This window comes from Stegodyphus dumicola, chromosome 11 (genome assembly GCF_044657685.1).
Source record: "Stegodyphus dumicola isolate Sdum_Otavi_A_Nest chromosome 11, ASM4465768v1".
Lineage (NCBI taxonomy): Eukaryota > Metazoa > Arthropoda > Arachnida > Araneae > Eresidae > Stegodyphus > Stegodyphus dumicola.
The window spans coordinates 146902883-147479598 of record NC_140778.1 but is presented as its reverse complement, the minus strand read 5'-3'; the positions used below and the strand labels follow the sequence as shown (position 1 = coordinate 147479598).

Genomic DNA, 576716 nt, shown 5'->3' with positions numbered 1-576716 from the left:
GCTTAATTTAGAAGTAAAATATTCTTTAAGGTTTTGTTTTATTCATTTTCGAGAAATTTCAGCGCCTTTTTCAATTTGGCCAATGTACACCAAACAGCACGATACATATCAAACAATGCTAAATTAACACAATAATTAATAGCACATATGAGATCTTTAAGAATCGAGAAATGAATTTTACTGATAAGTGAAAAAAATGACTTAAATATTGAACTTATGGAGTAGTCGAGAAATTTTGTAATTCATAGTTTAAATAATTTTTGGGTACGTGTTTGTTAAACGTCACTGTCGGCTTAGTAACCTGTTGATTAAATGTCTTGACAGGTAAGTGTCCCGTAGCTAAATGTCTGAACGGCTAACTTTCTGTGTCGGCCAAATATCTTGTTGTCTAACTGTGCCTAAATGCCCTGTCGGCTAAGTGTCCTTGTCGGTTAAATGTCCTGTCGGCTAACTGTCCGATCCTGTCGGCTAAGTGTTCTTGTCGGCTAAGTGTCCTGTCGGCTAAGTGTCCTGTCGGCTAAGTGTCCTTGTCGGCTAAATGTCTTGTCGGCTAACTGTCAGTGTCGGCTAAATGACCTGTCGGCTAAGTGTCCGTGTCGGCTAAAAGTCCTGTCGGCTAACTGGTGTCGGTTAAGTGTCCCGTCGGATAAGTGTCACGAACCCATACATTCATGCAGATTCTTCGTTATTCATTTTCTTTAAATATAATGCAGGGTTCTAATATTTGGTGGCAACAATTTTAAAAGTGCAACTCCGTGCTTGCATACGCGTAGAATATCACTGCTATCACTAAAAATGTTGTAGACGTTACCTTCTTCCTCTATTAAATTCTTTGTATGATTTCTTGAGCAAAATCAGAACGCGTCTTCTCTGATGTTGATGTTTCACCACTTTCACGGAATAATGCAGGTATTAATTATTATGTTCGTGTTTTGGTTAGATAAGTATATATAATTCTCTGTAACAGGCTGCCAACGAATTTATTTCAGGTTGAAATTTCCAAACGTGCTTTTAATTAGGGTCTGTTTGACAAAATGATTGCGCAATTCTCTGGCCAATTCTAGAACTTCTTTAGTTAAATCTGAATTTAGAACTGGATCATTTTCTTCATTGGCACTAGATATGCCCAAATGACTGGTAATGTCCCTTCTGTGAGGTTAGATGTCTCAAGAACAACCCGTAATATCTCATTTTCACTTACGGCTTTTCGACTAAGAGCTCATCAGTATCTTTAAACGACAAATCATTCCAACAAGTGTATGCGCCATTTTTTTTATGCTAGGAAATTCGGCCGTACTAGGGATGATGGGATGTTTGCTTTTTACTCATTGTGACCAAACTACTTCAATAAGCATTCAAAGTTGCCGGTTTTAATTAATTTAAATCTTATCCAAGGTGTTTGATACAATCCATAATGAAAAATTCCTTCCACATTAAGGCCAAAAAAAATTCTTATAAATTCATTTGCCTAAATCAAAATCACATACGTAAAAAGAGAATGGTGTGGTGTGGTTTATTTAATTATGGCAAAGCACACTAGGGCTATCTGCCTAAGGGTAGGGATGCCTTTCGTGGAGGACTTTCTAAGGTAAACTGGCTCGTATACACTTTACACATGGGGAAAACCACGAAAACGCCCATGCAGCCAGCCCGTTCGCGGGATTCGAACCTCGGACCGAACTACCAGTGTTCAGCGTCTTTACCGCTCGGCCGCTGGTGGGCTAAAAAGAGAATTAATTATTTATATTGAATTCGTGTAAAAAAAGTTGTTTGTTCAAACAGACTTAAGTGTCTTGTATATTTAGGGCTTTGGCTGGCGTTAGTTAAAATTTCTTAATTTTTTAGTTAAATTGTAATTCTTGCAGAAACCGCAAATTAGACGAGGTGCGGTATTTTATTTGATTATCTAACTACTCATCATTAATTTAATTTAAAAAAAAACTATTTATCTCTTTATACAGTCTCTAAGATTTCATAAGATTTCATGTTCGCTTAGGGCTTTTCGTCTAACAGTTCATCAGTATCTTCAAAAGACAGATCATCTAATCGTTCTCCAACCAATCGTATCTGCCCTTTTTTTTTTTTTTTTTTTTTTTTTTTTTTTTTTTTTTTACGCTGGGAAACTCTGCAGTGTTAGGGACGATAGAATATTTGCCAAACTGTGGCCAAACTGTTTTTTTATTGAATCTTAATTTTTTGGCTATTTTAATTATTTATTTTTTGTTCATCTTTCCTGAAGCACTTCCCTAGGGTACCGGCACTTTACATTTCAGAAGTGAAGCTCGGAAGTTAACAATACTCTTAAGACGCCGGGAAGGAAACTTCTGACAAAAAACGTCTCATTTGTCAAGTGCACCGTTGGTGACGTTCGTTCATTTAAATGACAGCAGCAATGTAACTAAAGCATCTTGATGTAGGGTTTTTATTTAAATTAACTAGTTATTATGATTTGAATGTTCACTACAACTACTCCTTTCCGTTTTCCTCACCAGAATGTAAATGAGTTAGCTAATATTTAAACTGAGGTTATAGAGACATTAGGTATTTTTGGAAAGTAGGAAAGATGAAAAATGTGCAATGCCCGCGTCGGAACTTGAACCACGGACCTCTCGATACTATCATTACACCACGAAGGCATGGTAAGACGGCGAGAGAAGTACCTTACATACTCCCCCTTTTAAAGGGAGACTAGGGATTAGGGGACCCAATCGTCGGATCCTGGTGAGGGAGAATCATCATCTACCACCTCTTGTAGTTCGGGCACCACTATAGCGATATTAGGTATTTTTTTAAAGCAGGAGAGATGAAAAATGTGCAATTTCTTCGCCGGGACTCGAACCACGTATCTCTCGAATACGGGCCGAGTGTGCTGACTACTACATCACGAAGGCATGCTAAGAAGGTGGGAGAAATACCTTATAAGGTTCTTAGATTTTCAGACAGAGTGTGTTTCTAGCCTGCACGTGCACTCTACGTTTAGTTCCTGCCAGCTCTGATAGTTGCAATTATTTGGCATTGCTTTATTTTGCGGCCGAAACCTTGATTTAATCCTCACGGTAAGCTTTGAGTATATTTAAATTATGTAGTCTTTGACTAGCATTCCACGTGTTAATTTGAATTTGACTGTTCTGTTTAGTTACATCACCAGGAACTGTGGTTGATATATCAATGACTTTGGAATTGCTTTCAGGCTGGGGCTAAAGGGGTCAAGGGGAGACATCTGTCGCTGGACGCAGCATCCAGGGGCAGCCAAACTGATGTTACCATATTTTAGAATTATATATTTCCCATTCTAAGCAAATACGAAAGGGTGGGAAATCTTCAGCTGTCCCTGGGCGTTGAAAACCCTAGCTACGACTTTGCTTTCAGCGATTATTTGCTTCAAGTGCGTTAGAAGTTTTTGGACTCATTGCCAGTTTCAGATCAAGATCAAGTGAAACCCAAGAATGTGAAAGAATGACTTGAAAAAATGTTGAAAATTTTTGAAGTGAGAAATCCGAGCGTCCTGTACGCAGATGGTGATAATTAATTGTTTACAAGTTGTTAACAAAGTGGCTATTATTGTAATTGAAAGAACTTACGATGTGGTGGTTTAATTTTCTAATATTTATTTTTATTTTGGAACAAGCCTTTTCTTTCCTTCTTTGTTTTCTACCTACGATTTCCTACCAGAATAAGTTTTCAGGATAGTGTTTTATATAAATGATGTAGAAACCAGTATTTAAGTTGAAGTCTCGGTCATTTCACTGGAAGATTTTAGAACAATGTAGTAGAGCGTTAAAAAAGCGTGTTCTGCCTTTTGGCCACGTTGTTGCTAGGAGTCTAATCTTTCTACGACTCGGCCATACTGTTACGTGCATTCTAGTATTCGCCGGTGATCTTTAATAAGAACCAACCCTATTAGTTATTTCTATTCAGTTTCGGCTGGTTTTAGTTTAGTCAGTATTAGATTAGTTTCTTATTTTCTAGCTCAAGCCCAAGTGGAGGCTTACTGTAAGCCGGAGAAAGGGCCGTCTGTTAATCATCTTTGAGTTGGAATAAAGGGTAAATTTAACCCTAACAAATTCCACCCTAATTTGGACTTTTATTTTAAGTACTAGAACTCAGCGACTATTCGCTGCACAGGTCTTAAGTATTCTTGCTTTCAAGTTTTCAGTTTAGCTAGAATATTACAACATAACTAAAATTATTCCATGGATGCTTTCTCTGCTCAGAAAACATTTAGATTAGTGGGTTTGCGCAGCGACCTGGGGAGCTAAGACTTCCTCTCTAGCGCGCCTGGAAGTTTCATACAATTTTCATAATTTTATTTCCATTTTCAATTTAATGTAACATGAATGTAAAAGCGTTTCCTTTTTCTATTACCGTTACCTCTCGTTCGCAGGATCGTATAATATTAAAGAAATTTTCCCAGTTGGAAATTAAACGACACAGTGTGACGCGTTGTGTTTGAGGTGGGCAATACCGTTGTTTGATGGGATCATTTGATTGGGTTCTTTGATGACTTCATTTACTCAGAAGCGTTCTCTCATTGAACTGAATCGGCTTTATTTTGTGACACATTTTTCGTTAATAATACATTTGATGAATATGTTCGAGAAGGAGGCTTCAACCAAGAAAGGCGAGAAAGAATGCAGCAAAAAGCGAAAATACCGTAATTTCCGGAAGAAACGCCGCGGCGTTTACGTGTTTAAAACTTAAATTTTCAGCGGGTGCGGCGTTTCTACCCATGCGACGTTTAGGTGCACTAAAAATAAAACATTTCCTATGATGGTCATTGTACATAGTTTGGATGGCCTTGTCATTGTGCATAGACTGGTGCTGTTCCCACACAAAAGACCACTCAGTTGCTTTTTGCGAACGTTATTTTGTTTACATTCTTTCCCTTGAACGGACCTACATGCCTTATTCACCCTAAACGAGATCTCAGAACAATAACATTCTTCCCCCTTTCAAATCAACATTCTCATTAGTTTGAATAGTCTCTCTCCTCTGCCATTCCATGAATCTTCCAAGACCCATCCTCTCCCCACCCCTGCCTTTTCTGCAATTTTTTTCAAAGGCGGACACGACTCCACCTGCCTCGCAATAACGAACTCTGACGTATTTCCCCTTCAGCATGAATGGATTTTTCTTGGCATTCTGCCAAATATAGATCCCATCAGTTTGGGTACAAGTACTTGTTGGATAGTTTTTAATTTAGGGAGCGGAAAATTTTTGAAAATGTCTCTAAACGGCACAGAAGCCATACATTTCTTACCTTTAATTTATTTTTGAGTTATGATTTCATTTCATGCATTTTTCTTAACTGGTATGTCATATATCAGGACTTAGGTTGAGTTTTTGCATCTATACGGCCCACGACGATGTCACGCGGAATTTAATCTATTGCGGCGTTTACGCTGATGCGGCGTTTCTATGTAATTTTTAATTTGTTCCCGCCATTTTTCTCGAGTGCGGCGTTTACGCTGATGCGGCCTTTCTTCCGGAAATTACGGTAATTAAACGAATAAGGGAATCAGAAGAGCGAACTCAACAGCTAATTCCCTGGCATTTCTGTCAACTGTAGGTTTAACATTTTTTAAAACCCCTTCCTATATTTGACTATCAATAAAATTCTTAATAAAAAATGTTCAGAAAGTTGGGATATGATACAAATTAAACTTCTTTTAGCATAGAAGGATAAACATTCCTTTTCCCCTAAAACGGGAAATGAACTTTTCTAGTTCTCTTCCAGGAAAAGCTCTCGGTGGGTGAACTCTAAAAGCTTCCAGTCTTTTTTGGTGAATCATCGTTCGCTCACTCTTTAAAGTGAATCGGTTCTTTGAATCAGTTCGCGGGCTAAAGGCACATCCATAATTCAAGTTTCTCAGCATCAAAGCGATTCAACCAATCCATCGAACTCGAGCGCAAACAAACACTTTACCGGTTATGATTATTAAGGGAAATATTTACGCTTTAGTCTTATACAGTCGAAAGTCGTTAATTCGGACACCCATAATTCGGAATGATCTATAATCCGGACATCAAAACTAAAAATTTTCTGCGCATGCGCCGCGTTGACACATGCGCATAGGCGTTTACACGTGCGCGTAAGACCTTTTACGACTGCGCATATCAGTGTGCGCAAGTGCAGAATACGTTTTCGCGTGCGCGTTTTATGTATAATGGACGTATAAGCTAAAATTATCTAATTATCTATTTCAGTTAATGTTGATGATTGCGTTGTTCCTTAATTTTCGAATTGGATCCGGCTTATTATTTTTTGAAGACTGTAAGAGCAATTTTATAAAAGTAAGCTTAGACTTTCGATTATATCAAATAAAATTTCCGATATATATTTGTTAATATGTAAAGGATCTAAAGCGAAAGTATGTTTTGAAATCCGAAATCTGTTTATCAAATTTCACGCTGCTCGGCGCGGGGAACGCCGCGCCGCGGTGGGCGCATAATGAATTGGAAGTTGATTTGTCAGCACTATCCTTATCTTCAGCGCAGATGTTTTTATTTGGCTTATAATTCCTTACCAAATGTAGTATTTCATCTCGATATGCTCCGTCTTTGATATGATTTAAAACAAGTTCCTGGTCATTATAATTCACTTCAGATAGTGAAGAAAGTAACAGAGGTTATTGAAAACGAAAAAATTTCGATTGACAAATTAGTCGGTATTCTCGGCACAGCAATTATAGGACTTGAACAGCGGAACTTTGTAACTGAACAAGAAATTATGTCTGTTTAATAGAATTAAAGAGAAAGTATTATCACATGAAACGAAGCAAAACTTAAACAACTTACATTAAAAGAAATGTTTAATAAAGTAAACAAATAAATATTAAGCTTTTTCTTTTTGCAAATTTTGATACCCTTTAGATCATAATTGTTCTTTATTTCCTAAATTACGGTTTCATATTTTTAATTTTATAATTTCTGCATGCCATCTTACCAGATTTAAACTGATGATCTATAATCCGGAATCGCCGAAGTCCCGACGAGTCCGGATTAACGACTTTTGACTGTAGTACGCAACATCTAGAAGAATTGATGCGAGCCTAGTAACAAAATATCATAGTACAATTTTCACTAGATATCACGTCTTATGTCCTATTAGTTTATCGAGTTTTCTAGTACTTCATATCTGCATATAAATAAATATCGTAGTCATTTTGTTTTAAAATTGCATTAAATTTGATGATTGTATCAGCTGAATATTTTTGCGATCAAGAGTAGAGGAAAGGAGAGTTCTGGTTCGGGAGCTTTAGGGAGCGGGAGTTAAGGGAGCTCCCGAGAAGGAATGGTCAGCCGTGGAAGGGACGCTTATCTGAAAATGGGGACAGGGAGCCTTATCAGGAGGTGGATGGGAGTAGAGTAGTTGCTACATCACAGAAAAACGACGTGTACTTAGGTTTTATTAATTAGGTGATTTAGGCATTTAATAGTTATATAATAATGTGTACTTATTTATATTGAATTCTTGAAAGCATATATCAAGTAGGTGTTTTAAGTGACTGATACAGTTCATTTCCTTAAACAGATATAAAATGAAATGTTTCACAGATCTTGAACAGTTTTTGAAACTGTTTTTGAAAAATATTTATTTTCTTACTTGCATTTACCCAAAGGTTGAATGTCTATAATATTGCTACATATAATGGGTTTCATACAGATATTTTAAACCAAATCATAATTTTATTAAAATACAAATCATATTGAGTACTATGTTTTAATTTGGTGATTTAGACATTTAGTAGTTATATGATGTGTAAACTTTCTCATTTATATTGAGTTCTTAAAAACATATATGAAGTAGGTGTTTTATTTTCCTTAAACAGATATTAGTATATGATAACATGTTTTCTTCACAATCTTTGGAAGATAATTATTTTCTTACACAGTCTTTGGAATTTATCCTATGAATTTATCCTATGAATGAATATCTACAAAACTGCCACATGTCATCACAATTATATTTGACTGATTTACTGGAGGTGATTTCCTTCGTTAATAAATTTTTAGCCTTTTTGTTTTTCTTCGTATTCCAACTGTTTTACTACGTATATGATGATTATTTCCTAGGTACCCTTAACGACGATTATTTTCGAATTTAGTGATTGAGTGATTCTATACACTCAGAATTTTACCTTATTTCTTAAATCTTCTCTTCATGATATCAGATATACTTTCCATAATCTTCATTACATTACTCATTTTCATTATTAAATTCATTTTACCGAGAGTTTTTTTCATACTTGTTAGCCATACATTTAACTTATTTGTTATATTTTACGAGTGTAATTACTAAAACGCGCGTTTTGTGTGTTATATTATTCAACTTTAGATGTAATTTTTAACTTTTTTCGTTCTTTTTAACGTTAGCGATCTTCAACATAGTCCTTATTTTAACATAATTCCTATATTTTCTGATCATATAAATGATTTGTATTTAATTTTAGATGTAACATTTCTAGCTTGTTTTGTACATTTTAAACTTCACACTATTTAATATACTCCAGTTTTCAACCAATTTATATTTTCTCACTATATACAAGACTTTTACTTGATTTCTCTCATTCATTTTAACCTCCATAATTTCCAATATAGTCCTAATTTTAACATAATACCTATATTTTCACGTCATATACCTGACTTTTATTTAACTTTAAGTGTAAATTTTAACTTCTTTTCTATTTTTTAACAGTTTTAGTTTCTAACATACTCTAAATTTTAACTAATTTGCTATATTTTCACACTATGTACATGACATTTACTTGATTTCTCTCATACATTTTAACCTTCATAATTTCCAATATAGTCCTAAGTTTAACCTAATTGCTCTATTTTCACATCATGTACCTGATTTTTATTTAATTTTAGGTATACATTTTAACTTCTTTTCTATATTTTAACGTTTTTAGTTTCCAACATACTCTGAATTTTAACTAATTTGGTATATTTTCACATGACTTTCATTTAATTTGTAACGACTTTCATATGTTTAAAACCTTCGTAATTTCAAATATACTTTTAATTTTAGCTTAATTCCGATATTTTCTGACCATATATATGAATTTTATTTAATTTCAGATGTAATTTTTAACTTGTTTCGTACATTTTAAACTCTAATTTTGAACTTGCTTATTACATTTTCCTACCATATACCTGACTGATTTAATTCTAGATATAAATTTTAACTCCTTTTCTATTTTTTATCGTTTTTAGTTTCCAACATACTAAGAATTTTAACTAATTTTTTATATTTTCACAAGACTTTCATTTAATTTGCAACGACTTTCATACGTTTTAACATTCCTAATTTCAAACAGGCTCTTTTTAGCTTAATTCCTCTATTTTCTTACCATGTATATGAGCTTTATTTAATTTTAGATCTTATTTTTAAGTTGTTTCGTGCATTTTATACCTTCGTAATTTTTAAAATACTCTAACTTTGAACTTATTTATTATATTTTCCTACCATACGCATGAACTTTAGTTAATTTTAGATGTAATTTTTATACTTTTCTGACACTGGTTTTCTTTCTAGTTTCCAACATACTCTAAAGTTTAACTCTATTTTATAACTTTTGATTATAATTGCGCTTTTGATTTTACTATTTCAGCTAAATTAACATACTTACGTTTCTTAAAAATAGAGACAGATTTTAATTAAGCATTTTATTTTACAACATTTAACCGTTGTTTATATCCAATTCGTTGAATAGCCCTTACTTAGTCCATATTTTATAGTACTATTTTAATTTGCCAATTCTACAATTTACCATTCTGTAATACTCTTACCATGACTTATCCTACTATTTTACTTCATTATTAACTTCATTTGCATTTTCAAACTTTAACATTTCCTGCATATTCTGGTATTTCCTTTTAATTCTTAACACCCTTTATATCTGAATATATGTTTTTAAGCTCTTCAATGTTACCAATGTTCAGTTTTGAATCTTGATTCTCATTAAGCTAGTTTGATAGATTCCGAATTTTTAGAATGAAATCTCAACTTTCACCCATAATTTTAGAACCATACTCATACAAAATTCTTTCTTATTATTTTGAACGCTCAGTACCTTTTAATTGAGTAATTTGTACTAATTGAATGCATTCTACATCACTTTAAATGTCTCAACTATGCAAATTTTCACTTTATTACTTTTTCCTACACTAAGTACGGATATTTCTGCCTTCATGAACGACTTTCATGTGAAATTGACGATTATTTACGTTACATGTATAAAAGAAATTTCTAAGATAAACATTTCCAATTTTAAATAAGAGATGAACGACCATCGGTTTTACCCATTGGTTACAATTTCATCTTTTGAAAGTTTGTTTTATTGATATGCATTTATTTCTAACGCATAATGTTAACACATTTTTTTAACTTAGTTCAGTTCCAACTTAATTCACTAGACAATTTCATATATAAACTATTTTTTAATTTCTTAGACTAGGATGTTCTTTCGCAAATGTCAGTCTGCATTAATTTATTTACCAATTTATTTTCTTATGAACGAAATCTTGGGAAGCACTTTACACAACATATATCATTACCAATATACTTATATTTACAGAAGGAACCAAAGAGAGAAAGAGTAAGAGACATTTTATCCAAATCACCACTATAATTTCGAATATTTGAACCTTCTTCATCACAAATACAGAACTTTCTTCGTACAATACTCATCATAGCAGTTAAATATTCCTTACTAATACACACTTAATGAGGAATAACTCATTTTCAATACAAAATTACACACAAATAATTGTTACGTTTTCTTATAATAGTACATATATGTTTGCATTATAAAAACTTTCTATCCATTTTCGAGAACTGTAAATTGCTAAATATTGCCTCTTTCTGAGAGAAAAACTCCAAAGACCATATAAATAATTTAACTTTTCCTGCAGTATTCCCACAATACAGAATAAATATCTTAGAACTATTTTCTTAATATTAAGAACTAAATATGAAATAAGCATTTTTCACTATAGAATATTTAAGGTTTTACCCAAATGAGGATATAACCTTTACCGAATTTAAGTTAGTTACCCAGAATTCTCAACAAACGTTTAGAAAATGTGTGATAGAAAGCAATATATTTACCTAAAAATGAGTCTTAACAGATTTTTATCAGCTCCAGATTTACTATAAGTGGGAAAAACCTGAAGTTCAATTTATCTCCCCTTTTCAGTGTAGACAGAAAATTTACATACATTTAATACTAATACTAATTTTAATTAACTTTCAATTAGGAATTTTAAAGGAAAAGAATATTTATGCGATACATTATTAAATTACCCCCAAGCGTTGTTGAGGAAAACGCAATTAATGTCCACGCTAAGAAAATCCCACTCATTAGGAACAGTAAAACCTTACCACTACTTAAATGAAATATAAAATTTTGTAATGCATTAATAAAAAACCTGATTAACAAATCATTTCCTATAAGCAGTATACGGTTAAAAAGAGTTTTCTTATAACTTATGAACTTTTAAGAAGTAAGAGTAAGGTAATGAACCAACGTTTTTGGAAATTTTCCTTTATTTTCTAAACTCACCCTTTTGTGGTAACGAGAAAATTCAGTGATACTCCTATTTTATTTTTATGTAGCATGCGCATTTCTCCTAACAGGCGAAAATCCAGATATCTCGCTTTTCCAAAGATTTAGCTTTAGACTTACTTTCATAGGAAAAGGAAAATAATTTTACTTAAAAAACAGGATATCTTCTTCTAAAAGACCTTGAAAAAATCACGATCACATCTGTATGTAGCACTCAGTGATTTAGTTTCAAACCAAATTTTGATATTGTTTAATCCTGCAAGCAACAATTTTCACCTTCGAGTTAAATTTTATACGACTGCAACAGATTTTTCAATGACTTTCATACTCACATTGTGTAAAAAGACTTCTAGTTTTGACTATTTTAATTTACAATATTGAGAAATACACTGATTATTTTCAGAAAACGCTATTTCAGAATCATATTTGACCACTCTGAAACTTTTGAATAACACTTCCCACCATAATGAAAAACTGATGCTTCATTATTTTTTACAAAAACATTAAATTGTTTTTCTAATTCCTCTTCTAGAGATACTAATAAATTCTGCTATAGAAGGAAGATTCAATTCCTATTGAATTCTATACACTATTTCCAAAGAGAAAATAAACTCTAGATGATAACATAGCATTATATCACCCATATATTTTTGAAAATTTAGAACAATTTCAGTAAGGCAAATTATCTACAGAGTTTTCAAATACGGATATATTTCTGAAAGAAACTGCCTAACATACCGCTCATTTACTTCTAAACCATTTAAATAAAACCAAACAATTAATAAAATATTTGAATTTTCGATATAGTTTAGTACATCTATACGTTAAGTTATTTAATTCATGAAGTACCAAATTTTGAAAATAATAAGAGTAAAAACATCACTATTTCAGAATTTAGGAAGAGATCTTCCATAATGAGAGTGAACATATACCGAACTTCATGCACGATTTTTATCGTTTCATACCAAAAATTTCACTATTTCATAGATTCTGAGAACATAGCCCAATCTTTTCCAAAGAATATATATCATTTCGCATTAATTAGAGAGTGCCATACGAGTTTAATTGCAGATGCTAAATGAATGACACTAAAAATTTCAAGGAAGAAATCAAATATTTTTCATCTTTCATGAACATTTGTGAATAACAATGATATTGCTTAAGAGCTAGAAGACTTAGTGCAACGAAACAGTATCAAAAATAGAAACCTATTTCCAAAATCTAAATTCCCATTTAAAATTTCAAATATTCTTATGTAAAGTTATATCCGAAGTTGTATCACTTCATTTGAAATTGAAGACCAACCAGATTCATTACATGATTTGATACATTTCTGATATTTTTTCCCGAAAATAGAAGTTTATATTTTTCATACGCAAACTATTACAACGAATTAATGACATTTTATATCCATATTACTTACCATTTTTTACTGCACAAACTATTTTAAGTTTCATTTTCGAAGTTCAGCATACATAAATTTCACGTAATACTACAGTTACACAGTACAAACTATAAGAAAAGCTGCATAATCTATATTATATACAGAACATAGACTACAATACTCAAGGACCTACTTAATACATTAAACTGTTCAAAAAATTAATCACATTTTATATAATTCTATGCATATCTCATACATTAAGCACATTTCACGTTTTTAGAAATGTAGCATCAGCTTTCCAAGAAATGGCCAGTATATCCGATTTTATGAAAAGGAATCATCTAAAATAAGAAGGGGTAGTTTTATTATCTTAAATACGTAAACAAGTGATTAGGAAAGTGACAACCTATTAAACTATCAATACTAGGATATGTACATATCCTTGTTTAACAAGGTTTGCTGAAGAATAAGATATGTGACGATATGTAAAACACAAAATTTAATACCATGGAACTAACTGAATTCTGGTTACCAGTAAACGATGAATATCCATTCTCAAGTACCAGAACTGGAAAAATTAAAATTTAATTTGATACTTCTTATTTTCGCAAAGATGAGTTTTCAACAGGTGCCGGGATAAAAACCGAAATAACGATTGCAAATCAAAGTAGAAAAGGAAATGACAGTGGTTGTGTCGACTTGAACTTCATGATTTAAAAAAAATTGTGGGGATCAACGAGGGAATCCATTCCACTGATCATTTTAATTAGTGAAATTTGATCAATACATTTTTGGAAAGATGTCTTTTATTTATTTTTGGCTAAACTATTCAAACAGTATTGGCTGTTTTGCGAAACGTACATGTTAAAATTTGACAAAAACGCCTGAGGAAAATAGAATCAGTAAAAGCGTCAAGAAGTGTAAAACTGAATTCCGTTTGATTCCGTTATGGTCTGGAAGAAGTAAATTTTACTAATGTTGTTGCGAGCTCCTTGATTTTATATTTGTCAACGATATTCAACGGCTGTTGTTTTCCTTTTATTTCAGAGAGCGTTTCGTTTTGGTTTTTTGTCAACAGTAAGAAGGATTAGAATAATGATGTTTTGATTTCTTTAAGTGTGTAAAACGTATGAAATACAGTTTTGAGTTTCGTAAGCAAGAAAATGTAATTGTTTATTTTAAATAATTCTTTTGAAGAGTTATGGAAGGGAGTCAGATTTAATTTAAGGGCGAGAATGACTGAATGAAATAATATTCAGGTAGATTCAACGCAACAAATGTACAAAGAAAAGCACTTTAAGTTGAAATTTTAAATTAGTGGGATCATAAACATAAACTGTTCGAATTTCCATTTTCGGCTGTCTACTACGTTAAAAGAACATATTGATTGAAAAAAAGGAAAATCTAATCCTTAATGGATCCACCTGCCGTAAATGATCATCTCTGAAAGTGACCAGCATTTCTTGGAGCATAAATAACAGTGACACTGAAGATCACTTTTCTAAGATAATCATCTATGCACAGGCCAAAATTACTGATGGTCATCTTAAGAAAGTTTCATTTAATTCACCTGTTAATTTGTTTTCATCCTTTAGCGAATTGCATTTCAACATGCTGATCGTTTTTACAAATTAATCTGTTTTCATCTTCTATTCTTTTCATTTATTTTATACTCTATTACCTTAAAAATCCTACATTGCTAAATATTTTAATATCTATTTTTTTTGCAAAACGAATTCAAGCAAGAACACAGCAAATTTCTGTTTTTGAAATGGCGTCTTTTTACTCTACACTTTATTTGATGACTTCTTCCTGATGACACTGAATTTTCTTCAAAATCAACAAACCACGAAATTCCTGACTTGAGTACAAAAGCCGTTCGAGCCCAGAAAAATCGTTGAACCAGCGTTATAAATGAGATTTTATACCAAAGCTGAATGATACTAGATATTTCAGTTTATAAACAGTAGAATTAATTATCAGTGTTGACACATCTTAATCCTTTTCAACCGAGAAGTTCAAATAAAACACTTCTAAAATATTTGGCTGTTATTAATAACCATATTATTATGAACAATTGTGAGATCATTAAGAAAAGAAACGCAGTTTAATTGCCTAAGTTTGGAAATTCTTAATATTTTCTTTCGTTATTTTTTAAGATGAACTTCCAGCACCACGTAACAGTTTCTTTTTTTATTTTCTGTTTAATGCATGTTACTGAAGTTATGTTACATAATTTCTTTTTTTAAACTTAGTAATTCGATTCAGAAAACATCTTTAATCATAAAACATCTACTTTAAAGTTTCTTTTATTTTGAAAATTAGCTTATCAGTTAATATACTTTCCAAGTATTTTTAATTAACTTTAATTAGGAACAAATATGCATTTCTTTTTACTAACTGCAAATGGTTTTCAAGTTCCGATGGGTGTGTTGATGGTGTGGCACTCCTTTCGACCAATCAGATCAAAGCATTCACCTTTGGGGAAAAATACGGAAACAAAAATGAAGAAATCGCCTTAATAAGCCAGCATTTGGATATATCGTAAAATTATATTACAGTGCCTTATTCATGTGTGTATAAAAATTGTTTAACAACCATTTATAAACACGAAAGTTTGCAAATTTGCAGCTAATCTTTTTGAGATAATCTTATAGATAGCATCATTTAAATTTTAAATGAATGTAAATTAAAAATTTTTGCATTTATTTAATAGGGAAATAAATGTATATTTTAAATATTCATTCTATGCTAATTAAATTCATAGTTACATGCATTTGTCAACGAGGTGCTTTTTCGTAATTCTGTTTTTATTTATTGATGATATTCTTCTCTTAAAATAAAAATAAAGTGAAAATAAAGTTCCTAAAATTCTCTTTCCTGAATATGGGGAATATTACCGCTTGACGTATTTGGACGGATTGTTGCGCATGCGCGTAAGTCGCGAGGTATATGCCCTGAACGAAAACAAACAGTTAGCGAAGACTAAGGGATATTCCGAATGGTGTTTTAATTTATTGTGAATGTCACCGGTGGTTTAAAACAACGATTGGAATATAGGAGTCATCTGGGAATATGAAGCGGCGAAATGCCGAATGTGGAAAAATCAGAAGGCCAGTGAAAAGAACTAAAATAGCAGAGGGCATATATGGAAGGTAAGGCTCCTACTCTAGGCTTAGTCGCTCGCATGAGTGATCAAACAGCTTTGGCGCGTTTCTACGTCAATATGGCTGACATTGTATTTAAAATTACTTAACGTATTATATACTTTTGCACCCATTGCGTAATATGCTGTCTTGTATAGACTTCTTGCATTGCACCATCGACGCTTTAAGCGCCAATGTGAAATGCACTTACCGCTTGTCGGCCGAAGACGCGCGTAAATCGCGCTGCAATGATACCACATGTTATATGCCGCTTTCGATAAATCTCGAAAGAGTTTTATGTGCGGCATTTAAATTGTACTGAAATGTATGAAGAAAAAACACTTTGAATTGTGTGCCACTGTCGCATTATTGACGCGCGCTTGCTCCGACTGTTATATTTTCCCCCAGATTAAGTGTAACAGAACATTTAAAAAAAATTATTATGTAGCATTAAGTTTGAACGGGAATACGTAATACAGTTATTTCTTTTTAAAAGTTTTGTATTTTACTTGGGAAAGATTATATTTTTGAGTAAGTGTATTATATTATTAATGATATGAGTGAGTTATTAAACCCTAATCAAAGAGTATTTGCATGTTTCAGATACCGTGCCAGTTATGCTTTATTCTCTCGTAAATGTGAGTTAGATATATCTGGGAATTGCATATGTTTGAATCGTAGCTAAAAGTAATATAAAAGCGAAAACTTTAAATTTTTTTTTTAACCCAAGTATGTGAAGGAAAGGGGGAATTTTGTTTTACTTTGTGATAAATAAAATTCTTTTGTGTAATGTGTCAAACATTTTGTTTGGATTATGAATTCATCATGTTGAACATTTATTACATTAAATAATTTCAGCAATTATCTGTTAGCATGGGAAAGTGTTGTGGAAACAAAAACTTCATTTCACTGAAATAGTGAATTTACATACTCCTTAATTAAAATTCCCCCCACCCCCACCCCGAGTTCAGCTGTTATGAGACATATTTTCAAGTTTATGGCACTATTTCGCACTGATATGTAGCTGATTATATGCATGCAGAAGTGTGATCGATTAACATTTTTGTTATGAAATTGCAATTGACATTCTCTTTTATAATGCAGAATTTAAAATAATTTACTATTGATATTAAGCTTAAGATTATTACATCTCTTTAAATTCTGATTTTTATAACATATGAAGGCATTTTTTTTCTCATTTCAAATAATGATTTTTATTTGTAAAAGGCTGCTATCTCTAATACATCACAAAGCTCTGTAAAGAATTTAAATAAATAATTTTTTTCATTTTCAAAATAGGATATTTAGGCTTATGTTAGTCTCTAACTATGTATGTTTAATTTTAATTTGCATCTGTACTGGCAATATTAAGTGCAAATCTACATTAAATATACATCCGTATTAAATGCATTTCAGATACATTTTAATTATCCTTTATTCATTTTTAATAGCTGGATGGTATGAATTCTGAGTTGGAAATTATTTTTGTCAAATTTTAATTTGCTTGTGTATTAATGTACACGTTATGTTAAATATTATATAATAATAATAATTACTATTTATGAGCTATTATGTGAATATGTTGTTTCTTTTCAACTAAAATATGCAAGATCGCATATGAGTTTTGAGTATTTACTAGAAGTCTGCAAGTAATGAAGGTAATTTTAAGAAGAATAAAAATTCAGACATGTATAAACGTTTAAATTATTTATAAGTTTTTGATATCCAGTCTTATGCTGCTTTCTGAAGAGACTTCCATCACTTTATATTACAGAATATTTTAAAGATCATTACCAGTCTAAAATTGAATTTTAAGCTTTAAAATTTAAATTAACATATTTCTGTAGCATATGTTTATCATAAAATTTTACCATGCTCATCATAAAATTGTGATCGTAGATTTAAGACTTCATCATGATGGAAGTTTTGTTTGAGGCCATTTATAGTTTCATAACTTCAAGAATTTAATTTCTTGTTTTGGGGACAAGATGGAAGAACTAATTAAATAGCAGGAAATTAAGTATAATGTACTATCTCGTGTGAGTTTTGACTTAATGTTGTTAAAATATATTGAATCAGTGTTTCTTCAAATTACAGCGAATTTTTAGTTTGAAATTTAAGTTTTGTAATTTGTTTATGTGATATAAAATTAATTCTGAAATCGCATAGTTGTCAAAAAGTCCTCTTCGGAGACAAATTTTGGTGATTTTCATAGTTGTGCTTTAGAAGCATATTTAAGTCATTAATGTATCAAATTTATCTAATAAATTTATTCTTTGCAGTTTTTCTTCTTAAGTGAAATATAATAATGGCTGTGAGATGCTGATATTCAAAGTGGTTTGTTATGGGATATTTTGAACCATTTTGTTTAAGTATTTTTTCTTTTTTGGGGGTTTGCTTAACATTAAATAAAAGGGAACAGAATTGCATTCTCACTGTGCTTTTATTAATTCATGAGGAATATGTAAATGTAGATTCCTGAGAACTTTTACTATTGTTCTTTAGGATACTACTCTTTTCTGTATGTACTCCTTTTTTGTTTCAAGTTGGTTGCAAGCGAATCAACATGGTATAAACTGAAAAAGTATTAGTATCCTAATCTAGAGCATAATTCAGTAGAGGCATGAGGTTATTTTGAAGCAGGAGACATGAAAAATTTGCAGTGCTCTTGTCGGGACTCGAACCTAGACCTCTCGAATATGTGCAGAGTGTGCTACTGTTACCCCATGAAGGCATGTCGAAAAGAGGGAGAAAATTCTTTATTATCCTTAGTATTTAATCTAAAGTGTAATGTAGTTCATTAAAAGGCACCATGTGCCTCTTTTTTCCAAAGTTATGTGCAATGTCAATTTTGTCCAGTTCTCTTGATATTCTTTTTTCGTAAAAAGATATCATTGCGTGCATGGGGAATACAACAGTGTAAGAAACAGAGAAGTCTGTCTGCCTTGTACAAAAAAGAATAAATAAAAATTAAAAAAAATATTAAAAAAATGGTGGTATTGGATACATCATCGAAATAAACAAATTTTCACTGTATTTGAAATAATCATTTAATCTGACTATCAAATAATTTTTCTGTTTCTATTATCAACAGTAGTGTGACCTGATTTGTGTCCTTGTATTTGCCTAAATATGAGGAGACATTTACATTGCCTAAATACAGAGACAATACATTTGCCTAAATACAAAGTTGCTTGTTTACATTTCATGGTTTCATTTGTATTTGCAATGAACCAGTTTTCCTGAAGGAGTTTTTAGTAAAGACCTTAACTGCTTAGATGGATAGTTCTTATGTCCTTTGTTACAAACACTTACACAAAATAAATATATTTATAATAAATTTTTGTAGCTGCATGGAAGAAACACAATATATTTAAACATTAAGTATTAAGTAATAACAATACGAAGCATATTTTTGATGGATCTAAATTTTATTGTCTTAAATGGAATTTGGGGGAAAGTATAGAGTCATCCATTGCTTCGTGCATTTCTCAAAATCGCCAACTTGAAAGTAACAAGTCAAAGAATTGCACAAACTCGGTATCCATGTACACATCGACCTATTTTCACTTAACATCAGAGAATTGCAAAAACTTGTCATTGCACACTCTCTTGACTTTGTCCTTGTACACATCGATACGCAATTCTGCATCAACTTGAAAGTAACAAGTCAAAGAATTGCATAAACTCGGTATCCATGTACACATCAACCTGTTTTCACCTAAAAATACATCAGAGAGTTACACAAACTTAGCATTACACACTCCCTTGACTTTGTCCACGTACACATCAATACGCACCATGTAAGTGGGCGATTCTGCACTTGAGCCGAAATTTGTTGTAGTATAACTTGTTGACATACATTTTAGGAGAATTTTTCTAACATTATTATAAAATATGTTTTATATGAAATACGTAATTTGTTATGTACAACATATAATTTATTTTTTAAAGTATTTCCCATAGTTATTTGCCAGAGGAAAGTATAGAAACAGCTGTTATTTCTACGAGGGAAACGTTACATTTTTGTTATTTTTCCAATCTTTGCTAGATTTTGACAATTTAAGAATTTTGTTGTAACTCTGCTGTGTGGTGTCTGCTTTTGACTGCCATAAGCTTATTTTTTTCAGTACCATATTATGTTAATTAAATTGTACTTTTTTCAATACAATTTCATCAATATTTTGAGAGTTTCCAATGCTTAAAACACGAAATAATATCAAAAAATTTATTTTTAATGCAACATAATAAAATTATATAATATTATAATGGTAATTTTGAAAATAAGACCATTCTCTTTGAAAATTCATCTATTTTCTTTTAGCTTCAGATAATTTTCTGTCTAATAAAAAATAAACATTCTGATATGTTTACTTAGTTAATTATCATTTTATGCTTAAAGCTGTTCTTTAGAGTTAACCGTCTTTTTTTTTTTTTTTTTTTTTGTTTTGTTTTGTTTCGTGCATGATATGAGTAATTTTGCATTTAATATTTGCCACCAGTTTGGTTGTTTTAACTGATAATGAGAGAGGGATTCAATTTTGCATTTCCCAGTTTGTCTCTTATCAAGTGATAAAGCTTTTCATTATCACCAGCTGTTGAAGACCGTTGTCTGAAAATGATTAGAATTGCTTAAGTATTTTTTTTTTAAACTTTGTTTATCTTGTACGAAAGCTCAAAGTATATCGTAACGCATTGTTCTAATTCATAAAACATTTATTTGCTTAGCAAATTTATATTGATATTTTCATATCAATTTTTAATAAGAAAGTATTTGTTATCTGTAGATTGACTAGGCTCTTAAGTCGCTGGAAAAAGCATATTAAAAGTAGTCAGTTGATCTAAGAGATTGACTGTATATATATATATATATAAACTGTAATGTAAGAAAAGAAAAAAAAAAGGGGGGAAATAAAAGATGTTGAGAAAAAGAAGAAAGTCAGTTGATGAGAAATCTTGTCTAATCCTTATAGAACCTGTGATACTAATTATACTTTTATTTGGGAGGGAAAAAAAAAAAAATTCTTATGATTTTAAATTTATAGTGCTGTCTTTTGTTACTTTTGATTAAGAGTGCAGAAAATGATTTTTAAGAGAAAACAGTAGTAGTTCAGATGCTTCTCTGTAGGAGCAATGATCTTTTGAAAGTGCTTCCAGTTTGAAGTATGTAAGGTGCATGTTAATTTTATAACAGTTACTTTTAATTTTGAAACCGTTTCCTTTCAATTGTTTCCCACTTACAACTCCCTACCGGAATGAGTTTTTAGAATCGTGTTGAATGCTACGTTATAAGGTATTTTTCCCACTTTCCTAGCGTGCCTTCATGGTGTAACGGTAGTACGCTGGGCCGGTATTCCAGAGGTCCGTGGTTCGATTCCCGGCGCAGGCGGTTGCATATTTTTCATTTTTTCTGCTTCCAATTAACCTAATGACTCTATAACGTGTCAGAAGTAGTATTTAAAGGAAGTTCCATCCAGTTCAAAAGAGAGTGCTTAGAGTCCCGTAGTCGTGCGTGTTTGCCTTCTGGCTACTGAGTTCTTGAATCTATTACGCTCAGCCATATTGGATGTGCCTGTTGGTAATCGACGGCTAGTTTAAATTAAGGGCCAACTAGGTTAGGCTAGTTTAAATTAAGGGCCAACTAGGTTAGATATTTATCTCTAGCTCCAGCGAAGTCTATTTTAGTTAGACTATATTAGTTTTTTTATTTTCTTATCTTGATTTAAAAGCCCGAAAAGGGGGCAATCTTTATCTTTGATGGAATAAAAGGGTATTTTAACTCTTTTTCAGTCTGTGCTTTAGTTGTTAGAACTCAGCGATAAGTCGCTACTTAGTTCAGTAGGTTCCTCGACATTTTATCAAAGTAGCGAAGTACATTACAAGAAGGGTATTTTAACTCTTTTTCAGTTTATCCTTTAATTGTTTGAACTTGACGATAAGTCGCTACTTAGTTCAGTAGGTTCCTCGGCATTTTATCAGAGTAACGAGGGACATTACAAGACGTAACGAAACTGTTTGAAATTATTTTCAGCTGTGGATGTAAATCTACTTTTTCATATCCAATTTTTTAACTCCTTCATATTTATAAATGTATTCATTATATGTTAAATATATATTTCATATTCACTATATTAAAGGATATGGAATATATATTAAATATATATTTCATATTATTATCTATATTAAAGGTTACATATGTTTTCTGCAGTAAATATACTCACTGTAATGAAAGTGCTTATTGGAATTTATATCACAAATGGATAAGATCTCAAGCAGTGTTTAAAAGATGATTATTATATAATTATGAAGACATGTTTGTTGTGTTTCCTTTTAGAAAACTAAAATTATTAAATAAAGCATTTTAAGTGATGCTTTTCAGATATTGTTAGGGTGTATCAATACACCCTGTTCTTTCCCCCTCATTTAAATACTTTACTTAAATCTTTTCCATTATAGGACAGTGGTACAGGAGAAAAAAAAAAAAAAAATTAGAAAATTCTTATTTGAAAACTAGCTTTAAAACAAGTCATGTTAGTAAATTTCAGTAATTACTGCTATCTCCATTAAAATCTTAAAACTGAAATATTTTGCTTCGTATTTCATACCTTTATATTTGATGTTGATAAATGTTGGGATTTAGTGAAGTTCTAATATTTACTATTATTTGAACTTTTTCAGTAACATATATATGCATTTGCATGAAATTCATGTACTGAAGAAGCGTTACTTTTTTTATAATTGCCGATAGTTCATGAAATTCATTTACTGAAGAACCGTCACTTTCTTCATAATTGCCTTTAGTTCAACCATGTTAAATGCAACCTTGGCTGGCATTTTGCCCAAATACTTAAGATCCTACAGAAGGGTTGTTCATTACATTCCACAGGTGAGAAATCACATGGCAGTCTGGGACTGTGAAACATAGTCTCAGAATTTAACAAAGATTCGCAATGACCTGCAATGCTGAAAACCAAAAATGTTGAAAGTTTTTTAATGACAAATGACTTACACATGAACATTACATATTTTATTGTTTTCTTTAAAAAATAAAGAAAAAATAATGGAACTATACTTTTTAGCTTAAATATTCTTTTTGTAGTTAAAAGAAGGGGTTAGTAGGTATCTATCTCATTTGAGTGGGTCTGCTTTGATAATAGTTGATTTAATATGACATTTGCTAATATTGTGATCTTTTATGCAAGAATAATTTTTGTTCTTTTTTTTTCTAAAATAAATTTGATTCTCCTCCCAGTTCAACTATGTTATTTTTTTGTAATGTATGTATTAGAATAACTATATTAGAATTCATTATAATGAAAATTATGCAATAAAATATAATAATTAAATAATTCTAATAACACTTATTATACAGTAGTTATTTACAAAATTTTAGCATAAAATTATGTACATATAGTAAAATTAAGCTTTGGAAACGCTCTTATTTTTATCAGTGAGTGTATAAATAAGTGAATAAAATTCAACACAGTGTAATCAAATAGTTAATTACAAACGGTAGTCAGCATATTATCTTAGATTACTTATAATTTTCTACCTCCTTAAATCTGTTCTTCCTTAAATCCTTAAATCTTCTTTTTAAACGCAGTGAAAATAAACACGGAAAAAATAAGAACTTAAAAAAAAATTTCTTACTGCATGTTTCATGTCCATCCACCCAATTTCATCAATAAGTCGACCTTGGCACACACACCTTTGTGCTTGTGGGTGTGGCTGGTGTAGTTAAACCATGCTTAATATGCAAGGTTGAACTTAATTATTGCAAAAAACAGGCTACAAGATATACAGTTCTGTAAGATATCTCATGATATTGAATGTCATAGTTTCAGCAGCAGGTCCCTCCAGTGCTTGTATATTTCAAAATGATGTTGATGTAGAGTGAGTCCCTAATTTGAACTGTAAATGTGTGTTTGCATTATGTTTTATGAATTTGGAACCCTAGGTATTTAACGAAATTCACCTTTGTGTTTCTCAACACTTCTTGACAATCCTGGCACTGTGATGTACCACATTGTTTTGCTTTAAATGTCCATTATCAGTAGACAATAACTATTGATATGAATGAGGGAACTCATCGGTAGTGATATTTGAATATTGTAGTAGAGTAGTTCTATAAAGGGACCCTGAAGGATATGCTATGTATATTCAGTTTGAATTAAATTTTATTTGTTAGTCTTTTGGTGGTATCTTCAAAAATAATTTCTGTCTATGTGATACACCAGGAACTGGATTTCTTGGATTAAGCACCTGCCTTCCAATTCACTTGCAGTTCAGCTTTAATGATCGTTTTCCCATTTGTAAATTGCCATCAATGAACTGCAATAGCAATGCTGTCTATTATTGATGCAGTTTCCCAGCATCATATGAAGAATTTGATGAATTATGTAATGTAAAACATTACAGTGTTTACTCTTGTTTTAGCTATAGGCAGCTCTGTTATTGCTTTGAGAATGCATAGCAGTGGTCTCTGATGTCAGTGAGCTATGATTGGTTACAGAGGGTAAATGAGGGTTCATTATTATCCCTGTTTCATTAAATTCTCCAAAATTTTCTCTCTTAAGAAAGAATATCTAATGGGAGAGGGGGAACTTTTGTTGGTTAAGTGTTTGTTGGAAATTATTGCCTATTTGAAATTATTGCCTATGGAAATTATTGCCTATTGCTATCTTACCATTGAAAGCAAAGTACTACAGAAGATGGCAAAATAAACAGACATATAGCCGATGCATGAAAGTCAAATCAACATAACTTTAGTTTTAACCTTCCGGGTGTGACTGGATTGGCTCTGAAACAACCATAGCATTCTGCAAAATGCCATGAATAATTGATATTTTCTTTATTATAATTTTAAAATGACTCTGTATTTTGACTCCTTTTCTTCCAATAATAAACTTCCAACCTGAAATCAAATCCACCAAGAAATTTTCACGTAACCAGTTCTTTGTAGAATTTTACATCCTTAAATTCATTGGAGGATTAAGCTATCAAATAGCCTCTGCTGATTACCGTACTATCCAAGCGAACAACTGTGGTAGAGTGAACACTCCAATAAAATGTCACATAATTTCTTATGCTACATACAGATTTTATGGCTGCACTATATATATTGCAGTCAGTAAAATAATAGAGTATTACGTCAGTAAATCATTGTTCAAAGTGGTGGTCCCGGACATCCAGTGCTTAGCCCGCAATAGCAGACCTGCCTGAAGATAGTGATTCTACTGTTACTCTCTGCTTCAGTGACAGGGATCCATGTTGTGTAATACTGTATCATCTCATATATGAGCGGTTTAAGGTGTCTCCAAACAAAGAAATCCAAGGTATGTAGGTCAGGCGAGCATAGAAGCCAAGAAATGCTGCATTTAATCCACTTCTTGGAATATATAGTGTGGAGGTGGTCTATGCGTGAATGTGGCAAAAATGTGTTGGGGATACTGTGCTGCTCTGCACCATAGATATAGCAAATTAGGAAAGGCATGCTTTATAAGATAAGGTATGTTGTACCATTCAGGCATTTGGGCAGAAGATGTGGTTTTTAACCACTTGCGCTACGCACGTCGAGACGCTTTTGTCTCAAACCGCGAGCGAAGTGAACACCACGTCGAGAGGCATTTATCGCAAAAATGAAAATAACGTGGTGCACACGTCGCCTAACAACGAGATTGTTTTATGTTTAGGAACGTGCATGAACTCAGTTAATACACAATAATTTAATAATGTAGATTTTTTGTGGCAACAGTTATGTTTTTTATATATTGCTTTGAGCTTGTTAACTCACGGAATGTTATACTTTTTGTAATGTTTAGAAAGCTAAATAAATAAGTTTGTTGTTAATTAAAAAGGTTTTCTCTGCGTCCATTCGTCTGAAGTTATTAAATAAGTCAAGAAATGATTAATTTCAAACAGTTTATTTCTCGAGTTGCAGCTCTGGATTGCACTCGCAGACGCGGATCGATGTAAATGAGACACTTTACCGCTTGTTATATTGTAGTGCACGGCACCGTAAACGTGAAGTTTAATTGTAGTGCAAGTGGTTAAGAACATAATTATGGAGCATTCCTATCCAGATACTCACTCTGAACCTGGCTTGAGCTTTTGGAGGGACACAATGAAATTCAACCATATGTGTGCATTGTCCATGTTGAACAGCACCTTCTTACATAAAGCTGGCAATGTTTGCCTGCAGCCTGTATTCTTGCCTCAGAGCATAAGTTTCATACTGCTGTTATGTGAGGCATGATAAGTGAGCTTATGAATGAAATTAGTCATAGTTGACTGCTGATTTCTCATTATTCTTGAAGACCCTGCTTATTTTTGGGATTTCCACCTACTAAACATGGGCTTGCAGTAACATATTGTATGAAATTATATTTTCTATTGATCACTACTCGGAGTTTCCATTGCATTAACAAAAAACTATATTAATATATATATATTTGCATTCACTTATGTTTTAAGTACAATTCATTGTACCTTATTGGCTGTGTTTAGGCTTACAAGCAGGGATGAGTAGTGAAAATTTCAACACAAGTCTTGCAGTTTATGTTATAAAAAATATCACAGTATAACTAAATGTTTTATGCTTTACAAAAATAAAAAATACAAATAATTGTGCATGAAAAACTTTAAAAATAACAAGGAAAAAATCATAGACATTACATAAAACGTAAAAATTTAATTATGCAACTCAGTTTATTCCAGAAACTGTTACACATTTTCTTCTTCCTTCACATCAGGTGGTCTTTCGAAGTTCTTATGAAGAAGCAATTATTTTTCAAAGATGTTTTTATATAAGGTTTAAATTAAAATTATATGAAAGGTTTATTCTTTAAAGATATTGTTATTTATCATCTGACAGCATGACTGGCTTTATCCAGTTAGGAAAATTTTTTTTTGTCACTTGGTTTATATTAGCTTATAATTTAAGATATTTTACTTTCTTACTTTCTTTAGTAGTGTAAATGTGATCTTAATGTAAGTTTATGAAAATAGACTAAATTAAGTAAATGTACTCATTTAGCTAATAAATGCTGTTTAAATAACAGATCTTCATGACAGATCCAAAAACCTGCACTGCTCAGAGCGTTAAATCTAAAGATTGATGTTGTCTGGTAAGATGTTGATCCTGAATAACATCCTTCCTTCATGGAACATTTTCACTGATCATGCCTTTATAATATGCTAATGCAGCATCACCTTGATCCTGAATAACATCCTTCCTTCATGGATTAGAAAGTCCTCCACGAAGGCATCCCTCCCCTTAGGCAGATAGCCCTAGTGTGCTTTGCCGTATTCTCAATACACCAAATCAAACACCACCTTCCTTCATGGAACATTTTCACTGATCATGCCATTGTATAATATGCTAATGCAGCATCACCACATGCTTCTTGCAGACCCTACTAAAAATTTTGTTTACTGTCATCTTGTACAACTTTGAATTTTTTCAAGACAATGGCATAGCTTGAGGGGGACATCTGTCCTCGAGAGTAGCATTCAAAGGGCACCAAATTGATGTTATGAAATTTTAGAAATAAATCTTTTTCATTCCTGGCAAACAGTAGAAGGCACGACTGGGCACTGAAGACCCTAACCCCTGTTTCAAAAGAATAAAACTACCTGCTTTGCAAACGTTTTGCTAGAGCACTTGCTGTTTTATTCTGCATTCTAGACCACAATACAGCTGAATAAAATACAGTTATTACCATTCATTGCATGCTTGATTTCATGCTGGCATTCCAAGAAGAAATTACTGGTATTTGAAGGATATCTGTCATGACGAAGTATTATCCAGCCCTTGTAAAAATTTTAACACATTCAAATTTAACCCTTTGGTGGTTGCGAGATTAAGCAGTTCTTTCCTCAAGTATGCGCAATATTTGTCGGTCCTAAATTTGTGTAATACGAGCTATGTTTGTTTGCGCCCACTGTGGTGCATAACTGGAATGTTAGCTGAGCTTGTTGATGACCATTAAAAGGTTAAAGACTGTTCATCCTTTAAATTTGTAATCCATACAACATTTAAAAAGCATTTAAAAGTTTCATTATATGCAATTACAAATCATTCTGCTTTTATACAGGTAATGAAACTGATAAATATGTAAAAAATGCAGTAAGTTGTTTGTACAGCTGCACAAATCATTGATAAATATCTTGTCTTGAATTTGAGAGAATAGGAGTTTGTAAAAGTGTCTCTTCTTTAATAATAGAGGTCGATAAAAGTAGTAATTTTAGTACCGTTAGAAAATAAAATTAATATAACAAAAGCATCGTTCCTGATGAAATGCATTTTTGAGTAATTAAATATTTTACTACTTTGATGAAAACAAAAGCATCATATGTTTAATTTAAACAAGTTTGTTAAATTGGTTTAAACTTTGTTTATTGTGTCTTATTAAAAAGATTCTAAAAAATTATTCAAAATAATTGATGTATTTCTTCTAGTATTTTAGTCTGCATGCTTTAGTTGTTGTAGTCTTGATATTTTGAATGCTATTTATGGAAGGGGTCGACTTTTGAGGTTTCTAGGCTTTCTATTAAAAAAAAATATGAATGAGATGGAAAATGTCATATTAAAAGTTTAGTTTATAAAAAATTTCTAGTGAAGGTGTTTTAATTTGATGTATTTAATATTGAAAGTATTAAATATTAATGCATGTTGATAGTGAAGGTAAGTGTAGCAAAACATGCTTTGGGTGCGGAAGGCAAATGCAGAAGGAATTTCCTTTATTTTGTTAGGAATTAACACCTTTTAGATGTACAAATGTAAAGATAGCATACAATTGAGGGAGTGAAGAATATGGGAGATGTAAGCTGTTGTATTTTCATGACGAACTATACACATTAAGCAAACTTTTATTTATCTGTCAAATGCGCCTACCGAAATACGTTTTTCTTTTTGTATTCAGTTTTAATCTTCAGTACAAGTAATCCAATAGCGGAAGTTAAGTCCGACGCAACTTCCGCCATTTTATTTTACAATGGTTTCAAATCTCACCGCTTGAGAAGTGTCAAATTCTCGTGATTTTAACTCCACGCGTACTTTTTCATTCTATCGAGTACTTTTGCACCGTCAACCTTGAAAACTCTTTTTCCGTAAACGAAGACTGTTTTTTTTTCCTCTTTTCGATCATTCATCTACTTCGTTTTGTTTATTTACACTGCTGGTATTCGTTGTTTAACCATATACTGCTCCACTTCCCTTGAAGATATTCTCTGGAATTCTGCGATCCTTTAGATCTCACGTTATAAGGTGAATAAATATTTACTTAGTTAGTGATGCTTGTTGCCTTCCAGACATCCAGATGCCATCATTTCTAAGTTTTTTTGCAGTTTTTAGATGTCAAATTAGAAATATTGAGAAATACGTATATGTGCCAAATGGAAATGATTTATCCACAAAATTTCGGAATGCTGAGATCGCGCGTATTTTCTGTCATGGTAAAAATGGCTGGCTGCGTTGTTCCATGCTTTTTCTTCGGGTGTAGTCATAAAATGCTTTTAAACACAGAGTTTTCCAAAGTAAATACTATTTACGCGATTTATTTTTATAGGTGTAATAACTGAAATACGTAATTACTGCTGGAAATTGCATCAGTTGAAAATAGAATCATGTTATTGTGAGCGATACTATAATTAGCCTTTTGAGACATTGCGTACCTTGCTTAGTTTTTTTAATAATATACTGATAATTATAAGATAATGTATTTTAATAGTGAATATAATACACTGAAAACGTGGTCCTCGAATTAAATCCGTTATTATTATCCGCTTGTGAACCGAAATGTTCATAAACCAAACCAGTTTTCTGTACAGGAATTAATATAAAATGTATTAATTCGTTCCTGGATCACATGATGATGCCACATGATATTTCTGGATCACCGGATAATTGCTTATTTAAACTTTATAAAAGTACTTTATGCACAAGTTCGTAGCCCAATACTTTAATCACTAAATATAAAACAAAAAGGATAAACATATCAAATAGACGAAACATAATATTATTGTATTTGTTGCAAATGAGAGCGGACCGCGAGTGGAAAATTGTTTGGATACGAAAGTTGGATGATCGTTTGGATACGAAAACCAATCAAAGCATTAGATTACTGTTTTTAGTGAGCACTCGAGTCAGCTCTAGGCTGACTGGTCCTCTGTTATGCTCAAAATTTTCCCAGTGTAATTTGCTGTTGCCTGTGTTTTAAAATATTGCTAAAAGCGAGACATAGGATTGTCATTGAAAATGCTTATACTGCTTTATTAAGATGAAACCTTAGCATCACAATCTTTGTACCTTAATCTATAATGAGATATTAATCTGGAAACTGCATTTTGCGGCGAATCACTGTAAACTACATATAACTTTTCAGCTTGTTGCCACCAAATATTATCGCCCTGTATTATATTTAAAGAAATTAAATAATGAATGAATGCTCATTTCTCGCAGTGTGAAACAACGACGGTACTTAAGAGCCATTCAATTTTAAATAACCCGAAAGCCCGAATTTTGAATTCGTTTTATTAAAACTTTAATGAATTTTTGATTAAAAACCTTAACGATTTCAAAGAGAGAAGTGGCAACATTGTACGGAATAAAACATTTTTATCTCCAGCACGCGAGACTGTCGGAAATTCTAAAGTTATGCTGTTTTTAAGTAATTTGTGATTGTGTTTGTTAAATCGAATTTTACGTGGGTGAGCGCAAAGAACGAGATATTTAATGAATAAAGTGAACACACAAAATGTTAATAATAAAGAGGGAAAAAAAGGTTTTGTAAAGCCATCTTAATAAGAACACTGAACATTGATATGATAAACTGAGAAAAGAGTGGGGAGGGGTTATCGCGGCATCCAAATTCTAAACGTTTACTGCTGTACTGCTTCTAAAATGTTTGTAATTTTGCTGTTGAATTGTATCTGACGTAGGTGTCAAGGAAAGAATGCTTAATAATAATGCTAAAAAGAGCCCTTCCTCCAAAAAAAAGAAAGAGTTAGCAAGAGTAAACTGTTCATAGTGAACCTCTGAGATTTTTTCAGTATTTTCTATATGCGGTGGCAATTTTATACTGCAGTTAATGCATTTTAAGTCATTTTTTGCGTTATCCGTATGTTGTCCCATTCTTCGTGCGTAAAATAGCTTGAACAGTAGGAATTCAGTGTATATCGATAGTGTTTTTGTTATACATATTCTAAGTAACATTTTAAGTAAAATTTTATTAAATACTTCCGTGTTAGCTATTGTGTAATTTTTTTATTATAGACCTCCTTCGTGATATTAAGAAAAAGAGAGGGGAAAATGGGGAGGAATATTAATTGTGAGAGCACCACAAAACAAATACTCCTCTCATACGAAAAGTAGAAGTAAATTACCATATAATAATTGATATATTTTTACTGTGCAATACTTAACTTCGCTTCTTCGTATTTGATATGTGGAGTATTACGTGCTAGTGGAATAATTGGCTTGCTTGTTTTTTTAGGTAAAAGTAAGACATTCATAAATATCAGACTTAATGAAGAAATTTCGTTTCAAATTTTGTACCTCACATTTCTGGATTTCCGTTATGTTATACATCATAGAAAATAAGATTAGATGTAAGTAAAAAACTGTTTACAGATTTTGTTGCATAATCAGATTATGTCGGATATCTGAGAAATTAGCATATGGCGTAGAAAATAGGGTAAAAAAAAGTACGCCATTAGGAAAGTGGACATTTTGGTGTTTATTTTTGGTAGACAGTTTAATGCTGTATATTATGAAACTACATTTATGTAGAAAATATACTAAACTCTCTCTTGACGGTAGTTTCCCAAGAGGATTACGTATTTCTAAGAATAGAAATAAATACTGATACAGAATGTCAAATCTCTAAGCCTAACTCTTTTACAGAAGATGGCCAAATAATTTCGTCGTATTTTATTGAAGAGCGTTTGACCTTGAAATGGACGCATGAGTAAAGATTCCATTAATAATATATTGTATGTAATAATATCGCAAATGTAATTATTTACTTTTTAATTAACTTCTTAAAAGAATGTAACAATCTTGAACAATAATTGCGCCGCAGTTTTCGAATTCTACTATAAATCTAATGAAATTAACCGTGTTTATAATTCTATATGTAGTATTTGAATGATAAATATATTAAAATCAACACTTATCTAGTTCTCAACGAATTTGCTATATCTCAAAGCAATCATTTAATCAAGCTACATCAACACTAATCAAAAGAATATTCTTTTTGACTCTGTTGCCACTTCCCGTGTGCATAAATATCTCAAAATATCGCAAAACAATAATCTAATCAAGCTGCATCAACGCAAATTAAAAGAATGTTCTTTTTCACACTGTTGCCACTTATCGTGTATCAAATCAAGCGCACTTTTTATTACTTTTGTGTTCCGTTAAAGAAAGTGTCTGTTCAGATCGGAACAAATCTCATCAGAGTAAAAATAATATACATACATATAAAAAGATTCTGTAATGGAATTGCGGGGCAGTGATTCTGAAGTTTGTGTAATACGTTGATGTAGAATTTCTAAAGGAATACATTACGAATATAGATGTCATCGCAATAAAACCTTGTACATTATTTTCAGCAAGCACTTCAAAATTATTATCAAAATTTACGGTCTGTTAAAATTAGGAGCACTTTATCGTTAATTTGTATACTGTTGCATTATTAACACTGTTATTTTTTATTAACTCAAATTTATTCACCAGCCTTGCAAAAAGAAACTGTATATATTCCTTGGTGTGGAGTTGAAACAAAACAAGATAGGAAAGAAATTTATTTACAAACTTCAGGAAGCATTGGCGCGTAAGTACAGTTTAGAAAGACCAGCAGAATTTATTATCAACTTCAAAAATAAATAAACAGTTATATCTTGTCATGCTCCAGTTTGCTGCTATAAATCTTTAATTTTTTTTTTCTCTTGAATGAATCTCTATGTGTCACTTATTGCACATAAATAACTCTGAAAGGGGAAATTCTTTTTTGAGTTACTGTGGTAAATGAAATATGTTTTAAAATATTTCGTTACTTCTAAGTTATGTTAAAAATAGATACTGTCAAATCACTCATAATCGATATCTAATTAGCCAGTAATATCAATATAGCGTCCGTTTTGAAGGTCTAAATTTAAATCGAAATTTAGGTCCATAAGATTAAAAAAAAAAAAAAAAAAAAAAAAAAAAAATAAATATATATATATATATATATATATATATATATATATATATATATAATCGGCCAACGATGTGAGGACTTTAAAAATAGAAAACATTTGAGTAATGCTTCAGCTGCCCGACTTACGAAGCCTTATCCAGCCAAGGATTTATCGGATATATAAAAATTAACTACCGATCTTTTTTCACGCATCGATGTGACCTTTGAAGGTAGTGGCCGTGATTTTCAGAGATATTCACATTAAAAGACGACACATTTATTTACCTTGTCTTTTGCTTGGCAAAATGTAAAGAACATTACTTTACGTCGCTGTTGGCTTGAATTGTGGCATATTATCATGGAGATGACCAATCGAATGAAAGATTGTTTCTGTTAATTCTGAACACGTCCGGCGCCCGTGGCCGATATCTTGGATTTAGTTACGTGTTTGGAAAAGGTTAATATTAGAGAAGAGAAGGTTGAGTGTTGGGTATAAGTAGACAATTCCGTTTCCGTCACATCTCAAGATGACGATGAATCAGTTTGACATGTAGTAGGAAAGGAGAAAGGTGGATGATGAGGGAGGGGAAGAAGGCGACACACAGAGCAAGAAAATTACATGGAATGAAGCTGACGAAAAATTGCAGATTTTCATAAGATTTGCAGAGACATTTTCATTTATGTTAGGACATGATGTTATGAAGCTTCGTTGTATAACACATCGAATTTTTAAAACTGCGGTGACAATCTGCCGGCTGCCATAACCTGATTCGAATTCAAAAAAAGACATGAATGTTTGTACGAGTATAATGTTTTCCCGCCATGGAGACACTTGAAAGGACTTTCTGTGCCGAAAGTTCCATGAACGCTGAAATAAATATGCAAGATTAAACAACAGCCATAAAATACAAAATAGTATTAAAATACAAAATAGTATACAAAATAGTATTAATAGTATTAAATTTTATTTATAAAAATTAGAAACGCCAACAATTTTTCTTTCGATTCCTCTCGAGGTCACAGGAATCTAAGAATCGAAATATTCGCAGACATGCTTCTTTAGCATTGGACTTTGTACTAGCCCACAAGCGCTCAGCAGATTGCATGTGATATCTATTATCCGGATCAACGAAATGATAAAAGTAGTTTAATGTGAAACATTCCATATCCCAAATAATCCAGGTTACTGTACAACAGGGTTTTGCTCTTACCGGCCAGAAGTCTTTGAGCGTGTGACATCAGTGACTCATAATCTGTTCAAAAACAGCTATCCCCTGTGAGCTTTCTTTTCTTCTGTATATAAGTCTACTGACGTCATTGAACTCCAGCATTGGAAAGAGCATAATATTGCTTGTCTACTGACCTTGCCAAATGATGACATCCATTGCAGTTTTAAGGCGAAGAGAAGAATGTTAGATGAAAAATGGAGTTGTACGAGCGATGCTTATAAAGACATTTATCGCCAGGGAAAAAGTTATATCAAACTGGTGACGCTTGGTGCTGTGAAAATACGTCCCTCCCCCATAAAATGTCAGTTGGTATGGCTTTAAATGAAAAGATCCCACATCTGTTCATACATTCTGTATTTCAGACAGAAATAAAACCATTGATAGAAGATTAACCATTTGACTAAAAAAAAAAAAAAAAAATTCAGATTTTAAATTACGTCCAAAGGGGCGTTTTCTCAGCGTTTTGTGTGTTACCTTTATTTATTAAATATCATGTTCTTTGCACTTAAACCATAAAATTCAGTTCAATAGCAATGTCGCAAAATAATTTTAAAATGAGCCTATCTTTAGAATTTCCGACACACAGTTCCGCGCGCTGGAGATTAAAAGGTTTTTCCCCTCGTCGAGTGTTGCCATTGCTCGCTTTGAAATCCTTGAATTTGTTAATCAAAAATTTGTTAAATTTTTACAAAATAAGAAATCGATCATAAAACAAATTTCAAATTTGGTCTTCCACATGCCCATATTCGTAGGAGGATTGCGTCATTAAAAAGTCGATGGCTCTAGGTACCGTTGTTGTATCACAGTGCGAGAAATATACATACATTTATGCAGATTTTTCATTATTTAATTTCTTCAAATATAATGCAGGACTCTAACATTTGGTGGCAACAGTTTGAAAAGTGAAATGGACATTTATACTGATTCAACGCAAAATCGCAAAACGAAAACAATACAAACTGGGCAAACCCTCTTTGGACTAAAAATTACCGTACTTCCTATCGAAATGAACAAAATATGTCATAAATAAGATAAATTTAACATTTGTAATTTTTTTGACAAATGGTTTTCAAGCTAAAAGCTGGAACACATGTGCCCCAACCGTAGTTAATGGTGGGATATATATATGTTGTACTACACGTAATGATCGACTTACTATAAGCACACCCTATTGTTCTGGAAAACTTTATTATGTGAAATACATTTACATCGTATGGTACAGGGTAATGCATTCTTTGAATAACCCAACATTACCCATTGGGCAACTCATGTTTATTTTCTCTATGTTCATTTCGTACGACGAGCGCAGCGGCGTTTTGATTTTCCAACTGTTGGAAGATAATCCCCAACATTCAGGAGATTCTAAGTACTTTTTAACCCAGGAGTAATTTTTAAACTTTTAGCGGGACATTTATGTCCCGTTAGTAGTCAAAGCGTTAAAAGAAGAATTAATCAATTGTTTCAAAGTGCGCAGTGGCTAACTGATGCAAAATGGGATTACTGTTGTGTTGTTGGATTAGAGCTTTATTGGTGCAGAAGTCGTGTCATTCCGCGTGTTCATGTTTGTCGGTAGCGATTTGCTATTAATAAAACGTTGTTGTTTGATGTAACTTCTTTTTGGATAACATGCTTCATGTTTTCATTTTCATAGCAATCATAAACATTATGAAGAATGAATGTTCATATATGTTAAACATGTATCGTGGGTAAAAGCTTAAACAGAAAATGCTTTTCTTCTAAATAAAAATTTAATATTGTTACGAAATGTCCAGGTGCAATAAGATGGCTTCCAGCAAAGCAGTTTTAGGGTTGCCATAAATGGCAAGGGAAAGCATGGTTGCCACATTTGGCGAGAAATCGCCCATTTGACGATAAAATTGGCGATATGCCTTGGACGGATGGAGAACCTTCTGGAACGAATTCTTACCAGTTTTGCCCAGAATGTGCTCGTACACAAGCCGAAAGCTATATAAACCCTGCTGGTCGGCAGTCAGTTAGTGTGCCTCGTCTAGAGTGCGAGATAGTCTTGAGTTAGTCAGTCCGTGCAGTAGGATCGAGTTGAGAGCCGGGCAGCGAGTGCCGAGTGGGTCGTCGAGTGCATCGAGTCTTCAGTGTATCGCGGTTAGTGCATCGTCGAGAAAGTGTGTTGAGCTCCGGGAACGACTGAACCGAAGAGTTGGGAGCTGTGCTCTGTGTCGTCGAGTGCATCGCGAGTTGTAGCGTGGAGAGTCTCGAGAGTACGTGCAGTTCTGGGAACGACCGAGCAGAGCCTGGTGCTTTGCAGTGAAGCTGTTTCAACCGTTATAGCCTGATAACCTGAAGGCTGAGTCGCTGATTGTTCCAACGAATGTATTGTAGATCTTCGACGACTGTAAAACGCGACTCTGGAGCTGTCCTGATTAATATTGGCTAAATAAAGTGTGTTTCGATACTTCATCATCAAGTGTAGTGATTATTCACTCCAAATCCATACAAACCCCGTTCGAACGTGAAGGAAAAAAATAACGTAACAACTGGTGTCGGGGGAAAAAAAAAAAAAAAGCAACAATATGAATAAGACCATGCAAAGGAAATCTGTTAAACGAATTCTATCTTTTTATCTGTGTTTGTAGTCTTCCTTGAACCGTTATGGCTAAAGCCCTATAAACATTGCATACCGCGCTGTTAAATGCTGCTTCTTCTCAAGTACGGTTATCTGTTCGAAACAACTTTAAATATTTCAAAAGCATATTATCAATAGATTTTAGTATTGCAAGTGTTTATATAAATTGGCGCACTATCATTTTAACCGAAAGTTACGTATCGTTTTCACTTATGTTTTGTGGCATCATTTAAACTCTTAGAACTATTACGTTATTTCAGCTCCTGATTAGCCTATGGCGTATTAATCGAGCTTATTTAAAAACGTTCAAGTTTTTATTACGTATATTAACAGGTAATGTCAGTATTTGGGAGTTGCTTTTATTCACAATAATTTAAATTCTATCTAATACTGTGCAATAAAAAAGTTCTAGTCCATTAGCAAGTTGAAACTCGGTGACATCATTCAGGTTTTCTTGTAAATATTGTTTTTTAAATGCCATTGAAATCTAAAGTTTCATTTTTAATGATGTCTATTAGTTACTAAATACGTATAATAACGCAACCACGTTAGTTGAAGTCACCAAATTTTCAGAATACATTAAAAGCTGTCAACCATGCGCATAACAATTCTTCGGTTTCATCGCCGTTATGTTACCATTTTCGTAAGCATTCTTTTTGTTGTATTCTAAATTCAAACATTGTTTTACTTAATTGCACTAAGTAAAGGAAGTATTGAAATCGCGAAAAATGTATGGTAATCATATTTCAACGAAAATATCAATATTGACTACTGTCTGTTCCATTTGAACGATTTTATTTTGCGTGACATTTGTACGTACGGGCAGAGTAAAGGACTCTTTTTACTTCCTTGTACGGGAAGTATTAACCGCGAAAAATTTCGGGTATCATATTTGAGTGAAAATATTAATTTTGAATGATCTCAAATCCATTTCAGCGATTTTTTTTTCGTGACTTCTGTACAAAACAAACCATTTTTTTCCAAAACGGATTGTAAAATGGATTTTAAATAGATGCAGAGGGATTTTTATCTGTACGTACGTATGCCTGTATCTCGCATAAATCAGAAACGATTAGCCGTGGAACGTTGAAATTTTGTATATGGGGCTGCTACAACATGTAGTTGTGCACCTCCCTTTTTCTGCGATCGGCCGCACTAAACGTCTATCTGTTTCTCTCTATATATGTATATATCCACCCTCTTACCCGGCTTGGTAAGCTCTGTGTTTTTTTTTTTTTTCCTTATATGATGGTAAATTATGTATTAAATTATTTTGTTTTTGCATTCCGGTAAAGGTTTTTATGCCTGTAGTTAACGTGCATGCAAGAGTTGTAAAATTATCAACAACTAGATGTACCCGCCCGGCGTTGCCCGTGCATTTAGAAAATGCAGATAAGTGAATAGCGCAGGAATAGTAATGTAGGACATGTAGACTGTCTCTCTCTCTTCCCCCCCCCACAAGCTACAAAAAAGAAATGAATTGTAATTAATCGATTTAATGTATCGTCAAAACAGCAAACTAACGCTAGAATAAAGAAATCAATTGTTACAATTGAACGTTATTTGAAAACAAATAATAATATCAGTGAGTCAAAAAAACCGTGATTAATTAATTATAAATAATTTTTTTAAAATTTTTCTAATTCAAAAATCGAAAATCGGGCTTCGAGGTCTGGTGGCCAGCCAGCTTTGTGCTTCCGTATAAAAAATTCCAGGTCCCTGCGTGCGATAGATTTGGCTGGAGAGCTCGGTCAGACAGACAGACAGACACATTACACTTGCTTTTATTATTATAGATAGATTTAAAAGTGTAAGTTTCGCTAGGCCTAACGGCTGTTTGTTTACATTTGAAACTCTTAGTAGTATAGTGAATTAAGTCAATTGGCGCAACAACTTTAGTTTCTTTTTGCCCAGTGAGACCGAAAGTTAAGTTTAAAATTTTGCATATGGAAAATTTTGTCTTTCTGCCTGTTGCCCGAATTGCTTGTTTTTTCGTAGAAACTCTTTAATTTTTAATTGCAATTTTTTTAAAAACCTTTTTAACTCTATTTGGTGTTTTAACTTTCTCTCTGTTTCAGTATTTTTATTGAAGATGTTTATAGAGTTTTTACGTATTTTTGCCGTGCCGCAAAGTCATTTGATTGATTGAGAAATATGTCTCTAATGAAATTTGAGGAAATAAGTGTAAAAGAAAGAAGTGGGAAAAAAAAAAAAAAAAAAAAGTGTATAATTTAATAGGGGGGGGGAAGAGAGAGAGAGAGAGAAAAGAAAAGAAGGTTTTTAACGAATGTAGAATTTATTTACAAACGGAGAACCTGAATTAAAATTTCTGCACGGATACAATATTTCGGCGCAGAATCTATAAACTTTTGCTTTGAATCTGTTCTTAAGCGATTTACACGGAATTGCCGCCGAAACAAAAGCAGCAACACTCTTCTGGTATTCATTCATTTTCGGAATAAATAATGGTGTTATTATTATTATAAGGGCACAGCCCCGATCCTCCTAGCTGGCCGTGTGATCAGGAAATGGGACTGGCCGGGGGGGGGGAAATAAATAAGGCACAGCCCCGAACCTCCTAGCTGGCCGTGTGATCAAGAAATGGGACTGGCCGAGGAGGAATATATATGTATATAAAATATCAGATGTTGTATGATCTTAAATTCACTTAGTGCGAAATCAAGTTATTCCACTTGCGCAATAGCTGCAAAGTAAGTTAATAATAATTTATTTACTAAAGAAATATTGATTATATTATCTTCTAAGATTAATTGTAGTAGAATTATCTAAAAAGAATGAATCCATATTGTTTTAAAGTAACCTAATTGTAAATTTTTAAAAATGTTTAACGGGGACTTGAATTAAATCATGAATAACAAAATTTCAATTGTAAAAAGAAATTAAATTAACAACAAGTATTGATAATTAAATTAAAAGCAAGTAATCATTGCCATTGATCGTGACTTTTCAAGGGGAACAAACCAACTCCCGTTCAATGAGCAATAATTAAGAAATAAATACGAAGGTGTTTCGTCCTTTACTCAAGTAATAAGGCGATGCCAAACCGGCAATTTAAGTTAGACCAAATATTTCCGTGAATTAAAGGGATCAAGAACCAATGCAGAGCACCAAAGAACTCATTCTGATTAAGCATTTTCGCTAATTCAGTCTTGAGTGAAAAGCAATTTATGCTGTAAAATTGATAAATCACTTGAGTAATTGTCCCCCGACACCCTCGTGTTTATGCATTTTAATTCAAAACTATTTGTAAAAAAGTAAATATTGGAAATTGGCATTATGAAATAGAATTGAAATAAACATTAGAAAATTACGAAATATAAGAAATATAATGCAATCTTTGCAAAAACAAATCAAAAAATAAAAATTTAAATTTAAAATATATATAATAAGAAAAGGTAATGTACATAATATATATAATAAGAAAGGTAATGTACATATATATATATATATATAATAAGAAAAGGTAAAGATATAAAAGGCCAGAAAAAGCATTAATTTACTTACGTTCTTTCTAGTGGGAAGTGGGCAAAGTGTTTTCTTCGCGTCTTACTCAGAAGGGTTGTGTGTCCGAAATTCTTTATCGGCAGCGGGGGCTTTGAATTATTTCAGGCGGCGATACTTGTGTGAAATAATTTATGGGAGAGGGAGTGACTAGGAATGCTTGAGGGACGTATGTTGTGGAGTTCTTATGCGAGTGAAACTGTCTGTTAAATTTTTTGAATATTTTTAAAATACTAGTGAATGGAAATTAATCAATTTCTGGCTAATTGTGTCGTTCTCTCTTCATATTTATAATTTTGATTATTGTCTCTGCAAAATCTTTCAAGTTTGAATTAAGAAAAGGAAAAAAGGAATTTTCATTGTCAAAGAGCTATTTGACAGACTAAAGATTATGAAATAGGCCCCCTTTTTTTAGTAACAGCATAAGTCTGAAGACAATTAACTTTTTACATTATATACAGCTTTGTAATTACACTATGTACAAATCCTTCAACTATTAATCATCCAACTTATACCGCCTTCTCAGGTTTAGGAACAAATTATCATATCCCTATCAGTTAAATGATTTAGAGTGAGTATTTAACGCCTGCTCTTTTAAGGCAATGGTTAATAAATTGATTCAGTATTAGATTACTTTTGAGAATTTTAATAAGCAGCAATATTTCGCGTAGTAGATCTATCGTATCTGTGCAGATATTTTTAATACGTTGTATTTGATTTATAATTGTATTGTTACTTACTTTTTTGGATATGTTGGAATTCCAATTTATTAATTTGTTAGTATTGAAACTGAAGTTTCTTGTTTTGTCAAAAAGTAAAATTTTTTTGTAGTTAGTGATTTGAAGATCGAGATAGTCTATGCTATTTTGTGAATTATTAGTTTTATTAAATGTAAGGCAATTTGGATAAATCTCGGAGTATTCAATTGTAATAAGATCATCTATATATCTGTAAGTGTGCTTGTAGTAATTTAATTCTCATTGTTGTAGATTTTTTTGGATAAGAAAAAACATATATAAAGTCCAAAATCTAAGTCTCAGTGACGATTTCCAATTTTATCTCTGTTCATATTTATAATTTTCATTATTGTCTCTGCAAAATCTTTCAAGTTTGAATAGTTTCTTTTAAAATATTCCTTAAAATTCTTTCTGTATTTTTCCGGTAGTTCGACTTAAGGCCCAATCCAGGTGAATGGAGTGGCTCCATCTACGGTTTTACGTGATTTTTGCCATGTGTAATGTAAATACAACCTAGTTTCTCTGAGAACGTCTTTCACGAAGGCATCCCTCCCATTAGGCAAACAGCTCTTATGCGTTTTGGTGCCATATTCGAACAATTTAACCTAACCTAGCCTTTTTCTTCTGTAAAAATCGTCAATTTAGACCAAGATGGTTGTGCTAATGTGGAAGAAGCCGTTTATTTTCCCCTTATTTTCATTTTGCTCATCTTACTTTGAATATTGATTTAATGTACGTTATTAGCTCGAATGTACTTTTTCCGTGTAAACCATTGATTTAAATTGTAAAGGAAACGTTTTTGTCTTTCTCTTCCATTAATATACAATGTAAGAAGATATTTAAAAACACAGAAACGTGCAATCGATTTATAGCTTGTAACGCATCTCGTTTTTCTAAGTGGCCATTAAATTATGAGAATTACTGTATAGGATTTGATTATTTACAATAGAGTGGATTTTTTACAATGCTTACAGTTATATGGATTGGATTAGATCTTGGAAGTCATAACCTGCTAAAGTAGAGAAGATTGTTGACGCCAATCATCAGAAATCCGTGGGGAATAGCAGTTCCATATATACAAAATTTCAACGTGCTACGGCCACATCTTTTTTAGTTATGCGATATACATGCACACGTACGTAGTAGAATGCGGGGGAGGAGAGAAAAAAAAAAAAAAAAAAAAGAAAGAAAGAAAGAAAGAAAACTGATGTGTGCACCACATGACTTCCTCGTACGGAATATTAAATTATACACATTTTTTTCTTGCATTTCATTTAAACTTATTGGATTGAATTAAATCTACTTCGTGGATAGCGCATAAACCACAGTAGAATAAATGCACTGTTTAAAATTCACTATATTTGTTTACCATAGCAACACTCTGGCGCTAGGTTCACTTAACAGCCTTACATTTCGTTCATATTATAACTCAGAATGCACAAAATAAATATCATTTAAAGAATTATCTAATCGTTGCCACTTGTTCTCTATTAAAATACTATAATAAATCTAAAACGATGTATAAAAGAAATTAAGCAAAGAACAACAACAAAAAAAGAAACAGCTTTTCACAGACGATTCAGTATTTCTCATTCAATTAATTCAGTTCTCACTTCCCAACAAGGGAAAAATACATTAAAACTCAAGCTATCTGTATTGAAAATTATGAAGTAAATCTTAAACACTTATTTCTTCGAATAAATTCCAGAATGGATTAAGCATGATTTTATTCGCAACAGTAAAAGAAGGCGTTATTGGGAAGCAAGCTTTCTCTAGATTGGCAACAAATCTGCTATTCTGCTGTTTCAAATATAAACAAGCAATGGCCGCCAAGGAAAAAATTATTAGGCTTAGCAGCACTTAAACAACTTTTAAATTGGTGATAATTCTAAAAATATTGCCTACAGATTTACTAACGGCTTAAAAACCTTAACCGGAAGATAAGAACAACATAATTCAATCACTTTTAAAGCAAAAAATGCACAATTTAAAAACATATAAGAATAAAGAAACTGAGCTGACTGAGCCGAGTAACAGAGTGGATATATATATATATATATATATGTATTTATATACTTTTTTTGTGCGGCCGATTGCAACCAAAATACGAGGTTGCACATCTACATTTTATAGCAGTCCTATATACAAAATCTCAACGTTCTGAGGCTACTCGTTTTTGAGTTGTGCAAGATACATATGTAGGTACGTACGCACAGACGCCACGAAGAATTCTCTTCAGAATTCATTTTAAATTAGTTTTACAATTTTGTTTGGGAGAATGAGGCTTTTATTCTGTCCTTACGTACAGATGTCACGCAAAAACATCGTTAAATTGCATTCGAAAGCGGTGAAAATGGATATTTGCGTTGAAATATGATGGCTGAAACTTTTCGCGATTACAATACTTCTTTTTTACTTCGCACAAGGAAGTAAAAAGGGAGGGGTGAGTTCTAATATGTCTTCCGTTCCTACTGGGCCGATTGACGAATTTCAACTTGTGTTTTCCATATCTCGAAAGCGCGACTTCGTATATGTATTAGATTTATGTGTAGCATTGTTCTGACATACGTATTTTGACACAAAATCGGACTTTTTCTAAATTGACATGCGGATTTTTTTCCCATATTTCGATTCTAAGACTCAAATTATGCCAGACTGCCGAGGTTTGTAAACATCGCACGAGCGGTTTTTCAAAAATTAGTTGTAAAAATTTTGAATTAAATTTTATATATATTTATTAATTTCTTCTTTTTTTTTAATTAGACTTTTTGGATTCTTCCTTTGACATTCTCGCATAACTCAAAAACGAGTAAAAATGTAGTTATGCTCCTCCCTTTTCCGTTACAATCGGCCGCACCGTACGTATTGAATTTAGTTACTGTTATGTTTCGGTTAAACTTTTTATGCCTTTAGTTAACCTGCAAGCAATAGTTTTAGAAACAATTTAAAAGTTTAAGTCTGGCTAGGCCTAATATGGTGACTATTTGTTTAATTTGAAGCTCTTAAAAGCACAATGAATGTAGTCATTTGGTGCACCTATATCAATGTCTTTTTGCACAGCGGGTCCAGACGTTAATTTTAAATATTTGTGTCCCGAAAATGTTGTCTTCTTGCCCGTTGGCCGAATTGCTTGTTTTCTCGTAGAATTTCTAGTTTTAATAGCAAAAGTTATTATTTTTCACTGTATTTGGTGTTTTAGGGTTCTCTATGTTTTCTGTGTGTGTGTTTATGGAGATATTTTGGGTTTTTATATTTTTTGCCTTGTCGCGAAGTGAGAATTGAATTGATAGAATGAGTAATATATCTTTAAATTTGAATGAAGTGCAGTAAAAAATGTGTAAAATTTAATAGGCCGTACAAGGAAGTCGTGGTATCCACATCAGATATTCATATGTATATTTTAATGTTTTATGAATTTATTTATTATTATTTTGCATAAACCGTATTTTGGTTTCATTTTTTACTCCATTTCAATACAAAACCTTTAAGGAAAAGGGCATTTTTTTAAGTTCTTTTGGCGTAAGTTTATACTGTCCAGTCAGTAATAAACTTTAATATTCCATGGCCGGGCACATCCAGAGAGACAGAGAGTTGCAAAGCAGTAATCTTGGATGTGGTTAGAAAATTCCACTTAAAATACGCTGTATTATTGAAAGCAATGCGAATTGGAGTGTTTGTTTGTATATTTTTTATGGGGAAGGAATGAGTATGCTCAAATGGGCTATGGAATTGGTTTTGGTTTTATTTGTGATATTTATGGTCATTGTACGTGATTGCTGTTGCACTGTATTAAAAACTCGGTAGTATTTATCGTTTCGGTGTATTTTTTAAACTTTCTGGTCGTCTTTTACGTTTATTTGTTTTTGTATTGGGGCAGTGTAGGAAGTCTACGGCCAACCACAGTTTTTTTTTAATAATTTGTGTACTGTGTTTTACTCGTATGTCCTAATCATTTAAAAACATTATGGCTAAAGATATAAATTACTGACATTGCCAACTTTTTCCCTGGGTATGAAAATAAAGCTATTAAATATTCTTGTTTGTATCTGCGTTTTGTTTGTTGTATTGTTTGTGATTCAGTATTGTTCTTTTATGTGTCTGAAAACGTATTTCCTTATTCGTGTAATTGTGACAATCTTGTTATAACTGCTGCTTCATTTTACGTATTTGCTGTGTTTTTATTACCTTCTGTATTTTTATTACTGCTTTTAGCGTGGGTTAAAGAGATTATGTATTTTCGTAAGTCATTCTGTTTATCTTTCTATTTCACTGTGCATGCGAAAGAGAAACAGAGTTTTAATTTATCTATTTGCGTACAATATAAGGAGCAAATAGTTTTAGTATAGCGATATTTATTTATTGGGTTTTAACGAAAGTTTCTCGTCATCGCAAATATCGTCTGCACAAACAGTTCGCCTTGGTGTGTTTAATCAAATTTTGTCAGACGATTTTTGGCATTTGAAAGAAAGAGATTTCCTTTAGGGAAATTTGTAAGAAAATGTCGTACAAAACAGCAACCACATTTTGGCGTAAATTATAAATAAAACTGACTAGATTTCCAGACGATCACACAATTAATGATTTCTTCTTCAATTTTTATAGTCATTTCTCAATAATACTGTATCTACGACGCAGCCTCAAATATAATTAGATACCAAAACTATCCGGGACAATTCAGATTTCTGGTAACCCGAGCAAACCTGAAGTTCTTTTTCATTTAATCAGCTTAAAATAATGTAATTTCAAAACTGTATCTGACTGCGAATATTCGGAAATAATTTTTTATACAATTTTTAACTATACATATAGAACATAAAAGAACAAAATATCGGATTTTAACAAAAAATTTTCCGCCACCGCAACTATCATCTCTGCGCAAACAACTCGCGTTGGCGTGTTTAATCATATTTAGTCAAACGACTTTTGGCATTTGAAAGAAAAAGACATGCTTTAGAACACTGTATTGTGAAATTCGTAAAACATTATCGTTATCATTAAGTACAAGTGTCTGAAATGGAATTATCACGCTACCAGATTAGAACCATCATTTAAGTCCAGTTCTGTTGCAAAAAGTTAGCTACAGAATGTTAGCAAATCTTGTGTATAGCTTTAGGTGCTGATGTTTGTATCATAGGACACTGTAAAAGTTTTTAAAGATAATTTTTATGACCTTTTGGTGTAATTTCTGGTGGTTTAATTTAGGAAACCGAAAAATGCTTCCTCAGTTTGTAATTAATACACATGAGAAATGCATTTTGCATTGATTAAATTATAAAGGATATCCTGAATTCTGAATTTGCTTATAAAGTTAGTAGTCTCTCTCTCGCTCTTTTTTTTTTTTTTTTTTTTTGAAGTATGTTTAAGGTAGTACATAAAACTCCATGATTCAAAAAGAGCAACTTCCTTTCGAAATGAAAGAAAGCTGCTGTTATTAACATTTAAGCATGCATAATATCTTTTTTCGAAGAGGTATCAGCAGAGCCATTGTATTATCTCTTCTGTCTGCATTGACAAAATATGACTGGAAGCAAACATGTCATTAAAAAAACATACATTTTACGGGAGAAATAAACCATTTTAAGAAATTAATTTTTCAAATCGATAATTTTCATGTCCAGGCATAAATTGTTTAAGAAAATTGTCACAAAGGAAGAGGTGGCGAGTAAAAATCGATATTTAATCAAGTAAAATAGCCCGAAGGCCTTTTTCTCTAAAGTTCTCAGAACTCAAATGTCTGATATTGAGATCTTAAAAGGTTGGCGACCGGAAATATTAAGGCGCATGTTTCCTAACTGGTGACATGGAAACGGGAATAAAAAATCAGAAATTGAACAAGATTCGAGACAACAATTGGAGGATGGCTAAAAAACTTTAAAAAATAGAACATAAGATGTGAATTTTTGTTTTTTAATTTTCTGAAATGAAGAAACTGGAGGATGCTTGCCTTTCAAAAAAACTTCCAAGATAAGAATATTAAATTATTTTTATATTGATTTGTCTTTGTTTTTAATTCTTTTTCAAAAGCTAACTTTAGTTCGGAGTTTTAACAAAATATGTCGAGCGAGAGAGGTCAGTGCACTGAAGTAGCTTCAATTTGTAGAAACGACAAGACCAATTTTTTTATGTTTATGTTGTTTTTTAATGAACTAGCCGCGTAAAAGGATTTTAATCCGCTTAGCTAATGTCATTTCAGCGTTCTAGTAAGTAATTAATTAATAATAATAGGGGCGACAAATTGCTTTTAAATCGATTAATTTGTTTATCAATACCGGATTCTGTAAATCTGAAAGAAAAATGTATTTCGCTTCTTGAATGGCAGCATATTGCTGCGTGGAAGAGGAAAATATTTTATTTTGTTTATTGGCAACTCGTTTCTCTCAAATCGCCGCGTTTTCTGATTCAATTTGAAACATAAATATCTTAAGTTTTTCCAGTGGCAACAGATTGCTTTCAAATCGTCGAGTTTGTTAACGAAAAATTCATTATATTCGCACGAAATGTGAAATAAATAAAAAGCAAAGTCCAAATTCAAAATTCATCCAGAGTGTGACACTCTGCGCAAGGTTGTGGGGAGAGAAGGAAGAAGGGCAGTTCTACATTTCTCGTTCTACTGGGCTTAAGGGGTCTAAATTTTTTACGCTGAATATATAGCTGAGATTTTAAAGTACCGATAAACAACTTCAAAGCACTTTAAACAGCAGCATATTTTTAAAGTGTTAAATTAAAAAAAAAAAAAAAAAAAAAAAAAAAAAACTGAAATTACATGAAAAAAATATATATATATTTAAAACTTACTATTTACTTGCTTTAAGTATTTTTTTAAAATTTTTTATGTAGTATCTAAGTATTTTCTAAATATGAAATTATATTTTTAAATATATATTTATTTTAAAAATTGTGAATTAGTTTTTTGTTTCTTATTTCTTATTGGTTTATATGGATTATGTATAGTTAGTTCTTTTATAGATATGCATATTCGTGTAGGGGAAGTTTCTGTACACAAGGATTTCTAAAATACATTGGTTTCTAGATTTTTTTATTATTTTATAAAAAATTAATTTTTAAAAAATTTAATTTTTTAAGAAAAAGTTTAATTTTTGACTTTACTTGCTTGTTTCTCAAAAGACTTAATTAGTATTTTCCTTTTTGAACTTTAATTCTTAAATGTTAATTCTTAAATGTAAATTTCTAAGGATACCACTTTATTGGAATTACTTTTGGTTTTGACTTTTACCATTGCCTGCATGAATGACGAAACACGAATTGAATGATTGGAGAGGTAGGTTTGGAGGCAACTTCCCCTTGATAAGTCTGTCTCCTGCCTACTCTACGATCATTCACATATGCATTTAAAAAAAAAAAAAAAATGTTTAATTTAATTTTAATTTATTAAATTAGTAGATTTATTTTCATGGATAGATTTTGCACTTGATTTGCTTATGCTTCTGAATTTAAATGATGTTATAGATTAGTTCGAGAATTAAATCTTTTACATGTTTGCATATTTTTAAATTATTTTAAATTATATTGGCTTTTTCCCTTTTTTTAGAATTTAAATTTGCTTTTTTACTTTTTTACTTTTATACGTATTTGTTAAGAATTTAAATTTGTTTAAATAAATATATATATATATATATATCTGAAACGTTTCAGATTTTAACATTCGTCCAAAAGGGTTTGTTAAGGCTTTTTACACTTTCCTTGAGCTCGGAGTCTATCAATTTGCTGTTATACTCATTCCTTCTAACCCCCCCTTTTTTTTCAGCTTTATTATTAAGCATATTCTTCGCACTTACGCCATTTTGCAGTTCAACAGCAAAACTACAGAAATTTTAAAAGCAGCATAACAGTATATACTCAGAATTCTCGCTGCAACACTAAGTATTGGCACGCTTTTTTCTATTTTCGTTGCCCCCCCCCCAGTTCATCGTATCAATGTTCAATTTTCTTGCTAAGATGGCTTTACGAAACTTTTTGTCTTTTTTACTATTGACGTTTTATGTGTTTTCTTTATTTATTAAATATCACATTCTTGGCGCCTTCGGTATATAAAAATCGATACAGCAGCAAAATCACAAAATATTTACAAACAGCATATCTTTATAATTTTCGATAAACAGCCTCGCGCGCTGGAGATAAAGATGTTTCACTGCATAGAGTGTTGCCACTGCTCGCTTTGAGATCGTTGAGTTTGTTAATCAAAAATTCATTAAAGTTTTAAAAAATATGAAGTAGATGTAAAGTAAATTCCAAATTCAAGCTTTCAGGTGCCCATGTTTGGATGGATATTCCGTTATTCAAAATTGGACCGCTCTGTAACAGCTTTAAATAATATTAAAATCTTGTAGTTTAAATAATTTAAATAGATGAACATTAAGGTATTTGTGAATGGCAATATTTGAAACCAGACTCGAGTGCCTCGTGCGACTCTCGCACGAAGAATGTAATTTATTTTTAAATGATAGAACGTGTTTTCTCTTCTTGTTTGTATGTCGCCATTTTTTTTTAGGGTGCTACTTTGGTAGACGGTTGCACGGATTTTTGGCGATTTACGTTGGCGCAATTGTTGGCGCCATTTCTACAAACGTCAGCCATCTTGAGAAACGCTGTTTTTACTCATAGTAAAGTATTCAAAACTTTAAAAAAAAAAAAAAAAAAAAAAAACGTTAGCAATAATAGATTAATTTTTTTGTTGAAAATGTCGTTTTTTAAGATGGCAGGCAAGTGTAAATAAATACATTTACTATGAGTATAAAATACTAAAGTAAGGTTATTATTACTTTCATATAGCAAAGAAGAGAATAAAAACACCCCTATAAAAACATTGTGCCAACGTTTAATTAGATTAAAATATTACTGAAATTGAATATCGAAATAAAAAACATCATCCAACATTTAAAAGAATTAGAATATTATTAAATTTAAATACTTTAAAATACGTTATATAGAATATAATATATATATTATATAGAATAAATACATTTACTACGAGTATAAAATACTAAAGAAAGGTTAAATTATTACTTTCATATAGCACAGAAATAGAATAAAAATACCACTATAAAAACATTGCGCCAACGTTTAATTGGATTAAAATATTACGTAAATTGAATATCGAATTAAAAACCATCATATCAACGTTTAAAAGAATTAAAATATTACTTAAATTAAATACTTTAAAATAAGTAAATAAGAACGCTTCGTACACTAGAGCTAAAATGACAGCAATTAGTTTATTGTCGGTAAAAAAGGAGGAATGTCTAATAATTTTCTTACCGTTACAGCGGTTATTTCTTCCAACATGACCACAATATCATATACGGCCGTCTCAGAATCGGCTCTTCTAACGATCTTCATCTGTGATCTACATTTTCGCACTTCATTGAAGAAGCAATTAGCGACATTTCCTCCAAAAATTTAAAATAAATGTCCTCTGACCCTTGTAAGAATTTATAAATAAATCTTTGATTAGGAAAGCCAGGCTGGCGAAAATAAGGTCTCAAAGGACAATTTTTTGATTCCGAAACCAAAAATTCTTGGTGCTTATCAAAAACATTCATCTTTGAAGGAGACATTTTTGAAGGAATTCGAAGATATTAATTAAATTTTAAAATGGCGCGGTAATGCACAAATTTTCAGCAACCTATCAGGGAGCTGATTACAGCTCATTAATGCACAAATATTCCATAACCAATCAGAGAGCTTATTATATCACGCCTAGAATTAAAATTATTTAAATAATCATACATAATAAAATCATTTTAAAAAAGAAATGCAAAATTAAATTGTATTTTAATATTTAACAGCCATAAATAATGTTTAAAACATTAGATTAAATTTATAAATATTAAAAGCAATTACTTTTAAAGTAAGGTGACGTCACTGATTACATCATCCACAGCATAAAATTTCATAAAATATGATAAAGAATAAAATTTTTATTTCAAATAAAAATGCAAAATTAAATTGATTTTTAATATTTAGAAGCCATAAATAATATTTAAAACACGGAATTTATGCATAATAACACGCATTATTTTTTAAATAAAATGTCAATAAAGTATCGGTTACCATAAATAACTTATCCAGCAATGGGTTTACCATAAGTCGTATTACTTGCCAAAAGAAAAATTGCCCAAAACTCGCCAAAATCCGTGCAACCGTCTACCAAAGTAGCACCTTTTTTAGTGTTAAATAAAAGTTATTGCTGTGTTCCATCATTGGAGTTGCTTCATTTCGCCAAAGAAGTATCACAGTCATAATTATTTTGGAGGCACCGACCGAGATCGAATAATCGTGCGTATTTTTATTTCACTAGTTCATCACTAAACCTAATATTAGTGATACCAGATTATTACTTCCTGTTAATATTGAATTGCTTTATTTTATTAGTTCATCACTGAACGCAATATTAGCGATACCAGATTATTACTTTCTGTTAATATTGAATTGCCTTATTTTATTAGTTCATCATTGAACGTAACTTCCTGTTGATATTGAATTGTCTTATTTTGTTAGTTCATCACTGAACATAATATTAGTGATACCAGGTTATTACTTCCTGTTAATATTGAATTGCCTTATTTTATTAGTTCATCACTGAACGTAATATTAGTGATATCAGGTTATTACTTCCTGTTAACACTGAACTGCCTTATTTTATTAGTTTATCACTTGAACGTAAACTTAGTGATACCATTTTAATGCCGTTTCTACTAGAGCTCAAAGAAAAATAGCTGAAGTGCAGATCTTGGAACCGATGAAGGAAGAAAATAAAGCATCCAGAGATGTATTTGAAGAAGAAGTTAAATCACCAGAATTAAACGTGGAAGATGTTCACAAAAATTTGAAAAACGATAAAGAAATTAATATTGAGAATCATTTTGCAATGCAGCGTTATCATCATCTTTCGGCTTTTGATTTAATGTCAAAGCCGCTACTAATAGACGAAGAAAACAATTGTCGAAAGCAAATGACAAATGAATATTATCCGAAAGGCACAGATGAACTGAGGAAAAAAGGCTTTGCTGTGAAATTATAGCCGAGGAACTGGTCCACCATGGAAGAGATCTAGGCGGCGTCAAGAAAAAAAAAAAAAAAAAAAAAAAAAAAAAAAGAAGACTAATTTGAACACTGTCCATTTTCTTCCTATTTAAATGTGGTGTAAAAATATTTGTTTAAAATTTAAAATCTTCGGCCTGAAAATTTGGAAACTTATGAAAGAAGTTATCTTTTCTCTTTAAGCAATTGAGCAAGCCGAGCTTATAAACTTTCGAAATTTACAGAACTTTTCCCTTCAGTAAAAATCTCTCCGTTGGGGAAGAGGTTGTAACAGCTTTAAATAATATTAAAATCTTGTAGTTTAAATAATTTAAATAGATGAACATTAAGGTATTTGTGAATGGCAATATTTGAAACCAGACTCGAGTGCCTCCTGCGACTCTCGCACGAAGAATGTAATTTATTTTTAAATGATAGAATGTGTTTTCTCTTCTTGTTTGTATGTCGCCATTTTTTTTTTAGTGTTAAATAAAAGTTATTGCTGTGTTCCATCATTGGAGTTGCTTCATTTCGCCAAAGAAGTATCACAGCTCTAAGTACCGTTGTGTTTTCACAATGCAAGAAATTATACATTCATTCATGCAGATTCTTCATTATTCAGTTTCTTTAAATATAATACAGGCCGGTAATATTCGGTGGCAACAGTTTAAAAAGTGATACAATGCATTTAAGTGTTTCGACGCAAAATGTTGTTTTGAAACTAATATCCCATTCGGGACTAACGTCTCTTTTAGGCTAATAAACAAACAAAATAAAATACCACATTTCTATTCGAAACCTGTTAACACATTTCAGTGATAAAAATATAGTTTACTTTTTTAACGGTGAATTCTTTCAAACTCTTATTTACGGAATTCAGAATTCCTGTAATAGATACAACGTGTTATCAAATTCTACGTTTTTTTTTTATCAAAATAAGTTTTATAAGGGAAAGCCTTTTTTTTCCGCAAATATTTGATACTTAACGACAATAAATTGTTCTAGATAATATTGGTGTCCTTATTATAACATCTCAAAATTAGTTAAAGGATGTTAACGAATTTTCCATCTGATTTTGCTGTAGCTGATTGTATAATAAATCGATTAGGTGTCCATAATGTGCATTTGATATTTCAATAGCTTTTGTGTATAATAAAGGAATTTAAATTTTTTTATGATATGTGCTGTGTACTATATATAATTGTAATTAAAGTGGAATACTCCTGTTAAAATTCCTGTATTTCAAATTAAATTAAGAACTCCAATAAAGTAAAAGAATTACAGTTTGAAGTCTAAATAAATTCCAATTTACGAATTTAATTTTTAAGTAATATTTAAAAAAATTTTTTTTTACAAGTGTTAAATAGTCACAGGTAAATCGCCATGAAAAATTGCTTTACTAGCAATTGTTAATAGTAGTTGATATGCATAAAATTGCTAATAATAATTATAGCCATAGAAAGAAAATTACCTAAAAATGAACAGTTGGAAAGAATAATAAAACAAAACCGACTCTTCAGGGGGAATTTGTATGGCTATAATTATTACTAATAATTTTTTTTAACCTTAGTTTTATTCATATCCACTACAATTAGCCATTCCTAAGCAATTTTTTCGCGCCGATTTACCTTTAACTATTAATTACCTGTAAAAACAATTAATATTACTTAAAAATTACGAATTTGTAAATTGGAATTTATGTAGACATCAAATTGTAATTCTTTTACTTTATTAGCTTTCTTAATTTAATTTGAAATATAGGAATTTTAACAGGAGTAATTACCCTTTAATTATAATTATATTTAATTAAATCATTGCAGCCTAGGCGCAGGATTGTTAATAGTGCTTCCTTACATTTGTGTATGTGTTTATGGTTATATATATATATAAGTATAATTGGTACTATTCGTTTCGAGGGCTGTAAAAAATCGCCAAACTATTGTTGATGCCAATGCTGCCAAAAATAATTGCGGCAACCCTAATAATTGCGGCAAGAAAGGAAGTCTAATAGTAACTATCAAGATTGATGTTTTAATTTAGATGAAAGATTAATTTCGTATAATACTTTTTTATTATTATAATTTATATGAAAAAGGCCAAACATGACTGAATGGAAGCATAAGAATAAATAACTATTTCAGATCATTATTATAATTTATATAAAAACTGAATGGATCGCTATTTCGCTACCGACTTATCGCTAAAGCATAATTTCATCTCGTTGGTTGTTCAAACATAATTTTCTATGATGAATGATGCCTTTTCTTTGAAAATATTCTCGGTAAAGTGCAGAATCGCTCACTTACTTGTTTGCCGCTTTTTACAAGGGTAAAAACAATTGGATTTTTGTCAATTTTCTTTTACTTTTGAAGTGAAAATAGATCGATGTGTACATAGATAAAGTCAAGGGTGTGCGCAGTGCCATTTTTGTGCAATTCTAGGATTTTTTTTAAGTGAAAATAGGTCGATGGATACAGAGTATGCGCAATTCTTAAAAACGCGTCAAGCAGTGGGTGATTCTGCACTTTACCCAAAATTCTATTGCCGACGTTTCGTCTTGGGTAATTCCCAAATTGTTAAATCAAATCCATAGGATATCAAAAAAGGATTTAAAATAAAAAAAAAAAAAGGATTTAAAATAAAAAAAAAAGGATTTAAAAATTAAACTAGTATGTCAATGGCGTCTTAGAAATATAGAACTATATAAACTTACGCAATCTGAAATCAACGCGTACGCTAGATTTGGCGCGCTGTTAAATGGGCGCGTTTGCTAGATTTGGCGCTTTTGCGCATACATTTTCGCTGCAATATTTTTACGGCCCTCAAAACCGAATAGTGCCGTATAATTATTATTTGCTATGTTTAAATTTCGAAGGTATTGAAATTTTATTGCGAGCTTGAAAAGAAAAGTCACTTTTGATTTCTTGCGAAATAAAATACATAGCTGTTATAGAAGCCATACTTTCTACTGTTAACTAGCTGTTTTTCTGCTGCGTAGAGCAATAATGGCCAATTATAAAAGTTAATGGAAAGCCACTAAATCATAATGGCTACAATTCCAAGGCTAGAGTTTCAGTATTTTAATGATTATTTTCTAGAGTTCTCCATTAAAAATGGAGATCATATCAAATGGTTGGAACTGTACTTATTATTTATAATGACACAGCGGACTGATTTGTCATTTAATTGGAACATACGTGTTTGTCAGAGTAATGTTATTGTCGAATTGAAGTCCATTTCCATGCCTGATATTTTGATCTTGAGAATATTAACGAGCCATTCCAAATCGAAAAGAAAAAATCTGATGTGTACACCACATGACTTCCTTGTACGGAATATTAAATTATACGCATTTTTTCTTGCATTTTATTTAAACTTATTAGATTGAATTAAACCTACTTCGCCGACAGCGCATAAACCACAATAGAATAAATGCATTCTTTAAAATTCACTTTGTTTACCAAAGCGACACTCTGGCACTAGGTTTACTTAACAGTATTATATTTCTTTCATATTATAACTCAGAATGCACAATATGTATATCATTTAAAGAATTATCTAATCGTTGCCACACGTTCTATTCAAATACTATAATAAAGCTAGAACTATGTATAAAAGAAATTAAGAAAACAAAACAAAAAAGAAACAGTTTTTCACAGACGATTGAGTATTTCTCATTCAATTAATTCAGTTCTCACTTCGCGAGAAGGCAAAAGTACATAAAAACTCAAAATATCTATATTAAAAATTACGAAGTAAATCTCAGACACTTATTTCCTCGAAAAAATTCCAGAAAGAATTAAGCATGATTTAATTGGCAATAATAAATTAATGCGTTATCTTTGTTGTTGCAAAGCTAAGTTTCTCTAGATTAGCAACGAATCCACTAGTCTCCTGTTTCAAATGTAAACATCGATGGCCGCCATTAAAAACAGGCTTAGCGGCAATTAAACAACTTTAAAATTCCTGATAATTCTAAAAATATTGCACACAGATTTACCAAAGGCATAAAATCCTTAACCGGAAGATAACAACAACATAATTCAATCATTTTTAAAGCAAAAAATGTACAATTTACAAACATATAAGAGTAAAGAAACTGAGATCACTGAGCCGGGTAACAGAGTGGATATATATATAAATATATTTATATACGTTTGGTGTGGCCGATTGCAACCGAAATACGAGGTGCACATCTACATGTTATAGGAGTCCTATGTACAAAATTTCAACGTTCTGAGGCTACTCTTTTTTAAGTTATGCGAGATACGTACGTACATACGTTCGTACAGACGCCACGAAAAATTCTCTTCAGAATCCATTTTAAAGCAGTTTTATAATTTTTCTGGAGGAAAAAGGTCTTTTATTCCGTCCTTACGTACAGATATCACGCAAAAACATCGTTAAATTGCATTCGAAAGCGGTCAAAATGGATATTTTCGTTGAAATATGCTGCCTGAAACTTTTTGCGATTACAATACTTCCTTTTTACTTCGTACAAGGAAGTAAAAAGTAAATAAATAATAATGAAAAAGGATTCAGGTTTAGATGCCTCTCTGTTGCGTTTGTTAAGGTTTTTTTAATGCTAACGCTAAGTTAGCAGTTAACCAATCTGCTATTGCACTCACTTCCATTAAGAACTTTTTTTGTGTGTTTTTAGTTTTATTATTAAACATCGCTTTCTTAGCACTTAACCACATAAAATTCAACAGTAAAACCACAGTATTTTTTTACAGCAGCACATGTTTATAATTTCCGATACAGTGTTAAGTGTTGTCATTTATTATTATTTTTTCCCGGTCGTTTCGCAGTTCATTATATAAATGCTCAATTTTTTTAGTAAAATGACGTAACATAATTTTTAGCCCAAAGCACCGTTACCGGAAGGGCTATCAGTCTCGAAACGGCATTTTGCGTTGATTCCCTATTAACGGCGTATCACTTTTAAAATTGTTGCCACCAAATATAATCGCCTTGTATTATAGTTAAAGAAATTAAATAATGAAGAATCCCATTGTGAAAAAATGATGGTAAATGATGGTTCCTAGAGCCATCGAATTTTGAATAACGTAATCCTCCACTCGAATGCAGGTGCCTGGAAACCCGAATTTGGAATTTTTTTTTATTATCTATTTCATATTTTGAAAACTTTAACCAATTTTTAATTAACACATTCAACGATTTCAAAGAAAACAATGGCAGAACTCCACGGGGGGGGGAAATCTCTCTCTCTCTCTCTGCTCTGTTTTGCTAAGTTAAACGCCGCACTTGAACAACTTTTATACTGTCCATAATTCTACAACTATTACATGCAGATGAACTAAAACCTTAACCTGTACATAAGAACAACATAATTCAATCACTTTTAAAACAAAAAATGCGCAATTTACCAATATATAAGAATAAAAAAAGAAAACTGAGCTCACTGAGCCGAGCAATACTTTTGGTGCGGCTGATTTGAACCAAAAAGGGGTGGTGCACAATTACGCCTCATAGCAGTCCTATATGCAAAATTTCAACGTTCTGAGACTACTCATTTTTGAGTTATAGGAGATATATACACACTTGTGTACGCAAAATCTGTTTTGAATGCATTTTAAATCCACTTCACAATCCGTTTTGGGAAAAACAATCCTTTATTCTGTCCGTACGTACAGATGTACCGCAATCGTTCAGACGGAATCGAGAACGGTCAAAATGAATATTTTCGTTGAGGTACGATGACGGAAATTTTTCGCGATTACGATACTTTCTTTACTTCGTACAAAGGAAATAAAAATAGTCCTTTATTCTGTGCGGACGTACTGATGTAACGGAAAAACATCGTTCAGATGGTTTCCATAGCTGTCAGAATGAATATTTTCGTTGAAATTTATTTTCATTATGAATTAAAGGGGAGATATGCGTAGTTTAAATTCTTAATCACAACAGTTTTGACTTTTCCGCCATTTAACTACATCGTTGTGTTTCGAATCAAGTTGATATCTTTCTAATTTGCTTATCGTGAAGAACTGTCACAGGTTTAATAAGGAATTATTAAAAATGTTAGATTTGTTTTACTTTACTAGCGTTGTACCCGATGAAAGAACGATACATCTGTAATCCTTCTTTGATAACGATGCATAAAATACCATTAATAGTCATACACTTTTCAGTCTGATGCGATATGGAACCCAAATAAAAAATTTCGATACAAAAATAGCTAATTCTCTCTCATTATATCAGCAACAATGGCAAGCAGTTTTTAATGATTTTCTTCTTTCTAATTAAATTGTCGAAAAGCTTAAGTTCCATCCAATATTTCACCTATATTCAATAGGCGATTAAATGCGGCAAAAAATGGATTATAATTGATCAGAAATCAGTAACACGAACAAATAAACAAATACACAAACAGACATTCTTCTTTATATGTGTCGATTTTGTAAAATTTACAAATTTTTTATTTACAAACTACGATTTGAAAGCGAGCAGTTACAACAGTTTTCGAAATAAAGGATTTTCATCTCCAACGCGCAAGACTGTTGCCACTCGAAAAAATGAGTGCTGAAATTAGCGTTTTCAGAGTTTTAAATTAATGTTTCGGCTGATTAGAGTCATACGAAGATGGGAATAGTCGAAATGGCTTCCCACGAATTTTTGGAATCGGGATTAATGTATTTAATGTGTTTCGGAATGCTATTTTTTTTTTTTTTTTTTATTTCACCGTAAAACATGGAACATTTTTATTAACAAACTCTGCAATTTGAAAGCGAGCAGTGGCAAAAACTTTCGAAGTAGAGTAGATTTTCATCTCCTTCATCCTTTTCATCTTACTATTGTACGATACTGTGTCAAGTATACGATAATGTGTAAAAGATATGCCAAAATTTAGTTGCTATTATAGCTTATCCAACGAAGACTTCATCTGTAACCGATATAAGTCGCCACCCCTGATCAACTTCTTCACTACTGAAGACTTTGCACTTTTATTACAAGTGCACAGGACTTTTCCAGTTTATGGAATTTAATGAACTTTTGCAGGTCATTAGGGGATTGATAAACATGTAGTGGTAAAGGCCCTCGGGTCGAACACCACTTAACGAATGATGATCTCCGATCTCCGATCTCCAGCTTGCGAGACTGTTGCCACTCGGAAAAATGAGAGCGAAAATTATTGTTTTTCCGAGTTATTAATTAATATCTCTGGTTTTTAGCTACTTTTTTTTGGGAAAAAGTGGACGTCGACCTTTTCTGGGACCCAGAAAAGAGTTGTAGAACGTTTGTTGATCATAGCTATAGTAGTGACCGAGTTATTAGCGAACAAACACAGACTTTCTTCTTTATATGTATAGATTATTTTATACAACTTGCGCGTTAGATTGAGCGCTGATATAATAAGGAAGTAATGTTTTTTATCTCTGCTTTTGAATTTTTTTTAAAAATCGGTGGAATTCTTAGTGTCGCTGAATCATTTAGCTGAGTCATTTTTGTCGTTTCCGAATCGTTAGGTTTAGGAAGCTGATTACTCTGACATCTTCGTGAGTGATTGCGACTTGCTGTTGCCAACTGGTCTTACGAGACTTAAATCAGAAAAAAACTGAGTGAGGGAGATGTGCTAAAAGGAATTCCATCCGTAACGCCAACGTAAATAGCGCGAGACATGACACTTCGTTTTTATAGTTTAGGTAGCTTTGTGCAGTGTTTTAAAAATAGTCCCGATTCGTCAAAATTTACTACCAGTGCTAAACAGAGCGCTGTTAGGTAAAAAACAGTTTTCAAAAGTTTTAAAGAAAAAATGGGGGGGGGGTGTTACTCAGCGTTTTGACAGAGTCGTTTTTCAATGCTCTATTTGCTTGTTGTTTTTGAGTATCAACATTATTTTTCGTTATGGTAAAAAGTGATTTATATGAGTTTTTTTTTTTTTTTTTTTTTTTTTTTTTTAAGGAATAAACATTTGATTACGGCAAAAATCCCGTTGTTTGCTTTCGCATGACTACTTCCCTTTTTGACTTGTTTTTGAATTTGTTTTTTTTTCCCTTCCCAGTTCGAAACACTGTAAAACACTGTATCCGAACTAACTGTCACGAAAGAATTTCGGATAACTATCGGATAATCCATGTTTAGGCATTGTTTTCATATGCACGATGCCCCTTTATTGTTACAGTCGTTTCATATGTACTTCCTGTTACAAAATTGTTTAAATGTTGCAAATATTCGCTTTGAGGCATTTTTAAAGAAATCAATTTTGTAAAAATTACTATATCAGATTTTATACCCCCCCTCCTATTCGTATGCGCATCGGTGGTTTTAAGGTTCAGTGGTAATCCAAGTTTATCGAAAGTGTGGTGGTTCAGCAAAACATATCGTATCATATCAATAAATCAAATTCAATAATCATCAATCAATAAAATAAAAATGGATTTAATTAAATATAAAAGTATCTCAATTTCTCTCAACTTCATCACACCTTCCATCGAGCTAACTGCATAGACTCTCAGCACACACTCAATGGCGCTCTCAGCGCCCTCTAGCGTTAGGCGGGTCTTACCACCGTATACTTAGAAAAATGCTATACTCATTATTGTAGAACGAAACACAAAAAGGTAAATCCCCGGCAGATAAAAATTGACCGAGATATTGAATTTCAAAATTTGCGTTTTTTGACGTCGTGTTGCCTCAGTTTGTATTGCGAAGTCGGTTCATAAATAAATTAGAATCATTTGAGGTTTATTTTTCGCCTTTTAAATGTCATCCAGTGAAATTGATTTGTGATTCAGTAAGTAGCGTGTTTAAGTTATAATTTTATTACTGATGCGCCGAAAGAATTTGCACATAAGTAATTTAGAAGGTTTTGAAGTCTAAAACTACGGTATTGTTATTCTCGTGAAGTTTTTACTTCCATCTACGAAGTAAAGAAAGTATTCTACTCGCGACAAATTTCGGGTGCCACATTGCAACGGTACGTAAAGACAGGATAAAGGACTCTTTCCTCCCCCCCCCCAAAAAAAATTGTAAAACTAATTTAAAATAAATTCTAAAGAGAATTTTTCGTGGCGTCAGTGCTTACGTACGTACGTATGTATCTCGCATAACTCAAAAACGAGTAGCCTCAGAAGGTTGAAATTTTATATATAGGACTGCCATAACATGTAGATGTGCACCTCGTTGTAATCGGCCGCACCAAACGTATATAAATATATTTATATATATATCCACTTTGTTACCCGGCTCCGTGATCTCAGTTTCTTTACTCTTATATGTTTGTAAATTGTACATTTTTTGCTTTAAAATTGATTGAATTATGTTGTTCTTATCTCTTTCGGTTAAGGTTTTTATGCCTTTAGTAAATCTGTATGCAATATTTTTAGAATTGTCAACGATTTTAAAGTTGTTTAAGTGCCGCTAAGCCTAATAATTTTTTTTGATGGCGGTCATTGTTTGTTTACATTTGAAACAGCAGAATAGTGGATTTGTTGCCAATCTAGAGAAACTTAGCTTCGCAACAACAAAGATAACGCCTTCATTGATTATTGCGAATTGAATCATGCTTAATCCTTTCTGGAATTTTTTCGAGGAAATAAGTGTTAAGATATACTTCGTAATTTTTAATAATACAGATATTTTGAGTTTTTATGTATTTTTTCCTTGTCGCGAAGTGAGAACTGAATTAATTTAATGAGAAGTACTCAATCGTCTGTGAGAAACTGTTTCTTTTTTGTTTTGCTTGCTTAATTTCTTTTATACATCGTTCTAGCTTTATTATAGCATTTGAATAGGACATGTGGCAACGATTAGATAATTCTTTAAATGATATAAATTTTATGCATTCTGAGTTATAATATGAACGAAATATAATACTGTTAAGTGAACCTAGCGCCACAGTGTCGCTTAGCTAAACAAATAGAGTGAATTTCAAAGAATGCATTTATTCTATTGTAGATTTAATTCAATCTAATAAGTTTAAATGAAATGCAAGAAAAAATGCGTATAATTTAATATTCCGTACAAGAAAGTCATGTGGTGTACACATCAGATTTTTTAAATTTAATAATTTTGAAACATGTATAATAATACCTGGCTTTCAACAAAGCAGCTTGTTGTTATGAGGCACTGCCTTATACTTGCCTCTCTATTGATTCGATGAAATTGTTCAGAGTTTCGTGACATGGATAATTACACTTTCCGCTGAGTTTTCAGGGAGCCAGTAATTGAATTCTGTAAAACTGCCACGGATTTCGTAGTTAAAGTTGTGAATTTGCGTGTCACACAAACCGCGAATATATGCTACAGTGATTAGTTTGGTTAGCGACGAATGTTAGCGTGAGAGCTTAGCCATTTTGTTACACACGTCTGGACATTTCTGGAGATGTTGTAATAAAATAGCGGCTTCATCTGCGCTCTTTAAATATGCTTTTTGTCATTTGTTAGTCGTTATTTTTTATAATAGTACTGTAAGTCTGAACGAAGCAGTTTTGTCTGTATAGTTAAGTAATAATTATATTTCTCAGCTTTGTAATAATGAACATTCAAGCACGGATTATTCGTCCGGGATTTCTTTCTGGTGAATGAAGTTTTTTCCATCTGTGTGTAGTGGTCCAGATAGTCTCTCGACGGTGCATGTCAAATCCAGGCTCGAATCCCGACTGATGTGTTGATTGCATGGTTTGCTTTCGTGTTTTTCCCCTACATGATGCGAATATCAGGCAATTTCTCTTAGAAAATCCTCCACCATCCCGTTGTTTACGCAGGTACCCCGCCCCCACGTCGTCTGCTTTGCTCTAATTAATACGTACGTATTTTCCCTTCGATCGCGAGCGTTGGCGGCAGTTTCGTCAAACGTGCGCTAATCGTTCCTGTGAAAGTTTAACCCTTAGCGCACGGAGCCATCCGTCATTTGTTCCGTAACTCCGTAGGCTCCGCTGCGGAGCCGAGTGTTTTTAGCATGATTAGGCTTAAGATGTTACGGAATCGTCGGCGTTGGCAATTGTTATCTGTAGTTAAAAAGTGCTCAGTCTCGCTTCTGTTACGATTGAAACATTATTTGACCGATTTTATGGTTAGCAACATGGTGAAAAATAATTATTGTGATGAGAATATAAAGTTGTGTGATAGTGAAGATGTTTTTGATTTTTCATTGTTAGAATATATTGTGGAAGACAATGTTGATTATAATTCTGACACTTCAAGTAGTGGTTCCGAAATTATACTGCCAAAGAGACGACGAATGGTAGTTATTGAAAGTGAAAGCGAAGAGTCGCCGGAAGACTTAGATGAATGGCGCGATGTCACGGAAGAATTAGATATTCCGGATAGAATACATTTCAGTATATCGCCAAAGGTCATTGGACCACAAATTCCTACAAATATTGTACAGCCGACACAATATTTCAAATTATTTTTAAAAAACGAACTGGTAAATGAAATTATAAAAGAAACTAACAATTAAAAACTAATGAAATTATAAAAGAAACTAACAGAAAATGTTCTAAAGTATAAAGAAATACCTAGTAATTCTATTTGGAAAACGTGGCGTGCGGTGGAAGGGGATGAGTTTTGGGCTTTTATTGGAATTATCAATCAATATGGGTACGATACCCCTGGCGAAGATGCAGGATTATTGGTCAGTTAAGGAGAATAGTCACATCCCTTTGGTAAAATATTTACAAGAAAGACATTTATACAGATATTCTGGATGCTGCATTTAAAAACACCGGATCCTGCGAAAATGTGCCGGAGTTGCTGGTAGGCAGTAAGTAGTACAAAAACGTGCCGACCGCTGTTAACCCTTAGCCAGAGGGTTAATTAAGAGCACATATCGCTCTTAATTAACCCTCTCGCTGCTCATCCCGCTTTTTCCGCGGACATGTTCCTTTATTCCGAGGCCATTCTTCCTTTATTGAGGAGTGAATCCCGTTTTTCCCCCGTTTAACCATTGAGATAAATTATATACAATATTAGACGTTTAGTTTACGTTTTGGCCAACAGATATCTTTAGTTGTCCACTAAATTGCGGCATTTGAAGGCATGCTGTATTATCGCACAAACTTCACTTTTTGCCGCATTTTTCTTACAGAAATGGCTATTAGAACGTTCTGCGATTATCTTAATTATTTAATTAACGTATTGAATTATTAATTAGATTTATTAATTAGATTAATAATTAGATTGATTATTAATTAGATTTATTGAATCTGGTGCAAAGACTGTGAAGTTGGACTTTGCCTTGAACACTGTTTTGAACTCTATCATACTAAACTGCATTTCTAAGGTTATTTTTTCCTCATTGCTTTATATTTCTTAAATTTTATATATTTTACTTTTTTATATTATGCAATAAATAGAAATTAACTGTAATTCGAGTGAAATTTATTTAAAAAAAAGTGTACAATTTCTTCCCTGTGTCATGATGCTTTGTTGAACGCCGTCCGGCCCGTATAGTGGTTAGTGACACTAATCGCTGTACTGATGGGTCATCGTTTGAATCCCGAAGAAGGCATTAATGTTTTTACGCGTATAGTGTCCGTGCGGCATGGGGGCATTCAAAATACACGGCGAGCCAAAATTCCTAGGTGCTGGCCTGGCTTCTACCTGTACCTGTAGAAGAGAGAGATTTCCTGGAATTGCTAAAAGTTCAGAGTCTGATATCGATATTGAGAAAGTTGATATCTATATCAATTAAATAAAAATATTTTTTAATAACTATATTAATATCTTTTATATATAACTTTTTTAATATCGTTTTTAGATTTATTATTAGGGAATTATTTATTAATCATTTCGTACTCGATGTGCAAGTGGTTCTCAAACTTGAGTTTGCAATATTTGCTAAATTTTCTCGAATTATGCCTGGAATGTTGGCAAAACTCGGAATGCCAGCTACAAGGCTGTCTGGTATACTGTAGGCACTCATAATGAGTATACATATTGACTTTTGTACAAGCAGTACTATTTGAAACATTCTTGAATTTTTAAGTGACTGTAAATTTCAAATTTTGTAAAAGCATGGCTCTGGTATTTAGTACATTTTGCTTATTCCTTTAAAATAATATGAAATTAACGAAAATTTTATTATTCCATCTTCCATCGTTTGTAGAAATCAGACATTCTGGAGGATTTAACACCCGATGATGTACGCTGTTTAGTGGAGAGTGAAGACGAATTCCATCGGAAAGGAGCTTTTACTCGATTTCGCGTTATAGAAAAACTAGATGTAAATTTCGAGTGTATTGACCCAAAGAGCATTTGTCACATTTTCAAAAAGCATTTATTAGAGTATTTGTTGTTTTTGTTTCAAAGAGCATTTGTTACATTTTGAAATTGAATTTGTGAGTTTTTCTTTTTTTGAAGTTTTGCTTTTTGAAGAATTAATGATTCATCCGGAGAAAAATATAATTGAATTTTTGATTTTCCTGTAGCTTTAACTAAAAGCAATTTAAAACAAATTTCGTTTCTTGTTATCTGCTAACGTTTGTGAACTTTTTGAGCTTCCGGATTTTTGACATCAGTTCTAGATGATATCATTTATTTCGGATTTCCTGTTGTAAACAGGTGTATTAATTTAGTTATTGAAAAGTTTCATTTTGAAGTTCGTCATCCGGCGTCATGATCTGCGGAGAGTAACAGTACAGAAGAGGGAAGTGATACATCAGAAGTAATTTCTTATCGTGGTTGTATTAGGTTACTTTATTGCGTCGAAGCTGTCCCTTATAGATATTGTTACGAATTTTATATATATATATCCACTCAAGTTCAAATAATTTTTTTAAGACTTGTAGTGGATTACACTTATTTATTTTTTTTTTAAATTTAAAGAAAAAGAAATCCTCGTGCACCACGACCACACGAGATTTACAAATCGTAAGTAAAAAAAGGCAAAATTGTAAGTAATAAACATCAATTTTCAATAATACATTGAAATCATACAATATATATGTATATATAGTTAGGAAAAGTCCAGGTGCGGTAAGATAGCTTCTCCGCGAAGCAGTTTTAGGGTTGCCATAAAATTGCAAGGTGCGGCAGGGTTGTCACATTTGGCGAGAAATCGCCCGTTTGGCGACATTTGGAAATATGCCATGGAGGGATGGAGAACCTTCTGGAATGAATTCTTACCGGTTTAGCCCAGAATGTTCTCGAACACAAGCCGAAAGCTCTATAAACCCTGCTGGTCCGCAGTCAGTTAGAGTGCCTCGCCAAGTGCGAGATAGTGAGTGTGTCTCATCTAGTTAGTCTGTGCGTGGCCGATCGAGTTGATAGCCGGCCAGTGAGTGCCGAGTGGGTCATCGAGTGCATCGAAAGAGTCTCTTAGTGTATCGCGGTCAGTGCATCGTCGAGAGAGTGTGTTGAGCTCCGGGAACGACTGAACCGAAGAGTCGGGAGCTGTGCTCTGTGTGTCGTCGAGTGCATCGCGAGTTGTAGCGAGAGGCTCGAGAGTGCGTGGAGTTCGGAGAATTACCGAGCAGAGTCGGGTGCTGTACTCTGGTGCTTTGCAGTGAAGCTGTCTCCACAGTGGTAGCCTGATAACCTGGAGGCTGTGTCGCTGATCGTGTCAGCGTGTTTATAGTAGTTCATCGACGACTGTAAAAACCTTTTTTTTAGCTGTCCTGACAATACTGGCCAATAAAGTGTGTTTCGATACTGAAGTATTGTCATTATTCACTCCAAATCCTCACGAACTCCGTACGAACGTGAAGGAAGATAATAACCTAACAATTGGTGTAAAAAAAAAAAAAAGAGAGCAACAATATATATATATATATAAATGTATAAAGAAATCATTTACAATATTTAAAATAAAAGTCAATAAAATCGTTGAAAGCTCGGTAGGCCGAAGCCGAAGATGCAAAATCATAACATTTCGGCGGTCAGTGAATTCCAATTAATTTTAATCTGCGTTTCAATAGATTTCTTGCTCTATCAAGCAATGGGCAACCAAAAAGCAGGTGGAAAACACTTTGCTGAGCGCTAAGATTGCAATAACACAAATTGGAAGACGTCAGCTTAAAGCGTTCAAGATAAATTTTAAACTTACCATGTTCAGACAAAAAACGCTTAATGTTAATAGAGTTTTTTTCACATATTGAAAATTTGTTTAATTTGTAGTTTTAAATTTTTTTTTGTGTGTTTTTAAAATTTTTCTTTGACCTAAGTAGAAATTGACTTAAAAAATTTTTTTTTTATTACTTATTTCCTAAATGGTTTGTAAATTGGATTCAAGAGGGATTTTTTTTTGTGACATCTGTTCTTACGTACGTAACTCGTATAACTAAAAAAATATTAGCTGTAGAACATTGAACTTTTGTATATGGGACTGCTATAATATCTACTTGTGAACTTCTCTTTTTGTTGCTGCAGTCGGGCGCACCAAACATACATATATGTATCTATATCTACCCTCTTCCCCGTTTCGCTTAGCTTTGCTTTTTACTCTTATATGTTGGCAAATTGTGCACTTTTTTTTTGCTTTAAAAGTAATTAATTATGTTGTTCTTATGATCCGATTAAGGTTTTTATGCCTTTAGTTAATCTCTATATAGTAGTTGTGGAATTATCAACAATTTAAAAGTTGTTTAAGTGCGGCTAAGCCAAATCTTTTTTTTACCATAGCAGCCCAATTTGTTTACCTTTGAAACTTAGAAGGATAGTGAATTAAGTCAGTTTCTGCACCTTCAGTGTCTTTTTACCGAGTGGGAGCAAAAGTAAACTTTCAGTTTTGTGCACTGAAAAATATGTCTGCTTGGCCGCTGGCAGAATTGTTTGTTTTTGCATAGAAACTCTAATTTTATTTGTAAAAATTGTTTTTTTTTTTTTAACTGTTTTTCTGTATTTAACAATTTGTGATGATGATGTTTTTAGTTTTATGTATTTGCCTTGCCGCGATGTGAGAACTTAACTAATTGAATGAGAAACTATACCTGTAATGATTTCATAATGATTTCGAAAAAATAAGTTTGAATGAGATGCAGCAAAAAATGTGTGTAATTTAATAAGCTTCCATTTGGAAGTCGTGGTGTCCCCATCAGATATTTTTAGAATTTTCTTTTGTAACGATTTCTTATCATCGTTTGACGAGCAAACTGTAAAACTCAGAATTCTAATGACACCATCCGATACGGTGGCAAAAATCTTCGTAATAAATTTGTATAAAAATTTAGATGTAATTTTTGATTTTTTGGCGAATTTTCGAAAATAACCTGATTTTTTTTTCCGACTAATTTGCGTTCATTATTTTAAAATTTCAACATCTAAAATTGTATCGTTTACAATGTTTTCAGAGTTTCTCAGACTATTAAGCTATTAACTCACCCTCTTTCAACAGAAAAATGTTTGTAATTCATGAAAATTGCAGTTTGGGTGTCTTTTATTTTTGGCATTACTAATTTTGTTTTTCTTTCTTTTCTAGGTAAGTCTTTCTTCTTCACTTACTGACGTAAGGTAAGACTGTATGTCTCCTTAATTGTTCTAAAATGTACTATTAAGCTTGAAGTACTTCGTAATATTAATAATAATGCTCCCGTTAATGGTTGATAACTGGGAAATTCACACTCCTGTTCTATTGCATTATGTAATTTAATATTTTTTCCATTTCATCAAGTCCGTTTCTCTCATTATTTCGTTTTAAATGTAAATTTGTCGGTTTTATGCGACATAGTATTACACTTATGCTAAAAAAATAAGCAACAAAGGGCAAAACAAGAAACAAAACAACACGTATTTAATCGATGCGCGCGAAATTGATCCAAGAGGGATTACTAGGTTACATAGCAAATAACAAAGCAAAGGCATACAAAAACATATGTATTATGACCATCACATAGCGAAAGACCAAATGGGTCGGAAGAATATGCAATGGGAATATCACTCTAATAACGGATTTGATACCCACTAGCTGAAATGGATGTTTAACTACGGCGAGACAAGCTGACAGTAGTGTAGTTGATCGCTTGTTGGGGCTGTAGCCGCCCATTCCTGTAGGTCGATCCTCCACGACCTCCCATGTCGGAGATAGTGGAGGGTGGCGGGGGCACACTGCGACCTGCTGTCCGTCGTTCCACACATACCCCACACATTGCTGTATGGGATTTAGATCCGGTGATATAGCTGGCCTCGGCAGATGTGGAGTGGCTTCACTCTCTAGATAACTGCGCACCACTCGAGCTCTATGCGGGCGGACGTTATCGTCCATAAATATCGCTTTGGTACCAACTGCAGCGAAGAAGGTGTAGAATTAAACAGACGCACAAGAGGGTGTAGAAATTCGTCGCGATATCAAGCGGCTGTAACGGAACCAGGAGGAACCTCACAAAGGTCGATGTGGCCGTTTGCTGCTATTCCAGCCCATACAAGTAAACCTCCTCTGTAATGGTCTCTTTTGGCGATTTTAGCTGTCCGATAGCGTGTCCCTGGTTCTCGCCATGTCATTGCCCTTCGAAAATCGTTCTGGATGTTAAATCGAGACTCATCAGTAAGTATGCAGTTTCACTGTTCTGGTGTCCAATTGCGATGTCCACGGTCCCAATTCAACTGAGCTCTGACATGCGATGGGGACAAAGGAACACAAACGGGAAATTGGTGTCCAATTGCGACGTCCACGAGCCTAATTCAACTGCGCTCTGACATGCAATGGGGACAAAGGAACGTAAACTGTTGTCCAATTGGTCACAGGCCTAATTCATAATTGGTCACAGGGGCTAATTCATAATAATTGGTCACAGGCCTAATTCAACTGCGCTGTGACATGCGATGGGGACAAAGGAACACAAACCGGAAACTGGTCCAATTGCGATGTTCACGGTCCTAATTCAACTGCTCTCTGACATGCAATGGGGACAAAGGAACGCAAACCGTAAACTGTTGTCCAATTGCGATGGTCACGGGCCTAATTCAACTGCGCTCTGGCATGCGATGGGGAGAAAGGAACGCAAACCGGAAACTGGTGTCTAGTTGCGATGGTCACGGGCCTAATTCAACTGCGCTCTGACATGCGATGGGGAGAAAGGAACGCAAACCGTAAACTGTTGTCCAATTGCGATGGTCACGGGCCTAATTCAACTGCGCTCTGGCATGCGATGGGGAGAAAGGAACGCAAACCGAAAACTGGTGTCTAGTTGCGATGTTCACGGGCCTAATTCAACTGCGCTCTGACATGCAATGGGGACAAAGGAACGCAAACCGTAAACTGTTGTCCAATTGCGATGGTCACGGGCCTAATTCAACTGCGCTCTGGCATGCGATGGGGAGAAAGGAACACAAACTGGAAACTGGTGTCTAGTTGCGATGTTCACGGGCCTAATTCAACTGCGCTCTGACATGCAATGGGGACAAAGGAACGCAAACCGTAAACTGTTGTCCAATTGCGATGGTCACGGGCCTAATTCAACTGCGCTCTGGCATGCGATGGGGAGAAAGGAACACAAACGGGAAACTGGTGTCTAGTTGCGATGTTCACGGGCCTAATTCAACTGCGCTCTGACATGCAATGGGGACAAAGGAACGCAAACCGTAAACTGTTGTCCAATTGCGATGGTCACGGGCCTAATTCAACTGCGCTCTGGCATGCGATGGGGAGAAAGGAACACAAACCGGAAACTGGTGTCTAGTTGCGATGTTCACGGGCCTAATTCAACTGCGCTCTGACATGCAATGGGGACAAAGGAACGCAAACCGTAAACTGTTGTCCAATTGCGATGGTCACGGGCCTAATTCAACTGCGCTCTGACATGCAATGGGGACAAAGGAACGCAAACCGTAAACTGTTGTCCAATTGCGATGGTCACGGGCCTAATTCAACTGCGCTCTGGCATGCGATGGGGAGAAAGGAACACAAATGGGAAACTGGTGTCTAGTTGCGATGTTCACGGGCCTAATTCAACTGCGCTCTGACATGCAATGGGGACAAAGGAACGCAAACCGTAAACTGTTGTCCAATTGCGATGGTCACGGGCCTAATTCAACTGCGCTCTGGCATGCGATGGGGAGAAAGGAACACAAACCGGAAACTGGTGTCTAGTTGCGATGTTCACGGGCCTAATTCAACTGCGCTCTGGCATGCGATGGGGAGAAAGGAACGCAAATCGGAAACTGGTGTCTAGTTGCTATGTTCACGGGCCTAATTCAACTGCGCTCTGACATGCAATGGGGACAAAGGAACGCAAACCGTAAACTGTTGTCCAATTGCGGTGGTCACGGGCCTAATTCAACTGCGCTCTGATATGCGATAGGGACAAAGAAACACAAACAGGAAACTGGTGTCCATTGAGATCTTCATTTTATGATAATAAATAATGAAAGAAGTACTATTTATATAGATTTTAAATATTCAAAAAATAAATTGGAAGTTATTTTTAATCTTGTAAGTTACATAATTTTTCCTTTCAGATTTTTATATGAATATATTTTATATATTTTAGGCATCTAGTAATAACAAAAATTGAAAAATAATGGGAAGAAATCTGTATATGTATTCGAGATTTGCGGAAAAATTTGATATCCTAAAAAATCTGAGGAATAATGAACAGAAATTGGCGCTGTGGTAAAATTACCATTCTATCCATCAGGATCTTGAGTGGCGTTTATTCACGAGGTGTGAGTTGTATAGATGCAGATTTCCATGACTTTCCTCGCACGAAATATCACGTTATAGGTATGCTTCATATTTAAAGAAAATTTAAACAAAAAAGTATAAAAGGTTTCAGATTCTAAATTACGTGCAATGGGGCGTTTTTTTTTTTTTTAACGTCTTGTGTGTTGCCTTTATTTACTAAATATCTTGTTCTTCGCACTTAAACCATAAAATTCAGTTCAAGAGCAGTATCGCAAAATAATTTTAAATTGAGCATATCTTTAAACTTTCCGAAACACAGTCTCCCACGCTAGAGATAAAAATGTTTTTTTCTGTTCAACGTTACCATCGCTCGCTTTGAAATCCTTGAGTTTGTTAATCAAAAATCCGCTAAAGTTTTAAAAAATATGAAATCTCTACATATAATAAAAGAAAGAGTCTGTGTGTCTTTCGTTCGTGCTGCGCGTAAGCTAATAGACCCAGAGCTGTGAAATTTGGTACATAGGTGCTTCTAGACAAGAGCCAGTGTACCTCGATGCGATTTTTTCAAAATTCAAATCAGATTTTTTTAAATTCTATATTTTCCATCTTATTGCATCATTTTGAATAGTTTCATTCTTTTAGAAATGTGGTTTCGGCAACACTTTTTCATTCAATTGTATGCTGAACTGCTGACTGTTGAAAATCAGCACTGTTGCCACTTGGAAAAATGAGGGCGATAATTCTGTGCCGTTTTTAAATTTAATGTTTCTCTTGGATACTGGATGTTTGTTGAGAGAAGGCAACGCGAAGTTGGTTAACCCTTTGTTGCATTATGTCCACTCTTGTAGACAAAAGTTTAAATTTGTTTATTCTTCTGTAAATGCCTTAACAGATTCCATTTCTGTGTTTATTCATTCTATATTATTAGAACTTTCAACTGTCGATAATAGATGGCTGTATAGCATCACTAAGTAAAGCATTGCCATTTGTAAACATTACATAATATTGCTTACATTTTCTTATACTGCCATTTTTTATTCATAATTAGTAATTTTTGACATTTTATTTGAAATGTTAGTTTGAGAAAATTGTGGAGTGGGTAGATAAAGATCTACCGAAAAGAGTGAATTGAAACCCATATGTACTGCTTATCAAGCCAAAACACCACTGGAAATGTTTATGTTTGGTAAGGAATTTCTAGAACATTTGACATTTGAATCCAATAGGTACAGGTTACAAAATCGTAGCAGAATGAATTCAATCGCATATGTACATGTCAGTTGTAGATTTACCATTTAGAAGACGGTAATAATCACTGCAAACAAGGCAGGAAATGATTCCGAATGCAATGACCGTAAATCGTTGGGAAGAGATTTGTATGCATGTACGTATATGCGTGCTGTCCACTGTAGTGAACAAACTGTAGCAATTATTCAAAACGAAATTTGAATAATTTTTTTTTTTTATAATTATTACTAAGGTTATTTTAAGTAGAAAAAATACAAACATTTGCGTTTAACTTCTCTAGATTATTTGTATGCAACAAAGGGTTAATTTATTTATTAGGATAATTAATATTTGTATTAAGGGGTATTGCTTATTTCATTGTAATTTTGTTATATGTAATACACTTTTTTTTAAATTTGTAGTGTTTTTTTTTTTTTTTTTTTTTTTTAATGAAGTTGTTCTACAGTGTAAAAGTCTGCGCAGTTTTTAAATTTATCGTTTGGTATTCAGGCATTTTCCCGGTACATTTAAAAGCCATACGAAGGCTGGCTGCGTAGCTACTTGTCGATAATAAAACAAATTTCAAATTTAGGTTTCAGATGCCCATATTCGCAGTAGCATTACGTCATTCAAAATTCGATGGCTCTAGGTACCGTTGTTTTATCGCAATGCGAGATGCAGATTCTTCATTATTTAATTTCTTCAAATATAATACAGGGCGATAATATTCGGTGGCAATAGTTTGAAAAGTGATACAGCCTTCGGAGATAAAGTCCCTTTGGACTTCAGAAAATATTCCTAATAGGGAGAACGCCCAAATGGACTTTGCTATGATCAAATTAATCCATTCCATAGTCTTAGTACTGTGTTGCAAAAATTTAAGAGTACCTTTTTTAGAGACCTTTTACCATGATAATTTAACATTACTTCTGACGAAACTGAAATCTGGGAAATGGGAGAAAGCGAGGCGTCGAAAGTAGGTGGAACTTAGAAAGTAAAAAAGTGGCACGCAGCTGCATATACTTTTTGCACGTTTTGCGCAGGCAAATGGGCATGAGTCATCCTAGAAAGCGTTCGGTATCCAAGGTCTAGGTGGGTTCTCAGCTGAAGCGACTTCGCACAAACATTTGACATGCTCAGTTGCGCATAGTGTAAGCGATTAGGGTGGTAGAGTCCGCGGCTGTAACTTTTTCTATTCGTGTCCGCGTGACTTTTGTGACCTTTACGTCATCGTAAAGATGCAGTTTGTCGAGAATTGCGGACGGGCGTACGAAAAATTAAGAATACTTTTTAAAAAATAAATAACATAAATGTTACAAAAACGAAATGTAAAAAATTTCTAAATAGCGTTCAGACATTTTGTAATGTATAAGGCCCATAAGTAATAAATATTTCTTTTATAAAAACTCTTAATTTTCTCTTCATTTGTGAAAACAGGAAGATAATTTTCTTCATTATTATCTCCTGAAAGGTAATAAATTCGTTCTGATTGAAGATTAATTATTTCTGAAAGGTATTAAATTGAAAGATAACAATTTTTCTCGTTCGGTAAAAAAATTAATGATAATTTTTAATTAATTGAAAGATAATTCCTCTTTTATGGTATATAATTGTATTATAAATATTCATATATATAAGGTGTTCACACATTTTTAGAGCGATTTCAATCAAGAATTAAAGGTAAAAAGAAAGCACATGTTTTGGAATAAAAATTGCTGGCAACAGCGATTATTAAATGAGAAATGTCGTCTGTTACTTTGAAGTTCATTCTTCTTTCAAAATGTCGCATGCAAACAAGCTATGGATTTATGGACATGTTCCTAATTAAAGCTCCGCTTTCCGGAGAGAAATGCTTCATAATTAAAAAATATTGTAAAATGTACAATATTAAAACTTCTAAGTGACAAATAAGCAACATTAGTAAGGAATCGGAAAGGAAAAAATCGTCAGTCATTCTTTCTGCATCGAAAGAACAGTCCAAACGAATACCCCAAAAAAGGTACGTACCGTAAAGGTACCGTAAAAAGGTACGTATAACATTAGAAAATGTTATTAAAGTTAAATCGCTGATAACAAAAGAAAATACGCCGACATAGAAATCATTTGCAAAGTCTAAATATATCTGCAACAACAATCAATAAAATAATGTTACGAATTTTGTACTTAGGTAATTTTAATAGAATTATATGTAAAATTATTTTAAGAGAAAGCTAATGCCGGAAAAGTGAGAATACAGGGGCACATGGCATTTTACATTAAGTAAATGGGCGTCTCAGTAATTTGTTTTGAAATTGAATAAATGTAATTGACCTCTATGTTAACTGTAATTCCACCCTCGTACTGCTTTCCAGTAATTTCGAAAAGCAGAAAGTACTAGAAATATCTTGCGGCCGATTGAAAACTATTTAAACCCGGAGAGAGAGCATCTGCTCTCAGTTCTATAGTTAGCTGTTGTGTGAATACTTGTACGAATATTTCTGTGGAAATTTCCACCGTTTTGAGATATTTCTTTTGATAAAAATAAAAATCTGAAAGGTTTCAGATTTTAAATTACGTCCAAAGGGTCGTTTTTTTAACATTTTTTCTGTTACCTTTATTTATTAAACATCACGTTCTTCGCACTTAAACCTTAAAATTCATTTTAAGAGCAATATCGCGAAATAGTTTTAAATTGAACATATCTTTAGAATTTCAGATACGGAGTCTCGCATGCTAGAGATATATATGTCCCCTCCCGTACAGTGTTGCTATTGCTCGCTTTGAAGTGGTTGAGTTTGTTAATCAAAAATTCGTTAAAGTGTTACAAAATATGAAACGATAATAAAACAAATTTCAAATTTGGGCTTCCAGATGCTCATATTCGTAGGAGGATTACGCCATTCAAAATTCGATGGCTCTAGGTACCGTTGTTTTATCACAATGCGAGAAACATACATACATTGATGCCGATTTTTCATTATTTATATTCTTCTAATATAATACAGGACTCTTAACATTTGGTGGCAACAGCTTGAAAAGTGAAACGGACATTTATAGTGAACCAACGCAAAATCGGAAAACAAAAACAATAGTCCTTCAGGGACAAAGCCCCTTTGGACTAAAATAACATTTTTATCTCCAGCGCACGAGACTGTGTATGGGAAATTCTAAAGATATGCCCATTTCAAATTTTGTTTGCAATATTGCTGTTGAACTGAATTGATTTAAGTGCGAAGAACATGATATTTAGTATATAACGTTGCGCGCCTACAACTAGCACGCAACCAAGAGGTGACTGTGAAAGCTTGTATAAACCACAGAGTCTTATAAAGGGTTTAAGTCCCTTTTTATTCAACGTACTAAATTACAATTGCGTCCTCTTGACGCTTACAAACTGTGCCAACTAGGCAGTCAAAATAAAAATAATAACCTGAAAAGAAAGTAAAGACAATATTCTAACTACGAGGCTCTCTAAAATAACTAACTCACCGCGTTTTACAAAAGCCGCAGCTAATTCAGCAGACTTGAAGCTCACTGGAACAATTGCAACTACTTCCCGCCAAGCACATAGGCCGCAACGCGGGGTTCTTCAATTCTCGATTTCTACCTCCGCGCTCGCTAAGTAAGAATAACTCTCTCACCGAACTTGTTTCCTTCTATTTAAATCATACTACTTCCGCTGATAATTTGAATGCTTGCGCGTTCTACTCAAATTTACATATTCTGGCATTGTCAGTTCCAGGGGAAAGTAAGGCTTGACAGGAAAGATAGTTTAAACTTAAAATAAATGTTAGTTAAAATAAATATAAACCCTACAAGTAAATAAATGTAACACACAAAACATTAAAAAAACACCCTTTGGGCCTAATTTAAAATCTGAAAGCTTTCAGATTTTTTTCCTTTTTCTATTATTTATTTATTTTATTTTATGTGTTTTATTTACGAAATGCGGACATTTCGCTGTTCGATTCGTGTAGGGCATCTGAATATTTCTGACTGTTACTTTAATAAAAGCATTGTTTTAAATTTAGAAAAAAAAAAAAAAAAAAAAAAAAAAAAATGCCATAAAATAAATGCTTGAGTCGTACAAAATATTTCTGTAACTGGAATTCTGTGTGTACTATTAAAATGGTGTTGGAAATTAATGGTGTTTTTCCGCAGGATCTGTTTTAATAACTATTCTTCGGTTATTTTGTGTTAGCCGATTATTATTCAGCTTCGTGTATGTCGGATAATTGAAATTCCGCTGTATTAAGAATAGAAAATGTGTATTATAGTATTATGTTTTCCAGTACAATGTGAGTAATATAATCATAATGCTTCGATCATTTAATAGCGTCATTTAAAATCATTCTTCATTTAAATTATGGGAAAAAGTGCTTATTCTTTTCCTACCTTACGTTAATTTAATGATGCTAAACGTAAAAAAACCTTCTGTCAAATAACAATGTACCGGAAAAAAATTGTATGCAAATTAAACAATAAATGTCAATTTCCTGTACGATTATCTACTGCTTTATAAGCAAAGATGCTGAAGATTGTGTGACGAATATAGTAGGTTTGTATTTAATGCTAAAAGGAAAGGTTGAAATCTTCAACTTTTTCATGCTTCACGCCCAAAATAGCTGAATATTTAAAAGAACTGTTTACAGAAATCCGCTGATTAGACTTTCTTATCTTTTATCAGTTGTTATAGCAGTCATTTAATGTCATAAATGAGTTAGTTATATTATCAATAATCTCATCTTAGGACCTTGACCGAAATGCGTACTCAAACACGTTTGGTTGCAGTATTTCTACTTTCTTATTATTACTTTTCATTGTTTGGCAACAATTGATTAAGCAGTTACTTATTCTAAATAAGGATTTTTTTTTTTAACGGAGTCTTTCTTTCTTTTTTTCCCCCCTTTTATTATATTGACGATTTTTCTAGAACTACGTTTGGGTCTGATTTTCTGATTTTGCGAGTACTTCCGTTATCGTAAAGCAAGTTCATAATCGAAGTTTTTCCGGTTTAAAGTTTCATTTGTTACTTTTGATTTTTTTTGTGATAAAAAATCTTTATTTAAATAAAATATTGTTGCATGCGTACCGGTAATAGATTGAATGCACACAGGTCCGATGTATCATACCTATAAGTAACTTATAAGTAACATTTCAGAGTTTTCGATCTTTCTACAGAAATACTCGTACAGGTGTTCATAGCATCACAAGGTACAACTAGTAGTTATTGGTACTGCAACTGAATAACTGTAATTGATCCCCATGTGTAACGATAATCGGTCGTCATATGCCTTCCAGTAATTTCCAGGAATAGAAGATACTAGAGATTTATCGGCGGCCGGAGAAAGAATATATGCCTATGTGACTATGAAGAGCATCAGTTTTTCAGTTGTTACTCATCTGACTTCGGAGTATTGAGATATCCGTGCGAACTTTGCTTTTTAGATGCACTTTGCATTGCATTGTGTTTAACGTTCTTAGTAGTTTGAAGAACTTTAGATGCATTTTGCATTGCGTGGTGTTTAACGTTCTTAGTAGTTTACCGATTGTTTTGTGTGATACTGAGAAGAGCTCTATGAATGCTTTTCTGGAAAGTTCCAGAACTGTAAAATGTGTCTTTTGGTAAAATTAAATAGCACTATTCCGTTCTGAGGACCGTAAAAAATTGCACCGAAATTGTAATCGCAAAAGCGCCAAATCTAGCAAACGTGCACATTTAACAGCGCGCCAAATCTAGCGTAAGCGCTGACTTCAGATTGTGTAAGTTTATATGGTTCTGTATTTCTTAAGATGCCATTGAAATACTAGTTTAATTTTAAAATCCTTTTTTGAATTTAAATCCTTTTTTGATATCCTATGAATTTAACAATTTGGGAATTGCCCATGACGAAAAGTCTGCAATAGAATTTTTTCAAAGAAAAGGCATCATTCATTATAAAAAATTATGTTTGAACAACCAACGAGATAAAATTATGCTTTAGCGATAACCCGGTAGCGAAATAGCGATGCAGGAATCCATTAAGTTATGTTTAGCCTTTTTTTATATAAATTATAATAATGATCTGAAACAGTTTATTTACTCTTATGCTTCCATTCAGTCATGTTTAACCTTTTTTTTAATATAAATTATAATAATAAAAAGCATTACATGAAATTAACCTTTCATCTAAATTAAAACAATAATCCTTATAGATAGTTATTTATTATTACTTAGATAGTTATTTACTATTATACTTCCTTTCTTGAGTTAGGGTTGCCGCAATTATTTTTGGCAGCACTGGCATCAATAGTTTGGCGATTTTTTACGGCCGTCAAAACGGAATAGTACCAATTAAATTTATCATCTATGTGTGTATTCAATCCATTACGAACCATTAAAATTGTTACGTATTACGCAACAATATTTAGAAATGGTATATATGAAAGTGTTTATATTTTGGACGATCGAAATTCGTATGTTACTGTAAGAAATGTAAAAATTATTAAATCTTTGGATTTTTTTTTTATCAAAGTATCACACCACCTGATAAATCTGATGTACATTGCGGGGGGGGGAGAAGAAGAATACATTTCTATATCTCCCGTTCTACTGTGCCGGTTGACGAAATTAAATTGCGTTGTTCATGTCTCGCAAGCACGACTTAGGATATGAATTAGATTTATATATAGCATTGCTCTAATATAGGTATTTTGACACAAAATCGGGACTTTTTCTGAAATGACATCCCAATGTTTTTCTGTATTTCGATTCTACGACTCAGATTATCCCAAACCGCCCAGTTTTGTAAAAATCGCACGAGTAATTTAAAAAAAAAATAGCTCTCAAAATTTTAGCTTCTGAATATTAAATGAATTTGGTTATATATTTATTAATCTTTTTTTTTTTTTTTTTTTTTTGTTATTTGATTCTTCCTTTCACATTATGAAATTTAGGTTCATTTCAAATAAAATTCTTCGATGTTTCATGATTTATTTTTTAAATTTGTATTTTTAAATAAATTTTATAAATTTTTCGAAAAATATTTTGGTATATAATGTATAAAAGGTTTATCATCATCTTAAACTAGATTCATTTCTAAGCATACCTGCAAAAAAATATTTTTTATTCAAAATTTCCAAAGATATACGTAAATTGACGCGTTCTATATATTGGCGCGTTCTGGAATTTGGTATATTTGTTGATAGCAGTAATAACAGAAAACGTAGGCGCATTGTTAAAATTATTTGAAAGTTGGAACGATGTGATTTTTTTCCCTTCATGCACAATTTAAAAAGGGAAAGGAAAATAGGTTGCTATATATTAAGGAGTTCGCCAAGTGAATTATTCTTGGCGCAAACTGAAAATATATAGTTAAACAAAATAGCAAGCAAATAATCTTAAAATTAAAGTTTCTCATTAAGAACACAATTAATCTGAACGAGATGCTTACTTTAGAAGACATATCCCCTACACTCTTATTTTCAAACTCGAAAAAAGTAAACATATTGGGGGGGGGGAAAGAACTGAAATGTTTCAGATTTTAAATTACGTCCAAAGGGGCGTTTTTTTAACGTTTTGAGTGTTACCTTTATTTATTAAATATCATGTTCTTTGCACTTAAACCATAAAAGTCAGTTCAAGAGCAATATCGCAGAATAATGTTAAATTAAGCATATCTTTAGAATTTCCGATATACACAGTCTCGCGAGCTGGAGATAAAAGTATTTTTTTTCTATATAACGTTGCCATTTCTCGCTTTTAAAGCATTGAGTTTGTAAATCAAAAGTTCGTTAAAGTTTTACAAAATATAAAATCTTTAATAAAACAAATTCCAAATTTGGGATTTCAGATGCCCATATTCGCAGTAGGATTTCGTCATTCAAAATTCGATGGCTCTATGTACCATTGTTTTATCACAATGCGAGAAATAGACAATCATTTATGCAGATTTTTCATTATTTAATTTCTTCAAATATAATGCAGGACTCTAACATTTTATGGCAACAGTTTGAAAAGTGAACCGACGTTTATGAGTCCGACGCAAAATCGCAAAACGAAAACAATAGTCCTTCAGGGACAAAGCCCCTTTGGACTAATTAAAAGTTAATTCAAAATCATAAGAAGATAAAAAATGATACAATCTTAAAACTAAAGATTGAAATCTGTAGTTAATTAGAAATTTAAAGATCAAACTAGTAAGTTTGCTATTAAAGATTTCGCATCTTTAATCGCAAACTTACTAGTTAAGAGTTTTTGCAATTAAAGATTTTTGTAGCAGATTTTTTTTTAATCAAGGAGATTGAAATACTATTTAAAATACTAATTAAAATTCTGAATAAAAAATAATTTTTCATTCATGGTTTTAAATTAAATTTATTGAAATTACTGTTTAAAATACTAATTAAAATACTGAATAAAAAATAATTTTTCATTCATGGTTTTAAATTAAATTTGTGTTCCTTGGAAATCGTATACGGAAAGTGTTCTTATTATAAATTATTATGAATTATTAGTTAATTACTTTGCAGCTTTAGAGAAAGTCATAGGCTTTTTAATTTATTTTAATTACTTTTTTTTTGAATATATATATATATAAGAAAGGAGAACAAACTAAAAAAGACCTTTGTGGTCAAGAATTTTGCGCATTGAGCTGCAAAAATGAGAAAACAAGGTAAAAAGAAAATTCTTAATGCTTCCGCTTAAAAGTCGTTGTCATACTATGGTTCCGGTGAAACATTTTTTAACATAAGTTAAAATAAAGTGCAATGAAAAGTGTAAATACAAAATAAACGAAATTATCACTAGAATACTTACATATAAAAAGCGTATTTAAAACTCAAATCAAATCGGAAGTAATATGTTGATTAAAGTTAAATCAAGCTTTAAACATTTGAATAAAAATACAATTGTTATATAAGACAAAATAGCAAATATACAAGCAAAAATACAAAAATTACAAAAAGCGGTAAATGGTAAATAAGCCCAATTCAAATCTCATTATTGACTCTTCAGGGGAAATACATAATGGTTTTCGAATCCAGCTAATTCCATATCGCGTTTCGTCAAAACTGAAAATTGAAACTGTACACGAAACGTTTTGAATATTTAACTGATAAAATAACCTAGATAAAAACTTTAATCTCAATTTCTCTGTTTCATTTCCCGACGCGTCCGCTTGTAAAAGTAAAAACACATGAATGGTGTAAGAAAAAACTATACAAACTGCTTAAGAAAAAACTATACAAAATGGTTTGATTAGGCAAATGTACAAAATAAAATAAATAGCGAATTGCTATTAGTCAAAAATACAAGATTTTTAGGGAGGACCTACTAGCTTAAAGAGTTTAAACTTTGTAAAAGAAGGAAAAAAAACTAAAAATTAAAATTAAAATTATATATATAATATTTATTAATTATTGTTCATTGAACGGGAGTTAGTTTGTTCCCCTTGAAAAGTCAACTAATTTTCGATCAATAGCGATAATTACTTACTTTTAATTTAATTTCTTTTTCAAAGTTTGAAATTTTGTTATTCATAATTTAATTCAAGTCCCCGTAAAACATTTTTAATAATTTACATTCAAGTTATTTTAAAACACAATTTTCGGAATTAAACTTCCTACATATGGGTTCACTCATTTTTGATACTTCTACTAAATTTATATAAAAAGAGATAATATAATCAATATTTTTTTAGTAAATAAATTATTATTATTTCACTTTGCAGCTATTGCGCAAGTATTAGAAAAACTTGTTTTCGAACTAAGTGAATTTAAGATCATACAACATTATATATATGTTTATGTGATAGAAGCTGACAATCAAAAATTAAAAGGGCTGTTTGCAATTAAGTTAATACTTGTCTTTCATATTTTATAATTTGCATATTTAGATATACCTTTGGTACTGCGAATTGTAATAAGAGGGGGAGGTGCACAACTAGATGTTGAAGCAGTCTCATTTAGAAAATTTGAGTGTTCTACGGCTAATCGTTTATGTGTTAACTTGGATATACACATACGTGCGTTAAGTACCAGACATCACGAACATATTTCTTTCGAATCCTTTTTAAATCCACGTTACAATCCGTTTTGGAAAAAATAATCTTTATTCTGGACGTTACGCAAGAAAAATCGTTCGGATGATTGGGGAGAGGTAAAAATGGGTATTTCCGTTGAAATATGACATCCAAAATTTTTCGCGATTACTGTACTTCCTGTATTTCGTACAAGGAAGTTGTAACAGCTTTAAATAATATTAAAATCTTCTAGTTTAAATAATTTAAATAGATGAACATTAAGGTATTTGTGTGAATGGCAATATTTGAAACCAGACTCGAGTGCCACGTGCGATTCTCGCACGAAGAATGTAATTTATATTAAATATTAGTATTCTTTCTTTTTCTTGTTTTGTATGACGCCATTTTGAGTGCTTAATAAAGTTCTTTCTGTGTTCCATCATTGGAGTTGCTTCACATTGCCAAAGAAGTATCACAGTCATAATTATTTTGGAGGCACCGACCGAGATCGAATTAATCGTGCGTATTTTTATTTTTATAGTTCATTACTGAACATAATATTAGTGATACCAGATTATTACCTCCTGTTAATATTGAATTACTTTACTTTATTAGTTCTACTGAACGCAGTATTAGCGATACTGGATTATTACTTCCTGTTAATATTGAATTGTCTTATTTTATTACCGTTTTGGATATTATTTTTAATATTAATTTTAGTTGTCCAGACAGTAGATATATATATTGCTCTATGTTGTTATTCTTATTTTAGTCACAATTAATGTGGTAGAGAGAATGAACTTCATATAATTTAAATATTTCATTTTTGAGGTTTGCGTATTTAACAGAGTGCATTTAATTCCGTGATTCCTGATTGCATTAATTAATTAAAGTAATTGATTTGAGCTATTTTTAGGAAGGTATTTATTAGGCAATCGAACTTTTGCACTGTTGAATAAACAAAGAAAGGAACCTGACAGTCGTCCTCACCAGTTTAATGCCGTCTCTACTAGAGCTCAAAGGAAAAGAAAAATAGCTGAAAAGAAGATCTTGGAACCGATGAAGGAAGAAAATAAAATATCCAGAGATGTCTTTGAAGAAGAAATTAAATCACCGGAATTAAACGTAGAAGATGTTCACGAAAATTTGAAAACGATAAAGAAATTAATATTGAGAATCATTTTGCAATGCAGCGTTATCATCATCTTTCGGCTTTTGATTTAATATCAAAGCTGCTACTAATAGACGAAGAAAACAATTGTCGAAAGCAAATGACAACTGAATATTATCCGAAAGGCACAGATGAACTGAGGAAAGACTTTGCTGTGAATTATAGCCGAGGAACTGGTACAACATGGTTGATCTAGGCACCGTCAAGGAAGAAAAAGAAAGACTGATTTGTACGTTCTCTATTTTTTTTTTTTTTTTTCTATTTAAATGTGGTGTAAAAGTATTTGTTTAAAACTTAAAATTTTCGGCCTGAAATTTGGAAATTTATAATTGAGCAAGCGGAGCTTATAAACTTTCGAATTTTACAGAACTTTTCCCTTCGGTAAAAGTCTCTCCGTTGGGGGAGAGATTGTAACAGCTTTAAATAATATTAAAATCTTGTAGTTTAAATAATTTAAATAGATGAACATTAAGGTATTTGTGAATGGCAATATTTGAAACCAGACTCGAGTGCCACGTGCGACTCTCGCACGAAGAATGTAATTTATATTTAAAAATGTTAGTATTCTTTCTTTTTCTTGTTTTGTATGTCGCCATTTTGAGTGCTAAATAAAGTTTTTTCTGTGTTCCATCATTGGAGTTGCTTCATATTGCCAAAGAAGTATCACAAAGTAAAAATTATTTAAACTCGCACAAAATATGAAATAAGTAGAAAATAAATTTAGAATTCGGGCTTCCAGGTGCGCGTGTTCGGGTGGAGGAATATGCATCTTTAAAATTTGGCGGATTTAGGTGCAGCTTTTTAACTCTATGCAATAAAGATGCATACAAATTCCTCATTATTTAATGATAGACAAAAGATTATTCTTCCAAAGTCCATCTGAGTACGAGAGTAACTGATAATTGCTGCCGGGAAAACAGAAGCCTACGTTTTCGAACCCTGATAATTCACAATTAGCTAACAACCCGCTGCTGCTACTTGAGACATGTGTCAACACAAATAGGAGAGCTAGAATTCTAACAGGTGTTTATCGAATTTCGCTTTGCCGCTTGTTGCTTACAACTTTACGCTCGCGCGGGTCTTGGGAGGGATGAATTGTTTAACGCGCCGGTTCCATTTGCGGGTATCATTAAAACTTCCATTTGCAGCATATGCTGATAAATGCGTTGTTTTATTTATGTTCAGCTAATAGGCTTGTTCGAGATCATTGATAAGAGTTTTGTAATGTAAAATGTTTTCTGGAAAGCAAGGTATAGGTTATTGCTTTCAATGCTCTGATGCTTATTGCTCTGATGTGCAGTTTTTTTTAGTCTCCCCCCTGAAATGCAGTAAATTTTTTTCACACAGAAAATTAGTATTTGTTAAGAAAAGCAATAAATGTTTAAAATTAGGCAAAAAATAATTTGGCATATATTTGGAATGAAACTCGTGTGAGTTTTGAGGGCGATCAGACATAGATCCCTCATCTTCAGGAGCCAAAAAATAAAGGGGGGGGAATTAGCCGCTGAAGAAGAGTGGGTTTTTTTTTTTTGATTTTGCTTTATTGTCATCGTCTGGGCATATAAATTATTTCCGTTCCGTTTGTGTTATTCTTCTAAGAAATTTTCGTTTTAGATTTCTCAACTGTTTTTGTAATTAGAAGGGTATAGCGGGATCTAAAAGTATATGCATAGCTGGCTAGCTATCTTGGAGACATTAAGGGGTAATGTTTCACTAGAAATCTTGCTCATTTTTAAGCTCTGGTAAAACCCGCATCATGAGGTTCGTGTACACGAAATCATCGTATTGGTCAACAGTCCTTGAACTTTTCCATGAGTTTGCTCTGTCTCGGCGGATTTAACTCATTTCCTTTCCTTTTCCGTAATTTTTTTGAGAACTTTTGGTTTTGCTTTCCCGATTGCTTTTATAATTAAAGTGGCTTAACAGAATCTAAAAATCTTCGTTCAGTTTTTTTTGGAGCTATTAAAGGGTGATTTTTTTTTAATCCTAAATTTTGCCTATTTTAATCTTGATGTAATTAGCAAATTCTTCAACATGAGATTCGTATACACGAAGTCATCGTATTAGTCAACAGTCCTTGATCTTCCCCGTAAGTTCTTTCAGAGATATTTATTATAGTAATTTCCATAATTCTTCTGAGAACTTTTCTTTTTTGGTTTCCCAACTGTTTTTATAATTAAAAAGGTTTAACAGAATCTAAAAATATTTGTGGAGCTAGGTGTAGTGGAGACGTTAATAGATAATTTTTCACCAAAAATGTTGCTCATTTTAACTTTTGGTAAATTCCGCATCATGAGGTTCCTATACATGAATCATCGTATTGGTCAGCAGTCCTTGATCTTCCCCATACAGTTCTTTTTGTGATATTTATCTTCATCACGGCGGATACAAGTCATTTCCGTTTCTTTTCCGTAATTCTTTGTGAGAACTTTTGGTTTTGCTTATAATTTAAATGGTTTTACAAAATATAAAAATATTGTTGAGTTTCTTGGAGACATTAGGAGGGGGATTTTTTTTACCCTAAATTTTGCCCGTTTTAATCTTGCTAGCAAATTCCTCAACATGAGATTCGTGTTATCGTATTGATCAACAGTCCCTGATCTTTCCCATAAGTTCTCTCGGAGATATTTATTATCGTAATATCCGTTCCTTTTCCGTGATTCTTCCGAGATCGTTTCGTTTTTGGTTTGCCAGCTATTTTTATAATTGAAAAGGTTTAACAGAATCTAAAAGTATTTGTATTGGAGACTTTAAGGAGTAATTTTTTACCAACAATGTTGCCCAATTTAATGTAAATTCCGCATTATGGAGTTTCATATACGCAAGCTCATCGTATTGGTGTACAGTCCTTGATCTTAAATTCTTTCTGAGGTGTTTGTGATCGTCTGCGCGGGATTCACGTTATTTCTATTCTTTTCGCTTAATTTTAAAAACTTTTCCTTTGTGGGTTCCCAGCCATTTTAATATTTAAAACGGATTAACAGAATTTAAAAATCGTTTGCTGAGTTTGCTCGCTGATATAGAATTATGCACTAAAGATCCCTTTGTAATATCCTTAGGGCGAATTTCACATGGGATTCAAGTTCGGTAATTTCATAGGCATCCGCATCAAAAATTTCAAGTGGTTTCTCCAATTCCTTTCAGCTTTCCCGATTTTCCCCTCCCCCCCATTTTTTTTTAGCCGAAAAAGGGCTTGTGCATTCGAAATAGCGTACCAGTTTTCAAATGGTTGCCACCAAATACCACCGCTCTCTATTATATTAGTTTTGAAGAAGTTAAATAAAGAAGAATGTGTATGAATTATGTGTGTTCTTCGCATTGTGAAAAAACGACGCTACCTAGAGCCGTCGAATTCCTAATAACGTAGTCCTCCACCCTAGTATGTGCTCACCTAAAAGCCTGAATTTTGAATTTCGAATTAGTTTTATTATTCATTTCATATTTCGTCAAACTTTAATGAATTTTTGAGTAACAAATTCAAGGATTTGAAAGCAAGCAGTGGCAAAACTGTTCAAAATAGAACTATTTTTATCTCCAGCGCGCAAAATGTTGCCATTCGGAAAAATGTAAAATATTTATCTTTCGATTTTAATATATTTATTCAGTTAAGCCTAAGATACTTTCAAATTTAATCTGGAAGGTTACTGAGTAATAAACTAAGCGAATGATAAGCAGTGTACACAGTTCTTTTAACGGTTTTATTTTTCCAGTGAAATTGATTTATGTAAATATGCATTAAAATCATAGTAGCTAAACTCATTAAAATCGTTATATACTTTCTTAGATGCCAGGTTTTAAAGAAATAATATAGTAAGGAGTATAAAAATATCTAAAGCAATCTCTAAAACTATATCGGGAGTTCTAAAGATATGCTGGTGTTAAATATTTTGCTATTTTGCTGTCGAATTAAATTTTGTGTGACATAAGTGCTAAGAACGTGATAGTTAATTAACAAAAAATAGCACGCAAAAAGAGAAAAACGTCCAAGCCAACACTTAACACTGCATCGGGAATATGAAACGTATGCTGCTAAGAGCTTTTAAACATTTTGTGATATTGTTGTTGAAATAAAGTGCGAAGAAAACGATGTTTAATAATAAAACTGAAAAAAGTAAAAAAAATAAAATAATAAAAGCTAACTGAAGTAAGTCAAAAGTGCCTGGTAGACCGTGAGCTCTTGAGAACATGAAAAAACCCTAACAAACTCCACGAAAATATGAAGCCTTTGAGATTTTATTTTATTTCATTTATTTTTTTAATATATTGTTACGATCTTCGTATTTATTTAGTTATTTTTCGTCGTATTTGTAATTAAAATTGTTTTATATTCTCGTGCCAGGAGCACGCGCATTTAACATTTTAATAAATAGATATCGCGTAATTGTACTCTTTTGCTGTCCAGAAAAATCGAGAAAATACCAGAATAGTCTCGTGCACGATAAAAAAGCTTATAAAAGCGGGATCAAAACATCTCAGTTCAGTTGTTTACCTATTGCAGTTATTGATTGTAGCGAATTCGCGGTGAGATCCGATTAGCTTTCTCAGTGTTTTTGAATTGAGTTCTATTCGATGTTTTAGTAGTTTAAAATATAACTACTGATGAGATATTGCGAAATTGTACGAACATCTCTGAGGGAGTTTCAATTTTATTCACTTTTCATCAGACTTGTGCATTCAATTTGTTACGAACCCGTACAAATGATTCTGTTTGTTAGTTAGTTTTCTTTCGTCGTTTCTTTTCTTTAGTCCAAACGGGCAAGTTGCCCAGAAGGGCTATTAATTTCGTTTTGGCATTTTGTGTTTATTCACTATAAATGGCGAATCACTTTTTAAATTGTTGCCACCAAACATCAGAGCCGTGCATTATATTTAGAGAAATTAAATAATGAAGAATCTGCATAAGTGTATGTATGTTTCTTGCATTGTGATAAAACAACGGTACCTAGAGCTATCGAATTTTGTATAACGTAATTCTCCTGCGAGTATGGGCATCTGGAAGCCCAAATGTATAATTTGGAATTTATTTTATTATCTATTTCATATTTTGTACAGCATTTATGAGTTTTTGATTAAGAAACTCAACGATTTCAAAGCGAGCTATGGAAACACTGTACGTAGTGTGTGTGTGGGGGGGGGGGAATTAAACCATTTTTATCTCCAGCACGCGAGACTGTGTATCGCAAATTCTAAAGATATACTCTTTTAAATATTTTGGAATATTGCTGTTGAATTGAATCTTATGGTTTAAGTGTGAAGAACATGATATTTAATAAATAAAAGTAACACACAAAACATTTAATAATAATAATAATAATAATAAAAAAAAATAAAAAAAAAAAAAAAACCCTTTTGGCGTAATATCTGAAAATCTGAAAGCTTTCGAGTTTTTTTTTTTTAGTCCAAAGGGGCGTTATCCCTGAAGGACTATTGTTTTTGTTTTGCGATTTTGCGTTGTTTCACTATAAATGTCCGTTTCACTTTTCAAACTGTTGCCACCAAGTGTTAGAGTCTTGCATTATATTTGAAGAAATTAAATAATGAAGAATCTGCATAAATGTATGTTTGTTTCTCGCATTGTAATAAAACAATGGTGCCTAGAGCCATCCAATTTTCAATGACGTAATCCTACTGCGAATATGGGCATCTGGAAGCACAAATTTGAAATTTGGAACTTATTTTATTATTGATTTCATATTTTGCAAAACTGTAACGAATTTTTGATTAACAAACTCCACGATTTCAAAGCAAACAATGGCAACATTCTACGGGAAGCGTAATGGCAGACCGCACATTGAGTTGAACAGTGTTAAACGAATGTCGCATACTGCGCATGCCCAGAAAACGATTTGGCGTAATTACTATGTTGGCGTATTTGAAAAGAAGATAAATACGGTATATGGTAGATGTATCGCCATCTAAATTGTAAACAAATCTGGCGTTTAAATCTTCGTAGAGTATAATGTAAATGTAAATTAATTACTGTGTTAAAATACTATTTTTTGCTATACTGCTTAAACAACTAGAAAGCTGAAATTATTGCGAAGTAATGTGAAGCAGTGTTTACATTCAAAATGTAAAATATAATACTTATGAAATTCTGCACATTCCTTTGGAACTGTACAAATTTTCGTTCAGAAAAAGACTGAAATTTAGGACATATTAGTTGAAAATTTATTCATTATACTTTTAAGCAATAAAAACAATTCAGGATTTACCATACGTTCCATCCGTACATACATAAAGAAACACTGAGGAATATAACAAGTGCTTGCAAATAACACTGAAGAAATTTTACAATTCTTTAATGCTAGTTATTAAATTCTTTGAAATGAGAAAATAAAAGCGCGAATATACGCTAACAAATTAAGCGAGATACTCCAGTTTACAATTACTGAATTGCAACATGTAAACAAATTACATTTAAATAACGAATTATTACGAACATATGTTAACAAATATTAAATGCACCGTTATTAACAAATTAAAATGAAACATATATTAGAAAAATAAGCAAGTGCAATCGGCATGGACGTTAAAATAACTAATAAGCAAAGTTCCACAACATTGCAGTTTTAAACATCACTCGAACACACTCGACAGCCATGGAGATCACGAATAAGCTAACGTAGGGTTGCTTAGTCGCCAATATTTCTCCCCGCGCCAAAGGTACAGCATCAAGCATGCGCAGTAAGCGAAATTCGCTTACACTGTTCAACTCAATGTGCGGTCTGCCATTACGCCTACGGCGTGGAGGAACCTTTTTATCTCCAGCGCGCGGAACTGTGTGTCGGAAATTCTAGAGATAGGCTCATTTTAAAATTATTTTGCGACATTGCTGTTGAAATGAATTTTATGGTTTGAATGCCAAGAACATGATATTTAGTAAATAAAGGTAACACACAAAACGTTAAAAAAGACGCCCCTTTGAATTTTTGTTTAATTTTCCGTTGCTGTGAATTTCAAAGAGTTGTGCTTTTTCACTTTCTCGGTCCGCTTTGCTTAGTGATTTGGAACTAAATCCGGGCAGAAGATTACATCAGCCTTTGCATGTTTTTCTTCAATAAATTTGGCTGATTTCGGCAAATATTTACTCACTCAAACAAAAGTATTTACCTCTTCTTGCTTTCACTTTGCCGATAAGAGGATTAGAATGCAAGCTTTGGGCAGACTACATCAAGCGAACAGTTTCGGTTCAAATATTCCTTTTTGGAAAGGGGGGAGTAAAAAAATATATATATTGTTTGGCGTTTTTCAGATACTGCTGGCGTTTGAATCCTAGTTTTTGCTGTTTCATGGTATTTGAAACAGCGTAATGACGATTTTTTCCGCCCTGTTAGAAAAATTTCCTTATCAGAATTCGCAAATTTCAAGAACATTACCCTCCTTGGTATGAATATAATTTAAATTTTCGAAATTCTTAAAAATTTATTTCAGTTTTTTGTGAACTGCTGTGTTCGTATACGTTACCGTGAAAGACCGGAATTTGGAGAATGTCGATCTTGTCGCTTGGTACATTTGAAGTATTTGCTAAATATCCTTATTTCTGAATTACACCGGCAAATGTGGACATTTGCCATTCACTGATAGTGAATGTTAGATAAAATTATCTGTGTTGCGTTTTTAAATCATACTTTATTATTCAAACATATTATGATATATGTCAGTGAATGTTAGATAAAATTATGTGTGTTGCGTTTTTAAATCATACTTTATTATTCAAACATATTATGATATATGTCAAAATAGGAGAAAATTTGGTACTATTCGGTTTTGAGGGCCGTAAAAAAATCGCCGAACTATTGTTGATGCCAGTGCTGCCAAAAACAATTGCGGCAATCCTAACATAAGAAAGGAAATATAAGAGTAAATAACAATTTAAGATTGATGTTTTAATTTAGATGAAATGTTAATTTCATGTAATACTTCTTATTATTATAATTTATATAAAAAAGGCTAAACATGAATGAATGGAAGCATAGCAGTAAATAACTATTTCAGATCATTATTATAATTTATATAAAAATTGCTAAACATAACTGAATGGATGCCTGCATCGCTATTTGACTACCGAGTGATCGCTAAAGCATCATTTCATTTCGTTGGTTGTTCAAACATAATTTTCTATAATGAATGATGCCTTTTCTATGAAAAAATTCGCGATAAAGTGCAAAATCGCCCACTTATATGGTTGCCGCTTTTTACATGGTTAAAAACAATTGGATTTTTGTCAACTTTCTTTTACTTTTTAAGTGAAAATAGGTCGATGTGTACATGGATACCGAATATGTGCAATTCTTAAAAACGCGTCAAGCAGTGGGTGATTCTGCACTTTACTCAAAATTTTATTGCAGAGTTTTCGTCCCGTGTTTCGTCACGGGAAATTTCCAAATTGTTAAATCCATAGGATATCAAAAAAAGGATTTAAAAATTAAACTAGTATTTCAATGGCGTCTTAAGAAATATAGAACTATATAAGCTTATATAAACTTACGCATTCTGAGATCAGCGCGTACGCTAGATTTGGTGCGCTGTTAAACGGGCGCTTTTGCTAGATAGGCGCTTTTGCGCATACATTTTCGCTGCAATTTTTTGACAGTCCTCAAAACGGAATAGTACCGAAAAGGTAAGTACGTCAATAAACCGTTGAATATGAAACTTATAGCACATTCTGAATGAGAAAAGAAAATAACACCAATAATAAATTTATTCAAAAAAGCGGGCAAGCTCGCCAGGTGAGCGGGATGCAACCAAAGCAAAATTTGTAAGTTCTATGTACACCTGATATAGCAAATGTGTAAAAATATTTCATTATGAATGAAATCAGTTCATTCTTTCCAAGAAACAACGAATTTGTAAATAATTTTTTGTTGCCAAACCAGGAAACAAACACTTTGAACAATTCAGCTTAATGTGTATGACGTTACGATCTGAAATTAATAAATAAAATTAATAACTTTTTCACAGAATCAATAAAAGAATTAACGTTTCAATAACATATCGTGTCGCTTACAAGGTTTCTAAAATATCCTAATTTCTTATTGGAAAAGTCAAATTTTTTTAGCGTAATTTATTGAAATTTAAAACTTGCCAAGTTAGAAATCCAATGTCAAACAAAGTAGTAATATGTATAAAGTAGTATATGTTGTACACTGCCCGGGAAGGGGGAAGAACAGTTCTATTGTTCAACTTGCATTTTTCATGTTCCGAAAGCGCGACTTATAATAAATATGATAGATAGATATATGTAGCTTACGCAATCTTTTCTGACATGACATGCCAATTTTTTTCCCCACATTTCGATTCGACAATTCAAATTATGCCAAACTGCTAAGTTTTGTAAAAATCGCACGAGTTAAGAAATTAGCTCTCAAAATTTAAGCTGCTCAGCGTTAATTCAATTTGATATACATTTATTAATCTCTCTTTTTTACTTCCTGGTAAGAAGTAAAAAGGAAGTATTGTAATCGCGAAAAGTTTCAGGCATCATATTTTAACGCAAATATCCATTTTCGCCGCTATCGAATGCAATTTACCGATGTTTTTGCATGACATCTGTACGTAAGGACAGGATAAAAGACTCCCCCCCCAAAAAAAAAATTAAAACTAATTTTAAATGAATTCTGAAGAGAATTTTTCATTGCGTATCTGCGTACGTACGTATGTATCTCGCATAACTCAAAAACGAGTAGCCTCAGAACGTTGAAATTTTGTATATAGGACTGCTATAACATGTAGATACTCACCTCGAATTTTGGCTGCAATCGGTCGCACCAGAAGTATATAAATATATGTGTGTATATATATATATATGTACACTCTGTTACTCGGCTCAGTGAGCTCAGTTTCTTTATTCATATATGTTTGTGAATTGTGCATTTTTTGCTTTAAAAAAATGATTGAATTATGTTGTTCTTATCTTCCGGTTAAGGTTTTTATGCCTTTAGTAAATATGTATGCAATATTTTTAGAATTATAAACAATTTAAAAGTTGTTTAAGTGCCGCTAAGCCTAATAATTTTTTCCATGGCGGCCATTGCTTGTTTACATTTGAAACATCAGAATAGTAGATTTGTTGCCAGATTTGTATGTTATTTCAGAAAGTAAGCTTGGCAATAACAGAGATTACGCCTTCTTTTATTATTGCGAATTAAATCATGTTTACTCCATTCTGGAATTTATTCGGGGGAATAAGTGTTAAAGATTTACTTCATAATTTCAATACAAACATCTTGAGTTTTAATGTATTTTTTGCCTTGTCGCGAAGTGAGAACTGAATTAATTCAATGAGAAATACTGAATCGTCTGTGAAAAAACTGTTTCTTTTTGCTTAATTTCTCTTATACATCGTTTTAGATTTATTATTGTATTTGAATAGAACATGTGGCAACGATTAGATAATTCTTAAGTTGATATAAATTTTGTGCATTCTGAGTTAAAAAATGAAGGAAATGTAACGCTGTTGATTGAACCTTGGGCCAGACTGTCGCTATGGTAAACAAATAGAGTGAATTTTAAAGAGTGCATTTATTCTATTGTGGTTTATGCGCTATCGACGAAGTAGATTTAATTGAATTCAATAAGTTTAAATGAAATGTAAGAAAAAATGGATATAATGTATTATTCTGTACAAGGAAGTCATGTGGTGTACACATCAGATTTTTTTCTTAAACTTAGTTGATTCCTTCTTCCAGAATTCGAAATTTAGGTTCATTCCAAATAAAATTCGTCCATTTTTTATGCTTTATTTTTAAAATTTGTATTTTTAAATATTTTTATAAATTTTTTTGAAAAAAAAAAAAAAAAAAAAAAAAAAAAAGAATTATAACCTATAAAATTTTTAACATCATTTTAAAATGGGGTATTTTGAGGCACACCTGCAAAAAATTAGAGTTTTTTTGTTCACAATTTCCTAAGATATACGTGAATTTACACATTGGCGTGCTTTGAAATTTGGCATATTCCTTACAAGCGATAATAACGCGAAATGTGGTTCACCCACTATGTTAAAATTATTTGAAAGTAATGAACGTGACCTTTTTTCCACTCGTTTAATATGAAAAAAAGGGAAAGGAAAATAGGTTGCTATAAATTAAGAAGTTAGCTAAGTGAAATTATTGTTGGCGCAAACTGAAAAAAATTCGCCAAGAAAAATCTTTAAATTTCTCCGTAAATTTCCTACCAAATTTTACATAATTTAATATTTAGGTACAATTTGAGTCGTCGAATCGAAATATGGAATAAAATTGGCATGTAATTTCGGAAAAAGTACGATTTTGTGTAAAAATACCTATATTATAACAGTACTATGAATAAGTTTAATGTATGTTCTAAGTCGCGCTTTCGAGACATTAAAAACGCAGTTTAAATTTCGTCAATCGGCCCAGAACCAGAGCTAAAGAACTGTCTTACTTATTTATTTATTTTGCGCAATGTACATTCCTACAACTATGGTTAGAGGAACCTCAATGGAACTTGCCATCCATTAGATCTCAACTCTTTTATCAACGGCACCGACGACACCGAACGTTCTTTCTTCCGAACTTGTCCCCTTTTACACATTTTTGATGTTATGATTTAATTAAAGGAAAAATCCTCTGAGGCTTTTAACTAATTTGGGATTCATTCTTGTATTGCTAACGTTAAACTTACAGATATGAATGGAGTTTTAGGATAATTTTATTGTCTTAATACTGTTTTTCTTTTAGGTGGATACTGAGTGATATTGTTATGTAAATAATTTCAACAAAGTTTGTGTTTCAAGTGCAATGAATTATTGTTAAGAGTCACAATATTTTAACTTAAGAGAGGTAAAAGAGAGGGGGGGGGGAAATCTGAAATTTTTCAGATTTTAAATTACGTCCAAAGGGCCGTTTTTTTAACGTTTTGAGTGTTACCTTTATTTATTAAATATCATGTTCTTTGCACTTAAACCATAAAATTCAGTTCAAGAGCAATATCGCAAAATAATGTTAAATTAAGCATATCTTTAGAATTTCCGATATACACAGTCTCGCGAGCTGGAGATAAAAGTATTTTTTTTATATATAACGTTGCCATTTCTCGCTTTTAAAGCATTGAGTTTGTAAATCAAAAATTCTTTAAAGTTTTACAAAATATAAAATGTATAATAAAACAAATTCCAAATTTGGGATTTCAGATGCCCATATTCGCAGTAGGATTTCGTCATTCAAAATTCGATGGCTCTATGTACCATTGTTTTATCACAATGCGAGAAATAGACAATCATTTATGCAGATTTTTCATTATTTAATTTCTTCAAATATAATGCAGGACTCTAACATTTTGTGGCAACAGTTTGAAAAGTGAACCGACGTTTATGAGTCCGACGCAAAATGCCAAAACGAAAGCAATAGTCCTTCGGGACTGAAATCCCTTTGGACTAAAAAGATTTCAGGAGAAAGATTTTAGGAGTTGGCTAGAATATATCTCTACATATAATAAAAGAAAGAGTCTGTCGGTGTGTGTGTGTCTTTCGTTCGCGTTGCGCGTAAGCTAATAGACCCACAGCTACGAAATTCGGTACATAATTGCATCTAGAGAAGAGCCAGTGCACCTCAAAGCGATTTTTTTTAAGAAATTCGAAATCTTTTTTTTTTTTTTTTTAAATTTTATGTTTTTTGACGAAATTGCGTCATTTTGAGACATAATAGCTATAGAAAAGCGAGATTTTACTCTACACACTCCATTTTCACATCGTCATGAAACTTAGCTATTTTACGAACTTAAAATAAATTTCGTGTTTCAATAAATCGATTAAATACGAATTTATTTAACAAAGAGAGCTTAACACCTTTTCAACGGGATTTTTTTCTAAAAAAGTTTATTTATTTTTAAAAATGTACAGTTTATTTTTCTTTGATTTTTGGACACTTTAAACTTTCATCCTTGCGACTGCTTTTACAAAACGAATTTTGTAAAAATGATAATATTTTGTATTTTTAAAGAATTTTTTAAATGAAGCTTCTGAGTACACTTCTCACACCTCACATCTTTAAAAATGTGATTTTGGCAACAATTTTTCTTTCTTATTGTTGTTGATAGATTTTTGATGAAATCGTATATTTTGAATAGTTTCATTCTTTTAGAAATATGGGTTTGGCAACAATTTTTCATCGTATTTCTTATGTCACTGTTTTTAAGAGATTGCATATTTCATTGTCATATATATATATATATATATATAGTACATTTTTATTGATTTTTTTTTTTTTTTTTTTTTTTTTTTTTTGATAAAGTTGTTGCAGAGTAAAATTCCGCGCAGAATTTCTCAAAATTTTCAACTCAAAAAACGCGGAATTTTATGTTTTTTGAGTTGCTTTCATGTTATTTTTTGCTTATTTCAGTGTTTGTAAGATACTGAAAAGTTTTGCATGATTGTTTTTCTTCAACGGAAAGTTGGTTAATTTTTTTATTAGGATAATTAATATTTGTATTAATGAATATAGCTTAATTCATTGTAATTTTTTTCTCTTGAAAATATAAGATAAAATACCATTAATTATACTTTGCTTTTCAGAATTTTTGGTTTTTTGTATTCTTTTATGTTATTTATTGCTCATTTCACTGTTTTTAAGCTATTGAAAAGTTTTGAGTGATTTTTTTAAGGAAACAATGTTCTTAACCTCCTTTATATCATTTGATTTCTTAAGATTTTGCAAAGCGAAGTTGGTTAATTTATTTATTAGGATAATTAATATTTGTATTAAGGGATATTGCTTATTTCATTGTAATTTTGTTATACGTAATAACTTTTTTTTATGAAGTTGTTCTGCAGAGTAAAAATCTACGCAGTTTTTAAATTTAAAGTTTGATGTTCCCTTCAGCTATTTTTCCGGTACATTTAAAAGCCAGACCCAGGCTGGCAGCGAAGCTGCTAGTAAAGGAATAATATTACGTAGCTTTTTCGAGCTGAAAAAGGGTAATCACAGAAGAGAAGGTGGAATTAATTGCAAAAGAAGATATATATATTTAATCTTAAAAAAGGTTTAATTTCAGAAGCATAATCAAAGCATGCTACCGTTAGAAAATAATGGAACACTAAATTTAAGTTTAAGATAAACTTACTGTTGAATTTATATTTTATGAATATATGCTCATGTCCTTTAACTAATAATATAATATTTAAATGATAGTGTCGTTTTAGACTAAATATAGTTATGAAAAAGACGTATAAAAATAGCAACACGCTTGCTTTAAACTTACTTTAACTTGCTGTTAAAAAAGGAAAAATTCTTATCGATTTTATCAGATCGATTTCCGCAGATGTGTGAATTCTTTTCAGACGAAAATATTTATAAGAAACAGCTGAAGGTAAAATGTATCGTGGACAGCATACGAAAATCACTGGTCTGCGGCATATTTCTAAAAAAGGTACTATTCGGTTTCGAGGGCCGTAAAAAATCGCCAAGCTATTGTTGATGCCAATGCTGCCAAAAATAATTGCGGCAACCCTAATAATTGCAGCAAGAAAGGAAGTATAATAGTAAATAAGTATTTAAGATTGATGTTTTAATTTAGATGAAAGGTCAATTTCATATAATACTTTTTTATTATTATAATTTATATGAAAAAGGCTAAACATGACTGAATGGAAGCGTAAGAGTAAATAACTATTTCAGATCCTTATTATAATTTATATAAAAATTGCTAAACATAACTGAATGGGATGCCTGCATCGTTATTTCGCTACCAATTTATCGCCAAAGCATAATTTCATCTAGTTGGTTGTTCAAACGTAATTTTCTATAATGAATGATGCCTTTTCTTTGAAAATATTCTCGGTAAAGTGCAGAATGGCTCACTTATTTGTTTGCCGCTTTTTACAAGGGTAAAAACAATTATATTTTTGTCAATTTTCTTTTACTTTTTAAGTGAAAATAAGTCGATGTGTACATAGATAAAGTAAAGGGTGTGCGCAGTGCCATCTTTGTGCAATTCTAGGATTTTTTTTAAAGTGAAAATAGGTCGATGTGCACATGGATACCGAGTATGTGCAATTCTTAAAAACGCGTCAAGCAGTGGGTGATTCTGCACTTTACCCAAAATTCTATTGCCGACTTTTCGTCATGGGCAATTCCCAAATTGTTAAATCCATAGGATATCAAAAAAGGATTTAAAAATTAAACTAGTATTTCAATGGCGTCTTAAATTTAGAACTATATAAACTTACGCAATCTGAAATCAGCGCATACGCTAGGTTTGGCGCGCTGTTAAATGGGTGCGTTTGCTAGATTTGGCACTTTTGCGCGTACATTTTCGCTGCAATTTTTTTACGGCCCTCGAAACCGTATAGTAACCTAAAAACCACGTTTTTTATGTGTTTTTTAGAACGGAAAGGTTGACTGCATAGTAGGTTTTTGATTGCATAATAATTCTGTTATATGCATCTTTCATTTCGATATGGCCCCATGATGGCCGATTGGTTGAGATTGCTGAATGCTGTGAGTTCGATCCGGATTCGGACCCAAAAGAACTGGTTGGCTGCTTGGTGAGTTTTCACGGTTTTCTTCGTGTGTAACTTGAATACGTGGCAGTTTCGTTTGGAAAGTCTTTCACAAAGGCTATTCTTCACTTTCATAGCCTTCTGTGCTTTGCCATATTCAAATAACTTAACCTTGTAGAGGCATTAGGATATTTCGAAGCAAGAGACATGAAAAATGTGCAATGCCTTCGCCGGCACCCGAACCCGGACCCCCCCTAACACGTGCCGAGCGTGCTGACCATTACACCACGAAGGCATGCTAAGAAGGCGGGAGAAATACCTTGTAAACCTAACCTTCTTTCAGGTTTGCACAAATACCGTAACATAAACTGCGTAATGATTTTATTTGAAAACACCAAAATGGGTATTTTACGTTAAAGAGTATAAAAATGCGTACAAGTTGGAGGGCAATGGAAACGTTAGAGGGTTTGCAAGCCCTTTTCGAGTTTCCTCGTCACCAAAGAAGACAGCATTGTTCCAGGTCTGATTTTTATAATTTTTTCTCTAAAAGTTTTTCTAGGTCTTGGCAAGACCCATACTGCTTGTCGTTTTGTTTATTATTTCTTCCTCTTTGATTTAAATATAATTTACGGTTCCTTTGCAAAGTTCTTTAAGCTCGCAGGTCCAACCCATAAGTTCTTGTATATTTTGACTAATAGCATACCGCTATTTATTTATTTATTTTTTTTTTTCTGTACATCGGAATTGCCTTTCCATTTTTTACACCTTAATGTGTCAATCAATATATGCGGACGTGTCGGGAAATGGGAACAGAGAATTGAGACTAAAGTTTTTTAGACATAGTTTATTTAATTCATTAAAAACTTGTCACGCAAAGTTTCAATTGTCTGTTTCGGCGAAACGCGTAAAGGAGTTAGCTTGGTTCTAAATTCATTAAAAAAATTTCCCTTGAAAAGCCAAAATGAACTTCGAATTGGACTAATTAACCATTTTCCGCTTCTTAATTTCTATATATTTTTTATATTTTACCTTGATCACTTGATTAGTATTTTACTGTGTTTTATAATCTACTTTTTTGTTTAACATATAGCCTACTGTCTTTATTTTACCTCATTCAAATGATTTGTTTTTTTACTGTGTTAAAAATTTCGTAATTTGTTTAGCATATAGCTTTTTTATTAATTTAACTTGTAAATGTTCAAATATTTGTTCTCCTCTTTCACACTTTTCATAGCAACTAAATATGCTTATGTTGGAGTTTTCTCGGAGCCACAGTTTTTGGTAACTTTTTGGCGTGCTTACTAAAATTTATCTTCTAATTTCCTTAATTTTGCAGCACAATGCGCAAAATTTTGACCTAAATTGGTCTTTTTTCGTTTGCGTTTACAACCTTACTTATAATAATATTTTGTATAAAATACATATTAGATGCACGTATTTTATACAGGGGGGAACAATTTGAAATTTAAATTTAGGCAAAATTTGAGCTGACATTGATTTTGTTTCAGTTTTTTGAAATAGAATACTTTTTCATAGAAATCATCTATTTCAATTCATGTATTTCATAGAAATTTGGAATCTTTCAAAACATCTATTTCGTAGAAATATACACATATAATAGAAGTAGAATAGCGGAGAATAGAAATAGAATATTCATAGAAATAGAGTAGCATATATTTTATATAAATCATTCAAAACATCTTTTTCATAGAAATAGAATAGTTTTCTAGAAATAGAAGTGGAATAGAAAGAACATCTCAGATTAGAACAAGTATATCCATAGAAATAGAATAGCGTCTATTTCACAGAAATCATTCAAAGCATATATTTTGTAGGAATAGAATAGTTTTCCTAAACTATGCCATATATATTTGCTTAATGAAAAAGGACTTTTAACATCATTCTAAATTTGAATTTTGTCTAGATTTAAATTACTCCTGTTTAATGTTTTAAAAAATTTAATTAGAAAAATTCCACTGTATTATATACAAAGAGAAAATGTTTTAGTTATCTTTTATTTAAAACACTAAAAATACATATTTCCATCGAAAACGATATTTTTTTGTCAGAGGTAAAACGGTATTTGATCGTTTGATATATTTGTATCGTTTGGTAAGAGCTATAGTATTAGCTCCTACCAAAATTCTGCTTTGTGGAAAACCGGATGGTTATTTGTATATAAGTATCACAGTATTTTATTTCCGATCCCATTTCAAATCGGGCTGAAAAAAATGTAATTACTTCTTTATAAGCTTCTGATTATATAGAACATGTTATGAAAATAATTTTCATTTAAGATGCATTCTACATTGTCATAAATGGGAAGAGATGAAAAGATCTGTTCGCTTCAATGTTTCTGAACGGATGCAGAAAATAAAGCTCGAAACCTTGTTATTCTTGGAAACTTCCGAATATTTATAATGCGAGGTGTGGCAACGGCGAAAAGAAGTTTCAGTGTTGCGTACGATGCATTGTGGGCTCAACCGTAAGCTAGAAGGATGATTTTTGTTAGAAGGTCGTTATGCCATTTTGTGCTATATTTAATAAGTTCGGCTTTTTTTTTAAAGAATAAATGTGTTTTTATTTCTAGATTCGTAATTTCCCCAATAATCAGTTAGATCATGAATAAGTCAAAATTTTATTTTTGTAAAAAGGTGCTACATTTGAAGTGCCAGAAGGAAATATATCCGTTCAGTTGACAGTTAGAATTTCTGTGAAACTTATTTTACTGCTGATTGCGATTTCCTGAGAAACCAGCGACTCTGCTTTCGATTTCCTTTCGTTTTTACCGCAACAAGACTGTTTTATCGGAAAGTTTCTTCTTCAAATCAAGTTCTCATTTTGTAATGCAGAAATAAACTGCATTTTTCAGACTTGTTTTGTTTCAAAAATTTCTCTTTCATAGTACTCCTATATCCTCTTGAAGTATCTTATGAGTTAAATCTCATTATTAATATACTAATTTCCTAAAAAATAAAATAAAAAAAAATACAGGTAATATAATAATTAACATTCATTAATATATTTTTTTTATCATTTTTACTTCCTTGTACGAAGTAAAGGAAGTATTGTAATCACGAAAAATTCCGAGTACCATATTTCAACGAAAATATCCATTTTGACTGTTACCGAATGCAGTTTAATGATGTTTTTGCGTGACATCTATATGTAGGAACAAAATAAAGGGCTGTTTTCCCCCAAACGGGATTGTAAAATGAATTTAAAATTGATTCAAAAGAGATTTTTTTCCGTGACGTCTGTACGTACGTATGTATCTCGCATAACTCAAAAAACGAGTTGCCTCAGAACGTTGAAATTTTGTCTGCTATAACATGTAGTTGTGCACCTCCCTTTTTGGTTGCAATCGGAAGCACCAAAAGTATATAAATATATACATATATGCATATCCACTCTGTTACTCGTCTCGGTGAATTCAGTTCTTTTTATTCTTAGGTGTTGGGAAGTTTCGCTTTAAAAGTGCTTGAGTTCTTCTTATTTTCCGGTTAAGATTTTTATGCTGTTAATTATTCTGCATGCAATAGTTGTAGAATTATCAACAATTTATGTTGTTTAAATACGACTAAGTTAAAAAAAAAAAAAAAAAAAACCATAGCAGCGATATTTGTTTTATATTTGAAACTTAGCAGAGTAGTGAATTCAGTTTCTGGATCTTCAGTGTCATTTTGCCGAATGGACCAAAAGTAAATTTTTTTTTTGCGCTCCGAAAAATCTGCCTTTTTGCCTGCTGGGCGAATTGCTTGTTTTTGGATAGAAACTGTAATTTTAATTGTAAAAATTGTTTTTTTTTCAGTTGTTTTAATTGTATTTGGTGTTTTATATTTTTCAATTTTTGAAGATAGTTTTAGGTTTTATTTATTTTTGCCTTGCCAAGAAGAGATAATTGAGTTAATTGAATGATAAATCTGTCTCTCATTAAAATTCGAATGTTAAACATTTGTATGCAGATTGCCATAAAAATATTGATCAATGTGAAATATTTCTAAAAGCAGATCTTATTTCCAGAATTGTATGGAATTAATGTACGAAGGCAGGCAGGTTTCAGTATTGGCACACAGCCAACTTGTAACAACATTTGCATGAATTAGAAATGAAAAATATGTCAGGTTTAATCAATTTTTTATGATTATTAGATTGTGACTTAGATTTTGATGCACGGTTATTAAATTATTAGCTTATTCTAAAGTAATAAAACTTCATAAAAATTTAAATACACTGCCCTCCAAAAGTTAAAAGAACATGTTTTTCAAAGCTCACCATTACAAGAATATCAGTAACATTTAAGTGCACAATTTATATGCACGATGGTAACGAAATTCAGGGAAATATATGCAAAAACAATAGGTACCACTTTTATTTTATACAAATGAATTCTTATGTAGGTATTGGAGGAAAAATGCAAACATTGTAAGTTATGTTCACGAGTATTAATCTTCAATTGTTATTTGTGATTTCTTGACAATATCCAGATGAGGTGTATTAGTGGCCAGGAAAAGTCGCTTGCCCGATTTGTTGAGGTGGCGAGTGATTGGATGGATGGAAATGGGGATATCACAAGCTAATGCTGCTAGAAGTCTCAGTGTTTCTCATAGTGTGGGCCATCGACTGTAGAATCAGTTTGAATCCGTGCATTCTGTGTCTAGAAGACATGTTCCAGGCATATCAAGAGTTACAGCACCAGCGGGAGACCGTTGTTTAGCTCTTTCAATCCGAAGGACAAGCAACAGTACAGTGATTCAGCTCATGGCAGATTTTTAGTGGCAACAGGAACCAGAATCGCTACTACAGGGCGCAGACCCCTGCACAATACAGGTCTGTATGCAAGTCGACCAGTTGTTTGTGTCCCCTTCACTCGAGGACACAGAGGTGTCTGTTTATGTTGGACAAGAGAACACATGTCTTAGACCTGTGAACAATAGGCGTCTATTCTCTTCACAGACGAGTCCAGGTTCACATTGGAGAGTGATTCAGGTCATCAGCTGATCTGGAGGGAACAGCGCACCACATACACCAATCCCACATTGTGGCGTGGCGTATTTAATTATGGCAAAGCACACGAGGGCTATCTGCCTAAAGGGAGGGATGCCTTTCGTGAAGGACTTTCTAAGGGAAACTGGCTCGTATACACGTTACACATGGGGAAAACCACGAAAACGCCCATGCAGCCAGCCCGTTCGCGGGATTCGAACCTCAGACCGAACTACCAGTGTTCAGGGTCTTTACCGCTCGGCCGCTGGTAGGCCCCACATTGTGGAAACACACAGTTGCAGAGGTGGTGGAATGATGGTTTGGGCTGGGACATCTCTAGGTGGTCACACTGACCTGCATGTGTTCCATGGAGAAACTTTGATTCGCGTGAAATATCGAGACGAGATTCTTGATCATTATGTCTGCCCATATGCCGCAGCTATTCCTTCTGATGGAAGACAATGCGCGACCGCACCGAGTCAAAACTCCCTGAAGATAAGTGTCTAAGGAAGCTTTGGCCAAGCCTGTCAGGAACGTAATTCCCTATATCACGCGTCTAATTGAGCTGTTTGTATAACTGCAAGGTTGTTTTTGCGCTCAATTAAAAGATCTACTATTCTATATAACAAGTAAAGACATAAATATAAGACATAGCCACAATACATTAAATATAAAACAAACCCTAAAACTATCTAAACAATAAATAAATTAAGTAAATAAAACAACACAAAATTCCACAAGAATAACTTTAAAAATTTACTACAATATATATTTTTATGAAATGTACAGGCGCGGTGAGATGGCTTCCCCGCAAAGCAGTTTTAGGGTTACCATAAAATAGCAAGGAATGCAGGGTTGCCACATTTGGCGAGAAACCGCCCATTTGGCGACGGAATTGGCGATATGCTTTGGACGGATGGAGAACTTTTTGGAACGAATTCTTACCGGTTTAGCCCAATATGTTCTCGAACACAAGCCGAAAGCTATATAAATCCTGCTGGTCCGCAGTCGGTGAGTGTGTGTGCCTCGTATAGCGAACTGATAGTCTTTGAGCGAGTGTCTCGAAGTCTAGCGCCGAGGTGGTCGTCGAGTGCATCGAGAGAGTCTTTTAGTGCATCGTCGAGTTTTGTCTTAGACTGTGCTGAGTCGAGAGCTATACTCTTGTGTATCGTCGAGTGCATCGTGTGGAGAGTCTCGAGAGTACGTGGAGTTCCGAGAACAACCAAGCGGAGTTGGGAGCTGTACTCGGGTGCTTTGCAGTGAAGCTGTTTCCAACGCTATCGCCTGACAGTGTAAAAGTTGTGTCGCTGATTGTGTCAGCGTGTTTATAGTAGTTCTTCCACGACTGTAACGTGATTTTGGAGCTGTCCTGATTAGTACTGGCTAAATAAAGTGTGTTTCGATACTTCATCAAGTAGTGTTGTCTTTATTCACTCCAAATCTACGAACCCCGTAACAACTGGTGTCAGAAAAGAAAAACGTAACAATATGTTAATTATCTTTCCGAAGGAAGAATGCTAGAAATCTAAAGTAATGATAAGGTACACATTAGAGAGTTCTACTACATCGTTAAGATGTGGGAAAATTTTTTTTTTTTTACTTAAAAGAAATTCATGACCAAAATATCTCTTGTGAAGAGAATTCATAATAAAGCCGGCATCAAAGAAGTTTATCGTATCAATCTTTGATGCAAAGTAATATGGCAAGAATATTAAAAGTATTTCAACCAGCTATGCATAAAGAATGTTGGCCTTGAAGCAACTTTCAAGCGTCTCGTCTGCTAACAGATATCGACTTAACTGGAAAGTAAATTGCGAACACCTTATGTGACATTTTGCGTTGGTAAAAGCATATTTGCTCTAGATGTAAAGTGTAAATTTATTTATCATATTTCCACAGAAAAGAAGTATTTTCGTATTAGCTGACAGAGCATTAAAACTTTCGAATGTGTTGCCAACAAGCGGAGGGAAATTTTTCAAGAAATTTAATTAAACAGGATTTGCATTTCTACGTGCAGAAGAATGAATCTATAAATAAATATTATTTATGTATATTATAAAACGATACGTATGTAGAATGCCAAATGGCAAACCGTCAAAGTATGAAATACTCCGATTTGTTTCGAATATTCATACATTTAATGCACTCTTACATAATCCTTACATGTAATACATTTATTCCATTAGTCTATACATTTTCTTACATTGTTTTCTTTAATAAGAAAGGCATTTTTTTTTGTCTAGCTTTCAGTTTTCTCTCTGCATTTAGAAAAATTTAATGGCCATTCATTAATTTTTCAGAATAACATTTGTATTTTTGAGGAATGCAAGGCATTCTTTAAAATTCACTCTAGTATTTGTTTACCATAGCGACACTCTGGCGCTAGATTCACTTAACAGTATTATATTTCGTTCATGTTATAACTCATACTGCACAAAATTTATATCATTTAAAGAATAGAATTATCTAATCGTTGCCACATGTTCTATTCAAATACTATAATAAAGCTAGAATGATGAATAAAAGAAATTAAGCAAACAAAACAAAAAAGAAACAGTTTTCCACAGACGATTGAGTATTCCTCATTCAATTAATTCAGTTATCACTTCGCGAGAAGGAAAAAATACATAAAAACTCAAAATATCTATATTAAAAATTACGAAGTAAATCTTAAACATTTATTTCCTCGAAAAAATTCCAGAAAGGATTAAGCAGGGTTTAATTGGCAATAATAAATGAAGGCGTTGTATTTGTTGTTGCGAAGCTAAGTTTCTCTAAATTGGCAACAAATCCACTAGTCTGCTGTTGGTCGCCATAGCCATAAAAAAAAAAGGCTTAGCGGCACTTAAACAACTTTAAAATTGTTGATAATTCTAAAAATATTGCATACAGATTTACTAAAGGCATAAAAACCTTAACCGGAAGATAAAAATAATATAATTCAATCATTTTTAAAGCAAAAAATGTGCAATTTACAAACATATAAGAGTAAAGAAACTGAGATCACTGAGCCGGGTAACAGAGTGGATATATATATAAATATATTGTTAGGAATTTGGTATTGAAAAAGCTAATGTTAGTTCAATTCTAAATTAAATGGTTTTATTTCCCGCGCAGTGCAGCGCGTGACGAATATTAAAAGAAAGCTAAGCCGGAAAATTGAAAATACAGGGAATTTGCGGATTAGCTTTCTTTTAGCTGTTTTGAATTAACTTTTGAGTAGTTGAAAGATAATTCTTGAGCCTATGGGGTCAAGTTCCGTCTTGTTGAAATCAGGGGCACTTTGGATAATGGGAATGAAATCATTTCATTAATGGGAATGAATCATCATTCATCAAGCACTTTGGATAATGGGAAATTTCATTGGAAAAAGTCTTCACGTATCGTTCAGTAGTCACCGTGCCATCAACGAATATCGCACCGATTATTCCATGACTAGGCATTGCACACCACCCCTTTGAGGATGGAGAGACTTGTCGATCGCGCTATACGCTCAGATACGCTGTACCGTGAGCATATTTCACAAGTGCACATCAGCGCAGCCACTGAGGGAGGAGTTTCGAAAATGGACCAATGAGCTGCTATTGCTCTTGTGACGTAAATCTTCGTGCATGTGAGCGTATGTTGTTTACGTTTTAATTTGCATTTGTTTCGCAGTTATAAATATATGGCGTAATAGTAGAAATCTTGTAGTGCTTTCGTTTTCTGAGTTTAATTCATCGCTGACATTTCACTTTCGAGATTTATATCACGCATTAATATTTAGATTGATGTTCACGGCATATTATGTGGATTAAGAGAATTCAAGTGTATATTTTTTTTTAATTGAGATGAGAATGACTGAAAGTGTTACAATGAATCTAGTCTTTTCTTATTTCAGTGCATTCTTTTGATTTTTAAAGTGAAAGATTCAGAACACATATGATCTATTGTTAAAATTAAAAGTTAATATGTGAATAAATTGAATATACTCGTTGTGAATAAGATAAATTCACTCTGCTTGATTAGTATTTCTTGTGTACACAGTTAGTTCACTTAAGAGTGAGCAGTTATTAAATGCGAAATTTAACACACTAAATGTATACGAACGCACATTACTCGTAGTAAATTTCACTTTGACTAAAATTCTGCATTGGTTATTATTATAGAACATCTTTTTCATATAGACTGAAATAAAAAGTGCTGACTTCTGTTTACATATATGACTGGTGAAAATATTTTTCTCATAGCATAGTTTTATGTAAAGATTGCATTTGGGCTCAGATGTTTATCACATATTTCTTTCTTCATCTTATTTACCACTTATTAAGTAATGTTTCGCATCGATATTTTTGCGAAATCCAACATGTGTTTGTATTTATTTCAAACAGGTAGTGAAATCTTCATAATTGCCCATATTTGATCTAACTTCACAATGAAAAAAAAGTTTCAGAAGCAATCGAAGATCCTTTAATTATTTTTTACAGAAAATTGCGTGGCAGAATATTTTAAACCATCTTGCTTAAATCTCAAAGCACGCGAAAGGTCATGTGACATGACAGAAATATTACTGGATGCTCATTGGTCTATCCTAGAAGCCACTCCCTTGGTGGCTACACAGATGTGCACTTGTGAAATATGCGTACCGTGACATTTTCACTTGAAAATGGCCGCCGATAACAAGTTGCGTGCGCATGCGTAAACTAGATCCTATCATGCCTTGCGGCCAACCACGAAGTTTGAACTTCATCACGCAAACCGTTCAGAAGTTATGACGGTTTTATTTCATATAGTTCAATAATTGTCACCCTGGTACAATCCATGTAACTCAAACCCCGCTTTCCTAGAACTCCTCTTTTAGAATGCTATTTAAGTTTCTGATTATTTTCTGATTCCGTTAAATGCTTCAATCTGTTCGATGCTATTTAAATAATAACCTTTGAGTTCAGAGTTTACTTTAGCGAAAGAAAAATAGTCTTATCTGCTGGTGCCTCACCAGTGGTCAAGCGGTAAATTCGCTGAACACTAGTATTTCGGACCTAGGTTCCATTCCAACCGGGTTGGTTGCAGGGGCGTTTTCATTGTTTTCCCTATGTGTATCATGTATACGAGCCAGTTTCCTTTAGAAATACCTCCGTGGAGGCATCCCTCCGCTTAAGCACATGACTGAACTTTGCCATAATCCCAGTAAACCAACAGGTTCCCTGCAGGTGCCACATCTAATGCATAAAGACTGTAATTAAGAATTGTGACACTTTATTACCTTGTATGAAGTAAACGAAGTAATGTAATCCGAAAAATTCGAATATCATATTTCAACAAAAATATTCGTTTTTACGGCTATCGAATGCAATTTAACGATATTTTAGCGTGACATCTGTACGTAAGGACAAAACAAAGGACTCGTTTTGCAAAACGAATTATAAAATGGATTTAAAATGGTTTCAGAAAAGATTTTTTCCTGACCCCTATACGTACGTATGTAAGTATCTCGCATAACTCAAAAACGAGAAGCCTCAAAACGTTGAAATTTTGTATATAGGACTGCTATAACATGTAGTTGTGCATTGTGCATTTCCTTTTTTTGTTCATATCGGCCGCACTATATGTATACGCAACTCTGTTACTCAACTCCATGAGGTAAGTGTTTTATATATATATATAAATTTTATGTGTTGGTAAATAGAGCATTTTTTTGCTTTAAATGTGATTGAATTATTATGTTCTTAACTTCCGCTTAAGGTTTTCAAGCCTTTAGTCAATCTGCATGCAATAGTTGTAGAATTATCACCAATTTCAAAGATGCTTAAATGCTACTAAGCGTAACTGAACAGCCATTTGTTTACATGTGAAATTTAGCAGAATAGAATAGTGAATTAAGTCAGTTTCTGCACCTTCAGTGTCTTTTTGCTGAGTGGGACGAAAAGTTAACTTTCGGTTTTGTGCACCGAAAAATCTGCTTTCTTGCCCGCTTGCAAATTTTTTGTTCCAAAACATTTACTTTTTTTTAAAAAAAAATTGTTTATGGTAATCGTTCTGAAAGTGTATAAACGCCTTGTTTGTCGACTTTATTTAAGTTTAAAAAATTCATTTTGTAACATTTGTATAACATTAACCGACTTGTTGATTACAATAAGCGATATCTTTTCTATGTTTTTCGTATACAAACGAGCGAGGCATTGGTAATTCGATAACAATCTCCGGCTAATAACATTAACTGCTATTGCACTAAGTGGTACCGACTGCATTTTTATTTAACATTTTAAAACTTTAATGGTCAACTATTCGTAGTGTTGATTTGTAGCGTGAAATTTTTAGCTCGCAGTTTAAAAGTTTTTAAAATATTTGTGGTTTCCTTCCATCCAAATTTTATGCAGAAGTCTAAAATGATTACTAAGTAATTAATGCTTTAAATGTAAACTGAGTCAATAAGACTGCTGTAGCAGAAACAAAACTCCGAAAAGGTCTTCTAAACAGTAAAATTCATTATCAAATTAAAGAATTTAGAATTAAATTAAAAAAAAAAGATGAAAGTATATTCTTGTCTAGGCACCGTTACGTGTTGTTGTCTAGACAACAGGACGTCGAAACCAGCCAAAGGACCATCTGTGTCTGGGAGATCAGACACTTTACGTCGTTTATCTGCATTCTGCGAGAGGTACCAAATCCAGGCAAGTGTTTTTTGAAGTGGCGTAAACTGAATTAGACCTGCATTCTTAATCTGTGTTATTAAATAATGAGGCGTCTGTATGAATGTATATTTCTTACTGTGAAAAATCTACTGTACATAGAGCCATTAAATTTTGAATAATGTAGTCCTCCACCCGAATATGTGTACTACGAAGCCCGACTTTTGAATTTTGAATTTTTCTAATAATAGAAAGTTATATTTCATTCAAAGTTGAGTTTGTTAATGAAAAATTTCCTAGATGTTTATTGTTTATATTATATTCTAAATGAATTATGATATAAACAATAAACATATAAGAAATTTTTCATTAACAAACTCAACGATGAAGAAGCGAGCGGTGGCAGCATTATTCGAAATAAAAAGATTCTTATCTCCGGCGCTCGAGACTGTTGCCATTCGAAAAATGTAAAATATTTGTCTTTCGGTTTTAATTCAGTAACTTGGCTTTACAAAAGCAATGTGTTGCGCAACCGAAATTAAAATACTTTTATCTTCCACACGCCAGCGTGTTGCCATTCAGTAAAGCCTAATCTTTTCAAATTTAATCTGGAAAGTTATGGAGTAATAAACTAAATGATTTCCAAGCAATAAAACACTTCTTAAAATATGTTTTTCTACTCTTTAATGTGATTGATTTAAATAAAGGCGTATTAAAATCATGAGATGTCTTATTTAAAAATATTGAACATTTTTATGAAATTACTTTAACTAGGCCGCGTAAAATAATTATTTACTGTTTTTTACTTCCTTGTACGAAGTAAAAAGGAAGTATTGTAATCGCGAAAAGTTTCAGGCAACATATTTCAACGAAAATATCCATTTTGACCGCTATCGAATGCAATTTAACGATGTTTTTGCGTGATATCTGTACGTAAGGACAATAAAAGACTCTTTTCCTCCAAAAAAATTATAAAACTGCTTTAAAATGAATTCTGAAGAGAATTTTTCGTGGCGTCTGTACGTACGTATGTCACATAACTCAAAAACGAGTAGCCTCAGACCGTTGAAATTTTGTATATAGGACTGCTATAACAAATAGATGTGCACCTCTTATTTTGGTTGCAATCGGCCGCACCAAACGTATATAAATATATTTATATATATATCCACTCTGTTACCCGGCTCAGTGATGGCAGTTTCTTTACTCTTATATGTTTGTAAATTGTACATATTTTGCTTTAAAAATAATTGAATTATGTTGTTTTTATCTTCCGGTTAAGATTTTTATGCCTTTCGTAATTCTGGAAACAATATTTGTACAATTATCAACAATTTAAAAGCTGTTTAAGTGCGGTTAAGTTTTAAATAACATGGACATATTTGTTTACATTTGAAACAGCAGAATTGTAGATTTGTTGCCAATCTAGAGAGACTAAGCTTCGCAACACAAAAATAACGCATTCATTTATTATTGCGAATTAAATCATGCTTAATCCTAAGATTTACTTCGTAATTTTTAATGCAGATATTTTGAGTTTTTATGTATTTTTGCCTTGTCGTGAAGTGAGAACTGAATTAATTGAATGAGAAATACTAAATCGTCTGTGAAAAACTGTTTCTTTTCTGTTTTGTTTGCTTAATTTCTTTCATACATCGTTTTAGCTTTATTATAGTATTCGAATAGAACATGTGGCAACGGTAATTCTTCAAATGATATAAATTTTGTGCATTCAGAGTGTTCTTATAGTAAACAAATATAGTGAATTTTAAAGAGTGCATTTATTATATTGTGGCTTTTGCGCTGTCCACGAAGTAGGTTTAATTCAATCCAATCAATTTAAATGAAATTCAAGAAAAAAATGCGTATAATTTAATATTCCGTACAAGGAAGTCATATGGTGTACACATCAGATTTTTTTTAATAATAACTATAGTAAGCGGCTAGTTTTAAAAAATAATATAGTGAATATAAAAATGTGTAGGGGAATATGTAACACTGTATCGCGAATTTTAAAGATATGCTTTTTACTTCCTTGTACGAAGTAAAAAGGAAGTATTGTAAATTTGCGAAAATTTTCAGGCATATATCTATTTGATTTTTCAAGGAAAATATCTATTTTGACCGCTATCGAATGCAATTTAACGATGTTTTTGTGTGACATCTGTACGTAAAGACAGAATAAAAGACTCTGTTCCACCAAAAAAATTATAAACTGATTTAAAATGAATCCTGAAGAGAATTTTTCGTGGAGTCTCACATGGATGCCGAGTAACTACGCACGTATCTCGCATAACTCGAAAATGAATTGCCTCAGAACGTTAAAATTTTGTATATAGAACTGCCATACTTGTAGGTGTGCACCTCGTAGTTTGGTTGCACTCGGCTGCACCAAACGTATATATATATATATATGTATCAGTATCTTTATATGTTTGTGAGTTGTAAATTTTTTGCTTTAAAAATCATTGAAATATGTTGTTCTTATCTTCCGGTTAAAGTTTTTATGCCTTTAGTAAATCTGCATGCAATATTTGTGGAGTTATCAACAATTTAAATGTTGTTTAAGTGCAACTAAGCCGAATTAATTTTGCGATGGTGGACATATTTGTTTACATTTCAAACTTGGCAAAAAAGCGGATTTGTTGCCAATCTAGAGATAATTGCAATAACAAAATAACGTCTTCTTTTATTATTGCAAATTAAATTATGCTTAATTCATTCTGTAAAGATCATTCAAGTTATTAGCTTGTTTTTGCGTTGAAACCGTAATTTTTATAATTGTAATTTTTTTTTTTTTTTTTTTTTTTTTTTTTTTTCTGTACTTGGTGTTTTATGTTTTTCTATATCTTCCAAATTTTAATGAAAATATTTTGAATTTGTATGTATTTTTGCCTTGCCGCGAAGTGAATAAATTAGTAGCTAATGCGCATTAGGTAAGCGGCGCTCAATCGTCTGCTCTTTGTTTTTTGTTTGTTTAATTTCTTTTATGTATCGTTTTGGATTTATTATAGTATTGGAATAAAACTTGTGGTAATTCTTCAGATTTTAATTCTTTAGATGATATAATTTTTGTGCAGTCTGAGTTATAAAATGAATGAGATGTAATGCTGTTAAGTGAACCTAACGCCGAAGTGTCGCTATGGTAAATCAATATAGTGAACTATAGAGAGTGCATTTATTCTATTGTGGTTTATGCGCTATCGACGAAGTAGATTTAATTCAAAATTCGTTAACTGTTAGTCCAATATGTTTAAATGAAATGCAGGAAAATTGCGTATAATGTAATATTCCGTACAGGGAAGTCATGCGGTGTACACATTAGATTTTTTTAACGTTTTGTGTGTGATTTTTCTTTATTAAATATCATGTTCTTCGTATTAAAACCATAAAATTCAATCGAACGGCAATATCGCAAAAATAATTTTAAGAAATAATTTTAAAAAGAGCATATCTTCAGAATTTCCGATACACAGTCTCGCGCGCTGGAGATAATTTTTTTTTTTTTCTTCCCGTACAGTAGTGCCATTGCTCGCCTTGAAATCGTTGAGTTTCTTAATCAAAAACTGATGAATTCTTTAAAAATATGATATAGATAATAAAACAAATTCCACCTGTTAAACAAATGTGAACGGATGTAACGACTTTTGTGCCTTAAACTGCAAAACCTTATGATGACAAAAACCTTCATCTGAACAAAATATAACTGTATCAAGCAAAGAAGCAGTATTAGGTGGTTGTCATAGTACTCTACTTAAATTAAAACTTCACTGCCTATTTAAAGTCATCGTAACTTGCACACTGGTGAAGGCCAACGGAAGGTATAGAAAGTGCAGAACAGGAAACTAACATAAAAACTTTTGAGTATCAGCTCTGAAATTTTAAAAATTGGTAACTATTCTTGGTTATTTTTTCAAAGAATGGTTTGGATGCGATCCGGTTAACGTTCGCTTATCTGATAATAAGAAAGCTGTTTAATTTTCGCTCGGTTTCACGTGACTGAGAAAACGAGGCATTTTCTTCTTTTAGACAACTTAAGTGATTTATTATGTGAGTTTTGCTGTTGAAATATTTTTTCGGAGGAGAAAATAATTGCGGTTTACAGTTTAAAAATAATTACGGTTAATTTTTTTCCTCTTTAAATGATATTCAGACAATGGACTACGCATTAGGAAAACATTCATACTCAACGCTTAACACGGCATTCTTAAATGCAATGAGTTGTCACTAATAGATCAGATGACAATTCTTTTGTAAATGAGAATCCTTTTTGGTTGGAATGAAAGTTATAGTTATTTATTATATGTGATCAATTACAAGAAGTTTCCTTGTAAGACTGACACGTAACAGATAGATAGGTATCTGATGTAAACAATATTAACAATATAAGGGATTGGGTAATGAAATCCGTGGCGAATGTAGCATTTCAAATTTCTAGTGAGCATATGCACTTCCGGTCAATAACCGTCGATGATCTCGAATTTTATCAGCTGTAGCAGAAGAAAAATTGGAATTTTTAGCGATGCAAGAGTTTGTGCCTTAAAACACTGAGAATTATAACACATTTGGGGGACCTCTGTCCTGTTGTTTATTTAATTATGGCAAAGCACTCGAGGGCTATCTGCAGAAGCCTGGAAGTTTTCGTGGAGGACTTTCTAAGGGAAACTGGGTCGTATATACGCAACACATGGAGAAAACTACGAAAACTCCTATGCAGCCAATCCGTTCGACGGGATATGAACCTGGTATCCAACTACCAGTGTTTAGGAACTTTACCACTCGGCCCGTCCGTTGAGTGAAGAGATATTTCCCGCCTGGAATTGAATGAATATTGTTACGAATTTTGTGTATATATAATTTTAGTGGAATTAGGTGAAGTTGTAGTATTTTTTTTAATCCAAAGGGCCTTTGTCCCCGAGGGATTATTATTTTCATTTCGCGATTTTGCGTCGAATTACTCTGAATGTCCATTTCACTTTTTAAACTGTTGCCACCAAATATTATCGTCCTGTGTGAAGAAATTAAATAACGAAGAATCTCCATTAATGTATGTATATTTCTCGCTTTGTGATAAAATAACGGTACATAGAGCTATCGAATTTTGAATGACGTAATCCTACGAATATGGGCATGCGGAAAAATGCAAAAGCAAATGGAAAAGCAAATTTGGTCTTTGCAAAAGCAAGTGGAAAAGCAAATTTGATCTTTGCAAAAGCAAGTGGAAAAGCAAATTTGGTCTTTGCAAAAGCAAGTGGAAAAGCAAATTTGGTCTTTGCAAAAGCAAGTGGAAAAGCAAATTTGGTCTTCCACATGCCCATATTTGAAATTTGGAATATGTTTTATTATTGATTTCATATTTTGGAAAACTTTAACGAATTTTTAATTAACAAACTCAAGGATTTCAAATCGAGCAATGGCAACACTCTACGGGGGGGGGGAACCTTTTTATCTCCAGCGCGAACTGTGAATCGGAAATTCCAAAGATATGCCCATTTTAAAATTATTTGGCGACATTGGTATTGAACTGAATTTTATGGTTTAAGTGCGAAGACCATGAGGTAACACACAACCTGAGGGGGGAACACGCGCCTCTTTGGGCGTAATTTTAAATCTGAAACCTTTTAGTTTGGGGGGGGAGTTAATGTAATGAAATCTCCCCAATTGACGACCCTTGAACCGGGGGGGGGGAATACTCGAGGAAATGCAATTATTAAAGTAATTGGCCCCGTTATCTCAAAACGCAAAAAGTAATTTCACATCCACTGCTGAGAAATAAATAACACATTGCTGATGGGATTCGATTATAGGTCTTATCAAGAAGTATTGATCAGAAATAAAGGAATTATGTAACAGCTTTTCTGTAACTTCTCTTCGCCAGACGCCTTCCGGAAAATATTTGCTGGCAGTAACGAACTAGTGAGAAAATCACGTGTCCACATAACTCCCGTCTGCTGAGAATTCATAGAAGCCGAAGTCAGGCAAATGAAAAGCGTTTCTTTCTCGCTTTGAAGAGTTGGGGGAGCAGCGAATGAATAGGAGAGGAGAGTGGAGGAAGAAAAAAGCGGAAAGGGGGAGAGGAAAAAACAGCGCAAGAAGGCAGATGATACACGGGAAGGTAAAGAGCACACAGCGAATCGTTGAAAGAGAAAGATCGCTCCGCGTACACAGGCTTCGAAATATTGATTTGGAGACCCAATTCGGTTGCCATGGCGACCGGATCCAGCTCAGGGTGTTATTGGCGAGGTCATTGCGCTCCCGCTGAATTTTGTTAAGTTTTTATCAAGCCGCTTGGATGTTGTAGCAAATGCGTTTTGTGATGGCATATTTCTGTCATGTTCCACTTATCTTTTCACTGGCAATTACTGTAATTATGCATTTAAAAATAGCGTGACGGAAGTTAATTAGTGTATAGGTAGGTGAATGTTCAAACTTAACGTAGAATTGATATCAATTTAAGGAGGGTATATACCAGAATTTATTGACTGTTTCTCATGAAAGTAAATTAAATACGTCTAAGTGGAAATTTAATTTTTTTTCTTTCTTTTTTTCTTTTTTTCTTTTTTTTTTTTTCTCCCCCAGCAAAGTATGTTTTCATTTCGCATATTTTGCAAGCAGTTCCCCCCCCTTATAGTCTCGACCCTCACCTCTTTTGCCTATATCGCTTTTTAAATAAAAGAATCTTACCAAACATGTCATCCGCATACGTTATTTTTAAAGAAATAATATACCAAATATAAATTTTAACAAACATGTATATACGTAAAAAAAGCAAATTTAAAGTTAAAATAATTCAAAAGTGCAAATATATAAAAAGATTTAATTTTCGAACTAATCTACAATATCATTTAAATTCAGATAGCATAAGTAAATCAAGTGCAAAACCAAACCATGAAAATAAATTCACCAATTTAGCAAATTAAAATTAATCTTTTTTTTTTTTTTTTTTTTTTTTTTTTTAAATGCATAAGTGAATGACTTTTGAGCAGGCAGGAGACAGACTTATCAAGGGGAAGTTGCCTCCAAACCTAACTCTTCAATCATTCAATCCGTGTTTCGTCATTCATGCAGGCAAGGGTAAATGTTTTTGTTAAAATTTAAATTTCATTCCTTGCAGCAATGGCGCAAAGAATTAATTAAATTTGTATTTAAATTCAATTTATTCTTTTGAAACAAGATACCAAATATATATATATATATAACGATTATTCTCTCATTTATGTAAAGCTAATTTAAATTTTAAATTATGAATTCTTGTAATTTAAAATTTAAATTAGCTTTATACGAATGAGAGAATATTTGTTAAATTCAAATTTCATTCCTTGCAGCATTGACGCAAGAGAATTATTTAATTTTAATTTAACTTTACTATTAGTTTCTTTAAACAAATTAAATTTAAATTTTAACAAACATGTATAAAAGTAAAAAAGCAAATTTAATGCCAAAATTAAAAAGAGCAAATTAAAAAAAAAAAAAAAAAAAAAAAAACTGTGTAAACATATAAAAGATTTAATTCTCGAACTAATCTACAATATCATTTAAATTCAGAAGCATAAGCAAATCAAGTGCAAAACCAATCCATGAAAATAAATTCACTAATTTAGCAAATTAAAATTAATCTAAACAATTTTTTTTTTAAATGCATAAGTGAATGACTGTTGAGCAGGCAGGAGACAGACTTATCTTATTGTAGATTAGTTCGAGAATTAAATCTTTTATATGTTTACACATTTTTTTTTTTGGCTTTAAATTTGCTTTTTTTAATTTTGGCTTTAAATTTGCTTTTTTCTTTTATACGTGTTTCTTAAAATTTAAATTTAATTTGTTTAAATTAAATTTCATTCCTTGCAGCAATGGTGCAAAGAATTATTTAATTAAATTTGTATTTAAATTTAATTAATTTATTTAAATTAAATTTATTTAATTAAATTCAATTTTTTCTTATGAAACAATATATATATATATATATATATATATATATATATAATTACTAAACTTTATTTTTTATTTTATTTTATTTTATTTATTTATTTATTTATTTATTTATTTTTTTACAAAATATAGATATACCTAGTATTTTTGCGCTTTAAGCTGCAGAAAATAATCATCAAAGACATAAATTAAGAAATTTAGAACTAATGTTTCACAAAAACGAACATTTTGAAATTTCTAATTAATAAATTTCGAATAATCTTAAGAAATGCAACAAAGAATTTAATAAATGTAAAAACCAAAACTTTTAAACAATCAATACCCCAATACAAAAAAATTCCTTTGTATTCCAATTTACTAATTAATTTAGAAGCTTTAAGTTTATTTTACTTCAATCCTCCAGCTATATAGCGCTTTAATTTTTTTTTTAATTCTAATTTTTAATCTATTCGATTATATATCTTTATATATATATATATATATAATGGAAATTCTAAATAAAGTAAGTAAGAGTAAATTAATAAGCCTATAACTTGCGCTAAAGTTTCCCCTTGACAAGTCAATTAATTTGCAGTCAGTGACAATAACTAACATACTTTAAATGTTTACTTTTGATTTTGGTATTTTTGCGGTTCAAGATTTTTATTTTTATTTTTTTTTGGTTTACTGCGATAGAAGTCTAGAAATACTAACTTAAAATACCGATTAAAATACTGTATAAACATATTAATTTATTATAATAATTTATGTTCCTTGGAGATGAAACTAAAAAGTTTTCTAATGATAAATCATATGTTATTTATATAGGAGAAAAAAGAAACTGGGGGATTCGTAAAGGTTTCAAATATTAAGTCACCCAAAAGGGTTTGTTTTTTGGCGTGTCGCTGAGCTTGCAGTCAATACACCTGTTCTTGCACTCACGCCTGCTAACCCATTTCTTTTTGTCTTTTTAGCTTTATTATTAAGCATCACTTTCTTCGCATTTACGCCACATACAGTTCAACAGCAAAATTAAAAAATCTGATGGTATGAATCACTTTTCAGATTTTTGCTACGAAATATTATCGGCCTGTATTACTTACTTTTAAAATAATTACATAATGAAGAATCTGTATGAATGTATGTACAGTGGATGGAAAAAAATATGGAAACACCTTGTGAAATGCATGTTTGAAAAGAAAGATTGATTTTAATGAAATATGTAGGTGGCGCTGGCGTTTTTGACTACTGACGCCACCTATACAACTTCGTAAATGTGCTAAACAGTTCAGTTGTTGTCGGAGTACTGTTATGTGAGGTTGTCATTGCATTATGTCAGAGTTAACAGACTTCGAACGTGGGCAAATTGTTGGAGCACGTATGGTAGGTGCTTCCGTAAGCAAGGTAGCCGAGGTGTTTAGTGTTTCAAGAGGTACTGTATCGAAGATTTATTCCGCATATTTGAAAAGCGGAAAAACATCATCTGCTAAATCACAGCGCGGACGAAAGTGTGTCCTGAGTGATCGTGACAGACGATCATTAAGGGCAATTGTGACGAAAAATAAGAAGACCACTGCTGCAAAAGTTTACTGCTGAAATGAATGTTGTGTTACCGAACCCTGTGAGTACCAAAACAATTAGAAGGGAGCTTCATAAACAGGGAATTGCTGGCCGTGCTGCAATTGAGAAGCCACTCATCAGTGATGCTAATGCCCGTAACAGGAAAAGTGGTGTTTAAGTCATAAAGCCTGGACTATAGAGCAGCGGAAGCGAGTAATATGGTCTGACGAGTCTTCTTTCACATTGTTTCCCACTTCTGGCCGACTTTACGTCTGGAGAACGCCATCTCAAGCCTATAATACAGATTGCTTGTTGCCAAGAGTGAAACATAGCGGGGGTTCTGTTATAGTTTGGGCAGCCATATCGTGGTTCTCTGCTAGCTCCATGATAACACTGTCAGGGCACATGACTGCCAAGACTTATGTGAACATTTTGGCCGATGAAGTTTATCCCATGGTACAAACTTTGTTCCCCGATGGTGATGGTGTCTTCCAAGACGACAAAGCCCCTGTTCACACAGCTCACATTGTCCAGGACTGGTTTTCTGAGCACGATTATGAGTTGTCCCATCTCTCCTGGCCACCACAGTCACCAGACCTGAATATTATCGAACCTTTGTGGTCTACATTGGAACGGAAAGCGCGTTCTCGTTATCCACCGCCAACATCGTTATCTGAACTTGCCACCGTTTCGCAGGAAGAATGGTATAATATTCCCTTGGCAAACATACAGGAACTGTATTTATCCATTCCGAGAAGACTGCAAGCTGTTTTGGAAGCCAACGGGTTTCCTACACCATATTAAGCAAAGAAAAATTTTTTTTAAAGGTGTTTCCATATTTTTGTCCAACCCCTGTATGTTTCTCGCACTGTGAGTCCGAGTTATGAATTTTATATTTCATATTTTGTGAAACATATTGAATTTCCAACAAACTCAACGATTTCAAAGCGAGCAGTGGCAGTGAAATATTTTTACCTCCAGCGCTGGAGACTGTCTATCGGAAATTATAAATTGAATTAAAAAAAATGTAATAAAATATATAAAATAAATGCTTTTAAATATTTGGTGATTCTGCTGTTGAATCGAATTTTATATGGCTTAAACGCCAAGAAATTGATATTTAATAAAATAACACACAAAACGTTAATAAAAAAAGAGAAAAGAGAGGGTTTTGTAAAGCCTCTTAATAAGAAAACTGAACATTGATATGATGAACTGAAAAATGATGGCTAAACTTAATACTGCATCGGGAATTCTATTGCTATGCTGCTTTTAAAAGTTTTGTAATTTTGCCGTTGAATTGTTTATGACGCAAGTGCCAAAAAATTATGCTTAATAATAAAGTTAAAAAGGAAAAAAGTAGGAGCGAGTGCAACAGCAGACCTGGGGGGGGGGCTGAACTGTGAGCTGAGCTACTGCTAACGAATACTTTTGGTCGACCATTAAAATCTGATCCCTTTGAGATTTTCTTTTTTCCCCCTCTTTTATTGTTCTCGTCTAGATAGTGATGGTAAAGGTGATAAAATTCTTTCATTAAATATAGTAAGACCCCGCTTAACGCTGTTGTGTGTCAGCAAATACCATCAACACTATGGGAAATCTATAATTCTTGGAACAACTTTCAATGGTGATGATTTAAAGATGACTCATATCAACAAAATGACTTATTCCTGTTTTCAAGGTAGGATGCCCAATGCATAAAATATCAGAAGCTCACACTATCAAATGAAAATTATGCATTTTCACACTGATCATGTTGCAATGCAATGTGAAAAAAACTAAGAATTACTGGGCAATACTTTAAAATTAATCATACTGAGTAAAATATTAATTTGCATGCAGTAATTTTAAGATGTACAGTAAGACCCCGCTTAACGCTGTTTTGTTTAGCGCTGTTTCGGTTTAGCGCTCTTTTATTTCAACCCGGGGATTCTCCGAAATTGTCCGCAGCGCTAGGTTTCCAAATAACATATCCGAAACAGTGTAGTTGTGTTTCTTGCTTTTTATCATTTGAAACAACATTTGTTGACATTATTGTAAATTTGATATATAATACTATAACGATTAATAATACAGTGACAAATATTATGATCTTTAGTTTTTATCATGGGTGATAATAAAAAACAAGAAAAGAAAGCAACCAGAAAAAGCATTTCACTGGAAACTCAAATGCAAGTGATTAGAAGATTAGATTCTGGTGAACGTCAATCTCAAATTAGTGCTGCATTGATTTTGGCAACTTCAACAATAAGGACAATTCTTAAGAATAAAGAAAAAATACTGTCATCGGCAACTGCAACTAGAATTACCCGTTCTAGAAATAACATTATAGAGGAAATGGGAAAACGACTGTCTATATGGATTGACGACGAAATTGAACGCAATATGCCATTAAGCCAATCTATCATAATGCCTTCTTGACAAAAAGGCAGAAAATTGGAAACCCGGAATAGACTGAATGTAAGAAATAAATGTTTGATTTTATTTTTATTAAAAAAAAACATTATTAAATTTAATGCCTAACCATTTTTTATCCGTCTTCCCCTAACCCCATTATTTACATGTTAAGATAGCCTCGCTTTGCGCTGTTTCGCATTACGCTCTACTTCGATGGAACGTATCCCCCGCGTTAAGTGGGGTCTTATTGTAGTTTGAATCTCTAGTAACAATATTTTTTGGACTGGTATTTTTAGTCCAAAGGGCCAATTTGCCCTGAAGGTCTTTCGTATTGGATTTTGCGTTGAAAACTTTGAAAGGTTGTATCACTTTTCAAATTGTTGCCACCAAATCTTAGAGCCCTGTATTATATTTAAAGAAATTAAATACTGTAAAGGCCCTTATTTTCGCGAGGCTTTAATTTTCGCGATTTTTGCGAGCCCGTCGTAATCGCGAAACTTTAAACCTCGCGAAATACTTTTTTCTTCCGCCTCAAATAATAATAAAAAATCAGAAATTTTTCACTTACCCAAAATTTAATGATTTATTGCACATATACAAGCTTTTTCGTGACAACTTTCTTTCTTATAACTATAACTATATTTCTCGAATATAAAACAATTAATAGAAATTAATAGAAGGCAAAATAAAATTAACATAAGCCAGCTCATTCACTTAAAATACTATTTACACCAGCTTCTTTGAAGCCATTCAAAATTATCTCATGTTTGGCTTCAATACCGTTAAATACGCGCACAAGCGTGAATCGGTTTTAGTCGTAATATTCACAAGTCCACAGATTCTTTTTCCTCTAGAAATTGAAGCTTATTAGAATACCATTCAATAAACTCATTCTTGAGCAAACGCTTGAACTCGGCATTTAGACGGGAAACGGGGGGGAGGACGAACTTTTCGGACAAAAGGAAGTTTCTTAAAATGTTTTATGAGAAAGATGTACTTTTGGAATTTTTCTACTTTCTAAACTTTACTTAGGTACTTTTGAAACTTTTCAACTTTCGGTTCAGTTCATATAAAATTCGCGAAATTTTCAACTCGCGAAATCACCAATATATTCATTTTCGCGAAAATTACGGCCCGCGAAAAAAAGGGCCTTTACAGTAATGAAGAAACTGCATAAATGTATGTATGTTTCTTGCATTGTGTTAAAACAACGGGACTTAAGAACCATCCAATTTTGAATAACGTACATTTCCACCCGAATATGGGCATCTGGAAAACCAAATTTAAAAATTGGTTTCATTATCAGTAGATAGAAAATGGGGGTTCTGCGACAGGTGGGTCAGTGGGTCAGGGGGCGTGGTCAATGACATCACAGAGGGTGGGGCCAAAGGCAACGTCATCACACTAGGAGGCGTGGTTTCGAGTGGAGTTGAGTTGTTCGTAGACTACTGATTGAGTTGTAGACCTCCTGCTTTTCATTAAAAGTTAGTTTTTTTTTAATTGGCAACGGGGGTTTTTTGAGATATATGCTCATGACGTCCTCTAGGGACGAAAAAAGAAAATAATCTATTTAGGAATTGCTCATAACGTCCTCTATGGACGAAAAAAGAAAATAATTTATTTTAGAAGTTTCTTTTTTTTTAAATATTCTATTATTCAAAATATAGAAATGAACTCTCAAACAAAATATCTCACCAGCTCAGTAGTTTGAAGATTTTAACCACTAAGCTGATGTGATACATTCAGATTCAGGTAAAAAAGCCTATTTAAGAAAATGGAATTTGAATCGACTCATCAATTTATTCGGATACTTTTATCCTTTCTAGTTTTTCATGAAACTTTAACTTATTTCTCAGGTTTTCTGTTTCATAATAACATATTCATTTACTGTCATATTTTTTTTAATACTTAACGTTTCTAATTTGTAATATTTTATTTAATTTTCACATACTATTTTTTTTTCATACCTTTCATAAATTTCAGCATACCCTGATTTTTAACTTATATATTATATTTTACAAACGTTACCGCACATGCTGTTTATTTGTTACACTACTTAATTTTAGATGCAATTTCACACTTTTTTTAACGTTATAATGTTCAATATATTCTGAATTTTAACTTCATTTACTTTTTTTAAACCATTCTAGTATTCTATACACACTTTAACTTAGTGGTATGAAATTGTATTTAGAAAGAAACGTTTATTTTTCGTGATCTTAGTTCGTTTACTAAATTTTCTACAGAATTTCTAATTTCTTTCACGTGTTTAACAATATCTTCCTTACATTACCGAATATTTTTAAAAAAAACTTAAGTCTATAACTTTTAATTGCTTTTCTTACGTTCATGATTTCCCTTCTGTGTTTATATTTCTTAATTCTAGTTTAACTTATTTATTATAATGTTTTTATTTCTGTCTCATAACTCGTAATTCCAACATTTTATCCCTTTTTATTCATTTTAACGATATGGATTGTTTTCATTTACTCCATATTCAAATATTTCCTTACAATTTTTAGAATACTTCTTTTATTCCTCGATCATAATAGATCATCTACAGGTTTTACTGAGAAATTTCCATTCACAACTTTACAGTTTAATACCATTTATATCTAAATGTATTTCTTTCTCATATAGTTTTATGGTCTTCAAAGTTTCTAACATCATGTTTAGTTTTAAATCCCGATTACCTTTAAGTGTGTTGATAATTTTCATTTCTAATTTTACAACCACGTTCAGTGTTTCATCCACACATACCAAAATATTTCTTACATTTTCTGATATTTAGTCTATGTCATATTTCAGTACTTCAAATGAATTTACACTGCTCACACTATTATTTTTTCATGTTTTAGAGACACTAACTATACTAATTTTACTATTTTTCCTGCACTAATTGCATCTATGTCAGCACTCATGATAAACTAGCAATTGTTTTGCATCACATGCATAAAGAAATTCTTAAAACCAACTTTTTCAATATCGTACTCAAATTACTGTTTTCCAGATGGGAATTACCAGTATTCTTTGGTTTTACTCTGTTACATCTTTTTAAATTTTAACATCTTACTTTTAATTCTAACATACATCTTTTAAACAGTTTTTTCTTTTAATGATAGCCTTACCTTATTTGTTCAAATTAATTCTTTCATTCACCTTCTTTGCTACCTTTCAGTACCTTCATAATTCACTATGCAAACGCAATGTCTTTCACTGACATTCTGGTTAATAATACCACAAGTTTCCTTAATTGACAAAAAGCGAATTATTTCTCATTTCAAAATAGAACTACTATATTTTTGCACAAACATTACCTTTATCCATTCAAGCCACCCCTTAACCTGTAACTGACGTAGCGATAGGAAAGGAGATTCTTATCATATGCTCTTTCGACATTTGAGGTTTCTAGAACTTCTTTGACAAGTATATCAATACCATCAGAAAATATACTTAACACTTTTACCCAGTTTAAAGGCAACATACTGTTATAAGAATGGTTTTAGTTAAATTTATAACACAAATAAACGCATTTTGTGCTAAATAGGCATAAACATTTAGATTCAGAATATTTCTTTTTAATCCGATGTAAGACTTGAATTTCATTCATGATACGGATTGTCTCTTGATTTTCTTTTTGTTTACCTTACACTAATAGAAAATTTTTATTTTACAAGTTCAGCTTTAGAAATAAAAACTACGATGCACCTGCTGTTTTTAAGAAAAGGAACTTTGATATATTTCTGGAAATGTAAATGCTTTTAGAGTTTTCTTTCAATAACGTTGATTTTCATTACTTTACTAACTTCAATAATTCTCTTATTAGCTAATATGAATGAAAGAAGATTGTCAAAAATGTGACACAGTATAATTCTCACGAACATACGTACCTTTACCAGCATACAGATATTACCGATTGAAATGAAGAAAGATACAGATATTTTACTCCAATCTACATTAAATTAAAAAAAAATATTTAAACTTTCATACATTCCAAAGAATAAACGAAAACTCAATAGATATTGTCATGTTTGTATATATGAGATAAAAGTTTTATGAATGGTATTTAAAGTAATGCTTAGAACTTCATAAAAGCGAACATTCACTATGTTAATACACATATCATCAATTATTTACATTAATCAATGTAATATTAATCATTACATATACTATATGCATATATATTTAAAGTTTAATTGTCTTACAATTGAATAATTAACTATTGAGAGAAAGAGGTTCATATCTTACACTATTTAATTCACATGGAACAAATTTTTCCATCAACCACATTGAACGACGTTTATTAAATTCGCCAAAGCTCTTTTATTTCTGCATTTTTACACTCACGACACATTTTAAATGTAACTATTGATTACCATTTCAAACACCGATATCATAACTCAGTGTAAAACTACATCATAACTTATTTTTTCCCTACTAACTACAATTTTATATATTCAAGAAGTACATCTAAGACATGATCATTTTCTATGTTCTAGCAAATCGATTCAATTGCGAACATACTATTAAGACTTGCATGTATTAGCGATATCAACGTTTCTTCGTTTTTGTAAGATTCGTATCAAACCATGTCGCATTCGAATGTGGTGTAAGAGATCACTTTTTCTTTTAAACACTTGTAAACAATGGATGCAATTTATAAGAAGAGAAGTATCATGCTGTTTCAAAACATCATCATCAGCATATTTCTGTTTCTTTTGACACCAGCAATATTTAAAAAAAAAAAAAAAAGGTTCGTGAGATTTTCTTCAAATTCTGTTTTACTTGAAAAAATGTCCGAACATTCAATACGATGTAAAGAATCATATTGTTTTAAATTCTTATGCTCACTAAATATTTTTTATCACGATTTACTCTTAAAAGTAACTTTATAAGTTTTCATATCCTTTTTACATGAAAAGAACTTGTGATTATTCACTACAAAATTCTAAGACGAGAAGCTGCGCGACTTTTCAAACTACAAACTTAAATTTCTTAGGACATACACTACATCTGATGTTTCTTTCATGAGATTTCAAATATCTCTTCAGATTACTCCTATTCAAGAAACCTTACAAATACATCACATAAGTTCAGCGAATAATCGCTTCATAAACTCTTAAATTTTCAACACGAGTGAATCACTTGAAGCATATACTGCACTGTAAACATACAATGCTTAAAAAAATTGTTATAAAAAATAAAAATACATTCATTTCACCAAGAAGCTCTTCTATTTAAATACATTTATTTATTTCCAAAGAACAAGTTTCTGTATTATACATAAAATATACTTAGAATTTTCTTTCAGTAGTTAATATCAAATTAACAACAATATCCATTTACTGATATTTGATATACATGTTTGCTTTAAAATTAAAACTAAAATTTCAATATATTTCTATTAAAAAAAATACAAGGAAAAAAAAAATACTCATAACATCAACCAAAGACAGAAATTTAAATAGAATAGCTGTACTTATATTAGTGCATTTTTATAATCTTCATAACATTTCGATTCAAAAAACCTATTACAAAATAAATGAAACATTTTTTTTTGCCTTAAAGAAGCTCTTATATTTTTAAAATTAATACATAAAAATATATCTTCCCCAATATATTTAATTCTATCCTCAACACTTATTATAATGCAATCATGTCTTGTTTGTGAAGGATGATTTACAATACAACCTTCGCATTTAAATAGTTTTTTAATCACTGAATTTAATTCAGTTTTGATAGAGTTTATGAGTTCTTTAAAAAGTTCATCATCATCACTTACTATATCCGAACAATTGTTTTTACATTTGATTTGCAACGGTAAAATAATTTCAAAAATACTTTTATATAAAGTATTAGATACATCAGGAATAATTTCTTTCAATTTTTTTAAAATATCACAGTTTACTTTTAGGTATGTAGGTTTTAGTTTAAAAGAATTTTCATCTTGTTTAAAAACTTGTTGAAAGATACACTCACCTTCTTTGTTGAAAACTACCCACTCATTATTGCAAATGATGCTGGCAGTCGTATAGACAAGATTAAATTCATATATTTTTGAGGAAAATTCTTGCCATGTTGCAGGAGTTATAACAACACCGCATGTAGTAGGGTATAATATTTTATTTTGTTCCACACATTCACGTAGATGAATGTTCATTCTGTTTTCAAACTGATTTATGGACACAAAATATCCCCAACCAAGAGTCCACTGTGCAATCAACTTCGAACTTTCTTTTTTGTGTTCTCGATTATTCGGCATGAAGATATTTTCAGGAACAGACTTCATATAGTGGGCAAACCAGTCATCCTCTGGAAGTTCATCCTCATTATCTTCCAAGCGTCGTTTTTTAATTTTCGAAATTTTTATGTTTCGGAATGTGATACTAATTCTAGGATCTTTAACGTCAGGTTGAAAGGGTATTCCGTGCATCCAAAATTGATTCGTTGGGGGTTTCATTACAAGGAGAGTTCCATGAGTTAAGTCCACGCTTCGAGATGTGAAATTTCGCCTGGTAAATACCATTTGACGTTTTGCACCTAAACTGATGATAGGTATATCACTTTCAGGTTCGAGAGAAGTTTCATTGTCTTTATGCGTTGAAATTTTCGCCACTCCGTCAAGATAATAGTTCAATAAAGCAAAATTATATTTTTTTCCAGTTATCGTTTCAACATAATCTTTTACATTTAGAAGAGTTTGAGTCCATGATTCTGCACAAATGCTCGTTCCAGAGAATTCGTAACTAAGTCCTTTATCACCAAAACCGAGTACTTTTCTTCATGGAACATACTGAGTCCCATTAATTTCAAAACTAATATTTTTAAAATCATAATTTGATAGTTCATCTAGCAAAATATCAGCTTCATTTCGTGAATAAAATTCTTCGTATAATTCCACATTTAACTCTGTATCACATATATTCCTCATATTCGCTTCTGAATCTAACGACAATTCTGAATGATATAGAAATACGTAGCATTCTTAAATAGCAAAAATTATCTAAAACATACATTAACGAAATGATTTCATCAACACTTATCGTAATACATTCTTGTCATGTCTTGTTTGTGAAGCCAGTCTTTCCGGCGTCATATGTGTAAAAATAATCATGATAGTATAGTGGGAAAGAGTTATAGTGTCCTAATGTTGTTATTCTGAACCTCGATATTACATATATGCATAAGGAGAATGTTAAAAGCATCATCCACTTATCATGATAGAGTAATGGAAAATTTCTAAAACTCTGATAATCATACGCGAAAGAATGTATTATCTTAAGGTTGTTGTTGCTATTCCAAGTTTGACAATACATACAGAAGTGAAGGAAGACCCTTGATGAGTGCTGCACGTTATCATGATAACGTGAAGTCTACAGCGCTTATCAAGGATCTTCCTTCACTTCTGTATGTACTGTCAAATTTTGAATAGCAACAACAACCTTAAGATAATACATTCTTTCGCGTATGATTATCAGAGTTTTAGAAATTTTCCATTACTCTATCATGATAAGTGGATGATGCTTTTAAGATTCTCCTTATGCATATATGTAATATCGAGGTTCAGAATAACAACATTAGGACACTATAACTCTTTCCCACTATACTATCATGATTATTTTTACACATATGACGCCGGAAAGACTGGCTTCACAAACAAGACATGACAAGAATGTATTACGATAAGTGTTGATGAAATCATTTCGTTAATATATGTTTTAGATAATTTTTGCTATTTAAGAATGCTACGTATTTCTATATCATTCAGAATTGTCGTTAGATTCAGAAGCGAATATGAGGAATATATGTGATACAGAGTTAAATGTGGAATTATACGAAGAATTTTATTCACGAAATGAAGCTGATATTTTGCTAGATGAACTATCAAATTATGATTTTAAAAATATTAGTTTTGAAATTAATGGGACTCAGTATGTTCCACGAAGAAAAGTACTCGGTTTTGGTGATAAAGGACTTAGTTACGAATTCTCTGGAACGAGCATTTGTGCAGAACCATGGACTAATATAGGTATTTTGACACAAAATCGGACTCTTTCTGAAATGGCATGCCATTTTTTTTCCATACTCGATTCAACGACTCAAATTATGCCAAACTGCCATGTTTTGTAAAAATCGCATGAGTAGTTTTTAAAAATATAGCTCTCAAAATTTTAGCTCTTCAGTGTTAATTGAATTTGGTATATATTTATTAATATCTCTTTTTTTATTAAACTTATTTCATTCATCATTTCACATTTCGAAATTTGGGTTCATTTCAAATAAAAATCACCCATTTTTTATGATTTATGTTTAAAATTTGTATTTTTAAATCATTTTTATAAATTTTTCGAAAAAAAGTTTGAATAATAAGCTATACAATTTTTACCATCATCTTAAAGTAGATCTATTTCTAAGCATATTTGCGTAAAATTAGAGTTTTTTATTTAAAATTTCTTAAGATATACGTGAATTTACATTCTGGCGTTTTTTGAAATTTGGCGTATTTATTATAAGGGATAATAACGAAAATGTGGCTTACGCACTTTGTTAAAGTTATTTGAAAGAATGAACGATTGCCCTTTTTTCCGCTCATGCATCAATGAAAAAAAAAAAAGGAAAGTAAGTAGGTTACTATAAATTAAGAATTTCGCTAAATGAATATGTGCACTTTGTTAATGTTATTTGAAAGAATGAACGATTGCCCTTTTTTCCGCTCATGCGTCAATGAAAAAAAAAAAAAAAAAAGGAAAGTACATAGGTTACTATAAATTAAGAATTTCGCCAAATGAATATGTGCACTTTGTTAATGTTATTTGAAAGAATGAACGATGGCCCTTTTTTCCGCTCATGCATAAATGGGGGGGGGGGAAGAAAAAAAGAAAGAAAGTAGGTTACTATAAATTAAGAATTTCGCCAAATGAATTATTCTTGGTGCAAACTGAAAAAATGCGCCAAAGTAAATTTTAAATTTCTCCATAAATTTCTCAGCAAAAATTAGAAAATTTAGCCTTTAGGCATAATATGAGTCGTAGAATCGGAATATGGAGAAAAATGGTATGTTATTTCAAAAAAAGTTCGATTTTATGTCAAAATACCTATGTTAGAATAATGCTGTACATAAATCTAATATACAGGGTGTTTATAAAGTCCCGGACACATTTTGATGTTTAATAACTTATAAATAATGAAGATATAAACAAACTTACGGCATTTATTGATGGAATAACTTATATATTTTCCTTTTCAGGTTTGAATATCTTTACTTTTGTAAATATCGTCTGCGCGTGGGGTTAATTTCAGATCATTTCGTTTTCCAGTCTAAATATCGTCTGCTTTTTAATTGCATTTTTCTCTCTTTTGTTTTTGGCAACTATTGCAATGTTATGGACTTTTTCCTTTAGGGATTCATAAAGGACGATGTTTACAGGAGGAGAGTGTCGAACATGGATGACCTAAAAGCCAGAATTACAACCGCAATAGCCTCTGTGGATGCCGACATGCTTGCCGGTACCTGGCGTGAAATTGAATATTGACTTGATATTCTCCGTGCGATGAAGGGGGCGGGGCTCACGTGGAAGTTCATTGACAAGGGTCATGAAACTTTTTGAGTCTATCTAACCATTTATGTTATTAATTTTAACCTATTTTTATTATTTTATGAATTATTAAACATCAAAATGGGTCCGGGACTTCTTTATAAACACCCTGTATATCCTAAGTCGCCCTTTTGAGAAACGCTTCTTTTAAGTTATTGTAATTTAAAATCTAAAAGCTTCATATTTTTAAACAAATTTTACTAATCCTTTAAATGTTGCTGTTAATTAATAAAAGATATTTGTAATATAATATATTTCCTTCCAGAGTACGAAATCGTTTGATTTTACCTGAGATTTCTTAATTTTTAAACCATGTGTCATTTTATTTTCTTCGCGGCAAATTTATTTTATTTAATTATTGCTAAATTTTACCTTTTTAAAACATTTTTGTTCTACATATAGGAAACTCGCAACAAATTGCAGCGCTTTTCGTAACATTCGAATAGCTAGCTTCAGTTCAAATTGCGAGCGAATCTGCAGTGATGCCACTTCTTTATTTACTATTTTTTACTTCCTTAATGAAAGCGTATAATCGCAGCTAACGGAGCATAAAAACGATTAAGGAAATTCAAGGAATAAAAAGAATAAAGAATGGAAGTTTCGCTTTATTGACTTTCAGCCTTCATTAGGAAGGTGAAGGTTTTGGTTTCTTAAAGCGATTGTTTAGTTTCTTGGCTAATTGGTTGTTTATTATGCATTTCCCACTTGTTTTTTTTTTTTTTTTTCTTTCTTTTTTTTCCTTCTTAAATGATGTTTTTAATAGCTTTGATTGCTTCTTCTGTGAGTATTCGTGTCATTTTTTTTAAGATGGCGTGTTAACGTCTTTCGCGCGGTATAAATATAGTGCGAAATTGTACTTGTATATGTGCTTTAAATTTCCAAAATTTCAGTTTTTGGTATTGTTTGCTATATGACCTGTTGCATTTTCCCTCATTTATCACTTCGCTTCATTTTGTGACGCATCTCTGTCGCAACAATTTTTTATTTGCTTTTATTTACTTCGTACGTGGTGTTTGTCAGTAGTATAAAAATGACAGTTCTGCTGCAGGTGGGTCAGTGGGTCAGGGGCGTGATCAATGACGTCACACAGAGGGCGGGGCCAAAGGCAACGTCATCACACATTCTAGTTTAACTTATTTATTATAGTGTTTTTATTTCTGTCTCATCATTTGTAATTCCAACATTTTATCCCTTTCTATTCAATTTAACGATATGGATTGTTTTCATTTACTCCATATTCAAATATTTCCTTACAATTTTTAAAATACTTGTTTTATTCTCCAATCATAATAGATCATCTACAGATTTTACTGAGAAATTTCCATTCACAACTTTACAGTTTAATACCATTTATATCTAAATTTATTTCTTTCTCATATAGTTTTATGGTCTTCAAAGTTTCTAACATCATGTTTAGTTTTAAATCCCGATTACCTTTAAGTGTGTTGATAATTTTCATTTCTAATTTTACAACCACGTTCAGTGTTTCATCCACACATACCAAAATATTTCTTACATTTTCTGATATTTAGTCTATGTCATATTTCAGTACTTCAAATGAATTTACACTGCTCACACTATTATTTTTTCATGTTTTAGAGACACTAACTATACTAATTTTACTATTTTTCCTGCACTAATTGCATCTATGTCAGCACTCATGATAAACTAGCAATTGTTTTGCATCACATGCATAAAGAAATTCTTAAAACCAACTTTTTCAATATCGTACTCAAATTACTGTTTTCCAGATGGGAATTACCAGTATTCTTTGGTTTTACTCTGTTACATCTTTTTAAATTTTAACATCTTACTTTTAAGTCTAACATACATCATTTAAACAGTTTTTTCTTTTAATGATAGCCTTACCTTATTTGTTCAAATTAATTCTTTCATTCACCTTCTTTGCTACCTTTCAGTACCTTCATAATTCACTATGCAAACGCAATGTCTTTCACTGACATTCTGGTTAATAATACCACAAGTTTCCTTAATTGACAAAAAGCGAATTATTTCTCATTTCAAAATAGAACTACTATATTTTTGCACAAACATTACCTTTATCCATTCAAGCCACCCCTTAACCTGTAACTGACGTAGCGATAGGAAAGGAGATTCTTATCATATGCTCTTTCGACATTTGAGGTTTCTAGAACTTCTTTGGCAAGTATATCAATACCATCAGAAAATATACTTAACATTTTTACCCAGTTTAAAGGCAATATACTGTTATAAGTATGGTTTTAGTTAAATTTATAAGACAAATAAACACATTTTGTGCTAAATAGACATAAACATTTAGATTCAGAATATTTCTTTTTAATCCGATGTAAGACTTCAATTTCATTAATGATACGGATTGTCTCTTGATTTTTTTGTTTACCTTACATTAATAGAAAATTTTTATTTTACAAGTTCAGCTTTTAACGAAATAGAAATAAAAACAGCGATACACCTGCTGTTTTTAAGAAAAGGAACTTTGATATATTTCTGGAAATTTAAATGCTTTTAGAGTTTTCTTCCAATAACGTTGATTATCATTACTTTACTAATTTCAATAATTCTCTTATTAGCTAATATGAATGAAAGATTGTCAAAAATGTGACACAGTATAACTCTTACGAACATACTTTACCAGCATACAGATATTACCGATTGAAATGAAGAAAGATACAGATATTACCGATTGAAATGAAGAAAGATACAGATATTTTACTCTAATCTTAATTAATCTTAACCTACATTAAATTAAAACAAAAATATTTAAACTTTCATACATTCCGAAGAACAAACGAAAACTCAATAGATATTGTCATGTTTGTATATATGAGATAAAAGTTTTATGAATGATATTTAAAGTAATGCTTAGAACTTCATAAAAGTGTACATTCACTATGTTAATACACATATCATCAGTTATTTACATTAATCAGTGTAGTATTAATCATTACATGTACTATATGCATATATATTTAAATTTTAATTGTCTTACAATTGAATAATTAACTATTGAGAGAAAGAGGTTCATATCTTGCACTATTTAATTCACATGGAACAAATTTTCCCATCAACCACATTGTTAATATCTTAATAATAAATCTTAAATAAAAATAATCTTAAGGATAAATTATCCTTTACCTTATATGTACGTGTGTAAGTAATGTCAAACTTAAGAATAAAAACTCTTTCAAATAGGTTTTCAGTGATTATCAGAGTTTTCCATTAACCCATCTTACCATGATAACGCAATGTGCACTTTTCTGATGCAGCGCTTAGTCTTTTCATGGTAACAGAAGATTACTTTTACACATACGACGCCCGATAGACTGGCTTCACAAACAAGACATGAATGCTATTGTATCAGAGTGAAGAAATCATTTCGCTAATGTATTTTTTAGATAATTTTTGCTATTTAAGAATGCTACGTATTTCTATATCATTCAGAATTGTCGTTAGATTCAAAAGCGAATATGAGGAATATATGTGATACAGAGTTAAATTTGGAATTATACGAAGAATTTTATTCATGAAACGAAGCTGATATTTTGCTAGATGAACTATCAAATTATGATTTTAAAAATATTAGTATTGAAATTAATGGGAGTTAGTATATTCCACGAAGAAAAGTACTCGGTTTTGGTGATAAAGGACTTAGTTACGAATTCTCTGGAACGAGCATTTGTGCAGAACCATGGACTCAAACTCTTCTAAATGTAAAAGATTATGTTGAAATGATAACTGGCAAAAAATATAATTTTGCTTTATTAAACTATTATCCTGACGGAGTTGCTAAAATTTCACTGCATAAAGACAATGAAACTTGTCTCGAACCTGAAGTGATATACCTATCATCAGTTTAGGTAGAAAACGTCAAATGGTATTTAGCAGGTGAAATTTCACATCTCGAAGCGTGGACTTAACACATGGATCTCTCCTTGTAATGAAACCACCAACGAATCAATTTTGGATGCACGAATTACCCTCTCAACCTGACGTTAAAGATCCTAGAATTAGTGTCACATTCCGTAATATAAAAATTTCAAAAATTAAAAAACGACGCTTGGAAGATAATGAGGATGAACTTCAAGAGGATGACTGGTTTGCCCACTATATGAAATCTGTTCCTGAAAATATCTTCATGCCGAATAATCGAGAACAGAAAAAAGAAAGTTCGAAGCTGATTGCACAGTGGACTCTAGGTTGGGGATATTTTGTGTCCATAAATCAGTTTGAAAACAGAATGAACATTCATCTACGTGAATGTGTGGAACAAAATAAAATATTATACCCTAGTACACGTGGTGTTGTTATAACTCATGCAACATGGCAAGAATTTTCCTCAAAAATATATGAATTTAATCTTGTCTATACGACTGCCAGCATCATTTGCAATAATGAGTGGGTAGTTTTCAACAAAGAAGGTGAGTGTATTTTTCAACAAGTTTTTAAACAAGATGAAAATTCTTTTAAACTAAAACCTACGTACCTAAAAGTAAACTATGATATTTAAAAAAAAATTGAAAGAAATTATTCCTGATGTATCTAATACTTTATATAAAAGTATTTTTGAAATTATTTTACTGTTGCAAATCAAATGTAAAAACAATTGTTCGGATGCGGCAAGTGATGATGATGAACTTTTTAAAGAACTCATAAACTCTATCAAAACTGAATTAAATTCAGTGATTAAAAAACTATTTAAATGCGAAGGTTGCATTGTAAATCATGCTTCACAAACCATGCATTGTAAACCATGCTTGTTATAATGCACTCATGTCTTGTTTCTTTCTGCGCGACGCATGCGCATAAGACCTTTACGGCTGCGAATATGCGTGTCCGCATGCCCAAAATACGTTTACGCATGCGCGTTTAATGTATAACGGACAGTATAAGCTAAGCTAAAATTATCTAATTCAGTTAATGTTTCAGATTGTGTTGTTCCTTAATCTTCGAATTGGATCCGGCTTATTATTTTTTGCAGACTGTTAGAGCAATTTTATAAAAGTAAGCTTGAACATTCGATTATGTCAAATAGAATTTCCGATATATATTTACTAATATGTAAAGGATGTACAAAGCTAAAGTATGTTTCCAAGACCATTAAACAAAAAGTGGGATTGCTGCAAAAAATGGTTAAAGGCATATCCCTTGTTTATCTAACCATTCCGAAATCTGTTTATCAATTTCGCATTGCTTTGCGGCGGGGGGACGCAGCGACACGCAACGAATTGGAAATTGATCTGTCAGCAGTATCCTTATCTTCAGGGCAGATGTTTTTATTTTATTTGGCTTATAATTCCTTACTAAATGTAGTATTTCATCTCGATGTACTCTGTCTTTGATATGATTTAAATCAAATTCCTCGTCATTGTAATTCGCTTCCGATAGCGAAGAAAGTAAAGTAGACAAACAAATATTAAGCTTTGTAAATTTTGATACCCTTTAGATCATAATTGTTCTTTATTTCATAAATTACGGTTTCATATTTTTAATTTTATAATTTTTGCATGCCATCTTAACAGATTTAAACTGATGATCTATAATCCGGAAAAATTGATAATCCGGAATCGCCGAAGTCCCGATGAGTCCGGATTAACGACTTTGGACTGTACTACTTTTGTCATTATGGTGCAAAAATCGTCATCGGTTTTTAAGCTTCTTTAGATTAGATATCCAGCTCAAATTTTGCACACACACTATTTTTGGATGACAACAACGACAATGTGGTGAAGCATTTTTTTCAAAATTCTTTAGAAATTTTTTTTAAATTTTTAAGGTATTTCTCCCGCCTTCGTGGTGTAGTGGTTCTGCACACTGGGCCGGTATTCCAGAGGTCCGTGGTTCGATTCCCGGCGAAGGCGTTTGCTATTTTTCATCTGTCTGGCTTTTCCAATTAACTTAATATCTCTACAGTGACGCCCGAACTAAAAGGGTTGTGGATGATAATTCTCCTTACCCAAGATTTGGCGATTGGGTCTCCTAAAATCCCCAGTCGCCCTTTAAAAGGGAGAGTATGTAAGGTATTTCTCCCGTCTTCCTAGCATGCCTTCATGGTGTAGTGGTTCTGCACAGTGGGCTGGTATTCCAGAGGTGAGTGGTTCGATTCCCGGTGAACGCGTTTCTCTTTTTTCAGTATGTTTATTCTAAGAGAAACATAATCATAGCAGATAACCAGGTCTAAGCACCTGACGAAATGTAAAGGCAGCAAGCCTCAACTCATGTATATATATAAATATCTGTAAGCTAACTAACCCTTTTTGCTAATTTTATACTAACATTCCCAAAAAATTGTAAGTTGGAGCACTCAACAAAAGTAATAACTGTTGTTAAATCTGTTTATCTTTAATAAGGTTGAAAAGATAAACAACCAAAATAGGTTGCTGTAGCAATGATCAGAATAACATGACTGACTTGTAGTGCCCATTGAGGGGTGAAGCAGGTGCAATAATAATAAATAAATAAATCTCTTTGGCTTTTCCAATTAACTTAATGTCTCTACAAATTTACTGTTGAAATGTTTTTTCACACATATCTTTGTTTAACAAGCAAACTAAAAATCGCAGTATTTTAGTGTTTGCACTTTTCCATTGAGAGGATAATATTCTTTTAAACAAAATTTGTGTAAAAGAGAAGCAACTTACTTTCTGAATTTTTGGTGGATTTTCGAAAATCGCTGCATTTTTGTCGAATATTTGACGCCTCTGAATTTAAAATTCAGATAACTAAAATTGCATTAGTTACAGTTAAAGTTTTGAGATTTTCTAAGATTATATAAGCAGTTATCTCACCTTTAAAAGCAAGAATGTGTGTAATTCATGATTAATTGTATTTAGAGTGTCTTTTATTCTGGCATTACTAATTTTGTTTTTCTTTCTTTTCTAGGTAAGCCTTTTCTTCTTCCTGTATCAATGACTTACTTAAGTAAGGTAAGACTATGTCTCATAATTGTTGTAAAATGTACAATTTTGCTTGAAATCCTTCATAGTGTATTATTAAATAACAAAGAATCTGCATATATGTATATTCCTCACATTTCAGAAACACAGCATGTAGAGCCAACCAAATTTAGAGTACATGTGCATCTCAAAGCTTGAATTTTGAATTAGTTTTTATTTCAAGACAGATAAGAAATGATGAAGTAAAACATAAAATTAGGTAAAGCAACAACGCTGTGTTTGGCATGGATTTTAGTCAAGACTATGGATTTCAACAGTTGCAGCTTCATCAGGAGCAAAGAAATCTGAAACAAAGGGAAAGCCACGATTGTATTTATATCCGAAAGGAGTAAAGCGAACGAGAAGCTAGCGCCATCTATCGGCAGAAATAGTAACGAAAATTTAAAAACCACAGCGACACGTTGTGTTGTAAATTCCCGAGGAATGAAAGTCAGAAATGGAATCTTAAAAAATTGAACCTTTGGTTTTATTGATAGTCAAGAAGGTGACTTGAATATTGAATTTCTAGAAAATCCATGCTATTTTATAACTGACAGAAGGATGAAATGAAAGCTATTAATGTTGTTTCTAACAACGATATGTCTTCTTTGATGGTAACTATAAAATTTTTAAAAGACTTTATTAGTGTCAACAGGAGAAAATCCTTCGTTCAGGGTATCTCGTGTTTTAATTAATCTCTATTGCAGTATGATTCAGAAGTAAACTATTTTAGAATATTTTTTAGTTTCGAATCAAATAGTTCCATTGAATAACAGCATGAGGAACGAAAAGCAGTTACTTGTAAGTGGCGTAGTGAAGTTTTAAGTTTGTAGTTAAATCATAGTAAGAGTATTACTGGGCGAGTCCGATTGAAACAGACCCACCAGCAGCCGAGCAGTAAAGTCGCCAAACACTGGTAGTTCAGTCCAAGTTTCGAATCCCACGAACGGGCTTGCTGCATGGACGTGTTCGTGTTTTTCCCCAAATGTAATGTGTATACGAACCAGTTTCCTTTAGAAAGTCCTCCACAAAGGCATCCCTCCCTTAGGCAGATAGTTCTCGAGGCTTTGCCATAATTACAGAAAGGGGTATAAATGCTACTCTGACTGTTCCAAGTGCGCAAACTTACACATGCCCCATTAGTTGCTTGCAACAGCGTTTTTCTATTGACAGTAAAAGTACTCATTTACAAGGCCATGTTACATCTTATACTTACCTATGCCTCTCCTGTCTGGGGATATATACATGTAAAACCTCCACTGAAAAAGTTCAAATTCTCCAAAATATTGTATTCGGGCAAGTGGTGAATTGTCGCCGGTTTATTTAAGTGGTGAAATGTAGCTGGTTTAACAACTCGGCAATTCACCGTAAGTTTAAAACTCCTTAAATTACAGAGTTATATGGCTGTGTTAGCCTAAAAGTTCTATAGCAAAATTCCTGATGTAAGGAACACCACTATCCTCATCTTATATTATGACTTTCTTATATCATGGTAACAGAAAAAAGCCACTTGTGATACTTCGCCATATAAATACTTAATTTTTAACTGCAGTCTTGTTTCCACGTTCTTTTATTTAGTTAGTAAATAAATTAGTAAATAAGTTACAGAAAAGGGAGAGATATGCTGGAAAATCTGGTAATTACAGTTTCGTAGAACTTCCTTCAAAGATCGGGCGCCTCTTCATATCAAGAACTTAGCTTCCTAATAAGCTATGATCCAACATTGAATGACAAATATAAAATACCTTAACTATCTTTCACAATGTCAATAGGTAGACTTTGCATTTTTAATTTCATCGAATGTCGTCGGGTTCCGTCAATAGTTGGTCCAATGTTCTCTCTGCAAGTTGCTCCAATGAACTGTTAATTTTTCTTTCCACGGGAGTTTTGGTCTGCCATTTTAACTGTGTGTATCACTTAAAATGTTTCTTTACGGTAATATTTAATGGACTGTTTCAAATGTATCGAGTTTTTAGCTATTTCAGTTGCTCGTTACATCTTAAGGAAAGCAGCGTTTTCACGATTTTGCACAATTGATTGAATATGCTGGGAGCTTCTGTTACAGAATCACAGAGGTACTTAAACATTATACTCATTAATCTTCAGGGTACAGCTGTGAAACTGATGAACGCTGGTAGTTCAACCTGTTTTCAAATCTCGCTAGACAGGCTGGCTGCATGGGAGTTTTCGTGGTTTTGTCATGCATAACGTAAATACGATCCAGTTTACTTTAGAAATTCCTGTAAAAATGTATCACGACCCACCATCGGGTGAGCGGTTAAGTTGCCAAACAGTGGAGGTTCGACCTCTGTTCATACCTGCAAGAGAACAGGCTGGTCACGTGGGCCTTTTCATAGTTTTCCTCAGTTTTAATGTGAATACGAGCCAGGGGTGTTAGAACCCCAAAAATCTCTAAAAAATTGTGATTTCTGATTTTTTCATTTTCAAATTGTCTACACTTTTATCTTTCTAAAAATACCATTCTTTAATCTCTATGAAAATTAGAACTGTAAAAAAAAATCTAGTTTTTATTTGTCATCGAATGCTTTGATAAATGAGAATTTTTACATAAAAATACGTTTTTCTCCAAACGTGATTTTTTTTTTATACTCGATGTACCTTTTCTCAGGAACTACTGGTCACAGGTATCTAAAACTTTTATGGCTTATTTTATTAGGTTTCGTAATATTTACTGAAATGAGCTTTTTGTGATAAACTAAGACAAAATTTTTATTTTTTTTTGTGTGTGTGAGAAAAGTGCTAAATTTTACTATGCCTAACAAAATATTCTGTAAATTACTCTAAAAATCAAAATATTTCAAAAGTTCATTTCAGTGTAATCAGGTAGGTATACTTTAATTACGCAAAAAAATTTCAAGCGTTTATCTACAGCAGGTTTTGAGAAAAGGTACATCGAAAATGGCCAAATTAACGTTGTCGGTATAGGGGTTGCTGATACCCCTTAAAAAGACTTCCAGGATGGCATCTGTCTACTTAGGGAAAAAAATCCTTGTGTACTCTGCAGTTAAGTAACTCAAATAAACGAAATCAAACCTAAAAAATGTATCCTTTCCACAAATATTTTGTGGTTTGCCGTTGTTGGGGTAGAAGTTCCTAACATGGTTGTGAAAATTAAAAAAAATCTGATGTGGACACATTTGACTTCCTTGTCCTATCTATTAAATTATACACACTTTTTGCTGCCCTTCCTTAAACTTAATTTTTTGAATTATTCAAACTTAATTAATCGATCCCTCAAGGCAGGTTGAAAATGAAATAAAATATTTGAAGATATTCTGGTCAGTTTTTGTCATAAAAAAGTCAAACTTCTTTTAATTTTTTCTTCTTGTAATGAGTATAAAACTTTCCCAAATATATGTATAGCAAGGGGGAGACCATTTGAAAAGTTAGAGTAGCAATTCTGTGATTGGAAGTGCATGACTACAACTAATGGTAGCGAAAGTAAAGGTCAGGTAATCATTTTGAGACATATGACATAATTCATACCTACATACAGTTGTCATGAAAAATCAATTTTAAATCCATTTTGGGGAAAAAATCCTTTATTCTATCCATATGTACAGACATCTCGCAAAAAAATGTGTAAAATATATTCAGGCGTGGTCAAAACGATATTTCTATTGAAATATGATACCCGAAATTTTTCACAATTGCCATACTTTCGAAGACTTCCAAGAACTTTTTACCCCGTACAAAGAAGTAAAAAGGGTAAATTCGTGGGATAAATAGTGAAAACCACAATATTTTCGGGGGGGGGGGCGTGGAGAGGACCAATCGAGGATTAATATTTCGGTAAAGAGGGATCCACACCAGAAAGGATACAATAACAAAAATATCTTATACATAACTAAATTAAAGTTACTATATTATGCATTTTAAAATGAAGTTTTGAAACTGGTGAAACTTTAGGAACTTATTCTATACTGTTTATTTTACTTGTTTATTGTAATTTAAATAGATGGCATTTTTACTCATTATACATAGAGCAGTTTAATTAAGGTACAACAAATAGCAAAGCATGGGGCTGCACGCTCTCAAAAGCGCATACTTAATTAATTTTTTTAAAGTAAACGTGCCTCTGTTTGAGTATGAAGATTTAAAATGAAATTTATGACCCTTTTTCATAAACCTATAATTAATTATGCTGTACATACAGATTTTTTTCTTCAAGTTGCAGTTTTTTAAAAAGAGATCGTTTGGCATCAAAATCGTTTGCCGTTAGTGATAAGTTGTGCGGGGAAACTTTATGGAACTAAAAAAAAAAAAAAAAAAAAAAAAATTCTCGTATTTTAGAAGACCATTGAAACTTAAGGTTGTACAAAATTCTAATTTCTATTGGATTTTGGATTGGAATTATTATTTTGCAATGTATTTTTCTGAAAATTCGGGGGAAGTGATGGTAAAAAAGTGACATAAAAGTATTATTTAAGTACAAAAATAATATAAAAGTCATAATTTAAATTAAAGCAAATAGGAAAAAATCGGATATTCACGATTTTATTTGCCACTAGTAATTAATAATAATGAAAATGAAAGTTCCGTTCATTTAATTAAATTCCTTAATTTTTTAATTACTAATATTAAGTTTGAAAGAAAAAGTAAATTATTTACGTTTTGCGGAGGATAAGACTAATTTATTTCAGATAATGCCAACTCATTTCTTTTAAATATCTGAATTTCCTGATAAAATTTAAGATATAAATATCTTACTTTTCCTGAGTGGGAAAACATCGCTTATAAATCGCCGAGTTAGTTAAAATTTCATAAAATAAATAAGAAATAAATTCAAAAATACTGGCTTCGAGCTGCATATGTTTGATAACTGTCACAATTATATTTCTTTCGAAGGAACCTACAGTTCTGTAAGAATACATAGGCATGTTGCTATTACAATGTGTGACAGATATTGAACCGATGTGTAACAGTTACCTTGTAAAATCCCTGAGATACATCACATGAATGAGTGTTCCCAAGAGGAACAAGGAACAAAGTAGAAGGAGGCTTTAACAAAAGATTAGGATTTCGAAATATCCAATTCTTTGCAGAAGATAAGGTGAAACGTAATGAGGTGAATCGTAAACAAAAGTCGTGAGGTAAAATCACATGTTTGGAAAATTTTTGAAAGTGTGAGAACACCTGTGGCATCCAAGTAGCTTCACAAAGAATCTTTACAGAACACGTTGCAAATAATAAATGCAGGGGGAATGGATGAAATAGTAATACAAAAATGCAAATACAAATTGAATACAATGAAGAAAAATTAAAGTAGGGTTTCAGTTAAGTTTACGAATAGACTAACCCTCAGAGGGGAAAACTGTGTACACTCTGGCTCTCACACTAAAGAAAATGGGGACAGTTCGATATCTCCCTTTCTAGTGGCCCGATTGACAAAATTTAACTTGCGTTTTTTATGTCTCGAAAGCGCGACTTAAAACATATATTACATCAATGCATAGTATTGTTTTAACATAGGTATTTTGACACAAATTCGGAATTTTCTGAAATGACATGCCGATATTTTTCTGCATTTCGATTCTATGTCTAAAATAATGACCAAATATTAAACTTTGTAAAATTTGGTGAGGAAGTTACCCAGAAAATTAAAAATTTATCTTAGTGCCTTCCCCCCCCCCCAGTGTGCAACAAGAATTATTCACTTCCTGAAAATCTTAATTTATGGTAACCTATTTTCCTTTTTCATTGTGCACGAGCTGAAAAAAGGTACATCGTGCGTTCTTTCAACTAATTTCAACAAAGTGGTTAAAGCCGATTTGGCGTTATTAGCGCTTACAACAAATATGCCAAATTTCAAAACGCGCCCATACATAAATTCGCGTATATCATTGGGAATTTTGAATAAGAAACTTTTGCATATATGCCTAGAACTATATTTACTTGAAGGAGACTGAAAAAATTTTATCTGTTATAATTTTAAAAAAATTTCGAAATTTTTTTTTTTTTTTTTCAAATTACTAAAATTTTTTTTTTTTTTTTTTTAAACAAATAAATCAGAAAATATCAGAGCGAATTTTATTTGGTTTGAGCCTAAATTTCGAATAGCGAAAGAAAAAATCAAGTAAATTATAAAACAAAACATTAGTAAATATAAACCACTTTCAATTAGCATTGAGGAAATAAAATTTTGAGAGCTAATTTTTAAAGACTACTCGTGCGATTTTTACAAAACTTGACTGTTTGGTATAATTTTAGACATAGAATCGAACTACAGGAAGGCATCGGCATGCCATTTCAGAAAATTCCGTATTTGTGTCAAAATACCTATGTTAAAACAATACTATGTATAAATGTAATATATGTTGTAAGTCGCGCTTTCGAGAATGGAAAACGGAAGTTAAGATTTCTTCAATCGACTCAACAGAACGGAAGATATAGAACTTTCCTCCCATTTTCTTATGCTACGTGTAGACTAGAGAAATATGAAAATGATGCAAATATTTTTAAAATTTTCAGAACCTATTGCTAAAATGCTAAGGAAATCTACTATTCTGTTGTTTCAAATGTAAACAAGAAATGGCCGATATGACAAAAATTATTAGGCTTAGCGGCACACAACTTTTAAATTGTTGAAAATTCTAAAAATATTGCATACAGATTTACTAAAGGCATAAAAACTTTAACCGGAAGATAAGAACAGCATAATTCAATCTTTTTTAAAGCAAAAAATGCAAAATTTACAAACATATAAGAATAAAGAAACTGAGATCACTGAGCCGAGTAACAGAGTGGATATATATATATTTATATACTTTTGCGTGCGGCCGATTGCAACCAAAATACGAGGTGAACATCTACATGTTATGGCAGTCCTATATACAAAATTTCAACGTTCTGTGGCTACTCATTTTTGAGTTATGCGAGATACGTATGTACGCACAGACACAACGAAGAATTCTCTTCAGAATTCATTTGAAAAATTTAGTTTTACAATTTTTTGGGGGGAAAAGAGTGATTTATTCTGTCCTTACGTCCAGATGTCAAGCAGAAACATCGTTAAATTGCATTCGATAGCGGGTGAAAATGGGTATTTGCGTTGAAATATGATTGATGCCTGAAACTTTTCGCGATTACAATACTTCCTTTTTACTTCGTATAAGGAAGTAATAATCATTTAAATTCGTTGAAACACTCAGAGTTACTGCTTTAGCCATAATTATTTTTTTTTTCGGTATATCTGAGAATGAATTGTTGTTTATTTTAAAGTTTCTATAATAAGCGAAATTTTTGGTTATAGCTGGGAAACATGTCCAGTGAAATGAAATATTATCTCACTCATATTTCACGCTGTTATTTAGCCAGTTCTACTGAAAAAGGAATTTTCTCTAAATATTATATATAATGGTTTTTGGAGAATATCCTTGATTAAAATAAATATGCAGATTGCTTTTTTTTTTTTTTTTTTTCGTCTTGTTTCCATTACAGCGAAAATAAATGGAAAAGAACTTCATTAGCATGAACCTTTACATTTAACCCTGCGAAAAGGAATGCGTAATAACCAGTGACTCAAATTAATTCATCTTCTTAAGAGTGAGTTGCGCTTATCTCTGTAATTTAATTTTGTGAGAAATGTTGCAGCAGTAGCTACTCAAAAAATGCTGAAATTTTTTGAAAATATGACAGATGTTCTTCATTAATAATAATGCGGTGGGAATGGTGTCGTCGTCCATTTTGTGGTTGGTAATTTATTACAAAATGCAGCTTAAGGATTGTTCTCGTTTATTGGGCTCTCGAGAAAGATCGTTCAAGAAACGATGCCGTCCAAAAGTATCTGTATGCCCATTTCTGAAAACTGCCGAATGAAATTAAATGAATTTTTTATTTCTTGTTGCGAATCCTCCTTATAGTACATAAATACATACTGAGAAATTGTGCTTGAATGCTGTATATGACGTGTGATCATCAACAATAATTTTTTTTTGGGGGGGGCATTAAGGTATCCCGTATATGTCTATTTTTTGCTTAAAATCAGTAACACAAGAGCAATAAAAGTTTTGAAATGGAAAAAAAAAAAAAAAAAATATTCGTCTGTATAGTAACATAGCCAAAATGTGTGTAATTAATTTAGAAAAACTGAATAATTTGAAGGGTAAAATATCGAATTACCTCCATCAGGATATATATATATGTATATATATATAACTAGAAAGCCTGGCGGTCATACGAAATGGCGTCTGTTCTATATATTATATATTGTAATTAAAATGATTTGTGCAAAGGTGTCTGCTAATTCAAACTGAATTACCCAGGGCAGGCGGCAAGGACGCACCTTTGCTTACTGTTCCACGGGGTTTCCCCCTTCTACTTGCTTCATTGCTTAGAGTGCAATGAAGGAACCCACTGGCGGCGCATTTCTTAAGAGCTACCGCTAGCGCAATAAATAAAGGTGATTTAAATAATGAAATGCTAATTCACATGCCAAAGATCTCTTTGTACACAACATTTCTTGTGTGGATCTTTCCATCATTTTTAAGGTCGCCTTGCAGAGGACAATATTATTATTTTTAATTTTACGTCCGTTCTTTCACGAACTCTTGAACAGGCAGCATAAAGTTGACCGTGTCCAAATGCAGCCTCAAGTAAAAAAATGCCAACACGCTTAAGCGTTCGGCCCTGAGACTTATGGATGGTCATAGCAAAGGCAAGTTTTACAGGAAATTGTCTACGTCTCAATTGAAACGGCAACTTCACCCCATTGGCTAGTACAGTTACGCAAGCAACCAATAAATTATCGGCGACAAATAGACACTTAAGTCGCTTATAATAAAGGTATTTATTTATTTCATTTTATTTGTTTTTCCATCGTTGCCGGTTTTTGCCGGTGCATATTTCCGAATTTTATTATATATAGATGTTAAATTTATTTATTAAATGTTAAATGCACGTTCTCTTGTATTTCTAATTTTTTTCGGCTTAGCTTTCTCATAATATTCGTCGCGCGCTGCAGTGCATGGGGCATAAAACAATTTACAGTTACGCAAGCAACCAATTAACTATCGGTGACAAACACTTAAACCGCATATATATAATAAATATAATAATATTAATTAAGAACTAATTTTCCCCTGCGTTTTCCTTACATTTTCAACTTTCTTTCTTGGGTTTTCCCTATTAGAGGGATTTGGCTACGTGCCAAATTCTTTTTTCTCGAATATCTACGGAACGGCGCCGAGTTGAAATTCGAGACGCATTCCCTCAGGTTCCAAAAATTTCTCCGAATCCATCGATACGGTTCTCATCTTCGTACGACTTTAATCGGCCGAGATATTAATTAAAAACTGCGGAAACGTTAATTTCCGCGCTCATTTTTCCGATTGGCAACAATAAACTATCGGCGACACACACTTTAGCTGCTTATATATATATATACTAGAATGCCCGGCGGTCATACGAAATGACCGCTGTTGTAGATATTATAAATTGTCAATAAAATGATTTGTGCAGAAGTGTCTGCTAATTTAAACTGAATTACCCAGGGCAGACGGCGAGGACGCCCCTTTGCTTACTGTCCCACGGGGTCTCCCCCTTCTACTTGCTTAATTGCTGAAAGTAGAGTGCAATGAACGAAACCACTGGTGGTACATTTCTTAAGAGCCACCGCTAGCTCAATCAATAAAGGTGATTTAAATAATGAAATGTTAATTCACATGTGAAAGATCTCTTTGTACACAACATTTCTTGTGTAGACCTTTCCAACATTTTTAAGCTCGCCCTGCAGAGGACCATCCATTATTTTTAATTTTACGTCCGTTCTTTCACGAACTCTTGAACAAGCAACATAAAGTTGACCGTGTACTAATGCAGGCTCAGGTAAAAAAATGCTAACACGCTTAGGCGTTTGGCCCTGAGACTTATGGATGCAAAGGGAAGTTTTACAGGAAATTGTCTACGTCTCAATTGAAACGGCAACCCTGTGCCGTGGCAACTTCACCCCATTGGCTAGTACAGTTACGCAAGCAACCAATAAACTATCGGCGACAAACAAACACTTAAGCCGCATATATATATGGGGTGAAAGAACATTATCTCCTCCTAAACGGCTTGCTCCCGGGCTTAGCGAAGCACACCGTTGGATTCCGCAGGTCCGTGGCACGCCATTTTGACCATTCGCGTCTTCTTGGGACTTTAATTAGCCGAGATATTAATTAAAAACTAATTTTCCCTTACGTTTTCCCTACATTTTCCACTTTCTTGGGTTTTCCCTATTAGAGGGATTTGGGTACATGCCAAATTCTTTTTACTCGAATATCTATGGAACGGCGCCGAGTTGAAATTCGAGACGCGTATCCTCGGATTCCAAAAAATTCTCCGAATCCATGGATACCGTTCTCATCTTCGTACGACTTAAATATTACTTGTTCTGAGAACCAATCGACTGAGATATTAATTAAAAACTGCGGAAACGTTAAATTCCACGCTCATTTTTCCGAGTGGCAACAATAAACTATCGGCGACACACCGCTTTTTTAGCCGCTTATATATATAAAGATAAAAAATTCTTATTTTATTACTTTGCAGCTTTTGTGCAAGCTTTAGGCTATTTATTTAGAGTAATTAAATTGTTTACTTATGTATATCTCTTCTCTTCATAAAATAAAAAGAAAAAGGTTATGTGTCTTTCGTTCGTGCTGCGCGTAAGCTAATAGACCGAGGGCTACGAAATTTGGTACATAGGTGCATCTAGACAAGAGCCAGTGCAAATCGAAGCACATTCGCATTTATTAATTTTCGCATTTATATTAATTTTCGCATGTAGCAGTGTTGATGGCGTAGAATAAAATAGTGTTGATGGCGTAGAATCAAAATTCGAGTCAGATTTTTTTTTATTGTATCTTTTGGATTTTTTTGCATCATTTTGATTAGTTTCATTCTTTTAGAAATATGGTTTCGGCAACAATTTTTCATTCAGTTGAATACTGGATTGCTGACAGTTGAAAATCAGCACTGTTGGCCAGTTGGAAAAATGACGGCGATATTTCTGTGCAGTTTTTAAATTTAATTTTCTCTTGGATACTGGACGTTTGTTGAGAGAAGGCAACGGGAAATTGATTAATTTATATATTAGGATCATTAATATTAGTATTAAGGGATATTGCTTATTTTCATTGTAATCTTGTTATATGTAAAACATTCTTTTAAAATTAAATTTGTGGGGTTTTTTGGGGAGGGTGGGAAGTTGATCTGCAGAGTAAAATTCTGCGCAGTTTTTCCCTTCAGGCATTTTCCCGGTACATTTAAAAGCCAGACGAAGGGTGGCAGCGTAGTTGCAGTTATATTATATACATATAAGTACTATTTATTACTTATATAAGTTTCATTACGTATATGTATTGTTACGAAATGCCCAATTGCAGTAAGATAACTTCTCCGCAAAGTAGGTTTAGGGTTGCCAGAAAGTGTAAAGGAAAGACTGGGTTTCTGGCGCGAAATCGCCCATTTGGCGACAAACTTGGCGATATGCCATGGACGGAACGAGAACATTCTAGAACGAATTCTTACCAGTTTTCTCGAGAATGTTCTTGAAGCCAGGTCAAAAGCTATAACATACTCTGCCTTTATGCAGAGTAGCAGTTTATCGTGAAGAGTATCTTGAGTGTGTTGAGTTCAGAAATTAGCTCGAGAGCAATCGATCGAGACGAGAAGCTATACTTTGTCGTGAAACTGTCTAGATCGTTATAGCCTGATAACCTGACGCAGTGTTGCTGATTTTTTCAGCGTGTTTATCTTAGTTTTTTTAGCAACTGTAACGCGTCTTTGGAACTGTCCTGAATAATACTAACGAATAAATTGTGTTTTGATTCTTTAAGTGTTGTCATCAGTATCTCCAAACCCGTAGAACGCAACAATATATAAAGAAGAAAGCCTGTTTGTTCACTAATCAGTCAGTCACTACAATAGCTATCGTCACCAAACTTTCTATAGTTCTTTTCAGAGTCCTGGAAAAGGTCGGACGTCCACTTTTTTCCAAAAAAGAAATAGCTAAAATCAGAGATATTATTTAAAAACTCGGAAAAACGATCGTTTTCGCCTTCATTATTCCGAGTGGCAACAGTCCCGCGAGCTGGAGATGAAAGTCTGCTTTATTTTCCAAAGTTGTTGGCACTGCTTCCTTTCATATCGTAGAGTTTGTTAATAAAAAAAAATTCCAAGTTTTACAATGAAATAAAAATAGCATTGAAACGTTAAACATATTATTCCCGATTCCAAAAATTCTTGGGAAGCCATTTCTTTTGCGTACGACTTTAATCAGCCGAGATATTAATTAAAAATTCCGGAAACATTAATTTTCGCATTTATTTTTCCGAGTGGCAACAGTCTGGCGCGTTGGAGATAAAAATGCTTCATTTCGAAAAGTATTGCTGCTCGCTTTCAAATCGTATTAATCAGAAATTTGTAAGTTTTACAAAAAATCAATATATGTATAAGGAAGAATGTTTGTTTGTTCGCGTTATTGATTATGATTAATGTTTTGCCACATTTAATCGACTAAAATTGAATATAGGTGAAATATTGGATGGAACTTCAGCTTTTACGACCATATGATTAGAAAGATAAAAATCATTAAAACTTGCGTGCCGTTGTTGATGATATAATGAGAGAGAATTAGTTTCTTTTCTATCGAAATTTTTATGTGGGTTCCATATCGCATCAGACTGAAAAATGTACAACTATAAATCGTATTTTTTGCGTCGTTATTCTAGAAGGATTACAGCGGTATCATTCTCTCTGTTGTTAGATGCATTACTCTCAATCTAATTTAACTGCCATCGGATACTTCCACTAGTATTATGTAAGTAATGAAAAAGATGTAGCAGTGTTGATGGCGTAGAATATAGCATGTTGAGTCTGTAATCAACAGCAAGTTTTGCAGCTGAGGCAGATTAATACTTCTAATAAATTTATTTCAATTGACATTTGCAGACGCAATTGACTTGGCACTCTAACTGTGCCCATTTAAGGAGACTCATACACCTTAAACCTCTTATGATCTTTGAATATGTGACTGTTGCAAGAATTGGGATAACTTATTTATTTTAAAAGCAATTACTTTCAACTTTTTATAGCTGACTACATAATACAGTTGCTTTCTGAAATAGTAATCAGAAAGTTTTGTTGCCACAAATATTTTTATAATTTAATCCGCTTTGTGACAAAAGTTTTCGTCATGTTTCCACTTTGCGCGAACAGTTTAAAATATTCTGTTGCATAATTTAATTCCATATTTAATATATAGCTTTTATAACATTTGGAAACTACTGTGAACCCAAAATTCTAAGAATTTCATGTTAAATTTTTATTTTATTTGGAGTTGATTTTATAAAATGTATTTTAATAATAAGATCTGCAATGTTTTCGTCCATAAAATTTTTTAATATTAAAATATTCATCAGATTTTGGGTTCAGTTAAAACACAGGGCTCATAATAAAAACTCCATCAAATTTTAAGTATGTACCATTAGCCATTTTTAAAATATCGTTCGCGCAAGGTGGAAACGTGACGAATAATTTTGTCACAAAGCGGATTAAATTACAAAAATATTTGTGGCAACACAAACTTTCTGGTTACTAGTTTCCAAAGCAGCTGTATTATGTAGTCAGCTGTAAAAAGTTGGAAGTAATTGATTTTAAAATAAATAAAATATCCCAATTCTTGCAACAGTCACATATTCGAAGGGTGTTAAGGGGTTTAAGATATATGAGCCCCCTTAAGAACATTTACATTTTTGATACTTTTGGGAACGGAAGAGAGCAGAGATGCATCTTAACGTTAACAAGAGTAGAAGCAGAAGTACGCAGTTATCAAATATGGAAGCTTAGGTTTCAGTTCTCCAAATTTTGAGTTCAAGTTTCGAATTAGCTACGTCGAAGACGGCGTTTATTTTCACAACCGTTGCTTATAATTATATACTTCCAATATAGAATGTTGATTATGTACTTCCAATATGGAATGTTGATTATATACTTCCAATATAGAATGTAATTATATACTTCCAATATAGAATGTAATTATATACTTCCAATATAGAATGTGTTTGAAATGACGCAAGTATTCATGTTTAAGGAACGGCGACATTCACGAAATCTAACATTTAATTCTCTCTTCCGTTCCCTACACTTCTATTTGGATTTTATTTTCGCAACCGTTGCTTATAATTATATACTTCCAATATAGAATGTTGATTATATACTTCCAATATGGAATGTTGATTATATACTTCCAATATAGAATGTAATTATATACTTCCAATATAGAATGTGTTTGAAATGACGCAAGTATTCATGTTTAAGGAACGGCGACATTCACGAAATCTAACATTTAATTCTCTCTACCGTTCACTACACTTCTATTTGGATTTTATTTTCGCAACCGTTGCTTATAATTATATACTTCCAATATAGAATGTTGATTATATACTTCCAATATGGAATGTTGATTATATACTTCCAATATAGAATGTAATTATATACTTCCAATATAGAATGTGTTTGAAATGACGCAAGTATTCATGTTTAAGGAACGGCGACATTCACGAAATCTAACATTTAATTCTCTCTACCGTTCCCTACACTTCTATTTGGATTTTATTTTCGCAACCGTTGCTTATAATTATATACTTCCAATATAGAATGTTGATTATATACTTCCAATATGGAATGTTGATTATATACTTCCAATATAGAATGTAATTATATACTTCCAATATAGAATGTGTTTGAAATGACGCAAGTATTCATGTTTAAGGAACGGCGACATTCACGAAATCTAACATTTAATTCTCTCTACCGTTCCCTACACTTCTATTTGGATTTTATTTTCGCAACCGTTCCTTATAATTATATACTTCCAATATAGAATGTTGATTATATACTTCCAATATGGAATGTTGATTATATACTTCCAATATAGAATGTAATTATATACTTCCAATATAGAATGTGTTTGAAATGACGCAAGTATTCATGTTTAAGGAACAGCGACATTCACGAAATCTAACATTTAATTCTCTCTACCATTCCCTACACTTCTATTTGGAAAAGTTTTACACCGTTATGAAATAATAAAAATACAGCGAGTTTGACTACCGTGCTATAAAGTTTGACCAGGATACATAGTTTCCAAATGTTCAGATTTTGATGTCATTTTTGACTTCCCTCGAGGGATCGTTTAAGTTCGAATAATTCAAGCAAATAACTTTAAATAAACAGCGGCAAAATATGTGTATAATTTAATAGGTTATCTAAGAAGTCACGTGGTGTCATCATCAGAATTTTTTGTATTGCTGTCTGTGACAACAAATTCCCTTAAAAGTTTACATGCAGCTACAGAATTAATTTCTTTTTTAAACTCACGGCGTGTTACCTAACTCGCTCTGCGACTTAAAAGACGTCTTTCGTTGTTCACACAGTCTCTGTGGACCGGTTGAAGACTTCCAGCGTTGAATATACATATTTATTACCAATGTTACTGACGTCGGGAGTGGTGTGTTTAGAGCGAACTGACCTATATTCCTTTTTTGTTGTTGATAAAAGGTGTCTGGGAAAGAGACGCCATGTGGACTAGTTTTAGTTTCTTACGTTTTTTTTTTTTTTTTTTTTTTCTCCCCCTCCTTCCAGTCTCTCATACCCAAATGGTTTTCTTTCCCCTTTTTCTATCCTTACGGTTATCCATTTCATTTTTATCTTTTGTGTATGAGACGAGTTACATCTGTCCATCTGTTCAAGTTTTTTGGGGATAATAGTGTTCTGATTGTCAGATTTATTTATCTTTTTATGTACGTTGAAGCAAATAATGTGTGGGTTTGTAAATCTAGAACGATGTATAAAACAAAACAAAATACAAACAGTTTTTCACAGACGATTTAGTATCTCTAAATCAATTATAATTCAGTTCTCACTTCGCGAAAAGGCTCAAAATATCTATATTAAAAATCACGAAGTACATCTGACACACTTATTTCCTCGAAAAAAAATTCCAGAAAGGATTAAGCATGATTTAATTCGCAATAATAAATGAAGGCGTTTTCTTTGTTGTTGCGAAGCTTAGTCTCTCTAGATTGGCAACAAATCTATTATTCTGCTGTTTGAAATGTAAATAAATATGTCCGCCATATTGTTTAAAAATTAGGCTTAACCGCATTTAAACAGCTTTTAAATTGTGGATAATTGTACAAATATTGCTTGGAGATTTACTAAAGACATAAAAACCTTAACCGGAAGATAAGAACAACATAATTCAATCATTTTTAAAGGAAAAAATGCACATTTTACAAACATATAAGAGTAAAGAAACTGACATCACTGAGCCAGGTAACAGAGTGGATATATAGGTGCACATCTACATGTTATAGCAGTCCTATATACAAAATTTCAACGTTCTGAGGCTACTCGTTTTTGAGTTACTTAGTCGTTTTCAAGATACGTACGTAGGGCCAGACGCTACGAAATATTCTCTTGAAAATTCATTTTAAAGCAGTTTTATAGTTTATTTGGAGGAAAAGAGGCTTTTATTCTGTCTTTACGTACAGATGTCACGCAAAAATATCGTTAAATTGCATTCGATGACGGTCAAAATGGATATTTTCGTTCAAATATGCTGCCTGAAACTTTTCGCGACTACAATACTTCCTTTTTACTTCGTACAAGGAAGTAAAAAGAGTTAAATAAAAACATTTTCCCCAAATATTGATGTTAAATTATAAAAATCTTGCTGCGGAATGTTATTTACATGTGTTAATTATAGCAGTGTACAAAGGCTGTTTGCACATTTTTAGACGATTTTCGTTGCTATTACAGAAATATGTTACCTAAACTTTTCAGTTTTAAATGTTCCATCTGATAACAGTTATTCTTCACTAACTTTACTCACCGTAATTTCAAAGCCTTTTATAGTAGCGAAAGAGTATTTTATCCCATTCCTCTGAAACAGCTTTCCTTGAGTCTTAGGTGGGCTGTGGGTTGACGTGTGGACAATTCGCTTTTTAAAAGTCCAGAAGCGCAAACAGCCGTGGATGAAACATCGGGAGATTTAGTAGGGACATGATTGAAATGTATGGCCTTGATGCCCTATTCTTGTTTCATTTTTTCCAGGAAATAAACAGTGGATTTTGGCATCTTGTCTTGATGCAGTTCTACTAATTGATGGCACTGTGTGCAAAGAGGAGGTATGCAAGCCATTGAAAATTGGGTATAAAATATGTTGATGATAACATGTGCAGTTGATCTTAACAGTTATCTGCACTGCCTTGTAATTTTTATTTGTCGTTATATCAAAAACCAACAAGAATCATAAATCCTTTTGAAAAACTTCTTTCAGATTCTTTGAACCAGGTTCTGAGATTTTTTCTTCTCTTTGATGAATCCTTTGAAAAACTTCTTTCAGATTCTTTGAACCAGGTTCTGAGATTTTTTCTTCTCTTTGATGATAATAAATGTATCTCTTTTTATTGCGGTCATTTAAATATACCCAAGATTTATCTATTGTGACAACATTTTTCCATTTTTATCCAAAGAATTGTTTCTCTTAGAGAATTTTACAACTCGTTCTGCTTTCGGGGTATATGTCGTGGAGAAAGGCGATGCGCGTTACGTTTTTTCGCCTTTATAAGATTCAAATCAGCATTGATAACTTGGTTTATAGGTGACACAGTACATTTTAATGTCTGTGTCACCTATAAACCAAGTTATTAATGCTGATTTGAATCGTCGCAACTGTCGTTTGACTTCGAAGATATTCTTTTAAAATTACAGTTAGTACTTTTGTAACATTCGAAACATTCCGTTTTTCCCTCGGATATGTCTTTCGAACAGTTTTTCTCCTTAAAGCCAAGCCATTGACTTTTTTTTCTTCCCCATTTCTTATTGACAATGTTATCGATAGTTGCTTTAGATACCGAAAAATCATGACTTTCACAGTGCGTTTTAATAACTGCATACGAATAATTTTCATCGGCGAGAGCACAAACATAGCCTTCCGTGCATTGCTTCTTTAAAAGCGCCATTTTGCATGAAAACAAAATTGTCAAGCAGCAGAGATAACGTACACTTTCAAAAATATAGCCGCAGTTAAAAAAAATTTCCAAGCAGGCAATTTTTACTTCCTTGTACGAAGTAAAAAAGGAAGTAGTGTAATCGCGGAAAAGTTTCAGGCAGCATATTTCAACAAAAATATCCATTTTGACCACTATCGAATGTAATTTAACGATGTATTTGCTTGACATCTGTACGTGAGGACAGAATAAAAGACTTTTTTCCCCTTCGTGGTGTCTGTGCGTACATACGTATCTCGCGTAACTGAAAAAACGTTGAAATTTTGTATATAGGACTGCTATAACATGTAGATGTGCACCTCGTATTTTGGTTGCAATCGGCCGCACCCCCCCAAATATATATATATATACATATATATATCCACTTTGTTACTCGGCTCAGTGATCTCAGTTTCTTTACTCTTATATGTTTGTAAATTGTGCATTTTTTGCTTTAAAAATGATTGTATTATGTTGTTTTTATCTTCCGGTTAAGGTTTTTATGCCTTTAGTAAATCTGTATGCAATATTTTTGGAATAATCAACGATTTTAAAGTTGTGTAAGTGCCGCTAAGCCTTTTTTATATGGCGGCAATTGATGTTTACATTTGAAACAGGAGACTAGTGGATTTGTTGCCAATCTCGAGAAACTTGGCTTCGCAACAACAAAGATAACGCATTCATTTATTATTGCGAATTAAATCATGCTTAATCCTTTCTGGAATTTTTTTCGAGGAAATAAGTGTGTCAGATTTACTTCGCAATTTTTAATATACATATTTTGTGCCATTTCGTGAAGTGTTAATTGAATGAGAAATAGCGAATCGTCTGTGAAAAACTGTTTCTTTTTAGTTTTGTTTGCTTAATTTCTTTTATACATCGTTCTAGATTTATTATGGTATTTGAATAGAACACGTGGCAACGATTAGATAATTCATTAAATGATATAAATTTTGTGCATTCGGAACTATAGTATGAACGAAATATAACGCTGTTAAGTGAACCTAGCGCCAGAGTGTCGCTATAGTAAACAAATATAGTGAATTTTAAAGAGTGCATTTGTTCTATTGTGGTTTATGCGCTATCGAAGAAGTACACTGGTGTGCAAAAATTAAGGACGAAGTCGAAAAATTAGCATATCAGCTGAACGAAGAGGCAGAGCGGACAGAAAGACCAATCAGGAGATTAAGTAAGGTGATGTACGGTAGCACATGCGCAGATATGCATGTAGACGTAATGGGGGAGTGTCTGAGTAGTATAAAGCATGTTGTCGGTGTAACATCAGTATTTCTGGCAAAGAGATTGCACGCCGTATAGCAGTTAAAATCACACCGAGTTGCTGCCTCAGCGAGAAATGGCGAATAATCAATCTGTTAGACGACATCCGGATGCTTTTACCCGAGGTTGAATCATTCGGAAGTTGGAGGAAGGCCGCAGTGTGACAAGTGTGGCTGCAGAGTTCGGAATTGCTCACAGCATCGTTTCACGACTTTGGAGACAATTTCAAACTACAGGAACAGGTATCCGGGGGTTTAGTAGTGGTCGTCCACGAGGAACCACACCCGCAGATGACTGGTATATTGCCTTACAGGCCAGAAGAAACAGGCGGCAGACAGGTGGAGAAATCGCTAGACACACGACACAGGCGACTGGACGACCAATATCGCGTTTTACCATGGCCAGAAGACCGCACGGTGGTGGTCTATTTGCACGACGCCCTGTACGGTGTATACCTCTAACGCCTGCCCATCGGAGAAGGCGTTCTCTGTGGTGCCGGGAACACCGGAATTGGAGAGACAATGAATGGGGACGAGTACTCTTTACAGATGAGAGCAGATTCAGTCTGAGTAGCGATCATCGCATACTCATCTGGAGAAAGCAGGGAAGCCGCAATCATCCCTCGAACATCATTTAAAGGGACAGGTATGGAGGTGGCGGTGTTCTGGTTTGGGGAGGCATCATGCTTGGTAGTCGTACAGACCTTCACATCTTCGACGCAGGTTCAGTCAACGAGACCCGTTATTGTAACGAGATTCTTCTTCCATATGTGCGTCTTTTTAGAGGCACTATGGGTCCGCAGTTCCTTTTCATGGACGACAATGCACCATGTCATCGCACAGTAGCTGCCGAACAGCTCTTAGAGAGTAAGGATATTGAACGTATGGATTGGCCGGCACGATCTCCGGATCTCAATCCCATCGAGCATGTATGGGGTTTTCTAGGCAGACGCTTGGCAGCTCGTACCTTACCACTAGTAACGATTCCGGAGCTTCGATTGGCGCTGCAAGACGAATGGGCAGCAATGCCTCAACAACTCATTGACACCCTCATTCTCAGCATGGGCAGACGCTGTGAAACCTGCCTAGCAGTCAGGGGAGATCATATCCGCTATTAAAGACCGGATGTTTCTTGCTGGTCACCCATCACAGGGATGTTTCGGCCTTCAGTCGCATTGCTCTCCATGCTACTTTTTCAATAAAGCTTCTTTTTATCCCTCTGATTTCTCTTTTAGTAAGTGTTGCTTACATTAGTCATGTCCTTACGTATTGGGGATCTTACGGTATTAAATGTGTTGATTTGGAAAGCTTTTGTACAAAGTTATATTGAAAAAACCGTCTCGTCCTTAATTTTTGCACACCAGTGTATATTTTAATTCAATCCAATAAGTTTAAATGAAATGCAAGAAAAAATGCGTATAATTTAATATTCCGTACAAGGACGTCATGTGGTGTACACATCAGATTTTTTATAGCAAATCTGAGTCATTTAAAAATGACCGAACAGCTTAGTAATTTTGTATGCTTTATGTTGTTTAGTTATTAGTCCCTTGAAGGACTATTTTCGTTTTGCGTTGGTTAGCCTTAAATGACCGTTTGACTTTTCAAACTGTTGCCACCAAATGTTATAGTCCTGCATTATATTAGAAGAAATTAAATAATGAAAAATCGGCATATGTATATTTCTCGCATTGTGATAAAACAACGGTACCCGGAGCCATCGAATTTTGAATGACATAATCCTCCTACGAATATGAGCATGTGGAAGCCCAAATTTGAAATTTGGAATTTGTTTTATGATCGATTTCATATTTTGTAACACTTTAACGAATTTTTGATTAACAAACTCAACGATTTCAAAGCGAGCAATAGCAACACTGTACGGGGGGGGGGAGAACGTTTTTATTTCTAGCATGGGAGACTGTGTATCGGAAATTCTGAAGATATGCTCGTTTTAAAATTATTTTTCGATATTGTTGTTGAATTGAATTTTATGTTTTAAGGACAAAGAGCATTTAAAAAATAAAGGTAACACACAAAAGGTTAAAAAAATGCTCATTTGGATGTAATTTAAAATCTGAAACCTTTCAGATTTTTTTATTTATTTTTTTTAATAATACAAATTTGTGTCTTGAAATTCTATCTGTGTCTATTAAAAGATGGTATCTCGATCGCGACCTTGTTCTTGACTAATCAGTTATTTATTTTTAATCAAGTATTTTTATTATCTCCCTGTTCTTGAGCATCTGAACTCTTCATAAACACCGGCAGAACAATCTCGATCAAAGATAAACGAAGAAAATCTTTTTTAAATCTTCTGATGTCTGGTTTAGCTGTAGATGATGAACTTGTTTAAGGCGCCACTTGAGTGGTTTTTATTGTTCTTATAATTTACGTCCTGCTTGCTGTGTTTTTTGATAGATTTTTTGTATTACTTTGTGGTAGCTTTCAAATCTTCTCATGTCACAGTCTTCAAGCAATTAACTTTATTTTAAAGAAATTCTGATATAAACAACAAGATTTCCTTGTACGGCGTAATAAGTTCTTCAGAGCCAGATTTAGACTTGATAAGGCCTAAGATATTTGAGATGTGGGGCCCTTTATAAGTCTGTTATAATATATTTTAATGCTATTTATACTATATTTTAATTTTTTGAGGGCTCCCCAAGAAAGAGGCGGCCCTAAGCTATAGCTTGTGTAGCTTAAACGTAAATTCCCTACCTGAAATTACACAGTTTTTACTGCCTTCATTTAAACATATTTCTTCGAATTAATGTAACTCTCAAGGCAAGTTGAAAATAACATAAAAATTTCAAATTTAAGAAATGAAATATCCCGGTGAATTTTTGTCTTGCAGGAGATTCTTTTTAACCCAAAAGGCATTAGCCAAGGAAGGTTATTAATTTCGGCATTTTGCGTTGGCAACTTTAAATGTCGGTTCACTTTTCAAATTGCTGCCACCAAATATTATCGCCTTGTGTTATATTTAAAGCAATTAAATAATGAAGAATTTGCATTAAATGTATGTATTAGGTTGTCCGGAAAATAATGCAGGTTTTTAACCTATATCTTCAAAGTATCATAACTTAAAAACAATTTTATTTATTAAAATAAGTACCAGCCGAATCAATGTATATTTGCCAACGAGATATAAGTTTACTTATGCCGGTAGAATAAAATTCTGGAGTTCTGGACGCGATAAAGTTGTCAAAGGCGTTTTTGTCCTCCTGCAGAATGTTATCCAGATGTTTGAAAAAGTGGTAAATTAAAATATAGAGGTCAGGCGAATATGGGGGAAGAGGAAGAGTCTCGTATCCCAAATCGCTCAATTTCTGTAGGGTCAGTTGCACAACGTGCGGCCGAGCATCGTCATGGAGAAGAACTGATTGCTTTCTGTTGACCAATGCCGAGCACATGCGTTGCAATTTTTGGTGCATTTCGTTGATTTGCTGACAGTACTTAACTGCCTTAATCGTTTCGCCCAGATTTAGGAAGCTGTGGTGGATGAGACCGGCCGCAGACCACCAAACAGTCACCATAATTTTCTTTGGTTGCAAATTTGGCTTTGGAAAGTGTTGTGTTGTCTGACCGCGGTCCAACCACTGAACCGAATGTCACCAGTTGTTAGAGAACATCCACTTTTCATCGCACATGACAATTCGATCAAGAAAGGGATCGTTTTTGTTGCGAAGAAAAAGAGCAGACGACACTTCAAAACGCCGATTTTTTTTTTTTTCCCGCTCCCCACCAATTTCATGAGGCACCCACTTATCGAGCGTCTTTGACTTTTCTATACGATTCAAGCGATCTGAAATCGTTGTGCCAAGTTCCTCCGCAAGCTCTCGAACAGTTGTGCACGGGTTTGTTTTAACTAAAGTCTTCAAATCATCGTCGTCAGTAGCTGAAGAGTGTCCACGAAGCTCTTGATCTTCCAGGTCAAATTCTCCACGACGAAACTTTTGGTACCACCGCTGAACTGTAGATTCATTTACACTTTTCTCGCCCTATACTTCATTGACATTTCGAGCCGTTTGTGCTGCGCTGTAGGCCTAGCTTGTACTCATAAAAGTAAATTTGCAAAAAATACCGATTTGACATCTAAACAGAAACACCTAGTAAATGTTTTTTTTAAATAATTTTGGAACAAAATGATTATTATAGAAACGTAGAGCGAAGATAGAGCTTCAAAATGATATATAAACCAATGGGTACTTTTCCGTTTTGCCGGCGCAAGCGATAAAGTCGCCAATAATGGTACAACCGATGCCAAACGGAATATTCTCGCTGGTAACCTTTTACGCTTCATTTTCAAAACAAGTCGCAGCTTTTTCTTATCAGATTGATTGTTTCTTTCAATAGTGGCATATAATTACATAGAATTTTTATCAGATAGTTCACTTTTATGTCTAAGGCCATTTTCGGTAATTAAGTCAATCAGGATGCAATCACAGCGCTTACCCGAAGCCGAAAATATAGAAAATGTAAGTCAAGGGTTAAATTCATCAATTCTAAAGAGAATGCATTAGCGAAGTAAAGCACTGCAGCTTTACATAATTTCTGAGTAAGCTATTCGTACGCATTGAAATATTTCTTGCATTTAAACTTGTGTTCCAAATTAAGATTTAACTTGAAATTAATGTAGATAATTACTGCGAGCATTAGATTTTTGTAGAGTAGTTTACGTGAGATGAGATCGCTTGGGGTCACGTGATATGAGCCGGCGAATCAAGATGTTGAACCATGAAAGCATAGTAAATTCTTAAATTAATGTCTTTTTACAAATTTACTGTCTTTATTTATTGGCTTTTTATAAAATTTTAAGCGATATTAAAATGTTTATGCCTTCAAAAAAAAAAAAAAAAAAAAAAAAAAAAAAAAAAAAAAAAAAAGAATTCTTAGAACTAACATTTTTTAAAATATTTTTTATGTGTATACTGTATGTTGTCGCCAATAAAGTCTGCTTGGCGAGATTTGCGCCGGCCAAACGGAAAAGTACCAAACCAATGTAATTCAAAATATTTTTGTTGCACAAAATGTACAGGAAAGATAAACAATTGGAAAAACCTGCATTATTTTCCGAACACCCCGATATGTTTCTCACATTGTGATAAAGGAACGCTATCTGGAGCCATCAAATTTTGAATAACGTAATCTTCCACCGAATATGAGCATCTGGAAGCCCTGATTTGGAATTTGAAATTTGTTTTATTATCGATTTCATGTTTTGTTACACTTAAAGTGATGGTAAGAATTTTATAGGTTGTAATTAAAAAAAATTTTTCGGAAAATTTATAAAAATTGCGAAAAAATACAAATTTGAAAAATAAAGCAGAAATTGTCTGCGAATTTAATTTGGGTTGAAATTAAATTTTGAATCTGCGAAAGAAGAAATCAAGTAAGTTTAATAAAGAAAAGAGATATTAATAAGTAGTATATACCAGTTTCGATTAACACTGAAAACCGAAAGTTTTGAGAGCAAATTTTTTAGAAACTACACGTGTGGCATAATTTGAGTCTTAGAATAAAAAACGGGAAAAAAATCAGTATCTCATAAAAAAAAACACTCCAATTATGTGTCAAAATGCCTATGTTAGAACAATGCTATATATAAATCAGATATGCGTAATAAGTCGCGCATTGGAGATATGAAAAACGCAACTTGAATTTCTTCAATCGGTCTGGTAGAGCGGGATATCGATATTTTAATAAAATTTCTCCGAATTTATTTTACAATTATTATAATTTTGACTTTGGATCTGTAAGAGTATCGGAGATGTTTCTTTATTTAGTAACCACATTTCTTTGAACCGTTTCACGTTAAGAAGTTTCGCTTTTCCAACTGTTGAAATTTTCTTTTCCGTTTTTGAAATAAAGTCGTCTGTGTCTGATCGCTCTCAAAATTGATTTCAAAATCTGTTCTAACCCAAGGTTGCTTTCCTGTCTAAATTATAAATCTATACCTTGTATACCGTTAAATAAAGGCACAAATGTGGTTACTTGTTCATAAATCTCCTCGTTATGTGGCTTGGAAATGGCATTTTGTTCGATAGAAAAGGACAAATTTTACTAAAACATTGTCGCATATATTTTCTAAATTTATGCTTTGTCATGTAAACGTGTTCTCGGTTAAACCTGCTGCCGGCTAAATGTCCTAGTTTACACTCTGCACCGTGTATAGTATTAAATAAAAGCACAGATGGGGTACTTGTGCACAAACCTCCTCGTCATGTGCACTTGGAAACGGCATTTTGTCGGATAAATAAGGACAAATTTTAATAAAACATAGTCGTATATTTTTCTAAATTTATCATGTAACGTGTCATATAAGCGGATGTGCTATTATCATTTAAATGTGCCATTTTTGTCATTTAAACGTTCTTTTGGCTTAACGTGTTGTCGCTAAAACGTGCCGCTGGCTAAATATCCTAATTTAAACTCTATGTGGCATGAAGTATAGGCCACGGGTGTGGTACTTATCTATAAACCTCCTCGTTGTGTATTACGAAGCGATTAACGATATATTAAGGCGTAGTTCGAAAGGCGAGTATAACACTTGACGATTCTTGTTCGAACGCTATTTTTGTTCCGACGACTTTGCATCAGTCTAAATTTGATCTTGATTTGGTATACAAAAATACATGACGATATCTTTCGTTTATATTTAATGAAAACACCAAAAAATATCACAGTAATATAGACACATCGCAACGGCGAACCAACAGTTACATAATGTAAACACACAGAAGAATTCTTTCGGCGCAACAGCGCCCTCTATACTATGAAAAGTTCCAACATTGTGTGCTTTGGAAACGGCGTTTTGTCGGATAAATGTGGACACATTTTGTAATGTAAAATGTGGACACATTTGTAATTTTATAAATGTATGTTTTGTCATCTAATCATGCTATTGGCCAAACGTGTTGACTGTTAAACTTTCTGTAGGCTAAATATCCTAGTTTAAACTCTGCATTCTGTATAGCATTAAATGAAGGCACAGATGTGGTACTTGTCCATAAACGTCCTCGTCGTGTGTCTTGGAAACGGCGTTTTGTCGGATAAATATTGACAAATTTTATTAAAACTTTGTCGCGTATTTCTTCTAGTTGTACACTTTGTCATCTAAACATGGTGTCGGCTAAATGACCTAGTTTAAACTTTATACTCTGTATAGCATTAAATAAAAGCACAGGTGTGGTGCTTGTTTATAAATTTCCTCGTTTTGCGCTATGGAAACGGTGTTTTGTCGGATAAATATGGGCAAATTTTATTAAAACATTCCCGCATATTTTTGTAAATGTACGCTTTGTCTTCTAAACCTGCCGTCGGCTAAATATCCTGGTTGACTAAATGTCCTGTCGGCTAATTGTCGTAGTTAATAAAGTCGGATAAGTTGGTTAATGGTTGTCAGGTATGTGATTGTCGGCTAAATGTTCGGGGGGCGACGGAGCTGGACCTCTTATCCAAAGAGAAACCTGATAGTAAATTGAAATATTGATTTTTTAATTTTCTGTTTATATTACCTATTGCAATTAATAAAGTAGTTTGTGTTCACCGTATATATCTTATGTTGCATAAAATGAGAGCGAAATTTTCAGCCCAGAGTTTATCCCTAAGCCGATCAGCACAAAAGTGGTAATGTAAATTTCCCTAATCATGCAACCCTTTTCCCTACCACGTGCAACAAGCTCTCAAGAGGCAACCACAGAAACCAAAGGAAAAAAAAAAAGTAGTTTTGAAACTTTCGAAGCATGATCGCGCTAGAAAAGCATTCTGTGTAAATATAGAAACTTGGCTTTTACTGAAAGCTTTGCCAAGTTCCCCCGCTTTAAACTCCGCTGGGGAGGAGGGGGACCCTTGGAAGAAGTCTCGTAAGATGTTGTGCGATTTCTCTTAGCCGATGCCACCTGGATTTCTCGATCGGGATTTTCTTGGGTCCCGAATTCTTCCCCCTTGTTTTCAGAGTTTAATAGATTGTCTTCTCTTTGAATGTTTCTTGATGTCAAGGAACTGAAGCTATGTCCGTCTACAAGAAATGCAGTGGGAATTGTGGCAAGGGCAGATCTCCTGGTTTTGCGCCTGTCACCAAGTTTGTACGTTCCATACCTGTGCTGCGTGGGTTATTTCTAGGGTGAGTGTGATTTTTTTGTGATATAAGCTATTTGCTTAGAGGGGATTGTTGTAAAGGACTCTTTTGCCTTCCCATAATACTTCTGTATAAGTAATCCGGATTTTCGCTTATATTCTTGTTTAAGCTGTTTGTGCTAAAAGCGAAGTTTTAATGATTAATAGTATGTTGTAAAAATGTTATTCCGTGCGTATTTTTAGGGGGGGGAGGGAAAGAAAGGCTAAATGTCTGTAACTTGCAGCAAAATAAAAACGGATTGTGTTTCTTGTTATACAGGTCTGTGATTTTACAGATTTAATGGATTGTATTTTTTTTGTTTTACCTATTCTGTGCTTTAGAATTTTACAGATTTTTTAACGGATTGTGTTTTATGTTTTGACGATTCCGTGCTTTAGAATTTAATGGATTTTCTTTACGGAATTTTGTAGAATTTCACGGATTGTGGTTTTTGTTTACAAATTCTGTTGTTTAGAATTATACAGATTGTTTGACGCATAGTATTTTTTGTTCTAAAAATTCAACGCTTTAAAATTTTATGGACTTTTTATTAAATTTTATAGAATTTGTAACATTTTGTTTTTGTTATAGCAATTTAGAATTTGACGTATGTTTCAGCGAATTATTTTTTTACACACCAGTTTTCTCTGCTGTGGAATTTTACGTAATTTTATCGTATTGGGTTTTTGATATACCGCTTTTCTGTGTTTTAGAATTTTACGCATTTTTTGGCAGTTTGTTTTTTGCTATACTGTTTTTCTGTGCTTTAAAATTTTACATATTTAGCGGATTATTATTATTATTATTTATTTTTTATATATCTGCCACATTTCTGTACTTTAGAATTTTACAGAATTTCACCCATTTTTTTAGCAGTTTATGTTTTCTGCTATACCGTTTTCCTGTGCTTTAGAATTTTGCATTATTTTAGCAGATTATTATTATTATTATTGATATGCCATTTTTCTGTGCTTTAGAATTTTACGCATATTTTAGCGGTTTATGTTTTCTGTTATACCGATTTTCTGTGCTTTAGAATTTTACAGAGCTTTACGTTTTTTTAACGGATAATATTTCTTATGATACCAGCGTCATGCTTCAAAATTTTGCGTACCGTAGTTTATTACTTGTGCTATATCCTATTTGGCAACTACTTCGAGTATTGTAGACTCTAGAATCTAGAGGATAAATACTCAAGACTTTTATTGGAAATCTAATCTTAAATTGGCATTAATCTGTGTAATGAAAGAGTATGTCTCTGTGTGTGTGCGTCTTTCGTTCGTGCTGCGGGTAGGCTAAAAGACCCAGCGCTACAAAATTTGATACATAGGTGCATCTAGACAAAAGCCAGTGCACCTCGAAGCGATGTTTTCAAAATTCGAATCAGATTTTTTTTTTTTTTAAATTTTTTTTTAATTTTATCTTTTTTGATGAAATCGCATCATTTTGAATAGTTTCATTCTTTTAGAAATGTGGTTTTGGCAAAAGTTTTTCATTCAGTGCTTTATATACTAAACTGCTGACTATTGAAAATGTGATATAAAATATTATTAATTATAACACGCATATCGCAATCTTATTCTGCGCATGTGTCTCGCGAAGCACAACAGAGAGAATTTCCTTCCCCCCTCGCTTTATTAGCTAATGGCAAAGAGGTTTGTATATTTTGAATTATGTCATCCACAGAGCACAATTTTAGTTGGTTATTGCTTTTTGATGGTAGTTTAATTCTTTTAGAAATGTGGTTTTGGCAATAGTTTTTCATTCATTGCTTTGGATATATGCTGACTGTTTTCTTCGAAAATATGAGATTTATTGCTTATTTCATTGTAATATTTTTATATTATGTTTTAATTATATATAATTTTTATATAAAAAGTTTTGCATGATTTTTTTTAGGGAACAAAGTTCTTAACTTCCTTTATACCTTTTGAATTCTTAAGATTTTGCCGCGGGAAGTTGGTTAATTTATTTATTAGGATAATATTTGTGTTAAGGGATATTGCTTATTTCATTGTAATTTTTTTCTTGTATATAATACTTTTTTTTATTATTATTTCTGTTTTTTTTTTTTTTTTTTTTTTTTTTATTTTTATTTTTTGATAAAGTTGTTCTGCAGAGTAAAATTCTGTTCAGTTTTTAAATTTAATGTTTGGTGTTTCCTTTAGGCATTTTTCTGATACATTTAAAAGCCAGACGAAGGCTGGCCGCGTATCGGCTACTTTAAAACTCGCTGTGCCTTTCGATAGACAATCTGAAGTGGATCGTTCATAATTAAAGTGTAGGAGAATACTATAAATAAATTATATGTCAGTTCTTTTTTGTTTTCAAAGCGTTATTTCTTTTTGATGCTTCTCCTTTCATATTTTTTTAAAGCTTACATGCGTGGGAATCAAGTGTAAATCTGCAATGTGTAATAAATTAATCAAGTATAGATTTTGCAATTATATTAGACTGAGTAAAACGAAGGTAAGCAAAAGAATTATGCCTCCCCCTCTGATATTTACCTTCTCATTTTGTCTTATTTACTTCCAGGATAAATGTCGAAGAATTCGGAGAAAGGAAGAATTTTTTGTTAGCTTTGAAATTGATGGTTGGAAAGAATTGTTTTCGTCAAAACACATCGCCGCTTGAGCCAAAAATTAGAAATCCCGATTAGAGAAAAGCACTTAAAAAGTGCTTTTAGTTAAAAACTGTTGTTAATTAGCGTCGGTCGATCATCGCTACGTCATTTCGAAATGATCTATATTTAATTATGTATAATTAGGCCTTCCCCCCCCCCCCAAATAAAATTTTTCTGAAGGTGCTTCTGTAATTTCTGAAGCATAATTTGTATTGAAGAAGTGAAGAAAAATTTGCTGATGTATATTTATAAATAAATTAGCTAAAATAATAATAAAAAAAAAAGTTGGGGGAGATGTTTTTAAAAAACATAGATAATTACTATTGCGTTGTGACATGTATAGTTAAGCGAAGAAGAATTAGCTGCTGAATATTTTGGTGAGGATTATAAATAAATAAATTAAAAAAGAATGTGTGTGGATATGTCTAAGGAAAACATTGATAACCATTATTGGATTGTGACATGTACAGTTTATTAATCACATTAGTGCGGTGTATTAGTAATTTTTTTGTTGAAGAACTCTTTCAAGAATGTCTCCGAAATTATTCATGTGCTGTAGGTGAATTGGATTGCATTAGATTATTTGGATTATAGTATAAGGGGAGGGATGCATTTGTGAAGGATTTTCTAAGAAAAACTATTTCGTAGAGAGGCTGTTTATACATTTTTTAGACGATTTTGTTGTACTATAATATAAAATCGTCGGCTCGGAAAATTTTTTTTAAACTGTAGCTATATTTTTGAAAGTGTAAATTATCGTCTGCTACTTGACAGTTTTATTTTTATGTAAAATGGCGCTTTTAAAGAAGCAGTGTATGAAAGGCTGGCTATGTTTGCACTCTTTTTGAAGTAAATTATTCGTAACTAGTTATTAAAAAATGCTCTGAAAGCCATGATTTTTCGGTATCTAAAGCAACGATCGATAATTTTGTCAATAAAAAAAAAAAAAAAAAAAAAAAAAACCAGAAAGGTTTCAGATTTTAAATAACGTCCAAAGGGGCGGCTTTTTTTTTTTAACGTTTTGTGTTTTACCTTTATTTATTAAATATCATGTTCTTTGCACTTAAACCATAAAATTCAGTTCAATACCAATGTCGCAAAATAATTTTAAAATAAGCATATCTTTAGAATTTCCGATACATAGTTCCGCGCGCTGGAGATAAAAAGGGTCCCCCCCCCGTAGAGTGTTGCCATTGCTCGCTTTGAAATGCTTGAGTTTGTTAATTAAAAATTCGTTAAAGTTCTACAAAATATGAAGTCGATAATAAAACAAATTCCAAATATGGGCATGTGGAAGACCAAATTTGCTTTTCTATTTTTCCGCATATCGATATTCGTAGGAGGATTACGTCATTCAAAATTCGATAGCTCAATGTATCGTATGTACCGTTATTTTATCACAATGTGAGAAACATGCATACATTTATGCATATTTTTCATTATTTAATTTCTTGAAATATAATGCAGGACTGTAACATTTGGTGGCAACAGTTTGAAAAGTGAAACGGACATTTATAGTGATTCAACGCAAAATGAAAACAATAGTTTTTCAGGGACAAAGCCCCTTCGGACTAAAAAGGTAAGAGTTAGGCTTCAAGAAGAAAAAATGTTCAAAATACATATCCAAAAAAAAAAAAAAAAAAAAAAAAAAAAAAGCGGAAGATTTCAAATGTTGCAAAAGTAAGAACTGTAGTGTTCAAAGAATATCTTCGAAGTCAAAGGACGGTTGCATAATCACTAAAATGTTCAGTGTCTACTGTAAAAAGTGAATAATACTAAATTAAATTTTAAAAAGGCGAAGAAACATAATGTGCATCGTTTTTCTCCGCGATATATCGCCGAAAGCAGAGATCTCTATGAGAATAAATTATTCGGACAAAAATGGGAAAATTATGTCACAGTAGATGATGAATCTTGGGTATATTTAAATGACTGCAATAAAAAGAGATCACCAAAGAGAAGAAAAAAGTCTTAGAATATGGTTCAGAGAATCTAAAGAAAGTTTTTCACAGGGATTTTGTGATTGCTGCTGGTTTTTCTTATAATCAGTGCTTAATTTCTAAAATTAGAAGTGCTGGAGCCCTATGGAAGACTGTCAGGAAAGAGGAACAAACGTAAATAAGTAAATAAATGACTATTAAAATCATTAATAATTTTAAAATTAAATAGTTAATTATTACCAAATTAATAAAGAATTATTTAATTAATATTAATCCATTATTATTTAATACCAATTAACTATTATTTATTAATTATTAATCAAATATTATTTAATTAAATAACAAAAAATAATTATTAATTATTAAAATAAATAATTAAAATGAAATAAAATTTAAAGAGTTAAATTAACATTTAGTAAGCGATTTTTAATAAAATTTTATGGCTAAAAATTAGATTTTCGCAATAAGATTTTTACTGAAAGTGCTGTTCAGTTACATAAAAGAAGTGCCAGAGCTTTCTTGTTTAGGGCTCCGGTGCGCTCTGGCTAGAATTATGATTGATCCCCAAAACTAAGAAGTGCCGGGTTCCGGCGCAATTTAAGCTCTGCATATAATAACTGTGAAGGTCAACTCTGCATACTATCTCAGGAACATATTTTAAACTTAATTTTCAAGCATGAAATACCTTCTATTTACCCACAGTGTCATCAATCGATAGAACTGCATCCAGAGAAAACGAGCAGTCGCACGTCAAAATCCTCTGTTAATTTCCTGGAAAAAATGGAACAAGATACGTGTAACTCTTCACTCATATCCCTATAAAATCTCCTGAACCACTCTAAATATATGGAGAACCGGAAGTCCTCTCGTGTTGTTTGGTTGGACGGGAGAGGTGTGGGAGACCCTTGAACCTTCCCCCGGGATGCTCTCCTTGAAAATTGGCGTGGAAAGTAGAAGTTCAGCCTTTTTGAAGCTCTGGTAACGATTCTTCCACGAAATACGGACTCGAAAACTACAAAAACATTTAAAAAACGTATATAAAAATTTAGGAAGTATAGAAGTACGTATAGAAGATCCTCGTTTCCATCTTCAATCTGTAGATAAAGTAGTGAACAGATGGTGTCTTTTAGCATTCATTTGTTGGTATGTCAGTTGTTACTGTTCTTCCTAATCTTTCTCTAGTAACTCATATCGGCCGAACGATCCATACTGGTAGCTCTAATCGGGTTTGAATCACGGCGAACGTGCTAGCTTGTTGGGCGTTTTGCGGCGTCTATGTGTAACGTGTATACGATAAAAAAAGAGTAGTTCTTAGCTAAACAGTAGTAGCTGTATAGTGTAGTTAGGTTTAGTTAGGCTGACTACACTATATGGCGTTAACAATAATTGTGGAAATTCCAAATGTCGTATCTAAAAGTTTTTTCCCCCCTTCTCTTTTTTGAAACGTTTGTAATTGTTAAGAGTGAACCCCCCCCCAGCGTGCTAACCACTGTATGGCGTTAACAAAAAGTGTGGATATTCTAAACGTCGTGCCGTGTCGTGTATAAAACTTTTTTTTTCTCCTTTCCTTTGCTGAAACGTTAATAATTGTTATTAAGAATGACTCTCCCCCTCCCGGCGTGCTAACCAAACGATAATTAACCTTGCACTTCGGTGTTTTTGATTGTCAAAGAATGGTGACACAGGAATGCAATTTAGTATTGGAGGCACATATTGTGTCCCTGAACCCTTTCGTCTATTGCCATGGCAACTCTGTTGTCAACTCAGAGAAAAACTTAACTATTATTCTTTCTGTTGTAAAGAATCTTTTATAGGAAAGAATTTATATTATATGTTTTTCTGTGAAGGAAGCTATTGTGCTGTGGAAATAAGTTACTGAAGCATCTACAGGGGTTGGACAAAAATATGGAAACACCTTTAAAAAAACATGTTTCTTTGCTTAATATGGTGTAGGAAACCCGTTGGCATCTAAAACAGCTTGCAGTCTTCTCGGAATGGATAAATACAGTTCCTGTATGTTTGCCAAGGGAATATTATACCATTCTTCCTGCAAAACGGTGGCAAGTTCAGATAACGATGTTGGCGGTGGATAACGAGAACGCACTTTCCATTCCAATGTAGACCACAAAGGTTCGATAATATTCAGGTCTGGTGACTGTGGTGGCCAGGGGAGATGGGACAACTCATCCTCGTGCTCAGAAAACCAGTCCTGGACAATGTGAGCTGTGTGAACAGGGGCTTTGTCGTCTTCGAAGACACCATCACCATCGGGGAACAAAGTTTGTACCATGGGATGAACTTGATCCGCCAAAATATTCACAAGTCATGTGCCCTGACACAGTTATCATGGGGCTAGCAGAGAACCACGATATGGCTGCCCAAACCATAACAGAACCCCTGCCATGTTTCGCTCTTGGCAACAAGCAGTCTGTATTATAGGCTTGAGATGGCGTTCTCCAGACGTAAACTCGGCCAGAAGTGGGAAACAATGTGAAAGAAGACTCGTCAGACCATATTACTCGCTTCCGCTGCTCTATAGTCCAGGCTTTATGACTTAAACACCACCTTTTCCTGTTACGGGCATTAGCATCACTGATGAGTGGCTTCTCAATTGCAGCACGGCCAGCAATTCCCTGTTTATGAAGCTCCCTTCTAATTGTTTTGGAATTCACAGGGTTCGGTAACACAACATTCATTTCAGCAGTAAATTTTGCAGCTGTGGTCTTCTTATTTTTCGTCACAATTGCCCTTAATGATCGTCTGTCACGATCACTCAGGACACACTTTCGTCCGCGCTGTGATTTAGCAGATGATGTTTTTCCGCTTTTCAAATATGCGGAATAAATCTTCGATACAGTACCTCTTGAAACACTAAACACCTCGGCTACCTTGCTTACAGAAGCACCTACCATTCGTGCTCCAATAATTTGCCCACGTTCGAAGTCTGTTAACTCTGACATAATGAAATGACAACCTCACATAACAGTACTCCGACAACCACTGAACTGTTTAGCACATTTATGAAGTTGTATAGGTGGCGTCAGTAGTCAAAAACGCCAGCGCCACCTACATATTTCATTAAAATCAATCTTTCTTTTCAAACATGCATTTCACAAGGTGTTTCCATATTTTTGTCCATCCACTGTATCTCCCTTAGCGATTCATGCAATTGAAAAAAGTATTGATACTACAGAACGCATTTTCTGATCTACGTTTAAATCCTGGTTGGGTGAATTTCGCTCTGAGAAAAATGACATGGAAATGGCGAGTGTTTTTAATTAGTTTTCTTTTTTTCTCCCATTGCGGGATTACTTAGCGATCAATTCATATTTTGTTTACAGTTCTGTGAAATATAAAATTAAATGTCTTACGATAAAAGAGCGATAAAACATGTCCCTAACGCAGACGATAAAAGAAAAGAAAATTCGCGATCCACAAATAAAGGAAACAGAGTTATGCTTAGTTGAAATAGCAGCTGCTTTAGATAAATAATTTTAGCTTTCCGGACGCGTTTCTTTCATAACCTGTGAAAATTTCAAGTCCTTATGCAGACACATTTTTGAATTTAAAAATTTTAAAACCCCGTAAAAGAATATATTATTGCGTACCCCTATAAAATTAGAAATCAGTTCTTCAAATGAAATGTGTAAAAAAATGTACATGAATCATAAGATTCATAATAATAATCATAAGATTGAAACTATTCTTTTCAACTGTGCGGAAGGAAGAAGAAGTTCTGTGTCATACATGTGATCTACATCTAAATAAATGTAAGTTGCCAAATGCTACATGCATTTAAGGGATAAGTAATTAATAATACAATAATTAAGGATTAATAATACAATAATTTAAGGGATAAGGATTTACAAATTCTTTTTGGTGCATTATCTTAATAAATCCGATAATTCGTCTTTATTGTAGTTCCAAACTTAACGAGATTATCAAACTTTTTTCAGTAATTTTAGAATTTATTACATGTTTTTCATATACAAAAGAAAAATGTCGAAATAGAATAAGCTATATGAAAATAAACCGGAGTGGTTTTTAGTATAAACCTGTAATTAATTGCAGATATTGACGTGATAGGAAAGATGCAGATCCGATTATTATCGCTGCGTTATCTTAAGAAATGCGAAGAAGTAGGATTTAAAAAAAAAAAAAAAAAAAAAAAAAAAAAAATTGGTGATTGATAGTTATCTAGTGTTATCAATACACGTGCTTGTTCTCGTAAATTTATTTATGTTGCTTATAAAAGTTAACAAACATCTGAGCCCGTATTAGCTTTTTATTCAAATAAATACACGTCATGTTCTTTTACGCTATTTGGCTTCCTGTTTATATTATTACGAAATGGCCAGGCATGGTAAGATAGCTTCCGCAAGGCGGGTTTATGGTTGCTAGAAAATGGCAAAGTAAGGCAGGGTTGCCATATTTGGCTCGAAATCACCCATTTGGTGACAAAATTGGCATGTGCCATGGACGAAGAGAACGTTTTATAACGAATTCTTACCGGTTTAATCCACAATATTCTCGAAGGCAGGCCAAAAGCTATATAAACTCTGCCTGTACGCGGAGTAGCAGTGCATCGTCGAGTTTATGTTGAGTGTCTTGAGCTCCAAAAGCGATCGAGGGAGTCGGGAGTGTTTTGCCGTGCCCCCAAGTCCAAAAAGGGCTTTGTCCCTTCAGGACAATTGTTTTCTTTTTGCGATTTTGCGTTGAATCACTATAAATGTCCGTTTCACTTTTCAAACTTTTGCCAGCAAATGTTAGAGTCTTGCATTATATTTGAAGAAATTAAATAATGAAAAATCTGCATAAATATATGTCTGTTTCACGCATTGTGATAAAACAACGGTACATAGAGCCATCGAATTTTGAATGACGTAATCCTCCTACGAATATGGGCATGTGGAAGACCAAATTTGAAATTTGGAAATTTTTTTATTATCAATTTCGTATTTTGTAAAAGTTTAACGAATTTTTGAGTAACAAACTCAACGATTTCAAAGCGAGCAATGGCAACACTCTGCGGCGGGAGGAAAAAACTTTTTTTTATCTCCAGCGGGCGCGGAACTGTGTATCGGAAATTCTAAAGATATTCCCATTTTAAAATTATTTTGCGACGTTCTACTGAACTGAATTTTATGGTTTAAGTGCAAAGAACATCATATTTAATAAATAAAGGTAACACACGAAACGTTTAAAAAAACGCCCCTTTGGACGTAATTTAAAATCTGAAACCTTTCAGATTTTTTTTTGGGGGGGGGAGCTTGTTATATTTATTTATTTATTTTAAATCCTTACTTTACTGAGTTTTTTTATCCATTTATCCAAATGTCCTTATTATGTAAGTATTTATACTTTCACTGCTATAGAGAAATTACATAAATGTTTATTTTTAAATTTTTTTAGGACTTACTTTGTAAAAATTTGCATATAATGCAGTTCTTACAAACTTCTCTCTCTTTTTTAAAAAAAAATTCGGAAATTTCGCCATTTGTTGGAAAATCGCACAGAAAAATGTAAGTTTTTTCCCCCTACTACCTCAGTAAATTTCAAAGTCCTAGAAGCGCGCTGTTTTCACAGTGCGACCACCACCACCCACAGAACAATGGGCAAGAGTAGTTTTTTTTTAAATTCGTATATTATTTGTCTGTAAGATCATAATATTCAATTTGTAGAGTTTTTAGTTTAAAAAAATTATAAAAATAATATTGCGCGCGTCAAAAGTGTTAAAGAACGTTCTTGCCTCCCAATATCTCGACTTCCCCTCCCCCCCATAAATTAAATATAATTGTTTTTTCTGTTTGCCTGTTTTTGTAGGCATCTCAATTTAAGTTATTCAAGTTTTGCAATTGGAAATTGGCTGCAAGCGAAGAATAGTCATTAAAAATAATCCGTAGCAAACTTAGAACTACAGTTTTGTTGTATTATTTTGCCAGTTATTAGTAAATATTTTTTCACCATTTGCAATGTGTGTTTTAAATGTTCTAAATATAACTTTGTGTTTGTTTCCCCTTCCCCATGCTGTGAGAATTTACGGAGTTAAAAATGGCGTCGTTTTCTGACGAGTAATGCTTCGAAAGCACAAAATGCAAATATCGTCTGTTACATCTGCATGAAATGTTTATTTTAAATTCAGTAATTTTAATACTAACGCGCGTTTGACCTTGGTCTTGTTGAAAGTTGAGTTCTGATCTGTTTGTATCCTCTTTTTGCGTAAAAAATTGTTTTTTTAAGAACTTTAAACCAGTTTAATTATTTATTGCTTTGTATTCGGTATTTTCAAGTGTCCTTTTTCATTGAAGGCTAAGCTTCGTGATGTAATGTGCATACACAATGAGGAAATATTCTTGCTAATAATCTCGCAGACCTTTTACTAGCTGTCTTTTAATCATATCAGTCATTTTAATTTTGTCTTTTAATCTTGTCTTTCATATTAATTTTTAGATGTTACGTTAAAGGAAATATATTTCGCATATCGTTCGTTTACCTTTTTTTTTTTTTTTTTTTTTCACCTCTTAATTCCTTTTTTCCCCTTTCTCTTAATGTTAGAAATAGTTATAACCAATTCCTTCCACATTTTCGGGTCGTCTTGCCACATTTTATTAGGTTATAGCGCAAGTATTTATCACTTAGCAACTAGATAAACGTTCTTGTTAGGAAATTTGTATATATGTAAATAATTTTAGTGAAATATATGAGATCGTAAATTATTTATCACTCTGCAACTAGATAAATGTTCTTGTTAGGAAATTTGTACATATGTAAATAATTTTAGTGAAATATATGGCATTGTAAATTATTTCTCCAAAGGTGCAATTTGCCTATAAGGATTATTAATTTCGTTTTGGCATTTTGCGTCATATTCACTATAAACGGCGGATCACCTTTTTATATTGTTCCCACCAAATATTAGAGCCCTGTATTATATTTTAAGAAATTGAATAATGATGAATCTGCATAAATGTTTGTAGGTTTCTCGCATTGTGATAAAACAACGTTACCTAGAGCCATTCAATTTTGAATAACGTACGTCTGCAACCCAATATGGGCATCTGGGAAGCACAAGTTTGAAATTTATTTTATTATGTATTTCATACTTTGTAAAACTTTTAACAAATTTTTGACTAACAAACTTCAGGATTTCAAAGCGAGCAATGGCAACACTCTACAGGGGGGAACGCATTTTTATCTCCAGCGCGCGAAACTGTGTATCGGAAATTTTAAAGATATGCTCTTTTTTAAATGTTGTTAGGAAGTTTCCAGTCGCGGTAAGGTAGCTTCCCGCAAAGCGGGTTTAGGTTTGCCATAAAATGTAAAGGGAAGGCAGGGTTGCCACATTTGGCGGGAAATCGCCCATTTGGCGACGTGCTGTATACGGATGGAGAATTTTCTGGAACGAATTCGTACTGTTTTAGCCCAGAATGTTCTGGAACACAAGCCAAAAGCTATATAAGCCCTGCTGGTACGCGCAGAATCCACCGAGTCAGTCAGTTAGTCCGTGCGGAGAGTTGATAGTCAGTGAGTGTCGAGTGCATCGAGAGAGTGTATCGCTGTTAGTGCATCGTCGAAAGAGTGTGTTGAGCTCCGGGAACGACTGAATCGAGGAGTCGGGACCTGAACTCTAGCGTATCGTCGAGTGTATCGCGAGTTGTAGCGTGGAGAGTTTCGAGAGTACGTGGAGTTCCGAGAACGACCAAGCAGAGTCGGGATCTGTACTCTGGTGCTTTGCAGTGAAGCTGTCTCCACCATTATAGCTTGATATTGTGAAGGCTGTGTCGCTGATTGATTCAGCGTGTTTATTGTAGTTCTTTGACGACTGTAAACGTGTATTGGAGCTGTCCTGAAAATACTGGCCAATAAATTGGGTTTTGATACTTTATCGAGTAGTGTCGTCGTTATTTACACTAAATCCGCAGGAACCCCGTAACGTACAGGAAGAAAATAACGCAACAGTATTTTTTTATATTGCTATTGAATTGAATTTTATGGTTTAAGTGCGCAGAACATGATATTTAATAAATAAAAGTAACGCACAAAACGTTAAAAAAAAAAAAAAAAAAAAAGAGACCTTTTTTGGGCGTAATATAAAATTTGAAAGCGTTAAGATTTTTTTTGTTGTGTATATCGATATACTCAATGCATATTTATGAATTTTTTGTATGATGCCACCTGCACTGTTTTATATTGATAGTATATTTTTAAGCACTTCTCGTTCTCTTTTCTGCTGCATTTAATCAAAATAGATTTCATTAGATTTTACTTTTGCAGTAAGGGGCAACTATTTTAAATTCAACTGTGAGAAAGAATTTACTGTTTTGAAACAGCAATTAACGAAACCGAAGGAATTTTTTTTTTTTTTAGTCCAAAGGGACTTGAGTCCCGAAGGACTATTACTTTCGTTTTGGCATTTTGCGTCGGACGGATAAATGTCAGTTCACTTTTCAAACTGTTGCCATAAAATGTTAGAGTCCTGCATTATATTTGAAGAAATTAAATAATGAAAATCTGCGTAAATGTATGTATATTTCTCACATTGTCATAAAATAACGGTACATAGAGTCATCGAATTTTGAATAACGTAATCCTCCAACGAATATGAGCATGTGGAAGACCAAATTTGAAATTTGTTTTATGATCGATTTCCTATTTTTTAAAACTTTGACGAATTTTTGATTAACAAACTCAAGGATTTCAAAGCGAGCAATGGCAACGTTCTGCAGAAAAAACATTTTTATCTCCAGCGCGTGAGTCTCTGTATCGGAAATTCTAAAGATATGCTCGTTTTAAAACTATTTTGCGATATTGCTGTTGCACTGGATCTTATGGTTTAAGTGCGAGGAACATGATATTTAATAAAGAAAGGTAACACACAAAATGTTAAAAAACGCCCCTTTGGACGTAATTTAAAATCTGAAACATTTCAGATTTTGTTTTTTTAATTTTCTTTTTCTTTTATGTTATCTCTTTGATACTTAACGTTTCTGTATTAGAGTTCTCGTTGAACTTGAAGCTCAAAGGTAAATAGTTTAATAACAGAAAATTCGGTGAATTTTCGGATTGCATTTATCGGCAGTCCTTAAATAATATGGTCATTAAGAATTGTCCTGATCAAATACATAGACTACCCAAAATTTTGTTCTGCGTTGTACATGGCAAAAGCCATAAACACTTGTATATGGTGCAAAATAAGTATTCACAATAAATTTATGCATGCATTGTGAATGAAAAGAGATTTTTCATGAAATTGTTTCACAGTTTATTGTGAGTATTTTGCACCACATACAGCTGTTTTTGGCTTTTGCCATGTACCATGAGCAGAACAAAATTTTGGGTAGTCTATGGCATTATTATGCCCAGGCAGGGCAGGCATAACATAATATGTACGCAAGATAGTTTTATAAAATACGAACAAGGTAAAATTACGACCTGTTTTTATAGCAAGCTGATGCAGACAATTTAATTCCTCTCCAACTTTCAACTTATTTGAAAAAATATTATTTATGGGATAACACAGTGTTATTATTTTCAGTTATTGCGTCGGCTTTATGTCGGTTATTTTACTTACAGTGGGTTGCTTATTTATTTCATATTTTTTGCGAATGTAATAAATTTTGATTAATGAACTGAGAAATTTAAATGATGTGTTGCCCTGTAGACATTTTTATCTCCTGCGCGTTAGTGTGTTGCCATTTCGCAAAATGTAAAATATATTTCAAATTTAATAAACAATCCCCTGAAAGCTTGCTATCTGGTACTTCTTCAAACAGTAGCCAATCTCCTGCTTCCCTGCCGTCATGTGACTTTCCTGACCAAATAGTGTCTTCGGAGTACATTACCTCAAAGAATGAGTTATGATTCTAACACTATAATATGTTCTCATCTGATACGAACTTTATTTATGAATTTCCATAGAGTTAGGGCTCGTTAGCCTACAGCCATCTACAATAAAAAGCAATTTGTTGTCTCTTCCGGAAATATGCTTTCATTTTCGGCACTCGAGTAAGCGATTTGAAAGCAATAAACGGGGTTCGTAATAATTATTTTTTTACTTTTTAATCTGAATGATTTAAATAGAAATGTAACTAATTCATGACATGTAATTAAAAATATTAAATATTTTTGTGAAATTATATTAACTCGAATTTAATTTATTTACTTTTCTTTTTATTCAAATGTTAAGTTTCTACTTTCGGTGGCAACATTTTTTTAAGTGGAAAGTTTTTGTTATAATTGGCAACAGCAGTTTTACATATTTGTTATAAGTTTTACATGTGGTGAATGTTGTTTTATTTCATTGTAAAGGCTGTGAATTTTTAGTGTGTTCTTAAAATGAAAGTCAAGCGTTTGAAGGGCCAGATAATGCCACTTCCTAGATTTAAGAGAAAAAATAAAAATGTACCTTCCGGGCTGTTACAGCTTTATAAATGCATATTTCTTCGGTAAGAATTATAATTTGGGATACTTAATTGTCTTTTTCTCTTTCCAAAACGAGTGATTAAAATGATTTTGATAATATTATCCATTTTATAACTTTGAAAAACTTTCAGTGATATTTGAATTAATTTTTTAAGATTAATTTAAATGATTTTGTAATAGAACATTTTTTTATTTCATTTTGTGTTTGTGTTATTAAGAGGTATGTTATGGTTAAAAGTTTGTTATGTATTTTAGAGGGTTTTGGTGAATTTTGTCGATATTACCTTCTAGAAATTGTATTTTAGAATTCAGCTAATTTTTCTGTTTAATTTCTTTTTCCACTGCTTGTTTATTTTTACCAAAAAAAGAGGTGGCTTTTGGTTTCTGTAAATTGTGATGTTCTTTCAGCGTTGTGGAGCTTTTAAATAGTTCTAATTATTTAACTAACCACCTTTCTTAGATAATAATTTGAATTGATTTTTGCCGTTTTTGTTTACTTAATCACTGATCTGCATCTTCATCTGTTGTTTGAAGTAATTGTTTGATTATGGACATTTTTCTTCTTTCTTCTTCTATTTTTTATTTTTTAAGTAGAACTATAAGCTTAATGCAATCATTTCTGGAATTTCGGTAAGATTATTAGATGATGCTAAAACATCTATATTTTAAAATTATATTAGGAATTATTCAAGAAAAAAGGATTAGTTGTAATTAATATAATACTATGAATTGCGCTTTGCTTTTTTTTTTTTTTTTTAAGTTATTCTCACGGCACTGATTGAGTATGTTGATACAGTTTTGAAAAGAATTAAGTTTGCTTCTCAAATTCTAATACAGAATTTTAAAAACTGTTCCTTTGTTTTTCCTGTACTTTATCTCTTTTATATGTGCGATAGTTATGTAAGGGGATAAAGTGTTCATTAAGATATCTAATTTATTGCATTTTTCCGCCCCAAGAAAATAAACTGAAATTTATAAAATTATTTAGGAGAACATAATTTAAAATATTTACGTTTTATATTTATACAAACGTAAACCATAAAAAAAATATCGATACAAGAGTATTGATTGCTAATCAGTTAAATATTTATTTTTTTAAAGTGAGTATAGCATAAATTAAAAACTTTTTTTCAGCAATTGTTTGTAGACATTTAGATAATGATTTTAAAGTAATAAATCAGCATTTGAAAACGTATTTGTGTGAAAATTCTCAGCAAACCAATTCTACCAAAATTATAAATTAAGAAATATGTTTAAAATCCTAGTATACGGTCAGAGTCGTAGCTAGGGTTTTCAGCGCCCAGGGACAACCGAAGGTTTCGCGCCCTCTACTGCTTGCCAAGGATGGAAAACATTTAATTCTAAAATGTCCTAACATCAGTTTGGCGCCCCTTGGATTCTGCGCCCAGGAACAGATGTCCCCCTTGCCCCCCTCTAGCTACGCCCCTGTATACGGTACACGCGGGATTTGGCGACTTTTGGCTGCATTATATGAGCAGTAAACGAGTCATTTTGGTGTTGGCGACAGTTTTCAAAAATCGCGCCAAGGCCGTACCGTATAGTAGGATTTTACCAAGAAAAAATCATGCACTTATAAATCACAAGAGAATGTCAGTTTTCAGTTTTTTATAATGAAAAAAAAAATTTAGAAGTGTATTTATATTTTTTTATAATGAATATGACATTTTATTGGGACTGGAGAAACATATAAAAAGTTACATTTTTTAATTTATGTAAAATTGTTTAAATTTTCAAATTCCAAAGCATCATTTTTTTTTTTTTCAAATTAAAAGTGTATGTCTGCAATTAACGGTTGCAAAAACAAATGTGGAGTAAGAATTTTTGTGAGCATCGTGCATGCTTATATATGCTAATTTTTTTAAAATTAGAAGTGTTAAAGCCTGATAGGAGGTATCAGGAAGTGTGGGGGGGGAATAAATGAATAAAATGCACATTAAAAATAATAAATTAAATTAGCAACAAATAGTTAAATAATAAAATATAGAGGCTACAGTTGGAATAACAGCTTTGGGTACTCTTCTGTTATCTGGACAGGATTCAGAAATGTGTATATATATATATATATAATAATTTATTTCCTAAAATATATATATATATATAATAATTTATTTCCTAAACAGTATTGATTAATTGATTATATTATCTCCTAAGTTTAATTAAAGTAGAATTATTTTAAAAGTGTGCATCCATACTGGTAAGTTATATTTTGAAAGATGTTTTGAAGTAATTTGTATATATATATATGCATGCGTGTGTGAGTGGATAAATGCTTATGTATACACATGCACATATGTGCAAATATATACAGAACATATTGTTATGTTCCTCCCTTTTATCTATTAATTAACTGTTGAGGAACTTAGTAAACAGCTAAGCGAATAATCATTTAAGTCCAGTAACAGAAACGCAAACTCAAGCATGGTTACCCTTTTATTGCTCAAAATAATGATTCACAGATAGCCCCTTTCTCAGGGCATACAACAAAGCCTCCACTTGGGTTTAACTTAAAATGTAAGAAATAAGAATATTCTAATGACTAACTAAAGAGATTTAGCCGAAGCTAACACAAATTATAACCTAGGTGGCCCGTAATATTAAACTAGCCAGCAAAGCTATTACATGGCCTTTTGATAGAGAGACTTAGCCATAAGCAAAATGTACGCTTTCAGGAATCCTAACTCTGTCTCTCAAAGTCGGTGGAACTTTGACTTAAATACTTTCTACTATTCATTTGCATTTAACATGATTCTAAAAATTCATTCTGATAAGGAATTGTAAGCTGAAGCTAGAAGAGATAGCAAAGTGTGATAAAATTAAAATAACTGTAATAAAATTAGGATATACCTTACAATGTGCATACACACTTACATTTCTGAATCCGGTCCCAATAACAGAATAGTACTCAGTTTTGTTCCCATTATTATATGTTTTATAAAAATATATAGTTTGATACTTGTAAAAATATGTACTAAATTTTAATTTGTTTGTTTTCAGTACATTTCTGTATGTGAAGTTCTTAGTTGTGTGGGCCTTGGTGCTGTTGGCTGACTTCATTCTGGAGTTTCGCTTCGAGTACCTGTGGCCCTTTTGGCTTTTGCTTCGTAGCGTATACGACTCTTTTAAATACCAAGGGCTGGTATGTATTTTATTTATTTATTTTTGTTGCTGTTTGCAAACTATGTGATTGAAATGTTTCAGTCAGTATATTTTTGTTTTTAATTATCAAATAGAAAACTTTGGCAAGGTATGAATTCTTTCCTTTTTTTTACCATTATACTGCATAATTTCATTTGTAATTTGAAAACATATTTTTTCTCTGCTGCCAAAAAGTTGAATGTACAATGGCAAAAAACTGACAGTAAAATGCAACTAATGGAAGGGGAATTGTTTTTCAAACTGAATGTTAAAAAATTTAAATAAATTTCATGTGGTTAAATTTTTTTTTAGATCATTTCTCTAAATGGGATGAAGGTGGGTTTCATTTCTACAAAAAGGATATGTGCTGAGTTGGCAGTGCTGTCATGTAGCAGTATTTCATCATATAGAATTAAATACCAGTTTAAGATTGTCAAAGGACTAATGAAAACCAGTATTGGTTTTATTAAATTTTGGATGCTTATGTAATTTTTGTGGTAGCTGTAACAGAATTATGTTTTCATAAAGGTCATTGGCAATATATGTAGATGACTTATTAGGGAAAAAAGTCTATAGTTGTAAGGTTGTTTCTTCCATAACACTTGTATTAATGGTATGATTGAAAATTGCATCAAAATGGCAATGGAAAAGTGAAGAATTTGAATTCTAGCAATGGCATTGCACAATTTTCAAATTTTCTCCTCTAAAAAACAAAATGATTGTACCTAGTTAATTATTTAGGGCTTCCTTTGAGTAAAACACTTTTGTGTAATAGTTTGTATTATAAAATCCCCCGCCCCCAGCGGCAAGCACCAGCCATTATAGGCGATGGCCAATACTAGGCCGGACGCAGCGATCACTTTATTTAGGAGGCATCTTAAAAGGTGGGCCACCATTGTCTTCTAAGAAGAGACAGACAATTTACACCTATGCCTTCTCTAGATTCAAATCCGGCCTTTCAATACAATAGTCAGAGTTACTAACCATCTGGATGGCTTGTGCAAGATTTATAATCTGAAGAAATTGTCTCCCCCATAATGTTGAAATGCCATATCAAAAATGATTTTAAGAATTTTGAATTTGCTTCTTTAGAATTAGAAAATTTTATTTCTGAATTATTATGTCGCTGGAAATGTTAGCTACATTAATGATAATTAGATTTTTATGTAAGGAGAAATATTTTAATGATGTTTGATAAATGTAATAAATAAGGTAACAATAATGTTTGATTTCTGATATGATGGAATCAGCTCTTAAAAATGTATAAACCTTCTAGTAGTCCTCATCTTTCTATCCATTTTCTGAAGTCAGAAATGTTGTGTTGTCATTTATAGCATATTGTTTTGGATAAGACATTGTGATGTATAATTTTCTCCCCTTTTTTTTTGGTAATATAATTCTAAATTCGCATCTCTTGATAGCAAATTCCAAATTTTTATAAATTTCTCCCAAGTTTAAAAAAAAAATGAATGAATATATGTAAATTATATTCCAGAGATATACAATTTTATAAAGAAAATCTGAGCATAAAAAGTTTCCCTTTTCCAAAAGAAATCCTTTGCCCTGTGCAAATCAATAGCACTAGCATTTCCAGACGTGGAATAATACAGCAGTAGCGAAAATTTCAAAATTGATAGTAAGAAATATATATATGTAATAAATTCAAACTCGGAAGCACAGGAACAGGAATTTTGATTGCGTAGAAGTGATGATCCACAGTGACTAGAAAATCGGAGGCGAAGGCAGATTTAAATCTTCAGTTTTATTTTGAGCGACATGTTGCGACTATACACAAATTCACACATTAAATGTGCCTGTTCCAAAAGGCTTACATCTTAAGTCAAACTGAGTTAGTTTTGGTTCTCAAAGCATTTTGATTGGATAGTTAATATTGCTCTAAAATTACTATTGCCTGGTTGAGTTTTACTTCCATTTTACATCATCATAATTATGTAAGAATCATATGACATAGAATAGTGAAATGACACGGTGCTGAGAGGGGTTACTATTTTTAGAATAGAGAAGGGAAATTTACGTTGCTAATTTAATAAGAATCTTTATTTTTCTTACATATATATATATTCATTCATATATGCAAGTATGTTTTTGAAACTTTAATTAAGAAGATTTATATTAATTCTAATCAAATTTTAAATTTCTTGAATTTTTTATTATATTAATTATGTAATTTATAAACTGTAAATTAAGAGTTTAGTGTTTTGTAATATTTCTTTTTTATTTTCTTACTAAAATAAATATTTTTCTTTCTGTTCTAGGCTTTCTCAGTGTTCTTTGTTTTCATTGCATTCACTTCCGACATGATTTGTTTTCTTTTTATCCCAGTTCATTGGCTGTTTTTTGCAGCGAGCACATATGTTTGGGTGCAGTATGTGTGGCACACAGGTATGCTATTATGTTAACTTATTAGTCTTAAGTATGAGATATAATTTTTTTTCTTTGTTACTTTCTTGTTTAATTTTCAATGCAATTTTCGTACGTCCCCTAAATGTTCGTAGGTTTCTTGCAAGCGATTTTGATCCTTAAAAAGTCCTTAATTTTGTCTGAATTGGTTCTTCAGTTTGCTCATGCAATGTTACCGTCCATAGAAAAAGAATGCAGTGTAGCCTAACATTATGGACAGTTCCATGTGTATACACATGAGTTGAAACACTGTGGCTCGTAAGACCATGTGGTTTGCATTCCACCACGTGGCTTTTGGCAGTGCCACATGTTTGTAAACAAGGAACAAATAATAATCTTAGAATGAAATTTTGGGAATGCCTGATTGGTTGTTCACTCAGTCTTTAAAAACAGATGTTTTGTACTAGAATGATATCTGTTTGCATTGTGAGGGGGAAGAGTTTCCTGGATTTTGACATTAACCTCCAAGAAGGTCAAAACATAATTTTCAATCAAGACCATGCTTTCACAGATTGTTATGAATGAACCCAGAAATTCTTCAAGGGTAGGGGCAAAAGACTTGAGCATTTGACAAAAGAAGAGAATTAGGGCATTTGATAAAGGAAGAGAATAAGGGCATTTGACAAAGGAGGAGAATAAGGGCATTTAACAAAGCCAGAGGTAGGAAGTAAGAGGAGAGGCCCTAATCGGTTTTCGCACGCACTACTTTGAAGCACTTCGTAGAGACCAAAACATTCAGTGACTCCCGTTAAGATCAATGGGTTTTGACACGATCGGATGTAAACCTTTTGTAATTATGTCGTAAATATACATATAATCGTATGTATTTTCTTTTTCTACATTATTTCAGAGTCCTAAATATGTAAAAAGAATACATTTTTAAACACTGTTCACACGCGACATTGTCTTTGTGGATTTTTCTTCTTCCCGGCACCAACAATTTTCTCCAATACATGTTTGCCCATATCCATGGACAATCTTCCAGAAGGGTCACGTTTTGATATCATTTGCTCTGGTTCTTCAGTCCTAATTTTAGGTAGTTCATTAGTAACTCAATGCCGTGAAAAATTTCTTGTATTTTATTTTTTGCGTCTTTGTCGAATTGTATACTACATATGCATTGAAAAATGCACAATTAATTCATCATATACATAGCTAAGCGCTTTGTCCACTTCACCGTTTTATCAATCTACTCCTTTCGTGTACTTGTAGTCAATCAAAGCAATTTGGCTTTATAATTTTTTGTCTCTTAATACGATCAACATTACTACTTTCTTTCATTTCCGTGGAATGGATTGAAGAGATGAAACTGACTTGTTTCTTGGATTGCCAAACTTGCACCAATATATCATTTTTTCTTCGAAAGATCGTTTCTCCTTTTTTCAAATTAGTTTTTTTCAGGCACTCTATTCTTCCTAATTGTTCCGCAAATTCGTCTTTTTTTTTTTTTTTTTTTTTTTTTTTTAAGTGCTTCTGTGTTATCGATGCTGTTGTACTAATTGTCCATGTACAAATGGTGCCAGATATCAGTATATGCCGAAGCTACTGTGAATATCATTTCGATCAAACATAATCCTTGAGCTGCATAAACTTCAAAATTGCAAATATAACCAGTGTCGCTTTCAGATAATATTTGTATGAGTATGTCGTATTTTATAATTTTTCCAGCATTCTAAACTCTAAATAACAATCGTCCTCTCCAAAGTATTATGCCCTCATCTAATGATACTTATTGTTTCAGTTTGTAAATGTTATTGAATTTTTCAACAAAATAATTTAGTATAGTTTCAACAAAATAAGACTTTGAATAATCGATCAGAATCGTCCATGATGTCTTCGTTGTTATTGAAATGCCAAGCCTTTCATATTTGGCGAAATCTATCCCTTGACATAGTTTTTGAAGAAAAAAAAACGGTGTACTTGTGCAGACATCAGTTGACCAATAATCGTATTGGGCGTCTTTACGAACTTGTTCCGTGAAAATAATAGGCCCCAAAAATTTCTTCATCTCCGGAATCGTAATATCTCTCCATTTCATGCTTTTGGGAGATATTTTGAGCTCATTCATATTTTGATAATAATGCCTGTTTGATTCCGTGACTAAATATGCAAAAAAGTCATCGCCTATAAATAACTTTACTGCGTGAGCTATGGATTCAGGAACATTAACCATGTTAGTTATCCCAGAATGACTCAAAAACTCTTCAAGGTTTGGAGGATTGTCAATCGATGACCATTCATCTGCTTCTTCATCAGAAGTTGTTTCGGAACTACTAGAAATTCTTCTTCGGAGGAACACTCGAGAACGTGGAATAATGTCATCATCGTCACTTTTTCGATATCTTGACTTGACATAATCACTATCATACGAAAAGTCCGATAATCTGTCAGCACATATTTCTTCATCACTATCTTTGTCACGGCGGTTCATTTTATCAATTTATTTAATCAATAATAAAAAACCAAGCTTCAAATTGACAAAACACAACTTGTACGTTCTGGAGCTAAGAATTCGATTGAAGATGAAATAACTCAACAAAACACCAAATAACTCGACCAATCGTAACTTGTTGAAAGAAAAAATGCAAAGCGTTGTTTAGCAATGCAAACAACACCCATACAATTATTTGTGGTGGTTAGCAGGTATCCACCACAAATCTAATAAATACGTATGTTTACGTAACCTGTGCTCCAGTGACAGACTGCAAAAACGTAAAACTACGTTGCCCACATGCCATATGTGTTTTTACATGACCCGTGCTCCATTGACAGACTGTAAAAAACATAAAAATACATTGCCCGCATACCGTACATATTTTTATGTGGCCCGTGCTCCAGTGACAGACTGCAAAAAACATAAAAATATGTTGCCCGCATGCCAAGTGTTGAGTATGCATCTCATAGAATTTGCTTTACAATACTTTTTAACAGATTGCTTTCCAGTACGAACAGATCTTGCTTAAATAGTTTTATAAACATATTTCTGACAGAATTTCAGTTTATGTTTACAGTTAAATGTTAATATTTAGATATTATTTATAATCATTATAAATTTAGATATATTTAATAACTAGATTTCTTCACAGTAACTTTCATCAGGGTTTATGAATGAATAAATCCTTCATTCCCTAATATATGTATAAATAATGTAATAAATATTTACATATTTTGGTAAAGGCAGATACATTGCTTTTTGCAAACTTATGCATAAGTACCCATATATATTTAATATTTTTCATTTTTGACATGTGCAAACCTTAAATTTCTGTGCAATTTTTTATTTAATTCCTTTTTCTTCACTATCTTTTAAAAATAATTTACAATAATTTAGCATATACCAGAAATTTTTAACATAAGAAATATATATAAATATAATTTTAATGAAAATTACACATTATTTTTAATACCCACTCAAAATCAGTTTTCTTTCGAAAATCTTGCATGATATCATCTCTCCCTTTAGGCAGACAGCTCTTGCATACAATAATTTAGCATATACAGTCAAACGTCTTTAATACGGGCGTCCATAATCCGGAATGATCTGTAATTCGGACCTCAAAGCTACAAACTTTCTGCGCATGCGTAAAAGCATAATGCGTTTGCGCACGTGCAATAATACCTCGACGCATGCACATAATATGTTTACGCATGCGCGTTTAATGTATAACGGACGGTATAAGCTAAGCTAAAATTATCTAATTCAGTTGATGTTGCAGATTGCGTTGTTCCTTAATCTTCCACTTGGATCCAACTTATTATTTTTTGCAGATTGTTAGAGTAATTTTATAAAAGTAAGCTTGAACTTTCGATTATGTCAAAAAGAATTTACGATTCTGGAGCTGCCAAAAGATCTACAAATCAAAAGCATGTTTCGATGTCCATCAAACAAAAAGTGGAATTGCTGCACAAAATGGGTAAAGGCATATCCTTTGTTTCTCTAACCATTCCGAAATCTGTTTATCAATTTCACGCTGTTCTGTGGGGGGGAGGGGACGTCGCGGCACGCAATGAACTGGAAGTTGATCCGTCAGCACTATCCTCATCTTCAGGGTAGATGTTTTAATTTTATTCGGCTTATGATTCCTTACTAAATGTAAGTATTTCATCCCGATGTACTGCGTCTTTGATATGATTTAAATCAAATTCCTCGTCATTTTAAATATCATGAATACACATCAAATAGTTTTCTGGTTGCAATTTTCTAATTTTGACTATGCGTAATGTATGCTTTACGCTTGCGCGCATTGAAAGAAATGTTTAATACAGTAAACAAATAAATATTAAGCTCTTTTTTTTTTTTTTTTTTTTTTTTTTTTAAATTTGATACCCTTAAGATCATAATTGCTCTTTATTTCATAAATAACGGTTTCATATTTTTAATTTTATAATTTCTGCATGCCATCTTACCAGATTTAAATTGATGATCTATAATCCGGAAAAATCGATAATCCGGAATCGCCGAAGTCCCGACGAGTCCGGATTAAAGACTTTTGACTGTACCAGAAATTTTTTTGTCCATGGAGAAAGAATGCTTATGTGCCAACTTTTTTTGGGGGGGAGGGGTAATTTTTATGAAAACTTTAAAATTTTTTATAATATAATTTTATATAAGTTTTAAATTTTTTAAAGGTGCACGAGACTGTGTATCGGAAATTCCAAAGATACGCTCATTTAAAAATTATTTTGCAATGTTGCTATTGAACTGAATTTTATGGTTTAAGTGCAAAGAACGTGATATTTAATAAATAAAGTTTACCCACAAAATGTTTAAAAAATACCCCTTTGGGCATAATGTAAAATCTAAAAGCTTTCAGATTTTTTTTCTGATTTTGAACCATTATAAGTTATACTTAATACATTTGAAACATTATATCATTTAAAGAAAAATTTTCTTCTGCATGATTTATTTTTTTTTCCCAACCTCTCCTCTGGAATTATCTGAAAAAAGAAGTTTGGCACGTTACCGTATGACAGAAAAGATCTGGTCCTTGTCTGTAAAGAGGGTGCCACATAGCATCAAGCATATATGCATTGCCGTATATGGGGGGGGGGGTGGTATCACCAGTGCGCGAGACAGTGTATCGGGAATTCTAAAGATACGCTCATTTAAAAATTATTTTGCTATGTTGCTGTTGAACTGAATTTTTTGGTTTAAGTGCGAGGAACATGATATTTAATAAATAAAGGTAACCCACAAAATGTAAAAAAAAAACACCCCGTTGGGCATAATGTAGAATCTGAAAGCTTTCAGATTTTTTTCTGATTTTGAACCATTATAAGATATACTTAATACATTTGAAACATTATATCATTTAAAGAAAAATTTTCTTCTGCATACTTTATTTTTTTCCCACCCTCTCTGTCTCTGGAATTATCAAGTTAGTGCATGTATCTTTCTGAAAAAAGAAGTTTGCCATGCTACCCTAGGACAGAAAAGATCTGGTACTTGTCTGTAAACAGGGTGCCGCATAGTGCCAAGCATGTTATATGCGTTAGTAAAAATTTTAGAAGGCAGCAACTTTAATGGCACACAAAACTTTGTTGAAAGAATATTTATTTTATTAAATTTAGAATAAATACAAAAAATAAAGGCAAAGAAAATATGTTTATTGTGGGTAATGAAATATAATGCATGATGCCGACTTTGTGCAATTCTGTGATGTTTTTTAAATGAAAACAGGTTACTGTGTATATGGTGAGAACAAAATTTTTTTCCTCCCCATATGCACAGTGATCTATTTCTGCTTAAAAAAAAATCAGATAATTACAAAACGTTGGTGTTGTGAAAAAAATTATCATTGTGTACATTAAACAGCAGGGTACTAAATTTAGCAACTGGCACTCCATTAACAGAAAAGTATCTAAGATCCTAAGCCAGTATTGCATTAAAAAGAAATCTAGTTTTTGAGGGTGCAGCTTTTAAAACCAATGCTGATAATAAAATTGAGAAGAGCTAAAAAATAATCGTTAAAAATATATTTTTATTAAAGTGTAATGTATATCTACTGTAGAATTGTAATCAACGAAATATAAGTGTATAAAAGTGATCAATCAAATATAAACATCTAAAAGTGAATCAGTCGAATAGGAAGCTAATTTACATTATATGCAGATAGTTTTCGCAAAAGTGAAGACATACGTATAATAAAGCAGTTGCCTGGGAAAAAGAAAATGAAGATAAAAATAAATAATTAGAGATAATTTTATTGTGTAATTGTGTTTAATTTTAATTGTACTTTTTGTTTCGGGTATCAACTATTTGCTTTAAACTTTACTTTTTTAATACTGATCTTCAGCTGAAAAAACTACTGTCATGTCTTTTCCCCTTAATACTGTTGAATTTAACGTATCTTTTAGTCCAAACTATGTTATATGTTGGGTGGAATGAATTATTTTTCCTTAAATATTATGGGATGTGATGTGAAGATCCTCAGATGACAGTCATAATTACTGACGCTTTTTCTTGTGTATTTTGTAACTAATCTGTGAAAAATTGCCAACTGTATCCCCAACTGTGGATTAATTCTGTCTTCATTTACATTTTGTAATATAAATTTTTTTAAAGTATTATATGTAGAATGTATATAAATTAAATAATTCTGTTTTTAGAACAATGTGTTGATCATTGAAACAAAACTGTATGTATATTTAATTACATTTTATTACTTTTCAGAGAGGGGAATCTGTCTTCCTACCATCTCTCTATGGTTACTTTTTGTATATATTGAAGCTTCAGTGCGGCTCAAAGAACTTAAAAATTTGCCATTTCACTTAGATCTTTGTAGACCATTTGCAGCTCACTGGTATGTTATTAATTAATCATAACTTCGTATTTTTATGAATATCAATTATTTTTATATATTTTTGAGTGTTTTTATTCAATTGGTAATTATCTGTCTTTAAAAAGTATCTTTTATCTTTTAAACAGCATAGGTTATCCAGTCGTTACTCTTGGATTTGGTTTCAAAAGTTACGTTGGATATCGAATGAGGCTTGTAAGTAAATTTATTATTATTAATGTTTCTGTCGGTCTTCCACTGTTTATATTTGGCAGTTTATACGTATTAAAAATAGTCTGGTTTTCTAATATTTTTATTATTAACACAAAGCCGTGTGTTTACTTGACATGGTAGGGTCAGAAGCATTGTTGAAAATTGGAAATTGATGTCATTTACTCGCATAACAGTCTTAGCTTATAAGTAAATTTTAGTCATAAAGAGCATTCCATAAATTGCTATCAGATGCTTGCAGAAATTAAATAACAGACAGTGGCTCACATTTGTTTTCAAACACAGTTTATTTTTTTTTGGGGGGGGCAAGTATCTGTTACTAAATATTAACAAATTAATTTTTTTCTTTCACATATACTATTAACCATCTTGTTTGAAACCTGCTTGCTTTAGAAAAAGTTATTCAAAACAGTTTTAGTAAAAATATGATTTATTCAAAAAATTCTGAAAATGAACTGTTATAAGTATTCAGACACCTTGAACAGACAGTTTTGTATTTAATTAAAACATGTAATATTCTGTTGGATATCATTTACCTAAAATTACACATTTTATGCCTTTTGGCATGCATTCAACTATTGTTACTGTTAGAATGTTCTATATTTTGTTACATTGCTCTGTAAGAATTGCTTTTGATAGAGTTTTGGAAGAAATATCATATTTCTTTATTCTTTAGCTTACTCCATATTTGTTTGTTAGAATGTAAGTCTGAAGAATAGGAAGTTTTGATAACTTCAAGACATTTGCATAAGAATCACAAGTGGATATTTTGGGCTGTGTGTTTGATAATATTTTGCATTCCAAGTTTTCTTGAAGATCAGGGTTCGTAGCGGTCCTTATAAGTGCTTATAAGTCCTTATATTTGAAAATAAAATATAAAGGCCCTTATAGGTGCTTACTTTTTCTTTAAAGCCCTTAATTTTTTTTTTTTTTTTTTTTTTTTTTATGAACGCACTATTTTCCCCCGTACCAAAGCTGAAACTAAATAAACAACTTTTCTTCCTAATATGGAATGTCAGATGGTGAATCATACTCCCGGAAATAACTTTTCCCCCTTTCTCTGCATTAATATAACCTTTGGTGTGCACGAAGAGTACAGACAGGTGATTGGTCAAAGAATTGCGAAAGCAGTAGAAAATTCCGGTACATTCGGCGTTTTTTCCCTCCCAATCAAATATTACACACGTTTGAATTTCTATCAATTTCTTAATAATTTGCATTCTCGTTCCGCTTGGTCAGTTCATATTCGTGCTTATTATGATCATTATGCTTATATTATGAGCATACGTATGAATGTTTATAATAACATAGTTGCAGTAACTGCTGAAGTATAGTAAACTTCCAAAAATGGTTGTGTTTTAACACAGATTAGCTTTCTAAGAAATAATATTCGGAATGATTTAACTAAAGGGAATGTAATCAAATAGTCAAAATAATTTCATTTTTTTGGCCAATACATTATACAGTACGAAGATTGGGTTCTCCCCAAAATCTCGAATATTGAAACTGTTACAGTTCGCTGCAAAACAAGCAACGAACCTTTCTTTCTTTCTTTCTTTTTTTTTTTCTTTTTTCTTTTCTTTTCTTTTTTTTTTTTTTTTTTTTGTCACTTTCCAATTTGGATTAAATAGGACTAAAAGTTCTGCAGTCTACCAACCCAAGCGAAGAATGATTCTATTCCGGAAATTTAATGCAGTCTATTGAAAATTAGAATGAAAAACACGAAAGTTATTTAGTTCTTTAGTCTCCCAATACCGGCAGCTGTTGATTCCGATTGCATAATATCACGTAGGGAAGAATTACGGCACACGTATTGCGCAATAACGTTTGCGATATTTGGCAGAGATAATTAATTTTGATGTTCTGTCCGAGATTTGTTTATGAACACTTAAGAGTTTTACTGTGCTTGCTAAGCAGAATATTTTTTAGTTCCATTGGTTTATTTTTATATGATGCGGAAATGTCAAAAGCATTTATTTAGCGGAAAAATCTAAAAAGCGGCTAACGTCTACCCCCCCTCCTCTCCTCTCTTTCAAGTTATGCTCGACTGTGCAAATATTCGCCAATTTCCAAGTATGCGGGTTAGTTAAGCTTTTACCGTTAAAGTATGACTGCATGAAGCAAATTTCTGTCTTCTGATTTCAGAAATGTTCCTCTTTTTTATTTAAATTGCTTTGCTTGCAATATCTGTTAAGGAAAAAACTGATATACAATGAAAACTTAGAAATGTTCAGAATTTAGATTTAAATTATTTAAATATCAATATGAGTGGAAAAATAAATTGTATTTATTATTAGGTTCCAAGCGAATACAATAAATATGCCTTATTATTATTTATTTTCTCTATTTTGAACTGAAATTTCATCTTTAAATCTTGTAATATAGTTTAGTTCTGCATAGTTTTTTTTTCTCTCATTGTAAACTAGTTCTGTAAATTGAACTGTTATTTAAAATTAAAAAAAAGTAATTATTTTCCATGGTTGAGGTAATGCTTATTCTCTCTTAATAAATACTGCATTTCTCATATTTTAAGTTACAAATCTAATTTTTAAAGTTATGCAGTTGTGTATAATGTGATTAGACAGGTGCTTTTTTTTTTCTTAAAATGTGCTTGAAAAGTGATTATCGGTGCTTATTTTTTTTAACTAAAATGTGGCTATGAACCCTGGAAGATGGCTTTCATGTTTTCATTAACAATATTTATATATTTACTGAGTGCCATATTATTTTGTATATAAACTAAATTTCCTATTCTAGAGACTAAATTATCCCTTAACTATTATACCCACATCCCCATTCTAAATGGTAATCAATAGCTATTTTTGGATTCTGTTCTTCAATCATCTTTTGCCACATATTAATTCATCCATCAAAACTAAGTATTTTAAATTTTGACTAATCTGCAAACATAATATTACTCCCATATAATAAATCATCGCTTACCTTGGATTTTGCAAACTCCAGGTATATTTTTCATGCTTTCCTATTGGTAAAGAACTTTGTTCTTGCTGATTGGCCAGTATATCCATATACCCTAATAACGGTTCTAGCAATTCATAGATTGACTTTTATTGCAAACCATTTTTCGAAATCTGCAACCAAATTTCACTGCACCAACTGATTTCTCGGTGTTGATTTTGAATGGGGTTCAGACTTTCGTGCATTTTCAAAAATCTTGTGCAGTTTTCATCATTATATATACCCAAACACTTTACACAAAAGATTTTTTTAGATACTTTGAATACGCCTACCATTTCTGATAAACATTATCCACCAAAAACATCTTGATAAAACTTGTGTTTGTATTATTATGTAAGACACTGATTAACACATTTTGGGGGGGGGGATTATTTCAAGTAATTCTTTGATGATTTTTTTCAACTAGCAAGGCTTAAAATAGGGGGGAATAACATATTGGGGGGGGAGTTAAAAAATACGAGAGTTCCAAAGCAGATGTGAGCATAAAACTAGATTTTGAAAACTGTATGCACCCTTAATTCTACATACAGTATTTGGAAGTTCCCCCCTTCTTTTAGCTCTATTAAAAATAAAATTCTTTAGTTATTGTCTCACAGCAGGGTAATTTTCTTAAAACACATTTTAATTTGTTTTAATTATAATGTTGATTTTTTGAACTGTTGATATGAAAGCAATCTGAAAAAATATTGTTGAGCAGAAATTGTGATTGTGAAAAATGCAGAAATTTGCATTCTGTGTCATTTTATGTTTGGCCTTACATAATTTCTCTTTATTCTTTTCATGTTTAATATACTTTACACATAATTTCATCTTGCATTAAATAATGATTAACCCCTTCGCACCGGGTAGCGCAAACGCGCGCTTATTGCGGAGGCCGGCAGTGTTTTACGCTAGCGTCTGTCCAAGGCCGGGGGCTTTTTTGCTATTAAGCCTAAATCTATGAAATTTCCGGAGTATCAACGCGTTGTTTAATAATGCTCTATAGAGTATTTAAACGGCTTATGCTTTATAGATATTTTATACTATATACTTTAATTACCTTATTTCTTGTTTAAATGCATATTTTACACATTTTATTTTCATTACTCACCATTTTATGACTTTTAACATTATACATCTGAAAACTAAATATATTACTTAAAATTCTCTTTTCGTATGAAAAATTTGAAAACAGGGATCTACACACAGTTCTACGTTACATTCCTTGCACTCGTAATAACTCGTTTGCCGTTTTGGAGGATTTTTCCGGGAATGTGAACAAACGAAGCATTGTTGTCTCATTTTCTTATCAGTCTCTTCTGAACAAAGTTTTAGAAAATGTCTTTCAGAATCAGTATCTGGAATATTTTGCATCATTTCTGCTATTTCATGCTCTGTTAAACATTTTCGATGCTTCGACATTGCAACGTGTCTAACAAGATCTAATTATTTTCTAAAAACTGAACTGCAAACCGAAATACCCAACACTTTAGGGCAAATAAAACTTCTCTACTTACAATAAACAACTACCAGGTGCGAATAAAGTGGGATTTAAAGCCTTTCAAGTGGGATTTAAAGCCATTCGGAAACATTTATTTCCCCTTTTGTTTATATAATCAAAAACACCTGTATGTGAGTCATGCTTCTCTCATTTCGAGTAGAAGGTCTAATGTACATGTATCTGAAACCATATGGACATACAGTGCCATCTTGTGGCAGAAATTATAGTTTTTAAAACGTTCCAGGACACTGGCACAAATATGTGACAGTCGGCGCTGAGTGGGAAACCGCTCTGGCACGCCTGCGTGTGGGCCTGGAAGGGATTGAATGAAAACTTTGCTGTAAAAATAATTGCAATTATAAAAAAAGAGTCTATCATTAGGAGCAGAGTGGTGTGTTTGTATCTCTCTGTCTGTCTGTCTTTCTCTCTCTCTCTAAAGCAGTCCCTTCCCCCAGTCTGTGACCTGCCAGTCACTCAGTGATCTGTTTCATAATCTCAAGTGACCCACTTGAGTTCTGAAAATGTATGAAAACAAATTATAAAACATAAATATGAAACCAGCACTTGAAGAATAAATAATAAAATAAACTGAAATTAAATAGTAACTCTAACATTTTTGTTTAATTACAAAGTTGCATGTATTTTTAAAAATAAAAATAATAACATAATTTCAAGGAGAAATCTGCAATGGTGATCCATAATCTATGACTAAAAAAACTTTTCTTTGCTATTTTGTTTGCATTTGGTTTAACTTATAAAATGCAAATAAATATTTTCAGGCATGATATTTATTTTAAGTAAAAGCAGGAGCAACTTAACTACCCACTATTCACATGCTTGTATTTGTCTTAAGATGACAACTATAGGCCAAACATAACTAAACTGACATCACAAGTTCAGGGCCAGGGAAGCCATTGATATCAAACAGGAAAATAAAATTCATTGGTTATGTTTGTTTTTATAATCACTTTAATTTTTATGTTTAAAACATATTGTAAGTATTTTCTCAACGACATTTATTTTATTACTCACCAAGAAAGCCTGCTTGATTTAGGGGGGGGTGGGAAGCATCCAGATGCCTAAATTATAGTATACAAAGTGAATAAGGTAGATCTTGAAAGTTTTGCTTTTGCCAATTTTTCATTTGTGAACTTTATTGAAAGTTGTTTACTGTGATGTATATATTAATAAATATGTTTTGAAGTTATTTAATCAAGCTTTACAAATAAGGTTTATAACAGACAAAAATTAACTTTTTTCTTTTGTCTATTTTTTACTCTTTAATAACTTATTTTATTGTATCTTTTACAATATTTTAAAAAGGAAGAAACATAGATAGTAATTTTTTTTTTCCCCCGTGTAACAGTTTGCTTGCAGTTTTTGGCATTGCATTTACATAAATTTTTAATATTGCATTTTATAAAATTTGGCTTTAGAAGTACAATTTCATAGAATTCAAATTCTCTATTGTTGGGCAGACCACTATTTCTGAAATTTCTTTTGTTTCATGAGCTGGCCAACTACAGTCTCCTATTATAATATTCATCAGAAAGAAAAATAAATATACTCAATGAAAAAAGAAACACTATTCACAAAAATGATAGTTGAATTCCAAAAGTGCAAATAGACAAATGTGTGCTACATGGATATCTGGTTTGTCTCATAAATACTTTTCGGTAACATCATAGTCTCATGACTGTTTTGGCGACATAATGTATTGCCTCATGAATATTTTCAGTAGGCTGCAGATAATCAGAAAATATCATAATATCTTCGGTGACATTGTGTGTATCTATAAGGTATTTTCTCCCTCCTTTCTGCATGCCTTCATGGTGTAACGGTAGCACACTCAACGCATATTTGGGAGGCCCATGTTCGAGTCCCAGCGAGGGCTTTGCTTCACATCTCCTGCTTAAAAATATCCTAATGACTCTACATCCCATTTAAATTGTTATACTTAAAAATCTAAATTTTGTGTTTAACTTGGAAATGTTGTAACCCATCTCTGTTATGCCTACTGTCAAGCTTCTTTCAGAATTCTCATGATGTGCTGTCATTCTGCCTATGCTTTTTATGATGATATAGTGCTGAGATATATTTTTCTATACATTGCTGAATTCCTTCTTACATCACATTTAGAAAATATATTGTGGGAAAGTGCTGGGATATAATTTTCTGTATATCTCTGAGTTCCTTCATACACCATTTTTAAAAAAATACATTCTGTAAAAGTGCTGAGATGTATTTTTCTATACATCACTGAGTTCCTTCATACATCACTTTTAAGAATACATTCTGAGAGGTGTGGTTGTGTATCAATGTTTATAGCATGAATATCTTTTTTATTTTTTCTTAAAAAAAAAAAAAAAAAAAAAAAAGGCCTATCAAAATTATGCAAATCATTTATTTTGAAATTAAATATACTAATTCATTGTTTCTTTTATGTGCCATTAAATAATTTTTTGAAAGAAAAAAGTGGGATAAATATTAGAAAACTCTTAATTTTATTTCAAATATAAATGATTTAAATAAATAATTTTTATGACATTTCAGAGAAAGCAGAAAGAAGTTGCCAAAGAAAATGAATTTTACATGCAATTATTACAACAAGCATTGCCTGCAGAAGCACCAAGCATAGCAAGCGTATGCTTACAGGAGAAGGAAAAAGGTAATGTGGCTGAACTGGATCATTTTGACTAAGTATCATTTTATAGTTTTTTTTTTTTTTTTTTTTTTTTTTAAGTTGAAGTAATTGACTGAGCAGTAGTCTGTGAATGCATTCTACTGGAAAGTAAAAAAGACTGTATATGTTTGCTTTTTTTTTTTATGGTTTACATGCTTTCTTTAAGCAGTATAAAAATTTCCCTCTTTTTGACTTACTTTAATTCAGCATAAATTTTTGTCTTGCCTTGTAATTTCTTTATCGTATTTAAATTGCTCATTTGAGAGTTTTTAAAATTGTTATGTTCGTAATTAAATCATAAATTTTTATATACATGTAGTCGTAATATTTATACGATAGTATACAGTAATTAGACTTATATAGAAATTTAAAGTATATTTTAAGCTATTCTTTTTTCATGTAGAATCTTTTATGAAAGCAACAGTTTTTGATAAATGGCTAGATTTTTCAAAATCAACTCATTTTTATCTTTAGTTTATTTCAAGTAAATTTCTTTTTTTAGTATCCATTAACCATGCTGTTTAGTATAGAATTTTAGGTTTTTTTTTTAGGTATTTTAGGTAATTATATATGAGATGTTCTGGAAATGGTTTTGATGAGTAATAATTTTAAATCATTTAGAGTTTTCTCTATTTATGTTTATTGTAATTATTGTAATTTATACGTGCATTTTAATTTTGAGTTAAAGTACATCATAATTATTGTATTTGATGTCATGTATATTATTTGTTGAGATAAGCTAAAAATTAAAAATAAATTTCAGCTTCCAAAGTAGCAGAGGAAGTAATCTCTAATGGTCACTGCGTCACAGCAAATCACGGCCATGGGAGAAAAAGCATTTGTAGTGGAAGCAGCATCAGCAACAGTCAGAATAGTTCAAATAGTCAGAACAGTTTGACGCCGCTGTCGCCTGCAAGTAGTGCAGACAGCAAAAGCACATCTTACACAGAACTGGACTCTAGGGAGTCGCGGAAACATAACAATTCTTCAGTTGTTGTGGATAAACATGATTATCAGTATATGGAAACACAGCTCGCAAAGCAGACTAACAGTGTTAATGACTTTGATGACAGTGATGAGAGCTGTGAACGTGATAAAGCAGTTTTCAAGAGCAACGGCGTTGCATGCCTTGCGACGACTGGTTCGTCCCAAGGCAGAGGCAAATGGAATCATAATAGTGTGAAAGACAATCTCTCCACAACTCTTCACACTGGAAATTCCAAGAGGAATCGAAATTCTTCAAAAGAGATTACTACGAATAATTTTAGCTCTCAGAAGGATGATCACACATTCAGGTTTGTTAATTTCGGATTTTTATTTTCTTTGTAGTTTTCGTATAGCTCAGGAATCAGCATAAAAAACGTACCAAATAATATGTTTAATGCATTTATTTATGTGAAAAATTTGTTAGTTTTTTACACTATTTTGTTTAGCTTAGCAACTTAAATTGAGATTTTTTTACTTTAAATGCTTTGATTCAGAAATGCAAAAGGTGGTGTTTTTAACTTGCTCAACTTACATTTATTGAAAGCAGTCATAATATATTATAAAATTGAAGTAGGATACGAAAAATATCTTAAGATCTAAAGTTGTTGGTGCTTTAGTTGGTATAATGTTTTATTATTAGAATTGCATAAATTTACTATACCTAAAACTGAGGCATTGGTCATTTGAATCAATCTCAGATAGTTATTTTATTTTATGATTAAAAAATGTTTAAAAATTTCATATAATTACATAAGGAGAGAAACCCAATATGCTGTATTATTATTGCATTATAAATATTTAAATCATTAAAAATCTTTTAATCGCTTTATAATTGTATACATATTCGTTTTTAAGGACATAAGGAGTTTATGTCCTTAAATATGACAGTAATTCCTATGAATTTATTTAACCACATAAGGAATGAACATAAAGTTATATCCTTAAAAATACGGACATAAATTCCTATGAATTTATTTAAGGACGTAAGGAATGAACATGAAGTATAGTGAATTATGTACTAAACTTGTGAACAGATTTGTCAGCATGAAGCCATGTCAGCATATATATATTAAGCCAGTACAAAAGAAAACATAAGCAGTTTCTTTCATTTCTTTTTAATTTTTTTCTTTCCTTTTTTCTTTTGCTGAATTATGTAAAATTTAGCCCATTCGTTTTCAGCCTGTTTTTCCCCCATTTATCTCTTTCACTATCGCTCATTAATCTCCCCTCCTTTCCCAAATTGGAAAAATCCATATACATTTTTTGATATTTAGATTTTAATGTGTTTTACATTAAACATGAAAGTGCAGAAAATATTGCTAAGTACCCAAACTTGAATAAAAATAATTTTCTATATTTATAAACTAACACTTAGTACTTAACAGCTAAATAAAAGGCTGACTGCATTCTGTCCTGTAATTATGAAATTTGCCCGCAGGGATTCTCCCCTCATTGGCAACCCCCTGATGTAGCAACTGCTACAGATAATCACGTTTAAAAATATTATTAAAAAGGCAATTTTTCAGGGGGCAAAGAAATATAATTTGTTTGTAATCAGATAGGCCGTGTTAGTTAATACGTGCTCGTATTAGCTTCTCAGTTTCTTTCCTTATGTAATATTTAAATTTATTCCGCACTGTATTTTATTGCATGGCACCTTATGATAAAAAGTTGCCATTTTTTTATCTATTATTCATTGCATAACAGTGATAGTTATTTCATACTGATTACTACTGTTTTGCTATTCTGTATGCATTTATTACTTTTTCTCTATAATATTTATTATAATTTACTGTGTTTTTCATACTGAGCTTTTGAAATGAATTACAAAGAGAAGTGAAATGACCTAAATTATTTAAAATGTAAATTTATAAAATTTCCGTCTTCTATGTCTCTGTATCATGTTCTGCCAATATTTATACTGCCAATATTCTATGCTTTAAGAATGTTGTATTAAATACTGTACAGCAGGGGCCTTCAACTTTTTTATCCCATGCAACCCTTTCATCATTGCTAGATCATCTTCTAAAACTTGATAAAAACTTATGTACATTTATTTAGGTTTAGTTTATTTGCTAATGCATTTTATAAATTGAACAACAAAGAGTATAGAAAATGTTAAAGAATACCAAAATTTGAATAAAAGTATTTTTTTAAATTCAGAAACAAACTAATTAGTTAATAGCTAAATAAAAGCCAAATTGAACTTAACTCCCCCCTTTTTTTTTACAGAATCACAATTTTTATAATTAATTTTGTGTCTCTAAATGTGGAAAACTTATTACTGTATTGCATTTGTGAATTTATTATATTTATTTATGATCAAAATAAGTTCATAGTATCTATTGTTTTTTAAAATATCACTTCGTATTTTATGAATAATAATTTTCATTTGTAAATTTTGTCATTTAAAAATATCTACTTTATTGAAACATATCTTGTCATCATTATATCATTTTTTTATGTTCATTGAAATGTTTATGAATATTACTTAAATTTGATTGTAAGGTGAGCAACTGAACTAGCCCTGCTTTCATTTCTAAACCAAGTGGGTCTAGCACTGCTTTCCTTATAGTTTGTTGTGCTATTAAACTCTGTTTTGTCTTAATTATGTTCAACACGTTGTTGGTGTATTTATGATCAATTATGAATAGTTGTATCATGTTCTAAGGTAATTAGTCTGAGAATTATTTAATGTAAGTGTTACGAGGCGTATTCAGAAACTAAGTACCGTTTTGAAAAAAAAAATAGTAAAACAATTTTTTCGAATCCAATTTTATTTTTGCGTGAAAACACATGTCTTAAACTATTTTTCAACATAGTTTCCGCCAATGATCAAACACTTGTCATAGCAGGTGACCAGTTTTTGTATACCATCGCCAAAGAAACTTCTCGCCAGTTTCGATAACCACGACTCCACAGCATTTTTCGTGTCATCGTCAGATCCAAAGCGCTTGCCACCAAGCTCGCGCTTCATGTGCAGGAACAAGTGATAGTCGGACAGCGCCAAGTCCGGGCTGTACGGCGGATGATCGAACTGCTCCCAATGAAACTGTCGAATTAACGGTTGAGTGACACCAGCAGTATGGGGCCGAGCATTGTCATGGAGCAACACAATTCCTTTACTGAGCATTCGTCTTCGTTTGTTTTGAATGGCACGCCTTAGCTTTGTTAAAGTCTCACAATATCGTGCCGCATTAATGGTTTCACCTCTGGGAAGAAATTCATTAAGCAAAATGCCTTTCCTATCCCAGAAGACAGTGCACGTGATTTTTTGTGATGATATTGTCACTTTGAACTTTTGTTTTTTCGGAGAATGAGTGTGTCTCCACTGCATCGATTGTTGTTTCGATTCTGGTGTGAAATGACACACCCAAGTTTCATCACCTGTCACAATTTGGTTTAAAAAGTTTTCTCCCTCATCACTGCACCGCGTGAGAAATGTCAGGGCGAACTACCAAGTCGCTTCGTTTTGTGAACATCAGTGAGCATTTTTGGAACCCATCAGGATCACAGTTTGCGATAATTCAAGCGGTCAGACACGATTTCGAACATAACAGTACGTGAAATTTGTGGAAATGCCTCTGAAAGAGTTGTCATAGTGAAGTGTCTGTTCTCATGAATTGCTTCATCAACTTTCCTTACCAAATCATCGGTGACAACAGAAAGCCGACCACTCCGAGCCACCCACTTTCTCACCATTCCATCACTTATCGCGTATTCACCGTAAGCTTCTGTCACTTGACGATAAATTTCGGCCGGTTTAACATTCCTCGCGTTCAAAAATTTAATCACGGCACGAATCTCACAGTCAGGGGGGAGAACTAATTGTCTTGAAACATTTTGAATGTTCCCAGCAAACTGAAAACACAACATAGAGCAACCAAAATGGCGACAATTAAAAGTCAGTGAACAAGAAAGACTAGTGCGCATGCGCGGGATGCCTACCACAGCGCTGCGACGGCGCTAGAATGAAACCGTACTTAGTTTCCGAATACGCTACGTATTAACAAGTATTATAATTTGTGACTATTAAGATGCCATTAAATTGGAATTTATTATTTTAAATCTACTGTTGTCACTGAGTTGTTCTTTTTTGTATAAAAGGTTTCATTTATGATCAATTATTTGAAAGTGTAGAGTTGTGTAGATAAAAATTCAGTACTTTTTGTTTATCTGCACCTGTTATTCCAACTTACATTAGAAATGTCATGTTTATGGCATTTACAAACACATAGCAATGTACACGTGTTCATACTTGCGGCAGTAGTCAACCTTTGTGTATGTACAACACTCCAATTTAAGTTCACATAGCTTTGTATGCTTTGTACATATTTCACTGAACAATTTGCATTGATTATAAAAATGTAAATGTGTTATTCATTTATATTTTTGTTTTTCCCATAAAATTGCTTGTTTTTTTATAAAGTGATTTTGTTATTGTTATTTTGTTTTTATAAACAGAGTAGTACCTAAAACCTGTAAAGACAGCAAAGTCTTTTTGCAAATTCATCAAGTCATGAATGAGGATAGGGATGTAGATAATAAGAAAGTAACAAAATTTCTCACAGATAGATGATCGATCATAAACTGTTCAATAATAAGAATTAGAGTTATTATTTATTTAGTTACACAGATGTTTTATATTCATTTTAACTGCAAATAATATAACCTACCAAACATCTGTTTTATATTGTTGATTTCTCCATTAAAAAATGTGCAGTTTAGGCTCCTCTGCTCATTTTTTATTACATAATTTCCTTCTTTCTATGAGGGAGGATTTTTGAATTTTCTGTACTTATGAAGTTTCTGATTGCATATGAGCTTCTATATCTCCTACAGCTTTATTATTATTTATCTGATGAATTATTTTATTTTCCCATTTTTTGTCATTTGTATATCTTCATTACCCTCCTTTTTTTTTGTAAAATTGTATATTTTCTGAGGGGATCATTGTGGGAATAACATCATCATACTGTTTTATCATGTTAATATATATATATATTTGTATTGCATGTTAATTGAATAATTCAGATAAAATACTATTTTTTCTTGAAGCTTTGTAAAACTTCTCTAAGAAATTAGAGAATTATTTCTTGACATACAAATAAAATACTTGTCTGAAGAATACCATTTAATTTGGAAACTCGTGCGCAAGTTTAGAGAAAGAAAATTTTTTTCCAAATTTACATTGCTGTGTAACATTAATAATATACTGCACGGGATTCGCCGAAAATAGTTCTTCACATCTTAAAGATGTCAAAGTCTACAGTGCCAACATGCAATCAATGAAGATGTCATTGTGTGTCAAGGGTTTAATATTCCTTTTATCATCAACTGTATATCTGTTATATTTTATTATTTTTAAAATTTTCAGTACACATTGCACATTCTGCCTTTTTATTAAAATATTTTAAACTATTTTATATCTAGTTTTGTAGTTCAAAGGTATGTTTAAAAACCACATTTTTTAGTTCAAACAGATTCAGAAATTTTCCATCTAGTGGCTAAAGTAATGTTAATTTGTAGAAATAGATTTTTTCCCCAATCTATTGTATTTGCAGATAATTATAAGTTGCAGCTTTTAAAACCAACAACCTTGTGATCTGGTCATTACTGCAATACAGAAAATAGAAATAGAAGTGTAAAAGAATTTCCCATGTATAAATGAAACATATGCCAACCCTTGGGCTTGCAAGCTCAGTCTATGCAGGATTTGATGTGATATCGAGATTATAATAAATTTAAAACAAGAAAGAATACACACGTTAATGTTTCTCAACAATATTTTTATAGTTTAGCATGTATAACGATTTAAGTTTTTATTACTTTTTTTATGGCATCATGTTTGATACCTTGAATGGATGTAACACAACTAAATATAAGAAAATAACAGGGCTGTAAAACAAAAAAATTGCTCCATGAAATGATTTTTTATCCTGAATGCAACTAATAACTGCATGGCCATGGTATCAAATGACAAAGCCACAATATTTCATATTTGTGATAGGTTTGAAATCGCATACGTTACCAGAACACACGGTCCTGGATCAAAGAAGTGCACTTTGTATTTAAATGCTAATATCTACAAATATGTTTGATTGAGTAGTAAAGTAAATGTATTTTGATTGGAATATAAAGTTTTGATATAAAAGTTTTCTTTCAGTATTATTTGCTCTAATCTTAGCTTAATCTTTGAAAAAAAAATTACATTAATATTTGCTTAATACAGAACAAAGTGTGTAATCCGGAATGATCTATAATCCGGACCTCAAAGCCACAAACTTTACGCATGCGCACAATGTATGCTTTACACATGCGCGCGTTGAAAGAAATGTTTAATAAAGTAAACAAATAAATATTAAGCTTCTTTTTTGTAAAATTTGATACCCTTTAGAACATAATTGCTCTTTATTTCATAAATTATGGTTTCATATTTTTAATTGTTTTAAATTTTTAAATTTTTACATTGATGATCTATAATTCGGAAAAAACACTAATCCGGAATCGCCAAGTCCCGACGAGTCTGGATTACAGACTTTGTACTGTATAATTTTTAAATGCTATAGTATAACTGTTTGATTAAATCAAAAATCTTTTAACACATATGTATATGCTATCAGCTGCATCTGACTTTTTCTTAAACTCTATATTATAAAATGATTTGAATTTGTTGTATACTTATTTTTATTAAAAGAATTTTCTGAATATAATTTTAGTCTTATTTTGAACTCCAAAATTTTTCCATCTCTTGATAATTTTCCGTTCATATTTTGTGAAAACGTCAGTTCAAGCACCTTTGGGAAAAAACAATATTTTGCCCCAAAATTATGTAAAAAGCATAAATTATTTCTTTTTGTGTATTATCAAACTCTGAACTGTAAGAGTGATTTTTTTTCCATATTGTTAAACTGATTACATAATGTTTGCTCTTTGCTGATGACCATGTATTACAAACAATTATGCTGACTATAGAATAATATTTTTGTTGTTTAATTTCTGTAAAACATTATGCATGTTATCTCATAATATATGAAATTTAGGTTGAATATTGGTCTGCTATATTTCCTTTTTAAAAACTGAGCAAGTTAAATGACATTTTTCATTACTTCCATGTTTGTTATTATTTGAATGGATTTAGTTAAATAATACTTTGAAGTAACACTCTAATTATTTTTAGGTAGGATTTTTTGATTATGTGGTTGAACATCTTGTGTACTATTTTTTAATTCACTCAATTTTTTTTTTTAATCAGAATTTTTTCTTATGCTGTAAAATGAAGAAATGAAGGTGTGAAATTATTCATGTCTATGTTAAAGAAAAATAGATATGTTTCATCTTAAATCCATTTAAAAAAAGATATAAGATATTCAATTTACATGAGTTGAAGATCTCTTTTTTGTAACATAATTTTTTGCAAACTTTGATTTTCATCTTTTTCAACCTGTCCTGCATGCACTGTATACTATGTGTATTCTGTATACATGTGTATATATTGGTTTACTTTAATGGTTGTATAAATTCCTTCTTCACTTTTTAATTCACTTTTATTTGATGTTAGAAGGATAGTATATATTTTTAAAAGTTATTACTTATTTCACACTGACTACTTATTATTGAGGGGAGTGTTTTCCTCTTAATAATAAGTAGTGTTCGGTAGAATTAAAAAATTAAAAATGTCTGAAAATTTGTGGTATTATTTTCCCTACATGGGAAATTAATATTCCTTGGAAGGGAGACACCTTATGAAAATAATAAGCAATTATCAATCTTATACAACATAAAATGTTTCATTTTGCTTTTAGTAGCTGTGGTTCATCTCACCTCTGTAACGGAATGAGGACTAAAACTTGCTATGAGTCCATTTTGTAAGGATCCAAGTGTCTCTTAGTTTTGAGATTTTGAAAGATGTTTATTTTTTCCTCCTTTTAACCCATTTATACCTAGTGCTCCATTAATGGCTAAATGACATTTTTCCTTGGGGAAAAAATATCTTAATAAAATTCTCTAAAAAAATTTTATTTTTAAAAATTGCAAATTTTTAGAAGTTAATTCATATTTTCGTATAATCCAAAATCTTAAATCTTTTAAAGATTTGATGTGGTAATTTTCTCGTTTACTTGAAACTTTATTTTTAGTTTAATTTATAGAGATTTTAAATTATATATTATTTAAAAATAATTTTTTAAATGTGCACCATTTTGCCAATTTTTATTTCAGGCTTTCCTCTTGTTTCACCCTATATTTTTTTTTGTATGATTATTAGTTAATTTAATTTATAGGTATAATGTTTTAAATTATATTAAAATGAAAAAATTATTTTTTTTTAATACCTAAAAACAAAATCTAAAATCTTAATGTGGATCTTTTATGTTAAATTTTATAGTGGTTTGCATGAATTTATTCTTTGTTTAAATTAATTTGTACTTTTTTTGGGTTTGCTGTAAAAGAGGATTTCCAGAGTATACTTTAATGGTTTTATTTTGGAACTTTCTCCATGTAAAGCATACTAAAAAGATTAAAATATTTATTAATAGAGAAAGACACAAGCATCTCTACCCAAATTCGGCCAGCTTTTGTTAAACAATATATTCTGTAAACTAGTGCCATCCATTAAGGTCATTACAGATCATAACTGATGTGGCAAAAAAAAAATATGACGCGCGCGTGCTCATTTAAAATTGCCAAGTGCGTGTGCTGTAAGGTTAATTTGCAATCTTTGAACCAAGTTCTAATGAATTGTTTGCTGCACACAAAAATGTACTTCACTGAGGATGCTTCTGTTCATATTGCGCTTGTAGAAAGAATGCAGTCTCTTCATATTACACTAAGTGGTGTGTTCTTTGAGTAAAAGATGTGATTAATATAGGTTGGGGGAGAGAAAAGCTCTAAGCCTTGCATCGCGTTTGCCTTAAAATTTTTAATATCCGAGAATTCAAATCTAATTTTTACTGCAATCTTCTAAGTAATTCCTGATCAGAGAAAAGTATAGCTGTAGTTTCTTTCTTTTCCTTTTCTTTTTCCCCATCTCCATGCAGGATTGTGCTGTTGTCTGTACCATTTTTAGTTTATATATATAGCCAGAAAGGATAGAGACCTTTTTTGATACATTATTACAGTCTTTTAGGGATAGGGATATAGATTGTCAATTATGTAATTTACTTAAAGACCTTGATTTAGCTAAAGAATGAAAAATGCATGTACTTAATATTGTCATCCTAAACTGTGCTTTTTCTCTGCTACTGTAATTTTCCTTTTATTTATAAGTGGTTTTTCCCCGCCCCCTCAGTTGATAGTTTGTTTTATAGTATCTCTCTATTAATAGTTTATAGTTTAATCTAAGAATTTATAGTCGGTGGCATCATGTTTATTTGATTAAAGTGGGATAAATGTTAATTGGCTTTTGAATGTATATTAATAATTGACACACTTAAAATTTCACTTTTTTCACTATGTATCGATTTTCTTTGGATTACAATAATTTTATCATGAGTTTCAGAAAGTAGGATGTATCTCTCATAAAAAAACTTTGGAAAATCAATTTCACATTGTCCATCAGTAGCAGGATTATCTTAACACATTGACCGCTCTGGGGGTTACTTTAAGAGCCAAAACAAGTGCATTATTTTTTAGTTAGAAGAACCTGTGTGGATGTGTCTGCAAAAATATTATGATGCTGAATTATTTTTATTTAATTATTGAAAATAATTTCACGTAAGATATAGTTGTAGTCTCTTCTTGTTATGTATATTTTCTAAAAATGATTGTCCTTTTGCAATGCTAATTTAAAATATACATAATTGGTCTATAGGCTAGAAGCTGACATAAAAAGGCTGAAAGCTGATCTGCAATCCAGCAGGCAGTGTGAACAGGACCTCAGAAGTCAGATACATAGCATATCTGTAGGAGAACGTTCTATAAAAAATGAGCTTCTTCAGCTACAGCAAGATAATGAAAGTTTACAACACAAGTATGGCATTAATTTATACTTTTTATTATTTAGTTTTTGAAATTAATGTATATTGATTGCACTTTTGACTAGGATTTAGCTTATAAACATACAGTGCGTTTTTTTTTTTTTTTTTTTTTTGTCTCCATGAAATGAAATTTGCATATATGTGATTAATTGTCAATGGGTTGGCAATATTTTATATAGTTTTTTTTTTTTCTTTTTTTTTAATTCTTTATCTTTGGAAGAACTTTTCCTTTGTAGGTATACTAATTTTAAGTGCTCGAAAACTATGCTACAGTTGTGTACTATTGCACCATGCATTAGTAGTTTTTGTGAAGTAGATCAGAGTATTTAATTATATGCTAAGAGAATTAAAGGAAGATTGAAAAAAAAAAGTACTGAAGAAATATTAATATGTTTAAGCAAATTTGATGAGTACTTTATGAATTATGAAAGGCATGACTTTTGATTGTTTTAACATTACATAGAAGTAAACATTTGCTTGTTTGGTCATAGGATGTAAACTTACATGTGAAAAAATTAATAATTCTAGTAATTATTTTGCATTTGTTTCTAAAAAGAGTTATAAAACAGTGCCCGTGTAATAAAATAGTATTAATATTAATGAATTAATGTACCATTTACTGACATGGTATTTTTCCGTTTTGCCGGCGCAAATCTCGCCAAGCAGTTTACACATAAAAATTGTTAGTTCTAAGAAATTTTTATTTTAAAGGTATTTGAACATATTGTTTAAAATTTTGTAAAAAGACATTAATTTAAGAATTTACTATGCTTTCATGATACAACATCCTGATTTGCTGTTTCATATCCCAAGTGATCTCATCTCACATAAACTACGCTACAAAAATCAAATTCTCTCAGTAAATTATGTACATTAATTGCAAGTTAAATTTTAATTTGTTATACAGGTTTAAATGCAAGAATTATTTCAATTCATACGAATAGCTTACTCGGAAATTATGTAAAACCACAGTGCTTTATTTCGTTAGTGCATTCTCATCAGAATTGATGAATTTAAACCCTTGACTATGCCTTTTCTATATTTTTGCCTTCAGGTGAGCGGTGCGATTGTGTTCTAATTGACTTAATTACCGTGAATAAGCCTTAGGGCATACAATTGAACTATCTGGTAAAACTTCTATGTAATTGTATGCCAGTATTGAAAGAAACAATCAATCTGGTAAGAAATGGCTACGACTTGTTTTGAAAATGAGGCATAAAAGGCTACCAACGAGGATATTCCTTTTGGCATTTGTACCATTTTTAGTGACTCTATGACTTGCACTGGCAAAATGGAAAAGTACCGCCGACATTATGCATATTAAAAAAGAAGGATGTAAAAAAATCCCCCTTTTTTTAAAGTTAGTATTTATTTGAAGCTTTTCCATCTCTTTTTAAGACTTAAGGTTGCTTATATAAGCATGAAAGGAAGTATTTAATAATGACACATGCCTCATCCAAGACCAGTTGACAATTAATTAAATATGTAAATAAAAGGTAGCAACAAATCAAAATAACTCTTTATATCTGTTAACCTTTTGAGGACGAGGCATTGGCTGCTGTAAGAGGCTTGAAAGAACAGGAATCTTGAACCTAATGCTTTATCCCCTTTAAGAAATCACTCTCTTGTTGCAACAGAGATCCTTGTGTGTTGCTTAATCGGTTCTCAGTGGGGTGAATTTCTTGCATAGAAAGAAGGGAAATGTAGGAATAAGTGACTAAACTTTTAGATGCTTTTCCTCAATGAGGGAAAATTTATGTAATACAAAGGCCTTTGAAAGAGATTAATGGTTAAAACTCCATTTGACATTTCATCCCAATCTTTTAGCCTGGAAATGAGGGGGAAAACATGACCATTAAAGCGGACAACCCCATCCTTTCAACTGACAATATAGTGGCCACCCATCCTGAAAAGGTTAAATTAAAATACTAAATTGTTTAAAATGCCAAATGACAGAAGCAGTTAAAATTAATAACAGTTGCAAATGCATTATTCTGCTTATTTTATTTACAACTGCAGTTAATTTGTGCTATTTGTTAAGAAAGCAATTAATATACTCGATTCCTGACTTAATTAAATTCTTAAAAAAAAAGTGATAATATCAAGTTATCTTTTTATATATCGAGTAAAGAGATAGTAAAATGTTTTCCTTATGGGTAAAAAGAATTTCTGTTTGTATTTATTTAGAATAGAAAACTTAATCTGTTCTGAATTAGGATCTTTTAATTTAATAATAATACTAACAAGATGATCTGCTCTTATAAATGCAGATTATATCATTTTATTTTTATGCAATCAGCAAGATATTTACAGTTAGTGTATTTTTTTTTTAAACCTTTGTACTCAATATGTCAGTTTAACGCTTGTTAATAACAGTCCCACATTGCTAGTTGTTTGAAAATTTATGTATTCAAATTATAACAAAGGCATATATTCATTAATTTAATGCTTTTTATTTATTTAATAATAAGGATATTTATAATTCTGTTCTTAGCTGCCTGTATAAATTTTAATGAAATCACACAGAATACATTTGTTAGTGGGTTTTAGTTAGCATTTTTGTTCTCATGTTTGTGATGAAAATGGAAAGTGAAGCCCATTCTCATTATAAAATCTTATTGCTTATTAGGTAATGAATAATTGAATTTTGTGTTGCAGGCTTCACAATTTAGTGACAGCGCGGCAGCAAGACAAGCAAACTATCTCTTCTCTGGAGAAACGTGTACAGGAAGAAAGGAAGATGCGTACGTTGTATGAAAATCAGCTTGCAGCAGAAAGGAAAGCTAAGAAAGCAGAAGAAGCGGCAGCTGCCCGAGCTGTAGCAATGGCAACTGCGAGGTATGTGAGGATAAAATTCTGTTTATTATGATCTTATAGAGTAATTTTATGACACTTTAATAGTTTTGGATTCATCTATTTATCAGTTTTTATTCATAAAAGAAATGCAAGAGCTATTAGAGCTTTTAATGTCAAGTTGTTTTATTTAATAGTAAAGATTTAGTTTTATCAGTTGGCAGTAGTTAGATAATATTTTTATTTATGTAATGATAAATCCTCAGAGATTTGGAGTAAATTTTAAATGATGTGCACATGTAAAAAGGGTCAGTGTGTGTGCATGATCACTGGCTTTAAGACCATCGCTATAATATGTAGCGTATTCGGAAACTAAGTACGGTTTCATTCTAGCACCGTCGCAGCGCTGTGGTAGGCATCCCGCGCATGCGCACTAGTCTTTCTTGTTCACCGACTTTCAATTGTCGCCATTTTGGTTGCTCTATGTTGTGTTTTCAGTTTGCTGTGCACATTCAAAATGTTTAAGACAATTAGTTCTCCCTCTGACTGTGAGATTCGTGCCGTGATTAAATTTTTGAACGCGAGGAATGTTAAACCGGCCGAAATTTATCGTCAAGTGACAGAAGCTTACGGTGAATACGCGATAAGTGATGGAATGGTGAGAAAGTGGGTGGCTCGGAGTGGTCGGCTTTCTGTTGTCACCGATGATTTGGTAAGGAAAGTTGATGAAGCAATTCATGAGAACAGACACTTCACTATGACAACTCTTTCAGAGGCATTTCCACAAATTTCACGTACTGTTATGTTCGAAATCGTGTCTGACCGCTTGAATTATCGCAAACTGTGATCCTGATGGGTTCCAAAAATGCTCACTGATGTTCACAAAACAAAGCGACTTGGTAGTGCCCTGACGTTTCTCACGCGGTGCAGTGATGAGGGAGAAAACTTTTTAAACCAAATTGTGAGACAGGTGATGAAGCTTGGGTGTGTCATTTCACACCAGAATCGAAACAACAATTGATGGAGTGGAGACACACTCATTCTCCGAAAAAACAAATGTTCAAAATGACAATGTCATCACAAAAAATCATGTGCACTGTCTTCTGGGATAGGAAAGGTGTTTTGCTTACTGAATTTCTTCCCAGAGGTGAAACCATTAGTGTGGCACGATATTGTGAGACTTTAACAAAACTAAGGCATGCCATTCAAAACAAATGAAGAGGAATGCTCAGTAAAGGAATTGTGTTGCTCCATGACAATGCTCGGCCCATACTGCTGGTGTTACTCAATCATTAATTCGACAGTTTCATAGGGAGCAGTTAGATCACCCGCCGTACAGCCCGGACTTGGCGCCGTCCGACTATCACTTGTTCCGCCACATGAAGCATGAGCTTGGGGGCAAGCGCTTTGGATCTGACGATGACACGAAAAATGCTGTGGAGTCGTGGTTATCGAAACTGGCGGGAAGTTTCTTTGACGATGGTATACAAAAACTGGTCACACGCTATGACGAGTGTTTGATCATTGGCGGAAACTATGTTGAAAAATAGTTTAAGACATGTATTTTCATGTAAAAATAAAATTTGATTCGAAAAAATTATTTTACTATTTTTTTTTTTTTTTCTCAAAATGGTACTTAGTTTCCGAATACGCCTCGTAGTTGCTTTTTATTTTCTTACTTAATGCATTTCGTGTCGTATTTGTTTATTGTATGTTCTATTCTTTTTTTGGAGGAGCATTACTTCATCCATTTGTATTTATTTTTGCATTTTCAGTTGATAATGGTGTTCTAATGATAGCTAAGTAATAAAAAAGAAACACTCTTATATAGGCTTGTTGGTATTTGGTGATTTCCTTTGAATTTGCTGACAGTCGATTTCCTTCGAATTTGATAACATTCTGAAAGTTCCAGAAATTATATTTTTGTTGAAGCCCTGGGAATAGTTTTTCTCCAAAACACCTATAAATGTTTAAGCTCTTTTTTTTGACAAAGATGTAGAGATGAGGCTGCATTATTCACCCCTAGTGATTTTCTGTTATTAAATTTTATGTGATCTTTTTAAATAAAATTTAATAAGAAATTAACCTAATCAACTAACAAATTGTCATAAGTTACTGTAGACATCTGTAGAATTTTTTCTGGAATTCAACTCGTATTTAATTTGCTAATGTTTGTAATTAATTTTGTTTTACATCATCTGTATAACAATACATTGCATTGTTTATCTGCATAATAATATATGCGTTGATTTTTAGTATGATTTTCATCTTATAAAAAGTACTTTGGTAGGTAAAAGCATTTTTTTCAGTATAAAAGTGCAAGAAAATTACAAATTTAAATTAGCCAAAGAACATAAAATTTAGAATATTTAAATAAACATTAATATATTTTACATCAGAATCATATTATAAATGGAACTCAGTTTGTAATTCTTTTGAAATGGTTTTACCACATAGTTCAAGAACCACATGAAAACTCCCAGTTTTTCATTTTTCAAGCTTCACAGCTGTGTATCACATTTTGTGTTACCCATTTAGGTTTTCATCTGTAAAATATTTTGCATGTTAAGGCAAATTTTGCATTATCTCCTTGATCTCCTTTGTAGCAGTTTATCTGTGTATAAAAGCAGTTATTCTTCTCAGTAAAGTTTTAAATTATTACTGTTCATTTTTGTTTAAAAAGATCACTGTGAATCTATAGCATGCAATGATATTATGTATTTATTTATTTTTAATGTAGGACGGAATGCTCAGAAAATTGCAAGTCTCGTAGGAGAGATCTGGAAAATGATATGAAACAGCTGCGTCGTGATTTGAAAATGCGAGACGAAAAAATTCAGCAGATGGAACGACAGGCACAGGTACAAATTTTTTTCTTATTCGGATCAAAAGAAAAATAATCCAGTACAAGACATTTTTAAATCTTTGTTATGAAAACTAATTGATGACATACATTATCTGTTGTGGCCATGAGTGAAATAGAAACAATAAGATAATTCCATATAGATACCCATATGTAATAAAGTAATAAAAAATAAATTCTACTATAATGGTAGTTAAGCTAGCATTGAAAGCTGCTGCAATTTCATGGTAATAATTTAAAATTAAAATTAAAAGCAAATTCAAAACAGTCATTGCATAAAATTAATTTAAATGAAAAATGTTTTTAAAATAATCATTAAAATCAAGATAAATTTTTAAAAATATACTCAGATACAGCGAAGCAGAACAAAAATGAAACTCGATGAAACAACCACTTCATAAATCCAGCAGAAATTTAGTTCAAACTATTTAAAAGTTTACTTTTTTTATTAAAAAATATGTTTATACATGTGTGTGCACAATTCTATCTATCCATAATGAAATACATATATTTTAATGATGTTGCAAAGTAAAGATTCAAGCATGAATTTAAGTGCAGAAAAATTTTGTGTGTTACAAACATCTACTAATTTGATTGATTAAGATAGAAATTAAGCAAATACTGAAATAATGAAAATGCAAACCCAGTCTGTTTTAATTTTATTTTATGTATATATATATGCCTTTAATGTGGATATAGGAAAAATAAAAAAAACATGAAAAACTATTAATAATGCACTATAGGTCCCAAGTAAATGTTTAAGAAAATGCAAAGTCTTAATAAAATAAACAAAGCTTATTATATAAAAGATGCAGTAATGTGTCAAAAAGTGAACTAAGTGGCTTCTTTAATAAATTGTGTTGAAAACTGAATGTTCATAGATGAAACTGCAGGTCTTAATGTAATTTCACTATATTTATAATCCTTTGCAGTCTAATCTATTATTATTACTTTTGAAAGGTAATAGCATAGGATTTTTTAAGTGTGTTTTTGTATTTCAAGCATAATTTATGTGATTTTAATTTTTTCAGCATTGAAGGCAGTATTTCTGAGCTGATTAGATAGTTGTGGTTTAAATATTAATCAAAAGTGAAATTTCATGTATGAATTTCAAGCAATTCCCCCCCCCCCCTCAGGGCTGTGGAGTCGGTATGGAAAATGACCAACTCCCTCATATATAATTTACATATGCTCTTAGAATTTAAATGATATTGTAAATTAGTTCGCAGCAATATATATGTGTAAACTTGTACACGTGGGTTACAGCTTATTTTTTTTAATATGAAAGAAGTAATATATGCTACAGAGAAAACAAAAATGATGGCATAGCAAATTATTTATCATGAAATAGAAAAACTGGCATTAGTTATTTCTAAGAAACAGTATAGCTTCGTCAAAATCTTCTTTATTGGAGGCCCATAGACCCGATTTGATAAATTTCAAAGCTGAGAACTTTCCACACTGACTTGAGTAGGAGGAAGAGCTCTTACTATTAGGGCTTCTTTTTTTAACTTTTCAGGATAGATTTTTATAAGTTCTAAAAGAGGTGTCTCAAAAGTGCAATCATATTTCTCTATTTTTTCAAAAACTGTGTAGAAATCTTGTTTGTATTTTTTCATTTTTGTATCTAAAGTCTCTTGGTTCTTTATTTTCATTCGCTTTGCCTTAACCTTTTCAATATTATCCAAAAATATTTCTCAAAATCTAACCCATCTTTGGAAGAGGATGATAGAGACTCAATTGCAGTGTCTGCAGTTTGACTGTTCTGATTCAAATTCTCCAATTATTCTAAGAATAATTTCATTCTTAAGGAAAGTTCATATATGGCTTTCTTTACCTTTTTAATTTGTTCATCATCCAAGAAAATTCGGTGTTTCGTATCTGCATATATTGAACCCAGCAAAATCTCATTGTCTAGCAAAATAGTTTTGAAGAAATGATTCCTTCTGCAATAAATCCTCCATTTCAGAAAGAACAATTATCACACTCTTTCATTCTCACCTCCTGTTAATTCTTCAGATTGCAGCTTTTTTGTGGCTATATACAGTGTAGAAAGAAGAGTTTCCAATTCTGCAAGATCATTCCACAGTCTTTCTGTTAGTGAAATATTAGGGTTATCTACATCTTCTAAAAACATTCTTAATTCTAACAACCTCTTTATCATCAAATAGTACTTCCTTATTCCATTGCTTGATCAATAATTGCTCCTTTTCCTGCTCACTTTCTAAGAATGGCATCAGTTTTGGGAGTTCTTGCTGCTATTGCTGCTTACTTAAATTTACCAGTGAGATTTGTAACTAAATGAATCAGTTTAATCACTAATGGCAAATATCACATCCATCCTCCTTCCTTATATTTATTTATTAATATGTCAATAAAATAGAAAATAACTGTTTATTAATATATATAGTTCATAAATAAAAATAATAACTCAGCTCGTCATTACTTTTTTCAATTCATTTTAATTTCATATCAAATTCAAACTGTTCAATGAAAACTGGAGTCGGAGTCGACCTGTTTTTAACGACTCCAGCTCTGACTCGTTTTACCCCAAAATCTGCCCGACTCCAAGAATATTTTACAATGTGTGAAAATTAATGTTATTTTGCAGAAATAAACGAACTTCTGTTTTTTTTAATAGAATAATATTTATATATGATGAGAAAAATATTTATGATTTAAAGCTTAATGTTTCTTAGAGTTGCTTAAAACTTGAGAAACTGAATGTTAAATAATCCTCAGTAGTTGTAAAATTAAAGCATTTATTTCTTTGAAGAATAACTACAAAAGCACAATATTAAAAAAATTTTAATGTTTCCTAAAATTTTAATGCTTTGTTTACAATGTACACTAAAGGGACAAATTATTCATCCATCATTGCATGTGAGGTTTAATTTTAAAAATTTTAATGTTTTGTTGAATTTTATTAGGAGACTTATATATTGAATTTTTTTTTAGTCTTTGTCCTCTTACCAAGAGAACATTGGTAGCACACAAGCTTTGGTTTCTGCACTAAATGCAATGGAGGAGAAAAATGCGCGCCTCGAAAACAGCCTCAGTGCGGAGACCAGATTAAAACTCGACCTGTTCTCGGCATTGGGAGAAGCTAAACGTCAGTTAGAAATTGCACAAAGTAAGTTGATTTTTTATTATTTATAAATAATTATGTTAGAAATGTCAAGCTTGTTTTCAAATTCAAATTTGTATGAGAACTGCAGTGAAGAAATGATATTATTACAATGAAATAGCATCAGTAAGAAGAAGCGAGATGTATGATGAAGGCTAGTAAAATACCACAAGTAATTCTGTATGAATTGCTTTTTAAAAGCAATATTTCGCTTATACTAGGTGTTTAAATTTTGTACCACATAAATGATAAATAATATGGAGATCGTCATAAAAGTAATTTTCTTTTCAAATTACAACATTTTACATTACTTTTGAACATTCATTTAAATCTTTCATTTAAAAACTGTGCCACTGAAAATAATGTAATATACCATTAGTGGTACCGTATTTTAACACTTTTTAATTGTATATGGTATTGCAGTATAATAAATTTAAAATGAAAAGAAGGTTTAATCAAAGCTGGAGACAGAGGGATTGAATTCAATCAGCAGATCAAAAGGATTTTTATTCCTATAGATACAAACACATTTGGTGAACCTTTTTAATCAGATGAGCCAAGATAAACTGAACACAAAGCAAATGAATCCTTATACAAGATTCAAACTACTTAATTGTGATTACAAAATCAAAAATAGTACATTTTATCATCATTGCCATAATACCTGTATTTGTAATACACATTTGGAAGATTTTCTGAAAAATTGTTGTAAAGATCATAAAAATTGTTATAAAGATTATATATATATGTATATATATATAAATATTGATTGTATTATCTCCTAATATTAATTTTAGTAGAAGTATCTAAAAAGAGTGAACCCATAGGTAAGAAGTTTAATTCTGAAAATTGTTTTAAAGTAACTTGAATGTAAATTGTTAAAAATGTTTTACAGAGACTTGAATTAAATCATGAATAACAAAATTTCAAACTTTGAAAAAGAAATTAAATTAAAAAGTAATTATTGCTATTGATCGGAAATTAGTTGTCTTTTCAAGGGAACAAACCAACTCCCGTTCAGTGAACAATAATTAATAAATACGAAGGTGTTTCGTCTTTCACTGAAGTAATAATGGTGGTGCCAAACTGGTAAATTAAGTTAGGCCAAAGAGTTCGTGAAGCGAAGAGATTTAGAACTAAAGTAGAGTACCAAAGAACTTGTACTGAATTAAGATTTACGCTAATACAAATTTTGAGTGAAAAGCAATTTATGTGTAAAATTGATATATATATATTTAAACATATGTATAATAATAAATATAAATATGTATAATAAATATGTACAAAGAATTAATTAAAATTGTATTTAAATTCAATTTATTTTTTTGAAACAATTGATATATATATAATGTTACTTTTTTGTTAGTTTATTTTTATTAAAGAGTTATTAATATGCCAGTAATGAAACAAAGTGAGTGGTTTATTATCTGAACCTCCCTATAAAGTTTCTTATTTCCTTTTTCTCACACAATGTAGGAATGAATAATACAGTTCTCAAGCAAATATACCATAAGTCGATTTTTGCTTTATTTAGTTGAGATTTTTAAACTTCAACGTTTGTTGATCTAAACTTTGTTTATCTTTAACACGGGGGCAGGCGCGCAAATAATTGGAAGTTGATCTGTCAGCACTGTCCTTATCTTCAGGGCAGATGTTTTTATTTTATTTGGCTTATAATTCCTTACTAAATGTAGTATTTCATCTCGATGTACTCCGTCTTTGATATGATTTAAATCAAATTCCTCGTCATTATAATTCGCTTCCGATAGCGAAGAAAGTGACAGAGGTTATTGAAAATGAAAAAATTTCGATCGACAAATTAGTCGGTATTCTCGACACAGCAATTATAGGACTTGAACAGTGGAACTTTGAACAAGAAATTATGTCTGTTCATAAAATTAAAGAGAATGTATTATCACATAAAAAACGAAGCAACTTAAACAACTTACATTGAAAGAAATGTTTAATAAAGTAAACAAATAAATATTAAGCTTTTTTTTTTGTAAATTTTGATACCATTTAGATCATAATTGTTTTTTATTTCATAAATTACGGTTTCATATTTTTAATTTTATAATTTCTGCATGCCATCTTACCAGATTTAAACTGATGATCTATAATCCGGAAAAATCGATAATCCGGAATCGCCGAAGTCCCGACGAGTCCGGATTAAAGACTTTTGACTGTATTCTTATATGTTCAACATTCACCATTAGTACATGGTGAATGTCGATATTTGCCGGTGTAAGTCAGAAATAAGAATATTTGGAAAATATTTCGGACATACACCAAGCGACTATGTGAACGTTGACATTCCCCGGTGAAAGTCGACATGCTCCACATTCGATGTTTCACCGTAACATATACATACTATTCATACAATACTGAATCGTTCTGCATGCTATTTTCAACTTCAAATGCGTGGCAGCTAGTGAATCGTGTTTTTATTTTCAACTTTCGTATTATTGTGGGAGGCAGCATTTTTCTATCTTATAAATACATAATAACTGAAACCTTGAAGACCAGTGCTTATTTGGAGCACATTCTCGTTTCCTTTTGTTCACATGTAAGAGAAAGAATCAGATTCTGGTTAAGCTCAGCTAGCATTGTGAATTGTGCATTTCTTTAGTTTTCTGATTTGATCCAGCTCATGATTTTGTTCAGTACATTATTATTATTACTGCAAGGTTATAAAAATTTAAGTTTTAGTAACAGCTAGCTGTTACTAAAACTATTGTCTGTATTATTCTTCCGTCAGTCAGCCAGATGGTAAAATCTGTAATTTGATCTCAAGTCTCAAGAACATAACCAGAGATCGTGAAGAAAGTAATGAAGAGCCTACTGGGACTGAACATATTACAGTTAATTGCTTAATGGGAATTATAAATGATGCAAATATAGGTGTTGAACAAAAGAACTTTGTAATTGAACAAGAAACTATATTTCTCTGTAAAATTAAAGTATTAACACATAAAACAAAATTACTTGAACAACTTGTATAGGAAATAAAACATTTAATGAAACAAGTCTCTATAAAATTAAAGTATTAACGTATAAAACAAAATTACTTTAACAACTTATATTGGGAAAAACATTTAATATATCAAAACAAATCTTAATACTTGGGGTTATTTGGGAGGTAAGATTTAGTTCCCTTAAGCTATTATTTTAGAAACAACCTTTCATATTTTTAATCATAAAATTTCTATATGAAATTGTACTCAATTTTAAATTAATGATCTGAAATATGTAAATTTCCAAAATTCAGAAGGTTCTAGATTGTATTGAAATTGAGTGTATTTTTATTAATTAAATTATTATATGAATGATGCATATTTTCTGTCTTTCAGCATTGCTGGCACAGAAGGACAAAGAGATTGATGAACTGAAATCAAAGATTGCGGAGGTGATGGCAGTGATGCCGGTCACTTCCAGTCCTAACTGTTATCCTTCAAACCCACCTGCCATCAGCCTGTCCTCTGGAATTGTGTCATCCTTACTGTATTCACCTAAATACATGGGTGAGGAGAAAGTCGCCAAATCTAATCTGGATCCCAACGCTTCCGTGTACACCCCGAAGGTCTCTCGCCTGACGTCGGAATCCGAAATATGATCAGATAACGAAATTGTGTTTTTTCAGGAGGAAGGGAGAAACTGGTGCAGAAGAAGAAAAAATTTTTCATTCTCTTCCTGATGTTTTTTTTCCTCCTCTGTGGCTATTGTACTTCATTTCAGCAAAATCGAAAACAGACTCAACATCTTGGAAGAATGCAAAATCTTAATGTTTTACGGACATTTTAAAAATTTGTTTTTTTGAACTTTTTTCAGACATTGTGTGTAGTTCATTATGTGACATGCAGCTTTTTTGCAGTCTTTGATTTCTTTTTAAATCACTGTGATTACAGTATAACTAAAAAAAAGTACGCCGCTCGAGTACTTGGTTGGCGTTCCCACGAGACCACCCAATGTATATTTGATTTTGTGATGTAACATTAACAAATTTGAATGCACTTTTGTTCAGATTTTCTATGCCATAAGTTCATATAAGTTCCTTTTTCAGAGTGGAAAAGAAAGTTAACTGCACCAGTTCAGTGGAAACAACATATTAATAAGAAATGCCCAGTGAAATAATTTGTCTTTGACAAATTATGCAAACTTTGATTTGGCTTTCTAAAAATGCGTTTTTTAAAATACATTTCTTACCTAGATTAGTGGGGAGAAACCCAGTGATATAAGCACACGAACTAGTCTTAATGTTTTTTAACTGCGTTCTCTAATTTGCACAATATTTTTGTAACCTTTTTTGGTTTTGTTATTTTAATTAATTGAACTTAAAGATGAAAGATCTGTTCATCCTGTAATTATTTCACTGGGTGATCTGTTTGCATGTGTGTACGTAGCACATTTTATGTAATTGCTCAGTGAATAAATACTGAAAAAGCATTAAGAGCCTTTTTAATTGGAAAGCAGGGCCAAACGTGCCCCCAGCATTTTCCCTTTATATCATGGACACATGGGTGGTCCTTGCTTTTTTTATTTGTTTGTTTGAAGTTTAAACCCTTTTCACACCCTTTCACATCTGTCATTTGCCATCTGTATTTGTCATTTGATTTTATTTTCGCAGCGGATACTGCGAAAAATGCAGGATGAAGAAGACGAGAGCTTTTCAGTTGATGTACCAATTGCAGTGGAATTCATTAGACATGAATGTATGGATAATTAAAAGAAAGTCTTTCATTGAAACTGAATTTTGTGGTATCTCTTTATTTCACTTATTTTGATAAACAGACACTTCTGCATTAAGTACAGATAAGTAAATATCTTTTAAGGAAAGGTATGCATATGGTGCAAGCCAGGGGTCGGCAGCCTGTTTGTCCTTAAGGGCGCAATACTAAATTTGAAAATCACCGAGGGCACATATTTTACAGATAATCAGCAGGTATAAATGGGCATTAAAAAAAAAACAGATGTTTTATAACTTTATTTTGTTGGTTTCATACATAATTCAGTGTGAAACTTGAGTGTCCATATTTTCAGCTAATTTCTTGTAATTGGGGATATATTTAGAGTTCCCGGCCCTTAAACAATTACCTAAATGTGAGTCATTAAGCTTTGTTCGGTATTTTGATTTCAAATATTTCATATTTGAGAACAAAGACTCGCAATTGTATGTTGTTGCACAATATGAATAAATTTTTATCGCACATTTCCTTAAAATAGGATACCTATTTTCATCGACTAAGTTCCAAAACATTTTATCATGACTATGCACTTTTAAAATAATATCACTTTGCAAGTTTATTATTTCTAATTCTAGGTCTTCGATATTATGAAGCTTGAAATACACTGAAACTATTTCAAGGACATCATCTTCAGTAACATTAAATGGATTTATGAAAAATCTTACAACGGGTTCTAATGCTGCAAAATATTAAATCTAGAAGAAAACTCTTCTATTAGCTTATCTATAATTTCTAAGTATGATGTAGCAGTAAAATTTTCATTATTCAAATTGAAACTCTCAACGGTATATTTTATATTTGGGAAATGTGATAATGATTTTTTCAATAGATGGGATTTCAACAACACTAACTTGCATTTGAATGCATTTACTGCACTAATCATGTCAGTGATATGCTGATTTTTCCCTTGTATTTTTAAATTTAATTCATTCAACTTTGCCATTATATCTGTCAGAAATCCGAGGTCGATTAGCCAATCCTTATTTTCTAATTGTTCGAAAAATTCGCGTCTTGATGCAATAAATTCCTTTATTTCTGGCAAAAGCATGATAAACCGCTCAAGTATTTTACCTCTGCTCGGCCACCTCACTTCATTATGTAAAAGAAGATCTGTGAACTGAACGTCCTCATCTTCTAAAAGTAATTTAAACAATCTGTGTTGCATAGCTCCCGATCTTATGGAATTAATAATTTTTGTTACTATCTTAAATACGTGTTGAAAACCGATTGTTTTTGCGCATAACATTTCTTGATGTATGAGGCAATGATAAGAAATAAATTTCGGGAATAAGGAATCCTGTCTACATAAGGCAATAAATCCTTTTTTCTTACCAGTCATCGCTGGTGCCCCGTCTGTTGTAATTGACGATAACTTTTGTACAGGTAATTTTACATCTGTTATATACTTTTTAAAAGTAGAAAAGATATCTTCTCCTCTGGTGCTTCTCTTTAATGGCAGAACTTTAAGGAATTCTTCTTTTGTTGTAAAATCAAAAAATACCATCTTCATGCAAATTGTGATATATTTGTCATGTCTGCCGATTCATCCATCTGTAGCGAAAAGAAAATACAATTTTCCATATCATTTGCTAATTCTGCCTCCAAATTCTCCACAATTGCTACAATTCTTCTAGTAACAGTTCGTGCTGATAATTGCAACGTGTTTATACCTGAAACTATTTCCTTTTTATTTTAAAATTCTTCAAAAAGTGAATCAGCAGCTTCTAACATGGCTTCTTTCACTAATTCTCCATCTGTAAATGGTTTTTTTATTCTTAGCTAGCAAATGCGATATTTTATATGATGCGATCTTTGCTGCTTTATGTTGTTGCAGTGGTTTAGTAAAAAAATTTGCTGGTTAGTTATTGAAGATTTTAAAGAAATAATTTTTTTCTTCTGATTTCAGAGTTCATTGGATAGTCACTATCAAAATTGGTATGAACAAATTTTTTTCTTCTAATTTCAGAGTTCATTGGATTGTCACTATCAAAATTGGTATGAACGGTCTTAAGATGTCGTTCAATATTACTTTTCTTGGGAATCGCAACACTATTATTACACAACAAACAAATACACTTTCCTTTGTAATCAACGAAACAATATAGATGTTCCCATTCATTGTTAAAATAATATGTTCTTTTTCTTTTACATTTATCCATGAAGGGTTTTAAAAGAAAAGAATTATTTCGGATTACTTGGTAGTTTTAAATGCACGGTCTACGTGTGGTCTATTCAAAATACGATCACACACTAACAAAAAATGCGTGCGTGTTATTAGATACGCTCAAGGTTAGCAAACTGCTAATCTAAACACAATCCTAAACTCAACTGACTACTGTCTAACCATGCTAGCGAGAACAGTTTGGCTGAGAGCCAAGATGGGGCAGTTTAATTGAAGGGGTGTGTGGGCGAAAAGCACGGGTATTTTTCCCTCTCGAAGGTCAAAGGGGTGTGGGTGAAATTGAAGGTCAGGGGACATTTAGTGTCTACTGGGCTACTGCACTCACCCCTACATAACTGATAGATGTGCCCACTTCTGCCCCAAACCGGATGTTTACATAGATCTGGAATACGTGGTCAGACAGTACTTGCTCTATATCGCCGTTTGACAAGAGTTAAGTAAATCGCTCTGGCTATCGTACATTTATATTAGTTCAGCGAGGGTGCATTAAAAATCGTGCCTACCACTGGTGCGAGCAGTGAAAAACACTTCTGTTTAGGAGAGAACTTTATTTATACGTGCCATTTAAAATGTTTGATATTATCATCTAATATCTAAGATATATATCTAATAGAAAAATATTCTTAATAACACTTAATGAATAAGGATTTTAGGATTAAAAGAAAAATAACACAAAACAAATAAAATAATTCTGAACATCAGTTGTTAATCATTCTCTTTTATAGTGCCTAATAAAGTCTAGAATCAAGGATATTGTTGCGTACGTACAGGTTCGTAATAGGTTGAATGCACAAGTCTGGTGTAAAGTTAAAATTTATCCTTATCACAAGAAATAAAACAAAACGCTGAAATTTTTCCTCACAGATATTCCTGCAATATCACATAATAGTTATATTTTAAACTACTAAAATGTTAATAGAACACAATTCAAAGCAAAGAAAGCGAATCCGATCTCATTGCAAATTCACCACAATCAACAACAACAGATATCTAAACAACTGAACTGAGATGTTTTGTGTTGGCTTTTATAAGCTTTTCAATCATGCATGAAAACATTCTGGTATTCTCTCGAGGTTTCTGGAAAGCGAAAGAGTACACTTATGAGATATCTATTTATTAAATGTTAAATGCATGTACTCCTGTATTTTTACTTTTTCACCATAGCTTTCTCTTAAAGCACGTCGTGTGCTGCATTGCATGGGCAAATAAAGCAATTTTAATTATAATTCCACTAAAAATAGCAAATTAAATACAAAATCTGTAACAAAATTCTTGGAGATTTAGGTTAGGTTATATGAACATGGAAAAGCATATGAGTTCTATCTGCCTAAGGGAAGGGATGCCTTCATAAAGGACTTTCGACGATATTGTGTTACAGATGTTTGTGTTATATTTGTATATGTTTTACAGATGGAGAAAACCAATCATGCTTTCCTTGGATTGAATTTTGAGCATTAAGTGGTCGTAACTACTTGGCCCAGATGGGCCTGTTTTAGGAAGAATTGCCAAGATTAGACAAATATGGAGGTGGTGTTGATTCATACCAGCCAGGCCAAATAATGGGTACATTGATGAATTTGCCAAAACAGTATGAGGAAGATGATTTCCCAAATAGTCATGACCAGTTCAGAGGCAAGAACTTACCATGTCCTCAATACTAGTTAAGTTAGGGGAATCTTGAATGCTTGTTGAGGAACCCAAGATTCTTCCCTGGCTGATTGGTTCTTATAGTGCTGTTCTTTTGCAAATGTTTTACAACGGCAATTTTCATCTTACATGTATTGTTCTAATGCCATTTATTGTTTTCTAATGGTGCTGATGAATTTGCACAGGAAAAAAAAAATGTATTGCCATTAAAAAAATATTGAATTTTTTTACTGTAACCGTAACTGCAAGAGTTCCATTGTTTTATATCATTCCTTCAAATAACTATACCTGAAATTTCATTTTGATTGGTTGAGCAGATAGGCTGCTAGGGGTTCATATATTGGGGAATTAAAAAGTAGCTTTTGCATCCGATCCATCTGCTTAGTTGGCAAAAGCTGAAAACAGTGGCTCAGGCATGTTTTATCTCTTTCATTGTTTTCTCACAGAGTTCCTATATGTCTTAGAATTGACATCCAGATAAGCGGTAGATTCAAAGACATATCATATATCCGTCCATAAATCTTGAAAATACAAACCATAGTCAGGAACTCTACAGGAAACAAAGATATAAGTGGGAGGACTTGGATTGGCACTAGTACCTAGCTGAATCAGATGGGTATTTTGTGAAAACCTCTATTTTGTTAATGTTTAATTTTGCCAATATTTTGTTTTGTTTTAATTTTATGAGATGTTTTAATACATATTAATTAATAAAATGTGCTTAAGGTTTTAAAAAAAATCTGAAAGGTTTCAGAATTTAACGGTCGCCCAAAAGGGTTTGTTAAGGTTTTTACAATCTTGCTGAGCTTGCAGTCTACCAGTCTTCACTTTCACACACTTCTGTTAATAATTTTTTTTGGGGGGGGGGGCTTTTATTGGTAAGCATTGATTCCTTTGCACTTATGCCACGGACAAATCAACAGTAAAGTCATGACATTTTTAAAAGCAATATATGTTTTGAATTCCCAGTGCAGTACTAAGTGTTAGCAAACATATTTCTATTTTTTCCAGTCTTTTCTTAGTTCATCATATCAATGTTCTGTTTTCTTAGCAAGTTGGCTTACTAAACTTTTTTTTTTTTTTTTTTTTTTTTGTCTTTTTATTATTAACATTTTGTGTGTTAACTTTATTTATTAAATATAACATTTTTTCCACTTATACCACATAAAATTCAATGCAACAGCAAAATCACAAAATATTAAAAAAGAAAAAAACACTACATCTTTAGGATTTTCAATAGTGTTAAGAATTATAACTTTAATCATATTAAAAAGTAGAAAAAATATCTTTAGGAACTGTAGAATGAAAAAATATTCTTAAGCTCTTAAATTACTTAGTTTATTACTCGATAACCTTCCAGATTAAATCTGAAAGTAACCTTTACTGAATGGGAACAACGTGTGTGTGGAAGATATGTGGCAGTACATTGCTTTCATAGAGCCGAATTGGGTAGTTAAAATTGAAAGTTAAATATCTTACATTTTTCTGAATGGCAGCAGTCTAGCACGTCAGAGATAAAAAAAGTTTTATACTGAGCAGTGTTGCCACTGATTGCTTTCCAATTGTTTAGCTTTTTAATCAAAAATTCATTAATGTTTTATAAAATACGAAATGTATAATAAAACTAATTTAAAATTCGGGCTTCTGAGTGCACATGTTCTGGTGGAGGGCTACGTTATTCAAAATTTTATGGCTGTGGGTATTATTTCACATTGCGAGAAACAGCCATCCATATATACAGATTGTTTGTTTTTTAATATCTTTAGAAATAATACAGGGCGATAATAATTGGGTCAACAATTTGAAAAGTCATTCCCTATTTCGATACTGATAATAGAAAATCCCACTTCGAGACTAATATCCCCTTTTGGGCTAAAAAGTGTTATTCCAGAAAGTTTTTTAAACTGTGGCAAAATATTTATTCAATGCCTGTGGCTGATATTTATATTTTGAGCATTTTTATAGTGAAAGCTGTAAATCAAACTGCAGAAAAATAGTTTTTTAACAATAGCATTTTTTTCCCAAGAAACCCATTGTCAACAAATGGAATTAACCGAATTTTAATTATTTACAGCATAATTCATTACTGTACAGCTGGAGATTACAGGAAATGAAGAAACTTAAATAATACAAATATTTACTTAAATTCTGATGCACATTTCTGAGAAGTAAGTGCATATCAGGCCTTTGAAAAATTTAATTAAATTTAAAAATAAATTACTTAAATTTTAATTTAGGAAGAAAAATAAATATACCTTAAATGATACACAGGACATGGACTGTGGTTGCTTGCGCCCTCACCTTTCTTCTTCAGCCCATCCATCAATTACGTACAGTATCACGCAAAGAAGTTCGAGTTTTAAAAGCCATGGGAATTCATGCTGTGAGCACGTTTAAACTAGTTAATACCGCACTTACACACACAGACATTCTGCACTACTTAGAATAATCCTTCTGTGGACCTAGTACCATCTAATGGTCATTTTCCATATGTCTAGAAAGCCACGTGTTACTTATCATCTACAAATTCCTCCTCTGTATTTATTGAATTTGGGAAGAACATTTTCGATTCACAATAACCTTACTACTGTTGGAAAAGAAAAATCCATTTGATGAAGTACATACTTATTTTATTTTACTTAATATAATTTCTATTTATCCTTATTTAATCGATTTTATTATATTTTTATTTAAAATGTATACAGTGAAATACGGCTTTTTTTTTGACAATTTCTCTGAGGATGGGTAGGGGGGAATGGATTAGCCCTTTCTATGATGCAAATTTGTCACTTTGCCATATGTTAGAATGAACACAGGTGCCAATTTTTCATTTTCTTCACGGGAGTTGGAGGGTGGTGGGCAATATTTGCATGGACGGAAATTCAAAGTCGTGTAGAAGATTTATTTTCTGTTTCGTCGGGGAAGGGGTTGCAGGGATTCAAAGTTTGCATATATAGGTTATTTGCAAGGGTATATTAAGTCCAAATCCTCGATGTTTATACAATTTATTTAATGACTAGACTGCCCAATTAATCTTGGTCTGTTCGTGCACGCGTTTTGTATAGAAAGGCAAAAGAGGTATAAAAAGTTGGCTTGAGGCACGTAGGCAGGGATGCCCCAAGTGAAGAACTGAGTTTTACATTCAGTTAATTTTCATAAAACGTTGAGAATCTTTATTATATTTTTAATATTAAGGTGGCTTCTGGGGCTTTGCCCCGTACCCCGTTGGGGAATGCTGCATTCCACTGAGGACCTTGTCATCCTCGTTAACAGTTGAAATTTCAAAATTTGATTAATTCTCTCGAGTAAAAACAGCATTGTCTACATTGGTCATTTAAGCTTTGATTTACCCCACACAGTAGAATTCATACCAGTTGTAAACATATACTTTTTTATACTAACAAAAAGTTTTGCACTTTCGTCACCTGAAATTTTCCAGTTATGGGCCTGGTACGCATTGCCCTCCCTCCCTCTCGATCTTTGGAGAAATCTGAATCCGCCCAACTAAAAGGCATTTCAGATGTTGAATTTAATTTTTAGGGGTATTTTTAATGGCTATTTCTGCAGAATGTACGAATAGCATTTACACTGAAAATAGAACTTCAAAATATCACACAAGGGGGGGGGGTTCTATCTGTTGCTAAAACTTTAGAGGTTGTATTCCTCCATCGGGGAAATCAAAGCGTCCGCGACAACATCTGTTAATTCTATCTTGGTAAGAATTTAGAAGAAGTGGAGCTTGACTGTGGACAGTCCATTTTTAGATACTGTCTACGGATTGCATATCCAAACATCGGCAGTTTTGGCTGTAATGCCTTTAAAAATATGGCTTTTGCTAAGTGATACATTAAAACAAATAATAACAATGCAATAAAACATTAGAAGCATTTACAACCTTGAGGATAGTAATAAATAAAAATCAACATTACAAGTCCACAATAGTTCAGTTATAAAAGATGCGCACAGTACGTCATCAAAAAGAAAGATATATACAGAGAATGTAAGCTTCACATAAAACTGTTGAATATGATGGTTGATATTTGCAGATGCATTGTTATGTGGTTAACGTTCACCATGAGTTGGTATATGTTTGTTTTGTTTTCGGTGCTGTTATGGTGTTGCACAAATGGGTTGAAGTACGACTTAGCTGGCGTTTGGGAAGGGAGAGGTTTGGAGGTCATTGTACAAGAAGCACTTGGCAAGCATTTAAGTTTGACCCATCACAGGTCAAACTTTTCCTTGTCATTTGTTAGAAAGAGCCTAATTCTTCACCAACTGCTCGAAAACATATTATAAAGGTTATTCTTTTTTAGTTTCTCATTAGCTTCATATTTTGTTTTTTTTATTTTTATCTTTATTTAGCAGATATTATGGTTTATTTTGAAAGAATGATTACATATTTAATAATTTGAATTGAATTTTTAAATTTAAATTTCAGTGTGAAATTTTGATAACATGGAAACATAGAAGAAATCATCCGACGCGCAAAATTGTACATGCAAAGTTGAGAAAGATGCTGCTTTTCAGAAGCAGGCAGATGTAATGTATCATTTCATAAAGGAAACGAAGACTACTGCGGACGTAAATGATGTTCACATTTAATCAGCAGGACAGTTGTTTACAAAAGAACAGGCATCATCCAGCCAAAGAACATCAGCTATATAGGATGAAATTATTGAAAGGACTGATGAAACTCTACAGGAAGAGAATGATGATCCAAGCATGGAATTAAATGAATCGTTAAAGATTAGCCAGATAATGTATTAGGAGGACTGATTGAGATCACACAAAATATCTTGGCAGCCAGAATTTAGCCTTTTGAGGCTTAGCTGATGTGCTGTACCAAAAAGAACAACGGAAACTTCTTAATATTAGTGGATTTGTTTGCAAAGTTCGATTACAATTTATTAAATAAAAAAAATAATTATCTGTCATGTATGTATCATAGTGGCAGTTTTTAAATATTGATGATGGAGAACTGTAAAGTAAATGCTGAATGAGTGCAATCCTAAAATAAAAAGCTAAACTATTTATTCATAATAGATAAATTACACATAAAATATACATATCACAATAGGGATGTAAATGAAATGCCCTGAATGATTATAATGTACAAACTTGATTTCATACAAGTCTTTCTATATACAAATATTTTAAGTTATGTAGGTGCCCAGTTATCTGCTCTCCATAACAATAAATACATGTTGTCTTGCAGTAAGACAGGAGCATTAATGGAGGCATAACGTCCAATGAGATTACGGTAACCTTTGCCCACTGTTGCAATGTAAGGGACTGAATTAACATTTTGTGATGAACAAGACTCTTTGTTTTCTGGTGTTTTCCTGGAGAGAAGAGGCAGTATAGCTTTGACTTCCTCTTCGAAAGGACGAAATACGGTTATGGGCCTCATTGTCGTCCCTTCTGCAACAACAATGCACCCCCACGTAGTACCGATGTATAAGTCACTTCCTACACTTGCCATGGCTGTCACTTGACACCTTCCAGCTGCAATATGAATGATTTCATAAATTCATTTAGTTGTCACAATAATACAAATAATCTAAAAAAAAACTGCAAACATTTTGCTTCAGAGCTTACAGATCAAGTCAGTTTTAGATTTTTAATAAGATTTGCAATGATGGCATACAAAACACTTTTTGTCAGATTAGAAATATCCGCAGTAAATTCCAGTTTTGAGGTCTGCTGCTGTTTCATACAATATAAGATTTTGGATATGTCTATGGCTTATCTTTTCCTCCCCCACCCATGGTTAAATTTTTATTTAACTCCACCATCACCCATTTATTATTTTGACACTTATGCCACCAGCACCCATTTAACCTGGCAACAAATATCATTCCACAAGTTATAAGATCTTCACATTTACGAACTATGCAGTTTGACAGATTTTCAGTTCTCAGAGATGTTGCCATTTGATGCTATATAAAATCTTTATTTTTCAAGTTACAAAAAGTAAAATTACTTGGATTATCAGAATGAGATTGCTAGCATCTCATGAATAAAAATTAGGCAGAATAAGTATTTTGCTTTGCAGGGAATCTTTTTTCACTCCAACAATCTACAGTTGGGTTTCAGAAAAAGTGGAATACAGATTGCTGCATTGTAGTAAACTAATAATGAGATTAAGAATGTAAAAAAATATTTATAATAATCAATGGATTTATTAACTTCTCTGATTAAATAAGCATTTAAATCACCGAAAGCACATTTCAGACCTTTGAATGTGGATTCTAGATATTCACGCATTCTAAGTTACTTAAATGAAGTTTAATTGTTATTGGTACAAGAAGTTTGTATACAAGTGCCTCAGATGCAGTTCTTTTACAGGAATTAATGGCTTGCAGAAATAGATACTTTACTTAATGCTACGATCTTTCAGTAATTTTTTTGCTCGGGAAACTTAGGATACCCATGATAGTTAACGGACTGCAAGAAAAATTCATCTGCAGCAGGAAAGTTTTACTATTAATTTATGGCAGATTTTTTAAATATTACATCTGAAGGTATTTGATAATCAAGGTGTCAGGAAGCAATTTTCAAAGAATAATAAAGTTCTGGAAATTTGAACACCGAGAAACTACACCTACAGCATTTTGTGATAACATTAAGTATACTGCAGGGGAGAAAAGAGACAGTTCTATATCTCCTGTTCTACTGGGCCACTTGACAAAATTCAAATTGTGTTTTTCATGTCTAAAAAGTGTGACTTAGGATACATATTCCATTTATATACAGCATTGCTCTAACATACGTATTTTGACACAAAATCAGACTTTTCTGAAATGCCATGCCAATTTTTTTCCATATTGCGATTTTACGACTCTGCCAAGTTTTGTAAAATCACACAAGTAGTTTTTAAAAAATTAGCTCACAAAATTTTAGCTTCTCAATGTTGAGTTCAATATATATTTATTAATATCTCTTTTTCCTTAAACTTACTTGATTCCTTCTTCCAGAATTCAAAATTTAGGGTTACTCCAAACATAATTCGCACATATGATTTATTTTTAAAAATTTGTATTTTTAAATATTTTTTATAACTTTTTCGAAAAAATGTTTGTATTATAATCTATAAAATTTTTAACATCATCTTAAAGTAAATTTCTATTCACACCTGCAAATAATTAGAGTTTCTTATTCAAAATTTTAAGATATACATGAATTTACATATTGGAGTGTTTTGAAATTTGGGATCTTGTTTTTGAGTGATAATAAGGGCAAACGTGGTTTATGCACTTTGTTGAAGTCATTTAAAAGTATGAATGATGACTTTTCTTCTGCTCATCTGCAATGAAAAAGAGAAAACGAAAATAGGTTGCCATGAATTAAGAAGTTCGCCAAGTAAATTATTCTTTGCAAAAACTGAAAAAAAATACGTCAAGATAAATTTTTAAATTTCTCCATAAATTTCACACCAAATTTTACAAAATTTAATATTTAGGCATAATTTGAATCGTAGAATCGAAATATTGGGAAAAATTGGCAGGTCATTTCAGAAAAAGTTCGATTTTGTGTCAAAATATCTATGTTCAAATGATGCTCTATATAAATCTAATATATATCATAAGTCATGCTTTCGAGGCATGAAATACGGAATTTGAATTTTGTCAATTGGCCCAGTAGAACGAGATATAGAACTGTTCCCCCCTTTTTTGTGTAGTGTACCTTATTAGTGATTAGTGGCTGACAATATAGTTTCTATTTGGAGTGCATCAATCACTGGTGACTGAAAGTATACTTTCATTCAGGCTGCATCAGTCATTGTTGACTGAACATATCTTCTGTCAAATTCTGTACTAACATATCAGTGAAATCAGATATCATGGGCTAAACAGAAAGAAAGGGGCTAGGAGCTTAACATGTTGAAAATACAACAGATCCTTAGTATGATAGTGTTTTCCAATTAATTTGTTTTTGATAAGTTGAATTTTGAGAGACAGGAAGAGGTATTTTTGAGTTGTTCTAAAGCATCTATACAACTTTACATACAGAAGACACTACTCAATATGATCATATTTGGTCACAGCTATTTTGAGAAAATTAAATGGTGAGAAAAAATATCCTTTAAAACAGCAATGCAACAAGAAACATATAAAAATGTATTTTCACAGAATTTTTACTAAGAAAATGCAAAAGTTTTTTTTATATGAAGTGTTCATAATATTTCTGGAAATTATTTGACTGATGTTATGCTCCTACTCTTAAAACTCTGAAGGCATCCCTCATTAACTGAAAGAGAACATGCAAATATAAAATTTAAAAATAGACAAGAAATCATCAATCTTTGTTTGCATGCAGATGTTTTCAGAGGATTTTTTTTAAAGGGATCATAGGAATAAAATTTTACAGAATTTATTTTGCTTCTGAAGAAGACAGACCCATGTCTGATCATCCTCAAAATTGATAAAGGTATTCAACACCTAAGCTGAACTAAGGTTGTTTTTTGCCTTACTTTAAATGTTGATTAAAATAAAAAATAAGTTGCTTGGTAATAAATTCCTTTCTGATATTTGTGAATTTTAATCTATTTTGACCATACTTGGCAATTTTATTTCAGTTAGAAAAATTATTCCATAATATCAATCAGATGGTTAATCACAATAACCAATGCATGCATCATATATAAATGGATGGAACTTCGGCAATTCAACAGCAATACCCAAATGATAACATTAAACAGCATCTACCGTACTTGAAAGCATTATTCTAAAACAGACTGAGAGAGTTCTTCCAGGCAAGTATTTAAAAGTAGTCATCCAATAAAAACCTTAAGAAGTCTCAATTTTCTGACTGGATGAGAAAACAATTCTGACAATATGGTCACAAAATAAATCTTTGGTGCTTCAGTATTCATCCAAGAAACTGCAAAAGATTTTTGTGCATGGACTTTTATGGAAACTGTTGGCAACTGATTCACCCTGCCTTGTTGTGTATGCTAGGTAAGTTTTGCTTATGATCAAGAAACATGATGTGCTGTGTATTTAAATTTTTATTATGTTTCTACTGAGTTGTTTTTACATCTTCATTGTCCAAACAAATGTTTGTTCTGTTGCTGGAAGATGTCATTATTTTTGGACAGTAACTGCCATTAATGTAATTCAAAAAAACTAAAATTTGCAGAAGTTCTTTACTTTGACCAATCACCCAGACATGAATGTAATTAGTGACTCTGAATGCCAAAGGGCCCAGGTTTGAATCCCAGAGAAGGAAATGGATGTTAATTCGCTGTCTCTTCACAGGAGGTTATAGTGGCCCATTTCCTTTCCTTTTCCCACTATTGCCATGTGTAGCTTGCAGATAGCAAGCTGTATACCGGCTGTCATGAATTAATAAGTACACTGCAGGTATAGCAAAATGCATGAGTGTGTCCGCAGGACAGGATGCAAAGTGAAAGAGGGCATGATCACTTTGTCACGTGAGGCTATAGCGGCATCTGGTAGGCTGGAGAGGAGATGGTCCAAGTTTCAGGAAGAGTACATTTTTACAAATATTCAGTGCATAAACTCATCAAAGTGCATTTTTCTCACAATTAGAAAGACTATATACAAAAATAAAATATGTATTTACAAGGTAAAAGTATGCAGGAAATCCAGCAGAAGCAGTCAAAGATACTTATTAGGTGCCTCCATAATAAAGTGACCACCGCTTATGGAATTAGTAGTGGCTAATGCCTATACTAGCTACCAATGATATATAGCCTATATAGCTACCAATGATAAGCACTTTCAGCACTATTGTAATTAATAAAAGTTTAAGATATATATAGTATATATACCTGGTATAGAGTGAACTGCTTTTTTTAATTCCATTTTTTTGTTTGAAAGCAAAACTATATAAAAAACAACAACAATTTAATGAAGAATAAGCTTCAGAGCTTTCAAATCTAATTAGCATTTTTCTTTTCGTTTCTTTTCTTAATTTCTTGTTAAGTGCATAGTAATTTTTTTTTAAAACTGGCAACAGAAATTTGATTTGTGGAGGAAAGAAAAAGCTCGATGAAAATCTGATTAATTAAAATGAGAGCAGATACAAAGAAGACTATTTTATTTCTATTTTTTAATCAAAAATTCTACATTTCTTTACATGGGACATTATAAAGAATACTTACGACTTAGGTGTTCTTCAATGCTGATGGACATGAGGCTTTCAGAACAAGGTGCAAGTTTTGAACAGTCTAATTTGTGTAAAATTGTTCTATTAACTGTATCCCACTGGTATGCAACACAACCTAAAAATACCAGAGAATTCTTTAAATTAACTCATTTGATATATAATTCAAAATATTACAATCTGAAAATATATTTTATCCCAATAAAATCAAAAATGAACATGATAAAAATATTTTATAACATATCCAGTTAGAAAAGGGACCTTTTTAATTTTCCTCATATTAATAAAGCTGACGTACAGCATTAAGTCTCATTACACACAATTATAACGTTATTCTGAAATTATTGCCAGTGCTGCTTCCTTATTGAAACTTAGACTTTCTTCTGCCCCTGAATAATAGAAGTACCCCAAGGGAGAAGAGGCATAACCCAGTGTCAAAAACACTGATGCAAATTGTTAAAAATAGATCTTGCACATGAGGTGATGCCACTTGACAATCCAAAGATAGATAGTAGTAAAGAGAATATAACAAAACGGATAAAGTAAAAATAAATAAAAAATAGTGTAATAAATAAATAATCAATAAAAAATTTAATAAATAAGTAAAAAATCTGAGAAGTTCAGATTTTAACGTTCACCCAAAAGAGCTCTTTTATAACTTAATATGGTTTACCAGTAGAGATTATTGACATAGATGGCCCAACTGGAATAGCAAAACATTTTATAGGATATTAGATGAATATGCATTTAGACTAACATGGGAATTTTATATATCTTCTGAATAAAATGAAAAAATATATAATGTAATTTAATAAAAATATTTAATGTTTTGAATTAGATATATTGTGAATTAAAGGCATTTTTATTTAAATCAATCAGATTAAAAAGTAAAAAATAATATTTTTCAGAACGGCATCTGTTACTTTTAAATACTTCAGTTAATTAATTAATAATGGACTGATTAAATATGAAAGAATAATATTTTACGTTTCTTCAAAACACAACAAATTCAAATGAAAAGTGAAACAGTACAAAATCATGTTTTGTGATAAATAGCCCTTTCAAGTTAAAAGTTAATGTTTACAAATTCAAAATAATTCATTATACCTGGATAAACATAAGACCACACGATCGGTTTTTCGGAAAAACCGCCTACTAGCTGATAAACATCCAAGTTGTCCACAACAGGATCATAATGGTAGACGATTTCTTGGTTTGTAACTGAAGATTCTATTGCTGAATAGATGGAAATTTTTCCTTGTGTTTGACCACACCATAGTTCACAACTAAAGAATTTAAGAAACCAATAATAAAGAACCTAACAATAAGTAACTTTTAATACAAATAAATTATTAATTTTTAATTAACTGAGATCACAATATTGAAAACAGAACATTAAATTTTTTTTAAAAATAATTTTTCTATAATTGCATATTATGTGACAGATAAGCATCACATCACTAACTTTAAAGAAAAGAATATCACGTTGCATTTTGCAACTTATTTGACGTGATATGAGACAAACCTAATAATAAAGTTGAATTAACTGTAGTCTTTCTATCTTTTTTAAATTGATGATTGCTATCTGTATAAAGAAAGGAATGCCTCTAGTGGACTTTCATATGGAAAAAGTTTTTATTTGTAATGTACATGGATAAAGCTGCAAAAATCTTATGCATCCACCATGTACAGCTGTTGGGATTATAATCAAAGGAGAACTACCAGTGTTAGGTAGCTTTTAGACCACTTGGCAATTGGTGAACTGTTAAGAAGCCGAAAGCATTAAAAAATAATTCTACACACTGCAATTCTGGCATCACTAGGAATTAGAACATTGAAATTTTTGCAGAATGATAGACATAGAGTGAATAGTAATATAAATAATTTCATAATAAGACAGAATTCTTATTATGAAATGCATTAGAAAGCCATATCTTAAACAATAAATATAATAAAATATGATCTACTGAAAAGTAAATTTTAATTTTTTGAAACAGAATATTTATGGACTTTTAGATTCATATATAAACTGTGTACCCAGAAGCCCTTACTTGGTCTTTATTTTCATAACTGTTTGTCATAGCTATGTACTTCCAGCCACTGAAATGCTTTAAATAATGCTAGTATTCATGCTTTCATATTTTATAATTAAAAAAATATTTGGCTTAAAATGTGAAATGTGACTTTTTATGTGATGCCCTGGTCTCTACACTTAAATTTAACGAAATTTTACACTCATTATAAAAATCACAGTACAAAAAGTTTCACCCTCATATGAAAAACACTAAAAAAAGTTAATTAATTTCAAAATTTGTTTCTTTTGATGCCACTTTTATCTGACCTTGAGGGGTTAATTAAAAAATACAAAAACTAAATGCAGTGGCACAACAGACCTAGTGGGCCACAGCCTGCAGTGCCCCAAAATCTGCTTTCTTGATCTTGGGCTCCGGGGTGTATCAGCATATGCCTTGGACAAGTAGTCAGCTTATGTTTAGTCCCCAGTTAGTTAGTTTAGAACTTTGTACTCATTTTATCGACCCATTCAAGGGATGAAAATCTGAGTCAACATTGCCCAGCCTGGGAATTGAACCCCGGACCTGTGGCACAGCTGCGCGATGCACTAGCCACTGCACCACCAAGCCTCTAGTTAATAAATAAATTAGAGTAATTCAAGGTTGATTTTTGTTCCCTTAAATGCCAGTTAAAGACATTTTTTTTTTTTTTTTTTTGTGATTTTTACTAGTGTTACTTTTAATATTCATTAATTTATAACTTTGTTACAATTTATATGCTGAAAGAATTTCACGAAAATAATTTGTAAATTTTGTAACACTACAAATACATTATTAATATTTTCAGGCAGTTTTATTACTTCAAAATTCTAATTTAAATTAATACAAAAAATTAATTAAATTAGACATATTTCCAATTTTTAATTTATACAAATAATAAATATAATATTTGTATAATGTTATGAGTTGGTAATAGGACAATACTGAATCCTATCGGAGTTTTCTACAACAAGAATTCGTTAAAATTTTGTAATTTTTTTTGGAAAATAATAATTATTAATACTTTTTCATGTTAATATGCCATAAATAGGTAATAGGACAATACTGAATCCTACCAGAGTTTTCTACAACAAGAATTCGTTAAAATTTTGTAATTTTTTTTGGAAAATAATAATTATTAATACTTTTTCATGTTAATAATATAATATATTAATAATTAAGTGACATGTCTGTCACTTAATCTACTAACATCAGAAATCATTCCCTTAACTGATATTTTATTCTTAGTTAAGCACAAATCCAAACACTTCTTTTCAATTTGCATATGATGTTCCACTTTAAAATTAAATACCTCACTCAGTTTTTAATATCATATGAGGGATTCATACTTTTATTTTTATGAGTCTAATATTTTCCTAAATATAACGATCGGGGCTGAGGAAATGAATAAAAATTTAGATCCAATAATTTTTACAAAATTGATTTTTAAAAAAATTTAAAATTGAATATATGTGTCATTTAAAATATTTTTGTAACTTGACATAGATGTCTACAACCAATTAATTTGGAAAATAAAAGAAGTAAGGAATCCGCTGACATCCTGTTTGTGTGCAACTATATACACTTTCAGGCACTTACCCCTTGACAAGTTCTGTTTGAAGTGGTCAAAAAGGGAGATTAATATTTTGTTTTTCACATTTTTTTTGTACTATGCTTCATGTGTTCATTTTTCATTGCAGCTTTTATGGATTTTTAACTTTAAGTTCACAATTTGTTTAAACTTGTTTACGATTCCCATACAAAAGACATTTTTATTCTTACACCTTTAATTTCTTAACTACACCTTTTACTCAGATAATCAGAATTACTTTTACCAAATTTACTCAAACTGTATACATACGTGTGATGATTTGGGAAAGCCACAGACATGAGTTATTGAAGCATGAAACAGTGCTGTTTCATGCTTCAATAGCTCATGTCTGTCCTTTTATTAATTAAATATTTCGTGGTAAGAAACCGCTTAACGCATTAATCGTGCCTGTTTCAGAACATTTACATTTTTATTATTGTTGAGTAAGAAGACAACAGTGCAGGAGCAATTTAGTTAAGCCTATAGCAGAAGCAAAATGCGATGTGTTCAAGATGAAATCTTAATTCAGAGTAGGTTAGTTTCGGTTTCGATACATTTTTATTAAATAACTAATAAAGATTTAAGAGGCAGCCACATGAGATTTAAATATTATTCCTTTTATTTTATTTAAATATTTTACGGTCACAAATAACTTGGCACATGAATTGTGCCGGTTCCAGAATATTTATATTTTTATGTTGCATTAAGAAAAGGGTAATACAGCAGCAATCTTGTTAGGCAAGATGCAATATGCTTAGGACACAATTTTATTTCAGAGTGGGCTGATTTCAGTTTGAATAGCTTTTGATTGTACAATTAATAAGGATCTTAAATTATTATAGGCTGTTTTAAGTGGGAAACCTTTATGTCACTAGCGTAATGTAAAAGTCATATGACACAGATTAATCTAGAAATGATGCAGTCCCAAAAAATTATTTTAAGCAATTAGTGTTTTTAGAAAGAAGGGGGAAATAACCAAATTGAAATAAAGTGTAAAAGGGGATACAACTAGTTTAAGTTATAATTTTGATCTACGTATTATCTTATATGCAGGGTGAATCTGAAAAAGTAGGCAAAACTTAATGGGGTGATAGAACATAGCTATACAAGCAATATTCCTCATAGAAAGTCTGGGCATGCCAACATAGAAAGTTGGGCATGTTGCAAAAGGTGAGCCGCTAGGTCGTATTGTAAATGGCATAAAAAGGATCGGTGCTCACACCTAATGGCCATGGTTGCTGAGCTATGGTATGCGGTGGTCCCATAGCTCGGCCACCACGATCACCGGATCTCTTGTATTTGGACTTTTTCCTGTGGGGCCATATGAAAAGCCCTATTGAAACCAATAAGGATGTAGTCACCAGGATCGCCATTGCTGCCAGCGGTACTCGAGAAATGCCTGGTGTCTTCGCAAATGTGTGTCAGTTCCTGTTCACAGATGTGAAGCCAGCATTGCAGCTGGCAGAACGTCTTTTGAGCAATTTCTTTAAGCATGTACATTACTTGTTACATGCCTGTTACTTGTTAACCATGTATCCTGAAGTATCTTCTTTCATTCTTGCATTAATTCTTTAAATGTAATAGTGAAAAACTACCTTTAGGCTTCTCACCACTTGCATTCCGATCATACATTCTATGATGAATATTGCTCCTATAGGTAGCTGCTTTTTATCACTGTGTACAGTTTTGCCCACTTTTTCAGGTTCACTCTGTATACCTTTTGTGATATAAACACACACATATAAACAAATATATATACATATATATATATATATATATATATATATAATGTATAAAATTACGCCAATACGACAGCTACATTTAATTATAAAAAAATATGGTTTTACAGTTTATATATATATATATATATATATATAAACTGTAAAACCATATTTTTTGTTACATCCATTGCTAAAACTAGTGTAGATTATAATTATCTCTTGAAAAAAAAATTCCATGAAATATTATTCAAAATTATTTGATTTCAATAAAAATAACTATATACAGGTATAAGACTGTATTCTTCAACCAAACTATGCACAATTTTTCTACCTTTTATTTCCTAAATCAATAGCAGTGATGCAGAATATAGATCCTCCACTATTTGCCAGTTCTTCAATATTGTAATGAACAGGTTCATTCTCAGCATCTTCCTCTCTCTCCACTGTTTTAGATTCATCCATGCAACACAACCATAGCTGACCTCCACTAGTCGCCATCGCAACACCATTTTGGCCAGGCAATGTACACATACTCCTTATGGCAGACACAGTTGGCGCATGAGGATCCACACAAAAAGAGGTCGTCATCGTGTGGTCGGCAATGCTGAAGAAATTAATTTTATATTTTAATAACAAAACTAGAAACCCTGCAATAAAAGTAACTTCTTGCAGAAAATATTGTTTGATTTCAACAAATTATTTCTATTTTAGTAAAAGTAAGTAATATTACAATTAGAATATTTCATAATGACTTTTCTTACAACAAAAATAGTTAACAGGCAAGTAACATATAACACTCACAACCACAATTATATTTGTAGAACTTGCAGAAAGTCATAAAATCTGAAGTAATATTTCTAAATGCATTTTTATGAATGCATTAATATATATAATTTGCTGTATATATTTGCTGTATAAATAATATATATTTGATGTAAAATTATTAATTACTTCTAAATTCAAAATTTTTACAAAGCCCAAATATTATTAAAATGCAAGTTACAAGGACAAAAACTTAAGATACTGCTAATTTGGTTGTCTTAAATAATACAGACAATCAACAGACAATCTTCGTTCTAGAATATTAAGTCCTTATTGAAATCTTGGTTTAGTTTTTAAATTTTTTTATAACGCTATGTTCTAACAATTAAGTGAACTGCCCCCAAAGATAAAGTCTCCAATAGAATTTTTTCAAAGAAGGCGTCATTCATGATAAAAAATTATGCTTGAAGAACCACAATAAAAAAACTGTGTTTTATTGACAACTCAACAATGGAACGGCACTGCAGAAAATATATATTAAAAGAAAGGCTTAACATAAAATTGGTTTGTAGGTTCAGAAGCCCCCTTTTTACAGCCATTAGGTTATTTTTGGTATGAGGAGATGATATTTGTTGAATTTTGTTGTTTTCACCTGAAGATGAACTACAATACAACTGTAGACTGGAACAATTACATGCATGAGGTGTGTGTCAGAGCTCTAATTGCTCAGCCTAAATTGAAAATTGGCAGGCATTTTAATATTACTGAAGTATACAAAAGCTTTTTCACTTGAAGAAAATACAATGCTGAAACAATTAATGAATGGTATAGCAGCACTCGTGGCCTGATGGAGATTACCTTACAAACTAGCATGACAGTCACAGTTGTTAAAATTATACTCTTAAATAGTTATTTACTATTATACTTTGTTCCTTGCATTAGTGTTACCATAATTATTTTTGGCAACATTGGCATCAACAATAGTTTGGTGATTTTGTACGGTCCCAGTAATGGATATGTATTAATTTCTTTCATAATTAATCTGAAAATTTTTAATGATTATCTGCCTAAAATAGTTATTACAAAAAGGAAAAAATATGTAATGATTTCAATGAGTTCTGTTAGTGTAATTCCATTGGATTCAGCTAGTTTAAACTTACAAAAATATTTAATGATTTTTAATAATATGCCAAAACCAATGCTTTTCTATTACATTAATTTAATTAAGTCTTCCAAGTCTAATGATTCCAGATTTAAGATGCTATAGAAATGTGAGTATTGACTACTTCAATGAAGAATACTGACTACTTCAGCTTATTCTATAATTTCCCCAATACGACAGCTACATTTAATTATTCTGTGAACAGAACTTAAATGAAGAAAAACTTTTAAAGACCTTTCATATTTCAATGCATAAAAGCATCTCACTTAAAAATTAAATACAGAGAATGAAATATGTTTCCCCCTCATCAGATCTTTTCAAATGTATTCATATTATTTTCAGTACATATTAGCAGTATTCATATCAGCTCAATTAAATAATTTTATGACAGAGGACACAATAATGATTTCTGTAGTAAAATTATTATTTTTTCCTTCCCGCTTATTTGACAAAGCCTAACAAATCTTTCTCAGCAACCCCCCCCCAAAAAAATAGAAAAAAGGTTAAATTGATAATATCACAAGATCAGGACAAACTAAACATAATAAATAGCAATGAATTTCCATACAAATTATTCACACAAGTCCAACTAAGCAAAAAAATTAAATACATTTTTATTTAAATTAATAAGGTTAAAAATTAAAAACAAAATATTGTTAAGAACTGTATTTATTGCTTTTAAATCATTTGGTTTGTTAATTAGTAAGATATATTTTATTTTGAGCAGTAGCAACACACTACTTTTAAATAACAGCATTTTATGACTAAATCTGATGTAAGATAAATATCTTAATTTTGAAAAATGGCTACATACTGGCACATAGAAGATAAAAAGTTTTCTTTCGAGCAAGGGCAACAGCTTGCTTTTAAATTGCAGAGTTTGTTAAAGAAAAATTTATTAAATTCACATAAAATATAAAATAAATAAAAAAGAATTGCAAATTCAGAATTTGGGCTTCAAGATGCATTCAAGTGGAAGACTGAATATGGTGACAAAATATGGTGGCTTTAGGGTCCGCTATTTTTCAAAATGCAAGGAACAATATGCAATATACATACAGATTCTTCATTATTTAATGAGAGAAAATAATTCCTATAATTGAAGAGCCAGACCATGAATTTCTAACATAACATATTACTGGACTGCATTAGAAACTGATACATGAAGAAGAGTACGGTAAGTGTATCATTCAATAGGAGCATGGGGGAGGTTAGCTACTAACAAACATCTATTGATCATCTCAGAAAGAATTTTAGTGCTCTTGAAAAACATATTTTTAAAAAGTTATTTCATAATCCTTTTCCTAAAAATACTAGTTAAATTTTCTATTCATCAAAACTATCAGTTTCAAATAAAAGTTTTTTACATGCTACTGAAACTATTAGCTAATATATATCTAATGTATTTATTCATACTAATTATAATACACAAAGAATTGTAGAAATCTTCACAGATTTCATAATGATAAACTAATTATATATGCTAATATAAAATATACACAACTGTGTATTAAAAGTCAATAAGAGCAGCATACTTGTATATGTGAATACGAGCTTTGGAGTCTCCTAGCCATAAATTATCGTCTACAACACATAAGCAGGTAACAGTAACAGTTTCTAGAGTTAATGTCTGAAATAATATAATAAAATAATTCATTATATTATATACATAATAAACATTAAATCAAAATTATCTCTATTAACAGCTTAAATAATATTTCACTAGTTGATTTTGCACTAAAATTTATAAAATAATTAATATAGTAAAATCAGATTTAATTTTTATATAATTATTTTATTACACATGCAAAAATTTACCTTATATTCTAGCCATGACTTTTGGCTACAAGTTAAAATATCCATTTGTTTTCCTAATCTGCTAAACCATAACTCCCATTGATTATCTTGTGCATTTTGCTCTAAAAGAAACAACAATACAATTAAAGATAAAAAATTCAACTTGTATATGATGGTTTAGAGGTATGGGGCATGTTTTACACAGGGCATAACAAAGGAAAGTATTTTTAGGGGGAATAAGGGGGACTGAATATTAAAAACTGTATACTGCTAACTATGTCTTGCAGTATGAAAGAATTATTGAAGATTCAATAGTTATTATAGAATTAAAAGGATTCGTCATAAAATATTTGCAAATAAATTCTAGCATGGAAAATAATAATTTTTAGCATGAAATATTACATATCTATTTCACTTAGCCAAAAGCACATTTAGCAGACATGCTCATTTAGCTAACAAACAATTATAAATAATATTTCATTTTTCTATCAGTTACAAGACTGCTGAACCCTCTACTATTTCAACTTTCCAGTCATTTTCTCACCAGTCGGTAAAATTTGCTGTTCAATTCTCTACGATCTGCGATTTTAATTTTTGTAGAATTTATAGTATAAATTGCCAATTTGATTTGATATATATTGGGCAGACTGAAAAAGTGCTGAAATTTCTTGTCAAGAAACATAAACCTTATGTTCAGAAAGTAGGAGTAAAAAAAAATTATAACTAATCCCTGTTAGACACAAAATCATAATTCTGACTCTGGATCTGCAAAAGATTCATAAAGCTGTAGAGACCATTGAGTTATTTTAAGCAGGAGACATGAAAAATGAGCAATGCCTTCGCCGGGACTTCAACCTGGCCCCTCAAATATGTGTTGAGTGTGCTACTGTTACATCATGGCATACTGGAAGATAGATGAAAACACCTTATACAGTACAAAGTCCAAAATCCGGACGTCCATCATCCGGAATTATCTAAAATTTGGACCTCAAAACCACCTCCAACGTTGTTCTCATAGGTTTTACGTATGCACATTTAATTCCCCCTTCCGAGCATAATAAAATATTTGGAGAGTACTGATTCTTAATTTCACTTCGACCCTAAATAAAATATCTTGTTATTGAAGAAACAAACATTTTAGCATAAATTTGTACGATCAGTAATTTGGCTCCGTTGCTGCATATATGCTTTTTGCCACACATCTCAAACCAAAACATTCCACACAGATACATCGTTGATCTGATGCCAACCTGGTGAATCATTATTTATTATACTTTCCTTTCATTACCACATGAAATTTCTTTTCATATGCTAAAAATAGATTTTGTTGATAATACTCATAGACACAAAGATTATATTTAGGGCTATTTAAATTCAGAATAGCTAATTTGTTATTCACATAAACCCAGAACCAGCGCCAGGACTCGTATGGCTGCACGGAGTCACAGAATTTGGGACCCACAGAGACTGCATCAGGCGGTTAAGATATCTAGCCCCGGCCCTCAATAAGGTTTAAGTATATGTGGGAATTTATTTATTCAGAACTCTGATAAGCCTTAAGCACATACAAGAAATAGATGTAAACTAATACAATTGAGGCTTAATTGTTTCAGTGTGCAATAGAAGAAAGATAAAATTTAACGGAACAACTTGATTTGTCATTAGTCGCCAAGCTCATGATGCATAGCCATCCTTCACTAGTGGAGGACAGCTAGACAGTGAAGAATAGCTTCACCAGTGAAGGATAGCTAAATTTGATGATGATAGCCGCTAATTTTAAAGGTTTTCATATATCGCAAAACAAAGGTGAAATTTTTCAATTAATGGATTTTATAAAGAAATTTGGAGAAGCGGTAATAAATGAAGATGATATAAAAGAAATTTTTCATTGTGATGACGATGCTTCTCAATAATCAATCAATTAATGAATGGAGAAATCTGTAGTATGGTTCAAGATCATGAAAATATTGCTACCGATAGTGTAGAAAGTGACAGAGAAGTTACTGAAAACGAGAAAATTTCGATTGACAATTTAGTCGTAATTCTCGAAACAGCAGTTATAGGACTTCAACAATGTAACTAAACAAGAGATTATGTCTATCTACAGAATTAAAGAGGAAGTATTAGCACAAAAAAACGGAGCAATTTAAACAACTTACATTGAAAGAAATGTTTAATAAGGTAAAAAAATAAATATTAAGCTTTTTTTTTCATAAATTTTGATAGCCTTTAGATCATAAATACTTCATTATTTCATAAATCGTGATTTTCATATTTTTAATTTTATAATTTCTGTATGAAATCTTACTAGAATTGCCGAAGTCCCGATGAGTCCAGATTTTGGACTTTGTATTGCATACCCCCTTTTTAAAAGATGACCGTAAATTAGGGGACCCAATCACCAAATCATGGTGGTGATGAATTATTCTCCACCACCTTTTAGTTCAGGTGCCACTGTAGAATCATTAGGATTTTTTTAAAGCAAGAGGCACTGAAAAGGTGCAATGCCCTCGCTGAAACTCGAACCTGGACCTCTCGTATAGGGGCCGAGTGTGCCACCATTACATGACAAAGGCATGCTGGAATGAGAGTGAAAATACTTTATAAATCTTCTTCATTCGAATTTTTTTACATTAACATATAATTTTCTTCTTAAGGCAATGACATTAATTCCAATCTTGCTCTTCCTAATGTTTTCAATATTTTAATACCTTAGTTTTATATGTTTTATACTTATTTCCCTTTCAGATCACACACTACATGTGTTTTTGCTTTGCCCCACCCATTGTTTTCCAAACAAAATCATTTCACTCTTCCAACTGCTACAAACTCCTCCTTTCACTTGAAATAGAGGGATCTATGTGTGATCAGTCTCGAAACTGATTTCAAAATCCAAGTCAACCTAAGGTCGCTTTTCTGTCTAGTTTTATTCATAAAATCCATACTCTGTCTACCATTAAGTAGACAAATATGTGATTAAATGATAAACTTATTCATTAACTTTCTCATTGCATATCTTGGAAATGACCTATTGCTGGATAAATATGGACAAATTTTACAAAAACACTTTTGCATGTTTTCATCTAAGTATATGTGCTGTCAATTATACCATACTATCAGCTAAAGGTTAAATGTGTTGTCAACTAAAATGTAAATGTAACTAAATGTAAATGTTGGCCGAGTACCTCATCAGCTAAGTGGTTGCTTAGGTATCAGCAAATGGAAAAATAGACATGAGACTAAAACATGATATACTGTATTTCCCCTTGTACAGGGCTTAAAAATTGATTTCCCCTTGTATGATGCACCTTACTTTTGGGTCCCCAAAACTAAAAAAATAAAGAATTATTTAGTCCACAAACTGATTTTTATTAACCTGATGGATTACAATTCAATAGGCAAAAATATTACATAAAGTTATTGAAATCGATGTTTATTAATATTAACTTGTCATCTTTGTCAGAACTTTCATCCAATATTTGTGCCTCTTCTGTGTACTCCCTAAAGTACACAATAACCTAAGGTGGAGTTTACCCAAACACATTGTATAAACTGATCTTTATTGCAGACTGTCTTATCCTAAAATGATTGTTTCGTGGTTCTTTATCTTTATATTAGAGGTGACTTAGTATATTCAGAGGGGGAGGGAGAAGAAGCTCCTCTGATAAGAACTAGATAAGATATCCACATCTTTTTGTTCACGAATGTATAGGGGGAAGAAATTGTTGTGAATCTCAAATAGAATTTCAGATGTTTCCATTTTTTAAGAAACAGATAAGCAAAGGCCTTGGCATTCTAAGGGTTAACATGTATGCTGTACATGTGTCATTAACAGTCTCTCACCCTTGGTTTTGATTTCCGCAATGCCACTGTACTGTCGGATGTCTAAAGACGGTGCAATACGCACCGTCTTTAGACACCCGAGAATACAGTAATTGTTAATGGGATCATTTAGAGTATTTTTACAAAGAAATATAAAACCTTATTTAAAGTAAATACAATAAACACATACAAAAACTTCCAAAATTAAAGCAATGCTTATTTAAAAGGCTTATGAAGTTAAATAACTAACTGTTTACAATAATTATTCACGACTGAAAAGTTAATATTTTCTGTGCTTCCTTTTTTTAAAGCTGTATTTCAAAAGCCATAACACTGATTAAATTTGATGATTTATTTGGGAAAAAATACAGATACTAAGAATGGCTTAATAGCTGTGTTTTTCTGTTGTTATGATATAATTTCTATTTTGCATGGACAAAAATATTCATTTTGTCCAAGTTACATTACAGATCTACATTTTTTAAGATATCACTTCAACTCTACATCAAAATCAATTTCAAAAATTAAAGTTTTTTTTAAAGTCTATTATGTATGCATAATTACAACATTTAAGAAGATATAAAAATATAGAATATGCTGAATCTCATAATTTGAAATTATTAAGTTCAGGAAAAAATTTATTACACTTAAAAAATATGAAAGTTACTATGAATTGAAATTGATTTCTCATGCATTTGTGAAGATATTTATTAAGTAATAACCTTAGAATTTAGCTAATGGGATCTTAACTACCCATATAACCTCATTTTGAAAAGAAATAAAGATGAAATGAAATAAAATGCATCAATGCTACAGTATATTTTTTTTTCCCTTTTCTGTTTTGACTAAAAAAATACTAAACATACAATATGAATCGCCTATAAAAACTTCTAAATAAAACAGATATACATATATATTTAAAAAAAAATCGTATCTGCCAAATTGCCTTTCAAGCAATTTCCATGAACTTTTTTGATAGTATCATTTGAACTCTGACAGGCTTTTGTGAGTAATCGATTATATACTATTTAAAATGTGTCTTAATAATCTTTGTAATGTTAGAATTTCATAGAAATTAACTGTAAAAAGTGATGCAAAAACATGTGAGCATTCCGCTCTATTTCTTTCATTTTATCTTAAAAGATGCAATAACTATTGGAATGGAGGGGAAAATCGATTTTATCAAGAAACTATGTATACCTTCACTTTTAGGGGGTAAAGCTGTAACACAAGCACTTAAAACAGCCATTTGATCATGTAAGGAAGCCACATCAATCAGATGAGTTAGTTCTGGAGCTTGAGCTATGGAAACTATCTGACTTGCTGATGGCCTGTCTTTTGGCTGCTGGGACCAGCACAGAGTCATGAGATCAAGAATATAAGTTGGATATGACATTTCCTGTAAAAAAATATGAAACATATATGTATAAAATTACAGTACAATATAATCCAGAATAATTTAATAAGCTATTTAAAAATTTTTAAGAACCATAAATTAATTAGCTTGTATCTGAGATATAAATTCTTGAGAAATAGTCGGTGTCTCCAAGAATAAATGGTATGATTTTATGAGATATTTATAAAGAATGTGTTACATGAAATGGGTTGAAGGTGCTTTGATTTAATTCAGTCACTCAAAAGATAACATGAACATGTTCTTATTGTGCAAATAAGCTATTGCTGCACAAACTCTTACACTCCATATGACGCTTAACATACATTCAAGATTCTTGGCTCTTTTCTTCCATTGAAACAAATATCATCTTTACTGACTACTTGAATTTGACAAGATGCAACAAGGCTATCTGGATACCTTTTTAAGGGACTTTTTAATAGAAGTGTCTCATATCCCCTTTACACATAAGGAAAACCATGAAAACTTTAGTGCTGTCAGCCCCATTCACTGGGATTCATTGATGCTTGGACATGCTAAAGAAAATTTTGTTCTCTCACATTTAGCAAATGGAAATAGAAGATGATGAGCTGCAGATCTTCTTTCAACATGTGGAGCACTGTCCCACTTTGCGAATCATGTGATAGATGAGTTGAATCACTAACTTCGAGGATGGTGAGTTGGAAAAAATTAATCTATCTTGTGGCTAGCAAGATGTTCTGATCTTACTTCACTAGATTTTTTCCACTGGTGCTTTTATAAAAATAAGACATAGAGTCAAGGAATGAATAATCTTGACCATGGAAGAATCAATAATTGTATCAAATTTTCTTGCTAGACTTTGGACCGAAACTGATCATCACAATGATGTATATCATTGCATTAATGGTGCATTACTGAAATTTGTTAATTTTCTTTGTAATCTTTTTGAATGATCGAATTAAATAAAAGAATTTTCAATTCATTTCACATTATAATCAAGATCTTTTAAAATTTCATCATTCATTTTATGATTCCTCTGGCATTTTCTTCTCACCTATGAAAAAATTATACTACTTTCAGATGAAAATTCTCTTAATCAAAAGAAATGAAAATTAGATTGTATTTATAGCATTATAGATAGATTATTTTGAAAACCTTATAAAAATACAACAAATTTAACAAACTTAACTTATGGCATTATAACAAACAAAAAATACATTCTATTCCAAAAGTGACCAAAGAAAAACATTCTCAGAAATAAATAACCAATCTGTCATACATAAAATGACATAAAGAATGGTTTTATGTATAAATGTGTCACATGTAAATATCCCTACTAGTACTTTTTACAATAAATTTAACCTGTTTTAAGATCCAGTCAATGCAGTTCTTTAAGCTGATAATTACATTCTAAATGACAGGTATCTTATTTCTGGGATCATTCAGAATTATGTAAAATAATCAAAAACATAATTTATATTGCCATTTTTTTCTTTTTTAACTGAATCATATTTAGGGTATTTAGATTAGTACAATGACATTAATAATTTAAAATTTTTAAAGCAGCAAACTATTAAAGAATAAATATATTTATGTTTAATAAAATTTGCACATAATGCTTTATTATTTTTACTTAAAAATTATAATTAAAAAAATCTATTCAATTAAAAAAAAACTTGGCAATATGGAGAACCCAGACTTATTTCTACACGTATCAGTGAATATACTGTCATTTGCTGTAAAATAAAATTAAAAGCACACACGCACACAAGGTATACCCAAGAAAAAATAAATAAATGACAAAATAACCGGTTTAAACTGGCTTGAGCTGAGATGCCACTCTTTCTAAACATATATTTATTCTTTCACTATTTTATTTTAGCATTTGGCATTTTATTTGTCCAGTTTCATTATAGCCACATGTTGTACATTCCATATATTAATGTATCTCTAATAATATTATCTAAATATAGCTAGTCAGTCAGAAAATATATGAATAAATTAATCAATCCTGGGGAAAATATATCATATCCAAAATTCAAATTTTTAATAAATGTGTAATAAATAAGGTGGTGCATATTATATCTACCAGCCTCCATCAGAGTGCACATGGACATGTGTGGCATCCTATATGTATGAAAAGCTAGGAATCAGGCAATTAGTAAACCACTGATGCATTTGCGGATTGTGGCAGTGGAAGTCTTTAGTAGAATAAGCTCTCTCATTGCTCAGTGGGAAATGCAGGGAATACGATCAACAGAAATCTTGGCAAGAAAGTTGGTAGATATAATTTGGTTCCTGACACAATAGCAAGCACAAATACTGTTGTATTTTTATATTATTTCACAGAACATAACGAGATGCATTATGAATGCCTTCCCATTCTGTTTCAAACACGGCATTCAAACAGACAGAGGACATTATATTCAAGATGCACTGATGTCTGTATTGTCCACACACACTAATCCAAATGCATAGTTTTTCTGTTGTTGTTTAAAGTTATTGGATATCATATGTGACACATTATACAAAATCCAATTTTTAAGGAAACAAAAAATACATAAAATTTAGTTTTTACAGAAAATATACAAAGTTTGAACCATTAAGAAAAATACACTACATACTCTTTTAGTAAGTGATGGTCTCCCACCATCTAGAATATGATCTTTGACACATTCTTGCCCTTCAAATGGTTGGTGGAGAGTAATTAGTTCATACATGAACATGCCAAAAGAGAAACAGTCAACCTTAGAAATAAAATACAGTTATCAATATTTTATTATATTGGCAATAGTGATACAACAAAAAATATGAGACAAATATAGCTAGTCAGTTTCTTTCATATTTATAAATGCATGCTATCAGTTTCAAATGATTTAAGGCCTCATTCAATTGAAACATTTAGTGATCATTAGTCGTCATACGTCATCAGTTGCGATTGATTTTGCTGTTTTGGTATTCAATTGAAACGTAACGATCACTCTGAGCTCGCGATCGATTGTTCTCATAGCGATCACTTGGAACCCATCATTCCGCTGCGAAAAACGATCGAATCAATATGGCGGCTGTGTTGTTTGTGCTTTCACGAGGACAGAAATCAAGTGTGCTAAAGAAAATGCTTTAGATCTACTGAGTGAGCAGCAACTTATATCAAAGTATAGGGTGTATAAGGATCCTAGCAAGGGAAGCCGACTCATCATCTGTGTTGTATCCAAATTAAGTGCATTTGTTGCTAGTGGACATTGATTTAGCGTTGTGTTGTTTACATTTGTGTTGATGGATTGCTACCTAATTCAGAGAAATATGCATGGATGCACTGCATCAAATTATTCATATCGTTCCAGAAATAACTTTAGTATGTTCTATTTCCCGAGAAATGAAGAAATACGAAGAAAATGGGTAATTAATTCTTGTCCATTGGAATAGATTCCGATCGCAAGACCGTGCACTTTTGAAGTAAGTTCAGCTTCGTATGTTTTCATAATTGTTAAAAAAATAAGTGTTCATGTTTCAGCGAAATGTGTATTATCATTTAAGTATTGCTAATTAATGACAAACTGATTTATATGTACAAAATGAATATCAGAATGTGTATAGTCAATACACAGATACCGACGGCGATAAGTAGATGCTGATGTGATTTTCTTTATTGTTATTATCATGAAAGGACAAAGTTTAAATAATTATATTATACATTTGATTTCAATTTTGTGTGTGATTATAACTATGAAGTGCACTTTTTATTTAAATTTTAATGCGGGATTCATGGTTTAAAATCGTATGTTATTTTTTGACTTTATTATATTGTCGCCAAATCTGTCAGTCAGCCTCCAATGTAAAAAAAAAAAAAATGTAAACATTGGACAATATGATTGAAATTATGCATTATATAATGTTTCCCTTATAGTAACATAAATATATCGTATTTATATTCATTTTGAAGAAAGTAAAGCATCAATTAAGGTATTTAACGAATAATTTTGACTGTATTTATACATCATGTAGACTATATTTCCAGCTCTTTCATTTAAATGCGATTGCTGTCAATTATTTCCAATGTATCAACATAAAATATGTTTTAAAATGCTGTACAAGCTTAGTCAGTTATTCTTAATTTAATTCAGACAATTTTTTATGTGTAATTAAAATAATTTAATAATATATGTTACTGTAATTTACTACTTTTGATTTTAATGTTTTAGAAATTTGCTAAATCAAGTTTATTTTTGTATGACCTTGCATAAGAGGCGCCAATAATAAATCTGTTTTGGCTTTCACTGCTAAAGTTTTTAGTGAAAAATGTATTACTGATGTAAAAGAATGAAAAAATGATATTTACTTCCTAATCAGTGCCTTATGATATTGCAATAACTTAAAAGGCTTCTTACTGTTTCTTAAGTTGCATAACGTGTTTTCATAACTTCTTGTCATCTTTATGTTTTATTCGTCTATGTTATCAAATAAATATAAAAGGTATGTTTCTAATTAAAAATTCTTCCTTTCATAGCAGTGTTATGTACCATGATGTGATATGTGTTGGCATTTATTATATAGTTATGAACATTAGAGTCATTATAGAGTTTTATGTATTTACTAAATATATGTAATCTACATCATTGTGTATTATATAATTTTCCTTTTAGAATATATTACATTGTATTTTTTGAGTTGTTAATAGAACTAGGTACGTTTTTCTTTTCTTTTGCTTTAAAAGGTCTTTTGAATCACTTTTTTTTCAGTATGCACGTAAAACTTACTTGACCTATATTTTTCACATGTATATGATTTATGTGAAGGGAATGTGTCTTTTAGGTTAGCTGTTTTCATAAAGGAATTAAAATGAAATAATACCTTTGAAGAATTTTCATAGATAAAACTTTGAAACAATAGCACTGAAAAGCCAAAGATGGCACACCAAACGCGAACTGCAACCCTAAAGAACGGTTACGAGGAGTCAACCTGCACATCTGGTAGCTCTTTCATTGGTTATTTCGAAACCAACGCAACTTCCGACCCCGTGACAAACAGCATCACGCATTAAGTAACCTCTGGCAACCCCTACGAGTTCAACTGATAGGGAAGTGTTTCAAATTAATACGAAAAATCACTCGTTTTCAAAAGTGATCGCTAATACTGGATACAACGATCGCTGTTTTAGCGATCATCGTTGTTTCCATTGAATGAGGCCTTTATTTTTGAAGAATAATTTGAAAGTAATCTTGAAGTGAGATACATGAAAATTTATAATTTGTCATCTACCTGTTATTCAGACACACAAAAACTTGCTATTTACAATTAACCTGTGGTTATATCATATCATCCTAAAGTATAATTCTAGATATCTTCACCGTAAGTCAAGTAAGAAGTGATTGGTGGTTTAGTCACATGTTGCTCGGGTTGCTTGCAGAGCTGCAGTACTGAACACTAACTTATTTATTAATAGTCTACAATAAAGCTTAAGATTATAACAACCTTATTAACAATAAATTATCAATAGAATATAAGCATACAAGCAGTATTTAGTTAGCTTTCAAAGATAGGTATAATTAATTCTTTTTATTATGTGAAGATCCTTTTTATTATGTGAAGATGCTCTGAACTCTCTACTAGACGTCTTTCTAGTAGAGAGTTCAGGGCATTCTGTTATACTTGCTTTCTCTGGTACATACTGCAGATTGAATTAGTCATGCCCTTTTAGCTTTTTTTTTTTTCTTTTTTTCTTATTGTTGTTCCATTTTACATCCTATGATTCACTAAAATTGAAAATGGTTTCAGAGAAGCTTCGATGACCGCCTTAACATCAAGCTGTAATGTGAAACTGAGGGTAGATTGCTAAAATTTTATACTGGTTGTAAAATTGTGACTTTGCAATGTCAAGGAGATACATTATTGAATGTGTCAGAGCATGTAGTTTTACACCTCTTAACAACTCAATTGCAATTGCAATCTTGCAAATTGCAATTAGATTGCAATTAGATTGTGTTTTCCCCTTGCAAATTGCACTTCATGTGGTCTACCACAATTCTTTGCTAATGCAGGTTACAGGTGAGGCAAAGAAAAAATATTTACCTTCTCTGTGTATTCCTCTTCACCATTATATCTCATTATTTCAGGTGCCATAAAGCCTTCGGTGCCACCAAACCCTTTTGTACCAGTAGGAAGAGTGGACCTGCTGATCCCATAATCAGCTAACTTCGTTTCAACAGTAGGAATGGGAGAGGATGAATGGAATGGAGGTGGAAGTTCCCATACAAGAACATTTTCTGATTTTAGATCTCGATATATGATATGTTGCTGATGCAGGTACTCCAAAGCTTTCGCAATCTAATTGAAATAAAAATTAGCAAGTTTATAATAAACTTAATTAAATTAACAAACTAATAACTAAACTGTTAAAAAATTAACAAGAACTGAAAACATTAAATTATATTTTTACTGATTATATTACAAAACACTCTCAGAATATGATAATTTTGTGTCAATTCATTTATCATTCCTAGATTTATGCATGAATTAAAATATTGCATGTATATGACAGGATCTCTAGCATTTGAAACAAATAACTTATCACAATGCTATTGTATTTACAAATGATTACCTCACATTATTACAGTAATATATTTTTAAATGTATTAATTACAGTACTAAGTCTGAAATCCAGAAATCCTATAGCTCAAATGATCTAACTTCCAGACAACTAAGGGAAAAATAAAATTAAATTAAAAAATCCCTGTTTCTTCCCTTCTAAAGTCTAGGAATGGAGAATATGACACTCAACAAAAGGAAGTGAGTGTTGTGTCACTTTGAAACACCTGCTGGCTAGGAAATGGCACCATGGCCACTGATAACACATTGATTATGTTGGCAAGGATCACACTTTTGGCTCTTGTGTGGCTGCGGGAATTTAGCATTTTTCTATCTGACCTAAACAATAAGCCCTAATGCTGCCATATCTACATGTCATCTTACTAGATTTAAATGGATGACCTAAAATTCTGAAGCACTGATGTCCTAATAATTCCAGATCTCAAAATGTGTATTGACATCTGACAGGATAGACTGCATTATAAATTTGTTCCCTTTAGCATTAAATTATAAAATCCCTCCCAAAAGAGCATAAGTTTTCACAGCAGAAAAAAAGTCCTACTACATTCAGTTTAAAATAAAATCTTTTCAGGATCAATAAATTAAGACAAATCACCAGTTCATCCTATAATGATTAACAAGCAATTTTAAAGTTACATTTTGATGTGAAACAAATGAAGTAAGCAATCTATTTCATGAATGATTGTTTATTATAAATATTTATACATATGAATTGGAAAATAATTTAATATTTCAGTAATTTAAAAAATAATTTGGAATGTTGTTAAGAAAATATTACTACACTTAACACATAATTTGCATAAGAAAGATGCAAACTGAAAAAAATCGAAATATTGTCTAAATATTCTTTTTTCCCCTTCCATTAAAAATGGGACGGGGAGTCTGATTAAAAGTATATGGTTTTTGCAAACTTTCCCATACAGCTGATATTTAGTTTTTCACACTACTGCTCTTCTCTAACTGAATGTTAAAACTTCAGTTATAATAACACTTAAACTAGTTTAATGCTGATATACAAATGTAAGTGCAAATCAAATATTAATATTTATATCTATATATTTAATTTCATGATAGAGCACTTTGCTGTAAAAACGCATTGAAACAGTAATGTTTTCTAATATTTAAAAATTTTAAAATACAAAATTTTAACACAGCTTCTCTTAAAACAACTGACAGAAAGTTATAAATATTTTGTAATATAAAATTGCTTTTAAGGTTTCAGATTCTGAAAAGAAAGAAATTTTACATTCTCTCTTGGATTTTTAATAAAATGCAAAAATAATTCAAGAAAATAAGAGAATAATATAGATTACTTTGAAAAAAAAATACAAATTCAGCATGGTTTTAAATATATACAGAACAGGCTGTAACAACTCTTGAAAAAGTCATTTTCTTCTCATTAACAACCCAACTCATTTGTATTAAAAAAAAAAAAAAAAACAAACTCACAATGATAATCAACAGTTTAAAATGAAGATCATCATGCAAATAATAACCATGTACAGTAATTGATGTACTGTGTACACTCAAAGATATGCAAGTCTTTATTTCTATTTCCAGCTTTAAGGGACCAAGGACTTATCGAAACATTCAAGGCTTATTACACGCAGTGATTGTTTGCTCATCTGAGTGACTCTGAGGCAAATCAATCAGCTGTCGGTTAAAGATTTTTAGAGACAATTTAGAATTTTAGATGCTATAAAAATATCACTAGAAAATCTTGGAATGAAATTTCCCAAAGACACCTTGAACAATGTTCAGAAGAAAATCTTTCCCCAAAACAAGATGAAAATAACACATGAAAATAGCACAGGCACTCATTTAACACACGAAATTGCCAATCTAGCCAGCTAATTAGATTTGGAAGTAGATAAAAACACCAGCAAGTTGATGGTCTGATAGAATAAAAAGCTGACAGTTGGCAAGCTTATAGACACTGCTGACGAAACCATCATCCCAAATCCAAATTCCACTAGAAAATTGCATGACAACTGTAAGCCTGGTAAGAGATCTTGGCTTAGTTGAAAGAGGTTTATAGATTTTGATGAATGTAAGCATAAATAAATAACAGGTTTCAGCTACTAGGAAAAAAATAAAATGATTATGAGTTGGTTATGAAGAAACTTTATGTGATTAAAAAAAGTCAACAAACCACTTGACAAATCTGTTAAACTTTGTGAAGCCACTGGCATCGAAATAACTTTGTTTCATGTTAACATTTATTTTAAAATTATTTTGAATTGATATGCATGAAAACTACATCCTTTATATATATTTTTCTTCTAAACACATTTTTTTATGCCTTGGTCCTATTTAACTAACATTCATATGCAAAATTAGGTTCTGCATATATGAATGCTATATGAATGGTTCTGCATATATGAATACTCAATAAAATATAAAATTTTACTGAGTATAAAATATGGACTTTGCATATCAATATATATTTACTTTTTGTCATATTCATTAGTGTGTTATTTTGGGGTATTACTACATACAAAATTAAAACCACTTTACCTGAAAGATTATCTTTTGCATCACATATACATCCAGCTTGGCACCAGATCTCCTGTAATTTTTTAGAATTGAATCTAAAGCTCCCATTGGTGCCAACTGAAGAACAAGGGCAAGAGGTCTTGTGCATACCCCAACTAAAGGCACTATATTCTGATGGCGTAGAGAGAGTAAAATATTTAATTCTTGTCTTGCTGTACAATACGCTTTACAGGCATACTGTAAAGGATCCCTCTGCCATTTATTCCAAGCTGCCTGAAATATTAAATGAAATATTTATTTTGTTAATGTCTGAAATAAAATTTTGCTTGAAAAAAAGTTTCAGGCATTAGTTTCAGGCAGGAATTATTAGTAACAATACTTGAAAAAAAAATGAGCATATTGAGGACACAATTTATAAATAACAGAAGTGAATGACCAAAAAATAATAATATGTACTAAGAAATAAAGGATACATACTTTAAAAGCAGCAGTATCAGACTGTTTGGCACCAAAACCAGGATCTACTGGTTGAAGCATTTTCATAGCTACTTCCGTGTAAGTGTTACAACCCTAAATAAAAATAAAAATAAAAAATAATCCTAAATTAACATAACAGTTAAGATTAATTCCCTTCAACAATAAAGCAAGCAGGACAACTATTACTGAACTATCTTAAAACTTTGCAACATTGTAGTTGTAACAAATACATAACTGAAATGCATTCTTAGGCCTCATAAAATTGTGGTGAGAGTTGTTAATTTGAGATCACTGCTTTAACCCTTTGCACTCGACAGGTGACTCTCACTCACCATGTGATTTGACGCCGTAACTCGAGAGGCGACTCTTACTCATTATATGATTTGACGCCGCAACTCGAGAGGTTACTCTCACTCACCACCTGATTTGATGCGGAAACTCAATGCGCAGCAATAACTGTTTACGTTTAGTTTCTTCGAAGCGGGTTCCTACGCTCTTTTTGTATAATCTTATGAAGTGTAAAATGACATCCCTTTAAATAGAGATAAGATTTTCTTATCTGAAATCTTATCTTTTTTTATCTATCACAAAGTCTGTTCTCAGAGAAATGACCCATAAAAAGGCATCAAATGATATATTATTGTAATACTTACCCTGACAAGCCGGGCATGCATCTTGGGAATTGTTACACGAAATATCACACACAGAAAAATTACAGAGACTAATATTTAAGAAATTATGTTTATAAAGGTGTAAAGATATATAAAATGATAAAATAGAAAAATTTTATGCATTAATTTACGTGTGTAATGACTAGTTGAGTTACTGGTAAGAAATGCACCAAAAAGACTGTGAAGCGTCTCGAGTTGCTGGCGCGCTGTGAGATAAAGGCCCCAAGTCCAAAAAGTTAATAGCATGTGTTATAAGTGTTATAGCTTCGCTTAAAATAAGTTAAGCACATCTTGATGGTAGTATCTTGCTTAGAACACATCCCAGTATGCTGAATCCACAAAACTTCTCCATAATAGATACATGATGAATTTAGAATAGTTTTACATGATGAATTATTTTCATTTTAATGGAGAATTTCATTATGGCCAGATAAGATTTTCGTTTCAGGATTCTGAGGGGTAATTTGAGATTGTTCATTCAGTTTCACCTGATAATTTTTCTAATAAAATTCTCATTGTAGAAACTGCTACAACAAACTGATATGCAGGGTCATTTGATCAGATGGTATATTAGTATACTATCTTCTGATATCTTTGGAAAGTTTATTAGCTGTCAAATAATTTGGATTATGATATTCTCAGCATGTCTAACAACTCCTCACCTAATAATAACTTAATATGCATAGCTTTTCGATCTCTTCGCAAATGTAAAATTTCAGCAAAATTTGATTTAACCAATCTTTCTCTCTCTTATATGTTTATAAATAAAATCAATCCTGTCATTAAACATTTATATCAAACTTTTTTACTCCAAAATATTATCTGTCTTTCTAGGTAACTAATATGTTTAAACACTAGAATTCCGATACTTTTCAGCATAAAATTTACACACAGACCCTTATTTTCCTCAAGGTAAAAACAAGTAATAAAGTGCAGAATAAAAAATTTAGTAAAATAAATATTAACGTGACAGTGCTAAGATATTTACGAGATGCAATTTTATGATTTGAGTAGGCATACTGATATGTATCAGTATACACATATCACAAATAAATTCTGATATTTTACATTTGTAGATATAATAAAATAAAGCTAAATACACATTACTTAACACATATAAGAATTCCATGCTTAAAATACAAGATTTTATGTTTAAAATAAAGTTTGGGAAAAAGCAGCTCTCTGAAGAGGCCTCTAATTATTTTTCAATACACTATTGAGTATAAAAATATTTTCTCTGAGATAAAAAATTTGAAAAAAATTTGCCATATAAATTCACATTAAAATGTTAACCTATTTTTCTGGTATTTAAGTTCAATTAATGAACAATACACTTCAAAACCTTATTCAAACTAAAATACTGAGCAGTATTAAAAATGATTTCTATTTTTTTAGAATATTAGATTTATTTTTGAATGCTTACCCTTTGTTTAACATTTGCTTTGAAAACAAAACCAAATGCTCCACGGCCGAGCATTTTCCCTCTTCGAACCGAATCAGGAGGGATTAAATAGCGTTCTCCAAGATCAACAAATACCTGTAATTTAACAACATTGTATTAATTACTGTTACAGTTAACTATTTGAACAAAAATAATTAAAATCAAGAACAGAATTTATAAAATATATAGAAACAAGTTCACTAAAAAAAAAACTATTAAAATTAAAATATTTTTTTTCAAAAGAAAATTAACAAAATACTCTTAAATGAAACTGCTAATTTTTATTTTATTATTTTTAGTGTAAAATAAGAAAATTATAATAATGAAAAATTATACAGAACATGTTAACAACACAGAAAAACACAGATATGATAAAAGTCATTTTTCAATAATACTTTTTAAATGCATATCTTAATAATGTATACAGAAGTAATTATAATTAAAATTTATTTCCAATTATATTAAAAGTACTTCATGATACAGCAACCTGAATTATTATGTAATACTTATTAATTCAGTAACGAAACTATTCTTACTGTATCTGGAGCAATTTGTAACAAAGACTGATTTCCATGCAAAGGACACTGAAGAGATCTTTGCTCATAAGCAGTTAAGATACATTCTTCAACCATGAAGCTATAGATCACAGTTTCTGGTAAGGTTTCAATACACAAATTATTCTCTACACTAGAAGTTAACTCGCCCTCAGGCCGACTTTCCGTGGAAGGTTTGCGACTATAACAATATAAAAAAATAAAGCAATGTTTTAGATATCACAATATATTAATTGATAATTCATAAAAATATATATCTACAAAGTAGTATTTTTCAAAATAAATCTGCTAAAGGAAAATGCCAGTTCTATAATATTTTCTTAAGATGTAAAAAGCATAAAAAGAGGAGAACCATAATTCAATTACCTAGGCTTACTATATATATAAAAAAAATTAAGTATTTTTTAATACAACAAAAGTACTTTGTTACTTTACTGATAATGGAATGAGTTGCATAAATTTAAAGGTAATATTTCATTCTTAAAAAATCCAATGTTTTTTTTAATAGCAAGTGCAGTTTTAGATACTTACATATTATTCTGTCAACTATGAAATGATTTCCAAGCAGAACGATTTAGTGCTTTTATGAATAAGTGCGACTCAGCAACACATGCTTAACATCTACAGTTTTGTTTGATTCTTGATATCCCACTTCTTATTTTTATGAACAAGGGTATAAATGAGTTATGCTGTATTTTTTTATGCATTTTGAAAATAATAAAAATCAGTTTGAAATCTGGTTTTTACAAAATAGTGGATGATATCCAAAGTTACGGATTCCTGCAATCAAAACAAGTGTGTATTAATGGACACAATATGGTCAGCTGAATATGGTTGATAAAACAGTACCGTTTTTGAAACAACGATCTGTGGGATGTTTGTACTCATAAAGTTCTGAACATAAATTTTGGTAAAACTGGAAGTATAACAAAATATTAGAAATAACAAAATGGCTCAAATAGCGATTACTTATTAAATAAAGATGCATCAATGCCTTAAGAATTCTGCAGGAATGATTGGTCTGACTTTGGTAGAATCTCCTCCAACTTTCCTGGTTTGATATTAGCCAACTTTCACAGTCAACTGGATAATATGTAAGTAGCCATTTCTTCATATAAATTTACAGAAAATATTACTGCTAAAGTTTTTATTTTAATTTTGCAATGTGAATTATGCTTACTAAGTTTATTATGTGATCTTTTAAAAATCATTTTTTATAATACCTACCTTTTAAATTTATACCTGGACACAAGTTATACAGCTTATTACATATAAACTCTTCAGCAACATTTTAAAGAAATATAATAAATTTCTCATTAAGAAAAATATTGAATTTTGATATAGCAGCATGAAATCTAGCATGTTTTAGGGAAAAAAAAAAAAAAACTTTCCTGAAACAGACTGATGTTATTTTGAAATGAGCATAAATATAATACAATATTGAAAATTTTTCCTTATTATTAACACTAAATGTCTTAAATAATTATTTCACTATATTAGATTTTGTTACTATTGTGTATTTGCCAGAAAGCCTGTTAACTTAAAAATATATTAACCTACATTCTTTAAAGTTAAGCTAAATACCATACAATAATTTATGCACTTTGAATTTTTACTAAAATATTAAAAAGTATGTCAGATGCTTAACATTTTAAAAATTTGTTCCTTGAATTTTAATTTTATTACTACAACAAAACTGCCCAACTCATTACTTAATAGTGGTCCATTCAATTATAATAATATGAACAAAAGTGGAATTTCGTTAAATAAAAAAAATATTTTTAAGAACCAAATCATAATCCTTTCCATCATGCACCCTTTTAGTGTCGGAAAGTTAAAGCTATAAAAGGATGTGCTTCATGTGACTAAATTTTTTTGTTTAGTCAAATATACCACATTCTTTTCTTATACAGTACAAAGTCTTTAATCTGGACGCCCATAATCCGGAATGATCTATAATCCGGATCTCAAAGCTGCAAACTTTCTGCGCATACGTAGCGTTTATGCATGCGCATAATACCTTTACGCATGCGCATTTAATGCATAATGGACAGTATAAGCTAGGCTAAAATTATTTAATTATCTATTTCAATTAATGTTGCAGATTGCGTTCTTCCTTAATCTTCTAATTGGATCCGGCTTATTATTTTTTGCAGACTGTTAGAGCAATTTTATAAAAAGTAAGCTTGAACTTTCGATTATGTCAAAAAGAGTTTCCAAAGGATTTTCAAAGCGAAAGGATGTTTCGATGTCCATCAAACAGAAAATGGAATTGCTGCAGAAAATGGATAAAAGCAAGAATAAAGTGACAGAGAGGTTAGTGAAAACGAAAAAATTTCGATTGACAAGTTAGTCGGTATTCTCAGCACAGCAATTACAGGACTTGAACAGCGGAACTTTGTAACCGAACAAGAAATTATGTCTGTTTATAGAATTAAAAATAAAGTATTAGCACATAAAACGACTTACACTGAAACAACATAAACAATTTACATTGAAATAACTTACATTGAAAACAACTTACATTGAAAGAAATGTTTAATAAAGTAAATAAATAAATATTAAGCCTTTTTTTTTTTGTAAATTTTGATACCCTTTAGATCATAATTGCTCCTTATTTCATAAATTACGGTTTCATATTTTAATTTTATAATTTCTGCATGCCATCTTACCAGATTTAAATTAATGATCTATAATCCAGAAAAACCCCTAATTCAGAATCACCGAAGTCCCGACGAGTCCGGATTAAAGACTTTGTACTGTATATTGCTTTTTTATATATATAGCTTTCTGATATGTAGCTTTTTTTAATTTTTAAATTTTTTCACATTCTTTTTTGATAAATCACATTTTTTTCTTTATACGTGATATTCAGATACTCTTAAAGATCCAGTATAACTCCAATATTTCTTAACATGATAGCTCAGGCATGGGAAAAAAATATAGGATATAAAAAATCTGAAAGATTTCAGATTTTAACAATCACCCAAAAAGGTTTGTTAATTTTTTTTAAGCTCTTGCTGAGCTTGCGATCTTAGTCTGCTAACCCATTTGTTTTGCTTTTTAGCTTCATTATTAAGCATCATTTTCTTCGCACTGATGTCATATACATTTCAACAGCAAATACCCAAAATTTTCATTTAATTTAACCAAATTTAGAATTCCTGATGCAGTGTTAAATGTTGGCATAAATTGTTATATTTTTTTCATTCCTTTCTTAGTTTATCCTATCAGTATTCATAAGATGATGAACACTGATATTCATCATAAGACGTTAGAAATAATATAAGATCAAATCATAAGATGTTTGATGTTCATCATAAGATGGTTAGAAAACATGTTTGTTGTCTTTTTATTATTAACGTTTTATGTGTTAACATTATCTATTAAATGTCCCGATCTTTGCTCTCTTAAGCCACATAAAATTCAATTCAACAGTACAATCATCAGATATTTAAAAACAGCATATTTTTAGAATTTTCGATAGACAGTCTCATGAGCTGGAGATAAAAATGTTTTATTGCTTACAGTGCTGCCACTGCCCGCTTTGAAATCGTCAAGTTTGTTAATCAAAAATTCATGAAAGTTTTTAAAAATATGTAAAACATAATAAAAACCAATCCGAAATTCAAAATTTAGGCTTCTAGGCACACATGTTTGGATAGAGGGCTATGTTACTCAAAATTTGATGGCTCTAAGTACCGCAAATTGTTGCACACTGCGGAAAACTTATACACTCATGCAGATTCTTCATTATTTAATTTCTTTCAAAATAATACAAGGCGATAATATTTGTTGACAACAATTTGAAAATGATATGCCTTTTATAGTGATTCAATGCAAGATCCTGTTTCAAGACTAATAGCCCACTTGGATTAAAAGTAATTTATTATCATTTTTAAACTAAGTTTGCAAAACTATTCAGCCCTTTCCCAGTGCAGAAAACATGAAAACTCAGATATTCCTTTGTTTAAATTTGAGCTACGATTCTTTGAATAGTTAATTGTACATGGTATACTACTTATACAACAGCATGCAAGGGAGTATGCAGTTATTCTCTGTATGTTCAGTAACTCTTTGATTACACATAAATTGACATTCTGAAAGTTAATATTACATCCATCAACTCACTATCAGACATTTCTGAAATAAACAAATTTTAAATAGTTACCTAGAACTGTTGCTATCAGGGCCTACACCACTGTCACTATCATGAGACATTGTGCTACTCCGAGAGCCTCTGTTTTTTTGAGCAAGGTTCGGAGAATATGATAATTTACTACTGCCTGTTGATAAATTTCTTGAAGCATAAGATTCAGCTCCACTTTTCCAAGGTGGATCACCGTGCCAAGGGCCAGGTTCCCATGCATGGTCGGTAACAGAAAAGTGTCCTTTGTCGGAGGAACCTGTCTCTTCTTTCACATGAGCGACGATACACTGGGTGCAAGGAACTATGCGAGTGACTAAAAATTTTCCTGAAAGATTGTGACATTTATTTACAAGCTATTTTCTATTAAACATGCAAAATAATTAAACATTTCTGATAGTACAAGAATGCTGAATTTAAAAATACTGAATATTTTTTAAAACATGTTTAAATGTTAGTTATAAGCAAACAGCAATGAAAATGACTCTTTTCTAAAGTTTACATGTAACAATAAAATGACAAAATGTAATGCGAGATAAAGAATATAAAACACACTTATTTTAAAATTAAGTTTATATTTCAGTTGTTTCATATCAAAAGCATTTTTGACAAATAAACAGGTGTCCCAGTTATATTCAAAACATGTTATATATAAATTTAAAAAATCCAAAGCCAATCTAACAGTTTACAGAGTTATGATTTGTTTATATAACAAAGAAATTCGAATTATATATTTTGCAATAAAAATGTTTACATTAAACTCCAATTATTTGTAAATTTTACATTGACAGTTGACAAATTCATTCCCCTTTAAATATAAATTAAATAAACAAATATTTAAAATATATAAAATAAGCATGCATGTACTTATTATAATTTTTGTTCCAGGACAGTATTTTGATTAAAAGAATCTGTACAGAATACTTATTTTAATATGCATTAATTAACTCAGAACAATTTCAATAGGAGTACCTAATGTGAAAAATCAACCACTTTTTTGTGTGAATTTTAAAGGAAGAGATTCTTTTTATGTCATTCTTCCCAATTAAAATATATAATCATCATTTTGGCAAAGAAAAACATTTCAAAAATGAAAGTTAAAAAGTACTTAAAAACATGTCTTTGATGTCAATTTATGGTGTTATTAGTTGACAATATTTGTACATAGTGTAAATGGTTGGTTATTTGGTTTATAATAAAACACACAAGGGCAACATATATCTAAGGGAAGTGACATCTTCACAGACGACTTTCTAACAGAAACTTAGTCGTATTCACATTGTCTACGTTGCTTGGGGAAAACCAAGAATACTCATTCAGACATCCCCTTTACCAATATTTAAACCTGGGTCGAACTACCAGAATATTTAGAGCAGTACAACTAGTGGACAGACTGTACAAATAAGTGATTAAATAAGTGATTGTCTACTTTTATATCTGATTTTGTTGATTTTGACACTGGAAAAATCTAAATGCACCAAAGTAAGCATATCTTAGTCTAATAAGTGCTTTAATTTAAATGGCAAGTGAAAAAAAAACATCCTTGGCACTATCGGTCTTTAAAATTTATCCCAGAAACAGTTAATTAAAAGTGATAACATTCATAAAAATCAATTATCTATGAAATAAATACTATAATTAGCAGCCAAACATTAAGCCATAACTTTACTCTTTTGAAAAATAAAATGTAATCAAAATATTATTTTTATTATACATACAACATATAATACATTTTGCACACATGTTCGCAGTTCACAAATTATACCATTTCATAAGTCCAAGGAGGTTTAAATCACGTAAATGGGCTGGCTGCATGGGTGTTTTCATGGTTTTCCCCATGTGTAACATGTATACGAGCCAGTTTCCCTTAGAAAGTCTTCCACGAAGGCATCCCTTCCCTTAGGCAGATAGCCCTCGAGGCTTTGCCGTAATTAAATAACCTAACCTCATAAGTCCAAGAGCTTGATATGGCTGCATAATTACTTAAAGGTATTGAAACATTTAATAAGGAATTAGCAGATTGGCGATAGATTATAATTAAAATTAGTTCATTTGCAGTTTTGCATAAATGTACATATTCAGCATGTACACAGATATTTTACTGCATACATACTTAGTAATATTGCCTTTCTTTAATGAATTTTTTGATTAAAAGTCGTAGTAGTAAAGATTGCAGGATAACAAAATTTAACAATGTTTTCTCTAAGATGTAAGGTAATGCTAATTATTATTTTTCATATTAATACACCAGAATGTAGAAAAATATGAAAAATACATAATAGAATGCAGCACACTCTTTTATGAATAACACAGAAAATTTAGAAATATAATTAAAAAAATTCAGTAGGTCTAAGCCTACAATATATTTCATTAAGCAAGCAGATTTTGAATAGCATAATTTTTTTGGGGGGGGGGGATTGTTAGTACTGTTTTTATCAATTTCATTGTCTACCATCAAACTGATTAATTAGCATTTGCCGTTTTTCATTAAGTGCCATGGAATGGCTCACAAAACCTTCAATCATGTGGTGGTTTTAAAATAATAAGCTCAGCTTTGTTGCTAAGTAGCCAGAGTCACAAAAATTGGCTTAAGAATTCTAATTTTTCAATTTTTTTGCCAAATTAGTATAAGAACAACCAATCAGCAAATATTGAATCAGCAAATATTGAGAAACAAATATTGGTAAATGGTTTTGTTGAGTCAGTTACAGATTTAAATATGCACAACTTTCCTTTAGATAATTGGCTACAGCTTCAACTCTAATCTAACTGATTCTTTATGCCTTAAGCCACAAAGCTTTATAATGATAAAACTATCATCTGAACAATGGCTAAAGAACAATGTATTGTAATCATGAAAACTTATTACAAAAATGGAAATTATTCAATTATGGTTCGTACATATAAATATTAACCCATTGAAATGATAGTTATTCATTTGATAAAAGAATTTGAGAATAGATCAGTCGCAATTATAAAATTGCTCAGACAAAATCATAAGAATCAAATGGAACAAACTATTGCAGTGGTGTGGCACAATATGAATACTAGCTCTGACTTCATATATACCCATACAAGATTCATTTGGCACAATAAATCAAAGCAACATATCATCAAAAATGAAAAAAAAAAAAAAAATGTCTGAATGGATTTTAACAAAACAAGAAGAGGGCAATATTTTTATCAAAAAGAATAATTTTCAGTGAAAAGGTATATTTTCATCTGTCTGCATTTGCCAAGAGACAAAACTGCCTTATTTGGAGTAAATAATATTCTAGGATGATCAAAAGAGCACCAAATGCATCCCCCCAAACCACTCTTTGGTGTGGTTTTGGAATAAGGAGTGGAATCAATTTCTTCCTTTTTGAAGACATTCTTGAAAATAAAATTACGATACACAGTGATTGTTATTAGAATAGGATCACAAATTTTTGTGGTCTGCTCAGATAATGCAGACATGTGGTTTTTAGCAGAACACGGCTCCCTGCCATACACCCCAAGATGCAATTACCTAAACTCATGAGGAGTTCTTTGGATGCATGATTTCACTTCATACAAGGTCTGGTAATGGCAGGTCTTGTGACAACACATTTTCTTTTTATGGGGTTATATTAAATATGCTTACATGAATAAACCACAACAGTTCCTGATCTAAAGAATCACTGCTAAAATCAGCAGAGAGAACTGAAGATTTTACCAATCACATCAAAAGGTCATCCTGAATTATCAACTAATCTAAAGTGTCATCGTCAACTTCACATGCCTACTGAGAAAAAGGAATAACCACACATGAAACATCATTTTTTACTATTAAGCCAAAGCATATACAGAAGGAGATAAAAGTTATGATTTTTTTATGTAGCTTTATATGCATTTATTATTTAATAATTAATGCAATTAATTGCATAATGGTAAAAGCTTCTGAAAAACAGTGTTTATTTAAAAATGATGAATATAAAAAATATTAATAATTTATTAACACAAAAACAATTTTCTTCGAATGATCGAAGCAAAAAGGGAGAGTTGAATGAAATGAATTCTAAAATTTAACAAAATTCAGATGTAAAATAAAAAAATGGCAAAAATAAAACTTACCTTCTGATGTATGTACAAATCTAGTCCCCAATGTTGGGTACCAGTCTTCCAGTAGGGTATCAATATGATCAACTGACACAGAAAGAAGCTTTGCAACACATTCAGAATTGGGCTGGAGTTCAACATTATCATATGCAACAATGATGCCTTCAGCATCAACTTTTGGTATCTGAATAACAACAGCCTGATTTGGCAAAATAATTTCTAAGATAGCAGAGTTAATAATCTCGATATCACTCCAAGCACCCTCTTGTTGCACAAAAAACTTCATCTGTCGATATTCAAAAGGTGCATTATTCAAGTGACTCAAGTGTTCTTTCATACGAAACAAAGTTGTGTCCAGATATCTTAATTCCATGCCAGTCTGCCAACATATCCACTCGGCACGGCGATTAAACACAGCTGCGAGTAGTGGATCCATGTCTGTATCTTTTGGAAGAAGAAAATATGATCGAATTATTTCAACCACGATATCATCTGCCAACATTCTGGTCATCAAGCGAGACCAGAATCCACTGGGAAAATATGACATCAGCAAAAGACGACGTATAACATTTTCAATCTGTGTTTTGTGTCGAACATAGCATGTTATGCCAGGAGAATTTTCGGAATCCTTCTCCAATGGATCGGCTACTTTGGGAGCACTTATACTATCTGCTGTTAGAGGAACCTCGCTCACGGGTCTCTGGGGGCGCCTTTCAGTAGTTGTCAGTTTTAATGTAAGTGGTGTACTGCCAACAGAATGCCTATTTCCATAGCTTTTACGCATAGCCCATACTCTGGATCTAACAGGAACCTAAACAGAAACAAAACATATGTAACTCAAAAAGTCATTTGGTTAAAGACATACCTTAAGTAGAATAAAAAAAAAATCTCCTAAACAATATAATGCATATATTCAAAACAATCAATCCACACAGAAAAAGTTTCCAGGAATGCTTAGCATCCATATTGTTCAGCATTAAGATCATCAACCTATAACAGAAATAAACAGTCAAGCAGAATTTTTGTATTGATTCCTGTTATAAATTTTCAAGATACTATAGAAGCCATGGTAATGAAACTTCACATATAGTAGCCAGATATCAATCAGTAAACTTAAAAGTATTGATTATCATCCCCAAAAGACCATTAGGCTTAAACAGACAGCAATGATAACAATGATAACCAAAAGAAATATCACAAAGATATAAATTACATGCAAAACTACATTTTTATATGATTAATATGCATTGTTTTATTAGTCCAAAGGGGCAATTTGCTCAGAAGGACTATCAATTTCGTTGTGGCATTTATGTTGAAAATGTCAGTTCACTTTTCAAATAGTTACCACCAAATATTAGAGCCCAGTGTTACATTTAAAGAAATTAAATAATGAAGAATCTGCATAAATGCATGTATGTGTCTTGCACTGTGATAAAACAATGGTACTTAGAAGCATCAAATTTTGAATAACGGATGTTTCCACCCGAATATGGGCATCTGGAAGCCCTAATTTCTAATTTTGATTTTCTTTTATTATCTATTTCATACTTTGTAAAACTTTAACAATTTTGTTATTTACAAACTCAGCGATTTAAAAGAGAGCAATGGCAACACTCTATGGAGAATAAAACATTTTTATCTCCAGGGTGCGAGACTATGTATCAGAAATTCTAAAGACACGCTCATTTTAAAATTACTTTGCAATATTGCTGTTGAACTGGATTTTATGGTTTAAGCAAGAAAACGTGATATTTGATAAATAAAGGTAATGCACAAAATGTTAAAAAAAAGCCCCTTTGGGCATAAATTAAAATCTGAAAGCTTTCAGATTTAAAAAAAAATTTTTTTTTAATTAATGCATTTTATGCAGAAATTTTATGCTCATATACCATGTATTTTATTTCGGTTTTGGGCTGCTTATTTTGCACAATACATTTAACATATGTGTTATATTGCAAAGCTATTACATTGCAGAACATCATAATTGTGAGAATAATTCAAGCAGAACTAGGTGTATCAGAGAAAACCTTACTCTTCCAGGCCTTGGTGACAATTTTGTCATCAGTTTGGCGAATTTCAGGAATTCCAGAAAATGCATTTTCAAAGCCTTAAGAATTGAATCCTCTCCCCTTTGGTATGAAATAAATTCAAGGCCGCACTGAACTCTGAATCAGTTAAGCTCAGTGTCTCTTTTCATTTGTTACAGACCGTTGTATAACTGAACGTACTGCTGAAGCAAATTTGTGATCCGTATTGTTTCTTGTTTGTTAGAGAGTTTTGGGTTCCAATTAGGGTTTTTATGCTTTTAGTTAATCTGCATGCAATAGTTTCAGAATTATCAACAACTTAAAACTTAAAGTGGCGAGTTATGCCTAATGAAATGCCATTTGTTTACATTTGAAACTCAGTAGAATAGTTAATTAAGTCAGCTTCTGCACCTTAAATGTTATTTTCCGACTGGAGACCAAAAGCAAACTTTCAGTTTTGTGCATGGAAAAATCTGCCATCTTGCCCACTGGCTGAACTGCTTGTTTTTGCACAGAAACTCTAATTTAAATAGTAAAAAAAAAAAAAAAAAAAAAAAAAAAAAAAAAAAATTAAACTGTTTTAACTGTATTTGGTGTTTTATGTTTTTCTGTATTTTACGATTTTTAATGAAGATGTTTTGCTTTGCTTTGTGTGTATTTTTGCTTTGCTGTGAAATGAGAACTTAATTAATTGAATGAGAAATGTATCTCTAATGAAATTTGAGGAAATAAGTTTAAATGAAATGCAGCAAAAAATGTGTATAATTTAATAGCCTATAAGTCATGTTATGTTCAGATTTTTTAATCTTATGAGTGATTATTATGCTGAGAAACTGGTTTCATTGACATCAGAAGTATCGTCAGCAAAGCTTTTCTAAAATGTTTCAGTTGTCACATTTCTTATAATATGTTACCATATATAAATATAATTAATTCTCTTTAACATATATATGATTCATTCTTAACATGGATTGCCACATGCAAAACCTGAGATCTTAATTGGTAATGGGGTAAGTCACATGGAATAATGTGCAACCAGTTCTTGTAATACTGTTACTTGGCGAAACATAAAATCTTTACCTCATCTTTCAAATTAATTAAATTTTACTTTGTTTCTAAATGCTTTATAAACTCGATTTAAAAGCAATAAACACTTCTGAATATTTTTTTAAAATTTGAATCTTTATTTTTGAATTTAAATAATTTATATAATTTCCATAAATTTAGCAGAGAATATGTCCAAATGATAATTTTTATAAACATTTGCAAAATTATTTAATTAATGAAAGATGTTTCTAATACTATATATTACACACCTGATAAAAATTTGCTTGGTTTTATTACTTACTGTCACAAAGGTATTTGTCATTGAAATAAAAAAATTTTCCATAAAAATAGTTTTGCACATCGATTTATATGTAAAATATATTTTACATATTTATGTACATATAATATAAGAAACTACTTTTATTCTTTATAACCAACTTTCATTAATTGTTACCACAATTTTGTTTTGTAATTTTCTTTATCATATTTACATATTTATATGGCTTTTACATTCAAGACAAGTACTAAAACCTATTAACATACATAAAAATATTACAAAGCTTCTCACATTAACTGTTGCCACAATTCACATGAAATAAGCTAAAAATATAATTTAACCTAAAATGTTTCATACTTAGCTTTATTCTAATTGTTTCAAGCTGAAGAGAAAGATAAGAAAGATAAATTACCCTAACATCACAGCCAGGAAACCCAGCTCTCAGTTGTTCTTCAGAAGGTAAAAGAGAAGGAATAATAATAGTACGGTTATCCCATGTTAGGGCAACTTCAAATTTATTCAGCAAGTTCAAAATATAAGTCTGTGCATCAGAAGGTGCAAACTGAGATGATTTAAAAACATGTTTCAGGTCTTCAATTTTCATAATGCCTGAAAATATTTTTAAAAGTTATTGATGTGTTATCAAAAAAATTATAATAATATTTCAATTATTTACCAAGAATTAACTGACATTAAAAATAACCAGAAATTTATAAAAATATGTGTACAAAAATCATAAATAAAATCATACATTTTTAAAAATAATTTAGTTATTATACAATAACAATTTCATCTCTGAAAATATATGATTATTATCTATAATAATTTGGACATTTAACTGGACACTAAAAAGTAATGAACATACTCTTTGCAAAAATATACACTAGTTTACAAACATATCAATTAAGTTGTCTGTTATAGTTTCTTACCATTCCTGGCAAATGGATTAATTTCTCTAATTGTAACCACATGAGCCAGCATGTCACACAACCACTGTGGGTCAAGGAAGTAGAGATCCTTCAAAGTTGCATCTTCATAATGCAACAAAATACCTGAAAATAGAAAAAGCACAATAAAAAGTTAGCTATTTTTCTGTTATTTCAGTGCTTGTAAAAAATAAAATGTGAAATGACAGCACATCATATTTTTTATATAATAGATTGTTTTCCTAGTTAAATACCAGCTAATAAATAATGCTGGAAACACTGAAATAACAAGAATCAGCATAAGTTACATATATTTGCAGAACTAGTTGTGAAGGTTTGAAAAGAATCTTCACTCATGCAACTGAAGAAGAAAGTTCTATTTAAACCTTCAAAACTAGTCCCGTAAAATTTTGCAACTTACATTGGTACTTGTTGCTTCAGTAGCTTCCACATTTGTTCTTTGGTACATTATCTTAGTTAAGACTGTTTGCAATGTTCAGTAAAGTAAACACAAAAATGAATGACAAGCCAACTACACAAAGATGATTGACAAAAAAAGCACCTTGTACGTTATCTAATACACTCACACAATGTATACAAGAAGTCATTTTAATCGCACATATTTACAAGAATTATTGTTCAAATGAATGATCACCAACTATATTACAATGACAACAAAATTATAAGCATCAAGATGCTCTACAATATGTAATTCTGCAGCAATGATGCTAATTGTGACTACGAGGTCTTAAGAATATCAACCTATGTCTCGTTAATAAGATCCATGGCTTGATGCAGCATGATGTTTTTTCAATTCAGTCATACTTTTGCAATTTCATCGCAAATATCCCCTTTTTATCCCATATATTAATTTATATTTGCATTAAAACACAATAACACGCCGAATAAATACTAATTCAGAAGTCAAACAACAAAAATCAGCGTTATATTTACAAAATTTTCACAGGACTAGTTTCGATGGTTTTACCAAACCACCATCCTCAGCTGCAAAACCGAAAATGAACAAGATAGTAAATAATGATTACATAAGATAAGAAAACCTGGACAAGAATAAGCAAGTGGCGCCATCTGTTGGTGAAACCAGAACTAAAGTATAATTTCTTTTAAAGGCCGAAGGCAAATTTGGATTGGAATTAGGATCGTTAACTAGAACAGAAAGATTTTTATGAATGAGAAATGCCTCTAGAAAATCCAGTTCTCCAATGGAAGATGTTTTTTGAATAATTTTGGCAGCAGAAAAATTGAAAGTGTGATTTTCGGACCAACAATGTTGAGCAACAGAAGACTTCTGTGTTTCTTTTTTCCTAACATATGCCTCATGTTCCTTGACGTGAAATTTTAAGGCTCTCTTAGTTTGGCCAATGTAAATTAAACCACACTGGCAAGGAATCCTATAAATACCCCAGGAATTCATATCCGGAATGGGGTCCTTAAGTATGGAACTCGGAATTTTATTGATGGGAGAATAAACAACCCGAAAGTTAAATTTCTGCAAAATATGTGCAACTTTATAGTTAATTGATGGAAAGAAGGGAATGACAACAGAATTTTTATAATCTCCTAAAACAAGAGTGTGCCTTTTAGTGTGTTGGGATGAGAATTTTTCAACTGCTTGATTAATAATGTTGGGTGAAAAGCCCCTGTCAATAGCTATTGCTTTTAAATAATTTAGTTCTTCATCAAGGGCTAATTTGGAGGAGCAAACTTGAAGAGCACGGAAAACATAGGAATAAAATGAAGCTAACTTTTGTTTAGTCGGATGACATGATTTAAAGTGTGGTGGAAGGCAAACCGATGAAGGTTTACGGTAAACCGTTCTACTGAAGTTGGATGTGTTACGTGTGACCAGAATGTCGAGAAACGGAAGAGAATTGCATGTCTCAAGTTCAAAAGTGAACTCAATAGCAGGATCAATAGAATTCATTGTTGAAAGAACTTTATTTAAATCATCTTTATTACCTTCAAACAGAGTAAATTCAATAGAGTTAGTAAAAAAGGTTAAAAACATTCCTCCTAGTAATTTACTCATGGTTTCTTTTGATGTAAAATCATTATTCACCAATGTTCCAGTGGAGGGTGCATTAAGATGTCTAGAAACCAGACTTCGCGAATTTCATTTCTCTTGCATCGAAATTGATGAGCTAATTTCTCTCACTCAACTCTGTTTGAAACAAACACATTTTGTTTTCCAAAATAAATATTACAAGCAAACTAAGGGATTAGCCACGGGAAGCCCCCTCAGTCCCATCCTGGCTGATATCTACATGCATTATTATGAATCAAAATTGTTTGAAACTTTAAACTTCCTGACATGGTTCCGCTACGCAGATGATAATTTTACCCTGTTTCAAGGTAATAAAGATGATTTAAATAAAGTTCTTTCAACAATGAATTCTATTAATCCTGCTATTCAGTTCACTTTTGAACTTGAGACATGCAATTCTCTTCCGTTTCTCGACATTCTGGTCACACGTAACACATCCAACTTCAGTAGAACGGTTTACCGTAAACCTTCATCGGTTTGCTTTCCACGACACTTTAAATCATGTCATCCGACTAAACAAAAGTTAGCTTCATTTTATTCCTATGTTTTCCGTGCTTTTCAAGTTTGCTCCTCCAAACTAGCCCTTGATGAAGAACTAAATTATTTAAAAGCAATAGCTATTGACAGGGGCTTTTCATCCAACATTATTAATCAAGCAGTTAAAAAATGCTCATCTCAACACACTAAAAGGCACACTCTTGTTTTAGGAGATTATAAAAATTCTGTTGTCATTTCCTTCTTTCCATCAATTAACTATAAAGTTGCACATATTTTGCAGAAATTTAACTTTCGGGTTGTTTATTCTCCCATCAATAAAATTCCGAGTTCCATACTCAAGGACCCCCATTCCGGATATGAATTCCTGGTGTATTTATAGGATTCCTTGCCAGTGTGGTTTAATTTACATTGGCCAAACTAAGAGAGCCTTAAAATTTCGCATCAAGGAACATGAGGCATATGTTAGAAAAAAGGAAACACAGAAGTCTTCTGTTGCTCAACATTGTTGGTCCGAAAATCACACTTTCAATTTTTCTGCTGCCAAAATTATTCAAAAAACATCTTCAATTGGAGAACTGGATTTTCTAGAGGCATTTCACATTCATAAAAATCTTTCTATTCTAGTTAACGATCCTAATTCCAATCCAAATTTGCCTTCGGCCTTTAAAAGAAATTATGCTTTAGTTCTGGTTTCACCAACAGATGGCGCCACTTGCTTATTCTTGTCCAGGCTTTCTTATCTTATCTAATCATTATTTACTATCTTGTTCATTTTCGGTTTTGCAGCTGAGGATGGTGGTTCGGTAAAACCATCGAAACTAGTCCTGTGAAAATTTTGTAAATATAACGCTGATTTTTGTTGTTTGACTTCTGAATTATATTTGCATGTTTATATATTTTTATTCTTTTTATTACCGTATTAAACATATTTTTATGACTGTCAGATTAGCTCTGGGTGATGGAAGTTCATATTACTATTTTATTTTCATTACATATACATGTGTATATATATATAAGGGCCGGTGGTGCAGTGGCTAGCCCACAGCGCAACAGCACTACAGGTCCGGGGTTCGATTCCCGGGCTGGGCAAGGTCGACTCAGCCTTTAATTCCTTGATTTCCATCGCTTGGATCGATAAAATGAGTAACAAGTTTGCTTGGGGACTAAACACTGGGGGTGCAGATTTCGGTCACTGCAGGCTTTGGCCCATTAGGGATGTTACACCACTGAGTTTATTTTTTACTTTTAGTTTATACATATATACAGGGTGAATCTGAACAAGTGGATAAAACTTTAGGGGGTGATAGAAAGCAGCTATACGAGCAATATTTCTCATGGAATGTATGGTTGGAATGTAAACAGCGAGTCGCTAGATGGCATTGTAAATAAACTGTATAAAAAGGGTCAGTCCTCGCATCCAACGGCATTTTCTATTGTGAATTGTGGTTGTACGAACCATGAAATTTCCAGGTTGCTGGATTGGTCAATGTAATTGAGATGGCTCTACGAGTGCCCCATTGAAACCAATATGCATTTAGTTTCCGGAAATATTCAGGAAATGCCTGGTGTCTTCGTACATGTGTGTAAATCCCTATCAGGCAGGTGTGAAGCCTGCATTACAGCTGGCGGAAGGTCTTTTGAGCAATTTATCTGGGCATGTTTGTTAATAAAATGTTTTCTGAAGTAATTCCTCTTATTCTTAATTCTTTAAATGTGAGAAAGGAAAACTATCCTTCATTCAGAGAATAGAATTCAACAGAGCAATATAAACACAGGTTTTACAAATTGACAACATTGATGAAAAGATACATCAAAAATTATGTTAACAGCATAGTAAAGATTGTGAAGATTATTATATTGATACTAAATTAACAACAGTGAAGCTATGGTTGTACTTTATTTTTATAAGATGGTTGAAAGTTTTGGTTTATATATTCATTATTACTATTATTGGATGAAAAAACTTTAGCTCCACTTATGCGATCATGTAAAAACATGCATTATTTGCATTTCATAAGAATGACAGGAATTAATTTTAAAAATCCAACTCGGAAGTCATATTATAAGCATATTGCTATTTTTTATGACAGAAAGCGGAAATAACCAAATTAAAAAGCAATCTTAAGGGGCTATAACCAAATTAAAAAGCAATCTTAAGGAGCTATTATAAATTGAAGTTAAGAGTTTAATTTCCATATCCTCTTTTCAAAAAGAAGAATATAAAAATAATGTCCTGCTGCTTTAAAGCAGCTGAAAATGAATAGAAATATTATACATTATAAGGATTAGAATATTTATTAAAAAATTACAGTTTCAGTCTTATTTATCTTCCTTTTATTTTTATTTCTAATCTTGTACTAACTGGATAAAACATTTATTAATAATATAGATACTGAATGTTAAAAAACAAATCTTAAAAAAATATTAAAAGCGAGTGCTATTCTTATCATTAGCTTGAAACGTGCGTGAAGCACTCTAAAAATAGGTGCATATAAAAGTGCTATATGATTTATGATTTTCATCGTCATATAAGAAACTTTTTTTACCCGAGTCAATTTCTACTTAGGTCAACAAAGAAAGAAACTCCTCGCCAAAAAAATAATACAAATATATATATATATATATATTAAATACAAATTTTTTTTATATTAAAAATTTAAAAAAAAATTTAGTATGTGTTTAAACTGGTTACCTACTTATGTCCAGGATGCGGACCCAGATTTAATACACTCGAATGAATATATTCATGTGTAATGTATCACACAGAAATTTCTATTCAGCTCGTGCTTAGCTAGATTTCATATCTGCCACTATGATTTAGCATTTATTAAATTTTTCCCTCCTGGACAATGAAACAAACAGCGTGCCTGGTATTAATTGTTCAAACAGTAAAATCACATCTAAGAACAGATTATTACAAATCTCTTACTAAGTAAATATCTACATACTAGGAAAGTTAAACACACAATAAGAATTGAATTATCTACAATAAAGTTACCATTTTCATGAAGAAAAGTTGTTGCTTGATTTAACTCTGAAAGATCTCTGAAAGCTATGCTATATCTCTGCATCATTTCCTGCATCACTAAATTCCTACAAAAAAGTTATGAAATTAATAACGTTGAACCCTGCATAATACATGAAATCAATAACTGATAATTCCAAATATAACATTTTTCCAAATATAACATGATGTAACACTTTAAAAATAAATTTCCAAATATAACATGATGTAACACTTTTAAAAGTGAGTTTATTTTAATTAACATGTTACTTTTTATGTTGAATATATCCTATACTATCATTTTCACCAGAAATGCAAATACATTGAGTTTAAATAGTAAGTGAGAATTAAGTTTATGAAGAGTATTGCCAATCTGTATCACTAACATTTGAACTTCACCAGTTGACCAGACAAGTGTAGTGGTTACAAAGAATTTTGCTAATATTTATTAGTAGTTGCATTTGATTTGGAATCATGTTACTAATCTACAGTCAACTATGTATTAAATTTGAAAATATTTAAAGTATTGTTGTAATTTGAGGCTGCAAGAGGTGGTTATTAAGTTTTGTTAAAGTTTTAATTTGTATATTACCAGCCACAGTAAAAGTAAACTTTCAGTAGATTTTGCAGTTACTGTACACTTAACCTGTGTTTTTGGATTCTAAATTAAAGATGAGACAAAATTACAAACGACTGTTGATAAAATGAACAAAAGTTGAAAGCTATATTGTATGCAAACATGTAATCTTCATATTTAGCAGTGATCAGGGACACTGAAATTATTAAACATGACATTATTAAACATGTAACATAAGCATTCTATAACTAATGACATAGTTTAATAATACTAGATGACAACTAATGACATACATAGTTTTATGGATCAAATTTAGTTATGAAACTTAAAACTTTCAAAATAAAAACATTTTACACTCTTCAGTTAATTAATTTAGATGAAATTCTGTACACCCCAGTTTTTGAAAACAAAAAAGAAGCTTAAAAATGAGATGGAAATTATTATTGCTTTAAAAGTATAATCTAATTTATACTATCATTCAGTATGGCAATCCCGATAAAAGATAAATAAAATAAAATTTCAGCCTCCCTCCCCCAAAAAAAATAAAAATTATCCCTAAAATAATTAATTAGAGTAAATGTAGTTACCCAAAGTCTCTTAATAAGCTTAACCATTAAATAAACACATTTTTGTTTTTATTTAATAGCTGCAGTATTTATTTATTTTATCATATTTATTCAACAATTGTTTATCTAATAGTTAATTTTTAGTTTACAGTGTGCCTCATGTAATGAATGTAATCCATTCTGCAATAATTCTCTGTTGCACAGGATGCTGTTTCTCATACGTAATCACGGGAATAATTTTAATCCATGCCCAAACTTGCAGATCGTAAACAAATTTAAGAGAATATTAAAGATACCACCAATGTTGGGAATGTTAGGAATTTACTAAACTGTAAAACTATTTGCACACTTTAATGTATACTATCTTATGGTTTTGTAGTTCAGCTTAGGTTGAGTCTTTCCAATCTTCCATTAGAGGCTGAAAATTTAAATATTTTTTGCATATCTACACTTGATATTATGCAATGTCCAGGTTTCTGGAGCGATTACTCTTCTAAAGCAATTTAGAAACTGCCTGCAGTTGCCTTTCTGTTTTTCAGAATGGTTCTGAAGTAATGCATGGCATTGTCTTTGAACACATCAGAACACAGCAGGTACTCTGTTTATTGGGATGTCATGATTTCGTTGTGACCTGGACCTTTTCACACTTTTAATTAAGTAACTTTAGATTTTAAGAAATGTGGAATAAGACTAATTTCCACTTCACCAGAAGGTCTTTGATAGTCACAGTTGTCACATACCTTCTTCCTTTCTTAACAGAAAATACTTCCTTCTGGGCTTTTTTTATGTTCCTGCTCAAGAAGGACCTAAGAAGTTTATTTGCCCACTGCTCTTTTTGTCATCTTTGTTTATATACATACCAATTTGACACATATACAGTGTGTTCATAAACTGTTTTAACAAAATAAAACAACTGATAGCACCTATCAAGATTACTAGTGATCATGAGAACTTGGGATGCATTTCACTCAGATTGTCAAAAAAGCATAATGTCCAAGTTAAGATGCTATCTGGTGATTCTTCATGTGTGTAATCCACTATGGCCTTCATGAAGTCATTTTGGGCAAGGTTATCACAGTAATAATCTAACACATTGATGATGTAACACTTTTAAAACACAGCATTAGCTTCCATTGGCTTTCTACTGAACTTTGAAGAGCCAAACAACTACAGCTTCATAAATGCAGATAATGCTTCTTTTCATTCACAGTGATGTTTGTATGTTCCGAATACTTGATAGTGATGTCCTGGAGGTGTGCCACTTCTCTGACAGGACAAAAATGACATCAAAAGTGATGACTAGTTTGTTGGATGTGTTTCAAAGTTACATTTTTCTGACACTGGGCTAAAAATCATGAGACAAATTCTGATCAGATTTATTACTCTTAGAAATATATAAGACACTTCTCAGTGTATTTTTTAAATCAGAACAACTTGTGGGGTAAAAATTTCACTTCAAAAGCAGGATAATTTTAATCAAACTCTGTAGTGCAGAATCTGATGGAAGGCTAATTAAATACTGTTAGAAGTATAAGATAATAGAATTTCAGACAAAGGCCTGAAAGATTAATTAAGATATTATACGCATAAAGAAGGAAGGATACCTGACAAAATTCCATACCAAAAGGCCAGTATTTAAGGCCATTAAAATTTATTTACATATGCAAACAATTCTTCATCATTTTGAGTGCAATTCGTCATAGGTTCCATTGTAAATATTACTTGTCTTGGCAAGTTCCAATATCTTTCGTGTTTTGTTGGAGCAGTTTAGGAGCACTCTGTATATGGTATTTAAACAGGAAGTAAATTTAGTGTTTAATGGCTGACAGTATTCAAGTGCAGTTCAAAATGCAGGACAAAGCACATTATACAGAACATTCTCTTTGTTCCATGTGCCCATGTATTACACAAAATATTTGCTACAAGAGATGTCCACTATGTAAACACCATATATTTTTTGCATAGCTAAGCTCCTCGATGCATTTTTTTCTGAAACTACCGTAAAAATTTAAGCAAAGTAAAAATACAAAAATTGTTGTTCAAGCTTTGCTTTTTCCCATAACAATTCTGCCAAACAATTTTCTCAATCTCCTTAAAATTAATTAAAAGCATGTCAAACATAGTAAATAAAGCAAAATTCATTATCCTTATATAAACATAGTAGATCAAAGAAAAATTTATTAATTTCAATACCCCCACAAAGCATAATTATATAAGTAATTTTCAACATGGTATATTTAATTTTTGCATATTCATTTCTTTTACCACCAAGTTTAATATAGCCGAAGAAGTAAAATGAATAATAAACAAACCTGTAAGCTTCTGCTCTTAAAACTGGATCTTTGCCTTGAACATGACGCTCAACAGCTAAATAGCCAACAACATCTTCTAAGGCTAGATATGTCGCAGGAATCTTTTGTTCTAACAATCTTTCTTTACTTCCTATGGTCAAAATTTGAAAGAAGTAAATATTTAAATACCAGTATGAATTTTTAAAATAAATTTTAAAAAATGACAAACACTCACAGCCAAAAATGGCATAATAAATTAAATCTAGTTTTTGGCTCGATTCCCCTAAATGTATAGAAAATGGACTTACAATTAAAAGCTTTCTAGAATTAAAAATATAAGAAACAGTTCATTTAGAGCAAGCTTCGTTTAACTATATGTCAGGAAAGATCTTGTTATTTCTTGATGTTAAGCAATATATTATGCTTTATTAACATATTTTGCCATTAACCATGGCAATAGGTGAAGGTCATGCCAAACTTACACCAATCACTTTAACAGAAGTTTGAAGGTACATATCTCTCTTTAGTTAGTTAGATAATCAACAGGTACAGGTTGCAGGTATAATATAAAAAAATTTAAACAGGTAAAGCAGATAAAAAATTGATTGGGGGTCACATAAAATGCAGGTGCAGATCTTATGATCAAGTTGTGACATTATGCTTATCCATTTAGTAATGGATAAGCATAATGTCATAATAAAACCATAAATGGTCAACCATAAATGGTGTGATTTAGTGCTAGTGCACTAAATCACACCATTTTGTAATAGTTTTTGTTCACCAAAAATGACTAACAAGAAAATGAATAAGTACTGTCACATTTTTCTGATCAGTAACAGTAACAGAATTATGGTTCTTTGAAAAAGCCTAAATAACAACATAGTCCAATCAGAGCTAAATCATGAAAACATCATACCTTGGTTTACTTAATTTTGCAACACTCTTAGCATTTTTTTAACGCTACTGTATAACGTACTATAGTTGGCAGTGAAAGCAAAGCCAATGGCTATAATTTTGGACCTTATAAATCAGATGATTCCTTGGAAAATCTCTCCAAGACATGCTCTTCCATTTCCAATATCTGTATATTTTGCTTTATAGATAAAGAATACACCAATTTCATGCAGTCTTCTGTCAACAATAAGAAGGTAGAATGGCATGAAATATGACACACCAAAAATTACTGATAATACATTCCACGTGCTTTACGTCTATTCCCTATTACTTGGCCATAACTTTAGATGTATTCCTCATATATGTAATTTAAATGGCCTTAAAAAAAGCTGTTTTAGATTATGTTGTAATAATAATAATCTGAAATACTGAAGATGTGCTGTTTAGTACAACTTTTGCTTGAGTTTTCATTCTACTAACCCATCATAAACTAATCAGATACAACTATCAATGCTGCTTGTTATCACAGGAAATTTCCATACAACAAATTCTCGACGGTATGGATGTGTTTCAAAGTTACTCTTTTCTGAGAGTGTGAGTGACATGTGGCTCTAGGATCCGTAGTAAATATTGTTCTCCTGGACGGGTACTATTAACCCCTCTTATTTTGTTGAAATAGTGTACAAAAACCCAATATATGTTAAAAGGTTAGCTTTAAATATGTTCTCGACCCATAGATGGCACCACTGGTTTATATACTTTGTTGTATATCCAATAAAACTTACTTGTGTTTCAAACTCCCAATGTATGTTGTGTGTTATTTATTCTCATGGATGGCAAGAACCACTCTCTGCTATATTGAATTTCTAATAATATAAATATTGTTAAATCCATTAAAATAAAATTGTTAAATGATAAAAATAAATCAAAGCATATAGAAATCAATCATAGTTTTTTTAGCACTGCACCCTAATATTAATAATATTATTATTTTGTTTCTTCATTTGCAATTTAGCTTTAATCCAGGTTTTTTTCATTTGCAATGATAATTTTTCTTCCATTATTTACAGTATGTTCTTTCTGTTCTGATTACTGATTTAATTTAAACAGCCAAATTAATTTATTCATTAAGTTAAACTTTTTAAAAATACATATAAATTATTAACATTTATTTCTTGCTAATTATAATAATACGGGTTATTTCCCTTTCTTATATCTTTTATTTGCCTTTGAATTAAAAGCGACTTGGAATTAACTGCAGAAACTGTATCCAGTATCATTCAGATAAATTGGAAGTTGGCAGTATTTTGAACATATTTATATACTGTGGAAACTGACTGAAATCAAGGAATTAGAAAGAGATGAAATTCTAGGCATTTACAGTTTGAAAAAATACATAAATAAATCAATAAAACTTACCTGGACACTTTAAATCAAAAACTGTATCATAAATAAGGTTGCACAGCAATTTAATATTATGTCTAGTTTTGCAACTGATTTCTATTGTATCGATCACTCTTGGCAAGCCACATTTATCGGCATCCACAACATTGATGAAACGATCCCGAATCATCTGCTGTAGATCTTCAGAATAAGATGGTGGAAATCGCTCTTTTACCAGGTCATAGTGAGTGCCAATAATAATCACTGGAGCATTCGGAGCCCGTGCCTGTATGGGAGGAAAATACTAACATCACTGTTTCAAAACATTCCTTTATTATCTTGGAAGATTGACTATGTATTCTCTGAAATTGTGCTAAAAGCAAGTTTCACATCCAATCCCAGTTTTTATAAAAAAAAAATGCAGCAATGTATTATATAAGTAGGATTCAGAAAAACAAGTAGATGATGAGTTAAGTTACAATTTACTCTGGTAATGCATAACATTATTTAGATTTATATCAATCTAATTTTAAACATAATAATATCAGTGCTGCTTCTAATTTTAATTTCTTTCCCCTTCTGAAAACTATTTTTGAGAAAGTGTTGTTTATAAAATTCTTTAAAATAAAAAGTAATAAAACAAACATACAACACATAACTGGGGAAGTGAAGAGGGAAAAGCCTCCAAGGCAGGGGGCAAAGTTTCAGCAAACCATTATGCTGATGAAAAATTTATTGTTGCTCTGTCTAAATTCCTTTTCATACGTGGATGGAAAAACAAGCATATACTGCATATGCTCATGTAAGAGCTATATGTTTTAATCCAAAACTTTCAAGTATGGATATCATACAGTTTTCATTTTTAAGGTTCAATAACTTGCCTTTATTCATAGATGGAAAGACCTCAATAACTCTCAAAAGGAAAACATGTAAGTAAAGAAAAAAATTAACAGCAATTAAACATTTTATATAGCAGATTCAAAATTTCTGTTCAACTTCGAGTTGTTTCCTTCGGAATGATCAGGAAGTACGTGCATTCAGCAGCAGTTTTTCTAACAACTATTTTCAAACACATTACCGAAAACAGATTTTACTAGTTATGTTTTCCCAAATGCATAAAAGTATATGCATATGCATAACAGGAGTTCTTTTTTCCTTATCTCTTGAAAACTGACTTCACTGAAGCATCTGTGAGAATAAGGATGAGTTTGGGGTGGGCCAGAGGGATATGAACACATCCTGCAGGAAGGAAAACACTGTCTTGCACATTTAAAATCTTCTCCATAAGCTGGTGTGAACCTGTCAAAGACAACGTAAAGCCAATAGTTGTAGTCAATAGTGAGCTTGGCAATAATCAAACCAACATGGGCTATTATTATTAATTAATGTCTACCTGCCTACCTGTCTGTGTGCATGTATGTATATTGCCTCTGAAAATCAAAGTTTGCATATTTTATGAATTCTGACATTAAATGAACATATGTGATGTATCTAGAATACATTAACATGACAATGGATCTGAACCCAGTAGCATGGTAGTCAGATTAACCACCATACCAGATGCATTAGATTACATTACCAAAGAGCACTAATATTAATAAATTATGAGAGTTACTAAATATACTTCAGGAACTTCAAAACAGAAAAAACTATATAGGTAAAATTTCAGGAAAAGCATGAAGTACTTTATGCAGTTAACCTGTTAAATTAAGGCATTGACACCTGGTGTAAAATATTAATGTTCAAAAGCTTTTTTTTCATTCAAACTAGAACAAAAGTGGCTTACAGAAAGAAAAAGAGAGAGAGAGAACTTATTTGTAGACAAATGTACATTTAATTTCAATTTTCAAATAATAATAATAATAATAATAATAATAATATTTAATAATTGATTTATTAAAATAGATTTAATCATATATTTTTGAATGAAACCAGTTATTATTAATTATCAAGGATAAAATCAAGTAATTTTTTTAGACACCCCGTTACTTAGAGCCAACGTGTATCACAAATGGTAGTAAAATTCCCAGCAGTCCTAATCACAGTCATTTATAGACTCACAAGAAGACCTCCAAATAGGGCTGAAATTCTGGCACAGTTCCACAACAGAAGAAATATAATTTTAAGTGCTGCATTGCAGAAGTCCTCTGGATGAGAAAGTGCTTTTGATGCTGGATGAGAAAGTGCTTTTGATGCTGGATGAGAAAGTGCTTTTGATGCTACATCAAAAGCAATTGTGGAAACCCAGCAGCTACAAACTGCATGCCAGAAACACATCACTTCACCATGTAACTTTTTCTTAATAAAACTTGGCAATAATTTTGTATCATTTAAACAGCAGGGGCCATAATAATAAGGAAGTAGCACTGTTTACTTAATGAAGGTATATATCCTTTACAAATTTAAATTAAGTTCATAATGCCAAAGCACAGGATGGTATAAGCTTAGAAAAGTAGAACTTTTCCAAGAACATCTCTTGGCTTTTTTTTTTTTTTTTTTTTTAATTATAAAAAGGGAAAATTATATGAAAACTCATTCAACTACAAATTAAATATGAAACAAAAGTACCAATCAAAAAGTCTTTAAAACCACACCAACAGGCACACGGAAAAAAAGGCAGATCAAATCTAAGATGGTTAGACTGCCTAGAAAATGACCTACTGGTCTTAAAAACCAAAAATTGGAAAACACTAGCAGGGAGAGGGTTGGCCTGTAAAAAGCTTCTTGAGAAGGCCAGGATCCTCCCTAAGTTGTCAGGCCATTGAGGAGGGAATGAAAAGTACCAATATTTCATTTATTATCCAAAGCACAAACCAGAGAGAAAAATAATATTTTGAGACTATTTTAATATTATAAATATCATCTCTCAAACATACTGTATTTCGGATTTTAAAAATATAACTCAAGAGAATTAAATATACAAAGACTACATAATGCTTTATCAATAATCTTGTTGCATCATTTGATCTAAATTCTCATATATTAATGAGGTAGTTATTTTATTCTGAAAATAAACTTTTATATTGCTTTAAATTAGAACACTTTCCAGAAAAAATAACCAAATTATGTAAGACAAAGTAGTATTTTGAACATTTATAAAAATTAATGCAAGAAAATATTTCTAATAAATAATAATAATAATAAAAACCACTAAAAGTTTTGTTAAACTTGCCTGAATGTTGACTAACCATTGCAAAATACCATCTACTCCTCTCTCACCATCAATGATTCGCCAAACAACAAGATACAGAGATCTTTTTGAAAGAAAATACTGATGCGTAGCATAGTATTCTTTCTAAAATAAATACAAGAAATATTAATGAATTTATCAAATAGAGGTAAAAATTTATAAATAAAGATTAGTTTTAGATCTTAATCTCACCTGACCACCAAAATCCCAAGTTCGGAAAACAACGGGGCCATAGCTTGACTGACCACGAATTTTCTTCTCGTACATCCAGTCACCAACATCTACTCCAACAGTTGATATGTTTATACCTTTTGCTGTTTTTAAATTGATATTCTTGTTTCCCATTCTTTTTGCCCAGTGCTGTTGAAGGAAAAGAAACTTTTATTGGTATTTTGAAAAGCACAGATGATACCTTTTTAACACATATGAATGACAAAACTGATGAATTACCCTTGAAGAAACCAATGAAAATAGCGATAAGATTTTTAAAAAAATGTCTGCATCAGCACATAAATTAAGCTTTAGAATATGTAATTTATATACTAACATGCCATAATCATTTAAAGATGTTATTTTTTTTAATTATCATTTATTTATGAGGAATATAGGAGAGTGGAATAAAATGAGGAAAAAATTATACATATATTTGGGAACCACTTACATCTAATTCACCTATGTTCTTTCACAAAGGATTAATTTGTCCTGCATATTCATAAATTTAATCTCCAGAATGGCCTTAACATTACTACTGTTATTATTACTATTTTGGTTGTAACTACTCCTTTCTCTATTTTAACTCTAAAACACAATTAAAATGAGTTGTTTTAAGAAGTAATAAAAATAAATGAACTGTTATGCAAAACTTGAAAAATTATTAATATTTTTAATGAATGTTTTTCAAGTGGAACTTAAAAAAATAAGCAGTTTAAACTACAACTCTTTTTCCTGAACTGCAAAATCACATTTAAATAAAGGTGACAAAATACAGTTATTTAAATACACTTATTTAAATAAAGGTGACAAAATACAGTACGGCCCTAAAAGAACGTCCCAATTATAAATTTTAAGAGTATCAATTAAAGAGTACTTCAAACAGTTTTAGGTAAGTGCACGTGTGAATACTGCTTCGTTGTTTTCTCGCTTGCAGCACCATATAAGCAAAATAGCAACTCCCAAGCATAACGCAGTTTGTATTCTGCAATTTGCTAAGAGAAAAATCTGTCATTTCAGTTCAATGTGCATTTTGTTTAAAGTTTAATTGTGATCCCGTGCCAAAAACATCCAGGATGGTGTAGGCAAATTCAAAACGACCAGATGTGTTTGTAAAGGGGAACGACCAAATGTGTCGGTAGAGGATGTGGACTGTGTCAGGGAATCTTACCTTCATAGTCCTATAAGAAATCTGTTTGGAAATCAAGTCTTGAATTTCAGTTGACAAAGAAAACAGTTTTGAAGATTTTAAGAAAGCATTTACACATGCTTCCATACCGGTTACAGTTTGTACATGCTTTAAAGCCAGATGACTATGGTATACGATTTAACTTTCAAGTCAAATGTTTGAGCAGAAAGATGACTAACTTGATCGTGTGGTTTTTAGTGATCATCAACTTTTCATCCAAGTGAGAAGCTAAATACACATAATATTCACATTTGGGGGGTCAGAACATACTCATGAACTTGTAGAACACCAAGGAGATTTCCTAAAATTAAATATTTTCTGTGCTGTGTTCCAGCATCAAGTGTACAGACCATTTTATTTTGCTGAAGTTACCATAACAGGGAAGGCTTATATGGATATGTTACAAGAATGGCTCTTCCCCTCCCCATTGAAATCTCTTTGTATAAGAGTGGTTCAATGTCAAAGTCCCTGGCCACTGGATTGGTCTCTTTTTTGCTGGCCTCCATATTTACCTAACCTAACACCATGTGATTTTTTTCCTTTGGGGGTTTATAAAAGATTGTGTCTGTGTTCCGCCACTAACTAATGATTTTTCAAAGTTGAGACATAGAATTGAAGATGGTATTATCCCCATTACTCCTAGTTGTTAATCAAAGTGTGGCAAAAACTGGACTATAGGTTGGATGTGTGCTGTATAATGAAAGGTGCACATATTGAACATTTCTAAGAAAAAACTAGGTTAATTTATTTTCAAGCTGCTAAATGATTTGTTGTAAATAGTATAACTTAATCTGTTATAATACTGAAACTGGGCTAGTCTTTTATGCACACTCTGTATTTTTACAATATTCATTCTCCTTAAATAATATTTTATTTGAATATCATTTATGATTTTGCACATTGACTTCTTCATTACAGTCATCATGAAAAACATTTTAAATTCAACTCATAATGATATTTAATCTTAAGTGTTTTAGTACTGAAATAATTTTCACAAATAATATTTCAAGTGTTTTTTCCCAAAATATTAAAAAAAAAAAAAAAAAAAAAAAATGAACTACACAGCAATATAATATAATGTTTTTATTCAACTTCAAGAAAGCTATCATGAAAAGCATCTCTGAGTTGCAATACATCTTGTTTTCTTAATAATCGATCAGATTGTAAGATAATAAAATGATATTTTACATATCATTATATGAAGCGTTAAGGCATCTAATATAACAGAAAATAAATTAAAACTACAAAACCAAACTGTCAAAACGATATATTTTAAAATTTGCGGATATGAAGCATGTTTTTTAAGTACCATTTTGATATTATATAAACACAAAAACAATTTTTTTTTTTTTTTTTTTTTTTTTTTTTACAATTTTTATCTTAGCATGAAAGTTTTTAATCTACTTTTGAAAATAATTTAAATTAAGGGACTTAATTTACATTAAGGGACTTAACCTATTGTATAACCAGTTTCTGAATCCCATTTTCAAAGAAATTTGTTGCCTAATTTGATACCCATTTTTGGTATCCAGCATAAGCACAGCTTCCTATAATTTAAGCATGCAGTAACAGTTTCACATAGGACACTTCTTGAAACTTGCACCTGTTTTCGCAAACTTCTTCCTCAACTTTCTGCATCAAATCATCATTAATGTTCACCCCCTTTGTACCTCATCTCCATGTTCCATGATTTTATCATTATATCTAGTGAAGTTTTTTACCATTTCAAGAAGCATTCTGTATGACATTGTGAATGCCACAGTTATTGGAAGTTGTGCTCATGCTGGGTGCTAAAAATGGTTACCAAACCAAACAACAGATTTCTATATAGATACAATTTAAAAGCTGGTCATAAGATAAAATAAGTGCTTTAATGAAAATGAAAATTATGTTGAAAAGTAGATTAAGCCCTTCGAACTGGGTAGCGAAAACGCACGCTTATCGTGGAGGCCGGCAGTGTCTTACGAGAGCGTCTCTCCAGGGCCGGGGGCTTTTTTGCTACTAAGCCTAAATCCATGAAATTTCCGAAGTATAAACACATTATTTAATAATGCTCTATAGAGTATTTAAACGGCTTATGCTTTATAAATATTTATATATATATATACTTTAATTACCTTATTTCTTGTTTAAATGCATATTTTACACATTTTATTTTAATTACTCACCATTTTATGACTTTTAACATTATACATCTGAAAACTAAATATATTACATAAAATTCTCTTTTTGTATGAAAAATCTGAAAACAGGGATCTACACACAGTCCTACGTTACATTCCTTGCACTCGTAATAACTCATTTGCCGTTTTGGAGGATTTTTCCGGGAATGTGAACAAACGAAGCATTGTCGTCTCATTTTCTTATCAGTCTCTTCTGAACAAAGTTTTGGAAAACGTCTTTCAGTTAATCTTTCAGAATCAATATGAGAATATCAGAATTTCAGAATCACTATCTGAAATATTTTGCATCATTTCTGCTATTTCATGCTCTGTTAAAACATTTTCGACGCTTTGACATTGCAACGGTAAAAACAGAAAGAATTCACGTCTAACAAGATCTAATTATTTTCTAAAAACTGAACTGTAAACCAAAATACTCAACACTTTAGCGCATATAAATCTTCTACTTACAATAAACAACTACCACGTGTGAATAAAGTGCGATTTAAAGAGACGTCATAAATCACGCCATTCAGAAACATTTAGTTCCTCGTTTGTTTATATAATCAAAAACACGTGTATGTGAGTCATGCTTCTCTCATTTCGAGTAGAAGGTCTAATGTACATGTATCTGAAACCATATGGACATACGGTGCCATCTTGTGGCAGAAATTATAGTTTCTAAAACGTTCCAGGATACTGGCACAAATACGTGAAAGTCGGTAGTAAACGGGAAAATGCTTTGGCACGCCTGCATGTCGGCCGGAAGGTGAGTATGTTCGTTGCTGGCATGTAGACGTGACAGTCGGCGTGAAGGGGTTAATGCCAGGCTTTCATGCAAAAATAAAATTATTAAAAAATTATTCTTGTGTTTATGAAATATTAAAATGGTACTTATTTAAAAACATGCATCATTAAAAAAGATAAAACAAAAACAAATATATATTTTTAATGGCAAAAAACAAGTTCTCTCTTCTCTAAAAATATACATATGGAACTATATATAAACTTGTAATATTCTTTTTCATTGTAATGTAATAACAATATAGTTATGTACACAAAATTTCAAGATACTCACTTCTGGAGGTTTTTTTCGGTAAGTCCCTGTACCTTCAAGCCTCAGTTGCTCCAGTAAAGATGTTTTTCCTATGCCTTCAATACCAACAATCATCAATTTCATACGAGCATATGGTTTAGCACTGAAACAATAAAGTCAACTTTCAGTACAGTTGGTGAAAGCAAGTATGTAAGCTGCTAGCAATGCTAAGATATTTATTCTTGAATTTTTATTCTTACATGAATATACAAAGTGCACTCTTTTTCAGAGAACATACATTTAGCTTAAATCTTCTGTACATATTAAATATTACTTATCGATATATTAGGGAAACCAACTTAATTCAAGGTGGATTGAAAAGTATGTGGCCAGACATAATCGTGTTGAAAAATGGTGTTTGGGATGCCAAGAGGACAAGGAAGAAGATGGGGCTGCAGCATATAAGCAACACAGTGATGTCTCATTAATGTGCTTGAAATGCACAACATAACTGAGATGAAATTAGCACCAATAGTATTCCAAATCACTACTCCATATTTACGGGTCACGTGTTGCTTAAGGCTAGAAATATCTGCACGGCATATATGTCACCTCCTCACTTTCACATACCAATAAGGATATGTGAGTCGGGAATAAGTGAGATTTGTAATTGAAGACTATATTGTCCCATTCAGCACTCCAAGAAACTTTGCTGGAAAACCACAGCACATGTCCACAATGACGGCTTTTTGATAATGGAAGCCATTGAAGAGGATATAGCTAGATACCAAATACATGTGAGCCTATTGTCAGAAAACTATCTGTGTCAATACTGGTAATATGGAAATATTCAGTATACTTCACAAAATGTCTCCATATATGAATCAAAGGCCAGAACAGAGGGTGTTTACACATTTTTGTAACGATTTTAATTTTCTCCATGAATTTAAATATTAATTTTAAAATATAAACATGACTGGCAACCAATTGAAATAAGGTTTAGTTATCATCTACAGCATTAAAAATATTCGTTTCTTTAAAATGTCACTGAAAAATAAATAATGGCTCGAAGACTAGATTTTTGCGCTGCTGGAAAAAAAGTATTCTTATTCAATAATTAAAAAAGGATGTGAAAAGAATGGTTTTAAAATTAGTATACATAAAATAAGTGATATAATTAATATGAAAGAAAAGAAACGTCTCACTGGGCAAAAGGGCAAAAATGGATATGCAACAAAGGTACGTGCGGCTCTCATTAAATCTAAAATCGCATCGCATGGTTTAAAAAAAAATCCAGTCCCCCCCCCAAAGAGTTACTGCAAATTCTTATAAGACTATGTGCAGATTGGTGCATGAAAATTATTTGGCAGGTGAAAAATGTAAATATATATTTACAGCTGATGAGGCTTGGATATACTTATCCAACTGCAATAGATTTACTACCAAAAAAGAGGAGAAAAAGACTTAATATGTCAGTTCAAGAAGACAAGGAAAGTTTTTCTAAGGGTTTCACGGTTATTACTGGATTCTCTTATAATGTAAAACTTAAAATAAGGAAAGTTGGAAAAAACTTCAAAATTAATTCGGATTACTATCGAAAATGTGTTTTAACACCTATTTTTAAAGAAGAAATTCCACCTCTTTATCCAAGCATTCTTTACTGTGTTAAGGTCCATCAGGATAAGGCTCCACCTCTAAATCTACTGTTATATTTTTCGAAAAAATAAGAAATGGAACCAAAATTGAACACTTTAAATGCATCACACCCAAATTCCCTGATGTATTTCCTACGGATTATTGTGCATGTGGACTTCTAAAACAAGCTCTTTATTAGCAGCATCCCAAAACATTGGATGAACTCTGAAAGATTGTGAAGAAGGAGTGGAATAAAATCAACCTTGATGTTCTAAGAAAAGAACTTTTATCTTGGAAATCAAGATGTAATATGTTAGTTCAACAAAAGGGCTACGAGATTGAATGTTTGATGTCCATCCTCTTGCTCTGTTCTCCTTACAGTCTTGCACATTTCCTTCCTGGATCCATTCTCTACAAATCCACAACCTACTTTTTTTTTCATGATACAATGTAAAAGCTGGCCAACAATAAGAAGGTATAACAAAGTTCCTCACGAACTTATCCATTTGATCATATTAAGTATGATGATGCTTTAAAGGCATTACTTTGCCATTTTTATTTACCAGGTACAAAAACAACAGAAAAACTCATGTATTATACCTATGATATCATTGAAAATGATGGTTTTATGCATTGATTATATGCTTATATCCTGTGTGCTAATCATCTCATCAGTTTGCTTAACTTGCACATATGCACTTGCACAGATATTTGCATGGCAATATATCTGCTCCTGTACCATGTGACATTTTTTCTGTCAAGCAATATAGGTGCTAGATTTTTTTAACTTATTACAAATATAGGAGTTTTAAACATAATGTACACAAAGGATATGTAAGTACTAAATAAATAATATGATTTGTTAGATTCATTACTGGGTGCATACGAGATAAAAGCCATAGCATAGAAGACTTCAGCTTATAGAAGAATTAAGAGAAATGCAATTAATGGATGCTTATTAAATAATTTAGCTACAGAATATAGTTAAGATAAGCAATTCTCTGCAAGAAAATAAAATTTTAAGCTATTTAAGAAAAGCAAAATTTAATTAAAAAATTCTACATTCTGCCTAACAATGCAAAACATGTATTATTAACGTGCAAAAAAATGCCAAAAAATCTTATCCAAGACTTCAAGAGAAGTTTAAATAAGACAAATAATTAAGGAGATAATACACACAAATGAGTTGCTCGAGTTTCAAGGAAAAAAGCACAAAGACAATATAACTGAAAATTAAATTAACATATTAGAAATTCTACTTACTCTTCTAGAATTGACTTTAAATAGCCAATAACATCCATGGTTTTATACTTCTTGCTGTCAATCATACTTCGTAATGGCTCGCTGAGATTGCACATTCGAGTATTTAAATTCCACAGTTTACTAAGCAGTCCCATTTCCGGAGGCAGATGACAGATCTCAGTATTGCCACTCAAATTTAAAACGGAAAGATTACTAAATTCAGAAATAGTAGCTGGAACTTCAGATATCCTGTTATTACTAACATCGAGCATGGAAAGATTTGGAAATAAAATCTTGCTCTTGATATCTGGCTGGATGGTCTAAAAAAAAAGAAATAAAATAATAAGCCTATTATAATCGAATAGCAATTATTAATACTCTAAAGTTCAACACATAGTTACATTCAAAAGCTCAATTTTTCACAAACAGTGGTATCTGTTTAAAAAAAAATAGAAACCTATAAATATAGGTATGAAAAATTATCTTATGCTGATGTTTTTCTTTAAAGCAGGAGATGTGAAAAATGAGCAATGTCATCGCCGGGACTCGAACCTGGACCACTCGAATATGCGTCGAGTGTGCTACCGTTACACCCAAAGGCATGCACAAAGGGGAGAGAAAATACCCTTTAAAAGGGTTGACTGAGGATTAGGGGACCCAACTGCCAACTCCTGGTGGTGAATAATCATCATCCACCAACTTTTAGTTTGGCCACCACTATAGAGTCATTAGGTTACTTTAAGCTGGGGCAGTGATAAATGAGCAAACCCCCTCGTCGGGACTCGAACCTGGACCTCTCGAGTATGCGCCGAGTGTGCTTTCGTTACACTAACTGAGGATATTTATCACCATACGTGTGAAGTAGATGTGATAATGCAACAAGTGATTGTAAAGTGCTAAAATAAATTATAGTATTTAAGAAAAGTTGGAACATTGATGGAGAAGTGAAATTGACAATGAATAACTGGCTATCATCACAGCTGGTGCAGTCCTATGTGAAGAATATCCAAAAACTCATTGTTCATTATGATAAATGTTTAAACTTATGAAGAAATTATGTAGAAAGATAGGGAAATGTCTGGTAGAAGATAGAGAAACATAGCTTCTTTGGAAACGTTTTGCTTGTTTCGTTTTTGTTAGACAAAAAAGACCTTACATAAAAAATACAAATATAACATAAATGAACCTGCAAGTAATCATAATCAGTCATCAGGAAAGAAGAAGAGATTCCATTTGCTTGAAGGATCTTTTTGTTGAAAGCAAGTTTTCAAGAGACATTTCTAACAATTGCAAATAACTGTTTTCTTGCACATAATTGACTCCATTTTACAGATGTTTGGTTTAAGAAGCCTTTTTATATATTTAATTGAGCAGGTGAGTGAAGGGATCCAGACTGTGCCTTTGCAACATTATCTAAGTTTTCAGTTCCAGGCAAACCACAATGATTAGAAATCTAGTGAAGAACTATTTTGCTAGTAAGAGATAAAAGAATGTCAATGATTACTTTATAATCATACTATGTAACTGAAGGATGTAAACAATAATTTTCAGTGGTCTCGAATGCAGCTTTGAGAATCTGTTAAGAGGAAAAATTTTTGTATAGAACTTTCAAAAACTTTGTAAAGTACTAGATTATAATCACAGTTGGTGGTGATTTCTCTGCTGAAATAACATCAACACAAAAGTTTTTTTATAGAAGAAAAATTTAAAGAAAACATTTGTACCGACTCTCTTAATTCTTTTGAATCAAAATTATAAAAGCTATTCATCAAACTGCACATGTTGCCACTTTTCAAATTCCTTTCCTCTGATCTCATTAACAGTTTATCAGCCAAAATGGGTACTAAACAGTACAATGTTTATCAGAAGGGCTAGTCTTAAAATGGTATTTTACCTCAAATCACCTTAAATGTCTGAATCACTTTTCAAATTGTTGCCACCAAATATTATCACCCTGTATTATATTTTAAGAAACTAAATAATGAAGAATATACATGGAAGTATGCACATTTCTTGAATTGTGAAAATACAATGGTATCTAGAGTCATCAAATTTTGAATAACATAGTCCTCCACCCAAACATGGGAACCTGGAAGCTTGAATTTGGACTTTCAAATTTCTTTTATCATCAGTTTCATACTGAGCAAAACTTTAACAATTTTTGGTTAAAAAACTGAACAATTTCAAAGCAAGCAATGGCAACACTGTAAGGAGTAAAACATTTTTATTTCCAGTGCACAAGACTGTCTATCTGGAATTCTAAAGATATGCTCTTTTTAAATATTTTTAGCACAATGCAGCATTAGCCCAAATGTTTTTGAAATATGTATGTGTCTGTAAATAAATAAATAATAATAATAAAAGCGCACTTGGAAATATTGTTTTCCAACTGTATCTTAAATTAAGCATTTTAAGATGATTATTAGTAAAAAAAAAAAAAAAAAAAAAAAAAAAAAAAAAAAAAAAACACTAAAGAGCATCTGAAAGCAATGATTTTTAATTTAGCTGCCAGTAAGTTAAATACATACATAGAGTCATTAAATTCATGTTAGAGAACAGAAAAATTCTAAGTAAAATGAATACAGGAACTCATTTTTGAGATTTCAATTCATATTTTTCTTCCTTAATGTGCTTACATACTTTGGTATTCAAGACAAGATACTTGATTCAAGATGAAATTTAAACTATTCTGATAATACTTTTGCATTTATAATCAACTAATAAAATTTTTCACATCATTTTTTGTTTATAAAAGAAAATGGAACACAGAACATAATCTCCCTGTCATAGAACTTTAATATTTTTCCCTTTAATTTGTCCTTAAGTGATCAGTACTATTCTGTTCCAGATTTCAGCATTTTTTATGACTATTCCATATTAAATTAAGTACATTCTTTCTGAACTTGCCAACAAAATATCAAGAATTTACTTGAATATAAAACATTAGAACAATAAATAATTTATTTGCATATGGAAATTATAAAATAACTGCAAATAATAAAAAAATTACCCTAATAAATTTAACAGATTTTAATTTTGGCAAAAATTAGCCAAAATTTATTGAACAAATTATAAATACAAATGTTAACATAAAGTATTACAGACCTTTCCAGTACTATCAACTGTTTCAAAAGATTCTGATGACCTAGAATCTTCTTCTTCAAAATCATCATCTTCTAGCATCAGTACCAAATGATCTAATACATTATCAGCTAATATGAGTGTCCTTAAGTTGTCCAGTTTTATATGACGTCTATGCTGGCACACAGACCCAGTGAGTGACTTAGCTGAGCCCCACGAATGCAATGAAGGAGACTGAGTTCGTCCTGAAATTAAAATAAAGTGTTTAAAAGTGAATTTTTTTTTTCATTGTTTATACTACCTGTGGGGAAAAGTATTCAGACAGAAATGAAGAGGAAGATACTTGAGCAAAAGTAAGACACTGCCTAAAATATAAGATACCAAAACTATGAACAAATACAAAAACATTTAAAGTTTGTCATGTGGTTTGCCAACTTCCAGTACCAGGAGAAATGTCAGACAAGGTGTTACAAGGAGTAAAGTTGATATCATTCATAGGTGCATCTATTGACAGAGGACATGATGGGCTACAGACAATTCCAAATGGAAAGAGATGGACCGACAATCAGTTGTGTCTAGTAGTCAAACAAAAGGCAGTAACTGCATTATCTCTGGAAAAGTATGCCAGGTTGTTAAGATAAGTAGCCCATTCCTTCCTCAAAATCCTCCACTGTAGAGATGTCTAAGCTGTTTAGAATTCACCAACATGCAGTGGAGAAATACAGATCTGTAAGCGATACTGCTAGATCCATACTCACAGAATAAAATTTAAATAACATGTAGGAATGCAGAGAATTAAAATAGTTATAAACACATAAGAAATCATTATTTTACTTTAAACTACCAAAACACGCAATGATTATTGGAGAAGTCAAACAACAAGAATCAGCATAATATTTGTAAATTTTGCAGGATTAGATTCAATGGTTTAATTACAGAACCAGCTTCCTTAGCTGCCTAAGTGCAAATGAAGGAGATAAAAATGGTTGTACAGAAGTTCAGCTACTGGCGGGATCTATTGTTGAAACAAGAGAATTAAAACATAATTTCCTTAAAGACTGAAGATAGATTGGTATGAGGTTCATTAACTAGAATGGAAAGATATTTTTGAACATGAAATGCCTCCAGAAAATCTACAAATATTTCACATCTTTAGTGATGTAACATTCTAGAAAAAGAACTCCAGATGTTGCATGCCACAAATTAATTTATGAGATACATAATATTTGTAACAATGCCGCACTAATGGATACATGTATTGAACTTGCCAAATGGGATAACTGCTTGGGTGGAAACAAACAAAGATCAAAACCAATTGTAGTGGTCCAGACAGACAGATCTGTCATCATGTGAAAATTACAAATGACAACCACTGACATGTTAAAGATTGACACAATTACAACAATAAACACAGCAACGAACAACAGAGATGTTTTCTGTGTTTCACGATGCCCTAGAACTGCCAAAATGCTTATCCATCTACATTATAATTGCTTACATCAACCTGAAAAACGGCCTAATGCATAGTTATCAATCTGTTATTATAAAAATCACACCTCCTCACAGAATTTACTTCTGCCTATAAATGTTTCTCGTGTTTACCCCACTATATTTGCTCTAATACTTCGTGCCACATGCCAATGAGCCTACTAATATTTAAAACCTTTCCTATCCACTTTTTGCTGTAGTGTTTGTGTTGTGTATAAAATAAACTATAAAAAATACAAATATTTATATATATATATATATATATATATAATATAAAACTTAATCTATGAAAAATGAATATAAAAACTAAAATTTCATTTTATTAATCTTAATTTTATTTAACTCTATCCCTAAACTTACTCGAGCTCATGTGGCTCCCTCTAGCTTGCATCAAGTAAATTATGCAATTTTCTTATTTCTGCTCACTTTATTTAATTCTGATGAGGAGGTAGATGGTTTTGAACCATAGGCACTCAGTAAATTAAAATCATTGGCATTGGCGAACAACAAGATATAATTTAATACAGAAAAGACAAATAATTGAACAAATTAATGCCCACATGATTCTATTATATAGAATATCTCAAATAACAGCACACTTAGGATTTCATAAGGTACTTGCAAAATGAGTTTCTACAAGCTTTTACATAAAGCAAAAAGAATCAGATGTACCCTATCAGTCTAGCAAAAGTAAGAGAAATTTATGGCCAAGACTGGCTTCTCCTTATATTTTAACTGGTGCTGAAACAGAAGTTCATCAGAGTAAACTACAGCAACAATGCCTACTAGTTCTAGAATGGAAGTATTCCATGCTGTTGACCAATAAGAAAGTCCAAGGTCATACAAATTACTAGCATAGTAATTTTTTTTTTTTTTTTTTTTTACATATTAAACAGAATTTTATTTATGAAAATGAATAAAGCAAAGAAATTTTGGATGAGTTTTTTTTTTTTTTTTTGATACTCATTAGACTTGTTTTCATAAGAAAGAAAAAAATGGATCAATTTTGCATGCATCATTTTCAGAAACAATGAAAGTTATTTCTTTATATATTTAAAATAGAAAACAATTCCAGATTTCTGTTTTAAAGTTCTTTACACATATTACTTAAATAATATGCATTTGCAAAGACAAATCAGTAACAATAATAATAATGACAGGACTCACATAAAAATACTTGACAACTTTTTAAAATTTGGAGATTTTTAGCTTACTTTATTTTTTAACTATAGTTTTTATATATAATTCAGAAGAATTCATACAATTTTGTAAAGTCAAACAGCACATAATAGGAATAATTTTTAACTAATAATTCTGAAAGCTTTTACTTTTATTCATTTTTAAACCTATTAAACTCCAAAATTAATACTATAGAAATGAACACTTAAATTAACCAAAATTAAATAGTAGGAAAATATTCTCAAGCTTTTTATATTGCTTAATGTATATAAAATGATGACTATTATTTACCTGAACCAGTAGATGCAGAAGATTTTATTTTTACAGTGCTTGCTTCAAACTGACTGTAGCATCCAGTACCATCAATATTTGGATCAGGATCTATCCTTCTTGAAGAAAACCATGTCTTCACATGATTATGAGAAAGATCTAAGTGTTTTAGACAAGCCGGATAGCTGCTTACTGGCCCCATTTCAGTTAGGCGATTATAACTCATGTTAAGCCTAGCTAAGTTTACAGCAAAACATGCCAAGATAGGAGGCACAATTTCATATGCATTGTGTGCTAGATTCAGAGCAGATAGTTGGCATTTTTGGTTCTTTTCAGTTCCATTTTCGTTAGCTGATTCCACAACCTAATTTACAAAAATTCAAATTAGCACTGAATAGTTAGTTGGATACAACATATACAGATCTTATGGAAAATAATAGTATTTAAATCTTTCACATCGAAGTCACCCAAAACAACCAACTATTCAGACATTGGGAGGTGACCCAAACGCCTGAATCATTTTCTACCTAGTGCTTTCCCCCATTAGGTTAATGCATTGCTCATTGCTTTCAGGAGTTGCTAAATGACATGCCAATCATTCTTTAAGCAGCTAAAAAGTAGTTCTGTTATTTTAACACACCTTCCTTTTCCTTTCTTTACTATCAATATTGATGCCGGAAGTTCCCTTGTTTACTGTCAACATTGATGCTATTGATGCCCGAAGTTGCAAACCTTGTCCCAAAGGGAAGCTGCACACAGTGTCCAAGAAAGAAGTTGTCACTTTACTTAAGTAAGTTATTTTTAGCATTGAATCATTCTACATGTCTCATGGGGGAAGGAAATCCATTCCAACAAAAATACATACATACGGGCGTTTCAATTGTTTGAGTGAAATAGATTTTGGCCTCTACCAATGCAAAAGAGTAAAACAGTTCTCATCATATGGTATAACTGGAAAGATATACAGTTTGTTATATTTATCAAAGGAAAATTTTTTAGAATTATCTGCTTAGAATGGGTACTTTGACGGAGGATTTATTGGCTAGTACGTATTCACATTATTTGTATAGTTAAACTATGAAAATTCCATGCAGTTAAGAATTTAACACACGGCTCAAAAGTTTTCTCTTCGGCTACTAATAGGTCACATTTACATGTGCTATTTATACCAATACTGAATCTATCCTGCTATGTCTTTATTTGTAGTTTTACACTGCAGATAAAACACAAATTGGGAAAAAATATAAATCTGCTCAGTGCCGCAACTTTCTAGATTCGTTTATAAAGAATTATTTACATACTGTACTTAGTGTTAAAACAATATTTACTTTATCACTTTAATTACAGCAATTTTATGTCATTAATATAAGCAAGACAGAAATAAACAAACAAAAACTTTACAAAACAAGGTAATATGCTCCTTAACACTGAAACTACTTCACACAAAATGAGGTATGCAACAAGCACACAAATTCTAGACTAGGTGTACCCTTTCTAGATGAAGATATTAAGTTAATTCAGAATTACTGTGAGATGAAAATATAAGGATCTAATGAATTTTGATGGGTGCAAGTTTTGAAAAATTCCAGATTTGTTAAGAATATTTAAAGACTGTTCAACAAAGACAAAATAGGCTAGGTACATGCTGTCGGCAAGCATACGACTACAGGAATGCTTCATGTTCCTGCAAAATTACAAGCCTGTTTGATGAGCAGGGATATATACATTATATTGCTATGCATATATACAAGAATGCATAAATTGTTGCATGTTATTAACAGCAGTGACATAATATTTTTTACAATTGCATTCACAGAGGCAGAGATGTAATTCAACAGTATATTCTGAAAGGCAGATTGCATGCTCAGCCATATCATATACAACTAAAAATTAAAAAAAAAAAAAAAAAATCATGATAAACATTTACACACTTCTATTTATATATATGATAGCTGGATGCTGCTCCTGATAAAGCATTAATACAAAAGGGATTTTTGTATCTTCCTTTAATTAAATCAACAATGCTCTATGCTGCTTCAGTCCGGGCTGCTATGTTGGAGACAAATATATAATAATTTTGGAAACTTAGATATAAGGCTCCAAGAATTAAAACTAGTTTCAGTTTGTCAGGAATGCTACCATGAATGAGGTCTTAAATGTCAAATATGTTTGCAAGGTTTATTCTAAGTTTTAACAGTTATCTTTAGTTAATGCTACTTTCCTGTCCTTTCTAATTTCAGCTTACAAATTTCCTGCCAGAGTGTGTTTTTAGAATCGCGTTTAATGCAAATGAAGGAAGAGTGGTACTTAAGTTGAAGTTCCACTGATTTTGCCAACTCCTGTAGAACTTTGATAGCTTCGACTATATCTTTTTAGTTTAGTTAAATTTGATTTTCTTAGTACTCTTGATTTCAAGCCCAAGCCTCGGGCTTTTCTGTATGTCCTGAGAAAAGGGCCATATGTTAATCCTTATTTTGAGCAATAAAGGGTAATTAACTTTTCTTGAGTTACATTTCTGTTTCCTGAGCTAAAGCGATTATTCGCTTACCAGTTCTCAAGGTTCCACAGACATAGCTTAAATCCAAGGTTGCAATCCTATATGTTTATAATGATATGTTTATTGTAGACCCAAAAATTGTACACTGCAACAATAATATGGACTTTGTAAGAGATTGCTTTCCGGCTTTTATTTATAGCATGCATTAAACGTTTTCTCGAGAAGTCACGTCCATTACTTTCTCACTAGTAAAATAAATTTAAAAGTCAATACATTTAGTTCAATTTTTACTTCATTAGGTGTTAAAGATGAAAGTTCTTTGCTGCAAAGTTTTTGTGTTCCCTTAAGAGGTAAACTTAGTTTTCCATTAGCTTATTTGTTACTATTTGTGTTGTACTGTTACATTTCGAAACTAAATATTTTTCGAGACCCTCCGAATGCCCTTGGCAGTGGAGAGCATTTGGACAGTGTGTCTATTGTTTATTACTATGAAGGAAGTGGCATTAGTGTAACAATATTTAATTTAGAATATTAAATAACCAGCTTCCTATGGATATCTTGCATGATGCAATTTTTTCTCAATGGACTTACTATGGGAATATGCTGACTATGATGAATTAATTAGTTGAGTAACCTTACCAACAACCAAAGAAAAAATTTTGCAATGAAAAAATATGTTTAGTGGCAACACTTATGCACTTTGATTCTCTCACAGGTAGTGTCATACTTGAAATGCTCTCCTGGGGTATTTATGTATCGATTTTAATTCTATGTCTTCAGTACTGCCTTGTGAGTCAATTTCAGTGTCGGTGAGTGCCCGCAGGAAATGACAGTATATCACAAGACAAGATAAAAATGATCAAGTTGCTTAGAGAAAATATAATAAAATTTTGCAAGAACTTATCCTTGAGAGATTATTAATGATGCTACATAATAATTCATGAATTGTCCAAACAGGATGGTGATTACAAGAGGAAACTACGACTACCATACCAAACAGCTCAGATTCAAATCCTGAAGTGGTTATAATGGTATTGCATCTTTGCTACACGTGGTATCTAAATATATGATAAGCCAAAAGTACAGTCATGTGGTTTGGTGGTAGGGAAAGAGAGGTGGGAGACCCTCAGACCCAATCCCTGAGGTGCTCTACTCAAAACTGGGCTGGAATTGGAAAATATCGTACTGCCACCTATTTGGTGGCAAAGGCTCTTGCCAACGACAGGTGTAATCTTGTACTCTTTTGCCATGATGAATTTCATTGGCTTGTTCTGGTGAGGTCAGACTGGTGAGGTAAGACAAGTGAGATTAGTTACAATAACATTTCATGAAAACCAATTATGAAAATGATACATTTTTATAGTGTGTTTGTAATCAAAGGACTCTTGGGAATCATTTCTACACACAGTTGTAAAGTTTAAAATTTATTCAAAAATGACACTTTTTCTACATAAAAATAATTCTACTTTAAATAATAATTACATATAAAATATACTACAATAACAGAAACAGAAATAACATAATACACAATAACAGAAACAAAATAACAGATAACGTACTGCACAGTAAATTATGCTAAAAAGTATTTTTAAATATAAGGCTCACACTCAAAACGAAACATTCAGGTAATAAGTTGTTATACATAAAACTATACATATTACATAGATAGAATTTTAGACCAGAGGGCATCAATTTCAATAATGTCAGGTTCCAAGCAGTTAATTTTATTATACACCTAAAAACAAACAAATTATAAATCTAATAAATTAAATAAAACATTATAAATCAAATTTTAATCATAGAAAATTGTATGCTTACTTTGACTGTTGCACTCCATAAATTATGATGTAATAATTCTTGATGCCTTAAATCTCCATCAACATTAAACCTTTTCTCTAAGTCTTGTGAAGGTGATAACAGATTTGGAATTTCTGTCGAACTTTCCAGTGATGAAGTTTCGACTGTGGAATGTCGAGGACTAGATTCAGTAGAAGTTGCCGGGTCTTCAGATATGCTGGGAGCTAAGCGAGATGCAGATATTGAACGCACCGGTGGAGGTTTTGAAGGTAGATCGTGTAACATATTTAATGAAAGATTTAGCTCTCTTAGTTTAGGAGCAGACCACATTTTGAAAGGTAAAGTTTGTAGTTTGTTATTTGATAAGTCTAAAACTGTTAATGCAGGCAGAGTAAAGAGACAAGCAGGAACACTATCGAGTCTATTATCATGAAGATGGATCTCTTCTAAAACTGGACAACACCATCCAGATTGGTTTACAGTCCGTGCATCACGTTTACCTTTGGGAGAAGAAGTAGTCTTGCCAGCCTCCGGCAATTTAAATATTTTATTATTAGCTGCATTAAAATGTCTCAAAGATGCCATCTGAAAAATACAAAGTGGCAGTTCAGTCAATTGGTTATTAGATATGTCTAACCTTGTAATTGCCATCAAAGCTGTGCTTTGACTTCTGGCAGTTAATTTTAACTTAACATTATGGGCCATACTGGCATTTATTAACCACTCTTCTTTTATATAATGCAGGCACTTTTGTCCATGCCAATTTATCATGACCGGAGTGGTTGGAAACATAGAACTAAAAGTCACACTTCCTAGCAGGCCACCTAGATGAGCTGACGGATTAATTTCAAGAGCCTTTTTATTAATTTTAAATTCAGGATCTTGATATGCTTTCAGAGTTAATAACTTAGATGCTATATGCTCATCTTTATTTGAACTAGCTACCTTCAAAGCTTTGCAGTTATCATCACGAGCTCCATAACGAACAAGACAGTCGACCATATTTACATCACGGTTCTTGCAAGCCTCAACAAGTGCAGTAGACGTGGAACCAGAACTTTCGTTGGCTCGGTTCAACTCTTCAACGGATTGTTTAATACTAATATTAGGATTAGCTCCATTTTGAAGTAAAAGCTGAACAATACTATGATACTTCTTTTTAACAGCTATATGCAAAGCAGTTTCAGTATTATTATTGCAATACAAATCTAAATCAACAGGAGAAATTTCAGTTTCGGAACGTTCTTCTTCTTTTTCTACATTGTTCCTAAGACTTAACCTCGATATCATATTTTGGATACCATTAGACAAGCGCTTTTTTGTTGGACTAATATTGGACTCAGACTTTTGTCCTTCATTTTTTTTCTCCTGATCAGGACTAGCATCATCTTTTTTTACCTTTTTTGCAGGAATCCGGAATTTCAAAAGAAGGTCCACAATTCTCTGATTACCGACTAGACAGGCAACATATAACACAGTCTGTTCAGTGACATCTTTAGCATTTATATCAAAAGGAAAGAAGTATTCCCATTGTTGTGTTTTATCCATGAATTTTTGAAGCACAAATTGATCATAAGGGTATTTTAAAAGAAGATCTAAAACAGCTACATGGCCATTGATCACAGCTGCATGAATTGGAAGCCATTTTTCTACAGTTGCAACAACCACAAGTTCAGGGAATTTCTGAAAAAGTATGAATAATTTAATTAATTAAGGCTAAGTATCAAGTAATATACAAGACAAATATAAAACAAATACAATAAATTTCTTATGGCTAATATAAACACACATAATGAAATTTATTTTTAATACATATATTTTAAAAAATGGTAAATACACATGCAAAACTTCAGATTTTTTATCACGTTATTTTAAATTTTAGATTACAGTTAAATTTCAAAATACTTATAATAATAATGATGATGATGATGAAGCAAGTGTGATCTGAAACTTTTTACAGCACAAGAAATGTTGCACTGAATGTAAAATTTTATATTTTTGCAATATGAAAATTTATTTATTAATTAATGAAGTAAAATAATTATAAATTTATAACATAAGCTAAGATAATAAAGATAATAAAACACATTATTAAAAGTACTTCTTGATGGACACATATGTGTGATTTGATATACTGTAAGTATATATTACATACATAATTTTTTAATCAATTTTCAATTATAAAACAGCGATCGATTTAAGATAGACCTTTAGAAACACTAATTACTATGATGCTACAGTAAAAGTTATTATCAAAGATATCTCAATAAATTACACAAGAATAAAAAAAATTAAAAAAGGAATTCAGTATCTCTATAATAATTACATTATGAGTAGTCTGAAAATGTTTCAGATAGCTAAACTGTTAACAGATAGTAAACTATTCAAATTGTTAATTATACAAAAATTTTAGGTAATTTAATATTTGATAATTTAGATTAATTTCAGGAGCATAAAAGTAAAAACATTGTTCCTTATAGAATGTAATATGTTCCTTATAGAATATATTTAAAATACAATATTTTAAGATTATATTTTAGCCATAATATTAAAAAATATAATGAAGGTTTCCAGTATAATACTGAAATGAGAATAATAAAAATACAGTCAAAAGTCATTAATTCGGACACCCATAATCCGGAATGATCTATAATCCGGACCTCAAAGCTACAAACTTTCTGCGCATGCGTCGCTTTCATGCATGCGCGTAAGACCTTTACCGCTGTGAATTTGCGTGTGTGTGTGCGCAAAATACGTTTACGAATGCGCGTTTAATGTATAACGGGATAAGCTAAGCTAAAATTATCTAATTATCTATTTCAGTTAATGTTGCAGATTGCGTTGTTCCTTAATCTTCGAATTGGATCCGGATTATTATTTTTTGCAGACTGTTAGAGCAATTCTATAAAAGTAAGCATGAACTTTCGATTATGTCAAATAGAATTTCCGATATATATTTACTAATATGTAAAGGATATACAAAGCGAAACTATCTTTCGGAGTCCATTAAACAAAAAGTGGAATTGCTCCAAAAAATGGATAAAGGCATATCCTTTGTTTACCTAAACTTTAACGTTTGTTTATCTAAGCTTTTTTTATCTTTAACGCTGTGGCGGCGTGCAATGAATTGGAAGTTGATCTGTCAGCACTATCCTTATTTTAAGGGCAGATGTTTTTATTTTATTTGGCTTATAATTGCATACTCAATGTAGTATTTCATCTCGATGTACTCTGTCTTAGATATGATTTAAATCAAATGCCTCGTCGTTATAATTCGCTTCCGATAGCAAAGAAAGTAACAGAAGTAATTGAAAACGAAAAAATTTCGATTGACATATTAGTCGGTATTCTCGACACAGCAATTATAGGACTTGAACAGCGAAACTTTGTAACTGAACAAGAAATTATGTCTGTTTATAGAATCAGAGAATGTATTATCACATAAAAAACGAAGCAACTTAAACAACTTACATTGAAAGAAATGTTTAATAAAGTAAACAAATAAATATTAAGCTTTTTTTTTTTGTGAATTTTGATACCCTTTAGAGCATAATTGTTCTTTATTTCGTAAATTACGGTTTCATATTTTTAATTTTATAATTTCTGCATGCCATTTTACCAGATTTAAACTGATGATCTATAATCCGGAAAAAGCGATAATCCGTAATCGCCGAAGTTCCGACGAGTCCGGATTAACGACTTTTGACTGTACCAAGTTTTATAGGCAGGTTTCAGAATGGAAAAAAAGCCTAAGTTTTAAAATATCATTAATATTATAATTATTATGATTGAAATTATTTTCTTTTCATTTCTTGCAATTTCAGAATAATACACTGGAAGTTATATTGCAAAAGAACAAGCTCTACGGTTACATTATTTAACCACTGTAATACACATTATTATGAATTTTTGAATGCTTAACATCAGCATATCTCAGTCTGTAGTCTTTAAAGTCTAACCTTTTGGTTCTCTTAGATTTCTAAAAAAGATGAAAAATGAATTTCAAGTTATCTGTGCATATATATATGCATATAGAACTTAAAAATCTCCCGATTGGAAATTACGTGTGGCAATCACCTATCACTCTTTCTCTCAAAACTGACATTTTTATAATATTTATACTGGCTACTTTACCTACTGGTTTTGTATTCATATCTTAGAGGGGAGATTTAAAGTTTACTTAATTTTTAGTTCATCGAAACTCTAATAGTCTTGAATGATTAAAAACATATATAAACCTTTTTCTTAATTACTTAATACCCATATAAAATGAAATGAATTTTAATTAATTGCATTTTAAAAACATAAATACACTGGTAGTAATAAACATAAAAAAAAAAAAAAAAAAAAAGCTTTCAAAGGTGACAAGAGTAAGGTTGTCAGAACATTCTAATTTATAAAAGAATTATAGTTTATAAAAGTATAACATGAGTTATAATAACAAGTCACAGAGTAACAAAGTTATAATAACATGTCAAAGAACATTCTAATTTATAAAAGTGGTTTCCACTTGAAAATGTTTAAAATGTTTTACATGACACTCACAAACAAAACACTCGTAAGCTAGAAAATAAAATCTATCTTCAATTTTTGAGTGTTAAAGCATATCTATTTTCAGTGTATATTTTTGAGAACATTCTTTAGATGTCACTATATACCAAGATTGTGATAATAGTTAATTATTTTATGAAGGCTCCAAAAACTCAATAAATTGCCAAAAATAATATACAAACTGTAAATATAAATTAAGCAAAAACTAAAAATCTCAAAGAGGTTCAGAAACATACATAAATTAAAATGAAAAATAAATTGTGTAAAGAAACATTCTAAATGATTATAAGATAAGAAAGATTCCTTCTCCAGCGGAAATAGTGTTATGTATTTTTTAAATGTTCCAAGAGATGTGTATCTATTTCTGGTATTCAAAATGAATAGAACAATAAGGCACATTAATGAAACAAAAAATAAACATTTTAACATATTTAGAATAAAATTAAAAAAATTTTACTGGCATAATTGCTAGTTAAAAAATTATTACAGCCATATATTATTTAAAAACCATATATTTTACCATATGAACTATATATTTTATAAAAACATTGCAAAAGTAAGAATGAACTTCAGGAAACTTACTTTTATAAGAATTTCTGCAATATCTTTTCGTCCATAATAACAAGCAATATATAAAGGAGAATATTTTGTCACAGGGTGTATTCGACCATCTGCACCATTTTCAAGAAGCAATTTTACAATTTCTTTCTGTCCTTCCTCACATGCTCTGCAAAATAAAATTCCAAAGCGTTATATCTAATTCACATGGACATTCATATCTTGAGCTAAAAGACATTATTGTTAAGCATTGGAAAATATCGGTCACCTGGTCAAAGAATCCCTATTGACTATATTTTTAATATAGTCAACAGGGACTATATTTTTAACTGACTTCATAGAGACTATATTTTAACTGACTGATATAATTAAACTGACTATATTAAACTATTGACTTTAGTTTTAACATAGTCAGTTTGTGCAACATTATATAAAAAATTCTTTACCTATTTATCTTTAACCAAAAAGAAAATTATTTTGAAATTGAACTCCTACGGGCATTATACTCTTAAATTTTAACAAATATAAATAATAAGATTGCAAACAATCCTCCAGTAAAAATAACAACAATGCTCTCATTGCTCACTTTATATTAAATACCACTACAGTTTTATATAAAACCTGATTATTTCCAATCTCTGAGGCAGAAGAACACTTATAATATAATGGGAAAACCTCTTAATTTTAAATATCTCCATTTTTCGTATAACTTTATCATTTTTAAATCATTAAGCAGAAGTGCTTATAAAATAAAATAAATAAATAATAAATTTAAGCTATGAAATTCAAAATAAACAGTTCTCTTAAAAATATATGCTTTATTTATTAACTGCGTTAATTAAAACAGACACCTGATAAAAAAGCAAAAGGAATCAGACCATAAAGTCTTTTTTGCTGATTGGGTATGTCATATATGGAGGACGGGTCTAAAGCAATCTTTTGCTAAAATACTAGTTTATGCGCCAAAAGGTCTGCAGCTCAATGCCAGCCAATGGAAATTACAGTAGTTCCAAATGTCAGGGATATATGGCACCATCATCATCCTTTATTACAGAAACCAGGAGAGCAGGTCACTACACATCTTTAATTTGAACTCTAGATTTTTTTTAACATTTCAATTTATTGTCCTTCTTATAAAGATCTACCGCAGTGGTGGCTCCACACGTAAATAACATAGGCAGCCACAGCAATTAAACAGTTTTTACAAGCAACAATTAAAGGTATTGTTGCATTTTTCTTTTCTTTCTGACACCACTTGTTAATTTATTTTCTTCCTTCACGTTCATACGGGGTTCGTAGATTTGGAGTGAATAATGACGACACTTGATGAAGTATCGAAACACGCTTTATTTATCAGTATTGTCAGGACAGCTCCAAAACACGTTTTACAGTCGTCGAAGATCTACTATAAACACGCTGGAACAATCAGTGATGCAGCCTTCACACTGTCAGGCAAAACGGTGGAGACAAGCTTCCTGCAAAGCACCCGACTCTGCTTTCTGGAGTACAGCTCCCGACTCCGTTTGGTATTCTCGGAACTCCACGTACTCTCGAGACTCTCCACGCTACAACTCGCGATGCACTCGACGAGACACAGAGCACTGCTCCTGACTCTTCGGTTCAGTCGTTCCCAGAGCTCAACATGCTCTCTCGACGATACACTAACCGCGAGGCACTAAGAGATTCCTTCGGTGCACTTGACGACCCACTCGGCACTCGCTGGCCGGCTGTCAACTTGATAGTCTCCACACGAACTAACTAGATGAGACACTTGCCCTCTCGACGAGGCACTCTAACGTGCCCTCTTAATGAATCTCCAGACGAGGTGCACACTAACTGATGACTCGCCCTCTCACGAGGCACACACACTAATTGACTGCGGACTAGCAGAGTTTATATAGTTTTCAGCTTGTGTTCAAGAAAATTCTGGGCTAAAGCGGTAAGAATTCGTTCCAGAAGGTTCTCCATCCGTCCATGGTATATCGCCAATTTTGTCGTCAAAGGGGCGATTTCTCACCAAATGTGGCAACACTGCCTTCCCTTGCCATTTTACGGCAACCCTAAAACTGCTTTGCGAGGAAGCCATCTTACCGCACCTGTACATTTCGTAACAGTATATTTCGCAATATTATGGTTAATTTCTATGGGCATCAACTGTATTTATTGTCTGCCATGCAGCCAGTATAATAGTCAGTGACGCTGACTGCTATACCAATAGGATGGGGTTCACATCCTGGACAAGGCATGGATGTTTGTAAGCATACAATGTCTGTGTGGCAAGAAGGAATTAAAATATATGGTGAGCCAAAGTCCTTTGAGAGACTGATGGTAAAAGAAGATGGGTGAGAGACCCATGGACCACCCTCAGGTGTTCTCCTTTGAAATTAAAGCAGAACTGCGCAGTTAGTGCAGTACAACCAACGTAGAAATTCTGATGTCCCCCTCACTTCTATCTATACCTGTACTTATCACCAAGGGTGCAGAAAATGTTGAAGTCAGACTTGAATTCCATCAGTGACTTTTTTTTACCCGTTGAAATTTTTCCACTTAAAAAATTAACTTGTACAATAAAATATAAAATTAGCCACTTAAAATCTATTATATTTAATAATTACTTTTAATTAAATTTAATCCATTACAGATGGCCACTGCATATATGCAATAGGCCATTTCCACAGTTGCATAAGCAAAACTCCATTTCCTTCTACAGAGAGTTAAAGATATGCATACTGCATAAATATACTGGTATATATTGATCATAATTAAGAGAATTTGCATATTTTCACAATATTTCGTAAAAAGTACTGAATGAAAGGTATAAATTATACTTCAATACAAAAAATGCAAATCTTTAGAATGAATCTGTAAGCATGCACATGCATGTGGAGTGGAGTATTAAAGAGAAGATCATTAAAAGCACAAATGGCATTTCGCGCATTTCGTTCGCTGCCATTCCTCGGGAACTTTCATGTAACTTTTTGGAACTTGTTTGCAACATTTAATGAAATTCAAAAATAGACAGTTCAAATGAGTAACTACCAATATTTGGATTATAGAATGAAGTACAGAATCATCAGAAGACTGGAAGCAAGGTCTCGGGTGAGATATTCAGAAAGCTACAAAAACAAGTGAAAATAGATATTAGTCCATTTCAGGAAGGTGTAACCCGGAATGTAACAGGTTTCTAGCTCTCCTGTGACTTGCATATAGCTACAGGAAGCTGCATTTTCAGTGTTTTTCACAGATTATAGTATTTTATTTGCAAAAAAGGAATTATCGATTCATAGTACATAAATAAAGTACTGTAAATATAACATTTACATATAATTTCCCCCCTTTTCTCGTTAAATATCTTACATATGTGCCGAAAATACTTCGGCATTTTAATTGCACGACATGGCCCCCCTCCAGTAAAATATACTGGTTTATGTGCCAAAGGGTCTGTGGTTCGACGCTAGCCAGTGGAAATTACAGTATTTCCAAATGCCAGAGACAGATGGCACCACCATCACCATTTATTACAGCTAACAGAGCAGATCACTACACATCTGTAATTTGAACTCTAGATATTTTTCTAACATTTGAATTTTTTGTCTTCTCTATAGAGATCCACCAGAGGTGGCTCCAAGTATAAACGACATAGGTAGCTACGTAGGGCTCCAAATTCTGAAAGGTGGCAATTAAGTAGTTTTTACAAGCGACAATTCAAGATATGTTTTGCTTTTAATTATTATTATGGTTAACTTTTATGGGGCAGCAACTCTGTTCTAGGGCTGTAGTTGCTACCAGATGCATCGGCAGACGGTGGTTAGCTGGATGTCCTATATTATCTGACAGGATACCTTCGAACAATAAATTAGATGCCGTAAACTCCCTTCCATAACCCAGGTATTATACGACTCGGGTGACCGAGGGTGAATGACACTGCAGCTACAGTGTCTTAACGAAGCATCTAGACTTTCTGGTAACTTCCATAGTATTTTGCTTATCCAGCAATACTAGGAGAAGCTTTTTTATCCTATACTTAAATTTTAGTTATATGACAATATAACTCAAAATTCCACTTTTGCAGGCAAAACCTTTGAGATAGACTTTTCTTCTCAAAAGAAGGAAATCCAGAGGAAGGAGCAGAAATGAATGCTTCATTGAGAAAGGTAGAAATAATCTCTACTCAAGTTACTCAATCAATATCTGAAGAAGGGCAGTAAGCTATGAAAAGCATGACCGCTTCTCTAGATAAAATCAAAAAGAAAACATCCAGAGGGAAAAAAAAAAAAAAAAAAAAAGGCCTGAGAATTAAAATTTGATAAAGGTACTTTGGTTGAAAAACTCAAGGGAAAAGAGGAAAATAGACAATTTCAAAGAATGGAGCAGAATATAGCCCTGAAGACAGTGAAGAGAGACTCTTGTGGTGGTCAAGATGGCTGTGTGGCTCTTGTGTGGTCATTGAGGAACTTCCCGAGAAACATTTATCAGAGGAACAGGCTACTGACCTTGAACTTCTAATAACAAATAAAATTTAAAAAAAAAAAAAAAAAAAAAATTACAGGTTTGGGCCCCATCTTCCCATCTACCTGAGCTCTATTAAAGCTGTCAAAGCTATTAAAGCTGTTAAAGTTTATAAAGGCTGTCAGACTTTATAAACAAAGTGGGCAGCCCAAACGAATGGAGCTAGGAGGCATTGGGTTACGTGCATTTGGCACAATGTGCTATTTAGCAGCCTGATACCTGACAAACCCAACCTAAAGAAGAAGAAGAAAAAGAACAGTATTTATCATCTGGCCAGCCAGACGATATAATGATCAGCGATGTTGACTGCTCTACCAATAGGAAAAATATACCAATATTAAAAGAGAAACTTATGCAAAAATGTACTTAATGTGCTTCATATTTGAATAAAATAAATAAAAATGGCAATATACTTACTTAAAAAGTAATGTACTGCAACCATTTGGAGTGCTGTTGATTATAAGTTCAGTTTCACGTCCAAGCTGTTTTATTAGCTGCTTTGCTTTACTAACATCACCCTTGCTGCAAGCTTCCCATAGTGCTAGAAAAAGGTAAATATATACTTTCAAAATAAGAACATATGGATTATACACAGATAACAACAACAACAATATAATCACACAAAAAATAGCCTGGCACAATAAATAAAATTTCAAATAAGAATATATCCTAAGCATGGATACTCACAAAAAGGAGATGGAATTATATTTGGTTATTACGAAAGTTTTCCGTCAAAAAACGATCTTAATAAAGTTAAGGGGAAAAATATCCGAAAGCAGTACCTTTAGTGCGAATAGCAATCGCCACTCAAATCTATGATTTTCTGCCAACGTTTTGGCAGTTTTTCAAACCCTTCGGCTCAGAAACTTGGTGGCCGCGAGTCCAAAAACAGATCACCCTCATTTCGGACGTCATGTGCAGAATGGAATATAATACCAGCAAGATGTAGCTGCAGGTGTGAAAAAAGGTAGAGGTCCGAAGAAGCGATTTTGGGGCTATATGTTGGGTGTAGCAAAAGATCCCATTCAAATCCGTACAGAGTCCAGCCAGTGAATGCAAACACATATGCTCTTGCATTATCTTGATGGAACATTACCTTTTTTGCCCTCCTTCCTGGAACTCAATTCGACTTTTTTCCATGACAGCAGCATCAACACGGAACAGTATCTCGCTGTACACGTTTCTGACAAGGTTTTACCTATTTCCAGATACTCTTCGTGGATAATACCACGGCAACACCACCAGACACAAAAAGCATGTTCTTTTTCTCAGTCAAACTGCGCTTTGCGACGCTGTCGACAGCAGGCGGGCCTCATTAACAGCAATAGGCCACACAGAGCGCTCTGCTTATTGACTGTCATAGTCCTTGTTTTTGAATTTTTGATACCAAACCTCCACAGTGTCATATGATACAGCATGGTGACATTCTGTAGCTCACTTTTTGCAACAGAATTGGAAATGATGGTTCTAATCTGAGAGCGTGATAGTTCCATTTCAGACACCTTGTACTTAGTGATAACGATGTTTTTTTAGAAATTTCACAACACAGTGTTCTAAAGCAAGTCTCTTTCTTTCAAATACCAAAAATCATTTGACAAAATATGATTAAAAACGCCAACGCGAACTATTTGCGCAGACGATATTTGCGGTGGCGGGAAACATTCGTTAAATCCCATTTTATGGGAGAATTTCTTCATGCTGAAACATACTAGCTATATTTAATATACTGACTTCCAAAAGTTAAGCAACAGCATGTTTTCCAAAGCTCACCATTGAAAAAATGTCAGTAACATTTAAATTAGCCGTTTATATGCGTGATAGTAACGAAGTTTAAGAAAATATATGAAAAAAAAAAAAAAAAAGTTACCACTTCTATGTTACAGAAATAAGCGAACGAATTATTATTACTTACGAATTATAAAGTTACTCAGTTGGAGAGAAATTGCAAAAATTTAAGTTTTGTTTACGAGAGTTGATCTTCAGTTGTTATTAGCAATTTCGTGGACAATATCCAGGAGAGTCTATCAATGCGCAGTGGAAGTCGTCATGGTCGTGGGCGGTTGTATGGATGGAAATAGTTTTGTCACTAGCTGATGCATCTAGACATCTCAATGTATCCCGCAGTGTGGTCCACCGACAATGGAATCAGTTCTAATCTGAAGACTGTGTCTAGAAGACATGTTCCAGGCAGATCAAGAGTTAAAAACACTTGCGGGAGGCCATTATTTAGATATTTCGGCCCAAATGAGAAGCGGCATTACAGTGCCTCAGCTCATGGCAGATCATTCAGTGGCAACAGGAACCAGAATCTCAGCTACTACAGTGCGCAGACGCCTGCACAATACAGGTCTGTATGCAAGACGACCAATTGCTTGTGTCCCCTTGACCGAAGGATACAGAGGTGCCCGTTTATGCTGGGTAAGAGAACACGTCTCGTGTACCAATAAGCAATGGGCGTCTTTTTTCTTCACAGGTGAGCCCAGGTTCACAATGGAGAGTGATTCTGGTCGTCAGCTGATCAGCAGGGAACAACGCACCAAATACAACCAATCCCACATTGTGGAAAGTCACAGTTACAGAGGTGGTGGAATAATGGTTTGGGGTGGTATCTCTCTCGGTGGTCACACTGATCTGCTTAATGTTCCATGGAGGAACTTTGGCCGGTGTGAAATATCAAGACGAGTTCCTTGATCCATATTTCCGCCCATATGCCGCTGCTATTGGTACTGGATTTCTTCTGATGGATAAAAATGCGCGACCGCACCGAGCTCGGGTTGCTTTATGGTAACAAAGTATGGAGCGGATGAAATGACTATCTCAATCCCCAGATCAGAATCCAATACAGCATCTTTCGGACTATCTTCGGAGGCAGGTTACTTCTTCAAGTCCTCTTCCAAGGTCGTTAGTTGAGCTTGGACAAGGATTACTCAGTGTATGGTCGTTGCTTTCCATTTCACTGACCAACAGCTTAATTGACAGCACGAAACGTCTCTGCCGTCAATTTATTGCAAGGTAGGAATGGACACATTCCTTATCAGAACCCATTTTCGTAATGTTATCACCACATTTTCCCTCGAAAAACTGTAATGTATTGCGTTACAAAATATGAAAGAGATAATAAAACAAATTCGAAATTCAAATTTCGGGCTTCGAGGTGCCCATGTTCGGATGGAGGATTATGTAATTCAAAATTTGATGTAGCGTCGCTTTTTCACACTGCGAGTAACATACATACATTCGTGCAGATTCTTCATTATTTAATTTCTTTAAATATAATACGCAGCGATAATATTTGGTGGAAACATTTTGAAAGGAGATTCTGACTTTTAGAGTGATTCAGCGAAAAATGCCGTTTCCAGACTAATAGCCCTCTTGGGCTAACGTTCCTTTGGGTTAAAAATTTTTAATCTTCGCAGCGATAGCCCAGGATTTTATTTTTTTAATCCTTTTAAAATAAATATTGAAATTCCTTAAATTTAAGGTTTTTCTCCTGGTGCATTTTTTACGAATTTTATATGTACGTATACATGAGAAAAGAAATTAATGAAACTACTAATTCAAAGTATTTGTTTTAAAGAAAAGAAAGTGTCGACATGTTTTTGTGCGATGTTTCCTATTAAACCTGGCAGCCAATGGATTAGTTACTTAGTTAATGAATTATGGTAAAGCACGGGTTAGCACTGGAGGATTATCTAGAGGAAATTGGCTAGTACTCGCTTTACATGTAGTCAAAACCTCAAAAACCTTACGAAGCCAACTCGTTGGCAGGATGAACTATCAGTATTCAGCTATCTAATCCATTTACGTGGTGGGCACACAGTTAATGGAAAAGCGAACTTTATCTTTACCAGATTTTCATACAGTTGCCTGGAAACTGTGATTCTCATAGTCTTGCCGATGTTCCCCCTGGACTTCCATTTATCTGATGAATGGCCACCCCTGGAAATCCTGTATCGTAATAGTAATAAAATACAGTTCCGCAAGCTCGACTCCCGATATCTCGACAACTTTTTAGGAACTTTTTTAAGATATCTCTAGGCCAAACAGAGCAAATATTACAAAGAATAAATATAATTATTATTCATACGTATGTCTTTCCTGTTTTGTTCAAAGATTTGAGTGTTCTTTTTCTGTAGTTTTCCAGTTTTCGCATTGTGTCATTAATTCTTACGTTCTTATGTTTTCACTGCTAAAACATAATTACATAAATGTTTATTTTTTCTGACGATTTACTTCAGAAAATATTGTAAAAAAAGTATGTATAATGAAATTCTTGTATGCATTTTTTTTTTTTTTAATTCTCAAATTTCGTCATTTATTAGAAATGAGCAAGGAGAAAGGTAAGCTTTTTTTTACCTATTACTTCTTCAGTAAGTTTCCAAGTCCTAGACGCTTGCTGCTTTCACAGGACATCACCCACAGATGAATGGGCAAGAGCCGATTTTTTTATAATTCGTATATTATTTGTCTCTATCGCAAAAATAAGCATATTTTTAGAATTTCCGATACACAGTTTCGCGCGGTAGAGATAAAAAGGTTTCCCCCCCCTACATGTTGCCATTGCTCGCTTTGAAATCGTTGAGTTTGTTAATCGAAAATTCGTTAAAGTTTTATAAAATATGAAATGGAAATTTCGGGCTTCCAGATGCCTATATTCGGGTGGAAACGTACGTTATTCAAAACTGGATGGCTCTAGGTACCGTTGTTTTATCACATTGCGAGAAACATACAAACATTTATGAAGATTCTTTATTATTTAATTTCTTTAAATATAATACAGGGCGATAGTATTTGGTAGCAAAAATTTGAAAAGTGAATCGGCATTTATAGTGAACCAACGCAAAATGTCAAAACGAAAATAATAGTCCTTCAGGGCAAATAGCCTCTTTCGACTAAAAATAATATCGCTCGCATCAACGAGTTAAATATTAAGAGTTCTGAAAAACCCACCTCTTATTCTGTAAAACTCAACTTTTCGCAAACTCGACAGTCTCTCAGTTCACATTATGTCGAGTTTACGGGATTCTACTGTATAACAAACAGAAACAAAACAATCAGCAGAAACAAATAAACCGGCACAATTATTTCGCCGGACTGGAGTTTTACTAAATATGACCGCGAAATTCTATTTGCTTCACAAATACTCAGAGCTGCAGTAAAAAAGCCAAAAAGAAATTTAAATTTATGAAAGAAATTTAGTGAAATTTCAAGAAAGCTATTTCTTGTTCCATAGTGGTGAATGTTCATGGAGGCTTGGCACTTAACGACACATTTGTGCCATTCTGCCTCTTCTGGGTGGTCCGCGTTCAACTGAACAATGAACTGTGATAAATGGTATGAAATATGAAAAATACGCAAACAAAGGAATGCAGTCGTGTAAAGCTCCTTCGCCCATTTTTTCTGAAAAATAAAATATTTGATTGATAGCTATAAAATAGGACTATTATAATCTTCTAAAGACACGTTTAATAAACTATGCTTTTGAAAACAAATTCGTCTGTATTTCCAAGGCTCACAACAACAAGCATCGCGCAGGCAAAGTCTAACGTTTCCTTCAACTTCCTCTTTTACAGGACCGCTTTATACAAGCGCTCTCTTATAAAGGTGTCAGAGTTTTAATGTAATTAGGCCAGAATTTGGAAATATGTTATGTAGAAGTGAGGGGGGCCACCTAATATTTACCTTAAGTAAGTAGGTATTAGCCCCACACACTAACTAGAAAACTAATGTTATTTTCTGCTCGATACTAACTATTTCGCACTTTAGACGAGGCACTCACTAACTCTGCGTTTTTCTTTTCCTGACACCAGTTGTTACGTTATTTTCTTCCTTCACGTTCAGAAACGGGTTCGTGTGGATTTAGAGTGAATAATGACGACACTTGATGAAGTATCGAAACACACTTTATTAGCATTGTCAGGACAGCTTCAAAACACGTTTTACAGTCGTCGATGAACTACTATAAACACGCTGACACGATCAGCGACACAGCCTTCAGGTTATCAGGCTATCAAGGTGAAGACAGCTTCACTGCAAAGCACCAGAGTACAGCTCTTGACTCTGCTTGGTCGTCGTTCTCGGAACTCCACGTACTCTCGAGACTCTCCCCGTTACAACTCGCGATGCACTCGACGACACACAAAGCATGGCTCCCGACTCTTCGGTTCAGTCGTTCCCGGAGCTCAATACGCTCTCTCGATGATGCACTAACCGCGATACATTAAGAGACTCTTTCGGTGAACTCGACGACCCACTCGGCACTCGCTGCCCGGCTGTCAACTCGATCGTCTCCGCAGGGATTGACTCGCTAGACGAGACACCAACTTGATACTGACTAGACGAGGCACCATCACTCGCCCTCTCGATGAAGCGCACTGACTGACTACAGAGCAGCAGGGTTTACATAGCTTTCGGCTTGTGTTCGAGAACATTCTGGGTTAAACAGGTAAGAATTCGTTCCAGAAGGTTCTCCATCCATCCATGGCATATCGTCAATTTTGTCGCCAAATGGGCGATTTATCAACAAATGTGGCAACCCTGCCTTCCTCGCTATTTTATGGCAACCCTAAAACTGCTCTGCGGGGAAGCTATCTCACCGCGCCTGTACATTTCATAACACTAACAACATTCTGGCATCATTCCTCGAGTCGTGATGGAAATTGTGACTCCAGCGAGCACTACAAGTAGTGCCACCGCCGGCGGCATCAACGGTACCCCTACCTTTCATCGCTAAATTAGCTCAAGTAATTGCATGATATACGCAGTTGTGTTGGTGCATATTCAAGATATTATCTATTGTAGTGGGTACGGACAACATGTTTCAAGACATTATGTATTGCATTAGAAACAGGCGTGATGTTCCTACGTTACAAATCACTTTTGTTTTGTAAACATAATCTGTTTACTATCAGAATTAATTAAGAATTATAAAACTGTTTACAGAGCTTACATATAAGTACTGTTGTAAAGTTGTGCTGAAACATACAGAAAATTTCATATAGGTGCTCACAGGTACTTGCTTCGGCCGTACATATTGCTGCGTTTTTCTTTTCTGACACCAGTTGTTACGTTATTTTCTTCCTTCCCGTTCCTACGGGGTTTGTAGATTTGGAGTGAATAACGACGACACTTGATGAAGTATCGAAACACACTTTATTTACTATTAATCAGATAGCTTCAAAATCACTTTTACAGTCGTCGAACTGTCATAAACACGCTGACACGTTCAGCGACACAGCCTTCACACTGTCAGGCAATAACGGTGGACACAGCTTCACTGCAAAGCACCCGACTACAGCTCCTAACTCTGCTTGGTCGTTCTCGGAACTTCACGTACTCTCGAGACTCTCCACGCGATGCACTCGACGACACACAAGAGTATAGATCTCGACTCAGCACAGTCTAAGACAAAACTCGACAATGCACTAAAAGACTCTCTCGATACACTCGACGACCAACTCGGCGCTAGACTTCGAGACACTCGCTCAATGACTGACTATCAGCTTGCTAGACGAAGAACACACTCACTCTCGATGAGAGACACACTAAGTGACTGCGGACCAGCAGGGTTTATATAGCTTTCGGCTTGTGTTCGAGAACATTCTGGGCTAAACCGGTAAGAATTCGCTCTAGGTTACCGTCGTTTTTTCACAATGCGAGAAACATACATACATTGATGTAGATTCTTCATTATTTGGTTTATTTAAATATCATACAGGGCGATAATATGTAGTGGCTACAATTTAAAAAGTGATTGGACGGAAAACGCCGTTTTGAAACTAAGAGCGTTTCTGGGCTAACACCTACTTGGGCTAAAAAAAAAAAAAAAAAAAAAAAAAAAAAAAAAAAAAAAACTGAAATGTTTCAGATTTTAAATTACGTCCAAAGGGGCGTTTTTTTAACGTTTTGAGTGTTACCTTTATTTATTAAATATCATGTTCTTTGCACTTAAACCATAAAATTCAGTTCAAGAGCAATATAATGTTAATTAATTAATTCAAAATAATGTTAAATTAAGCATATCTTTAGAATTTCCGATATACACAGTCTCGCGAGCTGGAGATAAAAGTATTTTTTTTTTATATATAGCGTTGCCATTTCTCGCTTTTAAAGCATTGAGCTTGTAAATCAAAAATTCGTTAAAGTTTTACAAAATATAAAATCTATAATAAAACAAATTCCAAATTTGGGATTTCAGATGCCCATATTCGCAGTAGGATTTCGTCATTCACAATTCGATGGCTCTATGTACCATTGTTTTATCACAATGCGAGAAATAGACAATCATTTATGCAGATTTTTCATTATTTAATTTCTTCAAATATAATGCAGGACTCTAACATTTTGTGGCAACAGTTTGAAAAGTGAACCGACGTTTATGAGTCCGACGCAAAATGCCAAAACGAAAGCAATAGTCCTTCGGGACTGAAATCCCTTTGGACTATGGACTAAAAAAAAAAAAAAAAAAAAAAAAAAAAAAAAAAAAAAAAAGGCTACATTTATTTCTCTTCGATATATTTATTTTTCTCACATAGCTCATTATGCTTAGGCGATGTTTGATGCTTTGGCGTAGAGAAATAATGAGCATCTCATAAGCTCATTATTTCTCTACTCCTAAGCATCAAACATTTATGAATTTGATAAGTTGTGCATTACAATTTTAGGTCATCAAAATAACAACCCGGTACTTAATTGATTTACTAATAAATGTAAAATTAAAAAAGAATTAAAGGATAACAATGATATCTTTCTTATGGGTTATCTCACTACAAGAAAATGTCTTGAGAATATCTGATAGCGAACATGATTGAAGTTGCACATATTTAACCATCTTGAAATAAACAAAGGCCATATCATCAACAAGGAAAACAAAAGGTAGCCATTTTGATGGATGGCGCAGGAACTCAATAATTAACTCGTCCTTGCAGAAATAGCCTGATCTCTCAACTGATGCGCACGCAAAGAGCATTTGAATTCCACCTGCGCCTACGGTTCCATACCACCTGTTACAACAATTACGATGATGAGGAATGAATGTTCAGACGTTTTCCATCTTACCTACAAAGTGCTTCGGCAAAACATAATAAAGAGTACAAAACGTTACCCAAAACTAATGTTCCAATGTTAGAAATGTCTGTAGCGAAATCTTCCCAATTTCTGGTGCTGGTATATTAACCCTTTACACTCGAGTGGTGACTCTCGATCACCACTTGATTTGAGGTGTCTGCCTTCTTCCGCGTTTGTCACAACGTTCGTAATCATAAATCTTCATTACCCCCTTCGCAAAGGGATAGTTGGGGGGGGGCGAGTGGATCTTGCCCTCTCCCGAAATGCAGACCAGCAAAAAATTTTTAGATTTAAAAAAAAGTATTTTCGAAAGAAATAATCGAAAAATATTTACGATCTCAGATCTTTGCATGAATGAAGCTACTATTACTTAAAAGGAGTGGTGTGGTGGTGGTGGTGTATTTAATTACAGCAAAGCATACTAGGGCTATCTGCCTAAGGGGAGGGATGCCTTCGTGGAGGACTTTCTAAGAGAAACTGGCTCGTATACACGTTACACATGGGGAAAACCACGAAAACACCCATGCAGCCAGCCCGCTCGCGGGATTCGAACTTCGGTTAGGTTAGGCTAGGTTAGGTTAGGTTATTTAATTACGGCAAAGCTTCGAGGGCTATCTGCCTAAGAGGAGGGATGCCTTCGTGGAGAACTTTCTAAGGGAAACTGGCTCGTATACACGTTACACATGGGGAAAACCATGAAAACACTCATGCAGCCAGCCCGTTCGCGGGATTCGAACCTCGGACCGAACTACCAGTGTTCAGCGACTTTAACGCTCGGCCGCTGGTGGGCTACTTAAAAAGGAGAGAGAGATGTTCAAAGTATGCGATGATTTTAGCAATGAACTAAAAGATAGTTTCCTAAAGTAAAAAACAATATTTCTCTAAGATTCTGCATCAAGATAAGTTATAACATAATCTTTCAGAATATTCGTTCTAAAACGATGTTCTTTCTTCTAAAAAGACGACGTCTTTGGTCTTAATTGCGCTTTTGCAGCTTTTAATTCTTTCATTTATCAAATCCAATAAACTACATTTTCCTTATTTTTATTCTGAAATTTTATTTATAGAGGTTTTTTTTTCTTTTTAGTTCCAATAATGCCTAAAACATAGATATTGATTAACCTAAGACAGGGCTTAATTTTAAAAAGTACAAGTACCGGAGCCCTGTGGAAGACCGTCAGGAAAAAGCAACAAGCGTAAATAAATAAATAAAATAACTATTAAAATCTTTTATTAATTAAAAAATTAAATTTTTAATGAGTATCAAATTAATAATTATTTTTTAATTTATATTAATAATTAGTATTTATTAATGAGTATTTAATTGATAATTATTAGTCCAAAGGGGCTTTGTCCCTGGGGGGGTTGTTTTCGTTTTGTGATTTTGCGTCGAATCATTCTGAATGTCCGTTTCACTTTTCAAACTGTTGCCACCGAATATTATCGCCTTGTATTATATTTGAAGAAATTAAATAACGAAGAATCTGCCTAAATGTATGTATGGTTCTCGCATTGTGAAATCAACCGTACATAGAGACATCCAATTTTGAATGACGTAATCCTCCTGGAAGATATATATATATCCGAATATCCGAATCCATATATCCAAATATGGGCATCTGGAAGATCAAATTTGAAATTTGTTTTATCACCGATTTCATATTTTGTAAAAATTTAACGAATTTCTGATTAACAAACTCAAGGATTTCAAAACGAGCATGGCAACATTGTATTCCCCTCCCCAAAATTATCTCCAGCGCGCGAGACTGTGTATCGGAAATTCTAAAGAAATACGCATTTTAAAATTATTTTACAATATTGTTTGTGAACTGAATTTTACGGTTTAACTGCGAAGAACATGATATTTAATAAATAAAGGTGGCACACACAATGTTAAAAAAAACTCCCTTTTGGACGTAATTTAAAATCTGAAACCTTTCAGATTTTCTTTTTTTTATTTAACTAACTCAGAATTAATTTATTATAATTTATTATAATAAGTAAAGATTTAAATAAATAAAATGTAAAGAGATAAAATAAAATAACCGATTTTTTATATAATTTTATTAATAGAATAAAAGTTTCTAGAAATAATTGTTCAGTTACATAAAAAAGTGCCAGAGGCTTCTTATTTAGTGCTCCGGCTAGAATTAGAATATGTCCCAAAGAAGTACCGGAGCCGGACTCCGGTAAGCTCCGGCGCAATTTAAGCTCTGACTGTGTGAGATGTGAAAATAACAGCTAATATTGTAGCAGAATTACAAATGAAAGGAAACTAAAGATTTCGACAGGAGCCTAAACGAAGACTAAGTTATCCACAAAGAAACTGACCGGCTCTTCTTAATGACTCATGGTGACATCTCCTGAGGAACTGTAGGAGGGGAACTGTACTCTCCGATTTCCCGGGAACAGGAAGAATTTTGAAAAATGCGGAAAGCGGAATCGCGGAAACAGAACTAATTCTTGATTTGATGCGGTGACTCCAGACTTTGACTCGATTTTATACCCAACTATTGCGAAGAGCAACGTTGCCGGTTCACGAGTTCAAGAACATGAGATAATTCTGGACATGGAAGCGATCTGAGAAGAGAAAACTGAGTAAAGGAGAAGGAGAGAAATACCAAAAAGGAGCAAGATAGTAGACTCTCTAGATAATTATTCGGTTTGACGCAACAAATACAGCAGTGAATGATATTCATTTAGGTCTGGTTTGGGCAATATCGCTTCATTAGTGTATTCAACAAGATTTCGACATTAGTCCGAATTAGTTAGTTAGTGGCAACAGGAATATTATTTTCACAGTTAAGGAGTAACTTGGAATACGATGAAGGAATTAGTTCAAGTGAAGATGATTTCGATTTTTCGTTGAATGAAGAACGAATTTACGTCTATGTATATGTTACCGATAAAGTATGAAAAGCCGGCATTGTCTATGATGCCGGACGTTTTTAAGCAAAATAGGAAAAGTCGGCATTGTCTATGATGCCTGATGTTTTTAAGCAAAGTATGAAAAGCCGGGATTGTCTATGATGCCGGACTTTTTTAAGCAAAGTATGAAAAGCCGGCATTGTCTATGATGCCGATGTTTTTAAGCAAAGTATGAAAACCCGGGATTGTCTAAGATGCCGGACGTTTTTAAGCAAAGTATGGAAAGCCGGCATAGTCTATGATGCCGGACGTTTTTAAGCAAAGTATGAAAAGCCGGCATTGTTTATGATGCCGGACGTTTTAAAGCAAAGCATGAAAAGCAGGCATTGTCTATGATGCCGGACGTTTTTAAGCAAAGTATGAAAAGCCGGCATTGTCTATGATGCCGGCCGTTTTTAAGCAAAGCTGGGATAGTCTATGATGCCGGACGTTTTTACGCAAAGTATGAAAAGCCGACACTGTCTATGAAGCCGGACGTTTTTAATCAAAGTATGAAATATGAGAATTATTTACATATTTTCACTAGACATTCTATATAATAACTAGGCATTCTATAGAATGACAAATGCTGTTTATTCAAAGTATGAAAAAAAAAAGGTTATGATTATTATTTAAAAGGCGTTCATTCCTCAAATATACAAATGTTATTTTGAAAAAATAATGAAAGAATTCCGTTAAAAAACTATTATTCTAAATATGTGAAAAAACAGTAAGATGATCTTCATACAATAAAATAAATTTGTAATCTGGCTGTGACTGGGAATAGGCAAGATCTACCTGACAACGGAAATTACATTAAAAAAAATCATAAGTTTCACAACAAATGCACCTTTTTAATACCTTTCTGTTTCTTCTGGCAAGACTTACAAAGGTACAGTTCAATAGTTTTTGTATTTGGTTGAAAGTTCTTTCAACATTCTGTCACGTCGTGCGTGTGCAGTACTCACATGAGTTTTCATGAAGTACGGGAAATAACGTCTGTCACGTAATACTGTATAGTACTCACACTTTCTTTAACAGGATAAATGAATGTACTTTTGTTTTCTACGAACATCACATCCTAACGATTCAAAGGCCAGTAGTCCAGTGTTTTCCTTATTAGTCATTTTGGCATTTTTACATCATTTATTAACTGCTGATAAGTACTTTCGTTTCTTCGAAATGAATCGGAAAATATATTTCATATTTTAATCGGTTCCATCTACAGAATAATGATAAATGCTTAATATGTGACAAGTTTGGGGACGCCAGGCACTTCGTCGATGAATGTACGCTTACCCGGAGTGTAAGAGAGAAATATAGAGAGAATTTTAAGGAAGATTTTAAAAGAAACTATTGAAATTTGAAAGATTTTGAAAAGACAATAATCAAAATTATAAATACGAACAAAGATAATTGGAATTCGTCACTGAGATTCAGATTTTGGACTTTTTGTTTTTTTCTTATATTTGTTTTTTTCAGGCCAGTCCCATTTTTTGATCATACGGCCCGCTTGTGCCAGCTAGGAGGATCGAAACTGTGCCCTTCTAATAATAATAATAATAATAAATATAAAACTCTGAAAGGTTTCAGATTTTAAATTAGTCCAAAGGGCGTTTTTTTAACGTTTTGCGTGTTACCTTTATTTATTAAATATCATGTTCTTCGCACTTAAACCATAAAATTCAGTTCAATAGCAATATCGCAAAATAATTTTAAAATGAGCTCACCTTTAAATACGAGAAACATACATACATACATTGATGCAGATTCTTCATTATTTAATTTCTTTATATATAATAATACAGGGTGATGATATTCCGTGGCAACAATTTGAAAAGTGAAACAATGCTTGTAGTGAATCAACGCAAAATGCCCAAAACGAAATTAATAGTCCTTCTGGGCAAACTGCTCCTTTGAACTAATAATTGTTTTTCTGCCAAACCAGGAAACAAAAACTTCTGACACATCAGGTTAATACGTATACGTATGACGTCATGATTTAAATTTAATGTAATATAACAGGTAATATAACAACTTTTTCTCAATATCAATAAAAGAATGAACGTGGCAATAATATACCGTGTCAATTATCTTATTCTTAAACTCACATTTTTTTTACTAACAAACTCTCTCGAAACTCAACTACCCGCGTTTCAGGGGAGATGATGCCACAAACAAGTAACAAACACACAGACGAGCGTAGATTCTAATAGTTTTGTTCGCAAAGGAAATGAAACGTTGTTACGATGGCAACTTGAGAACTTTACATATTTATCTTATTGGCTCATACTTAATCAACGTAGTTATCTTTATCTTATCTGCGATGTTCTTTAATACCAAGACAAGCTACTTTCACGGAAATGATAACAGTGAAAGTTCATTAGCTCTCTTTGAAAACTAAAGAAGTCTTTAAACGTTATAAGGGGTGAGAGACAGACAATTAAAGAGAAGTAAAGCCATTTCAATGAATGTAATAAAATCGAGAAGACTAATTTTGTAAAATAAGAAAAAGTTCAGGAAGAAAATTCCAGCATTTTTAATGTAAGCCAAATTTTAATGATATTTGCAGGGACTCAGTTTAGACCAGGTCTCATTTTGGAAACATTTTAAAACGCGCACGAAAACAAATTAGCAAATTATTTTTGTTACTTAGCTGCCCATGCCATTATTCCTGATATGGCATGGGATTCCTGATCCCATGCCATTATTCCTGTCCATTAATTTTGCAAAGAGAATTTAAAATTTTCGATGAATTTTGTAAAGAGAATTGAAAATTTTCGATGAATTTTGTAAAGAGAATTTAAAATTGTCCATGAATTTTGTAAAGAGAATTTAAAATTGTCGATGAATTTTATTAAGAGAATTTAAAATTGTCGATGAGTTTTGTAAAGAGAATTATTTAATCTCTTGTTCCTATTCTACTATATGATAGAATATACTTCTCTTTTCAGAGGGTGTTTAGGCATATATGGCATTTTCACCCTCCTCTGCGCATGCATGCCTTTGTGGTGTAATTGGAAGCTTAATTACCCGACGCGTATTCTAGAGGTTCAGGTTTTAGTGCTGGCGAGGACACTGCACATTTTTCATGTCTCCTATTACAAAAAAAAACAAATGTCTCTACAGTGGCGCTCGAACTCAAAGGTGGTGGATGATAATTCGTCACCACCAGTATTTGGCGATTGGGTCCCCTCATCCTCAGTCATCCTTTAGGTTGGGGGAGTATATAAGATATTTTTCCCCTCCTTTCTGCTTGCATTCGTATAATTGGAAGTATACTCGACGCGTATTCGACAGCTCCAGGGTTTGAGTCCCGGTGAAGTCATTGCACGTTTTTCACGTCTCTTGCTCCCCCCCTCCCCAAAAAAAGAACCTTATGACTCTACACATATTTTTAGAACGATTTCGAGGTCGTTTAATTAATATATAAAATGTTGGATATAGCCTTTTTTTCTGGACTGCAAGTCTGCACCGTGATTTCCATGATAGGAAGGCCTTTCGGTAAAATTTCCAGGGGCATTGACTTCCATTCCTCTTTTACTACATTGCAAAGGTTATTCAAACAAAGAGACACAGAACTCTTAAGAGAATCAGGATGCAATTAGCATATCTACCATGAGGATGCAATTAGCATACACCATATGGTGTCTTTGACCATTGAATAAAAACTGTAGATAGGTTTTATAATTGAAGTTTAAATTCTTTGTTTGGGATTTCAGACACAGACAGCTCTATTCAACGTGGATGATTTGTTAGAAATTTGGAAATTTTCGCTATTCAAGTAAAGAGGAAGCAACGGATTTTATTTGCTTTGGGCTGTACAACTGATTCGTCTTTTTGCAATGAAAGTTTGATGCTTATCGGTTTGTTTTGGGTAAGTATAAATGCTCTCTAAATTCTATCCTCCGAATAGGGGTTTTGAATGCTTTAGTTGTTTTGTAAGACATAAGATATTTTTTACAAATGTTATTAAATTTTTGGCATCGACCATCCACACCTTGCGAGAAATGGCTATGTTCCCAATGCACATTAGATAAGACACGTCCGTGACCAAATTACCTACCTTTGTAATAGCCTCCAGAAGAAAAACACATTCTTTGAAGAAAAACATATTCTTTGACCAAACTTTCCGCATTGTGTTTCTCTGCCAAAAATTCATCTGCATGGCACAAGCAGTAAACGTAAAGCTTCTGGCACTGTAGATATGGTGAGTCACCCAGACGGCATAGTGGTTAGGGAAGCCTACACCCGTACTGAAGACGGGTGAGTTAAAGCAAAACAATAACACAGCAGATAAGAGGAAGATTACACCAAAAATACAAAATGAATGCAGTCAAACCAACCGATATCTGCCAGAAATACAATTTATCCAAACCTACAGCTGGGTATCATATGAAAAAAAATTAAAACTATAATTTCTACTCGTGGGAAAAAGTAGAAACGAGGGAAAAAAAGAGCACAGACATAAACATTAAAGAAGCATTTCTGAAAAGGATCGTCATTCAACGAAGCCGCAATCCGTCAATTACCTGAACAAATGCTTCAAAGAAACGCAAACGAATGAATCAGACACTTTGGACAGACTGGAAGGGGGGGGGGGGAAATATATCAGAAAGCTTTCAGACTTTACATTACGGCCAAACGGGCGTTTTCTTAACGTTTAATGCGTTACCTTTTATTAATAAATATCATATTCTAAGCACTTAAACCATCAACTTCAATTCAACAGCAATTTCGCAAAATAATTTTAAATTGAGCATATCTTTAGAATTTCCGATCTCGCGCGCTGGAGATTTTTTTTTTTTTTTTTTTTTACAGTGTTGCCATGGCTCACTTTGAAATAGTTGAGTTTGCTAATCAAAAATTCGTTGAATTGTTACAAAATGTGAAATCGATAATAAAACAAATTTCAGATTCGAAATTAGGGCTTCTATATGCCCATATTCCGTGGAAGATTACGTTATTCAGATTTGGACGGCTCTAGGTACCGTTGTTTTATCACAGTGCGAGACACAGACATACATACATTTATGCAGATTCTTCGTTATTTTTTTTTAATGTAACACAGGGCGATAGTATTTGGTGGCAACAATTTGAAAAGTGAAACGGGTATTTAAAGTTTTCAACGCGAAATTCCAAAACAAAATTAATAGCCGTTCGGGCTAAAAAAGAAAAAACCAACGAATTTAAAAACTGTGCAATGAATAACACTGCAATTAAATCTTAATATGATTTTTGATGAGACTTATTATTCACGACTTTTGTTAGATGTGACAATGCAAATCAATTTTGATACTTTTTTGTGAGATCTTATCCGATCAGATAGAGAGAAACAAATTTCCGTTACTCGAAGTTCGTTATGGCGGCGATGTTACACAAGTATTCCAACGGGGATATAACACTTTGGGCTTACGAACGGCCTTCAGAAACGAATTACCTTCGTAAACCAAACTTTCACTGAACATTTTTGAATAAATTTACTACGATATGGTCATCGATATATAGGAATCAAATTAGGCTTCCATGTTTTTCTTGTTGACAAACGTTCTAAAACCTTATCTTTGACTTCGAGCCAAAATCGATATGTCAAGGTACAACATGCCAAGGCACTTCGCTTTCTAAAACTTTTATCGTGTTACAAACTTGAACACGATGCCACTAATCAAAATATAATTAAGAAAATTAAAAACACTCAACTACAAAAGTATTAAAAAGAAACATACCGACATGCAGTTCTTCTCGATGTTGTTCTCGATCATCTATAAAAAGAAGAAAAGGAAATTTAATAATAATCAACTAACTCCAATTTATCGCAAAAATTAAACAAAAATATATCATTATTATTCCAAACATCAGATTTTATTACAAGTAATTAAATATTTAAAACATACGTTAAGTCAATTCGGAAAAGTACGTATTCTAAACAATCAGTTTTATTTATTTATTTATTTATTTTTATTGATTCGATATCGCAAATGCATTTAAAACTTCATAAAATTATCGTATTTACAACACTGTAAAGCATTATTTTTAGAACATCTAATACCCCACAATTCGCTTGTTCATCAGAAACAAATAATCAGCCATTAATTTTAAGATGTACCTACAAATAAATACTGCGCAACATTTATCCTTTATTCATTTATTTATCATCAGTTACATATTTATTATCAATCAGTGATTCAGAAAACCATGACGTTATCATCAAAGGAGTCATTTTCCCATTGGCAACAGTTTCCATTTCCCCGTCAAGTTGGCAAAAATGTATCCAACTAACAGCCTATGCTCAATTTGCATCCACTCATCTTAGCACGTTGACAAGGCAAAAAAATTTCCTTAGTTTCAAGTTTCCTAGTCCAAAGTTCTTTGACAAAGGCGGGAAACGTAAAGAATTTATCTTCCACGCATCGCGCTCATTATCAGTTTACAAAATGTTGCCATTTGACAAAACGTAAAATATATAATTCATCTTTCGAATTCAGCCATTTTGTAACTGCTTAACAATTTCAATGATTTACTAGCGGGGGGCAAAACCGTATTTTAAGAATTAAAATCCTATTTTTTAACAATATATCGAATTGATATATATCAAAATACATTAATGTTAATAATAAAAATAAAAGACAGGAGTTACATACCTACTAATGAATTTTTTTCAATGAATTGACATTTAATTGTATCGAATTCTAAAATAACGTTTTACGAAAAATGCTAGCAGTGATATCAAATGTACTGCTAATGGGGTTTCATTTAAATTTACAGTAAAGAACTTTAATCAGTTTTGAAATACATATCCGCTAATAAATTTTTAAATTTATTAGCCTAGACTCGAAACGCAATTTTGCGAAGTTCACTGTAAATGCATTGCTTCACTTTTCATTAGCCTGTTGCCATTCGGACAAGTGTAAGCTATTAATTCTTATTTAATCTGTCCACTACCGATCAACAATATAGTATATATGTAAGTATATAGTAAGCAATATAGTATGCAGTTCTTAAAAATATTATATTTTTATTTTTTAGTCTGAATTATTTAAATAAACAAAACACAATCAAAACTAATAAAACCGTAAAGTTTTCAGATTTTACATTACGCTGAGAGGGGCGTGATTTAACTTTTGTCTCTTACCTTTATTTGTTAAATATCACATTCTTCGCACTACAACCATAAAATTCAATTCAACAGCAATATTGAAAAATAATTTTAAAATGAACATACTTTAGAATTTCCGATACGCAGTCTCGCGCGTTGGAGATAAAAAAAAATTTTTTTTTTAATTTTTTATTTAAATTTTTATTTATTTATTTATTTTTCGTACAGTACTGCCATTCCTCGCTTTGAAATCGTTGAGTTAGTTAATCAAAAATTCTTTAACGTCTGACAACAAATTCCAAATTAATGAGAAACAGATAATAAAACAAATTCCAAATTAGGTTTTCTAATGCTACTTAATTGCTAAAGATTTTCTAACTTCTTTCCTCTTCTAAATCAATATTTTTATTGAAGCTTAACGAAACGTACGCTGATTCTCTCTTAAAATGTTTCTTTGTACCGCGTGTAAATCATGATCTTTTATTAGAATAATGTAAAACAGTACAATGCCGAAAAAGATATAATTAATTTTTGGATTTCTTCATACTATGATTAAAATTCCTTAATGGTGGAAAATTCATATTTCACTACATCTAATGGAACTGTGTCGTATAAAATGTTTCATTAAAAGTAGTAATCAACAAATAGGATTATTTTGAAAAAATAAAACCTAAGTACTCAAGCACACATTTAATTTTCCTTCCGCTTTCTATATCAACAAACAAAATAGGTAACCATATGCCATGTGGAACCCCTTTTTAATTATATAATATTCCATCCCTTTTGTAACAAATCTTTAAACTTGATAAGTCATTAACAGACGATTATCTACGCACGTAGAAACTTCAGTGTTAAAATTATGAAAAAATTACCTTTGAAATATGATAAAGTGCACGCGTTCCAGCGACAGACGACAGGAAACAGGTGCGCGCGAGAAATGGCAAAAGGAACTATGGGTACAGTTACAATTTCCAGCGTAAGCAGCTGATACATTTAAAAAACTAAAAAGATAAGACCTTGTTCTTCGACGACATAAAGCGCACCCATGCTTCATTTATCAGCATTTAAATCATTCCGGCAGTGATCTCAATTTTTTTTTTTTTTATGTCACGTGCGTAGAGGGCTTGCAATTTTCTTTCATTATCACGTGCGTGGAATATTTCGTTTGTTGTGATATTTAATGATAAAAAATGCTCGTCATCACAATATACAGGCGATAATTTTTTATGTGATTTCTTAAGAGACTGTAGAATTTTCAAATTTAATTGCGAGGAGGGCACTATTCCAAATCAAGTTATTTCGAATAAATTTTTTCAAAAAAGTTTCAGTGAAAAATGGGGAAAAAAAAAAAAAAAAAAAAAACCGTCTTTTCTCGCCCGACAGACAACTGGAAACTAAAGATAAAAGAAATTTCAGTAAAGTGTATTTTAAATAAAGCATTGACTAACATCGAGTATTATATTTATTTACATCATGGGAGAAAACAGATAAGATAGATTTAACAAAAGAAATACCACAGGAATTTTTGTTTTCATTAAAGTTAAATTGGAAACTGATTTTAAATAAATATATTTAAAAAGGAATTTTTTTCAACTATCACAACATTCTTGTTTGTGTGCGAATAAAAGTCAAATCGCGAGGATGTCTTTAAAAGTATATTGAAAACACGAATATAATTTTAACAGAAGATACAAACAGGTTAATTTTTTTAAATTCCTATCATTAGCTCACATTCTTCCTATATCTTGTTCAAATATTCAATTATTAATATATTTTATATATATATATATACTCTTATGCCGGGCTGTCACTGTAAAGCACGCGACGTTGCCGGCTCTATGGTGGTGATGTATTTAATTATGGCAAAGCACACGAGGGCTATCTGCCTAAAGGGAGGGATGCCTTTCGTGGAGGACTTTCTAAGGGAAACTGGCTCGTATACACGTTACACATGGGGAAAACCACGAAAACGCCCATGCAGCCAGCCCGTTCGCGGGATTCGAACCTCAGACCGAACTACCAGTGTTCAGCGTCTTTACCGCTCGGCCGCTGGTGGGCCTGCCGGCTCTATGACTAAGTATCCCAATAGGGCACAAGACGTTGAACAGTCTGGACGGGCTGTGAGGAAGCGTCGGAAATGGGAAAAGGGAAGTAACCAGCTTCACAAAAAGAAAGAAAACCAAGAAAGCCGCGCGCATGGAGAGGCTGAAGACGAGTGGGTGTCTGGTAGTGTTGTATCATGATAATAAAATACTTTTTATTCATCCACTCAAGTTCAAATACATTTTTTTAAACTTGCAGTGTGACACTTGATGTTAATACAGTTTTTTCACATATTAAAATCAATTAAAGATTTACAAATAATGGCCGTTTATTAGGAATTCTGAGGTGCTGTAAAAATTAATTTTATAACAACTTCTAAATGCATGGCTGTGATAAATGGGATAGTAATACGATCTGTGATAAATGGGATAGTAATACTCGTATCTAACAAAAATAAGTGGCAACAGTAAGACAGAGTTCTAAAGATTTTTAAACTTTATGGAATTAAAGAATTGTAGTTTTACAGAGTTGGATGAAGTGGATGTAATGTCCTATTATGTAGCCTAAACAAAAAAATCTGATGTGTACACCACATGACTACCTTGTACGGAATATTAAATTATATGCGCTTTTTTCTTGCATTTCATTTAAACTATAGGCATCGTCCAGATGCCTATGTTCGGGTGGAGGAATACATTATTCAAAATTTGAAGTCTCTAGATACTGTCGTTTTTGTCACAGTGCGAGAAACATACATGTATTCATGCAGACTCTTCATTATTTAATACAAGGCGATAATATTTGGTAACAACAATTTGCAAGGAAATACGGACATTTAAAGTAAAACAGCGCAAAATGCCGCTTCGAAACTAACAGCCTTTCTAGGCTACCTCCCCTTTGGGTTAATAAATTAAATTAACAGTAAATAAAAAATAAATTAAAAAATAATCACTATAAAATACAAGCAAAATTAATTATTACGGTTAAATACAATTTTAATATTAGAATTAAATGTATAAAAATTTTTAAGGAGTCAAAAGTCTTTATCACTATGATGTACTACGAAATATAATTGAAATAAAATTCCTTTATAGAAATTGTGCTATAATACTCATCTATAATTTTAAAAAAGCAGCACAATTTAGAATTTTAAACAAAACATTCAAAAATTCGTTTTTAAATATTTTAGTATTTTTTACTTATTTAGACCAATAAAAAGCATAAAAATTGCAAGAGAAAATTGCTTGTTTGAAATTTTCTATTAGTTCAGATTTAAAATATTATTTTCTAAAAGAAGTAGTTACAAATTTCCTTACAGCATAGGAAAAGCTAAAAAAATATCCAGTCCTGAAAGCATGCAATAGATTTATAATTATTTGGAAAGTTAATTATGCTAAATTTTTAAAAATCAATCTGAATTTCAAAAATAAAAATATGGAGAAATTCTAATTTGTGAAATGAGGCGCTACAACCAGCTTTTTCTTGACAATCATACACGCTGCAATAGGCAACCAATACTAAATTTCTGTCGTTTCTACTCCTCCGGATGTGATCAAGGTGACAGCCGGCAACGCCTCAGACAATGGAGAAAACCCGTTTGGGTTAGTCTATTTCTTATATAAGGTCCATGGCTCTGTTAAACTGACGTCACAAGTTTGCATCAGGAGAACCATTGATATCGGACAAAAATAGGATATATTCACTTGTTTTTATAATAATTATAATTACCATTTTAATTTTTAAACTAAAATTTAAAGCGTATTGTAATTATTTTTTCAATAAAATTTATCTTATTATTCACCAAAAAAGATGAGTTTGAACATGAAAATACCATAGACGCTAAACGTCATTTTAATACTCACAATATTGTTGATTTTGACCCGCTGCAAAAAAAAAAAAAAAAAAAAAAAAAAAAAAAGAAAGAAAGAAAGAAACTGTCGACGTCTGTATTATGTTGCAGAACTATGTGTGTTCGAAATTTGGTGGCTCTAGGTGCCGTCGTATTTTCAGAACACATGCATGCATATAGTTTTCATTATTTAATAAAACAGATAAGGCCCTGTTGATTCGACTCATTGACTAAAAGTCAAAAAGTTCAAAGTCATCTAAGTTAGTGTCAAGGACATATATCTGACTATATCTGATGAGCCAAAAGTAAAATATATGCCGCATCAACCAAAATGCCGGAAAAGGAGAAAAATTACAAGTACTTACAAAAGAGAGACACCGATTCCCAGTTACACTACACTACTTTTTATTTACGCAGCTGCTTCACGACTCGCTCGCATTTCATTCCATTAGTAAGTATTATCACAGCCGCTTTAAGCGCCTTCGTTCTGGATATCTGTGCTAAAGGATTTAATTTTGGGACTACGCGGCGATTATCAACGGTTCATAATTATATGAAAAAGTTTAAAGATTATAAAAAGCCATTTGCATCCAACACATACGATTTTTAAAAAAAAAAAGTCTTGATAATGTTTAATTAGTATGAAAGTTTAGGGTTAACGAATCTTCGTTAGAGAATTTGGTACTCTTCTGTTATCGGGACGGATTCAAAAATGCATATATGTATGCACGTGTGTATGTGTATACACACACACATACGTAAATATATACATGAACACACACATGCATACATACATACAATTTCTGAATCCCATCCCGATAGAAGAAATGGATTCAATTGAATTAACCCTAAATTTTTATACAAATTAAACATTACCAAGACTTTTACATAAAGAGATTTTGTTCAATCCTCTCTTCCGAGACGAAATATTTAAGATTCTTAAAATGTTCATCTCTACTTGGAATTTTTAAAAAATTTTTTATTTCATGCGTACTCTTTAAATTAGGATCCCGAAATCTTACAATAAATATTCGATAACATTCTAATATATAAGACACTCCAAACCTACACTCTTTTTCATTAAAGAAGACACTGAAAATTGGTATTTCAATCTCGGCGTGAGTCGAATGAATTTAAGAGTTAACGGTCGCAGTTCCATCAGTAGTTTTGTAGTTCTCCCTAAGTGTAACAAGAATAAAAGTCAGTTTTCTTACGTCTTTCACTTTTCTGTGTTATTATTTATAACTGTTAAATTCCAAATTTTATGTTTTAAGACAATTACTACGTTACAACTTTATGTACCTATTATTCATGTATACTTTCCAAATTCATTAAGAAATGTCTCTGTTCGCCTGCCCGCTTCAACGGTTGGGATGCAGCGGATGGCAGATAGTTCCATCAGTTAAGCAATAAAGTTGAGAAGTCGTAACGGCGGTACAGCTGGCTTAACTGATAGTCTCCAGGTTTCTCATGTCTTCCATTAAGGCAATATTCCTTTAGGAAGACAGTCTTCACGTACTTTGCTATAATCCGTTAAACAATCATGATAGGTACAACTCCTGGCGAGGAAGGTTTTCGAATGGAAATTCCGGGTACAGTGGCGCATTTCTGTAGTACGCCTTAACACATTATACGCCAGCCCCGCGAAAACGCGGGTTTCGAAGTCTATCGCTTGAGCGCCGGTCCCGCGAAAGCGCGGGTTTTGAAGTCTTCGTTTCAGCGCCAGCCCTGCGATAATGCAACATTCTTTTATTTGGCGATTAGTTTGCTCTCGTCATGACTCGCCGATCGAGGAGGGCTGTGCGATCACCGAGCCAAGCGGCAGCACGATCGCTGCGCTCCGTAAAAAAGTGAAAATATTTCCTTTCCTCTTGGTGATTATCAATTAAATTTCTTTGAAAAATGTTTATTTTTCCCCTACAAAACCTATATCATTCCAATGAATTTCGGCTCCGATGTTGACGAGAATAAAACAGCGGGCAATGTAAGGATGTACTCCAAAAGCCTGGAATTTTAAGATAAGTACTTTTCTTTCATCTAAACTAAATCAAATTTCTATAAATAAGTGCCTTTAAATCAATAAATCTTAATTTTTCATCAGTTTAAAGCATTAAAAAATACTTGAAATTGCCATTCCTTGTGGCTTCCTTTGTGTATCAACTCGAAACAGACGCCAGCGTTATCAGTTCACGTCTGTCAACACTTACAAAGCCCTTAAGGAATCTCGAGAGAGGGAAAATTTGGGGATGAGAGGGATAATTTGGGCATCGCGCTATTTCCCTCTCGGATCTTCTGGATTCTCTTTTCTTTCTAGATCGCTTGAATATAGTTTCGCCTTTAAATAATATTATACCTCACCAATTTTTTCTCATACTGTTCTTTGCTATCTGTTAAATGTCCATATGTAAGGGATGGTTTATTCTTCACCGCCTTAAATGAATTTTTAGAACTATGAGCTTATATAAATAACAGTGTACCTCATTGTGTTATATTAACATTATTTAACTAGTAATAAATTATGATAGTAAAATAATTAATCTTGTAATAAATTATGATAGTTAAATTAATAAATACTGTTTAATTTGTGTTTTTAATACATATACTCAGATATTTACACACACACACACATATATATATATATATATATTTTTATTTTATTTATTTATTTATTTATTTATTTTTTTGGGTGTATGCGGTTGTGGTCTTGTATTGTATATGGTTCTATGTTGTTAGTCTGCTGCTGCTTTTTGAAAAATGTATGAAAATGTTGAGAATGAAAGTAGCATAAGTTACTTTGGTTAAATTAATATATACTTTTGTTTGATGACCTTTGTTGATATCTCATGATGCAAGCGTACATATTACTTTATATTCCATGCTAAATACCTTGATACGAAGCATTTTAACACCGTCAATATTTGTTTTTTGCCCAGTAACACATCTATTCACCATTACCAAACACACTCACTACACAAACACACCTGTGAGACACTATTTATTGTAAATGAAGACAGTTTTTTCTCCTTTTAACCAGACTCATGGACACAATCGTATTTTAGGATATTTTCTACTTCTTTTCCTTTTCTTTCTATAGGCCCTTTTTTTTTTTTTTTTTTCTCTTTTTTCCTCTATTATTTTTGGGCCATTTATTTTAAATTTTATTTTGTCCCATCTTTTCTTCCTGGCCTTTTGAACTCGTACAAGATGTACGAAGTTCCTTTTTACTCTCCTCAAATACGAAATTGCCCCTCTTTCTATATACCTTTCCTTCGCACCTATGCTTGATTTTTCGCCCATCGGTGCAGAAAGACTTAGCGGGTGCAAAACAAGACATCTGTCTACTTTGTCTGTCTGTCTGTCTGACTCGCCGATCTGCACTTTTTATTACGTCGAAACAAAATTGTATACGTGATTTCTACAACACATTCGGGAGAACTAACAAACACAAAAAAGTACATTGGAAAACAAAACAAGAAGTTATAAGACCTCAATCGGTCATAGATTATAACAAATATATGATAGGCGTAGATTTGGCCGATCAGTTTTTATCATATTTTTCCATTATGAGAAAAACCGTGAAATGGACAAAAAAAAAAAATATTTTTTTTTTCCAATTGCGCATTGTTCAATGCATATACAGGGGTTGGACAAAAATATGGAAACACCTTTAAAAAAACATGTTTCTTTGCTTAATATGGTGTAGGAAACCCGTTGGCATCCAAAACAGCTTGCAGTCTTCTCGGAATGGATAAATACAGTTCCTGTATGTTTGCCAAGGGAATATTATACCATTCTTCCTGCAAAACGGTGGCAAGTTCAGATAACGATGTTGGCGGTGGATAACGAGAACGCACTTTCCGTTCCAATGTAGACCACAAAGGTTCGATAATATTCAGGTCTGGTGACTGTGGTGGCCAGGGAAAATGGGACAACTCATTCTCGTGCTCAGAAAACAAGTCCTGGACAATGTGAGCTGTGTGAACAGGGGCTCTGTCGTCTTGGAAGACACCATCACCATCGGGGAACAAAGTTTGTACCATGGGATGAACTTGATCGGCCAAAATGTTCACATAAGTCTTGGCAGTCATGTGCCCTGACACAATTATCATGGGGCTACCAGAGAACCACGATATGGCTGCCCAAACCATAACAGAACCCCCGCCATGTTTCACTCTTGGCAACAAGCAGTCTGTATTATAGGCTTGAGATGGCGTTCTCCAGACGTAAACTCGGCCAGAAGTGGGAAACAATGTGAAAGAAGACTCGTCAGACCATATTACTCGCTTCCACTGCTCTATAGTCCAGGCTTTATGACTTAAACACCACCTTTTCCTGTTACGGGCATTAGCATCACTGATGAGTGGCTTCTCAATTGCAGCACGGCCAGCAATTCCCTGTTTATGAAGCTCCCTTCTAATTGTTTTGGAATTCACAGGGTTCGGTAACACAACATTCATTTCAGCAGTAAATTTTGCAGCTGTGGTCTTCTTATTTTTCGTCACAATTGCCCTTAATGATCGTCTGTCACGATCACTCAGGACACACTTTCGTCCGCGCTGTGATTTAGCAGATGATGTTTTTCCGCTTTTCAAATATGCGGAATAAATCTTCGATACAGTACCTCTTGAAACACTAAACACCTCGGCTACCTTGCTTACGGAAGCACCTACCATACGTGCTCCAACAATTTGCCCACGTTCGAAGTCTGTTAACTCTGACATAATGCAATGACAACCTCACATAACAGTACTCCGACAACAACTGAACTGTTTAGCACATTTACGAAGTTGTATAGGTGGCGTCAGTAGACAAAAACGCCAGCGCCACCTACATATTTCATTAAAATCAATCTTTCTTTTCAAACATGCATTTCACAAGGTGTTTCCATATTTTTGTCCATCCACTGTAGATTATATGTTGAGTTCAATGGCAACACTATAAAATATCAAAAATTTTTACATGCTGTTGCACTTTTATGGATCAAGGAATACTCAAGATGTATCGAATGCTTGTGTGGAACAAACTTCTGTATTAGATCCTACACCTCGCACATCAAACTATGATCACCCTCAGAGACTATCGGGTGATATGAAGAATTAATTGTAAACCAGAACTGTGAACTGAAACTTTTCCGATTCCCACCCTTCTTCCTCTGAAGTTCTATGATACTCTGCCCCTCTTCCGCGTTACCTCTCCTGCTGGTAAGACGCTTTTCAACCATGCTGCTGCCGCTTACTTATTTAAGATGACGTCGTACTTCAAGATGGGAGTTATTCTATTTAAATATTATTAAGAAATATCGTGTCTGAAAAAGGATTATTTGATATGCATGGAAAAAATAAAGATTGTGATTTTTGAAGATATGTTGTGCTAAATTGCGTCATCCTGCTTTCCACTCTGCCACCTTTTCAAGCCACTACGGTCTTCTCGGTCATCTACGCAGTATCGTAAGCTGTTGGGAAGTCCACTGCTTTCATCTATGCATTTGGAATCATTATATATATATATATATATATATATATATATATGTAATAATCAATCATGAAATAAAACAGGTGTATTTCTTTATAATTATAAATTAATTTTTTTTTTTTTTTTTTTTTTTTATTTTGCTTCTATATTTTTCGTTATAGTTAAATTGCATATGACGAATATGCAAACCAAATTTAGTGTTTTACGATAATGTATAAAATTTTAAATATTTTCTTCACCTATTCATTGGTCGTCAACAAGCGAATCATGCCGGCGCGCATATTTCACATGTGCACATCTGTGTAGCCACCAAGGGTGTGCTTCTAGAATGGACCAATGGGCATCCAGTAATATTTCTGTTATGTCACATGAACTTTCATCGCGTGCTTTAAGATTTAAGCAAAATGGTTGAAAATATTTTGCCACGCAATTTTCTGTGCAAAATAATTAAAGCATCGTCGATTTCTTGCGAAAATTTTCATTGTGAAGTTAAATCAAATATAAGCAAATGTGAAGATTTCACTACCTGATTGAAAGAATTTGAAGATACTCCGCAAAAATATCCATGTGAAATATTACTTAATAAGTGGTAAATAAGATGAAGAAAGAAATATGTGATAAACATTTGATCCCAAATATTATTTTTACATAAAACTATGCATATGAGAAAAATATTTACACCAATTATATATGTATATAGAAGTCAGCACTTTTTATTGGAGTCTATATGAAAAAATATTTAAAAAAACTAGACACTTAAATTTTCTTATTCCACAGGTGTTAAGTAAATGCATAATATTCGAGGCTAATTATAGCTTGAGTCATTTTCTCGATGTAAAGAGCGATAATATGCCGTGAACATCAATCAAATGTTAATGCGTGATAAAAATCGCGAAAGTGAAATGTCAGCGATTAAACTCATGAAACGAAAGCACTACCAGATTTTCTTCTACTACGCCATGCATTTTTACCGCGAAACAAATGCAAATTAAAACGTAAACGACTTACGCTCACATGCATGAAGATTTAGCGTCACTAGAGAAACAGCAGCTCATTGGTCCATTTTCGAAACTCCTCCCTCGGTGGCTACGCTGATGTGCACTAGTGAAATATGCTGCCGGCGCCCACGCTTTAGGCGGTCGACAAGGTGCCGGCGCTCCGACTTTAGTTGTCTCAGATGCCACCGGCGTACAATGTGTTAAAATAAATCCAATTTGATACCGTCCCGTTTATATGGGAAAATTATTTGTATTCGATATATGTTTGGAAAACGACTCGAATTTAATAAATCACAACTGCGCCCATTACCCTTGTTCCCCGGTCTGGAGACAAAACTATAACAAATTTTTCACAAAAGCGCGATAGTAAATATATGCCAGCCTTTGCCAAATCTGTCAAATGTCTTCACTCTCTTCAGGCTCAGATGAAGAGGAAGTTGTGGAAGCCTCAACTTTATTTAATCGAGCAAATCTTTGTCAAGTGGATGGATGTCAAGAGATTTGCAGAGAAGGACCATCCCACCAAAGCTCAAACAAGCAGCAATAGCACTATTTAAAATGAACCAGCAATATCACGTTTTTGAAACATCCTGAGGAGAAACAATAGTAAAGCTCTTTGGACAAATATTTAGTAACGATCAGACCTGGTGATCCTCAACCAGGTTCAAGCAGGGAGCTGACAGAAGGAAAAACAGAAATAAACTTGATACATTTTTACTTATGTTTAGGATACACTTCACCAGCTGCACTTGCAATTTAGTATTAAAAACAGCGTTACAGTAATAACAATTACTTTTCATTTGTTTCTTATTGGAAAAGTTCTTCTGGTATATGTCCAGTTTGATAATAAGTCCAAGCATCCGGAACGAATTAATAACGTAATGTAATGTAACACAGTATTCACAACGTAACACAGTCCAATGTACAATGTGACACAGTATTCGACTTACAAAAGGGGAAAGCAAGAAAAATCTTATGCAACCAACTTGTTAAAACTACTCGGATTCAGATCGGAATAACTCTGTGGTTTTAGCCACACGGCTCTGATTGGTCTCCATGTATAATGTAAAACCAAAGTAGGTTTCGTAGCAAAGTTTTAGCGAAGGCAGCTTTCTGTCATCTTTTGTATTGTTAATCAATTACTAATTTATGTTATTCCTATATTGCAATTTTCATGCTACATAATTAAATAATACATGCTTAATATTCTATCTAACGGCGTGTGGGAGGCAAAATAATTAACTTTTTGAAGAAGAAAAAGGAGTTTCTATGATTGATTTTATATTAAACGGAATGCATTTAACAATCGCAACAAAACTTGCAGATGAAAGAACGAGGGCACTTTTTATATTTGCTTATTTAATTAAACGAGAAACGAAAAGAAATTCATGAATGCTGCCACACCTTATTTCAGTCGTTTTCAGATGTTCTTAAGATCCAGTTTAACAACCCACGATTTGTGGAAATGGACACGCTATGTTCTTATGCCAGGAGTAGGAAGATGATTATTTGTGGTTACAATTAAGATGCGTGGGTGAAATTCTTCCAACTGCCAGAACCAAAACGGTACCTTTTTCTCTTTTAATACTTCAGTTATATAAGCTGCAGAGTAATACTATTATTATTATTTTCCAGTCATACTGCGACGGAGTGTATTGTGTGCTTCTCAAATGGAATTATTAGGTTCGTACAAAAATTCTTGCCTTTTTTAAGGACAGAATTCCCATTATATTGCAGAACACATTCTATCGGCAACATATTCTGCAGTAATGTATCTCCGCTGCTGTTCTGCTTAATAAGGTATTTCTCCCGCCTTCTTAGCATGCCTTTGTAGTGTAGCGGTCAGCACGCTGGGCGTGTATTCCAGAGGTTCGTGGTTCGATTCCCGGCGAGGGCATTGCTCATTTTTCACCCTCGCATGCTTCTAATTTACCCAAAGTCCAAAAAAACACCTATTGTCTCTACAAGTAAACTACCTACTCTTATTTAGTGGAATAAGTTTTGAAGATTTCCTATATTGCCTGAAAAAAAAGCTGTTCTATGACGCAAACAGGTAATAAATTAGTAACAGCAAGATGAAGGTATACAGGAAGGACAGTTTGAGTCCCAAATAAATTCCTGTAACCTCACCTCTTCTGAAACTTATACTGTCATAATGGAAAACTGTTCTCTGATAATTTAAAAGTAATGGGAACTTTTCTCTCATACACTGTAAAGACAGCCCAGCTGTGGACAGCATACCTCTTGATTAATATTTGGTTCGGTTTGCATATTTACAATTAAAATTTGGTTAATTTGGTTCGGTTTGGTTTGCATATTTACAATATTGTTTAATGCAGTGGCATTTTTTCAATTTAGTTATTCTTCACATATATTATATACACTTGATATGGTTTCAATCTCTTCTTTACAGTGCATCACTGTTGTGTACAATAGTCTAATATGCAAATATTTTTGCTGTATGATATTATCATTATCATTATAAGGGCACAACCCCAACCCTCCTAGCCGGCACATGTCGGCCGTATGATAAAAAAAAAAAAAAAAGAAAAGAAAAAATGGGACTGGTAAGAAAAATACAAATAGAAGAAAAACATATAAAGTCCAAAATCTGAGTCTCAGTGTCGAATTCCAATTCTATCTTTGTTCGTATTTATAATCTTCATTATTGTCTCTGCAAAATCTTTAAAATTTAATTGGTTCCTTTTAAAAACTTCCTTAAAATTCTTTATACATTTCTCTCTTGCACTCCGGGTAAGCGTACATTCATGGACGAAGCGCCTGGCATCCCCAAACTTATCACATATTAAGCAATTATCATTATCCTATAGATGGAACCGATTCAAATAAGCCGGGAAACGCCCATGATTAGTCAGTATCTGATTTATATCAACATTATTTATAATATGTATCTTCTTGTTTAACTTTATATTTTTCATGAACTCTTTTTACTTTCTTGTACGAAGTAAACAGGAAGTATTGTAATCGCGAAAAGTCCACTGAAATCCCACTAGACATTCAACAGTCCACTAGACATTCAACAGCACAGTCCACTGAAATCCTACTAGACATTCAACAGAACTTTTTGTCAGGATAACCTTTGTTTTGTGGTGGATCCTGCAGATTCGCCAGGCCAATAAACAACCCCTGAAGTCGTTTGCTAAGAAAGAAACCATGTTTCAACATCAGTTCCCATTTGATGTTAAAATCCAGAAGAAGACTACAGAAGTACGATCTAAAACACATCAGTTTATTCTCCTCTCGATAAATAATGTGGTACCAAATGTCTAAATTACCGCAATCGAAGCACGAATTCACTTTTTCAGTGTAATGCTATGAACCTCCAATTTCTTTGCCCATTTTGTACAATAATATTGTAATCACTATCATTGATTCTGGGTTCCCCTTCATCATTACCGAAGCTCCGAGTCTCATATGGGCATATGCATTTTGATACAGCATTTCTGCAATTTATACAGCAAATACCTTTTCAAAAGAATAATCTCGGATTACACTGTGTTCTCGATCATACATACACAAAAGGTAATAAAACCTTGACATGCTCCTCTAATGAATAGTCCCATTTTGTACAGAAATTAACTAATGAATACAGGTCTGTGATTGCGCTAAATCGTAACAGAGTCAGGTTGAGTTGTTCTGAACCGGAACAATTACGTTATTCAAATTTCGATGGCTCTTGGTCCCGTCGTTTTATCACAATGCGAAAAACATACATATATTCATGCAGATTCTTCATTATTTAATTTCTTTTAATATAATACAGGATGATAATATTTGGTGGCAACAATCTGAAAAGTGAAACAACGCTAACCATCTGAGAAGTGAAACAACGTTTATCGTGAATCGACGCAAAATGCCAAAACGAAATTAATAGTCCTTCTGGCCAAATTGCTTCTTTGGACTAAAAAAACATATAACAAATAAATATGTAGTAAAATAATATTAAAATTCTTATAAAAATCTTCTTGTTTTCAAAAAAGAAGAATAAAAATATAAGTTTTGGAGGGAAAAGAAAGAAAAAGTTGAAATTGCGTTGAGAACTGATTTGCTGGTAACAGTGCACAGCCACAGGTATTTTCCACAGCAAAAAACAAGAAAAATCAGCAATGGCCTTGCTAAAATTCCAGGTCCGGACCTCCCGAGTGACACTCGGAGGGGGAGGCGTCCAATTACACCACCGAGGCACGCGGAAAGGGCGGAGAAAAATCCCCTGCAATATCACTACAATTTTGAAAAGAACAGTAGATTAAGACAAGTTTGCAGAACTTTAAGAGTGTCTACAAAGAGCTCCATCATACAAAGAATAATGAGTCAGATTAGGATAAGCCATCAAGCACTCGTACAGAGTCACATTAGTAAAAATAGATGACAAATCTCCAACCTAAAGGGAGAGACAAAGTTGCAGATGTTCATGATTTTCCTGCTTTATGGATTCAAGCCACAGAAAGGTGTCCATATATGGTTCACTTCTTCTTTGTCGAGAAAGCTTCCTAAAAACTTCCTATTTTCCTAATATACTATCATTTCTATTCTTACAGCCATCGTGGCTACGGTGGGCGCCATTGGTGGCTTTCGTATTGTGAGGCTGGGGTCTAAACCCCGAATAAGGCTTGGAAATGTATAGTAGAGCGACAGGAAAAGGTACACAAAATACATGGTGAGGTAAAAAAAGCGAGAGATTGTTGGACCTGCCCCCCCGCAGGGTATTTTCCATCAAAATTGGGGCAGAACTGGACATGGTCATCTGTAAAGGTTCGTTCATCCGATAGTTTGAAAGTCATAAGTGGTCTACGGTGAGCTTTGTTGCTAAGCAACCAGACCTTGCTACATTAGAAAAAACTGATTTAAAAATATTGCCCAAATGTTGAGCTTTATGCCACTTGGCATAAGAGCCAACCAATTACAGGGAAACAAACATCAGTCAACGGTTTCGCCGAGTCAGCTACACATTTACTCATGCTCAACTTTCTCTTCCCTGATTTCCTCTAGCTTAAACCCTGGCATGAATGGACTTAATGACTTTTATGCCTTAAACCACAAAGCATTACGACGACAAAACCATCGTTTAAACGAAGCATAGGTGCCCATGGCCCATGGCGATGATAGATACAATCCTATGTGTCTGGTTACGATAAAATTCGTGGACTTTTCTGATGTTTCTGTCAGCCAACATAATTACCACTTTTTAACTTCCACCTACTTTTCAGAATTGTCATCATTAATTATTATAATTATTATTATTATCTTCAGAATTATTATTATTATTTTCATATTTGTCATCATTAATTATTTTTTACAAAATTATAACGTTTTATTATCCATGTTCCTTTCCCAGGCTTTAAAATGATGACGGTCGATATTGGGAACGACAATATCTGACAGCTTTTTTTATCAAAATTGCAAACAGATCTGGCGCCATTATACTACCTTTTTTAAGTTCCTGGCTGCCTGTCTTAACTAAGAGGAAGAAGTGTTTACGAGTAATGCAAATCCATTGTTCTTGTTGATCAGATTAAAAACTTCGAGTAACTGGAAGCCATTGCTTGGAAAAAAAATATAAGAAGAAAACATAGCACATGATAAAGCACACCATTTATTGAGCTCTATGATTTGTCGATATGACACAAACAAATGACTGCTAAAAGACTTTTTTGGCAACTTGTCGAAGACATTAATTATTGCAGGTTCAGGATAATATAGGTCGGACTTCTGCCAAAGAAAGTGCATTACATTTACTAAGACTTGATACTACAGTTTTGTAAATGAAGCTGTCTGAACTGCTACAATTTCAGTATCATTTGTGTTCGTTGGTTGTGTATTAAATTAACTGACAAGCGAGTGCAGAAACTCGTACAAAGTGTAGTTATCGAGATACTTAAATTAGTTTCTAATTTTTGCACATTTAATTTATGTCTGCAGTGGCTCTTCATGCATTTTTTAAACCATTTTCATTGTAATTACAGAAATATGTTACCTAAAATTTGTATTGGTTCAAAGGGGCTTTGTCCCTGAAGGACTATTGTTTTCGTTTTGCGATTTTGCGTCGGAACCTTATAAACGGCGTATCACTTTTCAAAGCGTTGCCACCAAATACTGTTGTCCTGTATTATATTTGAAGAAATTAAATAATGAAAAATCTGCATAAATGTATGCCTATTTCTCGCATTGTGATAAAACAACTGTACCTAAAGCCATCGAATTTTGAATTACGTAATCCTCATACGAATATGGGCATGTAGAAAACCAAATTTGAAATTTGGAATTTGTTTTATTATCGATTTCCTATTTTGTAAAACTTTAATGAATTTTTGATTAACAAACTCAAGGATTTCAAAGCGAGCAATTGGCAACGTTGTACAGAAAAAAACATTTTTATCTCCAGCGCGTGACTTCTGTATCGGAAATTCTAAAGATAGGCTCAATTTCAAACTATTTTGCGATATTGCTGTTGATCTGAATTTTATAGTTTAAGTACGATGAACGTGGTATTTAATAAATAAATGTAACACACAAAATGTTAAAAAAAAACCCTCTTTGGGCATAATTTAAAATATGAAACATTTGAGATTTTTTAATTTGTGTTGTTCAATAATTTCTACGAGTGACAAAAGTAATCTGCTTCTTACCCAACTATTTCTCCTTTCCTCTGTTTTTTAATTTAAGCTGCTTTGATTTATAAGGTTAATATTCCACTTTGTCAGTGACCGATGGAAAAAGCAGCAAAAAGTCAGTTGAAGAGAGGATTTAACATAAAAGGGGGGACTGCGGATAAATTTAAGGAAGTCAGCAAGCAGTACCTCCCTCCCCGTTGTTTCTTTAAGCTTTTGACTGCACTAACTTCATTCGATAATTCCCAGTATCAGATTAAGCTGTAATACACTAACTGACAGCTTCATTTACAAAACTGTAGTATCAAGTCTTAGTAAATGTAATGCACTTTCTTTGGCAGAAGTCCGACCTATATTATCCTGAACCTGCAATAATTAATGTCTTCGACAAGTTGCCAAAAAAGTCTTTTAGCAGTCATTTGTTTGTGTCATATCGACAAATCATAGAGCTCAATAAATATCTGGTATCACTTGATTTTGTACAAATTTATAGTATTCAGTTTGTATATGTGATAAATTTCTAAAGCCGCCAATCAGGTTCTTAAGATTGGTAAAGATAACAACGACTTGGCATACATTCTAAGTTACCAGCTATAAACGAATGCTTTTGACCTGCTTCTAAACAACAATTATTAACTCTAAGTTCTTTGGATTCAAGCAAATAATGTTGCCAAAGCATCATTCATCAAGGAAAACTCCAACGAAAGCGTGTCTGGAGTTTTCTTCGCGAATGCACGATTCATTCCAGTTCCCATTCTCGCTTGAAAAAGCATGTGATTTCGAAAGTCAAAGAAGAAATTCGCACATATCCACCTTTGGAAGTGTGCAAAAGTTACATTTCGAAATATTTTCATCAAATTTTGGAGTGAAAAACTGAAGTTTTTATTGCATTTTTATACCGAATTTTTTAAATGCTCTAATTTTTTTAAACTGTATTTATGCACTTGTGAATAAAAAATTAGCATAATCCGTTCAAGACTAGATATAGTTCTATATCATAGATCTTTACTGGGAAAAAAAAAAAAAAAAAAAAAAAAAAGATTAAATTTAAATCTAATACATGTGGATAGAAAGTGAATTTAAACACACTGAGTGTCAATCCAATATCTATTTAGTTTTAATTAACTGGATATTGAACATTAAATCTACTCTTTCTGTACGTATTTCACCGAGTTATTCCATTATAAACAAAATAAAAATTCGCAATTCTTTTTCAGACGACAATCGTTTGGTTTCACAGTTCACTCGGCCTAAGATTTCATTCATCGTAAGCAATAAATAGCAGATGTGCGGGTTAAAAAAAAAACTGTTATTTCTCACAAAACAGGTTTTTAAACTTTCAGACGATATTACTTTTAATTTCCTTCCTAATTATTCAAATGAGAACACAGAGCATTAAAAAAAAAGATTAATTAGAGCGTTAGAAGGCCGTTATTATTATCCTCAACGGCCGAGATATTTCAAATGTGCCACTCACGTGTAATTAATTTTGATTTATGAATTACCATTAATTTTCATTAACTTCATATGATTCTTCATAACTTCATATGATTAAAAAAAACTCCAAAAAATTCCATTTAAGATTTAAACTATTTTTATTCAAAACGAATTCCAGAATTTTCAGAGATAACATTTACAACTTATTCTGCACACAAATATACATCGTATCTATAAAATTTCTTTTAGGGCCTTTATTTTCTAATTGGCGGCCATAGACACGTACTTTCAATACAAAAATATTTTAAATGACACAGATATTCCTGTTTCGAACTTTTAAAGATATCAATTTTGTAAATATTACGAAATCTAACTTTTCATACGATTCCTATACTTACATTTATGAAAGTTTTGTACCTATTATTATTATTCCATATTGATTTTTCTCCTTTAAATGGTACTTAATGATGTTATTAGTCCATTTTGTGATTTATTAGTGCCTTTAATTTATAATGTATAATTTATTTAAATTATATGCTTTGTGTCGAATCACTGTGAATGTCCGTTTCACTTTACAAACTGTTGCCACCAAATATTATTGCCCTGTATTATATTTAAAGAAATTAAATAATGAAGAATTTGCATAAATGTATGTATGTTTCTCGCACTGTGATAAAACAACGGTACCTAGAGCCATCGAATATTGAATGACATAAGCCTACTGCGAATCTGGGCATCTAGAAGCCTATTATCGATTTTATATTTTGTAAAACTTTTTAAAAACGAATTTTTGATTAACAAACTCAAGGATTTCAAAGCGAGCAATGGCAACATTGTAAGAAAAAGAAAAAAAAAAAAACCTTTTTTATCTTTAGCGCGTGAGACTGTGAATCGGAAATTCTGAAGATATGCTCAATTTAAAATTATTTTGCGATATTGCTCTTGAACTGAATTTTATGGTTTAAGTACAAAGAGCATGATATTTATTAAATAAAGATAACACACAAAACGTTAAAAAAAAACGCCCCTTTGGTCTAATTTAAAATCTGAAAACTTTCAGATTTTTTTTTTTTTTTTTTCCCCCAATGATTTGTTTTACACATATAGTCTACACCGCACATCATAAAACCACACTAATGGGAAACTGAATAGAGGTTTAGGAGAAATAGTGGGAGTGGTCAAACTACAGGAGAAAGTAATAGCTATGAATTACGTGGTCAACGAACTGTAACACCCAGGAAAGAGATAATATTTGGAGACTACTAAGAATGAAAATCTTACATTACCTTTCTCAATAGTAGAAATAAACAATTACAGACATATTAAAAATACGTCTTTGATATTAAGGATGAAAAACAAACTAAGGTAAACACGTTTGAGATATAGAACTATTAAGATAAAGGAAATATAATAAATAAATTAAAATTTCTCGGTATACTAAGAAAGTAAAACTAAAATAATTCCATTCTACTTAGTATCAGCTAAAATGACATTTACTATGAAATCTTTTATTTTCTTATTGTTTAATACTAAACAAACATTCCTCAAAGTGATTATGTTCACGGCATTGGACGTTTGTGAAAAACAATTTTTTAGAACGCATGAAGGAAAACTCAAGGCGACAGGAAAGTGGCAGCAAATAAACACATTCTTTGACCAAGTTCACGAAGTATTTATTTCAGCGACAGATTTCTCGGAAAATCGATCACCAGATATTAAAAATTAGAAACGTTTTACAAATAAAATTACAAAATGCAAATTCAAATTGAAATTCTTTTACGATATTGAATGACTAGCATTCTGAAACAGGCAAAAACAAATTCGTAATATGTGCATTCTGAAAATTTTCCTCTGTTATTTTTGAAATTTTTCTGCACTTCAGTTACACTTGTTTCCTCGGATTCTTCTAAATTAATCCAGCCCTCAAGGCAAGTTGAAAATGACATCAAAAGTTTCAAATTTTGAAACTGAATATCTCATTAAATTTTTGTCAGAGAGTCTTATAACGCTATTTTTTCATAACGAGTATTTAAGTTTTTCATATATAAATATGGGAGACCGCATTAAAAGTTAGATTGCGTTATTGGTTCTAAATCAATTTTTAGTGTTTAAAAAATAATTTATTGCAAAGAATTTAATCAACCAATGTGATACAGGAGGTGTTAAAAAAACATTCTTTTTACTTCCTTGTATTAAGTAAAGAAAGTATTGTCATTGCGAAAAAAGTTCGGTTAACAGATTTCATCGTCCATTTTGACCATTCCCGAATCTATTTTGTCTCTGCTTTTTAGCGTGACGTCTGTACAGAATATATGACATTTTATTGCAAAACGGATTTTTTCTTGACGTCTGTACGTACATACGCAAGTGCATGGCATAACTTAAAAACAATTAGCCATAGAACGTTAAAATTTTGCAAATGGGAAAACTATAACAAGTTATGCACCTCCCTTTTTGAACTGTAATCGCTAATATCAAAAGTAGATATATATATAATTACCGCCTTACCCGGTATTTATTTTCGGAATCGTCGGATATAATCATATACTTACAAATCCAGAAGTATTTCAAATAATGAAAATATTCAGGTTTTGCAATGTCAAATTTAAAAGAGAAATTAATGTTGAACAAATAACCAAATCTAACTATTAATGCAGTCTCGCGATTCTTATACTTATATTTGGGAAGTCTAATACTCGTTAAGAAAAAACAGAAATACATTAAAAATCTGCAATTTTTGACGTCATTTTCAACTTACCTCGAAGGTTCGGTTAATTAATTTAAAATAAATCGAGAAAAGAAGTTTAAATGGAGTGCAGCAAAAAAGGCATATAATTTAATAGGCTGTACAAGGAAGTTATGTGGTGTACACATCATAATTTTTAAACTAGCAAAACCTACTTGTAATATAACAATATAAAATCCATTACTATTATTTTTTAATTCAACATGCAATGAATAAACTTGAATAATTTACAAAGGCAGTAGAAAGATTATTCCTATATTTCATGCCCCATAACGCAGATTACTTTAATTGTCTCTAATATAATGACCAAAACACTTCACGTATTTGTTTTACCAATACTGTTCAATTTATAACTACTAAATTTTATCTCTTGTTTGAATTCTTCTCCTCATCAATTCTATAATTACAAAATTACCTTTTGCCTCAATTAATGCCGTACAAAACGTAAAGAAATGTGTTGTTGAATATTTTGGGAAGCGTAATGATTTAAAGCAACATATTTGAGAAACTGCTGCAAGTTCGAAGCAACAAATAATAAAACTGAAGATATGCAACTTGCATATTTTATAAAAATGATCAAAAACTGAATTTTAAAAATTTAATTTCACAATTTTAACGTCTTGAAAATGTCGACAATTACCAGGAAGGAAATGCATATTTTTATTCAGATTTATAAATTCTAATCTTAGTTTTGTGTGATTCATTTTTTGCTGGTGTAGAATAATACTTCTAAATTTTGATGTAAATTTAAACAAAGAAAAACTAAAAAAGCAAGAATTTGAATTACTTATTCTTTCAATCTCAGGAAAAGAGCCTCAGTACCTCCGCCCCCCCCCCAAAAAAAATTAACTGTACTCAGTTTGTTTTTATAACAATATCGATAGCAATTCGAGAAAACTTATTGATGCAAATTTCTGTTCTTATAAAAGCCAAATATTCTGTATTTTCCCGAACTTAACACTATTTCGAAGTTAGAATTTTCTTTATTTTAAACACAGTAATCTAAAACAATTTTACATTCATCGAAAAAGGGAACAAGCTTTCAATTTGGTCAAAAAGCATTCTGATAATTTCAACATAATAATTATGTGGAAACTACAACTCAATTTTGTAATGATTAATCTTGTAAAAGACATTGTTACTTACGTTAGAATTTTCCCATGAGTTCAGCTTCCTTTTACTCATTTTTAAACGCAAACGATAAAAAAAAAAAAAAAATCATTGTTGAATTTTTTTTGCAAATATATAGCTGAAATGCAATGACTAATACCCCATAAACACACAGCACAGTTATTTCAGGAACAATAAAATTGCTTTCAATTTTGCTGAGACCAAAACATAATGCAATATATTTATTTACATTAAATTGGAATGAACTTAATTAGTTAATTATTACTTTAATTAATTTTAATTGCAAATTAAATAGGTCTCGAACTTTATTTTCAAACAATAAAATTTATTGATATACCTTTTAAAAAATAGAAAATAATTAGTTACATCAGTAAATTTAAAATTGGTATTCTATACAGCTGATAATTTCTGTTGTATTACATAAAATTTTATAGATCAGAATATTTGATTTCGTAATTTACAAAAGGAATTAAGATATTGTTCACGTGCAAATTTTAGTGTGATAATATTATGTTTTTATTGCCTTATAACATAATCACTAGTGCATACAAAAGAATAACAAGTCTCTGCATAAATAAAAATAACATATATATACAGTAAATGGGATATTTATAAAATTATAATGTTGGAGATAATTCTACACAATGCAAAGAAAATTTACGCTCTATTTAATGAAACGTTTTTTGAAAGAGTATAATTACGAAACCAAACATTCTTATTAGCATTCTTGTACAACGGTCTGAATTTGACTTCGTGTTTCGGTACTGAACCTAACGTAATCCCCTTTCAGTTTTGTAATAAAAGGAAACAATCAAATCTTTATCGAAAATTTTTAGAAAGAATTCAGATGTCCTTCCTTATCCATGCAAAATAAGTAATTTAATTTCTTTCTAGTTCAAATATCAGGTAAAAAGTACATACATAAATATAGGAATTGGACAACTCTAATTAAATTATTAAAATATCTTATTAAAGTCTAATTAAACTTACCAACATATATATCAAACGTATCCACAAAATGTGAATATGCGTCACAGCTCACTTCAATTCCCAGCACATCTGCGGGAGCATATATCCAACTAGCTCTCTTTTCTTCCATATTGTGTGCATGCATATCCGATACAGAATATGATAATTAATTTATTAAAATATTTTTTTGAATTTTAACAACACAGGTAATCTTCTCAAACACGTAGTTAATTATCTTTAACAGCATTTATCTACCGCAAATGTGAAAGATTAATTGCCAGCTAAACATATTCTTCACATATTTCGTAATTCCATTAGTATTTATTAACACTCAGGTGGCAGCAGTTCACGAAATGAAGCGAACGAATAAAATAAAACATTCTTCAGAAGTCATTTTATGCTTATTGTTGCTATTTATTACACATTGCAAGATTCATTTCATTGTTTAAAAATAATTCTTATTAATATCATTTTTTAAACAACTCTTCAGATACAATTTTCCGCTCTTTCTAATTTTTTTTTTTTTAAACTGATATTCTTTGATTTATATTGCGCTTTTTTAAATGCCATTCAGGCAACTCTTTGTAGATTTCGTTTCTGCATTGTAAAAAAAAAAAAAAAAAAAAAAAGGCTTGAAATTTAGCATCTGAAAGTGGCAACATGTTATAATAAAATGCAATCAAAAGCACAATGCCTCATTTCTGTATACATGCATACTTAATCCACGTAATAAAAATTAGCCGGCGCTCCATTGCACAAAACTTGCAAATGAAATGCAGCATAACTTCATTCGATTACTGAGTGCCAACAGCTACTTGAAGATCATGGAATGAACTGAAAAAATTTGCAGACGATTTTAAAACAGCTGCCACACAGCAGACAGTTATTATGTAAAAGCAACAGGTAAATCCATTCGAAATTCATCAAGCTGCTTAAAAACAAAGTTACATAAATGCAGATCGGCCTTTCATTTGCTGGAGATTATAGAAGGGGGGGAGGTCAAAGCGGAGGAAATGACGAAGCTAGCGGGAAGTGACGTAAAAAGCCGGTTCCATGCCTTGGAATTCTAACGACCCTTATTTCAGACCAACATCTCAATATTTATGGTTCTTCTTTCGACAATACTGAAGATAAAGCCCATTTAAAAAAAAAAAGAAGGAAAAAATAAAGGGGAGAGAGGGGTAACTGGTGTGCATGACCTGCATGCGAAAATGTTCACCCTTGAGAGAGAAAAATGATTGGAAAGAATGACCAATAAACAGCGAGACAGCATGAAAAGTGACATATCAAAATAATGAACGTGCACTCGGTATTACAATAACATAATTAAAAGTGCGCTATCTTATTTCAAGGCAGACGATAAAAGGCAGCTTTAATTATTTTTGAGAACCTCCTCTTTAAAAAAAAAAAAAAAAAAAAAAAAAAAAAACTTTTTTATTTTTGGCTTATGTTCCACATGGAAGGGGGGGCGGCAGGACACACATTGTGTATTCCATAGCAGAAATATATTCAGTATACCTGATTATCCGATAAAAATAAGCCTGGATGATGGTTAGATAATAAGGAATGTCATCTAACACGGTATTGCCAAAAAAACAATTACTAAAATAAACCCACAGGATTTAATTAGTAATTAAAAAGAAGCTTTACGCGATGAAAGGGAGACAGTATTACTATCTAACTGAAATCAACAAGCAATCTGGTTTTTTTTTTTAATAGCTATAATAGTAAAATTATTTCATTTGAATACATAAACAGCTATATTACTATATTACGGATACATACCGGACACAGAATAGAATCACTGTTTAAAAACTGTGCAAGAGAAAGAAAGAAAAAAAAGCATAACATGATATGATAGACACGAAACCTGTAAAGTTCAAGAAGTTATTTTTAAAAAATGCCAGTTAATATATGTAAAATAAAAAGAAAATGTAAATTAAAATTAAAATTCTAATTTTAGTTTGCAATAATGCCTTAACTCATCGTTTTGATTTGTGTATTTTCTTTTGCTGCCCTAAAAATAGCAATTGTTTATAATAAATCTCTCTAAACTGCGTTATTTCAAACAGGTGTCACATGACTCTTCGATAAAACTCACGATGCAGATACAACTTACATAAAGCTTTAATAATAATTTTAGAAGTTTAAATTTTTGCTGATCCAGATAAAATAAACCGAAACTAAGTCTTATAAACTGAAACTCAAAACTTTTAGAACCCAAATTAAACCCACTGCTTTTCGTATTTTGTTTCTCTTGCTAACGTTTGCAGCTGAAAGTGTGTTTCAAAATTCTTTTCGGTACTGTTTAAAATTTCGAATGCTATACTTCATGCCATCGATGATGCCCTAACCTTCAAAATTCCAAATTAGTTAGTTCTTATACTATAATAACACTATTCATGACAATATTTTTAATAGGAATTAAGTTTTCGCAAAAATGAAATGTATATCGAATAACTATCATCGAAGTGTTTATAGTTAAAATAAAAACTTAATCGAATGGATCGTATCTAAACGAGTCGATGTGACGACCATTCAGTTTGCATTGCAATTTTCGGTGCAAAAGCTTTAAAGATTATCAATGCCCAATCAAAAAGAAACAATTAAAGACGGCATTTGCAAGGAATGCAGTAATTCAAAAAGTGATTTAGAAATCAAGACCAAAATGGTAAAACAATCTGTAAAATAGAAATCAAGCAAAAACACGAAACAATCCTCAAAAACAACACAGATTATATCGCGGATCATAAAACTAAAACCGATAAAACACCAACGGTAAAACCCTGAAAGACAAAAGAAATTAAGGAAACATGCAGATTTTATTGTATGTACAATACAGTTTAGCCGTGACAAATTTGCTAATAAAAAATATTACAGTTTATGGTAAAAGCTAAAATCTTTTAAAAAATGAAAGAATTTATAACGAGGTTGTCTTCCTATTAAGTTTCTTAAATAAAAATTGAAACAATTAAAATGCTTTAGGTGGAAATATTTAAAAGTTTGGCATTACAGTAAAATATAGCGAACTATCAGTATTCGAATCGCGACGAAATCGAAAAAGTAGTTGTGAAATAATATTAATAAATAAACGTGAAATAACATTAATAATACTCTCAGTGTTTTATTCAAAACAAACTGTAAACACATAATAATGAAATATCCATAAGTAAACATCGAGTAATAATCAAACAACACAATTAAGTTTAAAATAAGTATTAGAATAGTTACAGATCTGCTGACCGAATTCTATCCACGACAAATCCCAAGTGTGTTACCAACGCAGGGCAACGAAAAAGCGTAAATTAATTCGAGAGGCACGGATGGAAACAGTCAGAAAGTCGTTGCAATTTGCAAAAAGTAGATCTCTCTCGCCTTTCAGAAGATGCTCGTGAGTTGCTGGCAGTGACCGTGTCTCAAAAGAGTTAAAAGTATTTCTTCCTTTCTATTTAGCACAGACGGCCAGCACTCTATAGTGAGTTTAACACTTCTCAGCTTATTGTTTGCTTAATAATTCCAATGCATCTGCCAATTTATTCAGAATTTTACCTTTGATCCAGCCCTGACTGATATCTACGAGTAGGACCAGAAGCTTGGATACTGCAGTAGCAGACTTAATCTGTTAGTCTGTAGCTGTATTGTCTGCTAGTTCATCTCCTTTTATACCAGCATGCCCAGGGTTCCAGGAGTAGAGAATCTGACATCCCTGGCATTTTAAAATATTGTTATGAAATGTACAGGCGCGGTAGGATGGCTTCCCCGCAAAGCAGTTTTAGGCTTGCTATAAAATGGCAAGGGGCGGCGGGGTTGCACATTCGGCGAGAAATCGCCCATATGGCGACAAAATTGGCGATATGCCATGGACGGATGAAGAACTTTCTGGAACGAATTCTTACCGGTTTAGCCCATAATGTTCTCGAACACAAGCCGAAAGCTATATAAATCCTGCTGGTCCGCAGTCAGTTAGTGTTCCTCGCCGAGAGGCCGTGTGTGTGTGACTCGTCGAGAGGGCGAGTGAGAGTGCGAGTTAGTCAGTATCGAGTTGGTGTCTCGTCTAGCGAATCAATCCCTGCGGAGTCGATCGAGTTGACAGCCGGGCAGCGAGTGCCGAGTAGGTCGTCGAGTTCACCGAAGAAGTCTTTTAGTGTATCGTCGAGAAAGCGTGTTGAGCTCCGGGAACGACTGAACCGAAGAGTTGAGAGCTGTGCTCGTGTGTCGTCGAGTGCATCGCGAGTTGTAGCGTGGAGAGCCTCGAGAGTACGTGGAGTTCCGAGAACGACCGAGCAGAGTCGGGAGCTGTACTCAAGTGCTTTGCAGTGAAGCTGTCTTCACCGTGATAGCCTGATAACTTGAAGGCTGTGTCGCTGATCGTGTCAGCGTGTTTGTAGGAGTTCATCGACGACTGTAAAACGTGTTTTGGAGGCGTCCTAACAATACTGGTTTAATAAAGTGTGTTTTGATACTTCATCATCAAGCGTCGTCATTTTTCACTCCAAATCTACGAACCCCAGACGAACGTGAAGGAAGAAGAAAAACACAATAACTGGTGTCAGGAGTGGGGTAACGCAACAATATGAATGAACTTTAGAATTCTGATAGTTATGCGATGCGGGCTGTAAGTAGGATTTTTCAACGATATTAATGCACTCAAATTTCTGCAACATTGCTTCAAGAGGATAATGAAAGCCTGGTAGACCGCAGTAAGCTCAAAAGTAAAAACGGACAACCGAAGAGTAAGATAGGTCCTCTTGTAGACCACATGAATGCATTTTTCTGGTCATGTTGTATAGTTTAATAAAATAATTTGTACTCAAACGATTGGCGGTATAGCACCAGGGTGTCGGGGTCATTGACCCTACCCCTAATGGAAAGTAAGCTGTTTTGAATTACAAAAACAATAACTAGCAGTGATATATAAATATGTACATATATACATGACTTTGTTTAAAACTTATAATTAATGAGATTAGTAAGTGAGATTAAGGTAATTACAACAAGTAGAAGCGTAGTACAAAATTCGAGCCAGTGAGAACATATAAGTGTCAAACAATTATAAGGTAAATGCGAGACCTAATATGCAAAATTATAAGAATATGTACACAAAAATTATGATAAATGAGGTAAAGAACACAAAAACAAACTATACCGATTCAAACAACACAGCAACAATGTATACACATAGAAACCCATGGTACTCAATAAAAAAAACTTAGTCAACAGTGTCACTGAGGATGGGCATAGGCCTTTTGGGCTTACATTGATCATAAGCATCAGTCATATATTTTAATAGCAGGATTATTAACAGATTTCAAGTCATCGTAGCACGACGCTCTAACCAACTGAGGTAATGGGCCCTTAATAAAATAATCTGGCAACATAAAAAAAAGTTCGGTAGTATAACAAATTATATTTATTGCTGTTTTTCATGTAGTAGTACGATAATGTTATCAATTTACGAGAAGGTTTAGTACGGTAATTTCTCTGCTTGTGATTTTGGTTCAAGAATGGCAGGTCACTTTGTGGGGATTTATTTAATTTACTTAAACGTTAATTTTATTTTGAAGCAACCTTTCCTATTGCTTTCAACCAATGCTTTCTCGCCAGAATGATATTTCAGCTTCGAGCCTTATGCAAAGTAGGATATTTGAAAGATACTATATAAGCTGGTGTCTTCGATGCTTCAGACGAAGCGTGTTCTGTCTTTCGACCATGCTGTTTCGCTGATATTTACGCTCGCTATTTTACGGGCGTACATATTAATTGCCGGTTCGTCTACGTCGGTGGTAGGAACAACAGGCAACTCGCGTTAATTATCGCTGTGCAGCTTCGATAATTATACTTAGGTTTAGGTTTAATTTTACATTTCTAGTTTTAGTTACAGCCAAAAGGGTTGGCTTAGTCTGTAAACACCAGGAGCGCCGACTATATATTCTTTCCTTGACTTGAATAAAAGGGTCGTTTCACCCTTTTTCACGTGTAGTTATTAAAGCAGTCTGAACTTACTTACTTGAATACTCGCTTAATAGTTCAAGTAAAGATCTACCTAACAAAGTAACTTTAATTTAGAGACAATCTTACAGCTTTTTGCAAGAATACTGTTTTTACTTCCTCGTACGAAGTAAATTTCGGGTATCATATTTCAGCGAAAATATCCATTTTGACAGCTATCAAATGCAATTTAAGGATGGTTTTGCTTGACGTCTGTGCATAAGGACTCTTTTTCCCAAAACGTGTTGCAAAAAGGATTTAAAATGAATTCAGAAGAGATTTTTTCCGTTACGCCTGTATGTACGTAGGTACGTATCGAACATAACTCAAAACCGAGTAGCCTCAGAACATTGAAATTTTGTATATACGATTGCATAACATGTAGTTGTGCACCTCCCTTTTTTGGTTGCGATCGGCCGCCCCAAAAGGATATATATGTAATGTTTTCAGTTATTCCAACACATCGTGAGTGATTGGTGAGGCTATTCCATTTCACGTTTTGGCGGATGGTTGACGAAGCTGGGATGATTGCACCACGGAGAAAAATGACGACTCAGGACTTTTCACTTTAAACAGCATATCTTTATTTTATTTTAGCGCAGATGATTTTTTCAAGATGAAGTTACTCAAATAACTTATTCAGTAATTGAATTATTAGATACGACTGACTTTAATACGTTATAACGTTCTAACAAAGAAAGAGGAGCATAGCGGAGGCGTTAGCAGAACGAAGGCGAGAAGGCATCTCTGTAGGAGAACTTATGACGCAGCATTTATATGAAAGGTTATGTAACAGAATAGCTTCTAGAAAAATGTAGAAAAACTTATGACGCAGCAATTATATGAGGAGGTAATATAATAGGCGCGAATGTTCTAGAAGGTACTGGTCTAGGGGAAGATCCTGAATTGCAGAAAATGAATTAAAGGTTGCTGGTTCGCAAAGAGCAAAGCCATCGTATTTCTTTTATATTTTACATCTTTAATTGTCATAATAATAGCAAAGGAAAAGACGAAACACTGTAGACGCGTGATTAGACCCATATTGAAAAAGATTTTGATTGCGTAGTATGCTAGTAATGCTAACTTGGTAATATCTAAAGAACTTGGCATAATATTTGTGGCCACAATCACTTGGCACTCTGGTCGTGCCTTTCCACAGAAGATTTACATTTTTGATACTGTTGAGATAGAAAGCAAGCCAGCGAAATGACATCTTAGCACAGTAGAGAGCAAAAGCTGAAGTGCGTAGTTATGAAGGATGGAAGCACGGCGAAGAGAAAAGTTTTGGTTTACAAAGGCAGTTTCAGTTCCCAATTATTACGTCGTCAGAGCTGCGCGGGCCATAGAGTGATCTAGAAATGAGGCAATGCAAAGAAGTTATTACGATTTCAGAATAGAGAGGTAGAATTAATGTTTATAGTTATATTATAATTCTGATTCATATATTTTTATATTACATATATATATACCCACTGTTGTTCGGCTCTGTGAGCTCAGTTTTTTTCATTCTTATATGTTGGTAAATTGTGCCTTTTTATAATTTGAAAATGATTGAATTACGTTGTTCTTATCTCCCGGTTAAGGTTATTATGCCTTTAGTTAATCTGCATGCAATAATTGCAGAATTATCAACAATTTAAAAGTGCGACTAAGCCTGATTTTTTTACCACAGCAGCCATATTTGTTGACATTTGAAACTTAGCATAAGAGTGAATTAAATCTGTTTCAGCGCCTGCAGTGTCTTTTCGCCAAGTGGGACCAAAAGTAAACTTACAGTTTTATGCACAAAAGAATCTGCCTTCTAACTCTCTGACCGAATTGCTTGCTTTTGCGCAGAAACTCTAATTTTAATTGTAAAGAAAAATTTTGTTAGTTGTCTTAACTTTATTTGGAGCTTTATTCTGTATTTAAGTGAATTAAATCTGTTTCAGCGCCTTCAGTGTCTTTTCGCCAAATGGGACCAAAAGTAAACTTACAGTTTTATGCACAAAAGAATCTGCCTTCTAGCCTTCTGAGGGAATTGCTTGCTTTTGCGCAGAAATTCTAATTTTAATTCTAAAGAAAAAAAAAAATTTTAGTTGTCTTAACTTTATTTGGAGCTTTATTCTGTATTTTTCAATTTTTAACAAAGATATTTTGAGGTTTTATGTATTTTTGCCTAGCCGCGAAGTGAGACTTAATGAGAAATATAACTCTAATTAAATTCGAGGAAATAAGTTTAAATGAAATGCAGCAAAAAATGCGTATAATTAAATATTCCGTACAAGGGAGTCATATGATATACACATCAGATTTTTTTTACTTTAGATATTAAATTTTAAAATGAATTGTTCACTGAATTTTTTTTCTGTTTAAATAAATAATAAATAAAACATCAGCAATTTTTAATTAATATCGCACTCTGCATCATTTATACATCGTAAAATTGCATCTCATTTTCAAGGATTAAAATTAATGCCACTTGGTATACATAAACTGGTTAATTTGATGACAGTCATCGATCAGAATTATTTTTCTTCAATACAGCTGATCACGAGTGATTGTCATATGCCTCGTCACCTGCCTCATCGAATATGCGTTCTTCCTCTCACTATTTTAATCCTCCCTCCTACGCTTCTTCTCACCCCAAGATCGATTTGTTTGCGGCGAGAATCACGAGTCTAGAGAAAAGAGAGGAGAAAAAAATCATTCGACCAGAGGCGAAAGGATGGGATTCCGGAAAATCACATGACGAAAAAACGTGTTTGACAACGAGATGAAAACGCTTTGTGTAGAAGGATACCCACAGTTTTCTTTGAAGTATATCAAATAACAGCCCGCATTCACCGTTTAATTGTTGTGTATGCTCCCTTGCGCAAATTAAATTACAAATTATGAAATTTAGCTGAATGCTTTATTGAAACTTTCAATGCATATGCGCGAGGGAAACTCAAATAATTCACTCACTAAATTCCTACTATTAGCTCACACTCTCCCTATATCTTGTACAAATTTTCAATCGTTAATAAAATACTTTTTATTCATCCACTCAAGTTCAAATACATTTTTTAAAATTGTAGTGGATGACACTTTTAAAATTGTAGTGACTCACATATCAATAAGAATTTTTTTTATTATTATTTTTTATTTATTTATTTATTTATTTATTTTTCGACCTAAGCAGAAATTGACTTCAGTTCTTTTTATTTAATTAATTACTAATTAATTAATTTTCAATCGTTAATAAAATCTTTTTTATACATCCACTCAAGTTCAAATACATTTTTTAAACTTGTAGTGGATGACACTTGATGTTAATGGCGTTTTTCCACATATTAAAAAAAAATTTTATTTGTATTTTTAAAATTTTTCTTTGTTTATAAGGTATTTTTCCCACTTCCCTAGCGTGCCTTCGTGGTGTAAAGGTAGCACGCTGGACCGGTATTCCAGAGGTCCGTGGTTCGATTCCCGGCGAAGGCGGTTGCATATTTTTCATCTTTCTGGCTTCTAATTAACATAATGGCTCTACAAGTGGCGCCCGATCTAAAAGGGTTGTGAATGATGATTCTCCGCACCCAAGATTTGGCGACTAAGTCCCCTAAAACCCTAGTCGCCCTTTAAGAAGGGGAGTATATAAGGTATTTCTCCCACTTTCCCAGCGTGCATTCGTGGTGTAACGGTAGCACGCTGGGCCGGTATTCCAGAGGTCCGTGTTTCGATTCCCGGCGAAGGCGGTTGCATATTTTTTATCTCTCTGGCTTCCAATTAACCTAATGGCTCTACATGTTGACCTAAGTAGAAATTGATTTAAAAAAAATTTTTTTATGTTACATATTTTTCATTTAATTACTCGTTTAAAATACTTAATCTCACGCACAGGATTTATAAATTAATTTGCTTCAGTGAGCTACTATGTTGGTTTGCTATAACATTTACGTGCAAACTGTTATATTTAAACATTAATGTTTAAGACAGAAGAAAAAAAAAAAAAAAAAACGCCTCAAATAAATCATAAAAGTAAAGCAAAAGCCTGTTTAAGGCGTAAATTTTTAGTGCAGAAACTCTATCGATTCCCAGCACGAACAAAGCCGTTCTTCATCAGGAGCAAAGAATTCAGAAAACTTCTTCCATTGGAGAATTAGATTTTCTTGAAGCTTTTCACATTCACAAAAAATTTACCATATTTAGTTAATGATTTTAATCCAATCCTACCTAACGCTTTTAAATCTCTATTATCTTAAATTTCTCAATTTTCGTTATTATTTCTATTAACAGATGGCACTGTTCTCTCGTATATCTCGAATTCCTTAGGGTATGAATATATTCGCAACTGGGTTTTTTAGTTGCAGATTTCTTTGATCCTGATGAAGAGGGGTATTTTTCGCCCTCGAAATCGACAGCGTTTCTATGCTAAAAATCTACGCCTAACATAGGTTGTTGCTTTCGTTCTATGATTAATGTTTACCTTCCAAAATTTCATATAAAATAAAAAGGGAAATGAAAATGGTATCTTAACTGCGAAGAATGAGGGCAGATTATTTTCCTAGCACAGTTAATTTTTGAAATTAACATCATATATTCTATGATTAATGTTTACCTTCCAAAATTTCATATAAAATAAAAAGGGAAATGAAAATGGTACCTTAACTGCGAAGAATGAGGGCAGATTATTTTCCTAGCACAGTTAATTTTTGAAATTAACATCATATATTCTATGATTAATGTTTACCTTCCAAAATTTCATATAAAATAAAAAGGGAAATGAAAATGGTATCTTAACTGCGAAGAATGAGGGCAGATTATTTTCCTAGCACAGTTAATTTTTGAAATTAACATCATATATTCTATGATTAATGTTTACCTTCCAAAATTTCATATAAAATAAAAAGGGAAATGAAAATGGTACCTTAACTGCGAAGAATGAGGGCAGATTATTTTCCTAGCACAGTTAATTTTTGAAATTAACATCATATATTCTATGATTAATGTTTACCTTCCAAAATTTCATATAAAATAAAAAGGGAAATGAAAATGGTATCTTAACTGCGAAGAATGAGGGCAGATTATTTTCCTAGCACAGTTAATTTTTGAAATTAACATCATATATTCTATGATTAATGTTTACCTTCCAAAATTTCATATAAAATAAAAAGGGAAATGAAAATGGTACCTTAACTGCGAAGAATGAGGGCAGATTATTTTCCTAGCACAGTTAATTTTTGAAATTAACATCATATATTCTATGATTAATGTTTACCTTCCAAAATTTCATATAAAATAAAAAGGGAAATGAAAATGGTATCTTAACTGCGAAGAATGAGGGCAGATTATTTTCCTAGCACAGTTAATTTTTGAAATTAACATCATATATTCTATGATTAATGTTTACCTTCCAAAATTTCATATAAAATAAAAAGGGAAATGAAAATGGTACCTTAACTGCGAAGAATGAGGGCAGATTATTTTCCTAGCACAGTTAATTTTTGAAATTAACATCATATATTCTATGATTAATGTTTACCTTCCAAAATTTCATATAAAATAAAAAGGGAAATGAAAATGGTATCTTAACTGCGAAGAATGAGGGCAGATTATTTTCCTAGCACAGTTAATTTTTGAAATTAACATCATATATTCTATGATTAATGTTTACCTTCCAAAATTTCATATAAAATAAAAAGGGAAATGAAAATGGTACCTTAACTGCGAAGAATGAGGGCAGATTATTTTCCTAGCACAGTTAATTTTTGAAATTAACATCATATATTCTATGATTAATGTTTACCTTCCAAAATTTCATATAAAATAAAAAGGGAAATGAAAATGGTATCTTAACTGCGAAGAATGAGGGCAGATTATTTTCCTAGCACAGTTAATTTTTGAAATTAACATCATATATTCTATGATTAATGTTTACCTTCCAAAATTTCATATAAAATAAAAAGGGAAATGAAAATGGTACCTTAACTGCGAAGAATGAGGGCAGATTATTTTCCTAGCACAGTTAATTTTTGAAATTAACATCATATATTCTATGATTAATGTTTACCTTCCAAAATTTCATATAAAATAAAAAGGGAAATGAAAATGGTATCTTAACTGCGAAGAATGAGGGCAGATTATTTTCCTAGCACAGTTAATTTTTGAAATTAACATCATATATTCTATGATTAATGTTTACCTTCCAAAATTTCATATAAAATAAAAAGGGAAATGAAAATGGTACCTTAACTGCGAAGAATGAGGGCAGATTATTTTCCTAGCACAGTTAATTTTTGAAATTAACATCATATATTCTATGATTAATGTTTACCTTCCAAAATTTCATATAAAATAAAAAGGGAAATGAAAATGGTATCTTAACTGCGAAGAATGAGGGCAGATTATTTTCCTAGCACAGTTAATTTTTGAAATTAACATCATATATTCTATGATTAATGTTTACCTTCCAAAATTTCATATAAAATAAAAAGGGAAATGAAAATGGTACCTTAACTGCGAAGAATGAGGGCAGATTATTTTCCTAGCACAGTTAATTTTTGAAATTAACATCATATATTCTATGATTAATGTTTACCTTCCAAAATTTCATATAAAATAAAAAGGGAAATGAAAATGGTATCTTAACTGCGAAGAATGAGGGCAGATTATTTTCCTAGCACAGTTAATTTTTGAAATTAACATCATATATTCTATGATTAATGTTTACCTTCCAAAATTTCATATAAAATAAAAAGGGAAATGAAAATGGTACCTTAACTGCGAAGAATGAGGGCAGATTATTTTCCTAGCACAGTTAATTTTTGAAATTAACATCATATATTCTATGATTAATGTTTACCTTCCAAAATTTCATATAAAATAAAAAGGGAAATGAAAATGGTATCTTAACTGCGAAGAATGAGGGCAGATTATTTTCCTAGCACAGTTAATTTTTGAAATTAACATCATATATTCTATGATTAATGTTTACCTTCCAAAATTTCATATAAAATAAAAAGGGAAATGAAAATGGTACCTTAACTGCGAAGAATGAGGGCAGATTATTTTCCTAGCACAGTTAATTTTTGAAATTAACATCATATATTCTATGATTAATGTTTACCTTCCAAAATTTCATATAAAATAAAAAGGGAAATGAAAATGGTATCTTAACTGCGAAGAATGAGGGCAGATTATTTTCCTAGCACAGTTAATTTTTGAAATTAACATCATATATTCTATGATTAATGTTTACCTTCCAAAATTTCATATAAAATAAAAAGGGAAATGAAAATGGTACCTTAACTGCGAAGAATGAGGGCAGATTATTTTCCTAGCACAGTTAATTTTTGAAATTAACATCATATATTCTATGATTAATGTTTACCTTCCAAAATTTCATATAAAATAAAAAGGGAAATGAAAATGGTATCTTAACTGCGAAGAATGAGGGCAGATTATTTTCCTAGCACAGTTAATTTTTGAAATTAACATCATATATTCTATGATTAATGTTTACCTTCCAAAATTTCATATAAAATAAAAAGGGAAATGAAAATGGTACCTTAACTGCGAAGAATGAGGGCAGATTATTTTCCTAGCACAGTTAATTTTTGAAATTAACATCATATATTCTATGATTAATGTTTACCTTCCAAAATTTCATATAAAATAAAAAGGGAAATGAAAATGGTATCTTAACTGCGAAGAATGAGGGCAGATTATTTTCCTAGCACAGTTAATTTTTGAAATTAACATCATATATTCTATGATTAATGTTTACCTTCCAAAATTTCATATAAAATAAAAAGGGAAATGAAAATGGTATCTTAACTGCGAAGAATGAGGGCAGATTTTTTTCCTAGCACAGTTAATTTTTGAAATTAACATCATATATTCTATGATTAATGTTTACCTTCCAAAATTTCATATAAAATAAAAAGGGAAATGAAAATGGTACCTTAACTGCGAAGAATGAGGGCAGATTATTTTCCTAGCACAGTTAATTTTTGAAATTAACATCATATATTCTATGATTAATGTTTACCTTCCAAAATTTCATATAAAATAAAAAGGGAAATGAAAATGGTATCTTAACTGCGAAGAATGAGGGCAGATTATTTTCCTAGCACAGTTAATTTTTGAAATTAACATCATATATTCTATGATTAATGTTTACCTTCCAAAATTTCATATAAAATAAAAAGGGAAATGAAAATGGTACCTTAACTGCGAAGAATGAGGGCAGATTATTTTCCTAGCACAGTTAATTTTTGAAATTAACATCATATATTCTATGATTAATGTTTACCTTCCAAAATTTCATATAAAATAAAAAGGGAAATGAAAATGGTATCTTAACTGCGAAGAATGAGGGCAGATTATTTTCCTAGCACAGTTAATTTTTGAAATTAACATCATATATTCTATGATTAATGTTTACCTTCCAAAATTTCATATAAAATAAAAAGGGAAATGAAAATGGTATCTTAACTGCGAAGAATGAGGGCAGATTATTTTCCTAGCACAGTTAATTTTTGAAATTAACATCATATATTCTATGATTAATGTTTACCTTCCAAAATTTCATATAAAATAAAAAGGGAAATGAAAATGGTATCTTAACTGCGAAGAATGAGGGCAGATTATTTTCTTAGCACAGTTAATTTTTGAAATTAACATCATATATTCTATGATTAATGTTTACCTTCCAAAATTTCATATAAAATAAAAAAGGGAAATGAAAATGGTATCTTAACTGCGAAGAATGAGGGCAGATTATTTTCGTAGCACAGTTAATTTTTGAAATTAACATCATATATTACAGTTTGAGTACTTTTGCAAGATAATACGAGGTACATAAGTAAGAGGTTCCAAGATTTCGCTTTCCACTAACGCTGTAAGGCATTCTTTATCTTCTTAAGAATTACAGTGTAGTTACTTGCTGCAAGATGGAGCAATTTGTGAAAAATGGTCTAACCGGCTTTACTGTAGATCACATTATTTTCTAAGGACTGTTTCTGCTAAGGTCTCCTGCCTTCGTGGTGTAATTAGAACCAGTCCGGCCAGCAATCACCCGATCCGTAGTTCGAATCTCGGCAAGACATAGCCCGTTTTTCATATTTCCAGCTTCCACAGACTCTACAACGTAATACATAAAGTAACGGTGGAAATATGTACTTCAAATATATCCAACCTACAACAACACTGTAGCAAATACAACTTGGCAAGCCGTCATCCATGCACACAAATTTTTCAATCAATTGAGTATAGCAGATACTGTCAATTCCAGTGTTCGGTTGCTATATTGTGCTTGGTTTCAAGAGCAGGAGACCTTAGCAGAAACAGTCCTTAGAAAATAATGTGATCTACAGTAAAGCTGGTTACGGCTATCACAGACCATTTTTCACAAATTGCTCCATCTTGCAGAAAGTAACTACACTGTAATTGTGCTTGGTTTGAAGATCAGGAGACCTTGGCAGAAGTAGTCCTTAGAAAACAATATGATCTTCAGTAAAGCTGGTTACGGCTATCACAGACCATTTGTCACAAATTGCTTCATCCTGCAGCAAGTAACTACGCTGTAATTGTGCTTGGTTTCAAGATCAGGAGACCTTGGCAGAACCAGTCCTTAGAAAATAATATGATCTTCAGTAAAGCTGGTTACGGCTATCATAGACCATTTGTCACAAATTGCTCCATCCTGCAGCAAGTAACTAAGCTGTAATTGTGCTTGGTTTCAAGATCAGGAGACCTTGGCAGAACCAGTCCTTAGAAAATAATATGATCTTCAGTAAAGCTGGTTACGGCTATCACAGACCATTTGTCACAAATTGCTCCATCCTGCAGCAAGTAACTAAGCTGTAATTGTGCTTGGTTTCAAGATCAGGAGACCTTGGCAGAAGTAGTCCTTAGAAAATAATAGGCTCTTCAGTAAAGCTGGTTACGGTTATCATAGACTATTTGTCACAAATCGCTCCATCCTGCAGCAAGTAACTACGCTGTAATTGTGCTTGGTTTTAAGATCAAGAGAGCTTGGCAGAAGTAGGCCTTAAAAAATAATAGGATCTTCAGTAAAACTGGTTACAGTTGCCATACAGATTGTTCCATCCTGCAGGAAGTACCTGCACTGTAGTTCAATGCTATCGAATTGCAAATACTATCTGATGCTAGTGCAGTACTTTTTTCGTTGTCCTTTCTAAGAGAATAAAACTTATGAAGCTTTCCTTCCAACTACTCTGATTCCAACGTACCTTTTCGAACATAGCAAAAATCTTCAAATCTTAGTGCCGGATACTTGTTACGGAGCAGAAAGAAAGGCAACGTCTTTCGCCGAAAAGAAAGATTTCCTATAATAATTAAACCACATATAAGACAAAACCTGAAAGAACACATCAACGAATCATTTACCGATATCTGCCACATTGAGCTCGGAGAGATGTTCACAAACCACTGACCTCTATTTCTGCCTGCACCAAAGAGGCTTCCATTTCCAGCATTTCTTTAGAAGCAATAGGTTGGATATTTGCATTACACCACAGTTACAACTGCTTATCCTCCAAACTGTGTGTGAAACGATAACTCACCTAATAATAAATTCTTGTAACAACTATTTCTAATCAACTTGTGAAAACGCAACGTAGTTCCTTGCAAACACATGCGCCCAAGTTGTCGAATGGAAATAGATGACTGTTGACCAACGGCATTTTTTTCCCTACGTTCAAGTAGGCTACTTACAACATTCTTCCCATATTCCCCGTGAACATAAGCTTGTAAAGAACTCCAAAAGAATACACGTTAGGTTTCTCGAAAATCTGATTCTATTGGCGAAAGAAACACCTAGCAAAATCGGGCAGATATTTGGAGGACAATCGTAAAATTTAGTGACTTTTCGAAGTATTTTGGATTCATTGCTTGGAAGATCGAAGACCGAGAAAGCAAAATTACACACATACTTTTATATTGCTAACCCTTTGGGTACATTTGACGAATGAGATTCGTCGTCCGCTTCCTTGGGCGAAGTTACAGTGGACGAGTCTGAATTTAAGAAGCAAGCGTTGATGTTTGCGGCCCCCGCCACCGGCATTGATCGCAAACAATTGCCTGACGTTTTGTTTATGACATTTTACAATTGCAAATAAAGTCAATTCCACTTATCTTTATTATTAACCCAGTTCTTTATGCGCTATCCTAAGATGTATGAAATAAAAAAAATTCCTTATATGACTGCGAAAATGATAATTCCAATGAAGTTGAATTATGATAACAATGATTACAGTGAATTGGATAGCGAAAATGATGAAAACAACAATGAATTGAAAAAAAATTCCTTATATGACTGCGAAAATGATAATTCCAATGAAGTTGAATTATGATAACAATGATTACAGTGAATTGGATAGCGAAAATGATGAAAACAACAATGAATTGAAAAAGTTGGTTCTTGTTGTATATAAATATTTTTATTTTGTTTCATTTATATATTTATTTATATTTTGTAACTAAAATGCTCCTTCAAAAACATATTTATATCACCAATATAAGTATATTCCATATAAAATGTATTACATATATATTAATCCATATAACGACAAATTAAATCCGTACCATAGGCATAAAAAATCTTCAAATAATTCAATACTCAAAAGGTTAATTAAAACTGAAAGATAAACATTTTACCTATTTCCGAATGGCAACAGTCTCGCGCGCTGGAGATAAAAATGTTTTATTTCGGACAGTGTTGCCACTGCTCGCTTTCAAACCGCTGAGTTTGCTAATAAAAAATTCTTTACAATTTTACAAAATATGAAATAAGTAATAAAACAAATTTGAAATTCAAAATTCGGACGATGCTGATGCTCAGTGGAGGACTACGTTATCCAAAGTTTGGTGGCTCTATTAACCGCCGTTTTTTTATAATACGAGGAACATACATACATGCAGATTCTTCATTGCTTAATTTCTTTAAAAACAATTCAGGGCGATAATAATTGGTGGCAACAGTTTGAAAAGTAACATACCATTTATAGTGAACTGACGCAAAATCCAATTTCGAGAATAATAGTCCCTTTTAGGCTAATAACATTTATTTATTCAAGCGCAAAACATTGGCGCGCAAAAGTCTATTGCGAAAACCGGAAAATCAAGGACAGTGGATATGTTTGTCCTTTAAGAGATGAAAATTTACAGTTACTTTAATTTATTGAAATAACTCAAATACAGAAAAATATTTACGCCACGTTTTTGATACTATTCAAAAGTGGCAATCAGTTAAATAGTTAAATCTTGATTATTGTCGAGATAAAATAAAGAAATAACATTAAAAGTAAATTTTAATGGATTTATACACATTCGAAAAACGATTTTAATTTAAATGCCATAAATTAGATTATTTTAAAAATAGATCGATTTCGTGTTACAAATAAGCACTTTTTTTTTTGTGAGGCGGGGAGGAGGGAAATAGTTTCTCCCTCCCCCTTTGGTTTCAAATGAAAACCTGATTTAAAAAAAAAAAAAAAATACAATATTTCACTAAGATTGTATTGTTCACCCGCCCCCTCTCAGCTTGGTAGACATTTTTCTCTTTAAATATTATTCGCGTTTAAAAAAGTCATGCCTAAGACAGGGATGACAAAATAGGCATTAAAATATAAATATATAGATAGATAACGTAAATTAAAAACTACCATTAACAGAAGTTTCTTGTGGTAAAACATGTCGCATACCAAGGATTTCAGTAAGCATTAACACGTTGCCAAAGATAAATCTTTAAATTCTGAGGAAAATGAAAACATCGGCAGAATTCATGAAAAAACATCAAAGAAATGGATGCATCTTTAATTCAATGGTTTAAACTAGTGCTTCTCAACCTTTTTTGGTCCACGGACCGGTGGTTTTTTTCCTCTCCCTCCTCCCTAAAAAAACTTGGGAGGCTTTTGCCAAAGGACAAGGTATTCAAGAATTACTACACAAGTTAATTGTAATATTCTTATTACCATTTGCCTACAATCATATTTAAATATAAAGATAAGTAAATATTGTAATTATTACATATCAGTATAATTATCATATATAAGTAAATAAACCTTTGAGAAAAATCACACAATATTAATAAAAAAAATCACAAAAACCCTTCCATATAAAAATGGATCAATGACGGTCTCTGGACAAACGAATGAGGATCCCTTATCTACCATACCTGAAACGCCACTTGTCAACATTTTCTCGTCCTCAAATGGCAACAACTGAAACAATCGGAATTCATAATAATGCTTTCGCTGGAAAGAACATCTCTACAAACAATATATTCACGTTTTGGACAATTTTCTTCTGACTGTGGCGAAAGGACGAAACCATATTTCAAGTTGTCTGCGATATAGCCTTACAAAGCTTTTTCTTTTTTTTTGGCAGACTGTGGACTATATTCACCTTCATATGTATTCCAAGGGGTTGACGACGTACTTGGTTTTGGAGAATCCTTTTCTTTGCACGAAATTTAGTAATGTGCCTTTCGTTTTCTTCTTACTCATCCTGTTTATTTATTTTTAATCTAAAGTTACAGAAATAGTAGTTATAGCACAGTATTAAATTCAGAGGTTATTAATACCTTCCGTACTGATGTATAGTTTTCAGTTGTCCAAGCGTGCAGAAGAATGTAAGCAAGATAAAAAGCGAAACCTAACCTAAGACGCCTTAACCCTTTCCAGCACGCTACTCTTTAAATGGAATTTTACCAAAAAACATTTGTAGGCAGTCTGTTTAGGCCTAGGAGAGTATGCAGGTATAATTTTACAAAGATTGCACAAACCGTTTCCATTTTGTGGGTGTGTCCGAAGCGAACACACTGAGCCGCGATAGGTGAGCATTGCTGTGAAGCACGTATTACAGTAAAATACTTTGTTATATGATTTAAAAACAGTAGAATCTGATCTCTGTAGCAGATTTACCATAACCTAGGGTAAACCATGGGAAGGCCTGCTACTCTACACCCCCGAAAAAAAACCGGGGAAAAAAAAAGAAAACTCTCATTGCTTCGGCGATGCTGAGGCCTCTTTGAGCCATTTACACAATTTCAAAATTTATAAGAAAAATAATTAAAATACTATAATATTTACAATTAATTATTGACTAGAAAAAATAATTATTAAATATATATGCAAATAAAAATCTACAGAAATCAAAACTAAGCAAACTACGCACGATGAAAGCAAGAGAAAAAAAAGGGTCTGTTCTCGCTGAAATTCAAATAGCTAAGTGAAAACAAAGCACTGGGGTCTTCAAAACCCAAAACAGAAAAGAATAAAAACACTATACTTCACTATACGCAATGTTCCAAAGATAAAAATTAAAAGTAATAGATAGATTAGCATATTAGCATACGAACAACAAAATTATATAAAGACTTTTTCATTGATATTCTTTATATTAAAAAAAACCCTGAAATATTCCTTTGAAAAATCAGTGTCTTTAAAAACAGAATATATTTCAACATTAATGATTTGCTTGTGTGGTGCTGCTATCTATTATTCATAAAAGAGATTAAAAGTAACCATTAGTGTAGCTTTTGTGATATTTATCGATTATTTTCAGTGTCTATAGTGGGAATATTTTTGGTGTGTTCACACTGAACACACTGCGTCGGAAAGGGTTAAACACTACGATAGATATTCAGCGTTCAAGTAATCAGCGATATTCAAGGCAGACAGGGGAACACTAACTGGTGCACTAAGAGTCCGGCACGGCAATTTATAAAAGGCGATTAGGTACATAGTTGCCAGTTTGTTATATTTTTCATCATCTTATTTTCTAAACTAGTAAACTATGGTTATTGTAATATAGGTGATATTGTAATATCGATTGTCGGCAGATGACACTATGGGTTTTGGACAGATAGCTGGATATTCCGCGGACCGGCGGTTAAGAAACACTGGTTTAAACAACAATCCGATTTTTGGAAACCATGTAAATTAATTCATGTTACTTAAGTCTAATCGAGGCCGCCCAGAGGGTAAAGTGGTTAGGGGAACCGACTATGATACCAAATGACCCAGGTACGAAGACCGGAGAAGGCATGGTTGTAACTGTCCGTCCCTTTATAGGAGGAAAAGGTGGCCCTATTAGGTGCCTCCATAATAAAGTGACCACCACTTCTGACCTTAGTTGTGGCCAAGCCGAAGTCGGTTGAGTCTGTTTGAAAAAATATATTTCAAAACAATGTTACTAAATCAAGTGGATGATTTATCGTTCCTGAAGTGTTGCGCGGATGTGTGACTTGTTATTCATAACTGGTTACATCTGCTAAGAAATTTCATGTTCCCGCAGCGATGATATACCACAGGTGCGGAATTGGCATGTACGCAAGCGTCCCCCCCTGCTGGATACTAACATGACATCAGATCATGATATCTTTCATACACAGAGCTAAGAACTGAAAAATCATATCGCAAATAATTTTTGCCTTTCTCTTTGCAGAAAATTAATCCTTCAAATACTGACACGCCAATAAAAGATAAATGTACAGAGAACAAAAAAAAACTCAGAAGCTATTGTTGTAAGTTAATCCATTTCTCATCCGTGCGAACTACACAGCAGCTGATCATGACGTAGACCACATGGCATTAAAAAAAAATCAGCATCACAACTGGCGAGTTGCCAAATAATTTCTTTTGTCCAGATTTCTCCCACATGGCAAGGGCAGCATCTAATAAGAAATCGATAGGCAGAAACATTTCGGATTGGGTGAAGGATTTGTATACTTCTCAAAAGAAAATCGCCAGTACGCCTACTTGCACAAAATGTTTATACACGTATTTTATGACCTCGACGTAAAAGATAAAACCATCTTAATTTTCCCGTAGGAGGGAGGGACCATGAAATAAAAACCTACATCACCTGATGAAATGTGTAGGATATAAACAGTTGCTACCAATCCGTGTTGAATTTAATAACCGATGACAATTATGCAGTCAAATTATGAATAGCAGCGAAATGTTAAAAAGATAGTCATAAATATGATGACTAGAAACTTCGTTCCTGATTAAATCTGTGTTTACTTACATAAATTCATAAATAAAGATGTAATAAATTCATAAAGATACATAAATTTTTAAAGATCATGGCTAATAAATTTGGCAATGCAATTCAACTAACAAATATCGTTAGTCCGGCACCCATGCCTTTTACTTCCTTATACGAAGCAAGCAAACGATGTACTATACGTATCATAATTCACCTAGAATAGCCATTTTGACCGCTCCCGAATCTCTTTTGACTCTCGACGTCCGTACGTACGGATAGAATAAGGGACTCTTTACTTCCTTGTACAAATAGCCCACCAGCTGCCGAGCGGTAAAGTCGCTGAACACTGGTAGTTCGGTCCGAGGTTCGAATCCCGCGAATGGGCTGGCTGCATGGGTGTTTTCGTGGTTTTCCCTATGTGTAACGTGTATACGAGCCAGTTCCCCTTAAAAAGTCCTCCATGAAGGCATCCCTCCCTTAAGGCAGATAGCAATCGAGGCTTTGCCGTAATTAAATAACCTAACCTAACTTCCTTGTACAAAGTAAAGGAAGCACTGAAATCGCGAAAAATTTTCGGTTCTCATATTTCAACGAAAATATCCATTTTGACCGCTCTCGAATAAATTTGAACGAAATTTTTTGCCTGACATCTGTACGTACAGACACAGTAAAGGACTCTTTTCTCCAAAACGGATTGTAAAATGGATTAATATAAATAAAATTTAAAGTGGATTCAAAAGAGACTTTTTTCGCGACACCGGCCTGAATTAGGATCTCCTTCCCCACCCCAAAGTAAAAGCATGTATTCCCATCCAATAATTCTTCATCAACATTTTAAGATGGCACTCTGGCGTCTTTCACACCAAGAAGAATGTTAGTATTTTTCACTCACCGCTAATTATTACACCTGACTCACTAATTGTAACGGAAAGGCTAATGGTATTGCAAAATATCATACGAGCTCATAATACCGCCATCGCAAGAACATTTCCAGTACTGCGAAAATGGTATTTGAACCAACAATTTACAATAATTACATACTAATAACGAAACGCAGAACTCGGCAGCTTTCCTGCACAAACCAAACATGTTTCCACCTACCTGAATCACTCCCAAGCATGCCAGACGTTAGGAAGACCTAAGAACACTTTAACGGAGAGAGCAGAAAAGAAATTCTCGAATGGGAGACATGGCTGGTTAACCGCGAGACGCGCCGAAATTGAAGCGAAAAAAAAAAGAAAAAGTTCAGTGCGGAGCATCGCCAAGGGCAGACATGCATTAATTTCTATGCCGTGCACCTTCGTCAAACGGGTGAATAACTTCTGAAGTTTACACACACATGCTAGTTTTCACATCAGACAACATGAACGCATAGATTTCCTTTGATTAGATACGCCACACAAAGCGATAAATACAAGCGATCACAAGGAAATCATATAGATTATTCGCACAATTTTAGACGATTTCATTCTAATCATAGAAATATTTCGCCTGAAATTTATATGTTCTATTTGATAACATTTATTCTTCACTATCTTTATACACCGTAATCTCCGAAACAATAAATCCTTTTTCAGTATCGGAAGAGGTATTTTACACCATTGCTCAGAAACAGCAATAAGAAGATCTCCTTAGAAGTCTACGGAGATTGTACGTCGACGTCTGGACAACTCTCTTTTTAAAACAGCAAAAGCGCAAAAATAGATTGATGATGAATCAAGACATTTAGTAGGGATATGATTGACGGGTATGGCCTGTACGTAAAATATGAAACAATAAAACCTTTTCTGGTATCGGAAGAGGTATTTTACCCCACTGCACCCGAACAACTTTCCAAAGTCCAAGGAGATTGTACGTCGACGTCTGGACAACTCGCTTTTTAAAACAGCAAAAGCGCAAAAATAGATTGGTGATAGATCACGACATTTAGTAGGGATATGGGTGATTGCTATGGCCTGTACGTAAATTATGAAACAATAAAACCTTTTGTAGTATCGGAAGAGGTATTTTACCCTACTGCTCCCGAACAGCTTTCCAAAGTCCAAGGAGATTGTACGTCGACGTCTGGACAACTCGCTTTTTAAAACAGCAAAAGCGCAAAAATAGATTGGTGATAGATCACGACATTTAGTAGGGATATGGGTGATTGCTATGGCCTGTACGTAAATTATGAAACAATAAAACCTTTTGTAGTATCGGAAGAGGTATTTTACCCTACTGCTCCCGAACAACTTTCCAAAGTCCAAGGAGATTGTACGTCGACGTCTGGACAACTCGCTTTTTAAAACAGCAAAAGCGCAAAAATAGATTGGTGATAGATCACGACATTTAGTAGGGATATGGGTGATTGCTATGGCCTGTACGTAAATTATGAAACAATAAAACCTTTTGTAGTATCGGAAGAGGTATTTTACCCTACTGCTCCCGAACAACTTTCCAAAGTCCAAGGAGATTGTACGTCGACGTCTGGACAACTCGCTTTTTAAAACAGCAAAAGCGCAAAAATAGATTGGTGATAGATCACGACATTTAGTAGGGATATGGGTGATTGCTATGGCCTGTACGTAAATTATGAAACAATAAAACCTTTTGTAGTATCGGAAGAGGTATTTTACCCTACTGCTCCCGAACAACTTTCCAAAGTCCAAGGAGATTGTACGTCGACGTCTGGAAATCTCGTTTTTAAAAAGTCCAAAAGTGCAACCAAAATAGGAGGTGCACATTTACATGTTATAGCAGTCCTATACACAAAATTTCAACGTTCTGAGGCTACTCGTTTTTGGGTTATATTTCGAGTTTGAGCATGTTACCTACATACGTACGCACAGACACCACCAAAAAATCTCTTCAGAATCCATTTTAAATCAATTTTATAATTTTTTTGAAGGAAAAGAGTCTTGTTGTCTGTCGTTATGTACATATGTCACGCAAAAACATCGTTAAATTGCATTCGATGGCGGTCAAAATGGATATTTTCGTTGAAATATGATTCTCGAAATTTTTCGCGATTACAATACTTCCTTTTTACTTCGTACAAGGAAGTAAAAAGCTCTTTTTGACATTATGATTTAAAATAATAAATCATTACTTGCACCGATTTTCTGAATACATCAATGTATGATTAAAAATATAAGACGTTTTGTAGTATTTAGCGTAACTACCTTTAGTGAGGCCGAAAGTAAACAGAAACAGTTAATTTGAGTGTATATAAAGGCTCGCATTCATGACTTGGCCTCAAGTGAAAAAATACCTAGGCACGTCTCTGTGTGGAATATATTCATCCTTAACTGCAAAATATAAACAATCTCCCCTTCCAAGAGACGTGCCTCGAATTTTTATCAGACGACTACGGCAGTTAGAAGTCAAAACAGCACAGACAGACATTTAGGTCTCGTACCTGCTCATTAAATAATAAAAGAATATGCATAAACTTGCCTGCATACTTCGGCATGGTAAACAGGAGGATTGATATGACAGATTGTATTGTCATTTGGTTTATCATCTTGCTGGAGACACAGTGTGTAACAGCAATTAAAAAAATCTCATTCAGTTTAAGAACAGCGATAAAAAGATATTATTAATTATCCTCGTTGGGAACGGAAAATGCAAAGAAATGAATCGATAAACTGATTCAGATATGCGCATTTTTCTGAGTTTAAATCTGGCACAGAGCGTCCAGCTAGACAGGAACAAACATAAGGGTTTGAAGGGGGGAATTTATTTTTCTGAGTTTAAATGCGGCACAGAGCGTCCAGGCTAGACAGGAACAAACATAAGGGTTTGAAGGGGGGACTTATATTTCTGAGTTTAAATGCGGCACAGAGAGTCCAGGCTAGACAGGAACAAACATAATGGTTTGAAGGGGGGAACTTATTTTTCTGAGTTTAAATGCGGCACAGAGCGTCCAGGCTAGACAGGAAAAAACATAAGGGTTTGAAGGGGGGGAACTTATATTTCTGAGTTTAAATGCGGCACAGAGCGTCCAGGCTAGACAGGAACAAACATAAGGGTTTGAAGGGGGGAACTTATTTTTCTGAGTTTAAATGCGGCACAGAGCGTCCAGGCTAGAAAGGAACAAACATAAGGGTTTGAAGGGGGAACTTATATTTCTGAGTTTAAATGCGGCACAGAGAGTCCAGGCTAGATAGGAACAAACATAATGGTTTGAAGGGGGGAACTTATTTTTCTGAGTTTAAATGCGGCACAGAGCGTCCAGGCTAGACAGGAAAAAACATAAGGGTTTGAAGGGGGGGAACTTATATTTCTGAGTTTAAATGCGGCACAGAGCGTCCAGGCTAGACAGGAACAAACATAATGGTTTGAAGGGGGGAACTTATTTTTCTGAGTTTAAATGCGGCACAGAGCGTCCAGGCTAGACAGGAAAAAACATAAGGGTTTGAAGGGGGGGAACTTATATTTCTGAGTTTAAATGCGGCACAGAGCGTCCAAGCTAGACAGGAACAAACATAAGGGTTTGAAGGGGAGAACTTATTTTTCTGAGTTTAAATGCGGCACAGAGCGTCCAGGCTAGACAGGAAAAAACATAAGGGTTTGAAGGGGGGGAACTTATATTTCTGAGTTTAAATGCGGCACAGAGCGTCCAAGCTAGACAGGAACAAACATAAGGGTTTGAAGGGGAGAACTTATTTTTCTGAGTTTAAATGCGGCACAGAGCGTCCAGGCTAGAAAGGAACAAACATAAGGGTTTGAAGGGGGAACTTATATTTCTGAGTTTAAATGCGGCACAGAGAGTCCAGGCTAGACAGGAACAAACATAATGGTTTGAAGGGGGGAACTTATTTTTCTGAGTTTAAATGCGGCACAGAGCGTCCAGGCTAGACAGGAAAAAACATAAGGGTTTGAAGGGGGGAACATTTTTTTCTGAGTTTAAATGCGGCACAGAGCGTCCAGGCTAGAAAGGAACAAACATAAGGGTTTGAAGGGGGAACTTATATTTCTGAGTTTAAATGCGGCACAGAGAGTCCAGGCTAGACAGGAACAAACATAATGGTTTGAAGGGGGGAACTTATTTTTCTGAGTTTAAATCCGGCACAGAGCGTCCAGGCTAGACAGGAAAAAACATAAGGGTTTGAAGGGGGGGAACTTATATTTCTGAGTTTAAATGCGGCACAGAGAGTCCAGGCTAGACAGGAACAAACATAATGGTTTGAAGGGGGGAACTTATTTTTCTGAGTTTAAATCCGGCACAGAGCGTCCAGGCTAGACAGGAAAAAACATAAGGGTTTGAAGGGGGGGAACTTATATTTCTGAGTTTAAATGCGGCACAGAGCGTCCAGGCTAGACAGGAACAAACATAAGGGTTTGAAGGGGGGAACTTATTTTTCTGAGTTTAAATGCGGCACAGAGCGTCCAGGCTAGACAGGAACAAACATAAGGGTTTGAAGGGGGACTTATATTTCTGAGTTTAAATGCGGCACAGAGCGTCCAGGCTAAACAGGAACAAATAAAAGGGTTTGAAGGGGGAACTTATATTTCTGAGTTTAAATGCGGCACAGAGCGTCCAGGCTAAACAGGAACAAACATAAGGGTTTGAAGGGGGAACTTATATTTCTGAGTTTAAATGCGGCACAGAGCGTCCAGGCTAGACAGGAACAAACATAAGGGTTTGAAGGGGGAACTTATATTTCTGAGTTTAAATGCGGCACAGAGCGTCCAGGCTAGACAGGAACAAACATAAGGGTTTCAAAGGGGGGACTTATATTTCATAGATGTCGTGTTTGCAAACAATGCACCACTGGATCGCAAAAGTCGTTTCACATGACATGAGGTTTCAAAATGAAACTCTTGATCATCACCAATTACCTATTGAAGAAAGGACAGAAATTCACCGAAGTGAATCCATGTCAAATGATATGGTATGTGGCACAAAATTCGAATATCAACTTCTATAACTCATTTCTGATATCTAACAATCAGTTGTACAAAATATTATTACAAGCTGTGTATAATGTTGTAGGGTTTATATTTATTTTAACTAACATTTATTTTAAGTTTAAGCTATCTTTCCTGTCAAGCCTTACTTTCCCCTGGAATTGCTAATGCCAGAGTATGTAAATTTTAGTAGAACGCGCAAAATATTCAAATTTTTAGCAGAAGTAATTTGAGTTAAATAGAAGGGAAACGAGTTTGTAGGTGTGCTTTCTTGATTCACGAGCGTGAAGGTTGCTAGGTAGAAATTTAAGAACCGTGCGTTTCGGCCTGTGAGCCTACTTCGGCAGTTAGTTGAATCTTTCAACTTCTTATTCAGAAAGTTTGCTGAAATCTCAGCTGTATCTTAAAACGCGGTTAATTTAGTCAAGTTTATAGAGCCTCGTAGGTAGTGACTTGTTATTTATCCATTTTTAGTTGTACTTTCTTATTTTTATTTAACCACCGGGTCGGCGTAGTTTGTGAGCGTCAAGTGAAGGCATCTGTAACCTCTAAAGTGGAATAAAAAGGGATTTAAACCTTTTTCAAGAGTTTGTGTAATTCCAGTTCATAGCAGTCACTACTATTGTTGCGGGCAAGTTGGGTCCACGCAACATCACAATGTAACATGAAAGACATGAAGAAAGCGAAGCTCTGCCAGAAAAAATAAGATTACACGAGCAAGTCTATTTGATGCTGAGGATTCATTCGGGTTGGAAGTGCAGTCTTACCTCAAATAATGTCCCACTTATCTCAAAACCCTAGAATACCACTCTTGTGCACACCTGCTTTAAATACAACGCAACCTCGTTGCAGAATTTTTACGTCATCAAGCATTTCCCGCACACATAAATTGTTCCCCTTATAGCTTTGACAACTCTGTTGTTCGAAAGTTTGGGAAAAATCTTCGAATATATGACCTCAAAAGATACTAGCATGGCACATATATCTTTCAGGTTTCTTCGTAAAGAAAATGGTGCGTGTTATACGGAGATGTCAATAATTAAAGAACTTTATTTCAAAGCTGCCTACAAGTGAAACCACAGATCAGAAAATTCTGAAATTTTGCGGCAGACTTAATGAAGGGACGAGAATGTCTTCAAGCGGGAAAAAAATTAGCTACAAATAGCGTCACCAGAGAGCATTATATTAATAAATTACACATTTAACCACACCTTTACAAAAGCTTTACAATGATAAAAAATTTGGCACAAAAAATGTGTTTGCAAGACAATAAAAGCCTTTTATACTATCGGAAGAGGTATTTTATCCCATTCCTCTTGAATGGCTTTCTGCAGTCCAAGGAGGCTTGCAGATTGCTTGGACAATTTGCTCTTTTTACTTCCTTGTACGAAGTAAAAAGGAAGTATTGTAATCGCGAAAAGATTCAGGCAGCATATTTCAACGAAAATATCCATTTTGATCGCTAGCGAATGCAATTTAACGATGTTTTTGCGTGATATTGGTACGTAAGGACAGAATAAAATACTCGTTTCCTCCAAAAAAAATTATAAAACTGCTTTAAAATGAATTCTGAAGAGAATTTTTCGTGGCGTCTGTACGAACGTATGTACGTACGTATCTCGCATAACTCAAAAAGGAGTAGCCTCAGAACGTTGAAATTTTGTATATAGGACTGCTATAACATGTAGATGTGCACCTCGTATTTTTGCAATCGGCCGCACCAAACGTATATAAATATATTTATACATATATCCACTCTGTTACCCGGCTCAGTGATCTGTTTCTTTACTCTTATATGTTTGTAAATTGCACATTTTTTGCTTCAAAAATGATTGAATTATGTTGTTCTTATCTTCCGGTTAAGGTTTTTATTCGTTTAGTAAATCTGTATGCAATATTTTTAGAAATATCAACAATTTTAAAGTTGTTTAAGTGCCGCTAAGCTTAATTTTTTTTTTTTTTTTTTTTTTTTTATGGCGGCCATTACTTGTTTACATTTGAAACAGCAGAATAGTGGATTTGTTGCCAATCTAGAGAAACTTAGCTTCGCAACAACAAAGATAACGCCTTCATTTATTATTGCCAATTAAATCATGCTGAATCCTTTCTGGAATTTTTTCGAGGAAACAAGTGTTTAAGATTTACGTCGTAATTTTTAATACAGATATTTTGAGTTTTTATGTATTTTTGCCTTGTCGCGAAGTGAGAACTGAATTAATGGAATGAGAAATACTCAATCGTCTGTGAAAAACTGTTTCTTTTTTGTTTTGTTTGCTTAATTTCTTTTATACATCATTCTAGCTTTATTATAGTATTTGAATAGAAAATGCGGCAACGATTAGATAATTATATTCTTTAAATGATATAAATTTTGTGCATTATGAGTTATAATATGAACGAAATATAATACTGTTAAGTGAATCTAACGCCAGAGTGTCGCTATGGTAAACAAATACTAGAGTGAATTTTAAAGAATGCATTTATTCTCTTGTGGTTTATGCGCTGTCGGCGAAGTAGATTTAATTCAATCCAATAAGTTTAAATGAAATGCAAGAAAAAATGGGTATAATTTAATATTCCGTACAAAGAAGTCATGTGGTGCATACATCAGATTTTTTAAAAAAGCAAAAAAGCGCAAAAATCCACGAACGATATATCAGGAGATTTAGTAGGAATATCACTGAAGTGTATAGCCTTGACACCCGTTTCTTGTTCCATTTTTCCCCCGGAAACTAACAGTGGATTTGGACGTGTGGCTACTTGTCTTGTTGCAGATCTACCGATTAATGGCACTGAGGGTAAAGGGAAGATGTTTCCGGGTATAAAATATGTTTCTGATCTTAAAATTTTTCTCCTTTCTCTTTAGTTTTAATTTGCTATTACATGAAAAATCAGCAACAATCACAAATTCCTTTGACAAACTTTCTTTAGATTCTTTGAAGGATGTTTAAAGATTATTTTCTCCTCTTCGATGATTATAAATGGATTTTTTTTATTGCAGTCATTTAAATACACCCAAGATTAATGCATTGTGACAACTTTTTCCCATTTTTGTCCGGATAAATGTTTCTCATAGAGAATTCTGCGACGCGTCTCGTCGATATGTCGTGGAGAAAGACGATGCACATTACGCTTTTTCTGCCTTTTTAAGATTCAAATCTGTATTAACCACTGTGTTGACAGTTGACAGTGACCATTTTAACCACTTGGGCTACGACTAAACTTCACGGTTGCGATGCCGTGCGCTACAATATAACAAGCGGTAAAGTGTCTCATTTACGCTGCTCCGCGTCTGCGAGTGCAATCCAGAGCTGTAACTCGAGAAATAAATAAACTCGTTGTTAGGCGACGTGTGCACCACGTTATTTTCATTTTTGCCATAAATGCCTATCGACGTGGTGTTCACGTTGCTCCCGGTTTGAGACAAAAGCATCTCGACGTGCGTGGCACGTCTTTTTAGTGCAAGTGGTTAATGATTTTGTAACTGTCCTTTGACTTAACAGATTTTCTTTTAACATTAAAGACCTTATGATTTTGTAACTGTCATTTGACGACTTAACAGATTTTCTTTTAACTTTAAAGACCTTACCTTTGAAAAATTCTTTCTACTTAAGGCAAACTTTGAGGCTTTTTCTCCCTTTCTTGTGATAATACCAAGCCCTCGCCGGGACTCGAACCACGGACCTTACCAATTCGCGTCGAGCGTGCTGACCACTACACCACGAAGGCATGCTAAGAAGGCAGGAGAAATACCTTAAAAACCATGGCTTTCACAGTTTTTGATAACTAGACACGAAAAATTTTCTTCGGAAAGAGCACTAACAAAGCCTTCTTTCTATACAATGCTCCTTTAAATGCGCCATTTTGTAAAAAAAAAAAAAAAAAAAAAAAAAAAAAAAACTGTGAAGAGCAGACGATAATTTATACTTTCAGAAAGAAATATAGCTGCAAAAAAATTCAAGCAGACGATTTTTTATAGCAAGATACGGCCACTGTATAGTATACACTTAAGTTAATCATCGGTGATCAACAACCAAAAACTTGATTAGTGTTTTTAACCAATAAGGAAGAAAAAAAATTTTTTTTTTTTTTTTTTTTTTTTTTTTTTTTTTTTTTTAAATCTGAAACGTTTCAGATTTTATATTACGTCTACAGCGGCGTTTTTTTAACGTATTGTGTGTTAACTTTATTTATAAAATATCATGTTCTTTGCACTTAAACCATAAAATTTAGTTCAATAGCAATGCCGCAAAATAATTTTAAAATGAGCTTTAGAATAATTTCTTTAATGCATTAATAATTTCTTTAGAATTATCGATACACAGTTCGACGCGCTGGAGATAAAAAGGTCCCCCCCCCGTGGAGTGTTGCCATTGCTCGCTTTTAAATCGTTGAGTTTGTTACTCAAAAATTCGTTAAAGTTAATAATTACAAAATATGAAATTCGTCAAAATTACAAAATATGAAATCGATAATAAAACAAATAATTCGTTAAAATTACAAAATATGAAATTGGTAATAAAAAAAATTCCAAATTTCGAATTTGGGATTTCAGATGCCCATATTCGAAGGAGGATTACGTCATTCAAAATTGGATGGCTCTAGATACCGTTGTTTTATCACAATGCGAAAAATATACATACATTTATACAGATTTTTCATTATTTAATTTCTTCAAATATAATGCAGGACTCTAACATTTTGTGGCAACAGTTTGAAAAGTGAACCGACATTTATAGGAGTCCGACGCAAAATGCCAAAACGAAAGTAATAGTCCTTCGGGACTCAAATCCCTTTGAACTAATAAATATATAAAAATTTCTGGCTTCCGTCTAGTTATACGTCGCTCTACAAAATTCTGTGGTCAAATAAAACCCGAAATTCACGATATACCACTTTACTAGCGTATTTCCCATGCGCTGTGGTATTAAATTCTTTCTACCGTAAAAGAGTCGAAGAAAGTCTTGATTTTTGCTTTCAAGAAATGGTAAAGAGTTTGCCACGCGCAATACAGGAGAAAAACTAGTACAAAACATGTCACACAATTTATTCTTGCGATCTGAATGAATGTAAGAAAAAAGAAGTAACCTGCTTTAATTCGTGTAATGCGATTCCCACGAGACAGATTCTGCTTTGTGTGACCTGATTTTTATTTCTCTGCATTCTAATTATACATCTTTTCGAATATCAGCATGATATATTTCCGAGTTGATGTTAATGGTAAGATTATTTTTATTAAAACTTCAATCATCTTCACCCGCATTTCAACTGTCACCGCTTATAGAAACTCACTATACTAGTCTTTGATTAGTTAGGTTAGGTCTTTGATTAGATACTGGTCTTTGATTAGATATTCAGACTGGACTATATAAACAGTTTACATGAGCTTCGAGAATTTTTATAGTTAAAATTTAGGTGTTTATTTTTATAAGATTTAATTTAAATCACTCATGGTGATTATCGCTATTTCTGTAATCGATTTTTAAATTAACAGTTGATAATAGCTCAACTTTTACATAATACTCTTCGTGAACGATAATATAATGGGGTGAAATCCCCCCCCAAAAAATTCGATTTTGATTTTTTTTTAAATTTATGGTTGAAACGATTTTTCGCACTGGAACTTAAAATCTCAGAATTTGTCAGTTTGAACAATGGGAGAGAACAAAGCCCCTCCCCAAAAAAAACTTTTTAACTTCTAAGTGAAATTTAAAGCATTACCTTTATAAATTAATCAAGACCAACCCATGCTTTTATTATTCGCGATATAAAATTGTAGATGAAATCAATCTTCGCACCGAGATTGATTTCATATAATATTCCTAATAAAACTGTAGAACGGCTATTAATTTCGCTTTGGCATTTTGCGTCGATTCATTATAAATGGCGAATCACTTTTCAAACTGTTGCCACCTAATATTATTGCCCTGTATTATATTTCAAGAAATTAAATCATAAATGTATGTATGTTTCTCGCATTGTGATAAAACGAGGGTACCTAGAGCCATCCAATTTTGAATAACGTACGTCTCCATCCAAATATGGGCATCTGGAAGCCCAAATTGGGAATTTGTTTTATTATCTATATCAGGGTTTCTTAAACTTCTCTCAGTCGCGACCCCTTTTTATCACTGAGGTGTTTTCGCGACCCCCAGAACCCCATTATATTTACAAAAATTTTGTGGGACCCCGTAAGTATTGCGCAAATCCTACACACGTGTGAGTGAAACAGTCAATTTTTTCACTCGTACTGTAATATACTATTGCAGTTTTAGGTCATTAACTTTAATTTCTAATTTTAAGACATAAAACAATGTGAAAATTTTAAATAAGTAACAGACGAAATAACAGCGTCACAGGCAAAGCAAAGAAAATGAACGTTTGTATTACAAAAAGAATGCATCGAAACGTTTTCTTTTTCTTTGTCTGAATTGCTAATCTTTATCTATTTTCAGATACATTGTGTAAAAATATTTGGTAATTGTAAAATTATTATAATAAGTTAAAGAAATATCAAAACTGCTAAAAACTTTTGGCGACCCTCTGCTGCAGGTTCCGAACCCCTACAGTTTAAGAAACCGTGATCTATATGATATTTTGTCAAGCATTTATGAATTTTTGATTAAGGAACTGAACGATTTCAAAGCGAGCAATGGCAACACTGTAAGGGGGAAAGTATCTCTACATCGCAAGACTGTTTATCGGAAATTTTCAAGACACGCTCAGTTTAAAATTATTTTGCGATATTGCTGTTAAATCGAATTTTATGGTTTAAGTGCGAAGAACATGATATTTATTAAATAAAGGTAACACACAACACGTTAAAAAACGCTCATTTGGGCGTAATGTAAAATCTAAAAGCTTTCACACAAAAAAAAAAAAAAAAAAAAAAAAAAAATCTGAAATGTTTCAGATTTTAAATTACGTCCAAAGGGGCGTTTTTTAACATTTTGTGTGTTACCTTTCTTTATTAAATATCATGTTCCTCGCACTTAAACCATAAGATCCAGTGCAACAGCAATATCGCAAAATAGTTTTAAAACGAGCATATCTTTAGAATTTCCGATACAGAGACTCACGCGCTGGAGATAAAAATGTTTTTTCTGCACAACGTTGCCATTGCTCGCTTTGAAATCCTTGAGTTTGTTAATCAAAAATTCGTCAAAGTTTTAAAAAATAGGAAATCGATCATAAAACAAATTTCAAATTTCAAATTTGGTCTTCCACATGCTCATATTCGTTGGAGGATTACGTTATTCAAAATTCGATGACTCTATGTACCGTTGTTTTATCACAATACGAGAAATATACATACATTTATGCAGATTTTTCATTATTTAATTTCTTCAAATATAATGCAGGACTCTAACATTTTGTGGCAACAGTTTGAAAAGTGAACCGACATTTATGAGTCCGACGCAAAATGCCAAAACGAAAGTAATAGTCCTTCGGGATTCAAATCCCTTTGGACTAAAAAAAAAAAAAAACATTAATCTAGCTTTATTATTAAGCATCGTTTTCTTCGCACTTACGTCGTATGTAATTCCGACAGCAAAATCGAAAAAATATTAAAAGCACCATAAAAGCACATGTTTAGAATTTCCGATATGGTAAAAGCACTGACATGTAAAGGAAATTTCTTATTTTAAATGACAATAGCCCCTTGTGGGCTTTATTTTATTTTGGGTAAATCCCTTATCTATCGTAAAAATAATCACTATTTATAATATATAATGCTAAATTGCATTATTTCAAAATTAATCCGTAACATATGATCTCACATAACGCTGCAATGCAGATATACCTTTGCCAAATATAAGTATAGAAACCGGAAGACCGCAATAAAGTTAGATTTTTATTATTTGTGTAAAATTAATTTTTTTTTTAATTTGACGCTCTCAAAAATGATTATTTTCGGCATTTAAAATACTTCCGTAACTAGAAGTATATTACTACGACCAACGAATGCGAAAATAAAGGCCGGGTAGACTTCTAATTTGCGTTAAGAGGGTTTGAGTGTATATATATATAAATACATACGTTTGGTATTGCCGATCGCAGGAAAAAGGGAAACTGCATCGCTAGATATTATAGCAATCCCATGTTCAAAATGCCAACGTTAGTCTATGGCTAATCGTTTCTAAGTTATGCGAGATACATACGTTTATATGCACCTGCAAAGTCACGAAAAAAATCCCTTTTGAATCCATTTTACAATCCGTTTAGGAGGGGGGGGGGATCTTTCATTCTTTGCGTACGTACAGATGTCACTAAAAGAATCGTCTAAATGGATTCGTGAATGGTCAAAATAGATATTTCCATTGAAATATGGTACCCGAAATTTTTTGCGATTAAAATACTTTTTTTACTTCATACATACAAAAAAAAAAAAAAGATATATATATAATCATTCTCACGCTTAAGTAAGAAACGCACTCAGTACGTAAACATTTGAGTCAAATCGGAATACCTCTAAATATTTTTTCATTTATAGTGTAGTGATTGTGCAATCTGAATTCTACGAGGCGAGAAAAAAAGAAATCATCATTGAGCATATACTGTAAGGATCTTAAGTTTTACTAACGTTTATTTTATTTTAAATCTTTACTATCACTTCTTATTTTCTACTTCCGGCCAGAATTATAAGCGTGAAGGAGTTTATGCAAAGTTGTCTGGCGAACGCCAAGTATTTAAGTGTGGCCTTTTTGCCAAGCAGAAGAGAGGAAGCCGTGAGTTCGAAGCAGGCCGCTTACCTTAGAAGTTACGCAGTTGCTACTTTGCCTTCCAGGCCAGAGGTTTTAATCCTCTTGATAAATTAAACGTATTGTAGTGTTCACAGTCTCTGTGCTACATACGCTTCCTGTTATTATAAGGCCAATCTTATTCTAAAGTTAAATTAGAGTTTAGTTTTATTTTGATATCTTTTAAGTTAGACCCCGAGTGGAGGGTCATTGTATTCCGAAGTACGGAAGTCATTGTATATAAAGAAAAAAATAAAGGGTTTTGTATACCCTTCGTCTGTATCCTGTCTACTTACTACAATTAGTGAACATAGCTTTAGTAAGCTCTCTGTTCTAGTCAGGTCATTGTATGTTTCCGAAGAAGGTAAGAAGAAACATTGAACCTGATAGTGGCGCCCGACGAAGAATAACCATGGCCGAGTTTCAAGAAGAACCTGTGCTGCCTGCAGAAACAGCTCAGAATCCAGAAATGCCAGCTGCCGCCCTGGAAGGATTTGGGTATATTGTCCAGACCATGCGCGCTTCGATGAAACCAGAAGCAACGTTTAATGGAAACTCACAGGTAACCAGTTTTTTGGAAAAATTGGATGACCACTTCATGCTCTACCCCGTGCACGAGTTTCAAAAAGTTACCTTAGCTACCAGCGCTTTGAGGGGCCAAGCGCTTAACTGGTTCAAATGTATCGGCAGAAGTCTCTTGGGTCAAGCAGGAAGTCCCACCTATACCTACGAAAATTTCAAGACTGCCCTACTAAAAGCCTTCCCTGTTGTAAGGGATCGTGCGAAATTAGAAACAGAACTTTTCAGTATATATCAACAAAGAATGGAAAACCTCTCCAGGTTTATTTTAAGAAAAATTCACGTTTTCAAGCTCTTGTATGGAAACCGTCCGGATCCTGAAATAATTCAAGTGATTTTGCCGAGGTTACTACCCCAAGTGCAAGACTTTATTGAATTGAGAAATCCGACTACACTGGAAAAATTATTTGAGCTAGCAATCCAGTTTGAAAGTAGAAGAACGGCGGACGTCGAAAGAAGACGCCAATATCAACAGCGAAACCAATTTGGTACGCCAAGACTACAGCAAACTCAAGCACATGGCTACGGAGAAAAAGCGAATCAGTGGGCAAGGAAACCCGAGCATTCAAAAACAGCCGGCGAACGTCGACAGTTCAATAGCAACCCAGGAAAAAAGTCTCAAGGCCAGTGGAGAAAGAAGGAAAGCACCGAAAGAAAAAATAATTTAAACTAAAACGGATTTCTGCTGACGAGAGGGTGCGGAAATCCGAAGGCCACGAAAACCCCTCTTCCTACAAGTTAAATACAGTAATGGTGAAAAATTTAACTCTTCCGAAGATTGAAGTCTTGGTAAATAATATCCCGGCCACCGCACTCCTGGATACCGGCGCGCAGTGTTCCTGTGTGGCAGAAGTCTTTTTTAGAAAGTATTTTCGCAAATACCGCATATATAATGCGGATAATACAACAGTATTAGCGGCGCAAGGAGAACAATGTAAGTGCGTAGGTAAAGTACCTTTGTACATCCGTATCAAGGACGAACAAGTAAAGGTGATGTTTTTTATAGTAAAGAATTTGCAAGCACACTTAATACTAGGAATAGACTTTCTTTCAGACGCACAAGCTACACTGGATTTTAATGAAGCGTCTCTTAAGCTGACGATGCAACCAGTGTGTGTAGAAAAGGTTGAACCGCCAAGGGTAAATCTCGACCACCTGCCTAATGACGAGCAAGATAGAATCCGACAAGTGGTAAGTGAATTTGCTTCCTTATTTAGTGATATTCCAGGATTTACCCAGGTTACTAACCATAGTATTGACACCGGAGATGCATTGCCGGTTCGTCAAAAACCATACCGGTATGATAAGAATAAGGAAAAAATTATAGAATGGCATATTACCGATATGCTACGTAAAAAGATCGTAACGCCTATCTCAAGTAGTTATGCTAGTCCGGTGGTTTTATGTAAGAAAAATAATGATTATCCTTTGGAGCATCCAAAAAGGTGGAGATTCGCTATTGATTACCGTAAATTAAATTCCATAACGAAATATCCGGTATATCCGTTACCGATTATAGAAGAAATTTTAAGGAACATAAAATCAACCAAATTTATGACAACTTTAGACTTAACGAATGGTTATTTTCAAATAGGGATCAGGCCTGAGGACGTGCCTAAGACTGCTTTTATAACCAAGTCTGGCACTTATGCATTTTTGCGAATGCCGTTTGGCCTTTCAGGCGCCCCAGCAACATTTCAGCGATGCATGGACATTGTGTTAAGACCTGTTCTCGGAAAGTCCACATTTATCTATTTAGACGATATCATTATTACTAGTGATAATCTAGACCAACATGTACAGGATTTAAGACAGGTGTTTTCTTTATTAAATGAGGCCGGTCTAAAAGTTAATGTCGAAAAATGCAAATTTGCAGCCCCTGAATTAAAATATTTAGGTTACAAAATATCGCAAAAAGGGATCGAGACAGATGAATCAAAAATAATCGCTGTACAAAAGTATCCGACTCCAAACACGGCAAAGAAGCTCTCTTCTTTTCTAGGACTTTGTTCATATTATAGGTCCTTTATAAAAGATTTTGCGGCTATCGCTGAGCCATTGTTAAAATTAAAAAGGAAAAAGGCAAGATTCTCGTGGACGGCCGAAGCCAATAGTGCTTTCGAAAAATTAAAACAAGCATTAACGCAAGCCCCTGTGTTGAAATTTCCTGAAAAGGATGAAAATTTAGAAATTTCAGCGGATGCTTCGGATTATGCGGTAGGAGCGGTACTTTCGCAAAATCAGCAGCCAGTAGCATTTTTTAGCCGAACTTTAAATCAAACACAAAGAAACTATTCCGCGACCGAGAGAGAGGCACTTGCAGTTCTGTTAGCAGTGCAAAAGTTCCGAGTCTATTTTGGAAAGGCGCCGATAACAGTATATTCTGATCATGCGGCGGTAACTAGATTGTACTCTGGAAAAAATTTATCCCCAAGGTTAATAAGATGGGCACTCAAGCTGCAAGAATATAATCTGGTAATCAAGCATACCCCCGGAAAGGAAAATATCGTAGCAGATGCCCTGTCACGAATTAAATTAGACGAACAGGGTAATACCGTAAAAGTTGCAATGCTGACAGCGTGTACAATAAATTCCCGAGAAACTGTAATAACCGAACTGGGTAAGGATCCTGAGTTTGGAAGTATTTATGAGTATTTGAAGGATCCTGAAAATTTTAGCCACCAAGATATTGTGGCGATAAGAAATAGGGCGGCCCATTACGAACTAATAGATGGTCTATTATTTTATACAAAAACTACGAATTCCAACAACGAATTTCGACCTGTTATCCCAGCTAGTCTTAGATTAAATATCCTGCAAGAGCTCCATGACAGCCCTTTAGCTTCTCATGCTGGTATTCGAAAAACTACTCAACGCGTACGCGAGGCAGTCTACTTTCCTGAACTGCAAAAGTTAACAAGGGCGTATGTCCAGTCCTGCCCAACATGTCAAGCCGTTAATTATATTAATTTCCGCCCGGCCGGGTTTCTAAATAGTATTAAATCCGAATTTCCAAATGAAATAATCGGCATCGATTTATTGGGCCCTTTCCCAAAAAGTCAGTTAAACAAAAGTCGCTATCTCCTTGTTATAGTTGATCATTTTAGTAAATGGACCGAAATTGTTCCCTTAAAACGAGCCTCCGCGAAATTAGTTACCGATTCTATTTTAAATAAATATATTTTAAAATACGGGGCGCCCCTAAAAGTTATATCGGATAATGGTCCTCAATTTGTAAGTAATATATTTGAAGACATGTGCCAAAAACTGGGCATACGTCATTTAAAAATGGTCCCGTATCGGCCGCAATCAAATATAGCGGAACGGGTCAACAGAAATATAGTGAAAATTATCCGTAGTTATGTTAAAAATTTTCATAAAAGCTGGGATAACTATGTCAATGAATTTGCTTTCGCCCTTAGGACCGCAAAACATGATACAACGGGAAAAACTCCTGCTGAGTTATTTCTAGGCAGAAAGATTATAACACCGTTAGATAAACTATTTTATGTGCAACAAAGAGCCCCAGAATTTAAAATGGGTGATATAGAAAAACTAATAAAAGAAGCAAAAAAGAATACAGAAGTAGCACAGAGAAAACAGAAACTCTATTATGACTTGAAACGACGGGGAGTAACTTATAAAGTAGGGGATGAAGTTTTAAAAATTAAGCATTCACTTTCTTCAGCACCAGAAGATAAAACTGCCAAATTTTTCCCACGCTTTGAAGGACCATATGTTATAGAAAAAATAACTCACGCTGTTGTAGTATTAAAGGCAAGAAATGGTGAAACCTGTTCCGCAAACATTGACCAGATAAAACCATTCTATGACCGTAATAAAATGCAAATCTTTTCAGATCTTTTGCAGGATCCGGTACGGCAGACACCGCAGGTACAAGTTCCAGAGGTGGGAAAACGACAAGTACAAGGGCAAGCCAATGAGAGACAGAAGCAAGTAAAAAGAAAATTGCCCCGCGGAAAAATTGAAGGTACAAAGAAAAAGAAGCCGTTCCACCGTCCAAAAAACAGAGTTCACGAACACCCCCAGAATGAAGAAGGGAGAAGGCCGACGTATGTGGAAAAGACCGGGAGAAAGGACGGCAACTATAACCCGGCTGTGAAACGGAAGATTGACTCATCCGACAGAACTCTCCGCAGCAAAAGTCGCCGAACTGCGGAAGGGCCATCAGCGGCGGAGGAAAAAGTACAAGAAAAATTTGAACGGCCAACAACGAGGTCCAAGCAGGATCACGACAGAAGTTTCCCGGTTCCACCAAGACCAGCTGCCTTCAAACGGCCAAGACCACAAGCAGAGGACAGAAGGAAGATGTTCAAGGGTGGCCGTAGTGGTGAAAAACGGAAGCTTCCAGAGGAAAGCACTGAAGGGCGAGCCCGTACAAGAAGGAGGATCAACCAAGCTACGGTTTGCAGCACCTTTAAAGACTGGGCCCAGAAAAGGATGTCTGAATATTACAAAGATAAGTAAAATTTTGTGTTACTTTACAAACTTAAGTTAATCTTTCATTCTTACTGCAAGTGGCAGATTTGAAGAAGTTTTACCTCATGCGAGGTCTACCTTTATCGCCAAAAGGGCGAGAAATGAGTTGTGACCGATTTTCTTATTATGTTTTTCAATTACTCGCGCGTAAAACTAAAGTTGATGTATAATAGCGTTGTCTAAAGACTTAAATATTGTAAAAAGTTATTGTATAAATTTTATTTAAAACATTCTAACAAGAAAGAAGTTTTAGTCTGAAAGACTTTTTGAAATGTAGTATTATTTCAATGTAGAAAGAATTGGCACTTGCTTTGAAAAGAATAGAAGTTAACAATGTACTACTAATGTATGTTTTCAAATGTGTAAAATTAACGGCATCTTGATATGTTCTTGTATACATGTGAACTGTTATTTTGAATGTTTAGAAATACCGTGATATGGTAAAAGTGAAAGTAATGTTAAAAAATTTGTTATTCGTGTGACTGTAAAGATTAAATCATGGTGAATATGTGTTAAAGGTTGAATGATGTAGTTAGGCTCTCTGACGCTACACTTTAGAGTTAGCCACTTTCAGAATAGTACCTCAGGGTCTAGAGTTGAAATTAGGGTGTGTTAAGAGGTCTCGTATGTTGAATTTTAACACGTTAGTGTTTTGATTGTAGGAGGAAGTGTTGAACACATAGACAGAAACACATTCGTGTTTGGTGTTTTTACAACACATGTCAGAGAGCACGGGGAGAGATAATTAAAATAGTCATGAATGAAATAAGAATGTTAAGAAAAGTATATTCTATATGTTATTTGCAATGTCATTCTGTAACATTTCATTAAACTAGTTTTCCTTCCAGATCTCTGGAAGGAACCAGAATTGAATAAAGCTCCTGTTTTGATGCAGTACAGATGAAAAAGAAAAAAGATTGTTGTATATTCCGGGAGCTGCTATTGTAACAAATTTCTTTCTTTTAAATTTTTCTAGTTTCTAGCGAAGCATTTTTTGTTAAAGGTTGGCCTCGCGTTAGTTTCTAGAGCTAAAAGTTTTCAACAAGGTCGTTTTAGACCTCAGTTTCAAACTAATTAACTCTGGCGGGAAGTATGTAAGGATCTTAAGTTTTACTAACGTTTATTTTATTTTAAATCTTTACTATCACTTCTTATTTTCTACTTCCGGCCAGAATTATAAGCGTGAAGGAGTTTATGCAAAGTTGTCTGGCGAACGCCAAGTATTTAAGTGTGGCCTTTTTGCCAAGCAGAAGAGAGGAAGCCGTGAGTTCGAAGCAGGCCGCTTACCTTAGAAGTTACGCAGTTGCTACTTTGCCTTCCAGGCCAGAGGTTTTAATCCTCTTGATAAATTAAACGTATTGTAGTGTTCACAGTCTCTGTGCTACATACGCTTCCTGTTATTATAAGGCCAATCTTATTCTAAAGTTAAATTAGAGTTTAGTTTTATTTTGATATCTTTTAAGTTAGACCCCGAGTGGAGGGTCATTGTATTCCGAAGTACGGAAGTCATTGTATATAAAGAAAAAAATAAAGGGTTTTGTATACCCTTCGTCTGTATCCTGTCTACTTACTACAATTAGTGAACATAGCTTTAGTAAGCTCTCTGTTCTAGTCAGGTCATTGTATGTTTCCGAAGAAGGTAAGAAGAAACATTGAACCTGATAATACAACGTCATTAGGATATACGATGCATAGACCTGACAACTATAAAATTCAAAAAATAAACCCACCTGTTTAAAATGCTATTGAATTACATACTCTGCTAGCGCTCCTGTGCACGTTTATAACAACCATGTCGATGCTGTATACCGTTGTCTTAGAAGTATTCTTAAGGTTTACGGTGCAGTCTACATCGCGTATAACAAACATCGCGCCATAACAAAGCAGCAAATGCCATGGCTCCACTTTATTTCGAAAGAATAATCATTCTAAATTAGATTCTGTTACAGAGCAAGCACATTTCCGTTTTGACGGCCGAAAGATAAAATTTTTTTTTTATACCTAATCTGTTTCTATTTCCTTCTTATAGCCACAGCAAGAGGCTACATTTGTCATTCTGTTGTGTCTGTTGTTTTCCTAATGCTTTGGAGACTTTGGTAATGCTTTTCTATTCTAGACTGATAACTTCCAAAGATGTAATCATAAACGAAAATTTTTGCAAAAGTTATTACTTAACCTGAAATGGTTAACAATAGCATTTCCTCTGGTATGGTCCATGAAGGAAAATGCAATAATTATTTCCAAGAAAAACGCATTTAAAAGTTTGGCAAATGCTTAAGAAAAATCGGCATCTGCACAATGATCCTTTTGTATACATCTCATAGAATAAATTAAGAATTTAAAGCATAATATAAAATGACAAAAATTGGCGTAGATGTAATACCAAGAAAAGAAGCAGATTTGTGATTTGCGCTTGAGTGGTGCAGACGACTTGTAGGCAAATTCCACCAATGTAATCGGCGCTCCGAGAAGGAGATTTTAATTTAGTGCCGTTTTGTTGCAGTATATTGCGTATATACGCATTTATTTCGTTAAATAGCATATGTTTATAGAAAGTTTATAGAAAAGTTTATTCAGCCACAAAATTGTTTATTTATGCTCATAATCAACGGCAGGCAACCTTGTGTCGGTTTACATCGCTTATAAGCTTAGCAAAGACTGAAGGTCAATTCAAGGTTGAAAAGTTCTGAATTCTAAACTAAGTTTAATTTGCAGGATATTCTTCGCATAAATCGAAACGAAAATCAATATAAAATTTCTTAATATGAAAAATATTTTGCAAATTGTAGCAAAAATTATTGTCCCTCTCCTCAGACGGTGCAGTGGTTAGAGGAGCCTAGTGCGATAACAAAGGGCCCATGTTCCAATCCCCGAAAGGCATGGATGTAAATTATCTGTCCCTACATAGGAGGGAAAGGTGGCCACCTATTACATGCCTCCATAATAAAATTGCCACCAATTCCGGCCTTTGTAGTAGCGAAATGGTTAGTACCCGCCATACAAAATAAATAAATATATATATAAATAAATATTGAACAGTCTAAAATTTGTGGAAAATTTTGATATTTGCAAATCTCAGAAAAGTCCCCGGAATTCGTAGAATTAACCCCGTATATTCACGTCGCAAAAAAATTGGCAGTCTATTCATGGCACCTGCACTGTTCTTAGAGCTTGAATATGAGGGGACCGCTTTATTACACTGTCCCGTCTGAAAGGTACCAGCACCACTGTGCAAGTCGGTGATGGCACAAATTTACACAAGGGTACCACACATTCTATGAAATTCAATTTAAAAAGCAACAATCAGAAGAGTGCCGGCACCTTTATACAAGTAGATCCCAACCCAAATTTACGATAGGGTTGCTCCCGCAGAAAGGTACCCACACATTTTTGAAGATTAGTCTTTACAATTAAAAAGCAATTTTTATATGAGTGCCGGCAATGAAGATCATTCTGTAAAAAGCAATCTTCGTAATAGTGCCGAACCGGCAATGCAGATCAATCTTTAAAAGAAATCTTCCTAGGAGTGCCGCTACCGAAGACCAGTGCTCTTTAAATTTACAAAGAGTGCGGGCACTGAATATCAGTCTTTAATTTTAAAAGGAATCTTCATGAGAGTGCCGTACCGAAGATCAGTCTTTAAATTTAAAAAGCAATCTCCATAAGGGTACGGGTGCTGAATATTAATTTTAAAAGGAATCGTCATGAAAGTGCCGGCACCAAAAATCAGTTTTTAAATTTTAAAGAAAATCTTCATTAGAGTGCGGGCCCTAGATCAGTCTTTAATTTTAAAATGAATCTTCATGAGAGTGCCGGAACCGAAGATCAGTCTTTAAATTTCAAAAGACCATAAGACTGCTGGCACAGAAGATTAATCTTTAAAAGGAAACTTCATGAAAATGCCGGAACCGAAGATCAGTCTTTAAATTTCAAAAGACCATCTTCATAAGACTGCTGGCACAGAAGATTAATCTTTAAAAGGAATCTTCATGAAAATGCCGGCACGGAAGATCAGTCTTTAAAATACAAAAAGCAATCTTCACAAGAGTGCCGGCACTGTTATATCAAAGCATTACTATGCAAATGGGATTTTAGTTTGCTACGCATATCAGCAAGGCAGACGGAAATTTTATTTGCCTCTCATTGCCCCAACTTCATGAAGGTTGCTATTAAAGTTAGACTTTGACCTATATAGAAGTCCGAGCACCTTCACGCCAGGGAAAGCTTCTAGCTGAATGAAAGCTTTTGGCTTTTTGAACAATGGCCGACTGGCACAAAGGTGCTAGTATCCTTATGGCTAGGAACCGTTATGAAGATGTCCCATATAGAAATGATGACAGTATTACTTGCCAACCACCCTCCTGTTTTGTTACTCTCAGCACAGCAAAGGATGGACCTCCATCCGTGGAACTGTGTTTGGTACACCAGGGTATCTGAGCCACAAGGCTCTACCTCTTGTGGAACAGTTTAAGAATTGCGAATAGTATGATGAAATAACCTAAAAGATAAATAAAGGTAATTTAAGGTAAAAGATAAGGTGTTTTTTAATAATAAAGTTTTTAAAGTGAATAATTAATAATTTAGAATTCAAATTTAAGCCAGAAGTTAGGAAACGCTAAGTAAAGTATTATCGGGATGAACCTGCTTCCTCTACCAACATACTCTGAAGCTGACCGTCAATAGATATTCTCACTGAAAAGACAATATTCCCTTCCAGAGGTTCAAAACGGCGCCTCCATCGTTGAAATAACGTTTGTTGGCCATTATATTAATCATGGCTTCTAATCCCTTATTTCAGTCAAACAAATGATGTCCTGTAATCAGCTATTTCTGCGGCAGGTAATTCAGTTTAAGGGAAAATACGCCAGCAGTAATATTACTTCTAAAAAATCTTATCGATAATTGCATAATTCTCCATTTTGTTGCCAAACATCCTTTTGATAAAAATCTCATTTATTTTCTTCATTCCTTCCAAAACAACCAAGAACATTTCATATACGTCATCGAAATAGGAAAACTGCGATATCTCACACGCAAAAATCATGCACGTGACAAGACGTGAAGCGAAGCATAATCCTGTCAATCATCGAGAAGGAAAAAGGGCTCACGAAAAGCTTTTAATTTCCCTCTTTTCTGGTACAGTTTTTCCCTTCATCTCACATTGGACTGGTTTTCCAAGATCGCTGGACAAAGAGCTATGTCCCAGCTGAGGGCCAAAACTCTCCATCAATTCCCCCCACCCTTTTCCACGCAATATCAAGGCAAGGTCTTTACTAGTAACTGTCAGTTATCGTTATGTTTGCGCCATCTCAGGCGAAAACAATAAGGATATTGAATGGTAAAAGAACTTTGACGGCTTTTAGACATGTTTTGTTAAGCTTTTAACACTGTAGTTTACCTCTTCTTTTGTAGAAGCTTGCGTGTAACATTACATGTCAACAGTGACAAATCACAACACAGCTTCTGAATTAAACTCATTCAGATCCCGTGCTAATCAATGCAACAACCAAACAAACACCAAAAGATGTCAGAATGGTGATGTAAAATTATAATTAATGCCCGCGCACGGAAAAAAAAAATGACATTTCTGAACGTTTCAAAAGATCAACATCCTCTGTATTGAGGCTTTGATTGAAATTATGATGAAATTTACCTAAATTCTTTTTCTTCCCCAGAAATGTCTATTACAGTAAAATCTCTCGCGATCGGCACCCCTTTAACCGATAACATCAAAATAACGTCACATTTGAAGGTCTAAATTTAAATCCAAAATTCATGCATGCGAGATTTAAAATTATACAATGGAGGATCATATTTGAACGTGAAAATCATGCGTCTTATTTCTGCCGCTCAGCCTAACAAGCTTATCCAACCAACGAACCAAAGAGTTATCCATATTGCAAAGATGAAGTAGATTACCTTTTGTGCGTGGATACGTGAACTCTGAAGGTAGTGTTTATGATTTTCAGAGACAATTTATAAGGTATGTCTCCCGCCTTCTTAGCGTGTCTTCGTGGTGTAGTGGTCTGCATGCTAGGAGCATATTCCAGTGGTCCGTGGTTCGATTCCCGGCGAAGGCGTTGCTCATTTTTCAACTCACCACTACTCATGTCTCTACAGCGGTGTCTGAACTAAAAGGGTGGTGGATGATGATTCTCCCCAACAGGATTTGGCGATTGGGTCCCCTAAAAACAGTTGCTCTTTAAAAAGGGGGAGTATATTAAGGTATTTCTCCCGCCTTCTTAGTGTGCCTTCGTGGTGTAGTAGTGGTCTGCATGCTGGGCGCGTATTCTAAAAGTCCGTGGTTCGATTCCCGGCGAAGGCGTTGCTCCTTTTTCATCTCATCTGCTTTCCAAAAATACCTAAAGTCTCTACAGTGACGCCCGAACTATAAGGGTGGTGGATGATGATTCTCCACACCAGGATTTGGCGATTGGGTCCCCTAAAAACACCAGTTGCCCTTTAAAAAGGGGAAGTATATTAAGGTATTTCTCCCGCCTTCTCAGCGTGCCTTCGTGGTGTAGTGTTCTGCATGCTGGGGGCGAATTGCAGAAGTCCGTGGTTCGATTACCGGCGAAGGTGTTGCTCATTTTTCAAGTCTCCTGCTCCTAACACTAGAGATTAATTATTAGTATTTATAATTATCTTAAAAACAAACCCTTGCAATAATAATGATATAGTAAAAAAAGGAAAACGAAGAGGAAGAAGATACAGATTCATATAATAAACTTTAATTTAAGGAACTATTATGAACTGTTATAAATTATGACTGTTAGCCTACTATTATTATACCTATTATAACTACTATAATTATATCTAATAGATATGATATCAATCAAAATATGGATATACTATTTATACTGTTATATTATGTGTTATATTATACTATGTACTATTTTGAATATTAACTTTAAAAATAAACCGTAGTGGGACTATACCTACATTACTTATAGTAAACATTGGGTGTCCCACTACATTTCCACCTGAACCTGAACCTAAGTCTCCTGCTTCCAAAAATAAATAATGTCTCTACAAATTAACACTGAAAGAAGCCCAGTTTACTTTGTCTTTTCTGTAGAAAGAATAAAGAATATTACTTTATGATATACTGTTGGCGTAAACCAAGGATGTCAATCTCGCGGCCCACAACAAATATTTTTGCGGCCCGGCCAATATATCGGCAAATAATAATACATAATAATAAAATAACATATCGACGAAGAAAAAAATGAAATGTTTACTGCCAAGTAATTAACGATAATTTATTCAGTGTTGTTAGATTAGTCACAGCGAGCTGACACACACACTACTTAAATTACAAATGCGTCTGAGTAGCTTGCGTTCAGCTACCTTCGGCTTTTGGGGGATACGTGCACTCAGAACTTGTACGCATCCCCCGATAGCCGAATGTGGCCGAACTCATGGTCTCAGTTTTCCAATCATAGTTTTGTACGATATATTGGTGCATGCATGTGCATGCACTTTCTTTTATCTCAGTAGTAGCTGTAGTTCTAGCGAACTGTTTGTTTACTTAATGCTGTGATTGATTTGTAGCGATTTCGCTGTAAGATAGAATTAGTTTCTCTGTTTTGAATTGATTTTTGCTAAACGGTTGACATTTTGTGATATTGTTAGAATATTTTTGAAGAAATATTTCAGCATTTTGATTTATCTCTTGTAGAAATAATAAATTTTTGTTAACTTTTTAACGTTAACCGTGTTTATCCCAGCCCTTTGTATTCAGTATGTCTATATAAAAACCAAGTGGTAGTAAAATTAAAGGAAAAATCGCTGACGAACATAGAATATTCCAAGTAAAATGGGAATTAGAATATTTTTGCTGTGAAATAAAAGATAAAATAATCAGCTTGATATGTAATAATACTATTAATGTACCAAAGTTATATAATATTAAACGTCATTACGAACAACACAAATCGAAATATAACAATTACGAAGGATTAATGAGAGAAGAAAAGTTGAAAGAGCTCAAGTTAGGAGTGAAAAAGCAATAGTCCATGTTTAGTAAAGTATTGCAAGAAAGTGAAGCGGCGGTACATGCAAGCTACGTCTTGTCCGAGTTGATAGCTAAACATTCGAAGCCTTTTACTGACGGTGATTTCATCAAGGAATGCCTAATGAAAGCTGGAGAAATTGTTTGTCCTGGAAATGTGAAGGCTTTTCAATCAATTTCATTGTCTCGAAATACAGTTGCGGAAAGAGTTACTGATTTAGCCGCGAATTTAAGTGATCAGATCAAAGCAAAATCATCTACTTTCGAAAGTTTCTCCATTGCCTGTGACGAGAGCACAGACATTAGTGGCAAAGCTCAATTAGCAGTGTTTCTTCGTTCTTGTGACAAGAATTTTAACATTTTTGAGGAATTACTGGAACTAATACCGATGCCTGGTACTACCACAGGAGAAGAAATATTTACTTGTCTTTTTGGACTTCTGCAAAAATACAATCTACCTTTGGCAAAATTAAATTCTGTAGCTACAGATGGCGCTCCATCAATGACCGGAAAAACAAGGGCTTCGTAGCATTACTAAGAAAAAAACTTAGTGAAATTCACGGTTCAAACATTCATCATATGCATTGTATTATACATCAAGAAGTTCTATGCACGAAAGTAATAAATATGGAGAATGTTTTGTCATATATAAAAAAAGTTATAAATTTTATAAGATCTCGAGGTTTAAATCAGCGTCAATTCACTGCTTTTTTAAGTGAGTTAGATAGTGAATATTCGGGTTTGTCCTACTATACCGAGGTACGTTGGTTATCTTGCTCCAAGTTTCTCAAACAATTCTGGGATTTGAAAGAAGAAATATGTCAGTTTTTAAAAACGAAAAATCAAGACGTAAGTTTGTTTTACGATCCAATATGGATACAAGATTTATCTTTCTTGGTTGATATAACCAAACACTTAACCGATTTAAATTTATCGTTACAAGGAAAAGATCATATCATTACGAACATGTTTGACATAATTAAAGCATTCAAATGTCAACTAGTTCTTTAGGAAAAACAACTTAAAAATGAAGATTTGACGCACTTCCCGACGTGCAGCGTGAACAAATCAAGTTTAGATGATACTTGTTCGTATCAAAAATACGCAGAAAAAATTGCAAATTTAACAACTGAATTTGAAAGGAGGTTTAATGATTTTAGTTCTCTCGAAGACAAATTTTTTTTTGTTTTCTTCGATTATCTCAATAAGTATTGACTCAGTACCCAGCCATATGCAAATGGAGGTGATCGAGATTCAATGCAACTCAAATTTGAAAGCAAAATTCATTGAAGAGGGCGTGCCTGAATTTTACAAATATTTACCAGCCAGGTTTGAAAATACTCGAAAATTCGCATGAAATTATTTCCATGTTTGGTAGCACTTATCGGTGTGAGCAGTTATTTCCAGTCATGAAAAGTAATAAGTCTCCTATTACAAACCGTATTAATGATGCTCACCTTGGGTCAGCGTTGAAAGTTATCACTGCAAACAAAATTTCTCCCAAAATAGGAAAGATAATAGCAGAGAAGAGATGTCAAGTATCAGGACGTAAACATTAAATTTTTCTTGTTCATTTCTATATAAATATATATATATGTTTATTATTGTATTATTCGAAATAAATCTACGTTTCTATGAATATTGATTTTTTTTTGGGGGGGGCGCTTAAAGTTAAACCTTGTTTGTTTGGCCCAAGTGTACCTATGAGTTTGACATCCCTTTCGTAAACTGTGGTCCATGACGATGTCTATGGATGACAAGTCGAATAACTAAGATTATTTCGGTTTTAAAACACGTCCAAAGTCCGCGTCCGACTTACTAGATTTAGTACCATGCTCGAAGCACGTTAGTACTAATAAAGAAGACCTGCAAGCTTGGATGAATGTAGAAAATTTTGTTAAAGGCCTACTCTCTGAAGATGACGATGAAATAATCGAGTATGTACTCGGAAAAGAGATAAATGCTGATGAGGAGGAAGAGAATAAGACCACACGCAGAACAAGAAAGTTAGCTGGAAAGAATTGCAGATTTTCGTAAAATTTTCTTCTCTGTTAGAGCATGACATTATGAAATTTCATTGTGAATTTTTAAAAGTCTGATAAAAAATCTTGGAAACAAGCAGACATTTAAAGTTATATGTCACAGTAAGAAATTCGCAAATTTCATCTGATAATCTACAGGGCAATTGCAAAATGATGTTTAATCTTTTTTTTTTCCCCTTCCCGAAACACAAAATAACACGTGTTTTAGTTCTAAATAATCTGTACTATTTCCGATATTATTTATTTAATTGTGATCGATAGATCGAAAAATAAGACTAACGAACTTCGTGCACTGCAGTTTCTACAGATTATCATTATAAGTTACGATTATTATTATAAGTGAACAGGTAAGTTCTGGAAATATATATTCAATTATCCGAAAACATTTTTATCAGGAATTAACAAGGCTCCGTTGCTGCCGATTTTAAGTGATTCTCTCTCTCTTTTTTAAATAACACGTGACATTTTTTTCAGACACCATGTAATTTAAACTCGGTTCATTTGCCTAGATAGTCGCATGAAATGAAGCAAGTTCTTGGACTACGCACTGCTTAATGCACCACTCTCGATACAATTCAATGGAATGATTGTGTCTTGTTACTTTAATTGAAAAACATGAAGGAATACAAAATACGTTTCTCTGTCATAAGCGGGATAAAATCGCGAAACATTTCTCGAACACAAAGCAACTGCCAAAGTAAGTCAATTCAGCAGTCATAGACATTTATTTGACTCAATGATTATTCTACTGCCAGAGAAAGTGAATACAGCAGTCACAGATATTCGACTCAACGTTTAACAGTAAAAGAAGCTTTTACATCGAAAGAATGCAGACGCTCACCATGCAATGATACTTTTCTTTTTTCACGCATAATTCATTTCTTTTACGAAGTCAAATCGTGAAAGCATATAGGCACTAATGATAGGCAAATATTCACTAAAAATTGTGGAACAAGTAGCACACAGTTGTCGATTTACATGGCGTCTTGTTGCTCAAAGACACAAAAGACGCCATAACGTAATGAAAACCAAGGTCAATAAACAAACAATATTATGCTCTTCCCAACGCAGAAAAGTTCAATGACGTCACTTGACTCACAGAAGTGGAAAAAACGGATAACAATTACATTAATTTCCCAAGTTGCTTTGGACTAAGAGCGAAGTTGCAGACTATAAGTTAGTAACGACACAGGTTCGAATATTTCTGGTCAAAAACACCAAGCTTTGTAATGTGACCTCGATGAAAACTGTGCAATAAATGTACTACTCTAGGTATCTGAAACTCTTTCCTCCATACTCTGAAGCTCTTTGGCCTAACGGATTATCATTTTTTCTTATTTAATGGACTAATTTATATTTGATCATTGTCACAGATGTCTAAAGTTTTAAATGCAGTAATATAAATAACCCTTTCCTTTATTGGCAGCAAAGTGCAAAGGCTGCTTAAGCATCTTCAGCACCACAGGTGGAGCAGCCGACTTTAGCGCTATGCTCGCTGAAAACGTTTAAAAGTACGCACGTAGGCAGCATAAGAGGGTGGGAGAGGAGGGAATAGCGGTGTAACTGGCATAGATTGCGCAATGGAATAGCTAAACATTTGGATCAATGTACTATAAAATGCATTGTCTAAGAACAACTAATAATTAAAAATTTGTTATAAACCTTTCTTGTTGTTCAAGCATTTCGTTTGCTATACAGAGCAATACTAACATTTTAGAAAACTACAAGAAATTATTTCTATGAACTCCATTTATTTGTTGCCTTTCACACTATCAGGATTGAGCATCAAAGCAATTTTCTATTCGAATAAACTAGTTGTTAAACGAGTTATACCGTTCAAAAACTTGTACAGCAAAACATGTGATTTACAATTTTCAAAACCTAAATACCAGCATCCTATGACGTCATATTTTTTTCCTGTAATGCAATATTTTTCAACCAGGTAGAAGTAAGATAACAAACACTGAATATATTTTTTAGTCAAAAGGGCTTTTGTCCCTGAAGGACTATTGTTTTCGTTTTGCGATTTTGCGTTGAATCACTATAAATGTCTGTTTCACTTTTCAAACTGTTGCCACCAAATGTTAGAGTCTTACATCATATTTGAAAAAATTAAATAATGAAAAATCTGCATAAATGTATGTCTATTTCTCGCATTGTGATAAAACAACGGTATATATTGCCATCGAATTCTGAATGACGTAATCCTCCTACGAATATGGGCATGTGGAAGACCAAATTTGAAATTTGGAATTTGTTTTATAATCGATTTCATATTTTGTAAAACTTTAGCAAATTTTTGAGTAATAAACTCAACGATTTAAAAGCGAACAATGGCAACACTCTACGGCGGGGGGAAAAAGCCTTTTTATATCCAGCGGGGGGCGCGGAACTGCGTATCGGAAATTCTAAAGATATGCTCATTTTTAAATTATTTTGCGATATTGCTACTGAACTGAATTTTATGGTTTAAGTGCAAAGAACATGATATTTAATAAATAAAGGTAGCACACAAAACTTTAAAAAAACGCTCCTTTGGACGTAATTTAAAATCTGAAACCTTTCAGATTTGGGGGGGAGGACTTGTTGTTTGTTTATTTTAAAACAAAATTATTTTTTATTAAGAAGCACAATCTAAATTAGTTTCTAAACGCTTAAAAGCAAATAAAAGATTACACAATATTGAAGAACACAATACGAATTAACACGATAGAGCCCATTCTGGATATAATTACAAAAACTCTGCAAAATTCTCAATTTAATGGGCATCATGTAGCTTCGCTACAAAGAAGTTTATAACTTGAAATTTAATTGTGTAAAGAAATATATTTATTTATAATTTTATGGCACATTCAAATACATATAATTGGTGTTATATTTAGCGGTTTTAAATTTCAGTTTATAATTAATGTTCCATTTTCAGAAAGAATTCAATTCCCCACAAATCATTTCCAGATGCTTTACTCTGATATGTAATTAAATTTAGAAAAAAGACAAAGAAAACAGAATCAATCACATTTGAAAAAATACGCTCATCGTATATGGGTCGAAACACAATGGTATTTTTTAATGACTAATTCGTATGACAGTTTATTAGAAAATAGTTCGAGTGTTTTTCATTTTAGCATCTTCTATATATCTACATTGCTTCTGTTGTCAAACTGAAAAAGATAAACTTCGCTATTTCGTATTTAATTTTTACGAAACTGCAATAAGGATAAAATAGCTTTCCTGCCAAATTAGACACAACACTTGTTTTTCTTTTCCTAACGAGTTCTTTAGCCTTAATTATTTACATAACTTTAGACAGACAATGCGTCAATAAAATTACATGTTTATGCAGTTCATTGTCTTGTTTTCAAAATAAAGTGATTCATATGACATTTATTCACTCACATATCCTTCATTAAGAAAGTTCGGAATTAAAATATAGATTTCTTACAGATTAATTAAAACTGATTTGTAGTTTATGTTTTTCCAGTGTTTGCAATGAACTGTTATGACACTTCGTTACGTAAATTAATTTTGAAATTTTACGTAAACAAAATTAAATTTTTAAATTAAGTAAAATTACTTTTGATTTATTACATTTTAATTTTAAGGCCATAATTAAAATATTCGATTTTATTTTAAAAAGCTTTTACATTCACTGATATGAAAAAATTAGAATACTGATTTGATATGCCACCAAATTAATTACAACAAAACATGTCTTTCACCATATTTCTTTCAAAGATTAGTACATGAATTTTATAACAACCGACTTAACATTACGTAAATATTTTTTGTACAATAAAATTGGCTATATGCTGCATTAACATCCTGAACTTACGAAAATTAACCCCCACTAAATAGCGATACTTGAAATTTTTACTGTTATACCCGTATTTACATAACATTTGAAATCTCTTCATAGCATACAGGAAAATAGTGAAATGTTATTACTAATCTATACTCAGCTTTCGAATTCTTGAGAGATGTTCACTGAAGCAGGCGATTGATAAATTTCGTAAAAATTATTTCTTTAAGCAGACGATATTTTCAAAAGCAAGCTGAGGTACCATAGCAATAAATGCCCTCAACTATCGTTTGACAGGTCTGCTGGGGAAAAAAAGGAATTCTAAAACTTTGGAGAGGCATTCTGCTACATATTTTTACGAAATGTCCAGGCGCGGTAAGATTGCTTCCCCGCAAAGCACGTTTAGGGCTGCCATAAATGGCAAGGGAAGGCAGGGTTGCCACATTTGGCGAGAACTCGGCTATTCGGATGGCGATATGCCATGGACGGATGGAGAACCTTCTGGAATGAATTCTTACCCGTTTAGCCCAGAAGGTTCTCAAACACAAGCCGAAATCTATATAAACTCTGCTTGTCCGCAGTTAGAACAGATAGTTAATCTCGAGTCAGACAGTCCGTGCGGAGTCGATCGAGTTGACAGCTGGGCAGCGAGTGCCGAGTGGGTCGTCGAGTGCATCGAAAGAATCTCCTAGTGTATCGCGGTTAGTGCATCGTCGAGAGAGTGTGTTGAGTTCCGGGAACGACTGAACCGAAGAGTCGGGAGCTGTGCTCTGTTTGTCGTCGAGTGCATCGCGAATTGTAGCGTGGAGAGTCTCGAGAGTACGTGGAGTTCCGAGAAGGACCGAGCAGAGTCGGGAGCTGTACTTGGGTGCTTTGCAGTGAAGCTGTCTCCACCGTTATAGCCTGATAATCTGAAGGCTGTGTCGTTAATTGTTCCAGTGAGTGTATGGTAGATCTTCGACGACTGTAAAACGTGACTTTGGAGCTGTCCTGATTAATATTGGCTAAATAAAGTGTGTTTCTATACTTCATCATCAAGTGATGCCGTCGTTATTCACTCCAAATCTACAAACCCCGTATGAACGTGAAGGAAGAAAATAACGTAACAATTGGTGTCAGAAAAAAACGTAACAACTGGTGTCAGGGAAAAAAAAAAAAAAAAAACCAACATATATATTGATTTGAAAATATCTGTCTATATCTTTCTAATTATGCAGATAGATATAGATATATTGATTATTACGAGTACCTATAACAGTGGCTCTCAACATGTTTTGCTTCTATGCAGCCCTTTCACCACTGCTAGATCTTTCCCATCACTTTCCTAAACGCGAAAAATACTATTGCGTGCGTTAGGATTTGTAATAGATTGAATGCACACAGAAACGATGACAGCTTGGTAAAATTTACATTCACCGAAAGAAACTCTCCACAAAAGCTCTAGTACAGCTCTTAGCAGTACCACACAGCACAATCAGTAATTACGCTGCAAACTTACTGGAAAGCATATATGCCCGGATACGATTACAGTACATATTGGAATCGATTACACTTATTTAATTACTATACCAGTTACGACCAAAATGTCGCCAAATGGTCACCAAATTTAGCGACTTTTATCAATTTCTGCCAAATTTGGCGGCAAAATTTGGCGAAACCGTCGCCAGCTGAACGATATCTCGCGAACTTGGGGAGATATAACTATATACTCGAAGTCAAATAGACTTGCCCCACTGCGATCTTACTTTTCCCGCAGAGCATCATCTCTTTCAGGCATTTCATGTTACATCACACAAAAAATACTACAATTTCATGTATAATTTCACTTAAGTGATTTACATGTACACAAAATCTGTAACAACACATATATATTTATTTAGATTTCGGTTCTTTTTAATGTTCTAAAAAATGAAAAAAACAAAACGTATAAGATTTTTAACGTTTCTTAATTTTGATTTTATTGATTAAATTACATATTATTTTTGCTTTAAAGAATGAATGTTTAGGAGAATTTGTGAAAAAATGAAATGAAACTAATAGTAATGTATTAATTATTTATTACTTACCATTAGTCCTGAATACAACGTGGAGTAGTTAAAACTGGTATGTAAACTTTATGTAAAACTGGTCGATAGAAAAAAAAAAAATAATAATAATTCAACAGTTTAGCAATGATCTCGTATTTCTCGTAAACCTAATTCGCGCGTGCGCACTGCTCATGTCAGCAAAATATTGTGTACTTTTGTCTAATTTTGTGACTCAACCACAATTCCAATTTTCAAATTTATAAATATAGTTTTTGGGGTTATTGAAATAAAAGCTTTCTCTAACACACGTTTTGCGTCATTTTTTTTGGGGGGGGGTGTATGTGCTCATGAGACCGTCTTTGAAGAACGTAGTCCTATGCTAAAATGGGTAATTTGCCCAGAAGGACCATTAATTTCGTTTTGGAATTTTGCGTCGATTCAACTATAAAACGGCGAATCACTTTTGAAATTCTTGCCACCAAATATTACAGCCCTCTTTTATATATAAAGGCATTAAATAATGAAGAATCGGCATAAATGCATGTATGTTTCTCGCACTGGGAGAAACAACGGTACCTAGAGCCATCAAGTTTTGAATAACGTAATCCTCCACCTAATATGGGCATCTGGAAGCCCTAATTTAGAATTTGTTTTATTATCCATTTCATATTTTATAACACTTGAACGAATACTTCATTAACGAACTCAACGATTTCAAAGCGAGCAATGGCAACATTGTACGGGGGGGGGGTTAACATTTTTATCTCCAGCGCGCAAGACTGTTTATTCTAAAGATACGGTCACTTTAAATTTATTTTCGGGTATTGCTGTTGAATTGACTTTTATGGTTTAAGTGCGAAAAACATGATATTTAATAAATAAATATATAACACGCAAAACATTTTTTAAAAAAATCACCCGCTATGGGCGTAATGTAGAATCTGAAGGCTTTCAGAATACTTTTTTTATTACATATATATATTTGCGCAGTGTACCATAAATTGCGCAATGAAATTTGAACCTATAAACCTGTTTTTGGTGGTCCATGATCATATTCCTTCGTAACCAAACTCACAGGCCATAAAAGCGTGTCTCTGAATAATCAGGTACATTTATTTGCAATTAACAATCATTTTTATTTCCTTGTACGGGATAAAAAAAGTATTGTAATCTCGAAAATTTTCGGTTATTAGATTTCAAAGGAAGCATCGTTTTTGAGCGTTTCCAAATCCATTTTAGCTATTTTTTTTTTTTTTTTCGCATGACGATAAACGGTTGGAATAAAGGGCTCTTTACTCCAAAACGGACTGTTAAATGGATTCAAAATGAGCTTTTTTCGTGATGGTTGTACATCTGCATGCATACTTCTGCATAACACAAAAACGATTGGGCGCAGAAGGTTGAAATTTTGTCCGTTGGACTGCTATAACGTCTAGTCGTGCATCTTCATTTCTTATTGCAGTCGGTAGTACCAAACGTATATATACATACAGTCAAAAGTCTTTAATCCGGAATGATCTATAATCGGGACCTCAAAAGCTACAAACCTTCTGCGCATTCGCATAATACGTTTACGCATGCGCGTTTAATGTATAACGGACGGTATAAGCTAAGCTAAAATTATCTAACTATCTATTTCAGTTAATGTTGCAGATTGCGTTGTTCCTTAATCTTCTAATTGTATCCGAGTTATTATTTTTTGCAGACTGCTAGAGCAATTTTATAAAAGTAAGCTTGAACTTTCGATTATGTCAAAAAGAATTTCCGATTCTGGAGCTGCCAAAGGATCTACAAAGCGAAAGCATGTTTTGGTATCCATCAAACAAAAAGTGGAATTGCTGCAAAAAATGGATAAAGGCATATCCTTTGTTTCTCTAACCATTCCGAAATCTGTTTATCAATTTCACGCTGCTCTGCGGGGGGGGGGAGGTCGCGTCGCGGCGCGCAATAAACTGGAAGTTGATCTGTCAGCACTATCCTCATCTTCAGAGCAAATGTTTTTATTTTATTCGGCTCATAATTCCTTACTAAATGTAGTATTTCATCTCAATGTACTCCGTCTTTGATATGATTTAAATCAAATTCCTCGTCATTATAAATATCACGAATACACATCAAATAGTTTTCTGGTTGCAATTTTCCAGTTTCGACTATGCGTAATGTATGCTTTACGCATGCGCGCGTTGAAAGAAAAGTTTAATAAAGTAAATAAATAAATATTAAACTCTTTTTTTGTAAATTTTGATACCTTTTAGATTATAATTGCTCTTTATTTCATAAATTACGGTTTCATATTTTAAGTTTATAATTTCTGCATGCCATCTTACCAGATTTAAATTGACGATCTATAATCCGGAAAAACCGATAATCCGGAAATAATCCGGAATCGCCGAAGTCCCGACGGGTCCGGATTAAAGACTTTTGACTGTATATATATATATATATATATATATATATATATATATATATATATATATATATATTTTCCCCCCAAGCGGACGCGTCGGGAAATGAAACAGAGAATTGAGACTAAAGTTTTTGACTAAGTTTTTTCAGTTAATATTCAAAAAGAGCTTCGTGTACAGTTTCAATTGTGTGTTTCGACGAAACGCGATATGGAATTGGCTGAATTCGAAAATCATTATAAATTTTCCCTGAAGAGTCAGTAATGAGATTCGAATTGGGCTAACTTACCATTTACCGCTTTTTTGTTTTTGTATTTTTGTTTATGTCACACTTTTATTCTATTGTTTAAATTTGCCTTACTTTGATCAACATATTACTCACAATTAGATCTGAATTTTATTTGTAAATATTCTGGTGATAATATTGTTTATTTAGTGTTTACACTTTTCATTGCGCTTTATTTTACTTATGTTAAAATTTTTTCACTGGAACCACAGTATCAAAGCAACTTTTTAGCGGAAGCACAAGAATATTCTTTTTACCTGATATATATATATATATATATATATATATATATTATTATTTTTTTTTATTTTATTTTATTTTATTTTTTTATTTTATTTTATTTTTATTTTATTTTATTTTAATTACAGGTTTTCATTGCAGTTTTCTAAAATCTATAATTTAAAAATTAAATTGTTAATCTTTAAGCTTGCAGGCCCAGACCGTATGTTTTTGTATTTTTAGGACTAATAGCTCATCGCTATTTATTTTCGTTTTTATTTTGATTTTAATTTTGATTTTAGTCTAGATTTAGGAAGTTTAGGTATTGTTTAACATATTTTAATGTGTCATTCTGTGCGGACGCGTCGGGAAATTGGAACAGAGAATTGAGACTATTAAAATTTCCAAGACACTTTGTCTAAATTTTAAAAAATTTTTAGCGAAAAAGTTTCAATTGTCTGTTTTGGCGAAACGCGTAATGGGGTTAGCTTGATTCGACGTTCAAATAAATGAAATTTCCCTTGAAAAGCCTGTTTGGAGGTCGAATTGGGCTAATTTACCATTTTCCGCTTACTTTTTATCTTTTTCTGTTTTTTAATGTTTTAAATGTCTAATGGTTTGATTTTCATATGTATTAATTTTTTAAAACGTGTTGAACCTTTTGGAGCAGCAGCTCTTGGTAACTTTTAGGCGAGCTTACTACAATTTTTATATTTTACTTATTTTGCAGCATATTGCGCAAGATGTTTTCTAGACCAAAATTGGTTTATTTAAAATTATAATTACTACTTTGCTTAATAAATTATATATATATATATATATATATATATATATATATATAGTAGGTAGAAACATTGCAGCGATCTTGCTAAAAAGTTACCAGGAGCTGTAGCTCCACGAAATATTTTAATGCAGTATTACATAAATAAGAAGAAATTTGTCTGGAAAAACTGGAAAAAAAAACTGTAAACACGCGAAAAAACAGCCAAAATTAATGCTGGAAGACTTGCTAATGCATGAAAAAATTAATCTGACCGTTGTGATATGTGAAAAGTTAACTCACATGAAAAATAGATCGACGGAAAAAATAATATATAAGGAAAGTACAAAAAAACATAGATTAAAAAATGCCAATACATAAAAAGCAAAAATTAAAAATTAAAATGAAGACACAAAATGTATATATATATATATTGTTTCATAAGAATAAATTGAATTTAATTTTTTAAAAAAATTAAATTTAAATACAAATTTAATTAAATATTCTTTGCGCCATTGCTGCAAGGAATGAAATTTAAACAAATTAAAATTTAATTTTTAACAAACACGTATAAAAGTAAAAAAGCAAATTTAAATCCTTTAAAAAAATAATAATAAAAAAAAAAAAAAAACTAAAATAATTTTAATTTTTTTTTTCTTTTAATGTGCAAACATATAAAAGATTTAATTCTCGAACTAATCTACAATATCATTTAAATTCAGAAGCATAAGCAAATCAAATGCAAAATCAATCCATGAAAATAAATTCACTAATTTAGCAAATTTAAAATTAAACTAAATAATTTTTTTAAAAATGCATAAGTGAATGACCGTTGAGTAGGCAGGAGACAGACTTATCAAGGGGAAGTTGCCTCCAAACCTAACTCTCCAATCATTCAATTCGTGTTTCGTCATTCATGCACCCAAGGGTAAAAGTCAAAACCAAAAATAATACCAATAAAACGGTACCCTTAGAAATTAACAAAAATTAAATTTTAATTTGTTTAAATATAAATATATATATATATATATCCACCCCCTTACACGGCATAAAAGTCCAAAAGTTATCATTTGGCCTTTATTTTTGCAATTTTGGTAGTAGTCATATGCTTCCAATTACAGAAGCTTTTCAAATCACGAAAATATTCATATTTTGGCAATAACGAAATCTAACTTTTAATGCGATGTCCGGTTATTATACATTTACATTTGGAAAAGTTTTATACTCTCGATGAAAAAACAAAATTATACGAAGTTTGACTCCCGTTACAACAAAAACTGACCAGAATATTTAATTTCAAAATTTCCAATTTTTTATGTCATTTTCCACTTGCTTCGAGGATTGGTTAATTACGTTAGCATAATTCGAAGAAAGTATATATATAATTTAAAAGACCATATAAGGAAGTCACTTTAGATTTTTTTTAATACAAAATTTGGCTCTAAAGTATATGTCTTTAAACCAGTATTTTATTTTTCAGAATAGCATCTACTGATAAGAAAATAGATAGCTTTTTATTTTGTACTATTCCAGAATGAAATTGATTGTAAAGATTGATAGAAAAATATAAATGCCATATCATTCATTCGAGCATGAAGACGTTCTACCTGCAAAAAGGGAATAACTCGGCTAGAATAACCTCTAAAACGGCAAGAAAACAAACTCGCTTAATTGGAATATAAATTCTAGAAGATATAATCTTGGAACGCCTATGAATAGTAACCATCTTTTTATACCGCAGGAAGATACCTAGAAAGGTAACGTAGAACTTAGATGCCTGTAACCTCAAGGTCCCTGTGATGCTGCAGCGCATACAGATGAATGTTTCAGAGTTCAACTGTTCAGTTGATGGTCTCTTAAGAATACAAAATAGATGACTGAATTCATGCAAATTTTAATTTGCTTAATAGCTGGGACCTTTTTCGTCTCAAACCAGGAATCTCGCTTCGCAAATATCAAACTATTTTCAACTTCCCGTGTTCCCTAATGTAAGAATAAAACAGAGTTATTAGTTTCCAAATGAACTGAAAACAACACAAATAATTCACCTTCCTTTTTTAATCCGAAGAATACTGATTTTCCAATATGCCCTGGATTGGTTTATTAATATTGGCAAACCACGCTAGGCCTATGTATAAGGTATTTCTCCCGCCTTCTTAGCATGCCTTCGTGGCGAAATGGTCAGCACACTCGGCGCATATTCGAGAGGTTCGTGGTTCGAGTCCTGGCGAAGGAATTGCTAATTTTTCATCTCTCTTCTTCAAAATAACGTAATGTCTCTACAGTGGCAGTAAAAAAGGTGGCGGATGATGATTCTCCACACCCAGGATTCGGCAATTGTGACCTCTAATCCCAAGTCACCATTTGAAAGGGGAAGTATATAAGGTATTTCTCCGGCCTTTCTGGCATGCCTTCGTGGTGTAATCGTCAGCACACTCGGCGCGTATTCGAGAGGTCCGTGGTTCGAGTCCCGGCGAGAGCATTGCTCAATTTTCATCTCTTCTGGTTTCAAAATAACGTAATATATCTATCTAAGAAGTAAGATGCCACTGTCGAGGATTTTCTAAGGAAAATTGGTAGTTATGGCTCTGTTCAGACGGTGGTATAAATTCCATAACTGGTTTAAGTCGAGCTTCGTTGCTAGGTAACGAAACCTTGTTACGTTACAAAAACTGGTTTAAGGGTTTTGGTATTAAAAGTTCGAAGTTTTCAACTTTATGCTAACTTGGTATAACAGTCGACCAATCAGAGCGAACGCGCGAAACCTACTGGATGGGAAAGCTGTAGACACATCCAATGCGCGTGCAAATTTAGCTTTTCTGAGTGGCTGCAGCATAGACCGTGTCTTCTAGGTGTGAACGGAACTTCCGCATTTTATGCCTTATGACTATACCTCTATGACATTTATGCCACCGTCTGAACGAAGCCTATAGATCGGCCAAGTCAAACGCAACCTCGGATGACATTCCGTCAAAACAAACAGATCTGTCCAGAAGGGTATTAATTAAGTGCTGCAGGGCGAGGAGATCATCGCTATTCTCCGGAAAGAGGGAATTTAGAATTTATTTTTAGAAAGTCCCCGTGTCATGGAGCCATCGTGTCGTCAGTTACCTTTCGCGCCTTTATTTCATATTTGTGCTTTACGCACTTTGTTAAATTTATTTGAAATTTTGAACTATGTCTTTTTCTCCGCTCGTGCTCAATGAATAAAAGGAAAGGGAAAAAGGTTGTTGTAAATTAAGCAGTTCGCCAAGTGATTTATTCCTGGCGCAAACTTTGGGAAAAAAAAAAAAAGTGCCAAGATAAAATTTTAAATTTCTCCGTAACTTTCTCACCAAATTTTACAAAATTTAATATCTATGCATAATTTGAGTCGTAGAATCGAAATAAGGAAAAAAAATTGGCATGTCATTTCTGAAAAAGTCCGATTGTGTGTCAAAATACCTATATTAGAACAAGGCCATATATATAAATCTAATACATATCCTAAGTCGCGCATTCAAGACATAAAAAACGCCAGAACTGCTCCCTCCGCCCATTTTTCCGCAATGTACATATAAAATGCTTATTTAGTTATAAGAAATGTAGTATTATTCATAGGTTCCGAAAGATAAATGTAGGCTATTAGATTAAAGTAGGTTATTTAATATGGCAAAGCACACAAATGCTATCTAAGAGGCGGGATGCCTTCGTGGAGAATTTTTTAATAGAACTACCTCGTATTCACACTTCACGTTGGGAAAACCATGCAGCAGTCCTTTCGTCAGAGTTCAGACCCAGATCAAATTACCAGTATTCATCGAAGTATTCATCATATAACTAAAACTTTTACACAACGAGAAATGGCAAGACTTACAGATTTTATGAAGGAAGGTCTGCAAGTCTTGGCATTTTATATAGATATCTGATAAATAAAGAATTACACGACTGTATTAATAAAACCTTCTGATGCTTGCCTGTAAAGAAATCCAGCATATAAAATATATTATTAAAAGTAAAACATTTAAGGTTCAATAAAAAAAAGGGGGAATTTCTAAAACAAATTAAAATCTTAAAAGTGTTATAATAAAAGCCCATGAGAGCAAATTAACTACAGGCTATCAAAACTGAAAATGCACCATGGGGGGGGGGGGGGAAGAAAGAAAAAGTTGCATTTAGAATAGCATGAGAAAAACCATTCCAATAAAATGCAAGGAAAAACTATTACAAAAAATATCTCTGTAGAAGGAAATTGCCTGACCTTCACTTTTACTTCAGGAAAAACAGTGTTGAAGAATAAGTCAACACACTCCAAGGATATCACGATTCTAAATAACAATATGTCAAAAGATTTTCTTTGATGAAAATGAGAAAAACTAAAATGATAAATTTTAGAATTTTACCGGACGAAATGACTGTTTATGCAGCAAAGATGATTCAAAAATGGATGATGGAAATGTACGACATATCAGGGCTGTTACTTGCTTTAAAACCGTATGAAAAAAAATTGATGTAGACACCAGACAAGACTTCCTTGTACGGCTTATTAAATTAAACAATTTTTAGAATTAAAATTAGAGTTTTTTATGAGAAAACATTCAGCCACCTGGCAGAAAGACAAGATTTTTCAGTGCACAAAATAGAAAATTTACTTTTGATCCCACTCGGCAAAAAGACACTGACGTTGGTGGAAATACTGACTTAATTCTTTATTCTACTAAGAGTTTCAAATGTAAACAAATGGCGACTTCGTTAGGCTTAGTACCACTTAAACAACAATTGCATTGTTGATAATTCTATAACTATTGTATGCAGATTAACTAAAGGTATAAAAAATCGGAAGATAAGAATTTAATCACTTTTAAAGCAAGAAATGCACAATTTACTTACATGTAAGAATAAAAATATGGAGCTCACCGAACCGAGTAACAGAGTGACTGTATATATATATATATATATAATTAGAAAACTTTTTATATACCATCTCCAAGGGACAGATATTCAATTAAAACCATGAATTATTATATTTTTTTAGTATTTTAATTAGTAATTTACATTAATATAAACTAAATCATTATTGCTTTAAAAATATAAAATTTTTAAAGAAAAATCCTTAAAGGCAGAAATTTTTTATTTTGATTTTATACCAAATATAAAATACAAAAAATATATCAGTACCTAAAAAAGTAACTCCCGTTAACAGAGAGAAACCTATCATGGCGACAACCTCCTACAAAGAATCGATCTGAAAGTGATCAGTATTTATGACAACGTAATTAAACGACAGTATCAAATATTGTCATACTCTCTAAGGCAACCTTCTATAAACGACCAAAAATCATCTCAAACGAGGATGCTCGTCTTATGGAAGTTTCATTCTACTTGTATGAGTGAATGGAAGTTTCATTCTACTATGTAATTATATTATATAATTTTGGGGGTACAATTTTTACACAAATGTTATAACAATATATTTATAACAATGAATTTATAAACAAAATTTATAACAATGAATGTTAAATAATGTCCCGTTTGGTACATTGGCAGAACTGCAGCAAGGGTTTAGCGCCCTTGCTGAAGAAGAATGCGGGGAACAACTGAAGATCTCGCGCCCTCTCCTCTTTGTCAAGAATTTAAAAAAAAAAAAAAAAAAAAAAAAAAAAAATTCTAAAATTTCGCAACCTTTTTTTAAATGGTGGGTAATAGCTGTTTTAAGCTTTCGCCATTACTAAGGCCAGAAGCGATGGTCATTTTATTATGGGTGCACCTAACAGGCAGCCGACAATTTTCGTCCATGTCTTCTCCGGGATTCGAACTCGGACCCTTCAGTACGGTACACAGAATCACTAACCACTTTCCCGTCTGGGCGGCAAAAAATTTCGAAACATCAATTCCAAAATTTATAACTTTGAATCACCCCGTGGATGTCTCACCCGAGGACAGATGTCCCCCCTTAACCCACACCTCAAATACGCTATTGCATATTGGGGCATGAGGGATCAGAATTTTTTATTCATATTTAATGTGATATAAAATTTAAAAAGTTTAAAAACTCCCTCTCTATAGTAATCGCTCGTTTTAAATATTTTATTTTTATTACAATACATTAATTACTGGTAGAAGTAAATAACGCGTATTTCGACTGCCAGATGGCAGCACAAGCTTAGAAAAATTACCCACCTTCTTTCTTTGGTCCTCGGCTTGGTCTTTTTCCATTAAATTTGGATTGTAAATTAAACAGATAAAAATATGCTCACAGCAATGAAACTCAATGCTTTTTAACCCCATACAAATGTTATTTTGTAACAAATGGTCCCTTTCTTAATAACAACTATGGGAAAACGCTTTAAACATCATACGTTTTGCAAATGACATATTACAGTAAGTGTTGCACATGCTTACCAAAAGTACTAAAAAAATATAAATAAAGTACTTCTTACTATATTTTTCACAATGGGGAAGAGTTTAATTTTTAATGCAAAAGATTTGATTAATAATAACAATAATACATTGGCAGAACTGCAGCAAGGTTTTAGCGCCCTTGCTGAAGAAGGATGCGGGGAACAACTGAAGATCTCGCGCTCTCTCCTCTTTGTCAAGAATTTAAAAAAAAAAAAAAAAAAAAAAAAAAATTCTAAAATTTCGCAACCTTTTTTTAAATGGTGGGTAATAGCTGTTTTAGGCTTTCGCCATTACTAAGGCCAGAAGCGATGGTCATTTTATTATGGGTGCACCTAACAGGCAGCCGACAATTTTCGTCCATGTCTTCTCCGGGATTCGAACTCGGACCCTTCAGTACGGTACACAGAATCACTAACCACTTTCCCGTCTGGGCGGCAAAAAATTTCGAAACATCAATTCCAAAATTTATAACTTTGAATCACCCCGTGGATGTCTCACCCGAGGACAGTTGTCCCCCCTTAACCCACACCTCAAATACGCTATTGCATATTGGGGCATGAGGGATCAGAATTTTTTATTCATATTTAATGTGATATAAAATTTAAAAAGTTTAAAAACTCCCTCTCTATAGTAATCGCTCGTTTTAAATATTTTATTTTTATTACAATACATTAATTACTGGTAGAAGTAAATAACGCGTATTTCGACTGCCAGATGGCAGCACAAGCTTAGAAAAATTACCCACCTCCTTTCTTTGGTCCTCGGCTTGGTCTTTTTCCATTAAATTTGGATTGTAAATTAAACAGATAAAAATATGCTCACAGCAATGAAACTCAATGCTTTTTAACCCCATACAAATGTTATTTTGTAACAAATGGTCCCTTTCTTAATAACAACTATGGGAAAACGCTTTAAACATCATACGTTTTGCAAATGACATATTACAGTAAGTGTTGCACATGCTTACCAAAAGTACTAAAAAAATATAAATAAAGTACTTCTTACTATATTTTTCACAATGGGGAAGAGTTTAATTTTTAATGCAAAAGATTTGATTAATAATAACCGACGATAAAAGTTTTTTAAAGAAATCTCAAAGTTATTTGCCACCAGATGGCAGCACATCCCCATAAAGAAATAAGACCGAAAATTGCCTAACGTCCTCTCATTTTCTTGTCAAAATGACAATCAATATAATTATGCATTCACATTCTATGCATGACAGCCGTAGTTAATGACGTTATACATGTAATAAATGCATTATCAACGTTAATAATGGTTAAAGTTTACTCTTATTTGGCGCTTTAGTTAAAGCAGCGCACGTAATTTCCGGCACAAAATTATTCTTTTTCGAAATACGTAATTAAAAACATGTTCTCTAACTGCAGGCAAAAATGAGGCTTTCAATCGAATCACTACATACAGTATTTTTATCAGACAATCAGTACAAAATTTTAAATAATTTTTCTCTGTACTGTAATAAACGTAAATGAAAATTTGAACCTCGACTACGAAAATTTATTCACATTTTTAGATCATTTTATTTGGCAAGGATAAATAAATGACTTAAGTAACGAGAAACATACAGTAAAGCATTAATTATTTTATTTCACCGATTTCTTTATTAATTTGTTTAAAAAATGATTAAACATCTTCCACATTCTCCATTCTGTTAATTCAACAGTTTCAGTAATACTAACGCGGCTAGGATTAACTTTTTTTTTAATTTATAGTGTACAAAAATACAAAATCGTAAATTTTCCTTTTAATCAAAAAATCATATTTCTAACACTACATGGAAATAATTACTTAACTAAACTGCTAAGTATCGACTGCTTATCAAACTAGCGAAGTATCTCCAGCCTACAAAAATATGGTCTTAATATTACAGTTGCTTAAAAATTCTCGATAAAATTATGAGCACCACCTGCTACTTTTTTTAAGCTCCAGAGGGCTATTAGTCTCGAAACATGATTTTGCGTTGCTTCCCTTTTCACTCGAGTCTGTTGCCATTCGGAAAAAGATAATATTCTTTCATATTAAATCTGTCTGTTATTAAGAATCTTAAGTTATTGAAAAGCAACAGAAGCAGTTCTTGAGAATATTATTTTTAATTCCTTGTACGAAGTAAAGGAAATATTGTAACCACGAAAAATTCTAGGTACCATATTTCAACGAAAATATCCATTTTGACCGCTATCAAATGCAATTACACGATGTTTTTGCGTGACATCTGTACATAAGGACAAAATAAAGGACTCTTTTTTTCCCAAAAAATTCATAAAACTGACATAAAACAGATTCAGAAGAGTTTTTTTTTTTTTTTTTTTTTTTTTTTTTTTCGTCACGTACAAACGTACGTGCGTATGTACGTATGTCTCTTGCATAACTCAAAAACGAGTAGCCTCAGAAATTTGAAATTTTATTCATAGGACAGCTATAAGATGAAGTTGTGCACCTAACTTTTTGGTGGCAATCCGCAGCTCCAAAAGTAAATAAATGTACAAAGTAAAAAGGAAGTATTGTAATCGCGAAAAGTTTCAGGCATCATATTTTAACACAAATATCCATTTGTAATTTAAAGATGTTTTTGATTGACATCTGCACGTAAGGACAGAATAAAGGACTCTCCAATCTCACCCCCAAAAAATGTAAAACTAATTTAAAATGAATTCTAAAGAGAATTTTTCGTGGCGTCTGCGGGTACGTACGTATCTCGCATAACTCGAAAATGAGTAGCCTCAGAACGTTGAAATGTTGTATATAGGACTACTACACTGACTACCAATAAGTATTTGGACACCTATGCAAATGACGATATCTGCGGTCCTAAGGTACGTCACGGACTCCGCCGGTATATACCGTGTAGGAAACAGCATCGGCTTTAGTCGCATGCAAGATGCCTCACAGTTCGGAGCTCTCTGATTTCGAGAAAGGTATAATTATCGAGTATCACAAATGTGGCCGATCCTTAAGGGATATATCTAGCGATCTGAAGTACCCAAAATCGACAGTGGCCTATGTGATTAAGAAGTGGAAGGTAAGCGGTGATTGTCGGAATGTGCCCCTAGTCAGCAGACCAACGAAACTGGGATATAGAGACTGACGAGTGCTGTCCAGAGAAATTCGAAAGATCCGCACTCAATCGACGGCCCTCATCCGCGAGGAGTTTCAACAGGCATTCGGGAGTTTTGTTTTAATGAATACTATCTGTAAGAAAGCACATCTGCTTGGTTTTCATGGTCGTGCTGCTGCCCATAAGCCTTTGATCACAAAGTCCAACCGCGCTGCTCGGTTAATGTGGTGCAAAGCACATCGAAATTGGACCGTAGATCAGTGGAAACGGGTTCTTTGGAGTGACGAATCAAGGTTCACCCTTTACCGTTCGGATGGCAGGGTCGGGGTCTGGCGTCTACCTGGAGAACGTCTCCTGCCAGAATGCATTGTGCTAACAGTCAAGTTCGGCGGAGGTGGAATTATGCTCTGGGGGTGTTTCTCCTGGTATGAACTGGGACCCTTAGTCCCTATTCATGGTAAGCTCAACTCCGATGCCTACTGCACTATTTTGGATGACAATGTGCTTCCTACGTTGTGGCAGTTTTACGGGTTGGACCCCTGTTACTTTCAGGATGACAATGCCAGTTGTCATGTTTCGACGTTAACCAAGGCTTGGTATGGTGCCAATGGAGTCCATCGAATGGACTGGCCTGCCCAGAGTCCAGACCTGAACCCTATCGAGAACCTCTGGGATGAATTGCATCGCCGAATTCAGGGGCGCACTACCCGTGCAAAATCGATGAAGGAACTTCTATGTCTTCTCCAAGCCGAGTCGAAGAAAATACCACCAGCTGTCATACAAAGACTTGTGGAAAGTATGCCCCGGAGGGTCCGCGCTGTAATTACCTCTCGTGGAGGCTCTACCAACTATTGATTTTGAATAAAGTTAGTTTTTCTTTTCTATCACAGGTTTCCAAATACTTATTGGTAGTCAGTGTATAACATGTAGATGTGCACCTCGTATATTGGTTGCAATCGGTCGCACCAAAAGTATATAAATATATGTATATATATATATGTGATGTACCAGCTTTTGTCCGGAATAAATAGATTGAAGAATCATAGATGTAGTCATAGCTTAAATTATCAGACGATAAGTTTAAAAAACAGGATCCATTTATTATTGGTCAGGAGAAATAGCAGTTACAAAATCATATTTCCGGAGTAAATAAAAAAGAATTACTAATAACTTTTTGTATGAAGTTGACTGCATCGTTATATTAAAGAAAAGACCCCGATATTCCTTTGCGAGTCCTTTTATAGTCTCTGGAAAGGCGGAGATCCCAAGAAATGACGTCAACCTTGTCAGCCATTCCAGTTCGCTTTAAATATCTCCAGAACATTCTATAACTGTACGTGTAGAAAAGGCGGGAAAAACAACTTGACTACGGGGCTGTGGATTTAATTCCACGTACTTTCAAATAAGAGACCGTCGCCATTAAAAAAGAAAAGAACATACAGTTAGAATTTTAAGTGTATTCTTGACTATGGAATTTTATTATTACATATATATATCCACTCTGTTACTCGGTTCAGTAATCTCAGTTTCTTTATTCTTATATGTTTGTAAATTGTGCATTTTTTGCTTTAAAAATGATTTAATTATGCTTTTTTTTATCCTCCAGTTAAAGTTTTTATGCCTTTAGTAAACCTGCATGCAATATTTTTAGAATTATCAACAACTTAATAGTTGTTTAATAGTTGTTAAACACACATCAGATTTGTTTACTTATGTGATTCAGTTAAATACAAAACATTTAATTCATGATATTGCTAATTTAAAACATTAAATATTTTTTAGAATTATGGTATGTATTTGTTCACTTTTCAAATGTACCTACATTAGTCTCTGGCTGTTTGGTCCGAGGTTGGAATCCCATGAGGGGATAAGTGTTTTCGTGGTTTACCCATGTGTAACATGTATAGGAGCCAGTCTGAACCAAAAAAGTGCTCAATTTTGGAGCAGCAGACCATCCATTAAAAACGTCATTTCATAAAAAAACATTCTTATTTTTTTTATTTTTATTTATTTATTTATTTATTTATTTTAATCTTGAAACTTAAAATATGTGTTTATTGCTTTAAAAAACTGGCTGCTGGATTTAAAAAAAAAAAAAAAAAAAAAAAGTGAAACTAATCAACCGTATAGATACCACTAACTGAACGCGAGAAATATAAAAAATTAAGCGTTTGAGTGACAATCGGCGCAATCGTCCTTTTGCCATTTCAGGAAAAGTACTAACTATTCAGATCGCGAGTTTTTTTTTTTTTTAGTCCAAAGGGATTTGAATCCCGAAGGACTATTAGTTTCGTTTTGGCATTTTGCATCGGACTCATAAATGTCGGTTCACTTTTCAAACTGTTGCCACAAAATGTTAGAGTCCTGCATTAGATTTGAAGAAATTAAATAATGAAAAATCTGCATAAATGTATGTATATTTCTCGTATTGTGATAAAACAACGGTACATAGAGTCATCGAATTTTGAATAACGTAATCCTCCAACGAATATGAGCATGTGGAAGACCAAATTTGAAATTTGAAATTTGTTTTATGATCTATTTCCTATTTTTTAAAACTTTGACGAATTTTTGATTAACAAACTCAAGGATTTCAAAGCGAGCAATGGCAACGTTGTGCAGAAAAAACATTTTTATCTCCAGCGCGTGAGTCTCTGTATCGGAAATTCTAAAGATATGCTCGTTTTAAAACTATTTTGCGATATTGCTGTTGCACTGGATCTTATGGTTTAAGTGCGAGGAACATGATATTTAATAAAGAAAGGTAACACACAAAATGTTAAAAAACGCCCCTTTGGACGTAATTTAAAATCTGAAACATTTCAGTTTTTTTTTTTTTTTTTTTTTTTTTTTAAATGCTCCTTTTTTAAATGCTCCTGTATTTAAAAAAAAAAAAAAAAGTTCTCCAAAAGCTTTAGACTGGTAAAACCTCTTTGAACGGTAAAACAAACGATACATTCATTGCCATAGATAGCAAGATTACTATAACTATTGCGAAGCAATGACAGTATTTCTTCCAAAGACAAATGAACAGAGCGATTTCCCTGCACGTTATACAAATAAATAAAAAATCTGGAAGCTTTCAGATTTTACATTACGCCCAAAGGGACGTTTTGTGTGTTATCTTTATTTATTAAATATCATGTTGTTCTTCGCACTTAGACCATAAAATTCAATTCCACAGCAATATCACAAAATATAGAATTTCCGATACACAGTCTTGCGCGCTGGAGATAACTTTTTTTATCTGTACAGTGTTTCCAGTGCTCGGTTTGAAATTGTTAAATTTGTTAATAAAAAAATTCGTTAAAGTGTTATAAAATATGAAATCGATAATAAAACAAATTTCGAATTTCAAATTAGATGCCATTTCACGTGCCTTTATTCTATGGAAGATTACGTTATTTAAAATTTGATGGCTCTAGGTACCGCTGTTTCATGAAAATGCAAGAAACACATGCATTGATGCAGATTCTTCATTATTTAATTTCTTTAAATATAACACAGGGCGATAATAATTGATGGCAACAATTTGAAAAGTGAATCAACGCAAAATGTCAAAGCGAAATTAACAGTCCTACTGGACAAATTACCCCTTTGGACTAATAACAATAATAACACTGTACACATGGATCATAGCTAGACTAAAGGAAAAGATTAATAATTGATTCTTTTGGCGCCAATTTCAGATTTGCATACTGAATCAAAAACCTTTTATTTAAACAAAACTGAATCTATACGTTGGTTCATTTGTTTACGGCAAAGCACTGGCGTGTTATCTGCCAAAGGCAAGAGATGCCTGGTGTCCGCCGATAACATCGCGGCAAAAACATCGCGGACGAAAACGTCGCGGAGAAAACAACGCAAGGCGAAAACGTCGTGCTACAAAACATCGTGGGAGAACACATCGCAAAGAGAAAACATCGCAGTTTTAAAACATCGTGGTATAAAACATCGTCGTCGAAAATAAAGCCATTCAAAAACTTCGCAGTTTAAAAACATCGTCGCCGAAAATATCGTGATAAAAAATAAAGTATCTACAAATCATCGCATGACGATAACATCGCAGACATGCTTTTTTTCAGGTTTTAATAATTATAAATGGATATTCCCATAATGATTTGTGAGCAAAAGGTGTAAAGAAGGATAATTTTTACTTTCACATTTTTTTATTAACTAATAAATTTTTGCTGAAAAAGTAAGAAGGAAACTTAAGCATAGAAAATTAAATGCAACTTATAGATTATACTTTTCATAAAAAATTACCAGTAAAAACTTCATAAAAATGATTTATTAATGGCCTTTGTTAGTTCACTATGTCGGTTTAAAATTCTATTAAGTGCTATAAGTTGCATTAATTTTCTATGCTTAAGTTTCCTTTTTATTTTCTCCGGAAAAATGTATTAATTAATAAAAAATATGAAAGTAAAAATTATCCTTCTTTCCATCTTGCGCTCACGAATCATTTTGGGAATATCCATTTACAGTTATTTAAGCATGTCTGAAAAAAGCATGCCTGCGATGTTATCGTCATGCGATGATTTGTAGATACTTTATTTTTTACCACGATATTTTCGACGACAATGTTTTTAAATTGCGAAGTTTTTGAACCGCTTTATTTTCGACGACGATGTTTTATACCACGATGTTTTAGAACTGCGATGTTTTCTCCCACGATGTTTTGTAGCACGATGTTCTCGCCTTGCGTTGTTTTCTCCGCGACGTTTTCGTCTGCGATGTTTTTGCCGCGATGTTTTCGGCTGTAACCGAGATGCCTTCTTGGATGATTTTTTAAGAGAAACTAGTTCGTATACACGTTACATAATTAGAAAGCCACAGACACGCCCACACAGCCAGCCTGCTCACGATCATGTGGAAGGAACCACTGGAAAGCAATAGCCGTCGGTTATTCATGTTGGAGTAAGTAATGACGAGAAAAGTCTTATCCAAATCGGTAAGCTAAAGATTTTATGGCTAGCTTGACAAAATGTAGTGAATTGTGGACGGTTATCTTCGAAATGTGAATTTAAGTGAAGTTAGTTATCTTTATATTTTTGTTTGCAATGCTCAAAAAAGAGCCTCATTAAAGTTTTCATTTTAAATGCTGTTAAGTCTGGATCTCCATGCAAGTATATCTTCCATCTCGGGAAAGGAAGTTAGTGGCACTTTGTAATTAGATTCCATAGTGCCAGTTGAATTAATCACACCATTAATTCGTTAGGCAAAAACTATATCTTCTTACATACAAAGTTAATTCCTTCAGTAACGGATTATATATTGCCCTCCTTGTGCACAAGACTCTATATACGTACATGAGCTAAATAATAAACAAAATATGAAGAAAGCCGTACGCATTACATTCACACGCAGACCATTGTAGGCATGGGACACGTACAAAAGCCAGAGGTAAACAACAGACCAACGGTGCCGATTCGTTACGCAAAAACTATTTCTTCTTACATACAAAGTAAATTCCTTGAGTAGCGGATTATATATTGCCCTCCTTGTGCACAGGACTCTATATACGTACATGAGCTAAATAATAAACATAAAATATGAAGTCTTATATAGATCATTGTAGGCATGGAAACCGCACAAAAACCTGAAGTAAACAACAGACCAATGGTGCTGACTCGTTACGCTTGGCTTCGTGCATGCTCCGAAGGCTATGGAATTAACAACAGCACATTCACCAGATGTCTCCAGAATGCTGTGGGCAGCCAAAATGCGTAAAAATGCGGGGCATATGCAGACCAAAAAGCCATTTTGATACGCTTGGTTTCATGCAGAATTTTCCCACACGTATAGTTCCATGAGAAAGAGAAGCTCTCCTTTCATAAATGTAGAAAATATCGTATTCATTACATTGTTTTGTTGCTCAACAATTACGCTACAAAATGTAAATGACTTCCCACCCGTATGTGCACACAATGACAAACACTCATCGCGAATCAAAAGAGGCACAGTACATTTCAGTAATAACTAATAAGTTATTGTATTCCAATTTTGTTTAGCTGACCTCCGAATTCAAAAACAAAGTGCTGGTTACCATTTTAACTATCAAAATATAAGTTATAATACTTTAATTCTAAAATTTAGTGTGAAATTTGGGCCTGCTTAAGACAGATCAATTTCTTTATGTCTGGTCTTATTTCACTTAACTTTAACCGTAAATTGGGATCCACTTTTTTTTTTTTTTTTTTTTTTTTTTTTTTATTTATTTATTTATTTATTTATTTATTTTTCTAATATAACTTTGAAGAAAATCCTTGTTCACACAAATAGGTTGCGCAAAAAGGCAATAAAAATTTGATAGCTTTATTTTATTTTATTTATTTATTTATTTATTTTGTTCAGCCAAAAGTTAACAAGTGTGTTATTTTTGAAATCCTCTGTTAGAGTTCAATCACAGAAAATTCCTATCATTTGTTCTTTCCCCCCCCCCCAGGAGATTGTTTGAATTTAACTGTTCAAAATATTTGCTTCTTTGTTGTGTACAGGGCCCACCAGCGGCCGAGGGTCGCTGAACACTGATAGTTCGGTCCGAGGTTCGAATCCCGCGAACAGGCTGGCTGTATGGGTGTTTTCGTGGTTTTCCCCATGTGTAACGTGTATACGAGCCAATTTCCCTTAGAAAGTCCCCCACGAAGGCATCCCTCCCTTAGGCAGATAGCCCTCGAGGCTTTGCCGTAATTAAATAACCTAACCTAACCTTGTTGTGTACAGACATTAGATTATTTCGAGGCCGGAGAGATGAAAAATGAGCAACGCCTTCGCCGGAAATCGAACCATGGACCTCTGGAATACACGACCAGCGTGCAGACCACCACATCATGAAGGCATGCCAAGAAGGCGGAAGAAATACCTTATATACTCCCCCTTTTAAAGGGCGACTGGGGTTTTTAGGGGATCCAATCGCCAAATCCTAGGTGGAGAGAATCATCGTCCACTACCCTTTTTAGTTCTCGCGCCACTGTAGAGAAGTTAGGTTATTTCGAGGCCGGAGAGATGAAAAATGACCAACGCCTTTGCAGAAAATCGAACCACGGACCTCTGGAATACGCGCCCGATGTGCAGACCACCACACCACGAAGGCGGCAGAAATACCTTATAGCCGTACCGTCTATTTTTCTTTTGCGTACCACCGGTTGAGAATCGCTGCTTTAGATATAATATACAGACGCCAATATCCACTCCCCTCCCCTTACAGCAGGACGAAAACAGACAATAATTCAACAGCACTCACCAGTGACATCCCCCTTCTTTCAGCGAGGAAGGAGTGAAATTCGACTTGCTCACATCATGCGCGATATTTTTGACAAACGATAATTCTTTGAAGAACAGAACTCATAAACATTTCCTCCGGTGGCCTTTACTGTAGCAGTCCTTGAAGACAACCACAAGTCCTGAGAAATTTGGCAAGCCAGAATGAGAGATGGATGTAAAAACACACTATAATGCGATATTACTGTCTACAGCTTATGATTAAGATAATTTACGTACTACAGAGAGTGTTTACACATTTTTAGAACGATTTCGATAAAGATTTTTTTTTAAGTAAATGTTTTGAAATAAAAATTTCTGGCAACAGATTATTATTTGAAATGAGAAATATGGCTTGCTACTTTTAAGTTTATTCTTCTTTCAAATTGTCGCATGCAAACCTCAATTCTTATATCCACAAAAATTTTTAAATCGGCACTATCCGGAAACACGCCATATTTTTTCTTCTATTCTGTACTTGCACAATTTCCCAGAGGTTACAAGTACCCCTTCGCCATTCTCAACTTCTAGCATTCCGACTCATAAGGGATTCTTCTACGTCATTAACATTTACTTTCAAGAATTTCATTTTTCTTTTCTACCTTGTCCTTCTGCTCGTCGACTGATGGCGACTACTTCAAATGATAATTCTTCTTCGATCAGCACACGATCTTTTCCATTTTTACTTCCATGTACGAAGTAAAAAGGAAGTATTGTAATCGCGAAAAGTTTCAGGCAGCATATTTCAACGAAAATATCCATTTTGACTGCAATCGAATGCAATTTAACGATGTTTTTGCGTGATATCTGTACGTAAGGACAGAATAAAATACTCTTTTCCTTCAAAAAAATTATGAAACTGCTTTAAAATGAATTCTGAAGAGAAATTTTCGTGGCGTCTGTACGAACGTATGTACGTATCTCTCATAACTCAAAAACGAGTAGCCTCAGAACGTTGAAATTTTGTATGTAGAACTGCTATAACATGTAGATGTGCACCTCGTATTTTGGTTGCAATCGGCCGCACCAAACGTATATCCATTCTGTTACTCGGCTCAGTAAACTCAGTTTCTTTACTCTTATATGTGTGTAAATTGTACATTTTTTGCTTTAAAAAATGGTTGAATTATGTTGTTTTTATCTTCCGGTTAAGGTTTTTAGGCCTTTAGTAAATATGTATGCAATATTTTTAGAATTATCAACAATTTTAAAGCTGTTTAAGTGCCGCTAAGCCTAATAATTTTTTTTGATGCCGGCCATTGCTTGTTTACATTTGAAACAGCAGACTTTTAGATTTGTTGCCAATCTAGATACTCTTAGCTTCGCAACAACAAAGGTAACGCCTTAATTTATTATTGACAATTAAATCACGCTTAATCCTTTCTGGAATTTTTTCGAGGAAATAAGTGTTAAAATTTACTTTGTAATTTTTAATATAGATATTTTGAGTTTTTATGTATTTTTTCCTTCTCGCGAAGTGAGAACTGAATTAATTGAAGGAGAAATACACAATCGTCTGTGAAAAATCTGTTTCTTTTTTGTTTTGTTTGCTTAATTTCTTTTATACATGATTCTAGCTTTATTATTGTATTTGAAGAGAACATGTGGCAACGATTAGATAATTCTATTCTTTAAATGATATAAATTTTGTGCATTCTGAGTTATAATATGAACGAAATATAATTACTGTTAAGTGAACCTAGCGCCAGAGTGTCACTATGGTAAACAAATACTAGAGTGAATTTTAAAGAATGCATTTATTCTATTGTGGTTTATGCGCTGTCGGTGAAGTAGATTTAATTCAGTCGAATAAGTTTAAATGAAATGCAAGAAAAAATGCGTATAATTTAATATTCTGTACAAGGAAGTCATGTGGTGTACACATCAGATTTTTTCTTAAGATATTTCTTTAACAGACACATAGCAAAAGCGTGCTTTCGCGCTCTGAAATTCTAAATTGATATATGATGATGCTTTCGAACGTAAACAAAATGTGGACTGAAGCATATGTTTTAAAGGCTTTCAGAAGAAAAACATTCCTGTTCCCATAGCTCAAAAACAATGTGAAATGCACGGTATTAAAATTTCAAAGCACATAATGAGGAACATTATTACTCGATAAGACGAAAAACGCCACTCATTATTTGTACACGAAAAGACGCTAAACAAATACCCGAAAAAGGTTCGTACTGCTTCTAATGTTAGACTGTTGGTAACAAAAGAAAATCTGCCGACGCAAAAATCGATTGCAGTGTCTTTTAATGCATCTGTAGCAAGAATAAATAAAAATATCTGAAAGGTTACAGATTTTAAATTACGTCCAAAGAGGCGTTTTTTTAACATTTCGTATGTTACCTTTATTTATTAAATATCATGTTCTTCGCACTTGAACCATAAAATTCAATTCAAGAAAAATATCGCAATATAATTTTAAATTGAGCAGATCATTAGAATTTCCGATACACAGTCTCGCGCGCTGGAGATAAAAATGTTTTTCTGTACAACGTTGCCATTGCTCGCTTCAAAATCCGTGAGTTTGTTAATCAAAAATTCGTTAAAGTTTTAGAAAATATGAAATCGATAATAAACAAATTCCAAAGTTTAAATTTGGACTTCCACATGCCCGTATTCGCAGTAGGATTACGTCATTCAAAATTGCATGGCTCTAGGTACTATTGTTTTATCACAATGCGAGAAACATACATAGATTTATACAGATTCTTCATTATTTAATTTCTTCAAATATAGCCCACCAGCGGCCGAGCGGTAAAGACGCTGAACACTGGTAGTTCGGTCTGAGGTTCGAATCTCGCGAACGGGCTGGCTGCATGGGCATTTTCGTGGTTTTCCCCATGTGTAACGTGTATACGAGACAGTTTCCCTTAGAAAGTCCTCCACGAAAGGCATCCCTCTCTTTAGGCAGATAGCCCTCGTGTGCTTTGCCATAACTGAATAACTGGACTGGACTCTTCAAATATAATACAGAGCGATAATATTCTGTGGCAACAGTTTGAAAAGTGAAACGGACATTCAGAGTGATTCGACAGAAATTCACTAAACGAAAACAACCCTCAGAGGCAAAACCCCTTTGGACTAAAAATAAATTAAAATTTATGACTTAAAAAACTACTAAAAAAAATGTTTACCGAAACATGTGGTTCAACGCAGAACAATTTGTACAAACTTGTACGAAAATTATTTACAAGAGACAGACAAATTACACTGTGACCCTTGATGAAGCATAGATTTACCTAAATGACTGCAACGAAAAAAGGTCCATTTATTAACGAAAACGGAGAGTAAAATGTGAATAAACCTAATTCGGTCAAGGCAAAGAAAGTTTCAGTAAGGGATTTATGATTGCTGCAGGATACTCTAACAATGGGTAATTAAAAATAAGAAAAGTGAGACAAAAAAGGGTAAGAAATCAACTCAATACAAGAGAACTCAATCAAGAGAACGTTTCACATGTGATATTCACAGAAGAAATTCCAGTTTTTTATCTCAACTACTTTCAAGGTGTATTTAATTATGGCAAAGCACACGAGGGCTATCTGCCTAAAGGGAGGGATGCCTTTCGTGGAGGTCTTTCTAAGGGAAACTGGCTCGTATACACGTTACACATGGGGAAAACCACGAAAACGCCCATGCAGCCAGCCCGTTCGCGGGATTCGAACCTCAGACCGAACTACCAGTGTTCAACGTCTTTACCGCTCGGCCGCTGGTGGGCCTCAACTACTTTCAAAGAAAGAAACTTCATTTAGGAAAAACTCACACTTCAAAAAGTACCACTGCATTCCTTGCAAAAATGAAGACTGACACAGGTATTGCATGTACACCTTTTAAACGTATTCCAGCAAAGTCCCCTGACGTTTCACCTATGGACTATTGTGCTTCTAATCTTTTGAAAAGAGCTCTCTCTAACCGCAAACTCACCACGATTGAGGGACTCTGGAAAGTAGTGGAAGAGAAATGAAAATTCATATCCCCGGGTATTTTACGAAAAATCCTTTTATCGTGGAAATCACAATACATACTTATATTCCAAGAAAAAAAGCTATTAGATCGAATATTTAAAAAAAATAAACTTTGAATTTAAATATTAATTAAACGTCCCCGAAATCGATCTAAAAATGTATAATCATGCTCTAGAGTAACGCTGTAGCACATATTGTATACATTTAATTTAAAGTATGGCATTGAATCCATATATTTTGCTTTCTCACTCTATTACAAGATTATAACCTCCATCTTTAAGAATATTGTTAAAGAAGGATATTGCCATATGAAAGCGTCATTTACTGCAGAATACAGTAAGACCCCGCTTTCCATCAAAGTAGAGCGCAATGCGAAACAGCGCTAAACGAGGCTATCTTTGCATGTAAATATTGGGGTTAGGGGAAGATGGCTAGGAAATTGGTTAGGTATTAAATTTAAAAAGTATGTTTTTTTAATAAAAATAAAACCAAACATTTATTTCTTAAAGCCCAAATTAATACCACATTATTATTTCTTGCAAAAATAAAAACAAAATATAAATAACAAAACGAATATTCTTAAAAAAAAAAAAAAAAACAAATAAAATTCCAAGTCAGTCATATTTAGTTAGCCTTCCGCGTTTTCAGTGTTCTGCCTTTTTGTGACAAAAGCATCTAATGTTGTTTACCTTTTTCTTTTGCGTTGTTCTCTTAAAAGTTCTTCATAAACGGATAGAGCATCTCTAACACCACGCCTTACTTTTGAGCTCCTGTCAAAATTCGGATCATTTTCAATGAATTGATCCATTATTTCAGTTATGGTAGACAAACTCCTTTTTACAAACGCCATCGAAAGTTCTTTTTGCTCTTCTTCTGAATCACTGCTGTCAACATTTTTGTTTTCTTCTTGTTCAGTTAATTCCTTGAGCTCATCATTAGAAAGACTAGCCGCTGCTTCTTGAATTATTTCTCCGACATCTTCCACATTTACCCCTTCAAAATATGTCTGTACAATACCGCACCAAACAAGAAATACAAGTACACTCTTTCGGATATGTATTTGAAACCTATCGCTGCATAATATTTCGGGGAATCCCCGTATGCTGCGAGCGATTTCGTGGAATCCCCGGGTTGAAATAAAAGAGCGCTAAACCGAAACAGCGCTAAACGAAACAGCGTTAAGCGGGGTCTTACTGTATAAAGACTATTTAGTTATTCGTTTGAGTTGGAAAAGAACAACACGTCGAATCATGTCTATAAAATATTTACTACGTAATTGGAAACAATAAAGCTGTTTTGTTAAATGCATGTAGTCAATTGCTTTAGTATTAGCTTAATATAAACAATTATCTTTAAAAAATAAACGCATAAAAGCATTTCTTCTCTGGATTTTGAGTCACATATTTTTATTATTTTTCAGTCAGCAAAAATGTTTTCCCTAAAATTTTTACTATTGCATTTTGAAAATTCTTTTCATATTACACATATCTAATATGTTAATATATATATATATTATAATTAATTATAATTACAATAAAATTTATAAACATAGAATGAATATTAAATACATGCATAAAAGACTTCCTCCTCTGTATTTTGAGTCACATATTTTATCATTTTTCAATCTGTAAAATATTTTTTTCCCTACAATTTCTACTACTGCACTTTGAAAATTTTTTTCATATTACACAGCCAATATGTTAATATTTATATTATAATTAATTATAATTACAATAAAGTGTGTAGAGTAAATATTAAGAGAATGTGAATAAAACAATTTAACATTTTTGTCAGCATATTTTGACTGATTTTAGTGGATCCATAGGAAAGCGACGTACAAAATATACTCAGTCACAATTAAAAGAACATAAATTATTATCTCACATTAACTAAATCACATAACACTACTTTATATTATCTGAATAACATACTACTATCAATAATGAATCTTATAATAAAACCTGTATGCAACAATTACAATAATACGCTAACTAACATTTTTAAAAAAAATTCTATCTTCAAAATCACTGAACAAAACCGAAGTGGTTTTATTCGTAATAAGCCGCTAGGAAATGTTTATGAGCATTTATATTTCTAGTATAAATAGAATTCACAAGAATTGATGGACAAGTCAGAATAATTGACGAAAATTACATTTTATGAAACATGTTATCGTTATGACTTCAGCAATCGTTACACGTTGAGCGCGAAATAAAGTCTATTAATTAGAAAAATGTGTTGCTTTAAATGAAAAGTTAATTCTTTACACGAAAAGATAACGGTTGCATTCTATATTATTTCGGCATTTAATACACAGCATGATGCTACGGAGTTAAGAGTTACAGAATCATTTCAGATTCCACCTGCACTTGTTGCCAATCAGAAAATCAAAACTTTTCCGTCGGCGATTAAAAGTTAGCTTGTAGCAAGCGTAATTAATTCACGAATTTAATTTGACTGTAATAACATTCTTTTTACTGGCTTTATATCATACACAATAAGTAAACTATTCTTATAACTAAAAATACATATTTTTAAATTTATACAAATGTATATCACACGTAAATAAAAATACAAGGCCTGCTTTTAACGCACTTAAAATTTATTCTATAGCCGTATCATAAATATTTCTAATTTCACGTCAAAAATACTTTTACAGCAATATATTTCCATACCTAAAAACACATCCCATGGTAGAAGTGTCAAATCCTGTACACAGTACTCTAAAAATATAACGTAATCCACAAACCACTCAGAACCTAATAGTATATCTTCGAATGAAGCGAAGGTTTCGTCGTCTGTGGAACATAAATATAATATTCTGTTGGGTCTTAACATCACACGTTATCATTTTGAATCACTTATGCATGAATCACGAGTTAAATTCTAAAGCATCGTTTTCAACACGACGAACCATGGGATATAAAATATGAGGGTTTAGAATTCTGCCTTCCATCGATCGAATCAGATACACCTCTGAACCTCCATTTGGTGCGAGTGACGTCATCCGGCTGCGTCAGAAGCAGCAGCAGTGGTTCTGAAATGGAATTGCGATTCATTGATAAAAGTTAAAAGGTGATAAAAACAGCGAGATGATAAGTCCTGTTGTTTTTGAGGAAATGAGATAATATTTTATTATTCTACAAAATTAATGATGTAGCAGTTTTATTTTGACGTCTGAAAGTGAAGTGTTAAAATTATAAAAACGTACGACATCGGAAAACAAGAGAAAAAGTGAAGAATGATGATTGTATTAGCATAACAAACATAAATAATGACGAATCTATAATGAAATGCATATTCTATGCGCCACTAAATTTTGAACACACGTTGTCCACCACGCGAAAATGTGTCCGAATTCTGAATTTCGGATTTGTTTTAATTTATACCATATTTTGTCGGAATTAAATGACGTTTTGATTAAAAAAACACGACGATTTAACAGTGTGTTGCTACTTGACAAAGCGTAAGATTTATATGCTTGAAAAATAATCAGAAAAAACAGCGATTTTAAGGCCTTGGACAATATGTAAGATTTGATATATTTGAAATTTAATCAGAAAATTCGGAGATTTAAAAGAAATGTATTACCACTCGAAAAAGCGTAAAATATTTATATTTCAAATTTAATCAGAAAAATGACTAATTTAACTTTACGTATAGGAATAGTAACAATATTAATAATGATATTATTATATCTACAGACTTAACAGAAATGTATTGCCACTGCCCGAAATAATATAGTTTTGTTCTCAAAGCGCAAATGTGTTGCCATTCGGCAAAATGTGAAATATTTAATTTTTCTTAAAAATTTAATCTACCTGTTACTGATTAAAAAATTAAGCGATTTAAAAAAAATAAACGCAGTGATTCTCGGCGAAATCATACTAGTTAAAATTAACTAATCCACATCCTATTTTTAAATATTGTAACAGGGAAACAAGTTTCAGTGTTTCACAATAACGACTCGACAAGTAACCTTTAAAATATTAAATTCCAGACATAATATGGAACGGTTACAAACAGACAGATTATAGCTAGGGAAAAATTACGTATCCTCATTCCATGGTGCTTCCAGTAGCTAGCCACAAAATCGTTTATAGTCCAAAAGGGCAATTTGCCCAGAAGAACTATTAATTTCGTTTTGGCATTTTGCGTTGAATTACTATAAACGTCGGTTCACTTTTCACATTGTTGCCACCAAATACTATAGAACTATTTCATTCTTAAAGAAATTAAATAATGAAGAATCTGCATAAAGGTATGTACATGTTTCTCGTATTGTGATAAAACAACGATATTTAGAAGCCATCCAATTTTGAATAGCGAAATCTTCCACCGAATATGGGCATCTGGAAGCTTTAATTTGGAATTTGAAATATGTTTTATTATCGATTTCAAAGTTTGTAACACTTCAACGAATTTTTGATTAACAATCTCAACGATTAAAAAGCAAGCAATGGCATAACTGTACGAAAAAAAAAAAAAAAATTATCTGCAGCGCGCGAGATTTCGTATCGGAAATTCTAAATATATGCTCATTTTAAAATTATTTTGCGATATTACTGACGCATTGAATTTATAGCTTTTAAGTTAAAAGAAATGATATTATTTTATTTAATATTTATAGTTTTTATTATTTATTCCTCGAATTATTATGCTTAGTACATGTAAAAATCTGAAAGCTTTTAGACTTTTTTTTATTTATTTAAATTATTTTGTAATATTGCTACTGTTGACTGAATTTTATGGTTTAAGTGTGAAGAACAAGATATAAAGGTAACACACAAAACGTAAAAAAAACACCCCTTTGGGCGTAATATAAAATATAAAATTATTCTTTTTTTTTAGTCCAAAGGGATTTCAGTCCCGAAGGACTATTGCTTTCGTTTTGGCATTTTGCGTCGGACTCATAAACGTCGGTTCACTTTTCAAACTGTTGCCACAAAATGTTAGAGTCCTGCATTATATTTGAAGAAATTAAATAATGAAAAATCTGCATAAATGATTGTCTATTTCTCGCATTGTGATAAAACAATGGTACATAGAGCCATCGAATTTTGAATGACGAAATTCTACTGTGAATATGGGCATCTGAAATCCCAAATTTGGAATTTGTTTTATTATAGATTTTATATTTTGTAAAACTTTAACGAATTTTTGATTTACAAACTCAATGCTTTAAAAGCGAGAAAGGCAACGTTATATAGAAAAAAAATACTTTTATCTCCAGCTCGCGAGACTGTGTATATCGGAAATTCTAAAGATATGCTTAATTTAACATTATTTTGCGATATTGCTCTTGAACTGAATTTTATGGTTTAAGTGCAAAGAACATGATATTTAATAAATAAAGGTAACACTCAAAACGTTAAAAAAACGCCCCTTTGGACGTAATTTAAAATCTAAAAAATTTCAGTTTTTTTTTTTTTTTTTTTTTTTTTTTTAAATCTGCATTTTTAAAATATACAGTAAACAGTTTAAGAAAAAAAATTAAATTACGACTAAAGGGGCGTTTTTTTAATGTTTTGTGTGCTACCTTTATTCATTAAATATCATGTTCTTTGCACTTAAACCATAAAATTCTGTTCAGTAGCAATGACGCAAAATAATTTTAAAATGCCTATCTTTAGAATTTGTGATACACAGTTCTGCGCCTGCTGGAGATAAAAAGGCTCCCCCCCCCCCCGCCGTAGAGTGTTGCCATTGCTCGCTTTTAAATTGTTGAGTTTGTTACTCGAAAATTCGTTAAAGTTTTACAAAATAGGAAATCGATCATAAAACAAATTCCAAATTTGGTCTTCCACATGCCCATATTCGTAGGAGGATTACGTCATTCAAAATTCGATGCCTCTATGTACCGTTGTTTTATCACAATGCGAGAAATATACATACATTTATGCAGATTTTTCATTATTTAATTTCTTCAAATATAATGCAAGACTCTAACATTTGGTGGCAACCGTTTAAAAAGTGAAACGGACATTTATAGCGATTCAACGCAAAATCGCAAAACGAAAACGATAGTCCTTCAGGGACAAAATCCCTTTGGACTAACAAGGTTTCAACGACAGTAAAACCAACGGTGTCTGGAATTTGACCGTAATTTTCATGTCACCATTTTGAGAGGGAAGCACAAAGACAAAAATACAAAAAGGAAAGAAAGTAAATTAATAAACCCATACATTTTAATGAAGAATCATATGCAAATATAAATCAACGAAAGAAAGGTGAGAAAAGGATTAGAGTGGCGCATGACAATATGGAGGTAATCTTACGACACAAAAAATAAAATATTTACTAGACATTGCAAATTAAACGAAAATAAAAATAGCGACAGAAATTACGTATATTTAAGAAATGATGATAATTCACGAGTTGATATTGTGAAATGATTGCTTATGTTTAAAATGATAATCAGTTTTCCCCAGTGCCCAAAGATAAATATGATACAATGAATATTGAACCACGCGTATTAGCAACAAATTGCTGAACAATTTACGGAGATTAGCAGTAGATATAGCTGCAATATTAATTTTTAAACACAATGCATATACTTAATATGCGCAGATTTCATTTATATAAATACAGATAAGATTAAAAATTTGCTATTTTATCAACTATATTAATAATAATAATAATCTTTAGTAAAGCAGTAAATTTCAAAACAATCTGAAACGCACAATGCATTTAAAAACCCACAATTCTCTGTTGGTTTCAGGCAGAGGCTCTGTTTCCACTACACACAAACGTTCTTTATTTCTGTATACACTTTGCGCCTTCTTCGATTTGAATTATGGATGAAACAGTATTACGAAGAAGAAGGCACATTTCACTTAAACTTTTGATGGCACCTTGAAACACGAGACTGGAGCATGTGAGACCCCCATTCCTCCGCCTCTGGGGGGGGTGGAATGTATCCAGGCAAATCTTGCCTTGCCATAACTTGGCTTGCAGATATACTGAATAGAACTTAACAGTGGTTCCCAACCATTTCATGTATACCTTTTAAAGTATACACACTGCCCCCCCCCAAAAAAGAGGGGGGAGGGACAGTTCTATATCTTCCGTTCTACTGGGCCGATTGACGAAATTCAACTTGCGTTTTTCATGTCTCGAAAGCGCGACTTAAGATATATATCAGATTTATATACAGCATTGTTCTAATATAGGTATTTTGACAGAAAATTGGACTTTTTTTTTTAATATAATATACCAATTTTTTTCCATAGTTTCATTTTACGACTCACATTACGCCAAACTACCAAGTTTTATAAAAATCGCAGTAGTTTTTTTTAAATAAGCACTCAAAATTTTAGCTCCTCAATGTTAATGGAGTTTAGTATATATTTATTAATCTCCCTTTTTTTTATTAAACTTATTTGATTCTTCCTTTCGCAATTCAGGTTCATTAAAAATAAAATTCACCCATTTTTTATGATTTATTTTTAAATAATTTTTATAAATTTTTCAAAAACAATTTTGAATTATAATCTATACCATTTTTACCATCATCTTAAAGCAGACGTATTTCTAAGTATACCTGCAAAAAAAATTACAGTTTTTTATTCAAAATTTCCCAAGATATTCGAGAATTTATATATTGGCGCGTTTTGAAATTTGGCATATTTGTTGAAAGCGATAAAACAAATGTGGTTTAGACACTTCGCTAAAATTGTTTAAAAGTAGGAACGATGTGACATTTTTCCGCTCATGCACAATGTAAAAAGGTAGAAACGAGGTGCCTTTTTTTCTGCTCCGACATAATGGAAGGGAAAGGAAAAGTGAAGTGAATTATTAGCCACAAACTGAAAAATTTGAGGCCAAGATAATTTTTTTAAATTTCTCCGTAAATTTCGCACCAAATTTTACAAAATTTATTATCTAAGCATAACTTGAGTCGTAGGATCGAAATATGTAAAAAAATTGGGTTGATCTTTACAATATGGTAACTGGTAGTTTGGCGACATTTTGGAGGCGATAAAGGTTACTACCTGGGACTTTGGTAATAATGTGAGCAGTACTCAGTTCCGATTACGCATTATTTTGTGTGAGGGAAATGAGAGATCATGGGATATGTCATGTGATATTAATGGACGAATTACGGTTCTTTAATCGGATAAGGGGGGGAAATCGGGAAAAAATCTGGAAATTTTGTATTTGGTTTATTCTGTGTTGTGTAAAACAGTGTTCGTGAATTTTTGGATCCCATGGCCGTAACTAAAGAAAAGTTTATCGGACACGTAATCAAGATTCTGAAGAAGATGAGGTAAGTTAGTATTTTTAATTATTTGAGGATATTATTTTTATGCATTGTTCTAAATGTAAGGTGGAAGTAAAGGAATTTGGTATTATTGGGAAAATTGTTATTAGCAATGATTTAGTTTAAAGTAATTAGGATTGTAAGGTAATTTTTATTAATTTAATGTATGTGCTCATTTATATTTTAAGTAGTGTTTTTGAATTTAATTATATTTTAATTAAATGATAGTTATTTTGTGAATTTTATGTTTGTAGGAATTTGGTATACGTTTCAGTTGAAGTAAACGTGCATGGAAATAATTTAAATCTGACACTAAGTATTTGTAATGGTTGCGGTATGAATTCGTTGGTGACGTTTATAATGTAATAGATGATTTAGAGGTAGAAGTTTTTGGATATTTTATTTATTTTATATGTGGAAATGTTCATATTTGGAAAGGGTAAATACTTTTTCGCGATCAGGTAATTTCATATATGTTCTTTTTACAGGGTTTAAAGATTGAGAAAATTGTCATGTATTTTCGTGAAATTTTTGTAATTTATGAGAAAAAAGCAGTGTACATGGATATAGTGAAGAGTGTACGCAATGCCATTTTTGTGCAATTCTGGGATGTTTTTTTTAAGTAAAAATAAGTCGGCGTGTACATGGTTTATGTGTATGTGTTATTTTGAAAAACGCGTAAGGAGTATGGTATCGTGCACTTTTTCCCAATTTTGCAGTGAATATTTGTCATGATTAAGCAGTTTCGTTAGATAAAATTTCTAGCATAAGTGTAATTCGGCTAGTAGATTGTTGGAAGAAGTGTTCAGTAGATAAAAAGAAAAGAAACATGTCTTTACTTCGTGAAGACAAAATGGCGGCGGAAAAAAAAAATAGAGGGTTGCTGTAGGAGAGTTGGTCGCCAAATTTTCGCCAAAAAAAACGCCAAGTTACCATAATGTAAAGATCAACCAAAAATTGGTATGTTATTTCAGAAAAAGTCCGATTTTGTGTCAAAATATCTATGTTAAAACAATGCTGTATATAAATCTGATATATATCCTAAGCCACGCTTTCGAGACATGAAAAACGCAATTTGAATTTTGTCAATCGGCCCAGTAGAACGGGAGATATAGAACTGTCTTCCCCCCCCCGCAGTGTACACAGCAAACGAACCCTTTGGTGGAACAAACTATAAAGTTGAAACTTAATAGTAATAATATAATGGCACATATAACTAGACATAAGTTAATTACGTATTTATAAATTTCGCGTATCAATGAACGACGAAAATGACACAAACAATTTAATAAATCTTATGCCACCCAACCAGGATAGTGATTAGCGACGCTGACTGCCATATGGGTGTATACAAGCCAGTTTCTCTTAGAAAGTCCTCCACGAAAGGCATCCCTCCCCTTAGGCAGATAGCCCTCGTGTGCTTTGCCATAATTAAATACACCAACGCCATACGGGAGGGCCAGGGTTTGAATCCCGGAGAAGGCATGGTTGTTTGTAAATGTATAATGTCTGTGCAGCATGGTGGCACTGTAAATATGCGGCGAGTCCTCTCGAGAGGTTGATGGTAGGGGAAGGGGAGTAGGATACCCTCAGACCATTCTTCTCGGGGTGCTCTCCATCAAAATTGGGGGGGGGAACTGAGCAAAGTCGTACTGTCACCCGTATGGTGCTCAAGACTCTTGTCAACGACAGGTGCAATCCTGCACTCCTTGCCGCCATGAATTTCGAGGGCTTTTTTTAAAAATTCTCATCTCAACACACTAAAAGGCACACTCTTGTTTTAGGAGATTATAAAAATTATGTTGTCTTTGCCTTCTTTCCATCAATTAGCTATAAAGTTGCATATATTTTGAAGAAATTTAACTTTCGGGTCGTTTATTCCAATAAAATTCCGAGTTCCATACTCAAAGACCACATTCCGGATATGAATTCTTGGGATATTTATACGATTCCTTGCCAGTGTGGTTTAATTTACATTAGCCAAACTAAGAGAGCCTTAAAATTTCGCGTGAAGGAACACGAGACATATGTTAAAAAAAAAGGAAACAGAAGTCTTCTGTTGCCCAACATTGTTGGTCCGAAAATCACACTTTCAATTTTTCTGCTTCCAAAATTATTCAAAAAACATCTGCCATTGGAGAACTGGATTTTCTAGAGGCATTTCACATTCCCCCCCCCAAAAAAACTTTCTGTTCTAGTTAACGATCCTACTTCCAATCCATCTTTGCCTTCGGCCTTTAAAGAAATTATGTTTTAGTTCTGGTTTCATCAACAGATGGCGCCACTAGCTTATTTTCTGTCCAGGCTTTCTTATGTTATCTAATCATTATATCCTATCTCGTTCATTTGCGCTTTTGCATCTGAAGATGGTGGTTCGGTAAAACCATCGAAACTAGTCCTGTGAAAATTTGAAAATATAACTTTGATTTTTGTTGTTTGACTTCTGAATTAGTATTTGTTCGGCGTGTTATTAACATAAAACTTTTAAAACTGTAAAGGTTTTACTAGACGTTCGGCAAGTGTGGGAAAAAGTTCTTTTGTTCATTCCTTCCAACATAAGGAATGAAGTGGAAGAATTCTATATAAATCACAAACTATTCCAAAAAGCTCGCTTCGAACACTAAAGATGTAACTTCCCAGTAATGCTTACGTATTTTGTGATGCTATAGATGATTTCTAGAAATAAGTGTTTCGAGAATTATAAAAAGGTGGCATCATATTACTTGAGAAACCGAGGAATTTGCACATTGACTTTTTTAGCTTCATTTACTTAACACGCTTGAGTTTTTATGAGTTACCCCTCCTCAATTTACTGAAAATACTTTAAAAAAATTCTTCAAACTATCCACTAAGAACCTGAGTAATTTACACGTTCCAATATGAATGTTCTAAAGTCAGAACTGCGAAAAATTACAGATTTACTTTTTCACGTATAAATCACGGCATAATAAAGATATGGCGTGCAGTTCCTTTACATTCCGCAGTGGTATCATGCATCCACTTTTAGTCTTGAATCTTGTACCCTCATGCGTCTTCTCGCGGCTGATGTACCAGTAACTCAATGGCACTTGCTCACGAAAATGTAGATTACAAAGTTACAGAATACAATTTAGTACAAAATGTAAGTTTCTGCAGTTCTCTATTTACACCGGTCAAAACTTCAACATGAACTGCGGTCAGTTTTGAAGGCTTCTTTTAAGCCACACTTTCAGGCTTGCTCAAACATCTTTTCAAACTACACAATACCCTACAAAAAACAAACAAATCTGCTTTACGTATACAAACCCTTCTTGTCCCTTTTTTTTAGAATGGTGTTTAGATAGCTTCGTAACTTTAATTTGGCTACGTCCCTTTCCCGTAATCTAAACTGCATCACTTAAAAAAAAACTAACCGCATTATGTAATCTGCATTGAGTACGATCTGTCCAATCGCCATACGGAACTTAAAGAATTCGGCTCTTATGTGTAGCCTTTGCTGCAATGTGGCATGTTTTGAATCAGATTAAAGAAATGTTTTATTATAAATACTACTGCTACTATTGCGCATCCCTTTTCTGCCCGCTTCGCTTGCTGCTGGCAACGTCCGCTTCTCACTATTCACTATTTAGTCATTGTTTCAAGATATATCAGGATACACGCAATTGTAGAGTGCATATCGCACCCAACATGATGTGTGATATAGAATCCGTAAAGAAGAATTAAGTGTCAAGAAATAACTTTTGCCTGTTATTTTCCGCACGATTCTTGGTTTTTCTTCGTTATGAGTCTCAGGTAACAGCGCAGTAAAGCCTCTGGACGTTCCTACAACGCAGAGAACCATTGCCAATCCATTGCACCTATTTTCCAGATCATCCTTATATATCTCGCTAAGTAACCCACATTTTGGTTTGATTTTCGTATGCCATTGCGACAGAAGACTTTAAGGAAACATGAATTTTTCAAAACGTTGTGGTGGCGTAAATTTATTCTGTGAAATCACTAGCAAACTTTAACGTCCACTAAGAGGAGCGTCCGAGTCATATGCTTATTAGACTTTTAAGTTTCCTAGTGATTTCACAGAATAAATTTACGCCACCACAACATTTTGAAAAATTCATGTTTCCTAAAAAGCCTAAAATAATTGCAAAAGCCTAAAATAATTGTAAACTGTAAATGAGCCAGCATGCGGCAGTAAAAAAAGTCACTTACTTGCTGCCTTTTTCAAGAGTTCCATAACATGGGGATGTTCTGCTTTCTCGGCCAAATCCATAGCAGTCAAGCCAGAACTGTCCTTCGCCAACAAATCTGCGTCGTGCTCTAGCAGCAAACGGCAAGTTTCTAGTTGCCCACTCTCGGCCGCAATGTGCAGAGCTGTCTGTGGGAAAAGATGTTAAACATTAATAACGGAATATTAGATACAATTTCGAAAGATGATTAATATAGACAAGAAAAAATAAAAGTTTTCATTGGAACACAGAGGCTTACCTTTTGTATGCCTGAAGTACCTGTCTTTTAAATATTGTGACGAATTTTGTACATATGTAACAATTTTAGTAAAATTCTGTGTGAAATTGAAATATTTTTGGCACAATGTATCATGAAATGCTTGAAAGAGACGAAGCTCAGCCGGAAAAATAAAATTACAGGGGCTGTTATTAGAGACGAAGCTCAGCCGAAAAAATAAAATTACAGGGGCTATTCGACATTGAGGTAAATGTCTATGTCGCTAAATTGCCGAGACACTGGCGAAGCCGGCGATGGTTTTGGCGACTCATTTTTGTCGCCAAAATTTTTGTCGTCTTCTTTTGGTTTTGGCGACCATTTCGCGACATTTTGGTCCGATCCCTGTACAATGAGATATTCCGCAGAAGAAGCAAAGGAAAAATGACCTGGCTTGGTTACATTAGCTATACATAAGTCACGTGATCTATGAAATCATCCGAATGTAAATGTACCTCATTGGTATTGGAACTGAATAACCGTAGTCCATCCCCATACATAACTGTAACCGTATCCGGACTTCATATACCTTCTAGTGGTTTCCAGAAGTGGAAGGTATTAAGAGATTTTCCGGCGGCCGGGGAAAAACCTTATCAGGACAGCATCAGTTTCTCAGTTGTTTACTTAAGCGTGAGTTCGGAATATTGAGAGATCTCCGTAGAAGCGTCGCCATTTTAGATGCGCTTTGCACTGCACTGTGTTTAGCCTTCTCAGTAGTTTGAAATGTAGAGAGCTGTGGGAGTATTTCTGCGGAAAGTTTCAGAACTGTAAAGTGGTTCCATTTGGTAAAATTAAATTTTATAAAGCTATCATCGGTTCTGTGCGCATTCAATCCGTTACGCATGGAACAATAGACTCATTAACAAGTTATTATCTTCATCGAATGAACTTATTTTGTAAAGTCTTTAGGTTATTTTGAAGCAGGAGTACATGAAATATTACCAAATGCCCTCACCAGGACTCGAAACTGGACCTCTCGAATACGCGCCGAGCATGCTACCGTTACACCGAAATACCTTACAATTTGTGCATAGAGATTTCCTGTCTGAAAAGCATCCCGTGGTAAAACAGTATTTCTGAAACATTTACACTGCATGATCTACCATCAAAGAGAACTTCTTGACAAAGTCATTGGGATTAATAAGTAATAAAAAGGAGATTAATAATAAAAAATAATTAAACTCAGATTCTAAATTACATCTGTTACATTTAAATTTTTTTTTTCATAAAAAGTCTGAACTGAAAACGAATGAAAGATTCACAGCACACGTTCATACTATACATTATAAAAACCATCCTTCGTATAAATTGACATCCACCATCTATTATAAAAACACTTGAAAGTTCCAAGCCTTCTAATAATTTCATAATGGATATTCTGCCAGTAAGTAAGAAGTTGAGAAAAGTTTTCGTGAAGAAACTATTTTTTCTCCTTCTCACCAGATCTTGAATGTAAAAGTTACAAGGATATCGAAATATACAGTCATGTTACACAAAACTTCATATCTCTCCTTATATTGTCCGCATACGCCTGGATTGTATTACAAGGATCTCGAAATATACAGTCACGTAACACAAAACTTCATATTTCTCCTTATATTGTCCTCATACGCCTGGATTGTATTACAAGGATTTCGAAATATACAGTCATGTTACACAAAACTTCATATCTCTCCTTATATTGTTCGCATACGCCTGAATTGTATTACAAGGATTTCGAAATATACAGTCATGTTACACAAAACTTCATATATCTCCTTAAATTGCTCGCATACGCCTGGATTGTATTAGAAGGATTTCGAAACATGCAGTCATGTTACACAGAACTTTATATCTCGCCTTACACTGTTCGCATACGCCTGCATTGTAATTGTATTACAAGAATTTCGAAATATACAGTGATGTTACACAGCACTTCATATCTCTCCTTAAATTGTTCGCATATGCCTGAATTGTATTAGAAGGATTTCGGAACATGCAGTCATGTTACACAAAACTTTATATCTCGCCTTACATTGTCCGCATACGCCTGCATTGTATTACAAGGATTTCGAAATATACAGTGATGTTACACAAAACTTCATATCTCTCCTTAAATTGTTCGCATACGCCTGGATTGTATTAGAAGGATTTCGAAATATACAGTAATGTTATACAAAACTTTATACCTCGCCTTACATTGTCCGCATACGCCTGGATTGTATTACAAGGATTCCGAAATAACAGTAATGTTACACAAAACTTCATCATATTTCTCCTTATATTGTTTGCATAAGCCTGGCTTGAATTTTGCTTAATTCATAAAGCGAAGTTAACGTTAACTGAAAATTGCTTGTCCTTAATCCAAACACTAGTCATAAGAAGAAAGGGAAGCCTACTGCGGTAACAAAAGGATCGGGTTCGAATCCCGGAGAAGGCATGGATGTTTGTAAATGTATACTGCCTTTGCGGCCTAGGGGCACTCTCCGAAAGTTTTCTCGTGCGGATTGGTGGTAGAGAAAAGGGGTGCGTAACCCTCGGAGCACCCTCCGGGTGCTTTCTCTCAAAATTGACGTGAAAATAGAAGTCTAACCTACTTGAGGCTCTGGCAACCGTTCTTCTGTGAAATTCATGCACAAGACAACAAGCTTAAGATGAGACTCAGTAAAAACTAATTCGATACTTCATCAAGTAGTATTGTCATTATTCACTCCAAACCCTCACTCCAAATCCTCCAAATCCTCTCCAGATCCTCACAATCCACATCAATCAACCCCGTACGAACGCGAAGGAAGAAAATAACGTAACAACTAGTGTCAGAAGAAAAACGCAACAATATATATGAATCTCGCATAACTTACAACCGATTAGACGTAGAAAGTTGAAAATTTGTAGACGGGACTGCTACAACATCTAGTTATGAACCACCCATTTTTGCTGCTATCGGCAATACCAAAAGTATATATACCATGCCTTTACCGGCCTTTATTTTCGTAATCGTTGATAGTAGTTATACACTTTCCATTACGGAAGTGTTTTAAATGAGGAAAATATTCATGTTTCGGCAATGTCAAATTTAAAAAAAAAAAAAAATAGGGGGCAGATAACGAAATCTAACTTTTAATGCGGTTTTCCGGTTCCTATACTTCGGCAAATTTTATACTTGCTACTGCAAAATAAACACGTTACAGCTAAAGCGTGTTGGTTTCCTGCCAGCTCTGTTAGTTGTAATTATTCGGCTTTGCGTTCTATCGCTGCCGACAATTTAATGTTGACAGTCCAGCAGAGTAATGAACCAGCTCCTAGTTATATTTAGTTCTCTAGTCTGACTACTATTCAACGTTTGATTTAAATTTGACTGTTCTATTTTAGTTGCATCAGGACAAACTGCGGCTTATTATGCACAACTGTGCGCTTATGTTCAAAATTCCGTTTAAAGAAAAAGGTTGTTTTAACCTTCTCACGACTTTGCTTCATGTCTGTTACTGATTTTGGACTAACTACATCAAGTGAAACCCAAGAAACTTCTAACTCACTAGTATTTTAAGTGCTTCTATGCCGCACAGACACACAAATGTCCATCCTTACTCTAGGATTCGAACCTAGGCCTAAAGACACAGCTATTTGTAGCGCTAACCACAGTAACGATCAAGGAGACGTTTATGCAAATTTAAATAATCTAAATATTTTTAAAAGTGAAATTCTTTAATGTTTTAAGTATGTTGACCCGAACGAATCAAAACCATCTTTTTCCTCCTTCGTTAAAAATACTAACCAGAGTTCATATATGACTGATACATTTAATAAACTACAACAAAGGTTAATGTACGAATAATGTTGAAAAGAGCATGACGCATAATAAATAGCACGTCGGCACCTTGAATAATGCATACATTTTATCCCAGCATGGGTGTGGTTCGATTTAGTTTCCCGATCTCTACATTGACCGATTAAACTGTCTGCTGATTAAGTAGACCAAGATGGCGTCTGGTCTATCCCGAAAAGCAAGCAGAAAGAAAATGAAAGTAATGCTTTCACTCGCACGCTTACTCAGCTAAACTATAAATGAGTAATTTTAGACTCGGACAACGTATACGAAGTGGAGTGTTTACAATTCAAAATCCCGCTTTGATTTCCTTTATTTTAAACTGCATAACTCATTTCACAAAATCTGATGTGGACAGATGTGACCAGACAAAAGACCACTGGTCCAAAATGCATACGACAAAAGCAAACAAAACAAAAACTGTGATAATTGTCCACGCGACAAATACCCACACCGATAAAAGCGCACACAGATAAAAAGACCACTCAGATAAAATGCCACACTGACAAAAACCAATGCCAAAGTATATATATGCTACACAGAAATAAATATTCCTTCCCATTATATAAAGCAAATTCATAAAAAAATAAAAACAATATCTGAAATGTTTCAGATTTTAAATTACGTCCAAAGGGGCCTTTTTTAACATTTTGTGTGTTACCTTTCTTTATTAAATATCATGTTCCTCGCACTTAAACCATAAGATCCAGTGCAACAGCAATATCGCAAAATAGTTTTAAAACGAGCATATCTTAAGAATTTCCGATACAGAGACTCACGCGCTGGAGATAAAAATGTTTTTTCTGCACAACGTTGCCATTGCTCGCTTTGAAATCCTTGAGTTTGTCAATCAAAAATTCGTCAAAGTTTTAAAAAATAGGAAATCGATCATAAAACAAATTTCAAATTTCAAATTTGGTCTTCCACATGCTCATATTCGTTGGAGGATTACGTTATTCAAAATTCGATGACTCTATGTACCGTTGTTTTATCACAATACGAGAAACATACATACATTTATGCAGATTTTTCATTATTTAATTTCTTCAAATATAATGCAGGACTCTAACATTTTGTGGCAACAGTTTGAAAAGTGAACCGACATTTATGAGTCCGACGCAAAATGCCAAAACGAAACTAATAGTCCTTCGGGATTCAAATCCCTTTGGACTAAAAAAAAGGTAAAATAAAATAAAAAATATATTTTTTTGGTTTGGCTTTCAGATTTTACATTACACCCAAAGGAGGTTTTTTTTTTTTTTTTTTTTTTTTTTTTTTTTTTTATTAACGTTTTGTGTGCTACCTTTATTTATTAAATTACCATTTTCTTCCCACTTAAATCATCAAATTCAGTTCAACAGCAATATCGCAAAATAATTTTAAAATGAACATCTTTAGAATTTCCGATACACGGTCTCGCGCACTGGAGATATTTCCCCCTCCTCGTACAGCATTGCCATTGCTCGCTTTGAAATCGTTGAGTTATAGATATAGGTTTGCTGCGGCCGATTGTAACGAAAAGGGGAGATTCACAACTAGATAGTCGTCCCATACACAAAATTTCAACGTTCTACAGCTAAAAAAAAAAAAAACTCTTCTGAATCAATTCTAAATCCCTTTTGCAATGCATTTTGGGAAAAAGAAGGTCCTTTATTTTCTTCATACGTACAGATGTCACGCAAAAACATTGTTCAAATGTATTCGAGAGCGAACAAAATGGATATTTTCGTTGAAATAAGATACCTGAAAATTTCCGCGACTACCACAGCTCCTTTACTTCGTAAACAGAAGTAAAAAGAGTCGTTCTCCCCCCCCCCCTATCCGTACGTACAGACGTGACGGAAAAAAAGTGGATTTGAGAACGATCAAAATGAGTATTTCCGTTGAAATATGATACCCGAAATTTCTTGCGATTATAACACTTCCTTTACTTCGTACAAGTCATTTGACTCGCGAAATCCGTTGTATTAACCTTCTATGGCTCTTTTCAGCTTCTATTGTCAATTACGCAGTAATTCACAAAGCATTGGCTACCAGGAATTGATTTATACAAGAGCAAACGGGGCATAAAGGTAGGGCCTCCTCTATCAGATAGCAGAAAATCTTTCTATAATATTTAAATTTTTTATTTTTTTTTTTTTTTTTTTTTTTTTTTTTTTTTTCAGTTTTACACTTTAAAATATAGAATTAAATGAGAAAAAAAAATTAGTCCAAAGGGGTAATTTACCCAAAAGGACTATTAATTTTGTTCACGCATTTTGCGTCGATTCACGATACGAGTTGTTTCGCTTTTCAAATCGTTGCCACCAAACATTATCCTCTTGTATTATATTTAAAGAAAATAAATAATGAAGAATCTGCATTAATCTTCCATCGAATATGGGCATGTGGAAGCCCTAATTTGAATTTGAAATTTGTTTTATTATCGATTTCATATTCTGTAACACTTCAACGAATTCTTTTTAACAAACCAAACGATTTCAAAGCAAGCAATGGCAACACTGTTCGAAATAAAAAAAACATTTTTAACTCCAGCGCGCGAGACTGAGTATCGGAAATTCTAAAGATATGCTCATTTTAAAATTATGTTGCAATATATTGCTCTTGAGATGAATCTTATGGTTTAAGTGCGAAGAACATGATATTTAATAAATAAAGGTAACACACAAAATGTTAAAAAAACACGCGTTTGGTCGTAATTTAAAATCTGAAACCTTTCAGATTTATTTATTTATTTATTTATTTTATATGTATGTCTGTAAGAACCAGGCACTGGAGCATAGTTTCCCTTTCTGGCGAATGATAATGTTTTAAGCGAGATCTCTGTTTATAAACTAATGCTAACTTACGTAACCGATCTCTGTCACTCTCTGACATTTGAATGTCAAGATTAGATCAAGTATGGAGTACAATGTCAAAAAAGGCACTTCTCTCATTTATTGAACAGGCAAGCCGCTACACTAGAAAAAAATTGAATGATCGCATTAAGGTCCAGTCTTGCTATATTGACTTCCGTGTCAGATTTTTTATTTATCTGATTGATAAAAATAAGATTTGAAACTTTTCTAGAGGAACTTCACATATCTACTTTTATTGATTTACTGGCTTTGGCCCAGAAAGTGCCCAGTTTCACATGTAATGAAGTGAAATAAAGCAGTTAGAGATACAGGAGAAAAATTAAAGGGAAAGACAAAATGCTGAATCGTAGGAAAAACTTGCTTTTCTCAGCAGAAAATGTGAAACAAAAGTGAACTGAAACTTCAGAGACGGAATGGAGGGAAAAGATAAAATTGAGAATCCCAGTTACTTTTGTTACTAGGGCTGTAACATTAAGATGAAAAATAAAGTATGATTACTTTCAAGAAAAACAATTGGATGGAAAATTAACGGCAGTGAATTATTTTTAGTTTTTTGTTTTGTAGTTTTAGTTGAGACATTTACCTTCAAATAATTTTGCAAGGAATTAAAAACACTCCCTCGATTTGTTTTGTCGTGTAATGGTTAAAACATAAAGCTAGTAAATCGTTAAGTCTGTGGTTCCGGTCCGAGTTGATTGGTTTATTAACACGTTGAGCGCCATGTCAGCCATCTGTGGCTGACACTAGACTTTCCGTTTAGACCGCGTCAGCCATCTGTGGCTGACACAAGACTTTCCGTTTAGGCCGCGTCAGCCATCTGTGGCTGACACCAGACTTTCCGTTTAGGCCGTGTCAGCCATCTGTGGCTGACGCTAAACTTTCCGTTTAGATCGCATCAGCCATCTGTGGCTGATACTAGACTTTCCGTTTAGGCCGTGTCAGCCATCTGTGGCTGACGCTAAATTTTCCGTTTAGATCGCATTAGCCATCTGTGGCTGACACTAGACTTTCCGTTTAGGCCGTGTCAGCCATATGTGGCTGACACTAAACTTTCCGTTTAAATCGCATCAGCCATCTGTGGCTGACACTAGACTTTCCGTTTAGACCGCGTCAGCCATCTGTGGCTAACACAAGACTTTCCGTTTAGGCCGCGTCAGCCATCTGTGGCTGACACCAGACTTTCCGTTTAGGCCGTGTCAGCCATCTGTGGCTGACGCTAAACTTTCCGTTTAGATCGCATTAGCCATCTGTGGCTGATACTAGACTTTCCGTTTAGGCCGTGTCAGCCATCTGTGGCTGACGCTAAATTTTCCGTTTAGATCGCATTAGCCATCTGTGGCTGACACTAGACTTTCCGTTTAGGCCGTGTCAGCCATCTGTGGCTGACGCTAAACTTTCCGTTTAGATCGCATCAGCCATCTGTGGCTGATACTAGACTTTCCGTTTAGGCCGTGTCAGCCATCTGTGGCTGACGCTAAATTTTCCGTTTAGATCGCATTAGCCATCTGTGGCTGACACTAGACTTTCCGTTTAGGCCGTGTCAGCCATCTGTGGCTGACACTAAACTTTCCGTTTAAATCGCATCAGCCATCTGTGGCTGACACTAGACTTTCCGTTTAGGCCGTGTCAGCCATCTGTGGCTGACGCTAAACTTTCCGTTTAGATCGCATCAGCCATCTGTGGCTGACACTAAACTTTCCGTTTAGTCCGCGTCGACCGCCGCTGGCTGACAGCGTGTAACATGATATATAACTATACAATTTACACTGTTTTATGGAACTACAGAAAAATTATTTAAAATTTACTTAATTTTGATTCATTACAGGAATAATGGATTTCATTGAAACACGGTAAGCATAAAAACGGTTCTCCATTACAGCTACTACAAAATGTGGCAACTGTCTTAGTCTTTTTTTCTAGCCATTACTCTACCAGCTTCAGTTGCATTTTTATCATAACATAATTTACAATATTTCCGTACTCCAGAGGCTTTTACAGGTTTTCTTTGGAGTTTATGTTGTCGTTTTTTAGATATTCTTGCATTTCTGTTCGATGAAATGTCTTCTTTTTCGCAACTTGTAAGGGATAGCGCTAATTCTTTTCCGACTTCAGTAATGCTAATTTTCTGCTTAGTAATGTCTTAATGTAACTATTTACAAAACAGACTCAGCGCGTAACGTGTTGAATGAATGCCTATAGGAATCACGTTCCGAACGTAAACTATCTTCTACTGCGATAAGAATCGCTGGCCATTCCATTCTATTTACCGCTTTTATACTGGGCCTAGCCTGCGTGGAACTGCAGGCTTTTTGCCACTTGTCATCCTTTATGGGGATCTGGAAGTAAAAGAGTCGTAAAGCGTGTCAAAGTCACTAGATGTGAAGATTTTAGATTTTAAAAAGAGAGGTAGCACTTCGCCACTGTAAAAGAAAATGTCATCGTGGGGTGGTGTAACTTCAGACACAAGTATATTCAAGAAAATGCAATAAATGAATTCTAAAAATAAAAAACATGATCCAATAGTAAAAAGTCCGCTTAACGGGTCTTGTATTAGTATAAATTAGCATTATTTACAGTATATACAACATAAGCTGAAACAAGCAAAGTCCAAATGTGCAGCCCTGTCATGTGATGACCAGGAGTACCTACCATTGGCTGGGGCAGAAAAATACATAAAAGCATAGTTTTAAAAATATCTATCGTTCAGTATTGTTAAAGTTAATTTTTCTCGAACTGGTAATTATCCTGGGAAGTGTATTCCACTAGAAATTTCCACTAACAGTTCACAGTAATGCAGAAAAGTTCAAAATACACTAGCACTGGGCGTGGCTTATCTTGAGAGTTCATCATTCACGTAAGTGCTCAGTACTTGCGTTTAAATTATAAATCAAAGTATGCATTCATGAATCGCTGGCCCTACAATACCAGCGCTTTTAAGCGGCGCGCGTGGCCTGAACGCGATTGCCTAAGAAATACGCTTGGCGCTCAACGTGTTAATCGAAGGAAGTACATTACAGCTTCTCTGCCTAAGGGAAGATGCCTCCGTGGAGGACTTTCTAAGGGAAATGGCTCGTATTTAAGTGACACATTGCGGGATACACGAACACGCATATGCTCCAAACCTATTCGCCACGATTCGAACCCGAATCGAACGGCAAATGCTTAGAAGTCTTAACACGTAGCCATCGGCGGGCATGATTTCGGAGAATGGGATGGTTAATTTTGGTAAAATCCTAGTATACGGTGCTGCCTTGGCGCGATTTTGAAAATTATCGCCAACACCAAAAATGATCCAAAGAACGTCTATATATATACTATACACTATATGTGTATATAACATAGTATATACACTATATATACAGTATATACTATGTATAACCATATATATCCTTTGAATGACCTGATTACTACTCATCGTATATGTCGCGTTTTTACTGCTCATCATAAAGTCGCCAAAAGTAGCCAAATCCCGTGTGCACCGGATACTAGGATTAAACCTTAATTTGTTTATGTTTCTCGGTTCGAAATCTATTATTATTATTATTATTATTATTATTATTATTATTATTATTATTATTATTATTATTATTATTATTATTATTATTATTATTATTAATATTATTATTATTAATATTATTATTATTTTATTTTTTTATTATTTATTTATTTATTTATTTATTTATTTTTATTATTATTATTATTATTATTATTATTATTATTATTATTATTATGGCATAGCCCCGATCCTCCTAGCCGACCGTATGATCAAAAAATGGGACTGGCCACGGGGGGGAAATATAAGAAAAAACATATAAAGTCCAAAAGTCTCAGTCTCAGTGATATGTCTCGACAATTTTAATTTCTAATGTAATTAAAAATGTTTTAGTAAAGCGCAAAAACAGTCTTTTAGTAGTATAGGTCAGCGATTCTCAACTCGTAGTACGCAAGAGTAAAATAGATGGTACGACAGAAACAAAGTAAGTGCAAAAGTATTTCTAACGATTAAATTCACAAATCTCGTGAAGAAAAAGGGCAATTGATAGAAATTTTTTCTGATGGAATTCTAACTGAAGATTTCAAAAATAACACGTTAACTTTTGACTGAACGGAAAAAAAGAACTTAAAGGCATTTCAAATAAAGCTATTAAATTTTCATTCCCTTTCTGCGCAACCTATTTGTGTGAATACGGATTTTCCTCCATGTTTTATAAAAAAAAAAAAAAAAAAAAACATTTAAAGTGAATCCTAATTTACGGTTAAAGCTAAGTGAAGTATGCCCAGACATTAAGAAACTGATCTCTCTTGAACAGGCTCAGATTTCATAATCAATTTTAGAATTAAATATTATAATTTAAATTTTGATAATTAAAATGATCGCCAATTTTTAGTCTAATGTTTTTACTTCCTTGTACGAAGTAAAAAGGAAGTATTGTAATCGCGAAAAGTTTCAGGCAGCATATTTCAAGGAAAATATCCATTTTGACCGCTATCGAATGCAATTTAACGATGTTTTTGCGTGATATCTGTACGTAAGGAAAGAATAAAATACTCTTTTCCTCCAAAAAATCATAAAACTGCTCTAAAATGAATTTTGAAGACAATTTTTCGTGACGTCTGTACGAACGTATGTACGTACGTACGAATCTCGCATAACTCAAAAATTTTTAATACAGATATTTTGAGTTTTTATTTTTGCCTTGTCGCGAAGTGAGAACTGAATGAATTGAATGAGAAATACTCAATCGTCTGTGCAAAACTGTTTCTTTTTTGTTTTGTTTGCTTAATTTCTTTTATACATCGGTCTAGCTTTATAATAGTATTTGAATAGAACATGTGGCAACGATTAGATAATTCTTTAAATGATATAAATTTTGTGCGTTCTGAGTTATAATATGAACGAAATATAATAATGTTAAGTTAACCTAGCGCCAGAGTGTCGCTATGGTAAACAAATAGAGTAAATTTTAAAGAATGCATTTATTCTATTGTGGTTTATGCGCTGTCGGCGAAGTAGATTTAATTCAATCCAATAAGTTTAAATGAAATGCATGAAAAATGCGTATAATTTAATATTCCGTACAAGGAAGTCATGTGGTGGTCATCAGATTTTTTTTTATGTGTGCATATTTAATACAAGTACAAATAGCCATTATGTTGCGCAAATGGCAAAATATATTTTTTTAATATTTCTATTGAGAAACTGAAATATAATCATTGTAAAATATAGTGCTGGTATTACAGTTTTTCAATTTTTGTTTAGATGGTCAAAAGGTTGAGAACCTCTGGTGTAGGTGATCTCTGCTTTTTTGAATGATCTGAGATTACAGAACTAACAACAAATATTTTAAAAAGCATGCGAAAATAGTTCGACAGCGTCAGTTACGCGCCAAATATCTGGATTCTGTTTCTAAATGAAAATGCCAGAATCACGACAGCCAACATTAGAACCCATCGCACGCATGCGCATACATAAGCGAATACTTTGAACCAAGGTTTGATCTCGTATGACGTCACTGTCTCCAGTCTTCTCAAAAGCAACTTCTTCCCCACTTCCTTTATCTCTCCCAACTATGCAGATAGCCACACGTACTTTGCCATTATCAAATAAACTTGTCACTCCCACTTTTTCTGAGAGTAAGTGACATCAGCGTTGGGAAGAGCGTATCCTTGTCTGTCTACTGATCTTGCTTTGAAATGTCTCAGCTACACTGCGAAACGACAGACTTATAATCTGAATCATACATACACTGAAACAGGCACAGAAAAGTTTACAGAACGAATACTGACCAAGCATATACATCAAACTCCATTCGCATGGTATTAAATAAATTAAATTTCAGTAGGAATGTCCGTCAGAAATTTTGTGGGTAATTGACATGAAATAGAAAAATATCTTTAAAGGTAACCTGACGTGAAATACCGAAATACGACGTACTAATTTTATCGTGAAAAATCAGTTGCTGTTAGCGTCGTCAAATTAAATATTACGTCTATCAGAAAAGTTCCAGTACCGAGTACTTAAATTCTCAAAGTGCGCTACAAGAAATGCGAATTGAGTGTTATTTATAGTCACCTGATATTATGAGACATTCTCCCTCCTTTCTGCATGCCTTCGAGGTGTAAAGGCAGCACACTCGGCGCGTATTCGAGAGGTTCAGGTTCGAGTCTCGGCAAGGGCATTGCTCATTTTTCGTGTTTTTTACTTCAGAAATCCTAATGACTCTACATTATGCCTCCTGCCGCCCAGACGGTAGAGGGGTTAGAGAAGCCTACTGCGGTGTCGGAAATGTACGGGTTCAAATACCGGGATCGGCATGGATGTTTGTATGTATATACTGTCTTTGCGGCATAGGAGCACTCTAAATATATGTCGAGCCGAAAGTCCTCTCGTGTGGTCTGATGGTATAGGAGAGGGGTGGGAAACCTTTGGGCCAACCCCAGAGGTGCTTTCCCTTAAAATTTAGAGTAAAAGGTCCAACCTTTTTGAGGCTCTGGCAAGCATTCTTCCACGAATTACATGGACAAGACAACAACAGCAACAATATATATCTCTGGGGACGGGGGGGTAATAGAACTATTCGGACGTAACCGAAATATTTCATCGAAAACCACCTAGTGTCAACGAGAACAACTACAGTCAACCTCCAGCTGAGATGAAGATAGACTCTCCAGTATTAGGTCTCCATGACTCGAACATTAATTCTAAAAGTTGGGTTTTCCGTTTTGTTTTGATGTATACTTTCTTTGCAACTGTTCCTGTGCTCTGTTAATAAATACTGTAGCGAAAAATGCCCAGCTATCGTAAGATAACTTCCCCGCAAAACGGGTTTAGGGTTGACAAAAAATGGCAAAGTTGCCATATTTGGCGCGAAATCGCCCATTTGGTGACAAAATTGGCGTTATGCCGTAGACGAAGCGAGAACATTCTAGAACGAATTCTTACCGGTTTAGCCCAGAATTTCTCGAACACAAGCCGAAAACTATATAAACTCTGCTAGTCAGCAGTCAATTAGTGTGTGTGCCTCGTGAGAGGGCGAGTCATCAGTTAGTGTGCACCTCGTCTGGAGAGCTGATAGTCAGTTAGTATTGAGAGTGTGCTTCATCAAGAGGGCAAGTTAGAGTGCCTCGTCGAGAGGGCAAGTGTCTCATCTAGTTAGTCCGTGTGGAGACTATCGAGTTGACAGCCGGCCAGCGAGTGCCGAGTGGGTCGTCGAGTGCACCGAAGGAATCTCTTAGTGCCTCGCGGTTAGTGTATCGTCGAGAGAGCGTGTTGAGCTCTGGGAACGACTGAACCGAAGAGTCAGGAACAGTGCTCTGTGTCTCGTCGAGTGCATCGCAAGTTGTAGCGTGGAGAGCCTCGAGAGTACGTGGAGTTCCGAGAACGAGCAAACGGAGTCGGGAGCTGTACTCCAGAAAGCAGAGTCGGGTGCTTTGCAGGAAGCTTGTCTCCACCGTTTTGCCTGACAGTGTGAAGGCTGCATCGCTGATTGTTCCAGCGTGTTTATAGTAGATCTTCGACGACTGTAAAACGTGTTTTGGAGCCGGTTTGCTCCAGAATGGTCTCGAAGGCAGGCCAAAAAGCTATATAAACTCTGCGTATACGCGGAATGGCAGTGTATCGTCAGTCTATCGTGAAGAGTTTCTTGAGTGTCCTTGAGCTCCGAGAGTGATCGACCAAATACTAAACATCAATTTCTATACTAAGCTAGGGATTAATCATGGCATACGATGTAACAAACCTACGATGATCGGACATTGTCAACAAACTATACATTTATGGCAAGAGGTTTCCGAACTGTACAGTTTCAATGGATGACGTTTCGCGAAAATTTGGAATGTATGAGAAACTTCTGGAACACATAAATGTTATTATTTGCATGATATTAGATATATTAAATTTCAATAGGGATGTTTGTCACCAGATTTTACGAGATGACGTAGAGGAAACTAGGGTTTAATTCAAAAAATCGTACCTCATATACTATCATAGTAATAGAAAGAAACCAGAAAAATAACTGGCGTCAAATTTTTCGAATAGTCCGAAAATGATCTCACATTATTACCGAAGATAAAAGTGAATGCTATGAATCGGATCCTCAAACTGAGCAGCAGGGAGAAAAATGTCAAGGTCATAGCTTACCCCGCCTCGAGGGGAGAGGGGGGGGAATTGAAAGGTTTCACATTCTAACAGTCATTCAAAAGCTTCTCGTAAGAAAAATGCTGCTGTAAAAGGAACGACATGGATAAATGGTGTGGTGTGTGTGATTATGGCAAAGCCTCGAGGGCTATCTGCCTAAGAGGAGGGATGCCTTCGTGGAGGACTTTCTAAGGGAAACTGGCTCGTATACACGTTACACATGGGGAAAACCACATGGATAAATGACATGAACATAAAGGGAACGATACTTCAGCAATCAAAAAGGTTTTGATGGGTGGGTTGAGAAACATCCCAGAAGAATGGTATAGTGGTTAGGGAAGCCTACTTGCGCGAATGCCGAAGAAGGCACGTATCTTTGCGGCATGGGAGCACTCTAAATATATGGCCAGCCGAAAGTACCCTCGCGAGGTTGGAGGTAGGGGAAGTGGAGCGGGAGGCCCTCGGACCCGTTACCCCGGACGTAATGGCAAACCGCACATTGAATTGATCAATGTTAAACGAATTTCGTTTACTGCGCATGCCCAGGATAGAAGTTGGCGCAATTACAACTGTGGCTCAATTTTAAAAGAAGATAAATACGGTATACGGCTGATATTGTGTTATCTGGATGTAAACATTTCGGGGTTTTAAAACTTGTCAGGTTGTAAGTTGCTTCTGTAAACTACGCAAATTTTGGTTTAAGAAGGTTTACAAAGCAGGAAAATCATTACAAGATATATTAGTTGAATGCTTATTAATTATACTTCTGAGGAATAAAAGCAATTGAGTATTTACCATGTGTTCCATTCGTATTTACTTTAGCAAATTAAAGAATAAATCCAGTTTAAATTACTGAATTAAAGTCAAATAAGTGGGCTTTATTGGAATAATCAATCCATACATATAAAACAGCTAAAGTATGTGGTCTGATGCCTGCTAGGCATTCAAAATAACCGATATTAAACCTATTTCCAAATAACCGATATTAAATGTAATGTTTATGAACAAAATAAACCAAAATGAAATGAAACGGAAGCACATGCAATAAGCACAAACAAATTTTCTTAGTATTCCAATTGTAAAACAGTAAAACCAACATGACTAACAGGTTTGTTGTAGGGTTGCTTATGCCCCTCCCTTAGTCTCCAGTATTTCCTCCCACGCCAACGGTACACCGTTGAGCATGCGCAGTAAGCGGAATTCGTTAACATTGATCAACTCAATGTGCGGTTTGCCATTACGCTTCCCCCGGGGTGCTTTCCATCAAAATTGGGGGAAGACCTAAGCAAAGTGGTACTGCAAGGTGCTCCAGAGCTCTAGCCAACTTCATGTGCAAGCTTGCACTCCTTACCGATGAATTTCGTGGGTTTGTTCTGATGTTATTGTCAGACAAGTCACAATATTCGTCCCAGAATAGGCTTTCACTGTTTCCAATTTAATCTTCAGAAACACCGGAAGCTAAGCGTAAATACTTCTTAATACTTAAAATTACTGTCACATTATACTTAAATTTACTGTCACATTTATTATTATTAGTCCAAAGGGATTTGAATCCCGAAGGACTATTAGTTTCGTTTTGGCATTTTGCGTCGGACTCATAAATGTCGGTTCACTTTTCAAACTGTTGCCACAAAATGTTAGAGTCCTGCATTATATTTGAAGAAATTAAATAATGAAAAATCTGCATAAATGTATGTATATTTCTCGTATTGTGATAAAACAACGGTACATAGAGTCATCGAATTTTGAATAACGTAATCCTCCAACGAATATGAGCATGTGGAAGACCAAATTTGAAATTTGAAATTTCTTTTATGATCGATTTCCTATTTTTTAAAACTTTGACGAATTTTTGATTAACAAACTCAAGGATTTCAAAGCGAGCAATGGCAACGTTGTGCAGAAAAAACATTTTTATCTCCAGCGCGTGAGTCTCTGTATCGGAAATTCTAAAGATATGCTCGTTTTAAAACTATTTTGCGATATTGCTGTTGCACTGGATCTTATGGTGTAAGTGCGAGGAACATGATATTTAATAAAGAAAGGTAACACACAAAATGTTATAAAACGGCCCTTTGGACGTAATTTAAAATCTGAAACATTTCAGATTTTTTTTTATTATATTTTATTCAACATTTTTTATTTCGCCCACTGCTTTGGATTTAACATTTAAGGAGGCTTATACACCTTAAATCCCTCATGATCTTCATGTGACTGTTGCAAGAATTGGGATATTTTATTTATTTTGAAAGCAATTATTTCCAACTACATAATATAGCTGGTTTGGGAATTAGTAACCAGAGAGTTTGTGTTGCCACAAATATTTTTGTAATTTAATCCGCTTTGTGACAAAATGTTTCGTCATGTTTCAACCTTGCCCGCATGATATTTTAAAAATGGCTAATGGTACATATTCGAAATTGGATGGAATTCTTTATGCGGGCACTATCTTCTAACTGAAAAATCTGATGAAATATGTTAATATTAAAAAATTTTATGCACGAAAACATTACAGATTTTTTTAATAAAATACGTTTTATAATCTCAACTCCAAATAAAATAAAAATTTAACATGAAATTCTTAGAATTTTTGGTTCACAGTCATTTCCAAATGATATAAAAGCTATATATTAAATATGGAATTATATGCAACAGACTCTGCGCGCAAAGTGGAAATATGACAAAAAATTTGTCACAAAGCGGATTAAATTATAAAAATATTTGTGGCAAGACAAACTTTCTGATTACTATTTCAGAACGCAGCTATATTATGTAGTCAATTGTAAAAAGTTGGAAGCAATTGCTTCTAAAATAAATAAGTTATCCCAATTCTTGCAACAGTCACATATTCGAAGATCTTATGGGTTTTAATGTGTATGAGTCCTCTTAACACATTACTTACAGGGTACTTACGCATAAAAATATTAACTTAAAAAATTCTGATCATTTAATAATTGATTGATACATTTTAGACAAGTAAAGTAATAACATATCTAATGATTACATGTTACATATATCTTTTCAAACATAACAAAAAATTGATACCTTGAATTGCTCCTTCAAGCCACAAGCAATGTTTGGATCCGCTGAAAGGAAAAATGAAATCAAAATTACATACATGCTAAAACATTAAACAACTGAGAATCTAAAAAAGCAGTCAGCAGAAAATCTACAGATAACAATCATAAAACATAGAAAAATAAGTACTGATTTTATAAGATATGTAAAAACATATAGATGTTTTATTAAACACAGGTTACAATTTTCTTACAAGAAACAGTAAATACTTTTTAGAAATGTAATTTTTTTTCATTCAATTAAATCATACTTTTCCAGTCTTTGTATACGTAAATGTTCCGGAACTAAATTATGTGGTTAATGTTATTTCGTTTAACTTTATTTTCTAATATATGTTATTAGGGATAGAGCGTTCAAAATCTTCAATGCCACGAAACTTTGGAGTTCGAGATCCCAAAATCCTAATCTCCGCACTTTCTATCGTTCAAAATTTTCGAAACCTAAACATGCTTTTAGATTCGATTTTAATAAAACTAGATTCCAATAAAATCGCTTGTACCGATTATTAAACCTTTAACTTCCGTGTAGGAAATTAAGGAAAAACTACTGTAGAGACATTAAATGCTTTTTGGAAGAAGGAGTCATGAAAAATGAGCAAAGTTTTCGCCGGGAATCGAACCCAGCATGCAGACCAGTACACTCGAAGGCCAGGCTAAGAAGGTAGAAGAAATATCTTATACTATACTCGAAAAAAAATGGTTGTCAGATTTCAATAGAAATATCCATTCTGAGCGTTATCTAATATATTTTGACGTTTTCTTTTCTTCGTGTGCGCGTGTATAAAACATCGGAACGTAAGGACAAAAATGGCTCTCTATTCTATAACGAATTGTAAAATGAATCTTTTTTTTTTTTTTTCTAACTGAAATGGGCACTACTAGAAGTGCATATATATTGCTAAGTTTTTCTTTTCTGCCACCAGTTGTTACGTTATTTTCTTCCTTCACGTTCGTACGGGGTTTGTGTGGATATGGAGTGAATAACGGCGACACTTGATGAAGTATCGAAACACACTTTATTGGCCGGTATTAATCAGAACAACTCCAAAATCTCGTTTACAGTCGTCGAACTGTTATAAACACGCTGACACGTTCAGCGACACAGCCTTCCCAATGTCAGGCAATAACGGTGGAGACAGCTTCACTGCAAAGCACCCGAGTACAGCTCTCAACTCTGCTTGGTCGTTCTCGGAACTCCACGTACTCTCGAGACTCTCCACGCGATGCACTCGACAATACACAAGAGTATAGCTCTCGACTCCGCACAGTCTAAGACAAAACTCGACGATGCGCTAATTCGCAATGCACTCGATGACCAACTCGGCGCTAGACTTCCAGACACTCGCTCAATGACTGACTATCAGCTCGCTAGACTAGGCACACACACTAACTCGGACTGCGGACTTGCAGGGTTTATATAGCTTTCGGCTTGTGTTCGAGAACATTTTGGGCCAAACCGGTAAGAATTCGTTCGAGAATGTTCTCTTTCCGTCCATGGCATATTGCCAATTTTGTCGCCAACTGTCGCCAAATGGGCGATTTTTCGCCAAATGTGGCAACCCTGCATTTTTTTTTCCTTTTTATGGCAACCCTGAAATTGCTTTGCGGCGAAGCCATCTTAACGCGCCTGTACATTTCGTAACACTATATTTACAAAACATTTTTTTTTAAATATATAATCAGTACTTTCGCGCATTAAGCTGCTGAAAAATTACAAGTAAAGACATAAAGTAAGAAATTTACAACTAAATCTTCACAAAGACCAAAAATTGAAATTCATAATTAATAAATTTCAAATAATCCTATATATGCAGTAAAGAATTTTAAAACTTGAGATCCAGAATCATAATTTTAAAATGTTAAAAACCAAATCTTTTCAAACAAGCAATACCCCAATTAAAAAAATTAATGAAACTTAAACAAAATATATATACATATATCAGTTATTTACTAATGAATTTATATTATCTCCTTTGATAAACGTAAAAAGGAAAATTAAATTATACGCATTTTTTTCTGAATTTCATTTGAACTTATTGGATTGAATTAAATCTACTTCGCCGACAGCACATAAACCACAATAGAATAAATGCATTCTTTAAAATTCACTTTGTTTACCATAGCGACACTCTGGCGCTAGGTTCACTAAACAGTATTATATTTCGTTCATATTATAACTCAGAATGCACAAAATTTATATCATTTAAAGAATTATCTACTCGTTGCCAAAGCTAGAACGATGTATAAAAGAAATTCAGCAAACAAAACAAAACAAGAAAAAAATGTTTTTCACAGACGATTGAGTACTTCTCATTCAATTAATTCAGTTTTCACTTCGCGACAAAGCAAGAATACATAAAATCTCAAAATATCTGTATTAAAAATTACGAAGTAAATCTTAAAAGCTTATTTCCTCGAAAGAATTCCAGAAAGGATTAAGCATGATTTAAATAATAAATGAAGGCGTTATCTTTGTTATTGCGAAGCCAAGTTTCTCTAGATTGGCAACAAATCCGCTATCCTGCTGTTTCAAACAACAATTTTAAAATTTTTGATAATTCTAAAAATATTGCATACAGATTTACTAAAGGCATAAAAACCTTAACCGGAACATAAGAGCAACATATTTCAATCATTTTTAAAGCAAAAAATGTACAATTTACAAACATATAAGAGTAAAGAAACTGAGATCACTGAGTCGGGTAACAGAGTGGATATATATATTTATATACGTTTGGTGCGGCCGATTGCAACCAAAATACGAGGTGCACGTCTTCATGTTATAGCAGTCCTCTATACAAAATTTCAACGTTCTGAGGCTACTCGTTTTTGAGTTATGAGAGATACGTACGTACATACGTTCGTACAGACGCCACGAAAAATTCTCTTCAGAATTCATTTTAAAGCAGTTTTATAATTTTTTTGGTGGAAAAGAGTGTTTTATTGTGTCCTTACGTACATATATCACGGAAATACATCGAACAATTGCATTTGAAAGAGGTCAAAATGGGATATTTTCGTTGAAATATGCTGCCTGAAACTTTTCGCGATAACAATACTTTCTTTTTACTTCGTACAAGGAAGTAAAAATGAATCATGATAAATGTTTTTAAACGGAAACATCAAAAATGAATCTAGAATAAATTTAAAATGGAAACTATTAAAAAGGTATAATTAAAATTGAAAATGTAATCAATAAACCAAGTAATTACCATCATTGACTGGAAATTATAGACTGATATGTATACATCCACTCCCCATATCCGGCTTAAAAATCCTTACACAGCCTTTATATTCGCAATCGTCGGTGGTTGTCATATACTTCCGATTACACGTATGTTTTAAATGAAGGAAATATTCATGTTGTGGCACTGTCAATTTATTTTTAAATATTAATTTTACACAAATAACGAAATCTAACTTTTAATGCGATTTCCTAGCTCCTATATTTATATTTGGGAAAGTTTTACACTCGCTACGAAAAATAAAATTACTAAAACTTTGACTTCCGTACGACAAAAATGAACTGGGAGATTTAATTTCAAACTTTTCAATTTTTTATGTCATTTTCAACTTGCCTTCAGGGATCAGTTATTTAAGTTAGAATAATTCGAGGAAATAAACTTACATAAAGTGCAGCAAAAAAAGTATCTACAATTTAATAGGCGTACAAGAAAATCATATATAATCCTTCATATCAGACTTTTTGAAGCAGGAAAGAGTGAAAAATAGTTATACCAAGGATTTTCCCCCTTCCTATATGGACGTGCTAATCATAAAACATGCATGGACTTGAAAATACACGTTTATTATTAAAAAAGGGGGGTGCGATGGTTGCAGTTTCATTCGATCCGAATCGTCTCGTAGGGATCTTGAGTGCCAGAATCATAATTTTGTGAACAGAGTTTAGCATTGTTTTTGTAATGTTCAGGCTGAAAAAGATGCAGGAAAAAACGTAAAAATCTTAACCATCACTTAAATACCTTTTGTCAAGTTATATTACGGAAGGGATTTAAGGTTAAGTATTAACATTATACTTTGTTTACCAAATTTCATTTGCATTCTCTAGAGGTTTTCGCGATGACGGAACTATCCATCAGTACGCCATTAATGTAAGACTCAGTACGCCATTAATGTAAGACTCAATACGCCATTAATGTAAGACTCAATACGCCATTAATGTAAGACTCGTTGTGTGGTTAGTGCACCCCTACACATTACGAGTATCTCTCACTTTTAAAGCGCCCGATGAGGTCGTGTAAAACCTTGAGAGTTTTGTTATATGATAATAGCAAAGCCTCGAGGGCTATCTGCCTAAGAGGAGAGACACTTTCGTCGAAAACTTTCTAAGGCAAACTAGCTTGTACATACGTTACACACGGGGAAAATCACGAAAACGCCATACAGCCAGCCAGTTCGCGGGATTCGAACCTCGGACTGAACTACCAGCGTTCAGCGACTTTACCGGTTGGCCGCTGGCGGGCACAGTCTTGAAAGACTTTCGTTGAAAAGGCAAAGGATTTAAATGTATGTTGTTGAGACAATGTTTGGCACAAAGGCGTTGTTGTTGGGGGTCTTGCGCTTTTTCCGTTTTGTTACAATACAGCTTTATAGGGCAACAGTTAAACGCTAACTTAGTTCCTGTGTGTCGTGCACCACCATCGAGATAGCAGTGGTTCCATCCTCACTTATATCTGCAGCGATTCGGGAAGAAAACCACACCGGACCGTGGTCTGCATCTGCCCCAATGCCTTAAGTACCTTTCTATTATGATGTATTTCGGAAACAGAGATAGATAGGATCCAGATATTCTTACCGCTTCGTTGGATTAGCATCTCTACTTTAAATTATATTTTTAAGAATATAACTGCACACGGGGGATGGAACACGGACATAATTTACACTGCTCGACATTGAAAATGCAACACCAAGAAGGAGTGGTCAGAAAGTGATGAAATTTGGAAAAAAGACAGAGATAGCAAGCAGCAAACGGTGATCTTTATTTCAAAATGATAGTCAGGATACAGAGCGAGAACGGCGTCGGCACAGTAGGATGTAGGACCACCGCGGACAGCGATGCACGAAAAAACACGTCTAGGCATAGAGTCAATAAGAGTGCGGATGGTATCCTGAGGGATGGCTCTTCATTCCGTTTCAATCATTTGCCACAGTTCGTCTTCTGAACGGGGAAGGACAGAGACTGCAAACGGCGTCCAATCACATCCCACACATGTTCGATTGGTGACAGGTCAGGAGAGTACGGTGGCAAGGGAAGCATCTGTATACCTTGCAGAGAATGTTGGCAGATGCGAGCACTGTGTGGTCGGGCGTTATCCTGCTGAAAAATTGCATTAGGCAGCCCCTGAAGGTAGGGGATTGCCACCGGCCGAAGTACTTTATCCAAGTATCGTTAGGCTGTCATAGTGCCCTGAATACGAACTAAAGGTGACCTGGAATCGTAGGCAATAGCGCCCCAAACCATTATGCCACGTTGTCGCGCGGTGGGGCGTTCCACAGTTACTGCCCGGTTAGATCTGTCTCCACGTCGACGCCACACACGTATGCGGCGACTGTCACTGGATAAACAGAAGCGTGACTCATCTGAGAACACGACCTTTCGCCATTCTGTCATTCACATCGCTTCAGTCCGGCACCATTCTAAACGTTGGCGTCTGTGCTGTGGGATCAATGGCAGTCTTCTTAACGGACGCCGTGAGTGCAGGCCACGTTCAACCAATAGACGGGAAATGCTTCTGGTCGACACGAGAACATCCAAGGTACAGTGGATGGACTAAAATATGGAAACACCTTGTGAAATGCATGTTTGAAAAGAAAGATTGATTTTAATGATATATGTAGGTGGCGCTGGCGTTTTTGACTACTGACGCCACCTATACAACTTCGTAAATGTGCTAAACAGTTCAGTTGTTGTCGGAGTACTTTTATGTAAGGTTGTCATTGCATTATGTCAGAGTTCACAGACTTCGAAGGTGGGCAAATTGTTGGAGCACGTATAGTAGGTACTTCCGTAAGCAAGGTAGCCGAGGTGTTTAGTGTTTCAAGAGGTACTGTATCGAAGATTTATTCCGCATATTTGAAAAGCGGAAAAACATCATCTGCTAAATCACAGCGCGGACGAAAGTGTGTCCTGAGTGATCGTGACAGACGATCCTTAAAGGCAATTGTGACGAAAAATAAGAAGACCACAGCTGCAAAAGTTACTGCTGAAATGAATGTTGTGTTACCGAACCCTGTGAGTACCAAAACAATTAGAAGAGAGCTTCATAAACAGGGAATTGCTGGCCGTGCTACAATTGAGAAGCCTCTCATCACTGATACTAATGCCCGTAACAGGAAAAGGTGGTGTTTAAGTCATAAAGCCTGGACTATAGAGCAATGGAAGCGAGTAATATGGTCTGACGAGTCTTCTTTCACATTGTTTCCCACTTCTGGCCGAGTTTACGTCTGGAGAACGCCATCTCAAGCCTATAATACAGACTGCTTGTTGCCAAGAGTGAAACATGGTGGGGGTTCTGTTATGGTTTGGGCAGGCATATCGTGGTTCTCTGCTAGCCCCATGATAACTGTGTCAGGGCACATGACTGCCAAGACTTATGTGAACATTTTGGCCGATCAAGTTCATCCCAAGGTACAAATTTTGTTCCCCGATGGTGATGGTGTCTTCCAAGACGACAAAGCCCCTGTTCACACAGCTCACATTGTCCAGGACTGGTTTTCTGAGCACGAGGATGAGTTGTCCCATCTCCCCTGGCCACCACAGTCACCAGACCTGAATATTATCGAACCTTTGTGGTCTACATTGAAACGGAAAGTGCGTTCTCGTTATCCACCGCCAACATCGTTATCTGAACTTCCCACCGTTCTGCAGGAAGAATGGTATAATATTCCCTTGGCAAACATACAGGAACTGTATTTATCCATTCCGAGAAGACTGCAAGCTGTTTTGGATGCCAACGGGTTTCCTACACCATATTAAGCAAAGAAACATGTTTTTTTAAAGGTGTTTCCATATTTTTGTCCAACCCCTGTATCTTGCAGATGCTGCAGAATCGCGGTACAAGTGAGTTGCGGGAAAGCCACAGCTTGTCGGCGAATTCGTCGTTCCACGCGTGCTGACGTCACTCTGGCTGCACCTGCACCCCTCCTTCTTGCCACATTTCCAAAAAAATTTTTTTTTTTCACAGACGATTCAGTGTATCTCATTCAATTAATTCAGTTTTCACTTCGCGACAAGACAAAAATACATAAAAACTCAAAATATCTGCATTGAAAGTTATGAAGTAAATCTTAAACACTTATTTCCTCGAATAAATTCCAGAATGGATTAAGCATTATTTAATTCATAAAAATAAAAGAAGGTGTTATCTTTGTTATTGTGACGCTTATTTTCTCTGGATTTCTCTAGATCTGCTGTTTCAAATGTAAACAAACATTGCGGCCATTGCGAAAGGGTTAGCGGCACATAACAACTTTTAAATTGTTAATAATTTTAAACATATCGCATGAAGAATTACTAAAGGCATGCAAACCTTAACCGGAAGATAAGAACAACATAATTTAATCATTTTTTTAAAGCAAAAAGTGCTAAATTTACAAACATATGAGAATAAAGAAACTGAAATTACTAAGCCAGGTGACAAAGTGGATATATACATATATTTATATGCTTTTGGTGCGGCCAATTGCAACCAAAATATGAGGTGCACATCTATATGCTGTAGCAATCCCGTATACAAAATTTCAATGTTCTGAAGCTACTCGTTTTTGAGTTATGCGAGATATGCACATACGCACAGACGCCACGAAAATTTCTCTCCAGAATTCATTTTAAATCAGTTTTATAATTTTTTTGGGAGAAAAGAGTCCTTTATTCTATCCTTACGTACAGATGTCACGCAAAAATATCGTTAAATTGCATTCGATAGCGGTGAAAATGGACATTTTCGTTGAAATATGGTGCCTGAAGCTTTTTGCGATTGCAATACTTCCTTTTTACTTCGTACAAGGAAGTAAAAAAAAACTGTAATAAGTCGTAATTTTTCTGAGGCACCTATATCGAATCGATATATGTATAGGACTGCTTTGGTCTTGTTTATTTCACTACGGAAAAGCATGCTAGGGCTGTCTGCGTAATGGGAAGGATAGCTTCGTGGAGGACTTGCTAAGGGAAACTGGTTCATTTCCCCGTTACGTATGGAGAAAATCATGAAAACGTCCATGCAGCGAGCCCGTTCGCCTGGAATCGAACCTAGGCCGAACTAGCAGTGTTCAGCGAATTGGTCCCTCGACCGATGGTCGGCCATGTGCAGGACTGAAACTGGTATAGTATCGGAATATTATCGAAACCGGTTTCTGAAGTACCATGTCAATCATGTAATGGCAGAGTGGCTGTTGATCCTACGCAGGATCATTATTATACCAGATTTCCTGACCTACAGTGGTGGCCAAAATTGTGGACACTTTTGGAAATTTTTATGTTTTTGAACTTTATATGCTTATAGAAAATGTTACGTTTCGCAAAATGCAAACTTGTATATATCATTTTAAAGAGAATTTATAACTGAATTCAATACAAAACACAAAATTCAATTATTTGCAATACAAAAAAAAAATTATATGTACTTTAATATAAGTAAAAAACACAGTTATATGAAGTGGTTTGTAATGTCTAGCTTTCCTGACCAATCACTGTTCTTGTTCTGAGAACCAATCAAATGTTAGTAACTGCCAATAGAAGCTGACATCATGTTTACACTTGAAACAATTCATTATTTTGCTTTGTTCTGTAGAAGGAGGACCTGTTTCTTATACACTGCAATTACAAGTAGGAATTTTTGTAAAAATTTTTAATATTTAGTCAAGAAGCAATGACATCAAATAAAAGAGTAGATTGGACACCTAGAAAGAGATGTAATATTATTGTGTTACGAGAAAGTGGTCTTTCCTATGCTGAAATTGCAAGACAGGTGGGTGGTTCAGTGACTACATCTGGAGTCCGAAAGTTTTGTTTACGATATCAGGAGACAAATTCAATAAATAACAAAGAAGAAAAAGGCCACATCTATTGATGACAGAAAAATAAAAATACTATGTTTCCAAGGTAAAAAATGTCATCAGCGGCCATTAGAAGTGATCTGAATGATGCTGGTATTTCTGTCAGTTCAAGAACAATCAGGAGAAGATTAACAGATGTTGGACTGAGAGGCAGAATTCCACGAAAAAAGCCTTATCTTAATTTTCAGCAACGAAGAGAAAAAAAAAAGACTACGGTGGGCAAAGGAACACATTAATTGGACAGATGATCAGTGGTCACAAGTTATATGGAGTGATGAAACTAAGATATCGTTATTCGGTAGTGATGGGCGAAAATATGTAAGACGTAGAATAGGAGAAGAGCTACATCCTGACTGCATTCAAGGAACTGTGAAGAACCCAGTTGGTGTTATGATTTGGTCATGCATATAAGCAGATGGTATTGGTCGCCTTCCTGTCATCGATGGGACACTGAATGCCAGAAAATACATTGACACTATTCTAGAACCAAAAATTTTACCTTCCATCAGAGATATCTTCTCCAACAATGCTTCGTTTATTTTTCAGCAGGATTCTGCTCCTTGCCACACGGCCAAAATATCGAACGAGTGGTTTCGTACAAAGAGCATTAAATTGTTGTCATGGTCAGGAAACAGTCCTGACCTCAATCCTATCGAAAATTTGTGGCACCGTTTGAAAACTCTTGTCCGAATGAGGCGCCCATCACATAAAAGGGAACTAATTGAGGCTATAATTGTTTCCTGGCATCATGTAATAAAGAAAGAAGAGCTTAAAACTCTTGTCAGCTCAAGGAAACGTCGATGTGAAGCTGTAATAAAAAAAAAAGGGTACCCTACTAAGTACTGATAACTCACTGCAATCGTCACTATCTAATGTATATCGATAACTATTATCGTTTAACCTTTTTTTTATTGCAAATAATTGAATTTTGTGTTTTGTATTGAATTCAGTAATAAATTCTCTTTAAAATGATATATACAAGTTTGCATTTTGTGAAACGTAACGTTTTCTATAAGCATACAAAGTTCAAAAACATAAAAATTTCCAAAAGTGTCCACAATTTTGGCCACCACTGTATACCGAATGATTGGGATATTATTTTTGTGCGACCGAAATTCGCATAGGCAGCATGTGTGGCGGTACAAATTTCCTTGAATTTTATCCTTTTTCGCGCCAATTCACGCTATTACCAAAGAAGCCAGGTTTCTGTGTACATTCTCCAAAGACGCCGGCGTCAAAAGACAATTTTCTTGGAAGTTATGATGCCATAATGTACAACATGCCCTAAAAAATGTCGGTGACCTCGACTCGCCTTATCTAAGTTGTAAATAAAACTGTGGTCATAAATAAGCCGAGAGTAATTTTCAATTTATAGATCGAGAACTTTACGATCACCTTTTACGACGCACTTTCGCCCGAATATCGTAAGTTACTATTTTGTGCAAATTCTGGTGTTTTATTTTGAAAAAATAAATACACCACAAAAGGCAATGACCTATTTTTGAAACATTTCCTCTTATAGATAAATACTTTATCCGAAATAAAAATAAAAATAAAAAAAAAAAAAAAAAAAAAAAAAATTTAAAAAAAAAAAAAAAGCACAGTAATTGATATTTAGGAAAGGAAGCAAACAGCACCCATAACCTATACTTAGAAATTACCACCCCCCGTGCCTGTTTTCGAGGTGTAAGAGGTTGGCATGTCCAACTAGCAAGAGGATGAAGATCCGTTCTTCAAATGTGTACGAGGGGGCAGTAGGAATTTTTTAGATTTCCTGGTTATAAGAACCTAATAAATCTACAAACTTTGGTTAGTAAATTTCATAAAACCGATATAAATCAATGCGGCACCTACGAAATTTAGTTATAATTTGCATTTTTCTCCTATTTCAACGCTGACACCTAATTATTGTGAACAGAGGGAAAAAATAGGGTTATCCCATAACTAATACGCATTTTTCATTTGCATGAAATGAGGCCCACCAGCGGCCGACCGGTGAAGTCGCTGAACACTGGTAGTTCGGTCCGAGGTTCCAATCTCGCGAACGGGCTGGCTGCATGGGTGTTTTCGTATTGTAATTGTAAATTGTAAAATTGTATACGAGCCAGTTTCCCTTAGAAAGTCCTCCACGAAGGCATCCCTCCCCTTAGGCAGATAGCCCTAGAGTGCTTTGCCATAATTAAATACACCACACCGAGGTTCGAATCCCGCGAACGGGCTGGCTGCATGGGTGTTTTGTGGTTTTCCCCATGTGTAACATGTATACGAACCAGTTTCCCTTAGAAAGTCCTCCACGAAGGCATCCCTACCCTTAGGCAGATAGCCCTCGAGGCTTTGCCATAATCCTACATATAACAACAACATTTGCATGAAATAAAAGAGCACCAACTTCCTATAAATGTAAGTACTAATTTTACCTTCTTATGCTTAGTACAAGTCCTAAAGGCCGCAATTGGATTTTAACATTTGTTAGCATCAATAGGGCTATTAGTCTCGAAATGGTATTTTGCGTTGTCCACTATAAGCAGCTGCATTACTTTTCAAATTGTTGCCACCAAATGTTATAGCCCTGCATTATTTTTAAAGAAATTAAATAATGAAGTATCTGCATGAATGCATGTTTCTTACATTATCAAAACAAAACGGTATCTAGAGCCAACATCTAATTCTGAATACCGTAGTTCTTCACGAGAAAATATGTACCTGGAAGCCCAACTTTCGAGTTTGTTTTATTATTAATTTCATATTTTGTAAAACTTTAGTGCATTTTTGAATAACAAACTCAACAATTTGAAAGCAAGCTGTGGTAAGAGGAAGAGAAAAAAACAATTTTATCTCCAGTGTAAGATATTTATCTTTCAATTTTAATTAACAACGACTCTACGAAAGCAACGTATTGCCGCGGGTGGAAATTAAATACCTTTATCTTCCCCCCGTCGGGGTGTTTCCATTCAGAAAAGCCTAAAATACTTTCAAATTTAATCTGGAAGGTTACTCCGTAATAAACTGAGCGATTTAAAAGCAATAAACAGAGTTCTCAAGAATATTTATTTCTACTTTTTAATGTGATTGGTCTAAATAAGCATGCATTAAAATGAGATGCATAATTAGAAATATTCAATATTTTTATGAAATTACACTACCTGAAATCACTGAAAAGGCATCACATACTTCCTCTTTTTCATCATAACTATTTCAGGCGGCTAGTTTTTAAAGTAATAATATAAAAAATATATAAATATGTATGGCAACCTCTCATTCTCTGGCGGAAATTCTAAAGATATTATTACGAATTTTGTATTTAGATAGGTAATTTTAGTGGAATTATAATTCAAATTGTTGTATTTTTCTGTGTAATGTAGCGCGAGACAAATTTTAAGAGAAAGCTATGACGGAAAAGTAAAAATACAGGAGCACGTGCATTTAACATTGAATAAATGGGTATCTCAGTAATTTGTATTGAAACTGAATATATGTAATTGACCACTATGTTAGCTGTAACCGTAATTCAACACTCTTATGGCTTTCCAGTACTTTTTGCTTCTCGAAATTACTGAAAAGCAATAAGAGAGTGGAATTACGGTTACAGCTAACATAGTGGTCAATAACATTTAATCACTTTCACTATAAATTACCGAGATACCAATCTATTCAATGTTAAATGCACATGCTGCTTTATTTTTACTTTTCCAGTGCCTTTTTTAATATTTTACGCTTCTGCTATTGAATTGAATTTCAAGTGGTGTTAATGCGAAGAACGGGATATTTAATAAATAAAGTTGACCCACAAAAACTTACTAATAAAAAGACAAAAAAAAAAAAAAAAAAATTTGTAAGCAGTCTTACTAAGAATACGAACATTTGTTACTCGGTTCAGTGAGCTCATTTATTTTTATTCTTACATGTTGGTAAACTGTGCATTTTTTGCTTTAAAAATGATTGAATTACGTTGTTCTTATCTTCCGGTTAAGGTTTCTATGCCTTTCGTTAATCTCCACGGATTAGTTGTAGAATTATCAACAATTTAAAAGTTGTTCAAATACGGCTATACTTAAATTTTGTTTACCATAGCAGCCATATTTGTTTACATTTCAAACTTAGCAGAAAAATGAATTCAGTTTCTGCACGTTCAGTGTCTTTTTGCCGAATGGGGCCAAAAGTAAACTTTCAGTTTTGTGCACCGAAAAATCTGCCTTTTTGCCCAGTCGCCGAATTGCTTGTGTTTGCGCATAAACTAATTTTAATTAATTTACTTGTATTTCGGGTTTTGCTTCTCTATATTTTTCAATTTTTAATGAAGATGTTTTGAGTTTTTATGTATTTTTGCTTTCCCGCGTCATTGACTGAATGAGAAATATATCTCTAATGAAATTCGAGTAAATAAGTTGAAATGATATGCAGCAAAAAATGTGCATAATTTATAGGCCGTACAAAGAAGTCATATAGTGTCCAAATCAGATATATATATATATATATATACATATATATATATAATCTTCTATGTTTATTTCAACTTTACTTTGAATTCTATTTCATAATGATAATTTCCAATGTTTAATTTTTACAAATAATATAGAGATCAAATGCATAAACATGAAGGTGTCGGGGACGATTACTCGAGTTTTTTCGGATTTCTCTACAGAAATTGCTTTTTACTCCAAATTGAATTGGCTAAAATGCTTCATAAGAATAAGTTCTTTGAGTATCAGCATTGGTTCGTAATCCCTTCTATTCGCGGAAATATTTGGCTTGATTAGAATTGCCGGTTTGGCTTTACCTTATAACTCGAGCAAAGACGAAACACCTTCGTATTTACGTATTTTTATTAATTATTGTTCATTGAACGGGAGTTGGTTTGTTCCCCTTGAAAAGTCAACTAATTTCCGATCAATGACAATGATTACCTGTTTTTAATTTAATTTTCCTTTTACAATTGAAATTTTGTTTTTCATGATGATTTAATTCCAGTCCCCGTTAAAACATTACTAACATTTTACTTTCAAGATACTTCAAAACACCTTTCAAAATATAACTTACCAATATGGATTCACTCTTCTAAACTAATTCTACTTTAATTAAACTTAGAGATAATGTAATCAATTAATCAATATTGTTTAAGAAATAAATTATTATTAACTAACTTTGCAGCAATTGCGCAAGCAGTAGTAACTTGTTTTCGCACTAAATGAATTTAAGATTATACAACATTATAAGAAATAAATTATATATATATATATATATATATATATATATATATATATAATTTATTTCTTAAACAGTATTGATTAATTGATTATATTATCTCCTAAGTTTAATTAAAGTAGAATTATGTTAAAAGTGTGAATCCATACTGGTAAGTTATATTTTGAAAGATGTTTTGAAGTAATTTGAAAGCCAATGTTAATAATGTTTTAACGGGGACTGGAGTTAAATCATCACGAAGAATAAAATTTCAATTGTAAAAGGAAAAATTAAAACATGTAATCATTGTCATTGATCGGAAATTAGTTGACTTTTCAAGGGGAACAAACCAACTCCCGTTCAATGAACAATAATTGATAAAAATACGTAAATACGAAAGTGTTTCGTCTTTACTCGAGTTATAAGTTAAAGCCAAACCGGCAATTCTAGTCAGGCCAAATATTTCCGCGAATAGAAGGAATTAGGAACCAATGCTGATACTCAAAGAACTTATTCTTATGAAGCATTTTAGTCAATTCAATTTGGAGTAAAAATCAATTACTGTAGAGAAATCCTAAGTAACTCGAGTAACCGTCCCCGACACTTTCATGTTTATGCATTTGAGTACTATATTATTTGTAGAAATTAAACATTGGAAATTGTCATTATGAAATCGAATTCAAAGTAAAGTTGAAATAAACATAGAAGATTACAAAATAAGATAAATAATGCAAACTTTGTAAAAACAAATCAAAGACAATATAAAAATAATATAGAAAATAATATAAATAAGATCAGTGAATGTACATGAAATATAAAGGCCAGAAAAGGTATTAAGTAACTTACATTCTTTCTAGTGGGGGAGTTGGCAAAGTGTTCTCTTCGTGTCTGACTTATAAGTGTAGGATGTCCGAAAATTCTTAGCGGCAGTGGGGGCTTTGAATAATATCAGTCGGTAAGACTTGGGTTAAGTAATTTATGGTAGTGGGTGGGACTTGGAATTCTATATATATATATATATATTTTAACTACTGCCAGATTATGATTCTAAAAGAATAAGAAAATGTATAATCTTCTGTATACTGCATGAGAACTTTCACGAATATGGCGCATAAATTATTAACTTTAATTTTTGCATTGATACCTTTTCTGTTATAATACTGCTCCTTCATTTTTAGAGATGTGTTGAGATACGTACAATTTTCCTAATATTTACTTGGATGCTTATCTTATTCCTTATACTTTCATTTCTTGTGAACCAACCATCCCTAAAACTCTCGCAGCGCTCTGAAGGATACCAATACATCACGACGCAACGAAGGAGAGTTTGCTTAAAAAAAAAAAAAAAAATCCTCGAAGAAAAAGATATGTCACACGTAAGGATATGCTTTCTCGCCTTTTCCTGCAACGGCATTCACAGTTGGAATAAGCACAGCTGACAGTAACCGGAGACCGGAACAATGCAAACGAAAGCTCTTATTTTTAACCCACGTAACCTCACTATTAGTTTACATTTGTCTCTCAATTGTCAAAGCTCCAACTTATACACTGAAACAAAAGAGCTTACGAAAAGCAAAGAAGCACTTTAACAAGGTCGTTTGCCTGAGGTAGGAGGTCACGTGGGCGACCAATCGTGCGGAGATAGGCTCTCCCCGTCTAGTCGTCTGCGGTGGAGTATGGATCGACGATCGACTTCGGAGAACTCCAACATCTCCTTAGCATTCGCCTACTCAGAAATGAAGATTTATATTTTAAAGAGGAAAAAAAATCAGCTTCGCTTCCAATGAAAACACGAAGTCTACCAAACTCTAAACAAAAATAAAAATTGCGTATTATTTCTCTCAATGTAACTTATGTATCAACGTTACGAAAATATAAAAAATTTGCAGGGATGTCGCTAGACGGGGGCAAGGGGAAACATCTGTCCCCGGGGGCGGTATCCAGGGGGCGCTGAACTGATGTTACAAATTTCTAGAATGAAATGTTTTCCATTTTGGGCAAGCAAGAGAGGCGCGAGATCTTCAGTTGTCCCCAGGCGCTGAAAACAGTAGCTATAACTCTGTATATTTGATAGTAAAATTAATAACATGTAATTTTCGCACTCGTTACACAATTTGGCGTACATATTATGTAGTGTATGTACAGTAGTTCTGCTGGGAATAAGAACATAGGAATAAGATAAATAAATTTTTAAAAAGTCTGACGGGATTCAGATTTTAATTCACGACCAAAGAAGCGTTTTTTTAACGTTTTGTGCGTTACCTTTACTTATTAAATATCATGTTCTTCGTACTGAAACCATAAAATTCAGTTCAATAGCAATATCGCAAAATAATTTTAAAATAAGCATATCTTTGGAATTTGCGATACACAGTCTCGCGCGCTGGTGATAAAAATGGGTTCCTCCCCGGTATAGTGTTGCCATTGCTCGCTTTGAAATCGTTTAGTTTGTTCATCAAAAATTCGTTGAAGTGTTACAAAATACAAAATCGATAATAAAACCAATTTCAAATTCAAATTAGGGCTTCCACGTGCCCATATTCTATGGAAGATTAATTATTCAAATTTTGATGGCTCTAGGTACCGTTGTTATATGCACAGTGCGAGAAATATATATACATTTATCCAGATTCTTCATTATTTAATTTCTTTAAATATAATACAGGGCGATAATACTTGGTGGCAACAATTTGAATAGTGAAACAACGCTTATCGTGAATCGACGCTAAATACCAAAACGAAATTAATAGTCCTTCTGGGCAAATTCCCCTTTGGATTAAAAATAAGTTGTGTTAGGTCTAATGAATATGTCACTGAAACTGGAAAAGAAAATTGCAGATATTCCATACAACGGAAATATTACTTTTCTTTCCAAAATTTTCATGTCCAAGGTCTGTATTGAAACTGCATTAAATATTAATGAAGAAAAGAAATGGTTTCTGGGTCTCATAAAAACCACAGAAATGGCTGAATTAATGAGACTTTTTGTTACGTACAGTTACAAGAATCAAAATACCATATTTACTCGTGTATCCCCCCTAGCTTCACAAAGTTCTGAATTTTTTTTTAATTTTAATGTAAAGTTTCCTCTTGTCAAGGCGATCAGAAAGCAAGCTCCCTTTAATTTTAGAAAGGATTCTTCCATTTAGTGTTTCCTTTAATGGGTGTTGGAACCCTAAAATCTTCAAAAAATGGCGATTTCAGATTTTTGCATTTTCAAATTCTCTACACTTTTATCTTACTAAAAATACCATTCTTTATTCTCTATGACAATTAGAACTGTAAAAACTCTAGTTTTAATTTCTCATCGAATGCTTTAATGAATGAGGATTTTTTGCATTAAAAACGCGTTTTTCTCCAAACGTGATTTTTTTACACTCGATGTACCTTTTCTCGGGAACTACTGCTCACAAATATCTAAAATTTTTATGGCTTATTTATTAGGTTTCCTAATATTTACTGAAATGAGCTTTTTGTGATAAACTAAGAAATTTTTTTTTTTAATTTTTTGTGTGTGTGAGAAAAGTGCTAAATTTTACTATGCCTATCAAAATATTCTGTAAATTACTCTAAAATTCATAATGTTTCAAAAGCTCATTTCAGTATAATCAGATAGGTATATTTTAATTACACAAAATATTTCAAACGTGTATCTACAGCATATTTTCAGAAAAGGTACATCGAAAATGGCCAATTTAACATTGTCGTTATAGGGTTTGCTGATACCCCTTAATGGTTGTTTTCGCTGACTAACAAAAACAAACCTCCCGCAAACTACCTATGAACCTCTGCCTTTTCCAAAAATAATGAACAGCTTCATGAAAACAAAGATATATAATGCTCTTGGTTGATTTTGTTGATCATCGCATGCGGGAAGACATACCAAACAATGACGAAGACAATAGCAACGATAAGCAAGCTACAGCAAATGACACTGGCAACAGTTACAGCAACAATAAATGATTTCAGACCTACGCAGTAGCAAATGACAACAAAATCAGCAGGCGAGATTGACAACAAAATCAGCACATAAGGGGAAGTAAAAATGCAGATATCTTATTATTTCATAAGAATAAATTGAGTTTAATTAAAAAAATTAAATTTAAACACATATTTAATTAAATTTTAACAAATTCTAAACAAATACGTATAAAAGTAAAAAAGTAGAAAAGCAAATTTAAATTCTAAAAAAAACCAAAATAATTTAAAATAATTTAAAAATATGCAAACACGTAAAAGATTTAATTCTCGTACTAATCTACAATATCATTTAAATTCAGAAGCATAAGCAAATCAAGTGCAAAATCTATCCATGAAAATAAATCTATTAATTTAATAAATTAAAATTAAATTAAACAATTTTTTTTAAAAAATGCATATGTGAATGATCGTAGAGTAGGCAGGAGACAGACTTATCAAGGGGAAGTTGTCTCCAAACCTAACTCTCCAATCATTCAATTCGTGTTTCGTCATTCATGCAGGCAAGGGTAAAAGTCAAAACCAAAAGTAATTCCAATAAAGTGGTACCCTTAGAAATTAACATTTAAGAATTAAAGTTCAAAAAGGAAAATACTAATTAAGTCTTTTGAGAAACAAGCAAGTAAAGTCACGAATTAAACTTTTTCTTAAAAAATTAAATTTTTTTTAATTAATTTTTTTATAAAATAATAAAAAAAATTTAGAAACCAATGTATTTTAGAAATCCTTGTCTATAGAAACTTCCCCTACACGAATATGCATATCAATAAAAAGAAACTATAAAAGAACTATACATAATCCATATAAACCAATAAGAAATAAAAAAAATTCTAAAGGTAGTAATATCAATTATTTAGGGAGTTAAGTAACTGAGCCAATCAAGAGATGTATGTTTGCTTGAAGGAAATTAAAGTGAAGAGGTATGTGAAAAAAAATGTAAACTGTTTGTAATTTGAAATGTGTGTTTTGTTGAAAAATTGTGAAAATTGTTAAAAAAATTAAGTGAAAGATATTTTGTGTGAAAATTGCAAAAAATTAAAGTAATTAAGAAAAACTGAAATGTTTTAATATTACAGAATTCTATGGCCAATGCTTATGGATGAAAACATTACAAGTGATGCATACCTTGATGTTATCAGAGATGAGTTGGGTATTTTCTGTTTCACACTGATGCCGATAGGAGGCTGGCTTCTAGTGTGAACCGACTCTACGTCCGTAAAGTACATGAGTGCGGCGAAGAATATCTGTAAAATCACCAATGAAGTTCTGGTGCTGCGTCCATTTTTTCATGTTCTTGTCGAAATGGATCTGCGCTGAATCCAGAAAATGCTATAGACAGCCTCATATGGTAAGAATCATTCTGGAGTACGTGAAGGAGGTCGCTGTCGAATCGTTTCTCCGAATGATATGGTAAGCTAATAAGTTTCTCCGAATGATATGGTAAGCCAACAAGACCCATAGCCTTTATATTTCGGAAGACACGTATGCAATAATTTCAAAATTTTACAAGACGTTTCTGCAAGGCGAGCAAGACATACAGAACTCATGCCTGTAAGGTACACGAGTGCGGCGAAGAATATCTGTAAAATCACCAACGAAGTTCTGGTGCTGCGTCCAATTTTCCCTCTTCCTGCCGATACGGATATGTGCCGAGTCCAGCAAGAATGCAGTATACAACCTCAAGAATTATCCTCAAGAGCCTGAAGGAGGTGGATGTCGAATCCTTTTTCCGAATGATATGGTAAGCCAACAAGATCTATAGCCTTTATATTTCGGAAGACACGCTATGCAATAATTTCAAAATTTTACAAGACGTTTCTGCAAATCGAGCAAGACATACAGAACTCATGCCCGTAAGGAACATGCGTACGGCGAAGAATACCTGTAAAATCACCAACGAAGTTCTGGTGCTGCGTCCAATTTTCCCTCTTCCTGCCGATAAGGATATGTACCGAGTCCAGCAAGAATGCAGTATACAACCTCAAGAATTATCCTCAAGAGCCTGAAGGAGGTGGATGTCGAATCCTTTTTCCGAATGATATGGTAAGCCAACAAGATCTATAGCCTTATATTTCGGAAGACACGCTATGCAATAATTTCAAAATTTTACAAGACGTTTCTGCAAATCGAGCAAGACATACAGAACTCATGCCCGTAAGGAACATGCGTACGGCGAAGAATACCTGTAAAATCACCAACGAAGGTCTGGTGCTGTGTCCAATTTCCTCTGTTCCTGCCGATAAGGTTCTGTGCTGAGTCCAGCAAGAATGCAGTATACAACCTCAAGAATTATCCTCAAGTACCTGAAGGAGGTGGATGTCGAATCCTTTTTCCGAATGATATGGTAAGTAAACAAGACCAACAGCCTTGGAAATTTCGGAAGACACGCTATGCAATAATTTCAAAGTTTTACAAACCGTTTCTGCAAAGCCAGCAAAACATAGAGAACACACCGTAAATGAAATTTCCGTACTTTTCGAAAGTATTTTCATATTTTCTTTCACTTGCATATTTACCATCGAACTTTTGCGCTGAACGGTACCAAGTGTTAAAAAAAATCCTCTTGTGTAATTTATAAGATATCTATCTCCCAATTTTTGAAAAAATTACGCCGTTATACTTTATTAATTATATTAATTAATAAAAAAGTGTCTAATGCCGTATACTATATACTTCGATACAACATAAATGTTTACACGAAGCCTAAAAAAAAAATCCCCTTTCTCCACAATTCTGCAACAGATACAACTAATTCCGCTTTTTCGTATCTTCCCACACACAACAATGTCGAGTAATTTCCTAAAATTACCAGGATTCCAGCAACTGTTTTTCGACACACTTTCAAATACGAATTGTTTCACATACGCAGACAGCATCCACTGCGGACAACAATCTTTGTCAAAGTCATACTCCACACAGAACCCAGCTTAAAATAGACAAATAAAGGTTAAACATAAATACTGCATATATAATTATCCACTCAGGGTTAAAACACCATGATGCAATTTCCCGCATTCTGATGCCTGGTCAAGGATGTCCAAAGACGCAATTTATGCGACGAAAAACATGCCTGCACTGTGAAAATACAACATTCCGAGATTTAAAAATCACAGGCGTTAACTTCGTAAACTTGCCATCTTTCTAAAAATAATTCGCATTACGTACGCTTTTCAGAAATTTCGCGCTCAGTGAGATTTAATGCGATTTTTCTTCCGGGGCTGAGTTGTACATTTCCTTCTTGCGTTACATCGGAACTATCGCTGGGAACCAATAGGAAGAAGGCAATCACACGCATCACTGACGCAATGCTAAGCTTCGGTGGAGATTTGAAACCGACAGCGTAGAAGGTACGGCAAATGCGTCACTGGCTATTTAAAAGAAAGGGAGGGGAGGTATACCTGACGGTAAAAAACGCTTCGCTGGGCTAGCAGGTGGAAAAACGGGAGAATGTTAAACTGGGTTAAGGGTAACACTTCAACGATTTTACCGTTCTAAGTTGTTTAAAGAAGAGTTCTTTTATAAACTGTTTTTATAAAAGGCGAGCAGCGATCCAAAAGTTTAAGAAATATTATGCTGTTTTATGAGGAAATAATGGCAACGATATCGAAAGCAAAATGCATCTGTTTCTTATCACTGGTGTACAATTCAAGTCTGTGTTATGATACATCCCTAAATAACAGCTACGATAGCAGACATTTTTGCCCCTCTACGATGTCCTTCTCTCTATATATAGTATACATAAATTATCAAGCAAAGCAGTAATAACAATTTTTGAAAAACCAATTTTGGTCTAGAAAACATCTTGCGCAATATGCTGCAAAATAAGTAAAATATAAAAATTGTAGAAAGCTCGCTTAAAAGTTACCAAGAGCTTCTACTCCAAAAGGTTTAAAACGTTTTCAAAAATTAATACACATGAAAAGCAAATCATTAGACATGTAAAACATAAAATTAAAAAACAGAAAAAGTTAAAAAGTAAGCGGAAAATGGTAAATTAGCCCAATTCGACTTCCAAACAGGCTTTTCAAGGGAAATTTCATTTATTTGAACGTCGAATCAAGCTAACCCCATTACGCGTTTCGCCGAAACAGACAATTGAAACTTTTTCGCTAAAAAAATTTTTTTGACAAAAGTGTCTTGGAAATTTTAATAGTCTCAATTCTCTGTTCCAATTTCCCGACGCGTCAGCTCAGAATGACACATTAAGGTGTTAAAATATGTTAATCAAAATCAAAAATTCCATAAATCTAGTCTAAAATTAAAATCAAAACGAAAATAAATAGCGATGAGCTATTAGTCCTAAAAATACAAAAACATACGGGCTGGGCCTGCAAGCTAAAAGATTAACAATTAACAATCAGACCCACTGAGTTTGTTCTTTTCTTAATTATTTTTTATTTTATATTAATTACAGGTTTTCTTACAGTTTTCTAAAATCTATTATTTTAAAATTAAATTGTTAATCTTTTAGCTTGCAGGCCCAGCCCGTATGTTTTTGTATTTTTAGGACTAATAGCTCATCGCTATTTATTTTCGTTTTGATTTTAATTTTAGACTAGATTTATGGAATTTTTGATTTTGATTAACATATTTTAACACCTTAATGTGTCATTCTGAGCTGACGCGTCGGGAAATTGGAACAGAGAATTGAGACTATTAAAATTTCCAAGACACTTTTGTCAAAAAAATTTTTTTAGCGAAAAAGTTTCAATTGTCTGTTTCGGCGAAACGCGTAATGGGGTTAGCTTGATTCGACGTTCAAATAAATGAAATTTCCCTTGAAAAGCCTGTTTGGAAGTCGAATTGGGCTAATTTACCATTTTCCGCTTACTTTTTAACTTTTTCTGTTTTTTAATTTTATGTTTTACATGTCTAATGATTTGCTTTTCATGTGTATTAATTTTTGAAAACGTTTTAAACCTTTTGGAGCAGCAGCTCTTGGTAACTTTTAGGCGAGCTTTCTACAATTTTTATATAGTATATATAAATATATATGATAATTTTGTCAGAGATGACTTGAGGAGAGAAGGCACAAAGTATTTCTTTATTTGCGGCGGAGATATTCAGAGATGTTGCTGGCAGCCAAATAGGATGCGTAACATAAGAAGAAACTTGCAGACATTGGTGCATATAACAAAACACATAATTTTATTTCTTGATAAATGATTTCTTATGTCACAGAGTCTCCTTTTCACATTACTATGGGTGCGATAATCACTCCAGAATTTTATGTACAACTTAAACAAAACACATAATTTTATTTCTTGATAAATGATTTCTTATGTCACAGAGTCTCCTTTTCACATTACTATGGGTGCGATAATCACTCCAGAATTTTATGTACAACTTAAACAAAACACATAATTTTATTTCTTGATAAATGATTTCTTATGTCACAGAGTCTCCTTTTCACATTACTATGGGTGCGATAATCACTCCAGAATTTTATGTACAACTTAAACAAAACACATAATTTTATTTCTTGATAAATGATTTCTTATGTCACAGAGTCTCCTTTTCACATTACTATGGGTGCGATAATCACTCCAGAATTTTATGTACAACTTAAACAAAACACATAATTTTATTTCTTGATAAATGATTTCTTATGTCACAGAGTCTCCTTTTCACATCACTATGGGTGCGATAATCACTCCAGAATTTTATGTACAACTTATCACATATCGAGACGAAAGATGGTACAGTGAAGCAATGATACATTCGGTAGCAGGATACAAGAAAGTAGAAAAGTCCCTGCGTATTTCAGCAAAGCGTATTTATAGAGTTGAGATCTTTTGTTTAAGTTTTGAACGGGGATAGCAGAACAGTTCAGATAAATAATGCGAGTAAGTTTAATTACATAATGGGAGTAAGTTTTTCAAATGACGCAGTTTAGATTCCAGGAAGGGGACGCAGCCAAATTAAAGTTAGTAATTTTGAGTTTTAAATACATTTTTTTTTTTTATTTTTCATATGTCTATTCTTGTAACACTTTTTTTTTTTTTTTTTTCAAGTTAAGTAACAAGGATACGCGGAGCATCAAAAGTTAACAAGGAGCATCAAAAGTTAACGCTGTTAAAGAATTCTATCTACAAACAGCCCTCCTGCGGACGAGGGCTAAGTCGCTGAAACTGGTAGTTCGACCTGTGTTCGATTCCAGGAAAACAGGTTGGTTGCACGGACGTTTCCGTGGTTTTCCTTATTTGTTAAGTGGAAACGAGTCAATTTTCCTTAGGAAACTCTCCACGAAAGCATCCCTTCTCTTAGGCAGATAACCCTCGCGTGCTTTGCCATAATCAATCAAACAAATCAAATGTATCTATAAATAACCGAATGATATCGATTTTAAAAAAATACGGCACCAAATGATAAACCATTGCAGTGGAGTGAGAATTTTAAAAACCAATTAAAAATTTTTAGGTAAGTTACATGCATGGAATTCGATACTATATGAAAAATAAAAAGTTAATAAAGCCGTGCATTCAAAAACTACATACAACTGTTTACTAAGTCTCCCGCTAACAGAGGGATTGTGTCTTTCTTTATACCGCTGAGAGAAAACATTTCTGCTTGTATTTTTGAAAAATGTAAAAGTTCAGAGATAACAGAATAGATATTAACAGAATTTGAACAGAAAAGTTCATAAATTAGATTGTCAAGTATCAATCAATAAGAAAACTAATTTTTCAGAAAACTTTTTTTGCTCTAAAAAAAGTCGTCGATACTTTAATCACAAAAATCAAACGGAAATACGAAAACGTAAACGAAATTCTTCCGATTTTCAACTTCTGACTGATGAAAAATTAGTATCGTTGGATTTAAGTAATTTAACGATAACAGCTTATAAATTTGCAATTAAAATGCTGCAGAAATTCAGTTAGGAATACCTAGTTAGGAATTGATGTTAATGATTGTAGCGAATTCGCGGTGAAATCGGATAAGCTTTCTCTGTTTTGAATTCTGTTGAACGTTTTAGTAATTTACAAGATAACTACTGTGAGATATTGGGATATTGTACGAACATCTCCAAGGAAATTTAAGCATTTTATTATTATTATTTATAGTGAAAAGAATAAATTTTAGTCATTTTTCACCAGACTTGTGCATTCATTTCATTACGAACTCGTACGTACGCAACACTATTTAAAAAACAAAATGATGATTTCAATATTAATAAATACATTTTCAACTCTTCAGTAATAAAATAATATTGTTCTAACAATACATATTCTTTGGCTGATTCAACTACGGCGCATGTGCAACTTTTCCTTCCTTGACTGACTACGATTTAAACCTGTTAAACAAGTGCTAAAGGACGTTTACGATTTTTATACTTTTTAAGCCATAAAGCTTTCGTCTGAAACTAAGCCTAAAGGATGAAATGTTCTACACAGTTTATCATTTACTTTGATTCAACCAGCAGCGTTATTACAGACTTGAAAGCTGAAATATTTTAAGTCAGATAATCATGCTGACTTTTTCAACTAAGCTGTCACTATAACCTGGCGTTTTGCTTATGATCCTGAGACAAAACGGTAATGAGTTACTTGGATTGAAGTTCCCCGGCGGCCGCAGGATCCTCTTTTTTTAAGAAATTTTCGAGTTGTGACCTTTCTTAAACCAAAAGGCACGATTCATTAAAAATTTGTTCCTGGGAAACAGGTGGTGAAATCTATTACAGTCAAAAGTCTTTAACCCGGACTCGTCGGGGCTTCGGCGATTCCGGATTATCGGTTTTTCCGGATTATAGATCATCAGTTTAAATTTGGTAAGATAGCATGCAGAAATTATAAAAGTAAAAATATGAAACCGTAATTTATGAAATAATGAGCAACTATGATCTAAAGAGTATCAAAATTTACAAAAAAAAACAAACAAAAAAAAAAGCTTTATATTTATTTGTTTACTTTATTAAACATTTCTTTCAACGCGCGCATGCGTAAAGCATACATTACGCATATTCGAAATTAGAAAACTGCAACCAGAAAACTATTTGATGTGTATTCGTGATATTTATAATGACGAGGAATTTGATTTAAATCATATCAAAGACGGAGTACATCGAGATGAAATACTACATTTAGTAAGGAATTATAAACCGAATAAAATAAAAACATCTGCGTTGAAGATAAGGATACTGCTGACAGATCAACTTCCAGTTCATTGCGCGCCGCGTCTTCCCCCCCCCCCCGCAGAGCAGCGTGAAATTGATAAACATATTTCGGAAGGGTTAGAGAAACAAAGGATATGCCTTTATCCATTTTTTGTAGCAATTCCACTTTTTGTTTGGTGAACATCGGAACATGCTTTCGCTTTGTAGATCCTTTGGTAGCCCCAGAATCGGAAATTCTTTTTGACATAATCGAAAGTTCAAGCTTACTTTTATAAAATTGCTCTAACAGTTTGCAAAAAATAATAAGCCGGATCCAATTCGAAGATTAAGGAACAACGCAATCTGCAACATTAACTGAAATAGATAATTAGATAATTTTAGCTTAGCTTATACCGTCAGTTATACATTAAACCCGCATGCGTAAACGTATTATGCGCAAGCGTTAACGCATTATGCGTTGAAGCATGCGCAGAAAGTTTGTAGCTTTGAGGTCCGGATTATAGATCATTCCGGATTATGGACGTCCGGATTAAAGACTTTTGACTGTATTTATAAAACCGTAAGGAAGTGTTCACACGTTGTTCTACGTTCATTGTTATTCATCATACTCCATTCGACAAACGTCATAGTTTTATTAGTCTAAGTGCAGAAGTGCAGGTCTATTATACGGTTCACACCTGTGGAAAGGGTTTAAGCCGTAGACATTCTGAGAGAGTAAAGTTGTACATGCGTGAACGTGCAAGAGAAGTCGTCGACGGGATGTCAGTTCCTACTTCCTCGTCTATGACTGGTCAATTGTTATACCAGGCTGCGTAATGGCAAACCGCACATTGACTTCATCAATGTTAACGAATTTCGCTTAGTGCGCATGCTCAGTGGCATACTATAGGCATAGGAGGAAATAAATGCTGGCGACTAAACATAAGTAACCCATTCACAAGTCTGTTCGTCATGTAGATCTTATCGACTGTTTTCAATACTATGGAAATGCGAAAGTGCAATTGCTTCAATTATGGGTGTTTGTCCAAGTAACGATCTAATTAAACAGATAAAAGACATGCTCTTTTTTCTTAGCGCTTTCGGAGATACATAAACTCTTTTGGACGAAGAGTCATATCGGTACCATTGGTAACGAGTTAGCAGATAGATTGGCAAAAGCTGCCACTGAAAATCAAATTATTGATTTTGAAGTAAAGACTTCCTTTGACAGTTTGAAATCCTTGTTGAAAAGAAAAAGTTTGAGTCTATGGCAAGCAAAGTGGAACGACCCAGATTCTAAAGGAAGATTCACTTATAATTTAATCTCAATTGTAAGTGAGAAAAGATGCCTAAGTGACAAGTATCTAAATCAAGCCTTAACTAATCATGGACACTTTCCCTTTTATTATAATAGGTTTTCGATTAAAAATTGTGCCTGTCAATGTGGCATGAGTGATCTCGATATTGAGCACCTGCTGTTTAGATGCTCTTCTATGAAAAATATTGTTCTAAGATTTATTCCAGATATTGCTAAATTTAATACTCTAAAGGATCTACATAAGAATACAGTGACTAAATTGAAATTGTCAAATTTCATAAAATATGTATCTGTAAATGAAATGAATTTATATATTGATTGTTTTTAAAATTTCCCTGTCTGTTTAAAGGAAAACTAGAATGTTTATGATATTCTGTTATTTTATTTCTTTGTATATGTAAGTAACATATTTTTATACCTGCAAATAACATGTGTTATATTTTACAAAGTATGTAATGTGCTTTTGTTGGTGTAGCTGGTAAATCTCACCAGCTCCTAGACTTTAAGTTCATATTTTAGTTGTTTATTCCATTTTAAGTTATTTCAGGTAGTAAGGTGGTAGTTCTACTGCTTAATGTGCCTGATTTAGGCCTTGTTTTAGATCTCAATGTTTCTTTAATTAAATACCTCGACTAAGCCCTGTTCAGCCTCTGATGGCGGTACAGGAAGTTCAGCCAGTCATACTATGGAAATTTGTTTCTGTTTCATTTCAGTTTTGGTTTATTTTGTGCATAAACATTACATTTAATATCAGTTATTCATAATAATTTCTTTGACTTTAATCCAGTGACTTAAACTGGATTTATTTCTTAATTTCTTAAAATATATATACGAATGAAACATATGGCAAATACTCGATAGCTTTTATTCCTCAGAAGTATAATCAATAAATATTCAGCTAATTATATTTTGCAATGTTTCCCGTTTTGTAATCCTTCTTAAACCAAAATTTGCTAATTTACAATCGGTATTTACACTCTAAGTAAAGAAACAACTTACAAACTAACAAGTTTTAAAAACCCGAACTGTTTACGCCCAGATAACAGAAAATCAACAATATACCGCATTTATCCTCTTTTAAGATAGCGTCAAATTCCTTTCTGGGCATGCGCAGAGTGCGAAATTCGTTTAACACTGATCAACTAAATGTGCAGTTTGCCATTACGCTACCAGGCTGGCATAAAGTTGAGCAGTTATGCAACGTATACACAAGCGCTTTGCGGTCGCAAGTGACATACGCCGAATTTCGGTGCTGGACAATCAATCAGACCTTCCTACATCAAGGAAAGAGGAATAAAGATTTTGTCTAAATGTTATAACCGTTACCTTTATGCCAGCGTGGTAAAAGAACCAAACAATCGCAGCAGAGCAAACACGAACTGACATCCGGTCAATGATTTTCTTGAGACAGCTGCACATTTACATATCAGCAACTTTACCCTTCCTAACAGGCTGTGGCTTAAGCGCTTAAATCCTTAAATTTTTCGCCGTAAGGCTGTTGACAGTTATTTCAAGAATAACTACTCTGTTATTGCTACCCAGCGACTATTTCGGCAACATTTAAACTTGGGACGTCATGGGAAAGTTCTAGATGGATGGACCATTGCGACAGACATTTCCATGTACAGTAATGTCCCGTTTTAGTGACATTTCCTAGCCGCCTCGTTCACCTGATCTTTCATGTGCCGACTTTGGGGGCACTTGAAGCAAGAAGTTTACCGAACACGTTGTGCCACCATTTCAGAGCTGAAGGATCGCATCCGAACTCCCGTCTGCAATGTCCCAGGGAATACGTTACGCCGAGTTATGGCAAGCTTCCAACGCCGCCTGGATGAATGTGTTGTGCAGAGGGGGCATCATATTCAAAATGTAATCCACGCAATGGGCAATGACTTACACATTAGTAAATGGCATACCTTTAACTATTAATTGACATAACGGGTAATAAATAAATTACAGTTACTGCCTTATGGTGTGCTTTTAATATCCTACTATGAACGCTGCCGCACGCACCCTGTATAAAAAAAACTTGAACGCTGCCGCACCCTGTATAAAACAAACTTGAACGCTGCCGCACCCTGTATAAAAAAAAACTATCTCAGTTCTCCAGCACCTGTCTTATTCATCACAATTAGCGCACTAACCTGAAGTTTGACTTAAAAAAATTCCAAATATTTTAAAAGAATTGCATTTTTGAAAAAACCATAATACCAAACTCAAAACAGTGTTCCAAAAAAGATGAGCTACACGAAGCAAACTATCTTGTTTATGAACAACCCAAGCGTTGCAAAAATTTAGAGACTGTATATTGGAGGCAAGGATGTTCTCTCCAACTTTCCTAACGTTAGATTATCTGATTTTGGCAAAGTAAACGAGGGCTATCTGCTTAAGGAGAGAGATGCGTTCATGGAGAATTTTTTTACGAAAAACTGGCTCGTATTCAGGATACACATGAGGAAAACCGAAAAAGGAACCATACAGCAAGCCCGTTCGCTTTAGTTCGATCCCAAGTTGAACTACCAATATTCAGGGCTCTTAACCATTCGACCACTGGTGTGTCTTGCCCAACTTTCGATTTTGTGCGATTTGTTCGCTAAAATCCTCCAGACGCATTATCTTTGTTTGCAGTTTGCATACCGTATTTAAATCATATCGTTTTTTAATTTGAAAAGAAAAGTTAAGATTTTTTACAGCGTTCAAAAAAATTGCGCTGGCGGAGGCAAATTTATCAATTAATGAACTGATTATCTTCGATAACGACAACATAGCTTTCTCAACTATAAAGTGACACAAAAAAATTCCCGTTTATGCAAACAATGCATGTGATAAAACTGGGTGAAAGTCACAATCCTATACAAAATAAATAAAGCAAAGCCTCTCTACATAGAAAAAAATCAAGGCCAACATTAAATCCGCGCGTGATTTGACCTGCGATAAAAATGACATAAACCTTTGATCCAATAAAGGTAGGTGTGGTTGTCACATCACTATCTCCGCCCGCACGATTCAGGAAAGAAATCAAAAGAGAATGTATGTGTTGCCTGAATATAAATATATATATATATATATATATATATATGTTTATATATATATATATATATAATTAAGCTTAAATACTTGCATTGTATTTCCGTTCAGTATCTTTTAAACTTTATAAGTAAGTATTTGAGTTTCATTTGAAAATATCGTTTTTAAAAGATATCACATGGAGAAGCGTTTACAGCCATAATGTAATTCCAACAGTTTTATGTTCGACCTGCTTACTTCACCTTCTAGCAATTATTCGACTAATTAGAGAATGACGCAATTCCAAATTTCTGTCGCTTCTGAGCAGGTATGGCCCAATATAAAAGTCCGTTAACAGTCGCATGCCCGATAACAAATATAACAAGGCGCGCATACAGTATTTTATAATTAGTCACTGTTGATAACATAACCTTCATTGCTTCACATATAATAATTTACTTTAAATACAAAAAATACTGTTAAGAAAAAACGCAAACACAATATTTTTAACATGATTATTGAAACTGCTTTTTACACTATCATTGCGGGCTCTGCCAGCATCTGAGTAATTAAGCCAGTGCGCTAGGAGGAAGGGCACCCAGGCCTGACAATACTGACGCTGCCTAAACACAGTTAAACGGCCCAACCTAGCTCAGGCCGCTAAAGTACCAGTCCAGCCGACGAGCCAAGACTGGGCCAAATCGGCAGGCATACTCAGCAACTCGCAATCCACGTCCCCGTCCTGGAGGGAATGTGAAAACATCTGCCATCAACAGCGGCCCCAACCGCAGACAGCAGAACTAAGTAACTTAAACACTGTCAGACAAGATTGGACCACCAATCCAGTCTGCTACTACGTCATGGTACACACGCGTCGGTTCAGGGCGCCCCCAAAGGGGGAAACCAAGGAAGTATATGAAGATGAAGTTTTGAAGCTCCAGGCGCCCACTGGAAACCTCAAGCAGTCTAAAGGCTCGCTGACTCCACCGACGGGGGTGTCTCCTCCCGGACAACCATGAAAATCTGACTATAGCTCCACCACAACCAACGGAACGGACAAGAGAGTGCCATACGATCCTTGCCGAGCCTGAAACAGCCATCGCCAGCGATGACTCTCGTCCTGTGAAGACTGATTTTATACCCCATAGCCGAGACTGCCTAGGTACCAGTAGTTTCCCAGGTTTTGTGTGAGTCGACCCCTAGGGAAAGTAATTAAGACAGCTGAATGCTGGGAGTTCGACCCGGCTTCTATCCCATGCAAACTGGTTGGCTTTCGTGGATTTTATCACGTGTAATGCAATTACAGGAAAGTTTCTCTTAGACAGTCCTCAATGAAAACATCCCTTTAGGCAGTTAATTCTAATGCGCTTTGCCGTATTCGAATATGCCATATTTTTTACGTGATTTTGCATATTAAACAACAAAATGTTAAATACTGATAAACACCAAAACTTTAATAATAAAAAGTGCTTTTTTAGATTCATCAATTAAAGCTAAATCTTTGACAACTAAATAAAAGGCAGGCCGAATCCTCCCCCCCCCACCGAAACTATGAAACTCCTCCCAAAGGGAAATCCCCCGGTTGAGAACACCTGCTGTGGAAATTGTGAAGATCATATTCAAATTGGTCGCCTGAAATCTTGACGCATATGGGAAAAATACTTTTGGCAAATTGGCACCGCTCCACAAAAAATACTATAATAAAAGAGTATTCGTGAAGTGCAGGAAATATTTCTTTAAACGGGTACAATTTACAAATCTTCACATAAATCAATTTTCTTTATATTGCGCATTCATCTGCAGCTCTATACATTCCATATGCACTTTTGCAGAGGTATCAGCAAATTACCTAATAGGATCAGATAATCTGAATTACGTCAGAGTACACTAGGGCTATCTGCTTAAAGAAATGATTGCCTAGGTGGAGGCCTATAAGGTATTTCTCCCGCTTTCTTAGCGTGCCTTCGTGGTGCAGTGGTCTGCACGCTGGGTGTGTATTCCAGAGGTCCGCGGTTCGATTCTCAGCGTTGGCATTGCTCATTTTTCATGTCTCCTGCTTCCAAAAAATACATAATGTCTCTACGGTGGCGGCTGAACTAAAAGGGTGCTGGATGATGATTCTGCACACCCAGGATTTGGCGATTGGGTCCCCTAAACCCCAGTCTCCCTTTAAAAGGGGGAGTATAAAATGTATTTCTCCCGCCTTTATAGTGTGCCTTCGTGGTGTAGTAGTCTGCATGCTGGGCGCGTATTCCAGAGGTCCGTGGTTCGATTCCCGGAGAAAGCGTTGCTTATTTTTCATTTTTCCTGCTTACAATTGGCCTAATGTCTCTACAGGCATATCCAAGGAAAACTAACTCGTATTCACGAAAAGGCTTATGCAGCCAGTACTTTGCTGCGAACTGGACAAGAGTTGTACTGCCAATGTTCAACAGTCAAACAACTCGCCATCTGTCGCGCCGAATGGGGGTAATGAGCACACTGAAATGCAATTAACCTTTTATCAAGTGTTAAAAAATATTTTCAGAATCTTCTAAAAATATGGAACTCTATGCCGCATATTTTTCACTGTTTGCGTAAATTGTCCAGACACTGCACGAATTATCCAGACATTATCCAGACCCGAATGAACCAAGCGTTGGTTTAACCTGAGATTGCAAATAAGGAGCATTATCGCTCTTTGGAACGCCATTCATTAGTTAGCGAATCCTTGAAAACATATATTTGTTAACAAATGTTCATAAATTATGTTTACACATTACATAATTAAAATATATGTTCGTAATTTCGCCAATTTAAGTAATCATAGCCTTTTTATACTCTTTAAATACTTAACGGGACGTGTATATCTCCCACTAAAAGTTTAAAAATTACTAGATATTTAGATTCTCCTGACTGTTACACATCATCTTCAAATAGTTGGATAATCAAAACGCCGCTGTGGTCGTTGTATACAAGACTCCTTATCACATATGCTTCCACTACAAGGGACTGAACGTCTAAAGGGACAATTCTCGGAACCCGCACATTTCCATGAAACTCGCGTAGGTTACCATTTTCACTTACTACAAAGACTTGAAAGCTAAACAATAATCGATTACCGCTCAGACTGGGATCACGTGATCCTTCAGAAGCAGAAATTCGTCTGATTGGTTGATCTCAACGCGGGACAGAGCTGCAGCCGAACATTTTAGGCGAGGTTTCAAAAAATCCCGTGTAGCCGGTACATCGTTTCCGTCGCTAGGCGGAGCCTTTTTTTTCCTATGGATCCTCCCGTTTAAACCAGTGCTACCAGAATGTCGTTTCTCAGAAAAGTCCCGTCTAGGGACCGTCGCTAGATGTAATAACCTCTTTAGGTGCAAGAGGACACTTGAATCAGGCTCCTGGGCGATATCCGCAATTTGAGCATAACATATAGCAATTAAATGGCTTTTGATAGCATAACATGGCATTATTTCGAAGCGAAAACCAGCAAAAAAAAAAATACTAATTCTCATGTGAAGCGTGAATACAAGTCTTCGAATATAGTGTTACTCTGTGAAAGAACCAGGTCAATGTAACAGCAGTAAATTAACTTCCGTTCACCTTGTACATCAGTTGTAGTAGTAGCAGACTTGGGACAATTATATGGCATTTGTAGTGCGAGTTGTACATAGAGGGGGGAAATATGAGTTGCCCAATGTGTAATGTTGGGTTTTGCAAAGAATGCTTCACCCTGTATCACACGATGTAAAATCTATTTCATATAATAAAGTTCTCCAGAATAATACGTGTGCTTATAGTAAGTCGATCGCTACGTATCCCACCATTAACTACGGCTGGGACATAATATGTTCTAGTAACTAGTCCTTTGGCTTGTAACTAGTAACTACCGTACTTGACGGCATATAAGACGCACATTTTTTCCTAAATTTGGTCTCAAAAACGTTACCTGCGTCTTATACGTGAAGGACACGGGTTGATTTTCAATACCGAATGCTATTTTTAGCCCGGATAAAGGTCTAGACACACATAACTTTCTCTCCATCTGCCATAATTATTTTGCGCAAGCATGAAATATCTGTCGCCAAAAAGCGCCAAAGCTCGAAGCTGATGTCCAAGTTCGAACAGGTTCGACGGCAGGACTAAAGAGAAGGGCTAGCTCATAGAGCGTTTCACCCTGAAACAGGCAGTGAGGAGTGATGACGTAGCAATGATGCCACTGAGCGCGGATTGACAACATAGAAATTAGCGTTTTAAATTTGAAGAACCAGCGTTTAAAATGAGCTGTGTGTGAAAGATAGCTATAATTTGGAAGAAAATGTGTTACGTGTAGGTTATTAAGATTTATGCAGTATGCATTTTACACTGAACATTACAAAATTTAATAGTACTTACTCAATTTTAAAATAATAGATAAAATGCGCTACTCTTAGCATAAAGTTCCTTTTTTTTTATTTGAAGGGATTTTTTTTTTTTTTTCTTTAAATGCCTGTTTGTTTCTAATCATTTCTTTGTCATTTGCATGTTAACTAAGAGAACTGTACTACTGCTTCTAAGATAACTATAATAACAGCTATTTAAAATTAATCGAAAAACAAACTTAAATTGGCATAGTTTTAAACATGTATGGTTATATATGGCAAAATTTCTGCTAATCTAAGTTTGAGTTTCAGCCTAATTGTAAATTTTACATTGGCATATTTTTCTCCCGATTCAATATAATAACATATATTTTTTTTTAATAATTTTGTAACTTAGGCTTACATCAATATTTCATTTAAATAAATACAAGTAAGATTGTTATCTTAATTTAGACAAAACAACTTTACTCACAGTACCTAAAATAATTATTTCCCAGCCAGTTTCCCTTAGAAAGTCCTCCACGAAGGCATCCCTCCCCTTAGACAGATAGCCCTAGTGTGCTTTGCCATAATTAAATACACCACACCACATACACCACACCATTAATTCCAAAACTTGAATTTGTTTTTCATGATGTTCATTTAATCCAAATGCTGCTTTAAGTATTTTATCTGAAGGAGGGTATGTTTTGGTACTATTCAAAATATCGAAAAAATTGTCGATTAACTCAAAGAAATCGGATGCTTTTTTATTTCCTGTGAGGTGGAGTATACCTTTTGCTGTAGTTCTTGAAAATAATGTTTTCGCTGGAGCGACTTTTTGTCTCTCGTTTCCCTTGACCATTAAATAATTTGGTTTTAGTTTGTGACACAATTTAATTTCTCCTGAATCTTTATTTAAAACCTCTTTAATAATATCAACATTTAAAACAGTTACATCTTCTAAAACAAATCCTTTATCTAAAAAGTGGTTTCTCAGTAATTTGAGGCAGTGCGCTAAATCTGCAAAAACCCATATTTTTTTCGTTTGGAATACTGGATTTGGAAACTGAGAACTATTAATCGAAATCTGTAACTCTTTCCACTTAAGTAGTAGATCTTCCTAAATCAGACACTATTGCCTTCACTTCTACTCCAGATGAATGAATATGTCTTATGAGTGAAAAAAGAAGTTCTTCCTTCATTGGAGTGTTAAAATCAAAAAATATTGGTTGTTTCCACTGCGAAATGAGACCTCTGATTCAAACAAACTGCACTTTTTGAAAAGGACCGAGAATTTGTTCCAGTTTAGAGTCATAACAGAGTGTAGAATCTATGTGCATTTCGTCAAAACTGAGAACGCATATTTTTCCTACAGAATTCAAATATTGGCATCTTTCCTTCATTACAGCAAGAACATCACTCTGAATTCCTGGACTACATGAAAATTTAGCGCACCATCTCTTTAATGTGCTAGTGCTAGGTAAAGGAATTCCCATTTTTTCTTTCCAAAAATCGTAGCTTTTAGTTGACAGAGCTCTTATGACAATGCAACGTGAAATATCTTCACTAGTCCACCTGATTTTTTCCTTCTTTTCTAGCAATACGTTAATCTGCGTCTTTGTAAAAATATGCTTTAGACGTTTTTCCAAATTCTCCGATCTGTTCTGTTTTTTCCCTAAATTTCGCTGTTTGGGATTTTAATTTCTAAATTTCCGATACAAATTTCTTTCTAGATGTCGTCCACCTTCTTTGTCGCTGAGCAAACATTCTAAAATTTTTCTTTTCTCTATTTGTCAATATTTTATTACAATTTTCTAAGGATATTATTTTGTTCTTCAAATTATCAATACATTCTTGTTTATCTTTACACTTAGGGCACTCAGGGATATTGTCACATAGGGCATTGTCACTTGTTTTATTTCAAAATCATTCACATTTGATTTATTATTGTCAGCTTCAATTTCGTTCTCGGCCTCAAAATAAATTTTCTTTGGGCTTAATTCGTGTAGTCTTTCAAAAGCACTCTGCATTAGTTTTCTTTTCGAATGTCTCCGATTTCTTGGTGTTATTTCGTTTACTGCACACGATAAATTTACTTTCGGCACAGCATTGCATTTCAACAGTTTCTTTCGCGGCAATCCAAGCAAGCGATTTATTATGTCATCTTCATAATCACTGCACAGAAAATTTTCGCTGCAAATTCTTGCGTTTTTCACATTAATAAAATCTTGTCTTCGACATTTATGTATCCATTCTTTCGTCAAACGCAAATTGTCCTTGGGGAAAGCAGGAAATACAATATCTCTTCCTTTCGTATTTCTATAAGTGTTACGGCACGTTGCTACAGCACAAGAAGCCATATTACATAAAGGATACTTTAAATATAGAATTTAAAAGGAAAACTGACTAAAACTATATATATGTATACAGACAAATTATTTTAAATATTTGCATTATTAGAAAACAAATATGTATGATTAAAATTAATTTGGGATATGCGATCTCCAGAAAATCGTCTCGCAACTGAATGAAACTACAGTTTTAAAGGCGCGAAATCAGAGCAGGTGCAACAGAGACACGTCAGATTCTCCCCCTCCATGAGGCCATGGAGGTAGGAAGTAAGAAGGAGTCGCCCTAAACAAGTTTCTCCGTACCCTGCTCTGAAGCACCGGCGATCCCTACGTGGTGACCAAAACATTGGGTCATTTACCATTGAGTTCTATGGGATTTGACGCGTTCGGGTGTAAATATTTTGTAATTACGTCGCAAATATACATATCAATGTATGTATTTTCTTTTTTTACAACACTTCAGAGTCCTAAGTATGTGAAAACAACATATTTTTAAACAACATTTCATTCTGAACGGAATTAAATGCTATACTTTTCACAGGACAGTTTTCTCAGAATGGTTTAATTTGAATGAAATATTTTCACAAGTTTTCGTTAATTACATTAGAAAAAAAAATTAAGGTAATTCGATTTTATTCGGTTAAGGTACAAAAATTAAGATCAAAGTTTATTGTATTATTAATATTAAAATTATGCATTATTTCTTTTCTATTTATAGAGCTTCTTCCTAAAATACTTTCTTAAATATGACATGATTTTTTGGCTTCTTTTAAATAGAAAAATGTAAGTCAATTTATAATTAATGCTCTATTCGGTTCATTTTAAATTAGAGAATTATTAGGAATTAAATAGTATTTGACTTTCTCTGAACATTTCTGAAAGGGAATAAAACAAGTTTTTTTTTAACTATGATTTAAAACTTGTAACTGAGTTATTATAAAATGTAAAGGGAATAATTCTTTTAATTATACTTATCAGATTTTTTTTTTCTTTTACCCTTCATTTCAACAATACATATTCCAAAACTCTTTATTACGTTCTTAAGTGCGCATCTCATAGCATTTGCTTTACAATATCTTTTAACAGATTGCTTTCCAGTACGAACAATTCTTGCTTAAATAGTTTTATAACGTATTTGTCAACAGGATTTCAATTTATGTTTACTATTCAATATTAAGGTTATTATATATTTAGATAACATTTATAATCATTATAAATTAGATTTAATCATTAGATTTCTTCACAGTACTTTTACAGTTGTTTATAAGTGAATAAATTCTTCATTTCAAATACGTTTATAAATAATTTAATGAATATTTAAGTATTTTGTCAAAGGCAGATACATGCTTTTTGCAAGCACATGCATAAATACCCATGCATATTTCCTATTTATCACTTCCGGCATGTGCAAATCTTTAATTTCTGTGCATTCACTATATTTTTCGTGTAAAGTAATTTACACTAATTTAGCATACACCCGAAAGTTTTACATAAAAATATATATGAATGTAATTTGAATGAAAATTATAAGTATTATTTTTAATACCCACTCAAAGGTCAGTTTTTCTTCAAAATTCCTCCACGATGGCATCTCTCTCTTTAGCCAGATAGCCCTTGCATGCGTTACTCTATTTAATAAAAACTTAATCTGACCTATGTGCCTAATTACAAATATTTTAACATACATAATTTTATATTTACATTTAGCCATCAAGTTTCAAACTTTTCAAATCTTCTAGAAAATAAATTTTGGCAGTTTTCTCATAGCAATTTTCTTAAAATCTATATTTTTGTAGTGCAACAGCTTAGAATTTTATAAAACAAATTCATAATCAAAATCGCTGTTGTTAGTTATCGAAAAATAACCAAGGTGTGATTTTTGCGTAAATGTCAGTAAACTATACAAATTGCTATTATCCATTACACTATGAATGTTTCTTTCATGCGAGAGTGTCCCTTTTTCGATTTCTATGGAACTGTCGTGTGTCGAAATACTATCAGAATCTCGTCAAGCGAGCTTCTGATTGTAAACAAAAAACACCCCGTCTGGTGACCCAAGCTTCAAAGCAGTGCTTCACTTCTAGCGCGAAATGGCCCCTCCTCCCTTTCCTACCTCCATGGTAGCTAGAGGGGGGCAAGAGGGGGCATCTGTCCCCGGGCGCAGAATACAAGGGCATGAGGCTCATGGAGGTAAAGAAAGGGAGGAGGGGCCATTCCGGAGGGACTAGTTTACTGACATTTACGCAAAAATCACATCTTGGTTATTTTTCGATAACTAACAACAGCGATTTTGATTATGAATTTGTTTTATAAAATTCTAAGCTGTTGCACTACAAAAATATAGATTTTAAGAAAATTGCTATGAGAAAACTGCCAAAATTTATTTTCTAGAAGATTTGAAAAGTTTGAAACTTGATGGCTAAATGTAAATATAATATTATGTATGTTAAAATATTTGTAATTAGGCACATAGGTCAGATTAAGTTTTTATTAAATAGAGTAACGCATGCAAGGGCTATCTGCCTAAAGAGAGAGATGCCATTGTGGAGGAATTTTGAAGAAAAACTGACCTTTGAGTGGGTATTAAAAATAATACTTATAATTTTCACTCAAATTATATTCATATATATTTTTTATGTAAAACTTTCGGGTCTATGCTAAATTAGTGTAAATTACTTTACACGAAAAATATAGTGAATGCACAGAAATTAATGATTTGCACATGCCGGAAATGATAAATAGGAAATATGTATGGGTATTTATGCATGTGCTTGCAAAAAGCATGTATCTGCCTTTGACAAAATACTTAAATATTCATTAAATTATTTATAAATGTATTTGAAATGAAGAATTTATTCACTTATAAACAACTGTGAAAGTACTGTGAAGAAATCTAATGATTAAATGTATCTAATTTATAATGATTATAAATGTTATCTAAATATATAATAACCTTAATATTGAATTGTAAACATAAATTGAAATCCTGTTGACAAATATTCTGTTGACTATTTAAGCAAGAATTGTTCGTATTGGAAAGCAATCTGTTAAAAGGTATTGTAAAGCAAATGCTATGAGATGCGCACTTAAGAACGTAATAAAGAGTTTTGGAATATGTATTGTTGAAATGAAGGGTAAAAAAAAAAAAAATCTGATAAGTATAATTAAAACAATTATTCACTTTACATTTTATAATAACTCAGTTACAAGTTTTAAATAATACTTAAAAAAAAAAAAAAAACTTATTTTATTCCCTTTCAGAAATGTTCAGAGAAAGTCAAATACTATTTAATTCCTAATAATTCTCTAATTTAAAATGAACCGAATAGAGCATTAATTATAAATTGACTTACATTTTCGATTTAAAAGAAGCCAAAAAATCATGTCATATTTAAGAAAGTATTTTAGGAAGAAGCTCTATAAATAGAAAAGAAATAATGCATAATTTTAATATTAATAATACAATAAACTTTGATCTTAATTTTTGTACCTTAACCGAATAAAACCGAATTATCTTAATTTTTTTTTCTAATGTAATTAACGAAAACTTGTGAAAATATTTCATTCAAATTAAACCATTCTGAGAAAACTGTCCTGTGAAAAGTATAGCATTTAATTCCGTTCAGAATGAAATGTTGTTTAAAAATATGTTGTTTTCACATACTTAGGACTCTGAAGTGTTGTAGAAAAAGAAAATATATACATTTATATGTATATTTGCGACGTAATTACAAAATATTTACACCCGAACGCGTCAAATCCCATAGAACTCAATGGTAAATGACCCAATGTTTTGGTCACCACGTAGGGATCGCCGGTGCTTCAGAGCAGGGTACGGAGAAACTTGTTTAGGGTGACTCCTTCTTACTTCCTACCTCCATGATGAGGCTCGCGTCGGCGAGGAGTCGAACAAAGGAATGACCTAGCCCTTCTATTTATCCCTGTTCGACGGTCACATTACGCCTATGAAGCCTTTCCTTCTTTATATAGACTTTCTTTGACTCAGCCAACACACGTGTCGGTATCGGTGCTTAAAACTATTTGTTTTAAAAAAATACCCTGGAAAATATGACTACAGGAAACAAGAGATTAACCTTTTAACTGCCATGCCCGAGATAATCTCTGGTACAGCACTGGTGTTCGAAAATGTCACGCCCAAGTATTACTCAGGGTAATTTTTTTTTTTTTTTTTTTTTTTTTTTTTTTTTTTTGAGTGCATCGTATTGTTATACCCGAATATATATCGGGAGACGTATATTTCGGCTTCATCTTTTTGTCAAATCCGACTGTATCTCGGGAAAAATTTCACAATTTGTGTACCCAAATCATCAAAATAACTTGACAGTTAAAGGGTTAAGCTATACAATTCAGTACAAACTAGGAGTGTTAAACTATGCCAAAGTGCATGTTTCTGCTTTATTTTGTATTATGTTTGATTGCTTGCCGTTTATTCATTTATTCATTATTGAAATTTACATACCATGTTCAAAACAGCTTGCTGTTTGTTAATTTTCCTTAATAAAAGTATGTTTGGTAATTGCATTCAATGATTGTTTCGGACTATTGAAATTTTTTTTTCCTTGTGTGTGATCTTCTAAATAAGAGTGCGTCTTATATGCCATCAAATACGGTAGTCCTTTGGCTTGAAAACCGTTTATCAAAACAATCCCAAATGCTAAATTTATCTTATTTATGCCAAATTTTGTTCCCTTGGATAGAAAGCGGGGTAATTTTTTTTAATTCGTAGTCAAAGGGTTAAGGTAGGGGAGAGGAAGGCGCCACACCATTTACACCTAACTCCACTAATCAGGTTTCAGATTGCATAACCTGGTTGTGCTTAATTACCAATCCGCTGCAGCCACTTAAAGAAGTTCACCACTGTATGCAACATATGCTGTTGTTTGAATTGGTAAATCCACTGAAAGTTGAAATATGCACTGAAAAATCACTATTTTTCTTTCAGCAGACAGCATTTCTCATTTTCCTTCTCACGGACGCATATGCTCACACCATAGCTCATTTTGCAGTTACGTAAGTCGGGTCACATCAGCGGGTTCTGAGAGCTACATTCTGTGGATTGGACACGCCTCAATCTGGTCTTCAAAGAAACATGTATTTTCCATGTGAAATCAAAATCAGCCGTAATTATAAAAACTTGAATCTGCCTCTAATGGCAAAGCAAAAATGGCATAAAATCAAAATAAATTTTGCTTTACAGTATACATTATAACCGTGAAACTAATTCATTTGAATTTTCCTTAAAGTTTAACAAATTGCCCATACAATTAGACTAAACAAATTCAATCAATATAAATAATTATTTTTTAATAAAGTACTATTTAGCGCAATATCGCAGAAAATGTTTCCACCGCCACCACCAACACCTGTTTAAAGAAATAGAGATATCCATTCCTTACCTCCAGCCTGTAATAAAATGCGTGTACAAGTTTCATTTTCATTTGTGGCAGCAGCATGAAGAGCAGTCCGACCGCGAGAATCTTTGGCATTGAGGAATTGGATCTAAAAAGGAAACATATTCAAGTGCATTCAATTTTTATTTCTGTAACCTTTTATATATAAAAACGTTCAACAAAAAACACGGAAAAATCACACAGAGAACAGAAAATACAGAGGAAAAATAGATTAAATTATTTAAACAACAGACCTTGTTTCATTGTTTCAAGAAATTACTTTTATATAGCACAACTAAAAAAAATCAAAAGCCTCAAAAACAAAAGCAGCATGCTTGTATACATACAGAAAAGCTTATATATAAATACAAATATATATGCTTATTCAAAACAGATTTAATTCAAAAAACATAACTATACCTATTCCAAAAGCCTTATATCTGCTTAGTAAAAGTTGGTTTCTTAATGGGCGAACAACCAGTGTTCAGCGACTTTACCGCTCGGCTGCTGGTGGGCCTATTTTTGGCAATGAAAAATCACGTGAAATATGATTCCAAACCATTAAAATCTAAACTTTTTTCAAATTCTTGTCATAATGTTAATTGATGTATGTGAATCGTGTTCGCGAGCTGCATAAAATTGCTTCGGGGGACTCCAGTTAGAGACCATTGTTTTAGATCTCGCATCCGCCCCCGCCCTGTTTTAATAAATAAATAATAATAAAAAAAAAAAAACATAATAGCATTAGAAGCATTTCTAAATTTTTTTTTATATTCGTATTCACTCGGAAATTATTAAAATACTCACACAGTTTTTCTATAGTTAAATATAATCAACAATACGTTTTCTTCAGCCGGAGGAAATAAAAGAATTTAGAACACAGGAATAGGAAAGATTTTATAAAAATTATTTTCACGTAACAGCATAAAAAGAGTACAGCGAATGAAGAAAGCTTGAATAAATTACCGGAAAAGAAAGTATAACTTGCTTGGAAAAATACCACTTCAGTAATGAATCGTGCAACAGCTATAAAGAAAAAAATGTTCTGAAGTTTTCAATCATCATATTCCTTTGAAGGAGACATTTTTGTCTGCTTCATAAAAAGAAATATTTAATATAGTAATATGACTTTCCTCAAAGAGAAAGCGAGGAAAAAAATGAAATAAATAAAGTCAAGCTTCAATTATACAGATCATTTGAAGAAATTTTACGACAATTTCTTTAAATATTATTAGGTCTATTTTAAAAAAAAATATATAATATAGGTATAAACTGGAATTTAATAAAATATAAAATGCATACGAATATATTAATCACTAATCTCTCTTTATATATAAAGAAGAAATTCTGTGTGTTTGGTTGTCCTCTAATAACTCAGTCACTACTATAACTATCGTCACCAAACTTTCTGCAATTTTTTTTCTGGGTCCCGGAAAAGGTAGACGTCCACTTTATCGCAAAAAAAAAGTAGCTAAAATCAGATATTAATTAAAAACTGGGAAAAAAGACCATTTTAGCCCTCATTTTTCCGAGTGGCAACAGTCTCGCAAGCTGAAGATGAAAATCTGCTTTATTTCGAAAGTTGCTGCCACTGCTCGCTTTCAAATACTAGAGTTTGTTGATAAAAATTTATAAGCTTCACGATGAAATAAAAATAGCATTGCCAAACATTAAATACATTATTTCCGATTCCAAAAATTCGCGAGAAGCCATTTCGACTATTCCCATCTTCGTACGACTTTAATCAGCCAAAATATTAATTAAAAACTCTGAAAGCCCTCATTTTCGCCTTCGTTTTTCAGAGTGGCAACAGTCTGGCGCGTTGGTGATAAAAATGCTTTATCTTCGAAAAGTGTTGCTACTGCTCGCTTTCAAATCGTAGAGTTTGTTAATAAAAAATTTGAAAGTTTTACGAAATCTTTACATATAAAGAAAAATGTCTGTTTGTTTGTTGGCATTATTGATCTCTGATAAATTATGATCCATTTTTTGTCACATTTAATCGATTAAATTAAATATAGTTGAATTATTGGATGGAACTTGAGCTTTTACGACCATTTGATTAGAAAGACGAATATCATTAAAAACTGCGTGCCGTTATTGTTGATATAATGAGAAAGAATTAATTTATTTTTCTATCGAAATTTTTCATGCAAGTTCCATATCGCATAAGACTGAAACCTGTATGACTATGAATTGTATTTTTTTGCATCGTTATTAGAGCAGGATTACAGCAATATCGTTCTCTGTGTTGTTAGATGCATTACTCTCAATCTAATTTAACTGACAACTGGTACTTCCTTCATCGGTACTGCATTGGGTACTTCTTGAAGGAGGCGTTAGCTCAAAAGGCCTATGAGTCTGGATACGGTACTTTGCGTTGAATTACTTCTCAAATTGTTAATACCAAATATTATCGCCCTATATTATATTTCAGAAAATTGAATAATGAAGAATCTGCATGAGTGTATGTATATTTACCACACTGTGAGAAAACGACGGTACCTAAAGCCATCAAATTTTGAATAGTACAATCCTCCACTCGAACGTGGGCAACTGAAAGCCCGAATTTTGAATTTGTTTTATTGTTTATTCATATTTTTTTTTTTTTTAACTTTACCAAATTTTTGATGAACAAACTCAACGACTTCAAAGCGAGCAATGGCAAAATTGTACGGGGGGCGGGGGAAGAAAATTATGTCCAGGCTGAGGCTGTCTACCAGAAATTCTAAAGACATGCTGTTTTTTAAATACTTTATGATACTGCTGTTGAATTGAATTTTATGTGGTTTAAGTGAGAAGAACATGATATTTAATAAAAAAAGGTAACAAAGAAAACGTTAAAAAAAAACACCCCTTTGGGCTTTATAAAAAATCTGAAAGCTTTCAGATATTATTTATTAGTCCAAAGGGGCAATTTGCCCAGAAGAACTATGAATTTCGCTTTGGCATTTTGCGTTGGTTCACTTTAAATGTCGGTTCACTTTTCAAATTGTTGCCACCAAATGTTACAGTCCTGCATTATATTTGAAGAAATTAAATAATGAAAAATCTGCATAAATGTATGTCTATTTCTCGCATTGTGATAAAACAACGGTTCATAGAGCCATCGAATTTTGAGCGACGTAATCCTCCTACGAATGCGGAAGACCAAATTTGGAATTTGTTTTATTATCGATTTCATATTTTGTAAAACTTTAACGAATTTTTGAGTAACAAACTCAATGATTTGAAAGCGAGCAATGGCAACAATCTACAGAGTGGGGGGAAAAAAAAAAAAAACTTTTTTATCTCCAGCGCCGCGGAACTGTGTATCGGAAATTCTAAAGATATGCATGCTCATTTTTAAATTATTTTGCGACATTCTATTGAACTGAATTTTATGGTTTAAATGCAAAGAACATGATATTTAATATATAAAGGTAACACACAAAACGTTAAAAAAACGCCTCTTTGGACTTAATTTAAAATCTGAAAACTTTCAGATTTATTTATTTATTTATTTATTGTGCTTGAGCTGTAGATCGAGCAATCGATTTTCATTTTGGTGGCATAATTGATTTCACAGCGGAAGTAATGCTTTGCAACGACTATTACAAACTCACAAATGAAAGAAAATGCGAATGTTAATGCGTATTATTGCATCACGCGAAAAAATTAAATATTTTAGTCATTAATGTTCCACAGAGTTAATGCTTGAAAAATTAAATATTTTACGCTGAACGATAACACACTTTAAAATATTTAAATTTGGGCAGTGGCAATACATTTCTCTTACGCAACCGAGTTTGTTTATTAAATGCAAGACAAATTAATATAATTAAGTTTTCTCGAGTGGCAGCACATTTTTTTTACATCACCGAGTTTTCTGATTAAATTTGAAACATGTATATCTTACGCTTTGCAGAGCGGAAACGCAAATCTTTAAAATCGCTGTTTTCAATCAAGCGTTCGTTAAATTAACCTAAAATTACGTAAAGAGTTTTTGATTAATCTTGTATAAGATGATATGCCTATATATCATCTTATATAAAATTTCCCTTATATAAGAGAAAGACTGGAGACTCTAAAATACAGGCAGAACTGCGAGTTACTTAGGTATTTTTGGGAATGCAGGAGAAGTGAAAAATGAGAACGCCTTCGCCGGGAATCGAACCACGGACCTCTGGAATACGCGACCAGCGTGCAGACCAATACACTACAAAGGCATGCTAAGAAGGCTGGAGAAATACATTTTAACTTCAAGTTCCGCATTCAGTCTAAAGCGAGTTCTGAAGTATTCCAACACGATTTGAACCTCGAGTTAGCGAATGAATTTGCAATTGTATAGAAACTCCTGCAACTGATGTTGTACAGTTTGCAATTCTATAGCAGCTGGAATTTGTAATTGTGTTGTAATTTCTATAACTAACACTTTATAATTTGTAACAGTATAACTAATTTGATCACTGGTGTTAGAACTTGCAATTGTATAACACGTTCTACAGAGGCTGTTCACACATTTTTTAGACGATGCATATTGTATTCACAAAACTAAATTACATAAAATTCTTGTATTTTAAATGTTCTATTTGACATTCCTTATTCTGAACTATCTTTCGACACCGCAATTTCCAGGATAATAATGCCTTTTGAAGTGGCAGAAGAGATATTCTATCCCATTCCTCCCGAACAGCTTTCCAGAGTCCTGTTAGGGTTTTGGAACAAGGTCTGGATAATACAGTTTTTAAAAGTCCGAAAACACAAAAATCCATAGGTGACACATCGGGAGATTTAGTAGGGATATCAGTGAAGGGTATGGCCTTGATACCAGTTTTTTGTTCCATTTCATTTAGGAAATTTATAGTGGATTTTGATGTCTGACTGCTAGCTTTGTCCCGATGGAGTCTCACAGATGGATGACACTGTGGGTAAAGCGATGGATTTCAGAAAAATTGGCGATAAAATATGTTCCTGATAGTATTTGGAGTTAATCTTAACATTTTTTTGCACTCTATTTTTAACTTGCCATTATAAGAAAAACCAGCAACAATCATGAATCCCTTAGAAAAACGTTGTTTCGATTATTTGAACCATGTACTTAAATTTTTTTCTCCCCTTTTATGATAATAAATGGCTCCTTTTTTTTTTTTTACAATCATTTAAATACACCCATGCTTCATCTATTGTGACAATTCTTTTCCATTTTTCTTTGTATAAGTGTTTCTCATATAGAATTCTGCAGCGTGTCCTGCGTTGAGCGATATGCTTTGAAAGAAGACGATGCACATTGCGTTTTTTCGCTTTCTTAAGATTTAAATCAACGTTTATCATTTTGTTTACAGTGGCCACCGAGCATTTTAATGATTTTGCAACTGTCCTTTGATTAGGGGGATTTTCTTTTAACATTAAACAACGTACCTTTGCAATAGTCGAAGATGTTCGTTTTTTCCTTGGATACTTGTTTGGAATTTTTGTCCCACTTGAGGCTCCAATTTGACTTTTTTTTTTTTTTTTTTTCCCCCTTTTCTTGTTGATGATATTACCTATCGACGCTTTAGATATCACAAAACCATGACTCTCACATCGTTTTTGGATAACGGAGTATGCATATTTCTCTTCGGAAAGAGCGTCAATCCTCAACCCCAATACATATGTGCCCCTCGATATCGGAATTTAAAAAATTCGAATTTTTTTTTTTTAATTTATTTCGTGCTTTGTTCAAACTTAAAAGTTTTTTACTTCCTTATACGAAGTAAAGGAAGTATTGCAATCGCGAAAAATTTCAGGTAGCATATTCAATGACAACATTCATCTTGACCGCTCTGGAATCCATCTGAACGATGCTTTTGCTTGACATCTCTACGTACGGTCAGAATAAAGGACTCATTTTCCCAAAACGGATTGTAAAATTAATTTAAAATGGATTCAGAACAGATTTTTTCCCATTAAGTCTGTGTAAGCATATCGCAAAAATGAGTAACCTCAGGACGTTCAAATTTTGTATATACACTCTAGACAAAAAAAAAAAAAAAAAAAAAAAAAAAAAACGACGCACCAAGAAGGAGTTATCCGAATGGGACGAAAATCGCAGAAGTGATGCACATGTATAGAAAAACAAATGATTACAGTTTGAGAAAAATTGGATGATTTATTGAAGTGATAGGCCTTCACAAAGTGAAAAAGTCAGTAACGCATTTGTCCACCTTTGTCCCTTATGCAAGCAGTTATTCGGCTTGGCATCTATTGACAGTGGTTGCGGATGTCCTCTTGAGGGATATCGTGCCAAATTCTGTCCAATTGGCGCGTTAGATCGTCAACATCCCAAGCTGGTTGGAGGGCCCTACCATTAATGCTCCAAACGTGCTCAATAGGAGAGAGATCCGGTGACCTTGCTGGCCAAGGTAATGTTCGGCAAGCGCTAAACAAGCAGTAGGAACATGTGCATTGTGGGGGCGGGTATTATCTTGCTGAAATGTAAGCCCAGGGTGGCGCGACATGAAGGGCAACACAACGGGCCTTAGAACTTCGTCAACGTTCGGCTGTGCTGTAAGGTTGCGACGGACGACAACCAAAGGGGTGCTACTATGAAATGAAATAGCACCCCAGACCATCAATCCTGATTGTCGGCCTGTCTGCCGGAAGACAGGTTGGTATCACACCGCTGTCCGGGGCGTCTCCAGACTCGCCTTCGCTGGTCATCGGGGCTCAGTTCAAACCGGGACTCATCACTGAAGACTATTCTACTCCAATCAGAGACATTCCAGTGCGAATGAGCCCGACACCACTGCAAATCAGCTTGACGTTGTACAGAGGTCAATGGTAGTCGGCGCAAGGGGCGCCGTGACCTCAGCCCCCTTTCTGTGAGTCGTCTATGAATGGTCCTTGCGGTCACTGAAGCACTAGTTGCACGTACAATCGATGATAATGATGCATCTGGGGCTCTGAGTGCCGCTCTGACGATTGCTCGGTCTTCATGTTCTGTCGTTTCTCTAGGCCTACCGCTTCCTTCTTGACGCTGTTTGTGGCCATGGTTCACTCATTTGTGCCAACATCGTCTAATAGTGGCATCGCTTCTGCTCAAATGTCGAGCTATTCGCCGATAAGACCAACCGGCTTCTTTGAGCCCACTACACGACCTCTCTCAAATTCTGACATCTGCGCATATCGTTCGCGCACCTGTATGCGAGGCATAGTTACTATCGGTGGCATGGCAAATGCGGTCAAGAGCAGGAGACTGACGTTAATTACGGAAGGGGAAAGTAAACAGCTGTGTCAGGGATCATAAGGGGTGATATATTTAAAAAAAAGTGTTTTTAGGTCTCATTCAGTATCAGTATATCAGAAATAAATGATGCACATGGTATCAGAATGGAGATAAATTACATAAGATACGAAAAGTTATATTTATTTGTTTATTAACATTTCATTATTACATTGTTTTCGAACCACTGCTTTGTTAAATTCGCCATTTTGAATAAAAACAAAACTTTCAAGCCACAGACGATAATTTTGACTTTTAAAAACATAGTACAATTGCAATTACTTCTTTTTCAGCAAACGATGTTTTATTACCGCTTACCAAAATCGTCTAAAAATGGGCGAACAGCCTCTGTATAACTAATATTGTTAACTTTTAAAGCAGAAGATTCTGAGAATCTGCCGATTAACAAAAGCACCTTTAGAATAACTGCAGCTGTATTTCGCTTTTCCGTTGGCATTAGTAGCAACTTTACCGCTATTAAATCAAGTTGTTCCTATCCATTCATGTGCTTGTTTATGTAAATTAAATATCTGTTGTTTCACTTCTTTCACCCATAATGTTATTCATTGAAATCAAAGGTAGCGGAGTATTACTAATTTGTCTGACACACACATATACTCAGTCTTCACTGATTTCTTTTCAGTCTGATAATTTGATTTCTTCAAAAAAAAAAAAAAAATATCATTAAAACTTATAAAGTATATTCCCTCTCCTTTCTGTATGCCTTCGTGGTATAACGGTAGCACACTGAGCGCGTATTCGAAAGGTCCAGGTTGTAGTCCTGGCAAGGGCATTGCTTATTTTTCATGTCTCCTGCTTAGAAAAAAAACCTAATGTTTCTACAGTGGCGCCCGAACTAAAAGGTGGTGGCTGATGATTCTTCACCACCAGGATTTGGCCCTAATCCCCAGTCGCCCTTTAAAAGGGGGCGTTTATAAGGTATTTTCTCCCTCCTTTCTGGATGCCTTCGTGGTGTAACGGGAGCACACTCGGCGCGTATTCGAGAGATCCAGGTTCGAGTCCCGGCGAGGACATTGTTGATTTTTCACATCTCTTTCTTCGAAAATCCTAATTACTCTACGAACTATTAATTAATTAATTAAGGAAATTAATAGTAAATTTACAAGTTTATGTAATTACTAAAAAAAAAAACATTTGGAATTGGACAGTAGTTCAGGAAGACAGTATAAAAATATCGGACTTAATTTACACAAATTATTGCATTAATTTCATTACTGAAATCCTCTCCGCAAACCGTTAAATTTAGGGACATTTTATCTCTCCTCTAATATTAAGCAATTAAGAATCTGTATGCATTTTTCTCGCATTGTTCGAAAGCGACAGTAGCGAGAGGCATCACATTCTGAACATACAAAATCCTCAACCCCAATACATATGTGCCCCTCGATATCGGAATTTAAAAAATTCGAATTTTTTTTTTTAAATTTATTTCGTGCTTTGTTCAAACTTAAAAGTTTTTTACTTCCTTATACTTCGTATAAGGAAGTATTGCAATCGCGAAAAATTTCAGGTAGCATATTCAATGACAACATTCATCTTGACCGCTCTGGAATCCATCTGAACGATGCTTTTGCTTGACATCTCTACGTACGGTCAGAATAAAGGACTCATTTTCCCAAAACGGATTGTAAAATTAATTTAAAATGGATTCAGAACAGATTTTTTCCCATTAAGTCTGTGTAAGCATATCGCAAAAATGAGTAACCTCAGGACGTTCAAATTTTGTATATACACTCTGACGATTGCTCGGTCTTCACGTTCTGTCGTTTCTCTAGGCCTACCGCTTCCTTCTTGACGCTGTTTGTGGCCATGGTTCACCCATTTGTGCCAACATCGTCTAATAGTGGCATCGCTTCTGCTCAAATGCCGAGCTATTCGCCGATAAGACCAACCGGCTTCTTTGAGCCCACTACACGACCTCTCTCAAATTCTGACATCTGCGCATATCGTTCGCGCACCTGTATGCGAGGCATAAATACTATCTACCAGAGTACGCGGAATGAAATTCGTGAAGAATTTATGACCTGGAATCGTAATTTCTCCTCTTAAATATCCTGCCAGTTGCGCAGATCAGATGCGCTGTAGCGACAACCGTTCATTTATTGGCAGCCAAAATGTAAGATTTTGCATTTTCCGTCGAAACCTGTATGCATATCAATTTTATATCTTCTCGGTGCATCATGGCGCGTCGGGTTTTTTATTATTATTATTATTATTATTATTATTATTTTAAATAAAGAGTGTATGACTGCTATAACATGTAGTTGTGCGCCTTCATTTTTGGTTGCAATTGGCTGTATCAAAAGTATATAATTATGTATACACCCACTCTATTATCCAGCTCAGTGAACTCAGTTTTTTTATTCTTATATGTTACTTAACAGTGATAACAGACAGTTAACAGTGATTGAATTATGTAGTTCTTATGTTACGATTAAGGTTTTTATGCCATTAATTAATCTGCATGCAATAAATGTACAATTATCGACAATTTAAAAATTGTTTAAGTGGCACTAAGCCTAATGAAGCTGCCATTTGTTTACATTTGAAACTCTTAGTAGAATAAAGTCAGTTTCTGCACCAACTTTAGTGTCTTTTTGCCGAGTGGGACCAAAAGTAAACTTTCAGTTTTGCCCACCGAAAAATCTTTCTTCCTGCTCGCTGCCTGAAATGCTTGTTTTTGCCTAGAAACTCAAATTTTAATTGTAAAAATTACTTTTTAACTATTTTTAACTGTATATAGTGTTTTATACCTTTATGTATTTTTAATGAAGATGTTTTGAGATTTTATGTACTTGTGCCTTGCTGCGAAGTGAGAACGGAATTAACTGAATGAGAAATATATCTCTGATGAAATTCGAGGAAACAAGTTTTAAGGAAATGCAGCAAAAATTGCGTATAATTTAACAGGCCGTACAGGGAACTTATGTGGTGTCTACAACAGATTTGTTATTAACAAATGCAGTGATTAAAGAGCAACGTGTTGCCACTCAAAAAGTCTAAGACGTTTTATACTTCAAATTGAATTAGTAAATCCAGTTATTCAAACTCGGCGATTCCAGAGATGTATTGCCAATCGGAAAAGCGTAAGATATTTTTCTTTCGAATCTAATAAAAAAACTAAGAGATTTAAATAAAACAAAAAATGTTGCCACTCCCCGAAATAAAGTAATTTTTATCTTCTGCGCGCTACTGTGCTACTATTCGACAAAGCAAAAGATATTTAACATCCAAATTTAATCTGTCTGCTATTGATTAACAAACTAAGTGATTTTAAAACAACAGTTTAGTACTGAGGGGGTTCTCAACCAGGGAGGAATTTCATAGTTCGGGGGGGGGGGGTAATTCGATCAGCTTGATGCCACCTGCTTCCTGATGTGCCGTTAAAAATAATCTAAATCTACAAGTGAAGATTTTAATCTTCTTCTTCTAATTTTCCATACTTTAGCCAGTATTTAGTTAAGTTTTGATATACCAATTGAAATCAGGTTCATTAAACTTTTAATATTTTCTTTCATTAAATATAACTTTTAATTAACTTCCTAAAGGAATTTTTGGGAAATTTCTGGGAATTTTTTAAGAGGTTTTTTAAAGACTTCGTTTCAAAAAATTTTGGGAAATTTTACTTTAAAACTTTAATTTAAACATTTCAGTTTTTCTTAATTACTTTAATTATTTGCAATTTTCACACAAAAAATTTTTTTCACTTAACGTTTTTCACAATTTTTACACAATTTTTCAACAGAACACACATTTCACATTACAAACAGTTTACATTTTTTATTGACAATACCAGTTAACTTTATTTTCCTTCAAGCAAACTTACATCTCTTGATTGGCTCAGCTACTTTACTCCCTAAATAATTGATAATTACTACCTTTAGAATTTTTAATTTAATTTTTTAAATTAATGTTTACAAAAAAAAATTTTTAATATAACAAAAATAGCAGCTTGACACTCAACTTTACCTACATAAGCGCCATCTATATAATTTGAAGAACACACTTACTTCTCTTTAACAACACTTTTGCAGACCCCAACACTCATATAGTAGGTAAGTTAGAATTAAAACTTACTATTTACTTGCTTTAAGTATTTTTTAAAAAAATTTTTATGTAGTATTTTTTTTTCTAAATATGAAATTATATTTTTAAATATATATTTGTTTTTTAAAAATTGTGAATTAGTTCTTTTTGTTTCTTATTGGTTTATATGGATTATGTCTAGTTCTTTTTTAGTTTCTTTTTATTGATATGCATATTCGTGTCGGGGAGGTTTCTGTAGACAAGGGTTTTTAAAATACATTGGTTTCTAGATTATTTTTATTTTTTATAAAAATTAATTTTTTAAAAAAAAAAGTTTAATTTAAACCTTGACTTTACTTGCTTGTTTCTCAAAAGACTTCATTTGTATTTTCCTTTTAGAACTTTATTCTTAAATTTAATTTAATTCTTAAATGTTAATTTCTAAGGGTACCACTTTATTGGTATTTCTTTTTACTTTTGGTTTTGACTTTTACCCGTGCCTGCATGAATGACGAAACACGAATTGAATGATTGGAGAGTTAGGTTTGGAGGCAACTTCCCCTTGATAAGTCTGTCTCCTGCCTACTCAACAGTCATTCACTTATGCATTTTAAAAAAATTGTTTAGTTTAATTTTAATTTGCTAAATTAGTGAATTTATTTTCATGGATTGGTTTTGCATTTGTTTTGCTTATGCTTCTGAATTTAAATGATATTGTAGATTAGTTCGAGAATTAAATCTTTGATATGTTTGCACATTTTTTTAAAATTTTTTTTTTAAATTATTTTGGCTTTTTTTCTTTTTTTAGGCTTTAAATTTGCTTTTTTACTTTTATACGTGTTTGTTAAAATTTAAATTTAAATTTGTTTGAATTTATATAAATGTACATGTATTCTTCGATTTGGGAAAGGGGGAGAAATGATCACCTAGCAATGGTGAAAGAGGTGTACAGAGAAAAAAGATTGAGAACCATTGAACTAACTGAACTCATTAATGTCATTATATATTTATTTATTTATTTATAATAAATAATTCAGGGGCTTGGCTACTAATTTTTAAAAGAAGACCACTCTCCTTTTCTCGAGAAAATTCCCCAATTATCAAACATTAACAATGAGGAAGAGTGCAAAAAACAATCATCGGAATTTTTATAACTATCACTATTATATTGTGCACAACATTATTGTAATAACACAGTGCTCTTCTGTAATAGGAAATGTAATGTTATGGCAAAATCAGGAAGTGTTTCTGAAAAAAAAACATTCAATATATTTGTTAAAAACATTTCTGATTTTATATCAGCATAAAGCAAAGAGTTAGAATTCAGTAACTCTCATTTTAGACTGCTTTAAAGAATGCTCATATTAATAAAACTATAATCAACGAGCCCGCTGTTATGTGAACTCGTAGGCGTTGAAAGTTACTCATCTTGATCTGGCGAACAATGTTTACAACGATATAAATACGAAACAAAATTTAATTGTGTTAAATTTGGCAACAAACTCTGTGCGGTGTTCATTCATGACTCTTCAGGAGACTTCTTAGTCATGGACTTCTTGCAGTGTTTTTCAGTTTATTGACCTAAAAATAGATGCCTTCCCGTGCTGGGAGCTATTTCTATTGAGTTAGAACAATAGATTTTAATAATTCAATTAGCTAGAACACGCATGGAATCTTCTTCTGCAGAGTCGATCCTGTTAGGAAACCCGCCTGCTGTTAATAGCTGACGCATGCGCAGAACACATCAATACACAAGTGCATGATAGAAGAGAGTGAGAAAATCTTTTCTCTCTCTCTCTCTCTATATATATATATATATAAACAGGATATTAAGGTGCTGGAAGGTAAATCTGCCAGATAAAGAGTATAAACAGCAGTTCCTTACAGAGGCTGTTCACACATTTTTTAGACGATGTATATTGTATTCACAAAAGTAACTTGCATAAAATTCTTGTGTTTTAAATGTTCTATTTGACATCCCTTATTCTGAACTATCTTTCGACACCGCAATTTCCAGGATAATAATGCCTTTTGAAGTGGCAGAAGAGATATTCTATCCCATTCCTCCCGAACAGCTTTCCAGAGTCCTGTTAGGGTTTTGGAACAAGGTTTGGATAATACAGTTTTTAAAAGTCCGAAAACACAAAAATCCATAGGTGACACATCGGGAGATTTAGTAGGGATATCAGTGAAGGATATGGCCTTGATACCAGTTTTTTGTTCCATTTCATTTAGGAAATTTACAGTGGATTTTGATGTCTGACTGCTAGCTTTGTCCCGATGGAGTCTCACAGATGGATGGCACTGTGGGTAAAGCGATGGTATTTCTTTCAGAAAAATTGGCGATAAAATATGTTCCTGATAGTATTTGGAGTTAATCTTAACATTTTTTTGCACTCGCCATTATAAGAAAAACCAGCAACAATCATGAATCCCTTAGAAAAACGTTGTTTCGATTATTTGAACCATGTACTTAAATTTTTTTCTCCCCTTTTATGATAATAAATGGCTCTTTTTTTTTTTTTTTTTTTTTTTTTTTTTTTTTTTTTACAATCATTTAAATACACCCATGCTTCATCTATTGTGACAATTCTTTTCCATTTTTCTTTGGATAAGTGGTTCTCATATAGAATTCTGCAGCGTCCTGCGTTGAGCGATATGCTTTGGAAGAAGACGATGCACATTGCGTTTTTTCGCTTTCTTAAGATTTAAATCAACGTTTATCATTTTGTTTACAGTGGCCACCGAGCATTTTAATGATTTTGCCACTGTCCTTTGACTAGGGGGATTTTCTTTTAACATTAAACAACGTACCTTTGTAATAGTCGAAGATGTTCGTTTTTTCCTTGGATACTTGTTTGGAATTTTTGTCCCACTTGAGGCTCCAATTTGACGTTTTTTTTTTTCCCTTTCTTGTTGATGATATTACCTATCGACGCTTTAGATATCACAAAACCATGACTCTCACATCATTTTTGGATAACGGAGTATGCATATTTCTCTTCGGAAAGAGCGTAAATGTAGCCTTCGAACCACTGCTTTGTTAAATTCGCCGTTTTGAATAAAAACAAAACTTTCAAGCCACAGACGATAATTTTGACTTTTAAAACCATAGTACAATTGCAATTACTTCTTTTGCAGCAAACGAGTTTTTATTACCGCTTACCAAAATCGTGACTTTAAAAAATGTGCGAACAGCCTCTGTAAAACTGCTCAACTTGAGTGTGAAAAAGATTTCGTTGATTTCAAAAACAGTAAATGAATCATTAGGATAAATGCTTAAACCAGTAGTCGTTAACCCTTAGAACTTCACGGACAGCTAGATATATAATTTTATATTTGACCGACCACTAATAGAAATTTAAAAAAAACTTAAATCAGACCTTAAAAACAACATATTAATACGCAAAAACAAAATTTAACTTTCCAATACATGTAATTCTGATTTTCATTTGTTAATATAATTTTCGAAACATTTGGTGTTCAGCAGCATGCTTTAATGAAAATTCAGACTACGCCCCTGATTACCCTATTAACATCTCACTGATACATATATTTAGATCACATTGAAAAATTATATGAAATGAAAAATTATATGATATGGCGCCATCGATCAAGAGTTATACTTTAACAAAAACGGAAACTTCCAGTGATGCAATTATAAACAAGAATGCAGATGGTTCTCATAAAAAATCCATCAAGTTGGCTTCTGACACGGAGAAAACCTGTGTTATTAACGACTACAATAGCATATGTTTGTAATTCAAAAGGAAAGAGAATTCCAGTTCGCGCTATTATTGATAACAGCAGCATATCTATGGATGCCATCTCTCACTTTCAAATGTCGCTAGATACACCTGCAAAAGTAGCTAAAAAGTCGCTAAATTCGGAAGGAATTTCTCTAAAAGTAGTAGCTAAAATTAAAACAAAAAGTATATTCCATAATAGGTTTTGTTATTCGTCCTTTTTTAAACTGAATCTTCATAAAAATATAAATAATGTTTCAATTTTTCTGCGGACCATCAAAATGTTTTCACGAACCACCGGTTGGCGACCGCTGACTTAAATCTCGTACAAAAAAGTGGTAAAAAGATATTGGTAATACCTCCAGAGTTACTTCTGTGGATAAAATAGCAAAAAAACATTTTATGTTATTTTGACACCGGAAACAATTTAGTGGTTGGGTAGCAGGAATAATGGTAGAAAAACTACAATTTTGTTCTCATTTAGTAACCCATTCCTCGAGTTTGATTACGCAAAAAATTCAAATTTCCCTAACACTTTTAAAAAGACCCTTTTTGCGATGGCATAAACGCAAAAAAAAACCATATAATCAAAATATGAAATGTCCAAAAGGCTCTTTTAAAGTTTAGTATGGTTTATCAGTCAGATTATTGATATGTTACTGGCAATGTATCCAATCCAGCATTCTATAGAATGCTTAGGCACTTTATAAGCATTCATACGTTTCCTGACAAATCGGCAAAGTACAAAATACATCCCCCATTCATTTCGAACAAGCGAAACTACTCCTTCCTTCCTCAATGGTCCAACACACCAGGGTGGGCCCTGGCCTTCTCCAAAAGCTTTTTCCAGGCCAATCTTCTTCCTGCTAAGGTATTCCAGTTTTGGGTTTATGATCAGTAGGTCATTTTTACACAGCCTAACCATCTTAGATTTGGTGTGCCTTTTTTCCCTGTGCTTGGTCTTTTGGCGTTGAAGACTTTTTTTGTTGTTCGGTCTTCATCCATTCTAATAACGTGCCCTGTCCATTTTATTCACCGCATTCAATGAAATTAATGATATCCGGTTCATTATATGAGCGATATAGCTCAAATTTGATGTTCTAAGCCACACATCATGGGGCCCACCAGCGGCCGAGCTGAACACTGGTAGTTCGGTCCGAGGTTCAAATCCCGCGAACGGGCTGGCTGCATGGGTGTTTTCGTGGTTTTCACCATGTGTAACGTGTATACGAGCCAGTTTCCCTTAAAAAGTCCTCCACGAAGGCATCCCTCCCTTAAGGCAGATAGCCCTCGAGTGCTTTGCCGTAATCTTATCAACCAAACCACATATCATCTTTTTGTATTCCTCCAAAAATACTTCTCTAAAGCTTCCTTCCAAAAATTCTAAACTAATCAACAGAAGTTAATGAATGGTGTCAAAAAGGCCAAAATGACTCCAAGAAGAAACCATGGGACTATTAATTGCTGAATCGCTATGACGTGATGTTTGTGGGAAAAAATGTAAACTCATAAGGTATCTCTCCCGCCTTCTTAGCGTGCCTTCGTAGTGTAGTGGTCTGTATGCTGGGCGCGTATTCCAGAAATCCGTGGTTCGATTTCCGGCTAAGGCGTTGCTTATTTTCCATCTTGCCTGCTTCCAAAAATTCCGAATGTCTCTACAGTGGCGCCCGAACTAAAAGGTGGTGGATGATTATTCTCTACACCCAGGATTTGGCGATTGGGTCCCCTAAAAACCCCAGTCATCCCTTAAAAAGGAGAGTATAGAAGGTATTACTCCCGCCTTCTTAGCGTGTCTCCGTGAGTAGTGGTCTGCATGCTATGCGTGTATTCCACAGGTCCGTGGTTCGATTCCCGGCCAAGGCATTGCTCATTTTTCAACTTTCCTGCTTTAAAAATAACCGAATGACTCTACAATTCATCCTGTTAGAAAAGGCGTCAGTACTATACAGTCAAAAGTCTTTAATCTGGACTCGTCGGGACTTCGGCGATTCCGGATTATCGATTTTTCCGGATTATAGATCAGCAGTTTAAATCTTGTAAGATGGCATGCAGAAATTATAAAATTAAAAATATGAAACCGTAATTTATGAAATAAAGAACAATTATGATCTAAAGGGTATCAAAATTTACGAAAAAAAACTTAATATTTATTTGTTTACTTTATTAAACATTTCTTTCAACGCCCGCATGCGTAAAGCATAAATCACGCATAGTCGAAATCAGAAAATTGCAACCAGAAAACTATTTGATGTGTATTCGTGATATTTATAATGAATTTGCTTTAAATCATATCAAAGACAGAGTACATCGAGATGAAATACTACATTTAGTAATGAACTATAAGCCGAATAAAATAAAAACATCTGCCCTGAAGATAAGGATAGTGCTGACAAACCAACTTCCAGTTCATTGTGCGCCGCGACGTTCCCCTCCCCCGCAGAGCAGCGTAAAATTGATAAACAGATTTCGGAATGGTTAGAGAAACAAAGGATTTTATTTGACATAATCGAAAGTTCAAGCTTACTTTTATAAAATTGCTCTAACAGTCTGCAAAAAATAATAAGCCGGATCCAATTCGAAGATTAAGGAACAACGCAATCTGCAACATTAACTGAAACAGATAACTGGATAATTTTAGCTTAGCTTATACCGTCCGTTATACATTAAACGCGCATGCGTAAACGTATTATGCGAATGCGTAAAGGTATTACGCGTATGCGTAAACGCATATGCGCATGCGTGAACATATTATGCGTTGACGCATGCGTAGAAAGTTTGTAGCTTTGAGGTCCGGATTATAGATCATTCCGGATTATTGGCGTCCGAATTAACGACTTTTGACTGTAATAATTCTCATATTTCATACTTTCCCAAAAAAACGCCAGAAATTCAGAAATTTTATAAAACGCTTAGGTATTCTATAGAATGCCGGCGCTTCACAAATTGCCAGTAAGAGATACACATGGCCCGGGTAAAACAGCGAAACATTTTACACGCTATTAGATGAATATGCATTTAAACTAGCATGTTCTTAACTCTTCATGAACGTTATATATCTTCCGTAAATTTAAAAAGGTAAACAATATCTAACATAATTCTATAAAAATATTTAATGTTTTTAATTTGATATATCACGAATTAAAATCCTTTTTTTTAAATCAATCAGACTTAAAAAGTAAAAAAAAAAAAAATAATAATAATAATAATAATATTCTTAATGAATTATTTCTGTTGCTTTTAATTAGTTTAGATCGTTAATTAATAACAGACAGATTAAATACGAACGTTTTACGAATTCCAATTATGTTTTTCCAAATGGAAACAGACTCGAATGTGAAGTGAAACAACATATTCACAGTATTCAAAATCGCATTTTGAGACTAATAGCTCTAACAAATATCATTCAAGCTGTAACTTCATTATTTTGAACATTTTTCCAGATATCAATATCTCAATCTGGTATTTAATCTGTCACTCGGAACCCGTAATCACAGAACTCGTATTTAATCTACCCAATGCACATCATAAATAAAGTTAAATTCAGGAAAAGAGCGATGTTCTGACGTAAAGGTGATTACTGAAAAGGGGGAAAACACTCAAACTGCTCCTGCTTATACAGTAAAAGTCGCCATTTAACTCTTTATGAAAGTTGCAGTTAACTCTCTTTCATGTTATTATCAACGGAAATTGCAGTTTAACCCTTCGTGAATTTCTCTTTGTGTAACGAAATGTTGAAGGAAGCTTAAATTCGCGCTCGCAAGATGGCGTGACGTCTCTAGAAGAAAACTATCTGACAAGGATTTTAATTTTAATTTAGAAGTCAAAAACGAAATTCAGCGTTATATTTTCAAATTTTCACAGGACTAGTTTCGACGGTTTTACCGAACCATCATCCTCAGCTGCAAAAGTGCAAATAAACGAGATAAGATATAATAATATATTATGGTTCGATAAAACCATTGATGTTTCGGTATGGTTAGTAAAACCATCGAAACTAGTCCTGTGAAAATTTGAAATTATAACGCTGATTTTTGTTGTTTTGACTTCTAAATTAATATTTGTTTGGCGTGTTATTGTATCTTAAGGATTTTAATCTTTAATAACATCACAGATCGAGCATTAAAAAGCCCACGGAGTAGCATATTAAAAAGTAATTTAAGAAATTAGTAAACTCAATGCAATTTTAGAACTGAGAAAATTTTTTCCTGCTTAAAAGCAGAAACATTTTACTCAGCGTTAGTTTTAAAAATCAGCATTTAATGCTAAGCCTAAAAATACACAGAAGAAATTGAAGAAAGTTCAAAAATATATGCCCGTAACTTTCTATTAAAACTACAGACGGTGCCGCTAAATACGATCTCACTTGTCTACGGTTATTTTGGTAATATTAACCGAATGATAACTGTTTACTCCCGAAATCCGGGGAATACCTCTACCAAAAATCAACTCTCCGACGATCCGGAGAAGATAATGCCACAAAAAGAAAAAACTGATGCGCACAGATTTTAATAGTATACATAGATAATTATTTCTGCAAAAGATTATGACTATTTCTACCATTACAACCATTCTATATTCTTTAAAAATAACAGAAACATGCAATAAATATATTATCTATCGTTAAATCAGATTTTCTGATAAAAACTACGTACCGGACAGATCGTGACATATACCTTGTTGCAAGCAGGAAAGCAAAGCGCACAGATTTTAATAGTATACATAGATAATTATTTCTGCAAAAGATTATGACTATTTCTACCATTACAACCATTCTATATTCTTTAAAAATAACAGAACAGGCAATAAATATATTATCTATAGTTAAATCCGATTTTCTGATAAAAACTACGTACCGGACAGATCGTGACATATACCTTGTTGCAAGCAGAAAAGCAAAGCCTTTAACATAATCAACATTCGAATGGCTTACTATTCAAGATCAATTATTACAAAAGTTTCCATGGCAACAGTCGGAGAAGTGAACTTTAGTATCGGTTGAGAAATCTGCAGACGCTTTCAAAGTTTTTTTTTTTTTTTTTTTTTTCCTTTGCTTTTTTTTATTCTTTACTTTATTTTCAATTCTAGGCGTAAAACTGCGGAAGAATTTGATTAAATCATGTATCTAGTTTAGCCACAAGTGCTTTTCCCATTGCAGTGTTGTTCTCGTTCACGATAAGAAATCCTGAAGGAAAGGCGGGAATTTTTTAGAATGAATGCTTTTATACAAAAATACATTTAAAGGTATTAAATAACTTTTAATATTTTTAGTATAAAAATTATTTAATGACTGTTACAAATACGTTTGTACAAATGAAAGTTGCTATAAATTTGACAGTTCTTCTCTATTATTAAAAGCAATACGTTGCCACTTCGCAAAGCATATGATATTTATGTTTTAAATTTTAATTAGAAAATTAAATGATTTAAAAGAAACAACAAAATCAACCAGAAGCTAAACATGGTTCAAATCCGAAATGCTGGCTATGAGCTGTCCAAACGATTTCATGAAAAATCTCGTTTAATTGACGATAAACGTATAAATATGTTTACAATTCAACTATGTGCTTGAACCTATTCTCCTAAAAAAATTTTCGTGAATTTTCTTTTGGACATTTTACGACATTTACGTAGTCAGAAGACTACGGACGTTCTTTAAGAGACATAATTCGCGATGACAAGTTGTATTCGAGATGTATAGAGCCTTGGGCACATACTACTTACGTCCCACCATTCTACTTCGATGTATTTTTAAAAGAAACATGTTGCCACTTGCCAAAGCATAAAATATTTGTCTTGCTTATGTCTCTGAATGTTTACCTATTCTCCTGAAGAAATTTTCCTGAATATTTTTTTGGACATGGACGTTCTTTAACAGACATATAATACGGAATGACAAACTGTATTCGACAGGAATAATGCGTTGGGCAGGAGCATACTTACGTTACATCATTCTACTTACGTTCACCATTCTACATTCTACTACTACTACACCATACTACTTAAAAGAAACATATTGCTACTTGCCAAAGCGTAAAATATTTGTCTTGCTTATATTTGTCTTGCTTTCAAATTTAATCTGACAATGGATAGTGTCTATGAATGTTTACTATTCAATTATATACCTACTACCCTGAAGAAAGTTTCGCGAATATTCTTTTGGACATTTTACGGATTTCTGACAACAGACGTTCTTTCACAGACATAATTCGCAATGACAAGTTGTATTCGACAGGGAAAGTGTCTTGGGCACAGACATACTTATGTTCCGCCATTCTACTTCGACATACTTAAAAGAAACGTGTTGCCACTTGCAAAAGTGTAAAATATTTGTCTTGCTTATGTCTATGAACGCTTATAAGGTGTTTCTTTCTCCTTCTTGGTATGTCTTTGTGGTGTGGTGGTCTGCACGCTGGGCGCGTATTCCAGAAGTCCGGTGAAGGCGTTGCTGATTTTGTATTTTGTCTGCTTCCAAAAAAGTACCTAATGTCTCTACAGTGGCGCCCAAACTAAAAAGATGTTGGATATCGCGATTAGGTCCCTCACTTGCCCTTTAAAAGGAAAGTATATAAGGTGTTTTTCCCACCTTCTTGGCATGCCTTCGAGGTGTGGTGGTCTGCACGTTGGGCGCGTATTCCAGAGGTCAGCGATTCGATTCCCGGCGAAGGCGTTGCTAATTTTTCATCTTGCCTGCTTCCAAAAAAATACCTAATGTTTCTACACGCTTACTACTCAATTATATAATTAAGCCTGCTCTACTGCAGAAATTCTTGTGAATATTCTTTTTGACATTTTAACGGATTTCTAACAATGGACATGCTTTAACAGACACAATTCGCAATGACAAGTTGTATTCGAGAGGGGTAGAGCCTTGGCCAGAGACATACTTACGTCCCACAATTCTACTTCGATGTATTTAAAAGAAATGTGTTCCCATTTGCCAAAGCATAAAATATTTATCTTCCTTATGTCTATGAATGCTTACAATTCAATTAGATACTTGAGCCTGCTCTCCTACAAAAATTTTTGTAAATAATCTTTTGGACATTTTTATGGATTTCTGACAACGGACGTTCTTTAATAGACATATATAATAAGCAATGACAAATTGTATTCGACTGGGATAATGCCTTGGGCACAGGCATACTTACATTCCACCATTCTACTTCGATGTATTTAAAAGAAACGTGTTGCCACTTGCCAAAGCGCAAAATATTTATCTTGCTTATGTCTATGAATGTTTACTATTCAATTATGTACTTGAATGTTACTATTCAATTATGTACTTGAATGTTTACTATTCAATTATGTACTTCAAGGCAATTGAGCCTATTCTCCTAAAGAAAGTTTCGTGAATATTCTTTTGGACATTTTACGGATTACATTCTACTTCGATGTATTTAAAAGAAACGTGTTGCCACTTGCCAAAGCGCAAAATATTTATCTTGCTTATGTCTATGAATGTTTACTATTCAATTATGTACTTGAATGTTTACTATTCAATTATGTACTTCAAGGCAATTGAGCCTATTCTCCCGAAGAAAGTTTCGTGAATATTCTTTTGGACATTTTACGGATTACATTCTACTTCGATGTATTTAAAAGAAACGTGTTGCCACTTGCCAAAACGCAAAATATTTGTCTTGCTTATGTCTATGAATGTTTACCATTCAATTATGTACTTGAATGTTTAATATGAATGTTTACTATTCAATTATGTACTTGAATGTTTAATATGAATGTTTACTATTCAATTATGTATTTGAATGTTTACTATTCAATTATGTTTAATATGAATGTTTACTATTCAATTATGTTTAATATGAATGTTTACTATTCAATTATGTATTTGAATGTTTACTATTCAATTATGTACTTCAAGGCATTATATTAAGCCTATTCTCCTGAAGAAAGTTTCGTGAATATTCTTTTGGACATTTTACGGATTACATTCTACTTCGATGTATTTAAAAGAAATGTGTTGCCACTTGCCAAAGCGCAAAATATTTGTCTTGCTTCTGTCTATGAATGTTTACTGTGAATATTTACTATTCAATTATGTACTTCAAGGCATTATATTGAGCCTATTCTCCTGAAGAAAGTTTCGTTAATATTCTTTTGGACATTTTACGGATTTCTGACAACGGACGTTTTTTTAACACACACATAATGTATTTAAAAGAAACGTGGTGTCACCAGCCAAAGCACAATATATTTGCCTTTTAATCAAGCAATTTAATCAAGCAATATTAATTTAGAAGTCAAACAACAAAAATCAGCGTTATATTTGCAAATTTTCACCGATTTTTGTTGGTTGATTGATTGGTCAGTTGACTGACTTCTAACTTAATATTTGTTCGGCGTGTTATTCTAACCTAAATTAATCAATTCAGAAACTGAAAAGAAATGTACTGCCACTGCCTTAAATAAAATATAGTAAAGCCCCCTTAACATGAGCCAACTGAAGACGAACATGAACAAAATTTCGGTCCCCACAGCGATGTACGTGAACTTACAGGAAGTTTTATCAGTTAACGTGAATTACACTTAGTACGAATTACGAAGTCCATTGCGTCGACAGATTTTATCATTTTAATAAGAGCTTTCAAAGTTTTCCAAATTCCCTCAACCTTCTCCCTATTGTTTCCCCCAGAAATGTTTCGTCCCGTAAAAGCCTCACAGAATACACTGAGTTCTTTAAAACATACCTAGCAGGAGTAACACTGCCCGACAATCGCCATTATCGTGTCAACAATGAACTTCATTCGCGTCAACAATAAGCAACAAATGCAATTCTGCATTCAGATGCGCTTTTTTATTCTTTAAATGTTAACTCGTAAGCCCAATGTTAAATCTTGAATAATCCTAAATTAATCAGGTAAAATTCGCGCTGCTGAAATGGGGACGGAAACGGCAAGTAATGTTTGATGCAGTTAAAGCTATCGCCGCGTTCTGGAACTCCGTGTCATCACAATACTCACAGAACCGTTTTAGAAGATCCTGGTGACATAAAGACGTTAATACTGTTGACAACGATATCACTTCGCCTGACGAATGGAATACTCTGCAAGACGTTGCGAATCTGTTAGTTTTGAGGAGTTTATTGGTACAGATGACGATGTTCCCGAGTGTGCTCCAGAGGAACCTGATGTATAAGCATTTGTAGTGTGTTTGGCGTATTTGATTATGGCAAAGCACTCGAGAGCTATCTGCCTAAGGGGAAGGATGCCATCGTGGAGGACTTTCTAAGCGAAACTGACTCTTATACACGTTAGACATGGAAAAACCAAGGAAACCCAAACTGCCTGTGTTTAGCGACTTTACCTCTCGGCCGCTGATGGGCCATAAGCAGTTGTGACTGAGCTGCAAAAAATGTCAAAGAAGAAAGTGAGGAAGACAATGTCATTCCAGCCTCCCGCCAGGAAATGTTATACGCCTTGAACACTTTAGAACATTTGCTGCAACATCCGTCGGGAACTCTACGTATAGTGCTATGCTACTTTTAAATTCTTTGTAATTTTGCTGTTGAATGCATACCGAGTAAGTGTGAAGAAAATGATGCTTAATAATAAACCTACAAAAAAATAAATAAATAAAATAAAATAAAAATAAAATCTGAAAGCTTTTAGATTTTACATTACGCCCAAAGAGGAGTTTTTTAACGTTTTGTGTGTTACCTTTATTTATTAAATATCATGTCCTTTCGCCCTTAAACCATAAAATTCAGTTCAACAGCAATATCGCTAAATAATTTTAAAATATCATATCTTTAGAATTTCCGATATACAGTCTCGGGAGGTGGAGATTTTTTTTTCTTTTTTCCGTACAGTGTTGCCATTGCTCGCTTTGAAATCGTTGAATTTGTTAATGAAAAATTCGTTAAAATTTTACAAATTAGAAAATAGATATTGAAACAAATTCGAAATTCAAAATTTCGGGCTTCCAAGTGCTCATGTTCGGTTGGAGGACTACGTTATTCAAAATCGGATGGCTGTAAGGTACTGTTGTTTTTTCCCAATGCGAGAAACATTCATGCGGATTCTTCATTATTTAGTTTCTTTAAATATAATGCATGGCGATAATGTTTAGTGACAACGGTCTAAAAAGTGAACCAACGTAGAAAGTGAAACGACGCAAAATGCCATTTTGAGATTAATAGCTCTTTGGGTCTAACGCCCAAGGGCTTTAATATTAAGAAATAATATTAAAAAATATATATTGAGTCAATTCCTACTTAGGTCAACAAGGAAAAAATTTTTAAATACAAAAAAAAAATTAATATGTGAAAAAACTGTATTAACATCAAGTGTCATCCGCTACAAGTTAAAAAAAAAAAAAATGTGTTTGAACTTGAGTAGATGAATAAAAAGTATTTTATTAACGATTGAAAATTTGAACAAGATATAGGGAGAATGTGAGCTAATAGTAGGAATTTAAAAACGAAGGCTTCGCAATACAATGTTACCAACCCAATAAAGAACAGCGCGGCACAGACTTACACACCGATCCAATATCATTAAATTCGCACAAAATATGAAATTTAAAGCACAATTCAAAATTCGCGCTTCGAGTTGCGCATATTCGGGTAGAGAACGACGTTAGTTCAAGACCGGGTGTATCTGTTTTCCCAAAATGCAAGGAATATACACATACATACAGATTCTTCATTATTTAGACAGATTCTCTTACCAAACCTGCTAATAATAAGACTTGAAAATTAAAGAACATCAGTTTTCAGTTAGACTTGAGCGTAATAAAGTCGCCCCGAATGAAAACTTGATCTGTCTGCGGGAATTTGCAAATGCAAATTCCCGCAGACAGATCTCGAGGGCAAGTCAAATCGGATTACATACTCTTACATCTACTTCCGTTAACATGCTCAACTCGAAATTTCTCGTGTTCTTCATAGATCAAAAATAAAAACTACCACATGGCTTTAACACCCGAGTCAGTTTTATAGAGCCAATGGGGCGTTCAAAGACGCTAAATCTTAGACTTGACCTATTCCTCAAGCGTATAAACGATAAAACTTTGTTTCAAAAAATGAAGATTTTATATCATCCGAAAAAATCACAATGCTTATTATTATAGCTTTAGGAAGAGATTTCAGAAGCTTACAACGGAAACACGACGATTTGTGATTTATTACAATTCCCCTGAAGGTTTGGCTGAACTTTTATTTTTAGATCGTTTATCGTGACGAATCAAAGCTCTAATATTGATCAGAGGATATCGTAATTTTGCGAGGTTTCCATGGAGAAAAAAACGATGTATTTTGTTATTCAAAATGCCAGTTTCAGGAATGCTAATACGGTTTAAGAATCTGCAAGATTATTATGTAAATTAACGAGGTATTTAAAATTTCATCCTTTACTGTAACTTCTCTTTTCCGTTTTCTTACCAGAATGCAAATGAGATAGATAGCATAGGTTTTGGAAGTTTTAAGACAGAGCGTGTTTCTGGCTGCGCACGCATGCTACGTCTAGTTCCTGCCACTTCAGACAGTTGTAATAACTCGGCTCTGCGTTGCATTCGCAGTGGACAATTTCATTTTGACGCTCCGGTAGACATACAAAGCCAGCTTCGTGTAATGTTAAACTATGTAGCAGGGGCGTAGCTCATGGAGGTAGGAAGTAAGAAGGAGTCGCCCTAAACAAGTTTCTCCGTACCCTGCTCTGAAGCACCGGCGATCCCTACGTGGTGACCAAAACATTGGGTCGTTTACCATTGAGTTCTATGGGATTTGACGCGTTCGGGTGTAAATATTTTGTAATTACGTCGCAAATATACATATAAATGTATATATTTTCTTTTTCTACAACACTTCAGAGTCCTAAGTATGTGAAAACAACATATTTTTAAACAACATTTCATTCTGAACGGAATTAAATGCTATACTTTTCACAGGACAGTTTTCTCAGAATGGTTTAATTTGAATGAAATATTTTCACAAGTTTTCGTTAATTACATTAGAAAAAAAAATTAAGATAATTCGGTTTTATTCGGTTAAGGTACAAAAATTAAGATCAAAGTTTATTGTATTATTAATATTAAAATTATGCATTATTTCTTTTCTATTTATAGAGCTTCTTCCTAAAATACTTTCTTAAATATGACATGATTTTTTGGCTTCTTTTAAATCGAAAATGTAAGTCAATTTATAATTAATGCTCTATTCGGTTCATTTTAAATTAGAGAATTATTAGGAATTAAATAGTATTTGACTTTCTCTGAACATTTCTGAAAGGGAATAAAATAAGTTTTTTTTTTTTTTAAGTATTATTTAAAACTTGTAACTGAGTTATTATAAAATGTAAAGTGAATAATTGTTTTAATTATACTTATCAGATTTTTTTTTTTTTTTACCCTTCATTTCAACAATACATATTCCAAAACTCTTTATTACGTTCTTAAGTGCGCATCTCATAGCATTTGCTTTACAATACCTTTTAACAGATTGCTTTCCAATACGAACAATTCTTGCTTAAATAGTCAACAGAATATTTGTCAACAGGATTTCAATTTATGTTTACAATTCAATATTAAGGTTATTATATATTTAGATAACATTTATAATCATTATAAATTAGATACATTTAATCATTAGATTTCTTCACAGTACTTTCACAGTTGTTTATAAGTGAATAAATTCTTCGTTTCAAATACATTTATGAATAATTTAATGAATATTGAAGTATTTTGTCAAAGGCAGATACATGCTTTTTGCAAGCACATGCATAAATACCCATACATATTTCCTATTTATCACTTCCGGCATGTGCAAATCTTTAATTTCTGTGCATTCACTGTATTTTTCGTGTAAAGTAATTTACACTAATTTAGCATACACCCGAAAGTTTTACATAAAAAATATATATGAATATAATTTGAATGAAAATTATAAGCATTATTTTTAATACCCACTCAAAGGTCAGTTTTTCTTCAAAATTCCTCCACGAGGGCATCTCTCTCTTTAGACAGATAGCCCTTGCATGCGTTACTCTATTTAATAAAAACTTAATCTGACCTATGTGCCTAATTACAAATATTTTAACATACATAATTTTATATTTACATTTAGCCATCAAGTTTCAAACTTTTCAAATCTTCTAGAAAATAAATTTTGGCAGTTTTCTCATAGCAATTTTCTTAAAATCTATATTTTTGTAGTGCAACAGCTTAGAATTTTATAAAACAAATTCATAATCAAAATCGCTGTTGTTAGTTACCGAAAAATAACCAAGATGGGATTTTTGCGTAAATGTCAGTAAACTATACAAATTGCTATTATCCATTACACTATGAATGTTTCTTTCATGCGAGAGTGTTCCTTTTTCGATTTCTATGGAACTGTCGTGTGTCGAAATACTATCAGAATCTTGTCAAGCGAGCTTCTGAATGTAAACAAAAAACACCCCGTCTGGTGACCCAAGCTTCAAAGCAGTGCTTCACTTCTAGCGCGAAATGGCCCCTCCTCCCTTTCCTACCTCCATGGTAGCTAGAGGGGGGCAAGAGGGGGCATCTGTCCCCGGGCGCAGAATACAAGGGGCGCCAAACTGATGTTACGACATGGTACGCAAATTGTATTTAATGTTTTATATGTTTTTCTATATCTTTCAATTTCTAATAAAAATATTTTGAGTTTTTATGTATTCCTGCCTTGCCGCGAAGCGAGAACTGAATTAATTGAATGAGAAATATATCTCTAACGAAATTCGAAGAAATTAGTTTAAATGAAATGCAGCAAAAAATGCGTATAATTTAAAAAAGAACACTGGACAAAGGAGTCATGTGGTGTACACATCAAACTTTTTTTTAACAAAATACATAAAGCTTTAGCTATAATATGATTTGAGAAACTACACGAATGACAATGAACTAAACACAAATTTCGAGAGCTTATTTTATTAAAGAAACATCTCGAACAGCCAAACGAGGAAACTGAAAAGTATACCTTCTACAGCCCAATAAGGAAACTTCGGTTTAGCAGCCCAATGAACTAGGTAGTAAAATTGCTTCGGTAATTAACTAATAAATGAGAAACGCAAGCGAAGTGCAGTATACCAGAACTAGAGAAAGAATGAAAACAATAAAAAGCGTTCATTAAATGCTAAGGGGAAATTTGACAAGAATTTTAAAAAAGGTTGAGGAAAGAAAGTGTCAGTAATCTCTCACGACGTATACATGTAAATTAACTGACTATGTGTGCATGTGTCTCTCAGCGTGTACATATACAGGGTGGTCATAGAAAAATTCCCGATACATGAATCCCTAGGGGCCTGTACGCTCAACCAAGCGGAATGAAATTTTAATAATGCTATTTGAAGGTATGCGCTAGAGATTGTGATGATTTAAAACAATGGCAAACATAGCTATGGCTACTTTGAAATAATTTCAAAATTTTCGAATGGCAACATCAACTTTTTTTCTCTGCGCCAACTCATCAGCGCAATGAAACAGCATAGATGGCATTGGAATGACCCACATATGACGAAAATTGCGGGCGTAAAACATCTGCAAAGAAGAGCATTGCAAAGGTGCAATGACAAAGAATCAAAGACTTTTATTGGAATTACAAATTTTCAACGTGTTCTCTCCTTTGCAAATGTTTTATGCTGAGAATTTTCGTCATACATGTTTCGTCCCAACGTCATTTATGGTTTCTCAATACGCTGATCAATTTGCGCAGGAAAAAAAAAGCGAGTGTTGCCAATCGAAAATTTTGATGTTTTTTTTTTGTCAGTGACCGTAATAGTACTCTATTGCTTTAAATCATCCAGATCTCGAGCACATAACCTTCAAATAATATGTGAAACTTCATTTCGTTTGGCTGAGTGGCTACTACGCTAGGGGCTCATTATACCGGGAAAGTTTCTTATGACCACCCTATATATATATATATATATATAGAGAGAGAGAGAGAGAGAGACGATTCAAATCTTGACTTGCTGATCACTTTGAGAAGCAATTCTTCCCTAACATCACTCCTAGCAAGTACGCCAGAGACCGAACCTTCGACCTGGAGAAATCCTTACAAAGTTTGATGAAACGGGCTCTGGATGGGACTCATCAGTGGCGGCGCAGACCCCACAGTCCCTGCTCGGCTTTATACTCAGCCTCTGCGAGGTTATAAAAATTCAAAGACGAAGAAATGATTCAAAAGTCACCTTTGCCTCGGGGCACCACTCCCTCAGCATCAGTTAATTCTGGCTCGGTGCCTTGCCTTACTCAGTCAGTCCCCGTCATTGGGACTATGAGGGCCAAACCCCCATCGAAAAGACCCGCCTAAATCTACATATCAGCTCCACAACAGCCGGGGGAACGGACACGACAGTACCAGTACGGTCCCTGCCAAGCCCGAACCTACCTGAGTACAATACTCGGGTTCTAGTCCTGTGAAGAGTGTTTTTATACCCCAGTGGTTGAGACTGCCTAGGTACAGATCCTAACCAGTGCTTCCCAGGACGTCTCCTGAGTCAACCCCCTTAGCAATCCAGAGTTTTGGACAAAGGTCAGCTCCTATGTCTCTGATTGGACTAGTGGCTTCTCCTAAGCAAAATCATCTTGGGCTCACCTCGCTCCGAGAAATTTTGGATATCGTTAAGAAACTACGGAACAGGAAGGCGCCTGGTTTTTGATAACATTAATAATTTCGCGCTCAAGTGTCTTCCCTTAAATATTATTTCAAGGTTCACGGGCATCCTAAACGCATGCCTCTATCACAGTTACTTTCCCGAGTCATGGAAAACTGCCAAAATGATTGTCCGGGAAAAGACCGGACAAAACCTGAAGGGTACAGGCCCATCAGTCTGCTTCCCAGTATGGGCAAGATTTTAGAGCTCAGTTAACAGTTAACGGGGGACGTGTGCACCATCCCTTTACAGCCTCATCTCGATAAACTTCCTATGGAGCAATTTGGTTTTAAGAAAGCCCTCTCCACCACCAAACAATTGGTACGGCTAAATGAATTTTTTGGCAGCGCGCTGCACCACAAGGGATGTGTTGCCTTACTCATGCTGGACGTGGCGAAAGCATTAGACAGCGTCTGGCATGAGGGGCTTATTTACAAGCTTATAGAACTTAACTTCAGTAGAGAGCTGATTCGGATAATTAACTCCTTTCTTACGAATCGGACTTTCTTCGTGCACATGGGTAAAGACTCCTCTGACTACAAGAAAGTGATGGCCGGCGTCCCACAGTGGTCCAGTTTAGGGCCCATCTTGTATTTGTTTTACGTGGCTGACTTGCGTACAGAAAGCTTGGATCATAACTGTTTTATGGGCTGTTATGCGGACGATACGGCGCTTGCTGTCAAGTCTGCATCGCCTAATTTCGCAATCACTAAACTACAGCGTCTAATGCCGCACCTTGAGGTGTGCTGCTCCAAATGGAGGATCGCCGTAAATGCCGAGAAATCTAAACTTATTATTATCAAGAAGAGAATGAAGACCCCTCTTGCTAAGAAATTGTCATTATTTGGTACTGTCGTGCCGGTTGTTAACAAGGCCACGTGCCTCGGTATCAAATATAGCTCCAACTTTCAGTGGAAAGAGCACATAAATTATGCCAGAAGTAAGATGTTAGGGGTAATTCAATGCCTAACACCTCTTCTCTCCCCAGACTCAAAGCTGGACTTAGGACGCAAAAGACATATTTACATCTCGATCATTCGTCCCATTTTTGCCTACGCGTCACCTGCCTGGGCTTCTGTTCATAAAAGAGAACTCAATAAATTGCAAGTTACGCAAAACAAGCTGCTCAGGATGATGACCAGAGCGCATTACTTTGTATCGAATCAGACGCTTCACAAGGACTTGAAACTTGAGACAGTAGAAGAGTATTTGCACAGAATGAATGCAAACTTCTTCAAAAAAGCACAACACTATAGGCACATGGGAGACCTTAATGTGTTTAAATATATTGTTCTAGAGGCGGATTCCATTTATAGACCGCTCGCGGCCCACCTCACTCGGGATTTTCCGACTGTTGAGATGTTTGTAATCGCATTCTTAATGGTTAATAAAAGTATAGCTTTCTGTCACGTCCGATACATTCATTAGCTTTCAGCCAGATCCGAATTATTCTGAAACGTAATCCCATTCTCTGTTATTTTTTATTGGTTATTTATTGTGTCTTGCTTATGATTTGTTAAACCATGATTCTGTTATAAAGTTATATATATGACCTCTGTAACCGCTTATCGCTGCTTCTACTTATTCTCTGCTTGCTTGTATCCTTGCACGTAACTCTGCGTGTATCTCTGCATATCTCAGTAATAAATATTTGTTTTGCGAACCACGGCATTTTCTATGTTTAACACCTACTTAGTTACCTCACCGCCTTGTATATATGTTAGTACTTTTATTACTCATTTTCATATTGTGACCTTATATTTCAATTTGTAACTTGTATTTTATTTTATTGTGCATACTACGTCGTTTATTGTACATAGCTTAGTATTTATTTATGCTACTTTCACATGTATTCTTTATATTATTCTTGTATCACTTGTCTGATTTGTCCTTGTTACTCACTGCATCAACGCAAACATACACCACAGTGTACCTCACAGCTCCTGAATTTGGCTTATTTTGTGCTAAGGCTCTTCTATGCCTTTGTGACGCATAGTCATCCTCTTTTACCACCTTAACCCCTTGGGTACGGATTTATTTGAGAAAATCTTTGCATGTGGAACGGATATAATTTTTGGTTGCTTGGAGTAGAATGTAAAGGCAGTACACCTTACAAAACCTTAAAAAACAATTACTAATCATTATGCAGAGTGTGATATTTTTCAAAACAAGTAAATACAGTGCTACTTTGCATTGTTTGCACTGCCACGTAGTCTCTTTCCTAATATTATGCTTATAACAAACACGGCACCTTTTTTCAGGGTGTTGCTTGAACTTAGTTGACGGAATGTTCTCAGGAAAGTGTGCCCAATTTTTCGCTGCCAAACGAAATGGTTTGTATGGCTACTTGACGGGCGTCCACGACGTTTATAATTTAGCAATAACAATTGCTCCAGCAATTCTTTGGCAATAGCTAAACGAAAGGAAGTAATGCCTGCCTTGGTTGTGCAGTTGATTTTAGAATATAAAACATAAGCATTATCAAAGGCCATATCTATTAGAAAAAAACATTTTCTTATAACTCTTTACAAATTTTCTCATAACTGAGAAGCACGATAGCAATTGGTCTTGTTTATCAACGCCTCCCATACCTTTATTATACTCAAGCACAGATGCCGGTTTTATAATATTTTCGCTATCGCCACCTTCATTTTTTCTCCTTTTGCCTGTGTTTATCAAATCAGCATTTGAACGTTTCGTGCTAAGTATGTGAATCATCCGCTCCTAGGGGAAAAAAGTGAATGATGTCTCTCAGACGTCAAATGCACCCAAGAGTTTAATATTTGGTTTGACGTCTTAGACACATCATCCGCTCCTAGGGGGGGGAAGTGAATGACGTGTCTCAGACGTCAAATGTACCCAAGGGGTTAATGACTTTACCGAGTTGTCAGGATACTTTATCGTCACGTGCACACTGGGCCTTGCTTCATGAGTCGGACACATCGCGCCTTGCGCGATATCCCGGCAATACTAGCGCAGATACGGATACGGATAAGATTCAAATCTGGCAAAAATACAACATAACTAAATGGGACCAAAGTAAGCAGTTTTTGTAATGGAATGCGTGCGCCAAAACGGCACACTAGAGTGGTGCAGAGCGCTACTGAGCAGTAGGTAAAGATGTTCTGCTGGCGTAAATCTTCAGCCCTCGTGAAAATTTCGGCCTCCACATTTATGTCAGATATTTTTTTAATTATCTTAGAAACATGAAGTATTACATTAAAGAAGCTTAATGGAATAAATACGGAAAGATTGTAGTCTAAACAGCAATACACAAAAATATTACTTCTTTAGTAATGTAATTAGCAGATGTTACCAAAACCTAAATTTGATAAAATTAAGTTCCTACAAATTAATATGCAATGTGTACAAAATGCAGCAATACATGCATCAATAAAGTCTGTACATAAAAAATAAAAAAACATTTAAAAAAAAACTTATCTTCACTGCCAAGCCTTGAGCCATGCTAAATTTATAAACACCTAATCTGTATTGTGAAAAAAAATATTTTTTTCAAAATTAACAAATTATAATATTAAAGCATTAATTCTAAATAAAACAGATACAGTCTCATCAGCAGTGGCATAAAGTTTATTGCAATACAAAAAAAAATTAAACAGCTCTGACACCGAGCATACATTTTAAGCCAAGTATAAGCTACATCATTAGATCTTAATTTTAAAGAATATCTTATGCATTCAGACTTTCATGTCATTAGGATGTCTCATGACATTAGGATTTAACAAATCCTCTTGTGTTGTATTTATGCTCTTACTTAGCATTGCAGGTTAACAATCTACTCTTTGACCCATTCCTGCTAACACGTTTTTTGGAGGAGGGTCATTTTAGTTTAATTATTAATCATCACTTTCTTTGCACTTAAGCCACCTTAAATTCAAGAGCAAAATCACAAAATATTTAAAAACAGCACCTGCTTAGAATTCCCACATTATGATTAATTAAAGGGAGGAAATACACCCACTTGTCACAAGCAAAAACCGCAAAGATAACCCTCAGAATTCCCTGACTGCAATTATTGAGTGCAATGAGAGATAAAATACATTTTCATAAAATTCTGATTTGCCTATATCATCGGGTAAGTGCTATTCGATGGTACAGCACTTGCCTGGTGATTTTTGTCACAGTTACGGGAATAATGTGATAGTATCCTTAGATTTATTCTGAAAACTTTTAAGTGCCATGCTTGAATATGTTTTTTATCAGTGCTAATACAAAGCATAACATATGAACTTACAGATAATTCCAAAAATATAATATAAATATATACTGCCATTATTTTACAACGTCAATTTTATGAGTTATTCAAAACAAGCCAGTGTCACTAGGAGCCAGACGAAGAAACTATATTCTTATGAATAAATAATTTCAATACAGCTTCCAAGCATGGAGAGTATGGGGGAGGAGAAGGATATCAATAAGAACATAATATTTTTTTTAATCTGAACTTTTCTGCTTAATGAGGTGCAACGGAGAGGTGAGAAATCTAACTAAATGGCACCAACCCTAATGATACGTAAAACTTTCATGAAAAAAAGAACTTGTAATAACAGTAATGTATCATTTAATATAACATATATACGATGTTTAATGTGCATAATGATTACACAAATTTAGCATTGCACATATCAAAAATTGCACGGCTCTTCAAGATGCGATATAAATGGGCTACCACATTTTTTTGCTTCAGAGCATATTTGACAACTAGCACCCTATTAATATCCAAAAATCTATGTTATTGGAAAAATTGATACTTTCTCATTATTACAATTCCCGTAATTTAAATGCCAACAAAATAATCAATAAACTGCTGGCAGTCCTAACTACAGTCACTTATAGTTCATCTGTCATGATTTTAATTTGGTCTATCTAAAGTGAGGGAAGCTTTTCTGGAAGACTTTCTAAAAAAAAACTGGCTCGCATCGACGTTACACATCAGTTTGTTATGAAAAGAGCTCTGAATAAAGGTGTTATTTTATTTCTATACCATTTTCTGTCTTTTTTTTTTTAGTTTCACAATTTTCAATTTGCCAAAAAATAAGAAAGATCTAAAAACTTCTGCCTATTTGACAGTTTGCAACATTCACTGGCGATTTATCGATTATATTGATGCCATTTAAATTACCAGGGTTGCGTAATAATATAAAAGTACCATAAAAATTTAATAAACTAATTTACTGAAACACTTTCTAATAGTTTTCAACTCTATAGAAAACAATAGATTAATGTGTATAATAGTAATGATTAATGTGCTTTAGCTTGCCAAAAATTACACAACTTACACACTAGACTAGGAGAGAATAATTTACAAATTTCTTTAAAGGATTATTTTTTACTTCATTACAACAAAATCAATAAATATATAAAAAATAATTTTCATAAAATTTCATTTTTTTCACAACTTTTATACCATTGTAAATTATACAAACAACTGTATTTGAACAACTTTGAAGAATCCTACACTATAAAGCTCTAGCAATAATTACTTGTTACCAAACTGACGACTGTTCACCAATTTGATGACGTTCTGAAAACTTCCAGAAAACATATTTTTGAGACAATAAGACTAATTATGTAGAATTTGTAGTGCGGCCTGCTATCTTTTGGTAATTGGTAATGATAAAATTGAAATTTTGTAATTTGTGTGTTTGTTTGCAATTTGGGTTTCATGTATTTTTTATAGTGTTATGCAATAATTTTATTTGTTTGCTTGTTTATTTAATGCATTTTATGTAATAATTTTGTGTATTTTCGTTTAAAAGAATTCATGACTACTTCTTTTGTTTGTAAGTGTTTATTTCATGCAATAAGTTGTAAATATTTCAATTCCAAATTAAATAAATGTTTGAACTGTAAAGATAGCTTAATTAAAATCACAGATATGGTCAGGGGCCACACACTAATGTCAATTATTGTCTTTGAATGGGTGATAATAGGTGATTTCTCGCCACATTAGTGACATTCTGGAAGTTTTTGTAAAATGCATTTTTGATCCTTTCAAAGCAATTTTTCTCAAAGCTTTCCCTTCCCCTCGGGAAATCTTATAAATAGGGCACATTCTGAGGAGCAGTCATTTTACTTGTTCAGTTCAAAATCATGTGAAATTTGTGGAGTTCCTGCACAGTGATTATGACTTTGTCCTATAAATGAATTTTTCTCAGGCTATTTATAACTGTTTATCTTACTTCATGTACTGTTATTTACTTTAATAAATTTTAACAAATACTTTACTGAAATAAAAATGCTCAATAAAACACCTTCTTGTTCCTCTACTCTAGTTGCTAAGGAGTTCTGTATGAACCAATAGCATGCAATGATATGAATAGGGCATTGTGAGAAGGCCAGGTTAGCTGAAACATAGTCCACTTCAGAGAGATATGACCTTAAATTTATTATTCAGTGATTTTAAGCTAGAGTGAATGGTTTTGTGAGTTTTATGTGAATGACTTTGTAATATTTAGTCTTCTTGCATTAAGCAGAATTTTGGCATTCTCTCTCTTTACATGTTGTTACTTTTCTTCATACATAAAAATTACCTCTGAAACTTCAGTAAAGATTTCTTCTACTTAATGAGATCTTTACAATCCTGTTACAAAGAAGAATATTAAATTTTGATACACCAGAACAGTAAATTTGTTTATATGTTGACTCTCTAGAAATCTTACATCATACATAACTTACCATTTCACCATGAAGAAGATCTTCCAGCAATTCCGCATTTCCCCACAAAGCAGCCTGGTGTAATAGGCGTCCAGGAAAATCTTCTTCATTTTCCTCTTGAGCCATGTGTCAACTTGAAAGAGGAAATTTCTTTATATAATTTTCTGTTATTGAAATAACACTTAAAACAAAATATATACAGAGTGGTTCAAAACTATGTCAGAAATGTAAGGCAGGTAGAGGGGACCTAAATAAGCGCATTTTGTATAGGAATGCGTGTGTGATAATGGCGCATTGAGCCGGCAGAGAGCACTAATGAGTACAGCATATAAAAGCGTTGCGCTAGCTGGATTCTTCCTTTCTCGCATGAATCTCGAGCAAAATGCATTGTTACACCAATGTGGAGCTTCCCGACTTGCATTTTGTGTATGGGGCTGCACAAGAAATGGATTAGCTCCTCAAAGAATGTACAGGGAGCGATTCCCAGATAGGAATCAGCCAAATCGTAGAAGAGCACCTTCATCGGGAGTTAATCATGAGTGGATCGTTTTATGCATAAAGGAATGTCAGAAATCACTTGGACGCTGTCTACGGCCAGCACTGGATAGGATGGGGCGGACCAGTTCCCTGGCCTCTGCATTCTCCTGATTTAATCTGCTTGGATTTCTTCTTTCAGGGTCATATTAAAAGCCTTGTGTACAAGAGTCTCATCACATTTGCAGATGTTCTTGTTGCCTGCTTGTCTGTTGCCGCAGGACATGTGCTCGACATGCCTGACGTCTTTTCTAATGTACGACGATCCATGCGCCGCCGCTGTGAATCTTGTATCGCTGTTGGTGGCCGCTCTTTCGGGCACCTATTGTAAACTGTTAATATTTTTTTTATTATTTTTATTCTTTATCTGTGTTTTCAGTTTCCTATCATTCGTATTGCTTTACATGCTAATGCTTTAATGTGGCATTACTGTGCACATATTCCTACATGAAATCTGCTTATTCAGGTCCCCTCTACCTGCCCATACATTTTTGACATATAATTTTGAACCACCCTGTATTTACAACACAGCTATATTTAAAAAAATTGCTAGGAAAGGTAATAATAGGTAATGCAGAAGTAATTAACAAATATGTGTATGTATATATATATACTATATAAAACAACATAGCAGTGTTAAAAAAATGCTATTCACACACATGCATGAAAAAAAATTGTGAGTGAGTTAAATATCTTACTCAATCCTCTGACCAGATAGCGACAGATTTCTTCCTTTGAGGAAATCTTAAGGATGTTGTTGCTGTGGTTGATCTAAGCAGAACAAGTGCATGAACTTCATCATGACAAGGAGTGCAAGACTGTATCTGTCGTTGGCATAGACCTTACATGCTATATAAGTGATATAATGACTATATAAGTGATATAATGACTATATAAGGTCTGTCTGACTGACTAAGGTCTATTCCAGTTTTGAAGAGAAATCTTGGAAAAACAGAACCTATGATCTGCCCCTTTCCCTACCTTCAAACCACTTGAAAAGAGTTTTGGCTCATCATATATTTTAAATGCCCTAATGCCACACTGACATTATATACTTACAAACATCCGTGCCTTCTCCGAGATTTGAACCTGAACTCAATGATCAGGGCTACCTTAATGCCTCAACCCAATGGGCAGTTGACCAAAGACCTCCTGTTAATCCATTTATGTTTTATTTACAGTTAATTTTTGTTGTGGGGGGTCATAGTAAACTGGTTTGTGCAGGAGTCCAATTCTTGTTAAGACGGCACTAGCAGTGATACAGCAGATATTAGCGCTAACCATTATATTGATTGGGGTAGATTAAGGATAAAATCTACATTAACAATATGGCAAAATCTTTAAAGCAATCACTGAGAAATTCAACAACATTCCAGTCGAACTGTACCTCACTGCTTGCAAACACATTAAATACTGTCTCCAAAAAACCTTGGCCTTGAGAAATAAACAATTGTCACTGTGAAAAACAATTACCGTATCTGACGGCATAGAAGATGCACCCTTATTTAGACGGCCAAACACAAGAAAAAAAGTTTCAATAACGTGGTTTCTTTTAGTTCTCACGTTTCATAAAAGCCAAAGAAACAATTATTGAATGCAATTACCCTCATGTATAAGACGCAGGTAACGTTTTTGAGACCAAATTTAGGAAAAAAAGTGCGTCTTATACGCCGTCAAATACGGTAAATAGCATTTGTGATGCATTTTTAAGAGCTGTAACTTTTATTTTCACTTGCTATGAATACTATTCTTTCTCCAGTTTTTGAGTCATATTGTTTTAAACATGATATAACTACTATTGTACAAACTAATACATCCTTAAGAGTATTTCAAATTAATTTCTTAAGTTTTAAATAACTTTTGAACTTTGAATTTGATTAGAGTTAGGTTATTCAAATATGGCAAAGCACGTGAGGACTAACCTACCTAAGGAAGCCTTTGTGGAGGACTTTATGCCTATGCCATCATGGAGGACTATTTAAGGGAAATGAACTCATAATCACATTACACATGAGAATCCCTTGAAAACCAACCATGATCATTCATTTCAGTTGAGTCAAATTACCAGTATTAAGCAATCAGCCACTGGTAGAGCTGAATTTTTACTGAAAAATTGTACTTTGGGTACTTGCATATTATAATTCCAATTAACCGTGCATATTAATCCAATCAACCTATTTTTTTATCATATACTAGTTTTTGCACTGTTAATAAAATTCCTCACTGGTTTATCATTTGACAAATGATATCCTTGTCTCTAAGGATTAAACTAAAAGGCCATTTTGATATTCCTTGAAGTGATTTCCAACCCAAAATGCAAAATATTTGTAAAGTTTTACAGGTCACTAATCTAGATAATGCCCATCTAAGATGTTAAATTTAAGCATTCTCTGTTCTTCTCAAAATTGGCATGCATGTTGATTAGTAATCCAACTTTGAAAATGTGAACATCCCATTCGGCACTTATTCAATATATATATATGATTGTGGCCAAAAATCTATTGAATACATCATAAGGAAGCATCACAGCTTATTACAATATTTATTGTAGTGAATTTGCACATAATACTCTGTCATTAAAATGTGTTGTTCTATAACTTTACTAAAATACAGTGGCGTAGCTAGGGTGGGACAAGGGGAGACTGTCTGGGCGTAGCATTCATGGGGCAGCAAACTGATGTTACAAAATTTTAGAATGAAATGTTTCTCATCCTTGGTACACAGTGAGGGGTGCAAAATCTTCAGTTGTACCCGGGCGCTGAAATCCCTAGCTACAGGCAACTGCTGATATACTTGCATTTTCATCATTTTCATTTACACTTATAGGTGTATTCTCAATTATCCACTTTGTGGATAATCCATATATGGCAGTACCCATATGCATGCATTTGTAAAAAAACAGACTCTACAAGATTGAGCATGCTCTAAAAATTGCTGACAACCTTCAACAATTATCATATACAATTTGTTCTGCATGAGGAAGATGATGATTTAATCTAGTTCTGGAAAAAGTTGACTGCATTGGATGCCATATATGGAGTAACAAAAACTTCATCAAAAGCCCCTCCCCCCCCCAAAAAAAAAACAAGGGAAAAAACTTATTTGATTATGGAAAAAGATTTTTTCTAATATTGTAAAGATTTATCTAATTGTGAATAAGTTGAGACAATAATTGAATTTGTATGCCAAAAAATTTTTAAGTGAAAATATTGACTGGGAAACCATCAAGGAATAGCCTGATCGTGATTTGGCTGAACCAAGCTTTCAGTGCTTGAGTGATGTAGATATAGTTTCAAATGTCACAAGCACAGAAGAGGCAGAGAGCATTACTGAAAATTACATTAGTTCCAATACAGTAATGACTTCTGAAAGTCTATTGCACTTCGTCAACCAAAGCAGATTTGAATATAATAATAAAAGAGTACTTCAAAAAATACACACTGAATTTTGAAAAATATTCAAACACTCTCAAAAACAAAGTAAAATTTTATGAAATAAAGGGTACTTACGTATTAACGCAACCAGGCCAAAATTCGCATAAATTGCGAAATTTAGCAACCCTACGTGTTATATGTAGTTTTGTAAAAAGAGCATGTGGAGATTCACAAAATTTTCCTGCATTTTCGTACAAATTTTTGTAATTTATGAGAAAATAGCAGTGTACATGGATAAAGTGAAGAGTGTGCGCAATGCCATTTTTGTGCAATTCTGGGATGTTTTTTTAAGTAAAAATAAGTCGACGTGTACATGATTATGGTGAATACGGTTTTTAATCAGTGCTAAAAGCAATAGCCAAAAGATTTCCGCCGAAAAAATAATTCTGCAACTTATTCAAATTCGAAACCGGAAGGGTTTAATTGCTATTTTATATTTTAAAACAAAATAATTTAAAAAACTGTATTAAAAATTATCTGTAATTAATAAATGTACATTTTCTTTCTATTCATACTTTTTTACTCAAACTTACAAATAGCGTCAACCTGGTTGCGATAATACGTAAGTACCAAATAAAGACTACAATGTGCAAGAAAATGTATTAGTTTGGATGATCCACATTTTTCTTTTATTTGACCTGCTTCCTCAGCGTTACCCTGGATAACAGAGAGCACATTGGGTTTGGCTAATAATTTAGCTTAGCATCCAATATGCATGCATAAATCTGCTTTGTAGCTATACAAGTTTATGATTATCAACACTCTTTTACTACTTCATTAAGGTCAGTATGTTTCTTATAACATTTAAATTTTCACACAGAGCATCAATAAATATTTGCTTCGACGCCCAGACAGTATAGTGGTTAAGGAAGCCTACTGCAGCACCGAAGGGCCCTGTTTCAAATCCTGGAAAAGGATGGATATTTGTAAATGTATAATGTCTTTGAGGCATGGGGGCACTCTTAATATATGTTGAGCTGAAAGTCCTCTTGAGAGGTTGGTGGTAGGTGAAGAGCGGTGGAAAACACTCTCACCCACCCACCTGGGTGCTCCTCATCAAAACTGGAGGGTGGAGAATGGAGGGAAGTCATACTGTCTCCTCTGTATGGTGCTCAAGTCTCTGGTCTCAACAACAGGCACAATCGGCTAATCTTTGGAATATGGTAACAGATAGTTTGGTGACATTTTGGTAAGGCGATAAAGGTTACTAGCTAGGACTATAGCAGTGTACATGGTTAAAGTCAAGAGTGTGTGCAATGCCATTTTTGTGCAATTCTGGGATGCTTTTTTAAGTGAAAATAGGTCGACGTGTACATGATAGGTCGACGTGGATGATACCGTGTATGTGCAATTCTTAAAAACGCGGAAAACAGTGGACGATTCTGCACTTTCTTCCAATTTCGCACCTAATATTCGTCATGATTAAGCACTTTTGTTCCATAAAAGTTCTAGCATGAGCGTAATTCGGCTAGCAGATTGTTGGAAAAAAATGTTGAGTTTAAAAAAAAAGGCCTTTACTTCTGAAAACAAAATGAAGTCCAAAAAAAAAAAACTAGCAGGTTGCTGTAGCAGGGTTGGTCGCCAAATTTTCGCCAAAAAATTGCCAAGTTACCATAATACAAAGATTAACCGCACAATCTTACTCTCAGAGTCGTAGCTAGCGTTTTCAGCGCCCAGGGACAATTGAAGATTTCGCGCCCCCTACTGCTTGCCAAGGATGGAAAACATTTAATTCTAAAATGTCGTAATATCAGTTTGGCGCCCCTTGGGTTCTGCGCCCAGGGACAGATGCCCCCCCTTGCCCCCTCTAGCTACGCCCCTGCTTACTCTCCTTGCTACTATGAATTTCATGGGCTTGTTCTGATGTTATTGTCAGACAAGTGAGATAAGGTTTGATCTTTACAATATGGTAACTGGTAGTTTGGCGACATTTTGGAGGCGATAAAGGTTACTACCTGGGACTTTGGTAATAATGTGAGCAGTACTCAGTTCCGATTACACATTATTTTGTGTGAGGGAAATGAGAGATCATGGGATATGTCATGTGATATTAATGGACGAATTACGGTTCTTTAATCAGAAAAGGGGGAAATCGGGAAAAAATCTGGAAGTTTTGTATTTGGCTTTATTCTGTGTTGTGTGAAACAGTGTTCGTGAATTTTTGGATGCCATGGCCGTAACTAAAGTGAATTCGAAATGGGTATTTATGTATGTATTAATTTAATGTATGTGCTCATTTATATTTTAAGTAGCGTTTTTGAATTTAATTATATTTTAATTAAATGATAGTTATTTTGTGAATTTTATGTTTGTAGGAATTTGGTATACGTTTTAGTTGAAGTAAACGTGCATGGAAATAATTTAAATATCTGACACTAAGTATTTGTAATGGTTGCGGTATGAATTCGTTGGTGATGTGTATAATGTAATAGATGATTTAGAGGTAAAAGTTTTTGGATATTTTATTTATTTTATATGTGGAAATGTTCATATTTGGAAAGGGTAAATACTTTTTCGCGATCAGGTAATTTCATATATGTTCTTTTTACCGGGTTTAAAGATTGAGAAAATTGTCATGTATTTTCGTGAAATTTTTCTAATTTATGAGAAAAAAGCAGTGTACATGGATATAGTGAAGAGTGTGCGCAATGCCATTTTTGTGCAATTCTGGGATGTTTTTTTAAGTAAAAATAAGTCGACGTGTACATGGTTTAGTGATATTTTAATTAAATGATAGTTATTTTGTGAATTTTATGTTTGTAGGAATTTGGTACACGTTTACGTTGAAGTAAACGTGCATGGAAATAATTTAAATTTTTGATACTAAGTATTTGTAATGCTTGCGGTATGAATTCGTTGGTGACGTGTATAATGTAATAGATGATATAGAGGTTTTTGGATGTTTTATTTATTTTATATGTGGAAATGTACATATTTGGAAAGGGTAAATACTTTTTCGCGATCAGGTAATTTCATATATGTTCTTTTTACCGGGTTTAAAGATTGAGAAAATTGTCATGTATTTTCGTGAAATTTTCCTAATTTATGAGAAAAAAGCAGTGTACATGGATATAGTGAAGAGTGTGAGGAATGCCATTTTTGTGCAATTCTGGAATGTTTTTTTAAGTAAAAATAAGTCGGCGTGTACATGGTTTATGTGTATGTGTTATTTTGAAAAACGCGTAAGGAGTATGGTATTGTGCACTTTTTCCCAATTTTGCAGTGAATATTTGTCATGATTAAGCAGTTTTGTTAGATAAAATTTCTAGCATAAGTGTAATTCGGCTAGTAGATTGTTGGAAGAAGTGTTCAGTATCTACTGAACACTTCTTCCATGAAACATGTCTTTACTTCATGAAGACAAAATGGCAGCGGGAAAAAAAAATAGAGGGTTGCTGTAGGAGAGTTGGTCGCCAAATTTTCGCAAAAAAAAACGCCAAGTTACCATAATGTAAAGATCAACTGAGATAAGTCACAACTACAGCATTTGCTTCAACTAAGCATAAAAGCAAAGTTCTTCCTTTTAATTACCAGCACTATATTTAGAGATGACTAGCCTTGTATGGTGAAATCTACTTATAAGGTCAAAGCTGGATAAATGGTAAAGTGATCTTAAAAACTGGATAACTAAGAAAAGACTTGCACAACAACACAGAAGCAAACAGAACAAAATTAATATTTAAAAATAAATATTAATATCTTATTTATAATTCTCATTTTCCAATGAAGTTTAATACAATAATGTAATTAAAATTTAAATAAATAATAACATCACATAATTATTTAGATACCTTTATTTATGCATTATATGATACAAAAATTGAATTAAAATGAAACAGTTAAAGGACACTATTTACAGTTTTACTGACAGGAAAATTTTCTAAAAAATATTGAAACTCATAACAGAAATAAACTGACCTCAAAAGTGGAATAACTTATTAAAAGATACTGAGTTTCAGTTGGTTTAGTTAACTACGGCAAAACATACAGGGCTATTTTCAAAAGGGAAGGAATGCCTTAGTGGAGGACTTTCTAAGGGAAACCAGCTCATATACACATAACATATGGGGAAAAACCCCAAAACGCCCATGCAGCCAGCCCGTAAAAAATTCTTAGAGAATCAATCTTGTAGGTAATTCATCTAAAAACTGAAATTATAAAGATCTGGACAGAACTTTAAAAGTGTGCCACTAAAAGAAAAATGACCCTGTATCCAGGTGTCCTTATAAATGAGGTCTATGTTGCATAACTTACAGAAAATAAATATCATATATTATTAACACTACCTGATATATACTTTTTTTTACATAAAACAGATTTCGAATTTTTTAACATTTATTTAGCCTATATTCACTCACTCAAGCCACATATAAAGCAAATTTTCCTTAGAAATCTGCTTGAAATATAATGTTAAAAACAGATTAAAATGCTAAATATTTAGGAAATAACAGCAATTTACTTCATAAAATTAATTTTATTTATTTATTATTAATGTATACATAGCTTCAGTTCCTCATAAATGTTTATAACTGTGTGCAGTTCTTCCCAATAAAAATACTGAAACTGCATTGTTTTTTGTACTGATATTTCACACTACAGACCTCACTAACATTTTACGAAGGGGAAAATTTTTTAGACCTTCAATATATTCATGTTTGGGTGCTTACATCGCTAGCTATTTTAATCTACAATCCTATATAGTTCATTTCCTATTATTTCTTACACACATAACGCTTATTTAGGATTGTGTATAGCAACACATATAGAAAATAATGCATGGCTTTCAATATAAAGCCTACGATTAGCCAGTTTATTTTTTTCCTTTAATACTTTCTTTCCTTCTGTTTTATAATTTTCATTCATATAATCAAATACCAAATTTCCTCAGGTAAGAAGTTACTGAAACAATAAAAAATACAAATATTTTGCACATACCTCAAAGTTATTACTTAACTGTTAATATTTCTTCAGATTATTACTGAATAATCTGTATAACATGAATATCTGTGTAACATAGAAAGTACTATTTTGATTGGGTAATTTCTAAAGCTGATTTCCGAACTATATTTTTCGATTATTCGATCTCAGCATAAGTTATTATTATGATTTGGACATGCATGTAATTCCTCTTTCTTTGATTGCGATTGATGAACCGAAGACTATGAATGAAAAATAAATAATTATATCATTAATATTTATCAATTTTCTGAGCTATATGTCTAAACGACTTCTTTCTTGTGCTATACTATGATTAAACTTAGCTGATCCTAACAAATTACTGAAAAAAGTCTAATTCTGCTAATTAAGAGTGTGTGTGTGTGTGTGATTATGGCAAAGCCTCGAGGGCTATCTGCCTAAGATGCCTTCGTGGAGGACTTTCTAAGGGAAACTGGCCCGTATACACGTTACACATGGGGAAAACCATGAAAACGCCCATGCAGCCAGCCCGTTCGCGGGATTCGAACCTCGGACCGAACTACCAGTGTTCAGCGACTTTACCGCTCGGCCGCTGGTGGGCCTTCTGCTAATTAAGAAGGAGTAGCTATTTATATACTAACAGAATGCAAAGGACTATTTCAAATAGTTTATTCTAAAACTTATACATTGTAAAAATCAGACACATTGCTTAGAATGTTAAATGGAAAATAAATTAATTTATAACTTAAATGCTTTTCGAACATTTTGAAGTAAATCAGTTTTAGTTGTGAAAACATGATAAACAGATACCAAAGCTTAAACAGATTGTTTTATTAACCAAGCATTCCTTATCAATATGAATCAGTTTTATAGGTAATTGAAAAATCATAAATTTGCATGTTTAAATCAATTGCATCAGTGTAGGTGCATTACATTAGCAAAATCAGATTGACATGCATTCTAATCACTATGGCTTATTAAGCATAATATTCATCATAATTACTCAAAGTAATATTTCTAGGCATATATACCACACAAAAAAGCTTTCTTTAAGCACTTAAAATTATTTGGAGCTCAGTTTTATTTTGATTTAGGATATAGAATTTTAAAGCTAATAATTTTTTATTTATTTCATAAAAACCAAAACATAAATAACGATAGTGAAATAATACACACGAATTTTACCAATACATACGACCAATGAAACGCACGTTCTGTAATTAAGCATTTTTAGTTTTTAAAAATTGAAACCACTCACCCCTTTTTAAAATCCAATAACAAAACTTAAAAGGTTAATTTCATTCGATCTCAGCATAACACATACAGTACACATTTTCTGCTCTTAAATTAAAATGCATACAAAAAAACAGATGCATGCATGCAAGATTTACATTATCCAGATTCTCCCACCTTGCTTACTCCACCAATGTTTGTACCTGATTGAATTTCGATTTGTGTGACATATTTTGAAGCGAGCACCGCGCAGGTAAAGATAGAACTCAGTTCGAATGGTTTGTCATTCAGAAGATTGATGATGAATACAAAATGCTCACTAGATAGCGCTAGTAAACGGAATACATTGACTTCAATAAAATCGAATCTTAAATTTGGATGCATTTCGTTTCATTAATACCAGAAAAGTTTTAAAACGCTTGAAATAATTTGGAATATCTGTATAACATAGAAAGTACTATTTTGATTGGGTAATTTCTAAAGCTGATTTCCGGACTATATTTTTGAAGTTATTATTATGATTTGGACATGCATGTAATTCCTCTTTCTTTGATTACGATTGATGAACCGAAGACTATGAATGAAAAATAAATAATTATATCATTAATATTTATCAATTTTCTGAGCTATATGTCTAAACGACTTCTTTCTTGTGCTATATGTCCAAACGACGATACAGTTCTTATAACAAAGCGAAATCTCTCATCACTGAATGAATAATTTCGATGATTTTTCGAATGAACTGACAGATCTCGAGACAAAATAAACACACATAGTGTCCTAGACGAACATCTAATAGAACTAAATTAGAGAGTGTACTAAAATCACCTATCTTGATCACTTGCTGTAACGTGTTGGAGAGCTATTTAATTACCTTTTAGATCTACGTCGAGTGACAGGCGGAAAAAAAATTGTAAAATACTATGAGGCAAATAAAGTTTAAATATTTCTCCTATTTCACAACTCCCAAACATTTTCATGTCCTCCAACACCACCAAAAAATTTAATACGTTACCTCAACCCCTAAAGCAGTTTAAAGAGAGAAAGAAAGAAAGAGAAAACAGAGTTGTATAATCAAATTATAATAATAAACAAAATGAAACACAGAAATAAGAAAATATTTCAAAAATTAACATTTCCATAAATTTTTCAAAAGAAAAATGAATGATTTTCCTTTTAATGAATAACAGTTTCAGTTTTTAAATCCTGACATTTTGTTTCTAGTAGAAATTACATACCTGCTTGTGCATCCAAGCGATTTTCAGGTTTTCCTTTGATTGACAAAGAGAGTATTGAATTCAGACTCGCAAAAGTATGTCGTCGCAAATGAGATGAGCACAGTTAGACGTTTCTCTAAAATTTTGGAAATATATTATTCACTGGCGAATACAAATATTGGTCTAAAGTATTGCTTTCATAGTGTAGTTCAAGAACATAATTTCTTCACAGTTCTCAAAGATCGTCCACCAGTTCATCATCCGACACATTATCCAGATTGAAAGAGTAACCATTTTTTCCGAAGCAGTTTTCCGCTTCAATACGCATCAAATCAGTCCCGGATCTGGAGGGGGGGCAAGCCGGGATCTGTGCCCTGGGCGGCAACTTCTGAGGGAGGCAAATTCAAGAGCAACGCTGAACTGTATTTGGAATGATGTCAAATTTTGATGCAACCAGGGCTTAATTTCTAAGATTAGAAGTGCCGGAGCCCATGGAAGAAAGTCAGCAAAGAGGAACAAGAGTAAATAAATAAATATTAAACTCATTAATAAGTTTAAAATTAAATAGTTAATTATTATTAAATTAATTAATAGCTATTTAATTAATGTTTATAAATTGTTATTTAAGCAATAATTATTAGATAATTAATTAATTATAATTTAATTGATAATTATTAGATAATTATTAGATTATTTAATTGATAATTATTAGATTATTATTTATTGAAATTATTAAAGTTTGAATTAATTAAATAATTAAAATTAAATAAAATTTAAAGAGCTAAATTGAAATTTAATAAGCGATTTTTAATATAATTTTATTTTTAAAATAAAATTTTCGGAATAAAATTTCTACTGAAATTGTTATTCAATTACATAAAAGAAGTGCGGCAGCCTTCTTATTCAGACCTCCGGTGCGTTCCGGCTAGAATTATGATTTCTTACAAAAACTAAGAAGCATCCGGCCCAATTTAAGCTGCGATAGTAGGGAAGGGGAGTCCTTTTATCATCAGAAAAATGATATATACTTGAAGTACAGCTGATGAAAATTCCAGGGCGAAACAGAATGAGGGTATGAGTGGGAGGAAACAAAAAATGAGGGGAATCTTAATGAGAGACCGCGGCTCTCTGCTGGTATAATTATAGCCATCAAGCAGATGTGTGTCAGGAATAAAATGAGACCTGAATCTGACTCTTAAGGATGAATGTAAAATTGCTGATTACGCTTCCCCCCCATTAGTGCATACTGTGGGAAGACGATGTATGAACCATTTTTTTCAGTATTCAGTTTATTGTACCCGCTGTCCTTAACGCACATTTAAGACCACAAATTTTCCTTCCTGCGAGGATAACTAACTGTAAGCATCGATAACAATACACTAGGTACGATACCATGGCGAGAAATGTACGCGCTCCTAAACAAACTCCCCCAAATTTATTGCCCTTCTGAAAGAGAAAGGTTTTCGCATGTGAGTGAGGGGACTTTACTTGAACGTCTCATGTTCTCATGAGTTCGTATTTCTAGGGAAATAGAGTATTTCAAGGTCTGCTTATTGTTAAACTAAAACATTACGAATTCTAACTTCCTACCCCCTTGAAATTGTGGTTCAGTTTTATAAAAAGAAGTACCAGAGCTCATCTTATTTAGGGCTCCGGCACAATTTAAGCACTGAATGCAACATTAGTAGTTTTAAAGCCAGATTTAAAAAACCTCTTTTAAGAATATTTAATTAATTAGTCGAAACTTTTCAATGGAGCAAATAGTTTTAAAAGTAAGCTAAGTACAGCCGAACACGACTCTAAAGATCAGATCAGAGAGAGGACAATAGAGGGACTCCGGGCGTCACTGAAAAAGTCAAAGGACTCTGTTCCTCTGCCAACCCAACATGTAATTTTATTACAAAGGTACTCCCTAGATGGCTTGGTCTTTGGTCCCTGTAAGTGACGCATAGAGCAAAGAATCTATATATCTTTCCCTGCAACTTCTTTGCCTAGAGTCCTCTCTCCTGGCGGGAATATTCAAATGAAAAACAGAACGATTTCATAGAGGAGCCTTGTTTTTATACCAACGCCTTTTGCGAAATAAATGGAGAAGCATTGTAAATTGTAACACTTTCCTAACACCCAATACTAATTAACCTTGGACCAATGAAATAATTCAAATTAATGTACGTTGAGAATATACAACAGAAATGAAGTAAAGTATTTTGATTTTTTTGCAGCTAGCCAGCAACCTAGGTTTTAAAAATGGATTTATTATTTTTATACTTTTTAAATTTTTTTAGTTTTTTTAATCTGGAGGGTTTTTTGTTGTCTCATTTTTTTTAATACGCCTGCTTCTAGTATTCCTCACTATATTTAGCGAGACGCAATCATTTAGTTAACGCGCGCATCTGCGACGCGACCTTAATACTGTTGAATTTAATTACGTCAATTTTTAGCTTTTCTTACTAAGGCAAGTTATACTCTACATTATGTAGGGTGCAAGAAATCATGAGAGGGTCTAGGAAAAAACTCTCATGGGCAGAATATAGAAGCAGAGCAAAAGACAGGACCGAACAGAGAAAACTAATTGCAGCTAAAATGAAAAATGGCTTCACGGAAAAGACGAACCGTCAGACCCTGCCGCAACTTCCGATGGTGCAGAGATTCTAAACGATATTGATATTTCTTGCAATTTGCGTGACCAAAATGAAAAATCTTCATCTATCATCCTCAAACAGACTCCATTTCAGCAACTGAGAGAACAACGCTCTTCATAGACCCCAAACGAACATCTAGAGGACATGAAATTAGAAAATAATGTATTTTCTCATTTAGGTGAGTGTGGCCAGCAGAAATAAGACTTAAAATCTTTTGATTTGTCGGACCAGGCCAATCACAGAAAAAATGAACGATCCGCAACAATCTTTCTTAGCAGTCAAGCTGTATTATTAGCCGAAAAATACCCAGAAAACGTAGACCTTAGGTACAGTAAACGTGATGGAAGACATTTGACATCTTCATTGTGGCACAGAAAATTAGCAAATAATGAAAGGCTTAAAAGATCTTGGCTTATATATTCTAAAACTAAAAATGCAATTTTTGTACACCCTGTGAGATTTACCAGAAACATGCCACTGCCATTACATCAGCATTGGGTACTGCAGGATTCACTAATTGGAAAAAAGCTTCAGAAACGTTAACTGAGAACGAAATATCTGAAATCCACAGAGAGTGCATGATTAAGTGGAAAATTCCACTACAACAAATGAAAGTGTGTCAAGGCATCGATCATGACATTAAGAGATTAATTCAGAAAGAAACAGAGAAAGAAAAATGGAGAAAGATCCTACAGATGAGTATGGATGCTGTATTGTATCTTTCAACAAACTGCCTTTCTTTCCGTGGGTCTGATGAAATCCCTGGCAGTCTGCTCACAAAGTGTCCTCGGCCTAGTCAACGCAATTTTTTTAATTTAATGACTCTGCTAGCCAAACATAACTCTTAAGTACCAGTTAGAATACCTAAAGAAGGGACAAGTATCATATTTAACAAAGAGAATTCAAAATGAAATTACTGATGTAATGGCGAAAACAGTTCGCAATAGCATTTTAAATGATATTAAAGAAGCCATATTATACAATAATGTTCGATTGCTTTCCAGATGTGTCGCATACAGAACAAATGAGCCATGTGATTCAATACGTAAAAAATATGTGGTGATGTGTGTGAAATAAAGGAGAGCTTTATTATAGAAATTGGTGGCAAGACAGGAGAATGTATTTCTCAACAGATTGTGGGAAAACTGATACTTGATGGTTTGGATATTGACAATGTCGTGGTCAATCTGAGGATAACGGATCTAATACGGCCGGTACTTACCGTCCATACTAGATCTTGGAGTAATCCTTGGAGTACAAGCCAGGATTATAGAAATGAATAAGCTACCCGAATATGTGCGATGTTTGGCTCACTCTTTGAATCTTGTCTGTGTGCATTCTGCCTCGTCTTGTCCCGAAGCAGTTAACTTCTTTGGAATTATCCAGAATATATTTAGCTTTTTCGTGGGATTCACTATTTGATGGGATATTACGAAAACATGTACAAAAACCAACTTAAAAGGAAGCAGCTAAACGAGATGGTTGGCAAAATGTGCGGTTTTGAAAGCCCTTCTAACGAATGTACCAGAAGTAGTGAAATCCTTGAAAGAAATTAATTATCTTTCAAAGCACTATATTACTATTTTAAAATTTCTATCAAAGTACGAAGAATGACATCTGCTACATGTTGTAAAAAATTTTGAATTTATTATCAGCCTGACAATTTGGGCTATTCTTCGAGAAATCAATCGAATAAGTTCTGAAATTCAAATGGAAGATATTATTCTTGCGCGTTCCGTCGCATTAATGGAAGATCTGACCAGAACTTTGCAAAAAGTGAAAGAAATTCCTACGGAATATTGGATAGAAGGATTTAAAGCAGCAGCCGAAAAAAATTGAGGTTGAACCTATTCTGAGAAATAAGTGAATTCTAAAACGCAAAAAGGAATTTGATGAATTGCGCGAGGACGAATCGCGAGTATTTCATCGTGTTCAGCTACTTTCTAATGCAATGAAAATTGTATTTCATCGAATCTTATCAGAAATAAAAAGGAGGGTAAACAGGGCTATTACACTAAATTCAATTTTCCATTTCTCAATGGTCGTGAAATATTGAATATGTCAACTGAAGAACTGAAAAAGAATAGAGCAGATCTTGCACGAAAATATGAGCGAGATCTCTAAACGCATTTGAGTTCTGTCAGGAACTTGTCGTTTTTAGACAACAAGCCTCAATGTTATTCGTCATTGCAACAGATCTGCATCTATGATTTTATAGGATGCCTTTTACAATATTTGTATTGCCCTGCGGATTTACTCTATGCTTCCAACTACATCCGCAAGCTGTGAGCGAAGTTTTAGCAAATTAAAACTCATTAAAAACTATCTGAGATTATCGATGAGTCTCGCAATTCTGGCAATCGAAAATCAAACAGGACATCAAGTTAATTATGAGGATATCATAGATTTATTTGCAGAACAAAAGGCTCGCAGAGTAAAATTTTAATCCCGTAATATTTTAAGAGCGTTAGGTTAGAACTTAAAATTATTATTGAAATAAGAATTATGAAAAGAAGTACAAATACTAACCATTTCTTTTCAGTAGTAGCCCATATTGCTGTTATGTATAGCTAATGAATCAGCTCATCTATTGTAACCTATTGTTTGTAACTAAAGATTATTTTTATTAAGAGTGCATAATCAAGGGTATCGAAAGACGTATATAATTTTAAAGATACCTAAAGGTATTTTCCATTCTTTAAGCGTAACATTTTTGCTAAAATTTTCTTTACACATAACATTAAAAAGCGGGAGTTTATAAGGTATTTCTCCCACCTTCTTAGCATGCTTTCGTAGTGTAGTGGTAGGCACACTCGGCATGTATTCAAGATGTCCGTGGTTCGAGACCCGGGGAGGGCATTGCTCATTTTTCACGTTTCCAATTAAAACTGTTTCCAAAATACTTAATGTCTCTACAAATAAACTAAATAGTTAATCTATCAGTTAGAAATGTAATTAATCCATATATGGCTTAATCTTTTGGAAATTAATTAACCTAAGGTTTTGAACAGCGCATCTAGGGACTAAACTGTTTGTGCCTGCACTTGCACTCACATAGAAAAGTGCTTCAACGCCTTGTGGCGGAATCTTGCGCAGAGTGAAAAAGTTAAAAGTTTAAGTGCTGTTACTACGAGTACCTTATTATTACTTTATTATACTTATAGTGGACGTGTTATTATCTGTTTCAGAACTTTAATATGTAAACGGGGTTCAAAAATTTTCTGACACATTCGTGAAACGTTACACTGAACGTTCGCTGAAGATTTTGGGGCTTGTTGGATGCTCGTTTTTGCTACTTACCGTTTTTCCTCAGTATAACACCTAAATATAACTAATTATGAGGTTACTTGTACCGCATCTTATTCAAAAGCGCACAACTAGGCTCGCCCAAACGTTATTTATCAGGGTTTGTGAGCTCGTGAGACTCACGGCATTATGCAGGGCGCGGAGAGAAGAAGCAAAGAAACACCAGGCATTCTACTCGGAAGCCCGAAGCCACTTGTTCTTCAGGACATTTGCACTACTGTTAACCAGAGAACAGGGGCTCCATTACCTAGCTGACATGATGTCTGCCTTACACGGATTAAAGCCCCTGCCTCCAGAAGCTATTTATTATGACTAAGCAGAATAAGTTTACAGTGGCATACAAGGCCTTCAAGAACATAAGTAACATAGTCATAAAAGACCCTAAAGAAAGCATGTTACAAGTAGTACCTATAGCATTCAAACAATAAACCGAGTATACTTTCATAATTTGTACTGAAAATACGAAATACTTTCAAAACTGAGTCCAACTAATTTAAATAAAAACTATAGTACAAACAAAATATAATACATCCATTACTGCATTATACACAATTAATATCAATTAGATTCACAATTTCAAGAACCATTCAATTTAGAAAAAAAAATGCATAAAGATAAACTAAGACAATAATAAACTGCCAAATAAAATTTTTTCATATGAATTCAGAATTAAGAACCAATAACTTTGATACCTGAACAATATTATCATAAAATACACTGAACCTGAGATATTATTACAATGCAAAACATAAATTTGGTTTAAAAACAAAACCACTCCAAGTAATATAAAAACTCTACATCAGGTTTGCTGGCAACGCGATAGAAATACAGTACAAGAATAATGCCAACATAAATATATGAAAAATTCCGATTCCAAAAACCACATACATTCAAGAATAAGTCAAAGAAAATTATTATAAAATACTGCCTTAAATGCACATTTTAGAATAGAGAACTCAAGTAAAACCAATAAAATTCACAAAAACAGGTCAACTATTCAATTCAGAAAAGTGCAAAAAGGTATACAAAATAATTATTCTAGATTAGGTTTGCTGACATCGCTAAGACAAATGCAATACTAGAAAAATGCCGACACAAAATTTTACAGAATTTCAAAATCAAAAACAAAATGCATTCAAGATTAAAGTAAAGAAAATTAATATAAAATAACTATCATGAATGCAAATTTTTATAATAGAATGCACAATTAATGCCTATCAAATTCACCAAAGTGAATCAATTCACTTACAAAAGAACGCATTAAAATATGCAAAATAATAAAATTGTCACAAAAATTTTCTGTTAAATTTAATTAACAATTACAAAACTAATAGGCTACAAGTAACCGTTACAATTTATAAGAGCATAGATGCATTCAATGTCAGATACGTCTGTTCTACGTAAAACCATTTCTAATTTTAAATCAGTAACATAAGTAGTGGAAACAACAAAACTGAACAATAATAAGCATCAAACACACAAAGTTAAACAATTACCATTATACAGTAAAAATCTAACTGTCGCTGAAAGTCAATTACTCACTCCCAATAGAGATGATCTGAGAGAATTATTTACAGAAAAATTTAATTCCTGACAGAAAAGCATAATTTCCTTAAATTTCTTACTCTCACTAGAGTTTTTTAATATCATTTCAGCCCATTTTGGCCTGTGTTGATCTAAAGGTTTATTCAAGTGAAGGTTTTTAGTAAATGGACAGTGAAAGATAAAGTGTTCAGGGTCTCCCAACTCCCCGCAAGAACAAGGCTCAGTCGTACGTAGTCCAAATCGAAAGAGATATGTATTAAAAGGTCCATGACCAGTGAAAAATTGAGTATAAAAATTCGATGTGCTTCTTTGACTGAGTGAAACTTTTGGAAAGAAAGAGAAGACTCGTCTTCGTGTGGAGTCATTAGTCCATCTTTCCTGCCATTTCACAAGCAGTGTATTTAAAGTCTCGCTCTTCAAGTGTGAAAAAGGCAATTTCGTTGGATTTTCAATTCCGTTGATATCATTAGCAGCCCATTTAGCTAAAGTATCTGCTTCTTCGTTGCCCAGTATGCCAACATGAGCTGGCACCCAGGTAAGAAGTGGTCTTTCAGATGAATTAAATCTTAGCAATTTCTCTTGAATAACTTGTACAATCGGATTTCTATTCGTAATGTCTGAGATAGCCTGCAGATTAGATAATGAATCACTGAAGATCTTAGTCTTGCCCGATAGATTTCTTTTAACATAAGTGAGAGCAGCGTTTATCGCTAAAAGTTCTGCCTGAAAAACAGTATTTCTGTTATCAAGCCTTCGAGTCCATGTATATACCTTTTGAATATTGTTAAATACACAAAATGCACAACCTGTTCCACGTTCAGTTTTCGAACCATCTGTAAATAGAGCAATGTCATTGGCTACTGGAGCCGTATAGTATAAATTGACTGCAGATTTGAGTTTTAAAGAGGCAGGATGGCCAAGATTAGATGGAACCCGTAGTTCATAATCATTTACTAGGTGATGTTGGTTCCATAAATCCCCATTCAATCGTAATCGTAGGATCCGCCCTAAGAAAGAGTCTCTTTGAGCCTGCAGATCTAATGGAGGTATACCCGCCAAAATCTGCAGTGAGGCTGTCGAGGTTGTTCTGTAACCTTTGGAAATAAGTAATAGCTGATGCCTCTGTATTGAATTCAGTAAGCCACTCATAGTTTTGTTCATATCAAAACCCCAAATGGAGACTCCGTACAAAAGAACTCTTTCAGTGATTGTTTTATACCACAGCCGCAAGATTTTTGGGGAAGTACCCCAATTAAGGCCCATAGTCTTTGTCATGCCATTCGTAAGAACGGCACATCTCTGTTTAAAATGTTTCACATGTGGAAACCAAGACAGCGTATTGCTGATAACAAAGCCTAAATATTTCAAGGTGTTTGCACATTTTATTGGCCTTCCATGGATTTTTATAGACGGATTTCGACGCATTTTTCTTTTCCTACCGATGAACAACATAGTAGTTTTTTCTTCGGAAATTCTTAATTTATGCATGTCTGCCCACTCTACAAACTTATTGATCGCTTGTTGAGCTCTTACTTCAATGTCCTTTACGCCTGAGATAATTAACAGAAAATCGTCGGCATAAGCTTGCAAAGTTACTTGTTCAGTATTTTCAAACATACCA

At 33.1% G+C, this 576716-nt stretch overlaps 2 protein-coding genes across 10 annotated transcripts; one reads left to right on the top strand and one right to left on the bottom strand.

Moving 5' to 3' along the window:
- Positions 1 to 15900: 15900 nt before the first annotated feature.
- Positions 15901 to 226442, top strand: LOC118203640 (macoilin-1). Of its 3 annotated transcripts, XM_085827300.1 has the most exons (13): positions 16011 to 16112; positions 139720 to 139763; positions 185234 to 185375; positions 187651 to 187777; positions 194469 to 194598; positions 194724 to 194790; positions 201818 to 201932; positions 202711 to 203242; positions 212746 to 212904; positions 215570 to 215749; positions 218445 to 218565; positions 221526 to 221700; positions 225045 to 226442. In XM_085827300.1, the coding sequence occupies exons 4-13, from the start codon at positions 187693 to 187695 to the stop codon at positions 225305 to 225307; spliced, it is 1827 nt and encodes a 608-aa protein (XP_085683426.1). In that variant the 5' UTR covers positions 16011 to 16112; positions 139720 to 139763; positions 185234 to 185375; positions 187651 to 187692; the 3' UTR covers positions 225308 to 226442. The 3 variants fall into 3 exon arrangements, with proteins under 3 accessions (XP_035231825.1, XP_085683426.1, XP_035231816.1); XM_035375934.2 differs by lacking the exon at positions 139720 to 139763 and having other exon boundaries at positions 15901 to 16112; XM_035375925.2 differs by lacking the exons at positions 16011 to 16112; positions 139720 to 139763 and adding an exon at positions 166996 to 167239.
- An 8837-nt stretch (positions 226443 to 235279) lies between these two features.
- On the bottom strand, positions 235280 to 566625 carry Lrrk (Leucine-rich repeat kinase). 7 transcript variants are annotated; one of them, XM_085827294.1, is made up of 35 exons: positions 566411 to 566625; positions 556289 to 556400; positions 518931 to 519033; positions 476156 to 476196; positions 458020 to 458185; positions 338998 to 339033; positions 321716 to 321839; positions 316814 to 316958; positions 311702 to 313363; positions 307408 to 307750; positions 304474 to 304694; positions 301390 to 301688; positions 298534 to 298654; positions 294087 to 294254; positions 293877 to 293999; positions 290741 to 290990; positions 288449 to 288578; positions 284988 to 285082; positions 279430 to 279552; positions 278913 to 279109; positions 275165 to 275960; positions 271094 to 271397; positions 266905 to 267103; positions 266351 to 266464; positions 264257 to 264349; positions 263801 to 264052; positions 260747 to 261001; positions 257302 to 257424; positions 254503 to 254701; positions 249502 to 249602; positions 249219 to 249313; positions 246091 to 246363; positions 241504 to 241682; positions 240395 to 240514; positions 235280 to 235770 (listed from the first exon to the last, which is right to left on the bottom strand). In XM_085827294.1, the coding sequence occupies exons 2-35, from the start codon at positions 556391 to 556393 to the stop codon at positions 235424 to 235426; spliced, it is 7902 nt and encodes a 2633-aa protein (XP_085683420.1). In that variant the 5' UTR covers positions 556394 to 556400; positions 566411 to 566625; the 3' UTR covers positions 235280 to 235423. The 7 variants fall into 7 exon arrangements, with proteins under 7 accessions (XP_085683420.1, XP_085683421.1, XP_085683422.1 ...); XM_085827295.1 differs by having other exon boundaries at positions 566563 to 566584; XM_085827296.1 differs by lacking the exons at positions 556289 to 556400; positions 566411 to 566625 and adding an exon at positions 538613 to 538696.
- Between the last annotated feature and the right edge of the window lie 10091 nt (positions 566626 to 576716).

Coding starts and splice junctions, on each gene's coding strand:
- Lrrk (XM_085827294.1), bottom strand. CDS start 556,393: ATGGCTCAAGAGGAAAATGAAGAAGATTTTCCTGGACGCCTATTACAC. Junction 519,034..556,288: donor ATCTTCTTCATGGTGAAATG/GTAAGTTATGTA, acceptor TTTCCTTTTTAG/ATCCAATTCCTCAATGCCAA. Junction 301,689..304,473: donor CAGTTGATAGTACTGGAAAG/GTCTGTAATACT, acceptor CTTTTTTTTTAG/ACCATCCAGCCAGATATCAA.
- LOC118203640 (XM_035375925.2), top strand. CDS start 167,127: ATGTCCGTCTACAAGAAATGCAGTGGGAATTGTGGCAAGGGCAGATCT. Junction 212,905..215,569: donor AATGAAAGTTTACAACACAA/GTATGGCATTAA, acceptor TTTGTGTTGCAG/GCTTCACAATTTAGTGACAG. Junction 221,701..225,044: donor TCAGTTAGAAATTGCACAAA/GTAAGTTGATTT, acceptor TCTGTCTTTCAG/CATTGCTGGCACAGAAGGAC.